General features: G+C 41.4%; 2 protein-coding genes and 1 long non-coding RNA gene across 10 annotated transcripts; 1 reads left to right on the forward strand and 2 right to left on the reverse strand.

Moving 5' to 3' along the window:
* Positions 1-36,931: 36,931 nt before the first annotated feature.
* On the reverse strand, positions 36,932-56,556 carry LOC128833196 (uncharacterized). The gene is made up of 2 exons (XR_008444129.1): positions 56,203-56,556; positions 36,932-37,646 (listed from the first exon to the last, which is right to left on the reverse strand). It is a non-coding gene; the product is annotated as an uncharacterized LOC128833196 (long non-coding RNA).
* A 94-nt stretch (positions 56,557-56,650) lies between these two features.
* SLCO5A1 (solute carrier organic anion transporter family member 5A1) lies at positions 56,651-182,894 on the forward strand. 3 transcript variants are annotated; one of them, XR_008444074.1, is made up of 11 exons: positions 56,651-56,731; positions 58,336-59,775; positions 118,777-118,909; positions 125,747-125,970; positions 142,206-142,370; positions 150,145-150,343; positions 160,869-161,028; positions 164,724-164,965; positions 173,652-173,716; positions 176,878-177,736; positions 181,198-182,894. XR_008444074.1 is itself a non-coding variant. In XM_054020528.1 (10 exons), exons 2-10 carry the CDS (start codon positions 58,737-58,739, stop codon positions 177,333-177,335), a joined length of 2,685 nt encoding a protein of 894 aa, XP_053876503.1. In that variant the 5' UTR covers positions 56,651-56,731; positions 58,336-58,736; the 3' UTR covers positions 177,336-182,894. The 3 variants fall into 3 exon arrangements, 2 of the variants coding, with proteins under 2 accessions (XP_053876503.1, XP_053876504.1); XM_054020528.1 differs by having other exon boundaries at positions 176,878-182,894; XM_054020529.1 differs by lacking the exon at positions 56,651-56,731 and having other exon boundaries at positions 58,268-59,775; positions 176,878-182,894.
* Positions 182,895-184,840: 1,946 nt separating this feature from the next.
* On the reverse strand, positions 184,841-358,555 carry SULF1 (sulfatase 1). 6 transcript variants are annotated; one of them, XM_054019241.1, is made up of 22 exons: positions 358,241-358,555; positions 334,954-335,012; positions 333,179-333,275; positions 286,201-286,260; positions 285,632-285,866; positions 276,297-276,536; positions 262,143-262,294; positions 259,984-260,153; positions 244,331-244,481; positions 241,004-241,179; positions 240,187-240,315; positions 239,858-239,914; positions 238,647-238,776; positions 216,960-217,176; positions 211,103-211,358; positions 208,816-208,912; positions 208,632-208,726; positions 208,082-208,147; positions 207,396-207,568; positions 204,669-204,811; positions 204,453-204,576; positions 184,841-187,315 (listed from the first exon to the last, which is right to left on the reverse strand). In XM_054019241.1, the coding sequence occupies exons 5-22, from the start codon at positions 285,801-285,803 to the stop codon at positions 186,486-186,488; spliced, it is 3,378 nt and encodes a 1,125-aa protein (XP_053875216.1). In that variant the 5' UTR covers positions 285,804-285,866; positions 286,201-286,260; positions 333,179-333,275; positions 334,954-335,012; positions 358,241-358,555; the 3' UTR covers positions 184,841-186,485. The 6 variants fall into 6 exon arrangements, with proteins under 6 accessions (XP_053875216.1, XP_053875217.1, XP_053875218.1 ...); XM_054019242.1 differs by lacking the exon at positions 286,201-286,260; XM_054019245.1 differs by lacking the exons at positions 333,179-333,275; positions 334,954-335,012; positions 358,241-358,555 and adding exons at positions 203,546-203,579; positions 286,737-286,926 and having other exon boundaries at positions 187,188-187,315.
* Positions 358,556-576,716: the final 218,161 nt, after the last annotated feature.

Below are 576,716 nucleotides of genomic sequence, written 5' to 3' on the forward strand. Positions count from 1 at the left end.
GAAAGCTCACCTCCATCCTTGTGACCTCAACCCCAAAGAGGCCTCCTTGCCCTGAAGCAGCGTTCTTCTTGCTCCTAGTCCTTGGAGGAGGAGGCAGCAAAAATCCTCAAAGCCAGTGCTGTGTTCTAGGAGCAGGTTTGGAATACTTTCTTTAAACAGTCTGTTATTCTGATATTACATTTGGTTTTGGTCATAACTTCATAAGCACGATGATCAGTAGCCTGGCCTCCTACTTAAAATGTGGAGGTGAGTCTCTAGAAAAACAAAATATAGGGATAAAATGAAAATATTAAACAAATGAATAATAATTTAAAAACAGACCCAAATTGGGGTTTGACTCCAAAGTCACCTCTAGGCCTGGTCAGAAAATATGGGTGAGGGAGTAAAATAAGGAGATTTTAACAAAATTTCATTTCCATTTTTTGTTGAAATTTCATCTTCATCAACATTTTCTGACCAGCTCTAGAATTCTCATAGGTTTTTAAAGAGACAAGGTGGGTGAGATAATATGGGACCAACTTCTGCTGGTGAGAGAGACAAGCGTTCAAGCTACACAGAACTCTTCTTCAGGTCCCTTTCAAGCTCTGTGTAGCTCGAAAGCTTGTCTCTCTCACCAACAGAAGTTGGTCCAATAAAAGATATCGCCTCACCCACCTTGTCTCTCCAATATCCTGGGACCAGCACAGCTACAACAACACTGCATACAGAGCTTTCAGTGTAGTCAGGAAGTAGAACCAAGCATACTTTAAACCACTCAAGTTTCTGGCCACCTGTTGGCAGGTATTAGAGCATCACCACATCAATTCATTATATTTTGGGCTCCAGCCATGATTGCATAATTCTTCTAACCATCTTTCAACTCCTCTGGGGCTCTAGTCTACATCCAGCTGATTGTTAAATTTAGTTCAGCTTTATCTACTGAACAGAAAAAATGCTTTTATCGTCAGAGCGGACTACAGCTACACTCTGCCCCTCCCCCCCTTACATAACTTTCTATAGATAGGGTGTCTATTGCTTCTATTTGGTTATTTGTACTCAAATGGCTATGTAAATTAGTAAGCCTACTCCTGCAAGCTCACTGTGCATGGAATTCCCATTAATGCTGGTGGAGTTCTACATGAGGAATCAAACCAGAAGGCTCCAGTTTTGCAAGGATCTCTGCATGGAGAGACCCCTGCACCAAGGCCAGCTGAAGTCAGTAGGGCTCCACGTTGGCACAAGTGTCCAACCACATGCTTCTGATTACAAGATTAGGCATGTGTGTGTGTGTGTGTGTGTATGCCAGGGAGGGCAAGGTGTATGGGAATAGTGGATGGAGGTTTCCCTTAAACAGGAGGAGGGGGAAACCTGTGATGTCCTCCAGGCAGAACCACAGTAACATGCAGTAAATGCAACATCCAGATTCTTCAGAGGTTTCAAGTTACTAAAACTAAAACTCTGTTAATTTTTATTCCAGGCCTTGTATTGACTATCCTAATAGAACATCAGTCGTGATCCAGGAGTCCCCTATGGCTGCAGGCCTGGGCAGCATTGTCTGAGCTGGTCCTGTGAGAACTGTTTAAGATCTAAGCTCTTTCGGGCAGGGTCTGTTATTTGCTATATATTCATACAGTACCTAGTTCAATTGGCATCCAACCTGGGTGGTCTCTCTAGGTGAAATGTAAATGTTAAATAAATAACAATGCCTACATGATCAGTTTCACAAACTTCCAAGGAAGTGGGAGTTCCAGAGTAAGTATTGCAGGTTGTGCTAATATACTCTTAGAGGCCATCCTCCATATTTCACCAAAAGGTGAAATGTGGTTTCTCAATATGTTTTTTTTACAAGAAGATGCTGAATTCCTAGATTCCTTAGAAGCTACATGTCCAATCTGGCTCCCACTGAAGTCCAGGGAAATTTGCTACTGAAGTGAATGGTAGCAGACCCAGATTGTTGTTGGGTATGCTTCTTATACACAAACTCATCACAGGAAAGGCTGAGCGGTAACAGGAGAAAAAGCCAAGCAAAGATAGCTCCAATAAGTATAGAAATATTCATATACTTGAGAGTCCAGGTCCTGTGAGTTGGTATTTTGACTTTGAATTACTGTTGCCCACTTGAATAATGAGTTTTATTCAGCGGTACCAGCCCTGAAGCAATTGCTCCAGGGAAAGCCTCTCCGTTTTTGTCACTTCTATGGCATCACTCCTGGAAATCTGCAGGAGAGATGTAAAAAGTAAACACATCAATGTCATCGGACTACAGCTGGTTAAATTACTTGTTGAGAACACTATTTGTTGTATATTAACCCTCTTTCTGGGTGATAAGTATACTACTTAGTCCTAGTATAGTGCTTTTCATCCAGAGATCTCCAAGTGGCAAAGGAAGGTAATGGTCACTCTCCCCGTTTTGAAGGTGTGGCATCTGACAAACAGAGAGACTCAGGAACATGCTCAAGGTCACACAGCAGATTAGGGGCAGAGCTTATGTCTCCTGTCCTGTGCATTGGACCATGATGTCGTTCACAAATAGTTTTCAAACTGATCCTGATTTCTGTATGTAGCTGTATTGTTCAAAAGGGTCTCTAAAATGGGGACAATAATACTTCCTTTCCCCCCTTCCCCTTTTTCTTGCTTGCCTTTATAGCGTGGGATTTTCAAAAGCACCTAAGTGACTTTGAAGCACAAGGCCAGTTGATGAAAATCCCACCCTTAGACTGTAAACAGTCTGGTGCAGGGACTGTCTCCTACTATGTGTTTGTACATAGCCTATCACAATGGGGCCACAATCTCAGTTGGGGATTGTAGGCATTACAGTAATACAAATAAGAGCAATAATCATGAATAACTGTTCCATTTGACTATTTGCTATGCATGGTTTCTGATTGGTTAGTGTAGTGGTGCAGGGGACCCACTCCAGCAGGGGGAGGGGCAGAAGCAGCCAGGGAGGCTATGCACACCTGCAACCAATTAAGGAGTTGGCTTGTTAGGAGCCAAATAGGAGGCAGCTGCTGGGGCAGTTCAGATATAAGGGGCTGCCCAGCATAGCAAAGGGAGGTCTCTCCCTGGCCAGCAAAGAAGGAAGGACTGGCTCTTGAGGGAAGAAAGGAGCACCTTTGATAGAGCAGTGATGGGCAGGCAGAGGGTGAGCTTTGGCTTGTATCTTCCAGGCTGCAGCCCCTGATAGAAAGGGCTAAGAAGGTACAAGGGCCAAGGGGAAGTGGCCCAGGGAATGGAGGCAGAAGAGGGGAGTGTAGGAGGGGTAGTTGGAGGCAGCTGCTGCTAGAGGGTCCCTGGGTCAGGACCTGAGTAGTGGGTGGGCCTGGGTTGCCCCCTTACACTGCACCTGGCCGCAGAGGAGTATGGCCGATACGGACTGCAACATGCCCCTGAGGTGAGGGACTAGACTTTGGGTTGTAGTTGGCCCCTGCGGTGGGTGCAAGCCAAAGGACTGCTGTGACACTTGCCCCCCTCCTCCCCCAGAAGGTGGTGAGAATGGAGTAGTGAGCACTGCTGGAGGGCAGTGTCCTGATGAGGATGCCACTGAGTGGGGAGCAATGTAGGTCCCAAACCAGCAGAGTAGATAACCGGTGAGACACCATGTGGAGAGGGTGCTCCACAGCTGAAAAGAGTTAATTCCCAGAGCAACCAGTGAGAGGCACCAGCGTTGGTGAGTCTTTGCTCTGTTACAGTTAGCTAAGGGCTTATTTACATAAATATTTAGTTTGTGGCTAGCTGGGATATGAATCTACTCTGCATTAGCCTGCTGTGGTGTAGCTGTCCATGTGGATCCTGATGAAGTGCATTAACAGTTAGTGCACTTTGATCTAGTCCTCTTTGAAATGGGATTAATCAAAGCACTTTAACAAACTGTTAATGCAAGGCAGCAAGTTCCAATCAGATAGCAAGTCCCTGGCAGGTTAGTGCAGGGTAGATTCACACCCCAGATTGCCATGAACTAATTGTTTGTTGACAAACCCTACAGCACATACACCTCTACCTTGCTATAACACGACCTGATTTGTGCTGCCATGAGATGAAACTTCTGAGACTTGTGACAACTTTCATAAATAGCCAGAGGTTATCCAAACATTTGCAAATAACAAATTTTACTCTACAACTGTCAGCAGAATGAAGTCAGCAAGCTAATTTGCAATATCTTTTAATTTCTTCATTTTTCAGTTGCTCAATAACAGACTGTTCAGGTATTTGGCATAAACTGCAGATTCTGTGTCTAACTGGGCTAGGAACAATATTTGTAATGCAATGCCATCATTTTACAGATCTGTTTAAAGAGGGCATCATTATTTCTTACCAGCCTGTAAAAAGAGGGGGGGGAAAGCAACTCGAGCTTTCTGAAATAGAGCAGATCAGTTCATTTGTTTTCCCCCAAAACAGAAATTTAAAAGACACAAATATTCATGTTTCTGAATCTCAGTGCAGCAGCATCCACAGTAAATGAAATAACAATATAAACTACTCTTTAAAATAATTAGTTTCCTGAATTTAGTGATCAGGTTGGTTATAAATTAAAATCATGATTCCTAAATCTCACTTAGGATAAACCGTACAGGAGAAGTTTTACATTCCTAGAAGGGAAACATCCGTCTAGTCTTACTTTAAATTGTTGCTGATGAGTACAGTTTAAAGTAATTTGTCCATTCATACACACATTTGGTTAGGCACAAATTAATCCAACCTGTCTTGCAACAAGATATTAACAATTACAGTATTAAAAAAATGCTCCTCTAGGCCAATCCATTTCCCCCCACCCCAAACTTGCAAAAAAAATAAAAATAAAAATAAAAATCCCTGTCTTAGCTCAGATGAAGTGTGTGATGTTTCAGCCTGAAAATGCATATTTTTCCCTAGTGTCATCTGTGCCAAAATTTTTATTGGAAATATTATCTCAGCTTTAGTAGTTGTGGCTTCAGCACTATCAGCAGTATTGAATTGAACTACTGTACTTTGTATGGTTTCAGAATAGTAGCTGTTAGTCTGTATCAGCAAAAACGAGGAGTATTTGTATGTTACTGTTGGCCTGGAGAGGGCACTTGATGTACAAATGTATAGGAACACACTGTCCCTGCCTTGAAGAGTTTACAGTCTAGATCAGTGGTTCTCAAAGTTTTGTATTGGTGACCCCTTTCACACAGCAAGTCTGAGTGTGACTCCCCTTATGAATTAATTTTTTTTAAGTATTTAACACTATTATAAATGTTAGAGGTGAAGCAGGATTTGGGGGTGGAGGCTGACCGCTCATGACCCCCAATGTAATAACCTCATGACCCTCTGAGGATCACAACTCCCAGTTTGAGAACCCCTGGTCTAGAGGGCCAAAGCCTGCAATGATGTATTTATATGCTTAACATTCTGCACCTGAACAGTCCTACTGACTTCTGCTCATCCCTGTCCTCTGACTTCAGTGAGACTATTCATGTGTGTGAAGTTAAGCACATGTGTCTTTGCAGGATCAGGGCTTAAACACCCAACAGGTATGGGGGAGAGGGTACAACGCACTGGTATAGTGGTCAGAGTTCTGACAACTGCTGTGAGCCACATAATGCTGGCCAGTGTGCAACTGTGTGGCATTTTAATTAATGACCACACACCCCTCTCACCAGGACAGCTGCTTGGGTATCCAGAAAAAGTATCAGACATCTGAAACAGCTAACACTTAGTGATTATTTCTTTAAAAAAGTATGCTACTGTATATTATTTTTAAAGTAGAACACCTGTCTAAGAAACCCCAGACTGACAGTAAAACTGAAAGGCAGGAAGTCCCCCTCCCCCCCAATATTACATGAAGTAAATAAAACAATTGCCTCCATCTCAATTTGCCTGCCTAGATACATTAAGACAAAGACCATCTCACAAGACTATTAAGGACTAGATTGTGTCTTTACAATCTGCCCTGAGCGAGAGACAGCATGCAGCTGGGCAACCTCATGAGCAGACCAGAAAGTGAATGGTGTCTCTAAAGCCTGGTCTACACCCACAGCTGCATAGATTTAACTAAAGGTGTTGTTTTATACCAATTTAGTTAGATCAGAGCAACTTTGCCTGTGGACAATTTTTTAATCAACTTAAACCTGGTTTATATTGGCTTAGCTTGCATCAGTAAATTTACAGACATCAGCAAAACCAACAGAACCATGTTTAAAGTGTCCACACAGGGGTTGGCATCAGTTTAAATTGGTTTTTGAGTTGATTTCAGTTCAACCGGTACAACTCCTGTGTTTAGATGAGCCTTTAGTGCCACAGTTCACTCCCTGGTTCCTCCCTTGTGCCAGCTGAGTGTTACTGGTCTATATCAGCAGCAGTCCACTTCCTCCACTGCACTGGCTCAGCTTGGCTGGCATTGTGGATGAGGAGGAACCAAGATTATGCCCACTCCCTGCCCACATACTACCTCGCCACCTTCATGGGAGGGAGAACAGTGGTTTTATGGAGGCTGCTCTCCTCACTACATTGAAACTCCTGCTGTAGGTAGTTTACACAAAGAAGTAAGGGGATGCCTTAAGGTGCCTCTGTCCCCTGCAGGAAAACAAGTCTAAATCAATCTCGTCTCCAATGAAGTCAATAGTGCTACACTGATTTATACCAGCTAAGATTCTGGCCCAATGTTAGCAATGATATAAAAAACTGTATATTGGTAATGCTGTGGCACACTGAGTGCCTCTTGTTTGATCAGGGGCCTCCATATGATGGCAACTTTGCAGCAGGTCCTAGTCTGCTTTGCAACTCATAAACAAGAGAAAAATTCATTCATTCTCCAGAACTCAGGAGAAAGATACTGAGCCTGCTCCTATGGTCTCTAATAGGAGCAGGATCAAGCCTATGATGAGCTCATAGCTCCTAATTATAGCTGCCAGACTGCATCATTATATCTGAGCAGCAGAGGAAAGAATCACAAAACACATGCAAATATATTTATAAATTCTACTTAATTCTATATGGCCTTCAAGCACAAACAAAAAACCACAAATAGGAAACCTTTACGCTGCATATTTTACTTTTAAAAATGTTGTGTTTTTTAATATATAATTTGCAAAAATAGCTTGAAAAGCGTTACCAGCAAAATGCATCTCTTAAAACCATGGTTTGACATATCCTGTAAAGTTGCATCTGTCACATTGCAGGACTGATGGAGCTGGGCATTAGGCACAATAGCCATAAAGTATTAGCCTGAAGTTTTAAATGACCCAGTTTTGAAAAAACAAAACAAAGTACACACACACCAAATAAATGCAGCTTAAAAGTCTGAGAGTTATAAAAAGATTGTATTAAAGAAAAAAAATGAAAAGGACATTTACAAAATTGGATTTTTAAAAAAATCCTGCAATGTTTTTGAAAGGCTTCAATTCAGCAGACAATGTTATTTCCCATCTCTGGGAACTTGTATGAGGATGAAATCTAAATGCAGTTTAACTGTCTGATAGATTAATTAGGAGCACAGCTCTTTTTCTATTGAAGTCAATAGACATTTTCCTAGTGAATTCCATAGGCTTGTGTACACTAGAAATTTGGGCATGGAATTCTGCACCACTGCACATGTGCAGAATTTCTGACTTTGACAGGCAAGTAAAGGGAATCCACAAGAGCAGTCATGGAACCCTCACCACCAGTATGTTTTGGGTGCCCAGAGCAGCCAACAGAGAGGGAAATCACTGGGGCAGGACTCTGAAAGACCCAGCTGGTGGCTCCTACCCTGTGCCAGGCTCAGCTGCTAGACCTGGTGGGCTAGGGAGGACAGGACTTCCTCTTCCCCTGCATGACATCTGGGGCTGGGCCAGACCCACCCCCAGATATCTCCCCAGGCTGCAGGAAGCCCTGTAAACTCCCTCCCCTGCCCTTCTTCCTGCACCCATCACTCCTCAGCTGCAGGGGAAGGGAATTGCTTGGGGAGCTGCTCCCCCATCTGCCCAACCCCCAAGCATCCAGAGCCCCCCACTGAGGCTCACCCCCTGCACTCAGACCCCCCACACTGAACCCCAACCACCTTCACCAGGACCCCCCTGCAGAATCCCATTACTGTTGCACCCAGAACCTCCCCCCAAGCCCCTGTGCATCCAGGTCCCCCCTGCACCCAGATCCCCCACTGAGCTGCCTGCACCCAGATAGCCCCACACCTAGAGCCCCCCACACTAAGCCCCTCCACCCTTGTATCCTGCCTTGCTGAGCCTGCCTGCCCTCACCTGGCACAGGGGGTCAGGGCCCTGGGGCGTTTCTGGGGCAGGCCCAGTCCTTGCACTGTCAGGGTTGGGTGCAGCCTCACCGCCAAGTCCGTGTCCCTGGGGGCAGCTGCACAGTGATCTCCCATCTCTGTGCAGCCAGTGGCCTGTTCTCCCCAATGCCATGCTGGAGCCTCCACATTTATTTGACAAATAAAATTCAGAACTTGGTAGAATTTTAAAATATTGTGCACAGAATTTAATTTTTTGTTGTAGAATGCCCTCGGGAGTAAAGGGTTGCAGCAGCACTGTTCTATATTGACCAGGCCCTCTTTCTTGTGACTTTTCTCTGGTCAAGGCTCAGACTTCTGTATCCAGTGGATTCCTGAGGGGCAACTGTTGCAGAAGTCCCTTATTTATATTTAACATATTGCAGATCCCCTCATGCACCACAACCTGCCTTATTATGCCAGTATCCACTTCTGTATGACCATATTACTATGCAAGCTATCCAACCGATTTGGATCAGTGACCATGTCTTCTTCTCAGAAGCCATCCACAACTATGCTAACAACTGGCCACTGTCAGATACCAGGCACAGATCTGAGGCAATAAGGAGATTCAGGACTGGTCTACACTTAAGTTGACATAGCTACAGTGCCCAGGGGTGTGAAAAATACATACTCCTGAGTGCCATAGCTATGTTGACTTAACCTCCAGTGTAGATGCAGCTTGATTGACAGAAAAATGCTTCCATTGACTTAGCTACTATCACTTGGAAAGGTGGAGTTCCTACAGATGGAAAAAACCCTTCTGTTGCTGTAATGTGCATCTACACTATGAGGTTATGGCAACATAACTATGGCACTATAGCAATACCACCAGAGTGCCCATAATGTAGAAATGGCCTAAGTTGCAGCTGAACTCTGGCATCCAAGACAGCCTTGTTTAGGACTTGTTTTTTAAATTTCTGACAGGTGGAATCATGTGCACCAACAAACCCAGCAAGGAGAAAATGAAGGCCCTGCAAATGCATTATAAGCAAGTCTGGGACTCAAGCCACCACTCATGGGTCATGAAGGAATAGTTGCCCTTTCTCTGAGGGTTTTGAGAGGACCTTGGGTTCAGGGAGTCTACTGAGCCCAAAATAACTGTGGCCTTTGCCAGTGTCCCAGGTACCATGTTGCTGAGGCTCCAGATGGAGGAAGCCACTGCAAATGATCAGCGCACCGGCCAGCAGGACTGAAGCAAAAATGCCAGAGTCTGAGAACATCTTCTCTCAACAACAGGGCCATTATAGGTTCTCTTTCCTTTACTTGTTGCTGGGTAACATTTTTGCTGATTGAGGTAGCCATTCTGTCTCCCATAGTTATTGTAGCAAAGCTCAAAATAGTTAATTTTTTTATTGCATATAGGTTATCTAGATACATTGTGCAATACAAGAACTAATACATACACCCTTACAAGTGTCCATTTCTATCTCATGTGAAATTTACAGAGGCAACTGCAGTGCTTATACCACCACCAAAAATTATTGCATTTCTCCATTTCCCAAAAGCACACAGTTGCACACTAGCCACCATTATGTGGCTCACAGCAGTTGTCAGAACGCTGACCACTATACCAGTATGTTGTACCCTCTCTCCCCTACCTGTTGTCTGTTAAGGCCCTGATCCTGCAAATTAATTAAAAGAAAAAATAGTCTTCTGATTAAAGTATAGGGGTTCAGACACAGACTTTGTGTGACATGGACAAGTGAAAAATCCCCTGTAAGTAAGATGCTGAATACCTGCAGTCCCTATTGTCTTCAGCAGAACAGTGCTCAGCAAATCTGCAATTCATACTGGTAACCTCTCTGGGCTCAGCATTGCAGTACCTAACTTTAGGCACCCAGGCTCCCTCTACAATGCTTGAGTAGAGTTAGGTGCCTAAGAATGGGATCTACAAAAGCTATCACACTGAACTAGGAGTTGCCTAAACTAGCCAATAGAAAATGCTAAAAAGAGGGGTGTGGCCTAACCCACACCCCTCAAATGCAGTTAAGTGCCTAACTCAGGCCAGAGGGAGGTGCCTGGAGTTGGGTGTCTAAGCCAGGTCAGCCCTTTTTCATGAAAAGTGGTGGTATATGTGTGCACATGGTGCATGCAGGAGATGTCTTATTGAATCCTGGGAAGGCAGCTGAAGGCCCCTCCCCCAGCCTCAGGAGAGGAGACACTGAATCCAGGGTTCAGCTGAATGTGGGGGACAGCTAATGAATAAACAGGGTGGGTGTGGGGGTCACAGGGTCATAATAAGGGAACCAGAAGGGGATACCAAGCAGAGAAGCCCAGACAGTGCCCACTACTCACAGGTGTCTAGGGAGCCAGCAGACGCTGCCCAGAGGAACTCTACCTGGATACATGATTGAAGGGAGGAACGGAAATAGACCCCACACTCAAAGCACTTCCCTGTACAGCATCCTCCTCCTGGTTTTATATATGGCCACCTTGGCCAGTGCCAGGAGCAGATTGACGAGGAGATCTCATGACTTTGTGGGCCCACGGACAGGGTGTGCAAAGATCCGGAGGTGTGGGGGAAAAGTGTAGCCAGAACCTTAGGAGAAGGCTAAGAAAAGGCTAGAAAAGAGGCTGCAGCCTGGTGCATTGCAGGTAAATGTGTGCCAAGGTCTCTCATGCTGCAAAAGGGCAAGCATTAGGGATGGGGTGAACTGTACCATGTACATGCTTGTGCTTACAGTTCCATGAAGGAGCTGCCAACTGATATCCCCAGCAGGCCATGGGATGAAAATGGAATACAGGCTGGCCCACCAGGGTTCCTCACCCTCCACAGCTGGTAGAAGGTCTGGTCACTTAGTGTCAGGGTGGGACATGAGGGTGAGAAAATGGGAAGTATGGACCATGAGCGTGTACAGATGTGCCCTTGGTGTGATGTGAAAATGAACTGGCTGCAGATCACACAGCCAGCTCAGATTATGTGGGATGGGGCTAGCAGGGCAGGGGCCTGATGAAAAGATCCAGAGGACTGGGGGTGGGCAGGGAGCACCCTCTTGTGGGACCTGCTCAAGGAAAGCTTGAGAAGCAGGCAGTAAGACTGCCCTCCCCTCCTTGGGTGCCTGCCAGGGGGCATGAGGGGTGGAGAGCCCCATGTGCTGAGTGACTGCCTGGGGATCCTGGTCATAGTCCAGGAGACCTCTGATCCTAGTGGTTCCTGCCAGAACCAGTCTCTGGCACACCGAGGGGGACTCTGCCACCAGCACACTGAGTTGGGGGTTGTGTAGCAGGGGCTCCACAAGGAGATCTCCCCCTTGGTGACCACCACGGACCTGGTCGCTGAGACCAGCTTCCAGGGCCAGAGGAGGTTCCGGTAGAAGACCGGTAGCTCAGAGGTCTCACAGAAGACCCCCTCAGATGGAGAAAAAAGAGCAGCAAGTCGCATTGAAGCCCTCAGAGGCGGCAGAAGAAAGCATGCGCCAACACTCTCTATGCTGGACTTCCTGTCAAAAGCCAGCACGGGAGTTGCCTAAACTAGCCAATAGAAAATGCTGAAAAGAGGGTGTAGCTGCTGCCTAACCCACACCCCTCAGAGGCAGTTAAGTGCCTAACTCTGGCCAGAGGGAGGTGCCTGGAGTTAGTCTAAGTCAGGTCCACCCTTTTTCAAGAAGGATGGTGATGCATCTGTGCCATAGATGTCTCCTGCATGCAGGTGAGCCTCAGCATTTTAAAACTATCTCATTCTCTGTACTTAACTAAACAGATTTCTTTACATGTTGCGGCATGAAAAAAACAAATGCATTTGAATAAAATCTCACTCTCCTCACAGCCCATTTGTTCTTTCTGCAAGAATCCAGTTCTCTCACTTTTCCCTCTGTATCCAGGGTACTGTTATTAAAGTTGGACTGGAGACCGTTCTGAAAAAAATCTGTTTACTAGCCAAAATTAACAGCATGTGTCATTTTTAGCAGCTCCTGGCCTAACAGGTGTTCTACCAAAATATACTCAAACTGCACCACAAAACTCCATATCCTCTGATGTTAATGACTAGAATGTAACTCAGTAGTGGCTTGATCTTGTGAGGTGCTGATTAGAGCTTGCTAGGAAACAGTTTTCATATCCCATGAAAATTTCGAAGATTTCAGAATTTTTTATCCCAAATTGGGTCAAAAAGTCAATCACAATGTTTGGGGAACTGAAAATCCAAAAAACTTTTCAGTTTGGGTCAAAGTATTTTGTTTTTGATTTTTAATTTTTTTTTATTTTTAAAATAGTTAATAATATTAAATTACAATTGGATTTTGAAGCAAAATCCTTTCAAACTGGAATTTTTCATTTGGAAAATACTGCAACATTTTATTGACAATTTTCAAAAACTTTATTGAACCTTTTTTTGAGTCTAGAAATTCTTCAAAACAGACCCTTTTCCCACAGAAAACTTTTTGGTTCTGTCAAATTGGCATTTTCAAACCAAAAATACTTATTGTCAAAAAATTCTCAACCAACTGTAGTTCTGAGTATCCTTGGTACACTCAGCACCTCACAGGATTAGCTCTTGTTAAAGATAAAGGGTCATATTTGGACCCTCTTATCCAAACAGGTGTAACTGAGAGCAGAATCTGACTCCATTTTGTTTTCAAAGATTTCCCCCCCCCCCTCTCTGTAATGCACAGGACAAAAAATGGCTATGGTAATTATAATGGGGTATATTACTCTTTAAGAGTAGAGAGGGCCAGAAGATCCCATTCCAGGGAGTGGGAATGAACGAAAGCTCAGGAATGGCATGGTAGCAGAAGAGAGGAAGTGGTCCTGGGGAATTAGGGGGTTGATTCGGGGGGGGGGGGTGGAACCCAGGACACTGTTCCTTTAAGGGCTTGGAATCAGGAGCCCTGTACTATAGGGTCTGCTCCCCTCTCTCGCACCCAGGCAGGAGGAGCTCTCTGGAGTGGGGGCAGTATACAGACTGCCTTCTTACGTGGAACAAGGGAGGGTGACTGGTAATGGGCTGGAGGATTTTCTGACCCCAAGTGAAGTCACTCTGAAAACTGAAGTGGATTAGAAAGGGAGAATGGATACAAAGCAGGAAAAAAGAAGAAAAGAGTAGAAGCAGAATCAGATGATATCAGCAGAAAAGCAAAGAATCCAAAATGTTATAATGGTAAAATCCCTAGCCAAAGAAATAAGATTAAGTGACTTTAACCTGTGAAAGTAGCTTTGACTGGATTAAAAAAAGCATGGGGTTATTGTGCAAGCTGGGAGGCTGTGAGATGGGGATCTTTTAGTTGAATGTGAAAACAAAGAGCAAGCAGATAAATTGCTAACAACTAAAATGCTAGGGAAAGTTAAAATAAGTTGCTGGCTATCAAAGTATTTGACTGAAATGAAGGGGGTAATATAAGGAGTGCTATTGGAACTAACCAGTGATGAGATAAAGTAAGTGACTAATTTAGTAAATGAGGAGGTGAAAACAAGCCATCAACAGTTGTCCTCACTTTCTCAGGTAGAGTCACTCCTTAAATAAAAGAACACCAAGGTTTCAGAAATTCAGTACCAAGCTATATGTCTCCTCTCCTCTAAGGTGTTATAAGTGCCAATGGTATGGGCATGTAACAATTCATTGTAAAAGGAAAATGAGATGCTGTAAATGTGGGGCAGAGAATTCCTATGAAAATTCTATAGAAGGGATAGAGACCAAATGTAGTAATTGCGGTGTTAATTGTAGTCCAGCATATATAATAGAAAATAATTGCAGCAAGACAAGCTAAAGAGAGACAAAAGACAGGTTATTAACAATTTTTAATCTTATGTGGAAGCTGTAAGGAGACTCAAAGCATTAGGATTGGGAAGAGACAATCAGCATAAGAAAAGGGGAACTGCAGACAGCCTCATTCTTAACGAATATGATAAACACTGCAGAAGGAATAGGCAATGGTATACTAGTAGTGAAAAATGAAGTTTATTGCATTTATGATGGAAGTGATAAATTGTGCAGCACAGACTGGGGGGGGGGAATAAAGAATTATAGCAAGTGCAACAGATAAATACTTGTATGTTAGCAATTTGTTACTGGACCATATTCATGCCATTTTGAATGAGGTTAATGGTGAAATATCAATAGTATAGGGATCTCAATCTTTTGTTGGAATGATCACTGTCTGATATCACATAGTTTTCATTTCCAGGATATTTTCTTTTAGCTTGACTATCTGTCAGGAAACATAGTTAGTTGAAAAGCTTGCTTTTAAAATTCTTAGGTACGTTGTCTTTAGGCAAGACTGAAAAACTAGGAAGAGGAGGAGGCCTTTGTACTTTCATAAGGGAAAGATTAAACTATATATCAGTAGAGAATAAAGTAAGCCTAGAATATAATGTTGAGATCCCAATGCAGAAGAGAAATATTTCTTTAAGGATTTATAATATCTATAACCCATGTAGGAAATTAGAAAATTGGGAGCTACCAAAAACAATGGAAAATACTAAAAGACAATATTGTATGTGGTGACCTTAACAGTCGTCATAAATTGTGGAGAAGTAAGACAACTGATAAAAATAGAAAATGCTTACAAAAGTTCATTGATGAAAACAATCTAGTGGTTTTAAATGATGGCACCCTTACTAGATTTAATACATCAGATGGTAGTTTTTCCTGCTTAGACCTTGAAATAACAGCAAATATTGCAAGTAAAGGCAACTGGGAAATATATAAGGTAGAAGAAATGGACAGTGATCATTTACCTATACTTATTAGTTTCCAAGGGCAAGGTTCCAGGTTATCCAACTGGAATTTTGAGAAAGCTAATCAGAGAATTTCAGTGATAATGTAATAAAGGAATTAATAGCAGCAGCTACTGTAGCCATACCTGGGATACTGACAAAGCAAAAAATACAATGAATAGTGAAGATCTAATGAAGTACTATATAAGTGAAGTTAGTCACTAGCACAATTAGAATTATAAAATAAATCAAAGAAAGAGTTGGAGGAAGCACACCAGGTGAATAAATAGAGATATCAAGTAATCAGAAAGATACAAATTAGAAAAACAAATGGAATTCAGACTGAGTAGTCACATCCCAGGTCTTGTTGTGACTGAAAATGTAGTTAGATGTTCTAATAAGAAAGCAGGAAGTTTTAGCAGAAACTTTGAGTGGTGAGTAATGATGAAAATCAAAGTGAAGCTTTCGAGCAGATTAAAAGACAATTCATTGAAGAGAGTCATGTAGTTGGGGATAAATATGAAGATACTATACTGAATGAATGATTTTGTATGTGGGAACTTGAGAAAACTATTGATATCAGCGAGAATACAGCCCCAGGTAAAGATAATATATGTAACCAGGGCCAGCTCCAGCGGTGGGTCCTCCCTCTCTTTCTGGAAGACACAGGGCAGAGTGAGAGAATATAAACCACTAAGTATTGAGGAATTACAGCAGTTGGTGGTGGCTATAGATTATTCAGTCAAATGTGCTGTGCTGTTTTTAAAACAAACAAAAAAAGGAAATGGAGAAACTGAGGAGAAGGAAGCTGAGACCAGAGCGTTGAGCACCAGCTAGAAAGGGCTGGGACTGCTGACTTGGGCATGGTAGAAGAAGCAGGGCTAAGTATGAACTTTTGTTGTATGGTTATGGACTTTATTTTGGGGATTCTCTGAGGATTGTTTGAACCATTTTTTAAAGGACTCTTAGGACTGTTTGAGTCTTATTATTAATTCAGCTCCGGGGTACTGCTAAACACAAGAGAGATTGTGTAGCATGTTTAAGGGGCCTGCAAGAGGGAGCTAACAGGGGCAGCAGGGAACATGCAAAGCAGTGGTACAAGTAAAATCAATTTCTTACCGGTACGGGGGGAGGGGACAACAGCTAAAATCGGGACAGGGGGTGGGGAGTAATAGGTTCCTATGTCAGAAAAAGAGCCAAAAATCGGGACTGTCCTTCTAAAATCGGGACATCTGGTCACCCTAATCCTATGTTACCGGGGGATGGGGGTGTTCTGTCCTCCTGCTGCGCTGGAGACTTCAGGGCAGGGCTCTCCCGTGAGGAAAGGAGCAGAACCCCCAGCCCTCTTCTCTGGCGGGGCTGCTGCTGTATCTTTCCGGTACACCGTATTGGCTATAACTAGCTTGCTGGTACAGTGTACTGGAGCATAGCAGCCTACTTGCACTGCTGATGCAAAGTGACTGCTGGCCATGAGGGGTGCTCAGTAGTAAGTGGCCACCCTATTATAGTAATGAAGGTGATGTTTCAAAACTAGATTTTAAAAAGATGGATTATATAGCATTGCCATAATTTGGTTTCAATAAAGTTAGGTGCCATGATGGATTACTTTCTTTGCTCAAAGGACAGGAAGTATTTTACTTTATTTTATGATACCTGTTCTTCAACCATCTTCATTCATCCAACTATAACTGCTGAGAACGCAGCGCTTGCTGTGCTATTCCCTGAATAGTGGTAGAAATGGTAGGTGAAGCAAAGGTTAGTAGATAATAGGCAGTCTAGAATAAAACCACACATGACCATGGTTGTCAGTCCTAATTTAGCGAGCACTTGAGACTGATGAATTCTTGCACCTAAATTACCTTCCTCTAGTGTGGTTCATCCATATACTATATGAAGCTTTTGGGTTCACAGTCATGCCTGTTGTATTTAATCAGGGATAAAAAGATTTCTAGTTTCAATCTGCCATCCGCAAAAATACTCAAAAGCACTCTACCCCTCAAGAAAAACTGTATTAGCACACTCTCCTGCACTCATACAGATAATGCCTAGGATGTCCTTAATTCCTTCTCTCTGCATGCAAACCCTTTCACTGTCTTATAAATGGTTTTAAAACTCAGAACAATCTGAATCAAATGGTGAAATCAGCTGTAGTGATTAAGGCTCTTTTGGGATAAATACAGAGTTCAACTGCCAGACACAGAGTTCAGTTTCTTGTCGTCATTTTTGGAACAATTAGGTCAGGACCGGAATTAATAAAGTGGGGATTGCTAAATTCAATGAGGAATAAGGAAAATGATGATTTAGAAGTTCCAACTGACATTTCTGTAAATAATTTATAATGTATTTATCAGAGCAAATGATAATGATGAATATAGAACAATAAACAATAATTTGGCTCGTTTTCCTGATATTATGGGGAAATGCTAGTAAGCTGTGCTATTGTTAATGCTAATTTAAAAGTAGATTATCCCACAGCTCTTTGTAATAACTCTTATTATTGCAGCAGAGATTCACGCATTGAACATGGGCATTTCTTTGACTGATTGTCTGTATCAAAGGTATAGAACTGTCCTTTACCACCCCAATACAGCAGTTTATCTGAGAACAAAGAAGTGGATCTCATTTTTCAGTCTGCAGTACCTTTTCCTTAATATACTCCTCTTTCCCCAAATCCAATCACAGCTGGATCACAGATACCATGGTGACAACCTACAAATATCTTTATTTAATATTTTATTTTTGATTATTAATAATCAATGTGGCTGTAATGCCACATCTCTGGCAGTTAGCCATCACGTAGCATGAGTCTCGTAGCATCTGCCTCTCACAGCCTGAGGGTTGGATTCAGACCTCACTGAGAACTACAGGAGCCTTTCCATTGACTTCAGTAGGTGATGGATTATGCCCTAGGAGTATTAGCTCTACATTGCTCTCAGGCAGGGGCATAAGAAGTCCCCAGATGATCCTGAACCTACATCTGTAGGGATGGGCAATGTTTCCTCTAATTTTTGACAGGCTGTGTGCGCAAAAAATTTCTTCTGTGCAAATTTTTGAAGCAGAGTTCAAATTTGTGCATCATGGGGCAAATGCGCTGAAGCGAGTAAAATGCTTATACATTTAAAAAGTTTTAATTTGAAATTTGTGATAATAGTTTTACACCATGTTATTTTATAAATGTCATTTTTAAATACTTAGAAAAAGGAAATCTAACCATTCTTCATGAAGCAGAAGTTAGTTTTAAGCATTACGCTTTATGATCTTTTTTATAGACCATCACGAGCATATATTAAGCACATATTAATCATAATTATTATCAGTCCATAGGCTTCTACCCGTTGGTGTCCACTTTCACCTTTCATTCTATACACATGTCTGAAAAGATTTTGATAAACATATAATGAAGACAATTTAATAAGTATCAGAGTAACAGCCGTGTTAGTCTGTATCCGCAAAAAGAAGAACAGGAGTACTTGTGGCACCTTAGAGACTAACAAATTTATTAGAGCATAAGCTTTCGTGGACTACAGCCCACTTCTTCGGATGCATATAGAATGGAACATATATTGAGGAGATATATATATACACACATACAGAGAGCATAAACAGGTGGGAGTTGTCTTACCAACTCTGAGAGGCCAATTAAGTAAGAGGAAAAAAAACTTTTGAAGTGATAATCAAGCTAGCCCACTTCAAAAGTTTTTTTTCTCTTACTTAATTGGCCTCTCAGAGTTGGTAAGACAACTCCCACCTGTTTATGCTCTCTGTATGTGTGTATATATATATCTCCTCAATATATGTTCCATTCTATATGCATCCGAAGAAGTGGGCTGTAGTCCACGAAAGCTTATGCTCTAATAAATTTGTTAGTCTCTAAGGTGCCACAAGTACTCCTGTTCTTCTTTTTAATAAGTATGCCATTATGTCAATTTATACGGGTTTTGCAGATAGACATAAGTAAAAAAAAAAAGAAAAAAGATAAATAAATGATATGTAATTACAAATGCATTTTAATTTCCTTATTGGTCAAAATGTCAGACTGCTAAACTAACCTTACTGTTTTTCCCTGCGATCTTTTTTTATTTGCCCATTCAATATAAACTCTGTCCAGATCTATCAGTCCTCCATCCAGCTGGTAACTCTTAATACACATCAGCATGTCCAAATGATCTACTTGTAAATGATTCGGTAGTTTGTTTTTTAGAGTGTTCATTACGCTAAAGCCACGCTCACAGTCTGCACTTGATTTAGGAATGTTCCTCCAATATCCATCAACGTTGCAAGATCCTGAAACTGTTCATTCTGGTGAGCAAATGTCACCATATCTGGGAAACTTAAAACAAATTGGCTTTTGATTCTTTCGGCTACTGCGAACTTGAAGTCATTGTACTGACTGACTATAACAATCTCTTCAGCAAGAAAGTCTTTGTATTTTGAACATAGATTTGACCTGATGAATTCCAAAATTGAAGTCACACTTAACTATTGCTGCACAATCAAAAGAAGACCACTCCTGGACTTCATCCTCTGGAAACCTGTCTGCCAAATGTGCACACAAGATGTTTATGAAAGTTATTATGGAACTGGTATCAATTTCATTATTTTCTTGAGAGCTCATATCTAAGACTCCGTAAAACTGAATCTCCAAGGTACTGTCTTCTGATCTTGTTCAGTTTACCTCTGGCAAGGTGAAATGCTTCAAGAAGTGTAAGGCACTGTTTCTGGATCAGCGTGGATAGTGAAGCCAGCTCCGACAAAACGTCATTCAAAACTTCTAATGTTGTTTGGTATTCCATGGTATTCAGCTTTTTGTGGCAGTATTTAGAAACTGGATCAGTATCTTTGTCTTGCTCAAAATACTCCAGAAGAGGATTATAGTTGTGAATAATTGCTCGAAGTGCAAAGTGCCTAGATAACCAGCACACTTCATTGAGTGGCCTGAAAGCCACTGACTCATGTTCAGAAGCATCCGCTATTTCCTGAAATTTGCATTTTCTCCTGGATGACTGACAGAACACTGTGTAGACAGTTCTCATTAAGGTTTCGATGTCTCTTATCAGCTTGACCTCTTTCCATACATTGGGAATCCACAAGTCTTCCCGGTGTGCAATGCAATGTTGCTGGACTAAGTGTGGAATATTACGTTTCAGCTGAGCCACCACGCCATTGAGTTTGCCCAACATCACGGAGGCACCATCACCATTTTCATTCGATCAAGTTGGTGTTTTTTTATAAAACTCTTTGATTACAGACACTATTGAAACAGCATCACATTCTTGCAATCATAATAGTCCACCAAACCAAGTTTTATAGTCTGCAGAATTTATAGATCTATATTTAAAGTAGAGTATCAAGTATCTGTTAATGGATATATCAGTGCTTTTCATCAACAGCTAGAGTATGAAACATTGCCAATGCTATTTCATGCATGAGGTCATTTTGGACAGCACAGTTGATAATTTAAAGAAATTCAAAAGCATAATTTTTGCTTCTCCATCTCGCTGGTATGCGCACATACTTTTCCATATGGTCATTAATATCCTGAACAGAAAGCATCGAGTTGTTTAATTTTAATAGCCAACAACACACTGTCAATAAGTACCTTGATTTTTTTCTGGGTTTGAGCACTTGCGTTCAAGATTAATTTGCCTGCTCTGCTTTTCAGCTGGACTTTCAAGAATCATGCTAAGCAATCCGCTCCATAAGGAAGGGTTTTTGTTTCTAAGTCTTGTTACACCATCTATATAAGACTTACTTGACAGATGATGCTTTCAGAAATCCAACTTCCATACATCGTTCCACATTCTTCCTATTGAAAATTCTCCCAAAGCTCTGGCATCTCGACAATATACACAAACCACTCCGTTATCCTCATCATATGTGAATATTTCACAAAGTTTAACAAGCATTACACTATGTGACTTCGGTGTAACCATCTCTATAGTCTCATCCAGCCATCCAGATTTAAAAAAGTTGCTGTTCTTTTATGCTTTAGATCTCTAGACAGTGACATTTTGGGTTTGATTTTTTACCAGATTGGTTTATTTAAAATTAATACTTTTATTATATGGCTACTATTTCAATGTGCTTAACAGCGTGACTCGACAAAAGGGCAAATGGGAGATCATTCAGATCAGGATACCAGAAGTTTGTGCATAGCAAAAAAACACGGCAAAAAAACGTGGGAAAATGGTAAAACATCACGAATAAATGTATGAAGTCCAAGCCTTTGAAAGATTTCAGTCACAAAAACAACACTTACCTTTGTTCATTTCTGGGAAATCTTTGCAGTTCCTTAGCAACTATGGCCAGGCATTTTGACTTATTCTCACGTACTTGAGTTTGTACACAGCCAAATGAATAGACTACAAGGAGATGTGTGGGTCCTGACTTTCCCGACGTGATCAACGTTCCATGTTCGAAATGCTGGCTGGGAGGGATACAAATGATTCATTGCCCTCCTTTTCCTTTTCCCCCCCCCCCCCCTTGCCAGCTAGTAGAATCTGGCTGTGTTGATAGATGGTGAGTGAACAATGTCAAAAGTTGCCCGTAAATGATATTTCGGCCTGGCTCCAATGTAGTATTTCATTTTTTGTGCGCGCAGTGTTTTGCCGTGTGCGTGGGGTTTAGGATCTGTATGCGCGCGCACTTGCGCACAGCTTAGAGGGAACAGTGGGTGGCACTCTCCTTCTGACTATGAAGTTTACTTCTTGTGCTGTTTCTAAGGAAGTTAGGGATGTAAGAAGTTTATTAACATGCCATATTTCAACTTCTTATGTTTGTTGTAGTCAGACATAACAGCACCTACACAATTGATTAAACAGAAGTGTGTTATAAACAGCTGCTGCTTTTGCCACTCATACTACAACCTAAAACAAATACATAGAACAACTATCTGTCTATACCTGAGGTTCTTGGATCCCACAGTGTATGAGAATGATAGGAACTTAGATAGGTATGTAAGGCGTTTTACAAGGAATTAAAAAAAAAAAAAATTTCCACGTAATTTAAAAGTCTGATCCTGTGAACACCTGCTACTAAACGTAGTATTTACCGTGGCTGTCCCATTGAGCGTTTGTGGGAATGGCACCTAAGTTCGAATGAAGAGATATTGAATGAATGATGACAATAAATGTGTTGGAAGGACAACAGTAAATAAAGAAGGCAAAAATAGCCCTTGCAGGGCATGGCTTTCCATGGAAAATGAAAGGTTCAAGTTGGCTGCATCATGAATTTCCTATTTCTTTATATTTGTATGTACAATTTATCAGTTCACATAATCATCTGGTTGATGGTGTTACGCTAATTCTTACCAGCTGATTATATGAAAATGAGGTAGGATCTGAGGCTAAAATATGGAAAGAATAAGCTAAAAATTACTTAGACAAATTAGATGTCTTCAGGTTGGCAGGGCCTGATGAAATGCATCCTAGAATACTCGAGTTGCTGACTGAGGAGATATCTGAGCCATTAGCTATTATCTTTGAAAACTCATAGACAGGAGAGATTCCAGTGGACTGGAAGAGGGCAAATATAGTGCCAATCTATAAAAAGGGGAATAAGAACAACCCGGGGAATTAAAGGCAAGTGAGCTTAATGTCAGTACCCAGAAAGATAATGGAGCAAATAATCAAACAATCAATTTGCAAACACCTTGAAGATAATAAGGTGATAAATAACAGTCAACATGCATTTGTCAAGAACAAATCATGTCAAATTAACCTAATAGCTTCCTTTGACAGGGTAACAAGCCTTGTGGACAAGGAGGGAGTGACAGATGTGGTATATCTTGACTTTAGTAAGGCTTTTGATGCTGTCCCACACAACCTCCTCATAAACTAGGGAAATATAACCTAGATGGAACTACTATAAGGTGGGTGTGTAACTGGTTAGAAAATCCTTCCCAGAGAGTAGTTTCAGTGGTTCGCAGTCATGCTGGAAGGGCATAATGAGTGGGGTCCTGCAGGGATCGGACCTGGGTCCAGTTCTGTTCAATATCTTCATCAATGATTTAGATAATGGCATAAAGAATACACTTATAAAGTTTGCGGATGATACCAAGCTGGGAGGGGTTACAAGTGCTCTGGAGGATAAGAGTAAAATTCAAAAGGATCTGGACAAACTGGAGAAATGGTCTGAAGTAAATAGGATGAAATTCAATAAGGACAAAGGCAAAGTACTCCACTTAGGCAGGAACAATCAATTGCACACATACAAAATGGGAAATGACTGCCTAGGAAGAAGTACTGCTGAAAGGGATCTGGGGGTCACAGTGGATCATAAACTAAACATGAATCAACAGTATAATACTATCGCAAAAAAAGCAAACATCATTCTGGGATGTATTAACAGGAGTGTTGTAAGCAAGATCCAAGACTTAATTCTTCTGCTCTACTCTGAGCTGTTTAGGCCTCAACTGGAGTATTGTGTCCAGTTCTGGGCACCGCATTTCAGGAAAGATGTGGACAAATTGGAGAAAGTTCAGAAGAGAGCAAGAAAAAAGATGAAAGGTCTAGAAAAATTGAAAAAAATTGGGTTTGTTTAGTCTGGAGAAGAGCAGACTGAGGTGGGATATAACAGTTTTCAAGTACATAAAAGGTTGTAACAAGGAGGAAGATGAAAAATTGTTCTTGTTAACCTCTGAGGATAGGACAAGAAGCAATGGGCTTAAATTGCAGCAAGGGAGATTTAGGTTGGACATTGGGAAAAACTTCCTGTCACAGTGGTTAAGCACTGGAATACATTGCCCAGGGAGGTTGTGGAATCTCCGTTATTGGAGGCTTTTAAGAATAGGTTAGTCAAAAACCTGTCAGGAATGGCCTAGTTATTACTAGCCTTGTGTGCAAGGGACTGAACTAGATGACCTACTGAGGTCCCTTCCAGTCCTACACTTCTGATTCTATGAGTCTAGAATATTTGTAGATATTTTGTAAAGGAATGAAGTCTGTTAAAATTATCTTGATTGGTATTGCAGAAAGTGATTTTTTTATCATGAATTTTGAAAGAGGAGAAGGTTGTCATTTTTGATTTAAAATATTTTGGTTAAAAACAATTCCTCCTAATCACAGTTTAGTTTTTGATCTCATACCAATATGTGAAGTTATAACAAAATGCCCAGTTTTTAAGCCTAACTGGTATATTTTCAACTGTGTATTCTCTAATACACTCTCTCAGAAACTATGCCCGTACAATGCAGATGGAAGTGTAATCTGGTCATTTGCTTGTTAATGCCCTATCTCACTGTCACACATAGGTTGAACACTTTCTTATGCCATGGCTACTAGGAATGCAATTTATCTAAATCAGTCTGGCATGCCCTTGCAGTCTACTTGTGGTCAAGCAAGAAGATTCACAATTGCTAAGATTCCCCAGCTACCGAAAGATCACTGTTTATTTAAATTGCTGCTCTTAAAAATAACTAGCTCATAGCATCGGTTCTAAGATGTTGCTAGCAAAAATAAATCTGGCATTGACAACACTCACTGTCCATAAGCAATATATAACTAATATCCTTAATGGCTAAACTGGAATGGGCTTCTTGTTAACTATTTCTACTGCTGCCTAGCTGTCAGAACTAAATGTTACCATGCAGCATTGCTATGAGGCTAAATTCCTAAATGATTGCGTACTGTTATAGCAGCGTGGGTGAGCAGGATTCTAAAAAGGGTACAGAGAAGAGAACAGGGCAAAAGTAGAATGTGGATTGCAATAACAATTAATTATTTAGGCTCTTTATATGTCTAAATGGGACCACTGTATAGTCAAACTTTCATTTTGTTTATCTAGTTAATATTTTAACTATATTCTAAGGACCAGATCTTCAGCTAGTGTAAACCGGCATAGTGCCAGAGAACTAAGTGGAGCTACATCAGATTACAGAATCTAAGGATCTGGCCCCAGGAGGGAGTATGTGGGTATCTGTGTGTGTTTGTATATATTTATGTTCTTTCATTTGGAATAGATACTGTTTGTCTATCAAAATTAGGAGTAGATTGTCATATGCCGTGCTGTGAGCCAGGGGCAGTTTGTGAAGGAGTCATAATTCCCTTTTTGTTACCTCACTTGCCCCAGTTTACTTCCCTTCTGTGCTGGCTCAGCTGTTTTGACTGGTGCATTTGGGGACACAGCCAGACTCTGCCCATTCCTCAGCCCTTCCAGGCCACCCCTTTACCCATCTGCAAAGAATAGGGACAAGTCAATGGAGTCTTCTCTCCTGCACTGTGACCCTAGATATGAGGAGTGCTCAGGAAAGTAGGAGGAGCCTTTATGCTCCCTTACTCCCTACCCAGACATGTAGGACAAGTGACAATTTTGCCCTTAATATTTTGTAAACCTGAATCAGACTTTCTGCTCTGGGAGAATTAAACTCTCTTCATTGGTAGGTATCCTCCTCTGGATATCCTCCAGTACATCAATATCACTCTTAAAATCAAATGAGCCAGGCTTTGAACACAATAGTCCAAATTCATCCTTGGTGTAACTCGGGCCTGAATTTAACCCTATATTCTCAAGCACATAAGCTCTTTAATGATCTTCTGTGCTGTTGCATCAGAATGTTTTATTGCTGATCACATTGAATTTATTTGACTCTCTCTTTAATTTTTGTTTCAGAAAATTGTAAAACTGTGTGTGTGTGTTTATAATAAAATTATATGCAGCGCTGATGGGCTACACTTATAGTTAAGGTTGCCTGCACTTTCCATTATGAGACCGTTTTCAATTGCTTATAACTTTGCCAAACTTCTAACCATTTGAACTGAAATTTTCTATGCAGGGAGTCTTTCCCAGGCTGATATATTTTAAGTAAAACAGTTCAATCATTTCTTCAAACAAAGTTAGGAAAAATGTGATGTTTGGTTCATGATCACAAACTCTTATAATCATTTCAATGAGCACCTCCATGCTTGCAACAGGGACGTGACATATGGCAGAGCAGTTGCCATACTGTCAGGGATGTGCCCTTTGCTTTCCCAGTAAAACACCCACCTAAATTTGGCCAAATTATAAGCCTCTGAAAATTGCAATTTGCTGATGCTCAGTACAGGGTTGTTAGAAGTTAGCTGTATTATTCTCTGAAGATTCTTCATGCAGCTCCTGTGTGCTGTCTGGATTGAACATGATTCATATTTACAGAGTGATGGAGCATGCTCCAGTGCAGGGCTGCAGGAGTTTTCCTTTTTTTGCTCCTTCTGCCTGTCAGGGGCTCCTGTGGCTCCAGATACAAGAATTGAGAGTAGAAAAACTCTCCTGTGTTCTCAATGCTCAGGTCCAGGAAGTACAGAGAAGAAGGAAGAAGCAACCTGAATTTAATGCAGAGGGGTGAGGAGCAGAGCGGAGGAGAGGATGGAGTCAGAAGGATTTAAAACCAGAAGAGCACACTCTTCTTCGGAACCTGGAACTGAACCCAAGTTTCCTGAGACTCAACATCCCTCTGCTGTCAGTAAATAGTCGTGAAACCCACTGGCCAAATGTACATCATATTCACTGTAATGGATGGTTCACAAAGAGGATGACAGCCTACCACTGGAATCAGTTTCTTCATTAGTTCAAGGGACCCAGGACTGTGCTAGGGATCTAAATGTCCCCAATCTGCTGATGACCCTTGTGGGAGGTCAATATGATTTCACATGATGGAATTTCTCCTTTTTCATTTTGCTTTTTAAAAAACATAGGAAATTGCATAAAAGCTGTGTTAAAAGAACACTAAAGTCTCAAAGTCAAGCACTAAAAAGTTAAGACAAGCCAGTATTGGGGTTGCCTATCCAACTGTGTAGACTGAGATACAATAGGTAATAACTAAGCTTAATTACAATCAAATTTCTTCATCTATGGCCTATGTGTAAGATTTCAATTAATTTTAACTCTATGTAAAGTTTGAAGGGCCTGCTTTGTTCTTTTGCTAAGATCATTCAGGACGGAAAAAGAGTGGTACACACTAAGTTTATTAAAGGGCTCTGTTTTTTAATTATTTTTAATTCATAAACTAATGAATTTACTTGACAATTCTCAGGAAATTCATTCTGTACTCAAAGAGTAAGTGTGGAAAATTTAGGGAGGATCCACTGTATTTTCAATACAAAGCAAAAGAGGTTGAATCCCTTCTTTAAGTGCGAAATGGTCCTCAACTTTAACTATGGAGTCACAACAGGCACCTCCACAATATTCACACTGAAGTGAATCTGGTAGGCAGGATGAGACTTTACTAGGAGAGGAATGAAAGTCCACTGCAATGTAGTGAAACTGTTCAAGACTTTTAGTGTATTATAAATGTAAGATATATTATTTATATCATTATTAATCAGCATTGATTAGTTTTTGGCTGTTTTTCCACATATTGGTGGTAAATTGTTTGCCATTCTCCCTGCTTGTGTGAGAGCATGACATAAATTGATCAATTTAAGGTATCAACTACAAGGCTTGGCAATAGTTAGGAACAATTTTCTGTTCCTAGAATAGAACAGCTCAATAGGCCTTTGGAAGCCAACTTCCTCTGCAACGGAGAATAGCTGCAGACCAGTTCAATTGTTTCCCAGCTTTTTGCTTTAAAAATATTGTGGGTGGGTTATTTGGGGGGAAATTCATCTCCCGTTAAAAAAAACCCCAAACAGCCTTTACATAAAGTACATCTCCCTTGTTAAGCTCTTGCTTGGGAGTATGCAGCATGTTAGGGGAATACTTCCACTAGGGTTCAAGCTTGAAATCAATGGTGTCTTTGGAAGTATGAAAAGCCAGAGTAGGAATATTTCCAAATTCCCTAGCCTCTTTCTTCCCATTCAAGCTATGCTATGGTTCCATTCATCAGTAGGTACGCATAAGGTACAGCACATGGAGGGTGAAACCCTGGCCCCAGTGTAGTCAATCACAAAACTCCCATTTATCTCAATGGGGCTAGGATTTCACCCAGGCAGTATCTCTTTTAAAGAAGCATGGACTAATATTCTGTTCGGATGTATCTATTGGAGGTGACTCATCTCTAAGGTTCCCAGATCACTCACTTTCCCCTCTTCTTAATACAATTTATGTACATTTTGCAGGGAACACTACCTTTATGACATAGATCACTATTGATCTCATATGGATCCCAAACAAGAGAAGCTGAATGCCTCCTTTGGGGCACTCTTAGAGAAGTCAAGAAGGGGGTCAGTGAAATGCGATTTAAAAAAAAAATAAATCTTGTTGTGACTGTACAACTGTAGGCAGAAAGAATGGATGTTTTTAACTTTTCTCCCCACTCACCGGTCACTGTTCCAATTCTGCCATTAGCTGTACACTCTGCATATAATACACAGCTGTCAGGGCAGTTTTTGTTGGCAATTACCAATGTCAGTTGGAATGATGCTGCATTTCAGGATGGATTTTATGCTTTTATCTAGTTGCACATTATATAGAGCGCACATTAGAATAAGAATTAATTGGCCCACGTTTTCTGTGTGGGATGTGCATTTGTGGAAGGGTCTTCTATTCTGTTTCTCAAATTTTTTTTATAATCATTTAGATTTGTGTGAGGGCTTGTGGGCCGTTTTACCCAGTCATCAGCAGCATGGCTAAGAGAGTAAGTTGAAAGGGGAATCTTAATTCTTTTCTAATGCCAAAGTTGCCTGAAGCACATTGTGTCATTTTGAACACTTGTACGCCAGGATAGCCACATGCATAATGGGTGACTAATTCTAATGCTTGTAGTATAGGTTTTATTTCATTAGTTAACGTTGTCATAATTTTCAACATAAACTAATGAAATAAAACCTATACTATAGGGATCTTAATTTTTTACTTTTGGGGGACAAGTTTGCCCAAATTAGCATTTCTTACCTATGAGTTTTCTCATTTTGTATATACAGCCATAACTAGGAAGGTAAAACAGGGTGAAACAATGACAGGCACAGCACATCAGAATGTTTTATTCTGTTTGAATTTGCGAATCTCTTTGCAAAGAACGGGTAATAAACCACAGCATGTGGATACAGCATAGAAATAAGTTAGAAAAAAATACACAATGATCAGTTTCCTCTAGCCTTGTTTCTAGTCTATGTAACATAAAGCTCTGAACTTTGTGCTGAAATGGAGACACATTTGTCAAGGTCCAGAGTTGTCTTTTAATTTGATATTTCTTGCTCTTATTCACTAAAGCATGTTGTTTATCTTTGCACAGAGGGGCAAGAATAACCTCATTTGTGCTCCTACATCTTAAAATCCTTAACCTTGGGTTTAGCTCCAGAATTGTCATCATCTGAGAGGACAGGCAATCTCATCTTGCCTTCTTCCTAGTAGATCTTTGCACTTTGTGTAGGTGGAAATAGAAAAGTGTGCCAAAAGAGAAAATATTATTTCTTTAAATCAAGCTCCCCAGTACGGTTCTTTGACTTCATCCTCAGATTCCACATATGGTGCCTCCTGATGAGTTATGTTCCACTTCAGAAAAAATGTTGAGTAATCCTGCAACTGTTTAGAATTGGGGCATAGTTTGGATATGCATCCAACATTTGTTACCTGAAGATTAACTAATTACCCAGTCATTGGAGTAACCCTCCCATCTCCCACAGAACTTCCCTTTCCAAAAGGCCTCCTGGCTCTCCTTCCTTCTCCGCATAGGTCTCCTTCTCCACTGACCCCAGCTCACTTTACCTAATGCTGACTTTCTGTGTGGGAGGCCGGACACCTTCTATGCCACTGATCAGGTAGCATCTTGGCAGGTCCACTTCTCTCTCCAGCACCCAAGGGAAGCATGGTAAGCCTTTGGATGTGGATAGATCCTATTAGATTATGGGATTTTTTTTCTTGTTCCAAATGAGTTATTTTGACAAAAGGAAGATACCTCAGGGAAAGTCTGCATTTCTGGCAGGTTTCCTCGGCTGTTCTCTCTTTTACTCTTTTGAAGGGTTCCTAAAAATCAAACCTGGAAGAAGGGTGGATGATAGCTACTTATTACCTCCTTCTTGCTTTTTGATAATAAGAATTATACCTGAGCATTCATGGAGGTGTTTCACTAATTCTACTGCTTAGAGCACTGACTGACAACTAGACATTGTGAGGGACATCCTGGTTTCAGAATGCATGACTTTTCTAACCCTCCCCTTTCTCTCTCCCACTACCTGCCTGCTCATCTGCCCTATTCCAGAGGGTAGACTCACCCCAGGAGAGCACAAGCATTGGTACAACTACTGTCCTCAAATTGGATTTCCCATCAGAGTTGTGGAGGAGCAGGTTAAACTTCCACTAGATTGCCACAGGAGCCTTCCCATGAGAGATGCTGAAATTGCACACTCTTCAAGTGTTCTAGCCATACCCACTTTCGAGCCAACACTTGGTGCACTCTGAACGCTGTAAAATGCATCTGATTCACAGGTGTGCAGGCACAAAATCTACTATTTTCTGGCCCTAATCATATGATCTGAGTCAGGAAATAAAGTCTCTTGGGTACTATTCCAGTTTCCCTCTTTAAAAATACATAAACACTTAACAATATAATACAGTAACTCCTCACTTAACGTTGTAGTTATGTTGCTGAAAAATGTGACTTTAAACGAAACGATGCTAAGCGAATCCAATTTCCCCATAAGAATTAATGTAAATAGGAGGAGTTAGGTTCTAGGGAACATTTTTTAGCAGATAAAAGACACTAAAACTTTATATATATATAAAATGGTGTGTGTGTGTGTGTGTGTGTGTGTATATATATATATATATATATATATACACACACAAACAATTTAATACTGTACATAGCAATGATGATTGTGAAGCTTGGTTGAGGTGGTGAAGTAAGAGGGTGGGATATTTCCCATGGAGTGCCTTACTGCTAAATGATGACCAAGCACTCGGCTGAGCCCTCAAGGGTTAACACATTCTACAAGGCACCACAAATGGAGGGAGGGGAGACAGCATGGCAGACAGAGACACATCCTGTGTGTGTGTGTGTGAGAGAGAGAGAGAGATGTGCATTGCTCCTTTAAGTACGCCGACCTCCTTTAAGTACGCTGACTCTAAGTAAATTGCCTTTGTAAGTAGATCAGCAAGTTGAGGTAGCAGCTGCTGCTAGCAAGCTCCCTCCGTCCTGAGCCCTGTCATGTCCCTCCTAACCCCCAGCTCTATGGAGATGGGGTAAGTGGGGGGCAGGGGGAGGGGGACACCCTGATATTAGACTCCCCCTCATCCCCACAGCAAGCAGGAGTCTCCCAGGAACAGCTCCAAGGCAGAGGGCAGCAGCAGCAGCATGGCGCAGTGAGGGAAGGGACAGCTGAACTGCCGGCAATTGATAGCCTGCTGGGTGGCTGCTGCACAGGGAACTTAAGGGAGTGGGGAGCTGATGGAGGGGGGTGGGGGGACTGCCGGTCTACCCTGGTTCCAAGCACCCACCACCTAGCTACAACGGGCTGCTCTTTCTGCAAGCAGTGGACAAAACAGGCAGCTGCCAAACAACGTTATCAGGGAGCATTGCGCAACTTTAAACAAGCATGATCTCTCATTGATCAGCAACATAACAACAAAACAATGTTAACTGGGATGACTTTAAGTGAGGTGTTACTGTAATAGTAATTAATAAGCATACATCCTAATGCTACCTCTGAACCTCATTGGCTTGATGATCAGACGGCCACGTTTTGTTCTCAAAATAGCTCCTTCTGCAATGACCAGTTGAGCTGCAGAGGTGGAGCTGAGTGCTGGAATCTGAGTTTGTTGCTTCTAATGTCTTTCATTGTCAACGAATGGGAAGGCATATGTTACTCCTGTCAGCACATGAGCATTGCTGCAGCATTCTTAATGGCTTCAAGAAGACAGGCTTCTCTGTGGCTTTATGTTGATCTAATCCTCCTGGGACTGAGCCCCAGAGATGCTAGCAAAAAAACAAAAACAAAACACCCCAATCAAAGCAACAACAAAAAACTAGACTATATTTCCTAGTTAGGGTGACAAAGGGCAATATCAATTTCAGTATTTACTGAAAGACCATCCTGTAACTTGATATTGCCTGTTTCTCCCCACCACATATCTTCCTTATTGTTTGTTAGTCCCATTTGTCATGTCATATCTAAAATTGCAAGCCCCTTGCGGGAGGAACCTTTTATACAGCTGTTTTTCTTTAGGGAGCATGTGTGAGGAATTGCAGGCCTCAAACCCCCATGTCCCCAGGCACTGCTCAGACCATGCCACCACCCAGCAGATCACCTGAACCTGTGGAGAATGGGACCAGTGAAACGCTTGTTTGCAAAGGGGCCTGTCCATGAAGCTCCTGATTGGGGAAGATGTCTAGCGCCACTGGGAAGCTCTACTTAAACCAGAAAGAGGCACAGGACGTTATCTGAGCAGCTAGGGGAATCCTTAGCTGTGGACTACTATGGACCTTGCCTACTTGCCTGCCTCTTGGTTCCTGCCTCCCAGCCTGTTCCTGGTCTCTGTCCTCCTTATCACAGACTGCCATCTGTTCCCAGTTCCTGCTTTCCTATATCGCTCCAGGTCCCTGCTCCTACACACTACCACTGATGCTGACCCCTGGCTTGGCACTGAGCTCTGACCCCAGCTCCAGGGGCCCAACTATTAGGCCTACCCAGTCCCCACAGCATGAGCAATTTTAACACATGTCCTTAGCACAAATGTATCAGAAACAAGATAGTAACAAATACAAAAATAAACTTGGCACTTCTTATTTAGAGAAGCGTTATGCAACAACAGAGTCATCAAGTTTTTCTAGCTGATAATGTAATCCTAAATTACAGGATGATCTTCCCTATAGAACAGCTAGCTACCCTATTTAATGAATCTACATAAAGTGGTTGTACCCAGTTTTAATCTTTTCTTATCCCATATAAATTCTAACTTCATTTTGATTTGGTGAAACTGTTTGGACAGTATAATGATCACACAATATATACCATTTAAAAACTCACTGTAACCACAATGTGCTTGTCCTGTGATTGGCATCATGATGCACAAAACCTTATTGGAGTTTTCCTTGGTTCACCTTCATTCAGGGAAGAGCTGAGCCAGACTTGTGCATTGGACCTGAGCTTTGACTGGCTTGCTCAGCTCCATATGGGTGCTACATCTGCCTGTTCTGCATGCACGCTACGTACTTGGATATTCATGTGCAAATGGATTGCATGAATACATACCTGTATTTAACAAATACCGAACAGGGAGTTCTGTGCACAAATCCTGTTTTTGCCAGTGAAATCTCTGTGTGTGTAACTCCCTATGCACCACTTTTAAATCTTGTCTTATGTGTAAAAGCCTTTGATGTTTCAGCAGAAGCCCTATGCCAAGATACAGAAAATGCCCTTGATAGGATTAAATGGGTTTCTTTATTTTCAACCTTATAAGAATCTGGATTTCGACCTATGTTCATTAAATGGATAAAACTCTGCACACTCAGCGACAAGCAAGTGTATTTATAAACGGGTTAATCTCTTTGTCAGCTGAGTTATTTTCTGGGAATCTTTTGATAAAGGCCCTAGGGCCAACACGTCTGGTGTTTATGTTCTCCCATAAGTTGTTTCCCTCTCTGTAAATGAGAAATTACATAAGCCTCAGCCCTTGATAAATATAAAACATCAGCTCTGACGGAGTCTATTTTGGGATTGCATTGAATTAAATGTGCACAGGATTTTTCAGACTCACCTACAGCATCTTACCACTTATGGGAAAGGATATTCTTCTCTGGCATTGCTTTGATTTAAATCACGGAAAAAAAAAAGTTTTTCTAAAAAAATCCATGTAAATGGGTGTGTCTGTGACTGATCCATGTTGGAATGTTACCTTATATTTGCTTTGAATGCTGAGAGTATCTGATTTAGCCCTGTGCTTGTTAAACAGATAAAATGCTGCACACTCAGTGACAGGCAAAGTGCATTTCTAAATGGGTTAATCTCTTTGCCAGCCGAGTTTATTTTCAGGGAATCTCCAACTCTCTCCCTCTTCTCTGGATTTCAATTTACATTGGCCCACGTAAATCTAGTGGTATAAATCAGGTCAGCTCTGAGATTAGAGGTGTGGAAGCTGGGCAAAGAGAATATAATCGGTTCCTACATGCTGATGCGATGCTAATGAGACAGTTGCAACAGTAATTTTAATCCCAAATGTCCTATGTGTTCTGCAAAAACGTGTCACGCCAACCTGCCAGGGTTTAAGATAAATCCACTAAAAGGAAGGGGGTACTTGGGCTTTGCCTTTTTGTTTAAACGTGTAGGCTTTAAAAAAAATCAGATAAAAATTCAGATATACATATTTTTTAAAAATGTAAGAGTTAAAATAATGTAAAGTTGTTTATGCAGCAAGCTCTCCAGCTGTGAAAAAAATTAGATTCCTGCTTGAGTGCAATTTGAGAAAATTTCATTATGCTACAGCAGTGAGGGACAATTAGCCCATGAAAGCGCTCAGGGCTAGGCCAAGCCTGCTCGTACCACTGACTTCAGTGTTGAGGACCACTTTAGGATCTGGCTCTCCGGTTATCTGAGCATTTCAAATTATAATTCAGTACATGAGAGGCTTGAGGCAAGCTAGCTGGATAGCTCCATGGTACAGCTACTCTGTGTGTGAATAATTAAGAACAATCATATGTTCATTTATGAGAGGAAATTCTTCCTAAATTCTTTTTAATTCTTCCCCAAGCTGCTTTGTTATGTAAGTGTATGAGTTCCAGACTGGTATTCTCTTGAATCAGAGGGTGTTTTCTGAGGAGAGCACATCAGAGTATAGTGAAAGAAAGCAGAGTGGGTCTCTCACCAGCCTGAACTCGAACTTTAGATTTCAGAGTAGCAGCCGTGTTAGTCTGTATCCTTAAAAAGAACAGAAGTACTTGTGGCACCTTAGAGACTAACAAATTTATTAGAGCATAAGCTTTCGTGGACTACAGCCCACTTCTTCGGATGCATACAGAGTGGAATAAATATTGAGGAGATATATATACACACATACAGAGAGCATAAACAGGTGGGAGTTGTCTTACCAACTCTGAGAGGCCAATTAAGTAAGAGAAAAAAAACTTTGAATCTATCTCCCCTTGTAAGTATTCTCACACTTATTATCAAACTGTCTGTACTGGGCTAGCTTGATTATCACTTCAAAAGTTTTTTTTCTCTTAATTAATTGGCCTCTCAGAGTTGGTAAGACAACTCCCACCTGTTTATGCTCTCTGTATGTGTGTATATATATCTCCTCATTATATGTTCCACTCTGTATGCATCCGAAGAAGTGGGCTGTAGTCCACGAAAGCTTATGCTCTAATAAATTTGTTAGTCTCGAACTTTAGAGTTTATTTTTAACCACATCGTGTCACACAGTCTATTTTCCTTGCCTGGTTCAGCTACTAACCTTCTACAGCAGAGTGACCCACGTATTCTGTAGTGCTTTTGCATTTTCCTTTTATTTTTTGGACTTGTTAATTGTCTTCTGAATGCAATTAGATACAGTTTGGGCCAGATCCTCACCTGGTGTACATGGGCACAGCAACAATTTTTACACCAGCAGAGGACCTGGCCATAAGGTTCAGAGCCACAACTGAGGTATCTGAAATTGTTCTTGAATCTGGCCTGTCCACTTAAAAAAGATAGGTTCCAGCTAGATATCTGACCTTTGCTATTGGACACTATGGCGAGGCAAGGGCTGGGCCAAAAAAGTCACTGTTTCATGAAGTGATTATGCAAGCTGAATGATGACCTTGACATTTGGAGAGGATTTCTGGATTATATTAACAATGGCATATTGACTTGGTACGATAAATTAATGCACCTGGCTGGATGGCAGTCATTCTCATGTTATAGTAGTACTTGGAAGGTTCATGATATGTGACAGGTGGCCTGATATTTGGGGAAAACAGACATAAGTAAGGGGATTTCCTTACTGAAAACAAGTGAATGTATGCGAGTCTTGGGAGGGTGGGTTGGGTGACAGGTCAGCATTTAAAGAACATGAAGCAAGTCTTTTATTGAACCCAGGAAGCAGTTTGGAAAGGCACAATGATCAATCCAGGGAAGATCTGAAACCTTTGCAGGTATTTGGGTTACATTGGTCTTGGGGGGAGGAATGGAGTGTGTGGGTGTTTAATTAGATTAGCTTTCAGTACAGTGCTTTATGTGTTGATTCTAAAACATTTTAAAAAGTAAGGCAAGTATATTACCCTCATTTTACAGATGGGGAAACTGAGGCACAGAGAGGTGACATGACATGCCCAAGATCACACACCAAGTCAGGGTCAGAGTCAGGAACAGAACCCAGGTGTTCTGATTCCCAATCTAGTGTCACTGGACCATCCTGCCATGTACAAAGCCTAACTCCACGTTGGTACTGCTGTGTATTGGTGGGGACAGAGGTCTGGGAACTCATGGAGGTTCAGACTCCCTACACACCGCAGAACTTGAGGGGAGGGATAGCTCAGTGGTTTGAGCATTGGCCTGCTAAACCCAGGGTTGTGAGCTCAATCCTTGAGGGGGCCACTTAGGGATCTGGGGCAAAATCAGTATTTGGTCCTGCTAGTGAAGGTAGGGGGCTGGACTCAATGACCTTTCAGGGTCCGTTCTAGGAGATAGGATATCTCAATATATTATTATTATAACTCTCTTCCACTGGGGCTTCCTAAGTCCCAACATATAAAGGAGATTTTGGATGGAGATGAGATGGAGAGGAATGCAGGTCAGGCTGGCGGGCCTGGAACTGTGAGAATCGCCCTGACATTTCCACACATGGAGGGGACTGCAGGAGCCATGAACGGTAATGCAGGCCCAGACTTTAACAGTGGCTCTAGAGTTTGGCCGAGACAGGTGATGATTGGAGCCCCTGCCAGGATCCCAAATGCACAGCCTAATTCCTACACTTGTATGCTGAGATCAGGATTTTACCCATAAGGCTTTAAAGTAAAATATAATAAAAAAGAAAATATTGCTAAATCTAAAAGCGATTCTCCTTTATCCCAGGTGATAGGCGCTATCAAGTGACAGCACTGACTTCAGTGGGCTTTGGATCAGGCCTTTGGAGAGGAAAAAGCTGAGTTGTATCTCTAGTCATAATATAGTGAAGTCCTGAGCAGTCCTGGAATTCAGTATAGTGAAGATCATAAAGTCCTGGGCAGCCTCAGATCCATAAAAAAGGCCAATAAATAAACACTTTATTGCTCTTAAGAGTGTTTGCAAAGGCATATTCTATGGCTGACAAAACAATTTAGTCTTCTGTGAATGGCATATGCTCCACACAGGGCTGGATTATGACATTCTGAGGCCCTAAACTCTGTCAAGTGTAAGAGGCCCCATACCATAATTTAAAAAAATATATATATTTTCACGGAAAGGACATTGAATATATAAACACGAAAACTTTATATTTGCATATATACAAAGGCAAAGTTATAAAACTAGAATAATAATCTAACTAAAACATGTCTTGCAATATGCCTGTTTGCATTATAAAATAGTTTCAAATTAACATTTTCATCTATGATTTCTTAATTAGTAGATATGAAAAGTTTATATCTAAAGCTACACAAAAGCAGTTACATAGACAAGCTTACTTAATGGAAGCAGTACAAGCTGCAGTATGTCTGTTTGCATATCACATTAATTTTAATACATTAATACAATTTAGAACATTTTCTATCATGATTTTTTTGGAGAGCAAATTCATTGATGTTCTTAAATGATAAGCTATGGAGTTTGTCACTTTCGATGCACAATGCTTAGGGCAGATAGCTTTTCTTGCAGCATTTTCTAGGCAGACATTTCTCTTAGAGTTCGCTTCTCTGTCCTCTGTCTCTCCCAGGACCACCAATTAATCTTGAGTAAACATCTTGGACACACAGAGTGACAACAAGCTATATGCGCGAAAGAGAGAGAAATAATTTACCAAAAAAAGATTGGTAATCTCTAGACAAGCATTGAGAAAGTGAGAAAAATCAGCTTCTATTCAGGCAAATATAATGAATATTAAAGGCTTTAATAGCCTATAAATTATATGCACATAGTCTGAAATAACTTGCTCATCGAGTTCTCAGAATATTTTGATATGTGTATATCTTCCTTCACTTCTCTCAAAATCCTCTGTTTATCCTTTCATCAGCACTCTCTGATATTTACTGTGAAGGTTCCCAAAACTGACGGAGGGAAGCCAACACAAATGTATCCTCCTCAAGTTCCACTCGACCCAAGTCCATAAGACTATCACCTGCAAACTCAATCATGTGAAGCATGGGTAGCGAATGAAGCAGAAAGTGGCGTGTGCACTAAAATACACAATTGTACATATGTACAGATCAAAAGAAGAAAGAACACACTGATACTTAAGAAAACAAAGAAAAACAGGAGCGAAGGCACTATGCGACTGAGTGTGCTGGACTGTGAACAAAAGATGGCGGCCTTCCTGCTATTACTAGCCAATGGGGACACTGTACATGACGTCACTCCTAGGATGAGTCCCATATGAATATGAGTTTGGTAGGATTGCTTCACGACACTGCAATCTCCACCTCACATTTTTCCTGATTTTATTGGCACTGAGATTGTTCATTTTTATTTTTATATATATATATATATATATATATATATATAGTTATGACAGCACAGTCAGAATTTTACCAGTAGCAGCTGGCCAACAAAACGCTGCCTTAGGAGACTGATAGCAGACTTACTCCTAGAAATACTATTTTTACAAGAGCAATTATAGTCTTTTTCTCAGCCCTGGCCTCCTGCCTGTCAATAATGAACAATTAGTGAAGGGTAAGGGTAGGGCAAGGGTATTTGTATAGCCAGATGTGTATATCTTTGCCATATTTGAACAAAAATGTCTATATTTAGAGAGAATCTTTTTTTCCCCATATCTTCTTTATTTATCAACCGATTTTGATAAAATTGGCAATGGAGTCAGTTTTTTCTTTTTTAGAGGCACCTCGTATTGTAAGGCCCTAAACTGTAGCTTAGTTAGTTTCTGCCTTAATCCAGCCCTGGCTCCACAGCTGTGGAGTCAAAGAGCTACAGCCTACAAACTGGCAGCTGCGGAACATGTTTTTTGGTTTTTTGTTTGTTTAAATTAAGCTCAGCTCTTTGGGTTTATTTCACAAAGAGATGTGCCTGAGCTGCACATGAACTGCAAAGCTCATGATATAGGCCTAGAGACACAACCATATATTTATCAGGCAAATGTATTTTCAATATACACCTCTACCCCGATATAACGCGACCCGATATAACACGAATTCGGATATAACATGGTAAAGCAGCGCTCCAGGGGAGCGGGGCTGCACACTCCGGTGGATCAAAGCAAGTTCGATATAACGCGGTTTCACCTACAATGTGGTAAGATTTTTTGGCTCCCGAGGACAGCGTTATATTGGGGTAGAGGTGTACTTTAGAACATAAAAGTGCGCAGCAAATGTAAGTCCCCAGATTTGCAGGTCTAAGTTAGTGTGACTGACTGACTATCAATGTTGTTATTATAGGCAGTCCGAGACTTTACGATATTCGACCTACGACAAACAGCACTTACGAGATTGACACCCTGATTCGACTTACGACAATTGGTTTTGACTTTACGAATTATTGTTAATTATGGTAACACTTAGAGATCTCAGTCATGGTCAGGGCCTTATTGCGAAATGGGCTATACAAATATAGAGGTAGTCAGAATCCCTTTCCCAAAGAGCTTCCAGTCTAAAAACTGGATCTGAGCTACATTTGCACATGCTTAGTTATTTTTTCTGTATTTGTCACTGAGGTGATGCATAGCAAACACATTGTAGACACAGAGGCCTTGAACACAAGCCCTCGCATTAATCTGAGACTTTATCTATATAGACCCAGATTAAGGCCCTGATTCAGCAAATCACTTAAGCATGAGCTTAACTTTTTAGCACATATTTAAGTCTCATAGACTTTAATGGTATGTGTTTAATTACTTTGGTGAATAGGAATGGGACTGAGTATATGCTTAAAGTTAAGCATGTGCTTAGTGCTTTGCTGAATCAGGGCCTTAACCATCAGCTCTGAATAACAAGGAATATCCAGATCTAGTCCCAGTAGCATCCAGCTCTAGCAATTGCAAGTCATACTGTTAACTGGATCCATTATATATTATAATTTTCAGTTGAACTAGGTCTTTCGGTTTCATTTTTGGAAAATTCTAAATTTCTGTGCATATTGATTTACACACCTGGATTCTTACTTAGGCTCATAACATGAACTCTTGCAAAATCTATCCTTAAACATTTACACACTTACTTCAAAAATTAGAAGGTAAAAGTAAAACAGTAGCTGCTGGGAGCTTTAATACAACTAATTATAAATCTGTACTTGTAGACCACTTGCTGAAATGGTGACATGGGACACAGGAAACATTAGGATCTGATCTGGGAGTGGCAGAACAGTACTTGATGTTCTCTTCTTTTTCCGTAAGGTGTGTATACATATATATAATTTTAATTCTCTCTTGGACTATTATGTAGATAAATTCTAGGCAGTGTAGATTTTCTTTTTGTTGTGGGATAGGATTAGTGATGAAAAAAGCAATTTTTGCCATAGCCAGCAGTTCATACTGAAAAAGCCAAACGTATACATTTTTTTGGTGTGCAAATCCAGCAAAACCTTGTTTCCTGAATGATGTACTGTATGGGCATAGCAAGAAAGAGCTGAGAGAGCTATTTGCAATTGCGGGGGGTGGGGGAGAGGGGAAGTGATTTCTAAGAACATTGTCCAAAATGTAAGTGCATCTAAAATAGGTCAGACTGTGGGACATTCAGATAATTGTGCCTAATGCATTAGATTCATTATTGTCCTGGCATTTTCTGCTACTAACCTTCCCTTCATAAAATCTGCTGAGTTTCCATGACAAATTGTGGAAATGTGTTGATTCCAATGAGAAGATTTTTGCTGCAATCTTGCCATCCATATTTAGAAGCAATATTGGATGGTAATTCCCCATAATAAATCCTTGCTTTTTCCTTTGTTAAGACAAACATAATCAGGGATTTTCTCATACCCCTTGGTTACTGCCTATATCACATCACATTACTTTGAGTATAGCTGGACTAGCACTGAAACAGTTTCTTTTCTGTAAGTCCATAAAGGACTGCTGGAAATCTAGCTTTAACTAGCAACCGGTCTGGTGATAATCCTTCCATAGCTTTATTTATTTTGCATTAGAACGTGGAAGCATCCAGTTATTTGCTTAGTTCTACTCTTAATGTATTATACATTGTATTTTCCATGAAGTTTATCAAACTCAGTTGGTCTGAAGCATATAAAGACTGATAATATTTTCTGAATTAACCATATACTGTATATACTTAAACAGTAAATAAAAATAAAAATAAAAATCACACTGAGTTGAATAGTCATATTTTTATGGTATTCAAGAAGTTTGGATCTCGGGCTGCCAGGATCTTTATCATACTGGTTGCAATACTGCATTATGTAACTTATACCTCCCCTTGTTATAACTGATTTTGTCATCTCATCCTTTGTCAGTTAGGGCCAGATTCTGGCCAGCTTCTCTGGGTGAACAAGATGGGGAAGAGTACAAAGAGATTTCCTTTTCCCAATGCACTCCAGCCCAAACCTCAGTGCTCGATGCCTAAAAAAGGGTGAGCATAGGGTCATGGGTCTGAAGTATGCTATATCCTCTTCAAGGTGATGTAGTAGGAGCACTGCCTGGGAGACAGAATTCCTCCTGGAGACTTCTATGTGCTGTGCAGCCCTTCTGCCTAACTTCCAGTGCTGCTAGCCGTGCATAGGGGAGAACCAGGAAAAAACAAAGCCTTCTAACCTCTTTTTCTTCACAAATTTAGGATTTCTGGCCATATCAATTTCAAAATAACATGAGATACTGTGTACAAGTGATGTTCCTTTTAGGATTAAAATCCCTATGACTTCAAAACCACCTATATTGGAAATAAATCAACAATATATAAACCTGCAGGATATAGGATTAGCTGGAGAATATCCAGGTAAGGTAAAGAGGGGACCAATCTTGAAATCTTTACTCAGTTTTTTTTCAGTCTGAATTCCCTTTGACTTTCAGCGAGAATGTTAGGATTTGGCCTGGTATACATACATTGCAACTAAATTATAATCTGATTTAGGTTAAGTAACCATCCACAGTATGGTTATAAAACAAACAGCCAATGATATCTAGATGGCAACAACTACCTTCTTTCTCACTGGCCAGAATTCAGATAGCAAAAACATGGTCCCTAAATTATTCTGGGAAGGTTGGTTTTAAAATATTTGGCCTGACATATTCAAAAAGACTCTCCACATTAGAACTACGGCTTCCCCCCTCGCTCTCAGATAAATTCAGTCTTGCCTCAGCTTTGCTTAAATTGCTTTCTGTGCCTTTTACAGTTGCAAAAAAGAATAAGTCTTAGAAAATGGCAAAGTACCACAAACACACCTCACACTGAATGGTGACAACATCAGTTAGCTACAGTGTACCAATAGCCATGCTTGACTTAACAGGGAGAAATTCTACCCCAGAAGGAACTGACAAAATCTGGAGTTATAGAGACAAATTTAAAGAATTACCTGACTCATTTCCTAATTTAGTATATATGCTGATCTCAGGTATTTTGGGTGCAATTAATAAGACCACTAAGTTCCTTACTATGTAGTGCCTGATCTAAAGCTCGTTGCAATGTGAGTGTTTCCAGTGACTTCAGTGGGCTTTGGATCAGGCCCAAATACTATATCTTCTACATAAACGGTGCTTAAATATCACAGACAGGCACATTGTCTCTGTGATATTTAAGCACCGTTTAGGTAGAAGAGAACGCCTAAATAGAAAGAAGTGCACTCATGAATTCTCTTAACATAAAGTACCAAATCCTGATCTTAAGGCAGAAGCTTGAAAAGTGAGGGCAATGGCACATTGAGAGGCACAGTAAAACACACTCAGTTCCAGAGACTTCCTTACAGGGCAGCCCATACATGGGATCTGCTGAATGTACTGGGCAGAACTATTTGCCATTCTTTCTTGCAAGAGCAACCATCTTGCTGCAATCCTTGTTGAGTTGCACATGCTGTGGGAGGCAGCATTTGCAGTTGCTGGATTAGGGGCCAGTCCTATCCCATCACTGAAACATGGTTGGTTTGTAATAAAGCATTAGACTATGAGCCCTGAGTTCAGTCCCCATCGCCACCACCTTTCTGTGTGATCTTGGACAAGATGGTAATCTCTCACTGCCTCAGTTTGCTGTCGGAATAAAGTTTTGTTAATGTTTGTGAGGTCCTAAGACAATACAGTGTTATGGGCCCATCTAAGCACATAGATAGAAACCACCATCATGGTGAAAAAATGCCTGGATGTTCCTTGCTACAGTCACTGTCCTGTTCAATATGTGTATAGAGCAATAGATACTATTAGTGAAATCCTGGCCACATTGAAATCAATGGCAAAACTCCTACTGACTTCAACAAAGTCAGAATTCTACCCTATGTGACTACTGATGGTTATTTTAACCATACTGGATCTTGTAGGACACTTATTATTATTTATTGGGCTTCTGTTATTGCCCGCAATGTTCTAGGAACTTTCCAAATATGTAACAAAGTTACAGTTCCCTGCCTCAAAGAACTCACAATCTAGGGAAGACAAGAAACATAAAATCCATTTTTTTTACTTTTAAATAAGTATAATTATCTACACCGACCTTGCTCCTAACGATCATTAGTTGATAGTGTTTCACAGGAAATAGAAGTGGGCCTTGAGGAGGGATTTGAAGGCCCGGGTCTTGGCCTTATAGACTAGTTTAGGGCAGGCATTCTATACGTGCCAAGAGTCTATTCCTCAGACTAACCAACCATTGTTTCAAAAATATTTTCCTCTAGAAATATTCAATATTATTCTTTTATGTATTTATCATTCTATTGCAGTAATATCCAAATGCCCCAGTCAGAAACTGGGCCCCAGTACAAACATAGAGGAAGACACATAGCCATATCTTCTTTGTGTAGTACTGTTTTGTTAGTACTGCTAAGGAGATTATTATTGAAATTGGGAGCCCCCTCTCAGTAACGCAGAGGGCTTTGATATGACTTTTCCATTCTTTTAGGATTGCTGCCGAAACCGCGGGACTGGCGGACTTCCCGCAGGTATGCCGCTGAAAGCTGCCTGACTGCCGCCCTTACAGCGACTGGCAGGCCGCCCCCGCGGCTTGCCGCCCCAGGCATGCCCTTGCTGCGCCGGTGCCTGGAGCCGCCCCTGGTCACTATCACTGAATGCTGCCATGTCTTCCCAATAAAGTTTTTACCTTAAAAAGCTTGATATTTCTGGTGCATGAACAGTCTATCCTGTACAACAAATTAAAGGTGCAAGTGAACAATATATCCAGAAATAAGTTTACATTGGATAATCATAACAGCTGTCTTTGTGCATGATCACAATGTAGAGATTCATAAATCCATTCAGAGAAGATGTAGTCTGCTTGAGTGTTTAAATTCAAATTAATGACCCATAGTAGTCTGATGTCTTTTTTTTCTATTGAAATGATTGGATTTCAAGGCTCTGGAACAATAAAAACCCAGCACATATTTTGGGTGAAACCATGGAAACCGCATGCTCCATTTTGCTCAAAATAGAAAAGTCAAGTTTTGGAACTCTTAGTCATGAATGACCTTGATATTTGCAGCTGATGCAGCTCATTATAATTTGTATTGTCAACTGTGTGTGTGTGTGTAACCAAGACCTTGGTCTCAAAGCTACATGATGCACTTGGTTTCTCTGCTGAGCACTCAGAGAAAGCACTTTGGAAAACTCGGGACTGGTCCCATCCTCACTTTATATGGGTGCAGAGTAGGAAATATGTATAAACCTAAGGTAAACAGAGGTACCTCTTTGCTGTGGGATGACTGGCACCTTTAGGACATCACTGTTGACTAGGACCTTGCATAGGCCCACTGCTCTTGTGGGGCAATATTCATCTTTGTTCAGAGGCTCAGCATAAGTCTACATAATACCTAAGTTATGAGTGCTTAAGTGACACACAAGCGTTTTGCTGTCCCTCTGCACAGAGGTGAATTTCACCCTTAAATATTATTGCAAATTCTTTGAACATACTAAACATTTCAAAATGCAGCTTGATGCCTTTCTAAGATACGAGGACATAAAAACAAAGGTTTCATCAGTTGCTACAAGCTGTATGTAAAAAGCACTCTTTTAGCATCTAATAATGGTCTGCTTGTTTTAAGTAAGTAAACGTATCTTAGCTTTTCGTTATAAAGCCATATTTTTAGCAGATCATACTTAATCGCCTCTAATATAAGCATTCTCCCAGCGCTAGAACTTAATTGTTGTCTCTCCCAAAAAGGACTTTTGACAGATTTGTCTGTGTGAAGATTGTCTGTGAAGATTTAGGAAGACAACACTGCACCAAGTGACTTTTGAGAGGTTTTTGTTTTGTTTTTGCAGGAAGAGTTAGGCACTTTATTTGAAAAGAATGCTTAAATTCTGCAGAAAGCAATTGGAGGTGGGTAAAAGATTTTAGTGCAGACAAAGCCTACAGTAGTGCTAATACTCCTCTTAATCTCTTTAGATTGTGGAGTCATTTGTTAAAGAACATTTAGTTCAGGGCTTAGATATACTGTAGTGTGTGGTTTAGTTTTCATTTTAAATTTTATAGCTATGCCCACTGTTTGTCTTATTTCATGCACTGAAATTTGTGACTAGCAGCTCCTGAAGTGAAGAATTCCATATCAAAAGTCCATAATAAAAGAAAATTCCATATCAAAAGTCCATAATTGTATTAGTTATTTGTTTGTGTTATAGTACTAAAGGCACCCAACCAAGACTGGAGTCCCACTATGATAGGTACACTACACACACAGGGGATGGCTACACTTACCGGGGATCGACACTGCAGCAGTCGATGCACCGGGGGTCAAATTAGCGGGTCTAGTGAAGACCTGCTAAATAGACCACAAATCACTCTCCCATCAACGCAGCACAGTGTAGACACCGCAGTCGGTAATACATTTATTCACGTACCTGGAGTTGCATAACTTAGGTCAATTTATCCCCGTAGTGTAGACAAGGCAACATAATAAAGAGACAGTCCCCACCCTGACCTTAGCATTTCTCAGGTAAATGAGATCTGAATAGCAAGGTCCTACATGGACTTCATGAACCCTTCTGTTCATCTCCCTTCCCTCATTATAGAAGCTCTGATTCTAGTTTGTTTGTGTGTACATAACATTTTTTCTTTCTGTTCTTTCCTTTTCTCTTTAAGTCATACTCATATGTTTAAATCATGTTTTTAATATTAAGGAAGCCAGCTCCTGCTGCCCTGGAAGGTATTAGTTTCTCTGTCTTGTCCTCACCTGGGAGCAGTTCTTCCTTTCAGTGATTGACAAGAGGCACATTTCTGGAAGTACAAATCCAGCGGTGTCATAGCAGCATGGGCAGATTAGTGGCTGCAGGGGCAGCAGTGACAGACTTGGAAAATTTTGCTTAAATATTTTCCTCTTACAGGCCTCATTCTAGGCAGGGTAATTTTTAAAAAAAATTAATTGATTTTACAAAACCATATGGAAATTCAGTTAATTCAATTTATCAAGCAAAATAGTTCAGGTTTAAGGTCAAAGTGTTCTTTTTTTTCTTATGTCCATACAAGCTTTGCCTACATTACCAGGAGGATCATAAAGGGCAACTATTAAGCAGAGTAAGAAAGCAAGCAAATTCGAGTTTATTTGTCTTGTGATTCAATGCCTACTTGCCGCATGCTAAGGGGAAGAGAAAAGCACAGAAACTACTCAAGCCCCCAGTCCTGCAATCAACTCGGTACAGAGTCCCCTTGACTATATGGACTCCGCATGGCACCCGAATGAGCTCACTGTAGGACCCAAGTCCTAATGGGAGCAGTACAGATCTCCATATTATAATACAAATTAAGAAATGTCTTCATCTGAACCAAACTATAGTCTATGATTCATCTTGAGTAGCATCTTCCTCCCTGACTAGTGCCACTGAAATCAATGGTCCTGCATGTGTATGAGTGAGGGTCACAGAATCTAGCCTTTCATCATCATAAATGTACTTCTGGTAAGTTACCTTGCACATTATTATTCACAAAAAGGAAAGAAAATAGCATGTATTTAGTAACTGTGCCTTTACCACATACTCAGGGCTGTGTTCCTAATGAACAGTTCCATCTTTATATGAATGTTTAACCTGTTAATTAAAAATGAAAGAAGAGTAAATGTTTCTCAGGGTCAGATATCATAGTGATAGATAGTGCTGCCTGGGTTGTTACCTTTCCCTTACCCAATTCAATGCAGCCTACATCCTGCTCCCATTCCGCCCAGTCCCTGCCTTTTCCTGCCCACAAGGTCCTAGCACAGGGTAATGATACTGAAAAGGCAGCTGACCTCCTCCACCTTTCACTGCAGGAAGAGGTTGATCCCCTCCACATGTGAATCTGGCCCTTGTCTCTCTTACAGCACTAGCATAGCATGTTGATCACCATCCTATCTTATCCCTGCCTTTGGTGGAAGAGGTGTGTAGACTAAACAGACAAGGTGTTTTACAGATTTTTCCATCATACCTACTTGGTGCTTGGACAGTTCACATGTTTTGTCCCTTTACTGAGCTGGCTATATTTACCTAATGATGACTCTATAAACCTTTGCAACTTATTCCATTGCACTGGTTATTTCTCCCAATGTTTTATTTATTTTTCTGTAGCTCCAAAAGACTACACGTAGAAAATTGGTGTCAGTAATGGAAAATGCAATCTACTGTGCTCCAGGCTATCCCCTCCTTAGCAACATCTTCAGACAGGATTTCATTTTTTACCTCCATCTCCTGGAGCATCATACATGGCAACCGGATAAGGTAGAGTAAAGGATCCAGATTCTGATCTCTGTTACCCTGATGTAAAGCCAATGGAATTCTCCTGATTCCAAGGGAGCTACTTTGCACTTACAACTGAGATCAGAATATGGCCCAAAGATTCCATTCTGGAGAAGTGGGAGGTGGGCAATACTTAATATGGTCTTTCAGGACTATTGGAAAGCTGGGAAATTTTAAAATTCCCACTGGAAATCACAAGTAATCCTTCACGACTGCAGAGCCAAAAAGGTTTATTTGGGTCAGCAGCTGCAAGGGCTATTTCTTATTGAAATAAGCCTTCAGAATGCCTCCATCTAAAAAAATGCTTTCAGGGATAAAAGGTGAATAATGTCTTGGCATCTTATTCCCCTTATAGCATTTCTTTCCTCCCCCCTACAAAATGATCTCAACATTTTTATTGTTATGTGCATTCCTTCTAAGATATCTGTACGTTTTATTTGATGGAGTGAGCCCAGGGTTGTAAAATATGTTATGTAGAGCAAAATATTTTCCGAAAAATCAACAAAAACCTTCTCTTGTATCTCCTGTTAAATTGGTGCATGTTTACCAGATAGGAGTATTTTCTTGGCAATGTCATCTGCTTTTCTTTACACTCTATGGCTTCAAACTACATAACGGAGCACTCTGACAGAATTATGAGTTGCTTGCTGCATTCTTTTTTATTTATCATATCTTAGGCAGAGAATTTGGTTTAAGTGCTAGAGATGTTTAGTAGCTCCAGGGGTTTTGATCTGCTTTATCCTTTCAGATGCAGGGAGTGGAACTCTTATTGATTTATCTTGATATATCAGTTTTCTTTGTTTAAGCATTTTTCCCTTTTCAGTCTAGTAATAATGGGAAAACTCCATATTTCTGCACAAAATATTTAGAAACCTTTTTAACATTCTCAGATTTATTGAGCCAATTTTGGTAAATTCCAATATTGGTTAATATTCTCCTCAGGAGTCTATTCTCCTATCAATATGCAGGAAATATACATTCCTTCTTCCAGTGAGTCTTGAACAGTATGGTGGTCAATTATTTTATTTCTACTCACAAAATAATTCAGTTCATCATTTAAACAGTGTTAGTTTTGAATGATGAAGCCCTTTAATGTTTGAATCCTGGCCTCTCTGTGTGTGCTAAGGCATTTGAGATCCTACTTAAACTTAAGCTGGCAGACCCCCCGCGTAGTATATTAGATGGCTGGGGCAGCGGAATGTCCACAGCTCAGGAATTTGGTTCTCCCCTGCTTGGTCCAGCAAAGTCTGAGTTTGATGGCCCTCTGAGTATGTTGCAGTTTCTCTCAGACCTTTTCTGTAGGGAAGCTTTATGTTTTGGAAGTTGGTTTTTAGTCAATGTTTCAACTATCATAGTGTTTTGTGTTTTTAGTGGTACTATGAGTGAATCTAGGGAAACTGATATATTGTAAAAAATAACCTGAAAATGACTCCAGCAAACAAATGCTCTGTTTTGATACAGAGTTTGGGGTTTTTTAGGTCTGGGCAAACTCTCTCATCCCCCTGCCTCCTCCAATTTGTTAAAAAATATATCAGCCTTAACTTTCTTAAAATATGTTATGTAACCCACTAATATGTATTAAAGCTGTCCAGTTGGATGGCAAGCCAAGTAATGTTTAAGCTTGACTACGGCCATGACTCATACATCAGACTCAGGTTTACAACGTGACTACAGAATTCTTGCTCCAGGGCTGCTGAAAGCTGACACTGCAACAAAGGGAAGGTTCTCAGTTTCCAGAGAGAAAGACAGTCTTCACTGCTCTCCTTACCCATGGGCAGGTCCACACTGATCTCAGATGAGGCTTCCAATGGGCTCTTCAAACTAGCAGAGAAAGGTATAACATGCTCCAACGACTGGAAGTTGAAGCCAGATAAATTCAGACTGGAAATTGGAACAACTCACCAAGGATTGTGGTGGAGTCTCTATCACTGGCAATTTTAATATAAAGATTGGATGTTTTTCTAAAAGATCCGCACTAGGAATTATTTTGGGGAAGTTCAATGGCCTGTGTTATATAGGAGGTTAGAGTAGATTATCACAATGGTTCCTTCTGGCCTTGGAATCTATGGGTATGTCTACACTGCAATGTAAGCCTGGGCTCAGACTAAGGCTTGAGCCCAAAACCCCCTTTCCCCCCATTCCATCTATTAACAAATCTCTCAGACTTGGGCTTGGACCCTGCAGGGCTGGAGGTTCTGAGCCCATGTCAAGCCAGGAGGGTTTGAGGCCTATTGCTTTGCAGTGTAGCCACAGCCATGCCTGAATTGGGTCCTGGGAGTCCACCAAAAGTGTCCAATAATCCCATGGGTCAACTTCCTTTATCCTCTCTATCTCAACAGTCTCCAACCGACTCAATTGAAAATGGAAGCCAACCCGCTTGGCATACAGCAGCAGTTCGGTGAGTCAGTGTTAACCATTCCATTGTCTTCTGACCACTGAGCTGCAAACCCACCATCTGAGAGCCGTCTGTGTTTGCAATGTACACCAAAACAGAACAAGCCTTTTGTAAAGTGTACTGCTTTATGGTCCTGGGAACACAGCTAAATTTTGGTGAATCTCGGGCGCGAGGCTAGCAGAACTGTGGACTTTAGCCAGAGTACCCAGAATGACCACATGCACCAGCAGATAGCTAAAAAGTGTGTGTGAAGACCAAGAAAAGGAAAAAGGAGAAGGGGAGAGAGAGACCCTCAAAAGCAGGGAGGGAACAAGAGTGGGGGAGCTATGGAGATAGACAAGCCGCTAAAGTGGCTGGCTGACAGTCAGCAACAACAGGCCGCGCAGCAGCAGTTAAAACAACAGCAGTTGTTTCAGCAGATGGCCACCCATCAGCAACAGCAGGCTGCGCAACTACAACAGCAATAACAGCTTATCTGGGAGTTGGCTACTCAACAACATGAACAGCTACGACGTCTGGTCCAGCAAGTGGCCACCATCCTCCAACGGCAGGGCATCAGCACCAGCCCAAGGGCAGAGGACCCAAGTCCCAGGGTTACAAGTACCCCCTGGCCTCTTCTATCTGCCGCCTATGCACGACACTAACATCCCCTGTTCTGAGAGGTGATGGTAGTGGGGGCGGGCCTGCAACTGGCAAGCACAACCCTCAGAAGAAGGCAGTGCTTACTGAGTAAAGGCCATGACTAGGCTGGCTAGGGAATGTGCTGATTCATTGCTCCCTTGAGACAGCCTCTGCTGACATGGCAGACCTCTGGCCAGGGCCAGCTCCAGGCACCAGCTTGTCAAGCAGGTGCTTGGGGCGGCTGCTCCAGAGAGGGGCGGCACGTCCAGGTATTCGGCGGCAATTCGGCGGATGGTCCCTCACTCTGCCTAGAAGTGAAGGACCTCCCGCCGAATTGCCGCCGCAGATCACGATCGCGGCTTTTTTTTTTTTTTTTTTTTTTGGCTGCTTGAGGTGGCTAAAACCCTGGAGTCGGCCCTGCCTCTGGCGGCAAGTTAAAGTTGCCCTCTCTGGTAGAATCCCCAGAGAAAGGCTTTACTGCAAACATAGTGCAAAATTCCTTCCCCTTCTTTGCAATTTGCATTTCCTAAGAGCTCCTGCAAGGAAAATGAAGGCCAGCATGTAATCTAATGGGTGAAAGTGATCATGAAATCATAATTGCAATTCTAAGGAAGGGTAGAAGGGAGAACAGCAAAATAGAGACAATGGATTTCAGGAAGGCAGATTTTGGTAAGCTCAGAGAGCTGATAGGTAAGGTCCCATGGGAATCAAGACTGAGGGGAAAAACAACTGAGGAGAGTTGGCAGTTTTCCAAAGGGACACTATTAAGGGTCCAAAAGCAAGCTATTCTCCTGGTTAGGAAAGATAGAAAATGTGGCAAAAGACCACCTTGGCTTAACCACGAGATCTTGCATGATCTAAAAAATAAAAAGGAGTCATATAAAAAATGGAAACTAGGACAGATTACAAGGATGAATATAGGCAAACAACACAGGAATGCAGGGGCAAGATTAGAAAGGCAAAGGCACAAAATGAGCTCAAACTAGCTACAGGAATAAAGGGAAACAAGAAGACTCCATCTCTGGAGATATTTAAGAGTAGATTAGATATATGTCTATCAGGGATGGTCTAGACAGTATTTGGTCCTGCCATGCGGGCAGGGGACTGGACTCGATGACCTCTCGAGGTCCCTTCCAGTCCTAGAATCTATGAATCTAATCTGTCAAGCACCTCCTGATATAGTAAGTAGCCATGAAATGCATAATAATCACAAGAACTTCCCTTTCTGGAATGAAAACTGCCATCTACTGTTTTAGAGCCTTAAAATCCCATCGGTCCAACTGGAAATTTCTTGCATTTGAGGGTGGATTGTAACATACAACAGTGAGTACTGGTTTTAAAAAAAACAAACAAAAAGCCATTTTCCTGGAAGGCAGCTGCAATTTTCTTCCCTCCCTTCTGTCCATCAGTTTTTTTACTCTATTCATGAGGAGTACTAGCTTCTTCTGCTTTGTAATTGTGAAAAGATTGGCACCAAAAGGGGGCTTTTGCATTGTGCTCTGAACATAGTTAGGTTTGGGCTCCCCTGGTCCTTTGTATAAGTGAGTTCTATAGTGTGTCTGGCTCCCCAAACGAAACTAATGAGCCATTCTCTAGCAGCAATAAGCCACACCAGGGAGTTCATTAGGAAGCTGTCCTGGTGTACGTCCCTAATGAGTGAAGTCACTTGTCCTTCAGCATTATGCTGCACAATACACTTGGGGCTTGTACCAACAGCTTATTAATGCACACCTTTTCTTGCTTATTGCTCTACTGATATTAGTCAGCAGTTGTCAAGGTAGAGAGGTGCTGCCAGGGAGAGGGCATAAATAGGGCAGCCAGGGTGTGTGCTGATTCTTTGCACTTCTTCTGTAACGTACACTGGACGAGTCCTGTTGGAAATTAAAGCAGAAACCCCAATGGAGGCAAGTGGCCAACCCATGCCATCCTTTGGGTGAGCCCCCTCCCCCCACTGTGTTGAAGTAGATCAGGCTGGCACAGGAAAGTGTTATTCACATTTCCCTATGCCAGCAAGAGTGCAACAGGCCCCTAACCTGTAATCACTGTAGTCTGACCTTAACATGGTGATGTTTCTCCAGGAAGTAGAAATTAAATTAAATTAAGACTAAAATTGTAGCTTTTAGCTCACCTGCAATATTACAGAAACTGATATTAATGATGTACAACCTGGTCCTGTGAGATGCTGCTAACCATCTGTAAATGCTATTGCCTTCACTGGATTTGAATTGGGAGAGTTTAGTATCTCACCACATCAAGCCCCAAAAGAGCAGCTGGCTATGTCCTGGGCTAGGTAGCTATCTTGGAATCTGAGTAGATTGTTCTGTTAGCTTTAGGAAAGACGGATTTTTATTCTCTTAATGGTAGACCCAAGTTTGTGTCTGAATAAGTTTGCAAGGAAGCAGGCAGTTCAGTAATTCAGTTACTCACCTGGAGCTACGGGAATATTGAATGTTTTCTGGGGTGCTACTGCAGAGGCTGGACATGTTTTTGTATAATAAATTGTGCAAATTTGTGCTCTCTTGTGAGCTTAGGTTCCATCATTGTGACCTCTATAATCATCTTAATTGGTAAGGTCTCTTCAAGTGAAGGCAGTGACACTAGTTTGCCACAAATGTGTTCATAACTTGGCACCAACATATTCAGATTGACCTTTATCCAGAGCAGACTGCAAACATTTCCTTCACTCAGTGAAAATAATTTTTAAGAGCTAAAACTGAACAAGGGAAGCAGGCTTTTGCAGCAACTGCTCCGATCAGGTGAGATAAGATACCTGTTTGTTTGCATTGTGGAAGCAGAGAAAGAACTGACAGGAAGGGGATGCAATGCATGACAGTTCTTTCTCTGCTTCCACAGCATAAAGATACAAGATGATAAGAGCCTGGGTGAGAGTTTTAGTTATATGGATGAATAAGAGAGGCTGTAACTTAGAGATGTTATGCAGAAAGAATTTGCAAGATGTGAGGCCATAAGGAGAGCTCCAAGTTGAAGATAATACCCAGGTTATGGGCATGAGTGGCAGGCAGGATGGTGGTATAGTCCACAATGATCAAGAAAGGAGGGCGAGAGAGCTTGGGGTGGGGAGAAGATGAAGAGCTCTGTTTTAGCATGAGCTGATGGCTAGATATCAGAGACAGGTTGACAATAAAAGTTGTATTTCAACTCATTGAGAAAAAGTTTAAGTAAAATAGATAAGTAATTTAGTGACCAGAGCCTAAAGACTAAGATTTGTGTTAGAGGAAATACAAGAAGTTTACAAAATACAATTGAATCGTATTCCTCAAGTCCACCTACTTTGCCTGCCATTCTTTCAATGTTGTAAGGAGCATTGAACCAATTGTTTAGTTAATCAAAGCAGACATGTAATATTATGATATTCATACCATATGCTCTTCATGATCTTTTTAGGATAGGGAATGGGTCAAAACAGAGTAGATTGATGCATGCTTTGTCAAATCATACCTTTAATAGTTTGCAGGACTATCCAGAATTATAATAGTACAGTAAAAAGCAACAGAGAGTCCTGTGGCACCTTTAAGACTAACAGATGTATTGGAGCATAAGCTTTCGTGGGTGAATACCCACTTCGTCAGACGCATGCATATTCACCCACGAAAGCTTATGCTCCAATACATCTGTTAGTCTTAAAGGTGCCACAGGACTCTCCGTTGCTTTTTACGGATCTAGACTAACACGGCTACCCCTCTGATAATAGTACAGTAGAAACTCAGAGTTACAAACACTTCAGGAATGGAGATTGTTCGTAACTCTGAACAAAACGTTATGGTTGTTCTTTCAAAAGTTGCCAACTGAACATTGACTTAATACAGCTTTGAAACTTTCCTATGCAGGAGAACAATGCTGCTTTCCCTTTTTATTTTTTAAGTAGTTTATGGTTAACACAGTACTGTATTATTATTTTTTTGTCTCTGCTGCTGTCTAATTGTGTACTTCCAGGTCCAAATGAGATGTGTGGTTGACTGGTCAGTTTGTATATCTGGTGTTCGTACCTCTGAGGTTCTATCAGGAACGTAGCTAGCGGGGTTCAGGGGAAGCAGCCGCTTCCCCTCAGCACATTTTTCAAAAGCGGCGCCTGCCGGGCCAGCGCTGGGCTCCTGCAGGCAAGGGTGGGCGGGCAGCACGGCCGGACTCCAGAGGAGCCATTGGGCGGGAGTGGCGGGGGCGGCCGGAGGAGCGAAGAGGCCGGCTCCTTGGCTATCGTGCCCCAAGCTCAGCGTGGCCCCAACATTGCCGCGGTCGCCACCTGCGGCGGCTCAGGGCTCGGCGGCAGAGCGCTCCGCAGCTGGCGAGTAGATCCCCTCTCCCCGGCATCTTCCTGCTTCCCTCGGCCCGGGCAGCCCAGCATTAGCAAGAGGCGGGGACAACATGCCAGGAAGCTGCCGGGGAGAGGGGATCTGCCTGCCAGGTGCGGAGTGCTTGGCCGCTGAGCCCTGAGCTGCCGCAGGAGGCGGCCGCGGCGACGTTGGGGCCACGCTGAGTGTGGGGCGCGATGGCCGAGGAGCCAGCCCCTTCGCTCCTCCGGCCGCGCCCGCCAACCCCCCCCCATGGCTCCCCCGGAGTCCGGCCGTGCTGCCTGCCCCCCCCCTTGCTTGCAGGAGCCCAGCGCTGGCCCGGCAGGCGCCGCTTTTGAAAAAAAAATGCTGGGCTGCCCGGGCTGAGGGAAGCAGGAAGCTGCCGGGGAGAGGGGATCTTGCCAGCTGCTATCCACCCCACTGCTCCGCTCCCCCCAGGTCCTGGGAGAAGCGAGCAGCGCCCTCCCACCACTCCTTCCCTGCACCCGCCCCCCTCCGAGGGGGGGGGGGCGCAGCATGGCCGCAGAGTGGCCGGAGGAGTGTGGGGGGGGGGCGAGTGCCAGCCAAGGGGGGGGGTGCGGAGCGGCCGGAGGAGGAGCCAAGGGGGGCGCCTTTTTTATGTTTGCTCCCCCTTCACTTGGAACCTGGCTACGCCACTGGTTCTACCATAGTAGGGATTTAACCAAACTGAACAAACAAAAAACCTCAAAGTTTTGGAAGGGATCTAAACCCTCATGCTTCAGGGCACACAACAACCTCTAACTAAAGGGGCTTAAGAAGAAACTTTCCCTGTGATTAGGTTATTCCATAGTTGCTTTTAGCCGGGTTTCTGGGGGCCACCATCAGATACAGGACACTGGACTAGGTGAATCATCGTTTAGTCTGACATGGTATGCATGGGCGGCGGGTATCATGGGGGGAGGGGGGGGCTGTGCCTTCCCAAACAGCCAGGTGTGGCCCCGCCAATGCTCTGCCCCTAGCCCCCTCCTGCTCTGGCCCACCCTTCTCCATTCCCCTGTGCAGTGACTGGGGCAGTGCTTGCTGCCTACCCACCCAACTCTCTGGAGGTGGGACCGTGCCATCCGCCCTCCTGGCACGCCTGGGCTGGGGCTGTGCCACCCGGCCCTCTGTGGCTAGGGCCACACCAGGGCTGGGGGTGCTAGCCTGGGGCAGTGGCCGGTGTCCATGGTGGGGGGTGGAAGGGGGCTTACCTGGAAGAGCCGGGGCTGGGGGCTAGTCTCCCCCAGCTGGATGCATGCGCTGCCTATGATGATATGGCAATTTCTATATTCCTAGGAATACTTCGGAGACAAGGTGGGTGAGGTCATAGCTTTTATGGGCCCAATTTCTGTTGGTGAGAGAGAGATGCTTCCAGCCACCACGTTGGCCCAGTACAAGATGTTGCTTCGCTAATACCCTGGGACCCACAGGGCTCCTGCTAAATGGCCTAACTCGCTCACTGGCTCCTTTAGTGATCGGTGCGCATTACCGGGGGGCATCTCTCTTCAGGGCAAACCACTCTCCTGGGCACTAGCCCAAGCAGCCTCCGCTCCCCGGAGCCCCTCCCAGGGGCAGCCGCCGCTGCCGCCGCTAGACCCGCTCCGCCCAGGAGGCTGTCCCGGTGCGCCTGCGTGCGCTGCTCCGCTCAGTGTGTAGCGCCCGGCTCCAGGACTGCGCCGACCCGGGCCCAGCTGCTGCCCTCCCTGCCCCTTCCCCTGACGCAGCGCCCCGCCCTGAGGGGTGAGTAACAGCCTCTTTCTTCTTTATTAGTGGTACTGGGAGCCCTAATAGCATTCATCGACTCTCCTTCCTCTAGCTTCCCTCGTGCCGCGCTTCCCCCTCCTGGTATGTCTGAACGTGGTTGAGTAGGAGACATTGGACAGGCACGCAAAATAGTATCTGGGAGTCGCTGAACATACAACACATGCAGGTTGTAACTGGGAGCCACTCACCGCAGAGACACGCGAGCGTGTTATGCACATGTAGATTATTGCACGGGAGTTGCTGCACTTGCTAGCTACATGGAGATAGTGTGGGAGTCATTGAACGTGCTTTGTGTGTGTATATGCACGCATGCAGCTCACTGTGGGAACAGGCTGGAGATATGCTCGTTATTGTATGTGGATCATTGCACACGCTAAGTACATGGAAATTATTGCACGAGTTGTATGGCAGTGGCAGCTGCTGAGTTGAACTGATACCCTCCACCTCCTCACACTGAAAGGGAGAAAGTGTGTGTGTGTGTGTGTGTGTGGGGGGGCATTTGTGTCTGTCTTCACTGGTTGCACAAAGCGGAGCTGGACAGAAAGACAAAAGGGGAGCTGACATATAAAGGACAGCAGTTACTCTCCCAGATGGTGACACACAGAGACATATTTCACTAGCAGTACACTTATTACCATGTGTGTGCGCTACATATGAGTGTTTGCATGTATTCTGTATATGTATCATAAGTCTATGCATATGCATGTAATCTGTGCATGCAGTCACAGCTGCATTAGCTCTTTGTGCCTGTGTAAGTACCAACTGCATCTGTGTGTATTGTAAGGACCCTGTTTGCTTTTCAGTGTGCTGCATGTGTGCATCAGATCAGTGTCTAGAGAGAGTCGCGTTTCTGAATCTCTTTGTTTCCTGTGTCCTTTTCTTTTCCTTGTTTTGAGAAATACCACTCACGATTTCCAAGTCTCCGTAAATTAGGAAGCTAGCCGGGCGAACTCAGTGTGGGATACAGACAGTCTGCAGTGTCCCTGATATTTGTAATTGAATATTTATTCCAGTGTGTTTATTTTTAGTACTGAAAATAAAGGAATTGGTATGTTGACCTTTTGCTGATGCATTTGGCTGTAAATAACAGAATCTCTCTTTGAATGAGGCACATGGATATATATGTATATATGCACATTCATCTTATACAAATATCTATACTTTTGTTTTCATAAATAACATAAACTCAGTGTGTTCAAATGTCTTGCAATTCTTCTATTTCAGTGGGAGCAGTCCAGTAGGGGGTGGGAAATGGTTATAATTAGTTCCCTCAAAATAAAATGAATCTGAGTGAGTCATAATTGAGAAGTTAACTATGAGACCATTACAAGAGAGAAGGTTTAAACTGGACAGAGTCAAGGAAGTGGGTGTGGGGTGGGGGTGAGGGAGGTATACGATTGCTGGGAAAGGGTCTCAGATGTCCTGCTCTTATTGTTCAGGAGCGGAGAGGGAGCTTGGCAACAGAGCCCTTCATGTCCTTTTCTAGCCTCAGGTCGGGGAGCTGCAGTTGGGAGCTAGTTCCGGGCAAAGCAGGACAAAAGCAGCTCGCTGACCTTCTGCTTGATCTCTCTGCATTACAGATTGGCAGATTTGCCATCAGGAGGTTTTAAACAGGATTCCGTGCCGACAGCCTCCCCGCTGCAGCCTGCGGATAGGAAGAGGCAAAGATGCAGATGACCAAGGGCTCTCCCTTGCCCAGGCTGGGCTATACCTTGCACCCTGGCACTTTTTCATTGTTAAATGTGGCGAATTAATCCACGTGGGAAATGTTCCAGCAGAAGGCTAGAGGCACCGTCCAAGCTGTTCATAGCTCGGCTGCTAGGACGTCTCCCTAAGAAGCGCTAAGAAGGATGGAGCCACAAAGGACACCGCTAGACACGTGCTCTTATACACTGATATGTGCCATGGTTAGTTGTGTGTTGGAGTTGGGGAAGTAAATCCACAGAGAATATGTTATACTTCCTTGGGTTTACATGATGAAATGGCAACGGAGGTTCTAACTGAACAATACAATGTGTCCGATGTTTGTTTGTTTTTTAACTTAACGCAAACCAGAGTTGCTGCCAGCATGGCGTTGCCGGCGATAAAGCAGCAGCACCCATTCTACCCCAGAGAACAGCAGCCGGAGGATCAAGCGGAGAGCTTCAGGTCCAGAAGTTTGCCAGCTCTGAACAGGTCTGCTCCTCGGATTACCACAACACAAAGCACCCTCCCTGAGACAAAACGAAGTTTCTTGCGCAGTTTCCAAGAGAGGTCTGACCTGAGATGTGGCCTTGACACCGACAAATCAGCTCACAGTAACGGTGCTGCTGCTGCTGCTTCTGGGACTGTGTTTTCTTTCACAGCCTCCAGCTTCTCAGGGGTTGGGAGTTTCACTGAGAGGACAGACTGTAATAACTTTGCTGGCACAAGCAAAGGTGTTTCCCCAGCTTCCACGTTGCTAGCTCTCCCAGGTAGAAAGTGTCTCAGCGTGGTGTTGACAGATTCCCGTTTCTTCTTGGTGTGCATGTGCTTTCTGACCTTCATTCAGTCCTTAATGGTCTCTGGGTATCTGAGCAGTGTTATTACCACCATTGAGAGGAGGTACAGTTTGAAAAGCTCTGAGTCTGGGCTGCTGGTCAGCTGTTTTGATATTGGTAGTCTGGTGATCGTGGTGTTCATCAGTTACTTTGGGGGGCGTGGACGGAGGCCACTCTGGCTTGCTGTAGGTGGGTTTTTCATTGCTCTTGGGGCTGCACTTTTTTCTTTACCTCATTTCATCTCTCCACCATATCAGATCCAAGAATTGAACTCTTCCCTCTCTAACGAGGGCTTGTGCGTGACTGGCAATAATACCGCCAAAGACCATTTGGAGTCACCAGCCTGTGTCAAGGACTCAGGCGGAAATGATCACTCCCTCTATGTAGCTTTATTCATTTGTGCCCAAATTCTCATTGGCATGGGCTCCACACCCATCTATACCTTGGGACCAACCTACTTAGATGACAATGTCAAGAAAGAAAATGCATCACTGTACCTAGGTAAGGCATCTTAGTAAAAATAACTGTAAGCTTTTTAAAGGGACGCCATTGGCTCAAAATCTAATCCTTTTCAAAACATGAATTAAAGTTAGTTCCAGGTATTATACCTGCCCTGAGTTTCCCTGCTACTTTTTGTAGTGTAATAGTAACGTTTTTTAATGTATTTTTTCTCTCCCCTGCTGTATTGACCAATTCTCTTATATATAATCAGTTAGTGTCACCTGTTTTTGAGAAACCATGACACTGACTATACACACATGGTCTCAAATGTACAGCGGGTCTTTTTCTCTAATCTTTGTCAGTTATAGTAATTTTTGGGATTACAAATAACAATAGTCGGTAACAGTTTTTCAGAAATAAATGTTATTTTACAGTTTACAATGTTCCGTAAGAGCTCTTTGATAGTAATGAAGCCTTGTATTTCAAAACTTCAGCTAACCTATCTTTACCATAGAGTCATAACATTTTGTGGAAGAGCTGTCATATTTGAATAACATACTTTATTTTCCTAATATTTATTTATCCTTGTTTAGAAATGTGTTTTGGCATTCATCACTAAATCATCTGAAAACTTTACGTAATTTAAAAAACGTTAATAAAATAATGGGAAATAATCAACCTCCATGGAAAGGTCACAAAATTAAACAACCCCCCCAATCTCAACTGTTAAATTGATTCTTAAATCAATCAAAAACTTGACCAGAAATGCATGTCAGGCTGTGTCCTGAAGTTCTCCAACCTTTGATTTTGGTGAACAGCTGGTAGGGAGGCATTGGGTCACCCCCAGAGAACAACCAGCACCTGGCCTTTGCTAGTTTAATTCTGAGATAGCGAGAGTGACCCAGTGGATAGTAATTCCAATGATGGAAGACAGGTGATCGTTCAGATAATTGAGTCACAGACCAGTTAGGCTTTTAGAGATCATGACTAGCACTCCCAATGTGCTTATGGGGGGAAGCAGTGCACTGGTTTTCAAGTTTACAGTAGTATTTTGTGTTATCCTGTATGAAATGAAGCTTGCTTACATTGTACTGTATTATTTTAAAGGAAAGCAGAGGCTCTGTGAGTGATTGAGAGGACTACTAAATGGTTTTGGATGCTCATCATTACTGTTTTTGTAGAGTTGTTATTATTGACCTGAAGTTAAATTATTTTTCCTTCACGTTAACCTTAAAAGCAATAGTTCCATGGAAAATGGGCATTCATGAATGAAACATGCCTAATGAAGTGAGAAGGTATGCATGTAAGTACTGTATTCAGCAGAAATATTAGATCACATGGGGAAGGCCCCAGGATCACTATTTTTGTTCCTTTTGACCTATTCATCAGCAATTTGATTGTGCCCTGAACCATTTTTAAGCTAGTTCTCTAGGCAGTGTCTTTACAAAACCCAAGGCATTTTGGGCAGTGCTGGTTTTCAAAAAAGACCTAGTATGTTTTATCAGTCACAAATCATCATAGTGAAATATTGAGTAGACAACAGAGTACCTTCCCTTTCCCTCCTCCCCTCTGGTTTAAGTGGTGTTGATGTGGAAATGCACAGTAGCATGGAGTGAGCTTTCTTGGTGTTTGGAAGCGAGGTAAGCAATCAGGTCAGGATTAGTAACTATAGCTTGTAGTGGCAGAGAAAGGGATTTGAAACTTTCACGGAAAGGAGAGAGATTTCTGTGGCAAACAAAAAAGCAGAAGGACAGTCTTTGAGTCCTGGGTGAAGAGGGAAGCAAGATCAGGGTTCTGAAATTGTGTGTTAGTAGTGAAAGTGTTCTGTTTGCCCAAGTGCTCTGAGTGGAGGATATTGAAATAAAAGAAAATACAAAGAAAATCAAAGTTTTTTTTTTTTTTTAAACGGAAATATCCCATCTCCTAGAACTGGAAGGGACCTTGAAAGGTCATTGAGTCCAGCCCCCTGCCTTCACTAGCAGGACCAAGTACAGATTTTGCCCCAGATCCCTAAGTGGCCCCCTCAAGGATTGAGCTCACAACCCTGGGTTTAGCAGGCCAATGCTCAAACCACTGAGCTATCTCCCCCCCCGTCTTTTAAAAGACTGCCTTTTAAATTAACAAAGCAAAAGGGAGTTGGAGATGTATGAAGAAATGGATGTGAGCCTGGAGTTATGGGATTGATTTTGCTCTGACTTACCCTGATTGCAACATTATTGGCTTCAGATTCTTTGCTACGGATGCACAACTCCTAAAAAGATGTTTTATTTAGATGCTTAAATTTGAATTTAGGTGTCTAACTTTAGGCACCCACATTTGAACAATTTAGCCAATGCATCCATCAGTATAGGGATTATGGGGAGAAAAATTTCAGTGAATACAATAAAAACACCTCTAAAATTGCTAAAATAGCTTTGGTGTGTGTGTGTGTGTGTATATATGTATATGTATATATGTGTGTGTGTGTGTATATATATATATATATATAAAAAAAATCACAGCTGTATATAGTCCAATATCTCAGGACTTACAAGGCTATAAGCAAGTGTTGTTTTCCATTGGAAATCTGGGTATTGCCTCTCTTCAACAGTGTAAAACTCTGTGGGATTGAGTAATATATTGGACTTTTAAAACTGCCACTTGTTCAGGACTGAACGTTGCACATTTGGGACTTAGATCAGTGATATTATGTGGGTAAATGTGATATTATATTTCATCTTTTGGGAAAAAAGAAAACATTTATCTATTGATTTAAACAAATAAGGCTATTTGAGACTTGCTCAGAGGTTTGAACTCTTAGAAGTCCTGATGATGAGATGGATTAATGGGCAGAAAGCAGGCAAGGTAGCTGATGATGAAGAATAAATGCATTTATCAAATGGCTCTGTAATTTAGTCACGTGGGTATTACCCCCACATCTGTGGTATGTAATATTCAATTTTCAATTCAGTGAGGGGTCATGGGTGCTGAGAGATGTTCTGAAGAGAAAAAACAATGAGCTGATGCTTAGTAAAGTATATCTCAGTGAGGAGAGTTTTTTTTTTTTTAAATATCTTTCATATTTCAAAATATAAAGACATTGACATAGATAATTTAACTTGTACTCTTCTGAGTATTTTACTCAGAAAAATATTCTTAATTGAGACTTTTTGTTTACAACCATACAACTTTAAAAAAGTTCTGCAAAACCTTAGATCTTAAAACCTCTTACAACCCTTTAAGTCACCCATTTTTACATTAATTGTAATTCTGTAAAGTCCCTGAAGATCACTAATCCTGATTCTACGAAAACTCACCTTATGTGGCTGTGGAAGCTATTTTATTTATTTTCTAAATTAATCCAGCTCACGGGTTGAGTGGCAATAGCATATCCTCTTAAGCGTAGGCATGCAAGCTCGGGTTGGACAGCTGTTTTAACATTCCTGGCTGGAAGTCCTGCTCTCAGAAAACACATTTGATGCTTATACATAGTCTCTTGGCTGCCTACACTTCAGCCCATCTGTCAGGATGGCACTGTGCCAATTTACAAGGCGGTATGTCTTGAGCATTTGATGGGGAGAGTGTTATTAGGCACTTCAGTTGTAGAATAACTTTTGTAAAGCAGGCAACACACTATATAAAAAGAAATTGCTCATTTACACATTAAAGTATATAATATATTTACTTTGTGAGTTTCTGTATGTGTGGAAAGCTATTTTCAGTTTTTATTAAAAAAGCATTACATTAACACAGTATTTTGATAGAAGTTAAGGTTCTTTACTAAAATGACTACAGAATGAATTAGCCTTTGTATGAGACATATTACATTTTTAGATTCCAGAATGCTTTAGACTGATTATGATGGAGTACGAGGAAAAATGCATAAAACAGTTTAATTTTAGTATAGGGTAACCTCAGTTTTCAGAACATAATTACTGTTTCTGCAAGGATAAAGCGTTATGGGTGACTATCTGGAAAATTGGATAAAGCCTGTGTAAATGCACTTGATACAGATAGCTGGGATGGGAGCCAAAGGAACTTATCCTTTCCCAAGCTGTAGGGAAATAATATCTGACTGATTTAAAAAAAAGTTTGACTCCTGCCTTAGTTTCATAATGAATCTCTGGATTCACAATGTCAGCTAGGCCATCTTAATACTCTCATTTTACTTTGAAATCTTTGACCTATCAGTGTTTCATAGTTAACTATTGTATGTGCCCATCATATATTTTTCATTAAATGCGTAAAAATACTCTCCGTAAGATCTCTAGTTATATTTGCAAGCAGATTCATTTCCACGGGTACAGGAAAAGAGTGCAAATAGCTGCACCTGCACCAGCACCACCACTGCCCTGCTCTTCTAATAGTTCCACTGGTGGAGGGCAGCTGTAAATCGAATCTGGGCTTCAGTGGACCAATCCACTGTTAGAAGCTCCCCGGGATAAGTGCTGAATCAGCACATCTCTTGAATGGCCTGATTCTGCTCCACTCACATTTGAGCCTATGCCATCAGAGTTCAGGCAGCTTATGCCACTAGAGGATGGGATCTGGAGCTTGGCATTTGGCCCTTTATGTGCTGCTATTTATTTATTTATTTGTATTACCATAGCTTATATGAACCCTAGTTATGGACCAGGAGCCCATTGTGCTAGATGCTGTACAAACACATAACAAAGGGACAGTTCCCCGTCTCCCACCCAAGGAGCTTACAATCTAATAAGACAACTGACAACAGATGGATATAGACAGATGGGAGAGTTCAAGGAAACGAGACAATACTGGTCAGCATGACAAGCAGTGGTCTCTGCATGCCAGCAGCTTAGCTGTTGTCGAGGTTTTTGTAGGCATCACAGCAAAGAAGGGTTTTGAAGAGGGATATGAAGGTGGATAATGAGGTAGCTTTGTGGGAAGCACCTCCCAAATGTGTAGGGAAGCATGGGAGAAAGCACGAAAGTGCTTGTTTGAAAATTTTAACTAGTGGACAGTGGGGACTGACATGGTGCCTGATCAGAGGTGAGCATCGGCAGCTCAGTAGTGAATGAGAGACGATAGGTACTGTACTGTGGGGAGAGGCTGAGAAAGGCCTTGAAAGTGAATATGAGAAGCTTGTGTTTGATGCAATAGAGAAGAGGAACTAGTGGAGGGATTCAAGGAGAGGGTGATGTGGTCAAAGCAGTGATCTAGGAAAATCATTTTAGCAGCAACATTCTGAATGGGTATGAGCGGGGTAAGATTGCATTTGTCATGTCCAGAGAGAAGTGTTTGAAGTAATGGAGGTGTGAGGTGATGAGAGTTTAGGTGAGAGTTTTAGCTGTGTGGATTTGAAAGGCAGTATCTTAAAGATGTTATGCAGAATAAATCCGCAAGATTTAGATGCAGTGTGGATGTGAGGACCTAGAGCAGGGGTCTCAAACACACGGCCAGCCTGCGGAGTTATTTCCTGTGGCCTGCCAACCTCCCCTCCCCACCCTTCCCCCTCCCTGAGCACGCTGCATGCCCGCTCCTCCACCTACCTCCCAGAGCTTCCCACCACCAAACAGCTGTTTGGTGGCACTTAGGACTTTCCAGGAAGGAGGGGGGGGAGGAGCGGGGACGCGGCGCCGCTCAGGAGAGGAGGCGGGGAAGAGGCGGGGCCAGGGCAGGGATTTGGGGAAGGGGTTGGAATAGGGGCAGGGAGGGGGCCAAGTTGGGGCTGGGATTTTGGGGAACGGGTTGGAATGGGGGCGGGGAAGAGGTGGGAAGAAGTGGGGCAGGGGCGAGGCCTCATGGAAGGGGTGGAGTGGGGTTTTTTGCAGGCACAAATCAACACAGCTTCCCATTACAACACACTTTTGCTCACCCTCACTCATACTTAGCCACTCAAGTTTATGGTAAGTGGCAAGTCCTTTGCTAGTAAGCATATATTGGGCTACTGTGAAAACGCAATAAAAGTCAGTAGAAAAATCACTGTAAGATGCTATACAATTTAAGGGTGTAGAAACAAGGTATATATACCTCTACCTCGATATAACGCTGTCCTTGGGAGCCAAAAAATCTTTCCGTGTTATAGGTGAAACCGCGTTATATCGAACTTGCTTTGATCCACCGGATTGCGCAGCCCCGCCGCCCCCAGAGCACTCCTTTACCGCGTTATATCCGAATTCGTGTTATATCGGGTCGCATTATATCGGGGTAGAGGTGTATTATATGAGAAACAGTACATGACCCTGTAATTAAAAGATTACATGATAACACATAGTCTCAAAGGGGCAGAGAAAAAGTTGTGTGTGCAACCCTACTTTTGGCACGTGTGCTTAACTGTGCAGTCTTAACATTCTCTTAGTGTAGTTTTTTTGTATGGAATGTGGTACAATTTGCAAGCAACACTGAGACTGGTTTCGTCTCAGGATATCGAACCTAATATTGATGCTCTGGTTGATGCAAAACGCTGCCAGCTAAGTGGCCAAAAATGAAATGACTGTCAAAATTAGCACTCACTTTTCGCATTACAGTTTTAAAAAAGTTAATACAGTACATTGACTTTTAATGGCATACTATATTACTCTTCATTTTTTTTCATTTTTGACTATACTTTTGTATCATTCTATGAAAAGGTTTCAGTGATGCGGCCCTCAGGCCAATGTACTAGTCCTCATGTAGCCCTCGTGGTGATTTGAGTTTGAGATCCCTGACCTAGAGGGAGTTTGTGGTTCCTGAGAATCTTAGAGACCAGATCATCATTATCATTGCACAAGGTGGACAGTGCTCAGTCAATGAGACAGCTGTTCAGTATTTCTTGTTATCCTCACCATTCAGTGTGTGACACTATACTTCATTTGCTGAACACCATCTTTCTAAACCTTACTTTGAATACAGAATTATTGATTTCCTATGGATTTTAATAGCACTTATCACTGTAGTATCTGAGCCTCACAAACCTTAATAAAGTTATTTTTGCAACATTTCTGTGAGGCAGGGAGGGATTTCACATGCTGGAAATGAAGGCATAAGGAGATTAAGGCAATAACTTGGAAAAGTGCCCACCAATTTTGGGTGTCTCAATGCTTTGGGTGCCTAATTTAACAACCCTATGACCTGAACTTTCAAAGTACCTAGCATGTTTATGGCAAGTTTGGTGTTCATTCACAATCAAATGAAGTAGGAGGTGCTAAATACAACAGCCTTACTTACTACACAATTCTGATTTATTCCTTGAAACCCTCTTTCTTGTGGACTGAATGTTGCAGGGGTTCTGTTGAAGAAAAAAAAAAGTATGTGCTCATGTAATTAACGATTGTATCATAATGCATGTGTACAAGAAACCAAATTAAGTTTGCATGGGCAGCTCTAATTCTGACATTTTTTGACTTCTGAGTGCTTGATTTCACAACCTGAGTAATGTTATTTTAACCTGATTTTTTTAATGTAAATTCCTAGGTTAAAAAATAAAACAATTCTACAGTGTACAACTTTGTCTCCCCTCCCTACAGACCAGGGGTGGCCAACTTGAGCCTGAGAAGGAGCCAGAATTTACCAATGTACTTTGCCAAAGAGCTATAGTAATACATTAGGAGCCCCCCCACCATCAGCTCCCCTCCTCCTCTCAGCACCTCCTGCCCACCGGCAGCCCCGCCGATGAGCACCTCCCCGCACCTCCCAATCAGCTGTTTTGTGGTGTGCAAGAGGCTGGGGTGGGGGGTGTGAGGGAAGGGGTTGAGTGCGGGCAGGACCTGTGCAGAGCCAGGGGTTGAGCAGTGAGTACCCCCTGGCACATTGGAAAGTTGGCGCCTGTAGTGCCAGCCCTGGAGTCAGTGCCCATACAAGGAGCCGCATATTAACTTCTGAAGAGACGCATGTGGCTCCGGAGCCACAGGTTGGCCACCCCTGATATAGACCCTCAGCAGTGTAGCACAGACCTCTACCAAAATGATCTAAAGGGGTAACATTAAAGCTGGCAGCAGGCTGTTATCCTCTATGGACCACCCACTGGAGGGCGATATGTAATGCACTGAAACAGAGGGCTACATATGCAGGAGTAGCCCCGTTTTACAGAGACCATCACTGAGTACTTAGGCCCACTGCCTCCCAGAAAGACTCTACAAAATCTAACTGTCTGGAGACTTGGGTTTGCTCTACTGGAGAGTTGGGTTCTGTTCCCAGCATGTGCAGCCTCTCTGGGGTATTGAGTAATAAGGGTTGTGAATACACAGAGTAATTAATGTTAATCATGAGATGTAAGATTTGTATTCATGACCCTCTGCTTCCTAGACCAGTGCAAATTCTTAAGCAAAAGGGCTTTTGTTAAGAATAGCTATCCAATTTGTTTAGTCCCACCTGAAGGTTTAGTTATATAGTATGTGGTACTCAGCTGTGGGACATTGGGTGGTGCATATATACAGGGCTGTCCTTAGGCATATGCAGCATTTGTGGCTGCGTAGGGCACCAGAAAATTTGGGGCACCACAGAGACCAGGGATGGCCTTTTTGGGGTGGGTGGCCGGGGTGGGTGCCCAGGGTGGCCCGCCAAAGAGGGGGCTGTGCGCTGGCCAGGCCCGATGCTCCATGCACACCGCAGCCAGGTGACCGTGGTGCTGGTTCCTCTTCGGTCCAGCCCCTCCCCCTGGCTGCTCTCAGCTGGCCGGCCCAGGGCTCCCTTTTCCCCCCGCCCGTCTGCCCACTTGCTCCTCTGGGCCAGCTGCCCGCCAGCTGAGGGCTCCTGCCAGTGACGGGGGCAGGGAGGAGCTCTCAGTCACTGAGGCTCTGCTCAGGCCCCACCTCCTCCCCCCAGGGGCTCGTACCACTTAGTGGGGGGAAGGAGGGAGGCTCACAGAGAACCCCCGCGGACAGCTGGGCTTCTCTGTGGCACGGCCCCCGCCTCCTCCCTGTGCTCTGGCGCCCCTGCCGGGCCTGGGGCAGCACTGGTAGGAGGGTGCTGCACATACAGCTCCTCTGCCCGGTACGCCTGCCTTGGCCCCGCCATTATTTGAATGCGGAGGCCGGGGAGTGTGGGCAGGGCTGTCCTTAGGCATACACAGCTGCGTAGAAAATTTGGGGCACCTCCGGAAGCAGGGATGGCTTTTTTGGGGTGGGCAGATTCTTTCCCTTCTGAATCATTAAGTTGTCCTCTACATAATATAACAGTCTTTTGGATGATCCATAGCTGTATTTGTTAATCAATATCTTGGTAGTTATGAGTAAAATATTCGGTTATTTCTTACACCTCATTAGTTGGCCCCAACATTTGTCATTCACTCTATGCAACACATATCCAATTTGTTGATAATTCATTTAATCTTTACCTAGTGTTTCTGACAGATAGTGCCTCCCTCTACTTCTTCTTTCCTTTGTGTGTCTCTCCTGTAGCTCGTACTCATCAGTGTCCACATCCCATTTATGGAAAGCATCTCACCGAGTTTCAGCTAAACCCATTCAGTCATACTCTTAGTTATTATTACTTCTGGCTCCTCTTGTAATTTCCCATACACCTCACACCTGTGTAAAGGAGCTTAAGTTCACCTCTTCCAAAAATTCCCTGTTTATTTCAGAGCACTTTAGTCTTTATTATTTGTACTGGAAATACATGTCATATTTTTTGGGGGTGGGTGGGAGGGATTTAAATAGGCAGGAAGGTAGAAGGAGAGCTATCTTAAAGCCTCCCTGTTTTGAACCCAGGAAGTTTAATTACATATAATATAATCCAAACACAGAGAAAGCTCTTTGGCTAGATTATGAGTTCCCTGGGGCAGGGACAGTTCTCTTATTTCTTGTTTGTACAGAACCTAGCACTGTGGAGCCCTGACTGTTGATTGGGGCCCTAGGCACTACTGTATTAATAAATAATATTCTGGAATGCATTCTAATACTTACTGTTCTAACATTAAAAATCTCTTCTCTCTACATTATGGCACATCTGTTAGTGGGGATCCAGCATCCATCGTCTTCTACTAGCTTAATTTTCATTTCACGTTTGAAGTGGGCTCACCAAAGCAAGAGCAGGGATCCCCTGCTAACTTCAGCACTACGGTTGCCAACTTTCTGACTGCAGAAAATCGAACACCCTTGCCACGCCCCTGCCCTGCCACTTCTCTGAGGCCCCACCCCCATTCACTCTATCCCCCCTCCCTCTTTTACTTGCTCTCCCCCACCCTCACTCATTTTTGCTGGGGCAGGGGGTTGGGGTTCGTGAGGGGTGAGGGCTCCAGCTGGGGGTGTGGGCTCTGGGATGGGGACGAAGATGAGGGGTTTGGGGTGCGGGGCCGTTGGGGAGGGGGCTCAGGGCTGGGGCAGGGGGTTGGGGTGTGGGGGCATTGAGGGCTCTGGCTGGGGGTACAGGCTCTGGTCTGGGGCCGGGGCTGAGGGGTTTGGGATACAGGAGGGGGCTCCGGGCTCGGGCCGAGGGGTTCGGAGTGCAGGAGGGAGTGCAGGGTGCGGGCTCTGAGAAAGAGTTTGGGTGCCGGGAGGGGGCTCAGGGCTGGGGCAGGGGGTTGGAGTATGGGAGGGGGTTCAGAATACAGGCTCTGGGCAGTGCTTACTTCAGGCGGCTCCCGGAAGCGGACAGCATGTCCCTGCGGCCCTTAGGCGCAGGGGCTGACAGGGAGGCTCCGCACACTGCCCTTGCCTGCAGGCGCTGCCCCTGCAGCTCCCATTGGTTGCACTTCCTGGCCAATGGGAGCTGCGGAGCTGGTGCTTGGGGTGAGGGCAGCTCGCAGAGCCTCCCTGGCTGCCCCTGTGCTTAGGGGCCCCAGGGACGTGCTGGCTGCTTCCGGAATCTGCGGGGAGCCAGGACAGGCAGGGAGCCTATCTTAGCCCTGCTGTGCCGCCAACTGGACTTTTAATGGCCTGGTCAGCGGTGCTGACCGGAGCTGTCAGGGTCCCTTTTTGACTAGGCATTCGCCTATTCACAACTGGTGGTAGGATCCAGACTGGGTGGTTTATGAGCACTCATACCTGCAAATTAAAGTTTCAAGGAGTAAGTCTTGTATGTAGCCAGGAATAATGCCACCAAGGACTTTAAAAAACAGTAGTGGCAAAGTAAAGCTAATACTCGCTATTTTATGGACATTTAATGTAAAAAATGCAGAACCAGTATACTGGTTAGTTTTGATCTAGAACAGGGGTCTGCAACCTTTCAAAAGTGGTGTGCCGAGTCTTCATTTATTTACTTTAATTTAAGGTTTCGCATACCAGTAATACATTTTTAACCTTTTTAGAAGATCTCTTTCTATAAGTCTATAATATATAACTAAATTATTGTTGTATGTAAAGTAAATAAGGTTTCAAAATGTTTAAGAAGTTTAATTTAAAATTAAATTAAAATGCAGAGCCCCCCCAGACTGGTGAGCAGGACCTGGGCAGTGTGAGTACCACTGAAAATCAGCTCGCATGTCGCCTACCCCTGATCTAGAATGAGCTTGGGGAACTTGGTTTTATCTGGGCATTATCATTATTCCTTCTCTTTTTAGATCTGATCAACTTCTCTTTCACCCTATTTCTGTTTAGATTAATATTTGAAAACTGGAGCTCCACGTGAGTCAGTTTGTGAGGTACATTAGTGTAGCTGAGATAGAGGAGATGGTGAAATAACTCTCAAGGGAACGGGGGTGGTTGCTAAACTGATACACTCTAGTGGAATAGAGTAAGCAAGGGCTCTACAAGGGATCCAGTCAAAGATGTAAAGCAACCATAAACACATGAAAAGACCTAGGTTTACAATTTATGATTAAAACTCTACTATCTATACAATATACATAGACATAAAATGTAAAAACTTAAATATCTTAGAAACAGTAACCAATCAGTTGTTTTAATTGTCATATTTGAATTCAGCACATCAAAATACATAATAAATAGCACATTTTATCTCTGAAGCAGACGACTTCTCAAAAATTGTAGACCAGTGTTATTAGACATTTGATGCAAGTTACGCTCTCTCTATGTATATTTAAAGAGGAATTGTTAAAATAGCCACAAATTTATTTTCTGTATATAAGTTTTATTAAATATAAGACAAATCAAAAGACTTCCTGTTAAAAAAAATGCTTTTGTTCCATTGAGACTTCCCTTGCTGTGCATTGAACTCTTGCAGCAGTACATGAAAACGTGAATGTGAAATTCATTAGTGACTGATGTTAAGCTAGTCTACATTCAGTGTTCAGCCTGAGAACGATGGAAAAGGCAAACAAACAAAATGAAAGGTAAATTAGATTTTTAGACCACACTGTGGTCTCTTTACATTGCTCTGGTGGCATAAAGGCATAGGAATCCAGGGAGATTGCCCCTTTGGGAAATCCCCTTGACATGTGGGGTGGGGGACAGGGAAAACACATTTCCTCCCTCCTCATCCCCCACCATGAACACATGTCAAGGGGACACATTTCCTCCCACCAGTACAGGGCTGGGGGAACAGTCTTGTATCAACCTCCTGTGTAGCCCCTGGCATAGGGGCCTGGCCAGAGCACAGTGCCCTCAGCTGTTCTGCATTAGTAGAGTAGCCTACTGGTGACCAGTAAGGTTAAATTAACTCAGAGGAGCCCGCGGGGTGCTCTGAATTGCGTTGGAGGTCAGGGAGGCCCCTGGCAGGGCTCAGAATTTAGAAGGTACAAAGGTGAATCAAACCCGTCTCTGCCCTGCCCCCTCCCCCTTTTTTTCTGCACCTCCTGAGCTACAGTGCTGAGATTTGGGGCCATAAAATCCTCTCTGTTTCCATAATTTAATTTACTAGCATCACAGGTAAGGAAAATATTTTTTTAAATAGGATTTTTAAAATGATTGTGTCTTTCAGTTTGTTAGTTCCCGGCAATGAAGTGCAAGTTTAATAGTGAATTTAAGCTGTTTGTGGTGAAAAAAAATTCAGTAGTAGTTTCCCTCCTATTTCCAAACATAACATCATTTCTACTAGTGTAATGAAATATTAAGGACTGTAGATTCTGTGCACCTGATGAGAAGTTCATATAGACTTGATTTAATGCAGCTGTCTTGCAAAAGGATCAATGAGGGTATCCCTTGGGAAATTTATTCTCTGGGGGGAATACAAATAATATTTGATATTTTTTTCAGTCTTCAATATGTTGGCTTAAAATAGGAACTTCAGAAAGTGAAATTCTAGAAGTCAGAAATGTCTTTATTTCAGTAATAATGTTAATAGTGATGAAGTAATTGAAGGCAATAAATGACTTTGAGGTTGGCTAAAGCAAAGCTCTGATATTTTATAATCACAAAAGTTATTTATTGCACCTAGAATCCAGTGCCATAAACAGTATTTCTGTTATATAACAAGATTAGAAAAAACAAGACATCATAACAACAGCCATGATGAGCTTTATTTTCCCAGACTTGTCATCAAGATCTCGTTGATGATATAACTCAAGGACTGGGTTGTGCTCAGCCACCACTGATGGAGGGAGAGGGCACAGGGAACCTTGCTTCCTCTCAGAGGTGCCAGACGCAAGAGGAGTGTTCATGCCACTGGCTAGCCTGTGTATAGAGAGTACTGAAGAGGCAGAGGGAAGTAGTGAGGCCTTGGCTGTGCCTTTTTTCTTCACTAGTCATGGGAATTGGGTGGCCATGGAGGTGAGGGGAGTGTATGCTGCTCCCTCTTTAAGGTTGGTGAAACTTCTATGCTCTGCAGGAGGCAGCGTGAGGCATGATATTTTCTTGAGGTTGTACTGCCTTGGTAGAACTACTCCCTCTACAATGTGTTACTGAGGCTTAATGCCACAATTCAGTCCTTGTTGAATAATTATTCAGTAGCAGAGCTAAAAAAGGAGTAGCTTAGAGCATGTAACCATGTTCTAAAATTGGCACCTGCACTAACTGGCATCTGCACTTACCTGGATCTCTGAGGGCTCCATATTGCTCTGGGATCCGTCATCGGCTTCAATGACTGAATACTTTCACGGAGTGGTAATTATGTTATTTTACAGAGGTGTTGCTGCTCTGCGTGTGCTCTCTTGACTGCAGGACTGTAGGGGGAGAATTTCTGTATTTCTATTTTGGCATTAATACCCACACGCCCTCTTGAATTCCAGACAACAACAACTAAGAATCCATCTTGGCTGCCCTTCTCCCCCCTTCCTCAGGTATAGTTTCCCGCCCTTTCTACTGAAAGGCGGGCAACCATGTGACGTGATCTGCCCAGTAACACCAGGGCATATAAGGGTTAGCACGTCAGAGGGAAGCTGCTGCCCATCTGAGTGGCAGAGTGCTGGACCACAGCAGTGTGTTCTACTCAGGTGCATAAGACAGAGCACCGCGCCTTAGGGTTGTGGGAGGGTTTAACACACTTGCACGCAAGGGTGAGGTGCTAGCTGCCACCCTCTCATCTGGATCTTACTTGCACCCACGACGCTGCAGGGAAGGGAGGAAGAAGACTCGCCAGCATCAAGCAGAGTTACTACCTACCTGTTGCCTGAGGTCCACTCCTCACCCTGATGAGTCACCTGGTTGGTTCCGGACCCAATCTGAGTTGTGAGGTCGAGGTTTCAGACACAAGCTGCAAGAAATGGTAGAGACCTTTTAAGTCCTCCATGCCCCTCACCTGGGACCTGCCTTGGGAAGGGAGTAAACCAGAGGTGGGCAAACTTTTTGGCCTGAGGGACACATCCAGCCTGTGGGACCATCCTGCCCGGCCCTTGGGCTCCCGGCCGGGAAGGCTAGACCCTGGCCCCTCCCCAGCTGTCCCCCCTCCCCGGCAGCCTCAGCTTGCCGTGCCGCTAACACTCTGGGTGGCAGGGCTGCAAGCTCCTGCTTGGCAGCGCGACTGTGAGAGCCACCGGCCTGCCCTGGTGCTCTAGACAGCGCAGCAGCGTGGCTGGCTCTGGCCAGGCGGCGTGGCTGCCAGTCCTGGTGCTTTGTGAACCCTTTTTGGTCACTGTCAGTATAATTATAGTGTTACCTTTACCTATTTACCTTGCTTACCTGTAGTCCTTTATAGCATGCCCCATTTAGTTACCTTGTTTCTAATATCCATACCTGAGTTGGTTTTTATTTTGGGTGATCTTAAATCCCTGTGATAGATGTGGATAGGGAGACAAATCTCTTGACTGGTCTCTGGCAATCCTAAAACCAGTCAACGGGAGGAGAAACAAGTAGCTGGGAATGGACGATAACATCCCTATGTTACCTTCCATGGCTGCTCTAGTGGCTGTTGGAGCACAGAAGGATGGGAGGTATCTTTGAAGAAGTAATCTCTCTCATGCCAAAATGCTCTTGCTCTGGAGGTGAAGCCACAGGTACAGAAGAGTACAAAGCCCTGACATCCCTCTAGTCCGCTCCACACCTTTCCACTCTGCATTGCGAAGGGAGGAGGGCAAGTTGGCTTGATTTAGTTGTCAATCATGGCTCAGAATTAGAAGCTTTTGGGGGCCCTTTGCGAGAGGTTTTCAGGGGAATGGCTTGACCTTTTTTCCCACTGGTGTTTAGAGTCTCTCCAAACGGAAAGTGGATAGCCAGTTCACCTTGAAAAACCTACTTGAAGACTAGATGGGACAACTGCCAGTCAAACAGACCAGACTAGCATTTGTGACAATTAAAAGGAGATCAGTCCTTCTATGTGAAATGAGATCAAACTGATTGACTAGTCTTTGGGATTAACAGCCAGGGAAGCTAATGGAAAAGGGGGATGAGAAAGGCTGTTAAAGGATAATGAGTCCATTTGTTCCTTTCCAACCCAAGATTAGGATGGTAGAGGATGGTCGCCAGAGACAAATGAAGGAATACACAATATACTTCATTTGGCTTTGGCTGGGCAGCGCGGTTGCCAGTCCTGGTGCTCTGAGCGGCATGGTAAGGGGGTGGGGAGCGTGGGGGTACAGTTATGAGTCCCTCCAGATTTCCACTGACACCATTAGAATCTGGGCCATTGTAATAAGTAGTAAGATTTTAAGTAGCAAATGGAATATTTGATTTATTAATGTAAGGAAACAGAATTAGGTCATTAACCTCCCCTTTCCCCTCAAACAAAAACCCAGCATGGTTCGAATACAACTTTGGAAAAAGCTCACTGTTATAGTTCGCTATGGTTGAAGAAATGTAGAGAAGCAGACAAACTGCAAGAATAACTGTCAAGACTAACAAAAGGACCCCATCATGGTACCCTGCTTATGGGTCACTAAGTGTGAGAAGTACCCTTTTGATTGTTCATACTGTCCAAGTTGTGTGGAGGTATTGGTGGAGAAGGTGTGTCTGCAAACTGGAAGAGATAGACCTTGTACAGATACTGCATGGGTTGCTGAATACTTGTATTAGAAGTGTTGACATCAGTGAGGTTTATGTTAGAAGGTAGATATCTTCCTATATTTGACAGAAAAAAATAAGCAATGGAGTAATATATCAGGAATACTATGAACTTTCCCTTTCTCTTTTAATAAAGGTATTCAGCCATTTCAGCCCAATTGTGTTGTGCTGGTGGAACCTAGGCTCTGGGCCTGAGGGCTGCCCCAAGTTCCGGTTGCTAGAGTGACTCCTCTAGGCTAGATTGGCTCCAGCCTCATCCCTGGCCTGTCCAGAAACCACCCACACGCTGAGGGAGTTGGTCGCATAGAACTAGCTATTACGTCAATGAAATCTCTGGATGTTGTGGTAGGGCTATTCTTTGTTGTCTTTGTGCCCTCAGAGTGGCTGGTGAAAAAAAATGGAGCCAGTGTCCAGCATCTGTGCTCTATTGTGAGGTTTTTTTATGCAAAAGTACTGAAAAATAATATGAAAGACAAAATTCTTCCCTTGGATATGTGCCTTGCTGCATTTTCCTCAGAAACTAAAAATAAAAAAGTCCTGTTCACATTTTTCTGACTTGCCTGTGAGTAACAGACAACTTGATAGATTTAGGTGAACCATCAGCTGGTTGCTTTCTAATATGGGAGACCTGACTTGAAAAGTAAATGTGTGAGTGTGATTATATGGTTCAGTTTTTTGGTACAAACTTTTGGTTATGTAGTGTATACTTGTGCTGATTTTTGTTATACATAGTGCCAAAATAGACATTAATCTTCTTATGTGGGATTGTGAAGCAAGTATTAAGAGAGCACAAGTCAGTGCCATCAGTTCAGAGCGGTTTTTTGGTAAACATACTTGGCATTTTCATCTGCCAGTTCTATAATACTTCTTAATATTCATTTTAACTAATTCCTTCTTTCCAGTTAGAGCTGCTAATGTTTCACAATAGTTGTGTTAGCTGCAATCAGGCCCTCTAAGTATTCATATTTATAACTGATACAATTGCTTTAAAAATGCCACTGGGAATCTGAGTTGTATAATTCATCATATTTCCTAATATGAAATATTTAGATAGTATGAAAAACAAATCATAAAATAATTTATTCTGTACAAAATGTTTAAACTGTCTTATGGGTTATCCTAAGGGTTTCAACCAGAACTTATAACTATCTTCTTCTTAAGAAAATGTGAAGTTGGCACTAGTGCTTCATGGCATGGAGGAGTTAAATGTCTGTTTAGATATAAAACAAGTTAAAATATATTAAAGAATTCTCAATTTTTTTTAATATTGATTTGTTTGTGCTCATGAAGAGTGATAGATATGAAAACTTGCCACTTCTGAGGACTAAATTGAATGTCGCGTGTAAGCAAGAAAAAGTTACTACTCAGAAGGTTAATAAATCATGGATATCTACGGGAGTGTTGCCATTGACTTCAAGGAGCGCAGGAATAGATCTGTGCAACTTTTAATTTATTTTTGTAAATTATTGTGAAAATCAGGGTCCAGACACTTCAAGGCGAGAACAGGGAGTCTGAACCTCACAGAATAATCAATTGAATCAACTGGTTGCATACAAAGTTATTGTGTATAAATATATGTCAAGTAAGGTCTTTTATGAAAGCGTGTGATGTTCTGACCTGACCTTGATGGCCATTAGGTGGTATGTATATAGTTATGAATGAATACATGTATTTATGTGTAGGTAATTGTAACTAGAGTGCAACTACAGTATCACCTCACAGTAGGGTGACCATATGTCCCGTTTTGGCCAGGACAGTCCCATTTTTAGGGCCTGTCCCAGCTATCCCAACTTTTTTGACAAAACTGTGCATTTGTTCCATTTGTTCTGGCCAACTGATCACCAGTTGGCAAGATCAAATTCGACAAATGCCCAGTTTTGCCAAAAAAGTGGGGGGTGACCCTTTGTGGGGTGTGGAAGAACGTGTGGGGGGTGGAGGGTCGACTAGGAAGCCCAGCGCTGGAGGGAAGACTAGGAAGAGTTGCTGGGGGGTGGGCCTCAGGCTGGTGGACGGGAGGCAGGGAGGGCTCAGGCCATCCCCGGGGCAGGGGTGTGTGTGGTGGCAGAGGGGGCCTCGGCTGGCCCCGGGGAGGGCTGGCTCCGCGTGTGGGTGGGCAGTGGGGAGGGCTCAGGCCAGCCCATGGGGTAGCCCATCAAAGTTAATGGAAGGACATTGAAATTGAAAAGAAAACCCCAATCTTGAAAAACTAAGGAAGGAGAGGGTTTCCCCTGCTCAGTGTAACCATGAATGACCGTTGTCTGGCCTGGTCTACACTAAAAAGTTAGGTCGATCCAGCTACGTTGGTTGGACTTGTGAAAAAATCACTCTTCAGTGATGTAGTTAAGTCATCCTAACCCCCGGAGTAGCTAGTGCTAGGTTGTTGGAAGAATTCTTCCGTCGACCCAGCTGCTGCCTCTTGGGGAGGTGGATTACCTATGTTGATGGGAGAACTCCTCCCATCGGTGTAGGTAGTGTCTACACTGAGGCACTACAGTGGAAAGAATGAAAAAAAATCTGCAACCCATGATAAAAGGGAAGGGCTTTGAAGTGCAGGCTGTCCAGAAATGGAGGGTCAGCATCTAAGTGGGCTGCTGTCAGTGAAACACTGGATCCTGTCTGTGACAGAGGGCATGCTGGTATACTGTTAAAAGGCCCTAGATAACTTGTATTAGAGAAGGGAATATAGTTAATACAGAAGTGTAAAACCTGAGGTTGCGTCTTTATGGTTATTTGCTATGTAATTTCTATGTATTTGCTTTTTCTTCCTATTTAATGTTTGAATTTGTGATTTTTCTACTAAGTAAACTTTTTTTTTATTTGTACCCTAAGCAGGTCTCTGGTGTGCAATCTTGGTGGAGTTTGCAGCCCCAAGAGAACTGATAACTCGGGGCAGGTTTCACTCCTTGGGGGTGTAACGATGCTGCCTCTGGCGGGACATAACTGAGAGTACCAATTCAGGACAAATTGCTTAGAGCAGGGCAGTTACAGCCCAAGACTGGGGTTTCTCCATCTTTAAGGCACACCAAACCAGCCAGACAGAGAGGACTTTGGTTTTACCCCACTGGCTAACCATAAGTCATACTAGCAATTCCCTTAGACACTCCAGTTTCCCAGTATCACCACCAGTGCCACTCGTTATGGGGACAAATGGTTATGAAAACCAATACCCCAGTAAAAGAAAAAAGTTTCTATCGATTCCAAAGGACCAAGCCCCAGACCCAGGTCTATATACAAGTCAGATCTTACCCACAAATCATGCTGTTGCCAATCCTTTAGAATCTAAAATCTAAAGGTTTATTCATAAAAGGAAAAAGATATAGATGAGATCTAGAATCGGTTAAATGGAATCAATTATATACAGTAATGGCAAAGTTCTTGGTTCAGGCTTGTAGCAGTGATGGAATAAGCTACAGGCACAAATCAAGTCTCTGGAGTACATCCACAGCTGAGATGGGTCATTCAGTCCTTTGTTCAGAGCTTCAGTTTGTAGCAAAGCAGAGGTCAGAAGCAGGATTGAAGACAAGATGGAGGAGATGTAGCAGCCTTTTATATTCTCTACCCAGTGGAAGATCACAGCAGCAAGATGGAGTTTGGAGTCACATGGGCAAGTCACATGTCCATGCATGACTCAGTTCTTTACAGGCCGATGCCATTGTTTACATACTAGTCTGAACGTTCCCAGGAAAGCTCAGATGTGGATTGATGTCTCCCAAAGTCCATTGTTAGTTAAGTGTTTCTTGATTGGGCACTTACTGAGAATAGTCCTTTCTCAAAAAGCTGACCAAATGCTTCACTGAGGCTACTTAGAATCAAAACACATTGAGATACAAGTACATAGCCAATATTCATAACTTCAACTACAAAAATGACACACACATACAGATAGCATAATCATAACCAGCAAATCATAACCTTTTCATAGACAACTTACACAAGAACCTTTGTACGATATTTGCTGCAAATATATAACAGTGGTTGCAACAATGATCTATATCATCACAGTTTATGTCAATAACATCACAGGGGGTGATGAATCAGAAGGGAAAAGTTTTAGTGTTTGATAGTTAAGAACTCGGGACGGATTTGGGAGACTCAGGACCCGAAGGGCTATTGGGGTCACTTTGGAAGGGGTAACTAGGCAGGTGGAAACCAGGGTGAGACCTTTGTGTTGGAAGGTTGGGTACTGGTTTCAGAGTTTTGAGCTATAGCAGCATAGCATTAAGACACCCAAAGGTACAAGGCAGGAGGTGACAGAACCCCTTATTGGTCTGGGTGATCCCCAAATTGTTACAACTGTGGGTAAATCATCTTGCGGTTTCTAGACCAAGTATACATAATAGCTTGAAAGAATAAAAGTACATTGGGATTGCTAAAGTTTTCATAAACCAACAAACCACTGTTAAAGCTTCAGGAAAAATATAAAACTTAAATTTCTTTTACACTTTGATAAAAGCGGATAAATGGTGTCATGTTTCCTTGTTAACAGATCTGGGTTTGGTGGCAAAAGTCTTCAGTCCTTAGTGTGTGCATTCTTACATGGCTTGAAATTCTGAGATGCACTGTTATGCTCTCTTCTTACTCTCTTTTCCCGGTTGGTTTTAACTAGCACTCATCCTCTAATAGCAAAAGCACAATGCACCCCTTTTCTGAGGCTACTGTCAGTGAAGCTCTTTGTTTGCTGTTATCTTCCCCCAGGAGACTTGATATGTCACTCGTGGTATACTCAGTCTCTACTAGCCTACAGAGTAAGAATGCTGTCACTGTAGTGCAGACTTACCTGTTTTGACATTTTGTAAATGTTTCAGCAATGGCATTCCACAGCAGCACTTTATTAATAAAGTGCTAAATTCTGCACTGACTTACTCCCTGTGCATCACCCCTAATTTCAGTAGAGTTTCCATAGGGGGTGTTTGGTTCAAAGACAGCAGCAAGGAAACAGCCACAGCCTTTCCAGTTTTGTTTAAAGAATCATTAATGACCAGAGTGCCACCGCTTACATGGATCAGCAGTTACTCATACAAATAGTCCTATTGAAGTCATTGGGGCTACTCGTGTGAGTAAAGTTGGGGCAGAAAAATGTATGTTTTGAGCTTTATAATATTATTTTACTGTGCACATTGTCTATTGCTATACACCTTCATCAAATTTTATATAAGATTAAGAAGTTCTAAAATATGCTTACTTGAATACATCTATTTATATGCTAGAATAGCTAGTGTATATTCTCACCTAATCTATTTTGTACATCTGAGGCATAATTCAAAATACTGATCTAGGGTCATAAGGGTTTAATTTAATTATTTCTGTAACAAGGAAAAGTTTGGGCAAAAACATCTGGGTTGTCTTATTTTGATAATACTTTAAATCAGGGGTCGGCAACGTTCGGCACCCGGCTCGCCAGGGTAAGCACCCTGGCGGACCGGGCCAGTTTTATTTACCTGCTGACGCGGCAGGTTCGGCCGATTGCGGCCCCCACTGGCCGCGGTTCGCCGTTCCAGGCCAATGGGGGTGGTGAGAAGCGGCGTGGGCGAGCGATGTGCTGGCCGCGGCTTCTTGCCGCCCCCATTGGCCTGGGACGGCGAACCGCGGCCAGTGGGGGCCGCGATCGGCCGAACCTGCCGCATCAGCAGGTAAATAAAACTGGCCCGGTCCGCCAGGGTGCTTACCCTGACGAGCCGCGTGCCGAACGTTGCCGACCCCTGCTTTAAATTTTATAGCACTAAATTTTTAAAAGCATTTGGGGCTCTTTCAAGCTGAATGTATTTGGTATTGTGCCATTAGCTTAAAAGTAGGGTAAATTAACACAACTGGTGGAATTTTGAACTACAGGATCCTCAAAATACTTACAAAAGGATCTATGCACTGTAGTGATGTAGAATATATACAGTCTAGTAATGCCCTGCAGCATTCCCCAAATTTCTGCAAGGCACACCAAGGCAGTCTTTTAGACCGCTTCCTTCTATATGTGTAGTGATGTTTTCTTCTGAAAGAGCATGGTTCTGTTTATGAAATCTGTATTTCTGACAAATTCTGGCTGTTTTTCAGTAAGAATTTGATTTCTTAAATTTCCTCTTCATTTCTCTGTAGCTATACACTATTCAATGAAAGAAGATTTCACAATTTATCCTCATACATCCACTGTATAGTACGCAATACTGCAGACTGAATAAGAGTGTTAGAAAAGGTGTTGTTACAGATAATGACAGTGACTGCTGCAGAGAGTGTACATGACAGTACATGCAACATTAGCTAAGTCACATCTGTCTTCATTGGTTTTTTCCACAGCTCTGAAAAGCAGCAGCTGTAGCACACATCTAATGTTAGACACACATATTTTTAACAACTGCCTGAAACCCTCACTCCGCTAGCCTTAGGATTTTTAAAACATGTGATATACTTAGTTGAATGGCTCATGTATTTATAGCACTTTTTTTATGGGTGGATTTTAGTTTGATATCATATTTGGAATCATGACATGCCTTCCTTGTGGCACATCTCCCAGAAAAAGGGGACATTTTTTATAAATTAAATGTTCATATTCTAAGAGACTTTTCATGTATTAAAAGAAATGAATAAATTACTTCCATTACTGCCACACAGGGTGGATAAAAATTGATATTTAATTTTATTTGTAATCAGATTTTTTAAATTTAAATTGGATTTTTAAAATTGAAATTAAATACGTAATTTTTTTAAAAAATAGACCTGTTTAAACTAAATTTGAAATTATTATATCCCATATTAAGGCCTAAACTTATTATAGGGCCTGATGAAATTCAGCCTAGAATACTCAAGGAGTTGACTGAGGAGATATGTGAGCCATAAGCGATTATCTTTGGAAACTCATGGAAAATGGGAGAGATTCCATAGGACTGGAAGAGGACAAATAAAGTGCCAATCTATAAAAAGGGGAATAAGGACAACCTGGGGAATTATAGACCAGTCATCTTAATTTTGGTAGCCGGAAAGATAATGGAGCAGATTATCAAGCAATCAATTTGCAAACACCTAGAAGATAATAAGGTGATAAGTAACAGTCAGCATAGATTTGTCAAGAACAAATCATGTCAAACCAACCTAATATCCTTCTTTGACAGGGTAACAAGCCTTGTGGAGAGTGGGGAAGCAGTAGATATGATATAGCTTGACTTTACTAAGGCTTTTGATACTGTCCCGCATGATCTTCTCATAAACAAACTAGGGAAATATAGCCTAGATGGAACTACTATAAGGTGGGTGTGTAAATGATTGGAAAATCATTCCCAGAGAGTAGTTATCAGTGGTTCACAGTCAAGATGGAAGGGCATATGGAGTGGGGTCCTGCAGGGATCGGTCCTAGGTCCAGTTCTCATCTTCATAAATGATTTAGATAATGTCATAGAGAGTACACTTGTGAAGTTTGCAGATGATACCAAGCTGGGAGGTGTTGTAAGTGCTTTGGAGGATAGGATTAAAATTCAAAATGATCTGGACAAACTGGAGAAATGGTTTTAAGTAAATAGGATGAAATTCAATGAGAACAAATGGTTGTTTCAAGGAGCGTGAATAGGGAGGTGGCCAAATGCATGGGTGTCATGGTGGGGGGGGGGGGGAAGGGGTTGGTAATCAGGACATAGGACACAGGGCACCAGAATTATTCAGGGAAGATGGATGTGATGTGTTGAACCCCCGGAGTCCAGTCTGGGAGCCGTTGGAACCGCTGTGCCCCCTAACAATTCAGGCGGGTTGGCCTCTCTCACACTGCTCTGCTGATGATACCAGCCAGCATCTCCAGGTCTTGTTATCACCCGACACGATAGCAGGTGGTGTTACACACCCAACTGAATCACCTGAGTGCTTTACCTAAGTCACTTAAGGATCAACTATGGAAGCACCAGCCAATTTCCCAGCTCCCCAGCTTTGCTCCCTTTCTGGAGTATAATCCCAGAATTATACTGTCTTGCACTGCACAGGGGTCTGTATGGTGCTAACTCATTAAATTGGTTTGCTTCCCCCTCAATGTGGGGAAGTTATGCAACAAGCTGGGGTTAACCACGTTGAGATTTTCCCACTTTACTCAAAAACACACTGATTAAGATAAAACATAAAACAAATTTATTAACTACAGCAAAATAGATTTTAAGTGATCATAAGTGATAGCAAACAGATTAAATCAGATTACCTAGCAAATAAACAAAAACACAAACTAAGCCTAATATACTGCATAGATAGGATTTGAATTAGCAATATCTCACCCTGACTGATGATTCAAGCAGGCTTTCAGATTCTTGAGGCACAGGCTGCCTTTGCTGTGCAGCCTGGGTTGCCCTCCCCAGTTCCAAGTCCCTTGTGTTCCAGAGGTTCTTCCAGGTGTTGAGTTGTGGGGAAGTGAAGACAAATCGTGATGTCACTCCCCACCTTATATAGTTTCTCCATATGGCAGGAACCCTTTGTTCCTAGCTAAGTTCCCAGCCCAGTTTATGGAAAAATACAGGTACCAAAATGGAGTTCAGTGTCATGTGATCTGGCCACATGCCTTTGCATGCCTTGCTGAGTCAAAGAAGCCATTATTCATAGGCTGGCTGAAGTGTTCTCAGGTGAGGACAAACCTTTTCCAGAGTCCATTTTCTTTGCTGATGGGCCATTAGCTCTGTCTAGCTTTTCTTTATCATACCTGAAAGGCTAGTTGTGGGTGTTTCCAACTTCATATCTTTCAGTAACACATACATAGCAAAACTTCATAACTTCACATAACACATACAATCCAACAAGATATTAATGTTCAACAGATCAATACTTTTAGAATGATACCTCACAAGGCATACTCTGTACAAAACATCTCATAATTATATTATAGTGGTGAATATGGGGGTGCCAGGGTGTTGCTTTGGGGCACAGAGTGTCACAATGGGGTCCACTTGCCAGACTTGAGAGCTGGCATGTTTTTGGCCGATAATAAAGGGGGCAATAGGAGATGTCTTGGAATCTGGCTAGATATGGAGGGAAGGAAGCGAAGCTAATTGCTGGCATCTCCTTGTGGCAGATGTCCAGTGCAGGTACTCCATAGGGAAGGGCTACAGTGATCAGATAAAATGGATTGGTAAAAGATTTAAAGGAGGTATTAGTTAAAGAAGTGGAGACGGTGTTGGGACGGTTGGGGCTCCTATGGCTGGTATGGCAGAGGCCAACCCCCTCCCTGCTTCATAGCCCCCACCCCCAATCCTCATTTGAGGGTGGGGGAATGGTGAGGTCTCAGCATTGGATTTGCTAGGGACCAGGATGGGTAAGGGGGAGTGCTGATGGAAGCCCCTCCCCCGGTTTATATAGAAATTATTATGGAACTACCTGCACTGTACACTTTTCTCTGTCGGGTAAAAGAACCACACTCTGTCCCTGGGCGTTCGGTGTGAAGGAAGTGAGGGGAGTTGGGGCGGTGCCACCTCATAGACCCTCCCCTGGCTATATCTCCATGAGCTGCGAGTGCTGTCTATGGCAAAATTCTCCAGCTCCGGAATACACATCTGCAGCACATCTCAAAGAACCACAGTTACAATAAGTAACCCATTCCTTTCCGTCCTGGATGAATACTAGCTGCTGAAATTCTTCCCGTGAATATAGTGTGTAAACCCTAACTAAAGTAAGGCCCTTCCGTGAGCCACCTTCTGATGAGCATTTGTGCTTTGATACCACCTCCTTTTTAGGGATCTCACAATTGCATTTTTTCAGTCATGGTTACTAAAGGTAGGAAAGACCTCGTAAATCATCCAGTCAATTTCCCTGCAATTTAATGCCTTGATTACTGAAAGCACTTGCTTTAGGTTCATCCCTGTTCAGGACAACACTTAAGCATGTGCTTAAGTCCCACTGACTTTCATAAGACTTAAGTAGGTGCTTAAGTATTGTCCTGGATAAGGATATTTTGTTGAATCTGGGCCTAAATTAGCAGGCAGTCCTGTCCTTGCTGGGATGGACCATAAAACCTGGAGCATGCTCCCACTTGATTTCAGTCCTGGCCCATCCTTCTCCCCTTTAGAACAATACCTACAGCTTTGTTCCAAAGGTATTTTAAAGTATAATTATCTGTTAATATAATTCCCCTTTCCCTTTTTCTCAGTTAAACAACACCAGCTTTTAAGGCAGTTTTATTACATGTACTTGTTTCGTATAATGCACATTTTGAATTGTTGTACAACAATGTGAGAAGGATGCAGAGAGAGGCAATCTAGAAATGAAATTATTATGATAATTTAATATCAGATCTATAGCCTTATTATGGAAATGTAAAACATTTTGGGCCATATTTAAAAAAAAAAATCCAGTATCCCTGTTTGTGGAAGCGTGTTGTGCCCACAGTTGATTTGTAGCCTCAATTTGTCCCTGCAATTCAAAGGCAGATGGCACTAATGGTGCCTGTAAAGAGGAGGCTGGGCTTTTTGAAATCTGAGCCCTTGAAAATGTTCCCCTTTGTGTAACTATCAAACAATACACTTACAATTTCCAGGAAGTTATATATGAAACATTTTACAATTTAAGTCCTGTACCTGTTCATCTATGGACATTATTTGAAAAGATAACAGTTGTCCTAACCAAAAAGAGAGAGCGATAGCATGTGATGCTGCAAATTCTTAAGTGCTCTCCTCTCGCCTCCCATTGACTCCTACATGCTGCTTGGCATGAGCAGACCCTTCATGACCAATTCTGCAAAAGATGGCTTCAGTAGGAGTTATGTGTCTCTAAGAACCTGTCTGTGATGTGATATACAAATCCCACACTGGGCCAGAAGGAGTTAAAAGGCAACACTGGGCCTAGGTAGCCCCAACCTTTCGGGCCTGCCTGGAGGAGCAGGTTAAAAGGAGCTTGGAAGCCCAGGCAAGGGATGGTGGACAGGCTGCAGAAGAGAAGAATTATCTGGGAAGCCAGACAGAAGATTGAACCTGAGAGGGGACCACAGAGCAGGTAAGGCCCCCAGGCAGTGCCTTCTCCTACTGCCATCCCATTTGAGAACCCGCAGGTCCTGCAGGGCCCTGCTCATTTGGACTTTTTGTTAAGTTATTAACTGTTTGGACTATAGGCCCCACATCCCAAACTGAGGGATCACATAAGTAGGAAGTAGCCCAGGGTGGCAGACTGTGACTCACTGCAGGGAGGACCCTGCCTGTGTTACTTCCCACAAGGGCCTGGGCTATTACCTGGTGGAGAGAGAGGGCTTAGTTCCCTCCGACTTAAAGGCAGAAGCCCAAATGCAGGTGCAGGCCCAAACACTCCAGTCCCAGGGTCAGTAACCAGGCATCTCTACCATCCCTGACAGAGAGACAAGGGGCTGGAGGCCAGGTACACTAACCTCCAGGCACCTATCACACTGTTGAATCATCATCATGTAAAGCCCAATTAGTGCTCCAAAATTATCAACACAGTGGGGGGCACCGGCACTAGAAGTGGCGGGGGAGGCAGTCGGCCATGTTCCCCCACTTTTTAACAAAAGAAACATAAGCACAGAATTCATGGCCCCCACAGATATTTTCCCCCTGGCAGAATAGTAGATTCTGCCAGGGAGGCGCTGCAATTACACCTTTTGCCCATTAGGAGCTGCTGTGGTGCCAGAAGACAGGGCAGCTGGATCACCACCGGAGCAGCCAGCTGCAGAGAGGGAGGGGGCACTTTGGCCTTGGCACACCGCCTTCTACCAAGGTTCCGGTGCCCTTGGGGGGCGGGAACCTTGGGATTACTGTTCCTCCTCTGTAGAGAGGTTCTTTAACCTTTACAGCATCTTTCTCCCTCCCAACATCCTGGTCCTTGCAGAGCCCCTTCCACAAGGTCAGAAATCTGCAGCTATGTAGGGAGTGGGGCAAGCAGGTCTGTATTGTTTCCTGCTCAAAGTCTTATTGAAGTAAATGTATCCTGAGGCACTCATACCATGATTGGCTTTCAGATAGCATGGTGATGTCTGTGGTATAAAAAGCTGACTAGAGTAGTATGGACTAGCCTTTTGAGATGGAATGCTGAACTTTATTGGGTGTTTGAGTACCACATAGAAAACTTAATATCTGATTCTAATAAGGAATTTTCTTTGTTTCTGAATATATTATCTTTACACTGAGGTAGTCAAATAGCTTTACTTTAAAAAAGGGGGAAAAGACAAAATACTGCAGCAATGGGGGAAAAAGTAGATGCACTCATGAATATTAATTGGTCTCTACAAATGTTAAATTTTAAGATTATGTTTAGATATCTGTTTAGAGACAGACCAGGACAACACATATGTCCAGAAGAAATATCTGTCAAGACTCATCTGCTCCACTTTGCCCGGGCTCCTGGTTTTAAGGCTAAACTCCTTTCTCTTCCCATGTGTGCTGTAGTTCATGCATCCTCAGAAAGGGTGGTTCTGAAAAGGTGAAGAAGGGCCACCCAATCTCCTAGAATTAATCCAGGTCATGAACATTTATACGTGTATTTTCATCAAGGATTTGAAGTAACTGAAGAGGGAATAGACTTCTGTTCTTCATCATTAAAGTTCAATTGCATAGTGTTCTTCTATAGCTTTCCTAAACACAGCTACCTGAAGTTGCATTAAAACAGTTATGACAGGCTGCTCCTGGAACACTGTGTAGGACAAGTGTTTTGGGAAGCCATTCTGTAGTTACATCATGGTCTCTGGAAAGCCGTTAGCATGGAAGGACTTCTGAGAGGAAATTGAACATACTACTTGATATTTACTATGTGATAAAAATATTTTGGAAATTTCATAAATGTTTGACTCCTAGAACAAAATATCTCCAGAAGAATATGAATACTTCTGTTTCTTATTAGTTTTGACTGGAATAATTGTATCATGAGTGAAAAGTGCAAATCAAGATATATAATAAACATTTCTGTTTTCATACAAATAGTGAAATATTTTCTGCCCAAAACCAGGGTGGATTTAATTTAAATCACTAGTCAGGAAGACTTGATTTAATCATGGATTTCTACATAAAAGTGCATTCTTGTTGGTTGTTATAACCTTAATACATAGTCTTCACAACTCAGATAGGTATAAGTTTCATTTTTAGAAGGTACACACTATACATTTTTAAAGTGATTTATTTAGAAAATTTTTCAGATTAGTTTTATAGCTAGATCAGAAAATGAATGATTGCTTGGTTATTTCATTTACCAAAGGTAATTGAAGCAGATATTTATGAAGTCACTGGGAGGTGAGCTATCTCCAATTCAACAGGTTAATCATTAATATTTGGAGGATTTTCTTGCCATGCTGTATTAGGAGGAGGACAGACATTGTAATTGTTTTGTTTAACTAAAACAGCAACGTTATGTATTCTGGATTTTTTTCTTCAACAGCAAACATACAATATTTTAAAAAAACAAGCATGTGAATTTTTGAATTTAGTTAAACATTCAAGTTTTTTAAAATCAGGTTTGTTTTTGTTAAAATTGTTTTTAACTAAAATAGGTAAAAGAAATATTAAAAAAAAATTAAAACGACTGTCAGCCAGGTCAACATGAGAAACTTAAAATATTGGCTTCTGCAGCTAACTCAGTCGTCTTCACCTTCATTTTCCTGTTTGTTCGTAATCTGGAAAAGAAAAACAAGCTTTCCTGCTTTTTCAGGTCCCAAACAATTTTTCAATTTGGAATGAATTAGTCCAAAGGAAGAAAATATTCTTTCTACACTGTCAGAGGAAGCTACTGCTGTTAAAAGTGAGATTATCACTTCAACAGTCTCTGAATCTAAGTGCTCAAGTGACTTCCACCAGTTCACTGGTGTGACTTTCTTTAAAACATCGTCAGCAAACATATATTTCTTGAATGGTTCTTATTCCCAAACTGGGTCCCTTTTACGGCCTGCTGCCATTATAGGTTTTCCCTTCTAGTGAGAGAATGGTATAGTAGATCTCAAATCAATGACGGCTACACTCAGAAAGACCTCAAGACTTCTGGAATATGCTGCGCAAACAGTTTTTCTTTTGTTTCTACTGCCTGTCCCTCCCTTCTCACATTTATCTTCAGACTTCTCCTTGTCCAGATCTATTCCGTCCCCAACAATCTTCTATTCATTGAACTTTTTGAAACTTTGCACTTTTAGAGAGAGGTAAGGGATTGACTCTGTGTACACAAATTTGCAGAGGGACAATAGGGTTGAGGTCTGTTATTTCTCATCTCTCTATATTATTTATTTATTTAAGAGCATTTTTGCTGTTAACAAGCATGTTATCTCTGGATACACAAATCTACAGTTTGAGAACTGCAAAACTAAGCATCCCTGATGGTATCTTCTAGACTGAGCACTGAGTCCCATTAGGTAGATAGAAAGATGTACCTACATAATCTATACAGAAGCCCCTGAAACCCCATAAGATTGGGTCCCTATTGCATGAACTATTGGAACTCATTTACAAAACTTTCTTAAACATTACATGAATATATTGTTTCATACTATAGAATTAGAATTTATAATCCCTATTCCATGACAAGATATCTTTGAGCTATAATGTATCTTAATTAAAACTATCTTTAGATAGGTTTTTTCCCGCTAAAAGCATTTTAAAAAAATCCGATTTAAATAAAAAAAATCTGAATTTTTTTATTATTATTTTTTTAAATCGTTGATTTTCATCAACCCTGCCCAAAATGCAACTCAGACTCCTTTTCAAGGTGAATTAAAAGAGGCTGTTTCATCTCCACTGGAACAAATTCAGTATCAACATTTGTGAAACTCGCCGACATTGGCAATAAGGAGAGGAGAACACATTGTGGTCTTGTTTACACCTGTATAAAACCTGAAATGACTCCACAAACTTCAGTGGAATTACTTCAGATTTACATCAATGTAAATGAAATCACTATGTGGCCTATAAACCTCTAAGATAACTTGCCATTTTAATCTGTTCTCCTTATGTCTTCTCCAACCTAGTGGCATAGGCCTGTGTTTGTACAGTATCTACTATTGCAGCAATTTGTGGCCCTATTGAATTAGTAATAAATAATAAATCTGGACACTAATTATATATTTTTGAAGGCAAAGAGGCAGTGGAGTGCTACACAGTAGCACCCCTTATGCTCATGTATACATCACAAGCCCCTCTACAAAGGCTAAGCAGCAGACTTGCTACATATGATTGTGTGCGTGTTTCTCTCTCTCTCACACACACAGAGAAAGAGGGAGAGAGAATCCTACCAGCATGGTGAGGAGTTGGAGGAAAAGCTGCTCAATGTGGAAGTGGCTAGAAATAGAAGCAGTCCTGAGGGAGGGAGCATAGATGCCAAGTTTCTATAGTTTTTGGTGGTGCCCAGAACAGGTCCAAGCAGAGTTGTCCAGTCCATAAGATGGACCGGGGCAACTGCGCTTTGGGGGGCCCTGAGCTTCAGGGGGACGCGGGGTCCAGGGCAGCCTGCGGGGCTAGCGGGGGGCCTGGCACCAGCCTGCCCTGCCCTGCTCCACCCTGCCCCGCCAGCTCCCGGTGTCGCTCGGGGGAGTGGGTGGAAGCCAGAAAGAGGCGGGAAGGGGTAGAATGGGGGCATGGAGGGGGCGGAGCAGGGGCGGGAAGAGAAAGGGTAGGGCAGGCTGGGGCCAGGTCACTCGCTGCTGCCGGCGTCAGGCCCCCTGCTAGCTCCCCAGGCCTCCCTGGATCCCGTGTCTCCCTGAAGTGCAGGGCCCCCCAAAGCGCAGGGCCCAGGATGGTTGCTCCGGTCCATCCTATGGACGGGTTGGCTCTGAAAATATAAGCCCAAACATTGGTGGAGCTGGACCCACGTTCCTGAATATTGGTGGAGTACGGGCACTACTGGGACGAAGTGGGACTGTTCTTAATGTTTCCTCTGAATACTGTGTGGGTGCCTCAGTTTCCCCTATGCATTGCTTAAGTCTCCAGTGTGCATAAATGGCCGACACTCTGTGCCCTGGCAACAAATGGCTGGGGCCCTTCCCCCCTGCAAGGGAATAACTAAAGGTGAACAAAGAGATCAGGTGACCTCCTGGCCTGGGAAAGAGATAAAGGCCAGAAAGGAGGGGCTGGAGGGGATTTCAGTTTGGAGCTGGCTGGGGACGGGGAGTGAGTGCAGACTGAGTTGTCTGGCTCGCTGGGCCCCAGAATGGACCCGGCTGTGGGGTCCCATTCTCTGTACCTACAAGCTCTGTTTTAGACCATGTTCCTGTCATCTAATAAACCTCTGTTTTACTGGCTGGCTAAGAGTCACGTCTGACTGCAAAGTGGGGGTGCGTGCAGGACCGCTGGCTTCTCCAAGACTCTGCCTGGGCGGACTCACTGTGGGAAGTGCACGGAGGGGCATATGCTGAATGCTCCAAGGTCAGACCCAGGAAGGTGAAGCTGTGTGAGCTTCTTGCCCTGAAGACAGTCTGCTCCAACGGAGAGGAGGCTCCCCAAAGTCCTGACTGGCTTTGTGGGGAGCAGTTCCAAAGAATCACCTGGGAACTCTGTGACACGGGCCCATATAACTCGCTGGCTATGGGAGGGAGGTACCTTTATGAGACCTACTGAATCTGGTATATAAGCAAGAAATCCCAAGTGAACGGGTTAGAAAGTATCAATCACATCCTGTCTTATGCAAAATAGGGTTTAACAGGGATTGAGGTGGTGCTGGCCTTCTCCTGGGTTGAATTTCACCCTCAGTGAGGAAGCAAACTGTCTTAGATTTACTTCCCCAAGATTTTGGAGTGGCAGCTATGAGGAGTCCTTTCTGTGGAAAGGAAGGTGCAGCCCATTAGAAATGAATTAGTGAACATCACTTCAAACAAGAAAAATTACGAAGTAAGAAGTGTTTATTACTGTTATTCAGTAATACTTGCTCAGGACAAATACCCAATTTTGCTCACAGATCAGCATGGTAGTTCTCAGTTGCAGTATTTTGATCTTCATGTATGTAAGGGTTTCTCAGTAATTCAGATGTATGGAAAGCAGAATATCAACATTTATTACCATTGTTCAGTTTTGAGAGGAGAATTTTGCCCTAAGTGATTTATGTGATTCAGCAGATGGTGATTTTAATGCAACTGGTTCAACAAAGCAAAATTTGGTTTTTAAAGTATCTTTCGAGCTCAAATTTTTTTTAAAAGCAATGAGCAAAATATTGACAGTGCATGGTCTGCTAATGCAAACGGAGCAGCCCTAATGTATTCAACCATGCACAGATTTGGAGATTATAATCTGATTCAAGCCAATGATGTATCAGTCCAGTGTACTGTACATAAACCAATCACATCAGTGCATCTGAGCCAATAAGTAACATCTATGATTCAGTGGATGATTTATTTATTTTTGGTTTAGAAGAGAATCTCCAATGTGAGCATGAAATGTGTTGAATTCACTGTGTAATACATTTATTTCAGCATTATGTGAGAGTTTTACACACTATATACTAGATTTCTAGCTGTTCTTTCCAGAATATATTATAGCCAAATAATTTCAGATTTATTTGAATTAACATAAGAATGGCCATACTGGATCAGACCAAAGGTCCATCTAGCCCAGTATTCCAACAGTGGCCAGAGAGAATGAACAGACTAGGTAATCATCAAGTAATCTATCCCCTGTTATCCACTCCCAGCTTCCAGGGCTGCCCAGAGGATTCAGGGGCCCTGGGGCAAAGCAATTTCGGGGGCCTCTTCCATAAAAAAAAGTTGCAATACTATAGAATACTATATTCTCGTGGGGGCCCCTGTGGGGCCCGGGGCCTGGGGCAAATTCCCCTACTTTCTCCCCTCCTTCCCCCCGGGCAGCCCTGCCATCTTCTGGCAAGTGGAGACTAGGGACACTGAGAGCATGGAGTTGCATCCCTGACCATCTTGGCTAATAGCCACTGGTGGACCTACCCTCCCTGAACTTATTTAGTTCTGTTTTGAATCCCGTTCTAGTTTTGGCCTTCACAACATCCCCTGGCGATCATTCCCAGCTTCTTGCAAACAGAGGCTAGGGACACCATCCCTGCCCATCCTGGCTAATAGCCATTGATGGACTTATCCTCCATGAATTTATCTAGTTCGTTTTTGAACCCTTTGTAGGTAGTATGTTGAGTTGTCTCTGACCTGCTTTTATCAGCAGATTGTTTCACAGATCCATCCTTCACATGTGCTGTTATAGCTAAACTGTGTGTATCACAGCACTGTATAAATTCACTTAGAGCTCAGTTCTACCACCCTACCTCCAGCAAGGGTGGTGAAATTGGGACTTTAATCTTTTGACATTCCTTCAGTACCTACTAGAGGCACAAAATCTAGGTTAAGGATAGGTTGGTATCAAATATAAAAGATAATCACTACAATATTATAACAATAGTGATTTGAGTGCCTTATGTAATTTATAATCTCAATATTATTTTTAGTTCAGGATAACTTGTTAGTCAAAGGGATTTTTTTTTCTTTTGTTGTGAGCAAAATACATCAAACTGGAGATAATATTTTAATCAGTGTCATCTAGAGGCTAATGTGATGAAAATTTGCAAACAAAGTCAATAAGCAAGAGCTATCAAGAAATTTGTTATTACCTGACAATTTTCTGAATTGTAAATGTTAGCGGCACAGTTCACTACTTGAGCCTTACATATTCTCATTAGTTATACCGATTGCAGTCAGCATATTTTTCTAACCCTCATTGTTTACTCTACATTACAAACGCTTTATAAAATGACCATTTCATAACTGAATTAAGGCATTCCAGTGTGAGAATTTTGAAACATTTATTATTGCCTAGGTGCACGGTCTTCATTCTTGTTGCACAAAACGCTGGGGGGAACTAATTCAACCATGCCCTGTCAGCTATTATTGTTTAATTAAATTTCAACTTCACATCAGCAGAAAGATTCCTGTAATATATGGTATAATAATGCATGTTTCTGTTGAGAAAACTAATATTATGTGGTTTGGATATCCCAGCAGAACAAAGATCTTCCTATTAGAGTAAATGATAGGCTTCTTTTGCGAAGGTGTTAGTTTTCTTCAGTTGCATAAGTAAGACGGTGACAGACCAAGGGGAAGGATATTAGAGGCAAGGTGTTTGTAAGGATCATTGTCATGGGCACTGAACTCTGCTGCTCAGAATAAAGAATCGAAGACAATAGTACTTGTGGCACTTTAGAGACTAACAAATTTATTAGAGCATAAGCTTTCGTGGGCTACAGCCCACTTCTTCGGATGCACATAGAAGTGGGCTGTAGCCCACGAAAGCTTATGCTCTAATAAATTTGTTAGTCTCTAAAGTGCCACAAGTACTCTTGTTCTTTTTGCGGATACAGACTAACACGGCTGCTACTCTGAAAGAAGACCATAGTGATTGCAAAGTTCAAAGAATCCTGCTGGAAATGAAATGAAGTGATTTATAAATAGCTGATATTTTCACATGGGACAATTGTGAAAAGCAGAGATACAGAGTGAGCTACTCGGAGGAAGAACAGATGTGGATCAAGTGGAGGGAGAATTTATACTCAGATTTGATGGCGGTGATCTTCTCTTGTCTACATTTAAAGGCATGGGATTTTTCCGGAAGAAGGTAGATGAGAGAGTGATCTTGAAGAGAGGAAAGGGGTTTGAAGTTCAGTATGAGGAAAGAATATTGATTTCAAATGTGAAAGAAGAGGGCAGGTCTAATGATAGGTGGTGGATGTGGGAAAGTAATTGCAGTGAATGTTGCCTGAAAAAAATGCTAAGTTCTAGCAAAACAACCTGTGAAAAGATTTAATAAAAGAATTCAGTGGCACCAGTTCACACATGAATTCACAGTTGCACCAGCATAAAAATCAGTGTGGATCAGAATCTGTCCTGCAGTGTATGAAGTACTTGTTATGTTCAAAGTGCTTTACAAACATTAACTAATTCATCCTCATGATAACTTTGTCAGGTAGGTAGGTATCATCCTCATTTTGCAGATGGAGACACCAAAAGACAGAGAGGTTATGTGATTTGCCAGAAGCCATAGAAGGAGACATTGTCAGAGCTGGATTAACATTTAGAAGTTGTGATTCCTTGTTCATGTTCAAAACATTACTTCACACCATAACTGTTTCACAAGACACAAAGTTCGCAAGATATAAACTTCAGCACTGATAAGTGTATATTTATGTATATATTTTCAGTAAAATTGAATTCATATTCCTTATTAACACAAGATAATCTGATAAATTACAATATAGTTTGTTAAAAAACAGTGTATTGATTTAAATCAGCTATTTAAATTATGATTTAAATCACCAAGTGGAAAGTCTCAATTTAAATAATCAATTTTAATCAATTTTTCCATTTGTACTTCAGTTATTTTCTAAAGTAAGGTGCATTCTTATTGGTTAACCTAACCATTAAAACATGCTGATTTACAGCTAAATAGAGCCTTTACACAGATTTGAGGCATCTTTTTGCTACCTAGAAGGGTACCCTGTACTACATACATTTATTTAAGCTATTATGCATCATAATATTTTCAGATTCTTATTAATTGCACATTTTTAGTTTGTTAGAAAATGGTGAATGATATTGCTTATTTATGAGATAATAATCTTTTTTCTCATGGTGTGTCATGCTGCATTAGGATGGTAATTGAAATTTAATTAAACACCCAAAACAACATATATTTATTGTTGTTTTAAAAAAGAGCCCTTAATACTGTACATGACCTGTTGTGTCATATTTATAAAGCTTGACCCTGAAAGTTTTCCCCTGATTGATTCTTTATATAGAAAAGCAGCCTTTAACTCAAAGTTTTTGATAGAAGATCATGGATTCACCGTATTTTTTTTATATTAATGTTTTAAGAGATTATAATAAATGTAGGGTTTAACATAGTTTGTATTAAATTCAGATTTCATTTTAAACTGGTTTATTTTTAAAAAGAAAAACTTATAGTTTAAATAACAAAATAACAAAATCCAATTTAAATACAAAAAGTCCTTTTTTTGATTTTTTTCAAAAAATATTGATTTTCATTGATCCTGTTAAGAACAAAGAAATGTATTGCATATACCATACTTAATCCACTAAGTAGTAGATTTATTACTTTTTTGCTGATTGACATTTATACTGTTCCTCCCTCCCCATAGGGGATAGGATATCTCCATTAATTAATTGTCATGATTGTGCTCGTTTTGGTGGCTGGTTTATTAACATGAATCTGAAAATTTAGTTAAGGGACAAACTATGAACCAAGATACCTCTATTCTGTCATTTTCAGTAAAAATCACTGAATCAGTAGAATGATGCCAAGTGGATTTTCATCACACTTGGATAACCCCAACCACCCTCGCCAACAGCAAACATCAGTAGTAACACTTGTGGTACTGTTAAAATTGTGTTTATTCAAAGCAACTTCCAAATAATTTTTAAAGGACTTCTGTCACTATAATTTAGTAACTGAGGCTGGGATTTTCAGAAGAGTCTAGGGAGCCAGACACCCAACTCCTGATGAATTTCAGTAGGAATTGGGCACCAAACTCCCTTTGGTTTCTTTGAAAACCCACCCTGAATTTTCAACAAATAATGAATTTGTGGCAAATTGATTAAAAGCTTTGATATGGTTTACAGATTGTGTATGGAAATGTAGTCTCAAGATAAAAACATCCTAATATAAATAAATGAGAGCATTTACTGTAGAGTATCTTGTGTCTCTGACGTCTGATGTAACCGAGACAAATCCCAGAAAAAATTCAAAGTACAGTTTAATAAGCAAAATATAGATGGCAAAAAGCTATGTTCTAGGGATTCCTATATTAAGCATTGTAATTTTATTTGATTGATAGCCTAATGCTGGCTAAACATGTGTGAATTTATACAGTAATGGGAACTAAGGGACGTCTTCTCCTGTGCACAACTGCTCCTTTGCACTGGTAGAAAAACATCAATTCTAAGGCTTCTCTAACTTGGGTGGTTTTAACTAGCCCCCGATAAGCCTTAGAATCAGGGAGACACAAAGGGAATGTAAAGCCCCCTCTGATCCTCTCTCATGTAGACTGCTGAGACCCAAGAGGAGAATACCATTTTCTTTAAGTGTTTTTGTTAGTATGGACACGTAAAGAGAAGTTTAATAAAGTGATGATTGTGTTTGGATATCCAGTGCAGTGGTGTCAAAATGATGACCTAGAACAAGTTCATAGATTTTAGGACCAGAAGGGACTGTGATGATCACTTAATGTGACCACCTGTATAGAGTAGCCATAGAATTTCACCAAACGATTTCTTCTCCTAGCCCATAATTGCTGGTTAAAATAGAGGATAATTTTTAGAAAGACATCCAGTTTTGATTTAAAGTGATGGAGAATCCACCATATTCCTTGATAAATTGTTCCAATAGTTAATTCCCTACCATGTTAAGAGTGTGTACCTCATTTCTAGTCTGAATTTGTCTAGCTTCTGCTTCCAAACATTAGATTTTGTTATGCTAGATTTAGATTATGTATCTGCTAAATGAAAGAGCCATCTAGTATCAGAGACTAAATATTAAATCAAATAATCTCCTAATCTAGATACTTGAGAATCAAAGTCTTCATGCCTAACTCTTCTTGTAAGAAGAGAGGAAGAAACAGAATGAACAGCCTTTATTGACAATATAGCATTTACAGAATAAATGAGAGGGTTCTTGGACAGTTTCCAAAAAGCATCTCAGAAGAATAATTAAATTATCTAATTAGTGAAATAATTATCTTTGTGGTTAATTTTTAAAGCCTTCAGTTCTCCCAGATCAGCTGTGTATGCTCTTCTGAAATATCTCAGAGGCATCCCTCTAGTAACATAAATCAATTTATCCTGAGATCAGACATTGCAAGTTAGTAACATTCTTGTTCATATTTTATTAACACATGAATGACAATCACTGTACATGGTAGTGAGCTGTAAATAAAACCCTGAATCACAGACACATTTCATAGCCAAAATAAAACTCTACAGGCCATTATCCTCTGATCCCACTGAAGATTACCTAAAGAAACTACACCATCTGCTAAAAAAACTCCCTGACAAAGCACAGGAACAAATCCGTACAGACACATGCCTAGAACCCCGACCAGGGGTATTCTATTTGCTACCCAAGATCCATAAACCTGGATATCCTGGACGCCCCATCATCTCAGGCATTGGCACCCTAACATCAGGCTTGTCTGGTTATGTAGACTCTGTCCTAAGACCCTACGCTACCAGCACTCCCAGCTATCTTCGAGACACCACTGACTTCCTGAGGAAACTACAATCCATCGGTGATCTTCCAGAAAACACCATCCTGGCCACTATGGACGTAGAAGCCCTCTACACCAATATTCCACACAAAGATGGACTACAAGCTATCAGGAACAGTATCCCTGATAATGTCACAGCTAACCTGGTGGCTGAACTTTGTGATTTTGTCCTCACCCACAACTATTTCACATTTGGGGACAATATATACCTTCAAGTCAGCGGCACTGCTATGGGTACCCGCATGGCCCCACAATATGCCAACATTTTTATGGCTGACTTAGAACAACGCTTCCTTAGCTCTCGTCCCCTAACGCCCCTACTCTACTTGCGCTACATTGATGACATCTTCATCATCTGGACCCATGGAAAAGAAACCCTTGAGGAATTTCACCATGATTTCAATAATTTCCATCCCACCATCAACCTCAGCCTAGATCAATCCACACAAGCGGTCCATTTCCTGGACACTACTGTGCTAATAAGCGATGGTCACATCAATACCACCCTATACCGGAAACCTACTGACCGCTACACTTACCTACATGCCTCCAGCTTCCATCCAGGACACACCACACGATCCATTGTCTACAGCCAAGCTCTAAGATATAACCGCATTTGCTCCAATCCCTCGGATAGAGACAAGCACCTACAAGATCTCTATCAAGCATTCTTAAAACTACAATACCCACCTGCTGAAGTGAAAAAACAGATTGACAGAGCCAGACGAGTACCCAGAAGTCACCTCCTACAAGACAGGCCCAACAAAGAAAATAACAGAACACCATTAGCTGTCACCTTCAGCCCCCAACTAAAACCTCTCCAGCGCATCATCAGAGATCTACAACCTATCCTGAAAGATGATCCTTTACTCTCACAGATCTTGGGAGACAGACCTGTCCTCGCTTACAGACAACCCCCCAACCTAAAGCAAATACTCACCAGCAACCACACATCACTGAACAAAACCACTAACCCAGGAACCTATCCTTGTAACAAACCCCGATGCCAACTCTGTCCACATATCTATTCAAGTGACATCATCATAGGACCTAATCACATCAGCCATACCATCAGGGGCTCGTTCACCTGCACATCTACCAATGTGATCTATGCCATCATGTGCCAGCAATGCCCCTCTGCCATGTACATTGGCCAAACCGGACAGTCTCTACGCAAAAGAATTAATGGACACAAATCTGACATCAGGAATCAAAATACTCAAAAACCAGTGGGAGAACACTTTAACCTGTCTGGTCATTCAGTGACAGACCTGCGGGTGGCTATATTACAACAGAAAAACTTCAAAAACAGACTCCAAAGAGAGACTGCAGAGCTAGAATTGATATGCAAACTAGACACAATTAACTCCGGTTTGAATAAGGACTGGGAATGGCTGAGCCATTACAAACGTTGACTATCTCCCCTTGTAAGTATTCTCACACTTCTTATCACACTGTCTGTACTCGGCTAGCTTGATTATCACTTCAAAAGTTTTTTTTTTTTTTTTTTTTTTTTTCTCTTAATTAATTGGCCTCTCAGAGTTAGTAAGACAACTCCCACCTGTTTATGCTCTCTGTATGTGTGTATATATATCTCCTCAATATATGTTCCATTCTATATGCATCCGAAGAAGTGGGCTGTAGTCCACGAAAGCTTATGCTCTAATAAATTTGTTAGTCTCTAAGGTGCCACAAGTACTCCTGTTCTTCTTTTTTCAGTTTCACTGCTGTCTGTTAATTCAGCTGTTATTTGCTGTGTGGTCTACAGCTTGACTGTGCATTGTGAGAAAAAAATACTTCCTTCTGTTTGTTTTAAACCTGCTGCCTATTAATTTCATTTGGTGGTCCCTAGTTCTTGTGTTTTGAGAAGGAGTAAATAACACTTCCTTATTTACTTTCTCCACACCACTCATGATTTTATAGACCTCTATCATATCCCCCATTTAGTCATCTCCTTTCCAAGCTGAAAAGTCCCAATCTTATTAATCTCTCCTCATACAGCAGCCATTTCATACTCCAATCATTTTTGTTGCTCTTTTCTGAACCTTTCCCAAGTCCAGTATATCTTTTTTGAGATGGGTTGACCACATCTGCACACAGAATTCAAGATGTGGATTTATATAGAGGCAATATGATATTTTCTGTCTTCTTATCTATCCCTTTCTTAATGATTCTCAACATTTTGTTCACTTTTTTGATTGCTGCTGCACACTGAGTGGATGTTTTCAGAGAACTATCCATAATGACTCCAAGATCTCTTTCTTGAGTGGTAATAGCTAATTTAGACCCCATCATTTTATATGTATAGTTGGGATTATGTTTTCCAATGTGAATTACTTTGCATTTATCAACATTGAATTTCATCTGCCATTTTGTTGCCCAGTCACCCAGTTTTGAGAGATCCTTTTGTAGCTGTCTGCCTGGGACTTAACTATCTTGAGTAATTTTGTATCATCTATAATTTTGCCATCTCACTGTTTACCCCTTTTTCCAGATCATTTATGAATATGTTAAGTAGGACTGGGCCCAGTACAGACCCCTGGGGACACCATTATTTACTTCTCTCCATTCTGAAAACTGATTATTTATTCCTACCCTTTGTTTCCTAACTTTTAACAGTTACCAATCCATGAGAGAACCTTCCCTCTTATCCCATGACTGCTTACTTTGCTTAAGAGCCTTTGGTGAGGGACCTTGTCAAATTTTCTGAAAATCTAAGTATACTATATCCACTGGATCCCCCTTGTCCACATGCTTGTTGACCTCCTCAAAGAATTACAGTAGATTGGTAAGGCATGATTTCCCTTTACAAAAACCGTGTTAACTATTCCCCAACAAATTATGTTCATCTATGTGTCTGACAATTTTGTTCTTTACTATAGTTTCAGCCAGTTTGCCAGTTACTGAAGTCAGGCTTACTGGCCTGTAATTGCCGGGGTCTCCTCTGGAGCCCTTTAAAAAAAATTGGCATCACATTAGCTATCCTCCAGTCATTTGGAACAGAAGCTGATTTAAATGATAGGTTACAGACGACAATTAGTAGTCCTGCAGTTTCACATTTGAGTTCCTTCAGAACTCTTGGGTGAATACCATCTGGTCCTGGTGACTTATTACTGTTTAGTTTATCAATTTGTTTTAAAACCTCCTCTAATGACACCTCAATCTGGGACAGTTCTTCAGATTTGTCACCTAAAAAGAATGGCTCAGGTTTGGGAATCTCCCTCACATCCTCAACCGTGAAGACCGATGCAAAGAATTCATGTAGGTTCTACACAGTGGCCTTATTGTCCGTGAGTGTTCCTTTATCATCTCGATCGTCCAATGACCCCGCTGGTTGTTTAGCAGTCTTCCTGCTTCTGATGTACTTAAATTTCTTTTTGTTATTACGCTGTCCTCGGGAGCCAAAAAATCTTACCGCGTTATAGGTGAAACCGCGTTATATTGAACTTGCTTTGATCCGCTGGAGTGCGCAGCCCCGCCCCTCCAGAGCGCTGCTTTACCTCGTTATATCCGAATTCGTGTTATATCAGATCACGTTATATCAGGGTAGAGGTTTACTTTTTGAGTCTTTGGCTAGCTGTTCTTCAAATTCTTTTTTTGGCCTTCCTGATTATATTTTTACACTTCATTTTCCAGAGTCATTGCCCGGTCATTGCAAACCCAGCTATCTATGTTTCTAAAGATCAAATCGCCCATTACTAATAGCTGTCTCTTCCTAATAACTGGAGTTCTGTCCCCCGAAGAGGTATCCTCAGTGCAAGAGGATTCCACGTCATCTGGAAGGAGGGTCCCAATTATGGGATTGTTTCCCTCTGCTCCAGTTGGATGTTCTCCTTCTCTGAGGCTTTCATCCTCCTCAACAGCACAGAGGCTATCAGACAGGGGGTGGGACCATTCTACTGTGTCCCAAAAAGTCTCATCTGTGTACCTCTCTGTCTCCCTTAGTTCCTCCAGCTCAAATACCCTGGTCTCCAAAGCCCGTACATGGTTTCTGAGGGCCAGGAGCTCCGTTCACCGAATGCACACATACACCACCTGCGCATAGGACAGGTAATCATACATGCTGCATTGGGTGCAATAAACTGGGTAGCCCCCACTCTGTTGCTGGACTTCTGCCTGTATTCTCTTTTTACTATTTTTTATTTTAGTTGATTCTTGTCTGCCTTATCAAGAGCAATTAAGGGAAGGAGACAATCTAATAATGTTCTTAACCTATCTAGATTAAATTTAACAGTAAGATCGAGGTCTTTTGCATACATAACCACAAGATACTTAAATATGAACTGTAAAGAAAAACAAAGTGGATATTTCCCCATATTTGCCCTTTTATGATGCACAATGACTCCCTTAAAGGTTTTAGCCCCACATTTTTTTCTGCTTCCCATTTTATATTAGAAACTCAGATATTGCCTAGCATGGAAGTCTCTCAAGTGACTACAGAAATTAATGGGTAACATGAGAATCAAGAGACTGAAAACTGGGTTGTTAAGTGCAGATCTAAAGCCTGTTGAAGCAAATGGAAAGAGTCCCATTGACTTCACTTGGCTCTGGCTCAGACTGTTTGACATATTATTATTTGTATTACAATAGCTCCTAATAGCCCAAGGCATGGACCAGAACCCCACTGTGCAAGGGGCTTTATGGACACAGAACAAAGGTGGTCTCTGCCCCCAAGCTAAGTTGAAGAGAAGATACAATAGATAAATACAGCCAGCCAGATGGAGGAGTACAAGGAAACAATGAGGCAATACAGGTCTGCATGAAAGGTTATTTGTTTTTGTTAACACCTATTTAACTCCAAAGACTCATAGACTAAATTTAGGAGATTCAACGTTAGTTAAGTTTGAGAGCTCACAGCAAACATCTGTGTCCTAAGACATCCTCCCTGTAATGGGACAGCAGTCTTCCACATGGTCTCTCATGGCAACTGGTATCTCTGCAGCACCATGACTCAGTTTACGCTCTTCATGCCTCCTTAATACACTACTGTGACAAAGTGGGAATGTCCTTAATGTTTTGTCTGAATACTCTGTGTGTGCATCTGTTTCCCCTATGTGTTACTTACTCTAGATGGTGAGATAAGGGTATGTGATCCTTGCTTAGACCCCTAGAGGGCAGGTGTGACTGCTGACTGGATGCCTGGACACAGACAATGGCTGACACTCTGTATACTGGCAACTGATGGCCGGGGCCCATCCTTTGCAAGAATTTGCTGGAGGTGTTGAAGAACAAAGTGAGAGGGGGAGGCCAGATGACCTGTTTGTCCAGGAAAGAGACAAAGAAAGGAGGAGGGCAGCTGCGCATGACTGAGACTGGGCTGCTGGAAACTGGTCAGCCTGGTTTCGGACTCAGTGGGGAGAGCCCAGGGCTCTGGATTCCCCCTTTCTCCCCCTCTAAGATGGACTATGCTGTAACTTCCTGCTTTCTGTGCTAACAAGATCTGTTCTATGCTGTGTTCCAGATGACTGATAAACCCTTCTGTTTTACCTCGCTGGCTGAGAGTCACTGCTGACTGCAAAGTTGGGGCACATGACCCCTTTGGGAGGCATATAAGGCTTCCCCAAGGGTCCAATTCAGGTGGACTCACTGCGGGGAGCTCAGAGCATTGAACAGGGGTGCTGAATGCTCCGAGATCAGACCCAAGGAGGCGCTGAAGCCCCGTAGGCTTGTCCTAGTGAGAGTGTGCCCTGAGGGGAGTCACACTGCAAGAAGGTCTGACTTCATTCAGAGTGGTTCCAGAGCAGCGAGCCTGTGCACTCCGTGACAGCTCCACACATGCTGCTCTCTTCAAACACCTCTCCTTAGGGGCTTGGTTTATTAATATAAACGTTCAGAACAAAATTCCAGAATAATAAAATGATAGATAGATAATAAGTAAAGTCTACAAAGTTCAATTCATTTCCCTATTTTTAACAGGCCACTCACAGCCCTTCCTAGCTGGAGTCTTCATTTCTTCTTCCCTAAAGTCTGCTGTTGGTAGCCCTTCCCAGGCTTCTGTCCTGCTTGCACTCCAAGACAGAGGTTCTTTCAGGCCCAAACCCTTCTCCCCATCAAAAACCTCCTGCAGGAACCACCTTATCTCTGTGGCTCTTTTGCAGACTCTGCCAGTTTCCTTTCCTTGTTTTCTGTTCTCCTGCTTCTACAGAGACCAGCTCTTTGTAGAAACCAGCTGATCTCTCTTATCAGGCCACATTGCAAGCTGTTAAAGAGGCACAGGTGCGCTAGGCCAGTTTCCTCTTGAATGAATAAGATGAGTGAGATTTAGCTTTCTGTGTTTGATTAATGCAGAATGAGGAGATGTACTTATTTTTGGACTGTACAGTCTAGAACTTATTTTAGAGTTGCTGTAACAGGGGACTTAGGCTGATAGCTTGGTTAAGTGCATCACATTCTGGCTTCGAATTAAAGTAATCATTGCTTTTGTGAAGTTTCCCTGAAGGTTACTTGGGGATTTCAGAGTTCTTAAATCAAAGTTTTGATATTGGCCTTAGGTTTTGGAAGTGCTTATGAACATGGCTGGGGAACTAGCTAGGCTCGGCTTTCTTTGGTTTTTAATTGCTTCTTTAATATATCATTCCCTTCAGTAATCTGAATATAGTTATTTTTGGACAACTGGTGAAGATTGTGGTGTGTGCTCTTATCTTTAGAGGATTTAGAGTAATAAAGGTTTATATAATGTTGGTTAAAGACATCAGCAGTTTCTGGGCTGGATTGTGACTATCCCTGCATATGTATTCAAGGGAAGGGTGGGAGTGTGCATGAATGATCAAGGCCTCCGAAGCTCCGCAAGGTTAACGGAGATAGATGAACTGCCTGGTAGCTCGAGGGAGGAATGGGGAAATCTCCACGATGAAAGTGTTCATTTGAAATTCTAGGATTGGGAATTCAGAAGTTTTTCCTTTCCCCTCTGCAGGTGTTTTCCTGTAGAAGACAATCTGCAAAATAATGTAGATATGGAGCTCACTCTCTCTAAGAATAAGTTCTTTGTCATCTGAATGGGGCCTCTTTTAGTGAATCAGATCAAGTTAAACTATTCTGCAATATATTATTTCATACTAGTTTTCATTTTTATTTCTACATATACTTTTTGTTTTATGTAGTTAGTGATGTTTTGTGGGATTTATACACTTGTCTTAGCTTTGTGACATATTATCACAAGGGACTTTAATCAATTAAAGTAAAAATGCTCAAAATGTGTTGCTTTCAGTAACTGGGTTCTAGATAGGGTGACCAGATAGCAACTGTGAAAAAACGGGATGGGATGTGGGGGGTAATAGGCGCCTATATAAGAAAAAGTCCCAAAAAACTGGACTGTCCCTATAAAAAAAAAGGGACATCTGGTCACCCTAGTTCTAGAAAACAGCAAAGCATTGGAAGCAGAGGTCAAAATTCTGCCCTCAAGTTCATCTGCATCACTCTCATTGACGTCAGAGTTATTTGCATGTATATATCTGAGAGCAAACTTTGGCCCAGAATGCTTTTCAAAGTCATAATTCCTCACATGCAGAAATATGCCTCCTAAGTTTAAGAAAGTCTGTGTTGAGAGTTCCCTTATTTGTGCATTTAACTGGATATTGACACTGCCAATCCCAGCTCAATTTTTTACACTTTTACAATTGATTTCATGCTTCTTGGCACCATGTGGAAAACGTTGAAGTGCAATTTTGCTTGTAACGTAGGCCTTGATCCTGCAAACACATGCATGCTTAACTTTACTCACATGAATCCTTCAAGTCAATGTGGTCTACGCACATGCCTAAAGCTAAGGATGTGCATAAGTGTTTGCAGGAACCCCTTTGTATGGACACTCTTAAATCAGTTTAAGAATGATTAAAGCTAATTCATCTTAATTCTGTAACAAATTTAACAGTGTTCACCTAACGTCATTAGGCAGATTTAACTACATTGATTTAGGAACCCCACAAAGAAATTGCACCAATATAAATAAGTAGATTTAGCAAGATATATTTTTTTTAAATTTAGCTCTATGGTACATACGGTTGGATTATAGCCAAATATTTATATGTAGGTATAAAAGAGAAAAGCCAGATTGGGGGAAGGAGGGGAGAATAGTATTACATAAGAAACATAAAAACGGCCATACTGGGTCAGACCAATGGTTCAATCTAGCCTAGTTCCCTGTCTTCTGACAGTGGTCAATGTCAGGTGCTTCAGAGGGAATGAACAGAACTGGCAATCATCAAGTGATCCATCTCCTGTCATCCACTCCTAGCTTCTGGCAATCAGAGGCTAGGGACATTGAGAGCATGGGGTTACATCCCTGTCCAACTTGGCTAATAGCCACTGATGGACCTACCCTTACTGAACTTATCTAGTTGCGTTTTGAACCTCATTATAGTTTTGGCCTTCACAACATCCCCTTGCAATGAGTTGCACAGGTTGACGCGTGTTTTATTATTTATTATGTATTGTTTTATTTCTAGCTGAAAGGAAAGATAAAACAGACTCCCTAGAGCTGGGGTGATCGCCACAAGTTGGCCATTGCTTTCAGCTGTCAGGTTGAATGATTGAAGTGTCTGATTAAAAAGTCCCTGTAAACACTAGGGATATATTATCTTGGGGCAGCCTCTTTGGCTGTTTCAAAGTCCTGGTCGGAATCTGAAGGAGGAGGGATATCCCAAAGATATAGCACTGAATTAACATAAATTTCTTCTCTCCTTTCTTGTCTATTCTGGATATATGGACAGAAACTGGGCCAGTATGTCTTGTTTTATAAACCCAGTCTTAGCATATGGAACTATGACTGGGGTTTTTTTTTTTTACAGTAATTCTGTATTTTTGTGGCTCAGTGAGAGACTTAAATAAAGTGGCATTGTGGTGGCAATATCTTTAGAGAACTCCACTTCTAAATAAGTAACCTATTTTTACTTAGTTTGCTTGGACTGATTCTCCCATCCTCAGTGACGTAGTCATTTTCACAGGAACCAATTTTGGTGTTATAAAGTATTACCTCAATCGGAGAATAAGCAGTAGAAGCAGTTTAGAAACAACAGTTCTTTAAACCAGAGTTAGGATGCTGTCTTGGTTCAAATGATGAATTCCTAGTAATAAATTAGGAAGAGAAAATACAAGATGCAGTGTTTTTCACGTGGCATCAGCCAGTCCTTGGACATATTTGCATATAAGAATTCAACATTCAGCATTCTGTAATAAATGGTAATGCTGGAACATTCATCATTAGTCCTTTAGTTTGTGCAGTAGGCTTGTACAATTCAGTATGCTTTACTTGCCTGAGAACTCATGTCTTAATCCATCTTGTGCTAAGTGGTAGAAAATATTTTCTATACAAAGATCAAGGCTGCCTGCTGAAGTAGTTTAGTTGCTCCATTTATTACTTTGAGTGGAATGTCTGGTTTGATATACCTTTTAAGTCAGTGTAATGCTGATAGATTTTGAAAGGAAATGATTTAAAGATTTTAACTGTATGTTGTTATCTGAATTGTAACAATGCTCACAGCATTGTTTCTTCCTGAGGGAATAACTGAATTTGAAAAAATGTTATAAACACATAGAAATGTTTAGTGTGTGCTTAGGGAGAAAAGAAAAAAGTTAACTGAACAGGTGGAGGTGGAGGTAGGCTGGAGAGCACAGGAGAGCGTGAGCAGGGCCTCTGCTGCGTGCTGCACCCTTTTTGGAAGCCACTTTGCCCTTGTCCCATGGGGTCTGGTCTCCATGAATATGAGGGAATGGGAAGGGGCAGGGTCTGGAAGCATCTGCTACGCCTGCAGTGCTCCCCTAGCCACCTCTGCTCTGAGCTTAATTAAAATCCATTATTCACCTGCATCAGCCTTTGGGAGGGAGGTGTTGCATAGCCATGCTCATTGTAAGGGTATCTGGGTTTAGATTCTCCTGTGGAAAATATCTGTTTTCTGGTGTGACCATAGTGAAGCCCTGGATGGACTCACTCTTTATTAAAATGGGGGGAAGGGATCGCTTAGTGGTTTGAGCATCGGTCTGCTAAACCCAGGGTTGTGAGTTCAATCCTTGAGGGGGCCATTTAGGGATCTAGGGCAAAAATCTGTCTGGGGATTGGTCCTGCCTTGAGCAGCAGGTTGGACTAGATGGCCTCCTGAGGCCTCTTCCATCTGTGATATTCTATGAATCTAAGAAAAATGATCTTCAGAAGTATTTTTATGAGCTTCAGGGGTCATAATCTTTGGTCATAGTGATATAGCAGCATACCTATAGTATGTGGGGGAACTCCATCATAGGCAAGGGAATCATCCCAAATATGCCTCTAGGGGTACGTCTATACTTACCTCCAGGTTCGGCGGTAAGCAGTCGGTCTTCTGGGATCGATTTATCGCGACTTGTCTAGACGTGATAAATCGATCCTGGAAGTGCTCACTGTCGACACCAGTACTCCTGCTCCGCAAGAGGAGTACGCGGAGTCGACGGGGGAGCCTGCCTGCTGCGTGTGGACCCACGGTAAGTGCCTTGTAGTTCGAACTAAGATACTTTGACTTCAGCTATGTTATTCATGTAGCTGAAGTTGTGTATCTTAGTTTGAACTGGGGGGGTTAGTGTGGACCAGCCCTAAGTGGATGATGAAGTTTTAACAATGGGCTCCCATGAGCCCCTTAGAGATCCCTCCAGTACATTATTATCCCAGCCATGTCAATGGGATTACCCGTGTATATAGCTTGCTGCTGTAAGGGGAACAGCACCTGCATCCCCATGTCTGTCTCCTCCGCTATGAACAGTCCTGGTTGAAAAATATCAGACAAAAAACAATTTCACATCAGACCATGCAGTTTTATTGAAACTGAAATGTTTCATGGGAACATGTCAATTTTGCTGAAATTTTAGATGGGAAGGGGGGAAAAGTCAAAACAAATCATTGCAATATTTTCATTTCATTACAATAATGTAGAAATGTTTCATTTTGATAAGATAAAAATGACTTTTGTTTGAAGTTTATTATTTTGCTTAATTTAGTTTCAATGTCTACCTTTAAAGTATTATTTGTAATATTGTAATTATATATTTAATATAATACATGAAGACATTTAATATTGTATTTTGACATCAAAACAGAGTTTTTGCCTTATTGAAATTAAACAGCTCAATAGTTCTGTATAGAAAATTTTCAGAATTTTTGTTTCACAAGAAATTTTAGCTTTTCATTTCAATTTGGAATGAAAAAAATTTGAAATGTTGGAATTTCCTTTGGAATAGAAATTTTGTTTTCCAACCAGCTCCAGTTACGAGTATGCTGCCATGTTACTGTGTGCTTTATTAATTCCAGTCTTATAGAAAATTGTCTCCAGAAGCAAAGTTTTAATCAGGGAAGCATGGACTTCACATTGGCACCATTTAAAAGTGAATATATTACACATATATTCATAAAGAACAGATGATATTATTTTCTATTAATATCCTTCTCCCACATTTCCAGCTAATTATTCACATACAGGCCAAATTGTGAATGGCCCATTACAGTTGGCCCATGGTATACATAATTGCAGTACTTGTGCACAGAGGCTACTCCATGCTAACAACTCCTGAGGCAGAAGCCACCAGAAAAGGGGTAAGGCAATGCCCCCATCCCCCTCAGCAATGGCTCAGACTCCTAAAGAGTGATGCAGGGGGCATGCTTTCTCTGTGCATCAGGGAGTTCTGGGAGTCATTATACTTCTCTGAGCATAGTGTGACTCCATACAACTTCAAACAGAGGGCAATACATAACTGCCATCATCATACCCTAAATAGAAAAGGCAGCTAATTTTTGGTAGATGAAATTTTTGATTTTAGTGAGAGCTGTGCAGAAGACATTATAAAAAGTAGATGAGTTATGTGGTCAACATAATGGAGAGTGGCTCCACAAATGGCTTCTGCATTATGCCTTTTCAAGATGGTCTACTCTTTGGAAAAGAACTTTAATCTCTATTTGTGTAATACACAGATTCAAAACTAGCTCTTTTACCACAGGGAAGGAGATAATATTATTATTTTATAACATAGGTATTTAGTTGGTGACTTGAGAAGTTTAAAGATAACCCGCAAATATAAACAACTATAAAGATTAGAGTTTTGAGGCTAAGAGACACATGCAATACATAATTAATTTAAATTTTAAAAACTCTAAATATTGTAATATTCTTCTCTGTAATGCTGGATGCTCCCCTTCCAAGAAATATTTCAGTGTGCATGCTGTGACTTTACACAAGCCACAGGACCCTGTGGGAGCAAAGAGGCAGCCTTCAGAGGTTAGGTAAATCCGAATATTCTGCAAAAACAAATAACTTGTACGTTTTATTTAAAAATGAAAACTGTCCCAAATTGCTCATTTTTGCAGAAAGTGTGGATTTACCTAATCTCTGTAGGCCAAGTCCATATTCCCAAGGAGTTCTATGTAGTGCAGATGGCAGTGAAGGGACAGTCTTCTCAACTTTCTTTGTATACTACTTACACTACTTATATAATAGTGCTACCATGTTCCCAGAACTGTTGGATCTCTCTCTAGCAGAGATGGGCTGGGAAGGCACAGCTCAAATAACAATTTGGAATATCATTAGCATTAAACTATGGTTCAGGTTTTGGATTAGAGGCAAAATCAGGGCTAGGGTTTGGATTAGATAGTGCCAAATTCTCATGCGTGAATTTTGGTCCACAAAGGGACCAGAAATCTCATAAATCTGAAACACGGCTACCTTTTGGGTTTTTTTTTTGATTGATGCTGAATCAAAACCATAAGTGTAGGTTCAGATCCAGGGGCTCAGATTTGAAACCCCAGAAATTCTAAGGGTTCAGATTGGAAATACTGGTTTCTGTCCATCTCTAATCTCTGCTGATCAGGGTATGGAAAATAATGTCTGCTAAGGAAATATTAACAAGTCTTGTTACAGAGTTATATATATATTCACCATTCTAAAACCCAAGAGATATCCTTGGAAACCTGCTAAAGTTGATTTCTCTACCTTTTCTTTCTCGAACAAATTTTCATTGCTGGATAGTGGAAAATCTTAGGGTTTCTATAAGATGACCTTGACAATAGCATTAAGAGGCCATCTCCAAAAAACATGATCTTGTATATCCTGTAGCTGGACCTTTTTTAGTGCTGTGCAAATGATGAAGTCTTGGAGGCAACTGGTGATGTTATTGCCAGAATTATAGCCTGGTTGGTAATATCTTTGTCTACTTTTTTTGAGCTTCTCAGGGTTAGCCATCCAATTTGTTTTCATAAAGGTATTTTTTTAATACACAGATATTCTATCAGGAATAGGAAATCTGTGAAGAGCATACATATTTCATTTTTGCACTTGTTCCCTGGTAAAAAAAATTGTTTTTTTTTAATTAAATTATTTGTTTATTTTTCTATCTAAAGTGAAGACCTCACTCCGGTTGAATCAAGAAACCTCCCCAGTCAAGGCTGTGCATCATTGCAACCCTCCCTGGCCATGGACAGCTGGATGGGATTGCAGTAAAAGGCCATCACAGCTCCTTCTAGCTTGATGTTGAAATAGATGTTGTTCACAGCAGCACATTATTTAGAGATTCACCTTTAGAATCGGTCAGAAAATTTCATGTGGGAATTTTCCAATTTGTCCAAATCAAAACATTTTGCTGCGATGGTTCAATTTCAATGCCTGGTTTTCTGCCAGCTTGCCTGCCTGGCCCCTTGGCACCCCACTTGCTGAACTGCCTTGGAGGCAGGGACTGGAGGGCTTCCAGGATCTTCTATTTTGGGGCAGCTCGCCAGGTAGACTGCCTCAGAGGTGGAGTTCCATTCCCTTTCATGGAGAATTTCAAAATTTTAGATTTTTTTTTTCCAAATCAGAAGGTGCAAGAACCTTGTAGTAGACAATTATGGAATAACCTGCCTACTAGGCAGGTTTCTTCCTCACCCCCATCAGTTAGTAATTGGCTTATATCCTGAAGCATGAAGGCTTATCTCTTATCTAAAAGGCGCAGGCTGTTTGATGCATCTTGCCAGTAAAATATATTTAGAGGAGCTTGGAACTTGTACAGTATACGGTAACTCGAAAATACATTTGAAATTTTAGGCAGCATTCCCATCTCTAATGGAATGGAGGGTACATTGTTATTTTTATCTCTACTGTACACTATTTCTGCTTACGATTAAACCTTCTTCAGAGTTACTAAGCATACACAATACAACTGCACTTCAGTGTGCTGTATGTAGCTGTATTTCAGTGATGGAATTGGAGCTGGGCAAACACTGCAAAAATATTTTCCTTAAATACTACACTCTTGAATGTTCAAATAAGTTTACTCTGGCTATTCTTGCACTCCTTTCGTGTTTGCTTTCTGAGAATTTTTGAGGTGCAAGGTTTACTCCCATAAATGGTTGTCTAATTTCAACAGAAGCATTTGTGGAAATGGAATTTTAAATGTACTCATATGAAAGTGTCTGCATGTTCATGCAGTCAGGGAAGAGAAACAATCTTAGCTTGTGAGGTTCTTGTCCCATTATCATGATATTGAGTGCTTTCATATGCCACAGTGCCAAGTGATGTTTCTAACCAGTTGCAACTAAACAACCCATCTCAAATGTCTAAGCGAGTACGCTATACTTTCAGAGAACTGTTTGCAGTCAATCCAGAGGGGCAAAAAGGTTGAAGAAATATAAATAATGAATAGATTTGATGAAACCATTGTACTATTGCAGAAAAAGGGGCTCAATTCATTGCATAAATTATTCAGAGTGAATTATTTGTTAGGCTCTTGTTGATATTTACTGAATGGGGCAAATTCTGCTCATTTCTGGAGTTATTCCATTGACTTTAATGGGTTACAAATTCTAGTTTATGGTCTAATTAAGAGAGATTAAACAAGTGAGTGTGACAACTGGAGAGAAGAAGGAGAGAGAAGAAAGGAATTAATAGGTTTATTGCAGATGAAGATTGAGGACTGCTGTTAGTCTCTCACTTTCATGAGCTTTAAATTCATTCACTTAAAAAAAGAACATGAATGGGAAAAGTGTACATCATCATCAAAAATGCTGTTCTGTTTAATTAGAATATTGTAGGTAATATAAAGCCCGATAGACCAATGAGATAACATGGGCTATGTAGAATTAAGTCTGATGGTAACAGTTACATATTTATTTATTTATTTATTCAAGGATCAAGCAAATGAGCAATGTGTCTGCAAGAAATTGCTTAGTATTTAGAACAAGATGTAGTATTTAATAGCTTCAAGAACACTGTATGTTTCTAAAATGCCAAATCAGTTTGGAGAGATTAAAAGCCTTCTGAGCATGTCATGATCTCTTTGTGAGACTCAAAGCATTACATAGTCCAAGTTGTAAGTAACAAGAAATTTGGCAAAGTATAATTATTTTTAATCAGGGTTCCATAAATAATAAGGATGTTCTGTTTAAAGAAAAGCAGTTAAGAACCCTAATAAGTCTATTTAATCAATTTGCAGTGTAAAAGCATTCCTGTCTTCTGTATAGACAGTACTTAGCTGGAGGGCTAAATTCTGCTGTTGTTCCTATAATGAGGATCTCAGATAAACAGGCTTCTTTTTTTCCACAAGAATGTGCTCTTTCATCACTGACATCTTTCAAATCATAAGATGAAAACATACAAGTTAGTTGGATTTAAACAAGCATATTTGGTAACCTTTTTGTATTTTTTTGACCTGTGAGATGATATTTGAATTTGGGATTCTCTGTGAATAGGTGATGTGCTATATGAATAAGCTATTGAGTCAGAAGAAGGAGAAGCTAGTAGCATAACCTGTAGTTAAGGTTACCTAACCCTTTCCATTATAAGACCCTGTTTTTCAGTTGCTTGTTACTTTGCCAAACTTTAACTGTTTGGATTAAAACTTTCTATATCTGGTGTCTTTTGGGTGCCAAAACTCCCTCCGTAAAAGGCATATAACCTATATTCTATATCAGTGGATGTCCTCTCCTAAGCCCAATGAAACATGTAGACCTGGCTCCTTGGCACTAACAGAATGGAAACTGAACATTTAAACATGCTCCGGTTAAAATGTTTTGATAAAATTTTCTGATCTTCTTCTGAAATCCAGAAGGAGCTCAGTTTCTGGTGAAGATAAAACCCTGGGCTTTCAGCGACAAAAGCACAAATCCTTGCCACTTGCGCTAAAGTGATAAACTTTACCATCAGTTCTTACCAGTGAAGCTATAATGGTAAATTTACTTCACTAACTGCTAGAAAGCAACAGGCTATTACTGTATTTTCTATGTGGGCCAGCTCTAGAGGGACATACGTCCACATGCCCTTAACCAGTGTATTACATGTACTACCAGACGTAATCCACCTTCTTGTTCCCATAGAAGAGATCTGAACTTGTCAGCAGTGAAGATCGGCATTGACTTTTTCCACAGGGACCTGATTTTTTGCTCCCTGTGGATCTGAGTGGCAACATTAGGGGGCTTTAGGATCCTAGAGGAAAAGAGGTTCTTTCATCTCACCACCTGTTGCCAGGTTCCAAAGGGCATTTAAATGACTGAGACTGGCCTGACCCTCACACATTCCAAACTTGAACCCTCAGCTTAGTCCTCTGATCAATCACTAAACCACCCTCTGTATTAATGGCAATAGAGACCTTTGTCCTAAAGGTTGTCAGTTTGTACTAACAATAGTCCCTGACTTTGTGGAAACACACTTCAACATTCTACTTGAAACAAGACCTTTCACTGCCTTCCACTTGATATCATGCAGTTCCAAGAAAGTGAAGTGTCATGCCTAAGATGTTAGAAGAATGATTAAGTACTAGCTCAAAAGACCTTCCAGAAAATGAGACCAATTTTTGTTCTCAATGGCAGGCACAGAAGTCTCAAAGTCTCTAAAGCTGGCATATTTGAATGGGTCAAGTTCTGATATAAATAGACTGGATAAATAGAAAGCTCAGATATAAATCTTATAATTACGATATGCTCTACAGGATACATAGCAACAACATGCTGTCACAGAGTCCCCAGGTGATGCTTTGGAACTGCTCCCCACAAAGCCAGTCAGGCCTTTGGGGAGCCTCCTCTCCCTTGGAGCAGCTGTTTTCAGGGCAAGAAGCTCACACGGCTTCACCTTCCTGGGTCTGACCTTGGAGCATTCAGCATATGTCCCTCCTTGTGCTTCCCACAGCGAGACTGCCCAGGCGGGGTCCTGGGGAAGCCAGAGGGTCCTGCACTCCCGCTTCGAATTCAGACGTGACTCTTAGCCAGCCAGTAAAACAGAGATTTATTAGATGACAGGAACATGGTCTAAAACAGAGCTTGTAGGTACAGAGAACGGGACCCCTCAGCCGGGTCCATTCTGGGGCCCAGTGAGCCAGACAACCCCGTTTGCACTCACTCCTCGTCCCCAGCCAGCTCTAAACTGAAACCCCCTCCAGCCCCTCCTTTCTGGCCTTTGTCTCTTTCCCGGGCCAGGAGGTCACCTGATCTCTTTGGTCACCTTTAGCTATTGCCTTGCAGGGGGGAAGGGCCCCAGCCATTTGTTGCCAGGATACAGAGTGTCGGCCATTTATGCACACTGGAGATTTAAGAAATGCATAGGGGAAACTGAGGCACCCACACAGTATTCAGGGAAAACATTAAGAACAGGCCCACTTCGTCACACATGCACATCTCATGTAGAAACCTGCAAGACCAAATTTTCATTAAGAAAGTTAAAGTGTGATTTCTTGGATCCTGTAAGCTTCTGTGTCCTACTAATTCTCTTTCTCTATCTTCCCTGCCTGATGTTGTTCTACTACTGAATGGTAGTGTGGCCTAGGGGGAATAGAGTACAGGACTGGAATTCATAAATATGGGTTCTCTTCCTGGCTCTGACACTGACTGGCCTGTTAGATGACTTGACATTCTGTACCTCAGTGTTCTCTTCTGTAAGATGGGGACAATGGTATTGACCTCCTTTGTAAAGCACTTTTGTGATCTACTGATGAAAAGTGCTATTATTTATTATTAATTCCCAGTAGCTGTCCAGATCCAAGACAGTGTCACCTCATCTACCTGGTGGAGGACAAATTACCTAGCAGTCATGTAGATTGGTGGATGAGTATAGTATGAGATTTATATATAAGGAATAAAACTGTCCTATACCAAAGGAGTGCTTTTAAATAAATCATAATCCTGTATGAATACATCATTTAAATGTGAGTTGCCTAACTATATCAAATATACACAATATTATTCTAAAGCACTACATGTTGAAACTAAGTACTAAGTCCCAGATCCACAAAGATATTTATATGCCTAACTTCCATTGAAATCAATGGAAATTAGGAGCCTATACTTTTGCAGGTCTGGGTCTAAATTCCATGCATACATTTTGTCAATTATAGACATGTAAGTTGGGTGCAATTTTCTTGCTGAAAATTTCACCCATCTGTGAACATAATGGAATGGATATTGTCCAGTTGTCTAATGTGACGAAGGACTGCACCTACAGCATTGCAAAACTTGCTTTTGAATGTGGAGTGTCACAAGCTAACACCCTGGGCTCTAGATTCAAAAGGACTGTAGGTATGGTGGCACTGAGCATTACCATGCCTAGCTGTTAGGTGCTTAGAAAATCACTGGGATTCACAAAGCTTGAATTTGACGCATAGACTCCCCATACAGTTAATGGGGTGAGAGCGGCTCAGAATAGGATTAAAAAAGCCACTATGCTAGGTGGCTTCTTACATAAACTAGCCAATGGGAGATGCTAAAGTGAGGGGTATGGCTAATTCCTGCTCCTGTCTTGGAGAGCAGTGCTTAAATCTGGGCTGCTGGGAGGCCCCGCATTCCGCATGGGATTCTCAGCTGCAAACCCTCTCTTGGCATTAGGTGTCCATGCCATTTTAGCAAGAAAGCTGGCAGGAGATGGAGAGGAGGACCTCCCTCAGAACTTTTTGCCCAGTGGTTAAGGTACTCATCTGGATGCTGGAGACCTCTGGTTCAAGTCCCCCTCTGCACCTGATGAGACAAAGGGATTTGAACTGGGATCTGAACCCCTGGGCTATAGGATAATCTGATGTGGGGAATCCCTCAGTCTCTCCTGTTGAACCTGTTCCATTGTGGATAACTAATGAAAGGATATTGGGCGAGAGAAGAGAGAATGAGAGAGTGCATGCAAGCATGAGAATGAGTCAATAGTTTGATGGTTGGAGCACTCACTTGAGAGGTGACAGCTCCCAGTTCAAATGCCTTCTCCCCATGAGGTGGAGGGGGTGGTCTCCCACATCCAATGTGAGTACCCTAACCACTGGGCTAAAAGTTATAAGGGAGGTGCTCCTTCTCTCCTCCCACCAGCTGCTGCTTTGGGTACGCTTGCCCATAGGGGCCCCATCCGGTGGGCAAGCTCTGAACACACATTCCACATTGGGTCTGGCAGGCGGGATAGACGGAAGGACACCTATCTTCTCCTGGTTCATGCATTACACTGGGGCTTAGGCATCCAAACTTCTGCCTACATGCCCAGAGGAAGAACCGTAGGTGCCTAGGCAACTTTTACTGCAAAAATGTAGTCGCTGGGCATTTTTAGGCCCCTACAGGTTTTGGAAGTGGCTGAGTGAGTGTTTTGTGAATTGTAGTGGGGCCTGATTCTGGAATTTAGACACCCTAAGTGGCAGATAAGTGCCTATGTCCTGTAGTGAATCAATCCCCAATCAATTTCCTTTTCTGCAGCATATTTTTTAAATATAAAGAATTATTGAAAAGCATGTTTATTATTAATGTACGACTGAGCATAATTTGATGTATTCTTTTTCTCTTGTATTTTTGTAGCCATCATGTATGTAATGGGAGCACTTGGTCCTGCCGCAGGATATTTACTAGGAGGAGTCCTTATTGGTTTTTACGTTGATCCTAGAACGACTGTTTATATTGACCAGAGTGACCCTCGATTCATTGGAAACTGGTAAGAATCAACTGTTTTTCAAAACTGCACTATGAGTGATCAGTGGCACAGGTAACTTGGGAAATACGAGATATCTAGACTGCCTGTGGAAATATTTAGAAAGGAAGCCAGGAGAGAGAAAGTAGCTAACAGTGACTGGATTGCCGTAGGATTCAGCAGTACAGACCTGGCAGGCAGGAAATGTTTGCTATTGATAGACACAAACACATACTATTAAATGGATACAATGACACCACCTTCCTACTGCTGCAGGACTCCTTTTGATTGGTGCTCTGCATATGGTACAGGAAAGGTAGGATGAAATACCAATAGTATGCAGCACAGCAGCAGCAGACCTAGAGCTCTGGGGTCACTGCTCTCACACAGAGGCAGGATCATGTGGCGATCCAGAGCAGTGTTCTGCCCAGGGAAAAAGTAGTTGGATCACTTCAAAACATGCCAACCCCGTGTGCTCTTTTAAATTGTGCAGACCTGAGTAAAATAGGTATTTTTGTATTAGAAAATCATATTGAATAATTTCTTTGTATATTAAAATTAATTTTACATTTAAAACAGTGCTAAAAACATTCTCCAACCATTACGTACTGTACTGTTACACCTCTCAACTCTTGTATCTCATGTGACTGAGGGTATGTCTACACTAGAGTTGGAAGGTGTAAATTCCAACTCAAGGAGACATGTGTGTGCTATCTGTAATACAGCTAGAACACTAAAAATAGAAGTCTAGCTGCAGCAGCATGAGCGGGTAGCTGACCCGAATATGGAGAGGATTGTACTAGAGGCAGCTAGCCCCTCCTGCTACTCGCACCACTGTGACTACACCCTATCGTTAGCAAGCTTGCTCAATCCGAGTTAGTGCAGGTATGTCTCCTCAAGCTGGACTTTACACCTTCTAGCTCTAGTATAGACATACTCGTAGTTTTTGACTGGCAGGAGCTCACAGAGCTAAAGATACAAATCATTAAAATCATTCGCCAACAATTGGTGGGCGCTTAGCTGCTGCTGAGGTATAACAGTCGTCATGGTTATGGAATATCTCTGGGCACATAATGACTTGGTGAGCATGTGGCATTTGCTTGGAGATGCCAGCTTGAGCAGCAGGTCCTGAAGCGAGTGTATCAGGCTTTGGCTGGCCTTCCCAAAGCAGCTCATAAATCTGACTTGAAATTGCCATGAAAGCCTCAAATAGGTGGTCTTTGAAGATTTCATAGTCCATTTTCTCACCTGGGAGTGTACACTTTGCATCTGAGCCACTGGTTTCCTTGCTGGTTGAGTTCAGTAGGTACTGCAGTATCCTTGAATCATTTTGTTGGTTTATATAAGTTAGAGATGAAGTGGCATGCCTATGGTTCACTGTTGCCAGACCCTTGATGCAATTCCTCTCTGATGCTCAACTCCAACTTGGAGATAAGGTGGAACATTCCTTCTGGCTCAGGTCAAAGCTTCAGCCAATGGATCAACATCTCTCAAATGTCCTCAGCATCAGTCTTGGACTTCCTGAGGCCTATTCTCACTACAAACACTATGTCACCATTTCCAGTAGGCCAAACCAAGTTTGAGCTGCGGTACAACCTGGTTAATACTTTCCACTAAATGACTGCAGCCATATCTTGGGTGTGTATATACCTAATTCCAATGACCCCTTCCTCCACAAATTAGTCTTGAAAATATTCCTTCTCTGGAATGTACTAAAGCCTTTAGCAGATCCATTCAGGTTTTTTGTTTTGTTAGTTTAAATCCCATGAAACAGTGTTCAAGATAATGATCTTTAAATGGCTGTTAGACTTAATTTTCAGAGCAGTGGACTAGAAATCCATACTCTTGAGTGCTATGTCAGTCATTCACTGTGTGACCTTGGGCTTAACCAGTCTGTCTTAGTTTAACTATCTACTTACCTCACAGAGGTATTCTCTGGGTTAATTTTGTGTTAGAAAAGTGCTTTGAGATTGTTGAGTAAAAGGCATAAGTATAAGTGCAAAATATGTTTAATTCTTAGCAATTCTTTAGGGCATGTTGAAGCTTATTTGGCCAGAGACATGTCAGAAATGATAGCCAGCCTCAGATTAGTACTTGTCAAATGATTTGCTTGTACTGTATAGTTTTCCAAAGTGGGGCATCATGCATGTACATTAGGCTTACATGTATTATGAAATCTGCTTTTGAGTTGAATGGAGATTTACTCTGTCTGCCCTGTAGGTGTATATTTTTAAAGAGAAGTTTCTATATTAGTTTTTCTGTGTTATCTGTTTAAGAGGTGTCTCTTTCCCAACTATATGAAAGAAAGGTTTTTTTCTTATTAATGTTGCATTCCATGCCAGTTGCACTGGAATGTTGTTAATATCCGTTCTCCTTTTTTTCTATAACAGTTTTTTCATTTCCTATTTCTATTCTGAAACATCCCTAGAACATTTTGGTTTCCAATATTAGGATCTGTCAGAATTACTTACTCCGGAGAAGAGAGATATTTTCATAGGGAAATAATTTAATAGGCTCTCATTCTTCCAATCATTTTACCTGCAGAGATGGGGATATTTTGTTATGTCTTTTGTGTTACCATTTTGATGTTAAAAGGAACTGACATGTAGGGTAAATATTACATCTATCAGCAAGTATGCTTAAGTCATCCACTGGTGGGGAGGCTTAATGGCTTAAAATATTCAGTTATGAGAGTTCCATCCAAGCCACTTGTTGGAAGCATGAACAAAAGAGCAAAGAGATATTATAATTATAGAATATGAATTGCTGGTAAGAAATGTTCCACCTAACAGTCATTGCATGGGCAGCAGCACTGAAATGTGTTCCATATTACTTCACCAATGTGCCTTAATTCTGACTGGTACCTCTTTGGACAAGAATGTGTTTCTTTCTACATGCCCATTCATTATTTGGTTGATCTGATGAGACTGTCAAAACATGTACCATTTGTGATGATGAAATTGGACTAGGTCACCAAAAAGCCATCAGATGGTCACTACTGTTTAGTGCCAGATTTGAACCAAAAATGACATAGAAGTAAAGGCCAATCCCATATGATCCACCTAGTCCTCCCAAGATCTGCCTAAATCAGTACATAATCCTTAATATATACTGGTAGACTGGAAATGGAAATCTATCTCGATCTGTTCGTGGTATTGCAGATTAGCTGTATTTCACCCCTTAAATACTGATTCAGGAATATTCCTATTCAGGACCAGAGGCTGGTCTTTGAACTTCCACTTCACAAGCTTCTTCACGTTTGATTATGTTCAAATAAACTGCTGTTCTGAAGTGTTTACTGAAGTAATACGCTTTCCAACTTATCCACTGTGGAGAAACACTATTGAAAAAGTAGATGACAAATTATTATGAGAATCTGTAAAAAAAAAAATGTGGCCAGCTATTAATAGGCAATTGTATGGTATTTCTGATCTATTCACTTTTTACCAAGCTTTCTGTTTCCATTAATGATTCTCTAAAATTTTGCCTCTTAAAATTTCTTAAAATTTTGCCTCTTAAAAATATGCCCACTTGTCGTAATTTGTTTCACAATCCAGTCCAGCTACTCAAATAGCTTCTGCAGTATTCATAAAATCTGACCCTGATTCTTTTTTCTGTCTCTGAGCAATATGTGTTTGGTTCTTGATTGTGAACCACTAAAATCAATAGATGTTTAAAAACGGACTTTAATGGTGTAGAATCATGTCCTTGTTCCCTTGGCACATTCGTTAGCCCACTTGCAGGGAGATCCAGAAATGTAGCCATTCATGCCACTAACATCTATTTTATGGGAGGTCCAGAAATTTCCCCCCAGGAGGGGAGTGTCATTTGGGCAGGTTTTATTTGACTGATTTCATCTCAAAATTCTAAGCATATTGCAGTCCTTATTTCAGAGGTTTGATTTTTTCCCCCCAACATAGCGATACATTTTAAGATAAGGTTGAAGTTTAAGGAGAGTCACATTTGGGACCTGGCAGCCTCAACCATCTCCCTTGAAGTAATGCACTGTTGCTGATTCTCTTTCTTTGCTTGTGTTAGAACTATGAAGTGCCTAAATTCACTTGTCACAGAAACCTAGGGGAAATTATATTAATAATCAAAATAATAATAAGTATGAAGATAATATTGCAGAGTAAATGTAACTGTAGGGAGCAAGTATTGGTTGCTGTGGGTTCGTTTTTTTATTGAAAAAACTACAACTCTTCCTTCCTTCCTTCCTTCCTTACAAACATATATTATGCAGAAATGCATTTTGGTTTAGACATTATGAGGTCAACTGAATCCAGTAAGAGCCCTTCTGAGGATATCTACTGTTCTAACTCTTCATCTGAATTTCAATAGAAATTCATTTTGCTCAGCTTATTGAATTCTGGGTTGTTTTAATGCATCTTTGTAAACTGCATTGAATAAGTTTTATCTTCTAATGCTGCCTTTCATTGTCCCACACAAAAAGTTGAAACGAATTTCTCCTGCTCTGTCTGGTTCTTTCCTAGCTTCCATTCCTTTTGTTTTGAGACCCTAGTACTTGTTCAGATGCCTTTTGAGGTGTCCCCCCATCTTTATCCTTCAAAACACTAAAAAGTCCTCTCTCTCCTATGTTCTAATTAATATAAATGCCATTTGCCTATTCGTTCCTCATTGTTAATATTGAAACTCCTTATCTCTTTTGTCTGTTGTCCAGTTCTTTGATATCTATCATGTAAGGCAGTGTACAAGATTACATACAGTGCTGCAGTTGTGACATCTCCAGCACTTAGTATGTTGCCCATAGACGACTGGTGCCTCCCCATTGATCCCCTTGATCAATGGTTTGTGTTTTGGTGGGTATGTCTACACTACAGCTGGAACTAAGTAGGTGGATGCACTAGCATTGCTCAAGCTAGCGCACTAAAAATAGCAGCGTAGCCAGGGGTAGCAGCTTGGGTTAGCTGCCTGCATATGTAGCCAGGGATCTGGCAGGTTCATACTCAGGCAGTTACCCCAAGCTGCGCCTGTGCTACCCCAGTTATGCTACTATTTTTAGTGTGCTAGCTCAAGCAAAGTTAGCACGTGTCTGGGAACTCATGCAGGGAGCATGTTCCCAGCTGCATGTAGACATACCCTGAGATCCTAAAAGGAATTGTTACCATATTTCTATGTACTGTACTAATTTATTCCCTGTGGGATAGTGCCTACTGATCCTCCTAAAACTCCCATTTCTAATTCAAACTTCTCTATGTATCTATCAGCTAAAAGGAGCGAGTTTCTGTTTACTTACTATCAAAACTATGTAACCAAAACTTGCATCACTTCATTTTGCCTAGCCATTATGAAAGCTACCTGCACAATTTTCTAGTGCCTGGCTTGTTCTAGATCTAACCACTCTTGATCCCATTTTGCATGGCACACAAATCATCACACATATGTGTATGTCAGATTAGGTCCCATTTAAAATTATATCCTGTATTTCTCTTTTCATTGCGAAAAGGGGATCGAATGCTGTTTCCTTTACTCATGAAAATAGTCCTGTTGACTTTTGTGACTATTTTCCCATATGTAGTGTATAATATTTGGTTCAGTGTCTTTATGTGATAGGTGCCGGGTCTCTAGGTGCAGGTGATGACAAAGGTGTGAAATTCAGCCCTACAACCAGTGATTTGAAGTCCAGGGGCCTGACTCTCCTCTCACACTTTTATGCTGCTGTAACACCATTGATTTCAGTGGATCTGCTCTTCATTTACATCCATGTAAGAGGGATCAGAATCGGGACCAAAGACTTCAGTGCTTTTTTGAGACCCATGTTTTCAGTAGGTTGGAGCAGTTCTGTGGGGAAAATTATGGAGTCCTTTCTTAGGGCTGGATTTCTTTACGGAAACACCCAGGTAGGGGACAAGCAACTTCACAATCCCCACCCCCACACCCCGAATAAACCAGAGGTCCACAAACTCTTTCCCCTTACTGCAAATCTCTTGAGATGAGGAAAGACTCAAGAGCTGATCCTATATTCCCGGCTCTGGTGCCATATGGCTACCAGTGTGGGATTCACCCTCTGGCACCTGTCCCTAAAATCCCTTTTTGATGAAGATTCCCTGCATGGAGGGGGATCCTGGAGAAAGTTAATAAAGCTTATGGGCTCTAGGCAGTGGCAGGGCTTATAGAGTGGCAGGCAGGGGGGTGACATCCTCCCCTCCCCCCGACCATTGACCTTTAGTTGTATTTGTGGCACCTTTTCAAGCTAGGGTAGGTATAACTGAAAGTGGCACTACTGAGGACCCATTGTCCCTCTTGGTTCTGCCACTGCTCAAAACCTGGCTCCACTACTGGCTCCAGGGAGGATGATCTGCATTCCTGCAGCCATTGACCTCCGTCCTACACACTTCTGATCCCCAGCCCTGCAAGACGCCTTCAGTGTGATCCAGGAGAATGAGGCTGTGCTTTTCTATAAATGCTTGATCATACCTTCTGCCTATGGGAAAGTAGAGATCCATCTGAGCGTAAGGGGACCCTGGGCTTGGGTCTCCAAAGGTCCATTTTTTAATCTGGCAAATTCCCATTAATTTCAGTGGGAATTTGCCTGAGTTTGAGCTAAGTAAACTGAATAAAGACCATTTCCTCAGTATTTAGTACAGTATTGTTGAAACTGAATGGTGGTGGTGTTCTTAATAGATGCTCCCTTTGACTTCATTTTGCATTCAGTACCCCAGAAGAAGCTTTGTGTTGACTCTTCTGTTCTGTTAATATTTGTACTGGTATTCCAAACATTAGCACGAAATATGGTTTTCTGTCTAGTTACAGAAAGTGATAGCCACATAGTGTTCTTTGCTATTTTTGTTCCACATAATGCATTAGCTCTCAACTGTTACTCGTATTTCCTCACTTTAGGTGGAGTGGATTCCTCCTTTGTGCCATTGCAATGCTCCTTGTTATATTCCCAATGTTTACTTTCCCAAAAAAGCTCCCTCCTCGACAGAAAAAGAAGAAGAAAAAGAAAATTAGCTCTGATGACATTTCAAGTGATGATGATGTCATGAAAGAGAAAACAAACAGCAAACGACAAGTGGATAGTTCAATTCCTGCTTCTATGGGATTTGGAAAGAATGTTAAAGGTAAAGTGTATATATGTATTTTAAAGAATCACATGTACAATAGGGTTTAAGTTCATACACAGGGCTATATTCTGGACCTGCATGAATTTAACTGAGGGCAGAATTTGGCCATATTATACTTGTTGATATTAAAAAGAGATGGATATTCATATGAGGAGAAAAGTTTTAATAGATGGTCTGTTCTTCTAATTATAAAGTACAGTTATGATTGGCATACTGAATGCCGAATGCACAGTAATATGAATGCCTTTTCCTTAAATTTATCACAGTGTGTTTAGTATTTAGCTGCAGAAAGGTAACATATTTGCTTTGTTTTAACAAATGTCTTCCGTGCTTAGAAAAAAATGAATAGTTTTTTTCTACAGCTTTTTAACTTGCCTAAACAATATCTGTCTATCTTATTTATTTACTTTACTTACTTATATGACCTCCATTATCATAGTATCTGAGTGTGTCACAATCTTTAATGTAAATATAGACATCTTCACTGAAGCCATATTATTCTCATTGGAATAAAGTGCTCCTCTTACTTGTTATAGTCTGTCAAAAATAGGGAAAGGAATCCTTGCTCATCATCTTTTCTTATCTTGGGGCAATAAATTGTGGAATATGATATTATTCCATATAAATTTTCTGCCAGTTCGATGTTAAGTTTCTATGTGTCTACTTTCAGAGTGCTACGTTTCTGTCAGGTTCTGAAATCAGGAAATAATAATAATACTTGCTAAAGCAAAGAGATCCACCGGTAATTATACTAGACTTACATTTTATTCAATAACACTATTACTGTAAAGTCTAACCTTTGTTGAAATGTAACCGGAAGAGAGGCAATAGTGTCACTTTTAAAAAAATGAGTGAATTTAGAGCTCATGAAAGAGAGATTGATAGCATAGGGTTAAGTAAGGCATAACATGGAATGGTACAGGACAAGATTTCTGCTACAGTTCTGTGAATCCATCTGGGTCTTTATACTGTTGCTGTTCTAATTTTGGGTACCCGTGAAGTGGCTGTTAAATGTGCTATGTTTGTGGCAGTTTTTTGACTAGCACGATGGGAACTATGAAGAGACTATGAAAGCTCCTGTCATTGTGCCATTAGACAGAATTTGAACTCCAGACTCTAAGGGTATGCCTGCACAGCAGTTAAACACCCAGGGCTGGTCCATGTCAGCTGACCTGCGCCAGCTGCAGGTGGAGCCTGAGCCTGAACATGTACACTGCAGTTTTATAGCCCAGTCTTGCGAGCCCGAGTCAGCTGACCTGGGCCAGCTGCAGTTGTTTAATTGCTGTGTTAGACATAGCCTAGATGTTTAGTTAGCACTGGACTGAATGTTACAATTGCTCTTAGTGTTGGTGACAATCCTGAATTTTGATCACATATTTACCATTTCTTTTGGCTATTAGACAATGGGTTAACCATCCTAGTGGTATTCTCTAAATTTAATTGTAAGGAGCATCCGCCCACATACGTAATACCTTTCTTTGCAAGGCATTTGCTGTCTCTCAGATGCATATAGTTATAGCAGCTGCAAGTCCTGTTAGTCTCTGTGGAAAATTGATAAAATAATGGAAAGTCAAAAGGGCCATAATTGTGTTGTGTGCTGGTTGTCTTGGCAGCAAATAACTGGGTCATTGCCAGATGTGCATAGCAAACAAGACAGATGTACAAGGTCCCATTCGTTAGGACTTCCCTCATTTTGTGTCTCAATCAGAGGTGAATAGTGATGACACAATGGTGCATTCAGAGGGGCTCAAAAGATAATGGATTCAGAGCCAAATAATTGGATGTAGTTACTTCTCTAGAGACTGCTATCTGCACAGCACTAGTGGCTTTTATTAGGTAAAATTGTTTTCACAAGTCGATGTAGTCAGTTGGATTTCTTTCTTCAGGCACTAGGGGCGTGCCATTGGCAGAAGTAATTCTGAGCTTTCTGGGGAGGTCCAGAGTGTGTCACTAGCTCGGGGGAGGTCTGGGAAACATGAGCACATTTCCTGTTGAACATCTTCATCAGCATGACATGCCCAAGTCTCTCAAACTGCATAATATTTTAAGATGAAGGGCCTGTTCTGTTTGTACAGGCAGCTGGTCACAATAAGGAAGAAAAACAAATATTTTTTTTAGAGAGATCCTTCTAGATACTTACTGTGAAGAAATAACAACTAGTAGTTTCATATTTCCTTCTGTTTCATATACTCATCTTAACTACATATAACAATGGTACATACTGTATAGGGATTCACAATTCACAATTTTTTTTTCACTGAAAACATTAGTAAGTCACCTCAGTATTGGCCATTGCATTAAAACTTTTCAGTTTCACCACAGGAGAGATTCACCATGTGGAACAGTTAAGAACTGCACTGTATTTTGGAGGTCAGAAAGATGTTGAACAAATTGAGATTGCTCAAGGAAGAGAGATTTGCCTTAAATCATGATAACTTTTCAAACAGGATGCAGCTCACTGAAGGACAGCAGGCCTGAATGAGGAATTCATCACCATTTAAGCGCTGCTGGGGTTAATGCGAGGTTTAAGTGGGGCTTATGCAATACTGAGACCCTTCCTCAAGCCTTTGAATTAGGGCGAATTTCACCCACAGTGGGAAAAAATAACAAACTTACAATTATACAAGCCCTTTCTCATTGTATCAGAGAAGCAACACCTAGCTGTTTCTTCTATTATACCCTTTCCCACCAAATAAGTATCTTTGTTCCAGAAATCTGAGCTATATCATTTTAAAATAGGGAGGTAATGATATTTTAAAAATGGTTTAGAACAGAAGTGTGGCCAGTAAGAATAGACTGAGTCACTAATCTCCATATTTAGGGGGACGTGCGGCCACCTAGCAAGAGATTTTGCCAACCCATCTGTAATGCTAATTAAATGCTTCTGATGAGGATAACAATGTTCTGTACAATCTGCAGACCTGAAATTTAGTGGGTACTATAACAGTGACAGTGCATCTTAGAAGTGTGGAAATTTTTATCAGCCTCTCGCTAATTATTTTGGCCCAATTCCAAAAAGGGGCTCAGGTGTTACAGTGCTCAAAGTTGCAATGCCTGAGTTTTAGGCAGGTGCCCACCCAGTGGAATCCATACACCCAATGTTAGGCCCCTAGGCTGTATATCTAGTGCATTGGAAGAGATAGGCACCTAGGAATGGGATCCCACAAAATCCAGCATGCTGAGTGGGAGTAGCCTAAACTAGCCAACAGCAGATGCAGGGGAGAGGAGTGTACCCTAAGCCTTGTAAATCTGATGGCATTAGGTGCCTAAATCCAAGCTGCAGGGAGGCGACTGTCTCCACTTGGGATCCATAGTCGGGAACATTCTTTGAGTCAGGTGCCTAACCCATTCCTTGTAAAAACGATGGCAGCACACATCTAAATCCACACAAAATGGCCAAGGGTGGGGAAGCAGGTGGCCTCCCATACAGCCTTTAGCTCAGTGGCTAGGGAACTCACCCAGGATGTGAGAGACCTTTATTCAATTCCTTCCTCTACCTGATGAGAAGAAGGGATTTGAACATAGGTTTCATTGCTCTCAGGTGAGTGCCTTAATATATGGATTATGGGATATTCTGATGGGAGAGGGTCTCTCTATCTCTCTTGAAGCCATTCCACTTTGTATAAAAAATATGCATTGGACCAGAGAGACAGTATGAATCTATAGTCCAGTGCTTAGGGCACTCACCTCTGAGAGATTGCCTACTGGATCGGGCCCTGCAGGCAAGATAGGTGTGGGAAAGCTGATCTTCATGTGGTTTGAGGTACCTGCTGAGGCTTAGGTGTGAAGTATGCACTCCGTGCCTAAACTGAGGCATTGTGCACATGCCCAGCAGCATAAATGTAGGTGCTCAGGGGACTTTAACATTACAAAATGTTATAACATAACTATATAGTAGTGGAGCAGGGGTTTTAAGAGTTTCAGTGGCACCTAAATGACGGAATTAGGAGCAGAAGTCCTTTTGTGAATCTAAGCCCTTGCAAGCAAAAAAAAAACAAACCAAAAAACCCCAAAACAACCAAAACACAACCCTAAAAACTGTAAAGGACAAACACAATTTAAACTCTTGAGGAGAAGTCCAAGCCAAACTCAGGAGAAGAAAAAAAAAAGGAATGGAGAAAAGAGAAAATTGGGTATAACATATGAAGGAAAATAGAGAGCACTGCACAGTGTAAATATCTTGGGCCAGAGCAGGTGTATAATATATAAACCAAGGTTTGATCCCATAAGTGCTGATAAATCATGAACACAAACAGATGGACTCACAGTTTTCCTTTTACTATGTAGGTTGCATAGTTTCATAACATGGCACTGTGCCTGCATACCCTTCAGCAATTACCTCAGCTAAGCATACTGTTCAATTAGATTAATTAACCTGCAGCTGGCATGGTATAGAAGATAAATACTGTACTGAATTTAAACATGCTATAAACTCTTCAGGTACATCAATTAAGTGCATTTATATCATAATCTCTGCTTTTCTTTCTAAATTATATATTTTAAATAGAAATGGGCCTGGATCCAGACAGTCCTGAACTTTGGAGTTTGCACATCTCCCAGTCCTCTATTTCATACTGTTTCCAATCACTTTTGCACAAGAGAATGGCAGCATGCTGATAATCCATTATATGTGAGGACACAAGCAGAAGTTTCAGAACTGCCAGGTTAGATCTTGCTAGAGCCAGACTTCAGTCCTGCACCTAGAAAGAGTTCAATTTCATTTTCTATAATGGGCAAATATTACTCAGCAAAAGTCAGAAGACAAGGGAGAAACACACTACTGGCTCATTGCCTGAGATCTTCTACTAAAATAGCAAATGTCAGGAATTCAATAGACACTTGGACTGGAAGTCAGGAGATCTGGGTTCTATTCCTGGTTCTGCCACTGTCCTGTTCTTGGGCGCATGACTTCACCTCTCTATGATTCTGTTTCTATTCCCATCCTTGATCTGTCTTGCTTTGAAGTGTTTACAATCTAAATAGACAAGGATTGTGCCCCATAATATGTTTGTACAGTGCCTAACACAATGGGGCCCTATCTTGATTGGAGCCTCTAGTTGTTATGGCAATACAAATAAATAATAATAAAATTTACTCCAAACCTCCATTTATCGCATGCAGTATTATGGTTTATTCAGCTGTCTGGCTGCTCCCCAAGTGCATTAAGACCTTTCCCGAAAATCCTTACGAGAGCTAGATTAAATGATTGCACTGATATAGAACAGATAATGAAACACATGGCAAAAAATCATTGTAGAATTTAATACTTGCGTTTAATATACCCAGTCACAGTACTAACATGTGTCTGACATAATAAGGTGCGACCTTAGCCAATGTTAGGTTTTTTCCATTTATATAAATATTAGGGATCAGACCATCCCAAACGTGAATGGGGGACAAGAAACTCCAAAGAAATCTCAGACATTATTTTCAAATTGTCCCATGGGGAATGGTGACAGAGGTTGTCTCTGTAAAATCGAATGGAATTTGGCCCCCTAATACCAGAGATATGGGCATATCCACAGGGAAATCTACAGAGTGGCCTTCTGACTATGTTCCTGTATACCTTAAAAAGGAATTTCCTGTGGGCCTGCAAGGAGATAATGCTGTAAAGGGAACACTCTACTCTCTTGGTCATCTGGCTCAGTTATGTTAGAGTTGGGTCCCCTCTGCTCTGTACTGCCCAGGAATAGGGATAAAAGAAATATTGCAGTTAAGAAAAACTGTGATTAACTTGGAATGAAACTACTGAAGTAGTTTAAATTTATTTCCCATTCTGTTTACCATGATTTAGGAACTTCTCTAGGGTAGTATTTACAACTGCTTTTCCATGACAGTTAGTCAAGCAGTGGTCTGACACATCAATTACAGAAAATGAAATGCTGATTATAATATAGACAGATAGATATGCTCAAAACTCAGGAAGAGAAAAAATCACCAGTGGACTATCAGACTAGTCCAGGAAGGCTAGTTCTAATTTATATTTAGTTACTTATTGGTGTTATTCAAGAAATAGGCTCTCTCTCACAGTTATGGCAGTGAGTTAATGTGCAAATGTACAGCTGAGTTATTACATATTAGATACTCCTGGGGGAATTCTGTGCTACTGTGTGTGTGCATAATTAATAAGCTGTGCATATTTTTATTTTTTACGCAGAAAAAAGCTTCTGCTGAAATGCTGCTGCAGTGCCACCTTTTGCCCACCAAAAGGTGCTCTGGTTTAAGAACAGCAGCAGCTTCCAGCAGAAAATAACTTCTTCCATTCTACCTTTTGCCCCCCAGAGGGCGTTGTGGTACTAGAACAAAGCAGCAGTTCCTCACCAGCTAGGGAAGAGAAAGAGCTGCCTTCTTCATAGCGAGCCAGGTTAGGACACAGGGGTTATGAGGAGACAGACAGCATGGGATGCTGGGGGGGTCAGACAGGGACTCATAAGGGTGGTGGGGGAGGACAGACTGGGGCAAGGGCTGAATGGGAGTGGAGGCAAAGGGCTCCAGGGTGAGGGAGGTGCAGGGCCACATGGTGATGAGGGAAGTGGTGTAGAGCTACATAGGGACAGGAGATTGGCTGGATGGGGGCACAGAGACACACGGGGACAGGGGGAAGGGGGACAGGGACACATAGGGACAGGAGAGTGGCTTGGTGGGGGCACAGAGACACATGGGGACAGGGGGAGGTGCAGGGCCACATGAGGATGGGAGAAGTGGGTGTCTGAGTGGGGTTCGAGGGACACGTGGACAGGGGATGCAAGGACACATGGGGGTGCAGGAACACTTGGGGACAGGGGCAGATGTGCCTGACTGAATAGGATAGGGTAGGGGTCAGCCAGGGTCTCCATGGGGGAAGCTTCCTAACAATCCCTCCCTGCCCCTCCCCCCCAATCCTGTTCCATCCTTTTTCCACCCATACTCAACAACCCTCCAAATTGACACCCAGGTTCAGGGTGGATTTAAATCACTAGTCAGGAAGACTCAATTTAATCATGGATTTCCACATAAAAGTGCATTCTTGTTGGTTGTTATAACCTTAATACATAGTCTTCACAACTCAGAGATAGATGTAGGTTTCGTTTTTAGAAGGTACACTACATTTTTAAAGTGATTTATTTTGAAAACTTTTCGGATTAGTTTTACAGCTATATCAGAAAATGAATGATTGTTTGGTTATTTCATTTACCAAAGGTAATTGAAGCAGATATTTGTGAAGTCATTGGGAGGTGAACCATCTCATTAATATTTGGAGGATTTTCTTGCCATGCTGTATTAGGAGGAGAGCATCACCAGACAGACATTTAAATTGTTTTATTTAACTAAAACAACAACGTTATGTATTCTGGATATTTTTCTTCAACAGCAAACATATAATATTTTAACAAAACATGCATATGAATTTTTGAATTTAGTTAAACATTCAAGTATTTTAAAATCAGGTTTGTTTTTGTTTAACTATTTTAGATAAAAACAATTTTAATGAAATATTAAAAAAACAAAAATTAAATCGACTATGTCAGCCAGGTCAACATGAGAAACTTAAAATATTGGCTTCTGCAGCTAACTCAGTCGTCTTCACCTTCATTCACCTATTCGTTCATAATCTGGAAAAGAAAAACAAGCTTTCCTGCTTTTTCAGGTCCCAAACGATTTCTCAGTTTGGAATGAATTAGTCCAAAGGAAGAAAATATTCTTTCTACACCGTCAGAAGAACCTACTGCTGTTAAAAGTGAGATTATCACTTCAACAGTCTCTGAATCCAAGTGCTTCAGTGACTTTCACCAGTTCACTGGTATGACTTTCTTTAAAACATCATCAACAAACATATTTCTTGAATGGTTCACCCTTAGCTCTGAAGTTTATTATAGTTGGCATTATGGAGAGATGATTGCTGGATGTCCATGTCATAGCCAACTCCTCTTCTTCAGCAGTTAAGATTTGACCCTGGTACCAAGTATTGAGAGAATATTTGCAAGAAAATGAGCTGGAGATAGGGCTTGTCCCATTCTTTTTTTTAATGCTTGTAATTTAACTCTGTCATTGCATATTTCTCTTTTTAAGATCTCACTCAGTTCCTTCCACATTTCAACAGCATCAAAAATAAAACAGCTATTTCCCTGCATTTTGTTTAAGGTTACAGAAATAGGCTTCAGGTTACACAGCGTGTGTTCAACATTTCTTTTAAACCCCATGTTGAGAACTTTGACTGTGATAGTTCCATCTGTTTTTTCACGATTTTGTTCACAAATTTTCATCAGATTAGGCCAGTTCTTGATATAGTGTTCAAAACAGTCCACTACTGAGTTCCATCGCACGTCTTGTGGGAGAGTTAGCTTGCTTCCTCCCACTTTTTTCAGTGCAGCTGCTGCAAAGTGGTTATTATGGAAGTATTTTGCAATTTCAACAACATTAGCCTTTATTTCTGGAACACTGAAGTCTTTGGCTAGGAGGGGCATCAGATGAGCACTGCTACCGTATGTTATTAGCTTGGGACTTTCTTCTCTCTCTCTTCTAAATTTCTTCTCATCTTGGATACATATGCAGCATTGTCTGTGATCAAGCTGCATACTAGACATTTGAATATTTTTTCACAGTTTGTTATAGCTTTTACTGCTACTTCTTGTAAGTATTCTGCTGTGTGTGCATTTTCTGATCTATTAATTGTTTCTGTAAGGAAGACATTCCCTTCTTCTGTTGTCACACAAGCAGATACAACAGGATCATTGTGGGCATTGCTTCACCCATCAAGATTCAGGTAAACAATTTCACCCTTTAGATCTTTTGCACACTGTTCAATTTCTCTTTCATACACTTTATCCAGCAATTTGCCGGCGACATCTGCTCTGTTGGGTGGACTGTATCCTAGTCTTAATGACTGAACCATGTTAATGAAGTGTGGGTTCTCAGTCATACGGAAAGGAGAGTTTGTTGCATGAACAAACCGGGCAATATTTTCATCAATTACCTCTTTTTTGTAATCTGCTGGTTCTTATCTTACTTTTTTGCTACAGGTGATTTACTGGCTATGTGACATACATGATGTGACTGAAACATTATCATTGGCAGATAACTCTGAAACTATAGAAAATGATGGTGATCTTGATGGTGGATTGTCTTCAGAATCCTGTTGAGGATGGATTTTCCTAAACAAAATAAGTCAATGCAGTTATTTAATTATTATTACCATACTGCTCATTTAGTATTACTCATTGTATTTACTGACAGTAGTACTTTAAAGGTGAAATTGTAAAAGGAAGATCTGTCTATTTCAGCTATTTATTTTTTATCACAACTGTATCTAAAATGATAGTACCATAGAGTAACAACTCTATTTTTTGCTCAAACTTGAGAATTCAAGAATAGTCCAGAAGGAAGGCAATCAGTCCTTAAGAAAGAAGTATGAAATAAAAAAGTTTACCAACCTGAAGATCCTGCGTGTTCAGACATGTTTCTTTTATCATCTTCAATGCAGCTTCCTCCTGAGAAGAAACACTTCATGATGTTGTTTCATTTGGGCAACCAGGCCTTGCATTTCTTCGTTGCACTGTTTGCATTTTGCACGCATGCCTGTCTTACCCACAGGTAGAGGAACTTCATTAAAATATTCCCAAACTGGGTTTCTTTTACGGCCTGCTGCCATTATAGGTTTTCTCTTTTAGTGAGAGAATGATATGGTAGGTCTCAAATCAATGAAGGCTACACTCAGAAAGACCTCAAGACTTCTGGAATATGCTGCTCAAACAGTTTTACTTTTGCTTCTACTGCCTGTCCCTCCCTTCTCACATTTATCTCCAGACGTCTTCTCCTTGTCCAGTTCTATTCTGCCCCCAGCAATCTTCTATTCATTGAACTTTTTGAAACTTTGCACTTTTAGAGAGAGGTAAGGGATTGACTCTGTGTACACAAATTTGCAGAGGGACAATAGGGTTGAGGTCTGTTATTTCTCACCCCTATATATTATTTATTTATTTAAAAGCATTTTTGCTGTTAACAAGCATGTTATCTCTGGAGACACAAATCTACAGTTTGAGAACTGCAAAACTAAGCATCTCGGATAGTATCTTCTAGACCAGGGGTCGGCAACATTCGACACGCCGCTCGCCAGGGTAAGCACTCTGGCGGGCCGGGCCAGTTTTCTTTACCTGCTGACGCGGCAGGTTCAGCCGGTCGCGGCCCCCACTGGCTGCGGTTCGCCGTCCCGGGCCAATGGGGGCGGCGAGAAGCCACGGCCAGCACATCGCTCGCCCGCGGCTTCTCGCCGCCCCCATTGGCCCGGGCGGCAAACCGCAGCCAGTGGGGGCCGCGATCGGCTGAACCTGCCGCATCAGCAGGTAAAGAAAACTGGCCCGGCCCGCCAGGGTGCTTACCCTGGCGAGCCACGTGCCGAACGTTGCCGACCCCTGTTCTAGACTAAGCACTGAGTCCCATTGGGTAGATAGAAAGATTAACCTAAATAATCTATACAGACGCCCCTGTAGCCCCATAAGATTGAGTCCCTAATGCATGAACTATTGGAACTCATTTACAAAACTTTTCTTAAACATTACATGAATATATTGTCTCATACTATAGAATTAGAATTTATAATCCCTATTCCATGATGAGATATCTTTGAGCTATATGTATCTTTAGATATATTTTTTCTTCAAAAAGCATTTTATCAAAAAAATCTGATTTAAATAAAAAAAATCTGAATTTTTTTTAAATCATTGATTTTAATCCACCCGGCCCAGGTTCCTTCCCAGCAATTTATTTCCCTCTCCCTCAGCTGCTCCGTCACCCCCTGACTCCCCCAAGCCTTTGCACTACTTCTGAGGGGTGTGGGAAATACGGTTCTTTATTGTAGTTTAAATGAATTATTACTCAGAGTTTTGTATTAATATGCCTATTAAGGAATCTATTTGTCAAAAAACATTTCCTGACTCTGTATTGTTACAGACATACTTGCTGACGGGTATTTTTAAATAAATGACAAAAAATAATTGTAATTGGTTTAATTATATTGTGTTATTTTGACAAATGAAATATGCAGAATTTTAAAATATTGTGCACAAAACTGTTAATTTTTTGTTGCGGAATTTTTAATGTTTGTGTGCAGAATTCCCCCAGGAGTAAATAGAGTAGCTTGTATGTATTGATGTTATAAGGGTGAAATTTTTATAAGTAATGTAACTGATAGAGATTTATTTTGTTTTCTTCCACATCCTCTTTTTACATGGTTAGAGAATGAAAGGGCATCCTTAGAAAATGACAAAATGGTGGAAGACCGTAAGTTCTTGTTAAACAACAGTCTTCTTATATTTGTGCCATTGATGTGCATTATGCAAAAATAAGTGCTAATATTTTTGTTGTAATAAGAAACAACAGTAGGATTTCAAAAGGTTTAATGACATCTCTGAAGCAAAAGACTGGGCCTGTGATAAGCTGTTGATTGCCACAAACCTTACAAAAATAAAGATAATAGTTGAAATATTGGACACTTGGATATTGTAAAGACTTTAAGGATCCATTATTTTATACCCACAATTCCAACATATTGTCTAATCTTAAATAATTATTATGACTGTCAAATTTAGCTATTTTCAATTTTTTTGCTTACTGTACCCATTTTATATAGTTTTTTTATTCATAATGTAATTAAACTTTATAAAGCTTCTGCCATACAGAGTTTTGTTTTTGTCATGTTAGGATAGTAGTGAAAACCTAATTTTGGATGTGCATTTTATTTCCATAGTGGCTTTGTTTAATTTGCACTAACTTTGTCCTCTGTGCTAGAGAACTGTAGTTCAATTTCCAGAGAACTGTGGCTCATACTGATATTAAGTTATATAGCTGGAGCCTGAGGCTGTTAGGAGGTGACTTGTATTGTGTAATGTCCAGAAAAAAATCTCTCTGTTTCAAGCCAATAATTTGGAATAATCAAATTAGAGTTTGCCTCCAAAGAATCTATCACAGGTTTTATAGGACACCTAATGCATGGTACAGGACATTTAGAGTTTTACTTAGCTCTATGTAGACATGCAACCCAAAAGGATATATTCAATAAAGCTGCTACTTTTTAATTAATAATGAACTTTAGCATATTAAATTGAACTCTCAGTAACCTGAGAGATGTAACTAAAAATGTATTCAAATTAAAACCCCAGATCAGAAGTCCAGCACAAAATACCAATTTAGTATCTCTATAATGAGCTATACCAAAATCCTGAATCCAAACACTCCTGAAACTGAGTTTCACCATGTAGATTGGACTATGAACTTTGCCAAGTGTTGTGAGATTTGGATTTGGCATTTTATAGAGATACTGTGATTCAATCCTGGGTCCAGAGTTCAGCTTCAACTGCTTGGTTTCATATTATTTCTAGAGATAATACTTAGAACAGTCCTTTTATTATGATGATAAACTATCTGTGGTGGCCATTGTTCTGGAAGTTAGAATGAACAGAATATAGTCCATGTTTTGGCCAGCATTCACTCTGTTGTGAACTATTGTTCACTGCCTAATTATTGTATCATTTTCCTTCCAAGCCACTACTGAAAACCAAATTCCTCTCTCTCTTTCTCTCTCTGAAGGGATTGTTCATGAAATTACAAATGGATCATGGAGAATGCCAAAGATTGCTATACTGAATTCTCAACTTTGAGGGAGGTTGGCCTAGGAGATATGGACTAGCCAGTCACAGTCTCCGTCTTCTCTACCCTTTCTGTGTTGCTTTGTAAGGCTGCCTTCTCAAAGAAGAGAAAAGCACAGGGGGTGGCCCTGCCAGCAGGCAGCAGTGTGACTCTGTGGGGGTGACCTGTCAATCTAGGGTTTTCTACTGTGCTCATCCCCACAGCAGCTGCTCACTACATATGTTTAAAAACCCCAAATAAGCAAACTGAAATCCAGTTTCCAGTGGCAATAAAATCAGCCAGGGCTTTCCCTGCCTCCTCTTCTCCAGTCTCATGCTCCCAGCAGCAGAAGTCTACTGCTTTGGGAGGCTGCCGGCTGCATATTTTGGGGGGCGGTTATGGCTGCGTGGTTGCAGGGGGGGTGCACTGGTGCCTGTTCTGCTTCTCTTTCTTATTAATCCATGTTTTGAGGGAAAATTAGTTTCTTGGTTCTCCACCTTATCTCAGGGGTACCCTTTGTACTGCTCCCCTCCACCAGCCCAACAGTAGCGGTTCTCTTCAAAGTTAGGCTGCCCCTGGGAGCCTCGACCCTCTGCTGTGATATCTGAGGCCCTTCAAAAATTATTTTAAAAAATTGGCCGAGTTAGGGCTATAATTAACATTGACAGCCCCCAGCCCCTTTAAAAATCACCCCACAGACTGAGGGATGGGAGATACACTAGGAGTTAATGCTATTGTAGTGAATTGGATATTTTTCTCTTAAATTTCCTTCTGAATGTATGATAAACATGTATTTTTATGTCTTGAATCTGTAATATAGCTGTCACAAGATTTTAGAAGTGTTTCCTTTTCGTCCTTGTCATTCTAATTTGATTTCCAAAAATGTTTATTGATATATTTTTGGCATTGTCATGAAACTGTAACACCATCTCCTTACATTTGCATCAATATCTTATCTTCCTGCCCCAATGTCACCTTATTTCTTTCTGTTTTGACATTGCAATATCATAAATGTTCAATAACAGTGATGCAGGCTTAACTGCCTTGTCTAGTCTAGAACACTTATGTTTCAAAATAAATGAAAGCTTCTTAGCACAATTTATGGATTAATTCTTTCCACCAAATTTTATATTTAAAGTTTAATACTTTTCTTTGTAAAGCTCACAAGAAAACATTTGAAACTGGATCAAAATGATAAATCCTCCCATCTATAATTGATTTACTAGAATTTTGGAGGACTAGAAGAGATTAAAATTGGATGCAGACCAGACATGCTGATTTGCAGCCTGACCACTTTTGAAATGACAAGGGCCTAAATCTGTCTTGCTTTGCTCATACAAGTAATCCAACTGAAGTCAACTGAGCAAGGAGAGCAGGATTTGACCTTTGAGTACTAAACCCCACAGCAAGTGCTTTATAACAACATACAACTCAACTGTTCAGCACCTCTGTAATATGTTCAATCTAGAGCTCATTAAAGTGTACAGTGGAGCACAACTCTCCAGCTCACAAATAGGACACAAGATACAGATCTTGGAGTCATCGTGGATAGTTCTCCGAAGACGTCCGCGCTGTGTGCAGATGTGGTCTCCTCATCTCAAAAAAGATATACTGGCATTAGAAAAGGTTCAGAGAAGGGCAACTAAAATGATTAGGGGTTTGGAACGGGTCCCATATGAGGAGAGATTAAAGAGGCTAGGACTTTTCAGCTTGGAAAAGAGGAGACTAAGGGGGGGGTATGATAGAGGTATGTAAAATCATGAGTGGTGTGGAGAAAGTGAATAAGGAAAAGTTATTTACTTGTTCCCATAATATAAGAACTAGGGGCCACCAAATTAAATTAATGGGCAGCAGATTTAAAACAAATAAAAGTAAGTTCTTCTTCACACAGTGCACAGTCAACTCCTTGCCTGAGGAGGTTGTGAAGGTCCAACACAGTGGAACTCCTTGCCTGAGGAGGTTGTGAAGGCTCGGACTATAACAGGGTTTAAAAGAGAACTAGATAAATTCATGGAGGTTAAGTCCATTAATGGCTATTAGCCAGGATGGGTAAGGAATGGTGTCCCTAGCCTCTGTCAGAGGGTGGAGATGGATGGCAGGAGAGAGATCACTTGATCATTACCTGTTAGGTTCACTCCCAATGGGGCACCTGGCATTGGCCACTGTCGGTAGACAGGATACTGGGCTGGATGGACCTTTGGGCTGACCCAGTATGGCCATTCTTATGACACTGCCAGTGGGAACAGGAACGGGGAGCTGGAGGATTCCAGGTGGCTGTGGTTCCCAGTATGACCTGAAGGAAGGAGGTGGCGTGCAGGAAACTCTGTACAAGCCCGGGACCCAGCATCAGGCTTTTTCTCTCTCTGGCTTTCTGGCAGGAGGTGGTGAGGGTATCTGAACTGGGGGTAGCCCACGGCTGGGCTCTGGGGGCAAGGGTGTCTTGGTTGGGGGGGGTCTGAAGCTTGGCTCTGGGGGAGAGGGGATGTGGGTGTCTGGGCTGCGGGGGACACAACTGGGTTTTTAGGGGAAGTGGTGCAGGTGTCTGGGCTGGGGTGGGGGCACTCCACAGCAGGATTCTGGGGTGTGTGTGTGCAGGTGTCTGGGCTGGGAGGGCCCTGCCGCTGGGGTCTGGGGTTAGGGGATGTGGGTATCTGGGCCAGGGGCGGGCGTGGCTGGGCTCTGGAGGCAGGGGACAGAGAAATAGGAAATGGGTTGTCATAGAAGTGTTTTTAACTTTCTAATCCTGGGAAATCTTTTTTTGTTGTCTGTATTGTTACAGCCATAGTTGCCGGCAGGTATTTTGAAATAAATTACCAAAATAATTGAAACTGGCGTGATTACATTGTGCTATTTTGATAAATAAAATTTGCAGAATTTTAACATTTTGTGCACAGAATTTTTAATTTTTTGGCACAGAATTACCCCAGGAGTATGTTATGTGCTTTCAGTCTTAACAGGTTTTCTTCTTTTTTTCCTTCTGGGACTTTTATATGTGGTTTATTGATACAACTAATTCATATTTTTTAACTTTCAGTATGTTAGATCTACATGTGTTATTAATAAATATGGCTAAATATTATATCCTACTGGATTATGACATTATCATCAATGGATCCCAAATACAATTTTTTAAAACTTTGTTTATTTAGGCAAAATTACAATAAAATGTTAACATACTACAAGTGGTAGATTGATTTATGTGGACTATCTTGATAATGTAGAGTGCAAGAAATAATCTTATTGGTACAGAAACATCAGAATTTTATATCTTCAGAAGTGAAAGATACAGTAAAGAAATTCTGAAATAACTGAAAACTATTCCTGCTTTTTTGCTATTTCAGCACTACCATCCAAAGCCTCTATTCCTGCAAGCAGATGTGCTATAATGGACTCCTATGCCTGTGCAGGGCTGGAGTAGGGGCCTAGACAGGTACATTCAGATAGCAGAAGAACAAAGGGAAATATTTCCAATCCAAACTGTAGATGCTCTTTTCTTTTCTTTTTCACTTAGCAAATATGGCTGAATGTTAAGAAACCATTATTTACAGTCCATCTCAAAGAAAGTCAATTTGTTTTGTTTTCCATTCATTATTTATAACATTATATTATTTGTCGTTTTTGTCATTTTGTAGAGCTTCCAAGAGCAGCTGTCAGGATCTTAAGCAACATGACATTCCTTTTTGTGAGTTTGTCATACACAGCTGAGAGTGCCATTGTTACTGCTTTTATTACCTTCATTCCCAAGTTCATCGAGTCACAGTTTGGCATACCAGCTTCCAATGCCAGCATCTACACTGGTAAGGCATTGCCTTTAGCACAACATTGAAAGGCTTATCATTTTCTGACCACTGAAACAAAAGCAATAGAGGGAAAAAATAAAACTCACTTTAAAATGATAATCTTACCAGCTAAATAATGTCTAACTTTACTTTTTCGGTTCAGAATTCCAGTAGTTCTGTGGGTGTTTGCTATGTTTGTTTAATAAAACGTGAACCAAATGTTGTTGTTTTTGTTTTATACAAGTGAAGAACTTGCCATTTTTTTAGGTTATATTAAAGTTTTATTGTGAGGGGAAAATATATGGGGAAATACCATCACACTCATAGACCTTAGGGTCAGAAGTGACCATCATGATCACATGCAAGGTACAGAGAATCTGCCATTAGTTTAAAAGGACTTATAAGTTCTTATATTGTTTAATATTAATTTCTTAAAATCTAGTTTTACTTTGTACTCCTCAACCTTTACAATATCTCTCCCTTCCTTTTCTCCAGTGACCAAATGACTTGTCTATGCCCTACTCATTCATCTTCCACCTTGACTATTGCAATCTCCTCCTCGTTTATTTATTTATAACAGCCTTGCCACAATCCAGCCCATCCACAATGCTGCTGCCAGAATCATCTCTCTCATCACTTAAATTATGTATCCACCCTCTTGGAGAGATTTCAGCAGCTCATCATTGCAACATGCATCCAGTTCAAACTTTTGTCCGTGCTTTAAAAGTCCTACCTTATACAGCCCGATCCAGTAATTTGTTCCATGGGGGCAGACCCCCATGCACTTACATGAAGCCTGACTGATTTCACTGGGGCTCTGTGTGGGTGCAAGGGGCCCCCTACGCAGAATAATTTACAGAATTGGGCACCATGTGTTGGCCCTGCTCTCTTGACTCTGCTGATGAAAGCAGCCTTTGCTACTCCTCTCATTTCCTTCTCTCACAAACATCTTTGTGCTTTCTTCTGAGCTGCCTCCTGCATTCCCATGCATGGAATGACCTCCTCAAACCTGTTCACCAGCCCACCTCCCTTTCCTTGTTCAAATCCCTCCTAAAAACTCACATCTTTCATCTCACCTTTGAGAACCAAGGGAGAGAAACACAACATTTTAAAAAATAATACAAAACTATCAAGAAGATCATTCTGCCCTGAGTAACGAACCTGTTACATACCTCCCTGTGTAACAAAGCCCCTGGTTGGGCCCATCTATGGGGATTGAACCTAGAAACTCTGGGGCTAAATGCATGACTTTCCACTGTTTGAGTGAAAACAGCTGGCCCAGTAACTTGGAGGCAGAAACACACTCATAAAACTCTTATGTTATTCAGGTACCAGAGGGAGACAAAGGTCCATGCTGGTATAATATGGATTACACTTGCCTTTTCCCTCTGTTTTTGTTGGTAATTCACCCTGCCACCTTTGTCACACCACTATTAAATTGTAAGTCTTTCAGGGTAGGGGCCATATCTTTGAAAGGCATCCACCGCTATTTTTGGTACTTAGAAATATCGAAGAAATAACAAAACAAGCAATAATAAGCCTTGATCTTTCCCTGCATGGCCTATTTTGAACTTCTTTGAATATGCACCATTTTAGAAGGAAAACCATTCCAGCTTTTCACTTTCAGTATCTTTTCATTTCTGTAGTCAGAAACACTAATTCTCTTAAAGGTATTCTCTTTTCCCATTTTTCCTGGTTCTGAAGCAGTTCAAGCGTGTCTATTGCTGTACAACATACATGAAAAATTCCATAGTTCTTGAGATGCACAATGACCCAATGAAACTCATAGTCACAAATTATTATTGAAGCAAGGAGTTTAGCAAGATTAAAAACAGGGATGAACATTTATATGATAGAATATCCAGTTACATTAAATAAGATTAAAAAAATGGGAGGGAAATAAATCCACATGCTTCAGGACATGTCAACCATTAACTGAGAATGGTAGGAAAAATCTTCCTCTATAGGCAAGCTATTCCATAATTGCCAACTTCAAGGTTTTTTTTCCCCCATCTGTCACTGAAGCACATGTTACTGGCCACCATCAGAGACAGGATACTGAACTAGATGGACCACTCATCTGATCTGGCGTGGCAATTCCTATCTTACTGGGAGGTAATGTGACAACAAATCTCTGGCCATTATTCGAATACTCCAAACTTCAAAATGGAGTCACTTCCCCACCTCCTAGCCCCGGCTATGCCCCAGCGCGTGAGTGAAGTACCAATGGACTAGGCATGCATGATCACTCCAGAAGAGAAGAGAGAACTGTAGGAGAAGGAGAGAAAACTGTCTAGTTGCATGGATCCAGGAAAGGAGAGGAAGCAGTGTGAGATGGAGAGACAGGGAGAAAGAGGATCTGAGTTGGAACCTTGGGTGTCTATCCAGTCCGGGGTCGGTGGAAAAAAAAGAGCAGTCTTTCTGGGATCCTGATCAGGACAGTGGGAAGTAGCAGCAATGGGAGTTTTCTGTGGAAGCCTGTGGAGCGGGGAGAGACATCCTGTGCAGGACATGAAATTAATTAATTATATCATACAGATTCTTGAAGTGATGTTGTAGTTGTGTTGGTTCCAGGATACGAGAGACACAAGGTAGGTGAGGTAATACTTTTTATTGGACCATCTGTGGGTAGAAGGGGCAAGCTTTTGAGCTTCACAGAACTCTTCTTCAGGTCTCTTGAAGAGTCACTAGGTTAGTTGAAGAAGAGATCTGGGTAGCTCAGAAACTTATCCTTTCTACCAACAGAAGTTGGTCCAATGAAAGATATTATTTACTTTGGCTCTCATATAAAATATAATGGCAGTTATGATTTATGGGACGCTAATTCCCGCTGATGGTTCTAGTGGTTACACAAACTAGGAGTTTTGCTCTCATGATTTATGGCATCACTGGTAGTTTTGATGGAATTATTGACCCATAACTCACATTAGAGGCTGTATACACACAAGAACGAGTGCCAATAAAACATTCATGTGAGACAAAACACGCAAAGGTTGGAAAATTCCAAAAAGTTAGGATTAGATTGAGCCTTTGCTGTATCCTGAGTATGGAGCAGTGTATAGCTGCACTGCCCCAGAGAAGATCCTCAGGGAGTAATTGTGACTCTCAAAAAATCACAGTTCCCCCCTCTATTGCCCACTTACTACTGTGGCAGGTGGGTAATTTCCTACAGTTATTTAGTAACATTTAATTTTTCTAGAGTTCTTTTGAAGGAAAAAGAAGATTTGGAGGTAGCCAGTGTATTCAGTGACACCAGTGGAGCTTGTAAATTACTTGTACTGTTAGTTTACAAGCTATTCTAGCTTCAGTTGCAGGGTAATTTGTAAATTCTTTGAACCAAAATATCTACACTTCAGATGTGCACTTAACTAGCTGTACATATATGCTCAGTGCTTCTATCTTTGTGTGGCCAGCTGGAGACCTACTGAGATTTTGCACAGTGAATTTTCAATTGGCAATTTACAAACAGCCATCTCTTTGCTAAATTTCATTCAGTTTCTTTTCTCAAACAAAGCAAAGGCATTAGTCTTCAGTGAGGATTAAATCCATGCAAGATTTCAAGTTTTGAACTTGAGTTTCCTTTGCTGTAGTCTTTTTTATTTAAAAAAAAAAAGTGGTTAGAATTTTTTAAATGCGAAAAGTTTAATTTTTCTACCCACAGTGAACTACAAAACCCAAAACACCTAAAGCTCTTAAACTTTCTAAAAACAAACAACAAGAAGTTGACTTCAGGGCAGAGGCTAAACTTGGAAAATTTCAGCTCAAAAGAGAAAATGATTCAGTAAATTATAAAAGTGTGTGAAGAAAGAGGGTTATATTTTGCAATCTAAACTCTTTTGCATTCACTAGTAACTTCTACTGTTCCTAAATATAGTAATATACAGTAAACTGGTTCTACTTCTTTTCTAGAAAAAGCGCAGTGTACAACTTACACAGAATTGATTTTTAAAATCTCTTTGCTACTCCTTTTGGAAATGCAATGCTGGGAGCAAATACTGCAGGTTTCTGCAAGCAGACTATTAGTAGCTGTTATCATCTTTTCTCCTGTGGGAAAGCTTCAAGTGCTGCAGCATTCTGACAACAGCAAAAAGGGCAGAGCCCAAAAATTACTGACTGAAAACTGATCTTAGGTACTATATACAGCATAGTATTTTGTGCACACACAAAAAATCCTGTATGCCAAATCATCATTGTAAAATAAAGCAAAGTGCAGTACAATGGCTTACTATCAAATCTCAGTTTTGTTCCATTATATGACTTTGAAAGTGAAAAATGAATACCTCAATTAGTTGTATATGCTTTGCTTTGGAAGCTCCTCTGGAAGAGCCATTGTAGTAGTGACTATGTTGTTTTGATAGTGTATTACCTTCCATTTCACATACACTGTATGAAAAAATATATAAGTATCAAGTTCTGCTTTGCACAGGGGGCAAAATTGCATTCCAAGCCCCATGATATACTGAGTGAATGTATGCTGCTGCAGGCTTCCCTCTGTGCTACCAACTAGCTGCAGGTCAGCGTGTTCCTGTCCCCTTCCCTTAAGGGTGAATTTTTTCCCCTGATGGACACATAGAGGAAGAAGTCCATGTGCTCCTTGAGTGCACGGTTTTCAATTGTTCCCTAGTTCTTGCCCGAGTGGGATGAATGTGGAGGGGGTGGGGGGAAGGGGAGACAAACATTCTCCTTATCCCCTCAGCTCCTGTTCTAAGGACAATCTGGCCCAGAATGGATGGGAGAGCAGCACAGCTTTCTGTAATAGCTGAAAACCAAGCCAGAAAGAGGTAGTGAGGTCACTGAATGCAAAGGATGGGTCAGAAGGAGGTATCTGGAAGAATGAAGGTAAATTATAGGGAGTGGGGAAGGAGAATAAAATAGCATGAGGGGATTTTTGCAGGAAGTTGGGAAGAGCAACAAGATGGACAATACACAGGGCCAGATCCTGACTTGCTGTAAATTGATATAGCTGAGGACCGAAGCTTAAAGAGTGTTCCAAATTGTCCTGCTCTTCAATCCTTGTGCTTGTGCCCTACCTCAGAACAGTTACTGCCTGGTGGATTCATAGATTCTAGGACTGGAAGGGACCTCGAGAGGTCATCGAGTCCAGTCCCCTGCCCTCATGGCAGGACCAAATACTGTCTAGAGTAGACCATCCCTGATAGACATTTATCTAACCTACTCTTAAATATCTCCAGAGATGGAGATTCCACAACCTCCCTAGGCAGTTTATTCCAATGTTTAACCACAGTTAGGAACTTTTTCCTAATGTCCAACCTAAACCTCCCTTGCTGCAGTTTAAGTCCATTGCTTCTTGTTCCCTTAGAGGCTAAGATGAACAAGTTTTCTCCCACCTCCTTATGACACCCTTTTAGATACCTGAAAACTGCTATCATGTCCCCTCTCAGTCTTCTCTTTTCCAAACTAAACAGACTCAATTCTTTCAGCCTTCCTTCATAGGTCATGTTCTCTAGACCTTTAATCATTCTTGTTGCTCTTCTCTGGACCCTCTCCAATTTCTCCACATCTTTCTTGAAATGCGGTGCCCAGAACTGGACACAATACTCCAGCTGAGGCCTAACCAGCGCAGAGTAGAGCAGAAGAATGACTTCTCGTGTCTTGCTTACAACACACTTGTTTATGCATCCCAGAATCACGTTTGCTTTTTTTGCAACAGCATCACACTGTTGACTCATATTTAGCTTGTGGTCCACTATAACCCCTACATCCCTTTCTGCCATACTCCTTCCTAGACAGTCTCTTCCCATTCTGTATGTGTGAAACTGATTGTTCCTTCCTAAGTGGAGCACTTTGCATTTGACTTTATTAAACTTCATCCTGTTTACCTCAGACCATTTCTCCAGTTTGTCCAGATCCTTTTGAATTTTGACCCTATCCTCCAAAGCAGTTGCCATCCCTCCCAGTTTGGTATCATCTGCAAACTTAATAAGCATACTTTCTATGCCAATATCTAAGTCATTGATGAAGATATTGAATGGAGCCGGTCCCAAAACAGACCCCTGCGGAACCCCATGCGTTATACCTTTCCAGCAGGATTGGGAACCATTAATAACTACACTCTGAGTACGGTTATCCAGCCAGTTATGCACCCACCTTATAGTAGCCCCATCTAAGTTGTATTTGCCTAGTTTATCGATAAGAATATCATGCGAGACCATATCAAATGCCTTACTAATATCATGCGAGATCATATCAAATGCCTTACTACAGTTAATCAAGTTAACATTTTGCTATTTGTCCTTTTGATAAATATTGAGAGAGAAAATGTTCAGAATGGGTAAAAAAGTTGGAATTATGTCCTTCTCGCATTCATATCCAATTGTTTATTCTCCTGGGAGTTAACAGCTCTGAAGTTGTTCCCTCAGAAGAGACATTCTTTTAGAAAGAATTAAAAATATTAATGCCCACTCTGTTGAGAGATTGAGAGATCTTTCTAATTCCACACAGAATTATTATTAAGATCTTAGGTTCACAGTTGGTGTAGTAATTATGGTGGCATTGCTTGTAACATTTATTAACAGTTATTTTCACATTTCCAACCTCAGACTTGTTACAGAGATTGTCTTCTGCAAATGTTTGTGGGTAAAGCAGGGGAAGGTTCTGTTACAATTGCAGCTATATTACAATATGTTTTTCAGTAGACTTTTGTTTTACATGTCCCATCATTAAAAAAAACAAACAAAAAAAAACGCCTATCATGATTTTTTCAGCCCCCTTTCACTGGATGCAACTGTCTGAAAGCTTCTAAATTCACATTTGATGCTGAATGAATCTCCCTGAGCAAGACCATCACTTAAAGATGTACAATAAGAAGCAATGGGCAGTGAGAGCCAGGAGAAGCTAGGAAAAACAGGAACTTTGCACAGTTTAGCAACTCCACAGGGCACTGGGAGATAGGGCTAGCCTGTTGCCCCACTACAACACTACCAATTGATGTTCATAACAGCAAAGTCACAGTTCTTATCCATAAACATGTCAGGGCTTAAAGTTTATTGTGCTCTAAATTTTAAGTGCCAAGTCTTTCAAGTGGTGGAATGCTAAGGGCCAGATTTGGATATCTTCATTCACAGTGAGTCTTCAAGGAGTCCTGTTAAAATCAAGGGGACCACTCATGAGACATGGTAATGCTCAACATGAGTAAAGATATCAGAATCTGGGTATCAGCTGGTTAGCATCTATGACCATAAAAGTTTACAGAGCTCCTAGAAAAAAGACTCATTAGGCTGTTAGAACGAGGTAGGCTTATGAAGTTTGGTCCTGTCCTGAAGGTTTGGATTAGTACATATACTTCACTGGGACTCATCATAGGAGTAAGAAAAGCAGGATTTACCCCAACATTTGAACTAATTTCATCAGAATTTCACTAATTAAACTGGATCAATCTGCATTCCTTGTGATGTTCTGGGGACTACCCAGAGCAGTAAGGGGTCCTGTCATCGCCTGCCTTGTAACCTTTGGGGTCTGTGCAGCTATGTTTTGATTCCCTGCCACTAGTAGCCAGCCCACTCTGAAATAAATACAAATCAATATTTCTGCTTGTATATGCAATTTTTCTTTTTCTGCTGCTGGGAAAATCATAAAGAAGCTTTTATTAATCCTTTGACATCAGTCCCAGAGCACTAAAAATTCTGACTCAGTTTGCTGGTAGTGAATTAGTCAATGAGGGCCATATTGTGGAATTTGTCATAATCTAATTAGTGGGTGAAACCAATATTTATTTTCTATTCTCTCTCCACAGTTCCTGTTTTAACCTTACATCTCACTTTCTTCCAAACAGGTGTGATTATTGTCCCAAGTGCTGGGGTTGGCATTGTGTTAGGTGGCTACATTATTAAAAAGCTCAAACTTGGTGCAAGAGAGTCTGCGAAGCTGGCTATGATTTGCAGCGGTGTGTCTTTGCTGTGCTTTTCAACGCTTTTCATTGTTGGATGTGACAGCATTAATCTAGGGGGCATAAATATCCCATACACAACGGGGTAAGTGTCTTTGAATCAATGATTGCAATGCCAGCTATTTGCAAAAGCCTGCTAGAAATCTCGCTATTTTATTTAATTTAAAAATGAGCTATTTTTGAAGTCTATTCATCAAACAAGAACTTGGTGAACACAGTCAGATAAATACATGGTTTAACTGTATGGCCAACATTCTTTTATTTTATAGCTGATTGACAATGAAAGCCTATCAAACACTCATTTGGGTGGCCTAGGTATTCTTGGTCGTGCCTGAGCCTGAAGGGGATAGATGGTTGAACTTATTTTGCCTGATATCAAACCCATTCAAGTATCTTGGGTTTGGAAGTTCAGTTTTGAGCTTCAGCACTAGTGGCTTTGTGTTCCACTCGGAGACACCATGAAGAAAGCAGAGTAGGAGGAGAGAAAACTATTCAATAAAAAAATGGGGTAAAAGAGGGGACAGAGAATAGACCACATGCAAAACAGAAAGGGGGAATGTGAGAAAAGGAAGAAAGAACAAAATAGAAAAAAATTCAAATAAGAAAATAAATCCTGGGTCCCATCTTCTTGTGGTGTTATGTGTCTGCTTTGTACTTCACTGCCAGCAGAATCTAGCCATGGAGCCGGGGAAATCAGCCCCTGAAGAAGCAGCCAAATGCAGGGTGATCCTCCATAGTTGTAAAGCTGGCCTGTTGTTTCCTAAGCCACAGCCCTCCTTGATTCTGACACAGATAGGTAGGGGCCAGTGCTGAGGGTCAGGCTGTAGAGTGAAATGATCTTGGGGGGGGGGGGGGTGCCATCGTGTCATACTGCCTGGCTGAAGAAGCAGGAAATGGGGACAGAAACCACAGGTACATTATTTAGCAAGGAAGGGGTTGCATAGGTTATCTATCTTCAGCTGAAATGCTGTGACACCCTCTGGCAGTAAAATGAAGAAATACAAGTGAATGAAAAACTGCCTTGTTCTAAATCTTTCAGATGAAATGTAACTAACCAGCTCCTTCTTCATTTTAGAAGTAAGTATTATGGCCCCGCTGTCAAAAACAAGAGAACTGAGGGCTTGTCCACATGAGTATGTTGCTCTGGTTTAACTTAAATTGTTTTTTTAATTGATGTAGTTAAACCAGTGCAAACCCCTGTGTGGACACTCTTATTTCAGTTTTAAGAACAGCTTGTAGCAGTTTAGCCTAAACTGATTCCTAATTTACTTCATTTAAACGGAAATAAGCCTTCTCCGCTGGCTTTAACTAAAGAGGTTTAAAGTAACACCTTTAGTTAAACCCATGCAACTTTCTCATTTAGACATGGTGGTTGGCATATTAAAAGCTGAATCCTTGAAAGTACTGATTGCTGTCAACTCCCATTGAAATCAAAATGAAAAAAGAAGTCACTGGGACTTCATCAGTGTCAGTGGAAGTGGAAGGTGCTCAGCATGTTGCAGGAGTGGGCCCTGTGTGAATTACTTAAAGCCACATAGTAAGTCAGTTGATATACAGATTAATAAAACAAGCAGTGCTGACCCCCACATTCATCTTTACAACCTGGTCATCGGCGTGATAAACTTCTCCCAGATTCGTTCAGTTGTTCTCATTTGATCTAGCTTTAAACCATTTCATTAATAAGAAACTCTTACTCAGACATCAAAGAATGCCAGCATTTAAAAAAAACATATACACATTTTCTAAAGGAAAATTTTCATTTTGAGGATACCAAAAATAGATATAGCCTTCTCCAAAGTTAAGCTTGTAATAGATCCCAGTTACTAGCTCTGTGTTTCATTTTCGTAAGCAAATGCAGAATCTGTTTATAACTATTTCTTTTTGTAGTCAAAAGTCACATCAAAGTAATTTCCTTTTTTCTTGCTTGGGCATAATCCACCCATCCAATAGAAAGGAGAGTGAATAGCTGTGTCTAGTTAGCATAAAAAACCAAACACAGCTCTCAAAATTCAGGAAAGCAGGTAATGATATTTCATAATGTAAATGTGCCTATACCAGGCATGTTCTAAATTGCGGACAGTTATTGGACCGGGAAGCTCAGGTAGATTAAATATGTTTGCAAAGATTTTCTGTAATTTTACATTGGACACAGGTAGTTTTGCATTTGCCAATTTGTCATTGCTTGCTTGGGTTATCAGTAAGATTCAGGGCAATTCTGTATTTCACATTCAGCATCTTAAACGATGCAGTTGAATGACTCTAGCCTTGCCTCTAATGACAATCTGACATATGTAACATTTAAATGTAACATGAGGGCTCTTCCGCCAGCATTGTAAATTAGGCATGCTCTTGTGCAGCCCTTATTTGCACCAGGCTGGGCAGTTCTGAATTAGGGAGCTGGCTCCCTGCAGCTCCCACTCAGATGTAGAGGAGAAACAGGAGAGTAAAATTCTGCCTACCAGAAAAACTGAATATAAGGAGCATGAAATACTTGAAAGAAAAAGCACAACCATGTATTTGATACATGCACCCTGAGATTTTTTTGGATGGAAGCCAGATACACAACAATTTGAAATTGAGAAAGATGCAAAAGATGTCATGAGGTCCTGAGCCGCAGTGTCTACAATATACTTCTTGACCCACTGGACCAGTTTAAGAATTAATTGCTGAGAACGATAATTAATTTGGTCATATAAGCCAAACCAAATAAATAAAACCTGGAGACAAAGGGAATACATGATGAACAGATCTGCTTTTTAGCCACAGTGCACACCTGTGAAATCCTTTGCCATTGCAAAGCATAATAACAATCAGGGCCGGCTTTAGGTTTTTTTGCCGCCCCAAGCAAAAAAAATTTTGGCTGCCCCCCATCCCAGCCCTGGGCTCCTAGCTGCACCCCCCCTGCCGCCCAAACCCTGGGCTCTCCCCCACCACCCGCACCCCCCTGCTACCCCAGCTCTGGGCTCCCCCCTATCCCCCCACCATTACCTTCCCCCCCACACCTCCTGCTGCCCCAGCCCTGGGCTCTCCCCCCCCCACCTGCATCCTCCTTCTGCCACAGGCCTGGGTCACTGGTAACTCGCTCCCAGGGCAGGTCATTCAGAGGAATTTTAGATGTGCACACAACACAGACAGGTTTGGTTCCCATATGGTTACAGAACTGCAGTAAAGTGGAACAATTTTCAGCTTGTGTGATTGGAGGATATCTGGATGCATATTACAAGATTGTCCTCCATAAATGAGGAAAAGTTGAGGTGCCTTTATTATTCTTTTGTTCCACTCTTTCTTTCTATGGGGAATTTGCCAATGCAATATCACTGTCTTCCTTTTAAACAAACAGACAAACAAACAAACAAAAAGGCAATGGCTGTTGAAAATAGCAATTCCAGTCCTAATAACCACTGGGAAGCATTTCTTGCTCCATTTTAACCTACTTTTTCTACAGCAAGTTACAGTGGATCAGTATATTTGATTTGGGAGAAATGAAGTAACAGCTGCCCAAACTGAGCTTGAGCACTCCTGAATTTTGAGGTGTTCAAATCTGGAAGGCAGGTGCTGAGGGGGGAGCCTGTGGCTCCGCAGGGAAGCACGCAGCATGTATGCAGCAGCGTGTCTGACACGCTGGTCTGAGTGGCACGGTAAGGGGGTTGGGGGGTTGGAGAAGGGGTGTGGGGTTCTGTGGGGGCAGTCAAGGGACAAGGAGCAGGGGGGGTTGCATGGGGTGGAGGTTCGGGGGGACAGTCAGGGGCAGGGAGAATGGGGGGTTAGATGGGTCAGGGGTTCAGGGGGGCAGTCAGGGGACAGGCAGCAGTTGGATAGGCATGGGAGTCCCAGGGGTTTGTCAGGGGACAGGTAGGGGATGGGGTCCTAAGGAGGAAGTTGGGGGGGGTCTCAGGAGGGGACAGTTGGGGACAAGGAGAAGGGAGGCTTAGATAGGGGGTGGGGTCCTGGGAGGGGGCAATCAGCGGACAAGGACCAGTGGGGCTTAGATAGGGGGTGGGGGTCTGGGGGGCAGTTAGGGGCAGGGGTCCCAGGAGGGGGTGATCAGGGGACAGAGAGCAGGGGGGTTGGATGGGTTGGGGTTTCTGTGGGGGGCAGTCGGAGGGAGTGGATGGTGGCAGGGTGGGGCTATCCTCCCTCCCCGTGGAGTGTCCTATTTTTTGAATGTTAAAATATGGTATCCCTGCCCTTTCCAGTGCAGCTCTCCATTCACAGCAGGCTGCAGCATGAGGTCTCAGCTACCTCCCTCCCTCCCCCTCTTTCCTGTTGGTAGTGGCCAAGGGAATGCTGGGAAATGTAGTTCTTTCCCTGCGCCAGGGCTGGCTCTATAGGCAGGGAGCTAACCAAGGAACTACAGCTCCCAGGGCCCCCTGCTGGTTCTCAGCTCCCATGCTGGATCCCTGCTGCCCCTGCAAATGGGCTGCCCCAAGTACGTGCTTGCTTTGCTGGTGCCTAGAGCCGCCCCTGATAACAATGATAGTGCTCAGCATTTTAGGGCTGAAACTTGCAAGGTTCTGAGTAGTCCTATGAGGTGCTGAGCACCCTCAGCTCCAACTGACTGCAGTGGGGGTGAAAGGAGCTCAGCCCCTTGCAGATGAGCACAGCATCTCACAGAATCAAACCAATAGTACACTCCATAGGAAGATCTCAAAACCCTTTACAAATATTTACGAGTTAAGCTTTGCCACACCCCTGTGAGGAAGGCAGAAGTGATAGCATATGAACTGCAGTAGTCTCTGTCCTTAGATATCTGGAATATTTGAAGATGTTGTGTTATAAAGAGGAAAAAAAATAGCTAAGATCAGATTGTACTCCTCAAATCCATGCATGGAGGGGCCTTCCTGCACATAGGCCTCACCCTCCCACTCAGAAAGGGGAGGTGCCCCATAGCGCAATCCCACCCCTATGTGGAACCTCACAGGGAGTCCGCTGTGGGGTCAGAAATTGTGGCAGATGGGAAGAGGGTGAGCACTGGGCAGGTCTGTGATCTGATTCAGGCTGAACACAGACCTCTTCCAGACTGCTCTACCGAAAGCCGTTTTTGTATTTCGTGAACATTAAACTGTCTTACCTGAAAATAATCAAAATGGCTGCAAAGAGACTCTTCTTTTATTTGTGGCAATGAATGAAAAGGCTGATGCCTTTTCTTGTCCGTTCAGTGTACAGGGAGAAAGAATAGCCAGGGTAGGCTGCCAGGGTGCTTATCAGCAACCAAAGTCCCTGTATTAGTTTAATTCCGTCCCCTCTTTTTATGATATGTAAAATGATACAAAACTGTCTGGTTTTGGTTATACTCTTCTATTGTCCTGGAGCAGTTAAAGTTATTGTAGATAAATTGAAAGATATAATTGATTTGTTGGATTTTTGGGACAAATAATACACAACAAAATCTCAACTTCCCATCCCAAGCATCAGGTTTTGCTATTGTTATGTCTGTCTCAATCCAGTCAACCAATCAAAACTAAGTGGATCAGAACAACAAAAAATGAACCTAGATAAAAACCACATAATTCCTAGCTTCAGTCTCCAACTCTAGCTGCAACTGACTGCCACATGACAAGGTTTCTACACCAGTGGTTCTCAACCTTTCCAGACTACTGTACCCCTTTCAGGAGTCGATTTGTCTTGTGTACCCCCAAGTTTCACCTCACTTAAAAATTACTTGCTTACAAAATCAGAAATAAAAGTACAAAAGTGTCACAGCACACTGTTATTGCAAAATTGCTTATTTTCTCATTTTGACCTTATAATTATAAAATAAATTGATTGGAATATAAATGTTGTACTTACATTTCAGTGTATAGTATATAGTATAGTATAGAGCAGTATAAACATGTCATTGTATGAAATTTTAGTTTGTACTGACTTCGCTAGTGCTTTTTATGTAGCCTGTTGTAAAACTAGGCAAATATCTAGATGACTTGATGTACCCCCTGGAAGACCTCTATGAACCCCCAGGGATACACGTATCCCTGGTTGAGAACTACTGTTCTACACCTTAAAGGTTCAGTAACTAAACCCAGCCTTTCCCCCGCTTTTCTCCTTGCTCTTTGCCATTTCAAAAGAACGCTTGGTAGTTTGGCTATGAGAGAATCATGATGTACAAGGAAGAAGCATTGAAGAAGCCAGTCATGTAACATCCTTCTGTGCAAATGGATTATTCAAACATTTCTCAAAACCACAATTTTCCCAGCATGATCTTGGCACCTTTTAAACAGTGGATCCAATTTATTCATTATTTTGGGATGATGGTTAGTTTAATCATGACAGAAATGTCTTTGCTATGTAGCCAAGGCTTCTCCTTTTCACGTTTTATCCCAGTTTTTAGATTGAAGACTTTTTAGGCTGTAAGCTCATCGGGGCAGGAACTATGTTTTCTTTGTGCGTGGAACCTCCCTAGTACATTATATGTGCTACTGCAATCTAAGTAAATAAAAATGAAACCACATACAAATCCATTTGCTGTTTAGGAGATAACATAATGCTTTCCTATATTTTGAATTTATCTGTGGATTACTTCAATTGTAAACTTTGTGGGCCATCTTGTGGGGGTTGAGGGTGTGTGTGTGTGCGCATTACCTAACACAAAGGAGTTCCAATGCCTGATTGTGTATCCCTCAGTATGAATAAATAATAAGAGGCCCCACAACTCTTAAAACTCTAGACTCTACAACTTCCTTCTCCCCTCTTACTTTTCCCTCCCATAGACTAATAGTTGGAGAGAAAGAAAAATCAAAACTAAAATCCTTGTAAGAAAGTAGATTCCCCTTTATCATTAGTCTGTCTAAAGCTCTTCTCCTAATTAATTCTGCCAGAATTATATAAGTGGAAACGAGATATAGAACAGTCCTTTGAGAGATTAACTAATGCAATTTATCAAATGGAATTCTGGGATTTATCTCTGGTGTGTACATGTCTCAAACTTGCAGCTAATCATATTAATGAAAGGAGCAGAGGACTAATTTGTAACTGAAAGACAAATTCAGGAAATGCTGTTATTTTTGACTAAATTTTAAAATGTGCATGTGCCAGACTTCGTTGGCAGTTTAAGGCCTCTAGTTGCGGGTGGGATACTGGGAAGAATTTAGGTTATTGGATTGATGCACAGCCATAACAGCCTAAACCAGTAGAGTTGACCACTCCTCAGACATAGTGTCCAACAACAGTCGGAATGAATTGAGTATTTTCATCCAACAGCTTTCTGGAAACATAGTTCACCTTCAAGAAAACAAAATAATCCCCAGTAAGGGAGGGATGGTTGAGGAGACCTGCAGAAATACAACATCTCCTGATATTCTACAAGTCTACAATATTTGGAGGCAGCATGTGAGATGGAGATAGGGTGTGCACAGATGAATCAGCAGCAAAGAGATCTCTGCCTCCAGTGCAGCCCTGAGTTGCTCCCTTGGTGTTTCAGTATTGGAAAGGCAAGTTAACACTGAGGGAGGGTTGAAGGTAAAAAAGATATAGACATGAACACCGTATGCATCTCCCTTAGCAAGCCTGTCAAGCAGATAGAGTGACCTGGTGCTGTGCTATAGAGGGTGAGTGTGTGATGGAATGGAGAAGTGAGAACTTCTTTATGCAGCCAGATGTTGAGGGGTCAAGTCGAAAAACCCACCGTAATTTGTTGAGGTAGGTCAATTAATGTAAATGGGGGAGATTCAGACTTTTGTATCTTCAGGGCAGTTCCTCCTCTCACATCATCATTTTAAAGTTACAGGCAGTAACCCAGAGATAAAACACTGTAATATTATCATAGGTCAGGGCAACTGCTCAGCTGCGGGGGTCTGAGTCTGAGGGAAGTCCAGATACACATGAGCTGGGTGGATGGGGGAGCAGTTCCCCGTACAGTGACCCCTCCCCCCTGCTTCCTGCCCCCATTGCTCCTCAGCTGCGGGGAGGGGGGAGGAGGAGGGGTCACTGTACAGGGAGCTGCTCCTCCATCCACCCAGCCTGTATGTCTTTTCAAATAAATCTGTCTAGCAAAAAAAGTAAATCATTATATCTTATACTTACTCATTAATAAGGAAGAGCGGAGTAAGCATCTGTTCCTTTTATTCTCTTAGCTCTTCCAAGAAGTGTCTTATTTAAATTGATATGACAAAGGCTTTTTATAATAAAGACTCTTTTTTTTAAAACTTTGTTTCTCTATATCAGCAACCTTTCAGAAGTGGTGTGCCAAGTCTTCATTTATTCACTCTAATTTAAAGTTTCGCGCGCCAGTCATACATTTTAACATTTTTAGAAGGTCTCTTTCTATAAGTCTATAATATATAACTAAACTATTGTTGTATGTAAAGTAAATAAGGTTTTTAAAATGTTTAAGAAGCTTCATTTAAAATTAAATTAAAATGCAGAGCCCCCCCACCCCCTGACCGGTGGCCAGGACCCAGGCAGTGTGAATGCCACTGAAAATCAGCTCACGTGCCGCCTTCGGCTGGCATGCCATAGGTTGCCTACCCCTGCTCTATACTCACTGTTTATAATCCTATTTCCACCTTTGCTTTCATTCAGTGATTTCTGGTACTCATCTCTGAAAGCTAATCCCATTTTGTAATTTCTTCATATCACACACCATGCCCTCATCTTACATTACACACATGTTGTTGACACAATTGCAGCACCTTGTAATGCAAAATAACATTGTTGCATTGACTGATGACCTTCTCTTGACATTGATGAAGACCAGGTGTTAATGTTGATATTATTAGATCTCCCAGCTGCTTTCATTCCAGTCAGTGATGAAGTGTTGACATGATTGCAGTCTGTGCTGGGGGTGGACAGGGCCACTCTTCAGTGGCTTTGTGCCTTTGTCGCTGACAGCTCCCAGAGGATAATGTTGGGCCCTTGCTCTTCTACTTGGAGAGTTCCAATAGACTACCACAATGATCATCTCTGTTTTTATTTCCTAAGACAGTTAATAACTAGATGTGGGTTGAAGTGTTTTTCAATATGCTGGTGACGCCCAGTTTTATAGCTATATCTTGCCCAACGCAGAATGTGGCCAAGTGTCTTTCCCAGTGTCTGGGTGAGAATGAGTCATGGATGACTTAGACTCAGTCTGGATAAGACAGGTGATTATGGTGGTTGGGGGAGCAACTGGATGAGTTGAAGGAGGCTATATCAGCGCCCACTCTGATTGAAGGTATTTGGCCATCAAGTGTAACCACAGTTGACATTTTGGTGGGGTCTACATCTAAACCAACAGCAGCATTGACTTGGACTGCTTTTTCTGTCTCCATCTGGCTGAGAGGCTGTGACCTTTCCTTTCGGATGTGGGCTGTGCTATTGCCATCTGCTCCTCGATCACCTCTAGAATGGGCTGCAACAATGGACTCTATGGGACTACATCTTAAATCCATTCAGACACTGAAACTGATGCACAGTGGGATAGCTTGCTTGTTCAGTGTAATCTCCTGCCATGAGCACGTGATGCCAGTGCTCTGGGATCTGCTGGCTGCTTATTGGCTTCAGGGTGGAATTTAAGGTGTTGGTTCTGACATTTAAAGATCTAAATGGCCTAGGACCTGCCTATCAGAGATTGTCTCTATCCCTGTGCCATTCTGCTGCAGCCAAGATTGGCTGGGGCTTCTTTGGCAGATAAGAGATGTTGCTGCTGGCACAAAGCTCTCCGTGTGTTCCTCTGTTCTGGCATCCACTCCCCTCCCACTCAACCCCACCAACCCAAAACTAGCTGTTGACCTTCAGGGCATACAGCAAAATCCTTTGTTTAAGAGAGGTTTTTAGGGAGGGCTAAGGCAGTTGAGGCTTTTTTGGGAACGTGCTGGGTTGGGAGATTAAGATTTCCATGGAGTATTGTGTCCAGTTCTGGGTGCACATTTCAGGAAAGATGTGGACAAATTGGAGAAAGTCCAAAAAGCAACAACATTGATTAAAGGTCTAGAAAACATGATCTATGAGGGAAGACTGAAAAAATTGGGCTTGTTTAGTTTGGAGAGGAGAAGACTGAAAGGGGACATGATAACAGTTTTCAAGTACATAAAAGGTTGTTACAAGGAGGAGGGAGAAAAATTGTTCTTCTTAACCTCTGAGGATAGGACAAGAAGCTTAAAGGCTTAAATTGCAGCAAGGGCAGTTTAGGTTGGACATTAGGAAAAAAATTCCTAACTGTCAGAGTGGTTAAGCACTAGAATAAATTGCCTAGTGAGGTTGTGGAATCTCCATCATTGGGGATTTTTAAGAGCAGGTTGGACAAACACCTGTCAGGGATGGTTTAGATAATACTTAGTACTGCCTTGAGTGCAGGGGACTGGACTCGATGACCCTTCCAGTTCTATGATTCTATGGCATACTGCAGTACAAAATATAAATAATCATGATGGTTTGTGACTGGTGGGTGGAATCTGGAAGGAGATGTGCTCTTTCAGTTTTGTAATGATTTTTTCATTGCCGTTTTCAGTTAAAGTCACTGATGCCTAGAGACCAGGATTAGCATGCTTTTATGTTACTCACATCCAAATAAGTAACTAGTGTCCATGCAACCTTTCTAATACTAAAACAACTACAGGAGAGTCGAAAGGGGTAGTTTCTCTGCACATACTTGTTTAACATGCTGTTCTAATGTAATCTATTTTTCCTCTCCTCAGTCCTACACTTACTATGGCACACAGAAATCTGACAGGTAGCTGTAATGTCAACTGTGGATGCAAAATTCATGAGTACGAGCCTGTCTGTGGATCAGATGGAATAACATACTTCAATCCATGTCTGGCCGGCTGCATCAATGGTGGAAATCATAGCACAGGGGTGAGTGTATAACAAACCCATCCAAAATGATGTAAATCTGTACTGTGGGGCCAAAGATCAGCAGATCTGGGCTAGAGTGGATAGGTACAGAAAGGGGGAGTGTACCAGATCCAAGGCACGCTTCTTCCTAGCTTCAGAGAATCTTACCCACAAGTGCCCCGTGTGCATGAATTTCTCCATGTTTCAAGATGGTATGAACACCAGCTGTCCATGGTATCATCCCAGCCTTCAGCAATGTGGGACTTTTGAGCATAAGTTAACACTAACTATATCCGCAAAAAGAACAGGAGTACTTGTGGCACCTTAGAGACTAACAAATTTATTAGAGCATAAGCACACATACAGAGAGCATAAACAGGTGGGAGTTGTCTTACCAACTCTGAGAGGCCAATTAAGTAAGAGAAAAAAAACTTTTGAAGTGATAATCAAGATAGCCCAGTACAGACAGTTTGATTATCACTTCAAAAGTTTTTTTTCTCTTACTTAATTGGCCTCTCAGAGTTGGTAAGACAACTCCCACCTGTTTATGCTCTCTGTATGTGTGTATATATATCTCCTCAATATTTATTCCACTCTGTATGCATCCGAAGAAGTGGGCTGTAATCCACGAAAGCTTATGCTCTAATAAATTTGTTAGTCTCTAAGGTGCCACAAGTACTCCTGTTCTTTTTGCAAATATAGACTAACACGGCTGCTACTCTGAAACTAACTATATTGACATTAACTTACACCGAGTGAACCACCTCCAACAAAAGGGATGATTTGGAAATGACCATGGGACCATGGCACTTGTAGGAATTGTATTCCACCGGGGCAGGGTGGCGGGGAGGCTGGGTTTGCAGCACAAGCACAGAGTGTCTGCATAGATGGCCTAGGCCTCTGCTCATGTTCTACATTCACTGGGTTGTAGAAGCTGAATGCTTCTTTGGGGGTTGCCTGGTCACAGATTGAAAAATACAAAGGAAACTTGGTGACTGGAAACTTAGTTTCTGGGCCAGTGCACAGGAGAACTGGTGAGGAGTAGAATCTGTCCCTGTTGTCAACAGAATGCTTTGGGCTACCAAAAACCCAAGGCTTTGGAATTCATTCAGTATTACACACAGAAGAGAACGTAAGACCAAACATTTCTATAAAGTATTGTCTGTTAAAGCGGAATAAAGAGAAAAGATATTTCATTACATGTCACACTCTTGCCTTACACATTTATGCCCAGTCAGTGAAACATGAGAATTGTCAGTCCCAGGACGATAATTTGATATTTTGTTTTGACAGAACAGTTCTGAAGTTGAAGGTCCATATAATCATTGCATCCAGGGCAGATAAAATTGAAAGCTTCCTTTTACAAGATATTGCGAGGTGGAGGGGAAACAACTTTTTGGTAACCAACTGCTATAGGCACGATTCACAATAGCCACTATATGTGTAGTTAACTTTAGGCACATTCTTAAGTCACATTGGTTTCAGTGGGTCTTAAGTATATGGTTAAGTGCTTTGCTGAATACAGTTCATAGTTCTGACCTTTGCTGCTTTTCACATACTATTAAAATAGACCTGTTAATTCACTTAATCATGAGGAACTTTGAGAATGCTTACCTCTCACCATGAATTTCAAGTGGGTTAAACAAGCTATTCACTGCAATAAATGATACTAAGAAAATGTCCATTATGACATCAAGTTTATGTGAAAAAAGTAGTATATGATCATGTAATTAAAGACTGTATAATAATGCATACACACAAGGGGGATAAATTAAGGTTGTACAGTCATCCTTAATTCTGGCATTTCCTAACTTTTGATTACTTTATTTTGCAACCTTAACAATATTCTTTTAACATGGGGTGTGTGTGTGTTCGTGTGTGTAAAATTCCCTGTTTTTGAAGAAAGTTTTATTCCATCCTTCCATAGTGACACCCACATGGATCATCAGCAGAGCTGAAAACTTTAGATCCATCAAAAAGACCTCTGCCACTCAGAGATGACTCATGTCTGCTGATACTAGGAGGGCACAATGTAAAGGAAGGGGCATGTGACTACCCCACATAGCGCCTCTCGGAGGAACCTTCCAGCCCCACCTCCTAAGTCAGAGCAGCCAATCCCGCCAGCTCTTGGAGGGCTGGGGCCACAGGAGTGGGACACATATGACTCTGGGCCAGTCCCCCCTCCCCCACATCTGGCCTGGGGCTGCCACACTCCTCTTGCCAGAATTCTTGCCTGCTGGGGGGCACTCTTTCCTCCTCCCGTTGTGCCTCCCCCCGGTACATTTTCGGCTTGCTCAGCCTGGGTGGGGAGCAGAGGGGGCGGTATGGAGTCGCTTCGCATGCCAGCTGATAGTGGCCACTCCTCTGTGCAGCATGGAGAGCCCGGCTGGGGGTGGCAGCAGCCTGCCCCCTCAGCAACCCGCCCAGGCCTGGCTACCAGGAACAAAGTCCGAGCGAGCCGGAGCGTCCCCATCCTCCGCACAATCCAGGCTCTGGAGGGGAATGTGTTCCAGTGGGCAGACTTCTGCGCATTCCCCCACAAACTTGACCTCTTCTACTTCATTTCCTGCAATCTGTCCCTGAACTGTCACTTTCCTGATGCTGACTCCTTGTCCAAGCCCCATTCTCCTTGCCACATAGTACCCTTCTTCTCTCCTCAGGCTTTTCATCTCATCCTGCTCTCCTTGACAGACAGTTTTATTTCCCCTCTCCCCCCTCTACTTCACCCTGTACTCGCTCCCAGTTCTAATCTCCCTCTTCGGTCTTCCTCCTCCCGTCTCTTTGCATCTTCCCCTCCCTAGCTCCTTGTCCAAGTCTCCCCATACACTCCCTGTACTCCTCAGCTCCTTGTCAGATCTGTTTCCACCCTCCCACCCCCCGCTGGTTCCTCATCCCAGTCTCCAACCTCCTCCAGCTCAGCATTCACTTTCAGTATCCTTTTTCATTTCCCTGACCAGCTCCCAGTCCCAGACTCTCTGCTTTCATTTCCAGTGCCTAGCCCCAGCCCAAAGTAGCCAGAGCAACCATGACAGGGAAAGCCCAGCATTACCTCTGTAGTCCTCGGCTGGAGACTGCTCAGTCGCTCTATGGGGAAGGCACATGTGTAATCTGGTCAAGGAAGGTGTGAGGGGATGGACCATGCTGAATGAAGACGTACTCTTCGGAGATTTTTCAACTGTGATTTTGAACTGCAAACTGCGATATTTCAAAGCTTTATCACTTGGTGAGATCCGGGTGGATTTTTACAGGGAGGCCAGAAGACATACCCCTCACACAAAGGCCACATCCCTGCCAAATTTCAAATCCCGTCTTCAAAAGCATGGGGACACTAGAACTGTTCAGAGAAAAGATCACAGGAATGTTTAATGTGGGCAACACATATTTTTCCCTCGCCTCATTCTCAGAAATGGCTAAACCAATTTGGCTGAGAGTTGCCAAAAAATCCAGCCTGAAGCAGACAGCATGGGAAGTTTCAGTACAAAGAGTTAAAGTTTGGCAATGTTATAAGTGACTTATGGGAAGTGTCAAGCAAACTTAATAATAGGAGCATTATCCCCAGCCCTGCCTAAAACTAGGATAATCTCTTAAGCACAGAACTCCTTTTTAAGTGGTAGTTCTTCACTACAGCTATGTGGTAAATATTGCACATTGTCTTGGTTGAAGGGGCAAAAATCTTAATTGCAATATTTTATGTTTCTCCTCTTTGCTTCTCTCAGGTAAGAAATTATACTGAATGTGCCTGTGTCCAAAGCCGCCAAGTTATCACTCCACCAACTGTGGGCCAGCGCGGTCAGCTCAGGGTGGTTATTGTCAAAACATACCTGAATGAGAATGGCTATGCTGTTTCTGGGAAGTGTGATCGGACCTGCAGTACACTTATCCCATTCCTAATATTTCTGTTCATAGTTACCCTTATAACAGCATGTGCCCAGCCATCGGCAATCATAGTGACACTCAGGTAAGAATCTAGCTGTATACCTATCTAGATACAAATATTATACCTATCAGTACAGTGTTTGTATCACATAAGAGAGACTGTTGGCCAGACCCACAGCAGGTGTAAAGCAGTGCAACTCTATTAAAGTCAACAGAGTTATGCCCATTTACACTTGTTAAGGATTTGATCCCTTATACCGTAACTCCTTGCTTAATGGAGTTATGTTCCTGAAAAATGCGACTTTAAGCGAAATGATGTTAAGCGAATCCAGTTCCCCCATAAGAATGACTGTAAATGGGGGGGTTAGGTTCCAGGGACATTTTTTTCACCAGACAAAAGACTATATTATAGTATACACACACACATAGTATACATTTTAAACAAACAATTTAATACTGTACACAGCAATGATAATTGTAAAGCTTGGTTGAGGTGGTGACGTCAGAGGGTGGAAGAGGGAGGGATATTTCCCAGGGAATGCCTTACTGCTAAATGCACTCGGCTGGGCCCTCAAGGGTTAACACATTGTTGTTAGTGTAGCCTCACATTCTACAAGGCAGCACAAATGGAGGGAGGGGAGACAGCAAGCAGGAGGCTCCTGGGAGCAGCACATGGCAATGAGGGGAGGGACAGCTGAACTGTCCCTTCCGGCAGCCCTGAGCTCAGGGCGGTGGGGTTGGGTGGGCTGGCACTCAGGGCAGTTCGGCTGGGGCTCCTCCAGCTGCAGTGGGTGGGTAGGGGGGCCTCAGGGCTTCAGCAGGTGAGGGGGGTGGAAGGGGTGGGGTAGGGGTAGGGCCTCAGGTGGAAGGGGCAGGGCTGGGGGGACTAGTCTCCCCAAAAAGGGGGTTCATGCACCACTCATGCCTCTGCCCTACAACAACTAAATATCATGGCGGGGGGGGGATATCAGATTTTATGGTCCGTGGTGCATTTTTCATGGCCGTGAATTTGATAGGGCACTACCTATAAAATGATGATGTATATACCTTGTGAGACAAGAAATGTCCAGCAGACACAGCACAAAGAGAAAAATGTAAAAAAACCAAAACTCAAACTGGTTAGATTTTTCAGGTCTGGCGCAGGAAAAAATCTTAATATTTGGCTCATCTAGATGTCAGCCCAGAATGGATATTGTTCAAAATATCAAGAGGAGCTTGTACTCATCTATTTGTCTATTAATTTCTTGAAACTTTTAACTCAGCCCTACATTATACCTTTTCCTGGGTCTGCCTCCCCCCGCAAGAGCTTTGAATGGTAATGGTAAAGACAAGTAATTATTGTCTTGATTAAAAGGATGTATATTTAAAATATCACTTTCTGTAAAGAAACTTAAATCAGAGTTTTAAAGAAAGCGAAGTCTTCCTCTAACCGTGGGATGCAGGTCACTTGCTTGGATCATCTGGCTATATCTCACTTAATCACTTCCCTGCCATTTCAGGGGACTTAGGCATTGGTGCATCTCAGTCTCTGCATGTGGTACACATAGTTTAGTCTCCTGAGGGCTGTAATTGTTTGGTTTAATTCTGGTTGTTGGGCTTAGTATGGGGTTGGCTGGGTGATATTTAGGGGCCTGTGGTACACAGGAGGTTAGACTCCATAGATGATCTGATGGGCCCTTCTGGCCTTAAACTCTATGAAAAACCATGATGTGGTCTTATATTAACACAATTGAACAGACATAGTGTTGGTAGACCAATATTTCAGTTTTAGAAACAGAGAAGAGGGAGAAATTGAAGGAACGCAAATTTTTTTAGCATGTTTTGCAAAGCTCATGCCTACTTTCAACAGATCCTAGGGACAGAAAGAATTAGTGTTAAACACAGTGAGGGTTAATGCAGTGTCAGGTATGGTGCTATATTATCAGTATGTGTTTCTCCTAGTGACTGAAATTAAAATTGTCCTGGTAAGTATTTACAAACTGTTCAAAGTTACAGTCCAGCTACATTTACACATGTACATGTCAGCTTCCATGAGACATCGTCAACGGAATGAAGAATGTGGGAAAATAGAAGGCAGCTTCCCTGTGACCAAATGCCTCTTCTTCTCTCATCCCAAACATGAAATATTAGAAACCAAAGCCTAAATTAAGCCTCTCATATTTACAGTTTAATCTCAGGCTTCTTGTTGATAAGGCCCTCTGTTAAGCACCCAAAAGTTTACTTTCCTAACTGTACAAGCTTTTTGGGTCTTCAGATTTTAGAAGCTTGCCAGAAGAAGCTATCTTGTCAGATGTCTAGTTGGACCAGAACTAATGGTAGAATGGACTTGCTTGCATTATTTTCTTGTAGTTCTCACAGGAACTTAGACGTGCAGACATGAAATCAATTAAAAATAATCATTTGAATAAGTTAATAAAAGCAAATCTTTTTCGGACATCAGAACGTTACACTATAATGTCAGAATACTTAGATGAAGTATGGATCTTTTTTATTTCACTCAAACCAGTTTTCCCTACCCCTATTGTGACTATAGCTCTTCTACATGGACTTAAATAGAGGCACATCTTACCGCCATGCTGGCAGGACTACTCAGTAACTTGAGAACCCCATATCTATTACCCAATTGAGTCAGTATAAGGCGGTCTGGTAGCATTACCCATCATTAAGATTACCCCACTGTTCCCATTACACTGTCCTCACTGAGCATGCTCCATCCCCTTACAGTTATATGTGACTGGACTTCTTAGTATACCATCCCCACAGACTGACTGAAAGTGCTCCCCTCAGCCCAGGCCTATGGGGCTGAGAGAAGGGATCCTGTCTCTGCTATGCTCTCAGTGACACTCCCCCCACACTCCGTTGTACTGATACAGCACGGAGAAAGAAGCTGTTTGACTCAAATGCAGAGGGAACATGAGTTAGAACAGGAGGGTTGGATGGGGCGAGTAGATTGGGACAAGGAAGCTTGGGAGGGGAGGCAGAGACTAGATGCTGATGGGGAAGGAATGGAGAAGGAAACTGAGACTGGGAGTTGTGGGGAGGCTGAGACGTGGACTGGTAGATGGTAGAGGAGAAAGGTGGGCTGTCTGGGTAAGGAGACTAGGATTGGGAGCTGGGGCGGGAATTGAGGGGAGACTGGCAATCAGTGGGTAGAGGTGGAAACTGAGATTGAAGGAGTTGGAGAAGAGACTGCGACTGGCTGGGTAAGTAGACAGGGACTGGGAATACATGGGACATGGGGAAGGAGATGGGGGGAGGGGAGGGAAGGGAGACCTGATGAGGAGCCAGGGATGGGGGAAGAATCGCGACTGGATGGGCAAAGAGGCTGGAATTCTGAGCCAATTGGGGAACATAGATGTGTGTGTGTGGGGGGGGGGGGGGCAGTGACTGGAGGCTGGGGGGAGATACACAGATTGAGAGATGAGGGAAATGGGGGCTGATTAGGCAAGGAAACTAGGAATAAGGAGCTGGTGGTGCAGTGGGGACTGGGAATAGCTGGGCAAGCATGCTGAGGGTGAATGGGGGATGGCTGGGTAAGGACACTGGGGCCAAGTAGATGGGGGAGTGGTTTTGGGATGGGGAATGGCTGGGAAAGGAGCATGGGAGCAGGATGTGGGGAAAGACTGGGACTGTTTGTTTAGAAGGGTGAGGCTATGACTTGCTGGGCAAGGAGACTGGGACTTGGATGAGAAGCAGGAGGTGGAGACTGGGCGTGGCTAGGTGAGAAGAATGGATCTAGGATAGAGAACTGGGTGGGGCAGAGACAGGATTGGGACAGGAGAGTAAAGGTCAAGCTTGGAGGATTGGGCAGAAGAGTCTGTGCCCACTAAATCCCATTTCCCTCCAGCGCCAGGAATGGAACCCAGGATTCTTGAGTCGCATCATTCCTCTGCTATCAGCAAATAGCTGTGAAACCCACCGGCAACGTGTCCTAGCCCCCTCTTGTGCTGGGCCACACAGGAAGACAACCTATCGGTTACTCCATGCGCTCAAGTGGCAGAGTCGATGTGGTGGATTTAGCAGTTGCAGTCCTCCTGATGAGACATATGGTCATCAGTATGGTGCCACATGATGGAATTTCTGTATTTTCAGCTTGCTTTTTAAAAACCTAGGACAGCATATGCCTGCTCTCTCGCTCTCTCTCTCACACACACGCACAGCATGTTAAAAGAACATTATTAAGTTGGTTTCAGAGTAGCAGCCGTGTTAGTCTGTATCCGCAAAAAGAACAGGAGTACTTGTGGCACCTTAGAGACTAACAAATTTATTAGAGCATAAGCTTTCGTGGACTACAGCCCACTTCAAGTTAAGCTCTTAAAAATTAGGAAATGCTAGAATTAAAGTTGTCTGTATAAGCTTAATTCAGCACCCGCACATGTATGTTGCAACACAGACTTTAATTACATGATCATATACTACTTCTGCCACAGGCTTGAGTAGACTCTGCCTGGAGGTGTGAGTGTACATGGACTGGAACTGGGCTCCACTGTTGCAGAGCGTCCTCTGCCCCCCGGCCCAGTCCAGCTTCTTCCTTCTCAAGTGATCAGGAGATGCAGCCAGAACGTCAATAGAAGATTCTGGAAGAGCTGGAAGAGGGGCTGGGCGGGCGCATAGGGAAGTGACTGAGCCAGGAGATTGCAGGAAGAGAAAGGATGGTTAAGGCAATTGAACGCGTCCTTGGAACTGGGAGAGTCTCCCTGCCACAGCGCTCCTAGGTGATGCTAGTATTGCCAAGCTCAAGGGATCAAAGTCAGAACCCTGGCCCCCAACAGATCAAAATTGATGTGTTGGACCCCCTCAGAGTTTTTTTAAAAGAACGATTATACTGTGTTTTTCATTTTTCGTATGGTTTTTGCCCTCCCCTGCCCATCCCCAGTGTGTGTATGACAATTAATGTTGCCCATTCTCCCAAGTTTATTGGGTAAGGTGATTTTGGCACCTGCTGCAGGAGCTAGCACCATTTACATCTGCCCAGTAATGCGTTCTGCTCCCTTCTAGCCACCCATAACCTATGAGTTCATGCCCATAGCCCCCAACCTCTCTGTTCTGTCTCCGCTTCAGTATACGCTTCCCTCCCGTCTGCTTCTCCTGGGGTCTTCACCCTCCTCTCTCAGGTCTGGGGGTGGTGGTGGGCTGCAGTGGGGTTCCCTCGCCTCCATCCATGCTGGGAGGCAGTTGCAGGAGCTCGTCATCCCCTTTTGCCCCTTCCCAGGCTGGGTGTTGCAGGGAGGGAGACAGCAAAGATGCATCATCCTGTCCCTGTTGCTCATAGGAGTGAAGCTGCCCAGAGCTGCTGGGCTCTTTAGCTCCCCACTGCTCTCCTGTGAGAATAGGTCGCTGTGGGGGCGTTGGAGTGTGAACTCTGCCTATTCTGTCCTAGGAAGTGGCTAAGTGGGGTGGGCAGCCAAGCAGAAGACTCAGAGTCACTAAAGGGCTGGAGCATCACTAGATTGGCTCCAGCCAAAAACTTGACACGCATAAACAACTTACTAGAATTGGCAACTCTGAAGTCACATGTGCCAAAGTTCTCAGAGGTGGCCACCAAAAGCCAGAGTCACAAAGGAACTTAGGCACCTAACTCCCACTGTTGGATTTAGGCACCACTGACAGTCACAAAAATCCCTGCTCAGCTGCTGCCCAACTCTGGAGGTGACTAAATTCCTTACGTGTTTAAATTATCACTTTAAAAGTTCTCTAGGACTTAAGTTTCTGCCACTGGGCATGTGTAGGGCTCCCTCAGGCAGGCCCCAGGATGCCAGTCCCATGCCTAAGACCCGGCAGGACTCTCAAACTAGGCATGGCCCTGCCCGCACTATCTTGCCTGCAGGATCAAATCCAGCACAGCTCACTCCATGCAATGTGTTGCAGGGGGCAGTGGCCTCCCTTACAACTGTTAGCCCATTGCTAGTGCACGCCCCGTCAATGCTTCTTTGTGCCTGATTACGCAAAGGGATTTGAACAGGGGTCTCCCATCTCTCACGTGCATGCCCTCATCTATGGGCTGTGGGATATTTTGATGGAGTGCTCTCTCAGTGTCTCCTTTTGAAACTGTTCTGAGGTGCATAATTAATGAGTGAATGATTCTGTAGTCCTCTGGGGAGGGAACACACTGGACAGGTGGGAGATGGCTGTTCAAAGCTTTTCACCTCATCAAGAGAGGAATAGAACCTGGGGCGTCCACATTCCAAGAAAGTGCCTTAACCACTGGGATAAAAGTTATTCCCCCCCCCACCTTTGCATGGTTAGGTGTGCACTGCTGCCTTTCTTACAAGAAATGGTGCTTAGGTGCCTAACTCCAGGCTCAGGTTCATGGCTGTGAATCTCAAGGAGTGCTAGGTGCAGGGGCGGTGGAACAGGGCGGGAGCAGGGGGCCATGGCCCCTCCCATTTTTGCCAGGGCCCCCGCCCCGCCTCTTTCCCTCAAGGTCCTGCCTCCCCAGGCCAGGCTGAAAGCTGTGGGTAGCCCAGGCCCCTCCACCTGCCTGGGGTGGGGGTGGGGCTAAGAGTAATCCCTGGCCTATGTCCCTGCCCCCCAGGGCCTTGGCCCAGGGCAGGTGGAGGGGCCGCAACTCCTCACAGCTACCCAGGTGGCTCTTACCATGGCCGGGCTGCAGCTCTAAAACCCTGCCGGCTGGCTGGAGCTGGGTCGGGGTAAGAGCTGCATGGGAAGCTGTGGGGAGCAATGGATCCTCAACCTGCCCTGGGCAGGGGCCTGGAATAGGGTGGGGATATGAGTCGGGGACTGCACTCACACACACACATACCCCCGGCAGGTGGAGGGGCTCCCTGTCCCAGTCCGGCTTCCAGGGCGGGGACTTGGGTGGGAAGAGGTGGGGCTGGGGTGTCGCCATGGAGGGAGACCCTGCTCCCCTCCCCACACTTTTGGGAAGGCTCGGCTGCCCCTGCATAGGTGCCTCCTTCCAGCCTGGAGTTAGGCACTTAAAGCTCTTTGAGGGGCAGGGTGCAGGACCCGTTTGCTTGGTATCTCTTGTTGGCTAGCTTAGCCAGCTCCCCACTTGGTGGAGTGGCTTTTGTGAATACCATTCTTGGTCTCTCTCGCTCGCTCCCTGTGCATTGTATAGGTAGCCTGAGTGCCAAACTCAGGGTTATGAAGTGCACTGAGTGGTCAGCTGCCTAAGTGTTAGGTGTTACAATGCGCTGCAGTACAAGATCTCAGTGCCCTTAGTTAATCAAGGCCTAATTGTGTGTTCTGCATTTTTTTGATCCCTTATTTGAGACCCTGGGGGTCTGCTCTGCAGAAATGCTGAGCACTCAGCGCTTCAGCTGAAATCAGTGGGAGCTATGCTTTGAACATATGACGTGTTATAAGTACTCTGAAAAATCAGGCCCTAGGATTCTGGGCCTCAAAAATAGTGGCTACTTTTCACCTTTATATATCGATGGCTCGGCTCCCCATTTGTAAAATGGGGCTAATAGCTTCTCATCTCATTGCGTTGAACGCCATAGAAATGGCCATGAGGAAATGAACACTTCGGTTTTCAGAGCAGGGTTTGAATAGTGTGCAGTAAATAAGGCATTGGTTGCGGGGCGGAGGAGAGGACACACATTGACTAACAAGGAGAAAAGAGAACATTGCACAGCTCTCATTAAGTGAGCACGACAGAGCCTGTGTAATGAAGGATGCTGGGGTCCTGTGGAATAAAAAGCGTATGTGACTGTAGCACTCACAAGAGAATGTCAGGGTTAGATTTCCCTGCACTTTGTCCATCTGAGGCTTGACAGTCTGCTCAGGCAGTCAAAGGGGACAGTTCTGGTGGCAGCAGCTGAGTTTAGTGTGTGCTGAAAGGACTCAGTGGCAGTGGGACTCATGTTAGTTGTGCATGTTCATTTTTAGATACTAAGTTTAACAAAACGTCAGTTTTAAAACTGTCTCTGGCATGGGACGGTAAAAGAGTTATGTAATTAAAGACTGTGTCATAATGTATATGCACAAGAGAGCCCAATTAAGATTACACAGGGTACCTTAATTCTGGCATTTCCTATGTATTTGGCGCTTGTCTTTACAAATGTAGTGTTCTTTTGAGAGAGTGAGCGAGAGAGAGTGTGTGTGCGCACATGCACATGTGCAAAATATATAGTAAACGTGTGGCTACACTGGGCTGTTATTTAACCTGTCAGACTATGTGAAGACTTGGCTAATTGTCCAAATTTATAGTATTTCAAAATATTTGAACAGTCTAGAGGGAAATTCTGTGGTTTACTGTAATTATATATAAGCGATGCCACAGATACATTGCTGCTTTGTAGTCTGATATTTTAAAGACCTGATCCTGTTCCCACTGAAGCCAATAGAAAAGCTCTCATTGGCTTCAGTGGTGTTGGATTAGGGCCTTGGGTCAATCTTTTGTATCCTTCTACTGGTACGTTTCCTGACCTAGCTTAGTTATGCACTCACTGAGAAAAGTTCCATTGATTAGATTGTCTGGGAAGAATTACCAGAAACCATGAGCTACTGTATAATTGTGTTGAGGACCTTCCTAACAGCTATGGGCTAAATTCTGCAGTCCTTATTCAATCCTTACTCAAGACTCCCATTCAGGTTTATGAGATTTTTTTTCCTGGCTAAGGATAGCACAGTTTGGCTCTTTGTTACTATCAATAGGTTTTATCCTCATTACCAAATAAACTGAAGAAATTTTAGCTGATGTTAATTACAGCTGGAGAAGACCAGGACAGTACAGCCAAAACATTCTAAAAAGATTATTTGTTGAGACTGTCTCTTCAGAAGATATTCTCTTTCCCTGCTAGGTCTGTGGAAGATGGCGAGCGGCCTTTTGCACTAGGAATGCAATTTGTTTTATTACGAACTCTTGGTAAGTCCTATAGCAATCGTAAGCACTAACAGCTCCCTGAACAACACCATTTGCAAAATCCTCACAAAATTCTCCATAAATATTCTATAAAGCAGTGAAATTCCACCAGTGAATAGCAGTATGGGCCCAAAATCACCATTTAACCTAGCAACAGAGAAGTTATTTGATGTTTGTGTTTTGTTACTATTTTTTTTTTACACCACATTAGTTTATACAAACCACATTGTACTGTAGTGGCCAACCAGCACCATGGATACAAAGACACCTACAGTGACAGAAAATAAGCACCTGGATTTTACACCATTTTTAGCTGCAGTTTTCTACCAGCAGTTTTAAGCTCCGATCCCTTCAACACTTCCCTAAAGTAGCAGTTTTAGTCTGCAACAGATTATAGTGGGGATATATTTTTAATTGGGAATTTCCGTGGGAATTTCAACAGCTCCCTTTGTTGAGCAGCCTTTTCTTTGTGTTACTTGGTTCCTAGCCTTTCCTAGATAATTTTATTAGCTAAATAGTGCAGCTGGTTGAAACTTTTCCACCAAAACTTTTTTTTATATGAAAAGTAGCCTTTTTTTCTATGCAAAAATGTTCACAGAAAAGTCAGTTAATTTTTGAATGGTAAACATTTTTTGAAAAATTATTTTTCATTGAAAAACTGGAAAAATTCCATTCACGTAAAATGGGGAGAGGGGAAGCAAAGCTTTTTGTTTATTTTGAATCCCTTCTCTTCCCCTACCAAAGAAAATACCATTTTCTGGCCTGTTCTACCGAATAATTTCCAGTATTAGCTCTTGGAGAATTCTCGTTGGGACACAGGGTGAATGGCTTCATTTTCTGCTCCCTGTGCTGCTGCTTCCGTTGCAGTACATTATTCAAAACTTTTCAGGCAAAACAGGCATTAAAATTCCATATTCCTTATTTGTCTGTTGCACTATTTACATGTGAAGGCTCTGTATGTATCCCTAGAGCTGAGTAGAAAATAGTTTTCCCATCCCACAAGACTTTTAGAGGTTTTGAAAGCTTTACCATCTGAATCAGGTCAAACTTAAAATCTTATACATTTTCACAAATCAAAAATCTCCCCCAAAATTTGGATCAGGTGAATGAAAATGTTGTATTTAGATTTTGACTTTTATTCACATTTTATTTCTGATAGATTAACTTACATTTCAAAACAAAAAGTCATTTCAAACTGAAAAATGAAACTTTTTGTTTTAAAAATATTGACAATTTCAAAATGTTTGTTTGTGAAATGTGAAATTTGTTGAAAGTGACCCTTTAACACAAGATGTTTTGGTTTTGATGAATCAGCATTTCCCAATGAAAAAACGTGTCAAAAGCATTCCTGGATACCTCTATTTACTACATTAAGAACCACAACCCCATTTTCTGCATTGTCCATAGGGTTGCCAATTTTGGTTGAATATATGCCTGGAGATTTCATCACATGACATACTCGTCAATTAAAGATTAATCTTTAATTCCTGGAGACTCCAGGCCAATCCTGGAGGATTGGCAACCCTAAATGGCCATCCCAGCAGTGTAAGCCTCTGATTTCATGTGCTCTTCCGCACCAAACAGCTGTCTATGAATATCAAACAACACAGCTCACCCTATAGACCCAGTCCAGATTTTAATATTTTTCCTAAATGGAATTTGTCATGAGATTTTTTTTTTAAACTGGTATTTTTGTTTTCTTCAGACACTAAAAAATTGCCTTCCCAGAAACCAGTTCTCCTCTTTCTAAGACAAGACACGTTTGTATTTTAATGACTAATTCCTAATTAGTCTTCTTCAAAGCAGAAAGAAAGCTTGTTAGGTTATTATTTACACAAAGATATTCCTATCAAGCTTCTGAAGTAGTCAGAACTTGCCTACCCAAAGCATTTTAGGTGTAGAGATACTGCAAAAATGTGAATAGTGCAGTAATGGTTATTTATAATGAAGAATGAGAGGAGAAGGCCGGTTCATTCCATCTAATCACTAACGGCGCAATTTTGTTTGAAGAGGATTGTTATGACCTGTTGTAAAATGTGAATCACGTTTCTAGGACAAAGAATGAGCACTTAAACTGGACCAACTGCACTGGTAGCAGCCTGGTGAAATTGAAGCCTGTTTCCATGGAAGAGAATCTCTCTTCAAAGGGACAATTTGAAAATAATAATTCTGTTCTATGTCATTTTTCATAAGGGCAGCTACTTGTGTTTCATGCTTTAATATTTTGCTCAGTTCTACTGGGTAATTCCTGTAAGGAATCTTACGGTATTAAGGCCTTACTGCTTTCACATTGTTCACATGTTTCCTAAAAGATGCTATTTGCATGGTTTTAGGGGTAAAATGTAATTTTGGGAAGATCAGTGGGCCAATCTTCCAGTTGTGACAATTTCGAGAACACAGGGGAGCAGAAATCATACCAACATTCCCTGGCCGTGCCTCTGCTAGGCTGTGGCATGGCATACCGTTGTTTGCATGCAGGAACCAAAAAGCTTCTATAAGACATCATTCACACTATTGATGTGAATGTTACATGTCAGGTTCTCAAATAAAAACAGTTAGGAGCCCAAGCAGAATAGAAGGTCATAAATAGTTTCTCCCCTTAGGAGGCAAAGAGCCTCACACATTTGTGAAGAAATTGCTTGCAGGGAAGTATTCAGACTAATGCAATTATTATTTATTATTGGGTGAGTGCCATTGTGTTGCAGCTGAACAAACTGAAACATGGTCTCTCTCAAAGGGTCAAGGGCCTGATCCAGTATCCATCAAAGTCATTGGAGCCATTGACTTCGATAGGAGTGGGATTGAGGTGTCACCGTCTAACAAAAGAAATCTATGGTAGACAACCATTAAGTGCAGGAGCACTGGCTAACCATATGATGGAGAGGCCGTGGTGAAGATGGTAACATCTGCATAGTGAAAATATATTTTTTAAAAGATTGGGCTCCATATTTTATCACTAGAAGTGGGACATGGAGGCTAACTGATGGGTCTTGTGGGGAAAAAAAAATTCCATCATGATACACAGTGGCCGTGACTAAAGAGCCATGTAAACTTAGGGTGTGGCTGCACTGCAACATAAAGCTTGGGTATTGCATCGTACCTAGTTTCTTAAAGTTTTCTAAGCATTCACCACTAATTATTATGTTTTGTTACTATTATTACAGCTTACATTCCTACTCCAATTTATTTTGGGGCTGTTATTGACACCACGTGCATGCTTTGGCAACAGGATTGTGGTGTGCAAGGATCTTGTTGGGAATACGATGTAACTTCATTTCGCTTCGTTTACTTTGGATTGGCAGCTGGTCTCAAATTTGTGGGATTCTTTTTTATTTTTCTGGCCTGGTATTCCATTAAATATAAAGAAGATCAGTTGCAGAGGCAAAGATGGAGGGCCTCACCTGTAAACACAGTGAGCGAGATGGTTGGCAATGCTGGACCTCAACAAAACTATGCACGGACTAGATCCTGCCCTACTTTCAGTGCTCGAGGGGAGCACACTGAAGACGTCTGTCTGGCACAAGGAATGAATTACATAGCACAGACATATCCTGGCCCCTTTTCAGAAGCAATAAATTCCTCAACTGAAAATGCATTGGAGGAAGTCACTGCTGAAATATAGACCCCAGGTTTGAAAATGTAAAATTCAGTTTTGTTGGTTGATTTAAATATGGCGCCTTGTGAAACACCCGTGCCTTCTTTTTTAATCTACACGTCACATGATAAACCAACAAAACTTAAAGCAAACATCAATAGCATACTTGAGGGCTGGATACCTCAAAATGACCCAAGTTCTTATTTCGCCCCTCCAGATAATGGAGTTTTAAAAAATATGTGTTTGTAATTACTTCAGGTGTGTCCATTAAATGTCCATGCTCTGATCTAGTGTCAAAATAAGGGTGAGGTATTCTAAATGGTGGAAATTAATGGAAAGGTGACAGAAATGCATCTCATTGATTCCAAGACTTTAAGAAAATGTTTAAAGGGATCATCAATTTTGCATCCACGAATCGGTTCATAGAGGTGAGTAATTACTGTGAGTTCTGCTACAAAGCACAACTGAGCGTGTCTAAACTATGCAACTTATCTGGATAATTGTTGATGCAGCATGTTAATTTTGCTTTCAAAGTCTTTAATCCAACTGAACTTGGAATGGGGCTATTTTAAGACAGATATAAGGTTTAAAAATGGACATAGGACATAACTGTTTAAAGTACTGTTGATAACATATTAAGCCATAGAAAAGTTATATAGCAGGTAAAGTTTTCAAATTCTAAGACATCGTATCCTTGTCCTATTAAAATGTACATTTATTTTAATTTGATAGGATGTAGTATTATTCAGTGTAGTACACAGGGTATGAAAGTATAACTCAGTGTGAAAATCTACAGTATTAATTTGTAATAACATTAAGACATGATAATCAACCCCATAGAGACTATAACAAGTAGATGCATATTTCTGTAACTACCTATGCAGTTATCCGCTATTGGTGGCTACTACTGTACTAACTTCAAATCCATACTTTTCTCAGAAAACACAGTATCCAGGTTTAGTTTGCCAGGAACTGCTTGGCTGTCCTTAGGAAATGCTTGGCTATCCTTTGCAAATGCATGCAGATCTTTTTAAACAAATTGTTCTGGTTTTCCACTAAGTGAAAATACCCAGAGAGTTTGGGTAGCTGCATTTTGGGACTGCACTGCTACCATTTCACACAGACCTCAAACTGAATGCAAAGGGGAGTTTGCTCCATGTCTGGCCCCCCATCTTCATTTAAAGCTCTCTGTGAGGTGTCGGGGAAATGGAAGAGTCAGCTGACCTCTTCCAGCAGGAGATCTAGGCACAGAAGGCACCTCCGTTCAAGGACCCACACGGCATGTTCTGGCATTTGATTATTCAAAATGTTTTAGTGAGTTTTCCCACTTGATTGAGTCTTCAAGAGACTGTTTGATTTTTATCTGCTTCCTGTACTAATTCCTCATCCACAGTCTTAAACTGGGGGCAATACAACTGGCTGTTGCTGACATTTAGTGATCTGTCAGGTGGAAGGTTATGATAAGAAGCCAGTGTTGTATTCTATTTGCAGGTGCATGTCTCAGAGCCTTTGAGAATAGAGGAGGGGATCGTGTCTTTTGTGAAATTTGGTTGGTGAGAAGCATGCGGGTAGAAGCCATGACACATAGGCCTGGTCCACACTAACCCCCCACTTCGAACTAAGATACGCAACTTTAGCTACGTGAATAACGTAGCTGAAGTCGAAGTACCTTAGTTCGAACTTACCGTGGGTCCAGACGCATTAGGCAGGCTCCCCTGTTGACTCCGCGTACTCTTCTCGCGGAGCAGGAGTACCGGCGTTGACGGCGAGCACTTCTGGGATCGATTCCAGAAGATCAATTGCTTACCGCCAGACCCGGAGGTAAGTATAGACCTACGCATACAGTAGAAAGAATTATTTCTCAATAGATATAAACAATTTTGATGAGGGTTTAGGAATTTCAGAGAAATTTTTTTAAAAGTTACAACTAGAACAAATTGACTAAGTCAGATAGGGCCAAATCCTGTTTCAATTAACGTTAATGGCAAAATTTCCATGGGCTTCAGTAGTCTCAGGATTTGGTCTGCAGAGTATAGATTTTCCTCTCTTAGCAGCTTCCTCCTTCTCTGACTGGCATTTGAAGTTACTCACCATGCTGGCCTCAGATCGTGGTTGAAATGTTGACTCCATTTATTCCAGAATGTCTTGATTAGTTTATATGACTCTTGTGCCTCTTATGAAGATCTCTGTGGCAGAAAATGTACAGAAAACTGTTACATCGCTCATTATGTAAGTATCAGTGACTTTAATTAGCAGTGCAGTACTTTAGGAACCTAAGATATAGGACTGGAAGAGACCTCCTGGGTCATCAAGTCCAGTCTCCTGCTATTGCAGGCATCACCATAATATAATCCCATTCATAAATTTATCAAACTCCATCTTTAAACCTAGTTAGGATTCTTACCCCACTACTGTTATCAGAGTGGCTGTTTCAAACCTCACTCCTCTGGTGGTTAGAAACCTTGTGCTTTCCAGCATAAATGGATTCATGGCCAGTTTATACTCATTTGTTCTTGTGCCCTTTAGGTCAGATAGCTCGTCTCCCTTTAATTCACCTCTTGTTATTCTTTGGATATTAATATTTATTTTGAGCCTAATTTAATTTTTAGAATAGTCCAGTTCAGACTACGAATAAGGTATACGTTTTTAACAGTGAGGGTAATTAAAAACTTACCTAGGGATGTGGTGGATTTGCTGCCACTAGAAGTACATCAAGACTGGATGGCTTTCTAAAAGATGTGCTGTAGCTCAACCAAAACTTATGGGCTTGATGCAGGAGCCACTTGGTGAAATTCTCTGGCCTGTGTTATACAGGAAGTCAGACTAGATGATCAAAATGGTCCCTTCTGGCCTTAGAATCTATGAGTCTTGATTAATTTAATAGCATAGGGTCAGATCCAGCCAAGAATGTGTTCTTCAGTATTCAAAATTACAAATCTTCAATATGCTGTTGGAGCACGGTGTAGCGTCCTCTCTGCTCCCACTGACGTCAGTGAGCACAGAGGCTGGGCAGCACCTTGCAAGTGGTACTGGGCTCCTTGCCAGGGTAAAACTGGGGTGAGGCAATGGTGAACAAGGCCCAAGGTCTCCTATTGTAGAGTTTTGGGGGTCAGACCTTCAGCTGTTGTAAGGTGATGTAGCTCCATTGAAGTAATTTACATCAGCCTATTATTATTAAAGAGGATACTGTAACCTCCACAGGCTGGAAACTTAAGAAAATTAAAGTGTTTAAAAACCAGCTGAATAAGTGGGAGTCAAAGTAACATTATTGGGTTCTTACTTAGAGTTTGTATGCTATTTCCTCTCCAGTTTGTAATAGTGTCTTTATAATTTGACACAGAATATTTTCCTCCCAAGTTTAGCCTTGTCCATTTCCAAGAGTTTATTTATTTCTAATGAAGTTAGGGGGAGTCATTTTAACTCTGATCTGCTACTTTGTGCACCAGCATTGCAAATAATAAATTCAAGCCTGTTCACATCAGGTAGGCAGAACTCCCACTGTGGGAGATTTGCCTGAGAGGAATGCAGGATTGGTTTCCATGTTCCCGAAGTGTGTCTGATTTAACCCTACCGGGTTACAACACTTAAGGTACGTTACCTGTTTGGCTTGAACTGCTTAACATCGTCCCTTTAAAATGTTCAGAATTGGACAGTCCACTTCATTGGCTTCATTCTTCAATAGGGAATTAGTGTTTTTTATGCAATACAGCAATTTGTAATGGTTAAATATAAACATTTCCATAGAATAGATTGTACACATACAGGTAGACAGCCAACATTTCTGTAAATATGTACTGCGGCTAACTGTAGTCAGTAAGATGAATCATCATATTGCAAACATCTACAAGCCTCTCATTATACATATAAGCTGTTTTCTGTTAATTTACAGGTCACCTTATAAATGAAGATGGGTCTGACCGTCAAAGTTCAGACCTCAGTCCAAACTGTCCCAAAATATGGGGGTTATTGAATTTAGGCTCTTTAGTTCAGGCTTATCTCTACCTTTAAGATCATTGTATAATCCGTTGTTTATATTGTATTATTATTTTTCCCACACTTCAAACAACTTGTCACCAGATTTCCTCCCACAAGCTACTGTTCATGTGATGGGATGGGTAAAAAGCCTCTGTGTTCGAGTATGCCTGAAAAAAGAAGTGTCCAAAATGTTTTTCGTTCTAGGAAGAATGAAGACCCTTCTGTCTAACATCCTTGATCTGCTCTGGATGAATAGCTAAAGCATGCCATGGTGCTAGTTGTTATCGAAGTATTTTATGATGCATGTTCACCATGACTTAAGTGGCATTCAAAAAATTTCATTTATGTAACGGCATGTGCTTTCATTTTGAAAATCTGGAAATGTTCCTGCAAAGATCATAATTACCAGTGGGCCAAATCCTACGGGCTTTACTTAGTTTTTCAGTGGGAATATTGCTTGTACTACGGGATTTGGTCTCGCATTAACAGCGAAAGTACTAATGTAAAACTATATAACCTGTAGAAACTCAGTGTATGACTAATTTCCAGTAGAACATTACCTGTTTTAATATATCTTTATGGAATACTGCTAAACAGCTGTTCAAAGTAAGGTTTCAATGAATTAAAAGATTGGGCCAAATTCTGGGGATCCCTAACTCAGCAAAATTCCTACTGCAGTCAATGAGAATTTAAACTAAAGTTAAGGTACCTGAATTTGTCCCATTAATAATATTCCTCTATAAAATACCAAAATGAAGAGCCAAAGTCAAGGGCCCAATTCAGCCAGTTGAAATTCACTCCAGGGATTTTGTGATTTGTTTCGATGGAGACAGAATTTGGCCCATTGGTTTTGAACTTTGAAAGGTAATACCTTTTCTGTCTTACTGTATATGGACTTAACTGGGCTAGGAGATCAAAGGGGATCATTGAGCTGGCGTATCCAGATGTGCGCCTGAGAGCAAGGCGACAGAAATGTTACCTCCTAGAAGAAAACATTTTTAAAAACAAAAATTATCGCAGGGCTGTATTAAACCAAAAAGTTGTACAGAAACTTATAAACTCAGTTTTCGTGCAGAAATGCAAGTTGAAATCACTGTTATAGTGGGCATTCCTCATAAAGGTCTGCTCCTCTCTCCACTGGAGTAAATGGGAGTTTTGCCATTGACTTCAATAGGAGCTGACCCAAAATGCATACCTCCCCCCACCCCAAAAAAATCTAGGTAGTGGTTTAGGAGCATGGAATGGGCACACTGGCCTGTACTTGTTTAGTTTAACAGTGTTATATTGAATAAACTGGTGTTAGGTCATTTGTAGTGTGTGTGTGTGAGAGAGTGTGTGGGTAGTGTGCTTGTGGTAAAAGAGAGGGACTAATTGTTAGGTGCATTTGTTTTTGCATACCTTAAGGTCCTTTTATTGATATTTCTCAGTAGAATTTAGAATAATATTCATGATCTATAACACACTGTGGTTAATGACATTTATTGTCAACATCTTTGTAAACATGTGTTTACAAGCAAACCCTTGAATACTTGATATTTGAAAATAAAAATAGCATATCAAGCGTGTTTTCTTTATGACAAAAAAATCTTTGTGTGTGTGTGTGTAAGTTGGTGTGCAGGGCTGTGCACATCAGTTGATTATGGAAGATCTGGATTCAGTTAAGGCCCACTTGTATGCATATTGCAGTCAATGCAGATCCTTCCATTGATTTCAGTGGGCACTGGGATCAACTTCTTAGGGCCAAATCCTGATCACACTGAAATCAATGACAAAATATCCATTGCCTTCAATAGACTGGGCCCAAAGGAATTGTCACAAACAGTGAAGATGATTATTACAGTGCAACATTTTGCTTGGGGGGCGTGGGAGGGGGATCGGAGAAAAAAAAGCTTTTTTGAAACGTATCGTAACATACATCTAGCTATTGGTTGGCATATATTTATATTTTTAAGAAATAACCATTTTGTGACAAATCCACTACACTTATAAGGACAATTTAGCCTGAATGTTATGATCAGCCAGATCTTCATACAGCCTCTGTCTGGTTATGAGGTTAATGCCGACTAAACTGAAACTTTGGACTACTTAGATGTTTTAAGAGGGAAACGGTTGACTATTCCTGAATGCAAGAGTCTTTGCTTTAAGGGATATTAGAGCCCAAATTAAAGAATAAAGATGAAACCCCACCAACATAGGCCTACATATAAGCACAGATATAAGTGACGATTGTCATTAGTTGGCAATACATGTATGGAAATCCTGTTCAGAGCCAGACTGACCCACACAGACCTTCCAGATCAGAAAAAGAGCTGTATGCTGTGCAAACTGTATTTCCTCTCACCAGCTTCAGAATCGAGCCCTCACACTGGAGGAACTTCCACAAAAGAGGTAAAAATTCTTCAAATACTGCTGGAACTTGGCTCCTTTATATGACACTGCCCCTTTGTTCGGTGTTTGCTAAGTGGCCCAAAACATTTCCATGAATTCTTGTTGATTCAGGGCTTGATTCTGTCACCCTTGAGAAGTATCTTATTTCTCCTGATTTCAGTGAGAACTTACAAAGTCAGGTGCTACTGAAAGTGAGCAAGGGGGGCAGAATCATGCTTCCAGCCAGCAAGGGGTAGTAAGTAGATTCAGCCTCACGTGCGCACGGTGGAAGCAAATTAAATAAAAAATTAATAGTTTTAATTGCACAGAGGCAGCAGAAAATGATGAATCAATATTCAGTGGTCACTTTCCATTTCAGTTGCAAAGTAAGAGTCCTGCAGTTTTTAAATATATATAAAGAATAGAAAGAAAAAAAAATCCACATGGATCCCTTGCATGTTACTAAAACTGTCCTGTAGATTTTTACTATCTGGCACTATCAAGGGCATGGTTGTGACTTTAAAAATCAGTAAGGTGGGATGATCTTGGCAAAGGCTGAGAGCACTCCAGCAATGTATGCTGAGCAATCCACTCTCTGGCAGGAGTGAGAGTGTACTGCTCTAGAGTGACATCTACTGGTTGATCAAGAGTAGCTTAACTAAGCTCCTATAAAAGATAGGTCCACCCTCATCACCAAAGAAACGTCATTGTGCAAGGATAGCATAAAGGAAAGGTGAGGCTACCAGCAAAACTCCTTCTTCACGATGGCATGATGTGCTCCATGCTGCTTAAACGACCCATTCCCAGCCTTGACCAGGATGCAGCCTGAAATGAAGGTTACTCTACGTGGGGTAGAGACAAATGTAAATTATAGGAGGACATCACTGGAATGGGTGGGGAAAAAGAGAGGACACAAAGGGGCTTGATTCTGCAAACCTTTACGCCTGTGAGCAACCATTAATCATGCCGTTTGTCTCCTTTACCTCAACGGGAGTAAGGGTTTGCTGCATTGGGCACTAGCTACTTTGCAGCATCTCCAGGAGGGAAGATATAGTCACAATCACCATGAATAATTTGTAACTACGTTTTCTAAGTTTTTTCTCTATTTGTGGCTGGATTCTTAAGACAGTACATGTAATTAAATTAGAATGATTTTTAAAAGGCAATTTTACTATGAAAACGTGATGATGTGGACTTCTCTGAAGCAGGTAGAGTAAAACACCTTTTATTTCAAGAAATATTGCTTCTAGACTTCCCTGAAGCCAGAATTGTTCTATAAAAGTATCACAGAAATATTGTACAAGATTTAAAAAAAAAACAGTTTTTATCCTAATAACTAGAAATCTATTTACAAATAGCATCATTCATGACCATAAATACGTTTGTTCTGTCATTCAGCCCATGGCACATACATCAGATACATAGCGAGTTAATTTTAACATATTCACAGAGTCCATCATAGAGACTGCTTCTTAAAATTATTAAAATCCTACTAAAAGAATCTGCTTTTAAAATAGTTCAACTTAAACACTTAAAGCAAAAGAACATAATTTTAACCTGCAGTGCTTGCAATAGACTAAAAAACCCACTAAGCTAAATAACATATAACATAAGGAACTTAGTGTGAATTGGACATGGTGGAAATACATCTGTATGAGGTGATTCTTTTTATTTTATTTATTTTCTACCTATGTAAAAAAAAAAAACCTAAGATAGATATTAAGTTACCAACAGTACAGATTTTCAAAGTCAATTTTGTATTATTCTTTAAAAAAATTAAATGTTTGGTAAAATCCAGGAAAAAAACAAAACAAAACTTTAGAACACATTACAACAACAAAATAGGTCTAGCCTACTATTCTGACCACATATGCCTTTTGTATCTAAAATATGTAACTCTAATATGATTTTACCATTCCCTTTAATGCCTTTAAAAAACATTTTAAAGTCCCAAATTGATCACAATAAATTCTGAAAATATCAAGATATTGTCCAGACTAATAAAATCAAAAATGGTGACAAAGCATATTCTACTCATAGATACCTCTGTAAGGATATCATCAAAAAAATCTAGAAAAATTCATGGATTTTTAATACTGATGGTATCAATATGTAGGGAAAGAAGCCAATTTTTTAAAATCCTCATACAGTGAGCATTCATTAGCTATACCTTTCTGAAAATAAATTTCTGAAAGTCAAGGCAACAAAACATGCAATATTTTCTGCTAAAATAATATTCGACCAATCTGTTTTCACAATCCATGCTGAATATCTTTCCTGTCAACCCATGTTATTATTTCACAATTACATGAAACAATGAGCAAATTAAGAACATGTAAAGGATCAGATTAATAAATGGTCTGGGAGACAGATTACAAAAGTGCAATATCATTTTACTCAAAAGTGTGACAAGTAATTCCAGTGGTTAAAAATAATTTATCAAAAATACATTATGCAGATAGCATGGGTGGACTGAGACATTCATTTATGTGGGACCTTTTGGAAACAGAAAAAGTAACTCAAAGGAAACTTTAAGGAAATCATTACTAGTCTAGGAAATGTGTGCATCACTGCACTATAAAGTTAACACTGTTTCTTTTTAATACTGTGGGAACCTAGTTTCTCAATTATGGAAAATTAGTGTGCAAGTATGTGTATGTGTATATATGAAATAAACACACACACACACACACACACACACACACACACACAGTTTTGAGCTCATTTCAGCTGCAAAATGTATCTGCAATAAACATGGAATGTCAGTTGTCGTGATTACCATTACTAGTTTACTGATCAAAAAAAAAGAGAACCATATATGGTTTACAATTTGACTTAATCCAAGGAGAGGGGAGATGAGGCACTGCCTTCTACATTTAGGATTTGTGAAGTCTCTCCTTCAAAGTTATGTTCCATCTTTTCCAACATAGTCTCCATTTTCTGAGCCCTAATAGCTGGATCCCTGATGGAGACATTTACAGCTTGATGAACAGTGGGTTCATCAGAACTTACAGGAAGGTATATCTGATCTTCAAAAATATCCTCCACTGGGTCACTGTCCTGGTGAGAGTCTTTCTGAAGAATGCTAACTGTCTGTAGAATGAAGCTATGCCTGGACTCCAGCTCTGTCAAACCGTTTCCACTTAAATCCATTTCAAAACTGTCTAACTCTTTATTCTCCAACCACTTTTCAGCTTGTTGATTTCTCCAGTGTGCAGAATTCAAACTACTTTTCTCAGGAATATCATTATTTAATTCAAGTTTCCTCACTTGATTTAAAATTACAGTGCTCAAAGCTAGGGCTGCCAAGTCAGTTGGCACGATAGGCTGCAGCTCTTCTGCAATCAGACCACTTGAGTCTTCGTCTGACTCAGCAGAGGTCAGGCCCCCCCAGGTAAATGGTATAGGTGATTCATCCACGTACCCATTGTTTTGAGCAGTTTTAGTTTTGTCTGTTTTATTTTGCTCATAGTAATTGTTCAGCAGTGCAAACATTCTATCTAGATCCTTCAAGTAATTAGTCCAGTCATCCAGACTAAGTCTATAGTTGTATCTGTATTCGTACAAACTTTCATTCACACTGTATAAATCTTCCAGTCCTTGCCAGTCGATGTCCTCAGTGAAATTTGGCAGTTTAGCCTTCCCATCCATCCCATAATTGTCCCCTGTTAAAAGAAAGAAAGAGGTCTGATGGGAACCACCACCTTAGAAAAGCATGTAAAGCTTCCACATACATTTCTTTGCTGTTCAAAGTATTTAAAAGCAGTAACCATTCCTAACATACTTGGCTAATGAGTATTGCACTCCACATTTTCCATCGTATCAGTAACTTGGCCCTAAAGGCTAAATACTGATCTCATGTGTGCACACATGACTCCTGCTGAGCAGAAAGATACACACTCTGCCTTCAGCTACTCCCGTGTAACCACAATGAAGTCAGTAGGAGAGCATGGGTGTAACTAAGAACAGACTCTGGCCCAGAGGGAACTTCGTGCATACAGCCAAGGCCAAATCTGCCCCCACCAAACCTCCCAGGATACTACAGATAGAGACAGAGAAATTGATCCAATAGACAAGCAATCCATTGGTCTTTCACAAGTCCTTTTAAAAAAATTACCTACACTGGAATGGGAATAAACAAAGCAACAATAAAATATAAATGGTAGGTCAATCCTGCAAGCCCTCAGTGAGCAGATCTTCCCTGAAGCGAATGGGAATTTGATGCATGGATATTTGGTGCATCTTGTAAGAGCTACCACTTCACACTGGTTGTCTGAATTCTTCCTTCAGAGAAACAAGAGGAAATTCTCTTTAATGAACAACAGCTATAGATACGCTTGGAAGGATGCAATTTTTTTAAAAAAATCTGTAAATGTCCATTTCACCACCCACCCCCACACATACACACTGATGAAAAAAATACTAAACAAAATTCACAGAGAGGCAATGTAATGAAAATACACTTTGAGACCTTATTAGAGATTGATTCAAGGATATTTGCTTTGTATATTTTGACATGTGAGGTTGATAGTTTGTGCTTTAAGTGTTATAAAGCTTTAACTTTTAGACTCTCAAAGACTATAGTCTTTAAATAATTATTGGGTTGTACCCCCTCCCCTCGTAATTTCCCTCAACTGTGAACATTTAAAAGCAATAAAAATTGGAAAAAACCCATAAACATCAATATTATTCATCCATATTATTAAAAAATAGAATTCTGCCGAGGCAAGTTATAAGGGATTTTTTTTTTATTTTATTTTTTAAGCATGAATCTCAGTTGACAAAGGGCACACAGATGAAAAGGCTTTGTAAAAACTCCTCAGGCGAATTCAGTTATAGGACTAAGCAATTTTAAACCAGTAATTCATTTTGTGAAAAAGTATGCAGCATATAACTTTAGGGGCAGCAGTTTAAAGTTGTTTTTATTTAAAATCTATATTGCAATGTCTCCTTTTTTTGGTTTGTTTTTTAAATCAAAGGGCAAGTCTACACTGAAAATGCTGCAGTGAAGACACTACTAGGCTGATGTGAGAGTTTCTCCTGGTGGCATAGTTAATCTATCTCTGCGAGCGGTGGTAGCTATGTTGATGGGAGAAGCCCTCCTGTTGATATAGCACTGTCTACACTAGGGGTTAGGTTGGTATTACTGTGTCGCTCAGTGGTGTGGATTTTTCACATCCCTGAGCAATGTGGTTATACAGATGTAAATTTATGGTGTAGACCTGATCTAAGAGGATGCTTTGCCCAGTAATATAGGTCTGATGCTGCAATCCTTAGACAGAAAACCATGAACATCCACAGAACCTTGCCTGGGCATGGAGTTTCGTCACAAGCCCATAAACAGCACGTCAGCTAGATTTTGTGTTAGCTCATCCAAGGAAAAAAAAAAAGACAAAACATTAAGGAAACCTATCTCTGAAAGTATTTGACGTGATCAAAGTTTCCAAAACATGTATATGCTGTAAAATATATTACCCAAAATGAGTGTAAAGGCGCATGAAATTTGTTTTATAACATGTAGCATCCCTTACTGATGGGAACCTCTAACTCATTATATTTGCTACAAATGCTCTGTTCAACTCAGTGGTTTAGCCCAGAAGAAAGAATACAGAAAATGATAAAACAGACAATGGAAAATTCTTCCAAGGAAAGCAATGGAAATGCCCTCACTGGCAAATTCCAAACAAAATTTAATAATGAATGACTGAAGATGGCTTACAGAAACTCTGATCCTACCACACTGCAGGTGGGATGGACTAGATAACATTTTAGAAGTTCATTACAACAACATATATAATCCAGTAGTTTTATTTAATTGTTTTAATCCACACTGGATCCTCCATGCTGCTAATGGACCATTAGTCAATTTATTTCTTCTGCTTTAACTTGCCCTCTCTGTTATTCACAAGGCTAAAGTTGGTATGTTATTTGTGGTGCCAGCTCCTTATGGATGGTTCCCCGTTCCTTATTCAAAGACTAAAATTATTTTAAAATATATCAATATAAGATTCAATTTTTAGAAATTCCATCAAATTAATATATTTAATATGTTAATATTTAAATGCCTAAGCACTTAATTAATTAATTAATTAATTGGGTTTTGACTGGCTATACATGACAAAGTAAGTCTCAGGTCACCCCAAGTGAGACACCCTTGTGACCAAATTGTTCTGAAGGAGTTGGGACATGCCACTCTAACACAAAGCTTTATTCTTGTGCAATTTGCTGTGGAATGTCATGTCCCCAGACCCACTTCCATATTGTGGATGATGCTTTGATAAGTAAGTGATTTTTGAATGGCTGTACATGACAAAATAAATCTCAGCTCACCCCAACTGACACGTCCCCGTGACTGTTGTACTCTTTTGAAGTAGTTGGGATATTGCCACTACCTGACCCAAGCTTCTGTTCCTGTGCAACATGCTGCATCATGTCACACCCCCACTGCATTTCCATGTTGTACATAGGGCTTGAATAAGGAGCTGGGTTTTGATTTGTTGGATATGACAAAAGTAGTTTCAGATCACTTCAAGTGGCATGGCTCTGTGACCATCAGATTTTTCTGAGGGAGCTGGACATGCCAACTGCCTGGACCAAATTGTTGGTTCTTGCCCAATATGATTCTTCACATCCCCCACCCCCAACTGCCACATTGAACATAGGCCTTGAATAACAAGCTGGGTTTTGACTGGGGATGTGACAAAATACATATTAGGTCACCCCAATTGACATGTCCCTTTGACTGCTATTTCATTGTGAAGAGATGAGGATATTCCACTTCCAGTGGTGAATATTTAGTTCTGGTCTGACAAATACATTACCCCAACTTTTGTGTGTTCTTTGTTAGTAAACATACAATCATGCATGTACAAATTATCAAAAGTCAATATTCAGCCAACTTTTTGCAAATCCAGCTGCAATGTTTTAACAGAGATCATACGATAGTCTCAAATTAAGAAGCCTTTAGGAACTTTGGTTTGTCATTAGATGAATTAAGAAAAGGGAAAATGAGTAAATGTATTGAAATTTGTTACTGATATAAATCATTTGTTATGATTAGTATGGTGTCTTTTGCTCATTATACAACAAAAATATGAAGACACTACTTGGGCACAGTTGGCTCCCCAATAATCATGTTTCTTAACTATATGCAAACATACAAGGCTTAGCTTAGTGCATTCTGCTGCTCTGAGTGATTTCTGAAACACAGAAAACAGTAAACACCAATCGAGTGCTTACAGGAATACTATCTGATTTCTGTATTGAACCAACTAGTGCCTTTAGTGTTGGTGTGAGATTCATACAGCATAAGTGTGGCATGGTACACTTAAATGGAAGGTGGAGAATTCTGTCTGTGGTTAAAATATCTCCATCTCCTTTCCTTTTTAATTCCAAAATTCTCTCATACTGTAGTAATGTGAGCCCCAAGTTTGTGGAAACATACAAAATGGTTGCCAGTGTTGTATATTAACCCAACACTTTTTGCTTTAATAAACTCTACTGTTTATGCAAGTAATTTTGATGACTTCAATAGAATTAATCCATAGTTGAAATGTTATTTTAAATACTAATGCTATATTCAATTTACTTGGAAAAGAGCTACAGCAAGGGATCATGAAGGATTTTTCTGGGGCAGGGGCACTTCATGTTTACCTGAACAGTCAGTGAATGATATTTGAAAAGACGCAAGTAACTCTTTAAGCCACATCCCCTAAACTGCATCTTGCTTTCTTTCAAGTAATTTGCTATCATCACAGAAATCTCTGATGGAAATAGTTGAGAGTAAAATTTTGAATCTTTCTGTGATCAGACTTAACTATGAGTGTAATGAGTAAGAGTCACCATTTATGAAATGACATGTACTCACTTGATAATCTATTTCACTTTGACTCTGCAATTGTAAAACAAGACAAGAAGTTGCTATTTATTATATACAAATATTTCAATGAATTGAGCAATTGTTGCTGTTAGTGCTGATGACACCTATATTTAAGCATTTCTATGGATTTGTGTGATAAGACCTTATTTTGCACAGAAGGGAAGTTTCCTCACAAAATGCTGCACATAATTGCTGCAGAATGTGGTGCTGCTTGCCTCTCCACAAGAAGGTTGTAATCCTGATACAACCAGCTACTGCACCAAACATCCACATGAAGAGGAAAACGAGATTCAGAGATTTTCAGGCCAGAAAGGACCATCAGACCATCAGTCTCACCTCCAGCATATCACACAGTTACCCTGTATTAAGCCCAGTGACCATATGTGCTTGACTAAAATATATCTTCTAGAATGGCAACCCCTCGTGATTTGAAGACATACAGAGACAGAGAATCCACCATTTCCCTTGGCAGTTTGTTCCAATTTATGCCTAAATTCTTTATCAACAAAACTGCCAATGTCATCAAAGAATGAAACAGGATTTGTTTGACAAAACCCTACTTTTCATAAAACCATGTTGACTGGAATTAATTATATTCCTATTCTTTAGCAATTGAATCCAATATCAGCTTTTCCATTATTTGACTGGGATTGTGGTCAGGCTAACGGGCTTACAGTTAGCTAAATCATACCACCTGTACTTTTTGAACACTGGCACAACATTACCACTCTTCCCGTCTTGTGGAATGTCCCTGGTATTTCAAAAACTATTAAAAATAACATGGGTTGTCCAAAGATCTCTAAAGCTAATTCTTTTTGGACTCCTGAGTTCAAGTTATTAGGGCCTGCTGACAGGCTAGAAAATAGTTCATCAGCCTCATGTGAATGAATACATCATACTGCTTCTTTCCAAATACCAAACAGAGAACACTTTCTGCATAATTATTAACAATTTACCATCTCCATCTAGTAATGTGCCTATACCCATATGCCATTGGTAGGATTTCTTTAGTTCCCAATATTCTTAAAAAATTCCCAATTGTAGTCCTTAGCCCTAGTCATGGATTTTTCCCTGATGTCTTTAGCTTCCCTTATTAATTTTCATAACTTCTAATATATATTGAGTGCCATTATTTCCCCTTTTTCCTTATACCATACACTGTTTGTATGTTTTTTAATTGCTGCCTCTACTTAAACACTGAATCAGGATGAACTTTTAAACAAAGCTGTCCTTTCTTGAATGTGGAAGTATGGTTGTTTGTCCATCTAAAACTCTTCTTAAAGAACTCCCAATTTTCATTCATATTTTTCTGCCTCATTTTTTTCTCCCAATCAATTTCACTCATAATTTTCCTTAGCGGGGGAGATTAGCCCTCTTGAGCACCAAGTATATATATGACCGGTTGGGACTTTTTGCCTAGGTTAAATGTAATCAGGTCATGAGCACTAGTCCTTAGGCAACCTCAATCATCCAGTCTAATGATTAATTTATCTTCATCTTTCATAATGAGGATAAAAATAGAGTTGCCTCATGTTGAGTGCAATACTTTTTGTGTTATAAAATTATCTATACTTTTTAATAACTGGAATGATGTTTTATTAGCGGCTTCATGAGACCTCCAACATGTTTCCCAAATTGAACACCCATATAATAGCACCATTTCTGTCAACAGATTAAGCACCTGTCTGTAAAGAGTAACTCAGCTTGTTCTCTGGTTGGATTTGGCAGTCTGTAGCAGACCCCCACCACACCCTGCCCTGGGCTTTGTTAATGAGCATAATGATCCATATGCATTCTAGGGCCTGTGGTTCTGAGTTATCAATAACTCTAAAACAAGTAGTCGTGTTTTGTATGTAGAGTGCCATCCCTCCACGCTCAATACCCATTCTAATCCTCCTAAACAGGTTATAACCAATTACGTGAATTGTCCTACCAGGTTTCAGTAATTCCAATTATATAAATTTTTTCCTCATCAATGAGAATTTCTAATTCCTCTTACTCGTTACACAGACTCCTAGTTTTGGTACATAAGCAACTGAAAAATTCTCTTGACGTTCTTTGCCACATCAGGTCAATTTGTTCATGACATTCTGAGTTTTGGTTTTGACTGCATTTGCCTCCTTGACACCCTCTCCGTGCATTGGTAGTTTAGTGCCCAACTATTAGTTCCAGTTAGTCTCCAAACAAGAAGGTTAGCCTCTACCTCTGAGATTTAGGACTTCCTGTTTGTACAGCCACCTCTCCAATTGAAATGTGGTCCAGTGTTCAACAAAACCAAAACTTCAGCTTCACATCGGTCATGCAGTCAACAATTCACCTCCAGTATTTTCGGCCTTCTCTCACTAATTGGACTGGTAAGATGTCTGGGGAGACCACTTGGACTTTCCTTTTCTTCCACTCTCTTCCAAGATGCCTGAGGTCTTCTATATTCTGTACACTTCCATGTGATGCTGTATCATTGGTTCCAATGTGTATCATCCTCAGTGGAGACTTACCAGACAATTTCACTATCTAATTCTGCCGTTACATCTCATATCTTCACTCTAGAGAGATATAATCCCATTCTATAGTTCCTTTGTCCTTTGCTGAATTCTCTGTCTGCTCTTTTTAATATGGAGTTACTGATGATGATTATTTGTATTCTTACGATGGTTAAAGACCCTCTCTTGGTTCCTGCTTATTTCATACCACAATGACACCCATCAGGTATGTCCCCTGTAGCTTTCTGTTCCATTCCTCCAGAGACAGATTCTTCTGTAGTTGACTTGCTGAGTATTTGAAATGTTTTGATACTTCTAGTTGCATTGAATGCCTCCTGACTCTCCACCCCCCGCCCATGGTCACAACTGCCTGTCCACTTCTTTAGGGTCTATTCTCTCCAATTCCCTTATCAACAAATCTTCCCTTTGTGGTGTTTGTGACAATGATTTCTGAATTTGGTTGTCCAAGAAGTTTTCATTTTCTTTTATGCTGCACAATGTTGCAACCTATGCTTCCAGACCACGAATCTTCTCCTCCTGTATGGACACCAGTTTGCATTTCATACACCAGAAATCTATTTTGCCTTCTGGCAGAAAGGGCAACATAGCACACTCAAGGCAGGTTGCGGCAGTTGTTCCTTCATCACCCATATCTTGTATCTAGTGTGGACCCATACCTAAAATAGGAATCATACTCTCTCTCTAAGCTCCCACTGATCTTATCCAGTTTGCCATTCCTGTTCACCTGGCAACTGACTTATATACTAAGCCTTAATGCTCAGCTCCCTCCCTTGCAAACTGGAAGGGAATAACCATTCAGACACTTCAAACACTGGTTCCATTCAAAGCCACAAGGGTCTCAGTAACAAGGCCCGCTCAGAACACAAACAGAGTTGTTTCACTTGGGCAGTTCAGAGATCCACAGCCAGGGTTGCCCAGAAATAGGGGCAAGTGGGGCAATTTGCCCCGGGCCCCACAGGGGCCCCCACGAGAGTTTTTCAGGGGCCCTGGAGCGGGGTCCTTCACTCGCTCCGGGGGCCTGGGCCTTCAGTGGCAATTCGGCGGCAGGGGGTCCTTCCGCTCCAGGACACGCTGCTGAAGTGTCCTGAAGACCCGTAGCGGGGGTCCTTCCGCCCTGGGACCCGCTGCTGAAGTGCCGGGTCTTCGGTGGCAATTCGGTGGCGGGGGCCCCCCGCTGCCAGGGGCCGCCGCCGAAGACCCCAGGCCTCCTGAATCCTCTAGGCGGCCCTGTCCACAGCCCAGCCATACAACCTTCAAAGAGAATAAACAAGCAACAGACAGAATGAACACAACACTCATCTAGTCCCTCTAACTGCAAGCATAGGATCCATTGCTGCTACATCCTCTAAAAGTCCCATTTGCTGCTTCTGTTACCTTGCTAAAGGGTGTGTAAGTATTCATGGGGGAAGGGGACCATAATTATTTCCAAAGAAAAAGTTTAAAGTCAGGGAATTCCATGTCTCAGCTACATCAGAACAGTTTAACAGTGTGACCTGAGACATATTTGTGTAGGTTATAGGAATAGATATTTGTTAGGCAAGGTACAGGCATAAGTTAAGGCAGTAAAGCAATAAGCGTACAGGTCTGAGGCCTGTAAGACAATAGCTTAGCTAAACAAGGCATAAGGCCCAAAGGCCTTAGCATAAGCAGCTAACAAGAAGTAACCCTAGATCATAAGATATCACAAGATATAATGCTGTACTGACTAAACTGCTGACGGGTAACCACAAGATACTAGTTTATACCAGTTTGGGATATTTTAAGTTAGGAACATCAGCAGATGTCTGACTATAAGAGTGCCATGGTAACTAATTGACGTATATGTTAATAAGCTTGAGGTAAAAGCCCTAATAATTTATGGGCGAAGGGCACCCCAACATTAGTAGCAGGAGAAACTACAAATAAGGAAAAGGGGCTGAAACTCCTATGGAATATGCATTAGGTATAGTGGTGTCAAAGTAACACATTATAAAAGTCGTATCCCAGCCTGCGTGCCTTGGGAGATGTAACTCTTAGGAGATGCCAGGATGACAAGCACTGGTGACGGTGAGGATGATGATGAGGATAACTAATGCTTCAGGTCCTTTTGCAAGGGATGGTGAGAGCATATGGATGTTCAGACGCACATTCTGTATTATCTCTATCTACCTTGCTGGGTTAGAGTATTTGTAACTTGCTAACTGAAAACAAAAGGTTTTTCCTAATTGTGAGTGTTGTAAATGTGCATGTTGGGGTTCCCAACTAAACTTTAATTTTAATAACCCTGGGCCTGATCTTGGGACAAGAACCTACGAAACCTCAGTGTGTTAACTGGGAATTCTTAAGTAGTCAATATAAATTAATACACGATCAATAGATTAGGTAACATTTGCCACGTAGAGCCAGTAAATATCCAGCTCCTTATTCAAGCCCTACATACAATATGGAAGTTGACATGTGCCAGCGATATGACATGTGACAGCATATTGCTCAAGAACAAAGCTTCAGACTGGCGACTGCTCCTTCGGAACAGTCTAACGGTCATGGGGACAAGTCAAGTCATCTGGAGGGACCCGAAACATATTTTGTCACATACAGCAAGTCAAAACCCAGCTCCTTATTCAAACCCTGCCATGCAATACTAAAGTGGGGGCAGATGCATGGCAATGTATTTCGCAGGAACAAAGCCTCAGGTCAGCTGGTGGCATATTCTGACTACTTTAGAAGAGTACAGTGTTCACAGAAACTTGTTACTTGGGGTGACTCGAGACATATTTGTCATATTCAGCCACTCAAAATCCAGCTCCTTATTAGAATGCCATCCACAATATAGAAGTGGAGTCACACTTCACAGCATATTGCTCAACCATGAAGCTTCGGGTCAGAGAGTGCAATGTCCCAGCTTCTTCAAAAGAGTACAATAGTCACAGCGATGTGTCAGTTGGGGTGACGCAAGGCACATTATGTCATATACAAGCAGTCAAAATCCAGCTGTATATTCAAACTCCATATACAAAATGGAAGTCTGGCCAGGATGTCACAACTCACAGCATATCACTCAAGAATGAAGCTTCAGATCAGTAAGTGGCGTGTCCCTGCTCCTTCAGAACAGTGTAGTCATCACAAGGACTTGTAATTTGGGGTAACCTGAGGACATGTTTTGTCAGAGACAGCCGGTCAAAACCCAGCTTCTTATTTGATTATTCAATTAATAAATAAATTAACAAATTTACATTTTTATCACATTCAATCACATTCATTTGATGACATTTCTAAACATTTCATCTTACGTGGATGTATTTTTCAATAACTTTGGTTTCTGAATAAGAAACTGGGAAAACATAACCAGTTTCAGCCTGATCTCATATTCTCATGTTTCACATAGGCCAGAGGAGACTGGACATAGCTACCTATTCCTTCACAGCTTTTACTCTTTGCTTTACTGCTGGCTTTGAGAGTTTGTGAGAAGAAGCATAGTCCACCACACTGTGGCAGTGTCAAGAGATGAAAGTCTGGCTTGGAAAAACACTCATGAGGTTCTTTGTTTGCTAATTTGGGACTTGAGCCTACTCCATTGGAGTCAAGGAGAGTTTGGGCATTGACTCCTGCAATGGGAAGTGCTCGAATCTTACACATAAATTGGCCTTCCCTCACTTAACATAACTACATAAAAATGGAAATATTTTAACTTTTCTAATAGTATCTTCTAAAAATATATCCTTTCCTTACAAATTGATGTGCTAGCTCCTATTTTAACACTCCCACCTCCAGTGCTCATTTGTCTCCATGGTCCTATGTTTCAATTTAGTAGCCCTACCACCAACTGGCAAATTCCTTACAACAGAAAATCCCCTCTCTCTGGACTGGCTGTGTTTACTGGTTCTGGTGAGTGAGCAGGGGAAGAGTAAAGTTGTGTTATTCTTCTTTCTGAAAGAGATGTAATGAAATCAACCACAATGAAAGAAACATTGAATGGTCATGTGAGAGCCATCCGTATAAAGCAAAATAAAGTGACAATGATTTTCTGCCTGCAAAAAAGTACATTATAAAGGATTCAAAGAAGAAAGCTAATTTATTTCTTAAAGAAAAAAAGGCATGTGGCACAGCTTAATATTTTACTTATCAAGCATCACTGATGAACTAAAAGCATCTATTAAAATGATCAGGTGAACAAACAGAACTAAGCTGTTATAATAAAGTTCCAAGAGCAATTTTTTTTTCCAGAATGCAGGAACTAGGTTCTGATACTCAACACATTTTCCTGCAATGTTACGATCAATGATGTCCAAAGCCAAGGTGTAGACAATGGGCTGGCAAGAACCTGAATTTCATAAAGAAACACGTCAAATATTCTGAAGATCACAACAAGATAACTCTGTGTAAATTAGCAATTCTTGTAATACTTCCCCATCCTAAAATGATTGACCTGATCCTACCCATGAACATAAGTATTACATTTCAACTTCAACCTAAAGCCTAACAGGAGTTGCGACATACAATGCTATAAATAGTGCCAAAATTCAGAGGAAGGATTAATATCTAGCTAAGCTGCCCTGCTTGAGAAACATTGCGACAGCCAGTCTTGGCTGAGTCTGACATGAACGTTTGTTTATAACCAGGGCCGCCGAGAATGGGTTCGGGCTCTGGTGAAAATTTTTTTTCGGGCTCCCCCAGCAAGGACGGACCGGCTAAACAGGGCTGATGAGAGGAGTGGGGGGAAGCAGGGCCCCCTTCCGGACCACCAGGCCCCGGTAATTTGTACTGGCTTCCCCCCCTCCCCGCCTCGTTGGCCCTGTTTATAATATAAAACATTCAAAACAATTTCAGTAAAAACTGTCATTTGGTGGTTGGAAGAAGCTCAAAGACAAATGCTGGGGGGTTATTGAGGGGTTTGGGTCAAATTTTATGGGAAAACCCTGCACAAAGCAAATGCATTATACAGCAACTTTTCCAAATGCAAAATATGCCAATGTTTTTGATGTTACAGATCATACTCATTGGTTATTATTATTATAAGGGGCAAATCCTGCCTCCCTCCTTCCATCCATAGAGGGACCTGTATTCTGCTGCACAGACAGGAGCAGGATGCCTGGTGACCCACACCCATGGATGGTATGGAGGCCAACTCCACGGAGCTCCTTGCATTAGATCTAGTAAGCTAGAGACAGGACAGTAAATGCTCATATACCTGGATCCACCAGCCATAGGAACTGCAAGGATTCTATCATCCTCAGGGCTGAAGTAGTAACCATACAGCCCAGGCAAGAGTATGTGGATATTTTTAACCAGGGCCATCACAGAACCCCTTCTGCGGCACATAGCTTGGTTATTCAGACTGTGCACTAGAGGCAGGATTTGCCCAAGATGTTCACTCTCTCCCAGGGTGCCCTGGAGATTTATATTTATTGACAGTATTAATCAAGTGTTAAATTTTAACTCTGTCATTCTCCGTTGGTAAGGCATGGAAGAAAAATATGCCTGAAAATTATACACCGGATTCTCTGTTGCATCCACCTTCTACTGAGCATAGCAGCAAAGAGGCTTAAGGGAGCTTGTCAGAGCTCCCTATTTCCTTTCCTGGCCCTGAGTACAGATTAAAGCATCCAGAGGGCTGCTTTAAAATATGCCTGATGGCTACGGTCCCCTAGGGATCATACACCAGCTGGGGATTGTTGGAGCACATTGTATTCTGGCCACACACCTGACACACCTCCTGCACTAGGCATTGAGGGGAAGGAGAGATGGAAGACAGACATCCTCAGCAAGAGATTTGAAGAAGGTTTCTGCTCTCTTTGCACTGCTTGAGTGGTACAAAGAGAATTGAGTGGGGCATGAATCTGGTCCCTTATCTTATAGGCATAACTGCCATCAAACTAAGGAAGTATTTTGGAAATGCCAGTGTTCTTCTATCAAATCTTTGTATAGATGGATAAATAGTTATATTAACCCCCTACCCACCCCCCACACACAAAGGTCTATGTCAGTGAATGGCTGTGACCATACTTCACAGAAGTTGCCATCTTCATTGTGAACCAATTAACTGTAAGGAAGACATGTTTTCAATAGGAAAACCACTCAACTGTGAATGCTCTTAGGCAAGTTTGGACATATTTTAATTCCAGGAGTAAATGCAGGTGTTGGGGGTGGGGTGGTGGTTGTTGTTTTTCTATTTTAATTCAACTCACTGTTTGTTTCCTGTAAGCAAATGTAATCTGGAGTTGTAGATAAAGATAGGCCGAGTCAGGGAACCTTCTATCTAATGTTCTGGTTCACTGCTAAGTGGCATGCCCCACTTGTATAGTGCAGTGTGGCAATAGCCACGCTTCCCACCTGTAAGTGGAAATGCATCCTCCTATTCCCTTCAGAATCCTCCAGACAAAACCCTAGAAACCGGACTTTGTGCTTGGGGCATGAATTTCATCTCTAGAGAAGCTCAAGGCAAAAAACATCCATTGACAGCAAATCTGTACCTCACTCTCCCAGCTCACACCATACAGTGTATCAGTTTAGTTCATATCCCACATTATACCCCACTTCACCGGCTACTGAAACTAGGCCAGCAAAATCTCTCTTGGTTTGTTAGTGTATTAACAGATATGATTATCAGAATATCAGCCTGCTGGTTAAATGTGCCCCTTTTCTGAAAAAGGATTTCTGAAAAAGGATAAGAAACAAAACCCAACAATAAGAAGCTCACTGAGAACTTATAGGCCTACAAAATTGCAACATTGTAGACACAGAGATCTATTTTCCCATGAACATTCTGGGGACTTTCTTGTGGGGAAAAGAGGCTAGATGAGGTAATAAGAAGGAGGCACCATTAATGAAAGTTACCCTTAAAACTCTCCAAGGCATCAACTTAAGTACAGACACTACAATAATTACAATTTTACTATGCTGTTATAGTAGGACAATTGTCATTTTGTCAGGGATCTAACAGCCAAATGCCATACTATTTTGAGTGATATATAGAGAAACAAATTGATATAATGAAAATCCCATTGCCAACTAGCCAAACAAGTCTCATTTCAGGGCCATGATGGCAGCAGAAGCTGTTTAATGGCTTTAACAGCAGCCAGGAAGTGCAACTTTTTTTAATATATAAGAAAAACAGAATAATTTATACCACAGTTAACCAACAGGGAAGACAATATTCTCATTTCCTAGAATTGACTGCATGCTGATTGGGTGAGTTATTTCAGATGCTGTAAACCCACAACTCAAGAATGAACTTGAGAGGTTTCATAAATTGAGATAAAAGTGTACAGGAAAAACAGAAAAATGTTTCCCCCTGCAATAAATCAAATCTTGTTAAAAATAAACACAGAGAAGGAAAATAGGGAAAAATTGTATCTGATTAATATGGAAGTGCTTTTGTTTTTAAAGTATTTTGCATTTTATCAGATAAACAGGATAAGACCCAATGTAGAAAAATGCTGCTAAGGCTACATACATAAGCACACATTTTGGGATTCTCTTCTAAAACTTTACTCAAACTGTTACTCATGGCTGAGATTCCTTGACGCTTCCTAAGGAATTTGGATACTCACATCCCATTAAGAATAATGGCAAATGGGCATCAAAATCCCGAGGCAGCTTGGAAAGTCTCAGTCTGTGTGTATATTCATGGTTACTCTGGGCAGCTATTTATGTAGAGTCAAGATCTGCCCTTCAATGCACATGTGTGGCATAGAGGTCCTATAATAGGTTCTTCCTGAATGCATCCAAGGGTAGAAATGGGCATGCAGTGTTCATTCTCTACATAGGCATTAAACAAACTGTGCGGACATATATGCCTGCAGCCACAACACAGCTAATATGGTTGTACTGGCCATAAATCAACACATTTAGTTGTGTGTTAAATTCTGAACTAAAGTATTTAAAATATCAATACATCTAAGCTGAGCTACTAAGCAGGCTCACATAATACCCAACAATATTTTAAGAGACTCACAACAGCATGGAGCTACATCCTTTTTAATTCTGCACAGTTTTGGTACATGAAGAATAGATTCCTCTCAGAGATTCCTTTAAAAGATTACTAAGAAATGGTTAAGTTTCTTTTATAAATGTCACATATTCACAGGGTCTGAAGGGTCTGAATCAAAACTTTGGACACAAATACCTTTGACCTTTGGGAAACTCTGTCTGGACCTGCGCTTTACAGGTCAGTATTATTTTAATTGTGCTACACCTATTACTCTTCCCAATAGAATAATTTTAAATGACCTGGTGAGTCAGTGGCTAGAATGATTTCACTACTAGACTTTATGACAAGATGTAATATGATATATGGTGCCATATTATATGCAGCCCTACAACATAAAAATGCCATCTCTGTTAGATATAAAGTTAAAGGTAGCAAAAAAAATGCTTGCAAGAAAGTCTTCATATGAGAGATTAAAAAGTATAGTTTTATTTAAAAAAATAAAACCAACAAAATCCAAGAATCTCATTCTCCCTTTGTAGTAAATAACGGTTTCCCATCAGGCTTTAGCAGGAGATGCTCAAAACTGTGAAATAACACGAGATTTCACAGAACAGCTCATCATATCCTCAGTCATGAAACTACACAATTGGGGAAAATACAAACTTGGCTCTACAGGGAAACAGCTGCTTAAATTAGAGATTTATAAAACATCAAGATGTGATTATTTTAATTGTTTCCTGACTGCTGTGTTTGATACACAGAGCTAACAATCACACACTGTTTGCTCTCCCCATAAAATGGACAATTTATACAACTGTAGTCTCCTGAGGCCCAATTATGCCCTCACATACACTGGTGTAAATTTTGTGTAATCCCAACAAAGTGAATGAAGCTGCAAAGGTGTAAAATTGATGGAAAATGAGAACAGAACCAAGTCCAAATATCCTGGATCATTTTCTACCATTAATTCTACACTTAACCTGAAGAGTGTACAGTGCTGCAGATACCAATACAGTGATGTTATGATATCAGCTTTCTCAATGTCTCTGTCCCTTTTTCTACTCTCTCCCTGGATCTGTTTTCCCCATTCGCAGCAGTGAGTGGTGTGCATACAGTATGCTTACCTACAGCAACCCCACCCCTATTTCATCTAGTAGGGGCCTCATCCAATGCCCATTGAAGTTAGCGGGAATATAGCTATTGACTTCAATGAGTGCTTACTCAGGCCCTTGGAGTATATATAAATCAGAGGTTATATTTAAACACATTTGTTTTACATTTACAAAGCAGCTGTATAGTCTTAAATTAAAAAACAAACAGTTTGTTCTTTTTACATAGATTCCCAATATAAGCATATAAGAAATACAGGCATGGACTAATTACAGTGAGCTGCATGAAGTCTTGCCATGACAATGAGCTAAGTTAAATGCAGAATGGCAGATCTAATAACCAATGGCCAAGTTCAGTGGAGAATATTGTTAGAAAATGCATGCACCAAAAGCTATGTTGTTTGCAACATAGCAGGATACAGACATTAGTTGAAATGGACTGGATCATGCAATTATTTGGAAAGAAGCTGCTGAGGAGAATAAAAAAGTGTGGATACCTGTGTGGATCATAGCTTCCTCCATCTTTATTTCCTGATATAGGAAAATACAAGAGTAACTTTTGTTAGTGCTTAGAACTTGTAAAAACCATTCACAATGTAGTTTCCATGCACAGCATCTAATCCTAAAAAGAAATGTATTGTGTTAAATATAGACAGAGCTGCAGTCCAACAAAAGTTTCCTGAAAGATGTGTTCAAAGAATTGAAAAAAATCCCACAAAAATCAGATTAGAAATTATAAATTAAGAGAATTTTCATGGAAAAAAGAGAGAAAAATAAAGAAGCAATCGCATAAAATATGAAGAGAATATTCCCGTAAAAGCACACTTTAAGGTCACCCAAAATGAAGTGCAACAAATTCCAGATAAATGAAGTATAAATATCACTTAATATTTTTTTTTTAATTCAGAAAAATTTGTAAAGGACTGCTCATATCTTGCTTTCCTTAAAAACAGAGGGAACATCTGTCCATTAAAAGTCTGCAACATACATTCTCGGTTGCAATGTAGAGTTTGCAGTTACTCACTCCTTGATGGGGACGCGATTGGGAAGCAAAGACTAACAAAATTAATCCTGCAGGAAAGAATGGAAACAAAGTCGTACAAAGCTATCTAGAGTGGAATTAAGCAGCACTAGCATGTTCTTCTATTATTTTTTAGTGTAATGGCTTGGTCACCTTCCTGCCCAATACTTTGTAATGTCCATGTATAGTAACCCAACATATCTGCAGTGAAACATATCTGCAATGCACTAATAATGCTGTATGCACAATTAACTGCAAGGTTTTCAGAGAGAGAGAGAGAGAGAGAGAAAGAGAGAGATGTAATTGATCCACTTAGTAATTAAGAAAACAAAAAATAAAAACATACATGAATAGTGCTTTCTTTCAGATTTTTTCTTTTTTACCTGTTTCAAGTCCCTTAGGTCGTGGATTGCACTGCTTGTAACCTTGACAACTTCTCAATTCCATTAGCTGTATATGTAACTGATTCAAAATGCCTCTTTCCACTGTGTGTACTGTATTTGTCAGCTGGGCATCAGAAAAAAAAGAAATATTTGTTAACAAGAGTGCAAACACACAAAATATTAGTGCTGAAGAGTTTGTAACAGAAATGGGTTTACCTGATAGGGATCAGTGTTCATATCAAAATATTCCAAGAATCCGGTTGCAAACTCACAGAAGAGAAAATTGTGTGTCTCATTAATTGTTCGCAAACACCAGTAGGTATTGTTGTTTGAACTTGTGCAAGCACAGAAAGACCCCACTGTAATTGGGAGAAAATGATTAGCTTTAGATATAAAATAATAAACGTTGCTTTTCTGTTAGGAAAACTTTTATTGATTTTAATCACTTTATTTTTCTGAAAAGTTCTTTAGTTTTAAAATTAAACCATTAAATTCTATTCAGAAACACAAATATTTCCTACATTATTTAAATACAAAAACATATATGAAAACACATCTTAAATAACAGGAGACATGAAATCCTGTGGATAACAGGCAAAATTCTGCCTCGCCTGACACAGGATGTAAATCTGACTTCTCTGGGGTGAATAGGCTGTAAGCCTTTTAAAAAAAAAGTTCTTGTCCTCAGTTGCTCATGCAGATTGAGATTCAATGGAGTTGCTTAGAATATAAGTCAGGGTAAAATTTGCACCGATGTTCTAAAAGTAACCTTAACCTCATTGAACATATAGGATACAAGTTTCACAGAAAATTCCACCCACAGGGTGCTATTCTGCACTCCTCTAGAAGCTAGTGAGAGCTGTCTGTATGTTGTCAGTGCTGTGGCCTGAGCTCCATTTGTTAGGAAGTATACATGATGAGAGGGAGAGGTAATGTGGCAGGCAGGAGAGAAGGAGGTACATTATGGAAACTGAAGAGGAGGAAATGGAAATGTGAAGATGGGTTTGGATTGTACATAGAAGGTGGCAGGGGATGTTGCAGTGTGGCATTGGAGGAAGGGATTTGGAAGAGTTGCTGGGGGCCACTATGAAGCAAGAGGAGCAGAATAACAGAGCTGGAGGGCAGAAAGGAAAGAGGCAGGGCTAGCAAGCAGGAGTGAAGTGGCACTAGTAGGAAGAATGAAGCCCTGGAGGAGCAGTAATGGAGGTGATGCGCACCATCGAGGAAACCCCAAGGAGGACACTGGTATGGGCCATCAAAAGGTTTTCAGCATCACTGACACACAGCCCTCTGAGGTGAGTGGAACCAGCACACAAATATGATGGTGTACCAGAATGAGAGGGTTAAATCGTATTATATTTAACAGCATAACTACTAATCTAAAATATTATATATGTGCAATGTCTGATTTAAGGTTACAATGATACTCTTAATGTTTATCTTTTCCTGATTTCAGAGTGTTTAAAATCGAAACCTTAAAATTAGCATTAACTAATTTTTGCATTCAGTTTCCCTGCTTTTTTTGTTTGCTTGATTTTGTTTGTTTTTGTCTCTGAGGAAAAGATTAGAAAAACATCAATTACTTTGGGTTAAAACCAAAAGTCCTTACTCAATTTATGCTAAATTCCTACCCCATCAAAACTCTCAGTTTTGTATTACATATGTGCAAAATATCACTACAAATGTAAACCCCAATTTTTATATTTCCACAATTTGCAATATTTGTCTTTAGCAAACTGGTCTGAAGACTAAAGGGCGGAACTTCAGCTGTCAATGGAACTCTGACAATTTCTACCAGCTGAGTATTTGTCCCTAGGTCTCAGTGAGATCTAGCCACCTGACAATTTTCAGCTTCTATAGAACAGCTATTCCTAAGTTATATATGTGCAAAAACACCTAAAAATTGTGGAAAAGAGTGAATGGATTTTGATTAAACTTTCAATAAAAAACAAACAAAAAACCAATCCCCTTTGTTCTGTGATCAAAACTTGAAACTTTCAGCCCCAAAGCAGAGTTTTTCAGACAGTTACACACAACTGAAAACAATGGTTTATAATGGAAGTCCTGTAGATACCTTAAATGCAATGTTTGATATAGTACTAGCCTAGATAAAAATTACATGGACTATCAATAAATTCTTTCACTTCAAGTCAGGAGATGATCCTTAAGGGCCGGGGGGAAAATCCTCCTTCCTCCTGCCAAATTTTGGCATAACATTAACTAATGTGAAGATTATGATAGTTTTTGGGTCTCCCTTTAGTCACAGAGACATGATACCAGATTTTATGGTTTTGTCTCATTGAGTCTGATAATTATGTTCTCAATAAACTTAACTCTAAATTCAGCTGATTAAATTCTGTCCTGATAGACTCCCCATGTAACTCCTATTCAGGGTTGCATGGGTGTAAATGACAGCAAAATCTGAGCCACTGTATTCATCCTCACTCTACTTTGCTTTAACAAAGTGAAGAAATCATTTACCAGAATTTAACAAGCAGTATTATATGGGTAGGTGGGAAAATAAATGTGAATATAGACAGGAAATAATGGAACTTTTATTTCTCTTTTCAGGATCATAAAACAGCATAATTAGAAGTCCTCTGAAATATTTAGACATCTTGAGCTACAAGAAGAGGAACAAAATCAAATTAGATGGTAATAAATAAGCACAGGAACATGTCTTTTTTGTGTTTTGTGTTTCTACTATCTTAATGGAGGCCTCTAGGTATTTATATTGAAGTATAAATAAATAATAACTACAAGTGCAGCTCTTCATTAATTTCTTTACACGGCAATTACTTATTTGTGTGCATTTTGTGTCAGGAAGATAAGTGCCTGCTTTCCAAAATAATGCCCTCGTTGACTGTCCTATCTGGAAATTATCACATGAGACAGGAGGATGAACCTGGTTAAAGTCTGCGTGTGGAGATAAGGAATACTCACAGTTCCAGAATGGTGCTGTCTGCCAGTGGTTATTATCATGGGTAAAGCACGTAAGTCCAGGAAGGCTGCATTCATCTCCTTTCTTCTGGCGCCTCTTTCCCTTTCTCTCCTTCTTTCTCCTGCGGTTCTCTTTGAATAGCTGAAGTTTGCTGTCCACCTCCTGTGCTGCTTCTCTGTTCAGAGGGGAAGCAATTAGTAGTTCACATAGACTAATTTCTATTTGTTTCATAAGAGCTTTAACAATTATGTTTATTTGAGTTTTTAAAAGGCTGAATGCTTGAAACTATGTACCAGAGAGGGAGCCTAATTAAGGGTGGTCTTTTTCTCTCTTTCTCTCTCTCCCCCCTTTATCTCTTAACCTTGTGAGAAGATGCGCTCATCACAAGTAAATCGGATAGATGCTGTATCAAGTACAGGAAGTAAAGGTAATAGTACCCAACTAAAGATCATCAAGTCAGTCAGTCCCCAGGATGATTCATTTCATCGGGATTTGTGCCATTGTTTTTAATTTCCCAGTGCCCGTCCTGAGCTACTGAGGGTTCAAGTTGGGCAGCTAGTCAAAAGTTTCCACCTTCTGGTACCCACCAGCCATTTTGGACTGTGGCTCATCATTGATATTTCACAGTTACTAAAAAGCAAAATAAAACAAGTGCCCAGCTGATAGCAAAGGGAAAAACGACACTTACTTGAATGGATGAAGGTGGCTCTTCAGTTTCTCTCGGGCCTTCACCCCTTTCTCTTTGTTGTAATAGCTACAGATAATATTAAAAACATCAGCTTTTCATGACTGGATAAAACTTAATTCATTTTCTACAGTCAAAGCAAAAAAAATATTACACCATCTGTTTTATGTTCTGCACTTAAAAATAGATACTATTATTGTTTTAGTTGAATGTACAGTCTGTTTTATTTCACTAGCAGGAATGACTTACATGAGCACATACTATATCAAAATTATTAATAGAGATGAGTCGAAATATATAACCAGAATCCAAGCACACCTAATGCTAAAATACAGATCTGGATCTTAATTCATTCATGATGGCTCCTACCTGTAGAATGGGTTAAAGCAAAATCCTGGATCCAAATTTTGAGGCATTTAGGCTCTGGAGCCAAACTCTGCAGCTTGAATCCATTTCTTGATATTAATGTTAAATCTTTCCCACTGTATAAAAGGTCATGAGTTCATAAAGTAAATCAGTGAGGAAAACAGAGCAGCAGGTAAATCTTTCTTACCTCTGTTTGCTACAATCACATTCATCAGGTTTTCTTCTTTTTAGGTGTCCTCTCACTTCCCTTAAATTCTTAATTTTATCTTGGAGAGCTTCAATCTGCAAAGCACATTTATATGCAGAGTTACACTGTGATGACATCAGAGTTTAGAATCTTTATTAAGAATAGATTTTGAAATCCCTCTAACCTCCTTATCAATGTAGGCTTTGTGGTCCTTCCAGGCTCTGGATGATTGGTATAGTTCCCTCTCACAGTGAATGGTGTCATTTGGAAGAATAAAACACCTATAAATGCAAATATATTGGGAATCATTTAACAGAACAGCGGAGAGAGATCAATAACTTTCCTTGTGCACATCCGCCTCTTCCCCTTCTTCCAACGTCTCTTCCTGTTCTCTCCTCCCCATAAAGTTTTCCAGTTGTATTCCGCCCTCTGGTAAGTAATAAAATAGACCAGTGGTGGCCAAACTTACTGACTCTCCGAGCAGCAGACTATAGTTTTCGGAAGTTTAAGAGCTGGGTGCACCTTGGAGCTTCTCCCCAGTGTCAAGGTCGTGGGGCTAGGGGCTAAAGCCCCGAGCATCGGCAAGCGCCTCCCATGGGGCTGAAGTCCCTAGACCCCCCCTCCCTGATGGGCAGAAACCCCTACCTCCCCCTCCCCCAGTCTGGTAGGTGGGGAATGGGAGGGGTGCTTGGGGGGGGGGGGGGTCCGTGAGTGGACTTTAACTGTGAAAGAGCCGCATGTGGCTCGGGTGCCGTAATTTGGCTGCCCCTGATTTAGACTCAACAATGGCAGCCAGGGATGTGTGTTGGCCTCCATTTGTTTTCTCTCTAACAGGGAGAAAACTCCCCCTTTGCATGGGCTCTGTGCCTGCTATGTTCAGATGCAATAACATTAACATGTTGGGGATTCTCAGTCCAATCAGAAACAAAACCAAAGTATAAAACTCCATCAAATTCTTAATCTCCCTTTAACCAGAATTGCCATTGCTTGTACAGCCACCAGCTGCAGAGAGGTAGGTTTTTTCCTCATGATCTTGGCACACTACCATGAATCCCCATCTATGAGCACACAATTGGTAAGAATGGGACATGATTGTCCAAAGCAATGAGTAATGACTCATCAATTTGCTGTGTGACAGAAGAAAGTTCCAGTGGTAAATAATGTGAACAGTTACGCGCTAAAGTATCTGTAACTATGAACAAAATAAATGCATTAAAGACAGCTATTCAGGATAACGGTTCTAACAAGAGAAAACAACAGTGAGAAGGCCAAGACTGACTTAACTGAGAATATCCAGTGTTGCTGTAACTGTATTGGTCCCAGGATGTTAGAGAGAGAAAGTGGGTGAGGTAACATCTTTTATTGGACCAACTTCCGTTGGTGAGAGAGACAAGCTTTTGAGCTACACAGAGCTCTTTTTCAGGTGACCTGAAGAAGAGCTCTGCTTAGGTCGAAAGCTTTTCCCTCTCACCAACAAAAGTTGGTCCAATAAAAGATTTCACCTCCCCCACCTTGTCTCTTTTACCGAGACTAGACTGAGAGATAAACATCTGCATACTGTTTTCCCAAAGTTTCCCTTACTGATGTTCTCACACAACTTCCGTAACTGTGCATTTCTGACACTCTATGGACACATCCTTCACCTGCCCTGCTTCAATCTGACTCCCTTATGCCTCTGCTCCAGAAGAAAATGGAAAGTCATAGACCCATAGGAGTTAGAGATGGAAAAGGTATACAGAGTCTCCTATTCCAACCCCTGTCATTGCAAGTGAGTTGTCAATTATAGAGCTGGTTGGAAATTTTCTGATAAAACATTCTTTCATTGGAAAGTACTGATTTGTTTAACCCAAAACTGTTTGTGGAAAAGAATCAGTTCTGATGAATCTCCAGATTTGAAAAACTTTTGAAAAAATGTTTCGTTTTCTGGTTTGGAAATGTTAATTAATTTATATTAAAAAGGTTAAAAAATATAGATTGTCAAAATTGAAATGAACTATTATGAAATTATCTAAATGAAATGTTTTGATTGACCTGGTCCTTTTTTTTGGATTATTGGTTTGCAAAATTTTTTGAGATTTTCACTTTTTGTTGATTTGAGATGGGAAATTTTTTAAAATCTCAAAAACTCTTGCAGGATGGGAAAACTATTTGCTGTCCATCTCTACTCAATTGTAAATAGGTTTAATTTGTTTTATTTGAGTCTCTGGTGCCAAGTCTGTACATTAATACAAACAGCCAGGAAAGTTGGAATCGCTAGGCCCAATTCTGCCCTCACTTAGAGAGGTACAACTCATCCCATTGGCTTGACCTGTGTAGGAGAGGGCAAAATTATAAAATCATTATTTTATTATATTATTGTGTTGTGTTATATAAACTGTAAAATACTGAAAAGCACAAAGAAAAGAATAAAGAAGAAAATTCAAATGTGGGAGAAAATTTACTTTATGGAAAACGATATAAAGCATTCATACTTGTGTGTCACTCTGACAGAATCAGGTTGGCCAACAGCATTGGTGCCATCAGCTATCATTTCTTCTTCTTCACCATCACCACCATCATTACTGTCTTCTGAATCCTCCTCATTTTCAGTGTCATGACGCTTACTAATACTTTTGGTCTGCGACACTTGTAGTTCTTCCTCCTCCAGGTTTATGTCAAATATTTCACCTTCAAATTCCACAGACAAGGACCGAGTTTGGCGAGTATGAACAAATCGGGGTTTATATTCTGTATCAGAGGAGGAAAACGTATTCAAGCTTATAGATATACAAAAATGGATTTCATAAACAGGCAGCAAATTTCAAAGGGCAAGAAGGATGGACTCGTAACAAGGCACAAACTTGGAGATCTCAGATCTATTTCTGGCTTTGCAAAGACTTCCTTGATGATCTTTGGCAAATTAAGGACCAAATTTGAAGAAGTGGCCTCTTATTTTGGGTGCCATAATTTTTATGTACTCAACTTTATACATCCAGGGCCTGATTTTCAGACATGTTGAGCAACCAAATTGGCAACTGAAATCAATGGGAACCGTGGGAGCTCAGAACTTCTGAGAATCAGGGTGCAGGCGTCCAAAAATCACTTCTTTAAGAGATGGCGGCACTTTTTCCTTTCAAAGTTAGACATCAAAAGGACAAGATTCAGTTACATAGCCGAGATGGCTTTTCAAGGTATAAGCATATCCTGGATATTTTATTGCATTGCAGCGCTAGAAATGACAAGATTTTTCCACTCTCATGGGGATTCAGCACTCATTTCTACCCCTGTAAGGGCCTGAGACTCCGGACTTAGAAATGGCACAACTTTAAATATAGAAATGTATAGAAATACAGAAGTTTTTATGGGTTGCTGCAAGTCCTGTACAGGTGGACTCATGGTAACTAAGACATCTGGCTTTAAAGATGGAGATATTAAAAAAAAAAGTCCCAAATAACATGTTAAATACCTTCTCAAACATTGTTAAGGTGTTTTTGTTTGGTTAGTTTTTTACTGTTAGACAAAATGGAATGCATGATAGTATAAAAGTTTATTTGGACTGACCTGGGATGACCTCCACAACTCACTTGTTTTCCTATTTGTGAGCAATGTAGCTATCCCACATTCATGTTGATAAAACCTATAATGTTACATCATACCATGGTGCATTTCACCCCCGACCTCCCAAAACCCACCCAACCACACCCACACTGAGCAATGTATTAATTCAGACATGAGTAAGTTTGTAAGATCAATGGGATGGGGGAAATTTTTCCTGTAAATTTCAAAAGTGCTGAGCACACTGCCATTACTCAGTAGATAACAACACATTTGAAATGGGAGAAAGAGACACCATCTTTTGTAACAAAACTCTGATGACATTTAATTATACATATGTTAAAAGTCCAGTGCTAGTGTGTTATGGGATGAGATGGAATAGGTAAAATATTTCAACACTCAAAATCCATGTCTGATATGCAACACTCTATGTAAAATGACTGGTGTCATTAAAAGTTCTCCGTTAATTTGTAGTATAACATAGGATGAAATGATTCCTGGAGAGTTCTGAAAAGGTATGGAGTGACAGATACTGCAGATCATATCACAAGCTTTCTCTGAGACAACTACACGGAACCTCTCTGCAAGAATCTTTTGGAAGCATTGATAGTGAGCCTCATTTAACATTTCTTTCAAATGACATAATCCTCCTAAACTATTTCAGTGGATACCTGCTGTCAGCTCTAAAAAAGTGTCCTACTCAGTCAGTGAAGACATACACCTTTCAGAAGAGAAAACCAGTTACAAAGTCTCTCTGATGTAAAAACCTATTGTCTATAGTGAAGGAATAAGGCAAAGATTTGCAGGGTGAACTGAAATAGACCCTTGCAAGGCTACAAACTCCTCCCATGCTCTCTATTAATCAAATGACTGATATGGAAAGTTTGGAAAATATTTCAATCTTATTACTAAATAGTCTGAAAAACTGGGGCCTGAGCTGCCCTTACACTGTGCCCCATGATCACCAGGCCCTTCAGATTGTATGCTGCTTGGATGGAACTCAGAGGGGATTTGAAGAAAGAGGTTAGGTTGGGACAGAGGATGAAGAAATGCTCCTTTCTGTAGTGCCAGAGCTTGCTCTGCTCACAGATTTCCATACAGATACAGGGAGGCAATAAAGCTCACAGCTCAATACTTCCACTGGGTCCACTTCATGGCTGTTACTGAGCGGCCAATGGCAGCACAGCTCCTGATGGAAGGGGCACCAGCAGAATAGAAGCAATCTCTTCAGTACAACTCCTAGCTTGACTGTCTCTATAGAAAAGCTCCTGGTTCTCAGAAATTGGAAATGGCACCAACTTCAAAACCTGTGCCCTTCTGACTCCCTACACCCCAAGTTCTCCCAACAGAGGATGGTTGAAGGAAACTTCACAAATTGGATCTCAGAGAGATTTTGCCCTGACCTGGCCTCTCCCAGGTGTTTTTCTGTGGGAAGATGTGAGGTAGCTTCAGGTCTGAATTGGAAATAATCACATTTCCAGTCTCTTGCCAGCTTTGTTTATTAGTGAGAAAAGAGGGGATAAAGTGAAAAATGAGGCAAAATAATTTTCATGCACTGGAAGACAACCTGTAAGCTGCAGGAAAGGACTGCAACAACGATTGCTATAGAGATAGCCTGGAAAGTCAAGGATTTGTATTGTAATAAATCCATGGCTGTCTAGGGCTTCACAGCTGTCACTATGGCCAGTTGTAACTTTACTTTGATAGTGGGGACAGAATTTGGATCTTACTGCTCCAAAAACAGAGCTTTCCAGGAGATGCTCCAGTAGCTGATTGCTTATGACATACAGATGATTCTGATTCTAGCCAGCAAGAGTCAATTCTAATGGATTCCATTAGAGTATAACATTATTAAATACAAGAAACTATGTTAATGCAACACTTAGGTTGACCAACTAGAGACCCCAAAGTCAGAAAATGCCTAAGTTATGGCTGAATGCACAACCGTAACTTCTGTCCTCTGAAGAATGTTACAGGCTTTAATTATATCATCACAGGTTATACCTGAAATAATACAATATAGTATCATAATTTTTCTGCAACATCATATATACGTGCAGCCTCTTGTAATTTTTGTAAAATTTTTGTATGCTTACACGAAATTTCATGTAAATTCCATAACCCACAATGCTGTCTAGACCCAGTGGAATACAGTCTGTACTTGACTCAGGCTAACTTAACCCAGCTGCTCTTGGCAGGAGTGTTAGAACAGAAAACACACCAAACATGAGAAGTTTAAGCATTTGATTGAAAATGCTGATGCAGTGAAGAAACAGAATATATATTTTTGTTAAGCCCTTTACATGGCTTTTGTAAAGGGAAATCATATCTCACCAGTTTATTAGAACTCTATGAGGGGGTCAACAAACATGGAGGCAAGGGTGATCCAGTGGAGATAGTGTACTTGGACTTTCAGAAAGTTTTTGACAAGGTTCCTCACCAAAGGTTCTTAAGCAAACTAAGCACTCATAGGATAATAAGGAAGGTCCTCCCATGGATCAGTAACTTGTTAAAAGACAGGAAACAAAGGGTAGGAACAAATGGTTTTCAGAATGGAGAGAGGAAATAGTGGTGTCCCCTGGGGATCTGCACTGGGACCAGTGTTCAATATTTTCATAAATGATCTGGAAAAAAGAGTGAACAGTGAGGTGGCAAAGTTTGCAGATGATACAAAATGACTCAAATTACCATATATACTCGTTCATTAGCCCGTTCGTTTATAAGCTGACCCCCCAAGATGGATAGGTAAAAATAGCAAAAACTGTATGACCCTTTCAGAAGCCGACCCTATATTTCAGGGGTTGGCAAACTTTGGCTCCTGGCCCATTAGGGTAAGCCGCTAGCAGGCCTGGACGTTTTGTTTACCTGGAGCGTTCACAGGCCCGGAGCCCCTCAGCTCCCAGTGTCCATGGTTTGCTGTTCCCAGCCAATGGGAGCTGCAGGAAGTGAAGCACCACTTTCCGCAGCTCCCATTGGCTGGGAACGGCGAACCACGGCCACAGGGAGCTGAGGGGCTCCATGCTTGCAGACGCTTCAGGTAAACAAAACGACAATGTATTAGATATTCAATTCAATGATTCCATAGAGTTTAAAATCATCACATTTTGGTGTAGACCCTTTTATAAGCCGACCCCCGCTCTTTTTACCAAAAATATTCGGCTTAATGAACGCGTATATACAGTAGTTAAATCCAAAGCTGATTGAGAAGAGTTACAAAGGGATCTCACAAAACTGGGTGATGGGGCAACAAAATGACCAATGAAATTCAGTGTTGATTAATGTAAAATAATGCACATTGGAAAACATAATTCCCAACTATACATACAAAATGATGGGTTCTAAATTAATTGTTACCGCTCAAGAAAGAGATCTTGGAGTCATTGTGGATAGTTCTCTGAAAACATCCACTCAATGTGCAGTAGCAGTCCAAAAAGCTTTTGGATGTTAGGAACCATTAGGAAAGGGCTAGATAAGAAGACAGTAAATATCATAATGCCACTGTCTCAATTCATGGTACACCCACACCTGGAATACTGCAAGCATTTCTGGTCACTCCATCTTAAAAAAAGATACATTAGAATTGGAAAAGGTACAGAGAAGGGCAACAAAATATTATTAAGGGTATGGAACAGCTTCCATATGAGGAGAAATTAAAAAGACAGGGACGATTCAGCTTAGACAAGAGATGACTAAGGGGGGATATGATAGAGGTCTATAAAATCGTGAATGGTGTGGAGAAAGTGTTATTTATTCCTTCAAATAACACCAAGAACCAGTGGTCTCCCAGTGAAATTAATAGACAGAAGGTTCAAAACAAACAAAAGCAAGTACTACTTCACACAACACACAGTTGCCCTGTGGAACTTGTTGCCGGGGGTGTTGTGAAGGCCAAAACTATAACTAAATTAAAAAAAGAATTAGGTAAGTCCATGGAGGATAGGTTCATCAATGGCTGTTAGCCAAGATGGTCAGAGATGCAACTCCATGCTCCAGGTGTTCCTAAGCCTCTGACGGCCAGATAGGACTGGATGACAGGGACCACTTGGTAATTGCCATGTTCTGTTCATGTCCTTTGAAGCATCTGGCATTTGCCATTGTTAGAAGACAGGATACGGGGCTAGATGGACAATTGATCTGATCCAGTATTGTCACTCTATATTCTCATATTAATTTACACCTGTTTTTTAAAGTTGGTATGTTTTCTGTCTTTAACACAGAAAATTAAGCACTGGTATTTTAAAACTTGATGGCAGTGTCCCTTTACATCACACTCCACTAGAGGGCACTAGATTCTAACTCATTAAGTTACAAGCAGGCTGTTTTATTGGCACTTGAAAACTTCAGCTGAGTAGGCTTTCACTTTGACAGCAATCAGAATGCTTTAATGTTTGAGATGCAAAAAAAACAAAAAACAAACAAAAAAAGCTTACTGCAAATATCCGAACATGTTAACGGAATATTAGTAATGAAAGAAAATGCTCCGCTGGCTACTATGTCTATAATAATTACCTAGATTGTGTAATTTACTCTGCAGGTTTTATCTCCAACCCATACAATAGGTGGCACCAAAACATCATCATTGCTACAAACTGGCCTAAATAACATTGATTATTGTGATAACAGCTTCTGGTAGCTTTTGATTTTTTTTAAAGCAGAAATTACTCAAGTACCGACTACGAACTACATGTGCATTCATCATATATCCAGGTGAAAACAACTCCTTGCTGGTAAAACACCGCTCAATTAACCCAATGCCCCCTTTCCTGAGTATCTTAGAGCTCTGAGATCACCTACTTTGGGCACTGGGGTTTCTCATGAACTGTCTTTGATTTTTTCTCTGGGTCCTGCTGGTTCGGTAATCAGCATCTGCACAGATGCATTCTTTGTCTTTATTGCTGTATCCCTGGGAGTGAATGCTTCGCGTTCTCTTTCTGATGGTGAACATGTCGCTGGATCCCTTACACTTGTGAATTCGAAGCTTGCCAGAAGAATCCTCAATGCACTGCCACTTCTGTGAGAGGAAAAATAAAGATGATTTCCCAATGCAATTCCAAGCTCTGTCTATTTCGGATTCTTTTTGTAGCACATAACGGGCAATACCTTTGAAGGCTAAACAATTCTATAAATGAAGATTTGAGGAGGAAAACATTGTAAGGATTAAGTTCACTCACATTCTCTCGTCCTAGGCAAACATGAACTTGAATGAAATCACTGGAAATCTGCATAAAAAAATACAACCCAGCCAAAAAAGATATATAAATCAAGGGAATCTAGACTAAACACATCTTTGAAAAGAGCAAGTAAAAAGCCTTAATTTACTGAGCCACAGAGTACAGCTGCCAGGGCTGTTTTCACCAACCCTCCCTCCCCCCTTTTTTCTTTGAAAATACAAACTTTGTTTCTTTGTTCTGTGACTTGGAGTTTCTAACATGAATCAGGGAAAAAATGTAGATGAGGGAGAAAGAGATGAGATCAGGTCAATTAGAGGGTTCCATGAAAAAGGGACAAATTCTGATTTGATTTATGTCAATGCATGAAACTATTAACTCACTCCCTTAACAGAGGCCTGTGTCATGACCCGCATCCTTTAGTGTATCCACTCAAAATCCTGCAGTCACAGGACACAAACATTGCTGTCTCCACATGTTTTATGTGCAAGGACAGAGGAAAAAGCAAGTGTATTACACCCCCAGTCATGCTCTAATAGACCACACCATAGGTGCAGCCAGTATGCCAAACATGTGCAGAATAGGTCATATACAGCCTGTTGGAGAAGGGAGGGGAAGACCCTTGGGGTAGACAGAGTGTGAGCATGGACTTTCTCATCTGGATGCCTCTGCCTTGCTGTTTATACCAGCCTTGAGGGGGAAAGCAATTTGGTCTGGAAGGGAATTGCTGAGACAAGCTTTGCACATGTTGTGAGTATCATAGTGAAGAAGAAGGAATTAGAGAAAGCAGAATTCCTTCCAACTGGTCTGCACAATGTCTGTCTGGTTCTAGTGCCAACAGCCCCGAATCCAAGTGGAAGATTCCACCTGGATTTTTGCACAGGGTTCCACTGTTTTCTCATTTGGATATTAGAAAGCAGTTGGGCTTTTACTTCCTTTACACACCATATAAGTCTTAAAATGCCATAATCAGGAAATATATTTAAAACTCTTAGCCCACTTCTTTCAGGAGACACACAACTACACTGCCACAGGTTGCCTTATTTTAATCATCTTACCATGGTAAATTTTTAATCATGTACCATTTGCTTAAAACTGTGGCCAAGGGACTGAGAGCTGCCCTGCTATGGACTGGCAGTGCTCTGGACACAGTCAATGGCAAAGTGAATTTATGGAAACAATCTATATCAATATAATCCCCTTTATGTCAATATAACTGAAGCTACACTAGGGTCTTGCACTGATTTAACAATATCTGTTTCTAAACTGACAGATTAAATCAGTACAAACTGTGTGTAGGCAGGCTCTTCAGTCAAAATGTTCACAAGCTTTAGTACCTAATGTTAAATACCTAAATGCATAGTGAGGTACCTAAATAAAATCGGCCTGATTTTCAGAGCTGCTGAACATCTTCAGCATCTTAAAAACAAAAATATGAAACAGACCACTTCAGTTAGGTTCTTTGATAGGCATTTGAGTGTTTAATTCAGTGTGTGAAAATTGTGGCCTTAATACATCTCTACCAGAAACATGGGGACAATACTGTGAGGATTGATTAGCAGAATCTTATACAGAGCTTCCAACATGTTATGATTACTACTAATATATACTCTTGAATCCTTGCATACTTCATACACTGCATTAACATTAAAGTTATTTTCTGCTTGTTTTGTAATGCCTGAACTTCTCCGCCAACAGTGGTCCTCCATGTGTTTCTAAGAGTCCTGGTGATTCCCTCAGAAAGATGTATTCTTACTGGGAACTATCCTTCTGGCAAAATGAGAGCTGGGTGCAGTTCCTCCTGGAATCCTTCAGCCCCACTCCCACAGCAGAGCCACCCAAATTTTTTCCTTCCATCAAATAATGGCTGCTCTGCTCTTTTTCTGAGGTGTTCTCATGGTGGTTGAAGGGTGAAGGAAATAGCTTGAAAGTGAAACACCTGACTAGTATCATATTGTGACACTGCTGTGGTCAGGACACAACTAAAACAACTCCTGAAATGAACTTCATATATGTCCCAGAAAAACAACAGCCATACAGTTTACAGCAATGTAAAAGAGAAAAAAGAAGTTAAATCAAATATTCTTTAATACGCTATATATAACCATAGCCAACTTTGCTAATAAAAGCTCAATGCCTGAAGTCACTTGCAGCTTAGTTTAATAACGGCAGCACATCTTTATTCACTTATGTTTTCAAATACTGATTATGAATCACAGCACTGGGACAGCTCATTCCAGCTTTATGTGTCATGAGATGAGCTAATGATCCTACGTCCAATAAGAAAATCATCTCTTCTATATATTTACCTTACTTTGACCGATCCAGTTACAGTAAGTTATATCTGAAAGAGAAAAAGCCTGTACATATTTCCTTGTCTTCTAAAACATTACAATTGTGTGGACACTTTCATAGAAATCCCTACTGAGAGGGGTTTCCAAGAGCCATAATCATTTGCATTTACATCTCAAGGTTAACTTCTAAATGGTTCCTATGACAGTAGAAGAGTGTGGCCATCATTATAGATATTTACAGGATTGCACCAGAGGAGTTTTTGTATCTATTCAATATAAACACACATTAAAAAACACAGCTCTATTTTTTAATACTATTTAAAAATGTAGTACTCTTTAAAAATTCTGAGTAATTATTTGTTTCCCCCTAAGATCAAATATAGCAGCAGCTGTAATTCTTACTTCCTCCATTGGAGGTTGTTTCAATGCTCTAGTAAGTCTTTTCCACCTCTTAATAGGATCTAATTTTTTTTAAACTGCCTATGCATGGATTTAATTGATAAATACTCTTGGATGAAATATGTATGAAATGTATTTCATAGCTTCCCTTGAATGGTTTTGTTCATAAAAAGGTTATCTAAGTGTGAAATAGTTTAGAATTTTACAATGGAATTTTCTTACTATCAGTGATTCCAAATCCATGACAGAATAGTTATGAACTGACCATATGTTATAGTCTAGAAAACTATAATGGTCTCTTCTGGTCTTAAGATCTATACAATGCATGAATGAGCAGAAAAAGAAAGCTATGATCAATGTATTGCCCTCAGCCCTCTACCTTTCCCCCAACTGAACACCAAGATGTCCATTTCCCTGGCTTCACAACCTCAAACTAGGTCTCTGGATCCCCAATCTCTCCATCAAGGTTACATCAAAGACAAAATGTTGGCACATGCACAAATGAAACATTCATTTGATAACCTTAAAGTTGTATATGTTTTCTTATTTTTCCATGTTTATTTCCTTCTCTCTTTCTCATTCTTTTAATTTAATGCTTTTCTATTCCCCCTTACATCTTTCTTTTCTCTTCCTCAACTACAGTTCTCTACTTCTTTCATTCTCTTCTCCCTTCATTTATTCCTCATCTCACCTACCTTCTCTGATCTCTTTCCTACTTTCACCCATCTTTACTCCTTTCATATTTTCCCCTCTTTCTAGTTTCCCCCCTGCCCTTCAACTTAACCACTGAAGTGAATGCAGAGGAGAAAGTGATATTCTACACCATCCCACTATGGATGGAGTCCTGAGACTTTATGGAGTCTTTAAACACAGGACACATCTTCAGATACATCAATTTCAAGGGAGCAATGCCCATTTACATCAGCTAGGAAACTGACCCATACTCTCTACATGGAGCTGAGATGCCTTGGTTTACAATTGTGTGTTGCTGGTGCCTCTGCAGAGCTGTCTCCTCCACATGGCTAGAAGATGCAGTGGCAACTTAGTGCTGAATTTTGCTAATAAGCAGCAGTCACTTGGCTCTGCTCAGGAGCTGAAATTCAGCTGCATGACAACAGATGCACAGGCCTCAGTGGGAACGCTGGTGCTGGCGTTACAGTTAAAGAGCAATAAAAAAACTGAGCATTAAATCTTGTCCTCAGATGACTTCACTAGCAGTTATAAGTTTGCATTTGAGGGCAAAATTGGTCCCTGATTGGGTAAATTGAAAGGCATAGGGGACCAGATGCACTAACTAAAAAGCGGCTGTAAGTACATGATTCTTTAACTTTATATTAGTGCTGGCCTAGTTCCAATCTTAACTTACACCCTCTGTTAACAAGACAGACAACTGTGAATGAATTAACAACAGTGTTTGTTCCTGGGCTTTGAATTTCCAAATTCTTATTGGTCTGTACCACAACCTCAACATTAAGTTATATGTCTTTATTCAATATAATTCAGGCACAAAATATATATAGACACTCAGGCTGAGTCACTGTGGTTTACTGCACAATAAATACCCCACTTAAGAAGTATTTAAAATGAACATTGTTTACCTAATCGACCGTGACAGCTCTGAGGGAGTTGCTGCAGCCTATCACATAGGGAGGAAATTAGACAATTTGTGAAAGGTGTCTTAGCAGTAGGCATGCTCAGAGTTTTATGAAAGGCAATTACTGCACATTTGCACTAGACACTTTAATGTTAAATATATAGTCAAGTTTTATAACCAAGCTATAAACCCTTGAAAAACAGGCAACCGGAACTATAACACAGCTACAATGCTTTTACAGGTGCTGTCCAATTTCTGTAATGTTCCCTTTAATAAGCAACTTTGAATATCGCTTTCAGGCTGGAGGTATTCAAGTAAGGGGCAGGAAAGAGTGCATTTGAAAGCAACTTTAAGATCACACTCCCTTCATCTTCCTCTTATACATGGATGATTTAGTATTGATGATGATTAATATAAAATGATATGGGTAGAAATATTGTAGTGAACTATAGCTGTGTATCCCTTTTCTCTGCTGGACAGACTCAGAAGTGGTTTTATCTCACAGGTGCTATAGTACTAATAGCTAAGGGAGTTTTTATTTTAGCTCAAGTGGTGACCGATTGTGCTACTGGAGTAAGAAGATCTGAGCTCCATTTCAGCTTTCACCAGGAAATTCCAAGTGGTCATGGTATGCAGAGTACTGCCAACTGTACTGTACTTAGCTGGCAATAATATATAGTACAAACCAGCCGCGTTTTAGTCTGCTGAACTGAACTAGAACACTGAAAAATCAGGTTCAGCAGATATTGTAAATTCTTAGGGGTAGGACCCACCTCTTCCTATGAATTTCCATAATGGAAACAAGGACTCTGATCTTCACTGAGGTGTCTGGGCACGACTGATATACAAATATTAATTTGCATTGTGATGTTTTGCCACTATACAAATATTGCACACAAGGAGAAAATGGGTGCAACTGTCCCCAAAACATCCTGTGTCAATAGAGCACAGGGAAGACAAATTTGGGATTGCCAATCTTACGGACAAAGCTTCCCAGTTTCCTACATTACTAGTTAGAATGGTATCACTGTTAGACACTAACTTATAAAGTTAAAATTCACCTGGTTGCCTATTATAGATCATATAGTAAATCAGATCACTCACAGTTCTGAAGCCCACTGACTCAGGAACATTGAAATACAGTAATCTATAATACTAATGTTGCAAATTTCTTCTGTTGATCTGTATCACACCTTGAGTGTTCATAACGGTGTGGAAATTCACTTATTTTGTATTTCTTAAATATTATTTATTGTAGGCTAAAAAGAAATCAACAGATTTTAAATAATTTTTAAACTTGTTTTTTTATCTTACATTTATGAATAATCTCTAAGAAATGAGTGTCAGATCTGTTCTTTTATTAAAAATATTTTCCCTCCATCATACATGTGCGTCCTGATTTATTATTGTAGGGTTGCTCACAAGTGACAGGCTACAGGCCCTGATATTTTTATTTACTTTGATGGGGGGCAGAAGTATTGAAGCAGTGAATTGACGGGGAGAAAAAACCCTACAGAAATAACATGACCTGAAATTTGCAAACAGTTATGTGATGAAAAGGTGGGTAAATTTTAGGCTAGCAAACCTTGACAGTGTCAGTTAGAAAATGGAAAGAAGGGAAAAAAAGCCCTGGAAGTTTTCTGGAAACTGTTAAATTACACACTGGATTTACTGGATAGACTGACATGCAACTTTGTATTAAAGACACTTTAAAATATGATTCGCAGAAGACTTAGGGACATTTAAAATTGTACAATAAAAATGATCCACTATTTATCACAGCAAAGTATACAAGAAATGCATGGATGGTATTGTTCAAAAAGTTGAACTTCAATCCATATTTTAACACCAAAGAAGGGTAACTATTTGAGAAAACTTAGCTTCCAAAATATAGAGTTAAAGAATAGATACTCTACGGTCAGGCTGGATAGATGAGGAAATCACATTTATTTGCCAGTTTTTCCATTAAGGATATTTACTTTCCCACTGACAGTTTAAAGCTTACTTTAATTTGGAAGAAAGTCAATAGTGGAAGCATATGCACTTAGGTCGCATGTTGAGTGTTAATGGACATCAAATAACATACGTCACCTAAGTAACCATCTCTACTGGATCTTCTACATATTCTTGCCAGCACTTAAGACTCAACATCATCAGTAAGACTCTTCTCTGATCTTCTATCAAATGTGTGCTGAATAACCTAAAAGGAATGCTTCAAGTTCAGGCTTACAGCCAAATCTTCCCACAGATGCACCTAAATAGCACCCACTGACATGCAGAGATAGAATTTGCCCATTAAGTTATAATAGCAATGCCAATAATAATGATAGGTTTCAGAAGAATATGCATCCGAAGAAGTGGGCTGTAGTCCACGAAAGCTTATGCTCTAATAAATTTGTTAGTCTCTAAGGTGCCACAATACTCCTGTTCTTCTTTTTAATAATAATGATATTCCTAATGGGTCAAAGGATTCTTAAGACTTAAAGCCACGCTAGACTTTGGGGTCAAACACATCCAACAGAAGGTTGAATTTAGACCACAGTGTATTGGACATGCAAGAGTCCTTGGAAAGGAGGAGGACCACAATTGCTGGAACTATGGAAAAAGCGTAAAGCTAAATTCATGCATAATCTATGTTTTTTTGCCCTAGAATATATAAATCCTGAATTGATGTGGTAAACAGAATAAATTCAGATTCAGAAAGGTGACATTCATTCTGATAGTGTGGTATTAGGGGTTGCTGATAAACTGCATAACATAAATAAGCCAGAGATACAGTTTCTTTGAAGGGCAACATCGAAGGCAAGAAAGGTGATATTACTGAAATGTAAGTATTCCCTGACATGGACAAAAATAAATGTGTGCACTTAATTAGAAGGAATTGTCAAATGTGGAAAAACTGCATTCTGTATAAATGAAAAGCTACGTATCTATTGTTAAAATATGCTATTTTTTCATGATTTGAAGGATTATCTCTAATGATAAAGTTTTCCTTATCATCACTTTTGGTTGGCATGTTATATACAGGATGGTGTTTCAACGAGGGAGGGACAATTCATGATGATTCTTAGGAATCACTAGGTGACTCATCTGCACCTCTGTTTCTGTCAGCTAGGTGGGATTCTGGGTACTAAGACAGTTGGGTGAAGGAGCAGGGGCAGGCTGGAGTAAGGAACAGATGAAAGAGCACCCACAAGGTCCAGTTCAGCAAAGCACTTATGTATGTGCTTAACTTTAGGTTTGTTTGTAGCCCCCATTGAAGGCAACAAGATTGCTCAGATGCTTAAAGCATGTGATTAAGTGCATGGCTGAATCAGGATCCCCAAAAGGGTGGCAATGGGGAGCAGGCTGATATGGTTGTAGTAGCAGAAGGAAGCCACCACATACCAAGACCAGTGGTTACCATTTTAGATAGCCACTAATCCAAAATCTGACCTGTGTAAGGATGAATCAGGAAAATATGCCTGGATTTGTGCACAAATCAGAGCCAGACTGTGTATTTATCAGATTCCTAATTTTAACCCTGTAATTGCCACTAACATATTTGTATTTGTATCTCTCTTTTGAGCAAAAAGAAATTAAAGCAACATTGACAAAATAAGATGATTACGCAGTAAACCAAACTCGCAACAGTTACTGGTATCTATTTTTAGTAACTTATTTCAAAAATTATTTTTTAGAGCAGACAGAACATGGATCACTTATTTGGAGAATGACAAGCCAAGACAGCAGGCACTATTCATCATCAATGCCTTATTATTGCTGGAATTGTTGGGAAGTTGCACTGAAATCAATAGGTTAGTGAGTGATGTTATTATGCTCTATTATAATTTTAGCTGAGTTTTAGTGGGTGCCTGGGATCTAGCCGTCATTTCTGGCTAGCCATCTGACACTTCTATTGAGCTTTTACCGGCTTATGTGTTTTTATTCATACTCTGCAGCTGGCCATAAAGTTGACCTTTACAAATGTATGGTCTGAGGGATATTTATTTTATGAGAACATAGATACTTGAGCCAAACCAGACTACACCTAACAAGCTACATTCTAATTTCCTCTACAATATTATCTGTAGGTTGATTGATGGCAGCAGTCCTTTTAGCATTACAAACAGACAAGTCTTTGATTTGATATTGATATGATAACATGAAGCAAAATAAAATTAAATTATGTCATTTGAAAGCCTAATGTAAAAGTATACATGAGGTATACATAAAATGCATGTATAGACAACATAAAATGCTTTTTGGTTTAAGGCCAGAAGAGTCTTAGAAACTTACTACAAAACTCATGTCTGGATTCAGCGGCATCTCTCTAGTGACTATCAATGAAGACTTGTATGACTATGAAAATGTTCTAGCTTACCCTAACTTAATTTCATTATACAGGCCTTAAGCCCATTTTATAAACCAGAACCAAACCTGCAATATTACTTTAGGGCAGTTCCAACCTATAAATACTCAAGAGAAAATACAACATTTTGCATCTCCCAATGACAGGTGTGTTATAAAGGAATACAGTCAAGGCTGCTGAGTGATGGCTAGGGCTATCATTTTGTCACAGAGGTCACCGTGATTCCAGAGACCTCCGTGACTTGAGCCCCCAGCTCCTGGTGGCAAAGAAACTGTGGGGGCTGATCTCCCAGTTGCAGCAGGGGACGGGGGTGCCCTGGAGCTCCCAGCTGCAACAGGCAACAGGGGTGCTCCACAGCTCCTGACTGCGGCGGGAGCCCCAGAGCATGGAACCACTGTAGGCGGTGAGGAGACCCCAAGCTCCTGGCTGCTGCGGGCAGTGCAGCCCCCGTGAATTCCTAGCCGCCGCGGGTGGTGGGGGTGCTCCGCAGCTCCCAGCCACCATGGGCCACTGGGGTGCCCCAGAGCTCCAAGCCACTGCGGACAGTGGGGAGACCCTACAGCTCTGAGCCAAGCCCCCCTGGGTGGTGTGAGGACCCCGCAGCTCTCCATTTTGTCATGCATATTTTTAATAAAAGTCACGGACAGTTCATTTTAACTGGCAGCAGATTGACACTTTACAAGTGCAGGATTCTTGCAAGTTTCAATCCTCTGCTGTCCACAAGACCAGAGCTGGAAGGTAGTGTGTTGCAGATGGTAGAAGATGTAGGCCCATAAAATAAACAAGCCCAGTGCTGGGTTTGGTGTTGTTGGGTCACCCAACACAGGAGTTGGAACTCAAACATCACAATCCTCACTTTGGAGAGTGTGGCAGGGCAGGGATAAAATCCTTTGAATGCCCTGCTAAAATGCTGGTGAAGCCCTGCTTTCGGGCAGAGAGGCCAGGGGCAGAGGCTCAAAGCAGCCAGCAGGGAGCCCAGCTGTGGGCCCTAACGAGGGTTGGCTCGCTGCAATAGATTGAGCTAAGCAGCGACAGCTGGGCTGAAGGCTGGGAGGGCTATAAAAGCCCTGAACAAAACTCAGTGAGGAGGCTAGCCTGGGAGGGGACAGGAGTCTACAGCTCTGTCTCCTCACCACAGGAAGGGAGCCTCAAGGGCCAAGGGACCCTGGAATGGGTTAGAGAGGGGATAACTGTTGGGGAATAAAGGGGACTGCACGGTGGCACTGTAAAATAAAACACAGGGTGAAACACCAGAAGAAGGCGTGAGAACTCTTATTTTACCAGCCTAAGCCCAGGGCACCGGGCAAGAAGGCAAAAACCTGTGCGGACACTGGGGGCTTGTCCGGGACCTCCTAGCCATTGCTGTTTGTGGCTGCCAGCATGGAGGAGACCCTAATGTGGCTGGTGAACACAGTGCAGGAAATGCAACAGTCCCAACAGATGGAGCAGCAGGCCCTGATGACATAGCAGGCAGACCAACAGAGGGCACTCCAGGAGTTCATCCGGGAGCAGTCGACGGCACAACAACAGATCCTCCAGAAAATGGTGGGTCTGTCAGCGGGGGATGGTACCAGGAACGCCAGGGTGGGGGCTCTGCAAGATGGGCCCTGCAGATGACCCCGATGCGTTTCTAGGGACTTTTAAACGGGTGGCTACGGCAGCCGGCTGGGAGAGGGAGACCTGGGCCCTGTGGTTAGCTCTGTATCTGGGAGGAGACGCCCAGGCCGCATTTACGGCTTTGGGTGATGCCCAAGCCAGGGACTACGATGCAGTAAAGGCCACGATACTGGACGGCATGGGACTCTCAACAGAGAGATATTGCCAGCGGTTCCGGGTGGCCTGCTGGACGGAGGGCCTGCGGCCCAGGGCGTTCGTCCAGAAATTGATGGATTGGGCCATCCGGTGGCTGAGGCCTACTGCCCAGACGATGGAAGAGGTCATGGACCAGATGATCTTAGAACAGTTCCTCTTGGGGCTACCAGACCTGGTATGGGTCCGAAGACATCAGTCAGCCCACGTGGCCGATGCGGTCCGGTTAACGAAGGAATATGTGGAAGCTGTGGGGCCCCAGCGGGTGATGAAACCGGACAAAGGAGTAGGACCGGGGAAAAGCCCGCAGGACGCTACACCCGAGAGGGGGCTGGACCCGGGGCCCACCTGCAACAGAGAAGTGACATGTTGGCAGTGTGGATGCCCAGGCCATAAAAAGCGGGATTGCCCACAGATGGAATGTGGGCTGGCTGACTTTTGTGAGTGGATGGGGGGATGGAGGAAGGCAGGGAAACACCCCCGGGAGGGGGTGATGGACTCCGCCTCTACCCGCTTGCTGATGTGGAAGGGTCTGGTGAGGCCCCACTGGGTGATTCCAGGGGCAAAGGTGGCCCTACGGTGCATCCATGGGGACACCTGGGGCTACCCGTTGGCTCGGGTGCCTATGGAGGTGCAGGAGCGCTTCCGGTGGCAGCGGGTAGGGGTAGTATAGAAATTACCATACCCAGTCCTATAGGGAGGTGACTGGGGACCCCTGTCAGGCAAAACCCGGAGTCGGGGTGGGGAGCCTGAGGTGGGGGCCACCGAGCACCCAAGGGAAGGGGTAAAGGGGAGTAAGGGGACGCCCAAACCCCCAAAGGTGAAAGAACCTCCTCGCCCGGAGACAGGGGAGCAAGAGGCGGCTAACAAGAAAACTCCTAGACAACAAGGCCAAGAGCTTATAGAGTGCTGGTTATGTGGCAATAAAGGACCGTCGGGGGAGGGGTGCCAGGAGTGTAGCCCTCGGGGATCCGAGGAAGGCCAGGACCAAGGGGCCAGGGAAAGGAGCCCAGAGGTAGGGTACGTATACCACCAGCTGCGGGTGGAAGAAGAATGCGGACTCTGTCAGGCCTAGGGGCATAGAGGGGAGGCCCGTCACTTCGTGGATGTGGGGGGAGGGCTGGTAACCCTGGAAAGGGTCCGCCAGAACCCACAGTGGGGGTGCAGGAGCTCCCGCCGGGGGGCAGATTTATCTGGCCGAGGAGGGGCAGGGACGGATGGAGCCTGGTGGCTTCTTGAAGGGGGGAGATGTGTGGCAGGGCAGGGGTGAACCCCTTGAATGCCCTGCTAAAATGCTGGCTAAGCCCTGCGTTCGGGCAGAGAGGCCGGAGCAGAGGCTCAAAGCAGCCAGCAGGGAGCCCAGCTGTGGGCCCTAACGAGGGCTGGCTTGTTCCAATAGACTGAGCTAAGCAGCAACAGCTGGGCTGAAGGCTGGGAGGGCTATAAAAGCCCTGAACAAAACTCAGTGAGGAGGCTAGCCTGGGAGGGGACAGGAGGCTACAGCTCTATCTCCTCACCACAGGAAGGGAGCCTCAAGGGCCAAGGGACCCTGGAATGGGTTAGAGAGGGGATAACTGTTGGGGGATAAAGGGGACTGCATGGTGGCACTGTAAAATAAAGCACAAGGGTGAAACACCAGAAGAAGGCGTGAGAACTCTTATTTTACCAGCCTAAGCACAGGGCACCGGGTGAGAAGGCAGAAACCTGTGCGGATCCTGTGACAGAGAGGCTGAATTTTTGTGTGTGTCAGGAGGAGATTTAAATATAAAATTGTATCTCTGAAATTTTAGACTTGGAGAGTGCATGTTTAATAGTGGATCGGATACTGAATTTAACAGTGGATTTGATAGTGCAGTGGAGACAGGTGTGACATCAGTTAATGGTATCCTGATGGACAATTTAAATCCCATGGGTCAAATTAGCTCTGGGGGTAAAATTTATTGGTGAAGTGCCATAAGTTACAAGGGAGACAGAATAAAGTGTAAATGATGCAGTATTTAAACTTGTACTCATTTGGTAGGTGCCCAAAGGAAGATGATGGGAAGACCCTATTAATTGATTTCAGTTGAAATTACATAGGTGGATCTGAGGGCAGAATACATGAGGTGGGGTTAAAATAAAGTTAATCTAGGGAGAGGTTTGTTCAGGCAACAGTTAACCTTTAATTTGGTATTGATGATGTAAGGTTTTTTATTATACAATTGTAATATTTTAATATTCTGTCATAGATCTGTACTGTTATTACATTACATACCTATGACTGAAAGTAAATTTTTATGCACAAATGTATGTGTCAGATATTTCCAATTTTAAATGCAAACACTAGTGGATGGTGTTTTATATATAAATACTCTCTCAATTACTGGAGCTAGCAAACAGGGGAGTTCTGAAAGGGAGATGTACAGGTGAAGAAAGAGAAACTACATGACCCTTAGCGTGAGTTTGAAGTCTGTTGGCTTGTTTAGTGTATGCTTGCCTTATTAAAGTTTATAGTGTGGTCTGTTTTGCGGGCTGTGTGATGACCAAGCAGCCTGGTAGGCGAGGCAGAGACCTAACTAATGAGGCTATAGCCTGCTCTTCACTGACCCCTGATCCCTTCAGGATCCCTCGATAAGGGGGCAGGGCTAACTCAGGGAGAACAGGGGTTTAAAGAGCCAGCTCCTAAGCTACCCGAAGAGCTAGTGAAGAGGGGAGTATTGTGATGGAGTTAGAGACTGAGTGTAAGAGGCAGTTACACCTAACAAATATACTCTAATCTTAGCCCAATAATCTCCCCCACCCCCAAAAACCCAAAACCCTCTAATCACCCCGCAAAGCAAAAATAATTCAGGCAGAGGTTCAGCAGCAGAGCAGGGGCTATCCAGTTTATTGCACTCAATGCAACATGTACTGCCTTGAGGGCAGGTAGCATATGTGTGCATATATGGCCCTCAGAGATTGAGTATGGGCTCTTAAGGCCAGAGTTGCTGAACTGGATTAGCTAAGACAGACAGAGGTACACAGAGGACACTGTCAGGGACACAGGAAAGCAGTGCCACCCCCAGTCTAATAGCCTTTATGCTGTTGAGGAGGATGAAAGTCTCAGGGAAGGAGCACATCAAGCTGGAGCAGAGGGAAAAGATTTCATAGTTGAGACCCTCCTTCCAGATGATGTCATGGTACACTGATGATGCCTCTCTGGGAGAGGGGACCCCAGTTATTAGGAAGAGACAGGTAATAGTAATGTGAGATTTGATTATTAAAAATATAAATAAGTTTGTGATGACCAGGAGAACTGCATGATGGATTGCCTACCGGGTGCAAAAGTTGTGGACTTCTCAAGACATCTAGATAGACGTATGTGCAATTCTGGGAAGAAGCTGGTGGTTGTGGTACATGTAGGTACCAATGACACCGGAAAGGTAGAAGAGAGGTCCTGGAGGCCAAATGTAGGTTCCTATATAAGAGACTAAAATTCAGAACCTCCATGGTAGCATTCTCTAAAATGTTTCCAGTTCCACGAACAAGACCAGTTAGACAAGCAGAATTGCAGAGTCTCCACACATTGATGAGACAATGGTGTTGGGAGGAGGGATTTAGGTTTATTAGGAACTGGGGAACCTATATAGGAAGGATGGACTTCACCTAAACTAAAATGGAATCAGAATGCTGGTATATAAAATTAAAAAATTCACAGAGGAGTTTTAAAACTAAGGGCTGGAGGAAAGACAACAGGTATGGAGGAGCACACAGTTCAGACACATCCTCTAGGGAAGCATTTATTAGATGGGATACTCTATATCCTAATAAAGAGGAGAGACTAGAAGTTGATAAACTACAGGTAAAAATGGAAGAGAAACTGTCAAACAAAAAAGAATCCCATTCAATTACATCACATGAAGGCTATCAATATTGAAATTCTTTTATAAGTGCTTGTATACAAATGCTAGAAATCTAAATGCTAAGATGGGTGAACTTGAGTGTCTGGTATTAAATGAGGTTATTGATATAATAGGCTTCACAGAAACTTGATGAGAATCAATGGGACACAGTAATACCAGAGTAGAAAATATACAGGAATGACAGAATAGGTCACTGGGAGGAGTGGCACTATATATGAAAGAAAGCATAGCATCAAATAAAGTAAAAATCTTAAATGAATCAAACTGTATTGTAGAATCTCTGTGGATAGAAATTCTGTGCTTGAACAATAAAAGTATAGCAGATATATTATCCATACTCATCAAGATGGTGATGGTGACTGTGAAATGCTCAGGGAGATTAGAGAGGCTACAAAAACAGAAAATCCAATAATAATGGGGGATTTCAACTATCCCCATACTGACTGGGTATATGTCACCTCAGGACAGGATGCAGGTATAACATCTAGACACTAAGTGACTGCTTCTTGGAGCAGCTAGTCCTGGAACCCACAAGGGGAGATGCGATTTTTGATTTAATCCTGAATGGAGCACAGGATCTGATGAAAGAGGTGAATATAGATGAACTGCTCAGTAATAACAACTGTAATATAATTAAATTTAACATCTGTGTGTGTGTGTTTGTTTGTTTATGTGTGGGAAATACCAAAGAAACCTACCACAGTAGGATTTAACTTCAAAAAGGGGAACTACACAAAAATGAGGAAGCTAGTTACATAGTGGGTTGGAACAATATGTAGAGTGAGGTGCTGAGAGCCACTGAACCAAACTATAAACCCAGTATATGATGGAAACCACTTCAAGCCAGGCAGTGGGCAGCACAGAACCCCTAGTTCCAGCACCTATGTAGTTACATAGAAATTAAAAGGAACAGTCACAAAAGTGACTGTAAGCTTCATGAAAACTATTTAAAAACACCATAATAGAGGCTCAAACTAAATGTATACCCCAAATACATTTGGTAAAAGGACCAAAAAATGCCAATATGGCTAAACAGCAGAGTAAAAGAGGCTGTTAGAGGCAAAAAGGGCATCCTTTAAAAATTGGAAGTCAAATCCTACTGAGGAAAACAGAAAGGAGCATAAACTCTGGCAAGTAAAGTGCAAAAGTATAATTAGGCAGGCTAAAAAATAATTTGACAAGCATCTAGCAAAAGACACAAAAACCAACAGCAATTTTTTTAAATTATGTCAGAAGCAGGAAGCCTACCAACAGTCAGTGCTTCCACTGGATGATCAAGGTGCTAAAGGAGCACTCAGAGAAGACAAGGCTGTTGCAATGAAGCTAAGTGAATTCTTTGCACTGGTCTTCACTGCAGAGGAGGTGATGGAGGTTCCCACATCTGAGTCATTCTTTTTAGGTGACAAATCTGAGAAACCATCCCAAATAGAGGTGTCAGTAGATGAGGTTTTGGAATCAACTGAATAAGAAGTCACCGGAACCAGATATTCCCCCAAGAGTTCTACAAGAATTCAAATATGAAATTGCAGAACTACTAACTGTGGTATGTGACCTATTGGTTAAATCAACCTCTGTACCAGATGACAGCTAATGTAATGCCAATTTTTCAAACAAAGGTTCCAGACGCGATGTTGGCAATTACAGACGATAAGCCTAACTTCAGTAGCAGGAAAACAGTATGGAGCAGAATTATCTGAGACATACATGAACATGGTATGTTAGGGAAGATTCAACATGGTTTTTGTAAAGGGAAATCATACCTCATTAATCTATTAGAATTCCTTGAGGGTATCAAAAAGCATGAGGACAGGGGTCATACAGCTGATATAGTGTACTTGGACTTTTAGAAAGCCTTTGACAAGGTCCCTCACCAAAGGCTCTTAAGCAAAGTAAACAGTCATGGCATAAGAGGGAACGTCCTCTCATGGATCAATAACTGGTTAAAAGACAGGAAACAAAGAGCAGGAATAAATGGTTAGTTTTCAGAATGGAGAGAGGTAAATAGCAGGGTCCCCCAAGGATCTGGGCTGGAACCTGTGCTGTTCAACATATTCCTAAATTATTTGGAAAAGTGCGTAAACAGTGAGGTGGCAAAGTTTGAAGACAATACTATATTACCCAAGATAGTTAAGTCCAAAGCAGACCGTGAAGAGTTACAAAGGAATCTCACAAAACTGGGTGACTGGTCAGGAAAATAGCAGATAAAATTCAACATTGATAAATGTAAATAAATGCACACTGGAAAAAATAATCCCAATTATACATTCAAAATGATGGGATATGACAGAGCTCTAGAATATGAATGGTGTGGAGAAAATGACTAGGGAATTGTTATTTACCCTTTCACAGGGGTTTCTAAATGAAATCAACAGGCAGCAGGTTTAAAACAAACATAAGGAACATAAAGAAGTACTTCTTTACACAACGCACAGTCAACTAGTTGGCAGGGAATGTTCTGAAGGCCAAAAGTATAACTAGATTCAAAAAAGTATTAGTACATTCATGGGGGATAGATCCCTCAATGGCTATTAGCACACATATTTAGGGACGCAACCCCATGCTTGAGTTGTCTCAACTTCTGGCTGCCAGAAGCTGTGACTGGATGATGGGAGATGGATCATTTGATAAATTCCCCTGTTCTGTTTATTCCATCTGAAGCATCTGGCACTAGCTCCTGATGGACGACAGGATACTGGGCTAGACAGAGCATTGGTCTGACTCAGTACAGCCATTCTTGTGTTCTTATGGAATTACTGTAGTAAAATAGTCATTGGAAATATTCACCACTGACTGAAAGAAAACTTCAAGCCACTACAATGAAAAAAAAAACCCAGAGTCATAATCAATGCTCATTTACTGGGTTCAACTCCACTATAATCATAGGCTTTCACCCAGTTAAGCCAGAGACAAATTTAGCTCATAAACTATATAAAGAGGAAATATACAGCCTCAGATTCTCTGTGGTGTCTAGCTTCTGGTGGGCACAGCAGATATGGGGGCTTTCAGGGAGTCAGGTAATGCACCCTGACTCTCTGGCTGTTTCTATCATGGCAATACCCTAAAGAACCATCCACCAGCTGGGTACAGCAGGAGCACAGCATATTCTTCTCATGCCACCTTTCTGCCCCCTATGTTTGGTTTGTGGGGAAGGGGCAGGTAAGGCGCCTGCTACCCCAGTTCTGTAATTATTGGATTCTCTCCCACGCTGGCAGAGGGAATATGGGCAGTTTCCACAGTTCAAGCTGTGCAAAGGGAGCAGTGCGGCCAGAGAACTTGGCCCATGGTATTGATATATTGGCCTGGATCTGGACCAAAAACTCTGGATCTGACCAACCAAATAAGTTAGGTGGGGAGAGTGTGGCAAAGGCTGGAGTCTGAACTTTAATCAGTCTCTGAATTTCACAGCAGGCCTCTAGCTCACTTATAAGCAAAAGAAAAACCAGCATCTGAACATCCCAAACTGTGAAGGAGAGGAGAAAGGGTTTGAAATCCAATAGACAGATATATTAAATGTGCGCAAAATTTGGAAACTATGCACCCTTGTGGTAAGTCATGCATGTAACTGGCTTTGTGCAAGTGACCACATCCAATTTGTGTGTACTTACCATTTGGATACATGTTTATATGCTCTCAATTACATGTACCTAACTTTGAAAACCAGCCACTTTTTGCTGTAAGCAGAATTATTATTAAGGAATGCATTTAGTATTTCATCCTGGTTCTTTTTGTTCTATATATGCAATATGGACAAGTTAACTCTGCTGTGGAGACCTGGGATCAAATTTGTCCCTGGTATTACTATACAGATGTCAACTGAGTTACCATAGGAATGATTTGGCTCATTAACTTTAGCTTAGGCCGTGGGTTCCTGAAGGCTGTAGAAATGTCACGGCAAATGTTAGCCTATTATTTTTCTATCTGATTTATTTGTGCTGATATCCTTAAAAATGTAAACCAATCATTAGGACTGAAAGTTTGTCATTGATTTTTCCTAAAGATCTTTGGTTACAAACAGACCCTCATATAGCAGCTCCGGGCTGGCTTTTGGGCTCCATGAACCCATGGCTAAAGAATCCTTGCTTATTCAAAGGAGCCCAAACCAATCACAGCTGTGGGAGGCAGCATTACATGCCATTGGTATTGCAAGCTCCCTTCTAGCCTAGTGCCTACAACCAATGAGATATCTGATCAAAAGAAGGGCAGCTAGATGGCTTACTCCAGTGGATTAGGGATAGGACTGAGAGCAAGGGATCCTAATGTTGCAGTTCTGACACTCTATCAACTCACTTAATCTTACCTTTTCCACATGTATATTACAAAAGTTATTACAAAATCATAGTTTTGCATAAGATGTAACAAGCACATGAAATAATTGCAAGGAAAATAGTTTGGTATTTTAAAACTCAACACTTTAGTGTTCAAAGGTCTAAATGAGACCATTGATCTCTCCGTTTTTGTAGAAATGTTCAGCTTGTCCCCACCTGTTTTAATCACAGTTTGCAATGGCAATAGTTTGACACTTGAAAACCTTGCCTTTCAAGGAGACTGATATATTGTGTATATTCTTTCAAAAGTGGCTGTATAAGCATGGGTGAGGTGAGAACTGTGGCAAAGGACTCTCTTGATGGTTTGCCAGTCAAAACATATTCCAGACCAATCTGGGATTAACTGAGATGTACTGTAACAGTGTGTTTCAATGAATGGCAAGAATAAAGGCATGAGTGGATTATTTTTCAGTGTATGAACTATGATGAGTGCCATTCTGTTTGTTTTACAGAACTCTACCTGCTTTGGATAAAGCACCACAGGTGGCTACAGACTGAAACTGGAAATTAAGCACAGCAGCGCTTTGTACTCTCATTCAAAACAGTTTGCTAATATTTCTTTTAAAAGCAATGATTATAATTAGCTGGAATGCTATAACTGGGCTTCTGAGGGAAACCTACAAATGTATTTTCAATGTTTATTATTAATAGGGAATATTCTTGTAAAACTCCATTCAATACATTCAGAATTCTACACATCACAAGAGACACCCCTCCTCCATATCATCACTAAATATATTGCGTTAATTCAGAATCAATTAAATATTTTGGGCTTTTTTTTTTTTTTTTTAAATTCTTTAACCCAGCTCCCATTTTTTTTAAACACTAGTGAACGGCTGCTGGTGCAAGTGTACTATTTGATATCTAGCTACCTGCTCCATCTAGCACAATGTGGACAGATGACCAAGTTTCCGCTTTACAAATGTTTATGATAGGTATGTGCGCCAGCTGCTGATGTTGCCTTCACTCTACTAGAATGTGGCAATAGCTTAGCTGGTGGGGTTATATTAGCAAACTGGTAGTATAAATGAATGCACAAAGGATAAAATACTTTGAGTAGACACTGATCTGCCCGTAGGTCTGTCCAAAATTGCAATAAACAACTGAGAAGAAGACCTAAAAGACTTAGTATGCTCCAGATAGAAAGCTAGAGCCCTTCTCACTTCACCAAATGTAGTCTCTCCTCATCTCTATGAGCCTGAAGTTTCAGAAAGAAAATTGGTATGTAGATTGCCTGGCTAACAGGAAACCTTAAGATGAACCTTATGCCTATGGAAAACTGTACAGGGAGGGTTTAATACTAGGGCTTTTAACTCTCCCGTCCTTCTGGCAAGGTAATGACCACTAGAATTGCTACCTTAATAAAGAAGTGCACCAGAGAGCAAGTTGCAAGGAGTTCAAAGGGTGGTCCCATCAATCTTGCTAGGACCAAGATCAGACCCCAAGGAGGGATAGGATCTTGCACATGTGCATACAATGTTGAGGAAACCCTTCAGGTATCTGGTGACAATGGGGGTTGGAGAAAAGGAATCTACTATCTACTGAGATGTGGAAGGCTGAAATAGCTGCCAAAGGCACTGTTATAGAGCTAATAGCCAAACTCTGTTTTAAATATAGAAGATAATCCAGTACGAGATCCAGGGGTGCCCACTTTGGAGATACACCTTTCTGATGGGACCCAATGTTGAAGCACTTCCACTTAGCCAGGCAAGTGCTCCTACTGGAGGGTTTTCTGCTATTCATAAGCACTTTCTGAATGTCCTTTAAACAGGATCTCTCAAATGGTGTTAATCATGAAGCAGCCATGCTGTCAGATGGAGGGCTCTGAGGCTGGGATGAAGCAGGCAACTGTGGTCCTGGGAAAAGATGTCTGGATCCAACAGGAGAGACAGTGGAGGCTTGTAAGGTTGAGTACCAGTGCTGATAAGGCCATGCTGGTGCTATAAGGATGAGGCAAGCATGATCTTCTTTGACTTTGAATAAGAACTTGGGTTGCAAAGAAACTGGAGGGAATTCTTCCAGGATAGGAAAAAAGCATTAATCAGCGAGCCTGGGCTGAGACCTCCCCAAGAACAGACCTGATGGCATTTTCTCACCAACTTGTGAGAGCTTTCATGCATTTCCTCTGCCTGAATGTCAAGCACAGAGGCCACCCTTCTCAAAAGATCTTGATGAGCTCAGTGATCCTCTGGCAGTGGAGAATCACTTGGTGGCTCAATAGCTTCATCGGAAGAAGAGGGAGAGGACACCACAGGCTTTTGAAGTGGTGGCTGATCTATGTCTTGCTGCGGAGAAGCTGCCTGAGTGACTTCTGGCTGGTTGGTACCGACCGCACTACTGGGAACCAGAGAATGATACCCTCCGTACCGATGCCACCAGAGTGCTCTCAAAGATAGTGAACAAGAGGGTTGAGGGGAAGGATACCCCCAGTGTCCAGGATGGCCACTGACATGGGCCTGGGAAATATTTGGGAAATATAGTCACCCTATATTTAATGTAATGCACCAAGACATTTTTATACTTTCTTACTTATAGAGACATTAGGCAAATGCGGTCTCTTTAACTTATTTCCGATAAACCTCATGCAGTATGTCACCACATCATTCCCAGAAATACATTCCATTAGGGTGTATACAGTTCTGGAATCATTTATTGCTCACCTGTCCTGGTTGCTCACAAGCTGTCTGGTATCTCGCTTGCTGGCATAATTCTTTTACTCTCTCATATTTTGGTAAATGGTTAGACTGTTGGGCATTTTTGTTGGGTTCCTCCTTCTTGCGCAGAAATTTGCTTTCAAAAGGGAAAAAGAGTTAATTTTTTTGTAGGCAATGCACTCAAATGTTGAAGGGGATACATTTCATTTAAAAAGCAATGATATTCAAGATTTAGCATCTGGTGGCCATCTTCTACAACAGTAATTCTCAAACCGTGGGTCGCGACCCCATTTTAATGGGGTTGCCAGGGCTGGTGTTAGACTTCAGCCCTGGATGGTTGGGTTCAGGTTACAGGGGCTTTGGCCCCCCTGTCCAGGGTGGTAGGGCTTGGGCAGGCTCAGGCTTCAGACCCCCTCCTGGGGTCGTGTGGTAATTTTTATTGTCAGAAGGGCGAAGCGGTGCAATGAAGTTTGAGAACCCCTGTTCTAAGTTAAAAGCATTCATGTGCTTGTGAGATATAGCAACAGGAGCTTTTGCAGTAAAGGAATGGTCCAAGTGACATACTGGAAACCTACACCAGCAGTCATTGCTTCTCTTTAGGAATTATTAGTGTAGTCATACCCACAAGTTTATTTTCACAGACTGCCATGTCATAAGTGCCATAAAAGGAATTATTGTAATACTTTTACTCAGAGAATTTTCACAGTAATAAAGGGCAAGGCAATGTAAATGATAAATTGTGTGAGAATATGTTGAATAGCTATATTTATGAATCTCATTTACATATGGACCGTTCCTTTACTTAAATCAAAAGGAGAAGGATTTCTAACTGAGGTGAAAACTATAAAATTATCTGATAGAAGAATGTTGCACCATCACATCAACAGCAGAACTTGGAGAAGAGTGTTGGAATGGGAAGGGAAAATCATCCAGGTGACCAAGTGAACGGCCGTGGGTCTGACGTTAAAGAACAAATCTAGGCAAGTGGAAGGGATGGGCCAGTAAAGTTGCTGTGGAAAGCACCCACTCAAATCTCTTATGAAACCGCTAAGAAGAAGAGCCACCGGTTGCACAGCTTGCACTGGGGAACAAAGAAACCCTGTCAGTGTACTTGCAGACTTTACAGCCTAGCTGACCACTAAAAAGAGAAGACAGCAAGCACAAGCAAGCTTGCCACCAGGCAAGTTTCCCAAAACGTTCTCAGCTTTAATAATTACCCTCTTTCCACCAGAAATGTATCACGCCAAATTTTGGTCTTCTTGTTTGTTCGAAACCTGAAAGCAAAATAATAATATTTACTGCTGGCATCTGTGACTGTTTTTGAATAGTAGCAGTAGTGTTAACAATTTATTTGTTTTTAAATGATCTCTTGGCTCATGTATACGTGCAATTTTATAAATGTGCTATTTAAAACAGTTTTGAAATGTGAAAGCTGTGGTCATTGGGTTTGACATAGCTTATTTTGCCACAATTTCTTTTCCATTCAGCTGTTGATTTACTCAGGTGTTTGCTGCTGAATTGGCTTTGAGAAATGGCAATGACCTACCTGTTTCCTGGCTTTTCGAGGTCCAGAAGTTTTAGGACAGACTTGCCATCCATATCTGGAGGTGCGTCAAGTCCTGCAATATCCAGAACCGTTGGAGCAAGGTCAATATTCAGCACTATCTGAGGCACTCTGCAAATTAATAGAAAAGGTCAGAATTGTATCATGTGTAGGGTGACCAGATGTCCCGTTTTTAAAGGGACAGTCCCGTTTTTGGGGACTTTTTCTTATATAGGCGCCTATTACCTCCCACCCCCTGTCCCGTTTTTTCACAGTTGCTATCTGGTTACCCTAATCTTGTGTAAGATATGTAACCCTTCACCTTCTTTCAGAATTAGAATAATAATAAATGTGTATGAGTTCTTTGAAGATGAAAAGCTCTATATAAGTGCTAAGTGCAGAAGTTCCCTCTAGAGGGCTGTGACTTTGAAAATGACAGACCAATATCATTGGATACGGTCATAAAGGGCATCTGAGCAAGGTACAGTTAAATAAGGAGTTGAAACAGGCATGTTATAACTCCCATCTCACTCATAATAAATCCATTCTGCTAAGCCAGAAGAGAAGCAATAGCTGTCCTCATTTTAACCTAACTGCTTTTTAAAAATAAAGGACAAAACCTAACTATCCAGGGCTATAAATAATACAATTTTCTATTACACATTTTAACAGACATGCTTTTGTTCTTCTAAGGTAGCGTCCTGCATTAACAGAGTATTCTTTATGAAAGGAAACCGGACACTTAGAGTGACCATCAGATGTGCTTAGAAACATTTCAAATGAAGTACAGCAGCTGTGCTGCAGACATAGGAGAACGTACACTGATCCCGGCTCTACACTTGGCCCACGAATAAAGAAAGGAACTCGAATATCAAAGTCATATGGCATTGACTTTCCCTTGACCAGTCCAAACTGCCCAATATGGTAACCATGGTCAGCAGTGTAAATGATGTAGGTATTCTCCAGTTCTCCCGTCTCCACAAGCATATGGTATAACTGAAAGATAGCATAGGAAAAACTCAGAATCAAATATTGCAAAACATTTTTTACATAATTATAGTTTTTCTCATTTAAACCTGTTGGGCCAAATGTAACATTGGGGAAACTATTGAAACTAATAGTTATGCCAAGGATGAATTTGGCACATCATGCCCTTAGCATGCTGTAGAAAACTGAACAAAATGTTGTTTTGCTACTCACCCACTAGCTCTACATCTTGACATGAGAGTCTGCTTCAGGGGGGATTTCAGAAAATTTACTTTGGCAATTTATGGTGCTATTTGACTTGTGTCCCCACTACCCACAAATCTCTATATAATCATTGTAATACACTGCTTGGTGAGTTACTAGCTCTACAACGGATGCATTCTCGGATTTGCTCGAATGTGTTGTTAGTTTGTAGCGTATCCTCCCCTTCAGTTAAGGGCTTAGAAAGAGGCTGTACATTTTATTGCTACTAGATGTTAAGGGAGTCCCTCCTTTAGCACCAGTGGAAAGGCCTTTGGTCATGTAGAGGGGTTTTGGAACAAAAGGTCAACAGTTCTATTCCTAACACCTCATGTGCTATATTATATGTAGTTAGCTGTCCTCTGTATTATCTATATGCTCACAAACACTAACAGTCTAACACCTGATTTTTGGTCTGTACTTCAGTGAACCCAGATGCCCAGAACTTAGTTGAAGGATGAACTGTGAAGGAAATAGGGTGGAGCAGAGGTAATGTCTGAGTGTATGTACATAGGTGCCATAGCCCTCTACAGATGAGGAACTTGAATATTTCTTTATATATTTGCTCTATTGGCTGACAGTGAGAAACTAATCCTTTAGCTTACTGGACACATGTTAATTTTTCCCCTTTAAAAAGCCACTTATTCTACTACCAGTTAAAAAAGTGGACAACAAAACAGCTGCGTAGCATTACCAGTCAGAGAATTTGTAGTAACTTGTATTTTCACAGGTAGATTTGGTTTCCCTATCACTGGGGTTGCCAGGCATCCGGTTTTCAACTGGAACGCCCAGTCGAAAAGGGACCCTGGCGGCTCTGGTCAGCACTGCTGACCAGGCCATTAAAAGTCCAGTGTGCAGTGCAGCAGGGACCTGACGCTAAGGCAGGCTCCCTACCTGCCCTGGTTCTGCATTGCCTCCGGAAGCAGCTGCCAGGTCCCTGCAGCCCCTAAGCACTGGGGCAGCCAGGGACTAGGAGGCTCCGTGTGCTGCCCCACCCTCAGCGCCGGCTCTGCAGCTTCCATTAGCTAGGAACCATGACCCATGGGAACTGCGGCGGGTGGCACCTGCGGGCATGAAGGCAGCATGCATCACTCAGTCACCTGGCTGCCCATGAGCCTAAAGGTCACAAGGACCTGGCAGCCACTTCCTTGGAGCTGCGGTAAGCGCAGATAGGACCCCGCACCTCAAGCCCAGAGCCTCCTCCTGCACCCCAAACCCCTCATCCCCAGCCTCACCCCAGAGCCCACATCCCCTCCCGTACTCCAAACCTCTCATCCCCAGCCCAGAGCCCCCTTCTGCACACCAAACCCCTCATCCCCAGCCCCAGCCTAGAGCCTGCACCCCCGACCCCAGAGGTCGGGCAGGGCAGGGGTGTTCGGTTTTGTGTGATTAGAAAGTTGGCAACCCTACCTATCACTTTAGGAATATAAACATGATTTTCTTCTCACTTACATGGGGTAAATCACAAATGATTCCACTGAAGTCAATCATAGAATCATAGAATATCAGAGTTGGAAGGGACCTCAAGAGGTCATCTAGCCCAACCCCCTGCTCAAAGCAGGACCAATTCCCAGCTAAATCATCCCAGCCAGGGCTTTGTCAAGCCGGGCCTTAAAAACCTCCAAGGAAGGAGACTCCACCACCTCCCTAGGTAACGCATTCCAGTGTTTCACCACCCTCCTAGTGAAATAGTTTTTCCTGATATCCAACCTGGACCTCCCCCACTGCAACTTGAGACCATTGCTCCTTGTTCTGTCGTCTGCCACCACTGAGAACAGCCGAGCTCCATCCTCTTTGGAACCCCCCTTCAGGTAGTTGAAGGCTGCTATCAAATCCCCCCTCATTCTTCTCTTCTGGAGACTAAACAATCCCAGTTCCCTCAGCCTCTCCTCATAAGTCACGTGCTCCAGACCCCTAATCATTTTTGTTGCCCTCCGCTGGACTCTTTCCAATTTTTCCACATCCTTCTTGTAGTGTGGGGACCAAAACTGGACACAGTATTCCAGATGAGGCCTCACCAATGTCGAATAAAGGGGAACAATCACGTTCCTCGATCTGCTGGCAATGCCCCTACTTATACAGCCCAAAATGCTGTTAGCCTTCTTGGCAACAAGAGCACACTGTTGACTCATATCCAGCTTCTCGTCCACTGTGACCCCTAGGTCCTTTTCTGCAGAACTGCTACCTAGCCATTCGGTCCCTAGTCTGTAGCAGTGCATGGGATTCTTCCGTCCTAAGTGCAGGACTCTGCACTTGTCCTTGTTGAACCTCATCAGGTTTTTTTCGGCCCAATCCTCTAATTTGTCTAGGTCTCTCTGTATCCGATCCCTACCCTCTAGTGTATCTACCACGCCTCCTAGTTTAGTGTCATCTGCAAACTTGCTGAGAGTGCAGTCCACACCATCCTCCAGATCATTAATAAAGATATTAAACAAAACCGGCCCCAGGACCGACCCTTGGGGCACTCCGCTTGAAACCGGCTGCCAACTAGACATGGAGCCATTGATCACTACCCGTTGAGCCCGACGATCTAGCCAGCTTTCTATCCACTTTACAGTCCATTCATCCAGCCCATACTTCTTTAACTTGGCGGCAAGAATACTGTGGGAGACCGTATCAAAAGCTTTGCTAAAGTCAAGGAATAACACATCCACTGCTTTCCCCTCATCCACAGAGCCAGTTATCTCATCATAGAAGGCAATTAGGTTAGTCAGGCACGACTTCCCCTTCGTGAATCCATGCTGACTGTTCCTGATCACTTTCCTTCCTCTAAATGTTTCATAATTGATTCCTTGAGGACCTGCTCCAATGGAATTCACCAGCATAAGGTGAGTAGAAATGAGAGAGGAATCAGACTTGGTATACAAGTTACAAAACTGTGTAATAAAACAATTTATCCTTGACATTTTCAGCTGCTCACCCTTTCCATGGAGTCATCAACTGACATCAATGTCTGAAGCCTTTTGCGCTGTAAGACATTTGTAAATTCCATGTGGATAGGCAGCATAGGCCCAGTATACTGCATGATCCAGTGTTTATCCATGTTTGGTGCATAGTTATAGCTTGGAGTTCTGCAAAAAGAAAGGAGGGAATTTGCAGAATTTCACACAATATCATAGAAATTACAGGAAAAAAGGAATTGATCAGTGATCCATCTAATCCGTACCCTGTTTCTGATATAGTAACCAACAATCCTTTACAGCATGGTGGAAGGAAGGCTGTAGTGGACAGTTATAAAATAACCTGCCTTTAGGGAGGCATTTCTTCCTAATACCCATCAGTTACTGTTAGTAAATGCTTATGCTTCAGGGCATAAAACAATCCCTTTAAATCTATATCTATACAAATATATACATACACACACACACACACAGGTGTGTATATGTGTGTCTGTGCATTCTCATTTATAACAACTATAGGTAAAATCCCTTAAGTAATTTAGGAGCTTAATCATATTTTCAAAAGTGGGTTAGGAACCTAAGACCCACTGACTTTCAATGAGAAGTAGGTTCACTTTTGAAAATGAGTTACATTTGAAAATGTTATCCCATTTCTCTAATTTGATCTCATCTTACTTCTTATGAGTCATTTGTTCATAGTACACACTCAGAGCTGGGTTTAATTGAGCAGGGTCACAAGTTCTGTTCTGCAGTGGACCAGGACTAGTTTAGCCATATTTGTAGGTCAAAGAGGAGGATTAGCACAGCTGTGCAAGGTAGCTTGCACAAAGCCAGATTCTAACATGTACCTGGAGTTCTCTCTTACTTCCATGACCTCTAAAAGTCTAACATCTTTAAAAAGGTTCATATCACAATGACAAAAAACCCATGTAATCAGGCACCTTCACATTGCACAAGCCAAAAGCTAAAGTCAGCAAACTAAAGGATGAAATTCAGAGGTCAAAGAGGATTATTCTTCCAGTACTGTATTATTAAAGGAGGTTGCTAGTGTGCCTCACAAGAAGAATTTATCCCTTAATTAATCAACTTACAATTAAGCTGACAACAAAGACATTTTCCCACTGGGACAGGGACACATTAGCTTTTCTTGCTTCATTAGAATAGCAGCAACTGTAGTTTTTTATGTCCCCCAAAGAACTGACGTGCTTATTTGTTTCATCATCTCACTACCTCACTACCATCGTCAAATAAAGGCACGTTCAGGAAAAGTGCACATGCTTTGAGTTCTATCCTAACCAGTATGGTAGATACATTTGCAATTATTACCTATAATGAAAAAATATATTTATTTATATGTGGGCTAAATCCTGCAGGGTTTGTCTCTAAAGTATCATACACACCTATAGCAATGTATAGGTGAGCTATAGCATCAATACAATAAGAATCATAAAAAGATCCTAGCATGAAATCTAAAAAATTATCTTGGTCAAATCCCATACTACAGAATCAAAAGCATGATTTCTCAAAGTTCCTACAAATGTCAAGAAACAGACAGAAACTGTTTGGCAGGTGATGGCATGTAAAATTTAAAAGTATAAGAGGGAAATCACAGAAACACAAATATTCCATCTGAAATAAATCACTGTTAAGGAATGTATGGAAAAAATTAAACATGCAATATCCAGTGTGTCAGAGCAGCTCATTAGTCCCATTAGCCCTATTTTATATACAACAAACTCATCTGCCTCTTAAAAATTAAAAACAGAAACAAAACAAAATCCGTGTACAAGTAATTCTACCAACATGTTAATCACTGCTCCTGTTGAGTTCAGTCCCCTTTCCCTATGCTGATGCAGTAATTTGCAAGACTCGGGCCTTAATTTATATTTTTAAATATTTACCCTTTGTTTTTCTTTTCCTTATTTCTTATTATAACATTTTATTATATTACATATTTAATTATGTAATCTTGAATCAATCCATCATTAAATTGAAAAAAATGCATGTGATGTGAAACCAAATTAATTTTATATCAGTTACACATACGGAATACATATGGGCATATTTTTACTAGTTTAAATATATGATGAAAATAACTATTACATGTTTACTATACCTAAGTTGGCAGTTTTTTTTAAACCATACATTACACATACAGCACATATGTAAAACATCAGAAAAAAGATTGCATGTGTAGATTTTTCCTCCCTCTCCTTCCATATCTCTATCAATCTGTAGAGAACAACTATTTTTGGCACCATGCCAACTCTTTAGCTAGCGATTCAGATAAATGAACCACACTCCCTTCCATCAATTCTGACAGTTTTAGGGAGAAATGACACTGCGACTAAGTTCTTTAAAGAGAGAGAAATACAAATAACTCTCTCTGTACTACAGAAATATATACTGTAGAGAGAGATACAGTCATTAGCAGGCATTTTTCACATATTAAATAAAGCATGATGTTAGTGTCTGTTCACATCAAGTATAATAAAAATCATATTAGAATGAAAGCCCTGGTGAAGAAAGTCATCCCAGTGTATATATAGTTTGAAGAAATGAGCAATTTCCCACACTGCCCAACCAGTGTTCCAGAGCAATTTTGATCTGGAGTGGTCAGAAGATAGTTTATTCTCCATGGCTTGTTTCTTAGTTTCTCTATGGAATGGATACCAATTTGAAACACTGCATGGTCTAGATAATATTTAGTCCTGCCATGAGTGCAGGGGACTGGACTAGATGACCTCTTGAGGTCCCTTCCAGTCCTGTGATTCTATGTAATTTGGGAGCTATCCAAAAGAAGAAGGTGTTTTCTCATGGTCTCTATTATCTTTTTTTAAATATGTCAAATACACCCATCACCCTGTCCCTGGTTTAACCCATATAGAAGTTAAAATGATCTGTTGTTTGTTGATCGGCTATGTATGAGTCCAGACAAGAGTGACCTTGAAATGAGCAACTGCCCGATGTCCCGACTCTGGGACAGTACCAAAAGGAAAGCACAGAGCCACTCAAGCATAGCTTTGCCGAGGCCAACAGGCAAGCAAGCAAAATCTCCTTCAGTGGTGTCAAAGATTGTGACAAATCTAAAACATTTAAGATGCCTGACTATTGCCCATTGATTACCAGCCAAAAAATCCAGCTCTGTCTCCATGCCATAAGCAGGTCGAATGCAAGGCTCAAAGGAATCAAAGAAATCAGTGGATTTTAGACACCAGAATTGCTTCACAATAATACTCTCAATAACTTTACCCAAAAAGGGAAGATTAGAAACATTGTAACTTATGGCAAGACAATGACATTCAAGAAGTTTAGAATTATTAGATCTCAGTTCAACACTGAGGGCTGGAATCAATGATGGCCAACAAAATGGAGGGGATAATAAACTGTCTTTAATTGGTTAATTTTACTGAGTGTTCACAAATATTCCACCCGTTGTAGGGCGATGTAAAATGGTGGAGTGCCCTGAGTGGGAACCTAGAGCTACATATGAGTACTCTGGCACAGCAGGTAATGTAGTTATAGCCTATTTCACTTTGAACATGAAGCTTTAGTAGATGGTGGGAATTCTAAGTTTTTCTTGTCTCTTCATTATATATGTTCCCTCTTCTTTTAAAATCCCTGTGTAGTGTTTCTCCATCAGCCACCAGTATTGTATATTTCACAGAATGCCAATTCTCATGCTGTTCCACAAATTATCTAGAAGATGAATTCACCTCATTTTGTAACCACCTCCTGTTTCACCCAGAGATTAAAAATACATTTTGAAAGTGTTTATGAAAGGTTTTAACTGTACCACTAATCCCTGGAGCGCTGCTGTTAAAGAGTATCCATTATAAGCAGGATGCTTCTGACAGTGGATCTGGGAACAGGAGACTTAAAGCCAACCTCAGCAGCTGGCTCGCCTTCTTGGCCACACGACAGGCTGTCATTGCACTGCTGACTTAACTGTAGCTTGGAGTCATCTCATCACTCAGCAACGAGCAAACATATTCTTTATGTTATTACGTATTATAATGGAAAAATTCACAAATACTGCAAATACTAGCACAGCACTGCAGACTTAATATCTCTGCTATTTAATAGACCCTATTTAATTAGATACAGCGATCAAAAACTGATATTTACTCTCTACTTCATACACATATGTAACTGGACTAGGAGTACTGCACACGTGGACTGAAGAGACAATGGACAGACACTCTGTAAACATACCTGAATTGTTATAAATGGCCGCCAATTAAAATGTAGGAGCAATTAGTTTATATTAGTCCATTACTGCATCCATTTAAAAGCTTAACTGTTTGATTTGACCCTCAAATCACACAGCTGGAAGTCCAAAGGGTAACACATAAGGGACAACTGCACCCAAAAGTTTGAGCCTACATTTAATTGTGGAAGCAAAATTGTGCTTGCAATATTGTAGGCCAGTTTAATACACAGCACCTTGAAATGTATTGCTTAGCAAAATTCTCTGAGGACACGGATTAACAAACCTTCACATTACTTTACTTACGATTAACCAATGGAAAAACAGAGAGGAAAAGCAGACATCTATTTTTAAACAAAAAATGTTGCCCCACGTCAGGAGAAACGCTAACCCCATCATAAAGACAACAAAAACTCACTATTTAAGGCCCTGGTCTTACAAATGCTTAACCACATGAGTAAGCATACACGAGTAGTCCTGTTGAATGTGCACATTTCCAAAGTCCTTAAATTAGCACCATCATCATCTGGGCCTCCAACTGCATAGCCTATTTAGACTGCAATCTCCTCATGAAAGGTATAAATATATATAGCTTTACGGTAGCTGCAATCAATATGGAAATTGCACATATAGTACACATACTGTGAGTTAAAGGTTAAACATCCATTTGGCTGCAGTTTGGGGTGGGAGGGGAAAAGAGAGTTATATGAGTTAATAAAACAGTCTATTTACAGCATTGATACATTTTCCTCTTACTCCTGATTTAGTCCTGTCAAGGTTTTATTTTTAAATCTATAATTTGTTATCTAACCATCAATACAAATAAAAAAGTAACTTAAAAATAGATTGAGGGGAAAGGAAATATATATTTTAACTTGTGACATGAATATGGGCCTATCTATAAAGTGATTTACTGCACAGCAGGGCCAAGTGTGAATCCACAGTGCGCCGGCTGCACTTTGGTACTTTCATTGAACTTCAGCAATGTCCACCTGGCACTGGTAGCACTAGCCATAAGCAGACTGAGCAACTGCTTAGGGCCCCAAACAGCTCAAGGGGCCCCGATTTAGTGTAAACCCAATTCCCCCTTATTGAATGTGGGGGGAACAAGAGAATTAGCATGTGTTATGTTGGTATATTTTCTGGTTTGTGGAAATAATGCAATTAGTATTTTTTAGGGGAGGCAAAATTATTCCTGCTTAGGACCTCCTAAGGGCTAGCACACCTCTGCTACATGATGAGTTACTACACAGCGAGCTGGTGAGTTGTAGATTTACATTCAGGCTTGCTGCACAGTAACTCTCCATCTAGACAAGCTTTATGAGATACCTAAGTAACTATATAACTTTATATTTCTGAACTTTGTGCAGCCTTCCCTCTTTTCCTATTACCCATTTTTGGTTGTTCTCATTTATTGTATCTTCTTGTATATTTAGATTCTAAGTTCTTTCAGGCAGGGAATGGTTTTATTCAGTTTCTGAGGTGCCATAGGGTTGACAGTAGGGCTGGCGATTCATTGCAGTTAACTCATGTGAGTAACTCAAAAAATTATTTGCGATTAATCACACTTTTAATTTCACTGTTAAACAATAAAATACCAATTGAAATTTATTAAATATTTTTGGATTTTTTTTTACATTTTCAAATATATTGATTTCTATTACAACACAGAATACAGTGAACATTGCTCACTTTATATTATTATTTTAGATTACAAATGTTTGCACTGTAAAAATGATAAACAAAAGAAATAGTATTTTTCAATTCACCTCGTACAAGCACTGTAGTGCAATCTCTTTATCGTGAAAGTGCAATTTACAAATGTAGATTTTTTTTGGTTACATAACTTCATTCAAAAACAAAACAATGTAAAACTTTAGAGCCTACAAGTCCACTCAGTCCTACTTCTTGTTCAGCCAATTGCTAAGAGTAACAAGTTTGTTTACATTTACGGGAGATAATGTTGCCCATTTCTAATTTACAATATCATCTGAAAGTGAGAACAGGTATTCACATGGCACTTTTGTAGCTGGGATTGCAAGGTATTTACGTGCCAGATATGCCAAACATTTGTATGCCCCTACATGCTTCGGCCACCATTCCAGAGGACATGCTTCCATGCTGATGACGCTTGTTAAAAAAAAAATGTCAATTAAATTTGTGACAGAACTCCTTGGGGGAGAATTGTATGTCCCCTGCTTTGTTTTACCCGCATTCTGCCATATATTTCATGTTATAGCAGTCTCAAATGATGACCCAGCACATGTTGTTCATTTTAAGAACATTTTCACTGCAGATTTGACAAAATGCAAAGAAAGTACCAATGTGAGATTTCTAAAGATAGCTACAGGACTCGACCCAAGGTTTAAGAATCTGAAGTGCCGTCCAAAATCTGAGAGGGATGAGGCATGGATCATGCTTTCAGAAATATTAGAAGAGAAACACTCTGATTTGGAAACTACAGAATACGAACCACCAAAGATAAAATCAGCCTTCTGCTGGTGGCATCTGATTCAGATGATGAAAATGAATGTGGTCGGTCTGCACTGCTTTGGATCATTATCGAGCAGAACCCCTCATCAGCACGGACGCGTGTCCTCTGGAATGGTGGTTGAAGCATTTGATCATGTCACCTGGTACTGAACCCCATCTTGGCCTACTTGTATTTTTCCACTAATAGGGAGTAGGGACCAAACTGGAAAACAAAGGATTCCCACCATACGTAAATCCTATTTAAGGCAGGGAAGTGAGTTATTCTAAGTCATCGGTTCTTCACTGAATCCCCGCCCAAGTTGACTGCTGAAAACACCCAAGGCTGATCTGGGGAAGAAAGGACTGGACCCAGGCTAGAAGGTGTCTGGCCTGTGAAAGGAATATCTGAAGTCCTAAGCTGCAAGCAAGAGCAGTTTGTCTACAAGAAACTCTGCAACCTGCTTAAAACAGCATTTAGGGTGAGAAATTATTACTTGTAGCCAGTTTCTTCAGTGTATTAAGTTTAGTTTGCATGTTTGTTTTATTTGCTCAGTAATCTACTTTGATCTGTTTGCTATCCTTTATAATCATTTAAAATCAATCTTTTGTAGTTAATAAACTTGTTTTTGTTTTCTATAAACCAGTTTGTGCAATTCATAACTGGGGGGCAAAAAGCTGTGCATACTTTTCTCCACATTGAGGGTGGGGAAGATTTTCATGAGTTACGCTGTACAGATCTCTGTGCAGTGCAAGACAATACAATTTTGGGTTTACACTCCAGAGGGGGTGTGCACTTGAGTGCTGGGCAATTCCCGTGCTGAGTCCTCCCACGCAGAGCTGATCTCAGTGTCTGTGTTTTTCTGCAGCTGGGTTGGTACCTTCCTGTGTGTGCGCTAGAGGAGGCTCAAGGGCCTAGCTTAGCAGGACAGGGTGAGGGAGCCCAGGCTGGTGGAATAGGCGGCCATAGTGGCACCCCAGTACTTCAGGTGGCACCCTGGAAGGTGGGGGGTACCCATCACACTGAGTTCCTTAGCATACAGCATAGAGAAGCTTATACCCATTGAACATAATTGCCTTTTTACTTTAGAAAGTCTTGTTTCTGCTGCAAGAGGGCTAGAGAGTTATGGAGATAAATAAACAAACCCCAACCATTAAATTTATGTCAACATTCTTACTTCAACTCCTATTTTTTAAATGATGTTTCTAGTGAACTGGATGATCACGTTATTCATGTCTAGGTCATCAGTTCAAATAGGCCTCAGAGTAACAGTGACAAAAGCCACTGAAATCTGAACATAAGAACAGCCATACTGGGTCAGACCAAAGGTCCATCTAGCTCAGTATCCTGTCTTCTGACAGTGGCCAATGCCAGGTGCCCCAGAGGGAATGAACAGAACAGGGTAACCATCAAGTGATCCATCCTCTGTCCCCCATTACCTGCTTCTGGCAAACCAGAGGCTAGGGACACTATCCCTGTCCATCCTGGCTAATAGCCATTGAGGGACCTATCTTCCATGAATTTATCTAGTTCTTTTTTGAACCCTGTTATAGTCTTAGCCTTCAGAACATCCTCTGGCAAAAAGTTCCACAGGTTGACCCGGCGTTGTGTGAAGAAATACTTCCTCTTGTTTGTTTTAAACCTGCTGCCTATTAATTTCATTTGGTGATCCCCTAGTTCTTATGTTATGAGAAGGAGTAAATAACACTTCCTTATTTACTTTCTCCAAACCAGTCATGATTTTATAGACTTCTATCATATCCCCCCTTAGTCGTCTCTTTTCCAAGCTGAAAAGTCCCAGTCTTACTAATCTCTCCTCATATGGAAACTGTTCCATACCCCTAATCATTTTTGTTGCCCTTTTCTGAACCTTTTCCAATTCCAATATATCTTTTTTGAGATGGGGTGATCACATCTGCACGCAGTATTCAAGATGTGGGCACACCATGAATTTATATAGAGGCAATATGATATTTTCTGTATTATTTTCTATCCCTTTCTTAAAGATTCCCAACATTTTGTTAGCTTTTTTGACTGCCACTGCACATTGAGTGGATATTTTCAGAGAACGATCTACAGCAGGAGTAGGCAACCTATGGCACGCGTGCCGCCTTCGGCACACAAGCTGATTTTCAGTGGCACTCACACTGCCCGCATCGTGGCCACCAGTCCGGGCAGCTCTGCATTTTAATTTAATTTTAAATGAAGTTTCTTAAACATTTGAAAAACCTTATTTACTTTACATACAACAATAATTTAGTTATATATTATAGACTGATAGAAAGAGACCTTCTAAAAACGTTAAAATGTATTACTGGCACGCAAAACCTTAAATTAGAGTAAATAAATGAAGACTCGACACACCACTTCTGAAAGGTTGCCGACCCCTGCTCTACAGTGACTCCAAGATCTTTTTCTTGAGCAGTAATAAGCTAATTTAGACCCCATCATTTTATATGTATAGTTGGGATTAATGTTTTCCAATGTGCATTACTTTTCATTTATCAACGTTAAATTTCATCTGCCATTTTGTTGCCCACTCACCCAGTTTTGTGAGACTCATTTGTCCCCATATGAAGTAATTTTGTGATCCCATTCTAGCTTCTAGTGGATAAGAGCCCACATTACAAAAAAGACCGCCATAATTGGCAGGTTGTTGACAGTCTCAGCAGACTATCAATGACTGAATGGGCAAGGAGAATGAACCATTGTCTCACATCTAGACCTAGATCACACCTGAAGGTCAACATCTGAGGCATGTTGTGGGGAAGCTTATATTGCTTCTTTTCATGCTGCACTCATATTGTGAATAAACTTCAGCACCTTACACTTTTAAAAAATAAAGTCTGAAAATCCTAAAAACGTCTGCTTTGGATACCACTTCGCTTTTCTGAAACCATTAATGTCATTCTTGGGGTACTAATTGATTTCTTACAATTACAGAGAACCATAGAGTCTGGCAGTGGTCCTCCTGTCAGGCTGGAGATTTTTTATTCAGCACAACATGAAATGTTCTGGATTTCCATTTCTGACATTCTTCGGTAATGTGGATTTTTACTTCTAAAGTTTGTTTACATCATATAATTTAATTTTCTTTCAGAAGTGCTATAAATATCTCAGGCCTAATTCACAGTTGCTGTAAGACTACTCTATGCTGCAGGGTAAAAGGGACTTAAAGTGCCAGAGAAGCGTATGGTGGCCTTACTTTAACTAAGAATTTAGACTTTCATGGGAGTATTCTCTAAGTCAGAGCCTTAATGCTAGGTGGTGCCATGGAATAGGATTCCACTTTAACTGACAGAGCCATCTCTTGTATTTGTAAATTTCATATTTAAATATAGTATTTCCTAAATCTAAAGACCCAGCTTCCCAACAGTTGACATCCATTGTGCCAGCAGAATCACATATTCCCACATTAGTGTATTTCATCTTTTCCAATACTAATTTATTCCCTGGAAACAATTTTTTGAGCATAGCTGGATGGATGTGGCAGTATGATATATTTTCAGAAAAGACCACCAGCCCAACATGGTGATAGATAAACAACAGCCAACACTCCAGGAATTCTTTTAACTCTGCAGACATTATATGGATGAGGAAAAATTCCAAGAGCCAAGAGATGGTGTTCTTCATACTTATAAAAAAGATTTTATCCTTTACTGAATCTAATATGAGAGAGTTTAATTTTCACTTTAAATTGAAGATGATGGAGTTAACAAGTGAACATTTGCACTAAGGATTCACAGCAAACATTTCAGTCTTGCTTGTCTTTTTAAGTGTTTTCATTCAATGTGTGAGCATTCATTCGTATGGTGGCAGTGGAAGGAGGGGGCTGTGAAATGACAGCTATGTGCCAGTCCATCTTTTCTGTTTGGCATTATTACCATATATATTTTTGACAAGAAAGGATTAAAAAACAATATGGGAATTTCTACCTGTGCGCATTTGACTTTCTTCTTTCAATCAAGTAGGTGAGGACACAAAAGAAAAAAACAAATATGAAATCAAAAAGGAATGGAAATATTGCTATGGCAGCTATGCTGCAGCTCATACATGTGACCTCATAGCTCATTCCCAATCAAACATACCTCTATTTTTTTAAACAGCTAATATTTTAAACCACAAACAGTACAGACTCTCTACCAGCAATGAACTGATACATAATTTAAGGGCATGTGTAAGCTACTGTCTTATTAAACGGAATCTCCTCTTGCATGTGGCTAGTAGACTTAATTCTTGGTCGCTAGGAATAACCTTCCAGCTCAGTTTGCAAAGCCAGCAAGCAGTTTTTGACCTGGTTTCCCTTCTTTTCTGGAGATAAGCATTACAGTAACATGATATCACAACTACATTTTAAAAACAAAATTGAAGGTCAGATGGCTGTAACCCAAGGTCAGACAAAAGTGATCCAAATGATGCTTGACCACCAAGGAAGAAAACCCAAGGGTTAAACGTTCAAGTTACACTAACCCAGGCAGGAGGGATTTTATTGCTCTTGCACTGTTTTCACAGGGACAGCCACATATTTGTGTGAGACACTTAACTTCTTTCTTTTAGTCAGAACATGTTGCTAATGCTTTTGCTATAGAAACCAGCTATTTAGTAGCTTCATGCACCCAAATTGGCAGTTTGTCTTCAATTTGTCTCACTTCTTTGTCTGCTGACTGAACTCTTAACCTGCCCAGTCATTCACAAGAAATAGAAAACAATCCACCCAAGTCTCTCTCTCGTGGCAGCTAGAGAAGGAACACTTTACAACAAAGATGCCAGGAAATCCAGGCCACCAAGGTAGACAGGAAGAGACACACCTGATTCACGCTTTCTGGCTTCCAAAACAAGCATTTTAGCAGATTAAAGCTATTTTGATTTCATAGTTTTCTAGTCTATACAGATAATAGGAAGAGTAGGTGGCACAAATACTCACAGCAAATCAAATTTTCAAATGATCAACCACGATCCACAGCTTCACCTATTCAGATAGCTCATGTAACATTTCTAATGGCGTTACAAAACAAAATAGGGTTTTTTATGTTCCTCTTCTGTTAAACCCGTGGGGACTTATTTACTTCATTGATTCCACCAATGCAAGCCAGAGGAACCCAGACTCCAAACACAAGCAGTCATAAAGTCTTCAGAAACAGAATAAAGCAGCACTACCTGCAAGGACAGATCCTAAAATGTCCAGGGACAGGAAGGACAAGACCAACAGGGACATGTGCTGATGTAGTGCCTCTCTTCTGAACAGAATCCCTAGGGCAAAACTAACAGTATCACCTCCTAGCCTCCCCTAAAATGAATCCCAGTTATAGCCAAGAGTGAAAATTATACTCCTCTTTGCCAAAGGGTAGAGAGAATCTGCCCCATTAACTTGTGAACAATTTCTTATTGTATCTTCAGAACACAGAAGGACAGCACCAATTCCAAACCCAATATCTATAACTCTTCTCAAGAACTGGTTTCCCGTTAAAGTGCATACTTAACAACTGAACTTACAATACCGGTACTTGTGAAAGCAGGTAGGAATTATCCCATTGCCTAATATAGCCATGAACATTTGTGCTTGGTTTGCACTACTGACAAATGTGAGACTGTATGTGTGATGGGATGTTCACCCCACACAACGCAGAGCAGGTTAAATACGGATAATTAACATGATTGGTGTCAAGTATCAGGGGGTAGCCATGTTAGTCTGTATCTACAAAAACAACAAGGAGTCTGGTGGCACCTTAAAGACTAACAGATTTATTTGGGCATAAGCTTTCGTGGGTAAAAACCTCACTTCTTCGGATGCATAGAGTGAAAGTTACAGATGCAGGCATTATATACTGACACATTGAGAGCAGGGAGTTACTTCGCAAGTGGAGAACCAGTGTTGACAGGGCCAATTCATTCAGGGTGGATGTAGTCCACTCCCAATAATAGATGAGGAGGTGTTAATTCCAGGAGAGGAAAAGCTGCTTCTGTAATGAGCCAGCCACTCCCAGTCCCTATTCAAACCCAGATTAATGGTGTTGAATTTGCAAATGAATTTTAGTTCTGCTGTTTCTCTTTGAAGTCTGTTTCTGAAGTTTTTTTGTTCAATGATAGTGACTTTTAAATCTGTAATAGAATGACCAGGGAGATTGACGTGTTCACTTACTGGCTTATGTATGTTACCATTCCTGATGTTCGATTTGTGTCCATTTATTCTTTTGCGGAGGGACTGTCCGGTTTGGCCAATGTACATGGCAGAGGGGCATTGCTGGCACATGATGGCATATATAACATTAGTGGATGTGCAGGTGAATGAGCCCTTGATGGTGTGGCTGACGTGGTTGGGTCCTCTGATGGTGTCGCCAGAGTAGATATGGGGACAGAGTAGGCAACAAGGTTTGCTACAGGGATTGGTTCCTGGGTTGGTGTTTCTGTGGTGTGGTGTGTAGTTGCTGGTGAGTATTTGCTTCAGGTTGGGGGGTTGTCTGTAAGCGAGGACTGGCCTGCCTCCCAAGGTCTGTGAGAGTGAGGGATCATTTTCCAGGATAGGCTGTAGATCGTGGATAATGTGCTGGAGAGGTTTTAGCTGGGGGCTGTATGTGATGGCCAGTGGTGTTCTGTTATTGTCCTTGTTGGGCCTGTCCTGTAGTAGGTGATTTCTGGTTACCCATCTTGCTCTGTCAATCTGTTTCCTCACTTCCGCAGGTGGGTATTGTAGTTTTACGAATGCTTGATAAAGATCTTGTAGGTGTTTGTCTCTGTCTGAGGGGTTGGAGCAAATTCGGTTGTATCTTAGGGCTTGGCTGTAGACAATGGATCATGTGATGAGTCTTGGATGGAAGCTGGAGGCATGTAGGTACGTATAGCGGTCAGTAGGTTTCCGGTATAGGGTGGTGTTTATGTGACCATCACTTATTTGCACTGTAGTGTCCAGGAAGTGGATTACCGGGATGAGGGAGTTTGGGCTGGAAACCCAGAGACAGGGGAACAAGAACATGCAGGAAAGAATGCAGGGAAAGATCACAGGGTCTGGGAGAAAGCAGACCACGGTGATAGACCAGGGGTTGGAAACCTTTCAGAAGTGGTGTGGCTGAGTCTTCATTTATTTACTCTAATTTAAGGTTTTGCGTGTCAGTAATACATTTTAATATTTTTAGACGGTCTCTTTCTATAAGTCTATAATATATAACTAAACTATTGTTGTATGTAAAGTAAATAAGGTTTTTCAAATGTTTAAGAAGCTTCATTTAAAATTAAATTAAAATGCAGAGTACCCAGACTGGTGGCCAGGACTAGACATAGGCTAAAGCCAGTGCGCCCCTCCCCCACCACAAAGCCAGGAGCTGATGCCAGCACCACCTCAAACCCCCGAAGCCAGGAGCAGTGCAGGGCTGAAGCCGGCAAACCTCCCCCCACCCCAAGCCAGGAGCTGGGAGCCCCAGTGCCCCCCTTCCCCCAAAAGCTGGGAGCCACACTGGGAGCCTGCCCTTGCCTGTACACAGCCCCTAGCTATGCCCTGCCTGCACCCTGAGCTACTCCCCTACCTGTACACAGCCTACCCCCTGCCTGCACCCTGAGCTACTGCCCTGCCTGTGCACAGCCCCTAGCTACCCCCTGCCTGCACCCTGAGCTATTCCCTTTCCTGTACACAGCCCCCTGCTACCTCCTCTCTGCACCCTGAGGTACCCCCCTGGCTACACCCTGAGCTATTCCCCTGCCCACACACAGCCCCAGCTACCCCCTCCCAGTACCCTGAGCTACTCCCCTGTCCACACACAGCCCCAGCTACCCCCTACCTGCACCCTGAGCAATTTTCAAACTTTTTGAACTAAACCCCTTCTTTGAGTTATATTTTTTGGTTGCATCCCCCCATAGCCCAGACAGGCTGGGTGGCCTCCTGAGTGAGTCAGGGTGTGGAGGTGGCGCTTGCTCTCTCCCTGGACCCCACTGTGTGGAGCTGGCTCAAGCCCCACCAGCTCTTGCCCTCTCCTCCCCCCAAATAGAAGTAAAAGTATGCCTATGCCCGGAGCCCCAAGTTCCCTGTCCCCGCTGGGCCCTGGCATTTTTATAGCATGTTGAGGGGGGGCCTCAGCAAGGAACCCTGGACTAGATGACCTCCTGAGGTTTCTTCCAACCCTAATCTTCTATGAGTCTAAGTTGGTCCACATGATCATGAATGAAAGGGCAGAAGGTAATTGGTACAATTCCTGTTCTTCACACAGTCAAAAGAATCTGTGTAATCCATATCTAGGGGGTTAGAACAGGAGAATTCCAGTCAGAACTCCTCCTATGTTATAATCTAAAACAAAAATAGATTGATTTGGATCTGCTGCTGCCTATCACCTACTTGCACACATTGAAAATATACCTGTAGAACAACACAAAAAAAGGGACGTTGTACCTGTGGCCTCATTTCTTCAGATAAATGCTAAACCTTTTAATCAATAATTTATTGGACCCAAAGCCAGTAGGGACAGACATTAGAACAGTACAACCACCTTACAAAAATAATAAGCAGCATGTTATTTAAAAACAGAGACTGACAGGCTGCTTGGGAACCAGGCTGTTGCTGTTCTGTAAGCAAGCCTGGTGTGAACATCTGCACAAAAGCTGCCGAAGGACACTGCCACAACTAACATATTCAGTTAACCAGCTCTCAGGAAAACTATGTCCTCTAGAGGAACATGAAGGAAGTAATATCTTTGCAGCAGGGTCTCACAGTGTCTACTTGTTTCAACATAGAAGCTGCCTTCACAAAATGGCAAAGAGCCTTGTACTTCGCTAATAAAGAGCTCTTAGTCTTACACCACTTCCCCAGAGAAAAGAGTTCCTCACTATTGTAAAAGTTGGCATTGTCCATCCCTAAAGGAACAAGCAGTCCAACATACAGTTGGACTAAAAAGGAATTATATTTGCTACTCACTACAGATCCCTCAATGTATGTTCCTGCAGTGTCTCCATGAAAAACAATAAGCAACAGTACAAATACCCAGAGTTGGCAGAATCCAAATTTTACTTACATGTGCTGCGAAGCATTTGGATAGAGCTCTGAAAATTGTGGTGCAGAATCCTCAGGGCCATGAGGGGCAGCATGGCTGATAACCATCATTATGGGCCTATGGGGATACATTCTCTTAGACATTTTGAAGTAATTAATGCTCTCATTAGTGATTAAGTCTGTGAAGTAGTCCTGTAACATATATTTAACACAAAATAAAAATTACAACGTGCATCATTAATCAGATCACAGTATTATGTTATACCAAATAATCATTAGCGCTTAGATCAGGAAGTAAAAACGTACCTTCAAAGAGGCACATGATCATAAAGAACACAGGACACACCAGGCATTAATTACTTTCTTAGGAAGGCATATTAGATGGGAGTGTATTTTGCAAAACTCTCTTACCCATAAAACAGGTTGTATTAACTGAATATGATTACCAGACTTGGCAACATAGTGTTTTCCAGCACATAAAATAGAGCCGATATATACTACTTAAATTTTGTTGATAAAGCTCTTTGACAAAACATAATGATACCAAAGTGCAAGAAACCACCCATACCTAATATCATTTCATATTTACATCTAAGTCCTTATTGTGTACTTTCTTCAAAATATAGATTTGCCTCTGTGCGACCTGGGAGAAGTCTACAACACTGAACATATTAAAAAAATATGGTTGCCTAGGAATGTCTTTATCAAAGAAATTGCATTCAAACATATAAATATAGGGAGCACTTGAATTCCTGCAGGGTCTGTTATTTTAATTGTACAACATAAAGAATTGCAGCTGCTGAGGTTAAGGTTGTTACTTGCTAATAAACTTGTTTAACCCGCAGCCAAGGTGGCAAATGGGAAAGGGAGGAAATGGAAAGAAGAAAAAAAGATGAAAACTTAAATTAAACCACCTGCCACCTCTAAGCATGCTTTGTTGGCCTGGAGGTCTAGTGTGAGTTTCATTGAGAAAGTTCTGAGATGATGTTTGCAATTTCAAGCACTTTCAGGCATGACTAGTCACATGTTGTGGATTCAAGACCCTAAACAGCTGCAAAAGCAGTGCCTGAGGGACTGGATCTGTGTCCCTCGCATGTCAGTGTTAGGACAAGCCAACCAGCTGTAATCTCTCTCTCTCTCTCTCCCTCTCTCTCTCCCTCCCTCTCCTCTCATCCCCCTCTCTCTCACACAGCAGATAAAGTACTCTAGAGATGTTAATGCTCCTGTAATGATGTGGAGGAGACTGACTTCTTATTTATAGGAACTATGATGATCTGGTCACCTACCAGGGCACCAGTGTTTTGGCAGTTTTTGATATCTGTCTAGTAAAATGAAATACCCTCAGAGGAGGTCATTGAATGGGTTATTGCTCTCAATTTTCTTCCTGTTTTCCTAAACATTATACATTCTTGCTATACACAGAAAATGTGGAAGGAATTTATAACTAACTAGTATTCTTTATTTTTTATTTTACACTTTGTATCAGTGTCATGTAATTTCTACAGGTGGGGAAATCAGAAACAGCTCTTGTGAGCTTCCAATGAAATCTCATTACATGGGTCAGAAACTAGAGCTGCAACATCTGTATCATCCTCCGCGAGCTCCATTCTGAGGAAATTCCAGCTTGCATAAAGTGATTTGGAAACTACAGCGTTTCCAGTGCTACACGCTTCTGAGAAATCGTATTGCAGTGGGCAGGTCACCTTGGCATACATTCCAAATGTTGTCAGGAGTGCAAACAAAGTCTGAAGTTTTCTAACCCTTGTTTTTGCACTTATCTATTCTCATTCTCATATCTGGAGCCTGCCTCCCCGCCTCCACGCACACCCAGTATAACGGAAAACAGCACCAGATAAGCTTTGCTTAATATTTGCTTAACTGGCAATACTCAGCTGTACCATCATCTTAACATAAGAGATCAGCAACACAAGACACAATATTTTCTTCTAGAAAGGCCTTTATTCTTTTTTCTTACATGGAGCCACCCATTTCTGAGAGAGAGAGAGAGAGAGAGACCAGATTAAAGACACTTTGTAGCTTTTTATCCATTCTACAATGGCACCTTTAAATTTGAGAAACTGATCTCAAATTATCTGATTCTATGACTGTGAGAAAATGACATGGGTGTAATCAATCAAAGGTGAAGTCATCTGATGCAGTGTAAATGTGTCTGGACATTACCTTTGCATAATCAAATCCATGTTTCTCTTTGTAGCCATTGTGACAAACGGTGTAATTATAGAAGCGAGAGTTCTTGATTAATCCAACCCACTCTCTCCACCCAGGAGGGATGTAGCTGCCATTGTATTCATTGAGGTATTTCCCAAAAAAAGCTGTGAAGGAGAAAAAAGGCACATATAATCAGGGGAATTTTGGCTTTTCACTCTGAATTTTCTAGTTCAACTCAAAAGCATAAATATGTGAATGAAGGGTCCTATTTTACTGTGGACCACATCAACATAAAAATGTGTTCGTATGAGTCAAGATGTTGCATGTCTGAAATTCAGATAAAACCACCCATATTAATAGTTTCATATTTTTTTAATTAAAATTAGGTGTTTCCCAGACCCTGTTGCCAACTCTCCTGATTTTAGATGTTTTTCTTAAGCTCCAATTCCTGGAGTCATGTGATCATATGAGACTCACTTTTCATTTAAAGTGAATAAGTTTCTAGCCATCATGGTTGTAGAGAAAAGTTTGAAAATGGACTATATGATCAAAACCCAGAAGGTAAATTAAAAAACCCAACATTTTTTAGAATCTCATGAGTAAGCCAAATTTCACGTTGTTTAGGATTTGGCTCATGATTTTTGAATGTTTGTAGTTGGCCATACTGCTACACTTCCTGGGTAGATACAGGATTTGGGGACATTGGTCTATGGCAGGACTCATAGCAATCCCTTGGTCAAAACCGCAAGACACTGCCTTTGGGAAAGAAAATGCTCCTTAGACAAGCCTAGTTTGAGAAGGCCAGTCTGCTACTACAGGTTCTGTGAGGCAGAAGTGAAGGAGATGAGAGGATCAAGGAAGCAGGCTCTAGGTCTGCTGCTACTAAGAGTGACATGCAATAACATGGACAGTTCTTTCCCTGGGAGTTACTCCTGATCTATTGCCAGAAGCCAGCTCCTTCATCCAGAGCTGGTAACTCTCAGAAGTCAGGCCCATTCATTTGCTATTTCTTCCTTCACCCCCACATCCCAAGTGACTGCAGGTCCTCATACTAGTTCCCAGAGGAGAATGAAGGATGTGGGATTCCTTCAGTAGATGCACTTTCTGTAGTCTACCTCATCAACAGTCAGAAATGAGGGGCTTCCCTGGGCGCACGAAGCTAGACTCCTTTGAGGGTGAGTGACCGAGAGGACATTTCCCTTCCCACAGGCAGAGTCCCTATGCTGGTAAATTGCCTATAGTTCCCCGGTGTTGTTCTGAATTGTAACTCAGATACGACAAATCCTGTTTTTAACCAGGAAATGGAAGCAGCTAGGGAAACACCAAATTCAATCTGAACAAAAAGCACGTGTGGGAAGGTTTACAAAATAATTCCCAGTGGAGGGTGGGGAAGATTACCATGTCAGCTTCACCATTTGAATTTGAAAGTGCCAGAAAAAGGGGAAAATATCAGAAGGTTCAGTTTGATCTCACTTGGCGTGTGCAGGGGTACCTGGGCTGGGTGCACTGTCAGAGTGGCAAGTGGGAGCCAGCCTCAAAATTTCCCCACAGCCTTCCAGGGATCCCTTATCCCTGCCTTCCAGGGTGCAGAGGGGTCACCCTGGCAATACACTTCACTGCTCTGTAATCAGTGGTGTGTGTTTTTCCTCTGATGCCTTCATTTTATGTCAAACTTCAAAACAAACAGACAAAAATAAATAAAAACAACAGAACAAAAACACCTTCATTGAACATCCCATTTTAAAATTTAAGAATGGCAAGGTTTAATTTTAATAGTTTGACAGCCCTGGAGACTCATGTCCTAATTATCTTCAGAAGAATGGGTTAACGCTGATCTGAGTTGCTGACCTATGCAAATGGCGGTGTGATTTCCATTTGCAACAGAGTGCAATAGACTGCACCACAGATTGTCAGTGTAGACAGGACTAAGGAAGTTGCCCCAAGGGACTCTGGGAGACATCCAGAAAACTTCTGGGACCCAAGTCAAGATGGGGCCATGTGCACACAGTAAAGGAATAGGGCTTAACACACCCTCGGGCCCTGCAGGGTCCTGTGGCCCTAGGTTCGAGTCCTAGGTCAACACAATTGGTGTGTGGAAACAAGGGGGTTAGGGGCTCTAGCCCAAGCTTAATTTGCTGTGTAGACATACTATTTAAGGCATCATTCCTAATCCTTTAATCATTTGTGTGGCTCTTGTCTAAAACCTCTCCAATTTATCAATATCCTTCCTGAATTCTAAGAATCAGAAATGGACACAGCATTCCAGCAGCACTCATGTTAGTGCTAAACATAGAGGTAAAATAACTCACTACTCCTACTTGAAATTCCCCTGTTTATGTATCCCAGGATTGCATTAGCCTTCTTGAAGCCCTCTTGGCCACAGTCACATCATGATCAGCTGATTATCCACCTGGACCCCCAAATCTTTTTTCAGAGTCACAGCTTCCCAGGATAGAGTCCCCCCATCATGTAGGTATGGCCTACATTCTTTGTTCCTAGATGTACACATACAGATGTTTACCTATTAAAACACATATTGCTTTTTGCACCCAGTTTACCAAGCGACCCAGATCGCTCTGTATCAGTGACATATCCTCTTAAATTATCTACCACTTCCCCAATTTTTGTGTCATTTGCAAACTTTTTCAGTGATGATTTTATGTTTTCTTCCAGCTCATTAATAATTATGTGAAATTGAACACGGCCAAGAACTGATCCCTGCAGGATCCCACTAGAAATACACCTATTTGATATTATTCCTTGTTTACAATTACATTGACACCTATCAGTTATCCTCTTTTTCATCCATTTAATGTGTGCTATGTTCATTTTATATCTTTCTAGTTTTTTAATCAAAATGTGATTATAAATTCAAATGCCTTACAGAAGTATATTACATGAACACTATTACCTTCATCAGCCAAACTTGTAATCTCATCAAAAAAAGACATCAAGTTAGCTTGACTGGATCTATTTTCCATAAACCACATTCTGATTGGCATTAATTTTATTACCCTCCTTTAATTCTTTATTAATCAAGTCCTGTATCAGCTGTTCCATTATCTTGCCTGGGATCTATGTCAGACTGACAGGTCTATAATTACCCAGGTGAGCCTGTTTACCCTTTTAAAATATTGGCACAACTTTAGCTTTCTTCCAATCTTCTGGAACTTCCCTGGTGTTCCAAAACTTATTACAAAATCAACATTAATGTTTCAGCGAGTTCCTCAGCCCACTCTTTTAAAACTCTTGGATGCAAGTTATCCATATCTGCTGATTTAAATATGTCTAACTTTAGTAGCTGCTGTTTAACATCTTCCTGAGATAATAGTGGAAAAGAAAGAATGTTATCATTTGATATGATTACATCCTCTGTTTTCCCCCAGAATAGAAATATTTATGGAACAGTTCTGCCTTTTTTGCATTATTATTGATAATTCTATAATTTACAACTGGTAATGGACCAGTACAATTGCTAGAATTCTTTTTATTCCCAATATACTTTAACAATGCCTCCTTATTGTCCATACACTTTACTGGTCATAGATTTCTCCTTCTATCCCTTTGCTTCCCTTGTCAATTTTTGCTATTTCCTAGATTCTAATTTATATTCATTACTATCTAATTCCCCTTTCTTCAATTTGTTATATTATATTATATAATATAAAGAAAGAAAGATACATTACAGATGTCCCAATTTTATAGGGACAGTCCCGATTTTTGGGTCTTTTTCTTATATAGGCTCCTATTACCCCCCCACCCCCGTCCCGATTTTTCACACTTGCTGTCTGGTCATCGTATCTTGGCCATTTAGTAAAGTGTCATATATCATTCACATTTGTCTGACGAAATTCCTCCTCCCAAGTGATTTGGCTCATAGTTGTTTTCAGCTTTGTGAAATTGGATCTTTTAAAGCATCTATCTATCTATCTATATCTATCTATCTATATATATCACTGGTCTGGATTTTATTCTGTTTGCACATTAAAATGTGATCAAGTCATGATCACTTGTACCTAAGTTACCATTAATTGCTAGTTCTGTAATCAGTTCCTCTTTATATTTGATGAGGTTTAATACAGAATTCCGTCATACTGGATGCAACACTTTTTGATTAATATGATCCATCCAGTTTACATGCCTGCCAAGTGTCATTCATCTGGAGTGACAGTCACACATTTGCCTTGATGCCACTATCATGCCAGCTGGAATTTCACTCATAAGTAAGGCTGCAAATCATTCACGGCGGTCACAAAAGTCATGGTGTCCGTGACTCACCATGACCTCCATGAATTTTGCAGCGCTGGTGCAGCTGACCTCAGGACCACCCCAGCAGCTGGGGAAGCCCATGGGCCAGCCGCACCGGATGCTGCTCTGGCAGTTCCAGGCAGCTTGTCCTCTGTGCTGCCCTAGAGCAGCGGTCTGGGACTAGAGGTGGTGGTGGCGGGACCCCGGGCCATCCCCGGCCCAGACCAGCGGTGGTGGGGCCCCAGGTTGCCCCCCACCCGGACCAGTGGTGGTGGCAGGCCTGGGTTGCCCCCTGCGGGAACGGCAGCAGTGGCGGGACCACGGGCTGCTCCCCACAGCAGTGGCAGGGGGCCCCAAGCCGCCCTCCCCTTCAGTGGCAGGGGGCCCCAGGCACTCCCCCCTTCAGCAGCAGGTGGCCTCTGGCCCCCCCGCAGCTGCAGCGGGGCCCCAGGCTCCTCCCCCCTCCAGCAGCAGTCTTCAGGAGCGGCCCACTCCCAGCAGGTAAGATTTAGTCACGGGTATTTTTAGTAAAAGTCATGGACATGTCATGGGCCATGACTTTTTGTTTATTGCCCATGACCTGTCCGTGACTTTTACTAAATATACCCGTGACTAAAACGTAGCCTTACTCATAAACAAGTAGACAATCGAGCAAGATTTTCTGTCAACTCCTCCTCCTCCCAGCTACTGGAGCCTATCCTGGGACTACTTAGTAGGTAGCCACGTCTCCCTCCTCTTCCCCTCTCACTGCTCCTCCTGTGACTCTTAGGGCAGCACTGTGAGGCAGGAAGTGGGGTGGAATAGAATCATAGAATATCAGTGTTGGAAGGGACCTCAGGAGGTCATCTAGTCCAACCCCCTGCTCAAAGCAGGACCAATCCCCACCTAAATCATCCCAGACAGGGCTTTGTCAAGCCGGGCCTTAAACTCCTCTTAAAAACCACTGCGGTCATGCTGAGAATCTACATATTTCACCCGCAGGAGGTAGCTAAGATGCGACTCTCTCACAGGACCAGAGGGGTGACAAAGAAACTTAGGGAGAGAAAGGACTGATCGGGAGAAATATGGAGGAGGAGGCAGAAACACTACTGGAAGAGAAGCCATAGGGAAGGGCCAAATAGTGGGCAAAGAGAGAGACAACAGTAAAGAAAAAAAAAGAGAGATAGGAGAGAGACTGGAACAAAGAGAGGGAAAACACTACGGAGACATGTAAAATAAATGGTAATCTTGTAGCTAAAGCACAGGACTGTAGTCAGGAGTACTGGTTTCCATTCCCAGCTCTGCCACCGATTCACTGAGTGGCCTTGGGAAAGTAATGTCACTTCCCATATCTCAGTTTCCCATCTGTAAAAGGAGCATAATACTAACCTGCTTCCCATATAGATCAGAGAACCTTCAGATCCTGGGATCAAAGTATTGTCATTAAACTGTTATGACAGGTGGGGCTGGTACCATCGCCTATAATTAAGGCTGTCTGACACTTGCCATTATAAGGCCCCCTGTCTCAGTTGCTTACAATTTTGCCAAACTTTAACCATTTGGGCTGAAATTTTCCATTCTGTCTGCCTCTGGCTGTTTTTTTTTTTGGGGGGGGGAGGGGGCTGGTGGCTTTTTGTTTATTTTTAATTTCAGCTAAAATAGTTGGGTGTTTTCCAGTGGGGGCACTGGGCAGGGCAGGGGAGGTAGGTAGCAAACAGCCAGGGAAATGCGGGGCAGGGAGTTGGGGAAGGGGACCACCCAAAACGGGAGGGCAGCAAACTGCAAGGGAGGAGGGGGACCACACGAGATTGGAGAAAGCAGGGAGCTGCAAAGGAGAGGGGGACCACCTGAGACTGGGGTGAGGGTGGGGGTGGAAAACCATGGGCAGGCAAGGGGAGGAGGTGGCCCAACAGCCCAGTGCAAACTAAGGAGAAGTGTGTGTGTGGGGGGGGAGGGGGGACGACCCAAGAGGGACATGCACTCACATGTGCTTGCGAAAGCGAGTCTACAATAACAATCCCAGGATGGGTGGAGGCAGGCATCCAAGCCAGCCAGCAGATGGTCATCAGCAGGAGAAGCAGTGTGTGTGGGGGTCCATGCTGCTCCCCCACCTCTGCAGCAGCAACAAGGCAGAAGCTTAACAGCAGCAGTGACAGCAGCAATGACAGCCCAGCCCATAGAGCCACAGGTGCGTAGGACTGAGGCAGGGGATTGCAGGAAGAGAAAGGAGGATCTCATGATTAAGGCAATTGAATGCTGCCCTGGACACCTAGATCTTATCCCTGCCTATGCGATGCTAGGCAAATCACAAACTGAATTTTTCGCAGGTGATCATTAATTGTGGGTGCCTCTTTTTCTGGGTTCCCTACTTGAGGAACCCTGCTTGTCCAAACCTCTTTACCCAGCCATTCCCAAGCCCCTCCCCACCCACCTCCTGATCCAACCTGTCTCTTCCCCACCCTGACCTCCAGTAACCCCCCTACCCATATTCCCTGTTCCAACTGGCTTCCCTGGGCTACTTGAGACCCTGGGGTCTGCTTTGCAGAAGTGCTGAGCATTCACAGCTGCACATGAAGTCAATGGGAGCTGTGCTTTGAACACATGAAGTGCTACATAATGATAAATTCTCTGAAAAATCAGGCCCTAGGTATTTCAAATTCTGCATTTCCTAACTTTTGACTGCTGGAGTTTGCAAGCTTAATAGTGCTCTTTAACATGATTTTTTTTTTGGATGTATAATTAGAAATGGGGAGTGACAGGCAGAATCAAAGGCTTGATTACTCCACTCATTCACATTTGCAAAAATGTCACTCGGAGCTATTTTTGAACAGCTATGATGTTATTTCTGTGATAAACTAGTAAATAGTAATTACCAAAAATACTAACACAATCTTGTCAAAGGGACCAACACAACTACTACTCTAATGTCCTAGGTATGGTGAAAAGCTGAATACTAGTGATCTGGGAACAGCAGCAGCCTTGGTAATAGATTGAGTTTGTCAATTTACATTAACTGAGGTCCGTTTATTTGTCAAAAGCTGAGAAGGATAAGAATAATTAAATATATTGAGGAAAAAGCCAGTCTTTTAATTCAACCATTTCTGAACTGGATTTCCTTAGCACTACTGAGGACAGATGAGTGCAAGCCAATCGAAGAATAGTGCCTGGTTCTCTGTCCCGAAATGAAGACACATGCCACACTGAACAGAACACACTGACCATACAGTGGCAAGAGTATACACTATGGGTGTTCTGTGTGCAGTTTCAAAATCGAAGAATCATAAAATAAAATGGTGTATGCCAAAGGCCTCTCTGGCAGCTGGCACTGTAATGCCCAAATATTGTCCCTGCTCTTTGCATACTTAGCTCATACAATCAACCCACATCCTTGACTTGGCTGTTGCTTTAAAGTTTCTGACTTGCCCAGGTCTGAGTACTGACTAGACCAGGGGTTGGCAACGTTCGGCACGCGGCTCGCCAGGGTAAGCACCCTAGCGGGCCGGGCCAGTTTATTTACCTGCTGACGTGGCAGGTTCGGCTGATCACGGCCCCCACTCGCCGCGGTTCACCATCCCGGGCCAATGGGGGCGGCGGGAAGCAGCGCGGGCAGAGGGATGTGCTGGCCGCGGCTTCCCACCACCCCCATTGGCCCGGGACGGCGAACCGCGGCTAGTGGGGGCAACGATCGGCCGAACCTGCCGCGTCAGCAGGTAAATAAACTGGCCCGGCCCACTAGGGTGCTTACCCTGGCGAACCGTGTGCCGAACGTTGCCGACCCCTGGACTAGACTATAGCCTCAGGCAATGCACATATTTAGAAGCAGCTCAGAAAAGCTATGGGGTTTAGGAAGCCATTTCTATTTGTAATGAATAAAACAGATTATGAGTCAATGGGTAAAAGTCTCATTAAAAAGCAATGCAATTTTCAGGGGACATCTTTTCACTATTATATGTAACGGCCCCCATGGGGACCGCAGCAAAGATAAATGCAGATTTTTGCATTTTAATAAGACAGGTTTTATCTGCATTTTGGCAGTTTTGCTAACTGTTCCTAGGAGACAGTGTTATTTTTAATGAAATGTATAGTAGTTTGCTTAGGGTTACCATACGTCCTCTTTTTCCCGGACATGTCCGGCTTTTTGGCACTCAAACCCCTGTCCAGGGGGAATTGCCAAAAAGCCGAACATGTCCGGGAAAATGCCAGCCAGGCACTTCCCCTCCCGCGGCGGCTCTGCTCCTCCCCGACTCTTCGGCTCTGTTTAAGAGCCGAGCGCTACGGGCTTCGGGCAGCCCCCATGCCTCCGGACCCTGCTCCGCCGGAGCCCGGGAGGGGAAGTGCCCGGCTGGGGGTGCAGGGTCTGGAGGCAAGGAGGCTGCCCGAAGCCCAAGTGCTACCGGCTTCACGGTTTGCCGGGCAGCCTCCAGACCCTGTGCCCCCGGCTGGGCACTTCCCCTCCCAGGCTCCAGCTGCGCTGGGGAAGCGCAGGCCGGGGGCGCAGAGTCTGGGGGCTGCCCGGCAAACCATGAAGCCGGTAGCGCTCGGGCAGCCCTCTCCGCGTGGGAGGGAGGAGCGGGCGGAGTTAGGGTGGGGAAGGGGCGGAGCCGGGGCGGGGCTGGGGTGGGGAAATGGGCGGGGGCAGGGCCCGTGGAGGGTCCTCTTTTTTTATTTGTTAGATATGGTAACACTAAGTTTGCTACATTGGAATAACTGCAGTCTGTGTGACAATGTTCAATTAAGTTTATGCAAATAATGACATGGCAAGGTGAGCAGTTATCTGGATATCCTTATGGCTTTGGAATGTTTTTGTCACAGCAAAAGATAAACATTTGGCAAAGTGCAAGCATCTAGTATAAATGCACTCCTTAAAGCTTGTCATTGATTTTTACTTTTCTCCCTAACAATTAGCTAAAGGTCTTGAACTGGATTGGGGCCTAAAATAATGATATCTAAGGGGTTGCCCAGGTGCAAGCCTTGGGAGAATTTGACCCAGGAATTTTGTGGATTCTGAGGGCGAGATTTTCATAATTTACTAAGATTCACCTTCTTGCAATATCAAATATATTTTATATAAGATCTTTTCCCAACTTCTTTCTTATATCAGACTATTTTGAAGACACTGTACCACAGAATTAGTCATGTCACTACCATCTGTGTTAGTGGGTGTCATATAGCTAGACAGTGTAAATGCACTGCAGACACATCCCTAGTTTTTCCACAGACCACAGGACATCTATTGCATACAGGCTGCATCAACCCATTGATGTTTGCAGGGACATTTCTGATTTTAACAAAAACAACCCCCATCCCTCCCCCCAAAAAAAACAACCAATAAAAAAACCCACCACACCTCTAAAAAGACATAAACAGTAAGGTTTACTCCCCGTGACCCAGACAACTGTTTTAGGTAGACAGCCCACTTCCTTTAACAAAACTAGCTATGAGGAAACCATTTACTGGAGTTGCAAAGAACTGTTTGTATGAGATTTCAGTACAGACGCAGAATGATTCAATGCTTTTGGGGACAGAGCCCAACACAACTGAAAGGCCAGTACTATTCCAGTCAACTCCTCCTCACTTTCTTCCCATTAATCTAACAACAATTTTAAAACTGAAAACTTTTGTTTTTTTCTCTTCAGAGGTTTTTTTCCTGGTTACAACACTACTTTGCAACAATATAGTACCTCTATCAAATCACAAACAACAATTAAGGTTCATAACACCGCTGAAGAATATTATAAGCGGTATTCCACTTATGCATATGGGGAAATTGAGGCACAAAAATGAGTTTAACCTACAGCTTGCCCAAAGTCACAAAGGAAGTCTGTGACAGTGCCAGAAATAGTACTCAGATTCTTAGTTCCCAGTTCTGTAACTTAACCATAGTACCATATTTCCTTATGAATAACTCAGGTTTTCTATTTTTACAGCTTTGGGGGTATTTCCCAGTATCTGTCAGTGTTATCATTGTAACCATAAAAATAGATAGGGTTAAATAACTATAACTTGATACACAGGTTGTTAGCCCAGTCTTTATATACATAAAAAAAATGCCTTTATTATAGGCCAGGCTGGTAGCACCACCCATTTTTTAGGGTTGCACAGTCCTTCCCATTATAAGACTCTTTTCAGTGGCTTATAACTTTGCCACACTTCAGTTGTTTGGGCTGAAATTTTATATGTCATTTTCTGCCTCAAGTGGAATTTTTCAGCCCAAACCATAGCCATTTCCAAAACCAAGGCTAGGTTTTTACCATGTTAAACATTCCAGTGAGTTTTTCTTTGAAAAGCCCTAGCACCCCCATTCTTTGGAGCAGGGCCTTGAAATTTGAAAAGGGGGGCGATCTTTCTGTCAGGGATGTGCTTTTTGCTGTCCCTGCAAAAATCTACCCTAATCTGGCCTAGTTACAAGCCATTGAAAAAGATCAGTTTGCCCATGCTCAGTTGAGACTTCTTGGATTCCCTGAAAATCCTGTCAGAACTGAGCATGTTCCAGCCTGGGGTTGAGCCGGTCTTTCCCTGCAATGGCAGCTCAGGGCTGTGCCAAGTCAGCACCAGAACTGAGAGCAGGAGCCTCTCTCTCTTCTGGTCTCAGTGATCTACCTCCTAATGACCCAGGCAGCGTGGAGGCAGACATGCAAAACCCGTGAAAAAATGCAGAAATTGGGCTTGTTTTTGGCTTAATTGGCTTGTGAGTTCTTGTTGGCTAGTTTTGGGCTTGTAGCTTGTTGTTGCTTCTTTTTGATTAGCTCCTGGCAAGCAGGGGCGCAGGAGGGGGGAAGAGACAGAGGTGCACAGCTGGCCCACCACAGTCCCAGATTGCATGCCAGGGGGATCTAGTTACATAGGGTGTTGGGTTCTTAGGGATTGGCTTCTTTTGGCCTTGTTTTGAAATGGGATTAGCTTGATTTTTGGCGTATTGTGTGAAAGTTGGCAACTGTGTGTGGAGGAGGAAAGCTACCTGATTCTAATGCAGATGGGACAACACATAGACCTGGGGAGAAGACATGGGGAAGTAGACTGGAACAAGGAACTTGGGAGGGGATGGAAGTTGGGACTGGAGGCTGGCAAAAGGGGGAGAGGGAAACTGGGACTGGGAGCCCAGGGAAGAAACTGGGACAAGGAGTGAAGAAGCAGTGGGAGGAGACACTGAGATTCAAGGAGCCCAGGGAGGGAGATTGGGACTGGAAGCCAGCTGGAACAGGGAATGTGGGCAGGGAGGTTACTGGAGGTCAGGTTTGGGGAGAGACAGGTTGGATCAGGAGGTGGGTGGGGAGGGGCCTGGGAATGGTTGGGTAAAGAAATTTGGACAAGCAGGGTTTACTTCAGGGGGGAGAGGAGGCAGGGGAAGAGACACTAGGACTTGATGGGCAAGGAGATTGGAACTGTGTGAGAAACGTGAGGAATGGAGAATGGACTGCCTAGGTGAGAAGAATGGGACTGAGATGAGGAGACAGGAGTGGCAAAGATCAGGACAGGTAGGAGGGGACAGGGCAGAAGGGATCAAACTTGGTGGGGGGGGGGGATAGGTAGAAGGGTCTGTCTCCACTAGAGCATACTCCTAGAGCCTGGAATGGAACCCAAGATTGCTGAATCTCACCATTTCTCTGCTGGCAGCAAATATCCATGAAGTCCCCTCTAGTATTAGTTGACACAGAGCCTGACAACTTGCTACTGCTATCCAATATTCCTTTATCTTAAGTAGTAGGGGTCCGTGATGGATCTAAATGTTCCAACCCTGCTGATGAACCATGTGGGTGACAATATGATGCCACATGATGGATTTTCTGTTTTTTCCATTTTTTTTAAAGCTTGGAAATTACACACACAAATAGCATATGATCATGTAATCAAAGACTGTATCATAATGCATACAAACAAGGGAGGCAAATTAAGGTTGCCCAGGGAACCCGAGCTTTTACCTCACAAGGGAGTCTGCTATTGCTATCAATTTTACATGGAAGGCATTCAGGTACTTTTAGTGATTAGTGGCAGTACAGAACCCTAAATTAGCTAGATAGATAGCAAATACTTTAAAAACACTGAGCAGCTTTTCAGGTGGATGTGGTAAAGGCTTGTGAAACAGATCAGATGTGGATTACTAATCCATAAATCAGGAAATGTTTCTAGCACTTAATCCAGAATCTGAAAGCAGTGCTACAGAGCAGATTTTAGCATCTAAGGGTATGTCTTCACTACCGGCCAGATCGGCGGGCAGCGATCGAGCCAGTGGGGATCGATTTATCACGTCTAGTCTAGATAAATCGATCCCCGAGTGCTCTCCCGTATACTCCAGTACTCCAGCTCGGCGAGAGGCGAAGGCGGAGTCAACGGGGGAGCGGCAGCAGTCGACTCACTGTAGCGAAGACAGCACGGTAAGTCGATCTAAGTACGTCGACTTCAGCTACGTTATTCACGTAGCTGAAGTTGCGTAACTTAGATCGATCCCCTCCCCCCCAGGCCTAAGACCCATACACAGCAGAAAAACAAAGGGCCTAATCCTGCCACCCTTACTCATGTTGAGCAGTACTTTACTTCACTAGTAATCTTACTGAAATCAACTGAACTTCTCAGAGTAAAGTAATAGACCAAAAGAGGATAAAAATGCTTGGTCAGTTTTGTATTTTAAACAAGATCAAGGAACTCTGCAGGACTGCCAGCTTTGCCAGAGAGAGTTGTATTGGGGGGGGAGGGGGGTGATGAAGGGGAAGCAAATCGATTTTAGGATGTTAAATGCAGCAGTGCTAGGAGAATTGGTATAAAGAGACATTCATTCTCTCACTGTATGCTTTAAAAGTAATCAATTCCTGTGCCTAACCTGTTAGTGGAGACAAACGTCTTTGCTGCCAGATACATTGTAAAGATATCTGCTTCTTTGGTCTTATAAAGGAGAGTCTTTATGGTCAAATAATACGACTGGACAAACTGCACCCTGATACCTTGCGCAGCTCCTGTATCTTTATAAAAGAGTCAGGCCAGAGCCTTACAGACTTATTCTTAAGGATCGATGATGCATATATGAACTGGAGGTTTTACATCAAGCTGAAGCATAGATGAGAGGGATAAGAAGAGTTCTTTGCAGATAGAAAAGGGAGCGCTTGACTACGGAAAACTACCAAGAATTTACAAGAAAACTATTAAATCTTATTGCTGCTCACCAGAACAATTCTTAAATTAGGGATTCTCAAACTGGGGGGTCAGGACCCCTCAAAGGGTCATGAAGTTATTACCTGGGGCGTCATGAGCTGTCAGCCTCCACCCTAAGCCCCGCTTTGCCTCCAGCATTTATAATGGTGTTAAATATATTTAAAAAGTGTTTTTAATTTAGAAGGTGGGGGTCGCACTCAGATGCTTGCTATGTGAAAGGGGTCACCAGTACAAAAGTTTGAGAACCACTGCCTTAAATACATTCAGTTTCAGAAAATGAAAGTGAAGATTACCCCATATTAAAGTTTAAATTCTCATCTTCATCTTGTTTCACTCCCACCATACGCATCTTCACTCCTAGGAGGTCTTTGGTACCAGTTTCCACAGTAGCCCAAATATCTTCCCTCATAACTGCTTCTCCACAACTGGGCCTTAATACTGACCATAATCATGGCAAGGGATGCTGGCTCAGCATCACAGTGCCATGACGATGCACATCTCTCACCTAGGTGTAACTGCTCAACAGCCTAGTCCTCACATGAGACATCCAGATATGAAAATATGCTTCCCAGTACAAGTGGGATTCCTTATTCAGTCTTAGGCAGTAAAACTGGCTAAGCCATTACAAATAGGCAGTGCCACCCTCACTCATGACACACACCTTTTCCCTGCTCCAACACTGAGCCACTGCTTTGCTCCTTAAACCTAGTTCGAGACCACATTTGCCAGTTACTGTACACCCCCCATAATGTCCACCATCTTTTTCTTTAGCAAAGAGCTGGAATTGTCTCTTACCTGTCCGATAGCCAGTGTTGTTGAGATACACTGCAAAGGTACGTGGTTCATGTGTTGCCTGCCAGGAAGGAGAAGAGCAGTTTTCATTGTTGGTGTATATGTTGTGGTTGTGAACGTATTTCCCTGTCAGCATGGAGGACCGAGATGGGCAGCACATTGGGGTGGTTACAAAGGCATTGATGAAGGTAGCACCTCCATTCTCCATGATCCTTCTAGTCTTATTCATCACCTGCAAGGACCCTGAAATAAAGAATAACTGATTTTACCATACCATTGCTAAGAAAAATCTAAAAATACATTTATATCGTGTCACCTGATTTTTAAGTATACAAATGTATAATTACATTTGCCTTCTGTTGTTGGCTTGGAACATTTCATTGGCTAGCTCTAATTTTAAAGGAAAAGTAAACATTTTAGATCATGTCATCAAAAACACTTTGCAAAATTCTAGGAAGTTTGAGCTCTTTTCTTGCTCAGTCACAAAATACAAGTGTAGACTAATCTGATAGGCAGATTCACAAGCCAGCATCCGGTTGAACATTATTGTGCAAAGATAGATGGTGCCATAGAACACATCAACAAAAGATAAGTAAAATAGGTACCATTCTAAGAATTAATAAGCTCTATTTGACATTGAAGACTCTCAATGAAATTCTCTCCTTTAAGGGATAAGAAATTTTAATATTTGCCCCAATTCTAACTAATTTTTAATTTGATTTAGAACTTGATCCTGCAGCCCTTTACTCATGTGAATACTCCTAACTCATGCAAGTTGATTCCAACTGAAGCCTGGGACTTCTCAAATATGCACTATTTATAAATGGCCATTTGACTTCTCAAAAGGATTAAAAAAATATTGTTTTACTGCAATACATGCAAAACAAATAAACCCTTACAATAATTAGCGGAGCATTAAGCTTCAATAGCTTTTGCAGACACCCAGCCAACAGTGATTTAATTATACATTTATCAAGTAGCAGGCAAAGCACAGAGTTATTTTTTAAAAATCACACTAAAAAGAGACCACATGCATTGACAATAACCTCACTGGGTGAAATCTGTTCCCGTGCAGAGGAGCTGCACACAGGCCTCTGCAATACCTCAGTCCTGTGTTCTGAGTCAGTTTAGCATTTGTGGTTGAATCAGCAAAATAATTTTTGATAGTAGTCCCAACCAAACTCGTGTTCATTATGATCATATAATTATGCATAGGTCTAGCCTAAGGACTTGGACATGGTTATCTTAATTTTATTTTTTTAACCCTTTGAAGCTCAACAAACTCACGTTACAGAAAAAGATGAGGACGGTAGGTAGGATCTTCAGGTGTACAGCAGCCTCTTGCTGTGAAATGGTGAGCCTGGTCGCTTGTGCTAGGGTCTGTGAGTACTTGCTGATAGCTACCAAAGTTTTGCAATGGTCAGTTGTCCAACAAGCCAGGAACTTGGGGGAAAGTGGGGGGCAGGGATGGCAATAGGCAACCGTCACTGAGCGGTTTTGTACTTTTACAGCTTTGGGGATTTTCAGAAGTGGATTTTAGCTTCTCCTGTTATATTTTAGTTTACTTTGCACAGCTGACAGCACTTTGCTTACAGTCAGTTTTACTGTTCCCCTGTTCTTCTGTATGGGTCTATCACAGAGCAACAGGAAGAAGCAAAATATTTAAAAACCATGAAAAATGGGATTGTAAAGTCACAAAATTGCCAGGAAGGTTCAGGGCCAGGTGTAGTCTCCGGCATTTTGCGAAGCCCGAGCTCGTAAGCTGGAAAAGTACGCCCCCCTGGCTGACACCCTGAGAGCGAAGGGCTATGAGGTGCAGATGGACGCCCTGATTGTCGGAACCCTGGGCGCCTGGGACCCCTGCAACGAGTGTGTGCTGCGGACCTGTGGGATCGGTCGACGCTACGCACATCTCATGCGGCGTCTCATGGTCTCAGACGTCATCAGATGGTCCAGGGACATCTACATCGAGCACATCACCGGCCACCGACAGTACCAGGAGGCATGAGCCAGAGTGACATCATTTTCCCACTACGAGAAAGGGACCAAGTGACCTTCTCCGTTGGATTATATGAACTGGAACCATAAACTCCCTAAACATTAAATCTCACCAAATGAGGGTCAATCCATCCTCATCATTATATCCACTCATTATACTCCACACCCGAACATAGCCACTTTATGAACTTCATACCCTCATATCTCAATGTCTGTACTTTGACCCATCAACCTTTTACCCCCAATCGAGGATATTGCAGATTATGTATTCTTCATGCCACCTTATCTTAAACCAAACTTTGCACCCTCAATAATCTGTATGTTATTCCCTGATAACCAGAAACTTCTATGCTCAAACTTTGTTCACTATTTTTTTTTTTTACATCATCTTAATAAGATTTTTAAATCTGAAATTATCATTAATTATTTTTCGGACTGTCAATTAATCACAGTTAATTCACATGATTAACTAAAAAAAGTAATCACGTTTAAAAAAATTAATCGAGATTAATCACACTGTTAAACAATAGAACACCAATTGAAATTTATTAAATATTTTTGGATGTTTTTCTACATTTTCAAATATATTGATTTATATTACAACACAGAATACAAAGTGTACAGTGCTCACTTTATATTGTTATTTTTATTACAAATATTTGCACTGTAAAAATGATAAAAAAAAGAACTAGTATTTTTCAATTCACCTCATATAAATACTGTGGTGCAATCTCTTTATTGTGAAAGTGTAATTTACAAATGTAGATTTTTTTTGTTACATAACTACACTCAAAAACAAAACAATGTAAAACTTTAGCACCTACAAGGCCAATCAGTCCTATTTCTTATTCAGACAATCGCTAAGACAAACAAGTTTGTTTATATTTATGATAGATACTGTTGCCTGCTTCTTATTTACAATGTCACCTGAAAGCGAGAACAGGCATTCGCATGGCGCTTATGTAGCCGGTGTTGCAATGTATTTATGTGCCAAATATGCTAAACATTAGGATGCCCCTTCATGCTTCAGCCACAATTCCAGAGGATATGCTTCCATGCTGATAATGCTCACTAAAAAAATAATATGTTAATTAAATTTGTGACTGAACTCCTTGGGGGAGAACTGTATGTCTCCTGCTCTGTTCTACCCGCATTCTGCCAAATATTTCATATTATAGCACTCTCGGATGATGACCCAGCACGTTTGTTTTAAGAACACTTTCACAGCAGATTTGACAAAACGCAAAGAAGGTACCAACGTGAGATTTCTAAAGATAGCTACAGCACTCGACCCAAAGTTTAAGAATCTGAGGTGCCGTCCAAAATCTTCAGAAGTCTTAAAAGAGCAACACTCAAATGCGGAAATTACAGAACATGAAGCACCAAAAAAGAAAATCAACCTTCTGCTGGTGGCATCTGACTCAGATGATGAAAATGAACATTCATCCGTCCTCTCTGCTTTGGATCATTATCACACAGAACCCATCAGCAGCATGGATGCATGTCCTCAGGAATGGTGCTTGAAGCATTAAGGGACATATGTATCTTTAGCGCAGCATGCACGTAAATATCTTGTGAGAACGGCTACAATAGTGTCATACGAATGCCTGTTCTCACTTTCATATGTTCTCACTTTAAACAAGAAGCAGGCAGCATTATCTCCTGCAAATTGTAACCAAACTTGTGTGTCTGAGCAATTACTGAAGTAGGACTGAGTGGACTTGTAAGCTCTCAAGTTTTACATTGTTTTATTTTTGGATGCAGTTATTTTTTTGTACAGAATTCTACATTTGTAAGTTCAACTTTAATGATAAAGAGATTGCACTATAGTACTTGTAGTAGGTGAACTGAAAAATACAATTTCTTTTGTTTTTTACAGTCAAATATTTGTAATAAAAATAAATAAAACGTGAGCACCAGACACTGTTCTGTGTTGTAATTGAAATCAATATATTTTAAAATGTAGAAAATATCTAAAATATTTAAATAAATGGTATTCTATTATTGTTTAACAGCGCAATTAATATTTTTAATCGCGCAATTAATCATGATTAAATTTTTTGATTGCTTGACAGCCCTAATTATTTTTAAACAATTTAGTAGATTTCAGGTTAACTAGTTACCCCAAACACTGATTTGTTGTTTTTTGTGGGGTTGACATATTAGTTTTAGCAACTGAAATTTGACTTAGTCTTTTGCATCAAATTTCCTTTTTTTTTTTTTTTGTTAAAGTGGGAGACGGAAAATGAGGTATTGGTGTTTTTAACTCTGTGGGAGTAGGGTTGACAACCCTCCCAGATTGGCCAGGAGTCTCCCAGAATGGGCCTCAATCTCCCAGCTACTGAAGCCAATCTGGGAGATTTAAGCTCCTAAAAGTCCAGTGGCCCGTGCAGTGTGGCTAAGGTAGGCTCCATACCTACCCTGGCCCCGCGCGGCTCCCAGGAAGCAACCGGCATGTCTGGCTCAAAGGCGCAGGAACCGTGGCCATGGGAGCTGCAGGGGTGGTGCCTGCAGGCAGAGGCAGCACGCAAAGCCGCCTGGCCAGGCCGCCCCTGAGCCTAGGAGCCAGTCACTTTCCAGGAGCCGCCCGAGGTAAGTACCGCCCAGCTGGAGCCGCATCCCTTCCTGTACCCCAAACCCCTGCCCCAGACCTGAGCCCCCCCACACCTAAAATCCCTCCCATAACCCCTCCTGAACCCTGAACCTCCTGCCCCAGGCTCAAGCCAGAGCCCCCTCTCTCTCCCTGCCCTCCGAACCCCTCGGCCCCAAACCCCAGCCCAGAGTCCGCACTCCTGCCCACACCACAACCTCCAGCCCCAGAAAATGAATGAGGGTGGAGGAGAGTGAGCGACGGAGGGAGGGGGAGATGGAATGATGGGGCAGGGCCTCAGAGAAGGGGCAGGGCAAGGGCATGGCCTTGGGGAAGGGGCAGGGCAGGAGGTGGGGCAATGGTGTTTGGGTTTGTGCGATTAGACAGTTGGCAACCCTATGTGGGAGCCCTTACATCTCTCCTTTGAGTAGTCTGGTCTGCCATAATACTTGTATATGTGACCTTTGAAGATGCACACTTTGCAAGATTCGGCCCATGGTGAGTAGTGTTCATTACCCTTTCACAGATTCTCTTTTCACCCTGCAAACTTGTATAGAAATGTGTATAGGAAAATATTCAGCTAAATATAGACAAATAGCAGGGATTTAAAGATACAGGATTTTTTGAAAGTAACTGCTCAGTTCTGCTGCTGCTACTACTGCTGCCACAATGCATTACTGTCAATGGAAAGGCTCCCTTTCACTTGAATGAGAGTTGGAGCTGGCTCTTAGTTATTTTATTTATTCCACCAGGTATGCACTTTACGAAACTGATGCTAATAGATTTACCCCACTGGAAATCAACACGTCAAAGGCAGGTTAGGCTGCCTCCTTTTCACATGAAAGGGGACTGATGGCCCCTTACTAAAACTCAGTGTGTTGTTTGTTTTTTGTTTGTTTTTTTGTCTAGCTCCCAGTACCAAAAGTAAGGGAAAGTGTCAATGGGAAATCAGGACTCTGACACTCAGTCCCCAGGAACAATGGGGAGAGGCCAATGCTCCAGGTCAGCTTGATTGACAGGGCGGGCAGGCTAATCAGGGAGTCAGGAGGCCGGGGGGGTCCCGTCCTCTGTGGGAGCTGGAATTGCCTCGGTCAGACAGAGTGGGGTCGAGCTAAGAAGAGAGCAGGGGCCCGAGCTGTGCTGGGAGCAGAGTCATAAAGAGCAAACCTGTGCCGGGAGAAGGGCTGTAGCAACCAGAGCCAAAGGGGCCAGAAAAGCAGCCCAGGTAGCAGGTCAGTGCTGGGAGCAGAGTCACAGAAGCAGCCCGGAGAGCGGACCTGCGCTAGGAGGAGAACTGTAGCAACCAGAGCCAGAGGGGCCAGAGAAGCAGCCCAGGGAGCTAGAGGCAGAGGAGCAGCAGCAGTGCTGGGGCAGAGTAGAGCAGGAGCTGGGGCTGGAGCAGTCCGGAGCCGGGTGCGGTGGCAGCTGGGGAGAGCGAGGAGGACCCTGGGCAGTGGGCCCAGCACAGGGAGATGCCCCCAGCCAAGAGGCTCTGCAGGACAGACTTGGAGGGGGATCGTAACCCCTAAGGGGCAGGGGCGATGCTGGGAAGAAGGGTCCTGCCACCTAGAGCCTTAGGGCATTTGGCCACCGCTAGAGCAAGTGTCTGACCTGCAGCATCCCTGCAGCACAGCTAGGGCTTGACAAGGAGGCCTGGGACTGTGAGGAACAGACTGTGATCTTCCCTTACATTCCAGAGACGCTGACTGTGATGTCCCCGTGCCACAGAGCAGACCCTGTGGATAGGATCCCACTGATCATTACATACAGTTCAAAGCAAATACAATTTATTAAACAGCAATCAATTTAAAAAAATAAGGAAAAAATGGGGAAGGTTAAAGGAAAATACACAACCCCACTCTGTATTCTTCTGTATTTTCAAGCTCTCAGTGACCCAGCTTAGAAGATGCTATTTCTCATATGTGAAAAATAATACAACTTTGTTCCCCATTCATAAAAGCAGATTAATTTTGATTTCAAGAATAGGTCATTATGTTTATTTTGTGTGTGTGTGTGTGTGGGGGGGGATGAAATAAAGCCACAGTATTTCCCTCTTCCCACTATACAGGTATCAATTTGCACACACTATAACAACAGTTCCCAATCTGTGGGTCACAACCCCAAATCTGGTACCTACAAAGATGTTTTCCATCAACTGGATATCCCAATGAGATTTTATGAGTCCCATATCCTTTGTGACATTATACATTGTATAATGTATTGTTGTACTGGGGGTGGAGTGAACCTGTGTGTTACAGCCATTCATTCATTCAGGATAAATATAAAAAAGCTATCAAGCACATTTATGGAATAGATAGCTGGACTCCACCCCCCAAAACATAGGCCACATGCAATGCTGCACAGGAATCTGAGCTATCTGGGTGGAGGGGTTTGATTGCAGGCTGAATGCAAATGGAGGGGACTGTTTGAGGGAAATTGTGAGATTGAATTGGCAGAAACACCATGAAGATAGACAGAGAAGGCAGCTAAGAAGAAGTCCCAGAGACAGCCAGAGAAGCACTCGGGTAGCCTGACTCTGAAAAAAAAAAACCAGTGAGAGAGTTTGGGTAGAGTGCTGGCTGGAAAGAGGCTTGGAATTGTGAGCAAAGAAACTGTCTCCTGGTGTTTGATTCCTACTGTGTTCGGGGTAACAGGACTTCCTTGTACATTCCTTGTAAAATACACAAAGTTGCATCAAAGAAACAGCGGACTCCATCAATTTCTCCTAATTGAAATAAGCAATTCGCAAGGCCCTGAATATTGGCTAGCTGCATGGGTCACAAGGGGTAACATTATTATGCACTATCATGCACTCTGTGGTACTTCCCAGCTTTCTGCAAATTATGTTCTGGATTTTACTTCACTGTTCTGCATAACTCTAGGACAGAGGGGCGGAGAATTTTACATATTTTGCTTCAATGATTCTACACTCAGAAGGCAAACACCTTCTATTACGAAGTATGTGATTTGCATAGTTATCCAATATATTGTGCTCAAAATAGAACAGAGAATCATTGATGTTGGAATACTAAAAGAGTTTGTTTCATTCCATAAGTCTTAGACCCTCCTGATGCCATGGCATAAGCAACTCTAAATATTTTAAAGGGTGTGAAACTCAGCTTTGCCCACGTGGGGTCATAAACAGAAAAATGATGACTCATATGTAGAAAATAATGTATCTTTAAACCTTTCAAATAAGCAGAATGATCTATTGTTGAAACTGCAAAATAATATGACGTGTCTTGGGGCCAAATCCTGGTTCACTGTGCAAAGGGTATGTAAATTTCCTGTGTATGGGAAAACTATGCAGGGATTGTGGAGAACAGAACATTCCTTCAATCCAGTGGTAAGGCATATGTACAAGCAGGTTGTGGTGGTTTCATTACGGGCCTGCAACACCAGCCACAGCCCTCTGTGAACCCCTAAGCAAGTTTCTGAGTCAGCAGTTCCAGTATGTGAACAGAGAGATTTACTACATCCTTGCTACTCTCCCAGCATACCTACAATCCCCTCTCCATGGTCTTGTGAAGACAGCTGCCAGGAAGCACTGTTCTGTGTGCACTTTCTTTTCTACATGGCCTCTACAGCCTGGCCCAGTGCCCAGTGGAAATGGGCCCCTGTTTAGCCATAGAAGGAAGGCCAGGGCTTGACCCTTGTACAGAAATTTCCAAAATGTCTGTATCTAAAAGAAACAAATCTCCATAATAGCTCTAGAATCTCTTAGACTAATAATGTAGGATTGTTTATAACCACTGGATGGCCATTTATTACGCTGCATGGTTAAATAAACCAGTGATTAGAGAAGACACAAATAAAATAGATTAGACAGACAGCTCTAAGGGCTCAATGGGAAAACTCACTATGCCCAATGACAGGATTAGCCCTAAAATAAGAAATATGAATTTATTATTTGTGGACTAACAGCCCAAAAAGTTGTACAGTCATTATCAAATCATAACAAATACAAAAATGCCCATAATTAGATAAGCTTAGTGGTTAATATCTTTCTAGAGTATTTAAGGGAAAATATGCCAAGAAGATGATCTTGAAGAAGTCCATATAAATATTTTAAACATTTCCCCCCGCCTCAGAAAATTCTGAAAAAATCATTTCCTACATGTTGTCCAAGTTGTGATCAAATATTGCATTCACACAGGACAACTAAACTGGCCTCCTTTCCTATACTTCACATGGTATGAAAATAGCTTGACTTTAAACATATTTAAATATTACATATAAATAATATAAGCTTGTGATCTGAAAGTAGGTCAAGTTTGCATGTGTGTGTAATATATCAGATCATATACTATATATGACAAAAAAGAAAATATAGCTTTTTATCCATCTGGTATCATGCAATAGGTAACAATAGCTTCAACTTTTTAAAGAGTTATATAAAAGCAGATTGTCAGAACTAACTTAAATATTATGAATTGAATTGCTTGTTTTTTTTTTTAAACTTTTTTTGGTCCTTTATGTTTTTACATACTATATTCCTCCCAACCCCCTAGGTTAACATGGCTGATTGTTAGGTACTTATCCCCTAAACTGGAATTAGTTGAGTTAAATCAGGTGAGCAATAAAATGTATAATACAATTTTTAACAATATAATTTCCAAATCCGTGAACCATGTCTAATAACATTGCAGAACAGGCACATTTTTAAATAAAATTATCATGTATATAGCAGAAGTTACTGAAATACACGTGTAAAGGAAACTGAGTAGCAAATAACATAATTATGTCTCACCAAGCTCCACATCTTGGTCATCTGTTAGTACGAGAATAATGTTGGGTCTGATATTTTTTCGCTCCTGCTGCACACGTCCTCTGAACCTTGGGGATTTGACAGTAGTACAGAGACTTCTTAGCAAGCCAGTACTGAGCACAGTCAAAAGGAGTGCAAAGCAAAAATACTTCATTGTAGTTTCAATATCACAAGCAAAATAATTGTCCCAAAGTGTCTGTTCCTTAGTTTTCAAGATCTGTGGAGAGAAAAAGATTAAAACTGAAATGCTGCCAAAACAGTGAATAAACTTGCAAAAATGTTTGGAGAAAGGCGATATTCAGAAGTCAAAACTAGCAAATACAGAGTAGTGTGACAGCAACTCACGTAGATTAATGGTAGCTTTATACTAAGTCATCTTCTGAGAATACACTTGGACATTTTGCAACTTCACTTTTCATTTTACTTTTGCTCCAAGTTAGTCTATGGACTGCATTTTGCATTCATACAACTTCCAATGTACACCTCACACTTCACCTCCCATTCTTTTTTTTTTTTTTTTTTTAAAGCACAGTGTTCCTTAAGTGCAGTACCTGGGTATAGTAATGAATTGCTATGATGCACAACTGTTCAGAACATCTGTAGGAGGAGCCCTACAAGAGGGTAAAAGCAGAAGACATGTTAGTCAAAGACCTCTCAACTTATTGTGCTCTGAATTAACTCTGGAATTGCACATCAGAGCTTTTCTTTCGTCCACTAAACAAGAAAAATAGAAGAAATCTACATTCACCATTGCTTACATAATAGCATATCTTCCTTGTTGGTTAGACTGCACCTTTTGTGTTTAGAGGTAAGTGAAATATATAATCTTGTCATTGACATATGTCTTTTACAACATTTATAATCACCCTGTGAAACTCTCAGAATAAGAAGTGTTAATTTCAGCTGGATGGCACCTGGAAAGCAATAGAATTATTTTAGGTTAACTCACCTGCATGAGGTATTAAACACTCATGAAGCAGACAGAACAGCATGGCTGTCATTTGTAATCTGCATTGTATCACTACACTGAAAAGTCATCTTTCTACTGACAGAGATCTCATATTAAGTGACATCCGGACAATCTTACCCAGCATTGTGAAAGCACATAACTGTCTCTCATCAATCAACGATGGAACTGAGTGCATCATCTATAATGCACAGTACCTCCTGCAAACCCTTCTCCTCAATACTCCCTTTTCAGATTCAGCTCAGTATGCATCTCAGAACCCCCCTCTCGGTGCTTGTCAGTCAAACAGCCTTGCTATTGTAAGACTTGATGCAAGCACAGAAGTTTTGCTTTGCTGCAGCAGATCTAAACCTGCAATTGAAAATGATTGATTGGTCTTGGGACTAAAGGTTAGCCACTTACACTTCAACATTTTTTGCATGACTGACTGAAGCCCTGTGAAAACATCACATTACACAATATGGGAAAAAAGCTTGGAGTAATGCCATCTCACTTTAGGGCATTAACTTGCTGAAAGCATTTTTTTTTAAATTTTTTATTTAGGGTCTACAGATAAACTGCAGAAGCCTTATAATTTTTTTTTTTAAAAAAAACAAGTCACATGGGAAAGTCTGCATGGGAATTGGCCTGCACCAGCCTTAATTAGAATGGAGCACTATTCCTCAGAAGGTCAGCACTCTCACACCTGAGACTTCATATTTAAACATGCAGCATTAGCTAGAAGCAAACACCTAATTTAATGGGCGCAATCCATAACAAGAGAAAAAGGGGCCCAGCACTCATCTAAAAATACAACAAAAGGTGATATACATCTTGTGAGGGAGAACTTGACACAGACTGCTAGAAAAAGGATACTGTGCTTGTTTTCACACACACCTATTATTTTAAGCTTCACAAGATACCCGATAAACAGTTTCATACTGCTCACTCTGCAGGTTGTAATGACACCAGAGGAGTGTGAATGTCTTTCAAACAAAAATCCAAGTGTCTGTTGCAGAGTAATCCTGTCTTCCATTGTCTGTTCACCAACAGACATTCTGGTCTATGATTGACGTTAGGGCACTGCAAACCCAAAACGCAGGGATCGGCATTTAGTGTTAAATACCATTTCAGTGATTACACGACACTCAGATAAGTAGACTGAAAGTCTGTAATTAGGCTGGAGTGACGTTTAAAAATACTTCAGTTTTCACATATTTGTTCCAACTCACAGAAAAGCTGACAAAGAACAGGATCACTGGAGAAATAAGCATTTTTCTGACAGACACCACAGGCTTTTGATGCAAAAGCAAAAATATAGTTTCCCTAACTGTCTGATCATTAAATAGCAAAACTTAGACTCACCTCACAAAGCCCAAAAAGATGTGTGAAGTGAGAGTCAATGTTTAGTTTCTTATATCAGTTGTACTGTACAGCAAACTTTTTCAGACAATGTTGACCCAGAAAGTGCAGTCATCCTGACTGCACTGAGCAAACATTGGCACCAACATGTTTGAATAATCCCCCGCAGTATGAACTGCGAGTTCCTGACAATTACACCTCAGTGCTAATAAAATTTAGAACAGTCCAAACCAACATTACCAGCTATTCTTCAGCTTGTTTGGGCTCCACTAGTCAGTCAGTGAGGTAAAAAAAAATTCTTTAGCCTTAATTTTATATTTTATTAACCAAACATCCTTGTTAGACAATTCTTTTCTAGAAATAAAAGTATGGCATTACTTTCCAACTATTTAATTTCTTTTTCTCTTGATAAGGGAGGACAAATAACTGAATTGATCTAAAACTTAAAAAAAATTAGCTTAATTTTATTTTTAAGTGACTCTTGTGCAAAAGCACAGAAATACAATAGTTGATTACTCAGAGCTCTGAATAACGGGTATCCCCTCCCCCCCCCTTTTTTTTTTTTTGCACAGACAATTCTTTATTCAAAAGTGACCTTTAAAACCTTCCATCCTCTCACAGGCTGGTTTCCAGCTCCAGAAGGCAATGAAGTACAGAAGAAAACAGACAAAATGCAGAGCTTGATAGAGGAGACAAGGATGCAATGTTTGTGTTGGATACTCTTTCAGAGCCTACAAGTGTCCTTAGAGACATAGCAGTTTGTCTTGAAAAAGTCAAAAATAGGAGAGATTTTTAAGAGAGATCTTTTTTCTTTACACATGGCAAGTAAACTTAAAGCATTGTGCAATATCCAAAAGTCAAAACCCGACTACAAGTTCCCTTTCTCCAGACAGGTAAATGAGAACGTGGATTGTAACTTAGATACATGCTATATGGAAAGTTTAAATATTTTTTATCAGCAGAACATACATAATGACAACTGAAATCTCAGGAAAATGGAAAACAAGAGCAAAAGAAAATTCAAAAAGACCATCTTTCCTCATTTGGATGTAATTTTTAGTTCAGTGTCACACTTTTTTTTTTTTTCATTTGAACATTAGGTCTTAGCTTGAGTTCATCCTTCTGGTGTGACAAAAATGAAAACTTAGCACTTCTGCTGGCATCCATATTGGTATTCTCAGAAGACAGGCTATGACTGACGGACATGGAGAATGAACTGCTCCTCATGCAACCCTTGAGATAATTCCTCCAGGGGAAGCTTAAACTACATCAATGTAGCAGCGGGAGGAGACAGCATTGCCACGGTTTGTGCTATGGGTAAAGAAGGCTTCCCTCTCCAGGGCTGTCAGTCGGACAACTTCGCTGGAAGGGATGAAAGGAGGAAAGGATAATGACTTTACAAGCAATTCTCACATTTTGGCCAAAATTGTCAAGAGCGACTAGTTATTTTGGTGTTCCCACTTTTTAGTGCCTGACTCAATATACCATAGGGGAGGGCTGATTTTCAGAAAGAGCTGAGCACTTTCCCTCTGAAAATTGGACTCCTTTACAATGTCTCAAGTTGGGCACCCAAAAACTGAGGAACCATATATCACTAGTCAATTTCATAGCCTTTATCAATACCAGTACTATCCTGGAAATGTTTTGGTTTTTTGATTTCTATCATATTTCTTTATAGTACTCCCTTGCGAACAGTATGAATAAAATTCTGGCTAGAATTCTCTAGGTTTAAATGCCACTTTTCATACACTTTGTATAATATCAATTACCCACTAAATATTCCTAAGTTTCTTTCTTCATTGTATACTTTAGAGGCCTAATGGCAACTCTGCAACCAGAGTCCTGGAAACGAGACCTCGAAACATCATGAGTCCCCAACCTGCCTTTTTCCAGCAGAGGGAACCTGGCTTACTTGTATGGATCACTCATATGTCCCTAAATCTAAAGTCAGGCTTGAAGATAGTGAGCTAAGAAGCTGTGTGAGTGCCGCTGTGTATGATCATGTCACCCTCCAATGGCTTTTCCACAGACATGATAACAGGGCAACTTCTACCAACTAAGGGGGGAATCTCCCGTATCACTGGTGGTATGTCCTGTGGTTTTGGAGCATTAGAACAAGGATTGCAGTCCTGGCTCTCCAGATATGTGTGCTCTTTCTAATAATTGTCTGTTGGCTACAGTGTGTAAATTAGTTACAATAGGAATCCTAATGCAAGAAGCTTCTGCCCTCCTTATGTACTGGATGGTTTTGTGATTAAGAGTTCTATTCCCATCTTTGCCACAAAATCCCATTGGACAAATCAGTCTCTCTGTATTTTAATTTCCCTGTCTGCAAAAGTGGGCTAATTAAATATTGGTACTGTAAATGCACGTTGTGAACCTTAATTAACATTTCTAAGGTGCTTTGATACCCCATGATGGAAGGTACTATGAAAAAGCAAAGCAAGTTTTATTATTAGTAGTAAGGATACTAAGGATTCCAATATTAAAGAAAATATAATAACCACCCATGGCATAACCGTGATGGCCTCACCATAGCCTATATTACAGGCTGCTTTATCTCCACTACAAGATAGGCCACCCTTAATGAATGGAGAGGAGGAGAAAACCAAAACACAATCCCAGAAGAATTAGCCTCATAGGACGCTCCAGATGAAAACAAACCAACACCACTCACTATGAGAAAACAGTCCTTCTTGACCACAAGTATGGTGATCAGTATAACTCTCTGGATGTTAGTGAGGATCAGCTAACTCAACAGTAGCTAAGTTTAACAACCTTGAAAGGAATTTGACCCCCAAGCCCCAGCTTTCTCAGTTTCAATAATACCAGAGCCTTCCTGACAGAAAAGAAGAAGAAAGAGGGCAAGAAGAGAAATCTGGTTGTTTATGAGGAAGCAGGTATGGGGATGCTAACAGTGTTTTATAACTGCCTGCAGGGGCCACTCAAATTGGCTGGTGGGGCTTCCAGTCTGCCAGGCCCTGAATGACAAGTCTCACACCAAAATCTGACAGACCTGGATGTATGGAAAAGAGAACATCCCCACTAGCACCAACGTGGTGGTGGCTTGTCCAACCAGTCTCCGAGTGGAGGCCAGACTCCATGCTTCCCACCTATCACTTTCAGTCATTTGCTTTAAAGAAAATGGAAAAACCCAACAATGAAATATTTGTACTGACTAATTCTGTAGTACTTAATTATGCACAGTACTAATTTAAGTCAATGCAGAGAAGCTCCAGCATGGGGTAGAAGAGGTCTAATTCATCCCTCGACAGACACACACAGCTTCTATTAATCTTTAATGTGAACATCAACGGGAGATGAGACTCCTTGGTCTTAGCATTTAACACAATTTGATTTATAACAGGTACATTGTTAAGGACTTTGCCTGGATCATTAAATTGTTAATCATACAAGTATAAAATTATATAACAAAAGGTCATGTGAGGCTGTATGTTAAATTTGCATCAAACCAGCATGGTAGTTTAGAAGACTTCACTCTTTTCAAAACATGTTGCCTTGATGGGCTGTAAGATTGTACAGCAGTAATAAAAATAAGAAGTCTGCATTCCAGTGTTATATTCAAATACTTCAGTTAAAAAATGCTGACGGAGATTACTATTATGAGTTAAGTAGTGTTAATACCTTTCTCAAGTCCTACACTTAAATCTGCTCCTTAAAACAAAACAAACAAACAAAAACCACAGCAATCCCTTACAGGCTATCAGGCATAACTGAGTAAAGCAGCATTTCAATTTCCTGTGGGATATCAAGCCTGAAGCCATGGAAAATACTTTTACAGTACAACAAAATCAGGAAACAGCAGGATCCACTGCCTTCTCTTAAAGGTTAATCCACTAATCTTACTTGTAAAGCACAGGATTTATAGCAAACACAAAGTATGTAGTTGCTATCTAGGTCTAGCCTCTATCTATTTGATATATGATATATTTTGTCAGTCAATCAAAGTTATCTGCTCACCTTCAGAATATAATCTATCCATTATTATGATGTTTTATCAGGCTAGGTTAATAGATCTGCTAATTATAATTTAAAGTAATTGCAGGCTCAGAGATTCATAACCTACATTTTAACATAGTAATTTCACAAACAACTACAGACAGCAGATTGCCACTAACCTATTTGAAAAAGGAAAAGCCTGGACTCATTTGAAAGTACACACATTTTGTAATCCACTTCTTTAATTGTGTACAAGATAAAAAGTATCTTTATTAGGAGAAAATTTCTAGGAGCTCTACCATAGTAATCATGGGGCTTGCCAAATTTCAATGAAAATTCTTAAAAAGCATAGTTGTATGAGAAATCAACTTGCTTAGCAAAAAAAAAAAAAAAAAAGGCAATTTTTACTTCAGTGCCATAGAAGTAGAGTTGAATCAATCCTTAAAAAATTCAAAACAAATCAAGCTTTATATTTTATATTAACTATACATGACATGAAACAATAGTTTAAGGGAAAGTTCTAGCATATCTATCACAAGCAAAGTGCCTTTTTGTTAAGTTACAAACTTCTATTAACTCAATTTCCTACATTTATTTTCTCACCATCTAATTTACTTTATTTTAAAACGTCATATTTCAACACAAATAAGAAGTTCACTTGTCATACAAAGGAGGCTGATATAATTAAGCAGATGATGTGCCCCACAAGAAAAATCAGCCATTCATGAAAGCTGGTCACCAGAGGCCATTTCAAACAATGCATATTTCAAAGTAATCTAAAGTAATCCCTTCTCTCTACTGATTTGGTTTCCAGGCAGTCTTAAGCACATGTGTGCAGAAAACAGGAGGCTTATTAAAACCTGATGTTATATTGGAAGTTATAATGCAATAGGCTTATGATTGAATTCCCTGTCTGTGAGCCTTCAAAGAGGAAAAAAAAATAGTTAAATTTATATGCTTATTGAATTTATGAGCACCATGATATATGTAGTTTATTAGCATTTGCTAAATAATTAAGAGAAAGAAAAGTAATTAGCTATGCACTAGGTTTTAAACAGACTTCTAATATCAGATTTTGTTCTTTTAAAAAAAGTTAATTATATCTTGACTTTCCAGCTACAAGCTAGCGTAACTGGCAAAACACTCCAAATATTTTTCAACTATAAACAGTGATCTTTGTGTATGAAGGAATTTAGGTAATTTTAGAATTCCTTTTTAAAAACCACATATCTTTTCTGTAACTCTGCTCTGTTCAACAGAGTGGGACATTATTAAAACATACTGTACAATAACATACTGAGGATTCAGTGATTCAGTAAGTTGTCTTGAGTCAGATCATATCACAGCATTGAACAACAGGGACACAGTTTTTATATTTTAAGGAGAACTGGGGTACATTTAAGTATAACCTGCATGACTTGGAAATTGTGCAGAAATATATTTTAAATATGTTCTTTCCCTTAGAAAATAAAATAAAGGACACCTTAAATTCACAACGCTTGATATTTAGATTGGTCTCAATATATTCCTTCAAAGAACTGCATCTCTGATCTGAGGACTTTTTAAAAAAAATAATTGCCAAACACTTTGCTTTTTGTATACAAATGTACATGGTTATTTACTAGTAGCTTAATTTGAATATACACAAAACATCTTGTTTAGTACAAAATGCACACATATTTATGGTATTATATACACACTAGACACACAATAAGCAGAATATGCTGACATCTATATTGTAATGTATGTTTAGACACACAACATATATACATGCCCATAAGAGACTGTATTTTATTTATTTAAACATATAGTAGCACTTCTTGTACTTTTGAAAAAGCACCTCATATGTACACCTAGATGTAATGTGTAAGGATGGGATTTTCAGAAGGGCCTAAGGGATTTCAGTGGGAGCTGGGCACCTAACTCCATTAGCTGCTTTTGAAAATCCCACCCTTATACGTTATAATTAATACATCAAATTAATTTATATATATATATATATATATATAGACATAGCATTTGTGCAGGTCTATAACTATGAATATACACACACTTGATACATTATAGAGTATCTAGGGCAGGGGTTCCCAAACTTGGTTCGCAGCTTGTTCAGGGTAAGCCCCTGGCGGGCCGTGAGACACTTTGTTTACCTGAGCGTCCACAGGTACGGCTGCTCACAGCTCCCATTGGCCATGGTTCACCGTTCCCGGCCAATGAGAGCTGCGGAAAGTGGCTCAGGCCAAGCCACCACTTGCGGCCCGCCAGGGGCTTACCCTGAACAAGCCGTGAACCAAGTTTGGGAACCCCTGATCTAGGGCATCCACTGACTTTCTTTGTGGCGTCCCAATTTAAGGCCCAATCCTGAAAACCTGTGCTCATGCGAGTAGTTCCATTAAAATTCAAATTAATTGGTAATCCCAATCAATTCAAACTGAATTTAATGGGACTATTAGTCTGAATAAGAGAGTGCAGAATCAGGCTCTTAACGAACTTCCTCTCAAGCAGGATCTTCCTTATCAAGGAGCCTTCCAATTCTAACATGCACACCTCAACGTACATAAGAACATTATGAAGAGAACAAGAGGTGCATGAAGTTCCTATCTTATCAGTCCTGCAATATAGAGAAATCAGCATCCTAATAATAGTAAACAGACAGTCAGAGCAAACAAAACAATCGGTTACAGAAAACAGATGCTTCATATCCTTTTCCATAAAGCCCAGTCAGTGAGGAAGGTGCACTGACTCAAAGGATGGCTAATCATATCACCAGGTGTATCAATGTCATTTTTAATTGCTCTTTTTATAATATGGAGGCCCCAGGCATTCTCTCAGCCTCCTCAGCTACATCACCAATAGGGGTTCAAAGGTAAATCAGCATCCCAGAAAGCAAAGGACTTTTATCCACCTTAACAATAATTCTTCCAACCCCCCAGCGATGGTATTATCCTACAATCCCCGTTCCCAACATTAAAGCCATGCTCACAGCACACACCTGCAAACGCTTGGAGGGGATTCTTAAGAGTGACCTGTAACTGACCCACCACTAGGAAACTTACAATATCATCTCCACTGTGCCCATAGTCCAATGCCAGAAGGAATGGCATTCCAAAACTGCCTGCCACATCACAGCAGGTGAAAAAATAATATACATCACTCCTGTATTAATATTTAAAGGGATGCTCAGCTGCTTTTAGATCACGTTTTCAGACTTGGTGTCTAAAGTTGGACACTTAAATCCATATTTAGGACCTGATCCTACAAACACCTATGCTCATGCTTAACTATGCAAGTGAATAGTCCCCAAGTCAACAGGACTTGAATTTGGGGGAGGAGTAGGAGGGAGGGTAGGATTTTTTCTTAAATTGGAACTGAATTGGAATTCTTACGAAGGGGGATACTTTCTTGAATCAGGACCTCTATGAATATTGTAAAATGAGTTATCATCACTATTATTTGCAGCAAAAGCAAATTATATGTAAATATTGGGATTGTGAATTTCCATAAACCAGATTCTAAAAAGTTAGGCTCATCCTGTCAGGGAACAGAAATACCCTGTTCGGTTTACCTGTCAAAACAAAACTAGTCAGCACAATGGGAATTCTGAATATCAAATACTCAAAGAACTGCTTGCATGCAATCTACACACTGAGGTCTAAGAGACTGATTTACGGAAATCAATCCATTAATGATTTTGAATCACAAATGAATTTGAGACCCTCACAACTGACTAGTACACATATATGCCGCCCCCCCCTGCACTTTGAAAGTGGAAATACCTGCATGTGTACTTTAAGAACAGTGATAGTATTATTGCAGGTATTTGCTCCTCCAAAGTGTAGGTGCACGTATGCGCATGTGCAATTTTACAAATGTACAGGCTGAAGCAGCACACAGGACATTTGGCTCAATAAGTTCATAGGTGCATATGTTTATTTCCAGTGCTCTTGCTTATTAGGAGAAGCTCCAATACAACAAAAAAGAGATTTGATTTTATGACATCTTTAAAGATAGTTAATTGTAGGCCTGTGGGTGAGCCAACTTTCTACTAAGATGCCTAATAGAGCATCAGGCTGAATTTATTTTGTTAGCAACTATGGAATAGGAAAGCAATTTTATGCTCAAGTACCTGATTATGCATTATGAATGGAGCTTGGAGACCAGTGCCAAGAATGAAAATTGTTAACCATTAGGGGCAGCCTTTTAAATAATACAGTACAGGCCAGAGATGGGCAGGGCCAAATTCATCAAAAAACACTCCCAGCTAATTGGAGTCAAAGAGGCAAGGGGCAAAATTTTATAATCATGCTGCTTTTGACTAACCCAGCTAGATCTTCAAGAGATGTGGCCTCCCCTTTGAGCTGTCTCCCCATTTATGACGATCAGTGTCAGGACACCTTAATGTATGGTTCTACTATGTAAAAAAATTTGAAGCTAACTGAACTGTCATTACAAATATCACGTCTTACACTGCCACAGCTCTCTTGTCTGGATGGACAATTTGCCACATAGGTCCCTGTACTCTTGGTTAATCAAATAGCATTACAAGGCTTTTATTTTAGTCCTATCTACTTTGGTGTTCATTTAAAGGGCTCTTACTCTTAGGGATGAGTGAACTGGAAGTGAGTAAAATAAGAACCTGCTGAACTTTTGCCCCAAACTCAAACCAGACCTGAATTTAACTTGACAACAATATTGCTGATCAATATTGCCCCTTTGTGTCCTTGTACTCCCCTGTCAGTCTGTCTGTATCCACCCGTTGTTTTGAGAGTAAGCTCTTTAGGGCAGGGACTGTCTTTTGTTCTGTGTTTGTACAGCGCCTAGCACAATGGGGTCTTGGTCTATAACTCGGGCTTCTAAGCAGTATGATCATACAAAATGGTTATTTATTATTAATTATTATTATTATAAAAGAATGAATAATGCATTTCAAAAGAATTTGGTTAACTCTTCCCCATCATGATTTTTCCACCTTGGTTCCTCCCAGGTTCAGAAATATGAAATTACATTAGAAATGCTATTTTTGCTATGTTTATGGTCTTGCTAGAAGCAAGAATTTAGTGATAGACAAATAGGCTAATGTTTGTAGTTCTATGACATTTACATTATGGTGAGTCCTAATACTCAGATTAGACTTGGATCATCAAACAACATTTGAGTGCAATGCCTCCTTCATTACCTCAAGACTTGGGATCCTCTCCCTTTGACTATGGAATTCCCTCTCCCCTCCCTTGTCACTGCTTATAGTTGTGCAAAAAGACAAGGTTATTTCCCAAAATAAAAAATGGTTAAACGCAAAAGGTCATATTCTACTCTCTGTTGTGCTGGAATGACTCTGGACTTAGACCATTGAAATTGATGGAACACGTCCCATTGACTTCAGTGGTTGTTGGATCAGGCCCTTATACAATTGAGAGCTGAATTCGGTTCAAACCATCTTTGCCTTTGCTATTAATAAACCTGGAGGAGTTAAAGTACTCAGGATTTGAAAAAGAAAATTAACTGTGAATAGAGAAAAGAAGAGTATTTGAAATCTTCCTCTCCCTGACTAACATGTAAATGTAAGGAGCACAGCTGGAATGGAACAAATTATCTGATTGGTTGTTGATGAGTCACATGGGTATAAATGCTTCACATTTACCACACTGAATGCTCATAATATAGGAGCTAATTCATTTGCCATGAATACGTTTCTGTGTATGGTGCTCTTTAAAATAAACAAGCAAATATGACTAATTTATCAGGATTGAAATGACTGTTTTTCTAATGGGACCCTCCACCCTCAGGTGGTTAATTTTAAAGTGAAGTCTCCTTGTAGGCAACCTAAATGCAATGTTCCACGAGTTCTATTTTACTCAGTGAAACTGTTATTTCTTTCAATTATGGATTTTCATATTTAGTAGCACTATTGAAAAGTTTCAGTTGCCTTTGGAAATACCACTCAAGCTGCTTTATTGGTTTGCTAGCAGATTGCAGACTTCTAGGGTCAATTCTGGAGACAAGAAATAAGTATTTGCCAAGGATCTCTCACTGAATGAGAAAAATCAGAAGTTTAATATTTAATGTTCTAATTAAAACATTTGTTTTTGTTTACTTTGTAACCCTTCAAATCCATACAGGAGGAGTTAGTGTCCTGGCAGTAGGTCATTAAGCACTGAACTGGGACCCAGGAGAACCGGATTATTTTCCTGCCCCCTCCACTGGCCTGCTGAATGGCCTCAAGCAAGTCACTTCACCTCTGGGATTCAGCTTCCGCACTAGCTGAAGGGGGATAATGAGAGTTGCCTCTTTTGTAAAGCGCTGTGATATCTACAGCTGAAGAGGGTGACGTAGGAGCCAGGTATAATTGTTATCTGCACCTACATGTTCAACTCATTTGCCAAACGTGTGTATTTCTAAATCTCAGTTGGTATTTAGTTAATGTAGTTAACGTTTCATTTCTGTATGGTTAACACCATTTTCTAACCATAATAAAGGGACTTATTTGTAAGAATGCAGTGCCTAGGAACCACAGTCATGGACCAGGGCCCTACTGCGCTAGGCACTGTACTCTCACGGGCAGGAGTCTCCTGGAGGCAAAGGGAAAATCATAACCAGGCCTAGTTGTGTAGTTACCTTATTTACACCACAATGACTATTACATAAATTTCTATTACTTCCAAAGCCAGGATAGAAGCTGATGGTACTTGAAGATGTCATTATGATCAGACCATACCAGAAGACACTGTTTCCATGATAGCTAATGGACTTCTCAGGCCTTGTCTAGAGCAGGATTTGAAAGGTGTTAGCTAATGTGTTCCTGCAGAATCTTCTCCATGGCAGGAATCACTCTTGAAGGCAGCCGTGCCCAAGGGTAAATTCTGGTAGCATATCTCCATTAAGGCCAAGCTGACAGGGGGACAGAGCTGTGGTACCTCCATGCAATATGCCCTAGCAACCCATAAATCCCCAGGGATCATGAAGTTTTAGGGATCGTTTAGTGGGATGGAAACATTATCCCCCTGACAAGAACAATCAGGGGGAAACTCTGCAAGGGGATCTTGACAAAATTGTTCTCCTCTTTATTGCCCTCCCATGGGTTTTGCTATTTGAAGAGGTAGCCAACCCTGAATATTAGTACCCAAAATCTCTGGACTGAAAGGGTCCTGTATTCTTGTGCAGTTCCACACTGCCGTGTGTAGGAAATTATAACAATTTACTACAGAGCAAAAGCCCAAGCAATAGTCCAAACTTCCCACTATGTGTCAAACAAAGAGAGCGTACAGAAATGAAATATTAACTACATTAACTAAATACTCCAAACCACCTTAATACTCTCTTCAAAAGCACAGTTCTTCTAGGAGACCTACATAGCCTAATCCCCCACCTCCCAGAAGCACAAGACAACGATCATGCAAGCAACAAGCCATGCACTTTAATTAGGCAGTCAGACACCAGTTTTTGTTCCATCCTCTTCCCCATCTTATTTTCTATTTAGACTGCAAGCTTCTAGGGGCAGCAACCTCATCTTCTTCTCAGTTGATAAACTATCTACCAGACTTTTGGGCTTATATAAATATTATAATTAAAACACCCAAACACTTCAGTAAACATAGAATAAGAATGGATTTGAAATCAAACATGCATTATGTTTACTTGTCACATGATACCAGCTTATTTTTCCATAATCTCCGATACTACATACTTCATTTACCTTTATTGCCCAACTGTTGTATCAACATTGCCAACTGTTTGTAAAAATCCTTCATGTTTTCACTGACAATGTATTGTTTTCTCCCTTCAGGTTTTCATCTAATATTGAGATACACATGCGATTTTCTATGGAACAGACTTGGAAAACAGGTTTATTAAAGCCCCTGAGCAATACCAATGCTTTCTATGTTCTCAATGTAATGTTTATGAATCTGCAAATGAAACGCTCCAGTGTTTTAAATAACACTCATAACCACCTGGGTTATAGCAGTATAGTTGTAATGAGATACTCACTGCTCACCAAAGGAAACTACTGTAGTTTATACTTGAATAAGAACAAAATCCCCAAACTATAAATGCATACATTTGCTCAACACACACACACACACACACACAAATGGAAAAGTAGGTTCTGCCAGGAAATTGTACTTGATAAACCAACAGTTCTGCAAAAAGAAGAACAGGAGTACTTGTGGCACCTTAGAGACTAACAAATTTATTAGAGCATAAGCTTTCGTGGACTACAGCCCACTTCTTCGGATGCATATAGAATGGAACATATATTGAGGAGATATATATACACACATACAGAGAGCATAAACAGGTGGGAGTTGTCTTACCAACTCTGAGAGGCCAATTAATTAAGAGAAGAAAAAAAAAAACTTTTGAAGTGATAATCAAGCTAGCCCAGTACAGACAGTTTGATAATAAGTGTGAGAATACTTACAAGGGGAGATAGAGTCAATGTTTGTAATGGCTCAGCCATTCCCAGTCCTTATTCAAACCGGAGTTGATTGTGTCTAGTTTGCATATCAATTCTAGCTCAGCAGTCTCTCTTTGGAGTCTGTTTTTGAAGTTTTTCTGTTGTAATATAGCCACCTGTAGGTCTGTCACTGAATGACCAGACAGGTTAAAGTGTTCTCCCACTGGTTTTATATGTTTTATATATGTTCCATTCTATATGCATCCGAAGAAGTGGGCTGTAGTCCACGAAAGCTTATGCTCTAATAAATTTGTTAGTCTCTAAGGTGCCACAAGTACTCCTGTTCTTCTTTTTGCGGATACAGACTAACACGGCTGTTACTCTGCAACAGTTCTGGGCATTCTATGAATGAAGATATGAATAAAAAAACCTAGATAATACAGAATAGAGCAAGTGACAAATTATCACCCTAATTGGTAATCCATATTTCCCATTCATTCTAATTACTCTAATGGTTAAGGATATGTATGTCTATTTATTGCAAATATTGTTTCCTAGCTTCTACAGTTTACAAATTCAAAGACTTAAAACAAATGGTATAATTTGTCAAATTAGGTCTGTGGGTCTTATTTCCACATTGAACATTTAATATTCTGCCCATTACCCCAATAGCCCAAAATATATCTCCAATTGTAATAATTAAATGATACGGGTTTTAGTTTACATGTGAGGGCACCAAAGAGCAGTTGCTAATTAGTTTTTCTTTTAGTGTGAAATTACTTAAGACAAAGGCAACTGATTGACCAGCACAGAACATATGTATCTCCTAGACAGTATGAAAAATGCCACAAATTAGCATCTACTACATGCCTGAAGTTTATTGCTTAAAAGACAATCCTTATGCCATATGTTAGGGGAATAACCAGTGGTAAAGGACTTTTGGGCCTATATTTGTTTCTTCCTCTGGAAGATCTATGATGGCTAATAATAGTACTACAATCTCTTATATACCATCTTCTATCCAAGGGCCTCAAAACACATAAAATATTAAGTGATTTAATTTCATCCCTGTGAAGTAAATACTATCACCCCATTTTACAATAGGGAAACTGAGACACAGAAAGTTAAGTGACTTGCCCAAAGACACACAGAAACTCTAGAACACAGCCAAGAAGAGAAGCCACAGATTGTATCTTAACAACAGCTGGACAGAGCACTTTCAACAAAATGCTTTTTTGTTGACATATGATGTTTCGTTGAAGCTGAAACATTTTATGGAGATGTATTAATTCTGACAAAGTTTTTGACTGGAAAGTTTCCGAGGTCCAGAAATCCTGCCACTTCCTGAAAGACGCGAACAGAAAACCCAACCTTCTTGATCTGAAAATTGATGTTGCAATACAATTGTGTCATGAAAACATTCAAAAGATTTTGTTTTCATTCCAATGTGGAAAACAAAATTTGAAGTTGTTGTGGAATGGACTTGTGGTCCTCTGGCCAGCTCAAATCTTAATGAAAATAAAAGTGCAGATCTTGGAGTCATGCTGTATATAATGACAGAGACTTTAACTACAAGGCCTTCATTACGTTCCAAAATACTATTGAGGATGCTATGCTAGAGACCATGAACCTGGCACCATTAATGGTCACCAAAGTAAGCCTCCTCAAAGATATTTCTATTTCATTTCCATCCATCCAGCCTTACATCTCAGCTTGTCTAACATCTCACCTTGCATATCCAGATGTAAATTTTTCATTTTATGCGTTTTCTGTGCACATTTGATTAAGGAATAATTAAGAACAATAAACATGGAACTCTATAATGCCATATTAAGGGACTTTGCAAAGTAAAACTGTGGTTTAATATTCTGCCCTTACATATTGTAGGAATCTATGACCTACATTATTTCTGGCAATATTTGTGGCAATTTAGAGGCTGTATAAAGAAACTGCCAATACAGAGGAAAGAATTATACCAGCCAAGATAAAAGCAACTATGATGCAGCATCTGTACCATTACGCTGGCACTAGAGGCGAATCACACTAAATTGTCCATTAGCATCTTGTGCTAGGACTGTTTAGATTGTCTAGTGTGAGATACATCTGTGCAATAAGAATAATGGCTACAGGCAGCACTGAAGGTTTATTTGAGCAACATGCGTGCCTATGTCATACATACACATACCTAACAAGAGAGCATTTTCTCATGTTTGTTTGATTTTTGCACACATCACATTTCCTCACCTCTTACTCATGCTACTAACTCAGTAATGCAAAAAATTCTGGTTGATGTTGCAACATTCATGTTACAGTTCTTTAGCAAATTCAACGTGCAGTGATCACACACTTTCGATATCCCATTAGATTATCTGAGCATTTTACTCCTGTGAAGATCTAGGGTATTCATCATCTATGGGGTATTTAATATGAATGACTGCTGTAGAAATGTTGGCTATAATTAATTATGCATGACATCACTTGTAACAAGTACAACATATTTATCTCAACAAACTGTAAAATTAGCACAATTACGCTAGTATATCAGCTAGCAAATATTGTTTCAGCAATTATCCTAGCTCTTTGTTCATAGGTTCCTAGACTCCAAGTTCTCATGGAAAAAAACCCCTCACAACTTGTATGTGCTCCAAAAAACCGCACTTGCTGGCATGTGAAAGATTTAGCAGCAGCTCCCATCTGTTGGAGTTTCATTCAATTATAGAATTGCTATAGAACAGATACTGGTAAAAGGCATTTAATAATCCTCTCATGACAAGAATAATTCCTGAATCCCACAAAATATATTGGGGCCTGATTCTCATTTCCACTAAGTCTCTGTTCCATTGCTCTAGCAGCATAAAGTGCTTGCCAGAGTAGTAGAAAGGAGCCTTAGTGGAAATGAGGATCAGGCCCAGTATATTTTGTGGGATTCAGGAACCAGTCTCATGATGAGAAAAAGGTTTACAAAATACCTTTTACCTCTATCTGTTCTATACCCGTAATGGATGGAAACCCCAACAGATGGAGACTTTTACCATCTAACTATCAGAGTTCTGTAATGATTATTAGGGTATCAAAACAGTTGCACTGACATTGATGTATTTTGCAATGACTAATCCTAATTACATAGCATCATACAATATTAGTAATTACGGCTTTCACAGCTCCTTATTAACCAGCCTTTTAAGAAATAATTTGACACTAGACGATTTGACACTTACATTATTAAATGTTTGGGTTTATTCTTTCACAAGTGCTTCCAAAATTCAGCAGTTTTTCTCTGATGGGGAGTGATTATACATTTAGCAAGTACCTACTTCCTTCCGACAACAAAATTGAATCATGCAAGCAAACAAAAGCCTTCAGCAATAAGCAATGTTCATCAGCAAGTGATTCTTCAAAGAGTGTTCTTTCAGATTATGATTGCTACCACCAAGGCAATAAATGGGACAGCTTCCTAAATGTGTGATTGCTTCCTTCCCATTCTTGCAGGTTCATTATTATGTTGGTAGCAAAGGACAAAAAAAGCAACACCAATAAAAGCCCACCACCATTTAAGTCAGGACAGAAGTCTCTAGCTGTCCATTTTCATTCTTGGTGTAAATCCTTTGATTTTTAATCTCATATTATAGTCTGCTGTAAAATGGTGCTTTTAAGAGATCCTGTATTTTATATGATACTATATCAATTATTTCACAAATCCTACATAGCTATAATAAAGCAAGCATTTTGCTGAGTATGGAGTAGACTGCTTACATCAGGAAATGGGCCCAAACCTGCGACACACTGAGCTACTTCTGCAAGGTGCCAAATGCCTTCAACTCTTATTGACTTCAGGATCATCTCCAATATGAAGGCAAAAATAACAAAGCAGTTTCTTTAAAAGGAGAACAACACTTAAATCTTTTAGGCCTTGTCTACACTACGAGAGTAGTTCGATTTTACTTAAATCGAATTTTTGGAATCGATATTGCAAAGTCGAACGTGTGTGTCCACACTAAGGACAGTAATTCGACTTTGTGAGTCCACACTAACGGGGAAAGCGTCGACATTGGAAGTGGTGCACTGTGGTCAGCTATCCCACAGTTCCCGGAGTCCCCGCTGCCCATTGGAATTCTGGGTGGAGCCGCAAATGCCTTCTGGGTAAAAAAAATGCCTTCTGGGTAAAAAAAAATGTGTCCAGGGTGCTTTTGGGTAACTGTCGTCATCCGTCCATCACTCCCGCCCTCCCTCCCTGAAAGCGCCGGCGGGAAATCAGTTCACGCACTTTTCTAGTCAGTGACAGCGCGGACGCCACAGCACTGCGAGCATGGAGCCTGCTGCAACCATCACTGCAGTTGTGGCCGCTCTCAACGCCTCGCAACTTATCATACACCTTTCCCTGAGGCAGATGCAGAAAAGTCAGGCGAGGAGGCTACATCAACGCCGTGATGGCCTGAAGTCTGAGAGTAGCACAGACCTCTCAGAAAGCAGGGGACCCAGCGCCGAGAACATCACGGTGGCAATGGGTCATGTTGATGCCGTGGAAAGGAGATTCTGGGCACGGGAAACAAGCACTGAGTGGTGGGACCGCATAGTGCTGCAGGTCTGGGATGAATCCCAGTGGCTGCGAAACTTTCGCATGCGGAAGGGAACTTTCCTGGAACTTTGTGAGTTGCTGTCCCCTGCCCTGAAGCGCAATGACACCCGGATGCGAGCAGCCCTGACTGTCCAGAAGCGAGTGGCCATAGCCCTGTGGAAGCTTGCAACGCCAGACAGCTACCGGTCAGTCGCGAACCAGTTTGGGGTGGGCAAATCTACCGTGGGGGTTGTTGTGATGCAAGTAGCCAAGGCAATCGTTGATGTACTGCTGCCAAAGGTAGTGACCCTGGGAAACGTGGAGGCCATCATAGATGGCTTCGCAGCGATGGGATTCCCAAACTGCGGTGGGGCCATAGATGGAACTCACATCCCTATCCTGGCACCGGAACACCAGGCCAGCCAGTACATTAACAGAAAGGGATACTTTTCCATGGTGCTGCAAGCACTGGTGGACCACAGGGGACGTTTTACCAACATCTACGTGGGATGGCCGGGCAAGGTTCATGACGCTCGTGTTTTCAGGAACTCTGGTCTGTTTAGACGGCTGCAGCAAGGTATTTACTTCCTGGACCACAAAATAACTCTTGGGGATGTGGAGATGCCTATAGTCATCCTCGGGGACCCAGCCTACCCGCTAATGCCCTGGCTCATGAAGCCCTATACTGGCGCCCTGGACACTGAAAAAGAACTCTTCAACTACCGGCTGAGCAAGTGCAGAATGGTGGTGGAGTGTGCTTTTGGACGTCTCAAGGGGAGATGGAGAAGCTTACTGACTCGCTGTGATCTCAGCGAAACCAATATCCCCATTGTTATTGCAGCTTGCTGTGTGCTCCACAATCTCTGTGAGAGCAAGGGGGAGACCTTTATGGCGGGGTGGGAGGTTGAGGAAAATAGCCTGGCTGCTGATTACTCACAGCCAGACAGCCGGGCGATTAGAAGAGACCAGCGGGAAGCGCTGTGCATCCGGAAGGCTTTGAAAGCAAAGTTCCTGAGTGAGCAGGGTAACCTGTGACTTTAAAGTTTGTGTATTGAGAAGCTAAACCTGCCCCCGTTTCTTTACCCAGTTAATGTTGACTATCCTATCCAGTTACATACCCCCTTCACCCCACTTCCAACACACGTTTCAAAATAAAAATAGTTCTACTTTGTTAAAGCACACCGTTTTCTTTAATACTGTATTCGCGGGAATTTTTTAAAACTGGGACGCAGACTGTGGTGCGGAGTGGGTGTACTGTAGTGGCGCGAATGCAGCTTCTAAACTCAAGGATTGACAGGCTCCGCTGCGGTGGGATGGTTGTTTCAACGGAGCCTGTCACCCCTCCTGATAGGGACTGTGTGTATGGGGGGGTCTATGTGACTTTGTGGCAGGGGGAGGACGGTTACAGATCCCCTGCTGTGTGGCTCTGTGATCCTGCCTAAGGACCGCCGCTTAAGATCTGTAACTGCCCTCCCCTGCCACAAAGTCACAGAGCAACCCACCCCCCACCACATAACATGAAAACAACCTCCCAGACTAACCAGGGTAACTAGTCACTGCATCACTGCACTATGTATGTGCCCTGCTGCTGTGCCTGCCCCCGACTATATACCCTGCCAAAGGTGACTGTCCTGTCGAATTACCAACCCCCTATCCCCCCCTCCTCCAAAAGAACATGATGGAAACAGTAGTTAACAGAAACGTATTTTTTATTATCAACCAAACATGGAACTGGGAAAGTGAAACTTGGACGGGGGCTTGTGTCAGGCGGGAAGGAAAGAACTTGTCAAATTTTGGGGAATGAGAGCCTTCTGCTGCTCGAGCTCTCTGCAGGGGTGGAGTGAGAGTTAGCAGGGACTCTGCCGCCTCTCCTTCTGTGCACTTTGGGTGAGGGGAGTATGGGACTTGGTGGCGGGGGAGGGCGGTTAGAGATGGACTGCAGCGGGGCTCTGTCCTCCTGCCTCCGTTCCTGCAGAACATCCACAAGGCGCCGGAGCGTGTCCGTTTGCTCCCTCATTAGTCCAAGCAGGGTTTGAGTCGCCTGCTGGTCTTCCTGACGCCACCTCTCCTCCCGATCCATGTTGGCTTGGTGCATTCGGGTCAAGTTCTCCCGCCACTGGGTCTGCTGTGCTGCCTGGGCTCTGGAGCAGGCTATAAGCTCCGAGAACATGTCCTCCCGTGTCCTCTTCTTCTTATGCCTAATCCGCGCTAGCCTCTGGGAGTGTGATGACAGGCTAGGTTGTGAGACAGTCGCAGATGGGGCTGTGGGAATGGGAAAAAGGGAGTGAATTCCTCAGAAAGATAAATGTAGTTGTGAACAAAGAACATAGTCTTTCTCTGTGAACAAGACCATGCACAGCACCTATCACATGCGCACTCAGCACAAGGTCGAATTCTCGGCCTTCGCATTCAGTGCCTGGGGTCTTCTACAGCACATTTGAGAAGCCTCTCAGGAGAACGGAATTTCTGTTGCAGGCAGACATGGTAAGCCGTAGACTTGTGGCAGCTTAAAACTTTAATATTAGCAATGGCCTCATTTCACATTGAAATCAATGTCGGTCCCTGCTGCCAGCAATTCGGCAAGCAGGAAGTCTGCTCCTGTCCCACACCCTCGCGGCTGTCCCCGGGAACGATCCCTTTCGGCTGCCCCTCTCCCGCCTCCACCGCGTGGCTGCAAACCAGCGGTTACAGTTCTGTAAAGGAACGGCAAAGCAGTCCCAACACTAACATTCCCCTACCTCATTCAAAGCAGGTCATCATGAGCGACATCACCCTCATGAGGATCTCTGACAGCGAGAAAGAGCGAATGCTCCGGGAAAGCCTCCAAAGACCAGGGCCGTATGCCGCCATGCTGTGCAGAGCAATGATTCCAGAGTACTTGCTTGTCTCGTGGCGTGGCAACGTGTCCTACTACGGAGGACCCAATAAGGCCGCTCTCCCCAAGAACCTAATGCAGCGGATTTCCAATTACCTCCAGGAGAGCTTCCTCGAGATGTCACAGGAGGATTTCTGCTCCATCCCCGGACATATAGACCGCATTTTACTGTAGCTGCTGTAGCAGTGACTAACCAGTAGAGCGGCTTGGGCAGGACAATCATGCAAAACCGGACATTGCTAGATTTTTTTTCAATAGTTGCACTGCCCATGACTGAACCGTTAAGCTAATCAAACTAATCATGAGAAACCCATTTTTTAAATTGTTAATATTCCTGTTCTGTTACAAATAAATGTTTAGATTTTTACAACACTTACTGGCTGATCCTTCCCCAGATTCTGTGTCCGGGGTAACGGCTGGGGAGGGTTGGTAGGGGATCTCTGTAAGGGTGATGAAGAGATCCTGGCTGTCGGGGAAATCAGCGTTGTGAGCGCTGTCGACTGCCTCGTCCTCCTCATCTCCTTCCTCATCTTCCCCGTCCGCTAACATGTCCGAGGATCCAGCCGTGGACACTATCCCATCCTCAGAGTCCACGGTCACTGGTGGGGTAGTGGTGGCGGCCGCACCGAGGATGGAATGCAGTGCCTCGTAGAAACGGGATGTCTGGGGATGGGATCCGGAGCGTCCGTTTGCCTCTTTGGTCTTCTGGTAGCCTTGTCTCAGCTCCTTGATTTTCACGCGGCACTGCGTTACATCCCGGCTGTATCCTCTCTCTGCCATGTCTTTAGAGATCTTCTTGTAGATCTTTGCATTCCGTCTTTTGGATCGCAGCTCGGAAAGCACGGACTCATCGCCCCACACAGCGATGAGATCCAAGACTTCCCGATCAGTCCATGCTGGGGCCCTCTTTCTATTCTGAGATTGCACGGCCATCACTGCTGGAGAGCTCTGCATCGTTGCCAGTGCTGCTGAGCTCGCCACGATGTCCAGACAGGAAATGAGATTCAAACTGGCCAGACAGGAAAAGGAATTCAAATTCAAATTTTCCCGGGGCTTTTCCTGTGTGGCAGTTCAGAGCATCCGAGCTCGTACTGCTGTCCAGAGCGTCAACAGAGTGGTGCACTGTGGGATAGCTCCCGGAGCTATTAGCATCGATTTCCATCCACACCTAGCCTAATTCGACATGGCCATGTCGAATTTAGCGCTACTCCCCTCGTCGGGGAGGAGTACAGAAGTCGAATTAAAGAGACCTCTATGTCGAACTAAATACCTTCGCGGTGTGGACGGGTGCAGGGTTAATTCGATGTAACGGCGCTAACTTTGACATAAACGCCTAGTGTAGACCAGGCCTTAGATGCCGAGGCACACCTACAAATTCATAATGTCTGACTGGAGATGGTAAATACTTTCACAACAGTAATGCATCTTTTCACACAGCAACTAAAGCTAGAGTTAACTCAATGGGCATCACTGGTAAATCGGGGCTAGATTGTGAAATGCAGTTACAGAGCAACTTCTGTGACTCTTCTGCCTTAGGGAGGCAGAGCACTTCCCAGGGCACTGAGGGGGATGCAACCTGCTACATGTATTTAAACAATGTAGCATATTCCCTGCAGCACATATATGGTGAGTGGTGAATAATGGAGCCGTGCTTCCGCATAGGTAGCAACTTGGGAACAGCCTGGCATTCCCCAGAAAAGTATAAAAAGCCTTTACATGGGCCATGCAAGAAGCAGACCCCTCAACAGTTCCAGGTTTTGCGGGACTGTCCTGCTTTGACCTCCCCAATCCCCACTGTTCCACTTGAGGCAGAACATTTCCTGCATTCACAGCCTCCCAAGAGTCCAAAAGGAGCAGTTTGCCTCCGGGCCTCCATTTGAGAGCGCTCCCAAACTGGATGGCTTTGCATGGCTTTGCAGCACCACTCAGGTTTAGCCTGGTTGCCCCTCCATCTTTGGAAGCCCAAATCTGAGTGGTGTTGCCACCCCCTGCGCTAAATTGCAACACCACTCAATCAAAATTTGGCCTGTCTACCCCTCAATCTCTAGAGGGGCAGACAGGCCAAACCTGATTATGATCTAGAGGGGCAGATAGGCCAAACCTGAGTGGCTCTGAGCCCCACTCCAGCCACCAGAAATGTTGGGAAGTATGTAAAATGGGTGAAGCTTCCTGCTTCTTCCTCTCTGCAGTGCCTGCTTTTGTAAGGGCCAGCAGGAATCGAACCCTTAGTGAAGAATATAAATTCATAATGTATAAAGAACATAAATTCAAGTCAATAGATACGTAAAAATGTTAATACAAGCATTAAAGCAGTGATAAATATTGAGAGCATTTTAAAGTAACTTTATTACTTGAAGCTTTACTAGACAAACTGGATTAAAAAAAAATCATTCTGCTCAACAGTGAAATAGGCTCTTCCCCCTCAAAAATAAGCAGCATTCTTTATGAAATGATGCAGAGAGTTCATTGGAAGGTTATTTTGTGATTATTGGTATCTGAATTGTCTCTCCTGCCTCATATAATGAAAAATTGCATTTAACTGCTCGGCTCACAGAGTACTTGAATGGAAAAAGCAGAAGCATCATTAATATTTATCCTTTTCGCCTACCCCCTAATATGCATGCTCCCTTTTGGAGTCTCAAGAAATCCAGCAATTATCACATCAAAGGTCATCAGTCGGCTACTGAAACTTCAATTCTCAGCTGAAGAGCTGCTGCTGAGAACTCTTCAAATCACGCCAGCAATCTTTTTTTATTCCCCCTCCTGTGATTCTTGTTGGTTTTATTTAATCAGCTTAGGAGACCTCCCTTAGTTTTCCTGTGATGATAGACATTATACTAGACATCAAAAAGATTATTATACCATTATTTTGTTTATACCTGGGGAATAAGAGAATGACTGTTTAATCATTCTGCACATTAGGTCCAGTCTGAAATAGTATTAAGGACCATAACTATTTTCTGCTCTGGCCTCCCAAAAGTGAGTTTTGTTAAATTCTAAACTCCATCCTACTCCCAGTGAAGTCAGTGGCAAGACTCTCATCAAGTTTGACAGCAGCAGTAACACTAAAGATTAAGGAAATCGTAACAGAAATGTTCATTTATGAGTGTTCCTGTTATTATATTAGCAGAAACCGGCAAGGGGACTGATGACTGGAATGAAGAAAGACTTCTACTATTGCCAGTTCCAGGCATCCAAAATCATGAATCAAGCCCCCAAAATATTCAGGAAATTGGATTAAAAATATTAAATGCTGGGTTCTTTTTATTTGCCTTTAGGTTTTGGAGCCTTTACATAGTTTCAAGCTTTTCAGCAGCCACAAAGGTAGAAAAGTAAGATTCTCACAATTGCATGATGCCAGGAAATTAGGGTCTAAGAAAAACACCAAATATGATGATACTCCTCATCAAATTAAGAGCCTTGACAACACTGGAAGACTAGATTCTTTAGTTCTGAAGCAGACAGATTTCTGATGACGCACCATGAGAGGAGCATGATATTTTCCAGACAGGACAATGCTACAGAATAAGGCCATATCTACACTACAAAGTTTGGTTGACGCAAGTTGCATCAGCCTAATCGCCAAAGTTAGTAGGCCACTCATGCATGCAGGTGGCTTGGCTGCTTCCATCAGCTGTATACTCATTAGGAGCAAGTGTGTCAATACAAAGGCTGATGCACAAGGGGTAGGTATCCCCATGTGCCACATACTGCTGTCCGACTCTATAATTTTGGGAAAATTTTTGCAATGTGTTTTAGGATAGAAATGATGTTCCTAAGGATTTCTGGGTGCTAGGGGTCAAGTTCCCAGCATGCAACTTTCTCCATCCCATGATGCCATCCATCTCCCATCATTTTCACACCTTTTAAAAATATCTTACAAACCTGTGCAGCAGTTTTTGGTGTCTGCCATCTCTGACAGAAGCAGGAAGCCTACAGAGTACTATTTTCATAAGCATTGAAAACATAGGACCGATGATCCTCCTGTATTTACAGATCTGCAAGAAGAACTGCAACAACCAGGGACATGATGATTTCTTCAATGACGAATTGCTAAGGGACATAGTGAAAAACAATGTAAAGTTGTTGGTGGCATTCACAGAGCAGTTGCAGATGGTGGAGTGTTGTTTCTGGGCCTGAAAAACAAGCAGTGACTGGTGGTATTGCATCGTATTGCACCAGCTAGCCGTTCAGCAGGTGCAGAATGACTGTTGAATGTGCTTTTGGTCGATTGAAGGGAGGGACACTGGCGGTGTTTACTCTAGGTTGGATCTCAGGGAGAAATATATCCCAGTGATTACAACTCTGTGTTATGTTCTGCAGAATATCTGTAAGGCAGAGGGGGGAAGCTGCCACCAGGTTGGAGGTGGAGTGGCTGTCTGCTGAGTTTGAACAGCCAGCCACAAAGGCCATCACGAGAGCTCAACATGGAGCTAAGCAGTTAAGGGAAGGTTTGAATGTGCACTTTGCTAGACAGCTCCAGTAGTGTCCTGGACTGGACTGTTCTCTGGGCCTGAAGCTTTGGGTGCTGCTAAGAATTGTGGAGTGCTTGCTTTTATAACTGGAGCTATGTGTTACTGAAGCTATGAAACATGGGGTGCTTGCTGTGCAGTTATAAATATGACTGGGTCATTTTCTTGAACCTAGTAGTTCTGTGTTATGTTACATTTACAATCACTGGATGCTTTGAGTACTGCTATGCATTCTGCAATGTGTTATGAATTAATAAAGAAAGATAGATATTTATTGAGTGACAAAAACAGTGCAGGAAAACACGGTGCAAAAAAAACAACAGCCCCCCTCCCCACCACCAAACAGGCAACAAAATGCAAACTTTAAATATAAATTAACTAGGGTGACCAGATAGTAAGTATGAGAAATCGAGAGAGGGCTGGGGGGTAATAGGCACCTATATAAGACAAAACCCCGAGTATTGGGACTATCCCTATAAAATCGGGCCATCTGGTCACCCTAAAATTAACAGAATGGGACTTTGAAATTGTTGAGGCAGCAAACATTTCTATCCACTCCAGTCTGCAAACACTCTGCTGTGGCTACACATAAACTGACCTGTGAGAACCATGGGTGGTGTGTTAGGGGCTATGGTTTTACTTGCTGCCCTCCATATGGAGTGGTAGGGATATAGATGTGGCCAGTGATTCCAGGTGGAATGCTGGGGGCGGGGGGCGGTAAGGAGCTGCTAGCATGGAGTTCTCTAAGGATTCTGCAAAGGGTGGGTAGTCCTTGATTTTTGGACTTGTAAGTCAACCAGAGTCTACAACATTTGTGTTTTCTGCCTGAGAAGACCCATTACAGCATCTCCCTCTTCTTTTTCTGGGCTCCTCTCCTGTCCACTCTCCTTCTCCACGCTGTCTGCTATGTTGGACTTTCAGGCCCTTTGTCCATGGTACGATGCAGCACTGGTTTGCAGGATTTTGCTGAACATGTCCTCCCTAGTCCTCTTCTGTCTCCTCGTCCTCAGGGTCAGGTGTTTGCGGGGGGGGGCAGGGTGGGAAGGCTGGCTCAAGGCCACAATGGCAGCACAGTTGCTGATAAAAACAGATGTATCATTGGATCTACAGTCACACCAGGAAGGGAAAGATGAGTTTCAAAACTCCCTTCCCTCATTCCTATAAAACCCTTCAATAAAACATGTTTGACATTTCAGCTTTAGAGCACCTCTGCACAGCACTGCGCTCCAGCCCCAGCCATGGTGAGTATGTATGACCCACCAGAGGCAAAAAGGAAGGAAAAAGGAATTTCGGTTGCATGAACCAATAACATTTTCCGCAAGCAGGGGAGTTTTTACCAGATATCTCACTCCTGAGGTAACAAAGGCACAGAGATCTCATCTAGGCCTGTATGCCACTAGGCTGTTTACTGCAATAGTACCAGTCGAACTTGTCGCAGACTGGTTGGAAAATGTCCACCACAGAGGAAGAAATAAGGCAGCCCTCCCTAGAAACCTTTGGGAGAGGACTGCAGAGTATCTTCATGGAAGTTTCATCAAGATCTCTCAGAAGGATACAAGGGACATCCCTCTGTATACAAAACAGAGTGCTTTGCCTGGCCACCCCTGCCCAACACCACAGGGGAATGAAAAGCAGATATGAACTCTGCCTCAGTTTGCTGTACAAGAAGAGGTAGTAGTGCACGTAAAACAATGACAAGACCTTGGGGATGGGCCAAGTGCCATCTTTAAATTTAAGCAAATTTAAGGGAAAAAAACCACATGCACCTGAGGTCTCTTGAGGCTTGTCCATGCTCAGCTGGTGGGACTGGCAAGACCGTGGTGGAGTCTCAAACAGGTCTTTGCATGTGGCATGGCTGAACCCCCCAGTGTCTCCCCTCTCTTCCTCACTGATCACAGTAGGGGGCTCTGTTTCGGGCTCCTCCAAGGTATCCAGGGGGTCTGGTGGGGTCTCCATCAAGTATGACAGGCAGCTCATTGTAAAAGTGTCAGGTCTGCGGCTCAGCACCAGATCAATTGTTGGCCTCTCTGGCCCTGTGGGATACCTGCCACCTTTCCTTTGCTTCTGATCCCTGTTGTACCCCTTTACCTGCATACTCCATGCAATCCCTTAATAGATGTCCACATTTCAATGACTGGTCCACTGCTGTGCCTGCCCAACCTCTTTTCCCCACAGGCTCAAGAGATCCGATGACTCCTGTTTACTCCTGACAGGAGTAATTCCTATCTCTCTTTCCCTCTCACAATAAACTAATTTGATATATGCCAGGATGAGGGAACTCAAGGAGGTTTGTGTAAACATGACTAAGCCAGAGTTTCATCCCTCCTCATTGGCTCCCTTGCTTAACTCATATGGCCCAGGCTCTTCCCTTATCTTAGGCCAGGTACTACAAGAAGAGGCACTGGTGCTGAACACAATAGCATAAGAGTGTATGTTGCTGAAGTTGCTATCATATACCCAAGAGAAAACAGAGGTTCCCACCACATGTGGTCATCCAAGGTATATCTATGCTGTGATAAAAGACTCGTAGCACAGTTGCAGCTGGCCTGGGTCAGCTGATTGGGGCTCACAAGGCACAGGTTGTGGGGCTATAAAATTTCAGTGTAAACATTCAGGCTCAGGCTGGAACCTGGGCTCTGAGACCCCATGAGTGGCGTGGGTCTCACAGCCTGGCTCCAGATATGCCCATCCTTCATAATCCTGCCTCATTCCCAAAAGCTTGCCAAACAGCATGTTCAGCAGCCAGAGCTCAGATTGGTTAACCTGCTGAACACGCAGTTTGGCAAGCTTTTGGGAATGAGGCAGGATTATGAAGGATGGGGTTGGAGGCTGCAGAATGGCAGAGATGGAGTCTTGCCCTCTTGGAAGAATGAATTCATTTTTTTTTTATGGGGGAGTAAATGGAGCTGAAGAATTGGATATCTGGAATTTTAAATTTTTTTGTAGGTGCTTATATTTTAAGTGATGTAATATGCCTACACTTTAGTATGGGCAAAAGATGAATAAAAAATAAGTACCTTTAGTACCTTCCACTGGACATAATAGTCTTCACTTCTTGCCCTAAACTGAATTATGTATTGTGGGACCATGTGTGTCAATAAACCCACTGCATTCCATCCCCTAGAGAAGACTTCATTTCAGTGCTGAATGAAATAATCCTCAAATAGCTCTTATCTACCTTAGAGATTGAGGCTTAATAGGTTACTATTTGCATAGCATTGAGATGGTTAGATAAGAGCTGCCATAGAAATGCTAAAGTATTCCTAATCTATCGATATCTTTCTCCAGTACAATTTAGTAGTTTTCTGCCCTCTGATTTTCTTATGTTTCAATCTGCCCAAGAACCCTAGTTCTCCAGGAAATGTCCATGCTGGTAGGGACACATGAAATTCATTTATTTGTAAGCCAACATGATTATTTAGAGCCTGATCTTGAACTCTTTGAAGCAAGGTTGTTCAAAATAAAATACAAAAATGCATGTACAACTGTAGAAAAGTGAGGAAACATCACAATATATTATTGTCTAGAATGCTCCTCACTCCCATTTTCTTTTACTTTAAAGTATCAAGGGCAATCATTCATCCCAACTAAACTTCAGCAAACAATAGTCTGTTCCAAAATTCATCTTTCACATATGGAAACTTTATATACTGCAACTATAGCAGCTTTACCAGCCCTTATACATTAATAAAACACACACACAAAATAAAAATAAACGGAAATTAGGTTTTCAATAGCATTCTAGGAAGAAAATGTCTAATGCAAAGTTTTACAGGATAATCATATATAAAACACCATGTACATGAATCTTTCACAATGTAGTTTCCAATAGCTATTAATTCATGAACTGAGCATCAGTCCAGGATGAGTATTCAAATAGTCATCATGATGTAAAGTATTATTTAGAAGCAATATTACATATCCTTATAATAAATCTCTTAATGACAACTTAAAGCCTCTCCCCTAATGAACCAATCTATCAAGAGTGGTTTGGGTTTTTCAGAACACTCCAACAGTTATGGCGGAAGTCAGTGGAAATACTCATTTGCATCAGGCTCACAAGACCAGTCCTCTAGAGATGAATGCTGAATCAATATGTGGAATCTCAATTCTAATCTTAGACATGCAGGAGCAGTTATTGTAGAATCAGTTACACTGATTGTACCTCTATTCATACACAAAGTACCTACTAATTAAGTGGTGAGACAGAAAGAGCTCTAAAACCAAAAAAGAAAAATATCAAGCCCCTCTGTTCTTAACTGTCAATCAGTTTTGCAGAAAAACAAGACTAGAACCCCATTATGAAAGGCAAGAATTTTCTCACTTGGGGATGAAATTCACTCCTGTACAGAGAGCCAAGCACAAGTCCTATTTTGAGGACTTAACAGTCTTGAGCTAGCCTTATATACAAGGAGGAATTTTTGACAACTTCTGAAGGTGCAGAGTGCCACAGTTCAATGCAATTGCACATGTATGCATGGGGGGCCTCCATAGTCCACCAAGGGCACCCAGTCCAAGCTTCCAGCTCCTCAGCTATCATCTCTCTTGGATAGAAACGTGCATCTCTCCCCCACACGCTGGCACTGATTCTCCTCCATTGTCTCTAGTACTGATGCTGCCTCTCCCAGTCCACTCTCTTGCTCCTGGTCTACAGGCAGTTGAGTTTCCAAGTGTGTTTTATCCTTCTCCATCTGCAGTTTCTCCAGCTCTGTCAATCTGCCCACAATTCTTATTGCAGTGGTGCCACTGATCCCAATGGTTGCTGCCTCTGTCAGCTTCTCCCTAGCCTCCCTCCAGACAGTTGGCTCCAAGATTTCTAGTCTCTCTTTTTGCTATTTCCAAAGAGACTGAGATTTTCTCTGTGCTGTCACCTTCTATAGTACTGTTTTTCACTGCTGTTGGCACTTATGGCAATTCAAGCTGTTTTGGGTCTCACACAGGTTGTCAACATATATGTCAATGCAGGGCTACTCTCCTATATTCCCCTTCCATGGACCCTCAAGGACACCCACTCTAGGCTCCCAGCTCCTCAACCGTCACCTCTTGTGGGCAGAGACCCACACCTCTTCCCTTCCTTCCCAGGGTTTTTCCAGGCTGCACAGTTCCCTGCCTACACTGTGATAATCCGAACATGCCCAACTGCCTAAATAGGTCAGCATCTGCCCTTCATTCTCTCCAAAAGCTATGAACAGCTGTAACTGCCAACAGTTATGATACTATACAGCCTTTTATAAGCAAGCATATTTATTTTTAAGGTGAAAGCATTACAGAGAAAACAAAAACAATAAAAGAACATACACACATGTTGATAAGCTTACCAGAGATCACCCTTCCCCCAAGGGCTCTGGTTGGTGTCAGTCCTTCAAACCCCACCATGGGTTTTGTGATTAGAAGTTCACAACAGCCTTAGATCACAAGCAACACAACCATGAGTAGTTCAGTTTTTCCTTTATATAGTTTTGGCCTTTGATCTTGGCCTGATGTAACAGGCGATCAGACGACAGAGGTATCCTCCTCCGGGCATAGCTTAAAAGCCTGGGTTATTCCGTAACTGGATGTGAAGAATTTGCATTCACAGCCTCCTAGAATTTCCCCAGGCAAACCATTTGATCCTGTTTGTCCCAAAAGTCATTCTTGTCTGACATTGTTCAATACGGTCCTTAGATCAATCAGGCCCACAGTAATACACAACCTTCACATTTAATACTATGGACTCAAAAGATACTTAAACTTAATTCAGTACTTTTTTTTAAAGGATATTGCCAGAAATTGCCATATCTGTCAATCCGCTCTCAAATTTACAGAGTAAAGGCTTCAAACAATCTTAGGAGGTGCTCAGCACCACACAGGGCTAGGCCTCAAACTTCTGTTTTTAATATTGTCATTTGGGATGGAGGGACAGAACTGTGTGGTGCTTAGTTGAAGTTGCTTATTACTAGGTTTTAAACCTTTGTCCAGCAGCCTTAGTACCTGAATGTCAAGGATTCTTAATAAGAACCATAGCAGAGAGATCGGTATATGTAAGTAAAGTATGCAAATGTAGCCATACACAAAAGATTCAGTTACATTTGAGGCCACCTAGCAGAATAGGAGCCAAGATCATCTCTTATACATATAATGTACCACTCATAAAAGTTTTGATGCAATCAGTGTTCATTTCATACATATGCATGCACCTACATCATTTCTTACACAGTGTTTTATTTTAGAGATGGGTGGATTGGCATAATTTCTGAGCTATTCCCCATCTCATCCCATCCTCAAGAATATATCAAAAAGGCACAAGACCTAAAGAAATATATGATGTACTAAAACAAGCTGTGTCATACACAGAAAAGAATCTCTTTAGATTTGTCAGTGATTATATTTCCTTTTTCAATACACAAGATACTTGATTCATTATTGCAATAAAGTGAGCCTGGACTGTATATTTATACATTATTTTCTTTCCTCAATACAATTATATATCAGTTCTGCCAAGCCTTTTATATTTATTTCCTAGTTAAGCAAGAAAAAACAAGCTATTATGACTCTCTAATGCATTTTGCAGTGGGAGGGGGATGGTTATATGTTGATGTTCAAGAACACTGCCATAAATCAGAAATGTAATTATTTATGCAGATGGGGGATGTGTAATACCTTATAAAGAATGGCATCCAGGCAAAATGTAACTACTACTCTGTGAAAATATTATCTTATTAAACCCTTTTCCCTGTGCCATTACAAGCAGTGACAGGTTCCCCTGAGCCACTGCAAGGGGAGGACAGCCACAAATTGTCCTGAGCCTTCTGGTTTCCTTCCCTCTAGGACCAAATTTCCACTCCAACCTCAGCTTCTTCACCTTCCTCTCCCCAGTCAGCTGTTCTACAAAGAGCTGTGTTGGCTCTTAGATTGTTGGTGAAGAGCTAGAGGGGGAAGCTCACCTGGGACCTGCAGTTCACAGGTACTCTCCCTTTATATCTGCCACGCAAGAGGGGAAATTAGAGGGAGTTCCAATCTTCCGCCTTTCACAGCCTGTGTATGAAGACAATAAGGTAGTAAGAGTGAAGACTGGGAGAGAAGGGAAGGGAAAAGGAGAAATAAAACTCGGGGAGAATTTGACAAGGAGTGAAGACAGAGTAGGAGAGAAAGAGGCCAATAAGACAAGTGGAAAAAAGAGCAAGTTTGTATGTAGACAGAGCCTTTCACTGATTTAATTTTGAGTGGGAAAAGGAAGAAAAAGGAAAAGTTGAGAGTCTGTGCAGACAACTTATGCTTACTGGAGTCCTGGTCTTGAATCTTCTCCTGTGGTGAATAATTTTGGCAGTAGCCCAGGTGTACAGTTGCCAACTTTGGTTGGATGAATTCCTGGAGGTTTCATCACATGACATTATCTTTAATTAAAGCTTAATCTTTAATTCCTGGAGACTCCAAGACAATCCTGGAGGGTTAGCAACCCTATTCAGTGAAACTCCCCTATACTCCAGTGAAGCTGAGATGGCTTAACATGTGCAGACACAAACTTTTATAAAACAGTGACTGGGTAAGCCACATGTATGCATGCATATACAGTCCAATGAAACAGATGTGGGAGAAGAGTTTCTGGGTTCTCCTTTGAATTGGTGTTGTATTTTCCCTAGTGCAATAAGGATTAAAAAACTTGAGGTAGAATTAGTAGTCACTCTATTTATGCATAAACTTTGTAAGTGAGTGTGAGACTTTGCTCCATTCTCTCTTCCTTTTGTTAGCCAGCAAATTTCTCTCTACTTACCTCTACTTCTCTCTACTCTCTACTTCTCTCTACAAAGTGCATTAAGTGTCCTCTCTTCTACTTCCTTAACTCATCCCAAAATTTGGGGGTCTATTTTAGCATAGGGAAGTGCATCTACAGAGTAGCCCTGGCAAACTGGACTTTCTGTTGTCTGACTTGTGTGCTAAGGTTTGAGCCTTGGCCACATTGCTGGAGTTTTATACCTTAGGCAACAGCTATATTTTGCAACATTTAAAAAACTTCTGATGTTTTGTATTATTCTGCCTTCAATTACTCACATCTCTCTCATTGGCACAGAAACCAGCATATGTTTTCCCATTCCTTTCTGGAGATTCACAGAATCATAGATGTTACAGAAAAGATCTATTAGACCATCCTGTTTTATCTGGTTGCCAACGCAGTAACTGCTCTCTCCTAAACTTTTCAGATTGTTTGGTTCACCCTGATTTTGAAAGCTATAAGGTTTCCAGCACTGTGTTTGGGAAATCCTCCTCTCTTTTTCCACTGTGATCCCATGTTTCAGCTACTTGCTAGTTTCTATGGCATGTGCGTGTGTGAGACTCTAATAAATAAATAAATAAATAAATCTATGCTAGTTTCTAGTCCTCTGCTAGCTTCCATGGAATCTTCATAGGAGGCTGCTGGTGTGCCTCCCCAGCCCAGGAAGGACTGACTCCACACCCAGAGGCTGGAACACCCTGTTACACAAGCACTAAGGAGCATGACACATCCACATATAGAGAGTCTGGCATCCAGTCAGTGTGGATGAGCAAATCTGGTTCATGAAAGGACAGGAAATGTGAGCTAGCTCATGACATCAGGGCTCAAAAGCCCGTTGGGCATTGTGACACGCAGATAAAAAACTGCTGCTCTAACAACATGTCAGTTGCTAAAATGTAAACTATTGTGCTCCTAGAGACTTTGATGAGAACACATCCTTCCTTCTGAATACACATCATTGCTAGGACATGCAGGGAGAACCAAATTCTGCTCATTAATGATTGACATCCACCCTTTATAGAAGGCTGTAGAGCCTCCATCTGAGGATCTGAACACATTTTACAAACATTAATGATTATGTCCCACAACAGCATAATATGGATACTAAACCTTAGTGCCATTAAGTGACTTGCCTAAGTCTGACATATCTAGGAAAACAATATATTATTGTGCAATTATGCTGAACTCCAATCCTAAACTTTAGCCATTTGACAAGTCTTCCTTTCTTAGGACAGGAATACAAGAGAAGATTTCAGATGTAAGATTAGGACAGTTCTGTTGTTATTTTGTTCTAAATGGAATTGTAAGTGAAGTTCAGCTTGCCATTCCCAAACATTTTCAAGCAAGAAATGAATTAAAAGAAAAACTGGAGGTATTTTTAGAGAGAGAGAGTGAACTTTCCAATTCATTCTATGATCAATAAGAAGTCTACTGGTTAGGTAAAGTCAGCTTCAAAATTGCTTGCTGTTTAGCTACAGGCATAAAAAGTCCTTTGAGGGGTCTGAGTTAAATGAAGCTATAGATTTGAAGCTAGGTGTTAATAATTCCCTCTGCTGTATGTTCAAAGGCATAGAGCCTCTCAGGCAGATGCTGCCATTTGCCAGCTTCATTGAATGAATGCTAAAAACATCCTGATCTACTCTTAAACAGAGAAACAACTTGTCATGACTTGCACTGTCAGTGTCTGAAAACATGCGACCTTTGCCACAAGTGACTAGCACCTAATAACCCAAAGGTACTTTAAATGAGTTTAATGCAGAGCTAGTCTGACACCAACATTAATTCAGGTCTTGTGGATTTGGTAGAATCATGATTTTTTTGGGTAGCTCAGAGCAGGTCAAACACCTCATTTTACAGAAGCAACTTCGAGTTCACACATCTAAGGGAAATACTCATTATTTAAATTAACATTGGCAAGTTATATATAGGCATATACAAGAAATTCTAACTCACTCACGTAGTTACATTTTAGCCTACTTTCCTCTTATAGTTTTGGCTGCACAAGTTATTCTATACTTCACTAAACTGTTGTGTAGCTTTGATGGCACCTATAAATCCCACAATACAGAACTGGCTGTATTTCTAGGATGGTGAAGTGATTCCTGAGGTAATTTATACAGATCAAGAATATGACTTTCTAAACTTATTTCTTTCTTGATATTTATAACATGTAAATGCAGCAAAAAGAAAATGTCAATGGTTTCATTGCCTCCAAAACATAATACAGTATACACAAATCAAAGTATTTAGTTTTAAACCACTGCAATATACTCATCAGAAAAAAACACTTAAAATGTGGCATTTCTGTGAAAAGTGGGCATTTCAAATGGCTCTTTCTTACTCAAATCTGCTCCCTGAAAACAGTAAGAATCAGAACTACTTACTTTAATAGCAAAAATAAGTTTTTAAAACTTTTTACTTTTGTTAGTCCTGTAATGCTAATACAGCTAGAAGAGAACAAGCTGGATTTTAGTCCATCTTGTGTATCAACTAAACTGTTTGACGTTCCAGTCTGATACATCTAAACAAAGCCACCAAAGGCAAGGGGATTGCACAGATATCTCTGTGGGCATAAAGTAAAGATAATGGCATCGCATAGGGGAAACTGAGTGCCTAATTTAGCTTGCAGTACCTTTAATACAGGAGGTGTGCAAGATGGAAGCTCAGTTTGACTCTCAGAGCCTTGGCAAAGTTTGCAAGGCCTCCATTTAGAGGATACATCTGTGTACTTGTAAACTGAGCATATTTGACATGGAAGTTGATGACACACAACAAACAGGGAACCCCACACAGTGACTTTTTCAGAGTAGATCCATATTTTAATAATAATAATAATAAACCCACCAAAGAGTAACAGAACAGCTCAGTAAGCCTGGAGTTCTTTCTGGGGCAAAAAAAGATTGTCTCCTCCCTCTCATCTTCTCCTTTCCTTGTGCCCCACTGAACTCTTGGACCCTCTTTATCCCTTCCCTCTCCCACTGGAATTCACTTCTTCCCATTCTGAGACATATTCCCTGCACCCCTCCTCAAGCCAACAGCTAGCTCTCTGCTGCTCTCCCATTCCAACAGTCTGTCAAGTCTTTAGCTCTGCACCACATCCCCTTGATGCTTTCTGACCCGAATGGGTTGAGATACAGCCTGTATACTGGGAAAGATGTTTCCCGCAAGGTGTTAGGCAGGTCATTTCTGGACTTTCTCATCCCAAGAGCTAGCCCATCTCTCTTTCTCCCTCCCACACCACCTCCTAGCAGCCATGGAAAGCCTGAATACTTGCCAGTTCTTAAAGCGTCAAACACTTATCTTGTTTCCTACAGATTAAAAATTCGTGCAAATGATCAAGCCAAGTACATTGAGTATAAGGGCCTTCTGCCAACATCAATTCAGTGCAGATCAGAAAAACATAACCCCTCAAGAATATCAGGTATAGTCTCAACATAAGGTTCTACAAACACCCACCTTCCTTGCTTTGATATGGTTCGTGGTCATTAATTGTAATGTTAATAAGTCAATCCAAAAGGTGTCCCAAATACAATATCTGCTTTCTAATAGTTTCCCCCAATCATGTCCTTTTTTGGTTCTAGGCACATTAGCAGTAGTTCTGCATTTTCACTAACAGGTGGTGCTCACAGTTTCTTCCTATGTTTCTGTTTAGATCAGGAAACACATTATGGGGAGGGTCTATTTAAATAGAAGGTACCGTTAGGGTTGCCAGGTGTCTGGTTTTCGACCGGAACACAGGTCAAAAAGGGACCCAGGCAGCTCCGGTCAGCACCACTGACCAGGCCATTAAAAGTCCAGTTGGCAACGCAGCGGAGCTGGCAGGCTCCCTACCCGGCTCCCAGGAAGGGACCAGCATGACTCTCTGGATCCTAGGTAGAGGGGCGGCCAGGGGGGCTTGGCACGCTGCTCCCACCCACAGGCACCACCCCAAGTGCCAGCTCCGCAGCTCCCATTTGCTGGGAACCATGGCCAATAGGAGCTGTGGGGGCAATGCCTATGGGCGGGGATGGTGCACCGAGTCCCCCCAGCTGCCTCTCCGCCTACGAGCCAGAGGGACATGTCATTGTTTCCTGGGAGCTGCCTGAGGTCAGCAGCTCTGGGAGCTCGCCCCCCAAAGCCCCTTATGCACCCCAACTCCCTGTCCTAACCCTGAGCCTCCTCCCGCACTCCAAACCTCTTGACCCCAGCCTCACCCCAGAGCCTGCACCCTGAGCTGGAGCCCTCAGCCCTTTCTGTACCCCCTAGCCCCAGCCCAGTGAAAATGAGTGAGTGAATGAGGGTGGGGGAGAGCGAGCAACAGAGGGAGGGGGGATAGAGTGAGTGGGCTGTGGGGCCTCAGCGAAGAGACAGAGTGGGGGCCTCGAGGTTTGGTTTTCTGCAATTAGAAAGTTGGCAATCCTAGGTACTGTTAATATTAACAAAATGTTTGTGAAAGAATCTAAAGAAGCCTGTGAAGGATGCTTTCATTCCAGTAACAATTGAAGTGTCATCACATCTTTATTTGCTTTCAATTAGCTGCATGGTTGAACCTACTCATGGTTCTGGCTGTTTATAAATATAGAGATAATAGTTATCAAGTCTTGCTTTGTTAATCAACAGTTACATTTTATTGCTGTAATAATCTTACTTTACAATTGTACAGCCCCTTTCATCCCAAAGAGTACTGTGCAAGCTACAGGCCTGGTGATATGAGGTGCTAAGCAAGCCTTTTCTGGGAGTTATGGGTGCTCTGTAGCTTGAAAGACCAGGCCCTATATCTACAATACCACAGCCACCCCAAGGGTTGATGGAGGCAGTCTGATATCTATCCAAGGTTTTTATATAATCCCCATTATCATAGGGTCTGAGGTGCTTCCTAGTTGTTAGTATAGTCATCCACACAATACCCTTGTGAGGTTGAAGAATACTATTGCCCCTAGGCACAGAGAGGCTAAGTGCTCAAGAAGACACAGGAAGCCTGTGGTGAAGGGAATTGAACCCTACTCTCTCAAGTCATATGCTTATGTCCTAACCACTGGACCATCCTTCCTCTCAGTAGTATACCACAGAGTACAGACTGAGGGGCATATGGGGGGGGAGGTGTCACTAACTTGGTTAATTGGTATTACAGATCATCTCTCTTAATACACACATTTCAACAATGAATAGACCCGCAAATCTAGCTGTAAATCCTATCCTCTTAATCTTCAAATGAAAAAGTAAGAGCAGACTGTGGTTGATTTTTCCCCAAAAGGAATGTTTTCCTCACTTCCAACATTTTTTCAGGTGAGGGACTGTACTTTAAACTGCATACAAAGGAATTGTATATCTGACATCCAAAACTCAGACCTCCCAAACTGTCTAATACCTCATCTTGATGCAGAAAACAGTCCATTTCCCTCTTAGGGAACAAAAGACTGACAACCTGGTGTGACAAGGAGCAAAGCAATGTTGTTCCAGATGCTGAATTCTAAGGGAGCTACATATATGACAAGATTTCTTTATTCACTCTTTTCGGACCCAATTCAGTAAAATGTTTAATTATTGAAATCAATAATACACGAGCACATACTTAAAGTAGGACATGTCTTTAAGGGCTTTCCCAAATGCAAATTGATTTATGTGATTTACTGGACCAGGACCATACACCATTTTCCCCAACCACCAAACAACATCCCCAGGGCCGGTGCTACCATTTAGGCAACCTAGGCGGTTGCCTAAGGCACCAAGATTTGGGGGCGCCAAAAAGCGGTGCCCACAATTTTTTTTTTTACAGAGTTCCTACGGCCCCTCCCCAAGCGCGCGGTCGCCGCTCCACTTCTCCCGCCTCCCAGGCTTGCAGTGCTAATCAGCTGTTTGGCGCTGCAAGCCTGGGAGGGGAGGAGAATTAGAGTGGGAGCGGCATGCTCGGGGAGAAGGTGGAGCAGAGGTGAGCTGGGGTGGGGAGCTGCCGCAGGGCTGGGGGGGGGGGGGCAAGGTGGAAGTTTTGCCTAGGGCGCAAAACTTCCTTGCACCGGCCCTGCAACACTTCCTTGCACTGGCCCTGAACATCCCCCAAGCAGACGTGTTAGTTTTGGTTGAGCTAACCTTACACACCTATTTATAACGAAAACATTACTTACCATAACGGGGTAAACTGCTTCCTGAACACCCCCTTGTGACCACAGGCCTTTCTGCAGCACCCTGCTTCTGTTTCCCTTCTCTTTAGGGCCCCTTAAGAACTGCACACCCTCAGTCCAAAGGTAATTTAAACACTCCCGTTCTAGGGTCCAATTTATTCAGTCCTCTGGGTACACACTGGCCCTCCACACCCCAACCTCAGTTCAGTTTCTCTCGATCCCTTAGAGAGCTCCCTCCTTCCCAGAGCTGGGTCCCAATTCAGTCACCACTCCAAGGCTCTACCTGGCTGGAGCTCACTCTTCTGACTCTGAGTTCCAAACTCTCCTGGTGTTAAGGAATGAGGAAGATCCTAGCGGGCTACTCCCAGCCCTCCTACCGGGGGCAACTCCCCATGTCTCTATAGACTTCACCACACCTTCACCTTTCCCTCCCAAAGCTTCCTGCTGTTCTTATAGGGCTCACCTGTTCTCCATTACATGAGCTTTATTTCCCCCACCTGGGGAGGTGAGTTAAACTTGTCACAGGTGAACTGCGGCCCATTTCCCTTAGGTAACCAGCAACCCTCTGACACCTTTTGAACTTTACTGTGTCTGAACAATTATGTGTGTAGGTTGCAGTTATTGTTTTGGGCTTGACTGTTTTTTCATTCTGGTTTTAATACAGAAACTGGGAAAGGTATTTCATTTTCAGGATTTTTTTCCCCATGCCCTGAATGTATCGTTCTAATCCTAATGATGTTGTAGGGTTCCTTCCTTATATGACATTTTGAATTTTTGCCAAAAAAACAAAAGCAAAAAAACAAAAAAACAAACAAAAACACCCAAACTTTTGGATCAAGTTTCTGGCGGTAGAAACATGGCTGGAAAACAAACAAAGAAACAAAAAACTGCATTCTTCTTACACACTGATTCAAATGGTAATATGGAAGAGGCTGTAGGGAAAATGGACACAGGCAATCCTCTTGCAAAATCCATTTCTTCAAGCATTCTCTCAAATCTATTTTAAAAGTGTTTATATCTGACCACATCTATTTTTAATTTTGATGCCACTTCATAGCAGCAATTCCCTACCAAGGCACAATAATGCAGCTGACACTGGCTGGGCAGGAAGTGACTTAGCTAATATGGTAGCTACAACATAAATACAGGAAAAGATTCATAAATAGTTCCAAGAGACTCACATTTAGAATCCTTCATCTTGAAATCATAACTTAACTATCATTAGAGCTAAACGTCAAGCACCAGGTTTTCAAAAAAGTCTGAGTATAACAAAGCATGCAAAAATGTGCACATTTGGATGCATAAATTACACGCACAATTACAGTGAGTTTACATGCACATTCAACTAGGAACAATTATTACTGCATGCACAATTTCTGTGCGCTAATGCAAACATATTTCTGAAAAATATGGCCTCAAGTGTTAAATTCTGCTTATAGTAGTCAATTGATGTTGGTTGTTGGAACATCAGTGGGTAACATATCAGAAAATCTAACTTGGAGACTAAAGTATTATTAATAAATTATATACATTAGAGACATAATATTTAAGACTCATGTAAAAAACTCTCTCTTCCCCTTTGTTGGCACATTCCACTTGTTTCAACTGTAGCTTAAATGATAACGCTTCATTTCATAATAAACTTTCTGAAGACATTCCTGATGTCCTGCATGAATATGGATTACATTTGTGCATACCTCATACTGAGCATATGAGTTAGTTTCTTTATAAGAGTTACCATGACCTTAAATCTGTGGGAAAACAAGAATGTTTCTCACCACTAATAAATTATAGTTAATGATGGGTGAATCTTAAAAGATTCAGGTCAGATAAGCACTGTAAATTCAGATGTTTATCCAAAAACGCTCTAAAAATGTAAACTTTTTGGATCTGCAGAAATGGGCTAGAAGCCATCCAATAAGACACCTTCAAGCTATTTATGGTATTTTTTGCTTCTGGTCAGGTTAGAAACATCATGAAAACTATCATTCATGTTATTTTGTAACTTCTCTTCTGGACAGAACTAAGAAGTGTAGAAGTTCACACACAAAAAAGTTAAGAGTTTTCAGATTTCAAAAAGAACTTGGTTTAAGTTTGTCTCATGTTTTGAGAAGATTTGAGACAGCCTGTTCTTTGATCCAAACTGGTCATCCATCTCTTTTTATCAGAGGGGTAGCCGTGTTAGTCTGAATCTGTAAAAAGCAACAGAGGGTCCTGTGGCACCTTTAAGACTAACAGAAGTATTGGAGCATAAGCTTTCGTGGGTGAATGCTCACTTCATCAGACGCAAGACTTGCGTCTGATGAAGTGGGCATTCACCCACGAAAGCTTATGCTCCAATACTTCTGTTAGTCTTAAAGGTGCCACAGGACCCTCCATCTCTTGTTAGACACTGACCCAAAAAGCAGAACTTGAAATTCTGGATTCATATCTTTAAATCTCAGGTCTGTCTCTACTAATTATTGATTGATAAGGTTTTACCTGCCTTTGTCTTTCGGGTATTATAAAGTGCTTTCATCACTGTGATCAACAATGAGTAGTTTTCATTATTGCCCAGATAATGAGTGAAAGCAATATAGGTAAATCTATATGGACGAGAATGGTTAAACCCCTTCTTGCATAAGAACAGTTCTGCTTTAAGAAAGGACAAGATGCCATGTTTGTTATTTGGCAGGTGACAGAGAAGTGGCTAGAGTACAAAAAGGATAGCTTCTGGGCTTCTGTAGACCTGGAAAAGGCATAGAGTAAAGTGGACAGAAGTATGCTCACACCACTGCTGAGAAAATATGGAGAGGATTTAATAACTATGGTGAATGAACTACGTAGATAATCTAAAACAGTGATCTGAACATATTTTGCGGTGACAAGCCCCTCTGAATTGGAAGTCGGACTGCATCCAGAGTCAGCCCTCAGTCCATTGTTGTTTATCATATTGATGGACTACATCAGCAGGAACTACCCAATGGGAAAAGGTGAGAAGCTGTTATATGCAGCTGACATAGCGTCCCCAAAAGAAGACCTGGAGGAAATAGTAAACCAGTGGTGTGATCAACTAAGCAGGCATGGGATGAAAATGAACATGACTAATATTGAGGTCATGTGGGTCAGTAGAGGTGCGACAGGGAAACTGCATGCAGAGATTAACGGAGTATGACTATACCAGACTGACCAGTTCAAGTGCCTTGGTGGCTGGGTTATGAGAGATGGCAAACTTGAAAGTGAGATACAGCCCAAACTGGGGAGTGTTAGAAGAGTGTGGAATAACATCTCCTGAGTTGTGTATGACAAGCATATCCCACTGAGACTGAAAGGCCAGGGCAAAGAGACAGCAGGTTCAATGCCTACAGGTGTTTAAAGTGAGATGTCTTAGCGCAATAAAGACAGTTATGCAAAGGGAGAGATTGTGAAATGAGAGCATTATGACAGAAGTCAAAATTAGCAATGTGGCTGACAAAATGCAGGAAGTACAATTTCGCTGGGTTGGACACAGAGGATGAAGGAAGAGGACCTAGGGAAAGTAGCATGACAGAAAAGGGTGGTTGGAAACAGACCCTGAGGAAATCCGAGGAAGTGATGGATTACATCAAAGAAAATAGTAAGCAGGTCAACCTTAGTGCTACTTCGGACAGGTGAAGATGGCAGATGCTTGCATGATGATCCAACCCCAGGTGATGGGGGAGAGGAGGAGAAGCAGGAGAAGATGTAGTATATGGGGGAGACTAAATAAAACACACACACAACCACTGTCAAAAACGAAAGCCTCTCCAGTTGTTGTGGAGCAGCCCTTATGATATTCTATTATGGAAGCCATCTCACTGTTTAAAAATAATGATATATTCATAGGAAAATGATGATGATGATGATGACGAAATACTTTGCACTCTAATGGTAACTAAGGACAATGTCAAACAGCAGCTACTAAAGCTAGATATTTTATCAGCAGGGCTGAATAACTTGCATCCAAGAGTTTTAAAAGAACTGATCAAGGAGCTCTCTGAACTACTAATGTTGATTTTCTATAAGTCTTGGAACACTAGGGAAGTTTCAGAGGATTGGAAGAAAGCTAATGTTGTGCTTATATTTAAAGAGGGCAAATCGAGGTAATTATAGGCCTGTCAGCATGACATTGATCCCTATGAAAATAATGGAACGGCTGATACGGGACTTGGTTAATAAAAGAATTAAAGGAGGGTAATGAAATTAGTGCCAGTCAGCATGGAAGACAGATCTTGTCATACTGACATGATTTTTGTTTTTATGAGATTACAGATTTTGTTGTTAAGGCAATAGTGTTGATGTAATAATTTCTGTAAGGCATTTGACATGGTGACACATGCCATTTTGATTAAGAAACCAGAATGATACAAAATCAACATGTCACACATTAAATGAATTAAAACCTGGCAAACTGATAGGTCTCAAAACATAACATTTATTGGGGGGAGGGATAGCTCAGTGGTTTGAGCATTAGCCTACTAAACCCAGGGTTGTGAGTTCAATCCTTGAGGGGGCCACTTGGGGATCTGGGGCAAAATCAGTACTTGGTCCTGCTAGTGAAGGCAGGGGGCTGGACTCAATGACCTTTCAAGGTCCCTTCCAGTTCTAGGAGATGGGATATCTCCATTTATTATTATTATTAACAGTAAACAAGGAATCATTGAATGAGTGTTTCTAGTGGGGTTCCATAGGGACTAGTTTCTTTGCCCTATGCTATTTAACATTTTTATCAGTATCCTGAATGAAAACAAAAATCATTACTGATAAAGTTTGTAGATGACAGAAAGATTAGGGGAGTATTAAATAATGAAGAGGCCAGGTCACTGATACAAGACAATCTGGATCATTTGGTACGTTGGGTGCAAGCAAACAACATGTGTTTCAATGTGGTCAACTGTAAAGTCAAACATCTAGGAATAAAGAATGTTGGTCATACTTATGGGATGGGGGACTCTATCCTGAGGAGCAGAGACTCTGAAAAGGACTAGTAGATTATAGTGGGTAATCAGCTGAACTTGCGCTCCCAGTGTGATGCTGTGGCCAAAAGGGCTATTTTGATCCTTTGATGCAGAAACAAAGGAACCTTGAGTAGGAGTACAGAGGTTATATTTCCTCTATTTGTCACTGGTGTGACCCATACTGGAATACTGTGTCCAAAATTCCAGAAGGATATTGATAAATTGGAGAAGGTTAAGAGAACAGCCACAAGAGTGATTAAAGGATTGAGAAACTTGTCTTATAAGGATAGACTCAAAGGGTATATCTACACAGCCTGCGGCAGCAAGCCTCCCAGCTCAATCTGTTGAATTTAACAAAGAAAAGATTAAGGGTGACTTGATCAGAGTCTGTAAGTACCTACATGTGGAAAAGAACTTTGATAATAGATGGGTCTTCAGTTTAGAAGACAATTGTATAACATGATCCGATGGCTGGAAGGTGAAGCTAGACAAAGTTGGACTAGAAATAAGGTGCAACATTTTAACTGTGAGGGTAGTTAGCCATTGGAATAATTTACCAAAGGTTTTGGTGGGCTCTCTATCACTGGAAATTTTAAAGTCAAGACTGACTGTTTGTCTAAGAGATATGCTCTAGTTCAAACAGGAATTAATTCAGGGACAGACTAGATTATCAATGTAGTCCCTTCTGGCCTCATTATATATGAATCTATAGATATATATTTTAAGCACTGCTATTGAAAAATAAAAATTAAAAGAAAAATACCATAAAACCTGTCCCATCAATTTTAATGGAGCAGCCAACAAGTCATTCCATTATGCAAGACATCGCTATTGTGGGGGATGCGGAGAATCAACCAAGTACATGATCTGATTGTCTGAATAGTCTTATGTTCTTTATAATTATCATGAAATGCTGTCTAAGGAACCAGCAATCAAATTTACTGAAAAAAATACATGGTTAGTTAACGTTTAAAATATAAATGGGCTGCAAACCAGATCTCCATCCAAACCCCCTTGAACTTTGGGAGGTTCAAGAAACAGATCTGAAAGTTGAGCTTGAGCCTATTGCTGTAATAAACAGTGGCGAGACAGAAGAACTAAAGATAAGGTTAGTGAATAAATGCACTCACTAGCTTTATCCCTCTGCAAATATTGGACTTAAATACAATTGAGGTCCCACGTAAAGTACATTTGATTCCTCCTAACTGCCTTTCATTACTAGTGATGTCTCAATTTTAGACATACATTTATTTCTAACCCTCATAAACTTGCTATTATCTCACATATATTTGAATGATTATTTCTGGTGAAATAATCTGCATGTAAATAAGGTGACAGGAAATGTTATTGATGCTGAAGAAATGAATTTCAGAGCATGTTAAGCTTGTTGCGTTATATCTTGTGATTTCCATTGTATGACACAGGCCCAAAATGTGTTCTGCATTTTGACTTTGGGAGGTTGAGAAATAAGATTTGATAGTCTCTCCCTAGTTCCTTAATGCACATTTTCCCACATCACAAAACCACCAGGCAATTTGCTGTACTAGGCAGAATCTGCCTCACAGTCATCCAGGACTTGAAATAGACAATACTGCAAATCTTGTCTAAGTTGCATTGGCAGAGCTATAGGAGACAGCTCACATAGCACTTGCCTGCACTATAGCCAGCTGCATGCAGTGATATTACCTTCTTGCTTTCATGATCACTGACTTCACAGAGACCAGAAAAAAACAACCACTACTTTTGTTTGGTATACATCTTTCCTTTCAGAAAAAAATTCCCTTTTATCTTGCCATGACTATCCTTGGTCTTCAAAAATGAAATATGTCTTTCCTTGGTCTTTTCCATAAGGACTAGAGAGGCATACATTTTGGTCACATGCTATTTTTGAACAAAAGAAATAATTTTGTGATGTCTTGAAAATAATGTTAATTGTAGCAAAATATGGATTGCTCAGCTATCTTGTGTAATCATTTACTGATTCACTATAGCATTAAGGGTCCTTGAGAATTAAACTTTAAACCTTTAAAGTTTGACAGGATGGAACCTACAGATGATTTACTACAGTTTAATTATTGACCTAGCTTAATACCTAGGCTATGCTGCAAATGCTTGTGGCATGGATGGTTTAATTAATTACTGGTTAAGTGTTTAATTTCTGTACCTTTGAAGATTTTCTGCTGCTAATGTGACCTGGTTAATTTTCATAGCATTAATAGAAGTCTTTATGTCTTGTCCAGTGCATTTATTACATTCAAGACCTGAAAAGAGGGAAAAATGAGTTAATATTGTAAGCTGCTGTGTATCATACATTTTAATTATCTCACAAGCCCCGTTCATAAGGAACTTAAACTAGCTTTTGCAGAACCAGTCATGCTCAATTACCCTGATGTACCAGGGCCTAAATTAGTAAATTGCCATTGTTAAAATAATCAAAGTGATAGAATTTACAATAATGATGAATGTTTCTTCACTTTCTGATGCTGATATCTTCATTTCTAAAGTACATATCAATGCATAGCTACATTTTCTTTGCCTTGAGCCACATCATCAGACTGGACTTCCAGTTGAGAAAAGTCATTAAGGCAGATCTCATTGAGAATCACGAGAGCATTCATCAGTAGATATTAACTCCGTGGCAATTATTTGTAAATATTATTTTGATAATTCAGTTTTCAATAGACAGTAGAATTTTGCTAATGTACATACTTTAGGATTCATACAGTGATAGTATTCTCTATTTATTTCTCAGATAAAATTTACCATAATAGCAGTGAGCTGTTGTGAGGTCTCAGGCAGTATTACTAAGACAATTATTTTTACTAACTCTACTACAATGAGTATTAGTGCATGATAAATTATAAATAATTATATAATCTTTAGTTGTGAAAATAAAAGTCCTATGGAAAAATCACACAGAAAAGTCCCACAGAAATAACAGAATTATATCCCTACTATTTTAGGTTTTTTGGACCATCCTTTATAGTTTAATAGAAAGTTATATCCTTGTTGTATAATTCTAAAGAATGGTTCCAAATACCTGTACACAAAGATAAAATTTCTATTGCTCTAATAGCCTACAGAATGCATATCTATGGAATCCTTTTAAATTTCGATACTAACTTAAATTCTTTTTGAATCTCTAGGATCTTTCTATAGGTTAATCTTTGGTTTTTATTTTTTTTATAGTTGTCAATTCATTTACTTGATAATTTCCAAAATTTAATAATTTGCAATGTGTCTAGCTCTCATTAGTGTTATCTAGTACATATTGTTTTTAGACATCTCAGATACAGCAACCAATTGCAGTTTTTCTTTAACTGTGTGCTACGTGGACTGATTCTTTACACCAGAGCTAAATTCATCATCTGTCTTCTTCCTGTGGTAAGCAACAATCAATACATATCTATTTTCTCTTTGTGGACTACTGAAAGGTCCAAAAGATCCTCATTAGGAAAGCTGTGGTTAACTGCATAGATCATAGCACTGTGAATAATACAACCATGTGGGAACATTACTTCATGTGCAGTTAGTTACATGAGACAAGAAAACCTAGGAACAAGAAGCCAAACTCCCAATGGAAATTGGGGAGTTTCCAATTTTTGATGCAAAGAAGGGGAAAAAATCTGAGATAATTTGAAATCAGGTGTCCTGAAGCACGTACAGCTGTAATATATTGCCATGAAATGAAATGTAGTCTGAGCTTCTCTAATGCAGAACAGGTCAGCACAGTGGCACATACAGAGCTTGGCTGATGACTCATCATGTCAGCTAATCAAAAAGGATCATGAATTTTAAAGTGCTGGCTTTTATGTAGCCAAGATTGTGAAGGTCGGGATAAATTTGAATGAGAAGTTGCCAATATTTGGGAACTTAAATTACTTTATAGTTGTTGTGCTAAAAATAAGCACTTGGAAAACTGCATTTTTGAAATCTTACCTTATGAAAGAAAGAAATATTGTGATTTTTTCACTCTTCCACAGCTCAGTCTTTTCTTACTGTAATAAATATTTGAAAACACAAAAATATTAAAATATTCTGAGCAATAAGTTAAAAGTCTTACACGGAAAAAAAGATAGCATTAGCTAGTTTCTGTATTATTATTATTCGGAATGTATTACAACACAGTAAGAATATTGTGCTCAGTGAAGGATTTAACCCTGTACTATAGAAATCAATGGGAGTTTTGCTATTAATTTCAATGAGAAAAGGTTTCAGTCTTAAGGTGCAAATGCATTGCCAACGTAGTTTTCTTAATTAACCAGCAGGTCTCTGTTTTACACCCCAACTCCCTTCTTGGGAGGGATATGTTGATAGTACTCCATGTCTGTAGGTGGAAGTGGCTTCCTAAATCTGTTAGTGCAGGTGCAAAACAGAAACACAACAGGATTTATTTAGATTCTAACCATAAAGTTTAGGGCTAAGCCCTTTTCCCAGTAAAGAAAAAATAAATTGCATATGCTGTTAAGTTTTCAAGTAGGTAGTGGCTATGAAAATCTGCAAAGGCTCCATCTTAAGAGACTAAAGTACAGAACCTTGAAAGGGTAAGAGATATATATGACAAAAAGTATACAGTTATAAAGTAATCAGAGGGAAAGATTTAAAAATGTCCAGCTTTATTTCTGCATTCTTTTTCTCAGGTTTCTAATATTTTTGTATTTTCTGCCCAGGGCCGCCCAGAGGATTCAGGGGGCCTGGGGCAAAGCAAATTTGGGGGCCCCTTCCATAAAAAAAGTTGCAATACCATAGAATACTATATTCTCGTGGGGGCCTGGAGCAAATTGCCCTACTTGCCCCCCCCCCTTTGGGCAGCCCTGTTTCTGGCTATAACCTTCTAATTTAAGTAAGAAAATGCTTATGTGATATTTAAGATAATCAGAGCAACAGGGTAGATTTGTGATTTCTATTCATTAAGCACATTCAAACACTTTGCTCCCCATTAAGGTTATACATTGGTATAGGCAGACATTGAAGATTATCTATCGGCTTTTCCCTGTGAATACCCTTAATACTGTGCTCTCTTGATCCATCATGCTGGGCCAAGATTTCAGGAAATCCAGTACTGCTTCCAAAAGTCAATCACAGCAGTCATCATTTATGGTGCACAAAATGCCACATTATATCCAGGCATAGGTGAACTAGTTGGCTAAAATAAGGACTCACTCAAACCTCTGCCCAAAACTTAAACATAAAAGTGTGGTTACATTGCCTAACCACTTGTTCCTCATTGCTTTTGCATGTTCAGTTGAAAAATTAGTTTACAATGATAGTACCTTGCTTTGATATTTTTGTAGACCCTTTATTACCAACTCATTTGAAGAAAGATAGTTTGGCTATCTATTTTTCATTCTGTATCATCAGAATGCAAAAGGGACATTTAAAACTAGATGGGACAAAGCAACACTAAATGCACTGAAAGGAGCAATCCTTCACTGACAGGGGAGCTGACTAGCCAATGTGCTGGGTAATTTTCATCTCTAATTTCTAGCTGAGGAGAAATCCTCAAGGGACATAAAGCCAATTTAGCCACCTCTACCCTAGATCCTCATGTCCTAAACCAGGTGGAGGGATGTGTGGGTTGGGGCCAGGGCACACTATGTCCTCTGTTGACCCTGATCAGTACAATGGTCCCTTGGGAGGCATCACAAGATAAAGCAGTCCTTAGGCTGATCAAACATCCATCCGCAGCTGGTTGAGTGCCTACCCAAAAACAGAATCAGGGGAGGGGAAAGGTGGTCTTTCAGCTACCTGACTGGAGCTGCACCAAGCTCTGCTCCATCACAGCTGAGGAGACAGGCCACAATTCCCATTTAATAGACAGAGAAACAGAGGCATAGATAGGTTGAATTATTTGCACATGGTCACCCAATATTAAAGACAGAGCTCTGAAGAGAACTGAATTGTTGGTCTCTAATCCCTGGTCAGTGGAAGATTCTCTTTCCCATATAGCTTGATTTACAACATTTTATGTATCGTTTTTTCCTCAACAAAAACTGTGGTGTAGCTAACGGTCAGAATGAAACAGGTCAAAGCTGGTGCCATTCTGCTGAGTATGTTACCTAGTCACAATCTGAAGTACATGCAAAGGATCAGCCAGTATATGCAAAGAGACAGAAAGTCACAACATGAGAGAACTGGGAAGGTTGTGCAAGTGTTATTCCCCCAATTTTGAAAAATAAATAAGGGCTGCCTATATTTTGAGAGAGTTGCTTATTGTAGTTACACTTCTAGGTGGATGGTCATCTTAAGGGCCAGATTTTTCCCTCAGCAATATAAGTGCAAATCCCCTTGAAATCAAGAGGAGTTGCACGAGTACCAGAAAATTGATTTTGGCCTCAAACTTGCTATTAAAGGAGTATTTTTTTCTATTATTGTTGTTGTTGTTGTTATGGGAAACAAATTGGATGAAGTACTTTGGGAAGGAAATTGCTTTACAAAGGCCAGGAATGTAAAAGCAGAGAAAATAATGAAAATTTGGTAATGAAAAAGAGCAGTTAGAAAAGTGGATAATGCAGAGGGAGGATAGCTAAAAAGCAGCCCCCACTCATCTTCCATGTTCACATTAAAAAAGGTTGACTGTACACATATGGCAGCAAGCACATTTCCTTCCCTACTTAGGTTTCCCATGTTTTTCCTGGAGAGGGATTAATTATTTCTTATCTTCTGTCCTGATTACCACTGTATTCCATATGCTGACTAATGCTACACAGATGAATAAAAAAGACGAAGTCAAAAAGCAGCAACAGCAACATGAGAGTAGTGAAACATTGATATTACAGACATTTTTGACTGCAAACAAAAAATAAAAACAGTGAGCTAGTGCTGAAAAGAGATAGTAAAAGAAGTTATTAGACACTATATACACATGAGAATTTAGGGCCTCATCTAATGCCCATTGAAGTCAATTAGAATCTTTCCATTGACTTAAGTGGGCGTTAGACTGAGCTCTTAGAGAGTTTCCATAAATCTGTTTTCTACTTCCACATGTACATTATAGTACAGTAACTGCCAACAGAAGAACAAAGGGGCTGATCAAGATAGAACATTAACAGAGCTAGTGATTCCACACTGCAGGTGTTTTGTGAAATTTGTTCTCGGATTTCCTTTAGGGGCTGCTACCGCTGCTGGGCTTCACTTTGCTTCTTCAGTTTCTGTTCCCTGCTTCACTCTTTAGTTCCTGTATACAGTACAGGGAATCTGGTACAAACAATGCTCCAGTTTGTAGCGCAGACAGGAATTTAAAAAGTGTTGCACACAACATATGGGAATGCAGGGCCTAAAGGGTAATTGTAGGATAGCTGAGCCTTAAGCAGCTGTCACATATTTGGTCTGGGATGAGCAGGTCTTCAGCACCTGCTGGCTCATCTACTGCTGCTTTAGAGTATAGTCCTTGCTGTACCATATAAACAAACAATAAGACATGGGATGGTATGTTATGTGCAAGGATATCATCACACCTGGGACAGACTGTGATGCTGAATCCTCTTAATTATTCAAGAAGTGGCAAGATCCTAGCATGATCTATAAGGGGTTGTAATGATCTTATCTGATCTCATATGAGAACTATAGTTGAGATACCTCCAAGAAAAACCCAAGGAGCTGCGGGAGATATTGTTGGTGATTCATTAGCGGGGCAGTTGTTTCATCTCTGAATCAGTGCTGAATTAATCTACTCAGCGCGGTCCCGGAAGTGAAGTCTTTCATATGGGATGAGAATCCAAGACCTATGTTTTCCTTACAGATTTAACTGGAAGTTATTCCTCATTACTTCCTATAAACAGTTCTGTATGGAGTGTGCTGGTGCACAACAGCTTCATATTCCACCCCAGAGATGTTTCATTGGAGTGAAACAGTTCTTGTATATTCAGTTGTGTAAAGTGCGTGGATATTTTTTTGGGGGGAGAGGGTTTAAAGATTCTATAAATATAACTTCTTATTGCAAATACAACACAATCATTTATATGGAAACATTTTAGTAGTAAACTTTGCAAATACCAGCGACGGGAGAGGCGAGTCCAACTCCACTGTTTTTTGCCAACATCTTATGGACATTAGTGCTCTCACCTTTGCTACCGCTTATGGAGCAGCACTGGTGTAAGTAAAAGTGGAAAATTTAAGCAAAAAAGACTAGTGCAGGCAAGGCCAATAGATCAGCCCTACAAATCAATCAGAGCTTTACTTCTATTTGTAAATAATAAAGAATGTCTGTGATTAAAATTGACGTGTTATGCTTCATGGGATTTCCAGAACTCTCATAACTCAGGGGAAAAGGCTCAGTAGAATATTATCTAGTTGACTCACTTGTCATGCTTGCTTTTCCTCATTAGGAAAACTATAAAAATTAAGTCAGCTCCTTCAACGGAATGTTCAGCAGTGGGAATAGAAATACAGCACCAATCTAATAAAGTGTCAGCTCATTTTTATTCATGGGGAAAGAAATGCATGTTAAAAACTGTTAATAAGTGTCATCCTTAGGAAGGATGAGAAGCTGTTTAGTGTAGGCAACAACAAGCAAAATCCTGCATTCCTTACTCAGGTAAAACTCATCAACTTCAGGCAAAGTGCCCATTAACTCTACTGGGAGCTTTGCCTGAGTAAAGAATGCAGGATTTGACATTATGTGATCAGCATTTCAATTTCATATTGTTTAGAAAGGAAGTATTCTGACAGGAGAATATCACCAAAACTAAAAAACATCTTTTTTCTAGATCAAAAACCTTTGATCATTGCATTTTCCCTCATGATTTTGTGGATTTGACTGAAAAACTGCCATATCATTTGACCTGGAGGATCTGGATCCTCCACTTGGAAGACTTTGATAGCCTGACACGTCAATATATTGTTGCACTGTATAAATGCATTGGCACAAGGCTTCAAGTTTGCTTCCAATTGCTTTGCTAGCTACTGACAAAACCAGAAACTGCTGTCCTGTTCGCAAAGCCCACATTCTGCTTTCTGTTACAGTGTAAAAAAAAAAGTTAGTCCAGATTTGCTCTGGTATAAGTGAGAGCAGAATTTAAGTGGTAGGCAAGAGGAATAAGACACACCCTCAAAAGCCAACTCAGTTCATGTGATCAGTCAGCCCCTTTATTATTCAACTTCCATTTTTACCAAACTACGCCAGATTCTGAAACCTTACTCAGATTCAGTAGAACTTTGCTTTATAAGTCCTCCATCACCATTCCAGTGGAATTAATCACAGTGTAAGGGACTACTCAGTGATCATACGGGCAGCAGAATCTGACAGACATTTATTTTCTGATTCATGCCCATTTATACCAGTGTGGCTCCTCAATCTATAAAGCATTCTTAAATGCATTTCTTTTATGCAAATGTGGGGAAGGAAACAAATAATTTGAATTTAAAAAGATATTTATCTCAGTTTGGGGTGGGGAAGGTTGGGTCCCAACTAAAAAATATGGAAAAGAAAATAGTTTTGAAGTAAACTCAAGGTAAACAAGAAGAGAGGGGAGAACAGGAAATTCTTTAGATGTGAGTTGATGGAGGTTAATAAGCCCCTAAGTATGTGTGTGCTTTCTCAGTTGATAAAATATCAGCATCTCTATCTGCCTCGCTGTTCTGGCAGATCTGCTTTTTCAACAGCCAAGTAAAGTTTGTTGTTTAGTGAAAGACACTAACTAGAGGAAATGATACTTTAGAAAGGAAAAAACAGAGATTTAATAATGCAGGGTTTCCTAAGTTTCAGCATATACTTAAAACAAGAAAGCCATTGTGGTTTGCAACCTGCCTGTTCTGATTTCCCCACTTTCCCTCACAACATAAAGATTTCATTCACAGTAGCATAAAAATCAGTGCATCAAACAGCATTATAAACAGAAAGACAGTCTAGCAGCAATTTAAAACATTTGAGAGGCAAAGAAAACTACTGACTGGGAAGTTTGCCTCTCTGATTTAAAAATAAGCACATTTTGTACGTGAACTAAAAAGGTTAATTATAAATAATGAGAAGGCTATTTCACTATAGTATTAGAATGTCACTATCTTTTAATGCTAATTAATGGAAATGGGTAAATATCCCATATGCAATGTTGTTTGTAGTTATGTTAATCCCAGGATATTAGAGACACAAGGTGGGTGAGGTAATACCTTTTATTGGACCAACTGCTGTTGGTGAGAGAGACAAGCTTTCAACCTGAAGAACAGCTCTGTGTAAGCTCAAAAGCTTCTCTCTCTCACCAGCTGAAGTTGGTCCAATAAAAGATATTACCTCACCCTCTTAAATATCCCATAGACACATCAGACAGCTCTGCCTTCTATTAAGAGTTTACAGTACCATTAAGTCAGAACTGCTAGAAGGAGTTTAATCATATTTACAATAGTTATTTTCCATAGGCTGAAATGTGACCAAATGGCAGCATGAATGTGAATGGAAAAGATACTTCTCCCATGACATTCTTCTCAGTGCTTTGGAAAATCTTATTGGGTGGTTTCAGACTTTAGATGTGAAAAAATAAAGGAAAATCCACAAGGAGTTATTTCTGAAATTGAAAACATACTTTAAACTGATTTTCCTATGCATTTATTTTGTTTAGATTAATTAAGACTTCTGCTTTATGTTAGCACAAAAATAGTTAACATTTGTAACATATTTACTGAGGTTTAAACAGTTATGTAATGGCTTTGTATCTATTACATTGTTAACCTTAAGCAAATCTGTTTTAATAATCAACTGAAATTTTGTTTTTAACATACAATAAGTGGTTATCAGTCTAATGAGATACATATTTAGGAGCATTATTATGTTCCCCAGTAAAAAATTGATTTTCCTCTAGCTTTACTAAAACTTACCAATGTTTATAGATCTGGATTAGCTATGTTCCATAATTTGTCCCAACACTGCCACATTTCATCAGCCTCTCTCATTACTATTTACAAAGTACGTAGTGGGGATCCAATGAAGGTTTGGCTTATAATCAGAAGAGAAAAAATCCCAAGCTAAAATAATTCCAAAAAGCTAAAACTAGTATACATTTTCCCAACTTTGGGCATATAAATATTTAAGGATTGTTGTTATTGTTGTTCTGGTAGTGAATGTGCACTTCACTTTTTACAACATAATGGTAAAATGACTTCATACACTAACATTCAACTTTTCCACATCCTGCCCATTTACAGGCAGCAAAGTCTGGACTACCCTGTGGAGTTGAAAGCAAGAGTTATATTAGCCCACTGACAAGAAGTTCCTTAATATTTCAGGATTCTTTCTTTTTTACAACCCATGCTCTTCTGCTTTCTTTTGTCTAACCTTTAGTTGATGCGCTGCAAAGTCTTCCTCTGGTCTGCAGGCTGTAACACTGTTAACTGCTCCCTTTCCTTGAAATTTTGTTGGTGATTGTTAGCCCCACCATGATGCCAGAAAACACACACACAATATCTCTGGCTAAAATCTTGTTCTTAAGGCACATGATGTATGACTTGGTGGAATATGTATGCTGGTCGTATAATTTCACATTGTATCTAAACTACCATTGTCAAAATTCTAGAGCTCGGTATCCAACACTTAATGTAAGTTGTTTGAAAATAAGCCTATTTTACTTTGTTCCTCATTTTATCCCAGCTGTTTCAGGATGACTTGAGACCCCTGCCTCCCAACTGGCAATGATTTCTAGAAACGAATAAAATGGAATAAGTCACAAAAAACCTGACATACTCAGATAGATCAGCCTCTCTCTCAAAGGTACTTCTATGGCCCCCATCACCCTAATATCCGAGCCCCTCACAATCTTACATGTAATTACACTCAATACCCCTGTGAAGTATGGGACTGAAGAACAGGGAGACTAAGTGACTTGCCCGTGGTCACAGAGTGAGTCTATGACACAGCAGGGAATTAGCACTTGGTCCCTTACTGCTAGTACCCTAATCGCTAGGCCAGAAGATGGAAGAATTTAGCTAAACTGATGCAACTTAGTTTAAAACTGACCTAGTTAAAGCAGTGCAAATCCCTAGTGTAGATGCACTTATACTGGCTTAACCCTCACTTAAAATCAGTTCTAGCTTGCCTCAGTAAGTTACGGAATTTATCTAAACCTATTTAAGTAAGTGTTAAGCCAGTGTTAGTGATTTAGGGGGGTTGCATTGGCTTACAGTGATTTTAAGTCTTTTCAGCATACATAAGGTCAGCCTCAGAAATAGTGACAACTGAAGAAAAAGGATACAGCAGCTATAGTTACAGTAAAAGTGAACTGCACAGCAAGCAGCTAAGCAAACTGTGTTGGCCACTATTATTCATGTATTAGATGCCACCGAGAAGATATAAAAAGATGGAAAATAAGTGAAAAAGAAGCTATGCAATAAATTAAGAACAGATAAATACTGTGTTGGGAACTACTGAATAAGGACATACTTCCTGGCCAGTCAATTCAGTGAAAAGGTCAAAAACAACGTGAGAGTGATTGCTTTTTTCCAGAGATAAAGCTTATATCGTGCAGTTAGTATGAGTGTTTGAAATTTTGAAATAAATATCACAAACAAACCAATCCTAAAATATTTGTGCAATTCTCCTTCTCTCCCCAACCCGTCACTTTTTATTACTCAGGGAAATGAAGCTCAGATGTGGAATGTGGTTTTCAGTGACAACTGTTTTTTACCCAATATTCTAAATGGGGTGAAAAATGCACAAGGAGGTCAAATCAATTGCACAGGGTCACACAGAGAAATCAGCACTTTATCTCAGATTAAAACCCAGGATGCTCCTGGCTCTCATTCTCTTTAACCTCTTGGGTCTCAAACAATCATTCTCCGGAGCACAGTGATTCCCATATTTGTCTTGAAATAAAGAGAAAGGAGAACTTAAAAACTGTGTTTTCTAAGACAACACCAGCTGCTGGTAGAATTGGTATGTTCTTAAGTAAAGCTTGGCAGAGAATAAATTGACAGACAGTTGATGCCATTCATAAAGTTTTTAATTTCAGTCAACAAGGAGCTTTTGGGGGGAAAGCAGAATAGATATGTGCTGACTCAACCAGGTGAAAATCAGCAAACTGACTCACTGGAAAAATCAAATTACCTAGACTAATCGTTAAATTAGTGGGTAAAAAATTCTTAAAAGGAGCTATGTACCAAATTAATAAATCCAAGCTATACTGGTTAACCCTTTAGTCAGAGGTAGAGGGAAGGTAATTAAAAGGCAGCTAAAAATAACCTCCTTCTATATAAATGCTAGTAACATATATTCATGCATACATTCATTACATTATTTTAAATTAAGGATATTAGAACAATAAAGGCATAGAAGAACCAACTTTTCTGAGGCTTAAAATACCATGACACAGAATTTGCCGAAGGAACAGGCACCATGCAATAGGGGGAAAGGGAAACACTGCCAATGCTAATGATGGGTAGTACTAAATGTGCAGAAACAAATGGTATAACATGAAGAGCTGTGTGAAGCTCTGTGATAATGTATAGCATCAGAGGTTCACTTTGAATTTCAGTTCTAAATGATCCTGAAAATGCCTAACTGTGGTTGAGGTTAATTTGAAACTTACCCCAGGTAATTCAAGGGTCATAAAACTCAGCTAAAGGAGTCTCAAAAACTTTTTGGTGGACTTGACTCAATTTTTAGGTTTGTAACAAAACCAAATAAATCTCACTTGGCTTTGGCCTCCATGGTTACAAACATTTTGCATAGTTCTATATTCAGGCTGAAAGCAACGAAGCAGTTTGGAAAAAAAAGGACATCAAAGGTGGTCGTCGCTAGCAGGTGAATGCTGCTAGAGAGCTACAGGACAGTTAGAGGAAGTCAGTCATGACATATGAACTAATTTTACAGAAATACATGGCCTGGAGCTTCACATTTAGGAGAATTAACTATTTAGTGTTAGATTAGGAAAGATTACACAAGATTGGAAAGAAAGTGACAAATGTCTAGATATACAGCAGGGTTGTTTTCATATATTGCTTTATAAGTATCCTGCATAAATCTAAGAAGGATGCCAAGCATAACTTTATTTGAAGCACAATAACTTTAACTGAAGATTGGGAGGATCCTGTGCTACCATCTTTAGAACAGAGGAAGCAGCTTTCTTTTAAAAAAATAATCGAATGTAATGTTTCTACAAAGAGCCTGACTGACAGGCCAGGAAACTGAAGTCTTCTCTTACAGAACATGTACAGCAGCAGAGTGCTTCTCCCCAAACTTCTCCCCACTATCTTATAAGTGTCTCTCAATCTTCATCAACTGGGGTAAAAGGCTAACCTCAGCCTCTCTAATGATATTTTTAACAAAGGGTGCCAGTTAGTGTTAATTGTGTTACTGTGATTTGTGATGGCAGAAAGAGGAGGTGGCTTAATAAAAATAAGAACTAACCCAAAATGAAATATGGGGTTAAGAAGTGGTTGGTTATTTCCCCCTGTGGCACACTTACCTCTTCCCATTGCTTCTGGGCTTATCTCATAGTGACATTCCAAAGCATACAGTTGTCTGTGGCATTGCAAATGAAGGTGCCTCAGAATGCAAAATTAAGGGTATACTACTCTAATGGCAGAGGGAGGGTCATATGTGGGCCTATTTCCCTGAAGAGGGTTGCAGTTGAGGACAGAGCAAGGAGTCTTCTCCTCAAAGAGTGTCGTATTTAGCGGTGCAAATATTTCTCTCTACAGATTTCTCCAATGTGGAGCTCTTCCAGATGCCCCTTGAAAACAGCTGCTGCAGCCAAGGAAAGGTGGAAACATGCACTGTTACAATACCAGAGTGCTCCACTCTATATGTAAACAATTAATAGATACTGCGCCAGTAGATGGTGCTCAAGAATATGTAGCGTAGTTCCTGGGTTTTGTAGGATCAATACAATTAGTTGTTGTTCACTGCAAATGTGCAGATCTTCACATCAGCTCTTAATACCCACAACGAAGGAGCAGAGGAAAGTAGAGGCTGGGAAGGAAGCAGTTAACAGTTCAGGTAAACACATTACCTTTTGTTTCTGAGATTTACTCATCAATGGTTACTGCGGATCTACAGTAGGATGAAATGGCCTAGAGGAGAAAGGCTCTGTATCCCATTACCAATCCCACAAGCCATTCTGTCCCCTAGAGAGAGCCAATGTAACTATTTTGATTTAAGGAAAGATGACTGCCATATCTGGAAAAATGAACACGGATGATGGAAAATATTCTATTTTAAACTGGGGAAGCTGAAGTTGCAATATTTCCTGCTTAACCTCAATCAAGAAAAAAGGACAACAGAGGCCAAAGTGGTTAAGCAGAGAATAGAACTGTACAGAACACCCCTGAAACCAGCTAAATACACATTTCTGCTTGCTTTCATTAGAAATCTTTTGTAGCATTTTGTGCTTTCATTTGAAGCTTTCCTCCAACACCACAAAACAGTGACAAAGTACTAGATTAGGAGAGCCACAGGGTAAAAATCTTAGAGGAGGACAGTTCACATACTGTATACAGCAAGAGAGAGGGCGAGAGAGAAGGGAACTAATGCCTCCTGGGCTTTTCTAATTTTACCAGTCCCTGGTGTGCTAGCGGCATCCCAACATGTCCTTCCATCCCATCTGTCCAACTGCCATGATAGGCTGCACAGTCCCCTGAAATTACATGGTTTCAGCCTCAAAAGATTTTAGTTTTATATGAAACTCCAAAAAGGGAAGCAACAGTTTTCTTCCAGCTCTCATAAAAAGGAAACCAAAAGTAAAAGTGGGCTCTCAGGTTTGAGAAACTTGTCCCTCCACACCAACCCTAGCCGTGGCTTGGAGAAACTTAGCATTTTCACTTTTGCAGCACGAACTCTCCACCCCCACAAGAGACACTAGAATGTAGAGATGGGTCAATCAAAGAATCCATAGTGCCATTTGACTATACAACAATAAGCTCAGGATTTGCTCCTGTCAGGAGATAGCAGCAGAGCCTGAGCTGATTCACTTGTGGCTGGTCTAGGCGAGAGGTACAGGAAAAGCACTGATCACCAGTGACCTGAGACACTGATGGATGGAGATAATTTATTCTCTTCTCAAGCTTGCAGTGGAAGCAGGGCCGGCTCCAGGCACCAGCAAAGAAAGCAGGTGCTTGGGGTGGCCAATGGAAAGGGGCAGCACGTCCGGGTCTTTGGCAGCAATTCGGTGGCGGGTCCCTTGGTGCCTCTTGGAGCGAAGGACCCACCGCTGAATTGCCGTCGAAGAATGAAGCGGCCTGGTAGAGCTGCCACCGAAGTGCTGCCGATCGCGGCTTCATCTTTTTTTTTTTCCCCGCTTCACCGCTTGGGGTGGCAAAAAAGCTGGAGCCGGCCCTGAGTGGAAGGGATAGAGGCAAAAAAAAAAAAAGCCTACCCCTCAGGTGACTCCAGTGCTCCCACCCAAGATCCTCTATTCCTCTAAGGGAAAATAATAAACAACCACTTCCCACACACCTGTAGCAAAGGGAAGACCCCCAACACCAGTTTCCCAGTTGAATGTGCAACGGGTGAAGACTTCAGCATGCTCTGAAACCTTCTGCCTTCCCAGCCTAGATGCCCCTTTCCCTTGTATCCCTAGAGCTGTCTTATGGCTGACATTTTTCTGCATACACCTACTCTGGCTGTGGCTGTTCTACTCGCCTGTATCCTGCTGCAATAGGTCTGAAAACAGTCCTTCTCCCAGCCCTTTAACTGTAGGACTGAGAGATACCCCAGAATGAATCTGACCATTAGATGCAAGATGAGTGAGCGGGCTAGCCACTCATTTCCTGAAGATACTGAAAATCAGGGAAGTGGAAAGGGTACTCTGCCCTGGAAGTAACACAAAGTCAGGGAAGAAACTTGGTCTTTCATGAGATGGGATCATATGGGAAGGGGGCTGGAGGGAGGTGGGATCAGACTGATATTTAAGCCAGATGATATTCAGAACCAGATGTCCAAATATCATCTAAACAGCAGAATCAACAAGCTAAGTATGTCACCAATATGCTGCATTCCATCCAAATAACCATCAATACTAGGGCAAAGCCCAGTTTGTATTTAAAAAAAATCTTCCTGGAGGAGTCTTGTGTTTCTTAGGTTGTTCTACCACCTACAATTCATATTCCTACTTTGCCAGTTCTAGCAGTTCCTTGTCTATCCATTCAGGTTTGTTTATGGTGCCCAGCACCATGGTGTCAGAGCACAAGTTGCAGAGAAAGCTGTCTCCCGCATATGAGTTTTGCTTTTCAAGTTTACAGTTCCATTATTTCAGTGGAGTTGAGGGAGATCATGATAATGCAAGGTGAAACTGTCCCTCCGGCAACTAAGACCAACTGCATAGAGGGCTTTGAAGATGACGATTGACATTGGAAGCTAATATTTAATACCATGTTCAAGTCAATAATGTGGGTGGAACACAGGAGTGATGTGTTCCCCTGTGTTGCCCAGTAGACAAGCTACTATACTCTGGATCAACTGCAACTTTTCTATGGGGGATGGTTTCCCATCTAGAGATTAAGGAATCTCTATAAACAAGCTCAGGTCACAAATACAAATGGATCACCACAACTAATTCAAAATCCAAAAGGACAGCACACAATCTTATTGACAGCTATAGAAGGAAAAATGGCATTTTTGGCAGGTGTGGCTAGTTGGGTACCTAGAAGTAATGAGTAGTCCACACCAACACTAAGGCTGTTGAATGTTGACAAACTCAGGGCAGGTGCCCTCAATGTAGAGTGATGTTATATTGTTATATATAAATGCTTTTTTCTTTTCACCAGCATGGGGACTGGCTCACTCTTGGCAGTAGCAACATTCCAGCTGTCAGGGGTTTGGTTCAGAATTGTGTGCTGTAATACACTAAAGTTTCCAGTATCTATTACAGCAGCCTCAACAGCTGTGTGCGATCTGCACTAAGTATTTAGTTAACAGTTTTGTTTAAACTATGTTTATTGAATCTACTCTAAAACTGAACAGGTGAAAAATCAAAAGTGTGCTAGTTTCATTTAAGAATATCATGGGGGGGAGGGATAGCTCAGTGGTTTGAGCATTGGCCTGCTAAACCCAGGGTTGTGAGTTCAATCCTTGAGGGGGCCACTTGGGAATCTGGGGCAAAATCAGTACTTGGTCCTGCTAGTGAAGGCAGGGGGCTGGACTCGATGACCTTTCAAGGTCCCTTCCAGTTCTAGGAGATGGGATATCTCCATTGCAGATCTCACTCTCCCCATGCAGAAAGGTGGGGAGGGGTCAAGTGCCTCCACAACAGCATTCCCCCATCCCTACAATCAACTCCATGAATCCATTGATGCATGCACAGGGAGTGATGGGGCAGAGGTAGGAAGAATGCACATAGTCCCCTCCACCCCATGCCCTGTGACAATCAGGGAAAACAGTTAATCCTCCATGCTTAAGTGCGGGGGAGAGAGACACTATCAGAGAAGAGAGCCACAGGGGGCTCAGCACCTCCATATGGATGGTCCTGTGCCCCCAAAGATTCCTGGGGATTCAGAGGATTTGAAGGCCACAACCTCTTTTTCTCTCATGAGGCAGATGGATGCAATCCCTGGTGCACCAAATGAAAGAATGCAAGAGAAGATCTCCAAAAAGGAACCTCAAAGAGTTACCTGGCAGCTATAAGTATAGCACAAAATTACAATCTGCTCCACAAGATTCTGTTTACACTGCAAGATAGGACTCTCTAAAATGTATTGAGGGACAGCTGCATTGTAAGTAGGTGCCCTGATGTGTTGCAGTGGTGCAGACAAGCTCTACATTCAAAATGCAGGTAGAGGTTTGTTTATATGAAGAGAAGGAATTGAAGGACACAATGGGAATGGAAGATGGTAAACTGGAGGAAAACTTAAAAGGCATGCTTACTTTTTGTGGCTTTTGGGGGGCTTTTTTTTTTGGTCTCCCGCTCATGCTCCTGAATGAAGCTACCTGTTATTTGTTTGTGGAGTCTGGTGTCCACAGAACACATATTCTGACTTTTCTCCTCCACCTCCCTCTACTTTCCCCTCCCCCACCGCAGGCACACTCCCAAGGAGCCTCTCTGTACCAGTGAGACAGGGATCAAGAGTCTTCAGTATCACTGTGAACTGGACTCTGAATTCACACAGCAACAGAGAAGAGGAAGCCTTAGCCTAGGAGTCTGCATGCCAGCTATAGGCTCAAATTTACAGTGAGATAAGAATGTTGACTTTCTACTGATACTAAGATAAAAGGAACTAGCATAATGCCTGGCAGATAAACAGAATCTGAGTTTTCTTCAGAACATTTTTATTGCTCTAACCATGGTAATCCACTCCCTCGAATCCCTCATTCTGGTGACCATGCAGATATTGATACAATCTCAGTTAATACATTGACTACAAATGTAAACAAGATCATAAGAATCCAGGGTATATTTTACCATTTATTATGTTAGCTATAGATTAAAGAATTCATATATTAGAGCTAATCTATTCTCTTTAATAGAAATAATGGAGAATGACAACAATTAAGAAAAGTCTCTGATAAAATGGACTACAATGATTGATTTAATATTTTTTTATAAAAACATCAATACTCTAGGAATACTTTGAAATCTAACATTTTTGTTTTATGAAGTCCTTGGAAAAACAAAGTGAAGAGGCATTCTGTACTTATTTTGTATGTTCAGTTTATCATGGACTGCTGTTCTCTAATTCTGGACTGGTATGCCTCCCACGCAGCCAAATTAGTGGGAGGCAATCCTCAAAAGGTTTGGAACAGCTAAATCATGAAACATATGATATTGAACCTTTCAGCATCTTTTTTCTCCATCTTCCATTCTCCCTTTCCTTCCCCCAAGTCAGATATTCCCCTCCCCCCAGGATTTCTTCCTTCCCTTTACCCCAGCAACTCCCTATATGTGACCTGCAAGATCTTTGATCCCCTTATATTTCTCCTCATCTTCCACCCTCCCACCCCCAACCCAGTAAGCACCAGTGCTTAATTTATAATGAAAGAGGAGCTGGGACTCAAGCAATTTTTTTTACATTCATAACTGATGCAGCAAGCCGAGAGGTGCCGGGGCTATGAACTGCCAAGCCTTGAGATGCCAGGGCTCAGCCTTGTTAAGCTCTGGCACAAATTAAGCACAGATAAGCACTGTACCTTTGGGGATACTCTATCAGGTGGCAGCATACTTTACTGTAATACAGTCAAATAATTTAGTATAAATGAAGTAGGCCCTAGATACTGCAATTATATCTGCCATCACAAACCCCTGTAGAGTCCCTTTGACTTGGATGAAGCTCCTAACAGGTGCACTGGTCTGAACTAGTAGATCCAGTTGCAGGATCAGGGCCTTAATTTTGTAAACAACTAAGTCTTTTCATTGATAATTTGGAAGTAGGAAAAGTGACTGAATTCATCTCCAATTATTCTCTAAAATGGTTTAACCAGCTCTTCTCCTAATCTTTTAAATGCAATAGAGTCTCAGTAAATGCTATAAAAAGTTGAACGCTTATCCTGTGGAAGGTGAAGACGACAGATTCAAGCAACCGGTAAGCACTATTTCAAAGCCGTTTAGAGCAAGTTAATGCTCACCCCCATTTACTCATCATCCCTTGCTTGCAGGTTAACTTTAAAACCCAAAGGCCCCATTCATCTTCCTGTTACACTCAACCTTATACTCAGCTGAAAGACATTATATTCTAATCATTAAAGGTGCTTTTGCAAAGCAGCAAGTCAATGTACAGTTCTGCTTCACTTCTTCTTCTTTTTAATAATTTCTCTTCAGAGTTCATTTAAAGGGATAGGAGCGGTATACAGACACTTCAATATTCTGAGTCACAATGGAGCAATTCTCTCCATGAAACTAGATATTTTTTCTATGAAACGACACACATTTATCCCCTTACTCATCATGTTTGTCCATGCTTGAGACTCCATCCTCATTACAAGGCTCTGTTGTTACACATAGCTCTACAGTGTGGTGGCTGTCTGTTGCAATAAAACATTAAAAAGCCTATAGTATTATTAGAAAATTTTTCAGAAATGCCACAGGGTTTGATCACAATGAAAAAGGGCAAAAGCCATTTTAAAAAATATATTTGCAAATTGCAGATACAGTATTGCCAATCCCAAGCATTCAAAAATGATGAGATTGGCTTAAAAGTGATAAGGCTTTATTTGTTTTTAAAATATATTTTGGGTTCTATTTACTTGCCTTGCACTTTCTGAAACTTTAGGTTGCAGTAACTTCATTTTTTCAAGTTTTTCTCTGTAACCATAAGGGCTAGATTTTTTTTAAAATGAGCTCAGATTCTCATGTAACCTCTTGAACCCGATAGTTGGGGCTTAAAGAACAACACTAAATATCAGGAGACTTGTACTAAAATTGCAAGTACTGCAATTGGTAATACTACAGACATTTACATTCATAGGCTCACTAACACTTTTTTCTCTTTTTCAATGAAAATAGCTGAAAGCAGTGCATGTGCTGTAATAATGATCAGCTTCAAACACTGAAATTACAATATTGGAACATAGCATTGGCCCATTTTTGAGGAGGTTCTTGAGAAAACCAACCTTCCTAATTCCCCACATGCCCATTCTCCAGAACCAAGTACTCACCATTCATGTACCAAAGTGCTCCCATTCTTCTCCATAGACAAGGCACCCCAGCTGAACTTCATCTCCCCATGATGCACTGCAGCCACACAACTGCCATGTTTCACTGTGGTGCATCATGGGAAATGTAGTCCTACCAGGGAGTTCTTCCTATAGAGAACTGGAGTTTGAGGCACCAGAATGACAACTCCCACAAATCACCAGAATTGAAGTTTTTCAGTTTTCAGGTGTTCAGCTTTTCAATTAAAAAATTTAAAGTTCCATGGAAAATTGGATATTTCTAATAATTCCTCTGATATTTGGGTCCAAAAAGCAACTAGTCAACCAAATCCACAGTACAGCCCTGATTCTCTCTGACACAGCTCTACCTCAGAGCATGTAAACCTAGTTTTCAGGAAAATTACTGTGTCTCAAATTTTTAGTGTCACAATATGATGATGTTTTCCCATAGCCATCTCTACCTTTAGCTCTTTTACTTTTTATCCCTCAAACCATGCTCTTTTGCTAATAAACTTATTTTGATTTCTTATAAATCATCAGTACCATGTAATTTCAGTGAAGTGTATGCTTCTGGAAAGCTGATAGGCTGGAATGTTTCATTATCTCTGCAAAGGCAACAAACCTAACACTTTCTTTATGAGGGTCCAGTGAGAGGACCTGGTCCCTGCAGAAGCATGATTTGGGGGCAAATTTGGGACTGGCAGGGTACTAAGTTCAACCTGCAAGAATAACCAGGTTGTGGAAAAGCCAGGGTGAGGCTTGTGGGCTGCTGGCAGGCTGTTGGGATTGGAGTTCTGGACCAAAACTGCACAGCTATAAGACATCCAGGGTTACAAGTACAGCGTTTTGTATCCGCGGATATCCGCAGACCATTTTTGTGGATTGCAGTGCGGATGCGGATACAAATTTTGTATTGACACAGAGCTCTGCGGCACACACTCACCCGAATGGAGCGGCTGTCATCCAGCTTGCAAGCTCCAGCTCAGCTCTCTGAATCCCGCAGCAGCATGCTGGGCATTCTGGGAGTTGTAGTCCTCAGCTTGCTCAAAGGGAGGAGGTAAACAACAACTCCCAGAAGGGAGTGAGCCAAGCACCATTTTGAAGGTGAAGTTGTTCTTTAAATGAGCAGGTGGCAATGGCTGCATGCATTAAAGCCGCCGCAACTGCATAGAGGTGTTAGAGTTACCAATTTTCTGATTGCAGAAAACTGAACACCCTTGTCCGCCCCTTACCCTGCCCCTAGACTCACCTCTGCCCCGCCTCTTCTCCAGGGCCCCACGCACTCCATCCCCCATTCCTCAGTCACTTATTCTCCCCCACCCCCTCTCTCTCACTCATTTTCATTGGGCTGGGGCAGGGTGTGAGAGGGGGTGAGGGCTCTGGCTGGGGGTGCGGGCTCTGAGGTGGGGCCGGGGATGAGGGGTTTGAGGTGTGGGGTGGGCTCCAAGCTGGGGGGTGGGGCTCCAGGCTGGGAGGTGGGGCCCATGGGTTCAGAGTGTGGGAGGGGACTCTGGGCTGGGGCAGAGGGTTGGGGTGCAGGAGGGGTGAGGGCTCCAGCTGGGGATGAGTGATTTGGCATGCAGGAGGGGGCTCTGAGTTGGGGCCAAGGGGTTCAGAGGGTGAAAGGAGGTTGGGCACAGAAGGGGGTGAGGGGTGCAGGCTTCAGGCAGCGCTTCTCTCAGGCGGTACCCGGAAGCAGTGGCATGTCCTCCCCCCGCCCGGCTTCTATGTGGAGGTGCAACCAGGCGGCGCTGCGCGCTGCCCTACCTGCTGGTGTCACCCCCACAGCTCCCATTGGCCGGGAACCACAGCCAATGGGAGCTGTGGAGCTGGTGCTTGGGGTGGGGGCAGCGCGTGTAGGAGCCGGAGGAGGGGACATGATGCTGCTTCCGGAAGCCGCACAGAGCTAAGGTTAAGGCAGGCAGGGAGCTTGAATGACCACCCTGATTTTGGGGAACTACAGATATTGAGAGTAATTTCGGCCTTTGTACAAATAGGATCACTTGTCTAGGCCTTTTAGTTGTGAAGATAGCTATTCACAGTGTTATGCATCTTCAAGGATAACAGATGGTAAGTTGTGCACTCTCTCATAATACAAGAACCTGGGGAGACTCAAAATAAAAAAGAAAACTAATGAGAAATTTTTGAACATGAACACTCTTCCATGAGATATTGAGGCAAACACCTTCACAGAAAAGTCCACTAATTTAGTTCTTTTTGCTTCACCATAGACTTGTCACTGAATTCCCATTCCCTGTTTAATTTTGCAGCTCTCAGGGCAGTCAGAGTGAAGTCCTCAACTGTTACCACATCGATTTACCTCCCCTCTCAAATGAATCCCTAAATGTCATGGTTTTATATATTTTTAAAAAGCCATGAAAATCACAAAATCCATGACTCCCATGACATCTATGACAAGGGTGAAACCTTGTATGGATAAAAATAAACCCTGTCATAACATTTAAAACTCGTCATACTCCCTGGATAGTACTATAAAATTGAATGCACTCTGTAATGTACAGAATACTAGATAATAATCATTCAGAATTCTCTGTAATAAAATGATCTAGTCAGAATAGAATTAGCAAATCATTCAAAAATCATTCTTTCCATAGCTGCCTAACTTCCTATGAATGTGGGTTTATAATGTCTTCCACATTTGGAAATAATGCCTCAGCATCACAACATTTTAAATAGTTTGCTTTTATCAGTCCCTGCCTGCAGTGAGAACTGTGATTATAACTCTCACACCAATACTTGCCATGTATATCCCTTTCCTACTAATGCTGTCCTATTTAGCCTGGTTTTTTTAAAGTATTTACACACCACTTGGAAAAATACCAACTTTTTAAAAAAATGTGAATTTACACCAAGCATATTTAAGCTTCTCTCTCTGAAACTGAGTCACGCCAGTGAAAGCTCAAGGAAGGCATGCCAGTATGAAACTTCAACTGCTGCTGCTTATGACTTGAACAAGCTTACCCACCTTGATTATAAAGTGCTAAAAAGAGGAAGCCCCTGACAACTAACAAGATGGCACATAATTAAGAAAACCCACAGCAAAACACATTCCGGCTGGAAAAGAAAGTTCTTGGGCTCTGACTTTTAATTGCAGCACTGGGTAAAAAAAAAAAAAGATACTTAGGGAAAACAACTACAAAGTCAGTCTGTATCTGACCCAGTCTTCACTGAGGAGGAACATGCAAAAAAAAATCCGATTTCATTTAGGGTAAATCTCCCATATCACAAGAACAATTGGTAATACAGACATGCCTGGTATGTTCAACGTTCTAGCAAGCAAACTAGCAGCAACAAAAATGCAGTTTTCATGCAGCAATTTTTAGATCTTTTTTGTACCTCTGGAATTTCTGACCTTGTGTGTCTATTGGTAGATCTGTTGGGGGCACAGCAGTTGTATTGGTCCAGCTCTTTTTTCAGATTATTTTTAACTCACTATGAGGGACATCTTTGTGAGCTCTGAACACTTTTACAGCTGTTGGGATGCTAATGGGAACTTCATGTGTACCCAGCACAAGTGCTCTCAAGAAGAAAACAAATGTCAAACTGAGGTATGTGGAAGTTGCCATAAATATGTCTTTGAATGTTTACCATCTGGAACAGTAGATTACATTTTGACAAGAAGCTGGACTACCCTGTGGGCATTGTCTTTTAAACAGCCCCATCATTACAAGGGAAGGGAAAACATGATTTAATGTCCCCACTTTCTTCATAAGCTTTTCTGACGATGTTGGGCAAACTATTTTTCCATAGTAAAATAATAAAAAAGATGGACGTATATTTATCCAAACATTTTCTTAAAAGATTAGATCTGATGACCCATCTGACAGAAATCCACGGAGAAGGCAGCCTTATAATTAGACTGTGACAGCAGAATGTGCAGTGCAATTCACATTCCTGAAACTGCTGCACCTTGTCTTTGTTAGCAGGCTAAGCCATATCTTCATGGACAGAAGCTGTCTTAAGGGACTTCACATCAACCAAAAACGGGTAGAATAAAGTGAAGAAATCAAGTTTATTCCTTGTATAGAAGGTTTTAACACAAGCCTAGTTTGGTATTTTGTTTAAAAAAAACAAAAACCCTGCAAAAGTTTCCACTGCTCATTAGAAAGAAAAACTGGGCTGAGTGAAAAATCAATATGCTCCAATTTCTTCACTCAACCCCAGTCAGGTTATGCTGTCTTATTAGGCTTTAGCTAATACTCTCTTTAAAATTGCTGTGGGTCATTTATGAGGATACAGTCTTATTAAAGAATGTGTTTGAAAATACAAGCTGAGAACAATCTGTAAAGCAGCCAAACAGCCTGTTTTTTTTTTTTTTTTTAAAGTTGGTTTGAGGCAAAAATATATGTGCAACTTGAAACATGGTTTTATGGGCATCGTTACACAGTTGAGTGCCAAAATCACAAAGCACCAGCTATAAATCCCCTTGCTCAGCCTACTAAACGGATCTTATTTCAGAACAGATTACATACAGAATATCTCACCTGTATATGGTGAGGACAGTGTTAGATTTCTTTCATAAATGGGAGAAACCAATCATTCATGAGCACCACAGGTGTGAGAGAGTTACTGTATGGAAGATCTGTTATAGTGGCAAAAGGAAACATATAATTTAGTTACTCTTTAAGGGAAGACATTTTAAAGGATTTATTTTAAAATAAGCCACTTCAGCCTTCAGTACCTGTCAAAATAGAGAGACTAGAGGAATAAACTGGGAAGATTAATTCTAAAATATCCAGAATCTAATTTGTGATCACTTTTTAGGCTTTTTATTTAATTTGGTGGCTTTTTTCTCCCCAGATACCAGTGAAATTAATAGTCATTAAATGAAAGTGACAGTAAGTACTTACAGTGACTAATTTCTAATTAAATTTCTGCCTCTCTTCATGCCTAACGGTAAAAATCCCTTTACATTTAATTAACACTTCAGATAGCCTGTTTAGAATCTATAAATATAGGCAGCCTTTAATGATCCGTTATAGTGATGCTACTTAGTTTTCAGTGACTTGTAAAACTTTCACAAACAGATCTGCAAATGAATTACATCCATCTGCTCTGCTGCAGCTGCAAGCGCTGTATTACATTGTATTCTCTCACTTCCTCCTTTTTCTGCTTCTTTCCTAACTTTAAATCCATGTGTAAGCCGAGCTAACTATACTCCAATCATCAGGAGCCCAGCCAGGTCTCTATAAAGGAGTCTTCAAACTTTACAGACATATCAAATGTACTTTCAAAACATTTTGGTTCCTTTCACAATGAGGCAGAGACAGTCTACGCTGCCTAAAGGCAGTTAAGCATCTTGTCAGAATCTCAGAAAAACCATGCTAGGATTTTTTCCCCCAATAGTTTTCACTAATTCATTAATGTAAACATAGAAATGAAACTACTATTACAGCACTGGGGATCTTTCATTTACTGAAGGTTCTTAGCACGTGAGAGAGCGAGGGGGAGACATTAAGTAGTAGATACACTGCTCCAAAAGAGATTTTCTAATCTACACCTTCAAAAGCGTGACCTTAAATGCATTAAGAGTGTTAGTTCTATGAAGACAGCCAAGCATCAAGCTATGTTCGCAGTTATCTGTCAGCCATACAATAGCTGCATTGATAAGGCAGCAGCAACTGGCTTTGACAAGTGTGCTGTGCTAGCATTCCATTCAAAACCATGAGGGGGGGAGGCATTAAATGTCTTTTACTTTACCTGAACAAACTGCTTTTCTTTTAGCTGCTGAAAATGAATCCTCCCTCTTCTCCCAAAAGCTAAATAGCTCTTCTTTTGCTTGCAACTCACACTTGCAGAAGACCACACAGCTCCAGCAAGGCAGCCTCCGTTCCCTAATCCCCACTCGAATGTGATGACACACACTAACCCCAACCATCTGTTGAAACACGTCCTCAAGCACTCAGCACAGTGGTGTGTCAAGACGGGCTGCCCAATCCAATCGCTGGGGCTGGGTGTCTCTTAAGGAGCTGGAGGCAGAGACAAGGACAGAAACTGTAGCTCTGAGAACTCTTAGCAAAGTAACCTGAGATTTTGGGAGAGAAAAGGGCGGCTATAAAGTAGAAGTGGGAGGTGCTGGTGGGAAGGTAGAGGGAGTGGATTGTTCTGGTGGCCAGTTGTGTTATTTCTCACAACTCCTTGTATTCCCAAGGGACCATTGGGACCCTCACAGTAGGATGCACAGAAGCACAACAGCGACAGTAAAATCTTTTTATTGCCGGTCTATTGAGGGCAATCTCCTCTGAGACACACTTTCCTAAAAAGAGATAAAAGATGCAGCTTGAGATCCTGATAAAGTGTTAATGTGGGAGTCGTTTGCACGGAAATGTGACATTTGCATCTTGAAATCCAAACTCCCACCTTCCCATGATTACACTGTGGCTGCCTCTAGCATTCCAAGGGAAAAGAAGGGAGAGGCAGCTAAAAAGCATAACGTTTTTATACAGCATAGAGGTCTGCACTGTTTACCACAAGTCTATACTTCTCAATATTAAATGTCGATATGTGGATTTCTATTAATCTTAAACAGCACATTTTCAAGGGCTAAAAGTTGGTTACGCCTATTATTTTCAAAATTGTCTTCTTGAACATGCAAAGTTTTTGTAACGATTAAAACTAACAGCAATGTCTCTTCATTCTGTGATTAAAAGCACATTCCAAATAACTCATGGACTACTTTCCTTTAAAGTTTTATTTTCCAGATTCTGATCAAACCAGGACAGTGTCGTTTCCCCCTTCTGTTCCGGCTGACTCTCCCACCCCTCTCTCACACTCACTCTTTCAAATGGAGATGTCCTCAGAAATTTTAATTCTACAGAGATAATTTCCCTTACATGTAAGCATTCTATATCCAGTACATGCAAGTTCTCAGGCATCGGGATTTGGGATATCTGGGTTCTGTTCCTGGCTGTGACCTTGTGCCAATTTCTGTGCCTCAGTTTCCTATCTATAAAATGGGGGTAGTGATACTTCTTTACTTCACCGGGATGCCTTAAGGATAAATTCATTAATTTATGTGAGAAACTCAGATACTACTGATAAGTGCCCCAGAAAAGCCTATACAACAAATAAATGCTTCCTTCCTTGTTCACTGAAATAGGATGGTGAGAGAGAGAGAGAGAGAAACAAAACAAAAAACCACCCAAGGATTCTTTACTTTGTTACCAAGTGCCTGACTTGCAGTTTGCATTAAATCTACATTTCACATTATGACAGATGTTGCATTTCTTTGAACTGGGAAAGGAAAAGCTAAAAGGAGAAGTGTCATTCTGGCATTAAAGGTTATTCCAAAAAGTGCTAAAATCCAATGTGTAGAACGGTTTGCAACTGTAAACAGTTTTAATACACTCTGCACAGCCATCTAAAAGAGAATATCTTAAAGCCCAGAAAGGTTGATTTGGTTTGCTTGTTCTTTAATACCATGGGCACGTTGTTGGAGGCTATTTTAGAATCAGTAGTGGGGAAAAATTGAAACATTTTATAAAACATGAGGTTAGTGAGTTATATGAGTGTGCTCAGTTAATAGTTGCCATAGCTGACCTGTAGAAAAAAAGAAAAGAAAAGAAGCACTAGAGAGTCCTGATTGCATTTGTTCAAGTTCTTCCCAGAAGTGATTATATGGTGTCTGTTTCAGCCTATTAAATTGAAACTGCCTTCACAGATGTTGGGTATTCACTAAAACACAACTCCTTAATCTGCTAAATCCAGAAAAACAAGCAACAGAAAAATATTTTCAACAATGCTAAGTGGCAAGGCAGGGGTGAAACTACTGTCCCCTTGGGTATCATAAGATTTTAAACAGTGACAATTATTGCTTCAAGGCAGGTTTTTTTTTTTTTTTTTTTTTTTTATCCTACTAGACTGAGGTCTGGAAAGAGTCTGGATAACTTTGTAGATTCAGAAAACCCTGGAGGCATTATTAAACTAGTTTGTGTTCTCTTTAACAATATTTTGAGTACAAAAGAAAGAACCTGCAAAAGTATTGAATAATAATTTTACCAGTATTGTATTAGCAATGCAGAATGTATTAAAAATGCAGAACAGTCAGATGTGGAACATCAAAGACACAAAAACAATTATATATCATCTTAGATTCTGAATCTTTGCATAAATCATTGATCATCTGAGGACTTGCTCTATTCTATGTCTGCCATATGAGAAGTAACTAAATGTTGATATTTTAAGCTAGCTTTAGTTAAAATTGTTATATTTCGTTCTAGCAATATGAAAGGCAATTATGTACAATAAAAGCATTTTGATATAATGCTTATGTACCCACGTGGACACCCTCATTATATGTGTGTACATATACATATGGTAGGTATCTTACACACATACTTGGACCTAATTCTGTTATCATTTCTTTATATCAGTCTAAATCAGGTGTATCTCCACTGATGTCAATGACGTTACAACAGTGTAAAAGTGGCATGAGATCATAAAGAGGACTCACAATTGTGTATTTTACACACACAAACACACAACAGTCTTCAAAGAGCTTTTTCTCTAACAAAACTTGAATTACAAACTTTCACCTCCAAAAACAAAGTTAGTTACAACCTTTAAGCATTATGCATGATCATGTTTTCAAATAAAAAACTGCTGCTGATTTTGTAGGATAACGTAACTGCTTCTCCTGTGACTGAAGCTAGATTTAGTTTGCAGTAGAAGTGACTGTTTATATCAACTAGACTTTTCCATTATTTTCCCTGTACCCCAACTACCTACCATCTGCAAAGAATTTAGGTTTTAAAAGTGAAATTAAAGCTTCACTGAAAGAACTGTACCTGAAATATTGTTAAAATAATGCATCAGAAAACACATTCTCAGGTTGACTCTCAAAACAGTGAACTCCTTGCAGCGTCAGACTGACCCCACTCAGATAAGACTTGTAACAAAGTGAATAATGCACTGTTGTAAGTAACTCAAGACAGTCCTAATATGCAAGATTAATTGTAGGTAACTGTGATATTGAAAAATAGTCACTCCTGTTTTATTCCCACAGTTAACATGTCTCTTCACTTATTAGCTCCAAGTAGTCTCCATGGTAACCAACCAGCCCTTGTAAATCAGTGCAATGAGCTTCACTCATCTTTGTCTAGACTCGTCCCCTCCACAGATGGCATTGGCAGTTCAGTTGTGTATATGCATGTACACACACACACACACAAGTTAAATGTAATTTATGGTAAGCTTACAGTTTTAAACTCTCAAAAGTAACAGAATGCAACCTTCATGGTACTTACAGAGACTTTAATTCATCCATACTAACAGGCACGAGACCCACTCTTGCCTTCACTGTATCCCTATAACTCCTGTTGGAGTCAATTAGACTTCTACATGCATATATAAGGATAGAACTGGTTCCCCTGTTTATTAAATTACAGCTAAAACGCCATGGATAGATAATCCAGGTATTACCTGGGTCAAATTCTGGCTTCAGACATGTATACACACACACACTCCTGTTGAAATCAATGTGAGATGCATGCATGTATCCAAGAGTAGAGTGTGCCCATTCAGTAAGTCTTGGTCCCCATGTGTACTATGGGAAAGTTAAAGTTCCTAAAAACTTCAGCCAAGATTTTAAAAGATTAGGTACCTAAAGTTGGGCTGCTAATTTTTGATTATTTCAAAATCATGAAGCACACAGTAGCTCCTACTGAAGTCAACAGGAACTGCAGGTGCTCAGTACCTTTGAATAATCAGGCCACTTTTACTTTAATCCATATTTAGAAACCAGTTTTGAAAATTCTGGCACACACACACACACGCATTTTGTACGAGCGGTGTATATGTGTGTGTGCACACCCCCCCCCCATACAAAAATAAATAAGTTAAAAGAATGCTATTAAGGTTAGACAATCAAGAATTCAGTTTAGGAATTGCCAGAATTAAAATTACTTCTCAGTACAAAGGATGGCTGGTACTAACATAGTTGATTTTTTTAATGTAGTTTCTTAGGATTTATGTTTTGTTCTGCATTCTTCTTCAAAAATAGAAAAAGAAAGGAAAATTATAAAAAATAACTAGTTATATTAAGTGCAACTATAACTGGTCTTCAGGGTTGGAATGTTAGAAACAGACCTTGGGTAGATGGAAAAGTGGGCAGAGTGCAGGTGAGGTGGTCAAAAGTTCATAATAAGGTCAATTTATCACAGGGCTCTGCAATTTATCAAAAGATTGCCACCACTACCACCCCCACACAGACGAAGGTCAAAGGAGAATTGCAGTGGTTGTCAATCCCAAATTTGTGTTGCTTCACTTGCATCATCTGCACATTTTTTTCTTAGTTATTGCTTTTCCCTCTAGCAACTGATTGCTTAGTAATTTATTTTCAAATAAACCAATACTATACAAAAAACTAATTAAATACTATACAAAAAACTAATTAAACAAGAGTACTTCTCACATAAAACTGTTTAATGGATGTCTTAGTCAAAGTGAAGAAAACCCGCCAAACAACCAACCAAAAAAATCACTTATTTTTCATGTCATCCTTAAGAAACAGAAAAAGCTAGCAAGACATTTTTCCAGACTAGGGACTAACATGAAGATTTAATGTACTTGAGAAACTGTGGTTCTTTTCCCCATTGCTGTCAGTTGGCCAAGAATCCCAACCCCAGCCCAGTAAACAAGTGATCAGTGAGAGTCTGAGGAGAGCTCACTCTGCCTGACACTTAAAAGGGCAGAGGCAAATGGAGGAAGGAAAATCAACAGTCTTAAAGCAGTCAGCACTAGATACGTGATTCCATGGTCACTAGTATAGAAAGTGCTTAGGGGAGAGGATATGTGAGTCCTACAATGCTTTAAACTGTGAGAACTCAGTGAGCTACGGGCTCTCATAATTTGTACTGACTTCACATTTTTGGACCCCACTCAATTTCATTACAGCAAAATTTTGAGGTAAACCATCCAAAACTTATAGCAAAATTGAAAATATGCCAGCAACTTAGAAGACAAAATGTCTGGGTTGGCTTTTAGTGTTAAATATTAGCAAACTGGGGACAAATAATCATCTTTAAGTCTCTCCATCTTACATAGTTCTCATCACTCATCCTCTCCCTCCCAGGTCCAAACCTTGTAATGGCACACACACACGCACACAATTCAAAACAACAACAACAACAAAAAAGTGAAGGGCAAGAATGATTGATAAGTTAAACTCACCAGACTCTGTAAAAACTTTCATTATGAAGGTTCAGCCTGACCATTTCCCCGTGAGACTGCCTCTAATATTACATATAATCAAGGTACTACTTGCCTAAGAAAACAATAAGATCACCAATGTTGCTCTGGACAGAGCGTGGGAATACACACAGTTTCACATACGGATTCATTTTTTCCCTAGAAGTTCAAGGAAGTAACAGTTGTCCTTTTATTTTTACAGTGACAATTGATCACCAACATCCCATAACACTTCAAGAAAGTATTAGTTAACCCCTTTGCAATCTCATCTAGAGCCAGATTGTGAGAGGCCCTTGCAAGGGTGTGTGGGAGCGGAGGCCGCACAGAAAGACTTCACCCTCTACAACTGCACAAGCCTCTTTTCTTAGGCTTTTGGGGAAGCACACAGGGATTGCTCATTATTACTCCTGCTCCCACCTCCACCCATGAACTACCTGAAAAGGGGGCACATGTATCATAGGGAGTATTATCTGCACACCTCCAATGTGAAAGGAGCAAGACCAGGAGAGAAAGTGCCTGCCGGAGCCAAAATTTCCCTGGTGCTCTCTCTGGGGCAATGGGAACCACCTCCTATAGAGGGAGATGACATAAATGCCAAGATGCATCCCCAAATGTGCAAGTATAGACAGGGCCCTCTGTACTAGCAATTCTGAGGCTAAAGGCCCTTTGTTGCTAGTCCCCATACAAATAGGAACCAAGTCACATGGCAAATTCAGGAAGCAAACAGTAACAGCACGGAAATGTGAACCGCCCAATGTACCTTAAATGGCCAACTGAAATGGAGATGGTCAGGCATTTTTTGGAGAAACATTTTTAGTTGAAAAATGCTGATTCATCAGAACTGAAACGCTTTGCAGAAACACATCAGCTTCTATGGGAAGGTTTCTCAGGCCCAGGATGGAATTTCTGGTCAGAAAGTGGGGAAAAACCCACCTCTCCAAAATAGCCTGCTCTGTCTGTTTCAGATCGAGACTTGAATCCAGTTTTGCTATAACCTAGCTGCCTACCCTAACCACCAGGCTATAGAGTGAATCTCTCTTGCCCACAATATATTTATTTATACAAAAGCAAACAGCTCCAACAGGAGTGATTGAGCGAGAAGCACTCACACTAATTATTGACCACTAGTTAGGCCACTCCCCTGGGATGTGGGAGACCTAAGTTCAAGTACCTCCTCTGACTGATTTAGAAGCACTCTGGAGTAGGTGGGTTGTAGTCTCTCTCTCTCTCCTTTCCTCATGAACATTTTTGAAAGGTCTGTTTTTGGTTCTTATAGAGAATAAAACCAAATGTTGAAACCTCAAAATATTTCTCAAAATAGAACTCTTGTTTTCTGGCCAGTCATACTCTGAGACCTAAAGATGACAATTTAAATGTATCCGATTAGCTGTTTGTTTCTGGTAAAAAGAGATAATGTACTTCTCCCATAAACCCAAAATATTTACTATGCTTTCTTAGGCCTCTATAGCACTGTATTTCTTGACTCCATTGCCAAAACCTCCAGTTTACTTCCTGCAAACTCCCACAACTCACTTCTGTGTTGTCACTACAAAAATCTGCAAAAACAGAAAAAATGAAAATGTAGGGAGAGCGTAAAAATAATATCAGCATAAATAAGACAGGGACTCCAGAGTTGATTGGATTATTTGATAACTAGTCAATAAAGCCTCCATTTTAAAATTGAAATTAAGCTCCCATGGAATTTCCTGACTGCTGAACTAGAGTATCCCAGAAACATAATAATTGCCAGGGTGGATAAGATCAGCTGTCCATGCAGCCCAGTATCCTTCCTCCAACGGTGGCCAGTACCACGTGCTTCAGAAGAAGGTGGACAAAACCCTGCACTAGGCAGTCATGTAATAATCTGCCCATAGAGAATATTTCTTCCTAACCTCCCTCAGTCATAGGTTGGTTTAGGCTCTGAAGCATGTTTTCTGATCTTGTTTAAAAAATCCTTATTATTGTAACTCTAGCTATGCTCGTTGCCCTTCTAACTGTTCAATCCAGTTTTGAATCCCATTAAACTATTAGCTTTGATATTGTATCAGTGAGTTCCATGAATTAATTGTACATTGTATGGAAAAGTATTTCTTTTTATTAGTTTCAAATTTTCTGCCAGTCACTTTAATTGAATGTCCAAGAAGTGCCAGGTCTGCATTCACTATACCATTCAGTATTCTGCGTATTTTTATCATGTCCTCATTTATTTGCCGCTCTTTCCAGTAAACATCATATATTATATACAAAGTTGAACTGATATCCTTATCCTGGGTAGCTTCTTGCTGAGCAGCATTAAGTCACTTTGCACCAGGGGTTGGCTGTAGCCAGAGTCCAACAGACTCTGGGGTTTTCCTATTAACCCAAATGGGAAATGTAAACTTGGGGGTATTCACTGGACACCTGCTGGAAGTCGCCATGATTACACTGCATGTTGGGACAGTCCCAAGGTATGAGTGGAAAGCCCCAGCCACTGCCTGGAAGTAACTTTTGCAACAAATATCATCCTGCTCTGACCAGCTAGCTGTCAATGTCCAGAGGCCTTTCTGGAGGGTGCTCAGGGAAACCTTCCTTCTCTTCTCCCCTTCAACTCTTCCTGTTCTGTGAAAGCAAAATCCATTATAGTGTCTGTAACTGGGCCATGGTAGTCTATTTCCCGGCTCTTCTTGTGTCTAGCCTAACCCAGACCCTCCTTTCATGGCTCATGCAGGTCTATGCAACCATTATTTACTATTAACACCAACCTAATGACAGAGTGTGTCCCCAGGTGTTTCACACCTGGGAGAGAATTTTAAAGGGACTGCAGTGAGAAGTTGTACTACTTGGTTTATAGTTCTATTTTGGGAATAGGTCAGAGGGAGCAAGAGATAGTCCATGTGGTTTGCAGATCACTTTTCCTTTCTCTCCCTCCCTCCATTATACCTGCAATTGGGGGGAGGATGAAGCCAGACAACTGTCCGGTGTTTTGGGGATAGTGCAAAAGGCATGATTTCCTACCACCCCACTTCTGATTTTTGCCTGGCTGGTTTGTCCTTGTTCGAGGGCTGCTCACAGAGCTGACCAGGGATAACCATTTGGTTTTGCAGCAACTTTCAAGGTTTTAAAATGTCTTTTGGTTCCACATTGTAACAAAACCAAAACTTTTGAATATTTTCACAGCAATGGAATTGTGTCCAAGGGTCTGTTTTTGAATGGAGAGCCTCAGTCTTTTGATTCAGGAAGAAGTGTGGAAATGTCAGTCAATGAATCCTAGCGGTTAGGGCACTGGCCTGGAATGTGGGAGATCCAGGTTCAAGTCCCTGCTCTGCTTGATTCAAAGCAGCATTCTTCCATCCCTGATTACTCCTACTCATTTGTAGAGCTGACCAAGAGACTTGAACTTAGGTCCCTGACCAGTTCCCCAGTCACCAGGCCATAGAATGAAATTGTCTCTTTCTCCCACCCCCATCCTGTTTCAATGAAACAGCTATTTCAATTAAATAAAATGTCATTGGAAATGTTCCAACCAGCCATAGCTGTGCACACTGCACAGTTTACTCCAGCCCTAGACCAGCTTTGTGATTAATGGGGATCCAAGTTCTCTTTCACACACACTTAACACAATTCAGACCATGAGATGCTCCCCTGGTCCGACTACAAAATGGTAATAAAAAAGTAACAAGTTATTGTCCTCCTCCTGGAGTTGGAGATAGGATGTGCTTGTGAGATGCAGGCTTTCCATGGACAAAGGATCACCAAAATATAGGCACCGTTAGTGGGCACTTGCTTTGTGGTTACTTAAGGTCAACCCTGCCTATGAACACTTCTGTAACTCCCACTTGGGGTAGAGTTTTTGGTGCTGACAGAAGCAGATAGACCAAGAATCAGGATTAGTGTCTCTGGAGAGCAGTTCATATTTGTTTCTAGAGAGCTTCAAGCAGAGTGACCTTTCCCTTAAATAAGATACAGAAACAGCATCAGTGGGCTCCCAATGCTTGTGCTGCTCATAAAGCCAGGAACATATTGTGGTAGGGAGGGCTATGAAATTTCCTCTCTTTGCGGCATTAAGAAAGGTAACATGGTGCCACTACTTCACAGTAGCATTCTTGCCTGATAAATGCATGCAAAGGTTCTCTGAGAAGCAGATGGAAAGCAGCTGCTTGCAGACATCCACTGAGATCATGGCCTTGTTAAGAAACCAAATCTTGCAGATGTTAAAATTTCTACTTTACCTTCTGAATAAAATCCACATAGGAATTCTATTTTAAATATACCCAGCTCGTTGTTTGTTACAGAGACCCTCCTTTTTTGTAATAGCAGATGAAGTTTCAATGAAGAAAAACATGGATGACACTGACAGAAACACTTGAAATAATTCCAAGTTATTGATCTAGCATCATGCTATTATGGCCCTAATCCCACAGTCACACCAAATAGGCAGAACCTTACTGAAGTCGATCAGGTTCCCCATAGACACAAACATCCACTCGCCTGACTCTAGCTGCAGAACCTGGACCCATGTGTGCATGTAGCTGTTGATCCATCAGCAGCACCCAGGACATAGTAAGACGATAACTTTTCAAAAGCCGTATCACACCAGCAATAATAACGATGTGCTACTAAAACAAAATGTTAATGTTAACTACAGATCATGCTACATAGACAGCCCTAAAAATCCTGTTTTCCCCCTCTTTACAAAAGTAACAAACCAAACAAAAGTAATGGAGTTTATTGGCTATTTTGGAAGTGGCTTAGACTGAGGATCTGATCTGTCTCTTTCACGGGCTTAAGGAAACCAGTGGCAAGACATTTGCCCATTGAATGAGAGTTGTCATTAACTTATCCTTTAGTCATTTTAATAACATGTTTTTCCATTAGAAATCAAGTACATTTTCTTTGAAATAAAGAGAAGTAGCCCGTTAAAATACAATTTTGTTGATTTTGAAGGAGTTAAGACTGTTTGGTGTAGATTTTCCTCCCATGCCACTGCCTTTCTTGAAATTAGCACAACCTAAAGCAGCTTGCGTGAACTCTTTCTTATGCTAAACAGACCTTGTTAGTTTAATGAACAAAAGCTTTGATTGTAAATGTAAATATGTGTGAGAATCTAGAGTCAAAGTACTTGGTGGCTTTTTTTTTGAATGACTTGGATCGGTGCAGGTTTCCAAATAAAGATTTTAATTGCATCCACTTGCACCGATTACAATATCAAAGCACAGAAGTTATAAAAACAGAAGGTTCATGCACAATGGTTATTTCACTGTCTGTTTTGAAAACAGACTAAACTCAGTTATAACGATCATTTCTTTAAAGCACTTTAAAGATGATCAGTAACAGAACGGTCTGTGGTTTTTAACTCAAAATGCAACATAAAATCACTCTAGCCTAGCATCCAAATTTTGCTCTTGTTAACATTCACAACACAATGGAATTTCAATGGAAAGTACATGTATTTAATTAAGGGCAGAATTTAAATAATGTTATAAATACAATTTTAATACCTAGTTCCAGAATTTAAATAATGTTATAAATGCAGTTTTAATACCTAGTTCCAAATGTTTCAGTGCTCATAAGATGTGGTTTCTGTGGGATGACACCCATCACATTAACTTACATTTTGATGGAATAACAGCGTTTAGTACTTACACAGTGCAGGACCACACTAATTCACACTGATGACCAAGAAACACATCACAGATCACCAAGGTTTGCAAATTAATGAATAAGGGGAAATCTTCAAAGGCATGGAAGGGAATTAGGTGCTATCTCCCATTGATTATCAATGAGAGCCCTTTGTGCTCTTGAAAAATCTGCCCTTAAGTGAACTAAAGTAATTAAAACAAACAAAGATTCTACACCACAATATGTATTTTGATCATTTATTTTAACAATTGTAATTATGTTGTATTTATATTTTATAATTTCCTGATATAAGCTATAGTATGTTTATTGTATAAATAAATGATGTCTCAACCTTTGATGAGAAGTGGGGAAGAACATATTTTTTTTGTTCCAAAAGTGGATGAATGAGGTTCTACTGTAGTGCTTTACAATTTCAAGGAGCTTTGAAAACGATACGTAATAACAAAAAATATTGTACATCCAGGCCCCATTCCCACAAAAAGAACCAGGCAAGTGGACCATGCTGCCTGCTTGGAGCCTCATTGACTTCAATGTGGCTCAGCACAGGCACAAGGGTTCACTCATGCAGTTCTCTTTACAGGATTAGGGCGTTATCTCCTTCATCCAAGATCTGAAAGCTCTTACAAAGGTGAGTATTGTTCTCATTTTACAGATGGGGAAAATAGTTAAGCTAAGCAACCTGACAAGTTCACACAGCAAGCTATTGGGAGGGTCAGGAGAACTCTCAGTCATATACTTAGTTTATAGGAATACTAGTCTTTCTATAACTTGTGTTGATTTAACGCCTTGTTTCCCCCCCCCCCCCCGTTCCTTATCAAAGACCCAATTCTGTCTCCCTTACTCATGCTGAGTAGTTCCACTGAAATCAACGGGACTACTCATGGAGTAAAGAGCTGCTCAAGGTGAAGAAATAGAGCATAATCAGATCTCAAATCAGCATACTATGTACATTTCAGCCACAATCTCTAATAAAGTGGCCAACTTTTGTACCCAGATACATGATTTGTGTTGCTGCATTTCTGAGGATTTACAGGGAATTTCAGCTTCAGATATGTTTAAACTGGCTATTTTACTGAAATCTCATTTCTGTCCAGTCCCGTTCTCAGGTTTACATTGGTGTATAGAAGCTCCTAATGTCTGACAGATGGAGACTTGGAGAAGAAGGAGATGGACAGAGATGGAAAGTGTGGGAAAGGAGATATTTGCTCTAGTATTCCCACCAAAAGCTGGACCTAAGAGGTGCTGAATGCCCCTCAATTCCCAATGTATGTGTGTCAGAGAGAGAGAGAGAGAGAGAGAGAAAGAGAGAGAAAATTGGGTCCAGAGATGTTAGTATATGTTAAAAAATGGTGCGAGGAGACCAAGAATAACAATGTGTGATTTTTTCAGCCATGTTTAAAATGGGATAATAAAAGTGGGGAAGGATGAGGACATTCATCTCAGACTCTATCTCCACCAATCAGTAGTGGGGATTAGACAGAGAGTGACATGTAACACACACTTGAGGATAACTCACTCAGGCACTAAATACACTTTTTAAGAGCTGAAACCCCCAAATGGTAATCGTAAGTTACAAACTGCATCAGCTGTAATCTTTTCTCATGTCCACTACTGCTTTCTTCCTTCTGGCCTTACGTTCAAAAGAGTTAAAGGGGCAGATTCTCAATTCATGTTCAGGACATTTACACTGCTCAGGTGATACAAAGGGGCCAGATTCTAGCCTCAAAGACCAGCAGGGAATTCCACGGGCCCAGGAGAACTCCTTGAATGCATACAGCTGGCAGAGGTGGGTTCTGCACTAGCTCTCCCTCCAGCGTAGGGGGTGTTTCAGGGCCAGGAAGGCCCTGCCTATCTTCCAGTGGTACAAGGTCTATTAAATCTTCTCTGTCAGTTGCACAAGTTAGAACAGCCCCTCAGCAGCTCTGATACACCATAAGGCTGACAAACCCTCAAAATCAAGAAGCTTTATTCCTCGACACCACCAACCACAACATGATTTGTGCCCTGAGTAGAACTCTGCCATGGGGAGAGAATCTGACCCAATGTGTTTAAAGAGTAAAATACTCCCCTGGAATCCTTGCCACCTCCTGGTTTTATTTTTCAGTGTTTCAATGTACTTGTCACTGTCGTCTCTGCCTTTCAATCCCCTAACTCCTATAATTGAACCCGAGGGGTAGTTTAAATGGCTGTGAACATCTTTGAGGGGATTATGCTTTTTAATCATGCTTATATGATGAATATTTGAGGCTATGTATTCATTGTGTAATCAGTGATAAAAATTTAAATCCTCCAAAAATGTTAGCCAATTTAAAGCACCAAGGATTCAGTTAAGGGCATTAAGGGATTAGAAATTAGAGATAAAGGTAGCCAAGGGGCAAATTCAAAGTCATTATAAAACCCTGGTAAAAATGAAACATTCTCTATGGTTTTAAAACAGAATTAAAAACTAGATGATTTTCCCAGGAAAAAGTGGGCATTTTATCAGGCTTCTATCTTTATCTAGCTGCCTTTGAAACTGCTCTAGATTCCATAAGAGTTTCACTGCATGTTCTGTATTAGTGCTGCCCTGAGGAAAATACTCATAGTTTTTCTCCCTGGCCATCCCTGAGACAATCAGCAGTTTCTACTATCCCATGTGGAGAGCAGCAAAACATGGTAGATAAGGCACAGAACTGCAGCAGAGGTGAGGGGAAGAGAATGGTTACATGAAACACAGCTGGCCCTCACACACAGCAAATGCCACTCTGTGTGGTAGGGACCCTGCAGCTTTTGGGTGGGGTAAAGCTGGGGATCAGCCTTTTCCATACCATTTTCCCCTGCTTCCAGCAACAGCTCCCTCCCTTGTGTGTTGCTTTTCTCCTTTTAATCATATAAGAAGAAAGTAAAGATATTTTCCCCAAAGTATATTTATGTTCTCTTCTTAAATGCACCCTGACTTGACTTAGTCCTAAAATGCTGAATTAACTTCATCAGGGAGACGAGGGGGGACACATCTGTCTACTCTAAAGTAGAGAATTTGGAGTAACTTAAGCACCTGTACAACTGAGAAGTGTGGGACTTAAAACAAATCAGATGTGCTCACACACCAATTAAAGAGCAGAATTTAAGAGTTAATCCGTTTTAACTTTTTTCATACCCTAGGGCCATACGTCTCAAATGCCTTAAGTACATAGATCTATATTTGGACAGATAAATAAGTGGCCTGATTTTCAAGAGTGCTGAGCACTGCAATTGCTATTGATTTCAATACATCTATTGATTACTTCAGTGGGAGCTGCAGCTGCACAGCGAAGCAAGGTCTTGGCCCTGATGAGCTTAAAGTCTAATTCTGGATGTGATACGAAAAATAGTCAGGGAAGGGATGGGGTATGGAAGGGTGGCAATAACATGGTTACTTGGTTTATGCATGTGAATTTCTTGAGGGTTCATTAAAAAGGATGATGATTTTTTTCCAATAATTGACCTGTTTCGTTAAAGCATCATGGAAATAGTGAGTCTTAAGGGGAGGTAGCTTAATGAAGACAGGGCATTAGCTTTGCACAACAGAACAGGAAGGGTATTCTATGTGCAGGGACAGCATGGAAAAAGGCATAGAGACTCTTGGGAGAGTAATAGGCCAACAGAACAGTGAGACTAGCTTCAGTGCCAGAACAGGGCAGGAAGGTGGATAGGAGGAGACTGCACTTAAAAGTAGTTAGCACTTTTGCAATAACTACATTCATTGTAGCAGTACTCAATGTCAGAGGGGAAAATTCTGCTCTCAGCATACAGCCAATAAAGTTATTTTGCATTTATGCCAGGGTCACAGAGCAGGATTTGACTCACAATCTCCAGGGCACATCTGCCTTTTGGTTACAATATTTTTAACATAAGTTGCCTGAAGCTGTGTTAGGAAATCCAATAGAAGCATATACACACACACATGCCCCGCTCCCAAATGCCCCCTTCCCCATTGTTGCCATATTGAACAAAAGAATTATATTAAGAATTACTTAGTATTAAATATCTCTACAATATTTGCAATGATTATACAGTAAATAGAAATACTTGGACACATAGTTAATTTCCTGGCCACTCATAAAATGACATCCTCTTCCTTCTTGTCAATTTCACACACCGCTCTGTATGTTCAGAGCTAGTGGCTTGCATTTCCCCACCATTGTAATAGCTGTTCTCTCTTCTAGCTACCAAAGCCTCACATTCTGTAACCTTTGCCCTTTCATTCAATCAGAGCCAAAACGCTACCTTTAGAAAGCTAGCATACCAGAGAAAATGGAAGTATGAGGCTGTGTAACCAAATGTGCTATTATCGTGCCCTGTTTGTGATTGAGGTTTATTTATTAGAAGGTTGTTTTGAGAATTTTTAATCCATTCAAAATATTATAGGTTTAACATTTTTCTAAAGCAACCACAGCTTTTGAAGGTCTGGGTTCTACTCAACAGCACAATGCCTTTAAAACTGAACCCTTCTCCCATTGTGGGAACTCAAGGAAAGTAAATATTTAAAGAAAAAATAAATTTACCTGCATTTGCTTTGTAGTCTCCCTGCTATTATTATGAATTACTCAGAATGATCTTTCTGTCCAAAAAATCAGCTTTTCGCCTGACACAAGAGAACTTCACCTTCTTTTTGATCCTACAAAAGAAGCCATGTGGAAATGATTGAGAGTGACGTCACAAATTCAGCATTATGATTTAAATTCAGGATCAAGCAGGAGGAGGGGGGGAGGAACTACATACATCCATGATTGCTGTGTTTGAGTCTTTCATATGCAAGCTTAAAAAAGACATCCCCGCTATGAAAACCTGAAGAGCACCATGTGTTCTTTAATAAGAACAGCTGTTTGTCCTGGTGTCTTAGGCCAAACATTCTCCTCCTTCTCTGGCTTTACTTTTGTGCTAAGCACTTTTTGGTTACTATTCTCTGTACCATAGGTGACTGCTGTCTTTTAGAAGGAAAAGCATGTATATATATGTACATGCAGCACCTGGAGATCAGGTACCCTTAAAGTATCTCAGGTTGGGCACCCAAAAAATTTGAAGCACCCCAAATCACTAGTCGCTCCTGAAAATCTTGGCCCAGGTTATTCATAATTATAGTATATATTTGTAAAATGCTTTGAGGATGATCATTTAAAAAATATGGAGAAATTGGAGAGGACGCAGAAAAGAACCACAAAAAATGATTGGAGGGCTAGAGAAAATACCTTGCAGTGAGAGACTTAGGGTACGTATGTCTACATAGCAAAAAAAAAAAAAAAAAAAAAAGACCTGCAGCAGGAAGCCTCAGAGTACATCTACACAGGCATAAAAGACCAAGGGAGTGGCCATGGAGCATGATCTCTGGTACCCTCCACACTCCCAGACCCCCACACTCCCAGGCTCCAGCCAGAGCCCGGATGTCTATACAGCAATTATTCAGCCCCACGAGCCCAAGTCAGCCCAAACAGTCTGACCCAGGCCTGCTGCAGGTTTTTTATCCTTGTGTAGACATACCCTCAGAGCCAGATCAACTAACTCAGGCTCACGCTACAGAACCACAAAAAAACAGTGTAGACATTCGGGCTTGGCTGGAGTCTGTACCCTGAAACCCAGTGAGGAGGATAGGTGTTAAAGATGAGGTCCAGCGCAAACCCAAATGTCTACACTGTTATTTTTGCCCCCATTAGCCTGAATCAGTTGACCCGGCTCTGAGACTCACTGCCAGGGGTCTTTTTTTTTGGCAGTGCAGACGTACCCTTAAAGAGGTCAATCTGATTAGTTTATTAACCCAATTGCGAGGTGATTTGGTTACAGTATATAAGTACTTTCATGGCCAGAACACATCAGGTACTAAAGAGCTCTTTTAATTTAGCAAAGAAGGGCTCAACATGAACCAATGGCAGGAAGATGAAACAAGACAAATTTAAATCAGAAATAAGGCACACATTTTTCACAGTGAGGGTCATTAACCACTGGAACTAAGTACCAATGGAAATGATGACTTCTCCATCTCTTGGAGTCTTCAGATCAAGACCAGATGCCTGCTTAGACGATATGCTTTAGTCAGACAAGTTACTGGGCTCAATACAGGGTAATTCAGTGAAGTATACTGTGTTATACAGGTCAGACTAGATGATCTAATGATTCCTTCTGGCCTTAAACTCTATGTATCTATGACAAGCAGCAATAGTTCTTTGAAAGTTTTGTTTCTAGGTGCAATAGCTCTCGATACGTAGCTAAAGCAAAAAGAGGAGAAGTTACCCTGTAACTTGTTAGTATAGAACCCAATGGCAATGAAAGAAGAGGAGGGTGGTGAGGCAAGAAATGGTAATAGTTAGTAATAGTTAGTTATGAGAAGCCATCTAGAGACACTATACTGGCTAGCTGCGGTAAGAGCAAAAATGGCTTAGTACAGAGGGGGCTCAATCCTTCGGGTCCTTAAGTGGCATGGAGATAGATGTGTAGGGGAAATATGTATACACTCAACAGGGACACAGCCCACAACCACACTATGGCCCTCCTACAGAAAAGCATTTAAGCACATACTTAAACCCATCTCTTTTCAGTAAAGCTTGCTTAACATTAAACATCTGTTTTGCTGACTAGGGAACAGGGATGGGCTGCTGGGTTAGGGCCTACATAGGCACTGTGCTCAGCATGGTGAGCCAGCCATTTCTGGAGGCATGTGTTGGAGGTTAGAGTCTGGTGTGGGAACCTCTCTCCCTCCTCCCAACCCTGACGTGGAAATGAAGAGGGCACCAGCTCTTCTTTTCTTGAGGGCGAAAAAAAATTCTGAGCAGTTTGATCTCCAATCTCATAGAATAGTGAGTAGCTGCCCACTTTGCTGAATAACCCCCACCTCACTCCAGCCCTACACAGGACTGGGTCTAGAACCCTGAAGACAGGGAGGAGAGCCTGAAGTCATGAGGCCTGCAGAAGATAAATGCACCTACTACCAGAAGTACAGCAGAAAGAACAGTATAGGGGGGAGGGGGAGGGAATGATAGCATTCTGCTGAAGCTGGGAGAGAAACGTGGCTCTAGAACAGGGGTGGCCAACCTGTGGCTCTGGAGCCACATGCGGCTCTTCAGAAGTTAATATGTGGCTCCTTGTATAGGCACCAACTCCGGGACTGGAGCTACAGGCGCCAACTTTCCAATGTGCTGGGAGGTGCTCACTGATCAACCCCTGGCTCTGCCCCCACTCCACCCCTTCCCGCGCCCTCCCCTGAGCCTGCCGTGCCCTCGCTCCTCCCCCCCGCCCCAGAGCCTCCTGCACACCACGAAACAGCTGATCAGTATGTGCAGGGAAGGAGGGGGAGGTGCTGACTGGCGGGGCTGCCAGTGGGTGGGAGGTGCTGGGAGTGGAGTGGGGTGGGGATCTTTTGGGAGGAGGGCTGCTGACATATTACTGTGGCTCTTTGGCAATGTACATTGGTAAATTCTGGCTCCTTCTCACGGTCAGGTTGGCCACCCCTGCTCTAGAAGTATGAAGGGGCAAAGAAGAGAGAGAGAAAACAATAAGCCTAAAATAAAATAGAAGAGAAATTGGTTTGAATGTACCATAGAACTTTTGAGGCTCTAGGCATCCCAATGTTTTCCCTGCTGCTTTACAAAGCTGCGAATTGCACATTTATAACACAGTAGCTGGTCCAAAAAGCAAGTTCAGAGCCATTTTCTTCATATGAATTCAGTTAGAAAATCTAATATAAAAACATGGATATATAAAGATCTCCCCCCTCTCCGAAAGGCTTCTAGTCTTCACAGAATCCCAGATTGATCCCTGGTTTTCTCTCCCCTCATCCAACATACAGATTGCAGCAGCTTCTGTGGAGCCAGGCAGTTCAGCTTCATACCCACAACCCCTCCCTTTTCTCTTGCATAGAACATGCCTGTGACAATAAGGAACATGGAAGTGAACAGTTTATCCACTTTAACCCCTTAGTGAACGTAATGCTAGAGGATGGGAATATTTATAATCTCCCCCCCCCCCTTTGTCGTTAGGCATTTGAAGTGAGAAGACAGCGAAGAATTTTCCTGAGAATAGCCATGTGCAAGTATCCAAAAGCCATTTTTTTGGTGTAAGGGGAAAAAAAGGTATCTTTCACCACCAATAAATAATAAATGATTCCTAAACTCTTCCTTAGCACTAAATACATCTCAATGCTGTGGAAACATTTCATTTGATAGTAATTTCTAGGACAATATATCCCCTGCTGCTTGTAGTCTTCACTAACAAAACAAAACAAAATTAGATAAGAACATTAAGTCCCAAGGGTGGCTGGCTCATTTCAATATTTAAGCCTTTCTTCACTCCTCCATCAACATTCGTGTCAATATCTTAATAAGGGAAGGAAAGCAATTAACATACCAGAAAACACATGTCCCCAAACTCAGGAAGTTGTCCATGAAGCAGAAATAATAGCTACATCTTTTTGCAGAAGAAAAGGACAGAGTAGGTGCATAGTGTGTGGCTCACAACTCGCTCCAAAGTTAGATTGCGGGGTGGACACAAATGTGTTATTACCACTTCCAGCTGGAGAGAAAAACCCAAGCTGAAAATCTGTAAGATTATTTTAATGAATGTCTTCACACTCATGGCTGCACTACATGAACAAACTTCTTATCAGCACTGCATCATCAGTGCAGCTTCATGAAGGGCGGTGCAACTCCCTGAGTATCATACTTCAGCTTCCACCATTGCTACTACCAGTGGTGATTTATGGCTCTGAAGTTTGCTAATGCAGACAAGACCATTTACTGGAAATAGTCCCATCTGACAGCAAATATTTGCTATATATTAATCTTACAATGAGAGACTATTTTAAAGATCAGATTGCAAGCTGTAGCTAAAGTGTGAGCCATTTCTTTGTTACTGTTTTAAATATTACACTTCAATCTAAATTTCCAAATACAGCCATTTCCACATAATTATAAAAATTAAACAAAAAACTTTTAGTATTTTAAACCTCTCAGTCTCTTCAGTTTTTCTAGTAAACAGGAGTGATCACAAAATCATATGGTTTTTGATACAAGTATGAAAGCTTTATCAAAGACCATAGCATTATTTCAATGATTATGTATCACTGATTTTATGTATCTATTAAGTAAACTGATTCTCTACATTAATTGCACTACATAAAATTAAATTAGATGGTAAAAGTTTCCATCTATGTTTAATAACACAGGCAAGCTATTTTACAGTACTTTCCCTTGATAATCCAATTTTACATACAGTCTAATGCAAGAAGTGTTTGTAAACATAATGGCCCACATCCTTAACTGGTATGAACTGGTATAGTTCCATTGATTTCACTGGTGCTATGCCAATTTACAGCAGCTAAGGATCTGGTTCAGTACCTTAAAATGAATCTCGAACGGCATTCCTTATTGAGAAAATAGGTATGTGGTTTAAGCAAGGAGTATTGAGTAAAGCTGAATAATCTCCTTCATGAGTTATTTCTTTGTAGGTGACAGGAAACTGTCTCCACCACAGCATTTCCCTGGGCATGTGGGGTTTTGTACCCCAGGCATAAGAACAGCGATACGGGGTCAGACCAATGGGCCATCTAGCCCAGTATCCTGTCTTCCGACAGTGGCCAATGCCAGGGGCTTCAGAGGGAATGAACAGAAGAGGCAATCATCATGTGATCCATCCCATCATCCACTTCCAGCTTCTGGCAGTCAGAGGCTAGGGACACCTAGAGCATGGGGCTGCATCCCTGACCATCTTGGCTAAAAAGCCATTGATGGACCTATCCTCCATGAATGTATCTAATTCTTTTTTGAACCCCGTCATATTTTGGCCTTCACAACTTCCCTGGGCAACAAGTTCCACAGGTTGACTATTCGTTGTGTGAAGTACTCCTTCCTTTTGTTTGTTTTAAACCTGCTGCCAATTAATTTCATTGGGTGACCCCTGGGTCTTGTATTATCTGAAGGAGTAAATAACACTTCCTTATTCACTTTCTTCATACCACTCATGATTTTATAGACCTCTATCATATTCCCCCTTAGTCATCTCTTTTCCAAGCTGAAAAATGCCTATCTTCCAATGGCACAAGGTCTATTAATCTATCCTCACATAGAAATTGTTCTATACCCTTAATCATTTTTGTTTCCCTTCTCTGTACCTTTTCCATTTCTAATGTATCTTTTTTGAGACGGGGCAACCACATCTGCATGCAGTATTCAAGGTGTGGGCATGCTATGGATTTGTATAGTGGCATTTGATATTTTCTGTATTATTATCTATCCCTTTCCTAATGGTTCCTAACATTCTGTGAACTTTGACTGCTGCTGCATATTGAGCGGATGTTTTCAGAAAAGACTTGTTTTCCATGAAGACTCCAAGATCTTTCTGGAGTGGCAGCAGCTAATTTAGACCCCCATCATTTTTTATGTACAGTTGGGATTATGTTTTCCAATGTGCATTACTTTGTATTTATTAACACTGAATTTCATCTGTAATTTTTTTGCCCAGTTACCCAGTTTTGTGAGATCCCTTTGTAACTCTTCGCTGTCTGCTTTGGACTTGAGTAATTTTGTATCGTCTGGAAATTTTGCCACCTCACTGTTTACCCCTTTTTCCAGATCATAATATGTGTACAGCACTGGTCCCAGTACAGATTCCTGGGGGACACCACTATTCACCTCTCTCCATTCTGAAAACTGACTATTCCTACCCTTTGTTTCCTGTCTTTTAACAAGTTACTGATCCATGGGAGCACCTTCCCTCTTATCACATGAATGCTTAGGTCCCTTTGGTGAGGGACCTTGTCAAATATCAGAGGGGTAGCTGTGTTAGTCTGTATCCACAAAAACAATGAGGAGTCCGGTGGCATCTTAAAGACTAACAGATTTATTTGGGCACAAGCTTTCATGGGTAAAAAACCCCACTTCTTCATATGCATGGAGTGAAAATTACAGATGCAGGCATAAATATACTGCCACACAAGAGATCCACTTCCTGGACAGTACAGTGCAAATAAGTGATGATCACATAAACACCACCTACTGACTGCTATACTTACCTACATGCCTCCAGCTTCCATCCAGAACACATCACACGATCCATTGTCTACAGCCAAGCCTAAGATACAACAGAATTTGCTCCACTCACTCAGAGACAAACACCTACAACATCTGTATCAAGCATTTTTAAAACTACAATACCTACCTGGGGAAGCGAGGAAACAGATTACTTCATGTGTCAGTATATCATAGAATCATAGAATACCAGGGTTGGAAGGTCATCCAGTAGGTCATCTAGTCCAACCCCCTGCTCAAAGCAGGACCAATCCCCAACTAAATCATCCCAGCCAGGGCTTCGTCAAGCCTGACCTATATTTATGACTGCATCTGTAATTTTCACTCCATGCATCTGAAGAAGTGGGTTTTTCCCCACAAAAGCTTATGACCAAATAAATCGGTTAGTCTTTAAGGTGCCACCAGACTCCGTGTTGTTTTTGTGGACCTGGTCAAAGGCTTTCTGAAAGTTCAAGTACATTATATCCACTGGATCACCCTTGTCTGCATGTTTGTTTGACCCCTTCAAAGAATTCTAATAGATTGGTGAGGCATGATTTCCCTTTATAAAAGCTGTGTTGACTCCACCAACAAATCATATTCATTTATGTGTCAGATAATTCTGTTCTTTACTATAGTTTCAACCAATTTGCCTCGTACTGAAGTTAGGTTTATGAGTCTGTAATTGCCAGGATCACCAGTCATCCTGTACAGAAGTTGATTAAAGTGATGGGTTACATAGCACAGTTAATTGTTCTGCAATTTCATATTTGTGTTCCTTCAGAACTCTTGCGTGAATCATGTATTGTGCTGGTAACTTGTTACTCTTTAATTTATCAATTTGTTCCCAAACCTCCTCTACTGACATCTCAATCTGGGACAGTTCATCAGATTTGTCACCTAAAAAGAATGGCTCAGGTGTGGGAATCTCCTTCACATCCTCTGTAGTGGCAGAGGCAGAGAGTTTGGCCCCTTAAACATGAAGATTTCTGCCTTAGTCCAGGGACATCTGTGCATCCATGCGTTTGCATTGCCACCAGTGACCCCATCGCTCCGGAGCCTACCCTGGCCTTCCCTAACCATCCTGCTAGGGATTCCACTGGCTACTGCTCATGGAACCTAAGTCTTACCACTGTGTGGGGGTTGAATTTGACCACATATTATTCCAAAACCGAATAATGGCAAATAAATAAAAGAGGGCCTATTCATGCAATCCTTCCTCAAGCAAGTGACTTCAATAGCATATTTGCTTGAGTAAGGACATCTGGGCTGGGCTGGGCTACTACTTTTGATAAAGAAACAGGCAATTTGCAATATATTCTATCCTAGGATTACACACGAAAAAGCTATATTAAAAGAACATTATGGTTGCAAAGTCAAGCACTAAAAAAATAATAATGTCAGGAAACGTCAGAATTAAGGTTGCCATTAATCATGTGCACTTAATGATGTAGGGTTCCTATTGACAAAAATGGGGAAAAAAAGTGGGCCCCTAATGAGATTAAATGGGCAACTTTCATTGTGACATTTCTAGCTTTTGAGTAAGCTGTAAAACCATATTGACCTCACACATGGGTCATCATCAGCAGGTTAGGGACATTTGAATCCACAGCACAAATCTCTACCATTTGAGCTAAGAGAGTAACAGCAGCAGTACTAGGCTATTATCCTCTCTGTTCCCTAGCCAGTAAAGGGAGATGGGACACATTTTCCAGAGGAGTTCACGGATATTTTCTAGACAGCACAAGAAAGTTGAGATTCAGGAATCTTGGGTTCTGTTTCAAGTCCTGGAGTGCTCTAGTGGTTATAAACCCTTCTGCCTCCATCCCCCAGGCTCCCTTTGCTTCCATCAACCCCCTCCCTACACAACTCTACTCTGCCCTCCCCACCCAGCTCCTGTTACTCTTCCCTCCAGCTGTAAGGTTGTAGGTATTTTTGTTATGCTTATTAACACCTAGTGGCCAATGTGAGGAAAGCTATTTACTGTTAGGATATGTCTACACTAGAATAAAAGACCCATGGCATGGCCATGGATGGGCCAGGTCAGCTAACTTGGGCTTGTGGGGCTAAAAATTGCTGTGTAGATGTTCGGGCTTGGGTTGGAGACTGGGCTCTGGGACCTCCCCCTTTGCAGGGCCCCAGAGCTCAGACTCCAGCATGGGCCCAAACATCTACACAACATTTTTACAGACCCCCCCAGACCAAGTCAGCTGACTTGAGTCAGCCGCAGGTGTTTAATTGCTGTGTAGACACAGCCTTAGAAGTTCCAAGTCTGTATGTACTGAGCATGCTCCAGGGGGCAGGTGTGTGTATGTAAGTTTTTCCAAAGATGGAGGTTAATTTGTTTTCTATGTAAACCTGTACTGGAATAAAAGATCTCCTTTTTCAGTTCCAGTCTGTTTTGGGTCTCCATATACTATCCCCACAGATACCTCATCTGATCCCCCTCTGTTCCTGTCCTGTATCCTTCCGATGTCCTACTGTACCCTACTGCTCCTCAACTCTCTGAATTTCAGTCAGGCTGTGTCTGCCTCTTTCTCACAGATGGCATGCCAGCAGGAGAGGCATCCCTGTTTTCAAATCTGCCATCTGAGGTCACAAAAATGTATAGCTGCCAGGTAGGGCAACTGCGTGGAACGTCCTGCTCAGCCTCCGCAGCCCTGAGATGGAGCATGCTCAGCCCAGCGTGCATGGAGGAAGAGCATGGAGATGCAGCATGCTCTCATTGCCGCTGAAATCTTCAAATAATAATTCTGCCACGGCCTCTATCAAACTTCTACTGAGCATGAGCCAACTGAAGTCTTCAGAAGCTTATAATTTGGCCAAATTTGGGATATTTCAGGGATGGCAAAAAGCAGGCCGTTGACCTCAAGGCAAACCTTTGCTAAATTTCAAGTCCCAGATCCAAAGCTTCTCAGTGAAACAATTGTAAGAATTTTTTTTTAACATGAGCAAAATATGTTTTTCCCTGACCTGAGAAATGGCTGATCTATTTTAGCAGAAGCTTCCTCCAAAAGAATTCAGCCCGAGATGGACCTTCAAAATGGAAATTTTCAGCCTCAATGATTAAAAATTGGCAAAGTTAAATGCCACTGAAAGCAGGGCCTTATAATAGAAAGTGTAAGGCAACTTTCAAGATAGGCATTGCTACTAATATCACCTATATAAGGGGTTTGGCATCTTTACAATTTGATGGAGAAACCATCAGTCAGAATGTCCAAATATTTTATTAAACCCACTCCCTCTTTCCCCCAAATTGTCTATGTGCTGTAAATAAAAGTCCTGTGTAATATATCCTGTCTATTACAAAGAAAGAAAGAAATGATTCATCTATGCATAATAGATTAATTGGTGTTAATTCATAGCTACTCAGAAAGAAGGGACAGTAGCTTCTTCCATTCAACTTGCTGCACCTGGAATCAACAAGATGCATGGTAACTTCACTGCTCAGTTCTTGTATCCCACCATCCTAATCTCAAACTACTTTGGGCCAGATCACGGCCCATCCTGTGTGCCAGTGGAAGGAAGTAGAGGGTGTATAAGGCACGCTTTAGCTGCCTTGTGCCATATCACTGCTCCCTATGTGCGTGGGAAGCAGGCTCTACAGAGCAGCTACATCCTTCAGTCACATGGGAGGAAGGATGGTCCAGTGGTTAGACTTGACTCCATTCCCCCCAAACACACCAGGTTGTGGAGTTCCACTGACACACTGTGAAGCGTACATGGTGACAAGTTCAGATTCCCTCCCCAGAGCAACTGGATACAGATTCCCTGAGTAAAAAAATCTCCCTTCGGGATTGCTCAAGGGACAGCACAACAGCGTGTTGTCCCTTGTTGTTGGCTAGATTGTCAAATTCTTTTAAGGCAGGGACATTATTTGAATTTGTCTAAAGTGATTTTCTATGGTGTTGACAACCAGCAGCTCTCATTGACTTCAACTGGAGCTGCAGGTTTTCACCACTCTTGAACCATGCCTTCTATAAAAATGACTACTGATGAAGACAGATATGGGCTCTCTGAACTAATTTGTTACAGATTGACTTGAAAAACAATTGTTTACTGTGCATCTTAAGAGCCTGTAAACAAAGCAGAAAATTCTTTCCCCATTTGATAAACCCTGAATTATTTCCTGTGGTTTTAATTCCAGGGGCCTAAATTAAACACACCCACACACATATATACACCCACCCACACACACCCCTACCTTTTTGGCTTGGTCACCTCATTTTGTGACCTATTGATATCAACAATAAATTCATCAAGGATGTCTGTGTAGCACTGGAATACCGAGCATACTAGTTAATTCAAGGTCCTTCTGATGGCTGGCTGCTTACTCTGCATTAGTAGAGAATAAATTCTATTGTCATACATAATCAATGGCTATGTAGAGAAGTGGGATTTAAAAAAAAAGATGTTTAAAATACAGAAGAAATTCTCAGATTAAACCAATTTTAATCTTTTCAGGATCCTGCTGATGCCACAAAATAATATAAGCTCAGCATCCCCAAAACTCTTTTGGAGGCACATATACAAAAATGAGTGGCCCAATTTTCAATCACACCATTGCTTGCTAGGAAACAGGCATTAGGTAACATTTAATGCCTTTCCAGTGCAGGTGGAAAACGGAGAGCAATGATCACCTCAGAATCTACTTCACTATTCATGACATGATTAATGTCCAGTTTGGGGGGGACAGATTGTCTGAGTGCTCAGTATGTCTTGCGTGCTGGTGGTTGCCAAGCATTTGGGTTTGAAGAGAGTGAAATCTGTGAAGGGAAAAGTTATTATCACCCTTACTTGAAGAAAACCTCCCCTCACCCCCAATTTATTTATTTGTGTATGTGTGAGAGGGAAAGAAAAATAATTTATAAAAAGAAACATTTTGCCTCCTTTCCTCAAATTGTGCAACTAATATTTTCTGATTTTTTGAAAAGTACATTTAAAAAATTCAAGTACTAGAAGCTTTTCAGTGTGTAGATTGTTTGAGCAACTGAAGTATTGTTATATTGTATCTTATAATTGATAGTTGATTCCTGGTATTAGTTTTGTAGGTAAGTATTACACACACACCCGTAGAATGGAGGGCTATGGCATACGGTTTTTATTGACATACGTTTGGGATGACTACATTATTCAGATGCTATGGTGATGGACACCATATAAGACATTAAAATACCTATGAGTAGTAAAGCAATGATTGAGTTTTGCACATCATCTCAAAGGAGAGCTAACAAAAATTGTATACCTTTCAAACCATGATAAATACAGAATATAAGACTTTTTTAAAAGTTTGAGAATTTTAAAAAATTGTATTGGTAATTTTTGGTATCCATCTGTAACTCTGGATTGCCAGAATTACTATAGACCCTATGCTTAGAAAAAAAATGAAACATCTGTGAAATATTGGATCTTTTAAAATTTAGGCCAACCCTAGTAGTTTTTGTTAAAAATGCATTGTGTTTAGACCAAAGGGTAAGTTGTATCAGGCAGATGGTTCATAAAGATTAGCCAGTAAATTCAGTAGGGAATTTCTGATTTAATTTCAAAATCAACCTATAGGGCCTAGTTATTGGGAATTATTTTAGTCTTCCCAGGCTTTGACTGCCTATTGAAAAGACCACTGCACATAGCAGAATTATTCTTTACATCATAATATTACATAGCCAAACTCAGTAGCAGTATGAGCTTGCATGAGGGTGGGAAACTTAGCTGTGGTCACAAAACATTTTATTGTAAAAGAAAGTGGTTGGATGTTCCTACTAATTTAAAACCCACATGAGAGTGTTCATGTCCTATGTCACAATAAAATAAGCCAGACATTTGGAAAGAGATGGTTTTCCTTCCTCTGTTAGTTTACCTGATGAGCATGTGCTAGAACAGAGAACTCAAGTACGCACATTCCAGACCAGAGCTAGGACTCGTTGGCTTTTATAATGGGAGTACTGGGTACTAGTAAGATGCCATGCCAAATGCACATTTCTAATTCCACACTAAAGGCTCAGCTACACTGGCTGCAGTGCACAGGACTCTCATGTTCCAGTACATATTTTCAGGAGGCAGAGATAAGATGCCTCCTAGCACTTTGGTGTACAAGGTGGAGGGAGAGGGAGGCCAACCCATGCCAGCAGCTATGGTAACCAGCCCCAAGTGACATATCTTGGGTGGAATGGGAGTGTTGCCATAGACCCATCCTGGCTGCATTGGGTAAAAAAGGCTACACTTCAAGATGTAGCCAAGACTACCTCACACTTCCCCAATGCCTTGGACCTATTATGCCATACACAAGGCTGCCCTGGCTTTACCACTCAAAACACATAATTTAGCCCCAAATGTATCTCATATAGTGGCAACATAACCCACCTCACAATCCTACAATGGGTTTTACCTATTATCCTATTGGTTGGATTATGTAATTGATTGAATTTATCCAATTCCTCTCTCCACAGAAGTTTCTCCATCATGACAGAGGGGTGGCTGGCCCAACCCCCAAGCATCAGATTGCAAAGCCACTCACTCAAGTAGGTGAAATGCCTTCAGTCTGCACACACACCCGCATTAGTGAAAACCAAAAACAACCTGTCTCCAACCCCCTGGATTTGGGCCCTAGACACATGTCCCATTTGCCTAAGCATTAATCCAGTCCTGCCTGTATCTCTCTTCTACCTCATTCTGCAGAGAATGCTAGGGGCTTCATCACCAGCTGCCTCGGCAGTTGCTCTTCACCTAATTCTAGGGCAGAGATGCCCCAGAGTGCGCTACAGAGGTACTCCAGGTTTTCCAGCAGTGCAATGATTTGAAAGTGTCTCAGCCAAAGGACATTGCAGAGGAAGCAGTGGGACCACCCTGCACATTCAAGGTTCCACTGCTGCACAATTGCCCCTAACAGATTCTCACTACGATATCAGGGGAACTGGATTTTGGACTGGCCCATCTAAATGGCAGGAGAAGGGAATGGGTCTGCTGAGTGCCATCTGAAGATCACAATTATGAATTGTGAGTCAATAAACTGCCCTTTGATGATTACGCTAGGGAATGGCCAGGTAAAAAGTCACCTTAGAAGATGGCTAAAGGAATGCAGGAAGCCTGGGACATGTTGGTGGAAACAGAAGATATGGAGAAGGAGGATCCCATTCCATTAAAAATAAATCCAAAATTGAGCCCCCAAATCCCTTAGGTTCATGAAAAGTTTTGTAGAACCACAGCAGTGAATTTTTTGTTTGTAACTAAATCTGACGTGAATTTTGGGGATAGCACTGTGACATGGTCTTGTAAACAAGATAATAAAAACAAAACCTGCTACACTCCCCTGCGTACCTATCAGCTTGACCCTTTACTATGTACAGGACAGAATCCTGTCTTTTCAGAAAGCATTCTGAAGAACTTAACTCAGGGTCATTGTATTTAAAGTCTGAATGTAAGTCTTTTTAATAGCTAAAAGTCAGGGTTTCTAAAGAAATACATATAATTGCTTGGCATACAAATAGTTATATGTAAGACAAACAACCAAACAAAGCATTTGTTTAAAAAGTTGTTGAAATATTTAAATAACTTTTAAAATATGGCTATTGGTAAGAATGTCAGTGTCATCCTTCCTATACAGGCTTTCCCACTCCAGCTGCTTCTTATACACTGCAGATTCCTGGGACAAAAATCGTTTGAAATATCTGCATCACACTTTTGCAATTTCAGCTGGACATTTACACTTCTCTGTTTAGCACACACATACATTTATACACTAATCTCTGATCTTCTTCAGAGATCATTGCCTGGTCCACAGTGTGGCCTGAAGTGTAACGTATAACACCTGAACCATCAGAGACTGAAATGGGATGGTAATTTCTCTCGGTCATCAAACATGTTTGCCCTAGCAGTAGAGCTATTCAAAAAGTTTTCAGATTGTCAAAAATAGTTTCTCACACTTTCAAGCTAATGCTCCTCTCCGGAATTGAATCAGCAGGATTCCTTCTGATTGTGGCCAGCATTGGCACCTGGGCTGGTTCCTCTGGCTGTAACCTAGAGAACATCCCTCCTCACTTCTCTGGCTCCAGCCAAGAACTGACTTGCTGACAGCAGACAGCTTCTTTTATTTCCGCCCTCTGGGCCTTGACTGGATGTTGCTTCTGGCTGCTGGAGGTGCAGATTTCACTGGTTCCCAAAATGGCTGCTCTATTCCGCTTGGAGAACTGTTTCCTGTGGCAAGGTCCTGCAGGGAAATGAGGCATCCAACAGGGGGCTGCAAAGGCCTGGTACACTCTGTCATAGGATGCTTTCATATTAATTCACTATATTTTAGGTTCTTATATGGACTCCATTGCTATAGAATTTGAGCACATCACAATCTTATCATATTTATTCTTAACACTCCTATGGAGTATGAAGTACTATTATTTCCATTTTACAGGGGGGAAACTGAGGCACAGAGAGACTAAGACCCAGATCCTCAAATTTATTTATGCGTTTAACTTCCACTGGAATCAAGGAGAGATAGGTACCTAAATATCTGTGAGGATCTGGGCCTAAGTGACTTACCTAAGTCTGTCCCAGGCTAGTGCCCTAACCCTTGGACAATCCTTTCTTTCTGTATATGACTACATAAATCCAATATGCAAAATTTATTCTAATAATATATTATTCACATATAACTTACATTTCTTTTATTCCAGATGAGATATTTTACATTGTGTTCAAGACATGAACTGAGAAAGAATTGCAACTGGAGAAAAAATAATTTAGAAACCTTTTGTTAGGGGTTTACTAATGGACTGCAACTTAGCAATCCCCAGTAAAGAAAAAATTAAAGATGGTGAGTAAAATTTGTAGAAGTGCCTAAATCACATAGGAGCCTAAGTCCATAGTTCTTCAAAGCCCACCCAAGTTACTTAGGATTTTTTTTTAAATTAGATATCTGTTCAAATGATTAAGCTGGGCAACTAGAATCAGATGCACAAGCTAGAAACCAGGTGTTACACACCTTAGAAGATGCATACAGAAGAAAGCTAAGCCTCTGCAAACTCTAAAAGTCAAAAATCCTAAATAAATAGTGCCTAACTTGTGGAAAGAAAACCAGAAATTTGGGAAAACCAAGAAAGATCTTGAAATATGTTCATGTCTAGTGAAGAGGAAAATAATCCAGTTGCTTTTGCAGAAAATACATTGTCAACAGAGTAGCGTTACACAGAAAAGTTTTCAAATTCCCAAGCAAGCAATCTTTGAGTATGTGCCATCTCATCAGGAATAATAGGGCAGGGAAAACAGGACAGAAACTAAAAGCAGTTGCCAGGTAGAAGGAAGGTACAGTGTGTGGCAGACAGAAGCTTGGTAATAGTGACTGTAATATAAAAATTTAACACCCTTGGTTGTGGGGAAATACCAAAGAAGCCCACCATAGAAGCATTTAACTTCAGAGAGGGGAACTATACAAAAATGAGGAAGCTAGTTAAATGGTAATTAAAAGGAAAAGTTACAAGAGTAAAATGCCTGCAAGCTGCATGGAAACTTTTTAAGAACACTATAATAGAGGCTCAAATTAAATGTATACCCCAAATTAAAAAGACTAGTAAGAGGACCAAAACCCTGCCACTATGGCTAAACAACAAAGTAAAAGAGGTAGTTAGAAGCAAAAAGGCATCCTTTAAATATTGGAAGTCAAATCCTACTGAAGAAAATAGAAAGGAGCATAAATTCTGGCAAATCAAGTGTAACAGTATAATTACGCAGGCCAAAAAAAGAATTTGAAGAGCAACTAGCAAAAGATTCAAAAACTAACAGCAATTTTTTTTTAAGTACATCAGAAGCAGGAAGCCAAACAATCAGTGGACGATCGAGGTGCTAAAGGAGGACTCAAAGAAGACAAGGCCATTGTGGAGAAGCTAAATAGCCTAACTTCAGTACCAGGCATATTGGTTGAACCTATAGTAAAGAACAGAATTTTGATCAGACACATAGATGAACGTGATTCATTGGTGGAGTCAGCATGGTTTTTGTAAAGGGAAATCATGCCTCACCAAGCTATTAGAATTATTTGAGATGATCAAACAAACATGCGGACAAGGGTGATCCAATGGATATCATAGAATCATAGACTATCAGGGTTGGAAGAGACCTCAGGAGGTCATCTAGTCCAACCCCCTGCTCAAAGCAGGACCTAAGCCCCAAGTAAATCATCCCAGTCAGGGCTTTGTCAAGCCTGACCTTAAAAACCTCTAAGGAAGGAGATTCCACCACCTCCCTAGGTAACCCATTCCACTGCTTCACCCCCCTCCTAGTGAAAAAGTTTTTCTTAATATCCAACCTAAAACTCCACCACTGCAACTTGAGACCATTACTCCTTGTTCTGTCATCTGCTACCACTGAGAACAGTCTAGATCCATCCTCTTTGGAACCCTCTTTCAGGTAGTTGAAAGCAGCTATCAAATCCCACCTCATTCTTCTCTTCTGCAGACTAAACAATCCCAGTTCCCTCAGACTCTCCTCATAAGTCATGTGCTCCAGCCCCCTAATCATTTTTGTTGCCCTCTGCTGGACACTTTCCAATTTTTCCACATCCTTCTTGTAGTGTGGGGCCCAAAACTGGACACAGTACTCCAGATGAGGCCTCAGCAATGCCAAATAGAGGGGAGCGATGACGTCTCTTGATCTGCTGGCAATGCTCCTACTTATACAGATCAAAATGCCGTTAGCCTTCTTGGCAACAAGGGCACACTGTTGACTCATATCCAGCTTCTCATCCACTGTAACCCGTAGATCCTTTTCTGCAGAACTGCTGCCTAGCCAATCAGTCCCTAGTCTGTAGCAGTGCATGGGATTCTTCCGTCCTAAGTACAGGACTCTGCACTTGTCCTTGTTGAACCTTATCAGATTTCTTTTGGTCCAATTCTCTAATTTGTCTAGGTCCCTCTGCATCCTATCCCTACCTTCCAGTGTAACTACCACTCCTCCCAGTTTAGTGTCATCCGCAAACTTGCTGAGGGTGCAATCCACGCCACCCTCCATATCATTACATATCATTAATGAAGATATTGAACAAAACTGGCCCCAGGACCGACCCTTGGGGCATTCCGCTTGATACCGGCTGCCAACTAGACATGGAGCCATTGATCACTACCCATTGAGCCCGATGATCTAGCCAGCTTTCTATCCACTTTATAGTCCATTCATTCAGCCCATACTTCTTTAACTTGCTGGCAAGAATACTGTGGGAGACCGTATCTAAAGCTTTGCAACAGTCAAGGAATAACATGTCCACTGCTTTCCCCTCATCCACAGAGCCAGTTATCTCATCATAGAAGGCAATTAGGTTAGTCAGGCATGACTTCCCCTTGGTGAATCCATGCTGACTGTTCCTGATCACTTTCCTCTCCTCTAAGTGCTTCAAAATTGATTCCTTGAGGACCTGCTCCATGATTTTTCCAGGGACTGAGGTGAGGCTGACTGGCTTGTAGTTCCCTGGATCCTCCTTCTTCCCTTTTTTAAAGATATAGTGTACTTGGATTTTTATAAAGCCTTTGACAAGGTCCCTCACCAAAGGCTCTTAAGCAAAGAAAGCAGTCATGGGATAAGAGAGATCAGTAACTGGTTACAAGACAGGAAACAAAAGGTAGGAATAGATGGTCAGTTTCAGAATAGAGAGGTAAATAGTGGTGTTCCCCAGGGATCTGAACTGGGAACAGTGCTTTTCAACATATTCATAAATGATCTGGAAAAACAGGTGGCAAAAGTTTTCAGAAGATACAAATTTACTGAAGGTAATTAAGTCCAAAGCAGACAGCGAAGAGTTACAAAGGGATCTCACAAAACTGGGTAACTGGGCAACAAAAGGGCAGATGAAATTCAACGTTAATAAATGCAAAGTAATGCACATTGGAAAAAATAATTCCAACTATATACACAAAATGATGGAGTCTAAACTAGTTATTACCATTCAAGAAAGATCTTGGAGTCATTGTGTTCTCTGAAAATGTCCACTCAATGTGCAGTGTCAGTCAAAAAAAGCTAACAGAATTTTAGGAACTATTAGGTAAGAGATGGATAATAAGACAGAAAATATTATAATGCCACTATATAAATCCATGGTACTCCCATACCTTGAATACTTCATGTAGTTCTGATTGCCCCATCTCAAAAAAGACACATTAGAAATGGAAAAGGTACAGAGCAAAAGATTATTAAGGATGTCGAACAGCAGGGGGGATGGGTGGAGAAGAGAAGGTATTCATGAATACCTCCCTCTGTCTGGGGAGGTATTCATTAATTTGGCAATCCGAAGTTTCAATCGCCAGCACAAACACAAACAGCAGAGAACCCAGTCTTTAGCTTGTGCCTAGACTGAATCTCTATGAAAGGGAGTTATCTGTGATTACAGATGCTGTCGGGGATTTGTATAGTATTTTAATTCACTTGCTGAAAGTAATACTTATTATAAATTATTCTACGGTAACAAGTAAGTAGTTCCAATCAAAGCCTACTCTATAGGTTCACACAAATCACTGGCTTTGTGGCTAACATTGATGAATTTCATAGCATTATTTGCTAGGTCGCAATCTTTGAAAAACAATTTGATCAGTTTCATTTTATAGACACCATGCCTGCAATCTGCCAGGTTTTAGTGAGTTTATCTGTTACACTGGTCTGCAATTTCTAACCACAACAGGCATTTTCTCTGTTTTTTAAATCAATATTATTGAGGTTTTTGTTCATTGGTAGAAGGTTTTCTGTACTGAAGTAGTTAAAGAAAGCTTTTAACAGGTGCTGTGATAATTGTTCCTTCAAGCAAAGATGTAATTCATATGATAATCTGTCATCATCGGCCATTTTGCCCTTTCTCTCTGATTTTTAATGCTATATTGATCTCAGCTGCCATAATTGGCCTCTTCAAACAATTCACTTTCCTCTGCTCCAAGAAAGGGGAATTGTAGGTTTTGTTTCCTTTAGCCCCTTTCATTAACTTGTATACCCTCAATATAAATTTGAAACTACAGGAGAGCTCTTAGTAATCCATGCCATGGAATTTTGCTTTCATGCAAAATCCAAAAGGTTGAATCTACAGTTTTGGAGGCCACATAAAATAGATATACAGTTAATTTGAGTGTGATCTTGCAAACTCTATTCAATCAGATAGTCCTTACTCACATGAGTAGTATCATAACAGTCAACTAAACCAATTGAGGGAATGAAGATTGCATAAAGAGGCCTGACAATCACTTTATTTTCTTTTTCATTGTTGTTTTAAGAGCATTCAATGATTTCATAGTTATAGATGCCAATCCCCATATTTCAGCACCCCCCAAAAATTATGTGTTTACATATAAAACACCCTGACACTTTTGTGAGTACTATTATATACTTTTCTATTGTCTCCTACACACAGTAGCTGAATTTACAAGATGTACAGTGCTATGTGACCCCCATCATCCCTATGTATCTGCAAACAGAACTAAGAACTATACGGTTACTAAGAATGTGGTTAATGGTCTGAAGTCAAATCTTTTCTCACACCAGACTCAGCAAGAAATCTGTTGGGTTTTTAAGTATATGGATATGAGAGGGGGAAGAATTTTATGTCACCTAAAAGTTACTATACACTACAAAGTGTGGCTGATTCTAGGATTAAGATTGCAATTGCATAATCAGATATACTAAAACTAATGCTACATTTCCAGGATTTCAATAGAGAATTAGAGTTATAAAGAAGAGATGCAGTCCCCAACTTCAGGCACATCATTTACAGCAATAGAGAACAGGAAAATAATTACTGAAGCAGCCAGTTAGCTGAAATGAGGAAATACTGAGTAAGCAATTATCAGTTTGTAATCACTCTGACCATTACCCTCTTCTATAGTCTCCTTTAAAGCACATCTTTTGCACCTGGCACTTCAGTGAAATGGCAGCTGAAAGAGGACACTAGGACATGTCCATAATAGGTTGCTCCCCTGCCTTCAAGGAGCAAGTGATCATTTCAATGGCTGCAGATGTTAATGTAAGAATGGTCACTCATAGGTACTATTCTTCATTGGTAATTCTAGAGTCCTCGTTTGTAGTCAACAGCTTGAGCTCTTTAATTCATGACACAGTCTTTATGTTAAAAGGTCTCAGGAAAGCTTTGATAGCTTCTGCTTCAGATGTTGTCAGCAGATTGTGAAAATACTGTGTTGATATAGAAGGCCATGTAGAATTCCTATATTTATTTACAGTAAAGGCCCTCATTATTCTTTTCTGATGCTCTCTGTATAAATTGATATGCATGTCAGATCTTTAGCTTGCTGAATTCTATAACACACACACACACAAAAATTTGTGTTATAACTGGTTCTCATTAAGCTATTAAATGGGATACTAAAAGGTAGCTTAAAATCAGGTGCATTTAATAAAACTCTATTTGAATTGGCACACATGCTGTTCCCATGTGTTTTTCAGTTAGCTAGTGTTGCAAGTTTATCATATATATTACCTCTGGTTAAATGTTACTTCACTCCAATAAAAATAGGCATCATTCACAATTTCTAACAAATGCTGTTACAGTAAATCCATGGCCAGATCCATTAGCTAAATGTTTGACACACCCACTACATTTACTGTATTTTGGAAAGTTATTTCTGCTTCTCGATTAGATATGGGTTTGGAGAAAGAAAAGTCTAGAAAGGGGTTTTCTGTAGAGGATACATTTTCACTTTTAACCAAAACACAGCAGTACACTGATTATTCACCACAGCTAGTCCTACTTATTAAAACAGGGAGGATCCTTTTAAATAAATCATTAGGAAAGTGTTTACATGACAGAGTCCACATCTAAAAAAACATGTCTCATGTTCAGACTGGACTTCAATAGGACGGAAACATTTTACAGGTTGTGAATGGAAAATCCTTTTGGGAAAAGATAGATAGGACACTTCCATGGAAAGACTTATTATCTCCTTAGAAGTCTTGTGCCAAGAAGACTTGCATCTGAAGAAGTGAGGTTCTTACCCACGAAAGCTTATGCTCCCAGTACTTCTGTTAGTCTCAAAGGTGCCACAGGACCCTCTGTTGCTTTTTACAGATTCAGACTAACACGGCTACCCCTCTGATTCGTGATCATGCAAGCCACTTCTCCTCCCATTTGTGATCCTTTGGCAGCTTCTGCACTTCCTTTTGTCGAAGAGCAATATTAGGAAAGTATTTAATGTAGGTATCTCTTTTAATGCAATTTAGCAGCAGGAAACAAAAAGGACCAGGTATCCTGTGACGAACCAGCTCTCTGGACCACCACCAAGATCACCATGGAACACAATCTGGCAATCTCCACTTTACAGCAATACCAAGGAAAAATCGAAACAGAATTCTTCCTTTCATTACTAAGATTATGACATTCAAATAGAGCTTTACAATTAAGTTCCTTATTTGGAAAAGACACTGATATTTTAATTAATAGTCATGTCCATAATAAGAGAGATTTATGCCCGTAAATGCCTCAGCAGATGTTTTTCATTGTAATGGCAGAGAAGCAGTATCTTTTTACATTACTGTTTTCTTTCTTTAAACTGAAGTCAGACTGGAGGTCATTGCAGATTTTTTTGTGAGGAAAGTGGACACACATACAGTAAACACAGCAAACTTGACTGTGAAAAATAAATCAGAAATCCCACAAAACAGGATGAACTCAGATTTTCTGAGTAATGCAAGCATTTGGAAATAAAAGCCAGCTGAAGTTGTAATTTTCTTTTGAAGTGAGCTTTCTCAATGAGGAAAGGAACTTGTTTGGCTCAAGAGGGGTGTGGTAGCACTCTCAACTCCTGAAGTATTTTGGAAAGCTTCATAAAACCTAAAAAACCCCATCCAAACCCAAAGGAAAACATACAAACAAAATATTTGATTCACAAACTAGCCTCTAAAATGTCAACTTGTTCCATAGGTCTCCACCTGCCAAGGATGAAATCTGGGACAAGATCCAGAGGAACGTCAAAATCCTTGCCTTACACAGGAGAACTCCCATGAACTGTCAGATTTGCCCCAAAATTAGAGACAAAGAAATAGTAAAATGCATAGCTAGAAAGGAAGTAGGATTAACAATTTTTAATATTAATGTAATGCTTGTGAAACATGCCTGATTGGCTATAACACAGACAACATTCCTGTTTCCTCAGATTATCTTGCCAATGTGCCTCATTCCTGATCTGAAGGTAGGAAAACCAGGTAGTTCAATATCCCTTTCTGTTTAAATCCTTGACCTCTCATCTGGGATAGCCAACGAGGATGCTAATTAGAGTCAACTGTGATGTCGATATCCATGCACGGGAACCAAAAGGTGACTAAATTCATTTTATAACTGATCATATGGTGATAACTTTTGGTCTGATTAGAATTGTACCAGTATTTCATAGGTGAGAGGTACTAAATCCATTACCAGTCCTCTAAACCATCCAGTCTTGCATGGGTTTAATTTGTATAATAATCCAAATTCAGCAATGACATAAAATACATGTCAAGTGTAAATGAGTATTAAAACGGATTACAAAGTTGTGTGATTTACACTGATTTGCCGTTTTGTGAGTGTGCAAAAGCGATTGGGTATTCAGTGGGGAAAAAATTCAGTCCTGGCATAAATCAATGAAAGTCACTTCTGATGAATACCAAACTGAATTAGGGCTCAGAAGTGTTAGAGATGGTGCAAGCTTAAGCAGTATGTGAGGGGAGGTAGAGGAGAGAAGAGAGCATATAAAACAAACCATTCCTTATAGTTCTTTTTCTGTCATACCGTTCCATTTCTTCAGAATGCAAATTACATTTTTTTCCATCTCTACTGGATGATACATTGATGCAAACTGACACAACTTTAAGACACAAGGCCATTTCTTTGAGAGACAAGGCCATTTTACACCTGATATGTAACTTAAACTACTATTTACAGCAATTCTGAATTTAGCCCAGAAACTTCTATGAGAGATCCACCTGCTTATTCCAAGCTGCTTTGAGTGAATTTGGCTGCGTATCTCCATTTGAAACACATGGAGTAACACCAGGATGAAATGAGCCAAATGTACTCAGTGTTCTATAACCAGTTTCCTGTAGCAGTCTATTGATTCAAAGTGATAAAACTGTGGTAACCCAGAACTCCCAGTCCACATGAAATAGAGGTTCTATAATTTGTACAGTAAATTTGAGTCAAGTAATAGACAGTTAAGACAAAAGGCTGATAAATATGATTCAACTGACCCTTGCAATGTTTATCATTACACTGTGTTAGACTGCATTAGACCAGCAAACAATGGAGTGTGGTATCACACAACGTGCTCCAGATTATCTAAGTAGTTCTAAGAGGCAAGAGGGAGTAATGCAAAAGTTCCTCAAATTGTCACCAAGCAGTTATAATTTGTTAGATGTTGACCACAGTGATTTATTTATGTCCCCCTCAGAGCAAAATTAGAACTGTGGGGTTTATTGTTATTTTTGCTCTGGGTTCTTTCAGATGGGATGCTTGCTGCCAATTTTAGAAAAGGCTTCTACATATTGCAGTTAACATAAATGTGTTGCTTCTCCACAATGAACCACTGATACTGCTACCAAAAGCTAAAATACAAGACTTTCATCTAGTTGTGATACATTAGTATATTGGATCCACATATTAATCAGAATTTTCTCTGACTAGATTTTATTCGATGAGCCAGAGCAGCAAGTGACTGAATTCAAGATCAAGTTTTTACTTCCAATTACAGGAAAATACCATTCTGTATGCATTGTACAAATCTTTTACTGCATATTTTACACCCTTGGTTTACCCTTTTACAATCAGTGGCTACTAAATTGGATTTAATATTACTTTTAAATGAAATGACAGAATTTCTAAAAATGGTGTTGCATCTCAGAAAGTTAAATGGATATTTGTAAGTGTAAATTTAATGCCTTTTATGTATCTATAACCCATATGCCTAGTACTACTGCATTTGACTTTGTTTCTTCAGGGGAAGGGTAGAAAAGAAAATCAGTGGGAAAGAGACACGGATCTTGTGTCTCTGCACATGTGCCGCAGAAAGCAAGGCAGAGAAATTCAGTTAGAAAGATCCAGAAACTTCCAGAACAGGGTGTGGTAGTTATCAGATATCCTCAGTAGCTGTTCTGAGGCTGTACAGGAAGTTTACTTTGTAGGCACTCCCCCTAACATGTCACATCCCAAGATCCCATTCTAAGAGCTGAGCCAATTAGAGCAAAAAGGTTGGGGGGTGGGGCTATAAAGGAGTTTAAAATCAACTCTGTGGACTCAGTGACTGATCAATCCCAGACTAAGAATTTTGTCTGCTGGGAGGGCTGGGTTCCAGTACCACTTTGGATATGTAATTAGTAAGTAAGTCCTCTGTTAGATTAATGTGTGGTCCACTCACTGTGGTGTGTTTTGTGGATCTAGAGGGAGAGCTTGGATGGGGGATACTCCTTATTCATTACTCTTGGGTTATACCGGCCCCCCCCCATGGAATTTGGAAGCTGTCACTGTTTTTGCTGTAGCTCCAGTGGCCTGAGCTTCTCCTTTCAGCTCAGGCCACCAGATTTTCTGCCTCAGGTGGTGGAACAAGTTGACAGTTCAGTTTCTCCTGACCATTTCAGTTTAGAATATTTATTTGTATTCATCTTTTGTGCAATTGCAACTTACAATCTTCTTCTTCCTCTTTCCTCCAGAATGGGTAAATAGCAGCCTGCTGGTTTCAACCACCTGGATCTGCCCCTGCAGCATCTCCCTCTCAGACTCCTCTGCTCCCGCTCAGGCATGGCAGACCACCTGGCTTAAATCTATGTGGCGCTTCCTATATGAGGCAGCACTTACAGGCTCTATGAAAGGTAATGATGTCCTCTCTGTTCCCAGTCAGCTGACCTTTGCAAAGCTGGGTATGGGGTTCAGAGATAGACCAGCATGTTGGGTCCAACTTGGCAAAGAGCCACAACTCCAACACAGAAAAGCCCCCTTGCTGCTTTCCCCTCTCCTCCTTTCTCATAGCTGGATCCTCTCCACCTACTTGCCCCCCTCTTCCCTGCTGGGCTCCCTCTGCTCCAGAGCTCACAGACTGACACAGAGCCTGCTTGCCCATGAAATGCAAGTAGGAGGTGGCCCCAGCTGAGCAGGAGCTAGCGTGGGTTGATGACCTGGCACCTCCCCACAACCCACGGTAACTGGACTTTGTGTCCATTCTTTACATCTGACTGTACGCTTCCTGGACCCTTTTTCAACTGGACTTTCTGGTTGAAAACCTGGCACCTGGCAACCCCCAAGTGGTACTAGGTTGCGCCTACAGTACTTCCTTGGGTGCTAGCCAGTCTGAAGGAGCAGGCAGGCAGGCAGACATTCAGGGACATCTAGCATGCTAGTTCCACAATTGAGGTATGCATACCAAAACCTCTCCTCCATTGCATTGTCCACAGGCCGGAATGAATAGCATACTGCCTAGAGACTCAGATTCCAAGGCCAGAAGGGACCATTTTGATTACCTAGTCTGACCTCCTGTACAACAAAGGCCAAAGAACTTCCCTAAAATTTCTAGAGCAGATGTTTTTGAAAAACATCCAATCTCACTTTAAAAACTGCCCGTGATGGAGAATCCACCATGACCCTTGATAAATTGTTCCAATGGTTAATTACCCTCACTGTTAATTTTTTTTTTTTTTTTTTTTACAGGAACTCCTTCATTCAGACAAGGAACACCTGAAATTAACAATCTGGGCATCAGAAGAGAATGTAATTCAGCATGATTTTTCCACTAACCTCTAATGCAGCTTGGTATCCAAACTGAACTCAACCAGGATATTTCTTTCATTGGTCTGGTCAAATTTACATTTCTGGTGAGGGGGAAACAGAAACCGCTTTGTGGCCGGAACTGTCTCTTTGGTTGTGCAGTTCCCAGCACAATGGGGCCTTAACTTCTAGATGCTATGCTGCTAAAAATATTATAATAATCCCAAAGTTTGAGTGATCTTGCTACACCATAGATTCTCCAGGAGATCTGGTTGGAGTAATAAAACCAAGGACTTTAGAAATGTGGGTACCAGCCATAACAGCATTTTGTAGACAGACACATAGGATCCTTCTTTTGAATATCAGGTGCCAAGTTTAAGCACAATGATAAATTAGACAAGCCTATGGCTGGCCTTTCCAGTTGCCATTATCTCTGAAAGGCAGGTTTTGGAATTAGTTCCCATGACCACACATTTTCTTTCTGTTAGCGTCTTCTTTCCAAATTCAACCCACCCTGGTAAATGCCCACAACATAAATTATTTATTTCTCTAAAGGGATACTTAGACATCTGTTTGTCTTATGATTAATTTAATACATTATATCAAGTTGTCTTAATGCTAACAAATGCTTGCTGGCATGTTTCTAGAGTTGTGGACGAGCTCTTCTGGTGGCTTGTGCTGAAGGCAGCCTCCAGCAGCAACACTGGTCTGCCTCTGAATTCTGCAGGTGGTAGGCATTAGCCTAGGAATAATGAATTTGGAGAGAAACTGCTAACAGAATTATCCGGTAAGAAATTTCTAAATTTCTAGAGGCCACAGTGTCAGTGGAATTTACATGTAACTATCAGCAAACTGTTTTGAACTGGGATTCTCTCCGTTAGAGAGAATGGGGCAGAACTTAGTGAGGTGAGGGTTTGTGAATTCTTTCCCGATTTAGCTGGGCTTATGGGAAAACGATGGTGCTTTATAAAGGGACAGCCTTAAAGAGGTCCAGGAAATGGATATTTTATATGTGGAGGAGCTGACTTGGGCTTGTGGGGCTCAGATTAAAGGTCTGTTTAATTTTGGTGTAGGCATTAGGGCTTCGGCTGCAGCCTGATCTCTAGGACCCTTCCCCCTCATAGTATCCTAGAGCCCAGGTACAAACTCAAACCCAAATGTCTGCACTGCCCCGTGAACTCAAATCAGCTGTCATGGGCCAGCTGCAGGTGTCTAATTGCAATGTAGACATTCACTTAAAAACCTCCTTCTTAGGTTAAGAACAAAAAGAATCCTAAGTGTATTGGTACCTTAGTAGATGGAAATGATTAAATAAAAATGCAGAAAAGGCACAAATATTCAATAAATCTTTCTGTTCTGTATTTGGAGAAAAAAAGATGATGTAGTCATATTATACACTCTTTATATTCTGCTAATATCTCAGAAAGATGTTAAACAGCAGCTACTAAAATTAGACATTTTAAAATCAGCAGTTCCAGTTAACTTGCATCTAAGAGCTTTAAAAGAGCTGGCTGAGGAGCTTGCTGGATGATTAATTTTTATTCAATAAGTTTTGGAATACCAGGGAAGTTCCAGAAGACTGGAAGAAAACTAACATTGTGACAATATTTAAAAAGGATGATTTAGGTAATTATAGGCCTGCCAGTCTCATGTCAATTGTAGGCTAGATAATGGAGTGGTTGATACAGGACTTTATTAATATTAAATGGAGGGTAATGTAATTGATGCCAATCAACATGGGTTTAAGGGAAATAGATCCTTTTTTTATATATATATATTTTTTTATGGGATTACAAGTTTGGTTGATAAAGATAATATAAGTAATATACTTAGATTTCTGTAAAGAATTTGATTTGGTACCACATGACATCCTTCTAGATTTTTAAAATCAAAATATTAAAGTAACATGTGACATATTAAATGGATTAAAAGCTTACTAACTGATACATTTCCAAACGTAATTGTAAATGGGTGTATTACCAGGGCGTAGGCAGTCAGGCTTAGTGATCAGAGCAGTGGCAGTCAGAAGCCAGGAACAGCACTAAAGATCAGATCAAGAGTCAGGAAATGAGGATTACAACCAACTGTCAGAGCTGGGGTCAGGAGTCTAAGAGCAAGTGGAAAGGTAGCGCCATTGCTACAGCTGGTAAGGGAGTCCATCTTGCTGCATGGAAACTTCCGGGAATTCCTCCTGGGGTAAATAGGATGCCTGGGGGAAGCTGTCAGTCTGTCCTACCAAGGCAGTACTACCAGTGGTGGTATAACCACAGGGTCTATGTGGTAATGCATGCAACTTTACCATGGCTGCTGGGTAATGGCTTAGAAATGTCGGCCATCTTGCAGACATGAGTTCCAGTCCCATCCCTGCAGAACCTCACAAATAGGGATCATCATCATCAAATGCATGTGTTTCTAGTGGTGTCCAACAGGGATCAGTTCTTGGCTCTATGCCATTGGTACTCAGACCTCAGTTCAGGAGTCAAATTAGCAATCAACATTACCCAAAAGAGCCACAGTTGTGTGAATTCATTGTTTCATTTACTATAGTACTATATACTCATATTTAAACAGTATGACTGGGAAAATATTTCGTTTTTTAATATATATTCTCACATCAAATAAGTTAGTAACTTAGTGCAAGTTGATAACTTAATTGGTTAATATCATAGTAAAAACATCCTAATTGTATGATTTAATTATTAACCAGTGTTTTTAATATTGTGGTGCAATGAACCGCAGGAGACACATTAAAGAGCCACTTGTTGCTTGCGAGCCTCAGGCTGAGTATCACTGCTCTATGCTATTTAACATTTTTATTACTGACCAAGAGGAAAACAAAATAATTGAAAGTTTGCAGATGATGCAAAAATTGGGGAGTGGTAAACAGTCTCTCCTGGTGAAGCTGTTCCACTGAGGATAAATAAAGAAACAGTGATTGGAACGAGAAGACTGGACCCAGGGTCTCCCATCTCCCAGGTGGTTGCCCTAAGCACTGAACTACAGACTAACTCACTCTTGCTTTCTCTCTGGCCCAATGAATGTTCCACTTTGGGTAAATACTTAAATAGTCATGTTCATATCCTTTCTTCATCTCCTGTGGAGAGGGGGAATTGAATCTGGCTCTCCCACATCTCAGGCAGCTGGTCTAATGAGTGGGCTGAAAGTTATAAAGTGGGCAGCATCACCACCTGGATGTTTCATTCATGTACACTTTGAGAAGTGGACTGAAAACCAGAAGGCACTGTCAATTTGTCGTTATTGCAAAACACTGTCTTCTGCACCACTGTGGCAAATTATAGAATAAACAGTTTAAAATCTATACCTCCCTTGGGTTATTAAAGTAGGGCATATATAGGTTTCCAAAGACCACCATAAATGTAAACAAACACATAACTCATCACTATCACTAATTGAAATACTGGTTGCCATGTGTTATGAATGTCTTTTGGCAACTGCTGCAGATTAATCAGAATGAAATGAGGATAAATATTTTCCCATTTGGCATACACACCCTCCTTAGCTTTCTCTCTCCCCCGCCATGGTCATGTCATTTTTCTGAGAACAGAGGAGCAGTAGTAGGGGTATAAACTTTAATGGAAAAACTTGCATCTACTTTAGAGCATACTCACCAAAATAAGGTTAAAAAGGTTACATTCGAATAAAGTCAGGACATTTCAAAACCATCTATAAACACTACAGGGCATTTTCTTGTTCCTGCCTAGACGGGGTTGGAGGGGAAGCACTGGGTTGTGACTGTTAGATAACCTTCTTGATTCAGACAGATCAAGATAAAACATGCACTGTACAAATCATGAGCTTTTAGCTCATTAGAGTCTTGTGCATAAGCCTTGTTTTATAAGCATATTCAAATAAAGCATTTCCATTGTCAGTACTTGGTTGAGAGCTTTTGCACTGTAGCCCAGATTCTCTGGAAGCTCCACACATTCTTCACCTCTGTGCCATAGAATAACCTGTAGTTGTCTGCCTTGTTGTATGAGGCATCTCTGCTCACTTTGGTGAATTAGTAAAGTTTGACTACATTTATTTCAGAAGCATTTTGGCTGTAGAGCAGTGTAATCTAAGCACTTGCACAGATTCACACCACCAATGATAATCATAATGAGAAAAACACTGCTTTGTGCCCATAAACAGCCCATCCATGTGTTTTGGTGTGGACTAGGGTGTTATATTCAATGAACACATACTTTCCATTGTGCCAGGCTTGCAGGCATTGTGAAGAGCTAGCCATAAATAGACTGCCTTGATAGCCAACTCATGATATGGTAGCAATAAAGAATTTGTTTTACAGTCACCAACAGGCCCCAATCTGGACTGGAGCCCAATTATGCTAGATGCAGTGCAAGGACACATTTTGGAGACCAACTCTGGGATTCCTGTTCCTCAAACAAGTGCAGGTAAAATAAACTGGTATTTCTTTGATAAGCTTATTTAATTTTTTGGAGGGGGCTTATCTACACCAGAGAAACTGAACATATTAAGCTTTGTGAGGTCTATGCGGCACATCCATTACACACAAAAATAGTGCCAACTGTGCACAGGGGTTCACACTACTATTTGGATCAGACTTGCTTTGAGTAAGGCTAATCACTGGGACATCCTCCTCCACCATGCTGACCTCCAAACACCACAGTAAAATTGACTATTGGAAAATAGGAATAAAGTTACAGGATCTAGACCTGGATATGTTATAAAATTGGACTGTCTCTAATTTATAATAGGACAGGAATTGTGGATGGAATAACCCCAACAGTACAAATAGTCGTCTTATTACTATATCATGCTGCATCATGGTGCAGATCACTGCTTAGTCGAGATGGTATGTCTGGTCAACTTCTATGTTTTACTACACAAGGGTCCAGTTTGTTGCAAGCTGTAAAAATAACCCATTTGTGCCTGATTGCCCCAGCAATCAATTTCAAAGCAATCTACTTCACTGTATTTTTTTCAGAGGTCTTCCTATGAGCTAGCCCGAAGCCAGTGTGAACAATCTAGGGAGCTGAAGAAATCCAGGCCTAGGTGAACTGGATCATTCAGAACACCTCAGCATATGATCAAGTTTCCAAGCACTTAAGTTGACATGAAGTGCCAAGATGTTGTCTCACCTGTTCATCTTTTCATGACACATGGACTGAAGTACTAGCAATATACACATGGCATCCTTTACAGCCAATTTAAACAGCAACATTCTCCAGAATTAAGGTGTAAAATAAAACAGCACCTAGAAAAGACTGAGGTGATGCTGGTACAAAAGGGAAGTGCTTTGCAGAACTTGCTTCCTTTACAATGTTCCTAACCATCAATAGTTAGGTCAGTCTGCAGTGCTGGGAGTCTTTTTGGACAACTCCTTGCTCGTGTATGCCCAACTAGCCCAAGGCAGCAAAAAATAAAAACATACAATAAACCCTCTTCTAACTGCAACTAGTAAGGAGATGGCTGCTATCCTATCAAAACAGACCTGGCAATGGCATTTGTGATTGCAACTCCTTATGTCTTTGAACAAAGTCACACACCCTGAAAAACCTCCAAGGAGTAAGAAAATACAGCAGCCTATCTGTTCAGCAATAGATACTGTGAACACATCAACTCAGTGCTGTGTCTCTAAACTGGTTTCACATTGAATGCAGATTCCACTTGAAGGTCTCTGTCCTGATATTCAAATCCCTCTGTAGCATTGCTTATTACTGCATGAGAAATTACCTCCCTCAACAGCTAGTTTCCACTGGAACAACTGGATTGTCAACCAATATGGGGAGGCTTTCACGTACAGGAAGCAGAATTAGAAGTGGTTGAAACTGGTTTCTTTTTTGTGTGGAAAGTTTAGATTAAATTTTTAGTATATTTTTATTACATTTTGGACAAATTTGGCGTTTCTTTAAAATGAAAAACATTCTAAATAAGATGTTCATTTTGAATTTTATTCTGCATGAATCTCATGCTTTGTTACTGTTTCCTTTACTGGAAAAAGGGAGGATGTAAGGAAGGGATACAAAAGTGAGATGAACTGGAGGGACAAAGGCTCGATTTGCCCCCTCCCCCCAGCTCTGCTGGGGGAAAAATATTAAAACATTACTTGCTCTCTTAAGCAAGAGAAAGTAAATTAAAAACTGAGAGAATGTTACTCTTCAAAGTGAAATTATTAGGTTCCTCACTTTTTAAACTGCCCCTCAACTTTACATGGGAAAAAAAGTGGGTAAGTGATATAAAACAATCAAAATTTTAGAGAAAGTGGCTATTTTTCCTCAATTTCAAAACAAAAAAATTCTTAAATAACAAAAAGAGTCAGGTGTTTTATTTTGAATTTTTTAAAAAAAATTAAGTCAAATTGGTGTTTTTGTTTTGTTTTGTTTTGTTTTTTTTACAAAATATTTTGTTTTTGATTATCTCATTTTTCCACAAAAGTTCAATTAAAAAAAAAATCCAGCTCTGGCCTGAACTTTCAAAGGAGCTGGATGGACCAAGCTGTGGAACTCATCCTGGCAAGAGATAAGAATGCCAGGCACCTAACCTTTTGAGAGCTAAATGCAAAGCTAATTTCTTCAATTTACCTTTCCTTTCCTTGCTCGCAGATCCAAATCCCTCTACACTTGCCAAACCACTTCTCCTACAGACTGGGAAAGAAAAAAGAGACTACGTGGTGGTGTTTTTTTCTATTTTAAAATACCTGGGAAGGTTCTCAGATATTGCAGTGTTGGCAGTCACAGACAGAAGAATGAAGGAGTAAATCACAGAAACTTGGTGGAATGAGAATAATCAATGGGACACAGTAATACCAGGGTACAAAATATATTGGAAGGACAGAACAGGTCATGCTGATGGAGGACTGGCACTATATGTGAAAGAAAGTGTAGAATCAAATGAAATAAAAATCTTACATGAACCAAACTGTGTCATAGAATCTCTGTGGATAGTAATTCAATGCTTGAATAATAAGAATATAACAATAGGGATATACTACTGATCACCTGACCAGGATGGTGATAGTGACTGCGAAATGCTCAGGGAAATTAGAAAGGTTATAAAAAAACTCAATAATAATGGGGAATTTCAACTATCCCCATACTGACTGGGTACATGTCACCTCAGGACAGGATGTAAAGATAAAGTTTCTTGACACCTTAAATGACTGCTTCTTGGAGCAGCTAGTCCTGGAACTCACAAGAGGAGAGTCAGTTCTTGACTTAGTCCTAAGGGGAAGCACAGGATCTGGTCCAAGAGATGAATATAGCTGGACTGATTAGTAATAGTGACCATAATATAATTAAATTTAATATCCCTGTGTTGCAGAAAACACCACAGCAGCCCAACATGGTAGCATTTAATTTCAGAAAAGGGAACTACATAAAAAATGAGGAAGTCAGTTAAAGAAAAATTAAAAGATACAGTGCCAAAAGTGAAATCTCTGCAAACTGCATGGGAAATTTTTTAAAGACACTATAATAGAGGCTCAACTTAAAAGTATATCCCAAATTAAAAAACATAGAGAACCAAAAAAGTGCCACCGTGGCTAAACAAAAAAGTAAAAAGTAGTGAGAGGCAAAAAGGCATCCTTTAAAAAGTGGAAGTTAAATCCTAGTGAGGAAAATAGAAAGGAGCATAAACTCCGGCAAGCAAAGTGTACAAATATAATTAGGAAGGCCAAAAAAGAATTTGAAGAACTAGCCAAAGACTCAAAAAAGTAATACAATTTTTTTTTTAAGTATATGAGAAGCAGGAAGCCTGTTAAACTACCAGTGGGGCCACTGGATGATTGAGATGCTAAAGAAGCACTCAAGAACGGTATGACCATTGTGGAGAAACTAAATAAATTCTTTGCATCCATCTTCACGGCTGAGGATGTGAGGGCGATTCCCAAACCTGAGCCATTCTTTTTAGGTGACAAATCTGAGGAACTGTCCCAGATTGAGATGTCATTAGAGGAGGTTTTAGAAGAAATTGATAAGTTAAACAGGAATAAGTCACCATGACCAGATGGTATTCACCCAAGAGTTCGGAAGGAACTCAAATGTGAAATTGCAGAACTACTAACCATGGTTTGTAATCTATCATTTAAATCTGCTTCTGTACCAAATGACTGGAGGATAGCTAATGTGATGCCAATTTTTAAAAAGGGCTCCAGAGATGATCCTGGCAATTACAAGCCAGTAAGCCTGACTTCAGTATTGGGCAAATTGGTTGAAACTATAGTAAAGAACAGAATTGTCAAACATATAGATGAATATAATTTGTTAGGGAAAAGTCAACATGGCTTTTGTAAAGGGAAACCATGCCTCACCAATCTACTAGAATTCTTTGAGGGGGGTCAACAAGCATGTGGACAAGGAGGATTCAGTGGATATAGTGTACTTAAATTTTCAGAAAGCCTTTGACAAGGTCCCTCACCAAAGGCTCTTAAGCAAAGTAAGCTGTCATGGGGTAAGGTCCTCTCATGGATTGGTAACTGGTGAAAAGATAGGAAACAAAAGGTAGGAATAAATGCAAAAAGAAGAACAGGAGTACTTGTGGCACCTTAGAGACTAACAAATTTATTAGAGCATAAGCTTTCGTGGACTACAGCCCACTTCTTCGGATGCATATATATGCATCCGAAGAAGTGGGCTGTAGTCCACGAAAGCTTATGCTCTAATAAATTTGTTAGTCTCTAAGGTGCCACAAGTACTCCTGTTCTTCTTTTTGCGGATACAGACTAACACGGCTGTTACTCTGAAACTAGGAATAAATGGTTAGTTTTCAGAATAGAGAGAGGTAAATAGTCGTGTCCCCCAGGGGTCTGTACTGGGACCAATACCATTCAACATATTCATAAATGATCTGGAAAAAGGGTAAACAGTGAGGTGGCAAAATTTGCAGATGATACAAAACTAAGTCCCAGGCAGACTGTGAAGAGCTACAAAAGTATCTCACAAAACTGGATGACTGGGCAACAAAATGGCAGATGAAATTCAATGTTGATAAATGCAAAGTAATTCACATTGGAAAACATAATCCCAACTATACATATAAAATGATGGGGTCTAAATTAGCTGTTACCACTTGTAGTGGAGTGGACACCTGCTCCTGCCTGTCAGGGCTTGAAAGCAGCCCTGCAGAGGGCTACAGCTCTAAAAGCTGGGCTGACTGGGGAAGTGGCCGCAGCTGGGCCACGCCCCAATCAGGCCATAGCTGGCCTGTATAAAAAGCCTGGGAGCCAGAGGCCAAAGAGACTCTCTCTGCACTCAGAGAGAGAAGGGCCTGGCTACAGGGAGCTAGACACAAGGTACCTATAGTGGAGCAGGGCTGGGGAAAGGCTGGGGAGCTCCAGCCTGGATAGCCCCAGGCTGTGGCCTAGTAGGAGGCCAAGGGGTACTGGGGGTTGCAGAGGGAAGCCCATGGGTAGGCCAAGGCAGCAGGTCCAAACCCAACCTTACCTGTGATGAGTGGCCTATACTGCAGTCTGCCCCAGGGGGCGGGAACTAGGTGGTGACTGGCAGTGGCCTTATTCTGAGGTGAGGTAGGGATAGTGGGAGGGGAGACTCTAGTACTGAGGGGTGTACTGCCAGGAGGCAGCACCCCAATTAAAAGGGCACTGGGGTCTGGGAGGGACAAGGGGGCCAAAGGACAGGCAGACCACTGGCCTGCAGAGGGTGCTCCAGGATGCTGGAAGAGCTAATTCCCAGAAGTCACCAGCATGAGGCACCGCAGGGGTGAGTCTGCTCCTCTACACCACTCAAGAAAGAGATCTTGGAATCATTGTGGATAGTTCTCTGAAAACATCCACTCAATGTGAAGCAGCAATCAAAAAAGTGAACAGAATGTTGGGAATCATTAAGAAAAGGACAGGTAATAAGGGCTGGTCTATACTGGGGGTGGGAAATCGATCTAAGATATGTCGACTTCAGCTACGCTATTCTCATAGCTGAAGTTGTGTATCTTGGATCGACTTACCTCCCATCCTCATGGCACAGGATCGACGGTCGCGGCTCCCCCATCGACTCCGCTTCTGCCTCTCGCTCTGGTGGAGTTCTGGAGTCGACCGGGAGAGCGTTCGGGGATTGATTTATCATGACTAGATGAGATGTGATAAATCAATGCGCAATAGATCGATTGCTATCCGGCGAGTGGTGTGGACATACCCTAAGACAGAAAATATCGTATTGCCTCTATATAAATCCATGGCATGCCCACATCTTGAATATTGTGTGCAGATGTGGTCACCCCATCTCAAACAAGATATATTGGAATTGGAAAAGGTTCAGAAAAGGGCAACAAAAATGATTAGGGGTATGGAACAGCTTCTGTATGAGGAGAGATTAATAAAACTGTCTTTTCAGCTTGGAAAAGAGATGACTAAGGGGGGGGATATGATAGAGGTCTATAAAATTACGACTGGTGTGGAGTGTTATTTACTCCTTCTCATAACACAAGAAATAGGGGTCACCAAATGAAATTAATAGGCAGGTTTAAAACAAACAAAAGGAAGTATTTTTTCATAGAATGCATAGTCAATTTGTGGAACTCTTTGTCAGAGGATGTTGTGAAGGCCAAGACTATAACAGGGTTCAAAAAAGAACTAGATAAATTCCTGGAGAATAGGTCCATCAATGGCTATTAGCCAGGATGGGCAGGGATGGTATCCCTAGCCTCTGTTTGTCGGAAGCTGGGAATGAGTGACAGGGCATGGATCACTTGATGATTATCTGTTTTGTTCATTCCCTCTGGGGCACCTGGCATTGGCCACTGTTGGAAGATAGGATAGTGGGCTAGATGGATCTTTGGTCTGACTAAGTATGGCCATTCTTATGTTCTTATGAGTGAAGTTGGGGGGTGGGGGGCAGGGAAGGCATTGCCCTCCCAAGTTGCAAGCCTCAGGCAGGCACAGAATTTGCCAATCCCCCTCCACCAGGCAGCCTCATTGGCTTGACTGGAGCTGCCCCCCAAATTCAAAAGTCAAACTATGCCTATGGAGTAAATCTGTGATTAGATGTTATCATACTGGATAGAGCTATTTTTTTTCCCTCTGTCAGAATCACCTTGCCAGAAGGGTTAGAATGAGCCAATAGGCTCTGCCTATAGTAAAGGCAGCGTGAAGGCTGTACTACCTCAGGAACAATCCCCTTGTGCTGGGTGCAGCTTACTCCTTCCTGTGTGCTTGGCACCTATCCTGACTGGTGAGTGGAAGGTGTAAGTGAGGGGGCAAAGCCATGCCCCACCCCTTTCCATTCTCCCCTTCCTGCATCTTGGCTTGCATGGGGAAGCAACAAGAAAGTAATTCCTTCTCCTTTCTCCTTCCCACAGCAGGAACCACTATCTGAGCAGCCATTGCAGATTAAACGAGAGATTAAGGGTGGGGCTTACTTTCCTTTATGCCCTGGGTGGCTGGATAAGGGCTAGGGACAACCTGACTTTGGTGAATGGGGCCTGATCCTGCAAACCTTTGCTCATGTGGGTAATCTTTACCATACAAGTTGTTCTGTTAGACAAGGGGTTTGCAGGATAGGTCTCTAAAGATGAAAGTGATGAGAAATTATTTTCCCAATTACTTATTGGTGCTTTAGTTAAATACTGTTGAGCCAGCTATATAATGACTTTGTGGAAACAATAATTTCATGAATATAGGCATTTTATTTTGGTTTCTGAACTGTTCACCAGCCATTCCTGATTTCTGTGGATGCATTCAGTATTTGCCAGACAGGTTATTTGTCAAACTGTGGGGTTGCACGCAAACTGTTCACTTGACTGTTCACCACCATTGGTACAGGATTAGTCATATGATATTTTTTCTGCTCCCACACTTGGATGACATGCTATTCACCATGAAAAGCTGAGTAGTGAATAACTGAATACTACATTTCTGGTACAAATGTGAGGAGCTTTCAAGACTCAAACACTTTGAACATTTGAAATATTCAACAAGAACAAATACTGGGTCAGACTCTGCCATCCTTAGTCATACTGAGTTATAAATTACTCTCCAAGTCATTCAGTTTAATGCTATGGGACTACTTCCATAGTGAGGGACTCCTCAAGGTAAGAGTGGTAGAATTATCTCATGATGAATAGCAGCAAGTAGAACTCATGTAGTTTATCGACAAATGTATTTGTGGCTCAGTTTTTCCATTCTGTAACCAAATCTAATCTGTAATATGCTTTGGCTCTCAGCAAGGGTTACTTGGGTTACTGAAACAGATTCCTTATTGCATATGGAGCATGGAACTGATCAATTTAGATTAATAAAATATTGACAAATATAGTACAGATGTAGAGTTAAACTAGGTCTGTTCCCTTTTTCAAGTTAGAAGTTATATATGTTGTTCTATATCTCAAAATTCCATAATACTGATGAGCAACGGTGCTAAAATCTTCTTTAGAGTAAAAGACACTGCATTAAGAATGTTTTGCAAGTGTATGTTATATGTAGCATAAGCAATAATAAAACTTTACAAGGTATAAGCAGCTTTAAACCAAACACGCATCCTATTGTCAAAAAGCCCAGCTGATCAACAATTAGAAATATTTTATCCTCCATGTGTGAGTAGTAAAGGAAATTTAACTTTTTTTTCTCTACTTGTGCACTTTGAGAACTGCCCACTTTAATAGGAGGAGACAGACGAGTTGAATCTCTTAAGTACAGGCAAAAGATAAAGAGCAGGCGCTGTTGTGAAATATACGTCAAATCTTGGCAGAAAACACAGCTGGGCCCCCTTCAGTCTAGTCTGTTAACTATCCTCACTGGGTTGAAATCCAGTCCTTTCCTACAAGCACTGAGCTTTTGTAATGTTCTCCCGACCCACAGTTGGCTGCCTTGCTCACTAAATGCTTGCATATGCATAAACAGAACAAGGCATCCTTTCCCTGTATGCCCCCTGAAAGCCTCAAAAGCTGAAGTAAACGGTAGCCTTTCAAGAAGGGTCTTAATTAGCACCCATTGTTCCTTGTCTGGGAGTCCAGGCAGAAAGGCCCTATGATTTGAAAAAGAAGATCACAGCAGGAATCTAACTTTGCAATTGAATCAATCTGCAAACTCCACAGGACTTGTACACTGAAAAATAGGAAGGACTAGATTAGGGCATTAATTATAGTGGCTCATTCACAGTGCTACAGTTAAGGGTCGGTCAGCATTTTCCTTTTATATTTTTTAAAGGGAAAACAGAATCATAAAAATTCACTAGAGACTGAGACCAGACATACAAGTTCATAAGAGTGAAATCTAGTGTTAAGTCTACACATCAACTTTAACCTGTAGTGTCTCCACCACAGATAATTATTTGTGAAGACTCCTGAATTGGTTTAAAAAAAAAAAAAAGAGCATTTCAGGATGAATGATGATTTATTCTTTTGCTTTGGTGGGAGTTGATCAGATTGAGCGCAGACCCTGTACTTGGGATTTTGTGTATGTAAGTATATGAGTATCCCATCTGTTCAACATCTTCGCTATACATGTTCAGAGGAAGCGTACAGTGATAGCTGTGGACACTATACATTCTAGGATGCAGTGCTCCTCCTTGATTGGAATGCACAAATTAAGACACAGTATTTCATGCTGGGGGCTAGTTTCTCAACTCATTATTAAGGATGAGTTGTTGTAGCCGTGTCGGTCCCAGGATATTAGAGAGACAAGGTGCGTGAGGTAATATCTTGTATTTCAAGGGTTCTCAAACTTCATTGCACCGCAACCCCCTTCCGACAACAAAAATTACTACAGGACCCCAGGATGGGGGACTGAAGCCTGAGCCTGCCCAAGCCCCGCCAAAGCCCACCTCCCCAGGTCAGGGGACCAAAGCCGAAACCCAAGGGTTTCAGCCCCAGGCAGGGGGCCTGTAACCTGAGACCTGCTGCCCAGGGCTGAAGCCCTTGGGCTTGGGCTTTGGCCCCGGGCCCCAGCAAGTCTAAACCAGACTTGGCGACCCCATTAAAATGGGGTCATGACCCACTTTGGGGTCTTGACCCACAGTTTGAGAACCACTGTTGTATTGGACCAATTTCTATTGATGAGAGAGAAAAGTTTCAAGCTTACACACAGCTCTGCTTCAGGTGTGGGAAATTCACTCATAATGTCACAGATAAATATTAAGGATGTGGACAGTTACAGGCTGCATTATAGAACCCCTGTGTGGTTCTTTGCTATCCATGGGTGGAACCTCTCAGATCATGCTCTAGCCATTCTCATGATGGGGGGGGGGGGCAAAGGAAGGGGGCGAGGGAACTTATTTAATCATATTTATCAAACTCCTCTGCAAGAACTCTATTTCCCCTCCCCCTCTATTTCCTTGCTTTCTGTGCTAATTTCAAAAAGATGGAAGATATGCACTCTGTGTGCCAAGGAAAATTATGCTGTAGCAAATACCTCATTTATCGCAGTAGTTATCAGCAGGCAGTCATCTATCAAAATAAGGGAAGGGGACAATAAAGCAACATTATAGCTATATAGAGAAGGAAAAATGTGCATCTGTATAGCTTACAGGAGAAGCAAGCATGTAGAAATGAAACATTAAAAAAGAATGAAAATCAATTCTGTTTGGTAGCTCTTCCAAGCTATTTTATACCAGCACCATTGTTTTCTGGACATATTCTAGAATGTTGTAAATACAACTCATTCACTAAAAAATTTTTTTACAGTTACTAGAGCTGGTCAGAAAATGGATATTTTTTCCTGTGAAAAACATTGACTTTTGATGAAAAAGTAGAAAACCAGACGTTTTCAGCCAAACCTCCCCCCCCCCCCCCCCACAATTTTTGATTTGGAAATGCTGCCATGGTGCCTCGTGGAGTTGTAATTCAGGTGACTCATGCCTAAGGCTATGTTTCAGTCATGGGTATTTTTAGTAAAAGTCATGGACAGGTCACGGGTAATAAAAAAATAAATAATGGCACGTGGCACGGGACCCCCACTGGTGCTGGGGGAGGGGGGTTGGCAGGGCCGGCAGGCTCCCTATTTGACTCTGTGCCTCCCCCCAGCAACAGCAGCGTTTGGGTGTGGGAGGGGGCAGGGGCACGGGCAGCGCTTACCTGAGGAGCTTCCTAGAAGAGGCGACATCCCCCTCGCTCAGCTGCTAGGTGGAGGCATGGCCAGGCAGCTCTGCGGTGTACTCTGCCTGCAGGGACTGCCCCCACAACTCCCATTGGCCCACCTCACCGTGTCCCATGCCCCAATCCCCTCACCCTCACACCTAAACTCTGCTGCTGCTGGGGGGGAGGGAAATGGGACACGTGGTGGCCCAAGACTGCCCCAGCAGTGGCCAGGGTGACTGGCACAGGGGCTGTCTGAGTGCCCCAGAGCCAGGCACGCCAGCCGCTGCAGAAGTCATGGAGGTCATGGAAAGTCATGGAACCCATGACTTCTGTTACCTCTGTGACAAACTCGCAGCCTTACTCATGCCCCTTCCTCCTCTTCAGGCCAGGATCCCCTTGGTCTCCCCTCCCATACACCACAGTCTTCCCTCTTGCTGAGTTACTGGTGCTTCATGGGAGTCCCTGATTGTGATGCATCATGGGAGATGCCGTCTGGCTGGGACTCCCAGCCAATATAGGGAAATGGGGTCAAAAGGCACCCAAACTGCAACCCACATGTGGCACCACGATAGCATTTCCAAATCAAACTTTCACCTGTTCAGTTTTTCAATGAAAAAGCAACATTTTCCATGGATAGCAGATGCTTTTCACAAAAGGTGGTTGGAAAAAAACAGTTCTCTATCAAAACCCAGTGTTGACGGACATTTTTCAGCCAGCCCTCATAATGACCCTTGGAAAAGTATGCTTTACATCACGCATTGAATTTGCTGAGACTTTCCATACTTTCAACATAAAAGTAGCTCTTTTCTTTCTGTTTTATTTTAATTCAGTAGAGTTTTCCTACCAGATTGTCCAAAATTAGAGGAAATAACTTAATACTCCTAACTTTCCCTTAGGAGAAAAAGGGTTAAGGAGCTTTTCATCTTTCTGAAGTCTCTTTTACTGCACAGGTCAACACACAGTTTTACAAGTGAGGGACACATTTACCTAGTTGCCATGGTGAAAGAACACAGAGGGAAAATTGGTCATATAGCATTTAGTTTGGCATTTAGAGAGGTAACATACAAGAAATCCTGCCAGGAAGAAGGTCCATGTTGCCAACCTTTTGTACCTTTAAGAATCATTGTTTTGCTGTGGGTGTTTAAACAGAGTAATGGACTGTAAATCAATTACACCAGTCTTTCTCTTAAGAAAATCAGTAACAAATTCTGTAAATATATCTGACAAATTAATAAAAGGATTTACTCCATTCCATTAGTGAAACAGGAAGTGTGTTTGTAATGTACTGAAAATGGACATTGCTGCAATTTTCAACATAAATATGTTAAAAGCAATAACTGACTCAGAGCTAAATAATTACTTGAAAAAATAATCACAGGTATTTAACATCTGAGCTTTGAACCACTATTTTCACTAGAGTGATCCTTGGCAATAGCAATTTACAGAAATTGCCAAAATTGTAGAACACACACACTTTTTTTAAAAAAAAAACCACTTGCTTCTTTCTAAACTTTTTAAGAAAACCTATGTAAAAAAATCCCATCTTGTCATCAGGGGTTAACTCCTGCATGAACAGCAGACGCTATAGGATAATTGCCTTCTAATAACTGCCTGCACTATGTGTAAATTAAAAGATTGGCCTGGAAAGCGCAAGAGTACTCACATGATGAAACAGCAGTGATCAGTTCCAGTTAAAGAGAGACCAACAGCTGGCTGCTGATTAACTTGCCACTAGAAATTAAAAATAATTGAAGATGTGTTAATTCCAAATGCTTTTCAATTTATCACTGGTAAAGCTGGGAAAATTAAAATATATGTTGCTAGATATGGAGAAAAAGGGTATAAATGTGCAAATTCTATAGAATTCAATTTGTGTTGCGCTCCCTTCCATGAATTGAACCCTGCAATCTAGGTGACAAGGCATGGAAGTGACTCCCCTCCCGAAATTCATGAACTTTCTTCTCCAATAGAAGCTCCCCACAGGCAGCTCTTTCCAACAAGCTCCAATAATCCAGTCTTAGTTTAGATATTTTGGGGGAAGACCTTGCTTGGCCAGTGATACTTTGCAGTGTGCACAAAGGGACAAAAATGCAGCCGACTGGCTTAAATTAGAGCAGCCCTCACATTACTCTATCCCATTGTAGTAGAACCAGTCAGCACAGAACTTTAAGCCACCTCATTTTCATACCCATCACTCAACTGGAGTGATAATCCCATATATGCTCCAGCTGTTACTCTAATTTCTGACAGTTAAAATGTCACTCACAAGCTGAGTTTGGTCACTGCCACAACTTTTCCTTTCAGCTCCTCCAGCTACTATGGGCCCAAGACTTCTATTTCCTCCCAACTTCTTACTGCTTCCTCTACCAGCTCTGCTTCCCTCATTGTGTCTCTCAGTGTAGCTAGTAGGGCAAGAAGTGGGGAATATTAGGTGGCAAACACTACTCTTCCTGGGCCCAGAGAACAGGATGTTCCCAGAAATGGTCATGGTGTGAGGGAGATAGGAGTAGAGGTGATTTAAGACACTCAGGAAGAGAAGGGACTGAGTGAGAGAAGTGATGAGGGGGAGACCACGCCATTGCAGCAGGAGACTCCGTGGGAAAGGTGGAGGGAGGAAGGACCAGGTGGCAGGCAAAGGGATAACGATGAAGGAAACACACAATAGGAGACTGAGTGGGATAGGCAGAGAACAGGAAAGAAAGAAAACACTGCAGAGAAAATTGGGGACAGGATGGTCTTGTGGACAATGCATAGGGCTGACAGCCAGGATTCCTGGATTTCATTCCCAGCTCTGTCACTATATAACCTTGAGAAAACTGTGTCCCATCTATACCTCAGTTACATGTCTGTAAAATGGAATAATATTATTGGCCTACATCCCAGATAAGTGATATTACCTCAAGATCCTGAGATGGAAGTTTTAGCATTTCTTTATTATTAGATAAGAGGCCACAGGCTGGATCAGAAAAGGCCATTTACTTTACCTGCAAAAGTGACACCTGGAAAGCCTGGCAGCTATGACTTTATCAGCTCTACTTTATATATCCAACTGTGCATCTCTCAAGGACCTTTCCTAGACTTCCCTACATAATCCAGGAATAGGGTATTCAGGGGATAATGTGACAAGTTATCAGGTTAATATTTCTAGTACCACTTTTTAACAATAAATACATATGATAGCACTGAGTACAAAAAAGAATGTGATATGTAATATTAAATACAAAACTACCTTTTACTATGACACTGGGGGGCATAGATCAGCATTCATGTCACGCTCCCTGTCAGTACCCAGCAAGGGCTGGGGAAGCTAATGATCCAACCAGTGGATCAAATTCGGTGATGAATCTTGGTCACGTGCCATCTGAGGTACTTTGACCATACACTAAGAAGACTATGACATTCTGGTAGAACAGAATATTATTTCTAGCCAGCTAACTATTTTTAACATAGAAGTGATGAGTCCTATTTTTGTCACAGACATGGGTGCTGCTCAAACTGTGTCTGAAATGGGTCTGTGCAAGACCAAGGAGAGAGATAACAAAGCTGATATAAGGTGCCACAAGTACTCCTGTTCTTTTTGCGGATACAGACTAACACGGCTGCTACTCTGATTCCTATTTTGCTGTATTACATTCACTGAAGGGAGAGAGAGAACATGGGGGGTTTAAAGGTAATATTTAGTCAACACTGGATTCATGAGAAGCAGCAATGAGAATTAGAAAAAGGGAGTTATAGCAGTAATGGTGGATTCCTTATTAATATGTGTAGATAGGCTCATATGCAATACTGACTTTAGTGCATTATGTTCCAAGTGCTTGCCTCAGAGGCATTTGTAGTGTTAAAGGTTATGTGGTCAAGAGGAGGAAGGTAACTAAGCAGAACACCACAAGAATCAGTACTGAACTCATAATATTTACCACCATGTACTGTACATAAAATAGCATGGAAGAGAAGCATATCACATAACCCAGGGTTACATGATCACTCAAAGACAGACCCTATCATAATGTATACACACAGAAGGCAACATTAAGGTTGCTCTTGGAAACTGTCTAAGCCTCCTGGCTTTTGTGCATTTAATCCTTCAACCTAGGCTCAAGAGTTCATTTTCTTGTCCCTAATAAATGCATTGGCATAAACACTACTTATCCAAGTATGATACAACTAGATAACTTGTTCTAATATAACAAAGATTAGAAAAAGAATCCTAAACTCAAATTGTGCCTCAAAACAAATATGAAAAGGCTGCTAGATCTGCTTTACACTGTAAAAATTTCAGGACTCTCAATTTTTTCATTATTTACCCTGAAATAAATGAGAGGGGAGACAAAGAAAGCATTTTAACTCTGCTAACATGGTATCCAGGCAAAGGGACAGATTCTCAAAGAATCTGTCAGAGGCAGGGCCGACGAGGGGGAGGGGGAAGCCGGTACAAATTACCAGGGCCCAGTGGTCCAGAAGGGGGCCCGGGGCCCAGCTTCCCCCCCGCTCTTGTCGGCCCTGTTTAGCCGGTCCGCCCTTGCTGGGGGGCCCGAAAATTTTTTTCCACCGGGGCCCAAACCCGCTCTCAGTGGCCCTGGTTAGAGGAACATATATTTCAGGTGTTTAAGTTATGACAAATTAACATTGGGCTCACAGTGCAAACAAGGCATTAATAGGAATTGACATGCCTCTAAGGAGGGAATAAAAAACTTGCCTGGTTATATTTTTAAAATCAAGAGTTTACTTTTGGTAATGCTGCTTCTGTATTTTTACATCTGGATTTGCAGTGTGTCAATCTTCATAGCATTTAGATACCAAATAATAAGTAAAATCTCTGAATTTTTCTGGGAGATCAGCATCCTCTGCTTCACTCTTGGTAGAGTATTGAGTGCGAAGTAAGATACTCATCTGGATAAACAAAATCTTCAATATCTGACACAGTTAAATGTTCTGATGAAAATATGTTTATTTGTATATTTAAAAGTAAAGCTGTACCAAATTCAGCACTTGCATTCCAGGGTGATTTGGCCTACTTTCTCATCACTTCTATTCACAGCGGTTTGCACAACAGCTATCTCCAAAATTTCAATTTTTCACAAATGCGAGGACTTGAATAAACTCCACCAAAGTTTGCCTAGTTTCAAGCTGAAGCCATGCAAAACTAGTAGGTTTTATATTGTTTCCACACAAAACAATAAATCCTTCCTTGGCACCAGAAAGAGGTTCACTAAAAAGTTCATGGACTTCATTTGCAAATCTAGCCTTCAGTGTAACAAACAAATGTTAGGATCACATCCTTATTCCTATCAGTTTCTCAAGCCAACCATGGTTTGGCTCGGTCAATGTTTGAAAGAAAGACCTCCAAGGAACACCTACTGTGTGTACATAGTAGAGGAAGTGGTGTTGGTATTCAGCCAGTAGCCCTTTTCCCTTTGAGTTAATAATTCCCCTGTACTGGAGCATTGGCCTTTTGGAAAACTGCCTTTCAGATGAAGTGTAAAACCAGTACCCAGACAACTATTGGTCTTTAATCCCATTACTCTTTGTTGTTGGAACTCTGGGACAGGGAAGGTATCTGAAAATACCAGTCAGGTGGCTAGATGGGAAAAAGGTAGGAGGATTTACTTGAACAATCATGCAGATAGGAGCAGTCTGTGCATGTTTGGGAAGAAAGTCTGAGGATAGGAACAGCAGGGGAAGAGAAGATGGGGAATAGTATACCCACACATTGAGTGGTGAGGGATCAGGAGAAAAAGCAAGTGTTGGAGTTGGGGCAGAGGCTTTGGGACGAAAGACATGGTATATGGCTACGTTTTTATTTTTATTTGATAGATCTCAAAAGTAGTTGTCAATGGGAAATCATCAAATGAGGGTGTTTCTAATGGAGTTCCTCAGGGATTGTTACTAGCTTTGGTGCTACTCAGCATTTTCATTTAAGATCTAGAAGTAAATATAAAATCACTGCTGATAAAATTAGCAGATGACAAAGAATGACAGAGTTGTAAATAATTATAAGGACCACGGCAGTCAGAGAGAGCGATCTGGATCATTTGGTAAGCTGGGCCCATTCAATCACAATGTATTTTAATACAGCCAAATGCAACATTATACATCTAGGAACAAAGAATGCAGACCTGCAAAATGGAAGACTGTATTCTGGAAACGAGTGACTCTGAAAGGGATCTAGGGGTCATAATGGACAAGCAACTGAACACGAGTGATGTGGGAAAAAGGAGCTAATGCAATCCTTGGATGTATAAACAGGAGAGTAGTGAGTAGGAGTAGGGAGGTGATTTTTACCTTGTATACAGCATTGGTGAGACTGATACCAGAATATTGTGTACAGTTCTCGTGTCCACATTTTTGAAAGGATATTGCAAAATTGGAGAGGGTGTAGAAAAGAGCCATAAAAATGGTTCCAGGGATGGAGAAAGACCTTACAATGAGAGAGTTAAAGAATTCAATCACTTTAGCTTATCTAAAAGAAGATTGAGTAGTGACTTGAATAGTCCAGCAGAGAAATGCGTAACAAGAACCCATGGCTAAAAGCTAAAGCCGGACATATTGAAATTAGGCACACATTTTTAATAGTGAGAGTGTTTAACCATTGGAACAAATTACCAAGGGACATGGTGGATTCTTCATCTCTTGATGTCTTCAACTAAAGACTGGATGCCTTTCTGGAAGATATATTTTAGCCAAACACAAGTTACGCTTTAGTTAACCACCAGTTATTGGGCTCAGTACAGGGCAACAGTATGAAATTTAAGGCTCTGTGATACACAGGCGGCCAGACTAGATCCTTTAATGGTCTCTTCTGGCCTTAACTCTATGAATTATTAATACTATTACGACTACAATTATTATTAAAGGTCCTTATGCGAAACTGTTAAACTACCTCACCCTCATATCCCCTTATTTTTTTCATTCCTATTAGCCACATAATCTAGAGAAATAGTTTTATTAGACATATCATGTAATCAAAGTTGTGTATTTGTCTGCACAGCAGAACTATCGAAAAGTAGTGTCTTGCTCCCGGCATAAACTGTTAAATGCATTTGAAAATAAAATTTTATGTTTCAATGAGCATTTCTGAGCCTATTCTTGATCATTCCTCATCTTCCTATACAGTGACATTAATTGCAACACTAGCAGTATGTATTAGTCCTTGAATGACCCTGCATCCTTTGAAGCTAAGCCAGTAGACAAAGGCATCATCATGGTTGTGGGTAGCCTGGCAGCAAACACTGCATGCTTCTCATGAGAATTTTTCTTAGAAACTTGAAAAGCCATAAGAAGCATTTGAAAGTGATGGGGAGGCAATACTAAAAACTTGGCAAAGTTCTCTTTTTTATACTTCAATTCTGCTCTTCAAGATATCCTTCTATTAGACAATGCAGGCTTCAGACTTCACTCTCTATTATCAGAAAACTCTGTCGCCTAATCTGTATAGACAGCAGACAGAGGAAAGTCGAGGAGTTTCTATGGAGATAGGAATTGGGGAGGAAGTGCATTTTCTCTTGATTCATCCAGTCTTCCTGATCTTATAAGGGGTCATTATAATCATTTATCTCTCCCTCTGCAGAAAAGATGACATCCCTGGGAGCAGTCACAAGGCAGGGTTATGCTTGGTCTTGAATTAGGATATTTGTTACAGCTTCACCAAACCTAAAATTGCAAAGGAAAATTCATACAATGTTTTGTTCTTATACAATACGTCCAGTATATAATATATAGAAGGCATGCATCTGCCCTGGTCACTGACTTGATATAAACTGCTTTCTACTAATAGGAAGCTATAAAATTCATTAATAGCTTATATTCAGTAACAACATTTCTTAAAGGCACAATGATATAATATATTACCATGTGTTTTTCAGTAAATCCAGGCAGTTTACAGCAGACACTCAGAAAGAAGGTATAGAATATGAGGTTGCCTTAATAAATTGGACATAAGAGCACACCATACAGATATTACCCAAATGATCATTTGTCAACTCTGGGAAAATTTTAGTGAAATTCCACACAAGCCTGTTTGGCTCCTGACAGCAGCTACTGACAATGGGGGCACTCATATGCTTGGCCCCTCTACATTTCTCTTGGAGGAGAAATGTATCACTAGGAAGTGAGATGGGGGCAGAGAAGGGACAGCTCTAAGACTGGATTAAAAAAAACAAAAACAAAAAATCCCTCTGGTGTGGTTGCTGTCACTTTGTGTTGGTCTGGAGATGCTCCTTCACCCGTATAAGGTATCATTTGAGGGGGGAAGGGAGGGGAGGGACTTACCATCTCTTTTTGTGAAGGTTTTTTTAGAATTATCTGCCTTTATTTTATGTCATAGCAGGACCCATTTTGACATCTACTTTTGTAATAATTTTGCTGGGCAACTCTTATTTAACTAACTCAAGGGATTTTTGTATGGAACTATATTTACCAATTTATAGTATTTTGTGAAGGGCTTTTTGTTCATTTTTTGTTTAAAAAATACTAGGGAACTAGACAATATGTTTTTACAGATTCTGTGGCAACATCTAAAGGACAAGGAGAAATTCTCTTGTCCTTCCATCCCCACTGTATTCTCCCTCAACAACAGGAGAGCACATAATACTGTACGTGACTGTATATGAGGCTGACAAGTTATCTGTCCTCTCCTCATGAACTCCATCATTGTCCAGGCAATCCACAGTCTGGTTTTATTACCTTGGGCAGATTTGCAAGCACGTTTTGATACATTTGAATCTATTTTTGATTTGTTTAACAACAAAAAAGGTTCTGTAGAAGAAAATGTGAACGGTTTGATTTTTTTGGGTGCACAGAGGGTGGGGGGGCTACATCATTGCAAATACTAACCTAAAACACTGAAACTCTCACTGGAGTTTAATGAATAATAAGAACTGGCCATCATAAGGCAGAGTTACTAAAATGAAAACAAAAACAAAAAATACCCTAAATCATGTCTTCAGGGGTTACTTGGAAATCTGGAAGAAGTGAAATTATGTGACTCTTAAAAACTTCTAAGATTAGAGCAACAAAATTATAAATGCTGATAACCTGAGAATTGCAACATCATTTAGCATTATCTTTACCAGCATAATTTGTAATCTGTCTTTAGGTACATTTTAACTGTTTTCTCATTTCTGACAGAGCAGGAGTGGAGTTGTGAAATAGTGTCAGGAAAGTTCAAAATAACTAGATTTTTTTTAAAAATACATTTTCCTGATTTAATTTCTTTAGCTCAGTTTGATAGAAAAACATTATAAATTGTGGAGAAGTCAATTTAAATCAGTTGGAATTAACACTTGGTGTTATTTTCAATTAAGTTGATATTACTTTGTTATATGGAGAAATTCATATTAATTGATTTCAATGATGAACCTTCACATAAGAGAAGGCTGGTGTGTATGATTCTGACAATGTACTATTGTGATTATTGGTTCCTGTGACACACAGGCACAATGGTGTTTTACCACTCTGTAACCATCTCTTGTCAGGCCTGACATATTCAGTACACCTAAACACACTGTTGCCATAATCTGTGTCTAAAAAGGTGTTATGTAAAGTATCACCTACAAACTGGTAACACACTGGTCCCTAAGATCATGGTGTGGTGTATTTGTGGGGTGTGCACAAAAGACTTTTCTATAGATTTATGATGGCAATATATGACTAAAATGTATTTAAACCAAGCATATTAGGGGGAGTTGATAAACAGGTGTTCTCCAGACAAAGAAAAGAGGTCAACACCTCAAACCAGGTGTAGCCAAATTCAATGGGCTATTCATTTGTATTGAAAGTTGCAGGAAGAGATCATTCACATTGTAAAAATCACCAGTGGGGCAGAAGACAGCATGGAGTCTACACTAGACAGCATGGTGTCACACCCAGCAGGGAAAAGAAGATTTGTTTGGGCTTACTTGTCAAATACTACATTGCAAAGGTTTACTGGACTCTAAATGAAAGGGGAGAAAACCCCATAATTATCCATTACTGGGCAGATATAATAGACCAGAGCTCTTGTACATCTGAGGAAAAGTGGATCCTTCAACCAAGAAGTCTCTGGGAACTGAATATAGGTGAGAAACCTACTTAGGCAAAGATTGTAACTTGTTAAAGTTAAGTTTTTTTAGTCTTAAAAGCATATTTTCACTTGTGGTTGTTAGTAACCATTTTTATCTTCACTTCTTTGGACTTGGTATCACTTAAGCCTATGACTTTGTTTAATGAACTTGTTTTACTTTTACTGTAGATCAATTCAGTGCTGTGATTAAAATAAGAGTGTTTATCAAATTCCAGTTGAAGTAATGAACTGCATGTGTTGACTCTTTAAAGAAGCAATGAACTTAACTTCTTTGAGTGTTCCAGGAGAGGGCTGGACACTGCAGAGAGATGTCCCTGGAGAACTTGGAATCTGCAGTGCACTGTAGGTTACCTACAGGGTAAGAAAGACAGACTTGTGTGGCAGGGAGCTGACATATAGTCTAGTCTAATGTCCAGCAAAGCTCACTCTTGCTGAAGCAGAGGGGTAACACAGTGGCGAACAGTTTTGGGTGTCCTGAACAGCACATCACAAGTGGTATTATCATTAAGTATGGCCCTCTTAGCCCACCAATGTGTCTATTATTTATGTTGCAGCATCACCCAATAGCCCTACTAAGGATAATGTTTCTAGTTCTAAGTGCTGTATTGACTTGAGACGCTGTCCCTTTCCTAAAGAATTTACAATAAAAATAGATTAAACCAAACAAATTGAAAAGATAGGTAAAAGCTAAATATCAAGTTATACATGTCTTTTCAGATGTAATTTTTAAAAGTCCAATCAACCCATCTTTCCTTTCCTGCTGAGCTGATGTCCTGGACAACTTGCACCCCCATTGCCCAGGTGCCCAACAGTACAACGTACAGAAAACAGATTCAGGTCCATAATTACAATGAGAACATCCCCCCCCCCCAAGTATTCAGATGGTGACTGAGTTACTAGACGCCGAACAGATCAAATGGAAATCTGTGCTGGCAACTCCAGCTGCTCTCCCCACTTTCTAGAGAGCAAAGCTTCTTCCTTCACTATGGTGTATCCCAGGGAAGACTGCTAACCCCCACTAGGATTCTGGTGGATGGACGGCCTTCCTCTAGTATTCCTCAGGAAGACACCAGGCAGGGCAGCTATCGCATAAAATCCTGTTTGTCTTCTTCCCTTACACACACTACATTAGGAATCAGCAAAAAGCCACTCCCTGCTGCTGCCATGGAGAAGTTAATTTGTTTGTTTGTTTTAATGACAGGCACAAAAAGTTAACCGAGAAAATTAGTCAAAATGGCTGGTGGCAATCCTTCAGATCATTTGGGAAAGACTTGGCCAATCAGGGAACCAGAAGTAATAATCCATGTCTTACAAACACACACAACCAATCAACTCAGCTTGTAAATTGACAAAAAATGTCCCACACCAACATTTGTCACAACACTTCTGTCAGTATCCTAATAGCAAAAAATTGTCAGGAAAATATGAAGTCTGTAGTAAAATTGCTTTGATTTGACCAGGTAATTTTTAACAAAAAGACTTTTTTACAAAAAACTCACCTTTCTCTAGTAACTTATTGACAGTAAACATCTGAAGGAATATAAAATACTTCAGACTTGAATTAATAGGCATACACTTGGATTCAGAGACATGAAAGATGAAGTTGGGGCTGGATTGCTTTGGTGGCTTCAACTTACACTAGGGATCTGATTCTGTGGTGTGTCAAAAGATTTCAACATCCATTGAAGGAAGTGGGATTTGAGGATGCTCAGCACCACATAGGCCCTTACTGTTGTTCTCAGAAATCATTAGCTCATCTTCATTAGCTAAAATTGATAGTGTGAGTACAGTCAGGCTCTATGCACCCATAGAAAGTTCTAAGGCAATGAAATCTCTGAATAGACTATATTCAGAGTGAAACTAATAGTAGTCCCTAGAGATCTCAGCTTCAATGAAAATGACCTCAGAGGATGCAGCAGTAACAAACTTCAAAGAATTGTGGCAGCCACAAAAAATTCCACTTCACCATGGAAATATTTCCAGAAGATACCTGCATCTGGACTCTGGCCCACAGTGCAACAGGATTTAATAAAGGCTATCAAAACTGGCACACAGACCTGTTCCTAGACAGAGGCTATATATTTAAGAACTATGCAAAATATTATGTATTATGCATGTGACTAAGTCCTTTAGAAAAAAAAATCCCTGGGACTGTGTTAAATTAAATAGGATTATGATTTTCACTAATCTGCATCCAATGTGACCATACAAGGGTATTAGTTGGTAATATTTAATACTTAAGGAATTAGACAGCTGGTCACTGCTGTTACTGAGTTACATTCAGTGACTGTTTAGACATGAAAATGTTAAATATTCCATGGTTAAAGAGATAATGTGATTTATAATGTCTGAATTAAATGTTTGTTTCATACTCTGTCTGGCAAATTCAATGAATTTAAGTACAAGGAAATTGCTTATGCATAGGTGAAAATGTGAAGATCGTTAAAAGAGGAAAACTCAAAGGAAACACTTATGAATATAAAACACATGGAAAATGTCTAGGGTGGGACTTTCAAAAGCACTCAGCATTGGCCTAACTCTGCTCCTTCTGAAGTCACTTGTCAAACTCCTATCTACTTCCATGAGAGTAGAGGTAGACCAACACCAAATGAGCTTTCAAAAGTCCCACCTCTAGTGCCTTATAGTCTTTTCAAAGGACATAGAAAAAGATTTACATAGATAACCTCCTAATTGAGCAAGATCTCTAAACCTGGACACAAATGGGACAACATTAAGCCAGCATTTATGTACCCACATTGTGGTATGTTAAATACCACTGCTGACCCTAGTAATTGCAATCAGACAAACTGTGGTAAGTATGTAGTATGTAAAACATTGACACTTTAATGGCAACCTCTGTAGGGGCAGATAGCTAACTCACAGTTGAGATTTGCAGTATTGTCGAAGCCATGTTGGTTCCAGGATCTTAGAGAGACAAAATGGGTGAAGTCATGTCTTTTATTGGACCAACAAAGTTGAAATGATCAGTTTTGGACCCTGCCCCTGCACGGACTCATGCACATGCTTAAACTTGGTAGCAGTCCTATTTAAAAAAAATCAGAAGTGCAATATAAAATCTATTACTATTAAATATAATTACAAAGAAGAGTAAGATCCTAATTCAAAGATCACTGAAGTCAATGGAAAGATTCCTATTCAGTTCAATTGATTTTAGAGATTTTTTGGTGTCTTTGCAGATAATTGTTCTTAATTAATGTGTTCAATAATTAGATTTAATATTCAGAATCTCTTTCCTTCTGTTATTTTTAAAGAACTTTGCCATTATCAAGGTTATCAACTCTCATTCTTTTGTTTTACTAATTGTACAGCACATAGGTATGCGTATAACTTTACCAATAGTTAAAATAATTGCTTTCTAACCTAAAGAACTTACAATTACTTTGCTGGGAATGAGATTTCACTCTGAAAATTATTTTTATAAAAATGGCAACTTTACTCAACTGTCCTGCTCCCTGATAATATTCAGAACTATATCTGCTTCTTTGAGGGACAAAAAATAAGTTTTAAATACTTTTCCAAAAGCGTTGCAGAACCAGTACAGCTGAAAAAGAAACACAGCCTCAATATTAATAATTAAACTTCAAATACTAGCCAAATTCTTGCCTCCGTGACATCTGTGGAAACCCACTGAAGACAATTGTGCAAGTGTAACTGAGGACTTCACCGTTTCGCTTTATGAATATACACAAGGTCATAATTTGGCCTGCAGAATTTTTATTAATGATAAGTGTGAAATTTGACCACTTGACTCTCAGATCCCAGGCAGAGCATATGCAGGGATGATGGAACTTGCTTGTAAATTACATGTGGTATGGAAATCATTCAGGGACACCTGCATGGAACCACCATGATGCCACTTAGAGACTCCTTTAAAATTAAAACTGTACTTTACATAGTACCACACAAAAACCCAGCCACTCAGTCATGCTAATATTCCCACCTCCGTAGTTGGGCATTTAATACAAAACACACCCATAAATGGAAACCACGAGGCCTGCACAACCATAGCTTAACTGTTTGAGATGAAGAGTTCTTGAAGTAGAACCTGACTTCTTTCTATCTCAGAGTTACATGTATGACAATAACATTGTGTGCCGGAACATAGCTATGCTCACTGTAGTAAATAGTAAGAAACTCTACACTGGACTTTTCATTATAAACAGCAACCTGCCGTATTTTGTTGAATTATAAATAACTAAATGGTAAACTATGCTTCACTTAAAAACTGAATCAGTGAATGCCTTTCATTTTGAATCCATCAGTTTCTCGCTTTATGTTTTAAAATACATAGATAACCCTAAGAAAAAGGCCAAATCTCCAGGTACACCAGAGCAGCATTTAGCCCTCCTGAAGGGAGAGGACATCAAGGCAGCTTTCCATCCATTAATCCTGGGAGCATCCAGTGGCTTGCTCTAGCCCCATCATAACTAAGTCTATTGCATTGGCTTGAAATGGCCTGCTAGCAACTATTACATTGGTGGGGACTGGCAGAGTGCAGTATGCTGCGGGAATGGAGGGTGGCCACTGGCAGGGGAGAACTGTCAAGCTGACTCCGCCAGTTATACACCAGCCAAAGATTCTCTCATGAAGGAGGAATCCCCAGTTACCCAATTAACTACTACTGCAGTGTCACAAAGGGATACAGTGGGGCTAAGGATCTGGGCAAAATGAAGATTATTATTGAAATTTTAGAAAATATTTCATTTTTTTAAAATAAATTGTGCTCAGAACAGAGAACTTGGGTAACTCACGGTGTTTTTGATCTCCAGTGTACCTACTTTAAAAAAAGCATCCTTTTTTAACACACGTATAATATGTTCAACATTTTCCATCAGGAGATATCTACAAACAGAAAATCAAATTTACATAAGAATGAGCTCCACTTCTGCTCCCACTTAAGTGAATAGCAGTTTTGTCATTGATTTCAATGGAGTAAGGAATGGGGCCATAATTGTATGTCTCTGTGTAGTAACTTTTGAAAAACAGTATTTTAGCTGTGCCCATGTTGCATTTACACCATTTTTTTGCATTTAACTAAAGCTTTTCCTAGAATGGCAGAACAGATATTGTAAAATGAAAACTGGGCTTCAGAGGAGAAACATGGTATCAGCAAAAACTGGTGCGCAATGTTTTCTGCTCTCCTCATAAAGGGAACAGAATACAAAGAAACAGTTGATACACATGTTAATATAGAAATTTACACTGAACATTAAAAAGGCCAATAATCATATGAGAGTCTAGTTTTCATTACACAGGAGTGATTACTAATATCGTACAAAAGACCAAAGGCTAACTTCATCTTTGGTGTAACTCCATTGACCTTTAGTCACAGATCTGGTTAGAACATAAATTATAAACCACACTGGCAAGTGTGTCTGCCCAAGAGATGTAGAGTCAGATTGATACCTGTCAAGGCTGAATCCCCACTCTGTCACTTTGAGTACAGAAGGTGGTGGCCCGCAAGGATTTTCAAAATTAATATTTGCCACTCCAGGGTTGTATTACAGTCCCAAGTTTACAGATTCTTTCTGACCGTGGCTCGGTAAACGCTGCCACCACCCAAATGCAAAAAACAAAACAACACCTTTGAACCAGGGAGGTAAAGGAAGAAAATACATCTGGAACTTAGGCTTTTGCTAGATTTTAAAAGAGCAATTCCAAAAATCAAGTACTAAGAATAGCTTTCTTGGGGTCCAGGTTAAAAGTTACGAGCAAACAAAAGCATCTGGGATTAGCACAGAGGAGATCTACAAGCCTAAATAAAGAAATAAACCTAATCAGGTCTATTTAAACATTCCTAATTTCCTTACATATTTAGGGGGTTTCAAATCAGTAATTCTAGGTACAATCTGATGATTTCTCAGACCTGGCTTAAAGCTGCTTATAGCGTAGTCATAGCCCTGACTTTGCTCTGTTCCCGCCTCTCCGGAGAACAACCACAGACACAAAGGGGAAGCTTCCTTCCCAATTTTAAAAAGTTCTAGCCTTCCCATTGGCTCTTTTGGTCAGGTGCCCCTTTTGTTTACCTGGGGGACTTTTTTAACCCTTTACGGGTAAAGCAAGCAGAGAACAGCTACCAAGAGGGATTTTACAGCTAACTGGCTGGCTGGGTGTCCATAAAAGTGAGCTACTCTCCGCCTCCTTCATTTATTACACGCCTTCCCCCCCCACAAACCATAGACAATGCTGGCCAGCCTGGTTCAAGTTGGGTCCACACCGGCTGGGATTTTTTTCCTGGAGGTTTAGGAAACAGAGTTAATATGATAAATGCATCTCTAATTTTAATAATATTTACATGAAGAACCAAACAGTACTTTACATTTTAAGAACTACAATGACATAGAATGCAAAGACATTTTTACCCAGCTGATTCTGGGAAACCTTCCCGGGATAGTGCATCAGACACTTTGTTAGAGGCTCCTGAAATGTGTTGTATCTTAAAATCAAAGTCTTGAAGAGAGAAACTCCACCAAAGAAGTTTTTTGTTAGTCTCTTTGACTGCGTGAAGCCACTTCAGTCCAGCATGGTAAGTCTGCAGGTGGAACCGCCATCCCCAAATGTATGGGTGTAGCTTCTCCAGAGCATACATAATGGCGTAACATTGTTTTTCTGAGACTGACCAGTGGCTTTCCCTCTCAGAAAGTTTTTTGCTGAGAAACACAGCAGGATGGAATTGTTGATCTGGTCCTTCCTGCATTAAAACTGCTGCTACACCATGCTCGGACGCATCTGTGGTTATGAAGAACGGTTGGTCGAAATCCGGGGCCCTCAGTACAGGATCAAACTAAGGGTCTCCTTAAGTTGGTTAAAGGCTGTCTGACATTTTTCAGTCCACTGAATGGCATTTGGCTGTTTTTTCCTGGTCAGGTCTATCAGTGGGTGGCAATTTGGCTGTAGTGTGGTACAGATCATTGGTAATACCTGGCCAAGCCCAAGAAGGATTGGACTTGCTTCTTTGATTTAGGCCAATTTTGGATAGCATTTACCTTAGCCTGTAGGGAGTTGCTAGTATCTTGACCCACCCTGTTTAGGCCTATTTGACACTTTTTGACTTTAAGGGTTAATCCTGCCTCCCTTACATGCTGGAAGACAGCTTGGAGGTACTCCGCATTCTGCCTATGAATCTGAGAATATAGCCACATCGTTAAGGTAGGCAACTTCAAATTTCCCAAATCCAGCCAGAAGGTTATCTACCACTTTCTGGAAGGTGGCGGGTGCATTTTGCAGTCTGAAAGGGAGCACATTATATTCATACAGTCCTACATGGGTGATGAAGGCTGACCTTTCCTTGGCTGCAGCACTTGCAGCACTTGCCAGTACCTCTTAGTGAAGTCTAAGGTGGAGATGAACTGGGCACATTCCAGTTTCTCCCATAGCTCATCTGTGCGTGGCATTGGATAGTTTTCTGGGTGAGTTACACCATTTAGCTTATGGTAGTCCTCACAAAAGTGGATTTTTCCATCTGGTTTGGGAACCAGAACCACTGAAGAGGCCCATGCATTCTCAGAGGGGTGGATTACACCCATCCGTAACATGTCCTTGATCTCCCTTTCTACTGAGGTTTTGGCTTGAGGAGCCATCCGGCAGGGTTGGGCTCTAATTAGGCGAGCATCACCTGTGTCAATGGAGTGGTACGCCCGTTCTGTCCATCCTGAGGTGGCTGAAAACATTGGTGCGAAGCTGGAGAACAGCTCCTGGATTTGCGGTCACTGCTTATGCCCAAGGGTCGTGGAAAGGCTCACCTCTTCTACGCCACTGTTGCTTTTTCCTTCATAGTAGACTTCAGGCCACTCAGCGTCGTCTCTCTCCTGGGCTGTAAACTGGAGAATAAAAGGGCTTTAGAAAATTAACATGGTATATTTTAGGTTTTAGGGTAGGGTCTGGAAACACTATGAGGTAATTAACAGCTCCCAGGCGCTCTTGCACCATAAATGGCCCTTTCCACAATGCTTCCATCTTATTGGTCTGGAGCGCTTTCAGGACCATTACTTGGTCACCTACTCTGAAGGAATGCTCTCTGGCATGTTTATCATACCAGGCCTTTTGCTCTTGTTGAGCATCCTGTAGGTTCTCTCACGCAAGGGCTAGAGAGTTCTTGAGGGTGTTTTGCAGGTTGGTTACAAAGTCCAAAGTGTTAGTTCCTGGAGAAGATGTAACCCCCTCCCATTGCCGTTTCACCAACTGTAATGGCCCCTTAACTTCGTGGCCATAAATGAGTTTAAAGGGTGAAAATCCCAAACTGGGATGTTGTACAGCCCTATAGGCAAAGAGCAACTGCTGCAACACTAGGTTCCAATCATTGGAGTGTTCATTCATGAATTTACGTATCATGGCCCCCGAAGTCCCATTAAACTTCTCCACTAGGCCATTTGTTTGATGGTGGTAAAGGGTGGCAACGAAGTGGTTCACCCCAGGAGCTTCCCAAAGACGTTTCATGGTCCCTGCCAGGAAGTTAGTTCCTGAATGCGTAAGGATGTCGAAGGGCTAACCTACCCTGGCAAAAATGTCTGTTAATGCCTGGCTCACGCTTTTAGCCCTGATGTTGCTTAGAGCTACTGCTTCCGGCCATCGGGTGGCAAAATCATGAAGGCCAGTATGTATAGCTTTCCTCTGGGTGTCTTCTTAGGGAAAGGACCCAGAATATCCACAGCTACCCACTGAAATGGAACCTCAGTGATGGGAGTGGCTGAAGAGGGGCCTTGACCTGGTCTTGAGGCTTTCCCACCCTCTGGCACACCTCACAAGACTGGACATAGGTAGAAACGTCCTTGCCCATTCCCTCCCAGTGGAATGACTTCCCCAAACGGTTTTTGGTCCTGTTCACCCCAGCATGGCCACTAGGGTGATCATGCGCTAAGCTCAAGAGCTTTTCCCTATACTTAGTTGGAACTACCAACTGTTTCTGAGGATGCCAGTCCTCCTTGTGCCCACCAGAAAGGGTTTCCTCGTATAAGAGTCCTCCTCCTAGAACAAACCTGGACCTATTAGAAGAGCTGAGAGGTGGTGGGTTGCTCTGTCCTGCTGTCCAAGCTCCCTTGAGTCTCTCATTCGCTTCCTGCTCTGCCTGAAACTGCTCCCTTGATGCTAGAGACATTAGTTCCTCGCTGGGTTGTGGACTTGGGCTTGGTCCCACTGGAAGCGATGCAGGTGATGGGGTTGTTTCCTGTGAATCGCTCTCTGCTGGTGCACTAGGTGGTATTTCAGGCTCCGGTTGAGCCTCTTGCGCTGGTTTAGCTGCTGCTGCAGGTGCAGGTGCAGGCTTTGTGGTGCTCTTTGGCTCCCCGACTCCGGTGGGGTTGCAAGCACAGGCTCTGGTGCTGACTGCTCCGCCAGTTCCGATTCTTGGGATGGTTCTGGCTGGGTTTCAGGAACTGGATTTACACCTGCTGCCATAGACTGTGGTTGGAGTCTCTTTCACCACCTCTGGCTGGGTTCCTGTAGGAGACTCAGGAATGGCGTTAGGTGTGGAAGCCTGTTTAGCCTGGCTGCAAGTGACCATAAAAGGGAGCTTCCCCACTTCATTTATCACAATACCCTTATTTACTTTGACTAGTATTTTACTCTGCAGACAATCATGTTGAAATCAAAGGGGTTGCTTTGGAGAATAAGGTACCACTTCAAGTAAACTGGGGAGTCAGAATCTGGCCTTTTACAGGGGAGTTTACTTTTTATCATTACTCTGGTAATAATGTTATTATGGGGTTCCCTAATGAAAATATTGTCTGTCAATGACCTCCAGAAGAAATTTGATCAATCAAGTATAAAGCTCTCTTATCTAAGCATCTAATGTATTGCAAACCTGGAATGAAATTTAAAATCTTTGATTTTTCTGTCTTGTATGTCATTACTAGTAAAAGATTTTGCAGGCCACAATCCATCCTCAGTTATAAATGTTCAGTTGAAGGTAATAGAGGACAGCATTTGTCCCTACAATTAGAATTTAACCTTTCCTTTGTTGGTATGCAGGCCAGAATAGAATTCAACTCATTGTCTCAATGCCATGTTGATTTTTTTGGTGCTTATTTTATCACTCAAACTAGCACATAAAACTGTCTGTATACATGCAGGAAACCCATCTCTTAAAAAGCTGCCATTTTTAAACTGTCATTTTTCTGACCTCAACCTTATTTTATAATATGAGGTTCTCTCTTATAGCTGTGAATTCCCAGTTTTCTGAAAGTGGTTTTACATCCAAGTAAGTGTCTTGTGTTTCTTAGATTTTGTTAGCATTCAAAGTCCAGAGCTGAATTACAGCAGATCTGCAGGCACAATATTTATCATGCAAAATTATGCTGAGAAACCACAATGTAGAACATATTTTAAAACATTTGTTCTTTTGCTGAGTGGATGTGACCACTTGCAGGTGTCCTATAGAAGGCAATTATTTGTTTGTCCGTCCACAGAACAACAGCTGAGTGGGCTTCAAATAAGTGAGTAATCACAAATCATTTCTGGACAGTGAGGCATGGTTTCATTGAGCAATATCCTTTGGTAGAACTTTTTCAGATCACAGTGCTCTGACCTTTTCCACACTAAAACTAAATCAGGTTCCCAGTGTTCAAATCTGATCTTGATTTACCTAGCTATCTAGCCCTAAGGCCACAGCGCATCCATCCAATTCCCCAGCAAAAAGAGAAAGTTATCAGAGAAATCTTGCATAAATATTTCTGCTAGCATTAAATCATCATCAGCAAATACTTGCAATCTATTAAACTGATAAATTACTGCTGAATTATTCAATTAAATGTGCACAGAAAAAAGTTAAAGACTAAATTTCTTAACTTTTGTCTATTTCTTTGTAGGTAAGCTACTGATGGCTTTTCCCCAACTTAGAGGAAGAAAGGATAAAATACTGTGACAAAGTTCATCCTCTATCTTGGTGGGTCCTGTGCTTATTGGCAGACTTTCTTGCCTTAGAGATTCACCATGTGGGTTGGGGAACAGCCCAGAGACCTTCCCCTCTGGAAGAACCCACAGTCCAGGTCAATTGGGAGGTTTGGGGGGAACCCGGGCCCGCCCTCTACTCCGGGTTCCAGCCCAGGGCCCTATGGACTGCAGCTGTCTATAGTGCCTCCTGTAACAGCTGCATGACAGCTACAACTCCCTGGGCTACTTCCCCATGGCCTCCTCCAAACACCTTCCTTATTCTCACCACAGGACCTTCCTCCTGGTGTCTGATAATGCTTGTGCTCCTCAGTCCACCAGCAGCACACCCTCTCGGCTCCTTGCACCTCTTGCTCCCAGCTCCTCACACTCGCACCACAAACTGAAGTGAGCTCCTTTTAAAACCCAGGTGCCCTGATTAGCCTGCCTTAATTGATTCTAGCAGCTGCTTCTTAATTGGCTCCATGTGTCCTAATTAGCCTGTCTGCCTTAACTGGTTCTAGCAGGTTCCTGATTACTCTAGTGCAGCCCCTTCTGTGGTCTCTCAGGGAACAGAAAACTACTCATCCAGTGACCAGTATATTTGCCCTCTACCAGACTCCTGTACCCCACTGGTCTGGGTCTGTCACAATACATATTTGATTTTCAGAGCAGGCATTCATTGAACCAGGTTTCTGAACATCTTAATGTATGGCGGAAAAAAGTCCTAAGAAGAAAAATGCAGTATCATCATCAAACCAAAAAGTAATTGCTAAAAAACACTCTTCCTAACCATCTCTCTAGCCCAAAAAGTAAACTTTTCTTACATAAAGCTAAACCTACCATAGAGGAATAATGTACCTCTGCCTCATGAATGAAAGCAAAAATAATGTATCATCATTACAGTATCAAATTAGAAGTGTTAATTGCCCATATTTACAATGACTTAATAATTGCCCATTATGGCAGCTGCAGGAAGTTGAGACGGTGTCAGGCCGCAACTATTCTTGGCATCAGACAAGCATAGAATCAATGTTAAAGATATATTAAGGCTATTTAATGCATCTCTGCTGATACTGGATTGACCTCAATTCCACTCTTACTAGCTTTTTGTCTAGTCTAGCTTTAAATATCCCAAGTGATTGGGGATGTCACCAGTTTGCCTTGGGAAATTAAAGACTAATGGATCTCACTGACAGTGACATTTTCTTGATATTCTGCCTAAATTTTCCCTTAATTCCTTTTAATTCTGATAGCTAATATCTCTCTCCCTCGGTGTGAAGGATGTAGGACAGGGTTTCTCAAACAGAGGTCACTGCTCATGTAGGGAAAGCCCCTGGCAGGCTGGGCCGGTTTGTTTATCTGCCCCGTCTGCAGGTCTGGCCAATCGCAGTTCCTATTGGCCGCAGATCGCTGCTCCAGGCCAATGGGGGCTGCTGGAAGTGGAGACCAGTAAGTCCCTCGGCCCGCGCTGCTTCCAGCAGCTCCCATTGGCCTGGAGCAGCGATCCACAGCCAGTGGGAGCTGCTATCAGCTGGACCTGCAGACGGGGCAGGTAAACAAACCAGCCCAGCCCGCCAGGGGCTTTCCCTACACAAGCGGCGACCCCTGTTTGAGAAAACCTGATGTAGGAGATGTCTCTAATATTTTATTAATATTATATGTTCCATCTGTCTATTGGATTGTAATTGTGTTTATTATAATATTTCCAGGGATTAATTCAATGGCCACATAGTCAGGAAGCTACCCAGTGAGATGGACAATGGCTCAGATAAGAGATCCTTAATATGCACCCAGGACTATTAACTGTGATGTTCTACCCCTACCTCCTGATGGACTGCATAAACGGGTTGGACCAGATTCAGGACATACAGACAAAGAACTATGGGACTGATAAAATGTCTTCCCCTGAAGCACAGTGGAGCAGAGACACAGGGACTGTGGAAAAGGAGACTGAACCCTGTCCCAGAAGTGTGGGGTGTCTGGATAAGTAAGGTTTAACTAATCTTTAGGTAAGATATATGAATGCAAACTGTTGTGTTAAAAACCCTTTGTCTGTTATGCTCTGAGATTAAACAATAATTGGTTCACAAATTCATGCACTGGTAACATCTCCAAAGGTCAGACATGTAGGTCTCAAACCCAGTCAGGCCTGCTGAGGAATCACAGATGGGTACACATGGTTCTATATCTTTGGACCCAGCCTGAGAATGGGAGAATTGTGGGATTCTACCTTGAGAGAGGTGAAGGCACAGCGTGTATCACCTGAGGGAGGTGCACTTAGAGAAAGCAGAGTATGGTCAAAGGTGCAGATAGCTCTGAACCATGACACTTGGAATGTACACCTTTTATATCTTTGTAGATGCTTGGGTACTAAGATTAGCATAGATACAACAATACTAGATTAGTGATGTAGGTCAGCAGGGACTAGTGCTTACTATATTTTTAAACTGAAGCACATACACAGTTTACTATTCAATTTGCTGTCAGTTTGAAGGAATCTGCAATGGATAATAGTTATTGGAAAGGGTTAACTAGGGTATATGGGGGCGGGGGATACTTGTTTTACAAATGTATGGGGATGTAGAGATTTACTTGGTCATCATTTTTAAAATCACTTTTGCTTCCTATATTCACACTGAACTAATATACTCTGCATCATCACAAATATCCTAAAATACTTCTGAAAGACTGCTGCTTTATCTACTTGAATTGCGATCCTGTGTAACTGACAAGGTTTCAAGGTTTCAAGGTTGCTATGCTGATGCCTGTCCTGTAAAAAAACACCACGTGCTATTAATTAAGTATTGTTGGAAACTGGACAGCTAAATTATGATCTCCCTATGTGTGTCGGTACCTTTGTTAGATATTTAATTTTCTCTTTGTCTGCCCTTGGAATTATCAGTCTTTTAGTAACCTCCAAACCTAAATTTTGGGTGCCTGGCTCATCCACAGTTTTCTGATTCTCTCAAGGAGATATTTTTTGGTTGGCTATTTGTGATCTAAGAATTAAGCACCAGATCTTTTATATTAAAAAATTGTAGCTGGTTTTGGTATTTCTTCCAAAACGTCTTTAATTTGGGTTCATGTACTTTCCTTTTCAGAATCATATCACCATCACTTGCCTCCCTATGACTGTGAATTCCAATCCTACCTGAATGGTCTAGTGACACTAGGGACAGCATGTGTTGCTAGTATCAGCTAGCCTGTTCTGTTAGTTGGTGCTGCTGCAAGCAATTCCTTCAGATGATGCATGATTTCTGTATTGATATCTAACATTCTACCTATAACTGTGATATATATGGATGATGTCATGCAACCACTGTAATACTTGTAGAATGAAGATTGCTGTGCTATAGAAGAAAAATCATAGAAATATAGGACTGGAAGGGACCTGGATAGGTCATCTAGTCCACTCCCCTGCACTGAGGAGAACTAAGTGTTATATAGTCCATTCCTGACAGGTGTTTGTCTAACCTGTTCTTAAAAATCTCCAGTGATGGATTTTCCACAACCTCCCTAGGTAATTTGTTACAGTGCTTAACCACCCTGACAGTTAGGAATTTTTTCCTAATATCCAACCAAAACCTCCCTTGCTGCAATTTAAGCCCGTTACTACTTGTCCTGTCCTCAGTGAGTAGGTAGAACAATTTATCACCCTCCTCTTCATAACAATCTTTTATGTACTTGAAGACTCCCATCATTCCTTCTGTCTTCTCTTCTGCAGACTAAACAAACCCAACTTTTTCCTCATAGGTCATGTTTTCTAGACCTTTAATCATTTTTGTTGCTCTCCTCTGGACTTTCTCCAATTTGTTCACATCTTTCCTGAACTGTGGTGCCCAAAACTGGACACAATTCTCCAGTTGAGGCATAATCAGTGCTAAGTAAAGTGGAAGAATTACTTCTCATTTCTTGCTTACAACACTCCTGCTTATGCATCCCAAAATGATATTCGCTTTTTTTGAAATAGGGCTGGTTCTATTAAATAGCTTCATCAATTATTTAGATAATGGCATAGAAAGTACTCATACAAAGTTTACAGATGATACCAAGCTGGAAGGGGTTGCAAGTGATCTGGAGGATAGGATTAAAATTCAAAATGATCTGCACAAACTGGAGAAATGGTCTGAAGTAAATCAGATGAAATTCAATAAGGATAAATGCAAAGTACTCCACTTAGGAAGGAACAATCAGTTGCACGTATACAAAATGGGAAATGACTGCTTAGGAAGGAGTACAGTGGAAACTCAGAGTTATGAACACCAGAGTTACGAATTGACCAGTCAACCACACACCTCATTTGGAACCAAAAGTGAGCAATCAGGCAGCAGCAGAGGGAAAAAAGAAAACAAATACAGTACAGTACTGTGTTAAATGTTAATTACTAAAAAAAAGGGAAAGTTTAAACAAGATTTGATAAGGTAAGGAAACTGTTTCTGTGCTTGTTTCATTTAAATTAAAATAGTTAAAAGAAACATTTTTCTTCTGTATAATAAAGTTCCAGGCTCTGCCAACTTGAAGACATCTAACTTGTCTAAGTAATTCTTAACTTGTTCTTTTTCTGTTTTAGCCTCAGATCCTACCCCATTTACTGATGTTCACTATGTTAGTCATCTGATCATTGCATACCTTTTTGGTGTAATTAAAAACAACACTCCGTTACATATATCATCAACATTGGCTATAAATTTGGGATGTTTCAAGAAGTATATCAGCCATTACATTGTATTCAGAGTCATCAGAAATCAAAGAGCAGGAAGTATAAATTAATGATTATTAGTACTTATGCACATATCCAGATAGAAAAATGGAAAAACCATAGCAAAATAATCAATAAAGAAGAAATCTATTTAATAGCATCCTTAAACTGGTATGTTTACAGTTGTACTATTTAAATTAATTTTATGCTAAAATCATTGTAGAAAACGTGGTTAGGGTAGAATTAACATGGAGAGCAATCTGAAACTATAATGGGGTGGTGTATGTTGAAATAATTAGTTTGCATACATCACAGAAAGGAGGCAAACCAGAAAAATCAGAGATTATTAAAATTACTCTCTAGATTCTTACTTTATGAAAAGTCTACTGCCAGAGTTTAACTGTTTAGGTAAGACTTTTTTTTCTAATCATTTAATAGAATGAGATAGAATTAAGTTGATTCCACCAAGCTCTGCTTTGCTCAGATAAGGGTTGTGTAAGTTGGCTTTGGCAAAAAACAAACAAAATAACCCCCGCTTGATATAGTGTTAGATTATGGTCAGACTTGGAACGACTATGTAAGATTTCATAATGAGATGCACGGTGTATATATGTGACTTAGTAATTGTGAGCCAAAATTCAGGAAGACAGATTCTTTTTTGAGATTTTTTTGTATACATAATATTACAGAAGAGGATTTTTTCTTAAAGTGAATATTAGAATTCATGACAACTACCACTTTGACAGGAGTAAAAAGTGCAGCCTTTAGTTTATCCACAAAACAGTTTACAGAAGAGGCAGTAGCAGTAGGCTTTCTCACATTGCTCCACTAAACTTTCACTTTGTTGACCAGTAGAGTCACATTTAAGGATAGTTCAGAATCCAGGTCACCTCAGTCATTAGCACTTCTGCTGATGCTGCCAGTTGTGGTGGTAACGTGAACACCTGTTCACAAGGACCAGAACTGAGACCTACTCATTTTACACGAGCTTTTTCCATAGTGTGAGCCGTATCTTGAGAGTGACCACATCCCTCCTATTCATGATTGTTGGCCCACTTCCCCTCCCACTGATGACTGAATAATATCCTTGTAACAGCTACAGCCATTGAGTTCATGGAAGAGTCATATTAGCAAAGTATTTAAGGTAGTTAAAAGCTTCTTTTAATTCAGTTTACCAGCTGGATTCCAGACAAGCCAGCATCATGTGACTAACCAACTCTCTGCTAATTACTGGTGCCCTGCAACCTACAGCCCAGGGCTTGGGAACCACTGACATAGACCCAATAGACATTAGATAGTAAGGGCATTCAGTCACCACCAGCCAGTCCTGTAACCCAGATGCCAGAGGAAATGCAAATAAAGGAGCGCAATGAAGATTTAAAGGAACAATGGAAAGTCTGGTAAACACTGAAAATTGACTTTAGAATTGCTCTGTGCTGAATAATCTGCTGTTGGGACTGCAGCTACGGAGTGCATTCTCTCAAAACATGCAAGTAACATTTGTTTCACTGTTTCAGTCGAAGACTTTTTTTTTTTAAGTTTCAAATCTTTATAGCAGTTTTAGTTTTTTGTTCGGCCATGGGATCACTTGCAAACAAAATTATATCTCAAACACTGATCAGCTTAAGTTGAGGTTGTAAATATCTACTGGTTACTTAGTTGAAAAAACCTAAACAGCGCTGCAGCTATGAAAACAAATTTCTCTCTCTTAAAAAAATGAATAAAAATGCCCCCGTTTTAAATTATGTTTACACTTAGGTAATTGATAGAGAGGTAAAAAGCTTACAGTAACTCAATTATGGCATAGTTCTTGCACGGGAATTTCCTTAAGAATCATTTAAAAGCTTAAAAATTGCTCAGTGACACCGGTTTGGTGAAGCTGACAAATTGTGCTGTCTCCAGCAGAAATTGCAAGCAGCACAGTGATAGACCTCACTCTTCCTCAGACCATCCCCGCCCCCAAGGGATTGCCTACCTCCTCGTCCTCATTCCAGACTCCTGGCTCCCTCTTCTGATTCCATGCTTCTAATTCCCTCCTATCTTGGGAAGAAAGCTGTCTAGTCAGGAGGGACTGCAAAATGGAAATTTGGTGCCAACAGTTTCTATGACACAAGATGAAGACCCTTTCTCATGAACACACACTCCCTGTGAGAATGTGTCATCTCCTCAGGAATAAGAAGGGGAAAGCATATCAGGAGGTAAGAAAACCTTCCCACCTGGAAGAGAAGGAGATGCGGGAAGGCACTTACAGAATGGCCACTTTTGAGTTCCAGTTTGTCTCTGACACATTTAAAGGGCCAGCCCAGAAAAGCATGCTAGGAAAGGGGTTCCTTTAATGGGGCAACCTCATCCTGAGAAGACAGATTGCACCACTATAGCACCTCATTGTAGATACTACCTATGCCAACAGGAAAAGTTCTCTCATAGCTGAAGCTAATCAACCTACCCAAGAGGTGGTAGCCAGGTCCATAGAAGAATTTATCCTTCAACCTAGCACTGTCTACTCCAGGGATGGGCAAACTTTTTGGCCTGATGGCCACATCGGGTTTCGTAAATTGTATGGTGGGCTGGTTAGGGGAGGGGGTCGCGGGCCAGCTCCCACCTACTATCTGCCCTCTCCCCCCCCCCCCGAGACTCCTGCCCCATCCAACCCCCCATTCCCTGATGGCCAGGGCCGGCTCCAGGCACCAGCTTGCCAAGCAGGTGCTTGGGGGGCCACTCCGGACTGGGGCGGCAGGTCCAACTATTCGGCGGCAATTCGGCGGACGGTCCCTCACTCCCACTCGGAGCCAAGGACCTCCTGCCGAATTGCCGCCGCAGATCGCGATCGCAGCTTTTTTTTTTTTTTTTTTGCGCCACTTGGGGCGGCCAAAACCCTGGAGCTGGCCCTACTGATGGCCCCTTTAGGACCCCTGCTCCATCCACACACCCCCACTCCCTGTCCAACCCCTCCTCTCATTCCTGACTGGCCCCCCCAGGACCCCTGCCCCATCCAACCACTCCTTCTCCCTGTCCCCTGACTGCCCCCAGAACTCCTGCCCCGCCTGCCCCCTGCCGCCCCATCTAACCCCCCCTCCTTCCTGACTGCTCCCCCGGGACCCCTGATCCCATTCAACCCCTGTTCCCTCCCGACCCCTATCCACACCCCCGCCCCCTGACCACGCAGCACAGAGACCGGGTCAGGCCCCAGGAGCTCACAGCCCCGCTGCCCAGAGCATTGTGCCTGCAGGAGAGTGAGCGAGCTGAGGCTGCGGGGGAGGGTGGACAGCAGGGGAGGGGCCAGTGGTAGCCACCTGGGCCAGGAGCTCGGGGGCCAGGCAGGATGATCCCGCGGGCCACATCCGGCCCGCGGGCCCTAGTTTGCCCACCTCTGGTCTACTCGGTGACTTAGGTCAGCTTCACTACGTTGGTCAGGGGTGTGGATTTTTTACACCTCAGAGCGCGGAAGCTGAGTCAATTAAATTTTCTACTGTAGACCAGACTCATATGGACCTGGCAATTCTAAATAAAGGTATTGCTTCAGTGTGTTATATACCACCACACTTGCCTACTAATTTTCACAATCCTGCTTGTGTCCCCCTGTGGTTTCCTGCCTGTCATCCCTCCATTATGACTACAGTGTATGGATAATATTGCGTTTAAAAGCTCCCACTGAGAGCCACACAGTTTATAAACTCAATGGGGCCCATATACTTCTAGAACACCTTTTATGATGTACCTCAAGTTTTCCAGAAAAAAAAAATCCTACCCTGTCTGTAAAATTTCAGATAATGTTTTCATTTGGGTGAAATTGTTGGGGATCAAAATGGTTTTCTCTTAGAAGTGGCTGCACTCTTAGATCTCCATAATATCTGTAATCTCAAAGGAATCCTTCAGGATGACAAAACTGTCGGGTCTCATGAAGTTTAAGGCCTACCACCCTCTGTGGTGTTCCTTAAACAAAAAAACACACACATGGGAGTCTGATATTGTTGGTTTGAGGGTTTTTAAAAAAAAATACGAGGAGATTCTTCATCTTACACGAGAGAAGTGAAATTTTCAGAAAGTTAAAGATATCTGAGTTACTATTGAAATGCTACACTAGTGATAGAATGAATGCTTCTCTAGGCTATTCAGTATTACAACTAAACCATAAAAGCCATAAATGTTTAGAAAATACGTTTTTACAAATAGCTTAGATTGCTGTTCCGACTGTAAATCCCATACCACTCTTGATATTTTATTTCAGCCACTGGGAAGAAAATATTCATGAAAGGAATCACAGACATTAGCTGCACTGCAAGCATTTTCAATTCATTATATACAATTAATATCCTGCTATATGTAGACTTATAAAAGTGCCTTCTCTTTGTTCCACTGTTTATGGTAATGATGTGCCAGACTGCCAGCAAAACTGAAACTTAAGGACGTTGTTTTTAGAGTTTCTAGTGGAGACCATTTGAATAAAATAATAAAACAAAACAATAATAATAGTATCAGAGGGGTAGCTGTGTTAGTCTGGATCTGTAAAAAGCAACAAAGAGTCCTGAGGCACCTCACAGACTAACAGACATATTGGAGCATAAGCTTTCGTGGGTGAATACCCACTACCTAATAATAGTGGATCTTTTTGGGAGATTCCATTTCAGGTATACATTTATACAAAGTAATCAAGAGACATTTTAGATTTATAAATGGTTAAAATGAACCACAGTGCCCATTGCAAAATTTCAGAGCAGCATAGTCCCCAAGTTTCATTGGGGTAGAGGGTGTCAGCTATGCTCACCCCTTTTCAAAGTATGACCTGATCTATTGGAGAATGCAAATAGTCAAATAGTTGAAACCACTTGAAGCACTTCTTTGAGTATTTTAAAGCCTTGAGTTATGGTAGAAATTTATAAACCTTTGAGTACCTTGCCAGTAGATTTTGTAATCACTGTGAGCCCATGTGCTATGCTAGCCAAATTTGTATCTTCTGTGAGCCTTAACTTTCCTTCATTAATAATTGTACCTCCTCTTGCTACTGAGAAAACTTTAGAATAAGTAATGAATAATAAAATATCATTTTTAAAAATCTAAATCATAGCCGGGCTTTCTAATCTATCCTTCATGCCCAATGGTATTTCTAATTACCTAAATTGTCTATTCTTTCCTTTTTAGTTTCAGCAATCTCCTTTAGAAAGCTTTCCAACGTATATTTTATGATTCCATGTCTCTGAGTTCAAAAGAACTTTACATACCATATTCTTTAATGCTGCTTATTTTACCAAAATAAATCTATTAGTTTTTGCAAAGTAGCTCCCTGCTGTCACTTGTGAAGTACTTCCCTTCTGAAGAGACCTACAATCTTCTCTTTAATTTCTGATATGGAAATCTGGGGTTAGATCTGAATCTGATAAGTACGTCAGTTTTATACTAGTTTTGACTTGGTTTAAAACATTCAAATAGTTCATCTGACACTGTTGGGGGGAAATGGCTTATTTTTCTTTCTCTGCCTTAATGTTGACAGACCACTGATGGATAACAGTGGCAAATGCTTCCATCTATATTATTTTTTATTTATTTTAAGTATATGATTTTGATTTGGATCTGATGACAGCCACCTCCAGTCAGTCACCCCCTCTTTCCCAACACCAGCACCTGCTGTAGTGCAGCTATGTTACTCTTCCTGATCTTGTACCAGCTCTTTCATGTGACTCTGAAACATATGTGGAATTGGCAGAATGCCACATAGATTTAAAAACCCTCTCTTTGCCCAGCTCAGAGAAGCCATCCCTGGAAAAAAGTGCTGGGAAAAATGTTAAGAGCCCGACAGATTTCCATTTTCATTTCAACCAATGTGCTATAAGTCCATTAATTCAACAGTGATTGAAAGGAGAATAAAATACTTCTAAGTCAATATCCTGACAGTTGAGTCCACTTGGATTTCAGTTGTATCATCCCAGATCCCAGTGATGGGCACAAGAAAGGGCTGGGGAATAAGTGAATGAAACAGATCCTTAAGTCCTATACCCAGGCTAATGAGACAGATGCTGTCTTAACACAGCAAGTCTTTTCCTTACTAGTCATTAGGGGAAAGACTGGGTTTCTGCCAGTGGTAATCTTTCCTTCCATAAATCTTATAAAGCCGCTCTTAATACTTTATTTTTCAGTACCAGCCTGATCATCTTCTCACTGTGATTTAGCAGAAACCACCACATGCTGCCAAATAATCCTATACAATGATAGGATTTATGGGGTGCTAAAACAGCCTATAGGCAAGGATATCAAAGAAAAAGAGCAGCTCAGTTATTTTTCAGCTTGCAGTTTTTCAGAGGAAATCGTCAACATGGTAACAGTTTATTACTAAATCTAAAGAATTTACATATTTACCAGGGACAACCTGCTGGATATGACAGAGCACATTGTCAGACACAAGTGAGAGAGAGGGTTTATGATCCTTGGTTAATTCATTCATTTTTGAAGCGACTTAGGCAATTCATGAAGAGACACTCACAGTCTGTTGATCAGGTGACAGGCATTCAGCCTGCTTCCCTCTCTCCCTGCTATAAGATGGGAGGTGTGTGTGTGGGGGGGAGTGAGAGGATAAAAAAGAGTTTTAGTAATTTCAGACTTGTTAGCTATAATTAGAGAGTAGTGGACTGGGAAAAAGGCCAGTGGAACTATTGAACCTAGTTTTTCCAAGAGCACTTGGGATATGTGGGGTATTAAATAATGAAAGTCTAAACTCCTTCTAAGAATAAAATAAGTGTTGAAAAAGGTGAGTTAAAATTACTTTAAGATGGGAATAGGATCTGCCGCTTCACCCCAATACTCTTCTCAGCCAATTTTGCAGATTACAAATATGACACAGCAGAATTTCCAAATGAGTTTAACTGGTTTTATAGCTTCTCCTCCACATTCTTCCACAGAAAAATTTCTCCTAGTAGAAATAAACTACAGATGCTTACTTTGCAGACTTTGTACACTAGGACTGAGGTTTTCCATTATTTGCTCTATGGTATTGTTATTAAAATGAACATAGATACCAGTATTAACAGTATGTAATATGTGTTATGCCTTGGTTATTGTAACCTCCTCCTCTCTGGCCTTCCACCTCCTTCCACGGTCCCATGGAGGATATCGAGAATGTATCAGCTAAAGTCTACTTCTTTGCGTGAACATCATCGTATACCTCATTGAATCCCTCCACTCTTTTCCAATTTCCTATCAAACCAAACTTAAGACTGTCCTCCTCGACTTCAAGGATCTGCACTATGCTGCGCTGTCAATGGAACATGCATGCTCTTCTCTCTTGCCACGTGAACCCCATTTTTTTCTCTGAATAATACCAGTCTTGCCTATTTCCATGCCCTCTCCAATGCTACTCCTACACTTGGAATAAACCTCCCTACCCAGTGCACCAATTCCTAACTGTGCCTGAAAGCTCTCACAAATACTATGGCATCAACATTCCCATTTTTATTTTATTAACAAGTCCATCCACTCCTAGTCTTTAACCGTTACTTTCCCCTTTTCATCATTATAAACTATGGGAATCCCATTGATGCCAATGCGAGTTTTACCATCGCTTCAGCGGGAGCAGGGTTAGGACAATGTTGAGTGTCTTTAAAAAATCTCACTTGTGTATGTGCTGTGGAACCACATTCTGGACTATAAATGAAAGTGTGTTTGTCCTAGTCATTTCTTCCTGTGCAATAGCACTGACCATCTTACTGTGAGTACCATTGTCTGAGGAATAATTCATGTTCTTTGTATTGGTATTTGCACTCTCATCAGATAGTACATAACAATTTGCAGGTATAAAGTAGATTGTAAACATAACCTAAATAATGAAACAGTCTTTCACATGGCCAGGCTACATATTTAATGTAAAACTAAGTCTTTAGGAACAAACACATACCTCCAAAACAAACATACAGACCCAAATGTAACTCTAGAACAACGCTATTGAAATCAAGGCATTATGCGACAATTAGTATTCCAGAAAGCCCCTGTCTTGTACTACCTGGCTTAGCTAACAAACTTACAGTACCCATTTTTCTCTCTCTCTCATACAGTGCAGAGTGTGGCTTTATTCTATATAAACCTACATAGGTTATGGAACAAACATACACAAACAGATTTCATTGACTTCAATGGAGTCAGGGATGAATTTGGTCCACTGTGTTTAGGGAAAAAGATGGAAGATGCTAAACAAAGGGAGGGGAAAGAGGAAACGTAACAAGGCAAGTGAGCTGCTGTAAGGGGAGTTAGAAGGAGCAAAGAGAAGGCACTCAGAATCTGGTATAATATTAATGCACCTGATGCCAGACTGAAAACAAACAGTTCAGTAATGGAAGAATAGGTATATTTGGCATAGGTATATTTGTAAAAGATGTGATAAATAGAGATGAGCAAATAATTGATTTTTCAGTTTGTCAAATTTGACCCAAATTCGCAAATAGTTTTGGTATCCCTCAAAAATGCATTATTTGTCAAAGTAATTCACTCAGCTCTAATGGTAAAGACTATGGCTAAAATTTTCAAAAGGACTTAAGTGAGTTGAGAGCCCAAGTCCTATTTTGAGGCATGACTTTCTATGAAATGTGGGTTCCTAACTTAGTGCTGCAGTCAATTTAAAAGAAAAGGGACTTTGGCTTCTATGTCGCTAGGACACTTTTGAAAATTTTGGCTAAGAGCCTTCAATTCTTTATGATAGGTATTAGTTGAATGCAATGATAATTTTTAGGTGACTGGTAACTGCACTTTATACAGTGAAAATCCATGTACAGTGTATATTTTTATATTTTTGCTAAAAAAGTAAAAACAAAATAAACACTCCTCCACCTAACTCCCCCCCATACCACACTTAAATTTTTTTTAAAGGACTGTACATCCAAAATTAAGGTTACATGTAAATTCTGTTTTTGCATCTTTATGTTCCTTTTTACATTACAGTGAGCAGGCAATTTTGCATTTGGGGATCTGCAGTTTTGCAAGGAAGTTGACCCAAAGTTCTCAAAAGCGATATATTTTGTCTTTGTGAGTCACACAGAGCTTAGCCAGGTGAAGCAGTGCAACTTCAGTTACTTCATCCACAAAACTATTTTTTTAGCCCTGCTAACGCCCTCCTTTTGTTTTGAATGGTTTGGCAGACATCAGGAAAAAAAGGAATTGTAGGCTCCCTTCTGAAATATATCCTCTTTCTTCTTTGCTGCTATAGCACTGCCCCATCACTCATATTAAAGAAAATTGCGATGACTGTACTTCTGGCTTGCTTACTGCTCTGGGATTTCCTGGGTGATATTCAGTCGGCATTGCTGGCTGCTTCCATAATGCAGTAGGCCAAAGAAAAAAAATCACCTCGCATTTTAGATCACCAGCTTTGCTGGATTGGGACCGTAGTACTCATAAGCTAGCAGAAACAAAGCCTAAGAGATTAAAGGGACTTCTGACTCTGGACATCCATTCAGAAGTGTCGGATTGCCTCTTACTGTCCTAACAGCCAATACTGAACCAATGGTGTGGATGGAGAAGTCTGGACAATACTTAGTAGAAATGCCAGCTTTTGCTAACAAGGAAAATAATGTAGCCTCTCTATGCTATTCCAACTTGTCCAATATAATTGTGATTAAGTAAACTGATTAACAAACTCCCAATCAACTGAGGATCAGATATATCACTGAAGGATGTACTCTGCCAGCAGTCAGTTTTCATCATTCTGCTAGTACCTTAGCCCCAGATTGCATAATTCAAAGCCTGCTGGATAGGCTCATCCAATTTATCTGAAGGTTATGAATATCCCCAATCTGATGTATATGACATATAAAATAGATTATTCTGTACAATTTAGGATTAGCTGTTAGGAACCTAGAGTTTTAACAAAACTAATTATTCTTTTTCAGAAAACAGTTATTCAAAAATAAGGCAAATATATATCTGAGTATAGGTGCTTCTGGAAGGATGATTGATGAGTAAGGAAGTTCCCATGGGCACCTCTGGTTCTAATTTCCTATAAAATGTAAGAATATGAGGTATGGACTTGAATGAAGACTATGGTTCTGAATGCCATCCGACACTTCACTTCAGCAGGTGGGTATTGTAGTTTTAAGAATGCTTAAGAGGTATATATTGTCCCCAAATGTGAAATAGTTGTGGGTGAGGACAAAATCACGAAGTTCAGCCACCAGGTTAGCTGTGACATTATCAGGGATACTGTTCCTGATAGCTTGTAGTCCATCTTTGTATGGAATATTGGTGTAGAGGGCTTCTACGTCCATAGTGGCCAGGATGGTGTTTTCTGGAAGATCACCGATGGATTGTAGTTTCCTCAGGAAGTCAGTGGTGTCTCGAAGATAGCTGGGAGTGCTGGTAGCGTAGGGTCTGAGGAGAGAGTCTACATAACCAGACAAGCCTGATAATGTCACAGCTAACCTGGTGGCTGAACTTTGTGATTTTGTCCTCACCCACAACTATTTCACATTTGGGGACAATATATACCTTCAAGTCAGCGGTACTGCTATGGGTACCCGCATGGCCCCACAATATACCAACATTTTTATGGCTGACTTAGAACAACGCTTCCTTAGCTCTCGTCCCCTAACGCCCCTACTCTACTTGCGCTACATTGATGACATCTTCATCATCTGGACCCATGGAAAAGAAGCCCTTGAGGAATTTCACCATGATTTCAATAATTTCCATCCCACCATCAACCTCAGCCTAGATCAATCCACACAAGCGGTCCATTTCCTGGACACTACTGTGCTAATAAGCGATGGTCACATCAATACCATCCTATACCGGAAACCTACTGACCGCTACACTTACCTACATGCCTCCAGCTTCCATTCAGGACACACCACACGATCCATTGTCTACAGCCAAGCTCTAAGATATAACCGCATTTGCTCCAATCCCTTGGATAGAGACAAGCACCTACAAGATCTCTATCAAGCATTCTTAAAACTACAATACCCACCTGCTGAAGTGAAAAAACAGATTGACAGAGCCAGACGAGTACCCAGAAGTCACCTCCTACAAGACAGGCCCAACAAAGAAAATAACAGAACACCACTAGCTGTCACCTTCAGCCCCCAACTAAAACCTCTCCAGCGCATCATCAGAGATCTACAACCTATCCTGAAAGATGATCCTTTACTCTCACAGATCTTGGGAGACAGACCTGTCCTCGCTTACAGACAACCCCCCAACCTAAAGCAAATACTCACCAGCAACCACACATCACTGAACAAAACCACTAACCCAGGAACCTATCCTTGTAACAAACCCCGATGCCAACTCTGTCCACATATCTATTCAAGTGACATCATCATAGGACCTAATCACATCAGCCATACCATCAGGGGCTCGTTCACCTGCACATCTACCAATGTGATATATGCCATCATGTGCCAGCAATGCCCCTCTGCCATGTACATTGGCCAAACCGGACAGTCTCTACGCAAAAGAATTAATGGACACAAATCTGACATCAGGAATCAAAATACTCAAAAACCAGTGGGAAAACACTTTAACCTGTCTGGTCATTCAGTGACAGACCTGCGGGTGGCTATATTACAACAGAAAAACTTCAAAAACAGATTCCAACGAGAGACTGCTGAGCTAGAATTGATATGCAAACTAGACACAATCAACTCCGGTTTGAATAAGGACTGGGAATGGCTGAGCCATTACAAACATTGAATCTATCTCCCCTTGTAAGTATTCTCACACTCCTTAACTGTCTGTACTGGGCTAGCTTGATTATCACTACAAAAGTTTTTTTCTCTTAATTAATTGGCCTCTCAGAGTTGGTAAGATAACTCCCACCTGTTTATGCTCTCTGTATGTGTGTATATATATCTCCTCAATATATGTTCCATTCTATATGCATCCGAAGAAGTGGGCTGTAGTCCACGAAAGCTTATGCTCTAATAAATTTGTTAGTCTCTAAGGTGCCACAAGTACTCCTGTTCTTCTTTTTGAGAATAAAAGAGGAAATTAATGTTGTCAATATCATGGACTTCTCGGCTGTATAACATTAAAAATAAGTAGTGTATGTTACATTGGTCCAGACCCTACCACCACTTCCTCTCCCTGTATTCATGAACTGCTATTATTCCGGTGTATGGAAAAAGGAGTGAGAGGTGGAGAGTGGATGTTGGGACCCTTTATTGGGGACCACATCACTTGTACTCTGCAGGGCTCAGCTCCACAGGGCTGTGGTCACTGTGCCTCACTGTGCATAAGGTTTGTGAGGGCAGGGAAGACAGAGGATTAGTGACTGCATAGAGCCTTTGGCCAGGGCTCTCATAGCGTTTGTGGAAGGAAACAACAAAACGCGTGCATCAGCTATGTAGCACTGAACCTACTATGGTAAATAAGGGGAGTCAGCCTAGGAAATAGAAAGTTCTTTTCCCCCATATTGGACCTATATTGATATCTTCTGTGCCTTGCTCAGGTGGGTTACTTGGGCTGTGCACAGGAATGATTATTTGGTCCATAAAAAGGGAGAGAAATGAATATGTAGAATTAGGTATGAACAGTTAAGTTTGGATCAAGAGTTGCATGTACATGTTCCCAGAGTTTTTGGATGTTCAGGTGCTGTTTTGTTTTGCCTCCTTATAAAGACATGGTCTTAACTATGAAGTTCAGGTCTGGAACCCAATGCCAGCCTCCCTAAAGTAATACCGATAATATTATATTGCCATTATGTAAATCAGTGGTAGCTCTCTCAGCTCAGATTTGGTGTTCAGTTCTGGTCACCCTATCTCAGAAACAAAAGAGGTTTAGAGAGGTATGATGAGAGTGACTATAGGCATGGAAAAACTCTCTAATGGAGAGAGATTGAAAAGACGGGGGCTATTTACTTTAGAGAAGAGATGAATAAGAGGATATAGATATATAATGAATGGTGTAGAGAACATGTTTCAGGAACTGCTATTCATCCTCTCTCATTATACAAGAACTAGAGGACATTCAATGAAAGTGGAAAGACAGCAAATTTAAAACCAACAAGAAATACTTTCCCACATAAAACACTATTAATCTGTGGAATTAATTGCCACAAGATATCATTGAGGCCAGGAGCTTAGCAAGATTCAAAAAAGAAGTGAATAATTTAAATGGATAACAAGAATATCCAGAGTTATGCTAGTAAGGATTAAAAAACAAAACACCAACCAAACAAAAAAAACTAACTCTCACACTTCAGGACATAAACCAGCTTCTATCTTATTGGGGTTAGGAAGAAACTTCCCCAGAAAGGTATTCCATATCTGCCTATTGCAAGGTTCTGGTAGCTTCCTCTAAAGCATCAGGTATTGGCCACTGCCAGAGATAGGACAGTAGACTAGATGAAGCACTAGTATGGTCTGGCATGGCACTTCTTCCTAAATTCAAAAGCATTTGGATCAAGGGTTTTGCTTTGCGCCCGTCAGGCAATTTGCATTTCTCTCTCTCTCTGGCCAGGCTGGAAATATGCTGAGAACAGCTTCTTTTTTGTGTGGCATTTCAATGATTCTGAGTCTAGTCTCAGTCAGGACCACAAGGTGCTTTGGTATGTGAACCTGAAAAATATTGGCCCAAATTCTCTGCTGGCATAACTCCATTTTCTTCAGTGTTGTGCCTATAGAGAATTTGCCTCATTCATTTATTTATATTTTTAAGTTCTGCAAAAGACTTAGTTTAAATTTTGGATGGTGATTTAGATCAGTTGTTGTTTGAGGAGGTTCAGGACAGTTCTTATTTTATCCAAACCAGTTTGCCCATCATAATGCACACAGCTCCTCAATTTTCATCCATTCAGCTGCCCGGAGGTCATTTCTTTGCTCTTACGTGATTTAATGTACTCTAGTGCTGGAGTCCTCCAGCTTTCTAACCACAGGTTATAAGGTCCACTTTTTTGGCAGGCTTCATTCTAAATGACCAACATTCTACAAAATATTGTTTGATCAGTATTTCATCCGATATTTTTAAAACTAAGAGTTTCCTGCTCACTTGCTCACTCAGCGGCAGCAAGGGACTTCTCATGCAAGCTCAGACTGTGCGACTCTGAGCCAGACTAAGCAAAGTAAATGTCTCTCTTATGGATTGGTTTTGGCTAAATTCCAAAAGGAGAAGACATTAAAACTATATCTTTAGTTTGGGATTTCCCAGAACCACCAGAATCAAAGGAAGGAGTGACCTTCCCATGCTTTCAGATCCTATACTTTCTTTTTCAGGTGAAGTGAGGGGTAGAGATGGGACAGACTGCAGAAAAAGAAATATGGATGTTTCTAAATGTAGGAGATCCCTAATTTACCTGCAGTTATCTTTTGTGGCTGTATAGGTGGTGCACACCAGTGACACATTAGTTTGAGCTGAGCAAATTATTTTATGCTAATAAATCACTTGGCACATTTTACCTTCCTTGTTCATGAATTATCCACAAATGAGGCCTGGTTATAAATGAGTTAGTTCATTAATCACAATTGTTCAGTGAATAGATGGGGCACATACACCTCAGTGACTGGTTTGTTTTCAAGCTGGTAGCTTGTAAACACTATTTATTTGCACTGGTTGATCATGTGATAATGTTTCTGTTTCCTTGATTCACTAACCTTTTCTGAACAGGAAAAGTTCTTGTTATTTTGTCTGGAAAATATCCATGAACCTTCATGATTGTACAGTAAATGTATTGTAGGTAAAAAGAAAAAACTTTAAAACAGAAGTGGAAATAGTCATGATTTTTTGTTTTGTTTTCAGAGTTCACCATTCAACTAAGTTTAGTTAGCTGATTGGAATTAGAGAAGCTGAATTCAGAAAACAGTCCAGCAATCTGATTTGATCTCAGAGATGTACAAAGTTATGCTGTTTCAGTTTGGAATGCAGTTGCAAAATAAATCCTTGCATTTCATATTGTACTATCCCTTTGCATAACTTAAGAGTTCCTTTTCTGCTCCTCTGTTTGACATCAGTGAAATCCCAAAGAAAGAATAGTAACAACCTTTTCAAGGTACTCTTTTTGGGGGTTGGCCCATAGGAGGGGGGAAACAACGCTGACAACAGTTCACTCCTCAAAGAAGGTAAATGATTTAAACAGTTTTCTTCCTTTTTTCTCTTCATGCTGTGTAGCACTAAATGTATATAATTAGAAGAATGTAATAATTAGTGAGGAATAAAAGGATAATTTCAGCCTTACTCAAGCACCTTCTGTGCCACCCCTTATGAGTCATATCTACTTCAACGAGGGATTCTTATGGAAAGAAAAAGAGAACGGGACCATACTATTGTGGATGCATGATTGTGAAAACATTCTCACCTAAAAGGGCAATTTTTAATTAAAATCTTCACTATTTATGCAAGAACTGAATTACTCTTTTCACAGGCACCAGCTATTAGTTATGATCCTGCAGACAAAGAAGACATCAAGTGCCACTTGAAAATATAAAGCCAAGAGACTACAGAAAGCAAAAAGGGATATTAAATATTCCAAAGAGAATGTTGTTAAAAAAGGGAATTATTCACACAGTTATAACCCATCCTCCCCACCCCAAGGTAGAAACTGAATCCACCTGTAAATCCTCCCTCAAATAAGTTAGCTAGGAAAGGCACCTGGTCTCACCAATGCTGTCATTCTGTTAATAAAAGAGACTCTCCGTTATGGAGCTTGCAAGCCAGTACTCTGAAAAGTCTGTCTGTATATATGGAAAAACCTGAGAATGGCCAAGAGTCTGGCACAAAGCAAATTATGTAAATAAGGAAAACTTAAGAAATAAAAGGACCACGGATCAAGCATACAACAGTTCTGGAGGAAAAAGATGTAGTCAGAGGTGCATATAAAAGAAAGGAAGATAAAAACAGAATTAGATTAGGAGTGTGATTCTCTGATTTCAGCTATACCAAAGAGTAACTCTACACTGTTGTGAGATCAGAATCAAACTCCTGCTTTTTCAGGCTAACAGCTATGATAGTAAAGGCGATATGGCAGATAGTTCTATTTGTTATTGATATTAGTAATGGACAGTTATGGATGGACAGAAAGTTATCACAGTTGTATTTAAACAACATATCAGAGAGGTTAAACTAGTGAAAAAATATTCACTCGGGTTGTCATGAAGACTCTAGCTAGGGGAGGTACCCTGCTGTGATTTTGGGAAACACATGTTGCCAAGTTCAAGAACCATATTCATGACTGTGTCTCAGGTGATAGTTCAACAGAGCAGCCAGCTAATTTTTCACCTAAAAGCTTGTGTAACTACTTTTCTAAAAGTAGGTGAGGGATATCTCTTGTATATTGAAGGTCAGCACTTTATCCTTTCCCCAGTTTCTGTCCTATGTAAACGTCTTGGTGTATTAACTCCATTATAATTTTGTTCAGCCATGCACAAATCCATTCATTATTGCTCCACTCCCACCCCTCCTTCAGGAGTTTTCATATATAGAAAGCCACTAGTTATTATGACAATTACATGAGAAACAACTGTCATGTGGATAACAATATAGAGAAAATTGGGATTTATTTATTCATTTATGAGTTACAGCCTGTCTCTGGGAATGAAAGATCCTTTGTCTTTGCAAGAGAAAGAGGAACCAGCTGGGATTAACTAGCTAAAGAAAGTGAAAAAGAACTTGGGAAGGACAGTTGTCTCTGCCACAGACTGCAGAGGAGGGTCAGATTTGATATAGAGTGTACCTTCCATACAGCAAGTGCAAGTGGACTGTGACTGAATGTTACAGGAATGTTTATGTATAAATCAGTCAGAATGAATTTTATTGGTTTCTAAACTCATCTGATTAGGAAATTTCAAGATCTTAGAAATAACTAGCTGACCACAACCTTCTTGTATATAATCAGACAGGTTTATTTTGTACTGTGCGAGTAATACAAGAGGACTAACTGATCATAACATTTTTAATATCTGCTCTGTAGTGTCATAGTAAGTATCAGTTCTCAAGGAATCTAGATTAGAGAACAACAATCAATGACACTATAAAAGTGAGGAAGAAGAAAGGTAGGTGTATGTCAACAAAGAACAAAGAAAAGATTGTTTTATTAGGGTTTTCCCCAAACTATTGTTATTTGTACTCCAGCAGTAAGTAGGGGCCTCAATTGGGATCAAGACCCTATTCATATTTCCTGCTACTTCCTTTCTGCCTCTTCTTTCACATACCTGTCCTTTAAGGGTGTGAAAAACCCATAAATATCTACTGCTCCAGAATGACTTGTGAATATCCTTATAGTATATTCATAGTAACCAAATCTTCAATTGAGTATCTGAAGCAGTGCCATGAGAAATAGTTCTATTAGAAAATAACATAGAAAACCATAGGAACTGCAATTAAAGTCCTTTATACATACATAAAATACTGTTTGTTACTTCAAATAGCAACACACACATTTTTTCTATAAGCAGCAACAACTTTTATTTTGATGCCAAGACATTTTTCTCAAGATTTAACAGAGGAAATAGGTTCAGTTGAAATTGCCTTAGTGTCTAAAGATCCTAACAATTTGCAAAGTATCTTTATGGTGCAGAGCCATATGATCAAAGATGTGTTTTCTGAGAAGTAACTGACTCTAAAATTCTTGTGTGAACCACAATTATTTGCATTGCTTATGAATTTTTGTTACTCTTACTTTTTCTTTCTTTTGAAAGTCAATAATAATGCTTATGAAAAGGGCCAAATTAACAGACTGAAACTGAAATGTTGTGTTATCCATAGAACAGGGACAGTACAAGCCTCCAAACACTGCTTCGCCAGTTTACCTCAAACCTGACCCCCCAGGTCACTAACCTATACTGCCTCCATCTGGTTTCAGAGTCAAATATCTTGGTGTTAGGAATGTTAGTCCTAAAATCCTTAACATTTGGAGCAATTTGGCAGGGGCTGCAACTCATTCCTCAGCCAAGAATGCTTGTCTGCCAATTGGCAAGGTTGTTCACAGCCTTGGGGGTCTTATTGGAGTCATCTCTGCTCCTTGATTACTGTGCCAGTAATACTTTTTCTCAGCCTGTACTGCCAAAATATTATATCTTTTCCTCTCAGATGCAAACACCTCTCTCACATCTCTATGTTGGACTACTCAGCAAGTTCGCAGATGACACTAAGCTGGGGGGAGAGATAGATACGCTGAAGGGTAGGGATAGGGTCCAGAGTGACCTAGACAAATTGGAGGATTGGGCCAAAAGAAATCTGATGAGGTTCAACAAGGATAAGTGCAGAGTCCTGCACTTAGGAAGGAAGAATCCCATGCACCGCTACAGGCTGGGGAATGACTGACTAAGCAGCCATTCTGCAGAAAAGGACCTGGGGATTACAATGGACGAAAAGCTGGATATCAGTCAGCAGTGTGCCCTTGTTGCCAAGAAGGTCAATGTCATATTGAGCTGTATTAGTAGGAGCATAGCCAGCAAATCGAGGGAAGTGATTATTCCCCTCTATTCGGCACTGGTGAAGTCACACCTGGAGTATTGCATACAGCTTTGGTCCCCCCACTACAGAAGGGAGGTGGACAAATTGGACAGAGTCCAGCGGAGGGCAACAAAAATGATTAGGGGCCTGGGACACATGACTTACGAGGAGAGGCTGAGGGAACTGGGGTTATTTAGTTTGCAGAAGAGAAGAGTGAGGGAGGATTTGATAGCAGCCTTCAACTACCTGAAGGGGGGTTCCATAGAGGATGGAGCTCGGCTGTTCTCCGTGGTGGCAAATGACAGAACAAGAAGCAATGGTCTCAAGTTTCAGTGGGGGAGGTGTAGGTTGGATATTAGGAAACACTATTCACTAGGAGGGTGGTGAAGCACTGGAATGGGTTCCCTATGGAGGTGGTGGAATCTCCATCCTTAGAGGTTTTTAAGGCCTGGCTTGACAAAGCCCTGGCTAGGATGATTTAGTTGGTGTTGGTCCTAAGCAGGGGATTGGACTAGATGATCTCTCTTCCAACCATAATCTTGTATGATTCTACAAGTCACTACTGAGGCTACTGTTGAGGGATATCAAGATTCTTCAGGTAAGCTGCCTACCTTCTAGTATAGGTAGGACAGAGAATTAAAAAGCACATCATAATGTTGCTCCTTGCTCCACATTATCCCCCAATTCATGTTTGATTCAATTCAAGGGTCTTAGTCATTAGTGTTAATGTCCTAGGTTGTTTAGGACTCAGCTATCAAGAAGATAGAGGAGGTTGTGGAATCTCCATCATTGAAGAGTTTTAAGAGCAGGTTAGACAAACACCTGTCAGGGATGGTTTATAAAATACTTAGTCCTGCCTTGAGCGCAGGGGACTGGACTAGAAGACCTCTCGAGGTCCCTTCCAGTCTTACCATTCTTTGATTCTATAAGATTGCTTCTTTCCCAAAAGCTGCAATCATTGGGAACTGTCAATTCTTAGTCCTCAGGGTTCAACGTGTGTGCACCCGAGGAGGAGTTTCACAGTATCAGACCTTGAATATTGGAATTCCCTTCTGCTAGTTGTCTATCAAAGTCAGAGCCTTGCTACATTTAGGGCATGATACAAGACATCTTTGTTCAGACTGACTTCTTTAAGGTTATTGGACTCCCTTTGGCAACCGGTCCCCTGGCTGGCTAACCCTTAACTCTGCTTTTTAAAAAGGAATACATGTGAAACAAATAAATGAATGTATTTGAAGTGTGCTTATTGGATAATCATATTTGGTTTGAAACTTTATGAAGGTTAATATCTGTAACCCTATTAGAAAAGGAAACTTATTAAATATTTGCCAAGTCAATAATCAGCAGGGTCATAGAGCTTCTTCAGACCTGGGGCTGTGGCAGGGTCACAGAGCTCCTCCAAATTTAAATTCCTGTGCATTCCCCTGGCTCCAATTGAAGTCAATAACAAACTTTCAATGAGTTAAATGGTGCCAAATCAGGTACATTTTGAAAGGGTACCATAAACATATTGTCAGCATAATTAAACCAACCTCTGTTGAAGCAGAAGTTAATGTAAAGGTGCCAATACGAAAGAGTTACATTTTTATTAAAAGAGGTAGCCAAAAGCTTTCTTGGATACTCTAAGTTCTCATGTCAAAATACTTAAGCAAACTCTGCATTTTATGTATTTATTTATTATTAGTTACTAATTTCCCTCTCCAGTTCCTCCCTTTACTTAAACAGTAATATTTAGCTCTTATATTGCATTTGCCATCCTTAGATTTATGCACACCTTCTCTATCCAATGACTGCCATGCTTGTAAACTAGCCTGCCTGTGGCACACCGAGGTTAGCCCGGTAGGAATGAAACGACTAAAATACTCACAATCCCAGAAAGACTACTTCATCTCCCCATTCTTTACAGGAAGGGCCAATCAGATGCATCTGGAATTGCCCCTTGAAGTTACTGCCAAATACTATTTAATGAATGTTGCTGAAATGGTTGGCAACCTCCCCTCTGGAAACTGAAATAAATATTGCCTCTTTTGATCCACTGGCCTTATTTTAGCACTCTTCCTGGCAACACAAACACTGGTGCCATCTCACAGGAGGTCTCTCATGATTTCTCACCTAGAGTCAAAGTTCTTAGTTAACAGTGGTTGGCTGGGATAAAACATTCATCAACTACTGGGCTACAAATCTAAGCTAATAAGATGTATGGAATACATATCACTCAGCATGGTGGTCTCCATAAAAGAAGCAACAGATACTATATATAAAAGAAGTTTGCTTTTCATATTATATACGTATATTTATAGCAACTCATGGATCTCTCTCATCTGAATAAAGTTTGGTTTTCCACAGTGCCATTCATAGTCAAGTTATCACCAAGTGCTTTATAAAAACTACTGAATTAACTGCGGTTACTGCAAAGGTTGAAGGCAAACAGAAACTCTATTGTATGACCTCATTAACAGCTTGTGCATAACCTTGAATATTATAACTTGCTTTAGTAAGAGAGGGAATGTTGGCCAAGCCACTGGATTTATTCCATAATCTTTCTGAAAAAGTGCAATGTGATCTTCAGTTACCAGCTGGAGAGCCAACAGGGGTGGGCAGAAGGGACCCTGATTAAACTTTTTATGCATAGGACAACACATCTAATGCAGAGAGATTCTCCATCCACAGAGCACAGACTCATTTCTTTAAGTAAAGGCTGGGATGATCTCCACTGGTGAAATTGAAACCAATTTTACACCCAATTTAACCATAAGTATTTTTTAACTGCCTTCAAAAAACAACCACCAGCTGGTTTCAAACTGCATTACTTACATTATCTGGCAAAATAGTCTGACAAGATCAAGTGACGGAACTCTATTACAAATTAATCTCAGTGTTGTACTATAAAACAATATGTTTGTCCCCATTTGTAAGCGTATATGAATAATACGTCAAGAGTTCATGGCATGAGTTATATATGTTGAGAATGTGAACAGAGAATATCAATAAACTACCCGTGCTTTACAAAAACAAAACAAATTTTCCTGGTTCTCCACTGCCAATAACATGACTAGGCAGCATTCAGCTAGTCAGATGAACCAATAGCTAATTGGTCTGTCAGGAAGACAGATTCATCATCCAGAAACCAATCTGTTAAATCAGATGGAGACTAATCCACTGGATAAGAAGACAGTCAGCTAGCCAACAGAGAGAAATATCAGCCAAAAGCCAATTTGGGCCCAGTACTAAAGCAGTGGGACTACTCACAGTAGGAAGCACTCTGCTTAGTAGTATGTTTTACAGAATCAGGCCCTTCATAAGGAAATCAAATAAATGAACAAGAAGCCAGTAGATTAAACATTCTTCTGAACTGTGATCCAATTGTTACTTATAGCCCAATTTAGCAAGGTATTTATGTTGCAGCTGAGGTACTGTTATCTGTGGGTAATTTACAGAGTCTGTTTATTTTATGAATAGTATTGTTAAACATTTGCCCAGAGTTTGGAAAGGAGGCTCTTTTGTTTAATGTAACATACATTTGAAAAAATAAACATATACCCCCCCTCCCCAGCTGTTCCACTGCCTGTTGCACATATTGTACAAACTAGAGCAGTCAATCACATTTCTATGTTGACACAGCCAATTCACTACAACCAGACCCTGAGCCTTCAATATCCCAAATTGGTTTAGAAAGATGACAACTCACTTCACCAGTAATTAATTTTTATTTGTTATATTGACTGAGATCTAGCACTGTAAAACCATTACTAATTCGCAGAACATTTCTGGGTGCCTTGTGAGGGCTTGGGGTATAGATTAATATTATTATTTTTTACAGAGACACTCAAAAATTCTAAAATATATACAAGATATAACCAAACTGACAAAAATGTCAGGCACTCTCCTACCCAACCAAGAAGAAAGAATCTCCCCACTCAGCAGAAATAAATAGATTGGGATTTGGTGACTTGATGGTCAGTAAATTTGGGCTCTCTTGGAATCACCAATGTTTGTGCCTGGGAGGGGACAGTCAGTGTAAGTAATTACTTGACTAAATAACCATTCAATTTTGTTTGTTTCTAACACTCCTCAGAGGAGTAGTTATTTCACAGACCTCTCAGTAGTCATGAAGTGTTTGTGTATCCAGTAAATAGATGCATGTTAAGTACTTGCCTTGAAATCTGAAGATGTAAAATGCTACCGCATTGTCCTCTGTGACCTCCCAAATATGAAGAACAATGCAAACTGGCAATATTTGTCTAGAGAACCTGATCCTCAATTGGTGTAATCAGCTCCTCTGAGTGGAGCTACAGTGATTTACACAAGCTAAGAATCTAGCCCCTGTAGCCTACACAATAGTAGACATTTTTGCACAGTATACAGACTATATATGAGCCATGTATAGTGCTCACTTCTTATAGTCAAGTATCATTATTATTACTGCATGTGTTTCTGGAAGATCCTTAAAGAAACACTCTAGCAAGGTTCAGTGCAAAAAGAGTGCTATTTGCATCTCTCTCTATATAAATTTTTAACAATATATATTCACACCACAAAGTACTCCCTCTTTTCCTTTCTAGACTCAGGCTGCCTTGTTAATCTCTTATGAAAATGTGTCCAGTTTTATTTTAGAGTTTATTTTGTCCATCTATTTTTACTTTTAAAAATATTGACCTATAATTTAAACTTTTATGGGATCGGGGGGGGGGGGGGGAGAAGACAATATTATAAAATACAGTTTTGTGTATGTGTATGCATGACACATACACAAGTTACCATAACATACTAATTTACTAATATCCTAGCAAATAAAATCATCTTTCATTTTGTCAAAACTGGTCTCGTACAGTGATGGTATGTTATTTTCATACTGTACTGAAGTTATTTGTATTTGTCAAATTTACATATTCCTAAAGATGTGTGTTGGGTGTTAATGCCACAAACCTATAAATCACACTGGAATATTAAGAAGAATAGAGGACTTTCCCAAACATTTCCCCTGGGCTTTTGGTTGTGACACATTTCTCTCTCACTGTAAATTCCCCTAAGGGATGCCTCCAGAGACACCAACGTAGGAAAGGCAAAACTTGGTTCCCTAGTGTAGCTGCCAATGCTTACAGTGGGGAGTTGGTATAAGTAGTTGTACCACACCCTTAACTTCTCACTGCTGCCAATTGAAAAAGGGTGGCCTGGGGTGAGAAGCTGGGGAAGGTTGGAATATTCAATGAAAACTGAAAAGCTAAATGGAGCAGTGTTTTCCTAATGTCCAAACTAAACCACCGTTGCTGCAATTTAAGCCCATTGCTTTTTGTCGCATCCTCAGAGGTTAAGGAGAATATTTCCCCCCCCTAGGGGGAACAACCTTTTATGTACTTGAAAACTTATGTCCCCTCTCAGTCTTCTTTTCTCCAGATTAAACAAACCTAATTTTTTTCAATCTTCCCTCATAGGCCATGTTTTCTAGACCTTTAATCATTTTTGTTGCTGTTCTCTGGATTTTCTCCAGTTTGTCCACATCTTTCCTGAAATGTGGCACCCAGAACTGGAAACTATACTCCAGTTGAGGCCTAGTCATAGAATCATAGACTTTAAGGTCAGAAGGGACCATTAGGATCATCTAGTCTGACCTCCTGCATAACGCAGGCTACAGAATCAGCGTGTAGTAGAGCGGAAGAATGACTTCTTGTGTCTTGCTTACAATATTCCTTCTAATACCCAGACTGATGTTTGCTTTTTTTGCAACAGAGTTATGCTGTTGACTCATATTTAGCTTGTGATCCACTATGACCCCCAGATCCTTTTCTGTAGTATTCCTTCTTAGGCACTCATTTCCTATTTTGTAGGTGTGCAACTGATTGTTCCTTCCTAAATGGAGTACTTTGCATTTGTCCTTATTGCCTTTCATCTTATTTTCTTCGGAGCATTTCTCCAGTTTGTCCAGATCATTTTGAATTTTAATCCTATCCTTCAAAGCACTTGCAACCCCTCTCAGCTTGAAATTCTTTTCTTCTCTACTACTTTTAATCCTTTCAGTTTGGCACATACAGATTTTTCCTGTACTTTGAATGGAGATGAAATCAAGTGTTTTAAACAACATTGTTGGCATCTTTTAGTCTGCGATAGACAGCGGGAATTGCAGCCTATGATGTAGATGGTTTGCAATGTCTCATGTGACTGACTAGTCCAATCCGAGATTTGCATGATATTTAGCAGTTATTGCAAATGTTTGTATCTTGGTTGGGAGCTGCTTGCTTCCTACGGGCTCTTTTCTCTTCAAGCTGTAGGAGCCAGCTTCTGTCAGGGACTTTGATACCCTGATGGAGACGATGGTGCCACTTGTTATGATCATTTGCCAAGATTTCCCATTGATCAGGATCAATTCCAAATTCCTTCATATCTCGCTTGCATGTGTCTTTATAGCAAAGCTGGGACATCCTGTTGTTCTTGTTCCCTCTGATAGCTCCCCGTATAGCATGTGCCTGGGTATGCATCCATCTTCCAAACTACTCAGATGGCCCAGCCAGCGCAGTCATCTTTGCTGGAGCAGGGCGGTCACACTTGGTAAATTTGCCCTTTGAAGAACCTTTCCGTTGCTGACTTTATCCTGCCATTTGGTGTTGACGATTGCATCTGGTAAACCAATGGCTTCTGCAGGACCTCCACTAGATATAAAAGTTTACCACATTAACTAGTGGCTGTCCTTTCAGACCCCATCATTTTTAAAAAATGACTGAAAAGCTTTTTGATTGAATAAAAGAACAGTTTAAATCAGTGACCTAAATACTGGTTCTAATGTCTTTACACTTTACATCCAGTATATTGTTACTGTTTTAATGAGACGTTGTCAAGGATCGGAGGTCCACAACCTCAATGCATATTTCTACCACAAGCATAAAGCTTATCTGTGCAGGAGTCAGAGCTTTTGGGGGGCCTGGTCCCACACGGTGGATTGAACTCAAACAGGAACCCATCACGAATCTCACCACCTTCCTCTCCACAGGTAAGGTGCACTTCTTCGACCTGCCTTCTCTAATATTAACACATAGCAGCATGTACATATTGTAAACCAACCATTTTACTACACACACAATTCCCCCTCTGGGGAGATGATGAGAGAAAGAATATGCCACACATATACCAGATCTTAGTCATATCACTTAACTGGAAGACATTCGAACAGTATGGTAATGAGGGCAGTAAAAGAACCTGTATAGAACAGAAATACCTCCATGATAATAAAAGCAGTCAGTACTCCAAAACATCAGATGCTATAATCTTAAAACCCAAGCTCTTCAGCTAGGCAAACTAACCTGAATGACTTCCTCTGACTACCCAATCACCATGCTTTGTTATGACCTTAGAAAGGACTGAACTGTATCAGTTTCAGGCCCCTGCAGCCTGCAGGGTTTGCCAGAAAGGACAAAGGGACAAATTATGGTGAAAAAACATTTTTGGGATTATCAGATTGACAGTCTTGAACTAATGATGCCTCAAAACTTTCATACTGTGGTTTACGTATCAAACATATTGTGTGCATGGGATTCTGTCACTAAGAAGTAACTATTAATGCATACTCAAAGGACCAACCCTTATTTGACATAGGGGAGCCCTGTGCCAGTCTAAATGACCCTGAAGATACTTTGTAGCTTTGTTGGGGACACACAACTCCCTTAAAACTCTTAGTGGCATGTATAAACTCTTCCCAATGTTTAAAAACCGACAATAAACTCGAGCTGCTGATGCTCGTAGATGCCCAAACATAGTAGTATGTAAAGTTTAATCTCCATATTTTTTAATGCTTTACTGTTCAGAAGAGATCGATGAAACATTTGAGAGCTGCAGGTGCACAGCCTCTTTGAAAATCAGGTCATTCACGTAGGTGCCTAATTATGCAGTTTAGACACCAATATTTGAAAATTTTTGTCCAGTGTTGCTCCTGTAATTTTTCATTATGCAAACTCATTCAGAAGATGTAAAAAAGAGCTGCAATTTGGCAGTGAAGATGGGAAGAAAAGAGTTAACTTGAGAGCCTGTCTGGGATTTTTCTAAAGTACTTCCTCTTGCTTTTCCATAAGAATGCTTTGCTCTTCAGATCGTGTTTGCACTCCAACATTACAAGGATTCCTGACTTTGACTTTTCTTCCTGCTTTGAGCACTAGTATTAATGACCATCCTGCTATCCCTTGACATCTTTAGGGAAATATTTCCTGGCTGTCTACTGAACAATAAAATGTGTAAACACTGAAAATAAACTCCATCTGCTAATGCTCTTCGACACCCAGCAACATGGCAGCAAGTAATGTTAATGACTTTTCAATCTCCATCTTTTCTTTACATACCATAGCTCACCTCCCTCCATTGGTACTTGTTTACATTGAAGGCAGCTTGATTTAATATAAATTGTAGCCATTTGGTAGTCTGGGGAAGTTTTACGGGGAGAAAGGGTGTGTACAGCTTTTATAATATGCATATAGGGTGATCAGATGTCCTGATTTTATAGGGACAGTCCAGATATTTGGGGCTTTTTCTTACATAGGCACCAATTACCCCCCACCCCTTGTCCCGATTTTTCACATTTGCTATCTGGTCACCCTATATGCATATCTAAAGTAAACGAACCCCAGCAAGTCTAGAGAAGCTGTGCAATGATGAAATGCCCATTCTACAGCTGCAAAGTGAATATAAAATGATTCCCCCAGCTACAAGCAGACTGTATTCCGGTTCTCATGGCCAGAAACGTACTGTACTGGTTGACCTTCCTAAAGCTGACCTGAAATCATCATGTTTCACAGATAACATATCAGATATCACTGCTCTACAGCCAAAATGCTTCTGAAATAAATGCTTCTGAAATAAACTTTACTAATTCTGGGTCACTGAGAACGAAAATGATGCTTAAAATTGTTGATTGGCTCTAGTTTTCAAGATATGCTATCGGGTCAGTACATATGACCCTTGACTTGGGAATGGCGGAGGATAAGTGAGTTATAAAGGGAAGGGATCTCAATTTAAACCAGAAATGACTAAAATACATCTTTGACTGGATCTATGAATAAATCTATGACTGGGTTTGGACAGTACTTGCTTTTTAGGCAAAACAATGAATGATGCAATCTGAAGCTGGTATTGCATCATACATGATATGAATTGCATCATGTTATTCCTAGAAGTCATGGATGATGCAATCATAACGAAGCTTACATCACTCTGCTGAACAAATTGCCCTATATCAGCTCTAGAAATCATACAGTGTCGTGCTCTCTTATTCGTCAGTGTTTGATTTTGGAAAGGGACACATTTCTGTTTAGCCAAAGTGAGCAGAGATGCCTTGTACTTGTGTGAACAGTGCAGATAACTTCTGCTATGTTTGTGGTGAAGTGACTTTTGCATCACAAAAGCACAGTATAACCACTATGGTTAAGAAAGCCTATCATCTTTATTTTGGCTGCAAAATTGGAGATCAGGACAAGAGGTGGGCCCCACACATATGCTGCAACACTTGTGCAACAAATCTTCGCCAGTGGTTGAACAGGAAAAGGAAATCTATGCCTTTTGCAGTGCCAATGATTTGGAGAGAGCCAACAGATCATACCAGCAATTGTTACTTCTGCATGGTGCCTCCAGTTGGGAAAGGTGTGTCAAAGAAGAAAAAGTGGACTGTGCATTATCCGAACATTCCATCAGCTATACGCCCAGTACCCCACGGAGAAGGACTGCCGGTTCCTGATGCACCAGAATCATTCTCACTTGAGTCAGGCGAGGAAGAAGAAGGGGATGAAACTTCTGGTCCTGAACCATCAATGTCACAGGACCCACATTTTCTGCCATCCTCCTCCTCTGAACCACACCTCATAACACAAGGTGAACTGAATGACCTTGTCAGGGATTTGGAACTACCCAAGAGTAAGACAGAGCTGTTGGGCTCCAAACTACAGCAGTGGAATCTCCTGGCAGGTGATGTTAGGGTTTCCATGTTCTGTGACTGTCAAAAGGATCTTGTCCCATTCTTCTTCATGGAAGATGATCTTGTAGCTTGCAACAACATTGATGGTGTGATGGCAGCCCTCAACATCGTTCACGATCCAGATGAGTGGAGACTGTTCATTGATTCATCCAAGACGAGTCTTAAAGCTGTTTTACTGCATAATGGCAATGTTTTGCCATCAATTCCAGTTGGTCATGCAGTCCATATGAAGGAAACCTATGACAACATGAAACAACTTTTGAGGTGCATAAACTATGACCAACATCAATGGCAGCTTTGTGGTGATTTGAAGGTTGTTGCTCTCTTGCTTGGTCTGCAGACTGGATACACAAAGTACTGCTGTTTTCTCTGCGAATGGGATAGTCGTGCAAGAGATTCCCACTACATCAAGAAAGATTGGCCACTCCAACAGTCATTGGAGCCTGGGAGGAAAAGTGTTCAGCATCCACCAATTGCTGAATCAAGGAAGATTTTGTTACCACCCTTACACATCAAGCTGGGTCTGATGAAGAACTTTGTCAAGGCCATTGACAAAACACAAGCAGCTTTCAAGTACCTCCGTGGAAAATTTCCAAGGTTAAGTGAAGCTAAGATAAAGGAAGGTGTCTTTGTTGGTCCTCAGATTCGTGAACTTCTTCGAGATGATGCATTTGTCCATGCACTGTGTGGCAAGGAAAAGACGGCATGGAAAGCCTTCCAGTTAATGGCAATACATTTTCTCGGAATCAACAAGGCAGAAAACTACAGGTTGTTGGTGGAAAACCTGCTCAAGGCATACAAAAGCCTTGGTTGCAACATGTCACTAAAGATAAATTTTTTGCACTCTCATCTAGATTTTTTTCCACCGAACTGCGGAGCAGTGAGCGACGAGCACGGCGAGTGATTTCACCAGGACATTGCAACAATGGAGAAACACTATCAGGGCAAATGGAGCCCATCAATGCTTGCAGACTATTGCTGGACAGTGACAAGAGATGCTCCATTTAATGAATACAAGAGACAAGCCAAGAAGTGTCGAGTAGACACTGAATAGGACTAAACTGTGTACATAATAGCTTTTTTCCTTTTGTTTCATAATAAATTTTATTTATATATCCCTTTTGCTGATTTTTAAAGTGTTACATAAACAGGACAGGTGAAATATTATCATGTAAAGCAATCATAAACACACGAAAAGACCTAGGTTTACAATTTATGATTAAAACTCTACTATCTACACAATATACATAGACATAAAATGTAAAAACTTAAATATCTTAGAAACAGTAGCCAATCAGTTGTTTTAATTGTCATATTTGAATTCAGCACATCAAAATACATAATAAATAGCACATTTTATCTCTGAAGCAGACGACTTCTCAAAAATTGTAGACCAATGTATTCTAAGGTATTTAGGGGTTTTAGGTAAAAAAGGAAAGTAAGTTTTAAATACAGTGTTTAAACAGATGAAAGGCATGATCCCTCTGCAATGTGTGCAACTTTGAGATCTTATGTCCTTAATGTGTTAGGGCTTGTCTACATTTAAAACACTACAGCTCTAGTGCTTCAGAATAGACACAACCTATGCCGACTGGAGGGATTTTCCAGTTGGCGTAAGTATTCCACCTCCACGAGGGGCGGTAGCCAGGTCAATAGAAGACTTCTGTCAATCTAGCACTGTCTACACAGGGACTTTGGTCACCTTAACTACACTGCTCAGGGATGTGGATTTTTCACACCCCCGATCCTCAGAGTTAACCAACCTACTTTTCTAGTAAAAAGAAGAACAGGAGTACTTGTGGCACCTTAGAGACTAACAAATTTATTAGAGCATAAGCTTTCGTGGACTACAGCCCACTTCAAGCTTATGCTCTAATAAATTTGTTAGTCTCTAAGGTGCCACAAGTACTCCTGTTCTTCTTTTTGCGGATACAGACTAACACGGCTGTTACTCTGATACTTTTCTAGTGTAGACCAGGCCTAAGTTTCACACCACTCCTTACTTACCTATGCCCCTAAGAGTACTAATGATTATACATCACTTGGAAGATATGCACAGACTCTGTGATCACTGTAAATAGATGAAGCTGGTCAGGAATTTTTTTGACAAAATGTTTTTCATCAAAATATGTCAATTTGACAGAACCAAAACCTTTCATGGAAATGTATTGGTTTTGATGGAATTACTCATCAAAACAAGGGAGAGGGAGGGAGTTAAGGAACTCATCTGGGATGTGGGATACCCAGATCAAGTCTTTGCTCTGAACCGCTCTCTGTTGGGTCTTTGTTTCACAAATAATAAATAAATAAATAAATAAACAACAAACAACAACAATAATAATAATAATAAAATAAAAAAAATCTAAAGCTCTAGTTTTTGTTCTGCACTAGTACAAAACAAAATTTTCAAAACCTCAATTTTTTTCCCAAAATGGAACTACTGTTTTCTAGCCAGGCCTATTAATATGTAAAAGAATGTAAATCTACTGTTTATTTTACATATGGATGGAAAATTAAGGTATCCCAGAAAGCAATGTTGAAAGATGCTGACATTTTAACAGTGACCGCTGTATTTGTAAAAATATTGGGATAAGTCTGTTGAACATACACTATGCAAAATCTGTTTTGAAAAATAATTTTAGAAATAAGTCAAAAGCACTTAAACCAACTTAAATTAAGGTTTTGGCAACAGTTATTCTTCTTGCCTTTAAAAGACCACAGACACTTTATTGCAAACTTTACAATATGAAATATATTTTATCTGAATCTGTTTGTCGTGTATGTTTGTTTACATTCTGGATTTTCTTTCCCATTACTGCTGATTACCAAGGGATCTATGTGCAAACTGAAACTCTTTTCTTATAAATTCACCCATCTTTCCTCCTGCTTTATCTGATCATTCTGCCATAACCTAATTTTGTTATACCAGAATTGTCACTAAAGTGAGTTGCCATTGTAAAAACTAGATTGTGAATGAATCAGTTAAAGGAACAAAATGATTTTAAATTGAGTAAATTATTATTTATAAACAACTCAAATATTCTGATAATCACCAAATTAGAGAAAACATACAGAACTGTATGAGATAGTTTACTGATGTTTCAGTCATATATTTTATTTCAAAGTTTGTTAGACTGAAGAAATTTGTTAAGGTTCATGCAACTCAGAATTTATAGGATTGCTGTTGTCTCACACAAGAGTTTGATGTAACTACATCATGCACACTGAAGAGATCGCTAATCAGAAAGGAAGACGAGAGGGTGGGTGAGACTAGAACTGACTGGCCTTTCCCCCCCCCCCCCATGAAAATTTCAACTTTTCATTGAAAAAACAAAAAATTCTCAGTTTTTGGCAAACTGAAAACTGAAAATTTTTTGGCTTGGTGTTTTTGGTTTTCTCACGAAAGACTGGATATTTTCAAGGATATTAGACACTTTCCATGAATATTTTTGCTTAGTGGAAAACCCAATTTCCGTCAAAAAGAAAGTTTCTACAAAATGTTTTGACCAGCTTTAGGTGAGCCTAGGAGAGATGGATGTCTATTAATTATTCTCTAGGAGCTCCATCCTTTTCTCACTTCAGTCTAAATTACTAACTGGGGCATGTTCTTAATTGGGAAGAGAGAGCATATTTTTCAACATCATTAGGAAATAAACTGTTCTGAGAACGATGTAATGGCATCAGCATTGCCTGTATAATGTATATTCCCTTGAGAAGTTACTTGCAAGAATTATGACATCCAAGATGTCAGCACTGGTTTAGATGCAAGTAAAGTGAACAAAATGCATGATTTACAGTACCAGTCATTATCTCTATGTTTGGATATTTGGATGAAATGTGCTGCTTTAATGTGGGCAGAATTTCTATCTAGAAAGTTTATTTTCTTAAAGAAAAAGGAGCATAAATATGTGTTCTCTGTTTCACATCCTTCTTAAGGACTGATGAATTGGCACTGCAGATGTCATGTACAAGCCAGAAAGGGAAGTGGATAGAATCACCTCATCAGGGCAAAGCTGTCTTTGAAGTACAAAGTACAAATGTGGAAAAGAATAAATACATTTTGGTTAAAAAGTGATGTAACCTGTTGAAGTCCCTAAGGCATAATGTGCAAGTCCAACAGCATGCAGTCTTTATATAGTAGGAAGTTAGAATATTTTTCTGAAGAAAGTCAGACTTGCTGTACAAGATGAATTTCCTAGCAGCATGTGACATACCCTCAGAGCTACTCTATTTGATCATCAGTTCCCTTTCAGATCTTTTAATGGTCTGGAGAAGTTAAAAGCTAGAAGTGAAGTCATAGCTACTTGAAAGCTGATGGGTTCTCTCACCTACCCAGGAAAGAATAGGGCCATACCTATCTCTCTTTCAGGCCCTTGCCTGAAAGTTATCCCCCTGACACGGGCCTATCCCCTTGAGTCTCCACCCTGGAAAAAGAGCATAGCCTTTCTTTTAAACCATTGCTGAATCACATGACAGGCAGGCAGTCCTTAAGATGGCTGTTTCACCCTGATGCACCACTCAAGGCTCCACAGGGCATTAAATGACAATGAAAGAGCAAAATACCAGACAAAGCTGTTGTTATGAAGCATTGGCTAGTTATAAATGGGGGAAAAACAGAACAGAACAACCCCTACACACTCTGGAAGGGTTTTTTTAAATCAAAAATTTATTTTCCAGTGAATCGTATTTCAACGAGATGCCCCTTATTTTTTCACAGTGGCCATGAATGTTTTGTAGAATGTAGCATATCAATAATATTTAGGATGAAGTTTGAGTTATAGCATTCTTTACCCCAATAATGCTCTTTAGACCTACTGTTTGTGGGCTAGTAGAAGCAAATCTAAGTATTGAAGTTAATTTCTTACAAAATAGCTGCTAGTTGAATGTGTCGACTTAATTTTCTCATTGATTTTATTGGAAGGCAGTCAAAGGCTGGCAGGATGAAGGGCTCCATAAACTGGGTTGCATACAACTTGAAGAGATAAATGTATTCTATTTCTACATTCCTCAGCATATTTGGAAAATATTCTATCATCTTTCATGCATTTTGATTACTATACACACTCACAGAATTCATCAGTCTAAAGATGACAGGGCAAGTTGCTAGAGCAGTTAGCATCTTGCTTTTCTGCCAGTACAGAGCTCCAGAGAAACTACTGAGCTACTGAACCTCACAAAAAAATTCCCATGCTCTGTTAGTATTGATGTCTGTGCAAGTATTTACCTGAATTCATGAATTCTGCCCACCAGGTTTTGTGTGGATTGAAATATCTTCTATACAAATTTGAGAGTGGATGGGCTAACTAAGAAAAAAAAAAACCCTTCCTTCAGAGCCCTATCCTTTGTCTAATGGGATTTACCTTACAGTGGCCAAGATCACGCTCCCCAGATCAATACCTGCTTCTGCCTATGCAGAAAGGAGGTTGTCAGCCATCCTAGGATCTTACAGATGACTTTCAGAGAACTCTATGTCAGGAGGGGAACTGCATTAACTTTCCTGCTGAGAGCTACCTTTCTTACAGAATGTCCTTCAGTGACATATATATCATGAAATATATAACTCACTTGGATACTATACAGAATTGTAGAATCCTAGCAGTTAAAGATGGAAAAGACTTAGACCTTTATCTTGTCCATCCTTTTGCCAATGGAGAATATTCACTGCAGTTTTTTTCTTGAGGGCTTTGTTCAGTCTTATTTTAAGAAACTCAGGAACCATGGCTTCCACGGCTCCTCTTAGGAGATGTTTACAGAGGTTACTAGACCTCAGAATTAGTAATGTTCCTAATATTCAGTATAAAATGTGCACTTATTTAAAACAAATAACTACATATAGTTCATGAATGCTGGTTAATGTATTTTTATTTTTCATAAATTTATAATCATAACCATTTACAGTACTAAATATATATAACAAACACAGTGGCAATATGATATTTCCATTAGCCTTTGAAGTTTGCTGTTTTCTAAGACTAATCATTTACATTTTTCCAGTTTTGTCCATTATTTATTCCTCACTCTAATTATAATTAGTGTAAGATATAGAATGGTGTAGGACAGTATAAATCCATAAATGTATAGAGTGTTTAGAAGTTCCGGTTAGCCTGGGCTAGTTCCTGAACTGGGAAACCTATTCTGAGGAAAATTCAGTCTAGAAAATAGAGCAAAGAGAGATAGGGAGGCAAGCAGGCAGATAAAAGGAAGAAGCCTACCATACAACTTTCTGCTCTATCTTTGGGTGGGAAGTTCTTGAAAAGAAAAAAAAAATTAGGATCCTTGCTTTATAACTTATTAACAGCATCTTCTACTGGTCTTTTTAGTCCATTAAAAGTATTGTCATCTTATATAGTAGAGTTCCTCTGTGGTTACAAGGCTCAGAGTAACACCTAGTTAACACAAAAAGAGTTTAGGGTTCAAGGTCTAATGAAAGAACTGCAGGAAGATGTTCCTGTGCTAAAATTTAGCTCAAGAAGATCATCAGAGGATGTGTAAAGGCAGAGATGATATTGTGTCTAATGCAGTCAAATATGGACTGGACAAAGTAGACACTTCATTGGCATACAAACTTGTATTAGCAAGAGCATACACTAGATGACTTTAACAGGTCTTTACATCTTTTGTTTCTGCGATTTTGTGAGTGACCAGTGATGGAGAAAATGAAAGACATCCTACTCTTCCAAGCATACTGGAAAGCTCTAATCTGCATTACAGCCCAAACTATGATATATTTAACAGAAATTAGAGACTAGTAGCTGGATTCTGGGGTTTGCCAAGTTCACTTTGTTCCACCTGGATTTAGAGCAGCTGGAGATTTGCACTGGAGAATTTTCCCTGTGTAGGGGGAATCTCTGTCAGTGTAAATCTGGAGGAGGCTTTCATTGATCCTGTGTTGGAACCACCCTTACTTGGCAGAGGCAAAGGGAGGGAGGATACTGGGGCAGGGATGGGACATGTCAGGGGAGAATAGGGGAGGGAAGTGGTGTGGCAGAGCAAGGCTTCACTATTCCTTAGCCTCCACCATCATAAACCTGACACCTTTTTTACACTTAATCCTCTCATCATTTGTTCCAGCTCCACGGGGCAACTGGCCACAGGAAGAATTAAATTTCTTGGCATCAAGCACATGCTTGGTTAGTGAAATCAAGTAACCTAAATATTGGACAAGATCCATTTTGCGCTCAACAAAATATGGTTATATCCAAAATAAACTTATGAATGTCATTAATTTTCTATGCTTTCATTTTGCGTGATTTCCCCTGACTTCCTGTGAAAACTACAACTTCTGGTTGCTGTTGATCAGTACAAGAGGGTATGTAAAATGACCCAATATTGTGAGACGTAAGAGTTTGAGGAAAACTTTGAGCAGTACTCAGGAAATATACACAAATTAACGTTTGTGATCGTTTTCCTATCAATGTGACTTACCGGAGATATAATTACATTGGTGTCTACAGTGGAAGGGTGGGTCTCTATGGAGTTAAGACAGGATTGCACTATATACCCTGTTTGCTATTAAGATGATATGCAAAGACCCTCTGAACAAAATTGTGCCTAAAACCTTTATTCCCACATGCAACTGCACTTTATAAATAGATGTCTTTTACCCAAGCAAAATCTACTGTAGGAATATCAACATTTTAATTGTTTTTCAATAAAGATGTATACATCTTCCAAAAATGACCAGAAATAACTTAAAATGGACAACAAAAATAATTGCATTCTTTCTTGGTAACCATTATATCTCCTTCCCAAACTTCTCATTTACAGTAAATGACTATATATAATAATTATTGGGCCAAATTCCTCCTTGGCATAACTCAGCTAAGGCAACGGAGTTACACTAAGAATGAATTTGGACCATCCTCCAGTAATTGAAGAAAAGGTTACTGGATTTCCCATCCAGAGGTTTCAAAAAATACTTTTTATCTTCAGGGGCTCCTCTAAAATTACATACTACCATTTAATGTTTAGTCATATACCCTGTATAGTAATCATAGTTTTAATTGCTGCTATTCATCAGTAAAGTGGATGCAAAAAAATGCCAAAAATCATCAAGAGGTTCAGTTCTCAGATTTTTTTTTTTTTTTTTGAGAAAAGTGAAAGGAAAAACAGGACTTTGCTCCTCACAATGCAAACATTATGGATTTCTCAGCTATGCAGCTTTTACTCATTCCCTACTCCCCACTTCCCTTTCTCCGATGAGAACCTATGTACTGTACCATTCAAATAGTTTTTCAACAGAGTTCTGTTTCTTAGCCAACACAGCAAAAGACCAAATGATTCTGGGAAATGCCATTCGATGATATATTTCTGTGAATCGAAAACTACTTCAGAGGAAAAAAATTTGAAGGTAATAACCAAATGACTGTGCCAATGTTATTTTCTTTTACCTTTCGCTCTGATTTTTAAGCAGCTGTCAGTTGTATGTACTGTATCTCTGAATGAATTCAGAGGCATGTGTTATACTTGTTAACAGAATTTTAGACATCTTATTTTCTTAGCTAGTAGCTCTTTGTATGCTGCAATAATGTATGTTTTGTAATATGTTACAAAACATGTATTATGCAGTAATATTTCCCAGAGGGATCTGTAAAAGAGTGAACGTATGTCTAACAAAGTTTAATATGCCACGCTATGACAAAGTGGAGAGGGATTTTGAGACCCTAGTTTCAAACACTGATTGTTTAACAGGTTCAGTAAAAACTCTTCACACCTCAGTAATCATTAGACATTCTGGTTATCATTCATTTCCAGTTTGGCAGGAATGGGCAATGCAGCTATACATATTACATATTTGTATGTGTATATATATATATATATATATATATATATATATATATATATATATACACGCCCACACACACATATATAAAATGAATGATCGCCCAATTCATAAAGCTTCATGCAGGTTAATTTGCTGGATGTAGCCCTTAGGCTCTACAACAAGGTTTTAAAGAAAATGTTTATCTTACCAAATTATTGACTTTGTAGGTCTCAATATTTTTATCTTCCTACAATGTAATTTCATGGTGAGATAAATTTATCTCTGCACAATTTTCCTTTTAAATGGCTGTAATTGTAAGTAAGAAACCACATACAAGAAACTGTTCAATAAAAACTTTTAAAATGTCTGACTTTTTAAAATAACATTAAAAAAGACATTGTTCTTAGTGAGTCCTAAATTCAAATTACATTTCACAGTCCAAGAAAATATTAAGAAGCTGCCAAATTTGTCCACATAAATCCCAAAGATTGCATCTATTTTCATGATGTATATTGAGGAAAGAGAGAAACCATATTTACCTTACTAGTAGAGCATGTAGACTAATAGTCTGGTTTTTAACTTGTTCAAAGGAGCAAGTTTTTTTTCAGAGCTATAAGAATGAGAAAATCTGTAAAGAGGGGATTGCCAGCTGAGGTCAGGGTAAATTCCTGTCCCACTTGTATAATATTGAACAATTAGACAGTTTTAGTATGAGATCCCCTCTCCCCTTTTCCCAGAGCACATGGTATAGACAAGACTAAATTAAATACCGGATGATCCATCTATCTCAGTATTCTGTGTCCAAACAGCAGTTAGATGCTTCAGAGGAAGGTACTTATTGTGGGAGGAATGGAAGGGTAATGTGTTGCTAAGCCCAGGCAAACTAACTAAACAATGTGCGAAAGGCCATTCTTCTTGCACTATTCCTGATGCAGCAAAAACAATGCGGCACCATGAAAAACTGAGTTTGGAAGATTGCCTAATGAAAGCTGTAGATAAGTTTCAGAAAGCATTTGTACTTTTGTATGCTGCTCTGAAGTGAACAACTGAACCCAATGTGATCTGGCCATTACTACTGGTACGAAATTTATTGTGACTGTGAACATTAATATTGGTATTTATTTTCTGGGAGGTCTCCTAGAATTTTTATTTTGGGCTAGATTTTACCTTTAGGCAAACCTCTGAGTATGGAGCAGCATGTAGCTACAGTGCCCTGGGGGAACTCCAGGAAGGCATTGTGCCTCAGAAACACAATTCCTTTGGAGCTCTCTGTGACAGAGTAAGATATGGCTGGATTACATTTGTGAACTCCATTTTGTATTAGGACCTCCATTTTGTATTACATGCTAAACACATGTCTAACCTTGCCAACAAACAAGGCAAGGTTATTACAGTGTATTCCAGAGATTACCCCACCAACTAGATGTCAACCATGCTCCCTGAAAGACTATCACAGAGAAGCCATCTGTAGAAGGGTGGACTCACCGCGGTCTCATCCCCTTGTGTCTAGGTGAGGCATAGCAGCTCTCTCCTCTCTAGCATCCCCTGGCCTTGCAGTGGTCTGCCACTTCTTATGACTCAGCCCTCTGGACAGGTCACATTTTAGTCCCACCTCTTCCAGGTTAAGAGAAAGTCCAACAAACAACAGTCTTATGTCCTTACAAAAGGTCTTTAGCCTCAGTTCTGGGCCACATGATCCTCACACTCTCCTCTCATAGCTCTCAATTGTCCTTACCTCCTTCTGAGGGTCATGTGGTATAGACATCCCAGTGGCTGGTAGGAACCCAGGCCCGCCCACTACACTGGGTTCCAGTCCAGGGACCCTATAACCAGGAGCTAAGGTCTTTTGCTTCAGACCCTTTGCTGTTACTTCTCTGGACTTCTTTCTACCATAGCCTGTGTCAGAAGGCATCCCCCATAGCCTTCCTAAATTTACGCTTCTTTTAGGAACAGGACTTGTGGGACTCTTTGCTGGAATCCCTCAAGAAATCCCAAACCAAAAGTATAATTAGGGCCTCTGTTTTTCACAGGTTATTATTTTCATTTTTCAGGGGTTATTTTTAGCAATTTTTGAGTTCTATGCAGATGTCCAAAAATCAGGGTTTTTGCTTTAATATAGTGTAATTAGAAGGTTGTTTTTTTCTGGTATTTCCCCACATTCTTCTCTAAATAGTATCTACTTCAATATTTATTATATCTATAAAAATGACATATCTTAGTTTAAAGCTTTGTATCCAATCCAGCTGGTTGGGCCAGAACACTGCCTTAAAAGAAAGACTGCTCTGAATGTTTTCTGGGAGAGGAAAGGAGAAGAAAGCCATCCTGCAGGAAGGTCTACATCTGGCTCCTCAAGTTTCCAAGCTTAAACCCTGTAATTCCCTTTCTCCACCACTTTAGTGCTACCTCCTATTTCTAATGCTGATTATCTGAATGGTAATAGACAGGAAGTCTGAGAGAGAGAGAGATCAATGTGCGGGGGACAGGAGGGAAGAGAAAGAGGCTCTTGAAGGGATTATTCCATAAAACTGAACAGCTGGGAATAGACTGCCCTGTGGGGGACACAGAGGAGAGAGGGAAAGGAGTAAGGCATTGGGAAAATTTGGAAGGGGGGAGATCATAAATGGGAACTAGGGTAGGAGGCTGTACTAAGAGGGAGACTTCATCTTAGTGTTTGGGAAGGAAACAGAGGTGACTGGAAGGAAGACACTGCAGTGCCGCCAACCCCAAACATTCCAAAATCATGAGATTGGCTTAAAAGCATATGATTGTATAAAATAATGGTTGTTTTTTTTTAATTCTTTGGGTACATTCTGGTTTCTGAGCCCTTAGGGTACACTTAGTTTATGTTTTGAGTCTTTTCTCTCATACCCCGAGGGTTAGAAAATTACTTTGTCTTCACATGAAAGCTGAGATTCTCACAGTCATAGGACTTCAGGAGCTGGGGCTTTAAGTACAACAAATATGGCAAGACTCATGATAAAATCACAAGAGTTGCCAATTCTGTCAGTAGGGGGTTCTAACATGTTAGGAGCCTGAACCCCAATGCCATTGTACATATCCAGTGTGTTTCCAGAAGCCCAAACAAACTGTTGTGTGACTGTTAAAAGTGCCAGGCCTCCTTTCCAATCAACCTGCCTCCCAAATGCCTAATTAGACATTACAAACTCTGAGACAGGTGAAGATTTAAAGTTCAGTTCTACTCTGAAAAGGGACTATGTAAAAATAGCAATTTTTGTTCCACAGATCTTCTCCCTTGTGTTCTCAGTCAGATCTGATTCCTTTAGTGACAACAAATAATTCATGGATTTCCCCCTTCTCCCCCTGCTTTTTTTAATCTCCTGTTATTCCCTCTGAGCCAAGGCAGAGAGGAGAGAATGAGTTGGATTCTATCCCTTCTGCATCATCACCAACAGACTTGTTCCTATTGTGTTCGGTGATCACTCAGTGCTTGAGGTGCTTGGAAGAGCTCTGCTTTATTCTGGATCTGGGTCCAGCTAGCTGTGCATAACAAGAAGAGCTTCACAGAGGCATGCCCAGGCTGTGTGTCTGGGAAGCTCAGCCCTGAGAGGTACAGCCCCCAGTACCGCACCGATCAATTACAGCTGTGCAGACAAGTTATTGAGGACAGTGGTTTTGCACAAGTGGCAAAGTGGGATGAGCCTTTCACTTGTGATTGGGCACAGGAAAGAGAGTCCAGCTCAACTGTCAGAGAACAGCCTGTATTTACATAAGAAAAAAAAATCAATTTCACTTGTAAATGGAACATATTTTGTATGGAAATCATTGAGAGACAATCAGCGTGGAACCTCATGGTGCCATTTTTACAGAGTTGCTTTTCCAGAATAGAAACACATTTTAATGAGATTGGGATAAGGCCCATTATTTCTCTGCTTTATCTTCCCTAATGGTAACATTTTTACTGTTTTCTGCTATAGCATATCCTAAAATTATAAGCTGTATAATGCATTCAAAGGGATTTTTTTCACATTACTGTACTTAGCTGAGAATAGTTTTGATCCGCTTCTGTTTCTTTCTTTTCTTTTAATCTTTTTTGTATATCAAGCCATATAAAATAATGATTTGACTGGGAAGAAGTTTCTGCATGATATGACTTCTTGTAGCTCTAATAAATGTAGGGACAATTACAGGTGACATTTCTGACACTGAAAATAGCTATTATCTGCAAGAAGCATGAAGCTATGGCATTCACTTTGTAAGTACATTTTAGAAACTTCAAAAGTAGATGCAAAGTTTGCATCCTTATTTAAATGCTAACCGTAGAACCATCAAATACAGACTGATCGCCACTTCTTTAGATACACAGAAGGCAATTTGTAAGGTAAGATTTTCCCTTTTTGCCAGATCAATTGCAGTTGCCAAAATGAACAACTAGTTAGTTTGAATTGATCCTTAATGTGTTACAGAGGTTGATTTCCCACACATGTTCAAATAATTAGCAGCTTCAAAACCAAAACTAATCAGGCAACTCTTTTGGTTCCAGTCCACCGTGCCTTCATGGCTATCTAGTCTACCACTGTCTTCAATCGAGATATTTATCCAGCATAGTAATTGGGGGCTGCTGTAAATCTCTTCTATCAATAGCAATGTTTGAAATATGTGCCTTGCCCTCCTGCTGTTCAAGCATTGCAAATTGGCAAATTATATGTGACAGACTGATTATGATTCGTCCTTTTCATGACGGGAAAATGTTTTTCCTCACCATGGGAAAACAGCATTTGAGTTCATCAAGAGATCATTCTAAGCCTGGTTAGCTGTTATCTTGGAAAATGTTAGTCTGTTTTAACATGTGGCTATAAATGTCTTCCATTATATTATTCTGTAATTGATATAACCATCTCCATTTATTAATACATTGTTATATAAACGTTATAAAAAGCCTGTAATTGTATATTAGGCATGATGACTGTATTAATGACTGGTATGTCTCCTAGACTAGAGGAAAATTAAAAATATGTGGAGTTGAATTACTGCTTCCTTCCCCCACCCTCCTATCCCCAGGCTGGTGTGTTACAAAAGGGAGAACTTTCAGGGAACAGTACCCCACCCACCCACTTATGGCTTGAAGGGGAAGTAGCCAGCTTGCTGTCAGTAATTGTGATTGCAGCCCCAGTGGGAATGCTTTGGATGCTAGGAGGGCAGTGCTGAGGGAAAGGTTGGCTACACTTCAACATTTGCAGCAAAGGGCACCCCTTCCCAGGCACCCCCCAGGCCTGTTTCTGTACTATGCCTGTTGGAAAGCACACTGGCTCTTCCCCCTCCTCAGTGGGGTTCAGGATCATGAGAACCATAATTGAGCCCCTAAAATATAGCTGTTGTCTGCCATTTGGGGGTTATTGACAAAATGTCCCATTTTGTAACATTGCTGGCTGCATGCAATGATATAGCATATGCCTCTGAAAAAGAAAGAAAGAAACTTTATTAGCCATCTCTCTCTTTCACAAATACTGCAGTTCTGTAAATCGCTTGGCTAACCTGGATCCTAGTGAGCTAATACAATGAATAGCATACTCAAAACCTCATTACTCACCATCACTTGCACGTAATACAGCAATAGTAGATATTTTAGGATACTATTAAAAATTCACATTTTAATATTTGTAAAAGAATCTGTTTAGGACTACATGTGTGAATAACTCATTGAATTAACTAAGCATATTTTTGCGGCCATCATAATTAGTTAATTATCAAATAATTATTCATTGTCCATAACACACAGCTGTCTGCAGACTAAGCCTCAGCAATTGCAGCTAATCACGTATTCCATGCTGAATCCTGAGTCTCAGTCAAAGCACTCCATTGTAAATTTGCCTTCCAGCAGTAATTTGTTGGATACCTGGCTATACATGATGCTAACACCTGAGCAGGACATAGTCATATTTGAGTCTGTTTAGATGGGCCTCTTAGGGTATGTCCACACAGCAATTAAACCACCTGTGGCTAGCCTGGGTCAGCTGACTCAGACTTGCAGGGTTCAGGCTGCAGGGTTGTAAAACTGCTGTGTAGACGTTTGGGTTCAGGCTAGAGCCCAAGCTCTGAACCATCCAATGGGGAATGGTCCTAGAGCTCAGGCTGCAACCCAAGTCTGAATGCCTACACTGTAGTTTTACAGCCCCACAGCCCAAGCCCTGTGAGTCCACGTCAGCTGATTCGGGCCAGCCACAGGTGTTTAATGGCTAAGGCTAAGATTGTTTTGTGCATATATTTAGTGAAAGTTACTGGCAGGTCACAGACAATAAAGGAAAATTCACAGAAGTCGGTAACCTATTCACAACTTTTATTAAAAATATGCATGACAAAATGGGGAGCTGTGGGGTCCCCCCACCATCCCAGGGGGCCCCAGCTTGGAGCTGCGGGGTTCCCCCCGCCTGTGGCTCTGAGCTCAGGGCACCCTCCCTGCGGCGGTCAGAAGCTCCCAGGGGCCGTTCCACCCACGACGGCCGGGAGCTCTGGGGTACCCCTGCCCCCTGCAGCATCTGGGAGCTCGGGACCCTCACAGTTCCCAGCCACCATAGATGGCGGGGGACCCTGCACTTCCCAGGCACCATGGGCTCAAGTCACGGAGGACTCTGGAAGTCAGCTTTTAATTTAGCTTTTAATTTTATTTTTATATGTATAAAAATGTGTGTGTGTGAATATCTATTCAATAATATCAAGTATCAGGGGGTAGCTGTGTTAGTCTGTATCCCCAAAAACTACAAGGAGGCCTGTGGCACCTTAAAGACTAACAGATTTATTTGGGCATAAGCTTTCGTGGGTAAAAAAAACACTTCTTCAGATGCATGGAGTGAAAATTACAATGTAGGCATTATATAATGATACATGAAGAGAAGGGAGTTACCTTTTGTCAATAACCCCCAAATGGCAGACAACAGCTATATTTTAGGGGCTCAATTATGGTTCTCATGATCCTGAACCCCACTGAGGAGGGGGAAGAGCCAGTGTGCTTTCCAACAGGCATAGTACAGAAACAGGCCTGGGGGGTGCCTGGGAAGGGGTGCCCTTTGCTGCAAATGTTGAAGTGTAGCCAACCTTTCCCTCAGCACTGCCCTCCTAGCATCCAAAGCATTCCCACTGGGGCTGCAATCACAATTACTGACAGCAAGCTGGCCACTTCCCCTTCAAGCCATAGGTGGGTGGGTGGGATACTGTTCCCTGAAAGTTCTCCCTTTTGTAACACACCAGCCTGGGGATAGGAGGGTGGGGGAAGGAAGCAGTAATTCAACTCCACATATTTTTAATTTTCCTCTAGTCTAAGAGATATACTGGTCATTAATACAGTCATCATGCCTAATATATAATTACAGGCTTTTTATAACGTTTATATAACAATGTATTAATAAATGGAGATGGTTATATCAATTACAGAATAATATAATGGAAGACATTTATAGCCACATGTTACAATAATTGATGAGGAGGTGTCAATTCCAGGAGAGGCAAAGTTGCTTTTGTAGTGAGCCAGCCACTCCCAGTTCCTATTCAAGCCCAAATTAATGGTGTTACATTTGCAAATGAATTTTAGTTCTGCAGTTTCTCTTTGAAGTCTGTTTCTGAAGTTTTTTTGTTCAAGTATGGCTACTTTTATATCTTATAGAATGTCCAGGAAGATTGAAGTGTTCTCCTACTGGCTTTTGTATGTTACCATTCCTGATGTCTGATTTGTGTCCATTTATTCTTTCATGTAGCTTTGTGACTTTGAGCCCTGCGAGTTGCGCTCAAACTAGTGCATGACATTGCTACCAATATAATGTAATGACACATGTAAATCCCACTTTCATTTTCTGGTTTTGCTTCTTGGTCTAAGATTGCAGAGGAGATTTGAGGAGAGAACACTGAGGCATTTGTAGGAAAGCCAGATAGGTCACTGGGGAAGTACTCTTCTGTCTGGTATATTTCCAATGCTCACTTCCACTACAGTTGCCATTTCAACTGTAGAATTTTTCAGTTGACTAAATTAAGCCTGACCATATGTAACTAAATGTAATTGGGGAGTTCTCTGCTGTCATTTTGAAAACTACATGTTCAAAAATAGTAGCATAAAAAGTGGAAATAGATCATGTTTTCCTGGGAATATTCTATTGATTCAGTGAAAATTAATGTATCTTTACAATATACAGCAACATCAAGTGGCTTTTAACAGCTTCTGATATTTAGCATTTGTGTAGAAAAATCTTCTTAGGACTAACTCCTTTTTTATATATAACTTACAATTTCTATCTTGGGACTGTCTAGCCATTTAACTCCTACCAATGTAGAGCTTTCATAGTCAAGAGTGCCAATAGAATGCTAAGCAGATACTTTGTACTCCTATCCATTTTCAACAGCACACCAGTTTATCCCCTTCCCTAGCCCTCTGCTGAGTGGAGAAGGTGGTCTTTAGATTATCCAAGCTGTTCCCTGTGCTGGGGAATCTCAAGTTGCCCATCCGAGGCAGTAGTACTGGAGTGGCACAAAGAGCCAATAGTCTGACCTGTAGTTCACTGTGTTTATTTGAAAGGGGAAACTATAATGAGGGTCTACTAGCATTCACAAGTTAATTAAGATATAATGCATAAAAGTGAAATATCCATTGCAAGTATCAGAGGGGTAGCCGTGTTAGTCTGAATCTGTAAAAAGCAACAGAGGGTCCTGTGGCACCTTTAATACTAACAGAAGTATTGGGAGCATAAGCTTTCGTGGGTAAGAACCTCACTTCTTCAGATGCCAAAGAAGTGAAGAAGACGTGAGGTTCTTACCCACAAAAGCTTATGTATCCATTGCAAGAACTTTTCAGGTAACAAAAAAAAAATCTTCCCTTAAAGCAGAGCTTTTATTGTTGTTCTTTTTCAATGCAAGTGATAGAGGATGCTCTCAAGGAGATAAAAATATTTTTTCTTTCTCTTTTCTATGCAACAGATCAAAAGAAAATTGGGCCAATGTCAGATTTAATGAGCCATGTTGATGGGATGCATCCTGACAGAATTAATGCATCATTTATAAAATACTTCATAGGAAAATGATATAGTGAATCACATATTACTTTGATGTCTTGCAGCCCTCCAGCTTATTAATATTTATGCAATGAGTGCAACAGTTACAAATGATAATCCCATACAGGCTGATGGTTGAAAGAACACAGTTTAGGATCATCATCAATGCTATGGTTACAATAAAAGCTGCCAAGTCGGGGATTGGAGTTCAAGCCCTGGACTTGGACCCAGATTCTCTAAGCTTAGAGTGCTATAGAGACAATGCACTCAGTCCCCAGAATCCTGTCTTGCTTTGCCCAGCCCAAGTGGTTTCTTAAGACTCTGGATGGAGACACATCCAGCATTCAGAAGGACAGGTCAGTCCAATGCAGGTCCTCTGTAGAAAGAAATAACGACTAAATTGTGTCCTCATCTTACACAGCCGCATGGGGAAATAATTTCTCCACAAACCCTCTCTGCAGCTGTGTAAGCCCTATTTGGATCCTGGCTCTAGATGCTGTGCATTTAACATTACACTTTCCCTGCCTTCTGCCATGCCCCAAAGATGATAAGTGAGTAAAGAGGGGGCAAGGAGCAGGCAGAGCCATGCTGGCCAGAGAAGCTTGCTGGACATACTGGTGTGAGTATGCTGCATCAGTCCTCTGCAAGTCCCCAGTAAAAAAGGGAATAATGATGGCTAGATTATTATAGTATATAGAATAGTAGAGCAGAAAACTACTGACGTGGTGTGACTTGGATCATCATGCATAGACGGTGCAATCTTACTCTGTCACTGAAAATTAAAGGCTTCTGCTCTTATTATATAGTGAATAGGAATTTTGCCATTCATTTCAATGGGAGCAAGATTAGAGACCAACATTAATTTACTTTTGGAGGCAACTTCTTCAAGACTTTAGCACAACAGCATCAAAAACTTGTAATCATTGTTTATTGCTCCCCAGCAACAAAAGGTCTGTTTTTAAATGAGGGAGGGAAGCATTGAAACTGATAATCCAGATATAGGCATGTTGAGATCCAAAGCTCATCCCATCTGGTTTATCTAAGTGGCTTACCTAATCCCAATGTCTGGTAGCATCAGCAAAAGAGAGTCAAAGGAGCAGTTTTCCAGGCAAAGAGTAGTCAGTTTCAGAAGTATCAACACAGATAGACAGCTTTAAGGCAGTTCCTCATTAATCCATACAATTCATGGCAGTTACTCATTGGTGAAAGATTACTTTTTCTGACAAAACACTGAAATCCTGACGAGGTAAAACTTGATCCAGATATCTAGGCCTGCAGCCTGCACAGGACTTTGAAGAGGCCTTTAAGTCACCTTCCACTTCCCTGATCATCAGGCAAACTGCTGGCATCATTTTAAGCAGACTAAGGGACTGTTCTAAATTACACCCCATAGGAACCAACCCATCAGCTGGTGACTCACTGAGAAAACTGCATTCTGGCACTACCCTCTCTTATCCAGCATCACTCCCTACATCTGCGAGGAATTGGGGGTGTTAGAATTGGCTACAGAGGTTTTATGTGACCTGGGGATTCACACTATATCATGGAAATCCCTGGTTGCCCTGTTAAGGCAGCTTTCTATACCCTTTTTACACTGCTAGAGTAGTACAAAGGGGATGGAGCTGGGGAAGGCATCTGACATTTAGATGTAATTAAAAGAGAATCAGTTTAGTCCACTAATGCTCAGGAAAGCCCAGTATGGGCCAACACACTGGTAAGTGTTTTTTTAACCTTTTATTGTTTATGTTTAAATGCCACTCAAAGTTTTGGATAACTTAAGCCAATTTTAATTTAAAAATGCAATAGAGTTTGCATACTAGCATTTGAAATGCTTGGATTAGATGCCACATTTTTCAAGGTGCTCCCTTTTTTGTTGTGTTACTATATATTTTTACAATTCTCTCTATATACCTTGACAGCATTTCACTGGTGCCTTGGTAATGTTTGATTGTATATAGCAGAACACATTTTGACAGAATGACAAATTCTGTCCTCGCTTAAAAAACCAGTGGGTTGAATAGGGTGTAAACTTGAAGAAATTACAGTTCAGTGTATATGGTTTAGACTGAGAATCCCTATGGACACATCTGAAATTCCTGTAATTTACACTCCCCTGCCCACCGTCCCTTTCCCCTTGGTATGCAACTGTATATATGTTTAAAGTCTAGAGGATGAGAAAAGAAGGAACATTGTGCACAATATGACAGCGGTGTACGCGGAGAAAAATAAAAGATAGAAGTGGAACCTGTTTTATTCCATCATCAATCCACTGCACTTCCACGTTCACTTTGCAGCAGCTTCAGTGTATATGTTCACCCTGTTTTGTAGATGTCTACAGCAGCAGCTCATCCTTAAATTGGCCTAATTGGAATCTTATTTTGCCTCACTTATTTTCTCACTCCTGTCAGGAACACTTGGTGCTGGCATGTGTTGCAATGCTTGGGAGGAAAGTCTTATTTCAAACAAACCCATTGACTTTTCAACTTCTCTGTTACCACAGCTTTCAAAATCTAATTTACCCTTCTGGGGCCCTCCATCATTCCAGAGCAGAAACTGGACAAAAAGAAAATAATTTGTTCACTTAACAGAAAGAAAGTCTATACTCCCAAAACAAAACTAGTCAGACAGCTAGCTTAAAATTAACAGGCCCTGCTGACTGATTCCTTTTGGGGCTTTTCAACAGTCCGGTGACAGTGGGCTGTGAATACAGATAAATGAGAGGTCAAGCAATCCTTCATTTTTCTAGAGGCTTATTTTGCCCACAGATAAGGAATTGAAGACGGAAGTAATATTTGAGACCAGTCTGTAAGACAACAAGGAAAGGATAACAGCAATAAAAGCTCATTCTCACAGTCCCACCCTCATGAAAGGTTAGCACTCCCCCTTAGCCTACATATTTTGTCTGCTGCAAAAGAGTACACAAACAAAGACATTACCTGGCAACCAAAATTACAATGCAAATACAAGCAGAAAGTTACAAAGACATCACACCTACCAGCCAGATTTTACAGATGTTTTACAGCCCACTTACTGCAGAGGAGTGTTCTGTGAATTCATAGTTAATTTCTGTAAAGAGCTTTGCAAGATATAAAACGCAATAGAAAGAGCAAATATTGGTATGTAACAAAAATTTGCTACTATCCATTCTTTTAAAAGAATGATTGCCCACACACTAACTTTATTTAGCCAGGTCTGGCTGCAGACAAATTAATTTCCTTATATGTACAGTAGCTTTCCCTCCCGTAGGAAAGGTACGTTCTATTTTATTTTTATTCTCCTTATCCCGTACTTATCCAAGAGAGAAAAGGACAGAAACCAGAAATGCACTGGAATTTTTGTTGGAGACTACTACTATATAGTGATACTATCTTGTAGACTTTCTTTTCTTTTAGTAACTAGTCAAAAAAAATCACATAATTACATTATATATAATTATATATAAATGTAATTATGTGATATATATATATATATATGAAAAGCACTGCTTCAGCTTCAACAGACAAAAGTCAGGAAATTCAGATTTAAGTTGGAAACTCTGTCCTTAATCCACACTCTTGTTCTAGATATTGCAAGGGTCCCAAACTTGAGAGATTTATCAACCACATATGTGACAAGACCTTGGTACTACAAAACTGCTTAAGGAATTTCAGTCTTATTAATTTTAAATTTCCTGGAAATTGTCCATTTAAGCCTTACACTTCACTGTGTAAAAAATAAAGTTGAGTTACAAAAAAACAAAAGAAAATAAGGGCTGGTCTACACTGAGAAGTTAACATCGGCATAGTTACATCTCTCAGGGATGTGAAAAATTCACAGCTGAGAGACATAGTTAAGCCGATCCAACCCTTAGCTGTAGATATTGCTTGGTCGATGGAAGAATTTTGTAAACATAGCTACTGCCTCTTGGGGAGGTGGATGATGGACCTCTCCACGCTGCTGCAGCATTTTAAGTGTAGACATTGCCAGGGGGGTAAATATTCTTAGCCCTGGTCTACACTATGAGTTTAGGTCAAATTTAGCAGCGTTAGATCGATTTAACCCTGCACCCATCCACACGACAAAGCCATTTTTGTCGACTTAAAGGGCTCTTAAAATCGATTTCTTTACTCCTCCCTGATGAGAGGATTAGCGCTGAAATTGACATCGCCGGGTCTAATTTGGGATAGTGTGGACGCAATTCAACAGTATTGGCCTCCGGGAGCTATCCCAGAGTGCTCCATTGTGACCGCTCTGGAAGGCACTCTCAACTCAGATGCACTGGCCAGGTAGACAGAAAAAGCCCTGCGAACATTTGAATTTCATTTCCTGTTTGGCCAGCATGGCAAGCTGATCAGCACAGGTGACTGTGCAGAGCTCATCGGCAGAGGTGATCATGGAGTCCCAGATTCGCAAAAGACCTCCAGCATGGACCGAATGGGAGGTACTGGATCTGATCGCTGTATGGGGAGACGAATCCGTGCTATCTGAACTCCATTCCAAAAGACGAAATGCCAAAATCGTCCCAACAGGGGCTGCTAACAGGGAGTTTCGCAAGGGAGTTCTCCAGGTGAAGGAGGAGCAATACAGCACCCTTTTGGGGACCGTGTGCTGTGGCTGGCAGTTGGAAGCTGTGAGCTTCAAAAGAAGGTTTGAAAGCTAGAAGCCTCTGGTAAGTGGCTGAGCCTTCATCAGTGGGCGGGGCATTCATACAGGCCAGGGCTTTATAAAGCAGCGCACAAGCGACCAGGGAGCTTTGCGAACAGGGGCTGCTAACAGGGAGTTTCGCAAGGGAGTTTGGAAGGGGGCGAGGGTCCCTTGCCAGTTCCATCTGTTTTCTCTTGATTTCCCCTTAATACCTATAAAGCAACTACATTCATAACTTTTTGCTTAAACAACCCTTTCAGCTGACAGGGGGCTGCAGACGGGAGTTTGACAGAGAGAGGCTTACGATGGTTAGGAAGACCCGCAACACCTGTGCCAGCACTGCTACTGTCTCCTCCACCTGTGCCTGTAGCCAGACAGAGCACCTGAGCATGGATGCCTCTACCCAGATCCTGGTGTGGTTTTGCAAAGACTGTAACTTGCAATTTCCACTTACTGATATCCAGGCTGCGGGGACCATCCAATGTGAGAGGTGCCTGCTGGTGGAATCTCTCAGGCAGCAGGTGGGAGAGCTACAGGAGGAGGTGGCTAGGTTGAGGAGCATCCGAATCCACGAGCAATTCCTCGACAGTGTCCATGTGGAGACAGCTGAGGTAGCTGTCCCAGTACACAGGACTGCTGATACACCACTGGTGGAGGAGGAGATGGCTCAGGGTGGACACTGGCAGCTGGTTACTTCTGGCAGCAGGCAGTGCTCCACCCTTGCTCCGAACCCTCCTGCCATGGTTATAGGTAACTGTTATGCTCTTCTTGATACAGGAAAGAAGGAATCACTCTCTACAGTAAAGGAGGAGAAGCCTCGTACCCCTAAGGCTGGAAAGTCTGCTGCCACCACTGCGAATAGGAAACGTAGGGTAGTGGTGGTCGGAGACTCTCTGCTGAGGGGGACGGAGGCGCCCATCTGTCGCCCTGACATTTCATCTCGGGAGGTATGCTGCCTGCCGGGGGCCCGTATCCGAGACGTTACGGAGGCATTGTCGAGGATTATCCAGCCCTCTGACTACTACCCCATGCTACTCATCCATGTGGGCACAAATGATACTGCGCGGTGTGACACTGAGCGGATCAAGAGTGACTACAGGGTTCTGGGAGTACGGGTGAAGGAGTTTGGAGCGCAGGTGGTATTCTCTTCAATTCTTCCTGTCAAAGGTAGGGGCCCGGGCAGAGACAGATGCATCATGGAGGTGAATGCCTGGCTGCGAAGATGGTGTCGCCAGGAGGGCTTTGGCTTCCTAGACCACGGGATGCTATTCGAGGAAGGACTGCTAGGCAGAGATGGTGTTCACCTTTCGAGGAGAGGAAAGACCCTATTCGGACACAGACTGGCTAACCTAGTGAGGAGGGCTTTAAACTAGGTTCGACGGGGACAGGTGAGCAAAGCCCACAGGTAAGTGGGGAACATGGAGACCGGGGAGATGGGTCGGAAACGAGAGGGAGTGTGGGCTATATTGGCAGAGAGAAAGGAGAGTCAGGACAAAACTGGGAGGAAAGATCAAACCAGTATCTTAGATGCTTATATACAAATGCGAGAAGTATGGGGAATAAGCAGGAAGAACTGGAAGTGCTAATAAATAAATACAACTATGACATTGTTGGCATCACTGAAACTTGGTGGGATAATACACATGATTGGAATGTTGGTGTGGATGGGTACAGCTTGCTCAGGAAGGATAGACAGGGGAAAAAGGGAGGAGGTGTTGCCTTATATATTAAAAATGTACACACTTGGACTGAGGTAGAGATGGACATAGGAGATGGAAGTGTTGAGAGTCTCTGGGTTAGGCTAAAAGGGGCAAAAAACAAGGGAGATGTCATGCTAGGAGTCTACTACAGGCCACCTAACCAGGTGGAAGAGGTGGATGAGGCTTTTTTCAAGCAACTAACAAAATCATCCAAAGCCCAAGATTTGGTGGTGATGGGGGACTTCAACTATCCGGATATATGTTGGGAAAATAACACAGCGGGGCACAGACTATCCAACAAATTCTTGGACTGCATTGGAGACAACTTTTTATTTCAGAAGGTTGAAAAAGCTACTAGGGGGGAAGCTGTTCTAGACTTGATTTTAACAAATAGGGAGGAACTCGTTGAGAATGTGAAAGTAGAAGGCAGCCTGGGTGAAAGTGATCATGAAATCATAGAGTTTGCAATTCTAAGGAAGGGTAGAAGGGAGAACAGCAAAATAGAGACAATGGATTTCAGGAAGGCAGATTTTGGGAAGCTCAGAGAGCTGATAGGTAAGGTCCCATGGGAATCAAGACTGAGGGGAAAAACAACTGAGGAGAGTTGGCAGTTTTTCAAAGGGACACTATTAAGGGCCCAAAAGCAAGCTATTCCGCTGGTTAGGAAAGATAGAAAATGTGGCAAAAGACCACCTTGGCTTAACCACGAGATCTTGCACGATCTAAAAAATAAAAAGGAGTCATATAAAAAATGGAAACTAGGACAGATTACAAAGGATGAATATAGGCAAACAACACAGGAATGCAGGGGCAAGATTAGAAAGGCAAAGGCACAAAATGAGCTCAAACTAGCTACGGGAATAAAAGGAAACAAGAAGACTTTTTATCAATACATTAGAAGCAAGAGGAAGACCAAAGACAGGGTAGGCCCACTGCTTAGTGAAGAGGGAGAAACAGTAACAGGAAACTTGGAAATGGCAGAAATGCTTAATGACTTCTTTGTTTCGGTCTTCACCGAGAAGTCTGAAGGAATGCCTAACATAGTGAATACTAATGGGAAGGGGGTAGGTTTAGCGGATAAAATAAAAAAAGAACAAGTTAAAAATCACTTAGAAAAGTTAGATGCCTGCAAGTCACCCGGGCCTGATGAAATACATCCTAGAATACTCAAGGAGCTAATAGAGGAGGTATCTGAGCCTCTAGCTATTATCTTTGGAAAGTCATGGGAGACGGGAGAGATTCCAGAAGACTGGAAAAGGGCAAATATAGTGCCCATCTATAAAAAGGGAAATAAAAACAACCCAGGGAACTACAGACCAGTTAGTTTAACTTCTGTGCCAGGGAAGATAATGGAGCAAGTAATTAAGGAAATCATCTCCAAACACTTGGAAGGTGGTAAGGTGATAGGGAACAGCCAGCATGGATTTGTGAAGAACAAATCATGTCAAACCAATCTGATAGCTTTCTTTGATAGGATAACAAGCCTTGTGGATAAGGGTGAAGCGGTGGATGTGGTATACCTAGACTTTAGTAAGGCATTTGATACGGTCTCGCATGATATTCTTATCGATAAACTAGGCAAATACAATTTAGATGGGGCTACTATAAGGTGGGTGCATAACTGGCTGGATAACCGTACTCAGAGAGTTGTTATTAATGGTTCCCAATCCTGCTGGAAAGGCGTGACGAGTGGGGTACCGCAGGGGTCTGTTTTGGGACCGGCTCTGTTCAATATCTTCATCAACGACTTAGATATTGGCATAGAAAGTACGCTTATTAAGTTTGCGGATGATACCAAACTGGGAGGGATTGCAACTACTTTGGAGGACAGGGTCATAATTCAAAATGATCTGGACAAATTGGAGAAATGGTCTGAGTTAAACAGGATGAAGTTTAACAAAGACAAATGCAAAGTGCTCCACTTAGGAAGGAAAAATCAATTTCACACATACAGAATGGGAAAAGACTGTCTAGGAAGGAGTACGGCAGAAAGGGATCTAGGGGTTATAGTGGACCACAAGCTAAATATGAGTCAACAGTGTGATGCTGTTGCAAAAAAAGCAAACGTGATTCTGGGATGTATTAACAGGTGTGTTGTGAGCAAGACACGAGAAGTCATTCTTCCGCTCTACTCTGCTCTGGTTAGGCCTCAGCTGGAGTATTGTGTCCAGTTCTGGGCACCGCATTTTAAAAAAGATGTGGAGAAATTGGAAAGGGTCCAAAGAAGAGCAACAAGAATGATTAAAGGTCTTGAGAACATGACCTATGAAGGAAGGCTGAAAGAATTGGGTTTGTTTAGTTTGGAAAAGAGAAGACTGAGAGGGGACATGATAGCAGTTTTCAGGTATCTAAAAGGGTGTCATAAGGAGGAGGGAGAGAACTTGTTCACCTTAGCCTCTAAGGATAGAACCAGAAACAATGGGTTTAAACTGCAGCAAGAGAGGTCTAGGTTGGACATTAGGAAAAAGTTCCTAACTGTCAGGGTGGTTAAACACTGGAACAAATTGCCTAGGGAGGTTGTGGAACCTCCGTCTCTGGAGATATTTAAGAGTTGGTTAGATAAATGTCTATCAGGGATGGTCTAGACAGTATTTGGTCCTGCCATGCGGGCAGGGGACTGGACTCGATGACCTCTCGAGGTCCCTTCCAGTCCTATAATCTATGAATCTATGAAAATATTTGAAAAAATCTCCAAGGGCATTGTAGCGGGGTGGTCACCCGCTCCGGCCTTAAAGGGCTTAAAACAGCCCAGGAGAGGGCTGCGGCTCGAGGCAAGCAGCCCAGGCTGCTTGGGGGAAGCAGCCTCAGCTGTGGCCATGCCCCAGTCAGGGCCCAGCTGGCCCTTATAAGAGGGCAGTGGCCTAGGAGCAGACAGACACTCTCTCTCTAGCCTTTGAGAGGGAGGGGCCTGGCTGCTGGGGAGCGTACCTGAGTACCTGAGGTGGAGCAGGGCTGGAGGAAGGCCATAGGAGCTGGGGAGCTCCAGCCTGGAGCTATGTAATGTTAACAGCTTGGTTCACTGTGAAAGAGTCTACCCATTGTTCTCTAAAAAATGTGTCTTTTTAAATACTACTCTCCCTTTTTTTCCTTCCCGCAGCTGCAAATGTTTCAACACTTCCCCTATCAACTCTGTCCAGAGGCTAGCGCAGATAAGAAGGCGAAAAAAACGCACTCACGATGAAATGTTCTCTGAACTCATGCAGTCCTCCCGCACTGAAAGAGCTCAGCAAAATGCATGCAGGCAGACAATGTCAGAGTCCAGGAAAGTACAAAATGAACGCAAGGAGAGGAGGGACGCGTGAGAGGACAAGTGGTGGGAGCAAGATGATAGGTGGCGTGAACGTGATGAGAGGAGGTAGAATGCAATGCTGAGGCTACTGGAGGATCAAACTGATATGCTCTGGCATCTGGTGCAGCTGCAGGAAAGGCAACAGGAGCACAGACTGCCACTGCAGCCCTTGTGTAACCAACCGCCCTCCTCCCCAAGTTCCATAGCCTCCTCACCCAGATGCACAAGAACGTGTGGGGGGGGGGGCACCCTCCGGATACCCAACCACTCCAACCCAGAGGACTGCCCAAGCAACAGAAGGCTGACATTCAATAAGTTTTGAAGTGCAGTGTGGCCTTGTCCTTCCTTCCTCCCCTACCCCATCCCAGCCGGTGCTTCCCTCCTCCCCCACCCCTTGGCAGTTATTCTCCTACTCATGTGACGAACTAATAAAAAATGCATGAATTTGAAACAATGACTTTATTGCCTCTACAAGGGGCGATCGAAGGGGGGAGGTCTCGGTTGGCTTACAGGGAAGTAGAGTGATCCAAGGGGGTGGGTTTTCATCAAGGAGAAACAAACAGAACTTTCACACCATAGCCTGGCCAGTCATGAAACTGTTTTTCAAAGCTTCTCTGATGCGCAGCGTGCCTTGCTGTGCTCTTCTAACCACCCTGGTGTCTGGCTGCGCGTAATCAGCGGCCAGGCGATTTGCCTCAACCTCCCCCCCGCCATAAATGTCTCCCCCTTACTCTCTCAGATATTGTGGCTCACACAGCAAGCAGTAATAACAATGGGAATATTGGTTTCGCTGAGGTCTAAGCGAGTCAGTAAACTGCGCCAGCGTGCTTTAAAACATCCAAATGCACATTCTACCACCATTCTGCACTTGCTCAGCATATAGGTGAATAGCTCCTGACTACTGTCCAGGGTGCCTGTGTATGGCTTCATGAGCCATGGCATTAAGGGGTAGGCTGGGTCCCCAACGATAACTATAGGCATTTCAACATCCTCAAAGGTTATTTTCTGGTCTGGAAAATAAGTCCCTTGCTGCAGCTGTTCAGACAGACCAGAGTTCCTGAAGATGCGAGCATCATGTACCTTTCCCGGCCATCCCACATTGATGTTGGTGAAACGTCCCTTGTGATTCACCAGTGCTTGCAGCACCATTGAAAAGTACCCTTTTTGGTTTATGTACTGGCTGCCAAGGTGGTCCGGTCCCAAGATAGGGATAAGTGTTCCGTCTATCGCCCCACCACAGTTAGGGAATCCCATTGCAGCAAAGCCATCCACTATGACCTGCACATTTCCCAGAGTCACTACCCTTGATAGCAGCAGCTCAGTGATTGCGTTGGCTACTTGGATCACAGCAGCCCCCACCGTAGATTTGCCCACTCCAAATTGATTCCCGACTGACCAGTAGCTGTCTGGTGTTGCAAGCTTCCAGAGGGCGATCGCCACTCGCTTGTGAACTGTGCGGGCTGCTCTCATCTTGATATTCTTGTGCTTCGGGGCAGGGGAAAGCAAGTCACAAAGTTCCATGAAAGTGCCCTTACGCATACTAAAGTTTCGCAGCCACTAGGAATCATCCCAGACCCACAACACTGTGTGGTCCCACCAGTCTGTGCTTGTTTCCCGGGCCCAGAATCAGCGTTCCATGGCATGAGCCTGCCCCATTGCCACCAGGATGTCCAAATTGCCGAGGTCCGTACGTTGAGAGAAGTCTGAGTCCATGTCCTCATCACTCTCATCACCACGCTGCCGTCGCCTCCTCGCCTACTTTTGCAGGTTCTGGTTCTGCACATACTGCAAGATAGTGCACGAGGTGTTTACAATGCTCATAACTGCTGCGGTGATCTGAGCGGGTTCCATGCTTGCCGTGATATGGCATCTGCAGGAGAGCAGAAAAGCAGAGTGGCAGCGGAAACGGTGGTTGGAAGACCAGTTTTGCAAACCTATTGCACCACAACAGCGGTGGTGTCCGTTAGCTGAGCTGAGCGGGCTGCACGCTTGCCGTGGTACGGCGAGACAAGAGCAGGAGAGCAGAGTTGCAGCAGAAGTGGCAGATGACAACGGTCATATAGAGGACCTGCAAGACTACCAGGAGATCAGAGTGGCAGAGGAAGCGGTGGTTGGAAGACCAGTTTTTCCAACCTATTGCACCGTCTGCGGCCAGAGGAGGAGAGCAGAGTGGCAGTGGAAATGGTCGTTCAATGACGACAGTTAGCAGTCCTACTTCACCGTCTGCTGAAAGCAGTATGGCGCCCGCACGGAAAAAAGGCGCGAAACGATTGTCTGCCGTTGCTTTCATGGAGTGAGGGGTGACTGACAACATATACCCCAAACCACTCGCGACAATCTTTTTGCCCGATCAGGCATTGGGAGCTCAACCCAGAATTCCAATGGGCGGCGGAGACTGCAGGAACTGTGGGATAGCTATCCACAGTGCAATGTGCCGAAAGTCTATGCTAGCCTCGGTACAGTGGACTCACTCCACCGACTTAATGTGCTTAGTGGGAACACACACAATCGACTGTATAAAATTGCTTCCTAAAAAATGGACTTCTATAAATTCAACCTAATTTCGTAGTGTAGACATACCCTTACACTTCAAAAAGCAATCATAGAACCATATAAATGTAGAACTGAGAGGCAGAGCTGGCACTAGACACAAGCAGACTATACAATTGCTTAGGTCCTCAAGCAGCCTGAGGGTTCCCACTATTTGCTTTTTATGATAAGAACTTGCCTGTTTTAGTATTGGTGGGAGAGGGGAATATTCCTGTTTAGGGCCCCCAATAGTCTAGCCCCAGCTCTACTGGAAGGGACCTCAATAGGTCATCTAGTCCAGTCCCTGAACTGAGGCAGGACTAAGTATTATCTAGACCATCACTGACAGGCATTTGTCTAACCTGCACTTAAAAACCTCCAACGTCAGAGATTCCTTAGCCTCTCTGTAATTTGTTCCAGTGCTTAACTACCATTCCATTTAAGAAGTTTTTCCTAAAGTCTAACCTAAATCTCCCTTGCTACAATGTAAGCCATTACTTCTTGTCCTGTTCTCTGTGGTTAAGGAGAACAATTTATCACCCTTCCCTTTACAACAACATTTTACGTACTTGAAGACTGTTATGTCCCCCCTCAGTCTTCTCTTTTCCAGATTAAACAAACCCATTTTAAAAATCTTTCCCAGTAGGTCATGTTTTCTAGACCTTTAGTCGTTGTCTTTTTGTTGCTCTCCTCTAAACTTTCTCCAATTAGTCCACATTTTCCCCCAAAGTGTGATGCCCAGAACTGGACACAGTACTCCAGTTAAGGCCTTATCAGTGTTGAGTAGAGTGGAAGAATTACTTCTCATGTCATGTTTATAACACTCTGAGTACATCCCAGAATGAAATTAGCTTTTTTTTGCAACTTGAAGACTGACTCCATTATCCTTGGTAGCTTTTTATAGTCTATAATTAGAGCCCTACCAAATTCATGGTCCATTTAGAAAAATTTCATGGCCAGAGAGTTTTAAAATTGGTCCATTTCACATTTCCAGATGTTTACATCTGAAAGTTCAGGGTGTTGTAATCCAAGGGGTTTTGGTGGGGGGTTGCAAAACTGCTGGGGGGGGGAGTGGCAGGGAGTCGCAGGATTGCCACCCTCACCTGCAGTGCTGCCTTCAGAGCCCTCTGAAGGCACTGCAGCCATGGAGCTTCCTGCAGCCAAAGGAGGTATCCAGAGGTGGCTGATCTACCCCCACAAGAGCAACTGTGCAGGGCAAGAGGAACTCCTGTCCCTCCCCAGTTCAATGTACTAGCAGCTGGAGCCCAGTGAATGGTAGGAGCCACTGGCTGGGGCGCTCCCAATGCTCCCCCCCCCCAATAGCTAGATTTCACCGGCACGCTCGGATTTCACAATCCATGACATCTTTTTAATGTCTGTTAATTTGGTAGGGCCCTATTGATGACGTAAATGTGCCTTTTTAAAGCAGTTTGAAAATATGCATTATAAATTGGAAAGCTAAAGTCTCTCAAAGACATACTGTATTTTGGCATTAGATTAGGGAATCATGGAACAGAATGCTGGTTACACTACTGGTTTCCCTACTAAGAGGATCTGGGAAGACTTAGATGTAAATGACTCTTTCTTTGTTCCATAGCTGTATTATTTATAATAATAATATAACATAATATAGTATGTGCTATACATACATGGTGAATGTACAGTAGAATTCCATATTAAGCTATCCTGTGTCTCTGAGAAGGAGTTACTGAAGCATTTATGGCCTACTCCAAATCCCACTGTATTCAGTGAAAAGACTCCCTATTACTTCAATGGGCTTTGACTTCAGTGAGGCCAGGATTTTACTCCATGAGTAGAGGTATTAGAATCTGGCCCAAAATGTGTACTGTATAAATGAACAATAAGGGTTTGAGCCAATGGAAGTTTTGTCATTGACTTTAGTGGAGACTGGGATTTCACCCATGTTGAATAGTCCACAAATTGTCCTACTGATGTCAGTGGATTTACTCACAGACTAAAGTACTACTTGACAGGAGTAAGTATAATAGAATCTGGTCTTTTTTTTTTTTTTTTTTTTTTTTTTTTTTAAGAGCAATCATTTGTGTGGTAAGATCAAAAATTTATGAAAATAGAACACTTTTATTAATTCAGACTGAATGACTTAAAATATCAACATAAATTTCATTGAAAGTTTATACAAAAAACTTTTCCCATTCTGAGAACTGATACGCCAAATTTAATCTTCGAGTGACTGTGACAGTTCTCAGGGTATCTAGGACTGAGAGTCACCCTCTTACCCCTGTCTCTAGCAAGAGGGAATCTTACTTGTGGTAACAGGATGTCAGCTTCCAGGCACCACCATCCTGTGAGCCAATCAAGCTCTCTCCTTTGGGCTATATTAGCCCTAACTTCACCTTCCAAGATAACAATAGGTGCACCTTAATCCCTGAGTTCCTTTTAAATAGTTCCCCTGTGATATCCTGCCCCTGACACTGGTTACTCTCAGAATTTCCAGATCCTCTGTACCCAAAGGTGCAGTGTACCCCAACTGACCAGTTTTACCTTAAGCCACTGCTCACATAAACCACACAGAACTTGTGAGCTCTTGGGATAAAACAAAAGTAGGTTTCTTTGGAAAGAATAAAGATTTAACTAGAGAGTGATGGAAATGAGTGGTTACAATACATATCAAAAGATAAAACATGAACCTGGTTCTACACTTTCTTAATATTTACTTTTCCTATACAATGAAGTAGATTTTCCCAAAAAGTGCAGTCTTTTGCAGAACTGGCTGGTTTCAGACAAACCAGGATCCAAATATTAATGAATACCCCTTCCCCACACTCCTCAAGGGATTTCCTCAGTGAATGGATCCAAAGCATCCTCCTCCACACACTGTTATGCTGAAAACAGCCTTTTGTTTCCATTCACAGCAGGGTAAGCCCCTGTCTTGTTGTAAATTTTCTTTTTTTACCTTTACGTGGTTTAGACTATTTGTTGTTGTCTCTGATGGTTTCCCATTCAAAGTTTTCATATTGCGCAAGGCTAAACAATTGAGCCTTTCATAGCGTCATGGGGCAGACAGGGTGGGGCAACAACTCCCTCTTGCCCAAAAGAGCCATTACTGAGACATCCTGGTGACTAATCTTGACTTTTTACTCCACGTCCACAAAGCAAACTTTCAATATAAATATATTATTCCTTAAATATTATCCATACATACATCTCACAATGATTACACTGGTCTACAATTTTTGAGAAGTCGTCTGCTTCAGAGATAAAATGTGCTATGTATTATGTATTTTGATGTGCTGAATTCAAATATGACAATTAAAACAACTGATTGGCTACTGTTTCTAAGATATTTAAGTTTTTACATTTTATGTCTATGTATATTGTGTAGATAGTAGAGTTTTAATCATAAATTGTAAACCTAGGTCTTTTCATGTGTTTATGGTTGCTTTACATGATAATATTTCACCTGTCCTGTTTATGTAACACTTTAAAAATCAGCAAAAGGGATATATAAATAAAATTTATTATGACACAAAAGGCAAAAAACGATTATGTGCATAGTTTAGTCCTATTCAGTGTCTACTCGGCGCTTCTTGGCTTGTCTCTTGTATTCATTAAATGGAGCATCTCTTGTCACTGCCCAGCAATAGTCTGCAAGCATTGATGGGCTCCATTTGCCTTGATAGCGTTTCTCCATTGTTGCAATGTCCTGGTGAAATCGCTTGCCGTGCTTGTCGCTCATTGCTCAGCAGTTCGGTGGAAAAAAATGTAGATGAGAGTGCAAAAAATTTATCTTTAGTGACATGTTGCAACCAAGGCTTTTGTATGCCTTGAGGAGGTTTTCCACCAACAACCTGTAGTTGTTTGCCTTGTTGTTTCTGAGAAAATTTATTGCCACTAACTGGAAGGCTTTCCATGCTGTCTTTTCCTTGTCACGCAGTGCATGGTCAAATGCATCATCTCGAAGAAGTTCACGAATCTGAGGACCAACAAAGACACCTTCCTTTATCTTAGCTTCACTTAACCTTGGAAATTTTCCACGGAGGTACTTGAAAGCTGCTTGTGTTTTGTCAATAGCCTTGACAAAGTTCTTCATCAGACCCAGCTTGATGTGTAAGAGTGGTAACAAACTCTTCTTTGATTTAACAAGTGGTGGATGCTGAACACTTTTCCTCCCAGGCTCCAATGACTGTTGGAGTGGCCAATCTTTCTTGATGTAGTGGGAATCTCTTGCACGACTATCCCATTCACAGAGAAAACAGCAGTACTTTGTGTATCCAGTCTGCAGACCAAGCAAGAGAGCAACAACCTTCAAATCGCCACAAAGCTGCCACTGATGTTGGTCATAGTTTATGCACCTCAAAAGTTGTTTCATGTTGTCATAGGTTTCCTTCATATGGACTGCATGATCAACTGGAATTAATGGCAAAACATTGCCATTATGCAGTAAAACAGCTTTAAGACTCGTCTTCAATGAATCAATGAACAGTCTCCCCTCATCTGGATCATGAACAATGTTGAGGGCTGCCATCACACCATCGATGTTGTTGCAGGCTACAAGATCACCTTCCATGAAGAAGAATGGGACAAGATCCTTTTGACGGTCATGGAACATGAAAACCCTAACATCACCTGCCAGGAGATTCCACTGCTGTAGTCTGGAGCCCAACAGCTCTGTCTTACTCTTGGGTAGTTCCAAATCCCTGACAAGGTCATTCAGTTCACCTTGTGTTATGAGGTGTGGTTCAGAGGAGGAGGATGGGAGAAAATGTGGGTCCTGTGACATTAATGATTCAGGACCAGAAGTTTCATCCTCTTCCTCGTCTGATTCAAGTGAGAATGATTCTGGTGCATCAGGAACTGGCAGTCCTTCTCCGTGGGGTACTGGGCGTATAGCTGATGGAATGTTTGGATAATGCACAGTCCACTTTTTCTTCTTTGACACAACTTTCCCAACTGGAGGCACCATGCAGAAGTAACAATTGCTGGTATGATCTGTTGGCTCTCTCCAAATCATTGGCACGGCAAAAGGCATAGATTTCCTTTTCCTGTTCAACCATTGGCGAAGATTTGTTGCACAAGTGTTGCAGCATATGTGTGGGGCCCACCTCTTGTCCTGATCTCCAATTTTGCAGCCAAAATAAAGGTGATAGGCTTTCTTAACCATAGTGGTTATACTGCGCTTTTGTGATGCAAAAGTCACTTCACCACAAGCATAGCAGAAGTTATCTGCACTGTTCACACAAGTACAAGGCATCTCTGCTCACCTTGGCTAAACAGAAATGTGTCCCTTTGCAAAATCAAACACTGACAAATAAGAGAGCACGACACTGTATGATTTCTAAGTATAACTTGATTTCTAGGGCAATTTGTTCAGCAGAGTGATGTAAGCTTCGTTATGATTGCATCATTCATGACTTCTAGGAATAACATGATGTAATTGATATCATGTATGATGCAATACCAGCTTCAGATTGCATCATTCATTGTTCTGCCTAAAAAGCAAGTACTGTCCAAACCCAGTCATAGATTTATTCATAGAGCCAGTCAAATATGTATTTTAGTCATTTCTGGTTTAAATTGAGATCCCTTCCCTTTATAACTCACTTATGTCCGCCATTCCCAAGTCAAGGGTCGTATATACTGACTCAATAGCATATCTTGAAAACTAGAGCCAATCAACAATTTTAAGCATAATTTTCGTTCTCAGTGACCCAGAATTAGTAAAGTTTGACAACATTTATTTCAGAAACATTTTAGCTGTAGATCAGTGTTATGAATCGTGACAAGTTACAAGCTTTCTGTAGGTTTCAGAGTAGCAGCCATGTTAGTCTGTATCCGCAAAAAGAAGAACAGGAGTACTTGTGGCACCTTAGAGACTAACAAATTTATTAGAGCATAAGCTTTCGTGGACTACAGCCCACTTCTTCGGATGCATATAGAATGGAACATATATTGAGGAGATATATATACACACATACAGAGAGCATAAACAGGTGGGAGTTGTCTTACCAACTCTGAGAGGCCAATTAATTAAGAGAAAAAAAACTTTTGAAGTGATAATCAAGCTAGCCCAGTACAGACAGTCTGATAAGAAGTGTGAGAATACTTACAAGGGGAGATAGATTCAATGTTTGTAATGGCTCAGCCAAGCTTTCTGTAGATACCTTACATGTTACTCTTTATGGCTAACTATCCTGCAAGACATGAGTCTTGTGTAATGAGTTTGTCAGGTCTGAGGTAAAAGTTGTTTACAAAGGACAGGAGACCCTTTGCCAACGTGTCTCTGTGCCACTTGTAGAAAAAAGGAATTTTAAAAAGCTGAGAGAGCCATTCTTATGTAGAACAGTGCTACTGGTTCCTTATTCTTAATAGAATAATAAACTTAATATAATAATGAATTCAGTAACAAGTGGCTTTATGTCAAAGTGCGATCCCCAAATAGTATCCTGCATATAACAAGATAGCATAGTAATATAATGCTGGTAAATGCTTTACAATATTTAAAATAACTTCATAAATATTTACAAGCAGGAAAACGATGATCTCTGCTTCTCTGTAATAATGTTTCTGGCTTTCATCATCTGAGATAATGCATTTTCAGACTGGCACTGATGAATGCTATAAAAAAGTCACTTGATATTCGTCAAGTGGAGTGAACCACAGATACCCTTAAAATAGCAACCACAAAAAAAAATTATTCCAGCTAAAATTTCCATTATCATACCTAACTGAAACGGTTGCATAATAATGAAGGCAAAAGTGACTGGATAACCATGATGGAAACCCTTTTCTCTCCTACTGTTATTCAGAATTAAATGGTTTTCATGAGGTTAGATGTTTAACAAATTGCTATAGTCATCGCTTCACAAATATGTGCAAGTTTACACAGTGCTGTACTGACAGATAAATACACATTTACTGCCCCCAATCTAAACTAGACAAGGCAAATGCATACAAAGCAAAACAATGGCCAACATTTTAAGGGAGGGCTGTTGATAATGAGAGGAAGGGTAGGAAGCACTGGAAGAATTGCATTTTATGGAAGAGGCGGCACTGGGTAGAGAACAAGAAAAACGATCTACAAAGACTTGTCTCCCTTTATATCTATTTAAAATGCTGCTACAAAGAACATTATCCTGGCTCATCACAGGCAGTGCCCTATTTGCATCTATCTTTGCTCTTTGGGGCAGTGGTTGACATTTGGTTATGTAAGTGTGTGTTAAAGGCAGAGCACAATGGTGCTATGATCCCTGATTGAGTCCTGTAGGTGCTGCCATAGTAGAGATAATTATAAAGAAAAGTACATTAATGTTAAATGTACATTATTAAGGTTGCAAAGTCAAGCACTCAAAAGTTAGGAAATGCCAAAATTCAAGTTGCCTATCCAGCCTCAATTCAGCTCCCTTGTGTGTATGTATTAGGATACAATCGTTGTTTATGTAATCGCATACTATTTTTCCATGGGACTGCTGACTCATTCAGTGCACAGGATGGATGGCACTCACTGAATCAATTAACTCTTTCACCTTTTCCTGATTCTTCAGCTTGTTGCCCCAGGATTTATTCACTACACACTATCCAAACCCTTTGCTGAAGACAGAATTATTAATTACCGTATGAGCCTTTCTATAGTATCTGAGTGCTTCACAAACTACATTTATCTTCATAACACCCCTCATCCAGTTCCAGTCCTAGTCTTCCCTTGTGGTCTCCCACTGTCTGATTCCCAATCTCCCTCCAATTCCCAGTCTCTTCCCACCTCCACACCCAATCCCAGTACCAGTTCCCCTCTTCCAACCCCAACTTCGTGTCCCCAGTCTCCTTACCGAGTTGATCCCATGTTCCCGCTTCTGGCTCCTCATCCTGTTTCTTCTTTCCTTGTCTACCTCCCTGGGCTCCTAATCCAACCTCTACCTCTTCCCTCCATCCCATCCCTGACTTCTTGTTTTAGTCTTTTTGCACAGCCAGTCCCAGTTCCCCCCTACATCCCAGCTCCCTGTCAGATCTGTCTCCCCTTCCCTCCCCTTCCCTCCATTCTCTCCTATCACAGTTCCAAGGTAACTGAACCTGTGACCCCTTCCTGGGCCCCTTGTGGGTACCACCACTCGAGGAGACAACATAGCTTGGCAACCAAATTTACATTCCATGTTAAACTATTTTAGGTACCTATATGGCTTTCAACACTGTGGTGTCAGAGCACTTCATGGACTTTAATGGATTTATCTTCACAACCACTAAGGCAGAGCAAGCCTAAGTGACTTGACCAAGGTCACACATGAAGCCAGTGGCATAACAAGAAATTGAACTCAGGTTTCTCTATTCCCAGGCTAGCACTCTGAGCACTGAACCAGCCTTCCTTACCTTAAGGTATTTATAAGGTGTCTATCACGTCTGTGATGTTAGGATGCAGATGCTGGATATGTTTGCTCCTGGAAACTAGCCTGATTATATTGACTATATATCACTGTGCTCAGTTTGTGTAATTAAGAGTGGAAGTGAGCTTCTTGCAGGGCAATCTAAGGCCTGGTCTACACTATGAGTTTAGGTCGACCTTAGCAGCGTTAAATCGAATTAAGCCTGGACACGTCCACACGAAGAAGCCCTTTTTTTGGACTTAAAGGGCCCTTTAAACCGGTTTGTTTACTTCACCTCCGACGAGGGGATTAGCGCTAAAATTGGCCTTTGTGGGTCGGATTTGGGGTAGTGTGGACAGAATTTGACGTTATTGGCCTCCGGGAGCTATCCCACAGTGCTTCATTGTGACCGCTCTGGACAGCGCTCTCAACTCAGATGCACTGACCAGGTAGACAGGAAAAGCCCCGCGAACTTTTGAATTTAATTTCCTGTTTGCCCAGCGTGGAGAGCACAGGTGACCACGCGGAGCTCATCAGCACAGGTAACCATGATGGAGTCCCAGGATCGCAAAAGAGCTCCAGCATGGACCGAACGGGAGGTACGGGATCTGCTCGCCATATGGGGAGATGAATCAGTGCTAGCTGAACTCCGTAGCAGTAAACGAAATGGCAACATATTAGAAAAAGGTCTCAAAGGCCATGAAGGATAGAGGCCATAACAGGGACGCACAGCACTGCCACGTGAAAATTAAGGAGCTAAGGCAGGCCTACCACAAAGCCAGAGAGGCAAACGGAAGGTCTGGGGCAGAGCCGCAAACATGCCGCTTCTACGCGGAGCTGCATGCCATTCTAGGAGGTGCAGCCACCACTACCCCAACCATGTGCTTTGACGCCATCAATGGAGAATCATGCAACAAGGAAGCGGGTTCGGGGTACGCGGAAGATGATGATGATGAAGACAATGAAGATAGCTCACAGCAAGGAAGCAGAGAAACCGGTTTCCCCAACAGCCAGGATATGTTTATCACCCTGGACCTGGAACCAGTAACCCCCGAACTCACTCAAGGCGTGCTCCCAGACCCTGAGGGCACACAAGGGACCTCTGGTGAGTGTACCTTTGTAAATACTACACATGGTTTAAAAGCAAACGTGTTTAATGATTAATGATTAATTTGCCCTGGCAATCGTGGCCAGTACATCTACTGGAAAAGTCTGTTAACGTGTATGGGGATGGAGCGGAAATCCTCCAGGGACATCTCCAGAAAGCTCTCCTTCATGTACTCCCAAAGCCTTTGCAAAAGGTTTCTGGGGAGGGCTGCCTTATCCCATCCGCCATGGTAGGACACTTTACCACGCCAGGCCAGTAGCACGTAGTCTGGAATCATTGCATAACAAAGCATGGCAGCGTATGGTCCCGGTGTTTGCTTGCATGCAGACAACATCCATTCCTTACCTCTCTTTGTTATCCTCAGGAGAATGATATCATTCACGGTCACCTGGTTGAAATGGGGTGATTTTATTAAGGGGACATTCAGAGGTGCCCGTTCCTGCTCGGCTGAACAGAAATGTTCCCTGCTGTTAGCCATGCGGTGGGGGGGGGGGGGAAGGGGTGAAGTGATCATCCCAGAGAATTGGGTGTGTGTGGGGGGGAGGGTAGTTGGGTTTGTGCTGCATGTTAACCCGGAAACCGCAGCCCCTCCTTTTACATTGCAAACCCATTTTAAATGGCCAACCCAACGGGTGCTTGGTATGGGAAATGAGGGCGCTGCTGTTTGAAACCATTCCCACATGTTATGAAGGTTAAAAAAGCCAAAAGACTGTGGCTTACCGTGGCTGCCTGCAAGCCGAATTCTGTTGCCTGGCACTGCGTGACTGATCTCTCACACCAAACCAGCAGGCCCTCAATATAAGAGGAAAAATGCGACCTTGTAACGAAAGCACATGTGCTGTGTAATGTGAACAGCAAAATTTAACGTGAAAGAGTGTACCCATTGTTCTCTAAAATGTGTCTTTTTTAACCACCTCTCCCTTCTCCTCCACCAGCTGCAAATGTTTCTCCTTTGCAGAGGCTAGTGATGATTAGAAGGAGAAAATGGCAGACTCGGGATGATACGTTCTCGGAGCTCCAGATGTCCTCCCACGCTGACAGAGCACAGCAGAATGCGTGGAGGCAGTCAATGTCAGAGTGCAAAAAAGCACAGTATGGACGAGAGGAGAGGTGGCGGGCTGAAGAGAGCAAGTGGCGGGCTGAAGAGGATAGGTGGCATCAGCTTGCTGACAGAAGGAAAGAGTCGATGCTCCGGCTGCTGGAGCATCAAACTGAAATGCTCCAGCGTATGGTTGAGCTGCAGGAAAGGCAGCAGGAGCAGAGACCGCCGCTAGAGCCCCTGTGTAACCAACAGCCCTCCTCCCCAAGTTCCATAGCCTCCTCACCCAGACGCCCAAGAACACGGTGGGGGGGCCTCCGTCCACCCAGCCACTCCACCCCAGATGATTGCCCAAGCATCAGAAGGCTGGCCTTCAATAAGAGTTAAAGTTTTAAAGTTTTAAACTGCAGTGTGTCCTTGTCCTTCCCTCCTCCCCAACCCCACCTGGCGCTTCCCTCCTCCCCCACCTCTCCTGGGCTACCTTGGCAGTTATCACCCTAGTTATGTGATGAATTAATAAAGAATGCATGAATGTGAAGTAACAATGACTTTATTGCCTCTGCAAGCGGTGCTCGAAGGGGGGAGGGGAGGGTGGTTAGCTTACAGGGAAGTAGAGTGAATGGGCGGGGAGGGTTCATCAAGAAGAAACAAACAGAAGTTTCACACCATAGCCTGGCCAGTCACAAAACTCATTTTCAAAGCTTCTCTGATGCACACCACGCCCTGCTGTACTCTTCTAACTGCCCTGGTGTCGGGCTGCGCGTAATCAGCGGCCAGGCGATTTGCCTCAACCTCCCACCCTGCCATAAATGTCGCCCCCTTACTCTCACAGATATTGTGGAGCACACAGCAAGCAGCAATAACAATTGGAATATTGGCTTCGCTGAGGTCTATCCGAGTCAGTAAACTGCGCCAGCGCGCTTTTAAACGTCCAAATGCACATTCCACTACCATTTGGCACTTGCTCAGCCTGTAGTTGAACAGGTCCTGACTCCTGTCCAGGCTGCCTGTGTACGGCTTCATGAGCCATGGCATTAAGGGGTAGGCTGGGTCCCCAAGGATAACGATAGGCATTTCAACATCCCCAACTGTTATTTTCTGGTCCGGGAAGAAAGTCCCTTCCTCCAGCTTTTGAAACAGACCAGAGTTCCTGAAGACGCAAGCATCATGTATCTTTCCCGGCCATCCCACGCTGATGTTAGTGAAATGTCCCTTGTGATCCACCAGGGCTTCCAGCAGCATTGAAAAGTACCCCTTGCGGTTTATGTACTTGGTGGCTTAGTGCTCCAGTGACAAGATAGGGATATGGGTTCCATCTATCGCCCTACCACAGTTTGGGAATACCATTGCAGCAAAGCCATCCACTATGACCTGCACGTTTCCCAGAGTCACTACCCTTGATATCACCAGGTCTTTGATTGCCCTGGCAGCTTGGATCACAGCAGCCCCCACAGTAGATTTGCCCACTCCAAATTGATTCCCGACTGACCGGTAGCTGTCTGGCGTTGCAAGCTTCCACAGGGCTATCGCCACTCCCTTCTCAACTGTGAGGGCTGCTCTCATCTTGGTATTCTGGCACTTCAGGGCAGGGGAAAGCAAGTCACAAAGTTCCATGAAAGTGCCCTTACGCATGCGAAAGTTTCACAGCCACTGGGAATCGTCCCACACCTGCAACACGATGCGGTCCCACCAGTCTGTGCTTGTTTCCCAGGCCCAGGTTTCACGCCATGAACCTCCCCCAGTAACACCATGATTTGCACATTGCTGGGGCCTGTACTTTGTGAGAGGTCTATGTCCATGTCAATTTCCTCATCACTCTCGTCGCAGCACCGCAATCGCTGCAATCGCCTCCTCGCCTGGTTTTGCTTTGGCATGTTCTGGCTCTGCATATACTCCAGGACAGTGCGCGTGGTGTTCATAGTGCTCATAATTGCCGCGGTGATCTGAGTGGGCTCCATGATCCCAGTGCTATGGCATTTGGGCTGAAAAAAGGCGCAAAACTATTGTCTGACAGAGGGAGGGAGGGGCTACTGACGACATGGCGTACAGGTACAGGGAATTAAAATCAACAAAGGTGGCTGTGCATCAGGGAGAAACACGAACAACTGTCACACAGAATGGTCCCCCCAAAGATTGAACTCAAAACCCTGGGTTTAGCAGGCCGTTGATTTCACGGAGGGAGGGGGAAGCAAATGAATACAGAACAAATCTGGTCCATCTATTTTTTACATCTTAAGCTGGCAGCAGACGGTGCAGCATGACTGATAGCCATTGGCATCTTCTGGGTGCTTGGCAGAAAATGATGTACTACGACTGCTAGCCATCATCGTCAAGACGGTTCAATAGGCCAGGAGACAAAACATGTCTGCCCAGGTGCCTCTTATTGAACTCACTGAGGGAATACGACGATGATGGATACCAGTTGTAATACACCATCCAGTGCCAAAAGGCAAGGAGCTGCTGCTGTGTAGCAATGCAGCCCCACGTCTGCCAGCACCCAGATGACATATGGTGACCGTGAGCTGAGCTGAGCTGAGCGGGCTCCATGCTTGGCGTGGTATGTTGTCTGCACAGGTAACCCAGGTAAAAAGGTGCGAATCGATTGTCTGCCGTTGCTCTGACGGAGGAGGAGGGGCCTGACGACATGTACCTAGAACCCCCCGCGACACTGTTTTTGCATCATCAGGCATTGGGATCTCAACCCAGAATTCCAATGGGGGGTCGAGACTGCGGGAACTGTGGGATAGCTACCCACAGTGCAACGCTCCAGAAGTCAACGCTAGCCTCGGTACTGTGGACGCAGTCCGCCGACTTAATGCACTTAGAGCATTTTATGTGGGGACACACACAATCGACTGTATAAAACCAATTTCTATAAAACCGGCTTCTATAAATTCGACCTAATTTCGTAGTGTAGACATACCCTAAGGAGTATCTATCTGCCCTGAGGGAATTTTTTGAAAAAATGTGTCATTTGGTGCAAGCCAGTTCATTTCAAAAGCACTATAATTCACTCCTCAGATCCATATTTATGATTCACTTTCCTATCAGACAGGTAAAAACATTTCAACATGAGACCGCAAGAGATACCACCAGTCCCCACCAGCATATCACTGGGAGGCTGGTGGGAATTAAAGAAATACTTATAATATTTCACATTCATAAAACAACTTTAATCCAAATGGATACAAAACCCCCCTCCACACTTTTTGAACTATACATATACACATCCCTTTCATGTATACTGGTGCAAATCAAGAGTAACCACAGAAACCAACAGATTTACACTGGTTTAAGACCAATGGCAGTGAGAGGAGAATCAGGTCCTTGTACTTCACCAACTATTGAAATGGATGCAACGAGATAACATCACAGTGCAAAGAACAGACAATCAGGAAGAACGTCTGTATTCAATTGAAATTCACACAGAAGTCATTATAAATAAAAATGATTATACAACATAAATAAAATAATAGACACCCGTTATATTACATTCCAATCTTGCTCCTGTGTTGTGGGAATGTGTAAACCCTTGATCTATTAATGGGAATCTTTTTCCTAATGCTTAAGGATAAAATATTTAATGAGCATTTCAATATTATCTATTCATTGTAGGTGGCAGTGTAAGAACTTCATAGAAAAGGAATCCATTTGATCTAATATATGTATTCTTTATATGCTGTTATGAATACCATATTATGCCTTTTGATGTAAATACCCATATGTGATCCTTATGGAGTTCTTTCCAATTATTTTAATATGTTACTCATTCATTTTCAATGAACAAATTAGAGTTGTCATTTTTTTAATCCCCCTTCCCCATATTTAGGGATTTCAGAATACATGCAAGAACAATACAAACAAAACCATTATTGTGATTATTTTAGTACAACTGAATTGAAAGTTTTCTTAAGCGAATGTTATAAATTCTTAATCAATGCCAAGGGAAAACATAGTTAGGAACAGAGGGTAGATTCTACAACCAATTACCAAGCAGTGTCAAAGGGCTTGCTGGGGTGTAAATGAAGAAAGAGTTTAACCCAGAGAGTGGTCACTACAATAAGAATAGATAGGTTTACTTAATCCAGACTGTGAGAAGAGAGCTGTTCAAACATGGTTTGAAAATTATGGTTATACTGGCACTGGTTATTATATGTCTGGGCAGCATCCAACCATTGTTTCTAACTCTGGGCCTCTAAGGCACACTCCCGAGTACAGACCTCCTATCTGGGCCCTTCCTTAGGAAATGGGACTCCACAGTCAAAAAGCCCTAGGTCCTGAAACTAGTGTTCTGACCTCTCAATCCTCCCCAGTAGTTTATGCATGCTCCCCAGAGTTCACCTCCTTGCACGGTTTGGATTATAATTTAACTCTTCAAGGATGTGTGGCAGGTGAAGTAAGGAAGTACTTCCTCTCAGAATGCACAGTCAACCTGTGAAACTGTTGTGAAGGCCAAAACTATAACCAGGTTCAAAAAACAAATTAGATAAGTTCATGGAGGATAGGTTCATCGATTAGCAAAGAGGGGCAGGAACGCAACTCCATGCTCTGGGTGTCTCTAAACCTCTGACTGCTAGAAGCAGGGATCGGACAACAGGGGATGGATCACTCCATAGAGTGCCCTGTTCTGTTCATTCCCTCTGAAGCATCTGGCACTTATGTGGCCCAATACTGTTGTATCTGAGCTCTTCACATATATTAATTAATTCACCCTCAGTTTAGTCTGAGAAACCCAGCTGACTGACTATTCCAGGAATCCAAGTCTGTATATGATAGACTCCCTGTGGACTAGACTGTGTCCATTAATCCATAGCATACACATGGCTGTCTTCTATATCGGCAGACATACTGGTTGCAGGAACATATACATCTGTATATGCGATTTCCAAGATTTCTGTTTACTGGCTGTACCTGCCCTATTTGCAATGACACTTACTGATAGTTGTGATAAGATGCTTTTTGTATGCTTCTGAGGTAATGGTGGGCTGTTCCTTATGACCTCTTCTCCCCAAAACCCACAAAGTTTCACTGGCTAGAGCCCTGTACTCCCCCCACCCCCGCACAGCTCCCTGCCACAGCCTGGCTACCTGTGCTCCGGCTACATTGGCAAATATGGGGGGAGGGTGGACAAGGCGTATGATCATTGCAGCTGGAATACTTTAAGAAGCTCTTGAAAATCTATCTATTCCAAAAATGAAAGGGTGGGGTTTGTCATTAACCTGAAGATTGTCCCAATCTAACAGCATTCAGGCAATAAATGTAATTAAAAGAGGACTATAGAAGCAAACATTATGAAACCCTATTCAGCTAATGTTTCTTGGTAATTATTATTATTCGTTCTATTACATACTGTCATCTATCAAAAATGAGAGCCAAGGGGATAATTTAACTCCCCTTAGTCTTCTTGGCACTGGAAAGGCACCCCTAATTCTCCTCCCTAAGATTAACTTTTGTTTAGCTGTCCTCTGTTGAGTGGTTTGAGAAAAAGTAAGACTTTTAGCGCTAGGCCCCACTTATTCTTATCATACCATCTCAAATGTAAATATCAGGTATAGATTTCTTGAGGGTATGTTATTCTGTGGATATAGTGGATAAACAATTAAGACCCTCTATTAAGTAACAGGAAGTTGTCTGGCTATGTGTGATTTATAATAATATATGGAGATATCCTATCTCCTAGAACTGGAAGGGACCTTGAAAGGTCATTGAGTCCAGCCCCCTGCCTTCACTAGCAGGATCAAGTACTGATTTTGTCCCAGATCCCTAAGTGGCCCCCTTGAGGATTAAACTCACAACCCTGGGTTTAGCAGGCCAATGCTCAAACCACTGAGCTATGCCTTCCCCCCCCCCCCTTTCATAACTGACTCAGGACACCTAGATGCAAATAAAAGTACATGGACTTGGTGTGGATTTGGGACCCTCCCTGGAGCATTTTTTGTTCATAAATCAATGAATGGATTATGCTCATTGATATATGTAGATTTTTTAAAATACAACAATGAAAATATGAACAACATTTTTCATTTGTGAATTCAAGAATAATCAAAAGAAGTTAAAACCTAAGTTTAAAGTTTTCCTCATTTTAGCTGTTTCTGAACACCTGGTATGTGAATACAACTGAATGGAAATTGCCCTTGTAAAATCAGAGGGATTTTCAACATTTTGGACTTCACCTCTGAGCATTCCTTTATCGTCATGGCATGCCTTTTGAACCACTAATATGTAGGCGGTATGGCAACACACTGCTACAACGCTACCTGCCTTCTTTAGGTCTTGGTGACAGTAAGCAATTTGAGAGAGGGTACAACATAGAAATCTTGTGGCATTTGTCTTTATTTATTTATTTTTTTTGGTAAATTGTGTGGTATTTTTGTTACACCATGCCTGGGATACTGCAGACATGCAGCTGTACTTCAGACAAAGCTATTCTAATTTTTTGAGATAGAAGGAAAGTGGGGGCAGGGCCAGATGGCAGCTAATCTGGACTGATATGAAGGAAGAACAGGGCATAGAAAATAGATATGGGCTAGGACAATTTATAAGGGCAAAAGTGGGAAGCAATCATATTAGGCCTGGATTAGCACAACAGTATGTAGGCACACAGCTCTCTCACCCAGGGCTGCATTAAAAACAGGCCCACAAAGTCCATCTGCAAGAACAATGATTTTAGGGTAAACCTTTTAAGAGGCAGTAAGCATGTGGGAATGGGAAGGAGCAATAGCAGTAAGAGGAGTTGGCCATATTGGGAGCAGCTGGCCGGCCAATCAAAATACGCTTCTCAGCTGCAGCATCAGCCAGTTCAGGGGCAGAGACATTTGCTTACCAGCAGTGCCTGGTAGAGGAGTAGAGTGCTGCCTGGTAGAGAAGAGACAGGCTTGTAGGGGGAGATGCTGCTCTGTGAAAAAAAAGGGTTGCAGTATGGTTAAAATCATGGAAGAAGAATCATACTCTATTTTAGGCCAGTTGGTGCATGTTAGGTTGATCTATATTCTAAAGTAGATAACATGACTGCTTCCTGACAGTGAGAACCATCATCTCCTATCCCTCCATATACAGTTCAGAAAGACTGATCATAGAATAACAGCGCTAGAAGGGACCTCAGGAGGTCCCTCTAATCCAACCCCCTGCTCAAAGTAGGACCAATCCCCAGACAGATTTTTGCTCTGATCCCTAAATGGCCCCCTCAGGGATTGAGCTCACAACCCTGGGTTTAGCAGGTCAATGCTCAAACCACTGAGCTGTTCCTCCCCCTTGGCCACATTGTGCTATGCATTGGAGTGTCCACTTCAATCACTCTTCAGAAAACACACTGATTGGAATGCCCTACCTATATCTATAACCTTCTGATAAGACTCAGATACTGCACCATAGCTAGTTGAGTGGTCTCCTTATACCCTGAGTAGGATCCTAATCCTGCAGTGAGCTCCATTCCCTCCATCTAATATGCTTCTTTCTTGGAAAATAATGGTAATATAGTGATTTGCACACCTGGCATGGAATACAAATGCAAGAATAATATGACTAGACAATGCATTGCCTTAAATATATCAAGTTACATTTAAAATATTATTTAAAAAAGTATATAGCACAAGCTGATTTTTAATAGTTAATTCATTATGAAAAAACCCCCAAAAAACAACCACTTTAATCCAAGAGACTATACAACATTTACAAGACCTATACTGAGAAACCTTTATGAAACAATAGCAGTTTTGGTACTATAGTAACTATAAACAACAACACAGTAATGCTCTGTTCCGTAAATTCCTGTCTCAGTTAACCTACAGTAAATTCAAAATAAAGTCTAGAACATCTGTTTTCATCTAGGATATTATTTACTTTTTCCAAGTTTTTAACCTTGGCTAGTTATGTTCCATTTTAATTAACAACTTGACCACATCTTCCTTGTTATTTTGGAATGAAACAACTACAGGATGCCTACTGATTTATTCTATTCTAAAATCCAGATATCTTGCAGAATGCAGAGACTGCCAGATGGGAAGCTGCTATCCAATTCCACCTTCAGTCTTTTAGTAAGGAAAACATTTTTCTCAGACTACATCCTCAACAACAGGCTCTTTTGCTGTTTTTGCTTCTGGCTTTCATATTGTCTCAAACAAAAGGTGTACACAGTATTGGGTGGCTCATCAAAGTAATTTTATTTTAGAAGTGTAACTAGAATGGTGTGAAATGCTGTAATTTAGCTTCACAGAAATTCACAAACTCCTCCCCCCCCCACCGTTTCAGTCCTGGAGGGCATGTGCTCGCAGCTACTGAGTTTGGCATTCAAAGTCAAAATCTCATCATGAAAGAAACAAAACTACTCATTTTCACTTGGTTTTGTACTGAAAACACCAGAAATGGCAAATTCTATGCAACAATATACCCCATGTTCATTCAAAACCAGGGCTTAGGTTCATTTGAAAAATTAGTGAACATTTTGATAACGGTGGTGAGAGTTTCAAGTTGGTGAGGAACACCAATTTGCCTCTTAGGAGAGTTTCATGTGATTAGAGAGTCATGAGCATTTTGCACAACACTTACACATTTAAATTTCCGGGCGGTAGTGTTTGTTTTTTTGCCCCCAGCAAGTCCTTCAATGCAGTAGAATCAGTTCTGCTTCACCTCACCAAGGATAAAAGTGGTGGAGGTCACAAGGATGAACCACCTCTGAAAAGGAGGCCTACACCTCCTGCACAAAGCTCTGTGGGGACTTAAACCATTCAAGTACCTAGGGGGTTGGGATAGGTGGGGGTCAATGGAGCCAACAAATTCAGAGCCATCTGCTATTTTACACACTCTCTCTCTCTGCAGGAGGAGTGGGGACCATTGCAACCCTGCAGCTGCAACAGCAAAGGGAGAACACCTGGTGGGAGAAGTCCTGCCTCCTGGTCCTTGCAGACATCCCTGGTGATTTAAGCCCAAGATTTGGCCCTCAGTCTTTATAAGAAAATGAATTTTAAAAACAAACATAAAAAGCCCATTGATAAATCTATAGTAAAGTAGCAAAACGACTTTCATTCTGAGGCATCCACTTTCTCTTCTTATGGTCCTTTTAGACAGCAAATAACCATACGGAGGTCTCACTGTGCCTTATGTCTATATCATTCGGCCATCCAGAAAGGCAATTAAAAAAAACCTGGTAATAGTATTAAAGCTGATAGCATTTTTTTTCCAAGCACAAGAGATTAAAAAAATCATGGAAAATGGTAATTATGTAATTGTGAATTTCTATTAATGTTTGTGGAACCAGCAGCTGTATGTGAAGCAAACATTCCATGAACACCATCATGCTTAGTATATTTCATAACGTTCCCTTTGGAATATCAGGGCCCCACACAAACTTCAGCTTATTAGAGATACTTAGTGTTAGCTTTTTATATTTGGAATCTAGTCCTACAAGCTATCTGCATGCGGTACTCTAACTGAAGTCATGGGGATTCCACATGTGGAGGCATTACTGGATTGGGTCCAAGTTTTTTTCCCCTTAACAAAAGGGAAAAATTATCATTACTATGTCAAAATATGATTTCACAAGACTTCCAAAGGACTTTACACTCTCACAGCATGTGCCATTTACAGCAGGTATATATAGGCCAAGCTCTGATAGGGTACACAAATATTTACTTTTGATCCCAAGTGTTAAATGCAGCAGGAGGGAGCATAAGAACATAAGAATGGCCATACTAGTTCAAACCAATGGTCCATCTAGCCTAGTATCCTGTCTTCGGACAGTGACCAAGGCCAGATGCTTCAAAGGGAACAAACAGAAGAGGGCAATTATCAAGGGATCCATTCCCTGTCATCCAGTCCCATCATCTTGCAGCCAGAGACTCAGGGACACCCATGAACATGGGGTTATGTCCCTGACCATCTTGACTAATAGCCATTGATGGATTTATCCTCCATGAACTTATCTAATTTTTTAACCAAGTTATACTTAGGACCCTGGGGTCCTAAGAGGAGGTGGAAAGGAAGGAGCAGTCTTGGCTGTTCTGGGGCCTTCCCTCCACTCCCTATCCAAACCGCATGTGGAGATTATACTTGGAAGGAGAGGCAGGGGAAGGAAAGATTTCTCTGCTCCTCCCTGGTGCCATTGGCTAAGGTGTGGGGGGATGGGTGTGTGACAGGTTGGGTCACAGAAACCCCCCTGGGAGTTGCCAAACTGATGTGCCAAGATACCTCTGCTCCTGTTTTCCCTGCCAGCTCAGGACTCCAGCACCCCGTCTTGCTGAGCCAGACACTCCCGTCTGCTCCAACAAAGACCCAGGGTCTTAATTACTTGCCCCAAAGCTGCAGGTTTACCTGAAAACAGCTCACAGAAGTGTGCTTGTCTTTAGCACTCAGATGCCCAACTCCCAATGGGGTCTAAACCCAAATAAAGCCATTTTACCCTGTATAAAGTTTATGCAGGGTAAACTCATAAATTGTTCACCCTCTATAACACTGATAGAGAGATATGCACAGTTGTTTGCTCCCCAGGTATTAATACATACTCTGAGTTAATTAATAAGTAAAAAGTGATTTTATTAAATACAGAAAGTAAGATTTAAGTGGTTCCAAGTAGTAACAGACAGAACAAAGTAAGTCACCAAGCAAAATAAAACGTGCAAATCTATGTCTAATCAAACTGAATACAGATAAGATCCTCACCAATTCCAAAATGCTCCCCTGTACAGACTAATCTCCTTTTAGCCTGGGTCCAGCAATCACTCACACCCAGTGTAGTTACTTCCTTTGTTCCAGTTTCCTTCAAGTATCCTGGGGGGGGTGGGGGTGGTGGAGAGGCTCCTTTTTTAGCCAGCTGAAGACCCCATGGAGGGGTCTCTCTTGGATTTAAATAGACTTTCTCTTGTGGGTGGAGACCTCCCTCCTCACTTCTATGCAAATCCAGCCCCGAGATGGAGTTCTGGAGTCACCTGGGCAAGTCACATGTCCATGCATGACTCACAGTCTTTACAGGCAGAAGCCATTGTCCACATAGTATCTTGTATTTCTCCAGGAAGGCTTCTTAAGTGGATTGGAGCATTCCAAGATGCATTGTTCCTCAAGTGCTTCCTGATGAGGTACTTAACCTTGTGAATTCCTTCCTAAAGAAGCTGACCAAATGCCTCACAAAACTTACTTAGAAATCAAGCAAGTATACAGCCAATATTCTTAACCTCAAGTACAAAATGATATGTGTGAAACTATATGCAAAATATTTAATATTCTAATTTATTTATAAAAAAATTGCATAAAAGCATAAACTTAAGCCTATAAATTCTGTCCCAAACAGTGGTGGGGGTGAGACTTGGCAGTTGTGTAGCTGGGGCGTGCGTGGGGGTGGATGAGTGGTAGCTGAGGGGAAGCGGGGAGTCTGGATACAGTCTAGGGATAGCTGGTTGACAGCTAGTATATTTAGGTTGTGAAAATCAAGTGTCTCTTTGGGAGGCTGAGCCCAAGGATTTTGCTGGACTTGGCTGGGAGGTGGGAGCAGGGGCCTGAGAAGCTGGTTAGAGGAGTGTTGAGCCCTCTCCTGTGCTGTCCCCACCCAGGGCCGGCTCCAGGCACCAGCAAAGGAAGCAGGTGCTTGGGGCAGCCAATGGAAAGAGGTGGCACATCCGGGTCTTCGGCAGCAATTCAGTGGCGGGTCCCTCAGTCCCCCTTGGAGTGAAGGACCTGCCACCAAATTGCCGCCGCAGAATGAAGCGGCGCGGCTGAGCTGCCGCCGAAGTGCTGCAGATCGGGGCTTTATTTTTTTTTTTGGCTGCTTCACCACTTGGGGGGGCAAAAAAGCTGGAGCCGGCCCTGCCTTACCTCACCTCTCACTACTGCTGCAGGTTGCTCCTTCCCTGCTCAGATCTAGCTGGGGAAACAACCAGAGGAGAGGCGGTCAGACTGTTTGCAACTAGGCTCCATAGTGGTAACTAGCAATCACTGGAAAATCCACAGCTCCTGCTCACGATTCAATCAGATGAATGAGATTCATGACCAGCCTGCCAAATGCATGTCACTTGAGATGTATGACACTTGGCAGCCCTGCAAAGGTCTTTTGGCGAGCAGGAAATTGTCTGCCTCTATACTCCCCACCAATAAGGCAGATGATGAAGGAAACATTCTTTCTATCAGTGCAGCCATTGGCTGGACTGAGGTAGAGACATATAGCACCTAATAGGTCTTATCGCAGCAACTAAAGGAAGCTAAGGAATACTCAAGGATTACCTAACAACCACACATGTAGATATTAGAGATGACCATGACTCAAAATGTTGTTTGACAAAAAGGTATATCTATCTTTCTACATTCATAGTATTTTTCTATTTTATTTTTCTTTCTGCCCCTCTCTACTTGTTTTTTTCACTCTATTTTTAATGGATTTTTCTCTCTGGTTCCCCCCACCCCAAATATAGTCTAAACACAATACAAAACCAATAAAATTGAACTTTTGAACCCATAATGTTGGAGGGAGTTTGACATCAGACAAACCAAGTTTATCCAGACTTATTAAGTATTTTACCTCAGATTTATTTCCTTTTCTTTACTAAACATCACTTCTGTGCAATTATGATAGTATTTCAAAAAGTCCACATCTTAGGAGCATTTGGTAAAGCCAAGAACTGTTCCTACAAAATAAAATCCTATTTTAGGAAGTTTTTCATAGACTGTGTGAATCAGTGCTCTGGAATGGGTGTCTGTCCAAACATTACAATTCCATGATTTAGCTGCATTGTGAAATGTAATGGTGGGTAAGCTAATGCTGGGGTCAAAAATCAATTGAGCAATTTCATTGACTTTCACACTATGTAGAACAGCTGCCATGACTTATAGATTACACTTGTTACATTATACTGTGATATTTGACAAAACTTTTTGTGATGCTGTGCATGAAGGACACTACAGAAGCAATATTATGCAAGTCAGGGGTTCTCCAGCCTTTTCATTTTGCAGAGAGCTGTGAAAGAGACAGTGCATCTCATTGATCTGTGTACAGTCCCAATACACCATTATCCTCCCAACTTAGTTGGCATACCTTTAGGAATAACTTTTTGTGGAGGACCAGTAATCTATAGACCAGAGTTTGAGAGCCTCTTGTCTAACTTAACTTTGTCAAAACTGAGCTCCAGACTTTTCCTCAAAGCTCCCCCCTCCAGGGCCAGTGCTACCATTAAGGCAAACTAGGCAGTTGCCTAGGGCGCCAAGATTTGGGGGTGCCAAAAAGCGGTGCCCCCAATTTTCTTTTTACAGCGTTCCTGGGCTGGGCTGCAGGCAGTGCGCTGACACATGCGGCTCAGACTCCCTCTCCCAGTGTAGCGGCCGCTCCACTTCTCCCGCCTCCCAGGCTTGCGGTGCCAATCCGCTGTTTGGCACCGCAAGCCTAGGAGGGGAGGAGAATTAGAGAGGGGGCGGCGTGCTCAGGGAGGAGGCAGAGCAGAGGTGAGCTGGGGTGGGGAGATGCCGTACGGCTCCCTGGGCCAGGGGGGTGGGGAGCTGCCGCGGGGGGGGGGGGGGGCGCCTCAGGGCGGAGGGGGGTGGGGGAGCTGCTGCAGGGCTGGGGGGTGGGGCGCAAGGTGGAAGTTTCGCCTAGGGTGTGAAACTCCCTTGCACTGGCCCTGCCCCCCTCCCACACAGTATTTTAGTCAGGTCTGTAATCTGGAGTTCTGTGACAAGGTTGTCTGCCCCTTAAAAGCAGTAGTGCCTAGTCCACCCCACCACGTGACATGGCCCTTTAAGGGTCCAATAGAGAGCTATGTAGAGACCTAAGGAGGATAGAGATAGAGCGGATGTGTCCCTGGGAATTAATAATGATTGGAGTAGGTATCCTGTCACTGTTCCTTTAAGGGCCTGGGGTCAGGATCCTTGCAGAAAGGGAGGGGCAAGGCCCCCCCCACTCACCCACCCAATAAAAATGAGCTGCGAGAAGGAGCCAATATAAATGCTGCCTCCTCCCCCGTAGCAGGGCAGATGTCTGCAAACTCTGCAGAGAGATTTCTGTAGGGCCCTGAGTTAACAGGGGGAAGACAACTGCTGGGGAAGGTCTGCCTGCTGAATCCTCCCACCCTAAGGCTAGGATAAGTGATTGGGGGGGAAAGGTCAGCTGGGGGAAAAGCTGCCTGAAGCTCTACAGCTGGTCTAAAGTCTAACTCCTGGTCCGAAGAGGAGAGCTAAGAGGCTTCTGTATTAAGAAGAGGGACAGAGCAATGGATTGAAGTACAGCCCGGCTCCAGAAGGAGGGCTGGGGCCACCTGAACAGTGGAGGAAACTGACCAGGACTTTTACATGGACCCAGAAAGGGCATGAATCAGAGAGACTAAAGAAGTGAGATACCTCTGTAGAATGAGTGAATATATCTCTTTACAGGGTCAAACTTATGTTGGAAATGTGAATAAACCAGACCCTGCACAGAGGGGTTGAACTGACCTGGTCTGGGTAACAGTTTGAGAAGACCCAAAGGGCACTAAGTGCAAAGCATACTCCTGGGGGAATTTTGCACCACTGCGCATGTGCAGAATTTATATCTCCTACGGATTTCTTTGCTTCCCCACAGAAAAATGACTTTATGATGGGGAAGCAAAGGGAAGTCACAAGAGCAGTCATGCAACTCTCCCCAGCAGTATGTTTCAGGTACCCAGGGCAGCCGGCAGAGGTGTAAATCATTGTGGGGTGGGAGACAGGACTTGGGAAGACCTGAATAGTGGCTCCTACTCTGCACCAGGCTCAGGTGGTAGTCCGGGCAAGACTTGGGAGGATGGGACTTCCTCTTCCCCTGCATGCCATCCAGGGCCAGGTCAAACCCACCCCAAGGTTTCTCTGCCAGCTGCAGGAAGCTCTGCAAACTCCCCTACCACCACCACCTGCACCCATTGCTCCTCAGCTCCAGGGCAAGGGATCTCTGTATAGGAAGATGTTCCCCCATTCACCCAACCCCCATGCATCCAGACCCCCTCATGCCCAGACCCTCCAGCTGAGCCTCACCCCCCTCCCCTGCACTCAGAATGAGCCCCACTGCCTCTGCACCTGGATCACCCCAACGAGCCCCCCGCACCCAGATCCCCACCCCACCAAGCCCCAACCAGCTGCATATGTATCCCCATCCCACTGAGTCCCACTCCCCCAGCATCTGGACCCCCCACTGTGCCCCCCCACACCCAGACCCCCCCTACCAAGCCCTATCCCCCTCACACCCAGACTCCCTCTCCCCACTGAGCCCCAACCATCTTCACCTGGACCCCCCTGCAGAGTCCCATTACCATTGCACCCAACACCCCCACAACAAGCTCCAGTCCATCCAGATCCCTTCCACACCCAGATTCCCCACTTAGTCTCCTGCACCCAGATTGTCCCATGCAGAACCCTTTCAACCCACACCTGGGTCTGCCCCACACAGAACCCTTTCAACCCACACCTGGGATCCCCCCACACTAAGTCCCTCCACACTTGGATCCTGCCTGCCTATACCTGGTGCACCTGGGCATGGAGGGACATGGCTCTGGGGTGTTTCTGGGGCAGGCGCAGTCCTTGCACTGTGTCAGGGTTGGGTGCAGCCTCACCACTGAGTCTGTGTTCCAGGTGGGGCAGGGGGAAGATAGGGCTCCCACCTCTGTGCAGCCAGTGGTCTGTGCTCCCCAATGCCATGCTGGAGCTTCCACATTTATTTGACAAATAAAATTTGCAGACTTAAAATATTGTGCACAGAATTTTAATTTTGTTGGTGCAGAATGCCCTCAGGAGTAAAGGCACCTGCAGGGCCACAACAGGTCTCTCCAGCATGCCCTCTTGTGGCATGTCCTATGACAGCTTCATCTTTGAGTTGCCCCTCTTTTTAGATCCACTCATCCTGGCCATATCTATATATTCCCACTCTGCTGCACAACATCTCCGAAGTCTGATCTTTACTTGGCCCACACTGCCAAAAACTTTTGGTCCAAGCTCTGATTATTTTGTATCTTGAGTACGGCAACCTCCTCCTCCTCTCTGGCCTTCATGCCTGCCACCTTGCTCTCAAAGCTCCATTCAACATGCTGCTGCAAAGGAGATCTTCCTGGCTTATTGCTCTGACTACATCACTTTCTTGTTTAAGTCCTTCCATTGAATCCCCATCTTCCAATACATCAAACACAAACTTCTTGTTTTAACTTTCAAAGTCCTCCACTATTTAGCCCCACCCTACCTATCCTATCTATTCTTTCATAACATCATCTGTCACTTCTGCTTCACCAGTGATACCAGCCTCAGTCGTTTGCATGCTCAGTTCTCCCATAAGCACATTTGTGCCTTCACCCATGCTGCCCCTCATAAATGGGAAAACACCCAGTTAAAATCTTTAATGTCACCACCTTCTTCTTCTTCTAAAAGGGAGTTTCAGGGTCACCAAAATTGATTTTGTCCCAGTACTTTTGGTCCATAAAAGGGCCAAAACTGATTATGTGACCTTGGCAATGGCAATATACAAAAACCTGTAGGAGAACACTTCAACCTCCCTGGCCACACAATAGGAGATGTAAAGGTAGCCATCTTACAGCAAAAAAACTTCAGGACCAGACTCCAAAGAGAAACTGCTGAGCTCCAGTTCATTTGCAAATTTGACACCATCAGATCAGGATTAAACAAAGACTGTGAATGGCTATCCAACTACAGAAGCAGCTTCTCCTCCCTTGGTGTTCACACCTCAACTGCTAGCAGAGCACCTCACCCTCCCTGATTGAACTAACCTCGTTATCTCCACACTGATTTATACCTGCCTCTGGAGATTTCCATTACTTGCATCTGAAGAAGTGAGGTTCTTACCCACGAAAGCTTATGCTCCCTATACTTCTGTTAGTCTCAAAGGTGCCACAGGACCCTCTGTTGCTTTTTACAGATTCAGACTAACACGGCTACCCCTCTGATATGTGACCTTGGACTCCAAATCCTATTATCAGAATGAGCTTGGCAAAATTTAGTTCTGTTCAGACACAAAGATATGATTTTGCCCATATCTAAACAGAAGTGCCATTTTTCTGGAAGAATCTATTCTGCAGAAAATCTTGCTGCCCAACAATATCAAGTATTAATATAATCAAATAAAGTTCCATCTTATTAAATTCCTTTCTTAGACTCTACTATAATGCAGCTAAATACCAGACCTAACATTTTGTTATGACAGAGTTAAGAATTCAGCTACTACAGAGTAAGCACAACCTTGTTGGAATGTTTTTGGGTATGTAAAAATATTTGACTGCAAAGACACTACCTTAAGGTGAAAGTTTTGAAAGCCAACATTTGAATGACTGGACAGCCTAAGTTAAACTCTCAATACAACATCAACATTGTTCTTCCCTGTATCATTAACCATTCTACATTAGATCCCTAGGATACTATTCCAGCATTTCTTTTTTTACATTGCTCAATACTCTTGCTGTACCATCCAGTATTCTGTACTAATACACGAACCACATTATGCTCATTATTAGATTTGACCAAATAGTTTACATACACAGAATTTGGAAACTTTTGCAAGAATAAAATAGTTTGCTTATGCTAACTCTCACATCTTTTTAAAAGCTCACTCGATCATTATTTTTCCATTGCCAAATTTCTCTGCTTTCTGGGAGCCATCCGTGAGAAATTTCATGAATAATATTTTTATTTTTCCAAAATCAAAGGACAGTTTTTTGTTTAAAAAAAATTAACAAGTTTATAATGGAAAGCTAGATATAACCATAACTATGGAATTGCTACCACAGCTTCATAACACCGCATGAAAGACTGTCAGACTTTCAGCACTTGAAAAGAGTTTTATTTTAAAATCTTTCCATATGTTAATCAGACTTTCAATCTACTTTACACATTTTGATGTTAAATCCACCAAGAGACAGATATTATATTCAACCACCATCAAGTAGCAGTAGTCTTATGAGAAATATGAAAAGATTCAAGTTGTGCCTTCATGATTTGTGAGCGTGCATTAAATTAAGCTTAGTTAAGTCAAATTGCAATGGAACATTTACAGTGCTACATGAGATGCTCTTGAAGAAGGATGCATTTAATATGAGCAACAACAACTGGAAAAGGACTAAACCAATTCAGTGACCTTTGCATTCTTGCACAGGGCATCATCCACCACAAAGATGCCAGGCAGATGCCTAAGGAAGATAAAGCGTGCATATGCATGTGCATGTGCGCACAAGTATGTGAGTGTGTGTGTGGGGGGTGTTTGTGTATGTGTGTCTGTGGGGGCACATGTAGGGGGGGAATTTAAAAATAAAAATTTGAATAGTAAAATTTCTCTTTGTGTGTATGTCTGAGACATATGGCTTTGTCTTCATTGGAATATGTCTATCTGTGGATCCACCTTACGGAATATTTTAGAATTCTCACAGGATGGCATTTCATCCACATTGCTCAGAGGCAGTCCATTCATATGCCAAACTTCTTATCACCATATACTCAGACAAAAATGTCCAGGGAATCATCATGATGCGTACATACCTCAAATATAATCTTGTTACTGTAAACTTTGTTTGCTGTCAGAGTGAGGAAAAGGATAAAAATGATTCCATCTTCCCCTGATTCAACTTATTTCTAATAAATTACTCCCTTAAGGTAATTTCCACAGCTTTTTCTCCCACTGAATTGTTCCACAAAGGTAAATCTAGTGAAGCAGACAGAAATTGTAAAGCATGATAGCCATTCTCTTGTTAGGATGGACCATATCAATGAGGAATTGAAGACTGTATTCCTTTTAAGGGCGTGGAGCTGGTAATGCTAAGAAGGGAATTAAATGGTATCAAAGGGGTGACACAAGGCTTCTCTCAACACAGAAAGAAGAGAAATACTACCTGATTTTAGAAAACTGATCTTTGCTGTCTTGGGCTTGTGAAGACTTGGTTCTATTATAACAGAAGCTTTGGGTCAGATCCAGCTTAACTAGCTACTTGGAAATTCCCCCTTTGTAGGGCTTGACTGAAATATCCCAATGCTCTGGCTATTCACCACTGCTGGAAAAGACCGTGGTATTTGAACAAGAACATTACAGAGATAACACATGGACTAATGGACTAATGTTGTAGTTTCATGTGGTTTCTAGGAAACCTTTCATAAAATTAATGGCTGGAGCTGTCACTATATGCGGCAAGATGATTTTTGAGTTTGGCTTGCAAACAGTGGCTATATCAGTTAGTTTGGATTCAGCTGTTCAGAACAGTTCACCCTCATTTCCCCCCAATTTATTTTTAGTGGACACTGAGATATAAAATTTGTGAAGATGAGCAATAGCAGCTGGAGTTGGCATCCCATTGTGCACTCTAATACTATACTATTAACCACATAAATACATTTGGTCAATAACAAATATCTTTACCAATACATTGAAGATGAATCCGAAAAAAACCCCTTGTGCACTGCACAGATAGCTATCCTCTATTTCAGAAGTATAAATAATACATCTTCAATGCAGGGATATTTGTCATAAGCAATAACATTAACATGTCACATTAAATCTTCTGGTGAATCAGGGCCCCTGGAAAGCCTGGGGGATTTTGGAGGCATCCTCTTCTCTAGCAAAATATCAAAAACTGCTTCCATTGAGTCCAACTTACAAGTAAAATTAGTTTCTAGAAAGTGATTTTTTTTTTAATTCAGGTGTTATTTTGAATGGGAAGAAGGAGAAATGTGAGTCCAGATTGGATGCATTATATTTTGGGACACTATTACAGAGGGGTTAAACCCAACACACAAAATTATTTCAGCCCCTGAATCTAAATTTCTTTTTTAGGGTTCAACCTGATTTTTAACAGAATTCCAGATCCTTGACAACATTCAGTGCTTCTGAGTAGGAGCCATTTCTCCTTCATGGCCCATGCAGCTTCCCACACTGATGCCATGAGGAATATGGTGGGGGGGGGGGGGGGGGGTTGGTCTCCATTATATTCACAACACTGAATGAAGAAACATGTATATTCAATTGCATCTTCAGTGAACAGTAAGTCATATCTTGTACCATTAATAACTATAATCAACACATCAACTGCATTTTCCCCCATGGATTAAACTTCAAATGTCTTAATTTAAAACCAATTATTTTAGTTTTCATCCTGTCCCTTTGAAATTGCTTGTGCATTACTTTGCTTTTTAAAAAACAAATATGCCATATTTTAAAAAAGTTTGAACATATTATCCTAATACGATCCACTTGAAATAAACTAGGGAAGAGAAATGGAAAAAGCACAGAAAAGACCAGCAGCAGTCACAATACCTAAAGGAACACAACTTTCATTGGACTGAGCCAGAGTCAGAAACAGGATAGGGAGGAGAAATTCAAGGGCATAGATGGAAAATTGACTTTCAATGAGAGTTAGTCATCTATTTGAAAATCTTCTTCTACATGCCCAACCTTGTCATAGTGTGTCCAGATTTACAAATGGAACAGGATTACAAAGTTGCAGTGTTCCAATTTGACCAGACAAATCTGTCCACAAAGTAACAGACTGAACAAATTGCAGCTGTCATTTTATTTCTAGAACATGAGAGCTACGACCTTGTACTACTCAAAATATTTTATAGCAATTAAAATTAAATTACTCAAAAAATATAATTAGTTAAGAAAAAAATTAACTGAGCTGTACATTAACCTATAAATGCTCATTGCCCTTAGGGGAATTCTCAGTTTGCTCCAAAATTGTATTTGGCAATACATTTGTGTATTTTGCTTAGCAGCAGCACCACCACCACCACTAGGGCCTGATCTACAAGAACCTCAGGAACAGGAGACACATTGTGATGGTATTAGAATTCTAATCCATCTACAGCATTGGTGGTGGGCCTTGCCACATAGGGGATGATTTGTGTCTGAGTTTAAAGAGGTTCTGCTGATATCAAAGATTCTATTTCTGTTCAGTTTCTCCTACCATTTCTACATAAGCCAACTCTGACTAAGTTGTTGATAAACCTCTTCTGCATCTTAAAGTCCCAATCTTCTTCCTCTTACAGATAAGCAATATTTTCCCTTTTTTATTTTGGCTGTTCTTTTTTGCATTTGGGTTTTTGTCCCTTGGCACCGGATATCTAAGAATACTTTGTGCACTCTGTTAAGGTCAGAAAATTACTAATCCAGCTACAGATAAAAACAATATGCTGAAACATCAGTCCAAGTAGGAGGGACTTGGTGGAATTCCACTTTCTGTATGCTTGAAAGGTTTTCTGGAACTATAAAGAGCCATACATGACTCTTTAGGCAATCATAACATAAGACAGGTAGATGTTGTTCTAACTAGCTCCACCCATTCCCAATTTAGTTAAGATGTTCTGCCTATTTGAGCTACTTCAGGAAGGTAGCAGTGATAATGACAGCCTAAGCATAGTGCACCCAATGACCTACTGTTTGCACTTTTTCCATGAAACAAATTAAATCAAAAGTCATAATAGAATACAGGTGTCTTCCACCTCCAGAACCAAAGGAACATGTGAAAAGAAGAATAGGTCAGGGGGATTTTCCCCTGCCTCAATATTTTTTAAAAATTAAATAGTAACCCCCCCCCCCACGCCGCAAAAAAAACCCGTTCATTCAGGCTGGAGCAATCCCATAGCTGCAGGTGTCTATGAGACTTTTTATTTAGCCACAGATGTCAGAACTACATTTTTCCCCACTAGCCAAACAGGGGTGTAACAGAAAGGTAAGGTAAGGCCTGTAAGGTTGGTGCATGAAATTCTGGTTTTGATTTCTTCAAGCCAGAAGATAAACAATCTCCCTGCTGTTGAGACACAATCTCTAGAGCAGAAGCTGAAAGAGAGACCCAAGGAAGCAGCTGCCCAAGACACTCCCATGTGCCAGGTGCCCATCAAGAGCACTGAATGACCCCCTTTTTCAGCAGCTGCCTGCCTATCTTTTGTGTCCACCCTCTGGTGATCAACCTAATTCAAAATTCACTTGTTCTAGTTCCCCCACAAGCAAACCCACTCAACCTCCTTCCCACTGACCTGGTAACAAGTCACAAGCCCTGGCATTAGAGTTAGGCAAATCAGTGATTTTTTGGTTCCTTGACAGTTCTGAACATTTAAAAAACAAAAACAAAAAACCACCCAACCTGGTTTGGGTTGAGTCTGTTATGACATTTTTTGAATTTTCAGTAAATTGAAGAAGTCCATTTCAAATCTGTTCCACAGCAAGAAACTGAAGCTAGGTCTCCTATGTCCCAGGTGAGAGCCCTAACTACTGGGGTAAAGATAATAAGGAATACAGCACTGAATACAGCACTTGACTTCCCAGAAACCACAGAAGACAGGCTTACGTGACAGGCTTATTTAACTAAAATAGACAAGTCTTAATCAAAAGGTTTAAACAAACAGAGCCAAAGTTACACCTGGGCAATCCCACTAAAGTCAAAGAGGCAGCACAGATGCAAATGTAAATACCAAATTTGGCTCATTGTTTTAATCTTTTTAGATGAACTAAAAATAATATACTGGCAATTCAGTTACAGACAATTGCCAAATAAAATAAAAATATATCAATAGCAAGCTTCAAGAGAGGTTTATAGTACGTAAAACAAATGCTAAGCCTGTTTTAAATTGCTGACACACACATTGTCCTTACGCAACACTAACTGTAAACAGGATGGCTCAGTGGAAAGACGTAAGGGGAGTGGGAAGAGATTCCTCAGAGTATGAATATTAATATCTTACAGCATCAGTACTAACATACTGTGGTGACTGGTGCTCTGTAAAAACCTATGATAGCTAGATCTGTGATAGTTGCCTGAGGATTAACTAGAGTTAACTAGGATTAACCTCTGCCTTTACAAACTGTTATTAATAAAAAAGAGAAGTTTATTTTGAAGAGTAGCTGATGGTACAGGAAACAAGGGCTGATTTTTTTCTTTCAGGAAGAGCTAACCACAGAGGTGGCTTTGCCAAACATCACTGTCTACCTCTTACAACAAGTAATTCTCATTCATTCCCAGCACATGAATCATTTGGGGTTTTTTTTTAGTTTTTAAACACAAATTTATTTTCTCTTTTTCTATTATTTCTCAATTTCCTGTTATTTTTCCTCTACCACCATCTGCAGTGGTTACCCTCCTTGTTTGGTGCTTCCAGCCAATACCCAGTTCCATCTTAACCACCTCCACTTCGTTCCCAGTCCAAACAATGAAATAAAAATAATTCCTAAACAAAGTCCCTTTTGGAACAAGCACAACCAAATCAACTAAGTCTCTCTCTTTGAGAAGTGTTAAAATGCCCAAGAAGGTAATGTCTTAGGTCCCAATTCAAACAAATTATTTAACCACACGCTTAACTTTAAGCATCTGTGTAGGTCCCATTGACTTCCTAGCACAACCTTTAAAAAAGCAGGCCAAATCCTGAAGTTCTTATTCAGTTTTTACTTGGATAAACTCATATAGACTTCAATAAGAGCAGTAACAAGGAGCACCTAGTGACTTAAGGTAGCAGATAGGAAGCCTTTTCTTCCTCCTTTGTTACCTCCTTATTGGACTACTGCAATGTGCCCTACATAGAAGTATCCTCAAAGGCCATCCAGAAACATAATAAGGTAGCCTACTTTCTCTACCCTGTACAGGGAGCAGGGGTAGTGCCTGGTTTTTGAATGTTCTTCCCTTAATGATGTGACAAAACCCGAAGTTCTATTTAAATTCACATCATGTTGCAAGACCTGTACGTTCTGCCTGAAGGTTTCCTCTGTAGGTGGCGTTTTCTCTTTGGGATGGAGGTAGGAACTAGGATTCTAACTGCCACTGAATTTCTCCCTTACACTTCTTTGAAAATCCTAGCCTAAGTGTTTTAAATTGCACCATAGCTGTGATGCTGGCAGGCCAGATGCCAGCTCTTGCCCAGGCTACAGGCATTAGCTAAGAACTGACAAACTCATAGCTGGAGACCAGACCAGGTCACCTGTTACGTTAGTTTTGCTCAAAATAGGTATTAGTCTTATAAGAATGTGTTTAGACTCTATGAAAAACTTGGATGTTGCTGCATGTATTAATCTCACTTGTAATATCTCATGTTATAAAGTAATATTTAAGTGTTTGCTCGGTAACTGTAACTCCCCACAGTCAGGAGAGAAACATTATGAAGTGTGAAATACTAGTTTGCCACAGGAGGTGTTATCTCCTGCCCAACAAAAGAAGGCCCATAGATACCAGACAAACCCTTGAGAAACATCAGAGGATAAAATTGGTCTCTTGGGACTGGAAGCTACCTAAATGTGGTGTGATTTTTGGTGTAAGTGACCATTTATCACTAAGTACAGTTTGTCTGTGTGGCAAGATAGACTGGAGAGTTTAAGGGGACTGTCTGCAATGACACTAGCATACGAACATTGGAATTAATCCAACACAGGTATAGTTGGGCCCAGGTTTCCCAAGTCATGCTTACACATTTGTGTGTGCCAAACATGCCTGTGTTCAACACTCAAGTAGAAAACCATTTCCTAAGAACTGAACTACAAATATCCTCCTTTAAGTCTTTCCCAAAACAGGGTCTGAAATATCTGAGCAGGAAACACAGACCAAAGCAATATCCCTGAATAGCGTCCCTGCTCTTTCTGACAGACTCTACTCTGATAAAATGTCTGCAGTTCTCCCCTTGTTTAATTTGGATTCACTAGCCAATCTAAGTCCACTACCTGTCAGCTTATGGTGACCCACTTTCCTGAGGTTGTACCTTTCACAATTTCTTCCCCTTTCCTAAATACACTAATACCATTTGACATCATTTCCACACAGATAATACAAACAAATTCCAAACAATGAAACCTAAAACCCTTTATAGAACTGCACTATGATGAAATTATAATTTATGTAAAGGAAACCAAAGAACCAAGTCTCCCCTTTTACCTATTAGGTGATCAGATTGATGCTTTTCCCTCCAAGCCTTCTAGCTCTGGGCCTTACATATCTATTGCTGATTTCAACATTCTGGGCTTTGAAGACGAATGGAAGTATTTCAGTCAGAAGAAATCAAATGTCAAACATATGCTAATTTAGTCAATAAAAGCAACACTAATACAAAAGTTAAATGTTTACAGATTGTTTGCTGTATATCAATATTCTTCTTAAATGAAAGCTTTTAATTCCAAAATGCCATATTAGTAGGGAATTGGGAATAGCTGAGAGATCAAAGTGCATGACTTCCACCTGACCATAACCCTTCCTTTAAAGAAAGCCAGTCTTCTCCAGAATCTCTTCACTCTCCCTTCCATACCCTAGTCAAGCATCATGCAGTTCCTACCTCTGTGTTCACTGCATATAGCTGCCATTCCTATTTTAGGCTAGTTGGTATAGGGGCATCTGTTAATTGTAACCAGCTGGGCATGGTCCACATCCAACCCCCACCATCTGCCATCAACCACTTAACCATCCTGCCATTAGAGCAATCCCTTGGTACCATTTGATTTCCCCAAAAACATACACCTCTGAATAGTCTGGTGGGAAAAAAAAACAGGTGTGATTTCTGTATAGAAATAAAAGAAGACATTACAAATATTTAAAGAAGCACATCACTAGCATCCCAATGTCAGCAGCTGAAAACGAAGTGGGCGGGCAGGAAATAAGCTCAGTTTATGAGCTGCTGTTTTATAGTTATGTATACAGGGCAATGTCAAAGAGAAGACGGAGCATGAGAATGTTTCTGTGAAGAACATCCCCTTTCCATATATAGCTTCATCCACCCACAAACGTCCTTTCACAGTCTAGGTCTGTTTCCATTCAGTTTCCAATGTTATCTGCAGACAGCAGTGAGGTTACATTTACTGATAGACAAACTTCAAAAGGTTTGTAGGTTCAAAGCTTATATGAGCTTATCTGAACTTCTTAGGTCTGGAAATCTCACAGTATCAGGCTCTCGCATGATATTTCCAGTACATCCTGGTTAAAACCCAGCTTAAAACAGAGCCACAGTTTGAATTAACAGAGTCCAGGACAAGACATGGATTCTAACCCCTGATAGGCTTAAAGGGGATTCAGGAAAACAGTGGATGTTGGCAAAATTTGAAAGCAGATAAACAAAAACTTTGATTATGGATAAAAAAAATCTATGACTTTTTGCTCTAAAAGTAGGTACATCTCATGCTTTATAAATTATTGTAATCCACTGCAAAATCTCACAAGATTTCCCCCAGATAATACGAACAGCTTTTTATTTACACAAATGTCAACAATGAAACCAAGGGGAAATTTTACAACTCTCTATGCACTTCATTTACGTGGATAGCATGCCAAAAATCCATTTGTGGGTTTCAAATTGAGAAAGTTATTTATGTTCTCATTTCAGATAGGTTTAAAATGTAAGAATATACAACAACATACCAAATGAATTTGTCTGTTGACATTATCCATTGTAGATAATCTATAATGAAAATGTATGTATATTCTCTCTCTATTGTACTGGATGTGTGCACACGCACACACAGAATTTAATGACTTAGCAAACTTTCTACGGAATAAAATATCACAGTAATTTACTAACTCCCTTTATTTACTCATTTTTGCTGTCATGACTCCACTTGTTTCTTTTCTCTTCACCTCCTTTTTGTCTTTTTTTCAGTGTTTACTTCCCCACTAAATAATTCCCCCCCTCCCTGCTTTCTAAACCTCTCCATAATATTTATTTTCATTCTCCTTTGTTCTTCTCTTTCCTTGAACTCCCATACCCACTTTATTTGGGCCATTCACTGGATTTCTTATTCATTCCTCTCCCCTTGTCTCTATTTCTCTGCCCATTCCACACTCACCCCTTCTCTCTGTGGCTCCCTTTCCAGACCCTCATTTATGCTACACCTGTCATCTCAGGCCATTTACAAGCGCTACAGTAATAGCCTTTCTTTGGAATGCTAGTACATCAGCTTCTAGGCAAACCCCGACATCCAAGATGCAACTTGAGGGTCAAAAAAACAAAACAAAACAAAAACAAAAAAAAACCCCATCAGGACATTTTATTAACCTAGTAAATGTAATCATTCTCAGAGTGAAACCCAAGAAATTAAATTTGCCCCTTTCATTTGAAACTTTTTGCCCAAAGCTACCTTTCTGTTGGGTTCAATGCTGAAACCTTCCCTGACTGGTGTTCATACAAACTACTGAGCTATTCCACCTCAGAATTTTAGGTGGGGCACTGACTTGCCTTGACAATTTATGAGCTCATTTATACACAAGGCATGCTCCTATCTGAATATACATTATATATTTCTAGGTACTTTATCCTTTAAATAGAGCTATATGTTATTAATGGTGCATAAAACTGTGGTGACAGTATTTTATCTTGCTCTGACTTGATCACACTTTTACCTAGGATTTCAACAGTGTTATAACAGAAGCAAATTTTGGCCATTGCTTGATGTTGCATTTCATTGCAAATAATTCACACAGCATTAGTTGTTTCTTATTTTAGTCAATTCATTTTGCTCATCTGTATTTACAATGAATGTTAGCGAGAGATAATAGGTGTTATGTAAATGTTATATATGTTTTATAACTCTTCCTAACCTATTGCCATGGGCATAGATCTATATTAGTAATCTGCAGAACTGCTTAAAGACTGGATTTTCATCTGCCACATAACAAGTGCAATAGGAAATGTCACCACTCATATCACATTTCCACCCACTGACATGGCATCTGGTTACAAAAGATAAATTAAATGTACTGCATGAACATTTTCTGATACACAAAGTAATTGAGCCCTTTGCTTGAAATAGGGGACTACATGTTGGACATGTGTAGAAGGGTGGTATTTTGGAATACCTACAACTGATTAACTAAAACAAGATTAATAAAGAAATTCTAGGAATAGAAATATACACTTACGTCAATCATAAAAATGGAAATAAATTAGCGCTTGCATGGTTAATATAAAACTGACTTAGTGCACTCTCCACACCACCAAAATATATATGTTTTAATTTTTTTTGAACTGGTTTGGAGCCATTTTACAAAGTTGACTGCTTACCTGTAAACAAAACAAAAACAACCCCAGCATGCCATCTTTATCTTAAACATGGTGGACTCAGCATAGAATGCATTAACCTTGTTTTCAGAAGACTATTCATAACATGCAGTCCATTTGAATCTCAGTAAAATATAATTTTGAGAGATTGCCAGTTCATAATGTTCCGGGGAATAGTTCACCACTGGTGTTCTCCATTTCCTTTCTTGATCCTCCTTGAGAACCAGCCAAGCAAATGCTGGCTGAAGGTATTTATTTGATAGCTTATAAAAATGTCTCAGCATGCAAGCTTGCAACTGATCCAAAAAAAAAAAAAAAAATGGACCAGCACTTGCAGGAATAAAACTTGACCTTCTGGCTGGAGTTCTTGAAACAGATAATTTTATAATAAATAAAAGGGCCAAGAGGATGTTTGTTCAGGTTAATTTACACTAGTTCTGCTTTATATAGATCTATACATACAGTATTAAGGTGTACTCTGTTAGGGTTTTTTTTTAAACTTTCAGTAAATATCCACCTCCTTACGTCATAACAGAAATTGCAAATGACAGTTTGCATCATTCAGTAGTCAGACACCCTCAGAATGCTTGTTATAGTGAAGGATAATGGAAACTGTGGGGGATCACTGCTGAGTAAAATAATCCACATTTTGATATAGCCCTGACTTTGACTATGCAGATGAAGGAATAATGGAAAACTTCTATGCCTTTTTTGGGGGGCAGGGTAGGGGGGGGAATGAAAAGTCTAGCCTCAGTTCAATTTTTTTCTCTAGCCATTGTAACTGTTTCCATCTTGTGTTACATTCTCTAAATAGTAGGATTTTTGAAAAGTAAATTTACTGTTCAGTGCTGGACTGACAGTGCTGGAAACTAAAGTCCTTTGTTTATTGACAAAAACAGGTACAGCAGTGCAAACTTCCCCTTCCTAGCCTTATTTATGTGCTTCAACCCTCACGGGAAAAGCCATGTAGAATGAAAAGAAGATGTCACATTTTTCAGTCAGTCCTTCACCTCTCTGCTGAGAATGCTAATTGTGATGGTAGTTTTCCCGAGGTGGACACCTATCCAATATGTTTGAGTTGGACTGAACGGTCTGGTTTATTTTGGAGAGAAACCAGGTTTCTCGGTATTTGCTGGGTGAAAGCAGGGTCCTTTAGGAAATGTCAATGACACTGAAGTTTTAAATGATTGCCAGCTAAGTATCACACATACTATGCCCTAGTTTTTAATTCTGATTTCAGTGGCTGGTGTCCTTCCTCCCCTCCTTTAGGACAAGGCTCACCTCTTGTGCGCATTTTCTCCTTTGTTCTTCACTGATCCTTCCTTCCTGCCAGTTGTTTTCTAGAAGGGAAGGCACTGAATAAGTGGTCACCTCAGAGTTTAAGGTAATGTGAATTAATAGTAAAGAGCATATTTGAAAGAATTCTGTTTTTCCCATGCTCCTTTTTTTTCCACATTTACAATGTATTTTCCATGCAACTGTAACAAGCCTATACTATTGCAGTAGCACTCAATTCAATGACTCTCTTCATTCAAGTAGAAGAAATGTCTGCTTTTGATGTTGACAGTCTCTAGTTCTACACCCAATGATTTCCGCTGGCGGTGGTGGTGGGTCATTATAAATTGTGGCTTAATTCTATGGTCCTCAGTTACTTGGGATGAGCTTTCCCCGACAGAGGAAGTGCATAAAACTCTGACTAGGTGTATGATCATATCTACCTCTAGCATAGGAGCTTGTGGCTACCACCAACTAACGTAGTTACTCCTTTAGCAGAAGTGGTAGAGGTATAGGAATTTGTTGCAGATAATTCTGTTTATGATTCCTGATGCCACATGTTGGTGGCCATTGTGAAACTTCTTGTGTGTTGTTGTTTTCCTTTTTCTTGATGCTGTTCTCCCCATAAAGGCATGTTTAATAATAAAATAGCCAGGTATTTTCCATCTTTCCTTCTTGTACTGAAACTAATTTAGTAAAGGACATAATTGACTCAACATGCCTTTCATACATTAATGTGAAAAAAAACAAAAACATAAAAACCATTGTATTCCATTGTGGATTTCCTAGTGGTTATGGTATACTCAGAGACACCAATGGGTGCAATGGATAGAGCAGATTGTGATAAAATGGAAATTTTCAGAAATTATCAAGCAACTATTTGATAAACCATGACTTTTTGGCAATTTCTGTAATGTGGTACACTAACACGCACACACTCATTTATACCCAGAATCCTTTGCACAGTTCTCCAGAGGAACTAGTATTGGCCACAATGGAAGGGCCTATAGAATTCAATCACATTAATACTGCTTGCTTGCTTTTTCTTCAGTGTTTATTTTTGGTCTCCTGTTTGATTAGATTAAGTTTTGGGCTTGAACAAGTGCAACTGACATAAGAAAGGGCAAGATTGGAGAGGACTAATTTGAACAGTCAAATAAAAAGAAAACATAGCAAATCCCAGACACAAAAATGTATCACGTTACACACAGCTCTAACCACCCAATCAAGTCAACAAACATCAGCAAGGTTCCATTGAATTCTATTACCCAGACCAGTTGTATCCACAGATCAAGTGTATTTAGCGGTAACCTGATTTCTAGGTACAACATACTTCTACTTTTCTGCCAAATTTGTTAAGCCTGGAGTGTTTATAATACCAGATAAGGAAATGATATATTATTCTACTTTTAGTAAACTTCATGTACACATCAACATGTATTTCTCTTACACATTATGTAAGGTTGTCAACTTTCATTATTTTATCATGAGTCTCAAATATTGGATATTTGACTTAGTGTCCCAACTCCAGGAGTCCTGTGGTTATGGGAGAATATCAGTTTGGTTTTTTTTAAAGTATATTTGTAGCTCTCTTAATTGCAGAGATAAGTTTGAAAACATGAACTTAGTGTACCCTTAACTCTGAAAAAGCAAAAAGTAAAGAAAAATAATCCAAAATGTATTTTTAAAATACTCATGCTTTTTAAGCCAATCTCATGCTTTTTGGAGGTGGTGGGGGGTTGTGTAATGAGTTTTGAATATTTGGGGTTGGCAATACTGCATATATTTCAATGATAAAGTCAACATTTTTATCTAAACTGGATTCTTTCTTTGATCATTCTTGTTGGGCCATTGATCTTATGACATATATAATATGGTGGCTTCATCCATCATTAATAGATGCAGACCAACTCATTGGACATTTATACACACTTGTTGCCATGGTATTGGATCATAGGACTCTTCAGTGCAGTTGAGCAGAACTAATAACCCTTACTTAGGGCCTCCTTGCTTGCATTTTCTCCTGCCCCTACCTCAAGTTTTCAGCCGTTACCACAACATTTAGGTTAGTGAGCCAAACTCAACACTGGAATAAATGGGCATAACCACATTAATGAAATCGCATTTATTTGCGCCAAGATTGAATTTTGATTAGGGTATTTATTTTAAAATGAAAATATTAGTAATAACAACCAGCAATAACATTTACATTTTCAAAGTGCTGTACAAACATTAACTGCAGTGACGAAGAAGATAAACAAGTGTAATTTGGAGTACATTAACCATTATCTTTCAGAATGAAGAGTTTGAAGTATTAAGAGACTGTTTTAATGAAGGTCACTATAATGGAGATTAATGAAGGATGGAATCAAATCAAAAAAGGATTTTACACAAGCGCTAGATAAGAGCTGTGAAACTGATCACCATATTAATCCCAGCCTTCCAAAAAACAAAAACAAAAAAACGACACCACTTACTTTGGAGTCAAAGCTCAGGATATATCACCATTTAAAGTAATGTTAAAGCAAACAGTAATATTTTGTTAAAATATCATTAGGGCTTGAGTTTTCAAAAGAGCCTAATAACTTCAATGGGAAGTCTCTCTCTTATGTACCATTTGTTTATTGTACACAATGTGTTTGGTGCTGTACATCACACAGAAATGACAGTCACTTTGTACACCAGTCACCAATCATTCACTTTCTTTCTTCTCTTGGTTTCCAGAGCTGTTTCTGCTTGGTTCTGCTCCTACCTTGGCTAATTCTCTTTCAGCATCTACTTCAGTGGCTTCATCCTCTTCTGTTCCCCAGTGTGTTGAGATCCTTCATGGTTACATGTCCAATTCCCTTCTTCTTCTCCCACTGAACTCTCTCTCTCTCGTTGCAACTTCATCTGCTTCCAACTACTACATTTATACATTTAATTTTCTTATTCTCTTAGAATATTTGATCCTATGAATTGATCACAAATATTTGTAATCTGAGATGTGCTGCTTGATTGTAACTGGTCAGAAAAGTCACATGGTATTATTTCTCTTCCCTTATTATGTGCATGAACAAGCACTTCAGGCACAAATATTTGTCCGCACAAATTAAAAATTCAGTTTCCACAAACATTTCTGGCAGTACAAGTCAGCTGTTCATGCAAAGCAAACAAAATAAGATGGCCAAAGTGAATGGATTTAAAGACTTGAATGAGTATTTAATTTTTTTTATATTATTCCTCTGCTCCTACAAGGACAGAGCCAAACCCATGTATTGAAATATAGAGGATATGTGATGTAATTAGTGTGGGAAAAAAGCCAGTCTCCTGCCGTTCCTTTGCATTACTTTACTAGCTAAGAAGTTGTCTCAAAGACTTATTTTTTAATATTTCTGTCTGTACAGATGTCACCAAAAAAAAAAAAAAAAACAGAAAAATGGTAGAGACGCACATAATTAAGTCTGCTTTTAACCGAGAAGCTGCTACAATCTATCTAAAAGACAAATGCTGTATTAATAGAGAAAATGTTAAGCAGATGCGAACAATTGTTCAGCATTTTCTCTCAATTCTCACACAGGAACTGACTGTTAATGTTTGGCAGTTATTCTGCACTTATAATTCACTGTCGTACTGCAACATAAACAACCATTTAAGAAATCTCTGGCTATAAATTGACACTATTCCATTGGTTTGGAATTCTGTACCCTTAGGTTGTCTACTGTGATCTTGCATTAAGTCTACCTGGTTAATGTCACACTGCTCCAGGCCTATGAGGAATACTCAGAAGGGGTTTGGATTATTTCAGCATTTCCATGAGAACGCCTCCTGCCTTCCCCCATTTTGATGATGCATCATAGTACTCCAGTTTGACTTTGTTTTTAGACTGGATTTGAAGCTCCTGGGTGCATGTTAAAATGACTCCCGAGACCTTAGTTCAGCTACAGACATACGCCTCGGTGTAGAACAGAAAAGCTGAAACTTAGTATCTGATGTGGTTGCTTGGAAATTCAGAGAAATTAAAGTGTGATGAGACTGAATTCCTATTATAAAACTGAATCGTGAGTATTCTTACTCCTATAGTGCTATACTGTAGGACTTCCAAGGAATAGCTAAAAAATAAACCCAAGGTCTCTGCTTGAAGAAGCTTACAATCTAGTAAGTCAACACCAACATTAGAAAAGGATTTATGGGCTGACAAAAGTAAGAGGGAGTGGAGAACTGTGCTTGGAAATATTTTAGGTTTCATGAGCAGGATCTTTGGTTGTTAAGACAAACAAAGATCTATGCAAAATGAAAAAATGAGGAGATCTCTCATCTCCTGGAACTGGAAGGGACCTTGCAAGGTCATTGAGTCCACCCCCCTGCCTTCACTAGCAGGACCAAGTACTAATTTTGCCCCAGATCCCTAAGTGGCCCCCTCAAGGTTTGAACTCACAATCCTGGGTTTAGCAGGCCAATGCTCAAACCACTGAGCTATCCCTCCCCCACTAAAGGAACAGTGCTTATAGTATCAAATCTGCCCAGCCACACTGCTTGGACAGCTCAAGGTCCAGCTACAGATTTATAGTATTGAAAGTGAGCCTTCCTCTGGGACATAATTGTGTCCGGCAAATTATGTACTACAGAATTTTTCTATACCGTTAGCCAGCTAATTAACTGGAATAGCTTCTCACAGAGACCCCACCCACTACAAACAGCTATCATCCTACATTGCAGACAAAATCAAAGTGGTAGCACTGAGACAGTAACCACTAGAGAAACAGGAATGGCATCTGCATTAATGGAATTTGGATCCATTACTCAAACAGAATCCCTCAAAGCTCTAAAGAATATCTGGCCCATGATCTTTGAAATCAGCCTCTTCTCCTCATGTCTGGTGAAGTCAAGTAAAGAACCCATGACTCTGTAATAACTGAAATCAGCTTTCCTTCTTTAAAGGAAGCACTATCAGTCACCCTAAAGAAAGCAACTGTTCTGAAGAATCCTACACTAAGCTCCAGCAACCTCACCAACTACTATGCTCTTTCCAGCCTCCCTTTTCTTGGCCATCAAGAGAGTGGCGCTAGAGAGCACCTGTCATATGTCAATAGCCTGGATCTCTCACAATCAAGTTACAGTCAAGGAAATATCAAGCACAGAAATATTCCTGTTGGCACAGATGGACAATTTTCTCCTGCCCTGAGTCAGAAAACTCAGAGATCTAGATAACTAGATATCTCTGCAGTCTTTGATACCATTATACAGTACATTTGACACACAACTGTAACAGAAATGGAGTTGCACTCAACTTCAGCAACTTGTTGCAATCAGACAAATACATACCCCTCCCCAACCCAGCGCACCCAAACTTTTCTCCCCATACCATGCTCCAGCAGTTGTCAAGACTCTTCAAGCCTCGTGAATTGTCTTTTGAGACTAAGACTTTCCATCACAAATTGTCACCTCCAAAGGACAACTAAGTAGCTTGCTCCCCCATTGTTTTCTTCTCTAGCATCTACTGAGGGGTCTTATTAAAATGTTTTAAATAATAGTACAGTATTCTGTACTAAGGGGGACAAATACCACCTTTGTAATATGCTGAACTATTTTATTTTGGACTATTACTGTTGTATTTACTTATAAGGAGAAGTATGCCTGGCCTTTTCCTTCCAGTCTACGTAGGTGGCATCTTCTAGTGGCAATTAGACAGGCTACTCTCCATTCAGGTAAAGTAATTTCCATGCCTTTTTGAAGTCTGGGGACTCAAGTGCATGACAGGATTATGACACATCCAGCCACACATTGTCATAGAGTGAGGAGTGAGTCCCTATTTAAGCACTGATCAGGATGTGCTGGAGAATGAAGCAAAGATGCAGCGATGAATTTGAAGGTGGACGGGTGCAGCTTTATTAACTCAGCTTTAATTGGGGAAGAGGGTTAGAACATTTCCCAATGTTCTAATTTTTGAAAACTGGCCCTGCTTCTTCCCCTGAGGCCTCACCCCCTGCTTCTTCCTCCCCCTTCCTCTTTGCTCAATCCTCTCCAACTCCCTCCCCACCCCCAGCTGGGCTCACTCTGCTTCGGGGCTGGGACAGGAGCTGCAGCCTGACATGGAGACTGCTGCCTGCCTACCTGCCCATGAGAGGCAGGTAGCAGGCGGCCCTGGCTGAGCAGATGCGAGTGGATGACCCAGCGCCTCCCCCCACTCCCGCAGTAACTGGACTTTGGCATCCAGTTAGTACATTTCACTGGACACTGCCAGGTCCTCAGGACACCTTGCAACCCTAGATAAGGGATACAAAAATAATCGTCTTACCCTGCCCCTTCTAGGGGGAAAAGGGAACACAGGAAGGATCTCTCAGTCTGTCAAGTTTTATGGTCGCTCCTCATTTCTCCAGGCAAATGGAATCCACCATTATCAATAAAATCATGACTGATATGAGGAAAGGGAATACAGAAGTGTTATTTACCCTTTCACATAACACAAGAACCAGGGATCTCCCAAGAACATTAATAGGCAACAGGTTTAAAACAAACATATGGAAGTACTTCTTCACACAACACAGTGTCAACCTGTGGAACTTGTTGCCAGGGGATGTTGTGAAGGCCAAAACTATAACTGGGTTCAAAAAACCAAATTAGATAAGTTCATGGAGGATAGGTCCATAAATGGCTATTAGCAAAGATGGTCAGGAACACAACCCCATACTCTGGGTGTTCCTAAACCTCTGACTGCTAGAAGCAGGGACTGGATAACAGAAGACGGATCACTCCATAAAGTGCCCTGTCTGTTCACTCCCTCTGAAGCAGCTGGCACTGGTCACTGTCAGAAGACAGGATGCTGGGCTAGATAGACCAGTGGAGATTTTAGTGTCTCTAATTGAAATAATTAAAGAAGTTTAACTAACTATCTCATATCTAGCTTTACCCTGCGGCATCACTTTTGTATAGGCTGTGTGCACTAACGTACATTTGAAATTAAGTTAAAAATAAAAAGTGATCATTAGTGCTTCAACTTCTACATTAGCCCAAAGCATTACCATAGCTTCTTGGAAATCAGATAGATTTTAAAAAAAGTGATTAATGTTGATATTTATTTCTCAGAAGACAATAATTTCCTTGCATATAATAAAACATTTTAAACAGTTAGTTTTGGGAAGTCTTCTTTTGGCTAAAGTAAAATGCTAACATCTGGCTTCCATTCTCCCTATACTGTTAGTCAGTGCGGAAAAAAAAAAAGATTCTTACACAATAGAATGAACCAGTGATAGGCGTAAGTGTTGGTGCTTATGCCAATCATGGCAAATTTCCACCTAGTCACTGCCTAGTCTCACTTGACGAATGCAGTTAGAATTTAGCTTTGTGTGTAATTTTCATGCATCTATTTTGACTTTCCTTGGTATTTTATGACAATCTAGTTTCTTGGAACAGAGCTTCATATTTCTTGTGGGGAAACAACTCAGACGTTATGCTGTCACTGGCTGTGTTATACAAATTGAGGAGTCTGAAACATTGCCTCATGCCATATTTCCATGTGCCCGGAGTGTTGAGAGAAGAAACATCCTTCGACAGGAGCATCTCTGACAGTTGTCGAGGTAAAAGATCCCATGGTAGCTACCAAAAAGAGCAAGGGATAACCCAGGTGTCCTGTTGTACAGTGTGTCTCAGCTAAGCACACTGTAAAGCTGAGCAAATTCTAAATCACTGCATTATCTGTACTTAATGCACCTCCTTAAGAAGTGCCTCAAAAAGAGGAGGAATAGGACAAAACCATGTTTTATATTGTCTGTTATTGTTCTAGTATTTCAGTTTAAATGAAAGGAACCGCAATCTAGAGGTGCCCTGGCTGCTTCTCTATTAGCTGTTGTCAATGAGTGATATCATCCTGCTTCTCTCAGAAGGGATACAACAGTACAGTCAGGCTGACATTTCAAGTGATTGCAACATAGGGGCAGTAACCATCTTTCAAAATACTGAATAAAATATATAAACAGAGAAGCACTGCCCTGAAAACCACTACTGGAAACAGCATCTGGTCATCACTTATGATCTTAAAGTGCACTGCCACCCCTGCAAGGTTTTAGAGCAAACAAAGTCATGCATGTAACTATAATACCAAGTTTATCCTGGATTTTTGTTTTGATAAGAAAACCAGGTATTACCCCCTTAGCATTTCTTTTGGCTTTGTCTCTTCTCTTTGAGACCTTCTTCCCTGTTCTCCCTTTGTCTGTCATTTTACTCAGTCCTCCCAATCTTCTTTCTTCTTCCCCCTTTTTCTGTCTTTCATTTGCCTCTGAATACATCAGAAGGCAATGATTAGTCATATCAGCACCACTCGTTATATGCTAATATGGCTTTTCTTCTACTCCAGCTCCCTCTCTATGCCCTTTCAGTGCATCACAGCTATCAACATTAATGAGAATTTGTCAAGATAGCAACACATTAACTCAGTTCTGTTCTGACTGCACTTTCTCCTCAGGTGATCAGGAGATAAACCGTTGAATGGGAGAGGTGAAGGTGGAGGGCTACTCTTTTCCCTACCACAGATCCAGAGAGAGGCGCAGATTTCTAGAAGAGAATAATTTACTCCTGGATGCTGAAACAAACTAACTCTGTGCCACAACATAAGACTTTGGAACTAAAAATTCTAGTCCATGGGTCCTGTAAATTAACTCTCTATATTCTTTGTTGCAACTGTAACGTCAACAGACCCCACTTGTTGGCGGGCAGGATTGAATCTAGGACTTCTGGAGCTTAGTGCATGAGCCTTTACAGTATGAGCTAAAAGCCAAATAGCTGTTAGCTAACGCAGTAGAGGAGACTCATTTTATCTCTCTCCATGTGGTCTGAGTGCCACTAGACGGGATAGAACACCACACCCAGGAGGTGTGTGGGTTACACAACCATCTTGTTTTGGAATATATATGATAAAAAATAATCGTTTGCTTTTCTGTCTGTATACATACATGTTTCCTATCACCGTAATATTTGAGCTTCAGTTTTAAGAGCAATAACAGAAAAATACTGCCACAACATTTCTGTTACTGCATCCTTCCTGTAACTCTTTTGATATTTAGCGTCTCTAATTTACTGCTTTGTATCTGAGAAAAACAGTTGATTTTACTAAAACTTTTTTATTTAGTTGAGATCTTTGGACTGCCAATTTGATTTATACGTGCTTTTATTCTTCAAATCATAGTGTACTGATTATTTAGCTGGATTTGTTTCATTAATAGTCAATACGCTGGAGGATGGCTCGTGACCCAACTAACTAGCTCACCCTGTGACCCTGTTGATTTGAGAATCCAATGAAGGTGATTTGGATAATACTTGGAATTCACACTCTTTATCAAAGAAAGACAGTTTTAACTATGCTTTGCGACCCAACACTAAATTTTCAAAACCCCCTCGCTAACCTGCAGGTACAAATTTCAATTCACATGTACAAATTAGCATAGCTAGTGCAAAAGAGGAACAGCAGTTGCTTTCTATATGCCAATGGAAGTGAAGTGGTCTGTTCTGAAAATCCTTACCACATTTCCTTTAAAAATATCATCAGCCCTGCATAATTGTCTAGATAGCATTGCTATATGCTTCACCATTATGCTGGTTTGCATCTGGGAACCAGTTTTTAGTGGTGTACTTTAGCCTTTTATTACATGTATTTATACGGTTCTCTTCATCATAGTACTGTACTTGGGCATCCTTAAATGGCTTAAAATGACCATGTGCCATCCCAAATACAGCTTTGCAACACGACTGTAGGTGTTGGTTTCAGGGCAGGTTGGGTCTGTCTGAAAACAACCCGACCCTCCCAGGATCAGTTGGGTAGTTGCTTATTCTAACCCTGGTGGCAATGGCTGTTTGTTCCGCTCCTGCCCACTGCTGCCACTTCGCTGTGCTGTGGAGTGGTGCCAAGCAGTTGCAGTGCCTCTCAGTCTGCAGCCACACAGTGCAATAAGGTGGTAGCCAGCAGGACCGGGCATGCAGCAGCCACCACCACGTTCACCTCATGGGCAGGACAAGGATAGAGACAGACCACAAGCCCAGAGTGCAGGGAGTAGGAAGCCCTGAAGCTGAGCCCCAGGATTAGGTGGCAGTAACGGTGTTGACATGGGTTCAGGGGGAAGGATCAACTTTAGTTTGGGTTGGTTCTGAAAATGACAACACTTTTGGGTCAGGTCCAGGTTGACTAAGATTTGGGTCCAGATCGGGCTTTAAGATTAGGCCTGAGTAGACCTCTAATTCCAAACAGAAGGAGGAAGTACATCATGCTCCTGAACAACCCACAGCTTTCGGCTCAGAGAACAGAACCATAAATTCCTTCCCTGCCTGCTCTCAAATACAAACAAACGCACACGCGCGCGCGCACACACACACACACAGATACAGTGATGGGGCAATCAATGGAGCATAGAAGAGGGCAGATCTTTGCCATGGAATAATTCTCCAAGGGTCTCTTTGAGTAGAATAGACAATGACGTTTTCTCAAAAGGACATGCACACTTTATACGTCAAACAAAAAGGTGGCAACCCGAATACATTTACCTGCCAATGTTTTCTAATGAGAAACAGGCACAGAGAACTCCTCCCAAAGTCTGCAATGAAAAAATATACAGAGTAATGAGGAGGAAGTCCTATGTGACCGTAAATGTCAGCCAAAACTTGTTTTGTTTCCCTGTCACGATTTTAAAGGTTAATTACTGAAAAAAATGTTGCAGGGAAATTGTAAGTACTGAGGTTTTACTAACAAGAACATAATATCTAGAATTTATAGCATTCTTCTTTACAGATCTGAGTTGAATAACTCGTTCAATAGTTAACTTCTAAAGTCAGCAATGAAAGCAGAGTTTAAATGTAACCTAAAACCTAATTGTGGACTGCCAAATGTCAATTCAAAAGCTAATGCCTTAAAGAAAGCTTCTTTTAAAACTGAAAATAAGAGTATTATAGACTATAATCTGAAGTGTAGGACTTGCTCCTATTCATAATTTCCATTGGATGAATGGAATGGATCACCTGACAGCAGACTTAAAGTCAGATGACTCCCTGGCCATTTTCTCACGAATTAATCCTTCAGATCACTTAGGAAGGTCAATAAATGGGTTTTTGTTCAAATTCAATTTAGCAGATTCTCACTATAAATTCTTCCTTTTTACACACAGTGAATTATTTTCATGCATTGTTCTTATTTCTTGGGCCAGTAGAATGTATAGCATGCAGCAAGATTATAAAAGGCAAATTAGTATAGTTAGTAAATGACAGACCCCAGGATAATTTTTTCACATATGCTTCAGAAGAACATAAACATTCATGAAGAGTAATGGATCAGCAGCAGTAGAAATGGTAACTGTAGTGGAGTGGTGCTAGACTGCTGAATTGCCTACACAGATGTCCTTTGGAAGAGCTAGACACTTATATTCGTCATATCTACTTGCTTTATCAATGTTCTTCCTATCTGAAAAGATATTAACTTAGTGTTCATTTATATTTGGCCAAGCTGTTCATCAAAAGAAAATGCCTAAATCAAAGACAAGGCAGCTGAACATGATGCTTTTAATAAGCCAAGTTCCTGTAGAGAGACTAACAAACCATGCTGTGACATCATAGATGAGTATAATTATTGAAACTTGAGGTGGTTTTTGAGCAAGCAGCAGGCAAATAGATTCTTCTAATATCTCAAGTTGCTAACATGGAAGACCTTTTTGCTGGGCTTGAAACACTCAGTGCATGGAGGGAGGGGCATTTCCAGCCATAAGAGGGAAAAAATTGAAACATATATTATTAAATGCTCTTCCAACTAATGTGAAGAAATATAAAATATTCAGTATCTAGATGGAAAAACTTCAGAGACGAGTTAGGGTGAAAATTATCAGACTAATAGGAGATCTCAGTATCGTGGAGGGTTGGATTGCAGAATTGGGATTGTGGTGGATTAATGTCGGTCTGTATCTATGTCAAACTACAAACTCAGTTTTGTTTTGTGAGTTCCATTTTGATTGTAAGACTGGACTGTGGCCTTTTATCCTTCCTCTTATGCAGAAACTGCCAGGAAGGTATCAGTAGAAATTCTTACACTTAGCAGAAGGCTAACAATGCAGAGCAGTCAAGGGTTATTATTCAGATACATGCACCCTAATACAATGAGCTAGCTGCTGCCTGACAAACCAGTTAAACTAGCTGAGTTTCTAACCAAGCAATGGATCACCTGACAGCAGACTTAAAGTCAGATGACTCCCTGGCCATTTTAAAGAGGGAAGCAGACAAGGCTGAGCAACATGAGAGGAGGAATCCTGAACCCCTGAAAAGACACTGAGCAAATCCCAAAGGGTCCTTTGTGTAGTGAGAAAACGGAGGCAGGATTTGTGTGCTGGCTTTGTTATTTTTCCATTTAATACCAGGCACTCAAGTTATTTGTTATTGTCACCCACAATATTTATACCCTTTGGGCCGTCTAAGAGTAAAATGTGTGTGTTTATAAATTCCTTTGTAAAATATTTGCTTTTACTATATTGTAATGTCAGAAGGGGGAAACTGTAAACCTGAGGGTCCACACCTTTGGTGGCACTCAGAGCATGCAACAGCTCCTGGGAAGGATTAGGAGAGCCCGCACTAGTTTCAAGGAAGAAGACCATGGAGTCTCCACTGCCAAGAGGGTGCCAGACATGTGGTCTATACCTGGAGTGAGTGCCTACAGACCCAGAACCAGAGATACACTGCCTAAACTCTGTCCAGCCCCAACAAGCCAAAAGTATGTGTGACATCCTCCAGTCCCACCCACAAGGATCTTTCATTCAATATTATGGTAGTAATCTTAATGTTGTTAAGCAATATAGAACCAGAACCATAATTTTATCAGAAACCTTTATCCGGGACCTAAGCTGATTTCCCATCTCCAGCCTAAACTAATGCAAACTCTTTAAATGAAAGAGAAAATGAAAAATGAAATTACAACTTGGTTTTTGGGTCAGCAGATGAGTGATTTATTACTCATATAAAAAAAAAACACACCTCCACCAAAAAACATATTTTTGTTTTATGAATGATCTTTGGAAAATATAAAACTTAAATATTTTATTTCCCATAATAGGGCCTCTCTCTTCTGGATTAGCTTTCGTTTATCTCCGACTTGATTGTGAATCCAAGGGTACTGTCAATCTCCTTTTTCAGCCAACAGTAGGATATCATCACCCCACCCTAAAGGAAAGTCATCTAAAGTAGTTACATTCACTGAGTTTTTCATTACCTCTTTCATATGAGATGGGGAAAAACATGAGTTTAATTATTCTGTGCATGATAAATGGACATACACACATAGCTTTATGTACTATTGTCTCTGGAGCACCCCCTTGGGATAAGGATGGGTATCTCTCTTACCTCATATGCCATTCCCTGGGGGACAGGCATCCTATGGACCAGTTCAAGGGTATGAGGTATGGTCTTCTGGCTATGCCTCTTAGGCCTGGTCTACACTACGGGTTTAGGTCGACTTTAGCAGCGTTAAACCGAATTAAGCCTGGACACGTCCACACAACAAAGCCCTTTCTTTCGACTTAAAGGGTCCTTTAAAGCAGTTTCGTTACACCACCTCCGACGAGGGGATTAGCGATAAAACCGGCCTTTGCGGGTCGTAATTGGGGTAGTGTGGACGGAATTCGACGTTATTGGCCTCCGGGAGCTATCCCACAGTGCTTCATTGTGACCGCTCTGGACAGCACTCTCAACTCAGATGCACTGACCAGGTAGACAGGAAAAGACCCGTGAATGTTTGAATTTCATTTCCTGTTTGCTCAGCGTGGAGAGCACAGGTGACCACGCAGAGCTCATCAGCACAGGTAACCGTGATGGAGTCCCAGGATCGCAAAAGAGCTCCAGCATGGACCGAACGGGAGGTACGAGATCTGCTCGCCATATGGGGAGATGAATCAGTGCTAGCTGAACTCCGTAGCAGTAAAAGAAATGGAAAAGTATTAGAAAAGATCTCCAAGGCCATGAAGGACCGAGGCCATAACAGGGACACACAGCAGTGCCGGGTGAAAATTAAGGAGCTATGGCAAGCTTACCACAAAGCCAGAGAAGCAAACGGAAGGTCCAGGGCAGAGCCGCAAACTTGCTGCTACTACGCGGAGCTGCATGCGATCCTAGGGGGTGCAGCCACCACTACCCCAACCGTGTGCTATGACTCTCACTGGAGAAACACACAGGGAAGACGGTTCGGGGAACGAGGAAGATGAGGATGGAGGTACTGTAGGTAGCTCACAGCAGCAAGGAAGCGGAGAAACCGGTTTCCCCAACAGCCAGGATATGTTTGTGACCCTGGACCTGGAACCAGTAACCCCCGAACTCACCCAAGACCCTCAGGGCACACAGGAGACCTCTGGTGAGTGTAACTTTGTAAATATTTGTAAACATTACACAAAAAAACCAAGCGTGTTTAATGATTAATTTGCCCTGGCAATCGCGGGCAGTACATCTACTGGAAAAGTCTGTTAACGTGTATGGGGATGGAGCAGAAATCCTCCAGGGACATCTCCAGAAAGCTCTCCTTTATGTACTCCCAAAGCGTTTGCAAAAGGTTTCTGGGGAGGGCTGCCTTATCCCGTCCGCCATGGTAGGACACTTTACCACGCCAGGCCAGTAGCACATAGTCTGGAATCATTGCATAACAAAGCATGGCAGCGTATGGTCCCGGTGTTTGCTGGCATGCAGACAACATCCATTCCTTATCTCTCTTTGTTATCCTCAGGAGAGTGATATCATTCACGGTCACCTGGTTGAAATGGGGTGATTTTATTAAGGGGGCATTCAGAGGTGCCCGTTGCTGCTCGGCTGAACAGAAATGATCCCCGCTGTTAGCCACGCGGTGGGGGGGAGGGGTGAAGTGATCATCCCCGATAATTGGGTGTGGGGGAGTGAGGGGGGTTAGTTAGGTTTGTGCTGCATGTTAACCTGGGAACCGCAGCCCCTCCTTTTACATTGCAAACCCATTTTAAATGGACAACCCAATTCATTCTTGATATGGGAAATGCGCTGCTGTTTGCAACCTTTCCCACATGTTAAGAAGGTTAAAAAAGCCAAAACACTGTGGCCTACCATGGCTGCCTGCAAGCCGAAATATGCGACCTTGTAATGAAAGAGTGTACCCATTGTTCTCTAAAATGTGTCTTTTTTAACCACCTCTCCCTTCTCCTCCACCAGCTGCAGATGTCCTCCCACGCTGATAGAGCACAGCAGAATGCGTGGAGGCAGTAAATGTCGGAGATGAGAAAAGCCCAATATGAACGAGAGGAGAGGTGGCGGGCTGAATGGCGGGATGAAAAGAGCAAGTGGCGGGCTGAAGACGATAGGTGGCGTCAGCTTGCAGACAGACGGCAAGAGTCAATGCTCCGTCTGCTGGAGCATCAAACTGATATGCTCGAGCGTATGGTTGAGCTGCAGGAAAGGCAGCAGGAGCAGAGACCGCCGCTACAGCCCCTGTGTAACCAACAGCCCTCCTCCCCAAGTTCCATAGCCTCCTCACCAAGACGCCCAAGAACACGGTGGGGGGGCCTCCGTCCACCCAGTCACTCCACCCCAGATGATCGCCCAAGCATCAGAAGGCTGGCCTTCAATAAGAGTTAAAGTTTTAAAATGCAGTGTGTCCTTTTCCATCCCTCCTCCCCCACCCATCCCAGGCTACCTTGGCAATTATCCCCCTACTTCTGTGAGGAACTAATAAAGAATGCATGAATGTGAAAAAACAATGACTTTATTGCCTCTGCAAGCGGTGCTCGAATTGGGGAGGGGAGGGTGGGGTGGTTGGTTTACAGGGAAGTAGAGTGAACCGGGTGCAGGGGGGGGGGTTTGGAGGGTTCATCAAGGAGAAACAAAAAGAAGTTTCACACAGTAGCCTGGCCAGTCACAAAACTCGTTTTCAAAGCTTCTCTGATGCGCACCGTGCCCTGCTGTGCTCCTCTAACCGCCCTGGTGTCTAGCTGCGCGTAATCAGCGGCCAGGCAAGTTGCCTCAACCTCCCACCCCGCCATAAAGGTCTCCCCCTTACTCTCACAGATATTGTGGAGTGCACAGCAAGCAGCAATAACAATGGGGATATTCTTTTTGCTGAGGTCTGAGCGAGTCAGTAAGCTGCGCCAGCGCGCTTTTAAACATCCAAATGCACATTCCACCACCATTCGGCACTTGCTCAGCCTGTAGTTGAACAGGTCCTGACTCCTGTCCAGGCTGCCTGTGTACGGCTTCATGAGCCATGGCATTAAGGGGTAGGCTGGGTCCCCAAGGATCACGATAGGCATTTCAACATCCCCAATGGTCACTTTCTGGTCCGGGAAGAAAGTCCCTTCCTCCAGCTTTCGAAACAGAGCAGAGTTCCTGAAGACGCGAGCATCATGTACCTTTCCCGGCCATCCCACGTTGATGTTGGTGAAACGTCCCTTGTGATCCACCAGGGCTTGCAGCAGCATTGAAAAGTACCCCTTGCGGTTTACGTAGTCGGTGGCTTGGTGCTCCGGTGACAAGATAGGGATATGGGTTCCGTCTATGGCCCCGCCACAGTTTGGTAATCCCATTTCAGCAAAACCATCCACTATTGACTGCACATTGCCCAGAGTCACTACCCTTGCTATCACCAGGTCTTTCATTGCCCTGGCAAATTGGATCACAGCAGCCCCCACCGTAGATTTGCCCACTCCAAATTGATTCCCGACTGACCGGTAGCTGTCTGGCGTTGCAAGCTTCCACAGGGCTATCGCCACTCGCTTCTCAACTGTGAGGGCTGCTCTCATCTTGGTATCCTGGCGTTTCAGGGCAGGGGAAAGCAAGTCACAAAGTTCCATGAAAGTGCCCTTACGCATGCGAAAGTTTCACAGCCACTGGGAATCGTCCCATACCTGCAGCACGATGCGGTCCCACCAATCTGTGCTTGTTTCCCGGGCCCAGAATCGGCGTTCCATGGATAGAACCTGCCCCATCAACAACATGATCTCCAAAGCACTGGGGCCTGTGCCTTGTGAGAGGTCTATGTCCATGTCAATTTCCTCATCACTCTCGTCGCCGCACTGCAATCGCCTCCTCGGCTGGTCCGGGTTTCGCTTTGGCATGTCCTGGCTCTGCATATACTCCAGGACAATGCGCTTGGTGTTCATAGTGCTCATAATTGCCGCGGTGATCTGAGCAGGCTCCATGATCCCAGTGCTAGCTATGGTGCCTGGCTGGTCAGAAAAAAGGCGCGAAACTAGTATCTGATGGACCAGGAGAAGGAGGGAGGGAGGGAGGGCCGAGTGACGACATGGCGTACAGGTACAGGAACAGGGAATTAAAATCAAGAAAGGTGGCTGTGCATCAGGGAGAAACACAAACAACTGTCACACAGAATGGTCCCCCCAAAGATTAAACTGAAAACCCTGGGCTTAGCAGGCCGTTGATTTCACGGAGGAAGGGGAAGCAAATGAATACAGAACAAATCTATTTTTTACATCTTAAGCTGGCAGCCGACGGTGCAGCATGAGTGATAGCCTCTCCAGTATGATGACGACGGTTACCAGTCATAATATACCATCGTCTGCCAAAAGGCAAGGGGCTGCTGCTGTGTAGCAATGCAGCCCCACGTCTGCCAGCCCCACGTCTGCCAGTACTCAGCATCGCCCTCGGCCTCTTCTGGGTGCTTAGCAGACAATACTGGGCAATTGGCAGAAAATAGTATATTACGACTGGTAGCCATCATCATCGAAACAGTAGCATGTCTGCCCAGGTGGCCATGATTGACAGCCACTCCAGTACGACGATGATGGATACCAGTCATAATATACCCTCTCCTGGCAAGGGGCTGGTGCAATGCAGCCCTACGGCTGCCAGCCCCACGGCTATCACTCATGCTACACCGTCTACCGCCAAAAGGCAGTTAGCAGCTGCTGCTGTGTAGCAATGCAGTCCCACGTCTGCCGGCACCCAGAGGACATATGGTGACGGTGAGCTCAGCTGAGCTGAGCGGGCTCCATGCTTGCCGTGGTATGTTGTCTGCACAGGTAACCCAGGTAAAAAGGCGCGAATCTATTGTCTGCCGTTGCTGTGACGGGGGGGGAGGGGCCTGACGACATGTACCCAGAACCGCCCGCGACACTGTTTTTGCCTCATCCGGGCATTGGGATCTCAACCCAGAATTCCAAGGGGTGGCGGAGACTGCGGGAACTGTGGGATAGCTGTGGGATAGCTACCCATAGTGCAATGCTCTGGAAGTCGACGCTAGCCTCGTACTGTGGACGTGGTCCGCCGACTTGAGCACCTAGAGCATTTTATGTGGGGACACACACAATCGGCTGTATACAACCGGTTTCAATAAAACCGGCTTCTATAAATTCGAACTAATTTCGTAGTGTAGACATACCCTTAGAGAGTCCAGTCCCTTCCAGGAGTACAAAAGTCCAAATAAAAAGCAAAACCCTCCTATGGCCTGTGGGAATCAATGTTCCCCACAGGTGCATGAAAGATGAAACTACAACTTGGTTTTTGGGTCAGCAGACCACCAAACGAAGACTTAGCTCAGCTCCTATACTCTTGCATGGCTGAAGTCAAGATTTAGTCCTGGGAGTTCCAACAAAGGAGGACAACCAGCTCATCTTCTTTCTCAGTGGAATGGGGTGAATGGTGCCTTCAAGTCATTCCTCAGTGAGCAACCCGAAGTTCTTGCTCCCCGTGTGCCAGTTTCACGCCCCAAAACTTCACCTTTTAAGGGCCAGCCTCCAAGCCTGACAAGCCCTACATATGTGGTGTGTTGTGTCTGATCATGACCAAAGGAATTCTTTAACTCTTTGACAACTGTGGGGCGGGGGGAGGAAAGAGGGGGAAATCTGGCCCACCACAAGCATGCTACACCTGATTCTATCAGCTGGTATCCCAAGAGCAAGTCCCCATGGGAAAACAAACAGTTATTTTCTCCCCTGCACAACTCAAGTAAGGAAACTGAAAATATAGAATGGACCTACTGTATATAACATCTGATTCTCCAAGTCTCTACAATCAAATAAACTGTCTGCAACAGTGTGCTCTTTGCAATATTTTTATGAATTAATTCATTCATATTAAGCTCTATTTCCTTATTTTTCTGTCACAGGCATGATAACAATGAAATATGGTTTGCTAATGCATTAAGAAAAATTATTTCAAGCAAAATCCGTCACTGATAGCCCTATATTAATACACCAGTAATAGTTAGTTTCCCTGGAAATCACCATAAAGAAAGAATAATTGCTTTCTCATCTTGTGAAACAGTTAAACTTGCTGGCTATCAAAATGAGCTATTTTTCATATCTGTGCAGGCTTCCTTATGAATGTACAGTATATCAAACACATTCTGTCCAGCAACTGATTCTGATTTCCTAGTCCATGCTTCTAGCACACATTCAATTTCCTCCTTGATTTTGTAATGTATCACCTTTTTTCTGTTTAGATTTTCATTAGTCTCTTCTCTCTCAACTAACTTTCCCATCAATGAAAGATGTCACATCTATAGGAGATTCAGTCATCCACTAATAACATCCTTCCCACACCATGTACACAATCAAAATTAATGGTGCAAATAACTTTAAAACAATTTTCTCATGGCAGTATTAATGGTAAGCACCATCCAATTCATTTACTTCCACTGGCTCCCAAACCTTCCAGCCTCAGGTTTCCTATTCAAGTAAAACACATGGTAGTTCTGTTTCATGCAGTGGTATCTTTAAGCTTCCAGCATCCAAACAAGGCTTAGCTGTTATCAGTACAGCTGTGTGGAGGACGGAAGTTCTGTTTCACAGCTGAGTTTGAGATTTCAGATTTAGGCTTCATTCCAAATCTGAGCAAAATCCCCGAATTTGAAATTCCCCAAAGGAAAATTCAGATTTTTTTGTTTTGCTTTTCATTTTTATCTCAGGTCATTCAAAACTTTTTGTTTCAACAAAATCTAAAAGTTTTGTTTCAGTTTCAAGTTTTTATTTTATTTTGTATAATCATGGAATCATAGAAATGTAGGGCTGAAAAGGATCTCAGGAGGTCATCTATAGTCCATTCCCCCATGCTGAAGCAGGATTAAGTATACCTAGACCATTTATATAATACAAAAGCAAAAATGCAAAAATTAAAGTAATTTCAAAACAAAATTAAAATGTTTTGTTCCAAAAATGTCAAAAAGGGAAGTTTTGACATTTCAGAAAAAATTGCATCATTTTTTCCCCCAAAATGAAATTCTGGTGAAGTGATCCAGTTCTGAGAAGTATTTAGATGTCAATGGAATCACATCTTCTGATGGACTATGATTCCATTGAAATGTCTCTGACCAGCTCCTGTTACCATTCTTTAGATCAGAAAAAGAAAAGGGGGCATTGTGACGGGGCAGATTGGCCCTGCACTGGTACAGCAGGGGTTAATCCTTCCTTTCTAGCAGAGGAAGCCCAGCACCACCTGGAAGTCAGGTATTAAAGCCTGCAGAGCTGCTCAGTCAGGGGGAACTGCCAGAGGGGAAGGAGGCTTGTCACTCTCACCAGCAGAAGAGAGGCCTGCACCCCAGGACACAGAGGCGAGACACACCCAGACACACTGCAGAGGGGAGGAAGAGGACGCTGTGGATTTGGGTGAATCTGAGGAATGGGTAGGAAGTGACCCAGGAAGGCCTTAAAGAGGAACGGTGCTGAGACTGTTCAGGCTGGCGTGTTTCAGGAGGATTGCTGCCGGACCACGAGTGAGAACTCGTCACCAACAGGGAACTGGATTGGGACCCGGTGGAGGGGCAAGCCCGGGTCCCCCTACCTTGGCCACTCATCTTTGAGAGGGTGAGTTGGTTAGACTCCGGCTGCTAGGCCGCATTACACCCTTTAGGGGAGGGGAATTAGGTGGACTCTGGCCATTGGGCCGTACTGCCCTAGTGGTGCATTGTTTGAACCCCGGCTAGTAGGCCGCATTACCCCACTAAGGAAGTGGAAGTAGATGGATTCTGACCATTGGGTCACACTGTGTTAATTACAGAGGGTTTTAGAACACGGACTTGGGCGTAGAGAGGCGGTGTTACCTCCCGCCCCCTTGGCTTAAGAGGCCAACAAGGTACTAACCCCACCACAGGCATATAAGCATAATTTACAGCAAATATATTAATGCAAATACATTACAATCAAATAAAGAACACTGTAAAGTGGGTTTCATTGAAGCGTCAATAACAGGCTGTACTTATATTTTATAACCACTGTTCATTCGCTATTTACTATAGTGTCCTGATAAAAGAACAGAAACATAAGAAAGTAGCCGGTGCATGCAAGAAGGCACTTGAGAGCAGCCATGGCATCTGCAATTCTTGAGCTCTCATGGGATCTGCATACTGGAGAGGCATTTTAAAGACCGACTCAGTGTGGCTGCACTGCAGTAACTGAGAGCAGAATTCAGCCTTTGCAATATCATTTTAAACGAAAGGATCAGCAACTAAATTGAAACGTACACCCTTGCTGTTTCCAGTATGCAAGGGACGGACCAGGGTGTAGGCAATCTGAGTTATCAATCATGGATGGGCTGATGTCCATAGATCATGGAAAGCCCACATCCAGTAGTCAGTGAACAGGGATTGGAGTAGTCACCAGAGCTGGGATCAATAAGCAAGAATCATGGTCAGAGTCAGGTTGGGGTCAGAGGTCAGAGATCAGAAAGCAAGGTGAGGTCTGCAGCAGGCCAGAAGTCTGTGTGATTACCCACACAAAACTTCCTGGGTCATGCTTAAATAGTGAGCATGGGCCAATCAGAGGGCTTCAGGGTGGTGTCACTCCAGACCCTTTGAGCATTATCTCCTGAGGTGCCTAAACTCCACAGTGCTCCTTGGATGTGGCTTTGCATGGCCTCCTGGTGGTGATGTGGGACCATCAGCTATCCCCAGCTCCACAGACCTGGTTCTAGTCCAAGGATCCTTACAAAAGGGGTGAAGAAGCAGCAACAAATGAAATATTTTAGTTGCCTTATTTAAAGTAAGGTATTTATCAATAAAATTAGCCCTATTATAACTGTGGAATCACCAGCAGTGTTGCTGGGAAGTATAAAATGGCTGATTCTGTTCTCACTTGAGTGAGTCAAACTTGGGTGAACTTGCGTGCCTGGTATTAAATGAGGATACTAATATAATAGGTATCACAGAAACTTGGTGGATCAATGATAATCAATGGGACATGTGTGCAAAATATATAGGAATGACAGAATAGGTTGGTGGGGGAATGGCACAATATCTAAAAGAAAGTACAGAGTCAAAGTAAAAATCTTAAATGAATCAAAGTGTACCATAGAATCTTTATGGGTAGAAATTCCATGCTTGAATCGTAAGAGTACAGCAGTAGGAATATACTACCAACTACTCACCAAAATGGCAAAGATGACTGTGAAATGTTCAGGCAGATTAGAGAGGCTACAAAACCAGAAAACCTGATAATAATGGGGGATTTTAATTATCCCCATATTGACTGGGTATGTGTCACCTCAGGACAGGATGCAGAGATAAAATTTCTAGACACCATAAATGACTGCTTCTTGGAGCAGCTAGACCTGGAACTCACAAGGGGAGAGGCAATTCTTGATTTAATCCTAAATGGCATACAGGATTTGGTCCAAGAGGTGAACACAGCTGAACTGCTTGGTAATAATGACAATAATGTAATTAAATGTAACTTCCTTGTAGGAGGGATAATATCAAAGAAACCCAACACAGTAGCATTTATCCTCAAAAAGAGGAACTACATAAAAATGAGATGGCTAGTTAAACAGAAATTAAAAGGAACACTCACAAGAGTAAAATACTTGCAAGCTGCATGAAAGTATTTAAAAACACCATAATAGAGGCCCAAATTATGTGTATATCCCATTAAAAAAAAATAAGGAAAAACAGTAAGAGGATCAAAAAAAAGTGCCACCATGGCTAAACAGAGTAAAAGAGGCAGATTAGAAACAAAAAGACATCCTTTAAAAACTGGAAATCAAACCCTACTGAGGAAAATAGAAAGAAGCTTAAACTCTGACAAGTCAAGTGTATAAGTATAATTAGGCAGGCCAAACAAGAATTTGAAGAGCAACTAGCAAAAGACCCCAAAACAAACAGCAAAATTGTTTTTAAGTACATCAGAAGCAGGAGGCCTGCCAAACAAATCAGTGGGGCCACCTGCCCATCAAGGTGCTAAAGGTGCACTCAGGGAAGACAAAGCTATTGTGGAGAAACTATATGAATTCTTTGCATCGGTCTTCACTGCAGAGGATGTGGAGATTTCCACACCTGAGCCATTCTTTTTAGGTGATAAATCTGAGGAACTATCCCTGATTGAGGTGTCAGTAAAGAGGTTTTGGAACAAACTGAAAGGTTAAACATTAAGCCACCAGGACCACCCAAGAGTTCTGCAGGAACTCAAATATGAAACTGCACAATTACCCACTGTGGTATGTATCCTATCACTTAAATCAGCCTCTGCACCAGATGACCGGAGGGTAGCTAATGTAATGCCCATCTTTTTAAAAAAAGGCTTGTGAGGCGATCCTGACAATTACAGGCCTGTAAGCGTAACTTCAAAAAAAGACAAATTGGTTGAAACTATACTAAAGACCAGAATTATAAGACACAGATAAATACAATATGTTGGGAAAGAGTCAAAATGGTTTTTTTTAAAGATAAATCATGCCTCATTAATCTATTAGAATTATTTGAGGGGGTCAACAAGCATACGGACAAATGGATATAGTGTACTTGAACTTTCAGAAAGCCTTTTACAAAGTCTCTCACCAAAGGCCTTAAGCAAAGGAAGACGTTATGGGATAAGAGGGAAGGACCTCTCATGAATCAGTAGCAGGTTAAAAGATAGAAAACAAATGGTAGGTATAAATAATCAGTTTTCACAGTGGAGAAAGAGAGGGGTAAATAATGGGGTCCCCCCAAGAATCTGTACTGGGACCAGTGTGGTTCAACATATTCATAAATGATCTGGGAAAAGAGGTATAACAGTGAAGTGGCAAAGTTTGCAGATGGTACAAAATTACTCAAAATAGTTAGGTCCAAAGCAGAATGTGAAAAGTTACAAAGGGATCTCACAAAACTGGAACACTGGGAAACAAAATGGCAGATGAAATTCAATATTGATAAATGCAAAATAATGAACACTGGAAAACAATCCCAACTACACATACAAAATGATGGGGTCTAAATTAGCTGTTACCACTCAATAAAGATCTTGGAGTCTTTGTGCATAGTTCTCTGAAAACATCCACTCAATGTGCAGTGGCAGTCAAAACAGCTAACAGGGTGTTAGGAACCATTAAGAAATGGATAAATAATAAGACAGAAAATATAATGCCACTATATAAATCCAGGGTATGCTCACACTTTAAATACCGTGTGCAGTCCTGGTCACCACATCTCAAAAAAGGTATATTAGAATTGGAAAAAGTACAGAGAACAGCAACAAAAATTATTAGGGGTATGAATGACTTCCATATAAGGAGAGATTTAAAAGACTGGGACAGTTCAGCTTGGAAAAGAGATGACAGGAGATATGATCGAGATCTATTAAATCCTGACTTGAAGTGGAGAAAAAAAAATTTACTCCTTCACATAACACAAGAACCAGGGGTCTCCCAATTAGATTAATAGGCAGCAGGCTTAAAAACAAACAAAAGGAAGTACTTCTTTGCACACCAAACAGTCAACCAGTGGAATTCATTGCCAGGGGAATGTTGTGAAGGCCAAAAGTATAACTGGGTTCAAAAAAAGAATTAGCTAAGTTCATGGAGGATAGGTCCATCAATGGCCACTAACCAAGATGGTCAGGGAGGCAACCCCATGCAATGGGTGTCTCTAAACCTCTGACTACTAGAAGTTGGGACAGGATGATAGGGGACTGATCACTCAATTGCCCTGTTCTGTTTACTCCCTCTGAAGTGCCTGGCACCTGCCATTGTTGGAAAACAGGACAGTGAGTTAGATGAACCATTGGCCTGACCCAGTATGGCTATTCTTATATTTTTATGTTCACTCATACTGATTTTACATGTAATTCTGTTGATTTCACTCAAGTTACTCACACAAGCGCAAATCAGAAGTGAGAGCAGAGTCAGGGTCAATGTAACCATTAGAGAATATAAATTGGGGAACCAATAGGATGGAATCAAGAATAACTGAACTGACTCAAAACTTGAAGCCAATACATGAGAGTCAATAATTAAGAAAGCAAAACAAACAGCCTAGCACTAAGAACTGTCCCTGGGACAGAAAATGAGAGAGAAAAAAAAGTGAACCTCTCAAAAAAGGGACTGGATCCATCAAAGCTTATGTAATATATTACACGACTTTCTCCCAGGACAGGGTCTCAAAAACTGCAAGGCAGACCAGACCGTTAGGAGGAGGAGGTCTAGCACAACCATTTGATATCAGTCTGCATTATTTTGCAATAGATTGTATTGTAGTTTTATTACACTGCCCAGTAATAGCTTGAATTCCTATTTTACTAAAGTTTAATATGATTATACTCACTCCTTTCCCCACACTCTTGAGGATGTCTGGAATTAAGTTTGTATATCCAACTGACATTTATTTGGTGTGGTATCTGTAATATTTGCATAGAAAGCATTTGATATCATGGCTAGGGTCAATAATTTCATATGGATGAATACAATGGATATTTTTACAAGCTTAAGCATCCCTGAAAAGGAGTCTAAGAGTGACAAACAATGAGGACCATGGACAGATCTTACTTATGAAATATATTGTCATTTGCTCAGAATTAGAATTCTCGTGGCACTTTCTGAGACATGCAATCCTGTTGCCTAAAGGTACCACAATCTGACAAGCATAGTAGTGGGGACAGTAATGGGGTTGGGAGAATAGCCAAGTTCACTATTATACTCTAAAAATGTGCACCACTGTGTTGTCCCATTAGCTCACCTTATGTCCGAACAGCACACAAGCATAAAAATTGCCATTTAGAATAGATTTGTTTCAAGTATAACCACTGTGTTGTTCTCCAAGTCAGTCTCTACTGCTGTAGCACAAACATGGATGGAGACGGCTGGTATTATTAATCCCAACAGCATATATACTCTTTCTGTTACCACTACACACTGCACTGGTGACTGCTTAGGTCCTGTCAGGTCTAGTTTTTCCACTCCACTTAAATTGGCTACCACATGATGAACTCTGTTAGCTGCTCACCTCAATCTGTCTCTTGGAAGCAGCTCCAGCAGAAACCCTTCTAGCTGAGAAAGAAGCAAGAGTTGAGTGTTCAAACTCTCCTTCATTTTGAGAAAAGAATTAGGAAATGGTGCCACCAGAAAGAATGATTTCTAGGAATTCATGAGGGAATTCTGGTACTTTCCCAGGAAATTATGGGAGCTAGACTACTTCTCCCAAGATTCTCCCTAGCTCTATAAAGTACTGCAGAAGAAAAATGTCCCAGAAACCATTGCTTCAGGAAGTTGTGATATGAACTGCAGGATGGATACCCACAGGGCAGCAGACACGAGGAAAAATGCAATAGACCTGAAACCGAACTAGCATGCCAAGTGTGAACGCTTGGTACTTACAAGAGTGCTATCCCTTCAGTTCAATTAACAGGACTTCAAATCTAGCATAGACAGGCCCATAACAAACAGGTGAGTGTGGTTCCTTGTAGGTCACTATAGTTTTGCTACTTGCATTTTTGGCAAATCTAATTACAGCATGGTGTATAAATACCTAATGCACCACACTTCTTCTTGGCCCCAACTATCTGACAGGTTACCACAAAAAGAGGCTAAAGCTACAGTAATTCCATGGTGCTAGTGCAAGGGGGACTGAGTCAACAGGATCCCTAGAGACCTCCACAAGACCCCAACCAAAGTGGCTGAACAGCTGCTCCTCAGCCTCTGTTGAGCTTACCTGACAGTCTTGGGGCTCAGTTAGGCTTGAGTTGAACTGCCCAATGTGGAAGTAAATGGCTTCTGTGCCCCTTAGGATTTCAACCTTTCCTTATATTTTTTTCTACTATCAAAAACTAGAGGGATGATCTGATCTGACGGAAGAGAGACAATCTGTCATGACAGAAGGGACTCCAGGGAAGCTGAGGTAGCCTACGTCCCAGATTTAAGTTAGTAAAAGGAAAAAAAATACAAAGATGTTTTCATGATTTTTCCTGCTCCAACAAATCCAGTTCTGTAACTAACTTAAACAATACTATCAGTGTTTAAATGAGGAGTCAACATGTTTCCGAGAAATGAAAAAATTCTTAGCTGCAATACTAGCCGCACGTTAGATTACTAAAACAAAAACTACTCCAGATCCTCAGCTCACGTAAATCAAAACCACTGCACAAAAGGTAAAGGAGCAAGGCTGATTTTTACCAGCCGAGGATCTGGCCCCAAAATTTTTTTAAATCTAAATTCATGTTAATCTGTTATGATGGTTGCTTACTTTTGTCATTTCACGCAACCTGGGCACCACTAGACTAGTCAGTTAAACTTTTGTTTATAATTAGTGTTCACTTTTCTGGGCCCAGTGTAGTGGCACACTGCGGTTTGACTAAGGGTACATCTACACTACAGCGGGGAGTCGATTTAAGATACGCAAATTCAGCTACGTGAATAGCGTAGCTGAATTCGACGTATTTCAGCCGACTTACCCCATTGTGAGGACGGCGGCAAAATCGACTTCTGCCGCTTTTTGTCGGCGGCGCTTACTACCACCTCCGCTGGTGGAGTTAGAGCGCCGATTCGGGGATCGATTGTCGCGTCCCAACGGGACGCGATTAATCGATCCCCGAGAGGTCGATTTCTACCCGCCGATTCAGGCGGGTAGTATAGACCAGACCTAACACTGTCTTTTACACTGAGCTTATTACCATTGCATCAAGAGCCTTTGGTGTTCCAACAAGGCATGGCGGAAATACTTATTAGTTTGACAGTCACATTTCAAGATTTGTTTTACTTGTTTATTATTTCTGGTGAACTGAAAAGGGCTGGAGCGAAGTCTGGAGATGAAACCTTCAGAAGAGAAGAGCTCTAGAGAGTGACTGAGATTGCTATAGACTTTCTCTAGCTGTTGCTGGTGGAAGAGGCTAAGCTAGAGTGAAATAGTTGCCAATTACAAGAGCTACCAACTGCCTTGCAGGCTTGTATTTTGAATACAGCTTTAGAATATCTAAGATAACATTGAATTTGATCCTAATAAGTGAGCCAATGGCTAAATCCAAATTGTCCATGTGAGCTAGTAGAGGCTTGTAGAGTTTAGAGTTCAGTTGTCAAACACTCACTGCTGCTCTTTTGTTAAATTAAAGAGCTGAGTGATTAATTCACAGTGATTATTTTCTTTCAGTGAATTCCTCCCTCTTTTTCTGTACAAATTGTCTGCTAGCTGCTTACAACTTTGGAGATTTGTTCATATTCAAAATGATTGACACCAAAACTTCAGCAAACAATTAATGGCCTGTAGCTTGTACATGAGCTGTTCATGGCCAGCATTCAGCGTGGGACTCCTTCAAAGACCATTGAAGTAAATAGAAAATCTCCCATTGACTTCAGTAGGCTTTGGAACAGATCTATGAGAGTGGTACTGACTCATTTTGATTGCAACTATAGGTCACATAGTATTTTTCTTCAATATTCACGGTTTCCATCAACATTCCTGACAATAGGGACATTTGTTTGAATCTTCTGACAAAGCAAATATGGTATGGTCCTAAATACAGCCAAAAGGAATTAGTTTAAAAAAACAATTACTCATGGAAAATTTTTGATAATAACATTTGCCTAATATTATAGTATATTCTTTTGGATTCATGTAAAGGAGAGTTTCTACTAGCTGGGGATATTCATATTTATTAGAATTGGTTGAAAAATGGGAAAATACTTCTACAACATTTGTGCCAAACTATTCCCTAAAAATTTGGACAAGTTGTAGAGCTAGTCAAAAAAGAGTGGGGAAAAGGAGAGAGACTTTTTAAAAGAAAATCAATTTTTTCTAAATTTTTCCAGCTAGTTCCAATATTTATTATATTTCTTCAGATATTAGCTCTAACCTTGTTATTAAAATGATAAGCTAGTTGAACTCTATACCTAAGAAACCCAAACTTTTAGGCCCTGATCCTACTAACAATTGTATGCTTATTTTTATTTGCTTTGCCTTTTGATTTTTGGCACTTCTCACATAGAAAAAAAATCAAAGTACATGTGGAAGTTTGTGCAGGATCGAGACTTTAAACTTCGTAGGTTGCCTGTTTGACCCCCATCACAAAACATACTGTCTAGTTTCCCTATATTGGACGTACAACACAGAGGAAAGTATACAGTGTCGTCTCACTCTCTCTCAACCTGCTGATGAACTAACATACAACATATGCCAATAAAAAGTGGGGAACAGTTTGGAGAGAGGTGGAACATTTTTTACAAAAAATGTCAGGTATTAGAATAAGTAAACCTTTTAAAGTTGTTAAAAATGAGAATAGAGTGCACTATTATGGTCACCAGACTTCATATAAAACCACCCTGCAAAATGTACACCACTTTCTCATTAGGCCTCAGTCCTACAGTGAGACCCGCATGGGCTGAGCCTCACTCTTGCCTGGAGTCCTGGGATTCCAGCATGTGTTTAAATGTTTTGCTGAATCAGGGTCTTAGTACAGAACAAAACATTATTTGGCTTTCAAAGTCAAAATATCTGATCCTTCAAATACTTATGCAATTGAGTAACTTTACTCATGTGAGTTATACCACTGATTGTTTAGACCATATTTGCAAGAGTACACACTATCTCCCTCCCCATGTTCAGACAAATACACATTATATTCTGATTAAATTAATAAAATATCCTTTTTCCTCAATTTTTTTTAGAGTATGATTTCATTTTTTAATTGATAGCTGTTAAACCATAGTCCTTTCAGGTATTTATTTATACAGGATCACCTACCAGATGTGCTTCTTTGAGTCACATGGGGCACATTTATCTTTGTGTGTTTCTAAACTTCTAATATGATTCATACTGAATTTCAGTCCAACGCAACTTTTTTTTTTTAAACAACATTCCCTTAGGTGCCTCAGTTCATGTGGTTTCAATATAGCCATATAAATCGCAATAAGCCATATGCTGCAGGAGCCTAGAACAAATAGCCCATTTTAAAAAGTGAACTGCCAACAGAATTGAAATTCTATTTTTAAATTTTCTACAAAAGTAAACATTTTCCAGGTTTGATCATTGTGTAATTTTTCTCTGGTTTTTTCAAACAAGAAACAACCTGCACATATATTTAAAAAGAGGTTTAGTACTCCACTGTGTCGCTGAGTCCCCAAGAGCTAATTTGTTCTAAAGACAACATTATTACATCAGTACAACATAGCTTAACCTAGAATTAACCTTGCTGCATTTTCTTTCCACACCCTTAACTGAGGCCTCAAAGCCAAAACATCACACTCAATCTTTGCCTGTTTATAACCATATGAAAAAATACCTTTCCCATAGATTTTGCCTAGACTTATCAAATGATATACACACACACACACAGACAAGCCTGGTTTCATATCACAGAAAATATGGAAAAAGAAGAAGCCGTAAGGGAAGAGAACTACACAGTGTTGGAAAGGGACTGCACTCCCATTTTCGGGGCTTGTCTTCACCACCAGGGTAAGTCGACCTAAGTTATGCGACTCCAGTTACGTGAATAACGTAGCTGGAGTCGACGTAGCTTAGGTCGACTTACCCAGGTGTCTTCACTGCGCTGCGTCGACGGGAGACGCTCTCTGGTTGACCTCCTTTACTCTTCTTGGGGAGCTGGAGTACCAAGTCGACCGGAGAGCACTCGGCCGTCAATTAAGTGGGTCTTCACCAGACCCACTAAATTGACACCCACTGCATTGATTGCAGCAGCACTGATCTTCCCGGTAGTGAAGACAAGCCCTTAGATGCCACAACAATTGTTACAAGAGATTGCAACCACTTTTGTTTGTTGTTTTGGATCTGGTCTTCCTTGACTGGTCTACATTTTTAAATTAAAATATTTTGACTCTGTTTCATGTAGTGGCAAGTTTACCTGGAGAGAATACCCTTGAGAACAGCTATTTTCCAACGTAGTATCAAGAGATCAACTTCTTCAGGTTTTTTTTCCTTTCAGTTTTCCCCAGCTACCCGCATTCTTCATGATCAGCTGACATCTTAAAATCCAGCCCAATCATATCACAATGGCAGTGGGAGCTAGACTACTGACAACACCGGCAAATCTTATTAGTTGGTACTATTTGGAGGTGCAAAACTTCAAAGGCATAACACCAAAGGCCTCCAATCTTCCAATGATTCCATTTAACAGGAGGCAAAGGCCATTGTTCTCCTGCCCATGGTTTCAAGTAAGTTTGTATGCACTTATTTCCCCCATGCATCCCATTATGCAGTATCTTGATGCACATATCTATCATTAAAAGACTGGCTGCTCTTTTTTAGAATTTGAGTATTTATAGTATAGCAGTTATCTGGGTAAAAGACAGGGAGGATGGCTCATACATAACCTGGGTTGGATAAGGGCCTCAGAGGCTGAAGGCAGCTCAGCGGTACTTTTAATAGCAACTAATATTTCATGTTTTAGTTATTTCCAATAAGCTATTACCAGGATTATTTATATCACAGACACATGGCATGTTACAGACATTGTAAAGTAAGCCAAGTGACATCCTCACTGTAGTGAAAGGTTCCATCAGCCGGGAGCTCCTGAAGTCTTTCCCCACTGCCTCCCACTGCAGAGCCTTTCACTGGTACCTGCAGCTACATATCAGTGTGGATGCCACCTGCTTTTCACAGTGGCGTACAGCTATCCATACACTATATGCTGCTGCCGGTGGTGTTTAGGGTAGATGTAGCCTTAGATTTGTCATATGTCCTATATAAGAGGTGGTGTAGAAAAGGGCACAAAGAGGGTTGTAAGAGAAGCGAAAGAAATGGGGGGGAGGAGTTGTTTGCGGAGTGAAGGCATTAGAGGTAGATGCATAAATTGAGCACATCTCTCAGCTAAACTCTGCTTTCCTTGCTGAACTGCTGCATCCTGTGTCTGCCACACAGGGCCGGATTAACCTTTTGTGGGCCCAGCCCCACACATATTTGTGGCCCCCCATGGGGGCAATGGAGCATAGTGCGGTGGGGGGTGGTCAGTCCCTGGAGTGAGGGGCCGGCCAGGGGCATAACATGGTCCACCCAGCCCAGTGCGAGGGCACTATTTACAAACTGGCAGTTGCCATGCCGCACCACACATCCTCCCCACTCAACACCAGAACACCCCCCGATTCCCTATGGCCAGAGCCCCCCCCCCCCCCCGAACTCGCTATGCCCAGTGCCCCCCCAGACCCTGCCACAAATGCACAGCACCCTGCACATCACCACCCCTGCCCAGTGCCCCCCTGCCCACAGCCTCACCACAACTGCCCAGCACCCCACACAGAACCCCCACTCCCTAGTGCCCCAACACACAGAGATCTTCCCCACCACCTCACAGCCCAGCAGCATCCCCCAGACCGCCAAGAGACCCATGCCCTGCCTCCCGGCCGCACTCACCGGCCCTTCTGAGAGGTGACTGTGTCTGCCAGGGCTGGTCCCAGGACGGGGAAATCGCGCTGGCCCCTTGGGAGTGGCAAGATCAGCCAGGCCAGGTCCTGCCCCGGCCGGGCTCCCTCAGGAACCTCATGCTTGGAGGGGCCCAGCCAAGCCCCTCCCCATACTCCCTTCCCGCCCCCCCAGCTGGCCAAGATTGGCCAGGCTTCTGCACCAGTCCCAGGTGGCTCAGCTCTGGAGAGACAGGCGGGGTCCCACAGGTGGTGGGAAGCAGAGACTGTCCGGAGCCAGAGGTGCACTGGGGTCCAGCCAGGGGACAGAGAGAAGCCGGCGGTCGAGGTCAGGGGGTGGAGAGGAGCCCTCGTCCGGCTGGCTGAGAAGAGCAAGTGGTGGGCGGGGTGGGGGAAGCCAGTGGGTTGGCGGGTCTCAGGGCACAGTGCAAGCAGAGCAGGCCAGGTCCCCTTCTGAGCATGGGCCCAGCTCCATGGCACCACCAGTGCCATTGTAAACTTGGCACTTCTGCCACAGGTTTTCGCTTGAGTCAAGTAACTTCCCATGCACAATTCTATTTAATTTCCTCATATTGTAGCTCATGGTCTGAATGTGGGCTCTTATAGGCACAAACTATTGCAAATTAATTTAATGCCATGCCATCTCTGACTATCTGGATCCAAAGCTGCCAGTCCACAGAACAAAAGAAAATAAAAACAGCTCTGAAAATCTTCTGCAGAACAGCATGGACTTCCCAAAATAGTCATTGCATTGTTGAATTAGTTTTTGGGCTTGTGTCCTCTTGTTTATTCAGAGCTAGCAGCAGGATTCAAGTAGGCAGTGGTACAGCTGGGGCTTTTTGCCAGGAAATGTAACTAGAAGTAAGTAGATGCAGAATAATTTTTTTAAATACTTTTATAGAAGTTATATTCTGGGATAGGATTATTTTTTTAGAAATGGGATATGGAAACTGTTGAAAGTTGCGTATCCAACTTGAATGATTCCAGAAAGGATATTCACAAGCCATGTGCTATCAGTATAAATTAAAAAAAAAAAAACCACACTCTCTCTCTCTCTCTCTCTATATATATATATAGTGGTTATCATCTAAAAGCTAGCTACTACAGAGTGATATAGCTAGTCAAAATCACTTTCCTCCTATGGCTAAAATATGAAACAACTGTAGTAATCTTGTGGTATCTCTTGGCAAATGTCAATTTCTTTTCATGGTGATTACTTTACATTTATTTCTCTTGATGTTGGAATTTGGATTACATGGTGAATGTCCAGCTATTTATTGTGTTTGTTTTATGTCAATAGCAGTCACCATAAAAGCTGGTGAAAGATAATACACTTTAAAAAGCAGCACTGAATATGAAATAAGAACAATTACAAGTTGAAGGCAGACATATTGGACATTTTTGGTACTATTTGTTCATGTTTGAACACTTTAGATACCTAGTGCTACTAACATCTGGTTACTACACCTCCAGGGGCCAATGCAATAAGCAGTCAAGAAAAATGGACTATGTCATTCTTTGAAATGCTGACGTGACATGACTTGACATGAAGCCAAAGTATTTTAGTACTTGTCATTATTTTTTCATTGACACATCGCTTCAGTTTATAGCAGCACAACACTGTATATTGACATTCGTATTTTGTAAAACAGTGGAAAAACATGCTGCTGGGCAATTGGTACAATGAATAAAACTGAGTAAATACAGAATACTACCAGGTAAAATGAGAAAGGAAATTATGGTTAAATCTTCTTTGGAAGACACAGAAAATAGAAAATATTTAATTTCTATACTTTGTGCATTTTTTATTAAATGGATATAAAACTAAATTCACACTATTTGGCAGTAAAATATGAAGTCCTCTGTCATGGCTATTTTGTCATTCAGAGCTGTGTCACTTCAGAATGGGGATATCACATGATAGCTAAAACAACATTAATGCTTAACATTTTGAGCATTTTTACAGCAGTTTGAACAATTATGAGCACAAATTTCATGAATAAAGGTCTTTTCATGATTCTTGTATAAACACTGATTTTCAGGATTTAATATGTAGGATGTCACATTGCGCTGGACTAAAATGTCATCAAACTGGATTTCTGCAAATAATTTTGATTGTGGAAACCTCATTTCCCATCAGAAAGTCATTCTTACAGAAAATCCCTGATCAGTTTTAACCATGTATAAAACACTGTGGGGGTGATGTCCCTTTTCTATTTTTCTAAAGCCCTACATGCTAGGTTATTGCAGAAGAATGTGAAAGTTTGATTTCTTTATTTGCATCATCTTTAAATCCACCTATGACATTCCCCAGTGTACAAACTAGACTGCTGAACAGCTGCGTCTGTTAATTCTCTAGCCTTTTACACGGCTTTGATGGTCAGAACTTCCACTCCTGGTGGCTCTCTCAGCTAAATACATGAGCACTCTGATCAGTTACTCATGAATTACATACAGGGCAACGCCTGAAAATCCTTAGTCCCAGCCTTGTTCCTCCCAGAAATGTGTCTCTTGTACTGTCCAGCACACTATTGAACAATTCAAGCTCATAAAAAGCCTATTGTTTCATCAAAGGAAAATGATATAGGCACCAGCCTTGTTCTCCCAAATGGAGTTTCCCCACACACTCTAATCCAAACACAGCCTTGTCGCTAAAAGCTGCATAGTGTAGACAAGCCATTAGAAACATCCTTGCTGAGTCATGGTGACACATAGTCCATTGCGGACATGAGGTTTGAATTGTACCTGAGATTAAATGTAAATTTCTTGTTTATACCTCCCCCCCTTGCTGGAAGATGGTCACTACGTAGGCAATGGCCCTTTAACACCTGTCTTGGGTCCTAATGTGTGTCTGTCTCTGAGGGCTTGTCTACACTATCACTTAAGTCAATGTAACTTCCATCACTCAGGGGTGTGAAAAAACAACCACCCCCCCCACAAGTGACATAAGTTCCATCAACTTAAAGCAGTATCTATACTGCATTATGTCAGCAGGAGATGCTCTCCTGCCCACATAGCTTCCTCCTCTCATTGAGGCACTGATGTAGTGCGGTAGCAAATATAAGCCCTGAGAAACTGGTTTGTGGGGGTTAACCAGAATTGCAACATATTTCCATAACAATCATAGAATAGAATCTTATAACTTGGCATATAGTGTTGCTACACATTTTAACAGGATAATGATATTCAGCAGATTATGACTTTTCAAATGATATCTCAACACGGCATACTTTGCACAAAATGTATCATTGTTTTGTAAAAGTGACCATAATAGCATAGACTGTCACATCACCTTATCAGACAACACACATCTTTGATATATTAGATGTAGCTTAGGGCAAAGCTCTGGAACTCAGTGCAGGAGCCAGGGAGAAAGAGTCAACATGGGACTCAAAGTTACTGATGGTATAAGGGAACAAAATGAAAAAGCTGGCCACATTTTCAAGAGTGACTGCTGATTGAATGCCTCAATTTTTCAGGGCCCAATTTGAGATCTTAATTTCAGAGAGTGGGTGCTCAGCACTTCTAGAAAAATCAAATGCCTTTAAGTTGTCTCAATTGGAGCATCCCCAATATTGAGGCACCCCAAATCAATAGTCCTTTTTGAAAATTTTGGCCTATATAACCAACTTCTGGTCAGACATTCCTAGTCACTGAACTGGACAAAGGGCAGCAAAAAAACAAACACAATCAAACCACATGCTAAACTTTTAGTACCCTGAAGAGGCATATTGTGAAATTGGGCCTACAAAGTTATCCTAACCATGAACTTAACTGTGAAAGTGAGTGCAAGTTCATAAAGTATCACAGTAACCTATAGCAAATGTTGATGGGAAAAGGTATGAAAGGGAGACAAACTAAATTAGTCCAAACAAAAAGGTCAACTGATATAACTCAAAGACTGTATTAAGATCATTCTTAGTAAACAAGAAAAGTGTGGAACCAAAATCAGTGAACCAAAATTGGTGTGTTGGAAAATAGGCCTAATTGGTAGACATGATCATGAGGGGATGGGCTATTCCTCCTACCACTCCCTTTTGGAGTCCTTAAAGAAAGGCTTTGGGAGAAAACTTGAATATTAGAGAACATTTCACCATCATGGCTGACACCCCATGGTCTTCTGCAACCCCTGGCCTTCATTGTCCTGATCCTGAGAGATGTCCTGACCAGATCAGAAAGAGGGAGCCAGATGACATCTCTACCTCTACTCGCACCAGCTGAATCCCAACCACTATCTGAGATGAAACGAGATCAGACTTTAACAACAACCCCAACTCATCTAATCTAATTTTTTCTCTTTCCTCCAAAAAGGAGAGTTCTCTGCTACCATCTCAGATGGTCAAACAAGTGACTTTTCCTTCTAAAAAAACCTCTTTCCAGTTAAAGGGAACACGGGACATTAAAATGAAAGCCTTATTTAATATTTTACATTTCAAATGCTTTAGCTGTTTTTCCTTGTTTTCTTTAATAAAAGGTTAAAAGAATTTTTAGTGGTGTTTGTGCCATGGTACTAACTAGGCTGAGGTTCTGTATACCAAACCACAAGCTTTGTTTAACACTATTTAATGTTGGACAGTGATTGGGTTATGTTAACACATAATATTCATTCATCATTCATAAGCATGATATTCTTATCAATAAACTAGGCAAATACAATTTAGATGGGGCTACTATAAGGTGGGTGCATAACTGGCTGGATAACCGTACTCAGAGAGTTGTTATTAATGGTTCCCAATCCTGCTGGAAAGGCATAACAAGTGGGGTTCTGCAGGGGTCTGTTTTGGGACCAGCTCTGTTCAATATCTTCATTAACGACTTAGATATTGGCATAGAAAGTACGCTTATTAAGTTTGCAGATGATACCAAACTGGGAGGGATTGCAACTGCTTTGGAGGACAGGGTCATAATTCAAAATGATCTGGACAAATTGGAGAAATGGTCTGAGGTAAATAGAATGAAGTTTAACAAAGACAAATGCAAAGTGCTCCACTTAGGAAGGAAAAATCAGTTTCACACATACAGAATGGGAAGAGACTGTCTAGGAAGGAGTACGGCAGAAAGGGATCTAGGGGTTATAGTGGACCACAAGCTAAATATGAGTCAGTGTGATGCTGTTGCAAAAAAAGCAATCATGATTCTGGGATGTATTAACAGGTGTGTCATGAGCAAGACACGAGAAGTCATTCTTCCGCTCTACTCTGCACTGGTTAGGCCTCAACTGGAGTATTGTGTCCAGTTCTGGGCACCGCATTTCAAGAAAGATGTGGAGAAATTGGAGAGGGTCCAGAGAAGAGCAACAAGAATGATTAAAGGTCTTGAGAACATGACCTATGAAGGAAGGCTGAAAGAATTGGGTTTGTTTAGTTTGGAAAAGAGAAGACTGAGAGGGGACATGATAGCAGTTTCCAGGTATCTAAAAGAGTGTCATAAGGAGGAGGGAGAAAACTTGTTCACCTTAGCCTCTAAGGATAGAACAAGAAGCAATGGGTTTAAACTGCAGCGAAGGAGGTTTAGATTGGACATTAGGAAAAAGTTCCTAAATGTCAGGGTGGTTAAACACTGGAATAAATTGCCTAGGGAGGTTGTGGAATCTCCATCTCTGGAGATATTTAAGAGTAGGTTAGATAAATGTCTATCTGGGAT

This window comes from Malaclemys terrapin, chromosome 2 (assembly GCF_027887155.1).
Source record: "Malaclemys terrapin pileata isolate rMalTer1 chromosome 2, rMalTer1.hap1, whole genome shotgun sequence".
Classification (NCBI taxonomy): Eukaryota; Metazoa; Chordata; order Testudines; family Emydidae; genus Malaclemys; species Malaclemys terrapin.

What these genes read in the sequence shown, in the direction of transcription:
- SLCO5A1 (XM_054020528.1), top strand. Translation starts at nt 58,737, where the DNA reads ATGGCAACGGAGGTTCTAACTGAACAATACAATGTGTCCGATGTTTGT. An exon ending in CCTCGATTCATTGGAAACTG is followed by an intron (nt 118,910 to 125,746) that starts GTAAGAATCAAC and finishes TCCTCACTTTAG; the next exon opens with GTGGAGTGGATTCCTCCTTT. An exon ending in GCAATCATAGTGACACTCAG is followed by an intron (nt 164,966 to 173,651) that starts GTAAGAATCTAG and finishes TTTCCCTGCTAG; the next exon opens with GTCTGTGGAAGATGGCGAGC.
- SULF1 (XM_054019240.1), bottom strand. Translation starts at nt 286,769, where the DNA reads ATGAGAGACAGTTATGTGCTTTCACAATGCTGG. An exon ending in TTGATGACTCCATGGAAAGG is followed by an intron (nt 241,180 to 244,330) that starts GTGAGCAGCTGA and finishes GCTATCTTTCAG; the next exon opens with TTATACCATATGCTTGTGGA. An exon ending in TGTGATTGTAGCAAACAGAG is followed by an intron (nt 208,148 to 208,631) that starts GTAAGAAAGATT and finishes TATTATCTGTAG; the next exon opens with CTATTACAACAAAGAGAAAG.